The sequence below is a fragment of the Hippopotamus amphibius genome, chromosome 5, assembly GCF_030028045.1.
Source record: "Hippopotamus amphibius kiboko isolate mHipAmp2 chromosome 5, mHipAmp2.hap2, whole genome shotgun sequence".
In the NCBI taxonomy this organism is placed as follows: Eukaryota; Metazoa; Chordata; class Mammalia; order Artiodactyla; family Hippopotamidae; genus Hippopotamus; species Hippopotamus amphibius.
The window spans coordinates 10616785-11193500 of record NC_080190.1 but is presented as its reverse complement, the minus strand read 5'-3'; the positions used below and the strand labels follow the sequence as shown (position 1 = coordinate 11193500).

The 576716-nt window shown below is 43.6% G+C and overlaps 7 protein-coding genes across 23 annotated transcripts in view; 5 read left to right on the top strand and 2 right to left on the bottom strand.

The window, feature by feature from the left end:
* ATE1 (arginyltransferase 1) overlaps nucleotides 1–154292 on the bottom strand; it is a 157358-nt gene extending 3066 nt beyond the window's left edge. The window contains exons 1-13 of one of the 7 annotated variants that reach the window (XM_057734478.1): nucleotides 153698–153861; nucleotides 144562–144625; nucleotides 142214–142276; nucleotides 137906–138009; nucleotides 135737–135991; nucleotides 128278–128507; nucleotides 126502–126630; nucleotides 125466–125594; nucleotides 97589–97621; nucleotides 72374–72555; nucleotides 68114–68213; nucleotides 30395–30515; nucleotides 1–303 (exon numbers count right to left, since the gene is read on the bottom strand). The exon at nucleotides 1–303 is cut by the window's left edge and continues 3066 nt beyond it. In XM_057734478.1, coding sequence (XP_057590461.1) covers nucleotides 125–303; nucleotides 30395–30515; nucleotides 68114–68213; nucleotides 72374–72555; nucleotides 97589–97621; nucleotides 125466–125594; nucleotides 126502–126630; nucleotides 128278–128507; nucleotides 135737–135991; nucleotides 137906–138009; nucleotides 142214–142276; nucleotides 144562–144625; nucleotides 153698–153803 — 1695 coding nt within the window. In that variant the 5' untranslated portion in view covers nucleotides 153804–153861 and the 3' untranslated portion in view covers nucleotides 1–124. Of the gene's footprint in view, nucleotides 304–30394; nucleotides 30516–68113; nucleotides 68214–72373; nucleotides 72556–97588; nucleotides 97622–125465; nucleotides 125595–126501; nucleotides 126631–128277; nucleotides 128508–135736; nucleotides 135992–137905; nucleotides 138010–142213; nucleotides 142277–144561; nucleotides 144626–153697; nucleotides 153862–154192 lie in introns of those variants that run through there. The other 6 variants (XM_057734479.1, XM_057734485.1, XM_057734483.1 and 3 more) reach the window with 6 other exon arrangements.
* On the top strand, nucleotides 153983–169798 carry LOC130853161 (uncharacterized protein C10orf120-like). 4 transcript variants are annotated; one of them, XM_057734489.1, is made up of 5 exons: nucleotides 154037–154059; nucleotides 154890–154973; nucleotides 164784–164882; nucleotides 164981–165056; nucleotides 167318–169797. In XM_057734489.1, exons 3-5 carry the CDS (start codon nucleotides 164860–164862, stop codon nucleotides 167717–167719), a joined length of 501 nt encoding a protein of 166 aa, XP_057590472.1. In that variant the 5' UTR covers nucleotides 154037–154059; nucleotides 154890–154973; nucleotides 164784–164859; the 3' UTR covers nucleotides 167720–169797. The 4 variants fall into 4 exon arrangements, with proteins under 4 accessions (XP_057590470.1, XP_057590472.1, XP_057590471.1 ...); XM_057734487.1 differs by lacking the exon at nucleotides 154890–154973 and having other exon boundaries at nucleotides 153983–154059; nucleotides 167318–169796; XM_057734488.1 differs by lacking the exons at nucleotides 154037–154059; nucleotides 154890–154973 and adding an exon at nucleotides 162473–163803 and having other exon boundaries at nucleotides 167318–169796.
* Nucleotides 169799–170992: 1194 nt separating this feature from the next.
* NSMCE4A (NSE4 homolog A, SMC5-SMC6 complex component) lies at nucleotides 170993–185059 on the bottom strand. The gene is made up of 11 exons (XM_057737273.1): nucleotides 184679–185059; nucleotides 183849–183926; nucleotides 181251–181381; nucleotides 178696–178847; nucleotides 176651–176750; nucleotides 175823–175913; nucleotides 174881–174975; nucleotides 173426–173474; nucleotides 172266–172360; nucleotides 172088–172174; nucleotides 170993–171156 (listed from the first exon to the last, which is right to left on the bottom strand). Exons 1-10 carry the CDS (start codon nucleotides 184959–184961, stop codon nucleotides 172100–172102), a joined length of 1149 nt encoding a protein of 382 aa, XP_057593256.1. The 5' UTR covers nucleotides 184962–185059; the 3' UTR covers nucleotides 170993–171156; nucleotides 172088–172099.
* A 1373-nt stretch (nucleotides 185060–186432) lies between these two features.
* LOC130853654 (fibroblast growth factor 13-like) lies at nucleotides 186433–188635 on the top strand. Its single transcript, XM_057735875.1, has one exon. It carries the CDS (start codon nucleotides 186586–186588, stop codon nucleotides 187351–187353), a length of 768 nt encoding a protein of 255 aa, XP_057591858.1. The 5' UTR covers nucleotides 186433–186585; the 3' UTR covers nucleotides 187354–188635.
* A 15421-nt stretch (nucleotides 188636–204056) lies between these two features.
* Nucleotides 204057–414535, top strand: TACC2 (transforming acidic coiled-coil containing protein 2). Of its 3 annotated transcripts, none has more exons than XM_057735110.1 (24): nucleotides 204057–204138; nucleotides 229930–230008; nucleotides 234377–234436; nucleotides 244689–244801; nucleotides 269901–275150; nucleotides 275711–275824; nucleotides 311863–311988; nucleotides 323386–323520; nucleotides 367532–367668; nucleotides 376856–378167; nucleotides 382000–382060; nucleotides 383219–383420; nucleotides 389776–389837; nucleotides 390840–390955; nucleotides 392112–392283; nucleotides 393565–393705; nucleotides 394579–394668; nucleotides 401244–401387; nucleotides 401832–401908; nucleotides 404240–404283; nucleotides 409828–409988; nucleotides 410206–410312; nucleotides 410699–410819; nucleotides 413985–414535. In XM_057735110.1, the coding sequence occupies exons 2-24, from the start codon at nucleotides 229976–229978 to the stop codon at nucleotides 414048–414050; spliced, it is 8844 nt and encodes a 2947-aa protein (XP_057591093.1). In that variant the 5' UTR covers nucleotides 204057–204138; nucleotides 229930–229975; the 3' UTR covers nucleotides 414051–414535. The 3 variants fall into 3 exon arrangements, with proteins under 3 accessions (XP_057591093.1, XP_057591094.1, XP_057591092.1); XM_057735109.1 differs by lacking the exon at nucleotides 204057–204138 and adding an exon at nucleotides 225600–225731; XM_057735111.1 differs by lacking the exon at nucleotides 234377–234436.
* A 13218-nt stretch (nucleotides 414536–427753) lies between these two features.
* On the top strand, nucleotides 427754–471433 carry BTBD16 (BTB domain containing 16). Its single transcript, XM_057737365.1, has 15 exons — nucleotides 427754–427771; nucleotides 429455–429603; nucleotides 435673–435746; nucleotides 437721–437864; nucleotides 441158–441247; nucleotides 442310–442424; nucleotides 445901–445970; nucleotides 446741–446871; nucleotides 453815–453934; nucleotides 464676–464767; nucleotides 465646–465728; nucleotides 467387–467464; nucleotides 468585–468683; nucleotides 470061–470249; nucleotides 471350–471433. Exons 1-15 carry the CDS (start codon nucleotides 427754–427756, stop codon nucleotides 471416–471418), a joined length of 1521 nt encoding a protein of 506 aa, XP_057593348.1. The 3' UTR covers nucleotides 471419–471433.
* A 34643-nt stretch (nucleotides 471434–506076) lies between these two features.
* Nucleotides 506077–558679, top strand: PLEKHA1 (pleckstrin homology domain containing A1). Of its 6 annotated transcripts, none has more exons than XM_057734793.1 (13): nucleotides 506077–506352; nucleotides 520892–521052; nucleotides 526650–526706; nucleotides 528773–528818; nucleotides 537139–537236; nucleotides 542905–543030; nucleotides 547686–547829; nucleotides 549336–549404; nucleotides 552833–552897; nucleotides 553496–553559; nucleotides 555217–555306; nucleotides 556544–556584; nucleotides 557913–558679. In XM_057734793.1, exons 2-13 carry the CDS (start codon nucleotides 520912–520914, stop codon nucleotides 558121–558123), a joined length of 1152 nt encoding a protein of 383 aa, XP_057590776.1. In that variant the 5' UTR covers nucleotides 506077–506352; nucleotides 520892–520911; the 3' UTR covers nucleotides 558124–558679. The 6 variants fall into 6 exon arrangements, with proteins under 6 accessions (XP_057590776.1, XP_057590775.1, XP_057590777.1 ...); XM_057734792.1 differs by having other exon boundaries at nucleotides 556544–556614; XM_057734794.1 differs by lacking the exon at nucleotides 556544–556584 and having other exon boundaries at nucleotides 520955–521052.
* Nucleotides 558680–576716: the final 18037 nt, after the last annotated feature.

The window sequence follows — 576716 nt, the reverse complement described above, 5'->3', positions numbered from 1 at the left end:
ATCAAAATTAAAAAGTCGAATCTGTGGACGGTTGCAGAGTTTCCCCCGAGGAATGAACTTGCACCGTGGCACACGCTGGCCGCACGACGCAGAAGGGCCCGGGCGGCGAGGCGAACGAGCTGGTTCAGCTTCTGAAGAGCAGCATGCGCTCGGAGCACGCCTGCCCCACGAGGCTCGCGTACTGCAGCACGGCGGCCTCCTCGCTCGGGTCTCTCTGCTGTCTCTTGTAAACTCCGTAAGGCATTATGGTCTTCTTGTAAAACACCTGCAGGCGGTCAGGTTTCTTGCTGCGACCTTCATCCACTGCCACAGCAAAAAGTACTGATTAGGAACAGTCACCTACCAAACCACTTTTCCTTTCCTAATTTAAGGATATTTAATTTAAAAAAGAATATTTAATTGAAGTATAAAAATTATGTATTAAAATGTCCTCTCTGAGCAGTACGATCAAATCAGGGTGTGCAGTAATAAGACTGACTTGAGTATAAAAAACAAATGCTTTGCTGAAAGGCAGTAAATTGCCTCCACAAAGAGAGCTGACACATCAGGGAGAGACAAGGAATTGTACACAATTTAAAAAATGGCCTTCAACACCCTTATTATTTTCTCATACACGATCAAGTTTACAGCTCTCCAGCATCTTTCCTGAGTCTGATTTAAATTTATTTTGCCTCTCCCCGAGCCAACACATACTGTGTGAAGTTTCATCTCTGCAAAGATGCTTTCTGCTGACTCAGCAGTTTGGGCGGACTTGAAATGGCCAGGTTGGGGCAATGGGCACTCCTGTCGTGCGGGCAGGAGGGCAGATGCTTACAGCTTTCATGGAGAAGGCCACTATCGGTTCTCCTCTTCTTCCATATAGAAGAACTCCTGGGTTTTAGCAGGGCACAGTTTCCCAGGCTTCCATGTAGCTGGGTGTGGTCTTGTGACCAAGTTCTGGCCAACAGGACACAAGTAAAGGGTTCTGTAGAACAGCTAGCCCAAGGTCTTTGCCTCTTTCACTTTTTAGCCCTTCCTTCATTCTGTTGCTTGGAGCATGAATGTCACGGTAGGAGCTCTAACCTCTTTCTTGAGTTTGAGATTAAGAGCCTTCTCTCAGTTCAGCAAAAACAAAAGCTAGAAGGAACCTGGGTACCTGAGAATTTTATGGAACAAAACGGCCATTCCAACCCTGTACCACCTCTGCCTAGAATTTTACGTAAAACAGAAATAAGATACCTTAAGACAGATTATTTTAGGTTTCTATTATTGGCAGTTGCTCTTAATCCTAACTAATCAGAAAACAATGTTACAGTTTCTGCTAATATGTATATACATATTTTTCAATCACTGACTCAGCGAGATCAGTTCTCAGAATCATCCTACAGCTGACTAAATATTAGAATCACCTGAAGATTTTTAAAAAAATACCAAAGCCTGGATCCTGTCCCCAGAGATCCTGATTTAAAAACTGGTCTGAATGGAACCTGGGCGTCAGCATTTTCTTGGGCCTGAAAGGTGGACTGAGAACCACTGTCCTAGAAAAAACACATACACCAGTGTTTCTATATAAGGATATTTACAGCAATACTCTCTGTAATACTGAAAAACTGGAAACGACATAAACGTCCATCAGTGGAGAACTGGTTAAAGACGTTAAGGTATATCCATATGTAAAATGTTACACAACTATTAAAAAGACAAAGGAAGACAGACTGTTAAGTGAAAAAAAAGTAGGTTCAGTACAAAACAACTGTTCATTTTATTAAAAACCTAGAATATGCACAGAAAAAATCTGCTCAAACATACATCAACCTGCTAACGGTACTTATCTCTAACTGTTCCCTGTCCTTAGAACTACCCCAGCTTCCACTGGCTGCCCGCCCTGGGCGCTGGGCCTCTTCTCTCCAGCCTAGGGGTGGCAGTGGCTTCCTGCTGTTGCTACTCTCTGCGTCACGTCTCTGTGCCTTGTCTGGCTCTCAGCAACACACTGCCTGTTATCACCAATTCCCTGAATTAAATGTTCTCTGTTGTAAATACTTGAAGTGGCTTTTGGTGTACCTGGTCGGACATACCAACTTCAAGATATGTGTTGTTTCTTACAAATTACTTTACCCAACTGAAGCAGAAAATCCACATACTTTAAAACAACTAAATATTTAACATATAAAAGGTTACCACATCCCTTACCAGGGTAAATGACAAGCAAAGGAAAAGGCAGGGACCTGGTTCCTGCTATCAGTTTCAGACAGTCTGAAGTACATGGGCTGCAACACAGAAATCTCCATCACCTGGCTATAAATGCTACTAGTAGGAAAAGGTTAGATTCAAGTATGCTTAGAAAATAATACAAATAGAAAACTAGTAAAGATCAGTAAGAGCAGCAAAGAAGAGAAGCAAGAACATTGGCAAAACTGCACAAAACCTTCTAAATTTAAAACCTTGAACTTTTAAAATGGAATTTTAAAACATGTCTATATCTACCCATATAGAATGATGTTTAACAGTTTAAACCTTTATCCTAAAATATTTTAGGACAGACATCCTTTAAGATTCAAGTGAATGGAACACTGACACAAAAACTTAAGATCTGATATGCCATTATCTTATCTAGAATGAAACGCTACCCTCTAATTTTTATTCTTTTCTGGTAAGACACATAAAAATGAAAACAGAAGATTAGGAAAAACCCACCATTATGTATAATTTACATCAACTATTTCAGAGTGCACTCCTCTTAGAGAGTAGGAAATTTCATATTGTTTCATTTGTCAAAAAACATATTTCGTTTCTATTTATTAAGATTATAGGAAAAGCTTTAAAATTACATGCATATCAGATTTTGGAGAAACACTAGTTTCAACTAGTTTGTATTTTGGGGGAATACAAGTTTCAACCACTGAATTCCAAACTGACTTGTGATGCTGTTGAATCTATTGTTTAACTTATATATCTAATGAAGTTTCATAAAACTTCTAAATTAATTTACAGCACTTTTAGAGATCCTAAAGAAATCAATTAAGTTCAATAGTCCTTTTTATTCCAAATACTTTTGAGGTCTTTGTTCTGGATTAAAGTAGTCAAATGCTTAATATACTCAAAAAGTAGATATCAACCAGTAGTTCATTTTTTAAACATCAAATGTAATTAACACAAAAAGTGGCAGTAATGAATTTTAAAATCCTCTCCTCATTCCCTTCAATGTTAATATATCCAAGTCATCGGAGATGCAAATATATTTGGTCTCAGTGCTCAAATACTTTGGAAATTCATGGCGTTGTGGTTACTGTTATTGTTGCTGTTTAATATTGCAAATGCTGTGTTCCTGACATTCTATCACTAATTCACCAGAAATGAGACTTAATTGATACTTTTTATAGATTTACTGAAATACAAATTAGTTTTCTAAATTGCCCCAAATTCTTAAATTTTCCCATTATCATGCTTTGACTGTAAAAGAGGCACTGAAACATCATATAGATAAAATGTAGCACTAAAGCATATCTTTCTCTACTTAAAAAATCTTAAATTGCAACTCAAATTTGGAATGCGAACTTAGACTCCTGCTGACCTAAAGGCGCCAAAATATCAATCTAAAACTGCCAATACTTTTGAAAAAGGAAACACAGGTGAACAAGACACAGAGTAAGAGAAACAAAGTTATACTATCAATATTTTAGAAACTTGCTTTTCCAATAACTTGAACTAACAACATTTTCGAGGAATTAGTCAATGAAATTACTGAATACTCAATGAAACACACATTACTTTCTTATTTTATATCTTTTTACATCATCAAAGTAATGTTTTTTTTAAGAATTCAAATAATATAGAAATAGAGTGCTGTCAGCCCCCACACATAATCCTTTCTCCATCCCCTCTCCTCCTTGCCTCACGAACGTCCATCCAAGTTATCAGTGTTCAACAATTCCATAAGATGCATTTAAGTATTTAAATATAGATTTTTGAGGATTACATTCTAGCCATATCTTATATTAAAGCCAGAAAATCAAGTCAATTACCCTTTCAATGGGTATTATACTAACTTCAGAAACCACTGATTATCATTATACAAAATACAATTGTGTTTTCTGGGATTTAACAGTCTGCGGTTTTATAATCATTAGTTACACCTGCAATGAAGGCAGATTCTGATTCTTAGTACAATCTATATGATTAGTATTAAAATGTAAATTTAAAACCTAAAAGAAAACCAAGCGACAAAAAAAAAAAAACACCAAACACCTAAACAAGCAAAATTCTACTGGATACTTAAAACACTGAAAATTAGTTGATTTATTTACTAAAGTTAAAAAAAATGCATCCCAAATCCTCACAAAACCCTCTTGTTATCATATGTATTGCTTGCCTAACAAATGTCATCAGTGTTTGTAGACAAAAATCTACACAGCTAAACCCATACAGCACCTTCTTGAAGGGACCTTGAACACACTAGAAAAATAAAGCCATTTTGAGATTAAAGGCCATCTCATCTAAGGGAAACTGCCAGCTTACTTCGAGGTGTCTTAAAAATGTGTGCCAACAAGACCTTCTTCCATCTTTCCTTTCTCTAACGCAAAACAATTTAATTTTATAAAATAAAAACCAAAGGCAATCCTGCAAACTGTTTTCTGAGATGAGCACTGGATCACTAGCGATACAAACATGCTATCAATTCAGTGATGTTTTAATCTTCAAGGAAAACTCTGGTGGGCAACAACTGCTTGATTTCCCCCAACTTTTTATTCACAGGAGATGAACTGTACATCACAGGTGTTTTCAAAGGAAAAGAATCTAGAGATCAAAGCTTTACTTCTCCTTATGGGGATTTAACTCATTTGCTATTCTTAAAGAGACTTTGTAACTTCTAGGCTTTCCAGGAACGGATGAAACAGCCTATTTTTTTAACTTCATTATTTATTGTTACAGTATTCTGTGAACATGAAACATGAAAACATAAACATAAAAACAAGTTACATGCTTTACAGTTTCTCATAAAGATAGCTATATAAATGGCAGACTCGGTAACTCTAGTGAAGCTAAATATGGTTGGGCAAAACTGTGATATAAAGGAATCTGAAAATTCGAACAATACATGATAGAACTCAACTGTGAAACCAAACTCAACTCTGGAAAGTTCAGAGTCAGATATGATTTAGAACATTTTAAAGTGACAAGAGGTATTAACAAATGTTTTAATTGCTATGGGGGAGAGTATGGGGAAGGTGGAGAGAAATCTGAGAGCAAGCCTTTTATATGGCATAGCAAAGGGCAAGGCAAGAGAATGCACAGCAGTTAGGGCAGAAATTAGCTGAGCTCAGTCAGCGAAGTCTTCAAGCCCACTTGGCGGGAGGCTCAGAAATCGATTTGCGACTCCGTTGGAGAGAATTACACATTTTCATATTCTATAGGGAATATTGTTGCTAGTCATTTCACTCAGGATGTCTTTTTTTGGTAAAAATGAAAACTAAGATAACCAATCTAAACTTAGTTTATTTGTAAAAGACTATTTAATAACAGCTTTATGGAGACAATTCTCATACCATACAATTCACCCACTTAGAGTACACAAATCAATGGTTTTTAGTGTAGTCACAGAGGTGTGCAACCATCACAAAAATCAATTTTAGAGCATTCTCAGCATCCCATAAAGAAACCCCATACCTATTAGCAGTCACTCCTCATTTCCCCCAACTTCCTTAGCCCTAAGCAATACCAATCTACTTTCTGTCTCTATGGAATCAGACAATACATGATCTTTTGTGACATTTCTTTCACTTAGAACAACGTTTGCAAGGTTCATCCACATTACAGCACGTATCAGCACTTCATTCTTTTTTTTTTTAACAGACAATAAATTGCATATTTTTAGAGTGTACAATTTGGTACTTTTTTTCTTATTAGTAATGTATATATGGCAATCCCAATCTCCCAATTAATTCCCCCCCAATCCTCCCCGCTTTCCCCACTTGGTGTCAATATGTTTGTTCTCTTTATCTGTGTGTCTATTTCTGTCTTGCAAACCGGCTGATTTGCCCCATTTTTCTATATTCCGCATATATGTATTAATGTATGATATTTGTTTTTCTCTTTCTGACTCACTTCACTCTGTATGATAGTCTCTAGGTCCATCCATGTCTCTACAAATGTCCCAGTTTCATTCCTTTTTACAGAGCACTTCATTCCTTTTTACTGCCAAATACTCTTGTAGGGATACAGAGTAGTCTCCTGCTTATCCGCAGTTCTGCTTTCTTCAGTTTCAGTTACGTGTGGTGAACCACGGTCCCAAAATATTAAATGGAAAATTCTATAAATTAATAATTCCTAAGTTTTAAATTGTGTGCTCTTTTGAGCAGTGTGATGAAATCTCACACCACCCTGCCCCGTCCCTCGAATCATCCCTTTGTCCAGTGCATCTCACATGGTAGCCATCTCGGTTATCAGATGAACTGTCACAGTACTGCAGTGGGGCTTGTGCTCAAGTAACCCTTACTTTACTTAATAATGGCTACAAAGTGCAAGAGTCGTGATGTTGGCAATTCAGATATTCTCTTACTGTGCCTGATTTACAAATTAAACTTTATCATAGGTTATGTATGTATATATAGGTATACAGGGTTCAGTATATCCATGGTTTCAGGCATCCAGTGGAGGTCGTAGAACTTATTTTATCCCCTGTGGGTTAAGGGGGAACTACTATATTAATTTTTATTTATCCATTCAGCAGGCAATGGACTTAATGGTTATTTATTACACTTTTAAACTATTATAAATAATGCTGTTATGACATTTGTGTATAAGTTTTTGTGTGTTTTCATTTCTATTGGATATACATACCTAGAAGCGAAATTGCTGGGTCATATGGTAACTGTGTTGAACCTACTGAAGAACTGACAGATGTTTTCCAAAGTGGCTGAACCATTTTACATTCCTATCAGCAGTGTGTGAAAGTTCCAATTTCTTCACATTCTCATCAACACTTGTTTTTATCTGTTCCTTCTATCACAGCCATCCTAGTGGGTATGACATGGCATCTTGTTATGATTTTGATTTGCATCAGGTCAAAGCTAATGATGATACGTTTCTTTTCATGTTCTTATTGATCATTCATATATCCTCTTTCTATTCAAATCATCTGTCCATTTTTAAACCGGGCTTTTTTGAGCTATAAGAGTTTATATATTATGGGTATTAGATCCTTATCAGACATATGATTTGCAAATACGTCCTTCCCATTCTATGAACTGCCTTTTTAACTTTGTTGATGGTGTCTTTGGAAGTATAAAAGTTTTTAATTTTGATGAAGTCTAATTTACTACTTTTTTCTCTTGTGGCTTGTGCTTTTGGTGTCATATTTAAGAACCATCACTGAATCCATGGTCATGAAGATTTACCTCTATTTTTGTTCTCTAAGAGTTTCATGGTTTTAGCACTTACATTTAGACCCAATCCATTTTGAGTTAATTTTTGTATCTAGTGTGAAATAGGGAATGAATTTGATTCTTTTGCATGTGGCTATCCAGTTGATCCAGGACCATTTGTTGAAAAAATTATTCTTTCGTCCACTGAATTGTCTCAGTATCATTTAATTTTTGTATCTAGTGTGAAATAGGGAATGAATTTGATTCTTTTGCATGTGGCTATCCAGTTGATCCAGGACCATTTGTTGAAAAAATTATTCTTTCGTCCACTGAATTGTCTCAGTATCATTTCTGAAGATCAACTGACCATAAACATGAGTTTCTTTTGGACTCCCAATTCTAGTCCATCAGTATAGATGCCTGTCTACGTGCCAGACTTGCCTAATCTTCAACTTTATTCTTCTTTCTCAAGGTTGTCTTGGCTACTCCAGGTCCCTTTAACTTTCATGTGAAGTCTAGGATCAAGACTCAATTTCTAAAAAGAAGCCAGCCGTTGGACTTCCCTGGTCGCGCGGTGGTTAAGAATCTGCCTGCCAACGCAAGGGACATGGGTTCGAGCCCTGGTCCAGGAAGATCCCACATGCTGCGGAGCAACTAAGCCCGTGCACCACAACTACTGAGTTCTAGAGCCCACGAGCCACAACCATTGAGCCCACGTGCCACTTCTGAAGCCCACACATACCTAGAGCTCATGCTCCGCAACAAGAGAAGCCACTGCACTGAGAAGCCTGCGCACCGCAACAAAGAGTAGCCCCCACTCACCACAACTAGAGAAAGCCCGCGCATAGCAATGAAGACCCAACGTTGCCAATAAATTACAAAAAAAAAAAGCCAGCTGTTATTTTAACAGGGATTGCATTTAATCTGTAGATCAATTTGAAGGCTTAACAATATTAAGTCTTCTGATCCATGACCATGGATTTCTCCCCCATTTATTTAGGTCTCCTGTAATTTCTTTTAACAATATTTTGTTTTTCAGAATATAAATTTTTCACTGCTCTGTTAAATTTATTCCTAACAATTCCATTCTTTTTGATGTTACTATAAATAACATCGTTTCCTTAATTTCATTTTTAGATTGTTTATTGCAGGTATACAGAAATAAAACTGAGTTTTCTGTGTTGATCTTTTATCCAGTAACCTTGCTGAATTCATTTATTAATTCTGATAGTTTTTTAGTACATTCTTTAGGATTTTCTATATACAAGATCATGTCATCTGCAAATAAAGACGGTTTTATGTCTTCCTTTTCAATGTGGATGCCTTTATTTCATTGTCTTGCCTAACTGCCTAGTGGAAATACCATTTTTTAAGGGAAAAAACTATATAATGTCAAACTCTTGAAATGACGGTGATGAAAAAAACCTCTTGACTCCCAGAAATCATAATATAAAACTAATTCATCAAGATAATTCTTACCAGAAAGAACTCCAGATTAGTTCTGATATCATGGCATCAAAGCCCTGTAAAAGGTCACCAGAGCGAGACTCACAGTCAACAGCATACAAAGATCACACCAACTTTACTTCCTGCCTCAGCTCACTGTTGCGAGGACTTTACTTAGATACTGGTTGCTGGTTCTCTAAGTAAAAGGCTAATAAAAGACCCCTTCTGATGATGAATAAGGGTTGTATTCTTCCAAAGTTCTACTCTGTGTGTTTTGATCCTGAAATACACTCAAGTATTTCCTTTTTCATCATCAACGTTCACCCTAATAAGGCGACACTTAAAAGCTGAGAATAGTAAATGTAAACTGAAGCACGTAAAACACACCACTACAGAATTTCTCAAAGACTATGGAAGCTGGTTTGCGCAGCTGCTGGTGTGTGTTGGGGCTGGGGCCAAAGAGGCAGTCTGAGAGTTCAGGGCTGGCAGGCCTAAGCCATTTCTGGCTTGTGTGGTCAAGAGATTAGTTACATACAAAGGAATTGATCATATAAATAAATATACTGAGAAAAATGGGAGTTGGATTTCTGTCAGAGAAGGGCTAGGAAAGGAGAAAACTAAAATAAACTCTACTGTGTTGGATCAGAATTGGAGGCACAGGTGAAAACTCATGGTGTTTATATGCTGTATCAACGTGTGTGTACGCATATGTATTTCCTAGATCTGTCTGTTGAAAGGGCTTGGAAGCAATGAAACCCCAGCAGCAACGAGCATTCTTATTGCCCAGATCTTGTTTTCCAAATATTACTCTCCATGAAAAGGAACTAGAGCTCCATGGAGAAGTGCCTGAATGCAGAGCTGAGTCCGGGAAAGTACAAGATGAGCCTGGAATATTTTGTGCTAGAAAATAAATGCTCAAAAAATGTTGGAGAAACGTGAAAAGAATACAGGAGTCACTTTGAAAAGGCTCCTGCTGGCCAAGTCTGAGACAATCTGAGCATTCAAAATAAATAATGAGAATAACGGGTTATATAATACATTGACTAAAATGTTAGAACTCCTTGAGTCCACACTGACATAAGCAAGCAAAATGGGAGAAGGGACGGCTCTTTCTTACAGCAGAATACCAGCTAAGAGAAGCAGAAGTAAGGACTGAATGAGAAAAATCATCTGGCACCTATCTCAGTAATAAATGATTCAAATGAGAATCATCAACAAATGTAAAAATTAAGACATAAGTTTGATAAATGTATTTACATTGTCCCAAAGTATCTCCCTCCAAAATATTTACTTACTAACATATACAAAATACTTATTAACTTTACAGTGGTGATAACTGTATCACTTTATGAAGTGATACAAATTCAAGTCTCCAGCAGTGAGATGAACTGACAGCCTGCGCCTCTCCTCAGATGACACAATAAAACACAGCATCACTTCTAGGGTATTCGTGCCAAAACTACATAAACCTAAATCTGGTTATGAAGAAACCTAATGGCCATTAAAGAGCATTTATATATTTTAATGGCCATTTCCTCACCTCCCACTCACTCCACGGGCTATTTCAATGTGTATCTTGGTCCAATCACCTTCATTCTATTCACTAAGGTCAAAGGGCCTCCCTGAACTTGAACACAAAAAACACACTGCAGTCTTTACCACCCTCAGCAAAATGTAAACTTAGAAGACCACTGCCTCCTCCTTGAAATCCACTCTGCCTTCCGCTTTCTTGATCCCATTTATCCTGGTTATTCTCTTATCACAAGGGCAATTCTTTACTTGACTGTTAAATGTTGGGAGTTACTCAGTGTTCTGTTCTAGGTCGTCCTTTCTTCTTGCTCTACATTTTCTCCCTTGGAAATTTCATATGTGTCCATGGATTCAATTACCATTTTTAAGTCTGACTTCCAAATCCTCAGGTCCAGCCAAAACCTTTCCCTAGGAAACTTGATACTACATGTGGCTAAGGGCAAATTCACATTATCTCAGTCAGAGCAATCGTGCTTCTAGAAGTCCACACTACATAAATATCAGTACGTGTGCAAAAAGATGTATGAACTCTGCTGTAGCATTATTTGTAATTTAAATTAAAAATTTTAAAACTTAAATGTCCATCATTGGGGGGGGAGATATTATCAATAATACATATCCCAGTACTGCAACCATTAAAAAAGAATAGGAAGGGGCTTTCTAGGTGGCGCAGTGGTTGAGAATTCGCCTGCCAACGCAGGGAACACGGGTTCAATCCCTGCTCCAGGAAGATCCTACATGCCGCGGAGCAACTATGCCCGTGCGCCATCACTATTGAGCCTGCGCTTTAGAGCCTGTGAGCCACAACTACTGAGTTAGTGCTCTAGAGCCTGTGAGCCACAACTGTTGAGCCCATGTGCTGCAACTACTGAAGCCCACGCGCCTAGAGCCCGTGCTCCGCAACAAAAGAAGCCACAGCAATGAGGAGCCCGCGCACCACAAAAAAGAGTAACCCCCGCTCACTGCAACTAAAAAGAAAGTCCGCGCACAGAAAAAAAAAAAAAAGGGGTAAACATACTTATACCATATAATACAGCAATTGTGCTTCTTGGTATTTGTCCAAAGGAGCTGAAAATTTATGTCTATACAAAAATCTGCAAATAAATGTTTGTAGCAGCTTTATTCATTAACTGCAAAATGTGGAAGCAAATGTGTGCCAGGATTTCCTTCAACAGGTCAATGGAAAGACAAACTGTGGTGCATTCCTACAACAGATTATCATTCAGTGATGAAAGGAATGAATTATCAAGCTATGAAAAGACTTGGAGGAATCTTAAATGCATATTGCTAAGTGAAAGAAGCTAATCTAAAAAGGCTACATACTGTATATGATTGCATTAGCATGTGACATTCTGGAAAAGGCAAAACTATGGAGACAGTAAAGATATCAGTGGTTGCCGAGGGATTGGGAGGGTAGCGAGAGAGGAATGTGGGAGCACAGGGGACTTCTAGGGCAATGAAACTATTCTGTATAAAAACATAACGGTAGATACATGTCGTTGTATATTCGTCAAAATCCATAAAATGTACACCACAAAGACTGAACCCTAATGTAAACTATGCACTTTGGTTAATAATAATGGATCGATGTTGGCTTATCAATTATAACAGTGTATCTTACACTAATGCAAGATGTTAATAATGGGGAAACAGAGTGGGGGACTGGAGAGCATACAGGAAATCTGTACTTTACACTCAGTTTTTCTATAGACCTAAAACCGCTTTTTTAAAAAGCTTATTAATAAAGAAAATAAGAAAAAACATAGGATATTAACAACAGGGGAAATTGCAGACTCTCAAAGAAAACACATTACATACAGTAAGCTAAATTTTAGTGCAATGGTTCTCAACCTTGGCTGCACATTAGAATCACCTGGGAAGCTTGAAGAACTTCTGATGCTCAGGATACACTGTGGGATCATCCGTATCTGGAAGTGGGGCCTACAGATAATGCAGAATTACCCCTCATCATGTAGTCAGACATATATGACATGTCAAAAAACATCAGTGTATGAATATAAGGGTACGTTAACAATTTCTTGCCACTTGGCTTTAAAAATAGTGCTCAGGACAGAGGATTACTTTAAAAAACAAACAAAAAATCCACAAGGATGTAGCAGTAAAAATCCTCTCTGACCACATTTATATGGCCATTTTTCATTTATGCTCCCATTAAAGCTTCAGAATGGAAAGAGTGACACTCAGATGTGCCTTAATAACAGTGCAAATAAGCACGGAGAAAACAACCTCAGCTGTCATTTTATATCTAGTACAATCATGTCTTGATTCACTATTTTTGTATTAGAAGATAGCTGATTTCTATTTAATTTTATTTGTTATATGATAAAGTGAATCTGTGGAGACTAAAAAGCCTATATATTAATGATAGATGAGAGAAAGAGAGAAACTGATGGTCCCTTAAAAGTCCATTTAAGAACATTAAAACCTCAGGAGTAAGAGACTGTCGCAGTGCTATCTATCGTAACTGTGCTTTGCTGTCGTCACAGATCTACTCTTTTAAAACTTGATTTTCTCTTCTGAATGTTTAAACCTAAAACTGGTTGCTGTAATCTCTCTGAAAGTTAATATAAGAACAGTAGAGTGATAAAAAAAAAAGCACTTTATAAAACTAGGATCAGATTTTATCAGGTTCAATTTTTACCAGGCAATAAATTGACAGATTTTTCTCAATCATCCATCTACTGCATATTAACTACCTGTAACACGTTTAATATTTTTCAAGATATAGTCAGAAACGTATAGCTAAATTAAGAGTGATAGTTTAAACATTCCTAACTAGTAAAAAAATAGTTCTTTGGATTTTTTTTTAATTAAATAAAAGACAAGAGGGCTTCCACTTGCAGGAAGATGAAACGGACCTACTTTTCCCTGTTGTCCCACTAAGTATGACAGAAAACCCTTGGCATCTTTTTTTTTTTTTTTTTTTTTTTTAGGCGCACGGGCTTAGTTGCTCCGTGGCATGTGGAATCTTCCCAGGGCAGGGCTCGAACCCGTGTCCCCTGCATTGGCAGGCGGATTCTTTACCACTGCGCCACCTAGGAAGTCCCCCTTGGCATCTTATATACAACAAACGTAAGAAGACACTAAAAGGTGAGAGAAGACAACAGCCCAGTAGGGTCTCTGGGACCTGAGGAAGGACGTGGTGGTGAGCTCCCTGGGTTTTCTTTTTGCCCTTTTATTCCAGATGGCATACTGGAAAAGCTGGCAAACTTAAAACATCAACATACAGACCAAAAAAATAAAAGTACCAAGAAACACCTTCTCAATCTAACCAAAGGATCAGCAAAGGGACAGCCTAGTAAGAAAGGAAACTTTTAGACAATAACCTCAAAAAACACGAACTGTCACAACTTACCCAATATGGAATAGATAATGTAAATAACCCTATAATTAGTGAAGAAATTGAATTTGCAATTAATTTCTGAAAAAGAAATATCCAGACCCAGATGGTTTCACTGGGTAACTCTACCAAACAATTAAAGAAGAATTAACACCAATTTTATCAATCTCTTTCAGAAAGTAAAAGAGGAGTGAACCCAAACCAGACAAAAGACAGTACAAAAAAAAAAAAAACTAAAACCTAGTATCCCTTATGAATATGGATGCAAAAATCCTTTCCAAAATGTTAGCAAACAGAATTTAGCAGTTGGGTTTATTCCAGGGATGCCAGGCTGATTCAGTATTCGAAAACCAATCAATGTAATCTACTACAGAGAAGAAAAATCACATAATGACACTTAAAAGTCAACAACAAAAAACTCAAAAACCCTGTTTTTGATTTGAAAACAGGCAAAAGATGTGAAAGACATTTCTCCAAAGAAGAGAAATGGGAACATACAGGAAAGGATTGAAATCAGGGACTTAAACAGATACGTGCACACCCAAGTTCATAGCAGCATTACTCACAACAGCCAAAAGGTGGAAACAACCCAAATATCTATTGACAGATGAATGGATAAACAAAATATGGTATAATCACATGGTAGAACATTATTCAATCTTAAAAAGGAATGAAATTCTGACACATGCTACAACATGCAATAACTTTTGAAGGCATTATGCTAAGTGAAATAAGCCAGTCACAGAAGGACAAATACTGTATGACAGCACTCATACGAGGTGTTTACGAGTAGTCAAATTCATAGCGACCAAAATTAAGAGTCATGGCTGCCAGGAGCTGGGGGAGGGGAGAATGGGGAGTTATTGTTTAAAGGGTACAGTTTCTATATAGGATAATGAAAAAGTTCTGCAGATGAATGGGGTGATGGTTGTGCAACAGTGTGAATGTATTATATGCCATTAAACTATATGCTTAAAAATGGTTAAAATGGTAAATTTCATGTTATATTTTATATACAATTGAAATAATTAATTTTAAAAGATCAACTGTATTTCAATATACTAACAATAAACATGGAATCTGAAATTAAAAACACACCATTTATAACTGCTTAAAAAAATACTTAGGTGTAAGTTTAATTCTTTAATAGATATGTACAGGACTTGCAAGCTGGAAACTATAAAATGCTGGTGAAAGAAATCAAAGATGATCTAAATAAATGGACAGATAAACCGTTTTCATGGATTATAAGATTTTCAGGAAGATACCATTCTTCTCAAATTGATATATAGATTTAACAAAATTCCTATCAAAATCCCTGCAAGTATTTTTATAGGGATAGACAAGATTATTCTAAAATTTATATGGAAAGGCAAAGGAACCAGAAGCGCTAAAACAATTCTGAAAAAGACTAAGTTGGAGAAGAATCATTCTACCCAATTTCTAAGAACTGTTATATATAGCTACAGCCATCGAGAGTGTATACTGTTGGCAAAGGGTAGACATATAGATGTGTAGAACAGAAAAGAGAATCCAGAAATAGCCCCACACAAGTGTGGCCAACCAATTTTTGACCTAAAAAAGGCAGCAAAATGTTGGAAGAACCTTTTCAATAGTGTTGGAATAATTGCATACCTATAGGCAAAAAATTAAACCTTGACCTAATCTTCACATCTTATGCAAAAATTAATTCAAAATGGATCACATATTTAAATGTTACATGTAAAAATATAAAACTTTTAGAATCTATTTGAGACCTAGGGCTTAGTGAGGAGTTCTTAGACATAGTACTAAAAGCATGACACATAAAAGAACAAATGATAAATTGGACTGCATCAAAATTAAAACTTTTCTCTGTGAAAGACCTTGTTAAAGGGATAAAAAGACAAGTTGGTAAGGACTTGTACCTAGAGTATATAAAGAAGTCTTGTAACTCAACAATATAAAAGCAAACAATCCATTTAGAAAATGCACAAAAGACAGGAGGGTACATTTCACCAAAGGGAATGTCTGGATGGTAAATAAGCCATGAAAAGGTGTTCAACGTTACTAGCCATAAGGGAAACACAACGTAAGACCATAGTGAGATAACCACTACCCATCTACTAGAACAGCTAAATTCAAAAACAGTAACAAAACCAAATGCTGGGAAGAATGTGAAGAAACTGTATCTTTGAGACTTTATTAGTGGTAACATAAAATGGTACAGCCACTTTGGAAATGTTTGGCATTTAGTTTGGCAATAACTGAATGGAAAATGGTTTGGCAGCTTCTTAAAAACATACAACTTACCATACAACCCAGCAATTGTACTCCTAGGCATCTATCCCACAAAAACAAATGCCAAAGTCTAGACAAAAACCTGTATAACAGATGTTTATAACAGTTTGGTTTTCTTTTCTTTTTTTTTGGTAACAGTCCTACTAAATTGGAGACAACCCAGATGTCCTTCAACAGGTAAATGGTTAAACAAAGTGTGGTATACATCTAGTATCCACACCATGGAACACTACGTAGCAGTAAGAAGGGATGGATTGTTTGGTACATTAAGAAACACCCCCCCCACACACACACACACCCCCACCCAGAGAGAGTGAGCACGAGCACACGTGAGCGCTCACAATGGAAATGTAGTAAAATGTCCAGGATGTTCTTATTGTGCCATGTATATACAGTTGCCCTTGAACAAAGCTGGGGTTAGGGTATCCACCCTCTCTGCACAGTCAAAAATCCAAGTACAAGTTATAGTCATCCCTCCGTATACGTGGTTCCTCTGTATCTGTGGTTCCATATCCTTGGATGCAGCTAACCCTGGATAGTGCAGTACTGCAGTAAGTAGACACACCCAGTTCAAATCCAAGTTGTTCAAGGGTCAACTGTACTTAAGGTGTACAACGAGGCTTTGATATATGTATACACTGTGTAAGGATCACCACAATCAGGCCACTTAACACATCAAAAATGGTGCAGGAAAAATAACACCTTTATTTACAGGAACCATATTTTAGTTACTCCTGATCATTTTACTTGTGGATGGCCTTCTCGACCTGCCAGTAAACTCCTCAAGAATGGGAACTGAATCAGTGCCCAGACACCCCATGCCCTGGACTTTGGGGGTAAACAGACGTACGAGGAGCAGTGCCAGGCAGGCTTCATGTGAACATCTGTGGTTCAGGTGCTGACCTTAATCTCACACTCTTCGAAGACCAGCAACAGAGACCCATCTTCAGAGCAGCTACGCAGCTTTTATCAACTCTCCTGTTAATTAGTACCGCGTGTTTATTACTCAATGTCTGAATTCTCAAATTAAATCATTCTTGGATTATTTTCCTTCGTTTCTGAATGTAATAAATGTTAAAATTAATCAGGTCACAATACCTTTAAATTGTGCTCTGTACTGATCCATTTTTAGAACAAGAAGGGTTTCTGAAATCTTTCTGAAACTCCTGTTAATTAACCACAATGGAACTGCAAGGACGCCATGCTAATGCAGACAACCTGTGGAAATGCCCCTGGCTTATTTGGAACGAAAGGCTCTGTGCCATGCCTCCCATCCTGGACTAGTCTATGTCTGCTTCTTCAGAGAGGCCAAGAATTCCAGAAACAAAGACACTGTGTGAAGAACATCCATGCTCCACCTTTCAGTAACTGGCAAAGCTTAAGCGATGATTTGTATGAAGAGAGGAATCTGGGCCCAAACCCGACGGTGAATCACAGCCAAAGTCAACAGCTTGACCAGAATTTACAGATACTTTTGAGGCAGCCACGAACTACAAACTGCTTTGCTGCTGCTGAAAAGCCCTGTTGGTTACTGGTCCCCAATTCGATGACCACAATCACCTGAGTGTTTTAATTCTACTATCTCTGGATACTAGACTGGAACATGCAACCGACTCCCATAAACCAAACTCCCCTCTCCAAGGTGATAAACAAAAAGTACAAAACTGAATAAGCTTTGCCACGTCTTCCGATATATTATCCTCTTGTTCGAGGAAAAATGTTTTCTTTTAACCTCTTATAGCTACCCAGGTTTTGGTGTTTTTGCTTTAACCTTTATTAGACCCTCCCAGCCCTTTTTTGTGCTCTAAGCCAGTTCCATGCATTTGCAGTTTCTGCTGGGCTTTCATTAGTTCCCATTTTGCTTAGGATGGAATCCACTTGTTACCTGCTGACTCAAATCTCCCCAAATGACCTAACGTTCTAGTTTTTTTTGTTTTTTGTTTTTTTTCATTTCATTACACTGCACTGAAAATGTCTACTTTGAAGCAGAATGTTTTAACAATGAAAAGGTGGAAGGGGTCCTATAATAAAAACATTAAAACTCCTTTCTTGTCATTAAAAAAGCAAGCCAACCAGCAGCCAAAGTCAGTTACGGCAAAATTTTACCATCGATATATAAAACCTCTGGCCAGCAAGAGCATTAGAAGAAACTGTTTTGTTCCAGGCCATTCCTGGGTCTCTTTCCTGTGTCCCTCCCTCAGCTACGACAGATTCTGACACAGACACCAAGCCTTGTCTTCCTGTTGCTTAGCTACACCGTCACAAGTCCCTAAAAGCTGAGACTTTCTAAAGTAAATTCCAGTTTCTTAAAGTTTAAAATAAATCTTTGAGAACTCTTCCTATAACACAAGTACTTCTCCATAAGTCTTAAATCAGCTACAGATTTAAACAGTTATGAAAGAAATAGCTGCAGTTTGTACTTTAAAGCCAGGACTATCTCCCAAAGCAAATTCTACACCAGTGGCAAATTCAAAAAGTACAAATAAACTAAAAGCATTCTGCTTTTACTTGCCTTCTTGAATGCAGTTTAAGTGCTTTAAGAAAACATGTTCAAAAATCCTATTTTTTAAAATGACAATATAATCCACAAAATGGATTTAATAGGGTTTTTTTTTAAAGAGACATTAAAAATATAGTTCAATTTACAATCACTAGACTCCATGAGACTTTTCTGAAAAACATTATTCATTATTTTAAAAGACAAGGATATTGCAAATTCAGTAAACTAGCTCCAACATACTTACTTACATTTAGTCAGTACATCACAGTATCTAATCCTCTCCCTCCCCATACCCTTTAACTTTATTAATTTTTCTTTGGTTTTATTCAGAGATTGGAGGAATTACCTGGCATTACTTTAAAATGAAGATCAAAGCTCCCATAAGAACAATAATTTGCTTTGGACTGATAGGGCTGGTACAGATGGCACGTGAGGAAAACGCTGATGAGAAGGTTTAAATAGCACAGGTGTTATTACAGACTCTTTGGAGCACTTTCATCACATTCTTTCATAAGCACTGCCACATTTCACAACCTACTCTTCTGAAGAGAGAGAGAGATCTTCTTAAGAAGTGAACTTAACTTAGATCTAACTGTGAAATTAGAACTCAGAGTTCTTGACACCAAGGCTCAGACTACTGCATTAAATGACTCTGCTGTGGTCTGCAAAGAAATTATCTGTGCAACCTGACACTGAGTGAGCTAAAAAGGAACTAACACAAACTGTCTTTACTTAAATGTTCCCTAGCATTTCAAATAATGTTTAGAGTAAAATATGTTTTAAAAAGCATCTTTGCATAATAAAATCATCACACATAGTATTCAGTCCAAAGTTTGTCCAAGGAGACAAGCCTATAAGGTCACATCTTTCTCAAAAGGCAGACACATCTGGAGAACCCAGACATTTGGTAGACAAAGATAGTTACACATTGCAAATAAAAATGAAGAGTTGTTTTAAAAACAAGGCATATGACCGTGTAGTTTGCTAAAACACACATGATAAACAATATTATTGTGTGAGAACATATGAATCTTGTTTAGTTCTAGACAGTTTTCAGTTAAACAGCTAGTTACGTACATAATCTTTGTAATACTTGATCAATAAAATTACAAAATTAGACTCCAGTAAAACATAAAAATATTAACATCTTGACCAATATTGATAGGAGACTCCTTTACAAGAACATAAAAATCTGTGCTGCAGTCCTAAGTCTAAATCTACCGTAACAGCGGAGAATAGGAAAAAAACCAACCTGTCACCCATCAATAAACAAGCGACATTTCTTACCCAAAGCCCATGTATGTGTATATACCTAAGAATAAAACACAAAATGAAAACCATGAGAAAAACTGATATCTTCCTGATATCACCAGACTTAAGGAAAGCCCAGAGAGGTACAGCTACAATTAAATAAAAATGGCTTTAAACTTGTGCTATTTTTTTTCCTTGCCTATGACCAAAACTTTCCTCAGGCTTTTAATGAGTGAGCGCATTATTTCTAACACTTGAATTTCATCATACAGACTCCAAATATCTTATCTGGAAGCCCTCCACTGAAGCTGTCCAGGGTAGTAACTGGCCATTCAAATATGGCCTTGCAGGACAGCCACTTGGTTGTGTTGGCGCATTCCTCAGTCCAACCTCAGCTTTTAGGGCCCCGGGCTGGATGTACCCAGTACGTACAGACAATATCCACCACTCAGCAGAGGCCTCTCGCTAACTACAACTGTGAGATGTCTAGGTAGTCATTTATACAGGTCTTTCCAATGACAGGAATATTCAAATATGTGCTCCCCAATCCGACCCATTCCTATCTCTAACCAGCTGTTTGCCCCATAATTACGGATTTAGAGGAAAGAGCAAGAGAGGCATTGTGAGGATGAAGGAAGATGATACCTGGTAAGCATTTCACACAGTGCTCAGACCAGGACATACTGATCACACCAGTCACTTGCTGCCACTACCACCTCTACCAAAACACAAAGAGTGGCAGAGCTGGAGTAAGACTCCAGGCCCCCTCATCTCTCAGCTCTTCCAGACTAGTGTTCTCCAAATCATGGTGGTATTTATGGTTATGAAATCAATGTAATGGACGATGAACAGGATTCCTAAAAAATAAAAAAACTACAAATTCAAAAACACAAGAGTGCGTCACATGAGTAAGGGTAAATAGTGTTCAGCATATTTTTGTTTCAGCCGTGTATGTGTGTGTGTGTGTGTGTGAGAGAGAGAGAGCTAGAGAGAGCACATGCGAGCGAGCGAGTGAGCAGGTATTTGAGGAAACATGTATTATATCACAACGTAAAGTTGTGGCCTAGAGTGAAGAGTTCACTATCCGAAATTACTTGGCTTCACCTAAAACTACAACTGAACGTTTAACCTTCTGGTCCCAATAGTGAGGAAGATGGAGGGTGGCTCCTCCTGACACCCCTACTGGATGTCTCCAAACACCTTTAACTCAACAGATCCAAAGCACAACTCGCTATTCTTCTCCTTCTCCGAAAAATCTGCTCCTCTTCCACATTCCTCACTTCAGAAATGAAGTCAGCATTAATTCAGTTCCTGTCAGAACCATAAAACTCCTGCGACAACTCTCTCCCCTTCCCTGTCGCCATACACAATTAACCAGGCAGTCTTGTGGATGCCACCTCCCGAATAGCTTTACTATGCTTTCACTCCCTCTGTTCCCAATCGTTCCCACCCTGGTCCAGGCCGTCACCATCACTGCTTAGAGTACTGTATGCAAAGCCCTTCTAACTGGTCTTCCGGCCTCCAATCTTTATCAAGTCTCATTCATTCTCCACACGTGGAGTAGAAATGACAATCTGCTGATGTCACTCAACGCTTAAAACCCTTTCATGGCCTTCTAGTGCTCTCAGGAGAAAAAGCTGAACTCCATACAGTGATTTACAAAGTCCTGCACTGCCCAGCCGCATCTTCCCACTCTGAGCCCACACCCACACTTAACTCCCCAGATCTTCTGAATACACTCTTCCCTGCCTAGAGCCCTTGAATTCTGTCCCTTTTAAAATTCTAACTTAGATCACTTCATCCAAGAAGTCCAAAGCTAGGCTGAGGACCCTCCTTATGTGAACTAATTGCATCTTCTCTTACCCCCAACATGCTACTTATCACATTTTACTGTTGAGTGTCCTTTGCTAAATTCACAAATTGCTGAGTGTCCTTTGCTAAATTCCTTGAGGGCCAGGGTGAATAATTTACACCCCATCATAAAGCACAATGCCTGGCTTTAATACTCATTGAGTGAACGAATTTATGACTTCTTATTCAGGTTTCCAATTCTTGGGTTGGCTCCTCTGACCATTTAAAATTAAACTAGTTGTTTTTTTGTTTTTTGTTTTAAAAACAGAGTCCACTACTTTCTCACATTTGTGGTCGTTAGTCTATCTGCCCTAATGCAACTGACATGGTCAACTGACCTCAGGGACATGCACCTCATTCTGTACTTTTCCTACATTAGACATCTCTTTGGATTGCGTATAGTACTGTGAAGGACTGACGGGAAAGGTCTGTCTCTCTTGCTTCCTGCCTTTCAGAGGAAGCAGCCTGCTGTGCCTGTAGGAGCCTGCTCTGCATTTGTACAGATACAAGTTCAAAGTGTAGAGGCATTAACACCCAATGAGACAACCGCTGCCAGCAGAGAGGAAGCCAGTGGACACGTACTTCTTCCTTTGGCCCCTTGAGTGGCCAACTCTGAGACACCAGGAAGTCTCTCAAAAGGACTGAACTCCAGTCTTTAAAGTAGTAGCTCCCACAATAACACATCCTTCTATTCTTTTCCTCCTCCTCCCCTAGTTCACTCTCTCCAGTCCCTCACTCCTATTCCCCAAGACAATTTCTCAAATAAATCATCTGAGTGCAAACCCATGTTTCAGGATCTGCTTCTGGAAAGAAACCAGGCTAAGACAGTCTCTTTAGCATTAGAAGTGCTCTCAGATCTTTATTCTTCTTTTCTTATTTTGCTAGGGGTTAGTAAAGCAGGTAACTTAATTTCTTCCCTGCTGTGGACACTGTCCTTCCTATCTTGAGACAAATTTCATTTTATTGTTAGTGAACACTCCACAGAAGCATGAACAAGTCAAGTCTCCCCTAAATGATGTACATTTCAAATGAATGGCAGCTAGGAAAATACATTTCTTACAAGAATGGGAATTCCACTCCAGTTTCCATGTTTATATTAAAAACATTTTGCCAGCATCACATAAAAGAACACTCATAAACAAGACCTTCTCATACCTTCATGTTACAGCTTGCTTATTTTTCTTCAGAGAGAATGAATATTAAACAGAATCTAAACAGTTTAAAAATATCTTGCAGGCAAACGCAGAGACTTCATTCTTACACTGAAGTTGGGAGTGAATGATTTTGGAAGCCTTAAGGTTGTTGCATTTGTCTTTGGATCAGTTTTGCCAACGGCTAATAGACACTGTATTGAATATCAAATGATGCAGGATCCAAAGTATAGAATATTTACTGATAATTCACAAGGTAAGAAAATGTTCAGTCAACTGCAAGTTATTTTAGGACTGATGACAAGCTTGATGACATCCTGGGATAGCACCTTTTGCCCCTTCTTTACTTATTTAATCTTTAAGCATTCCATCAATTGTCGGAGATCACTAAATTTACTGGCTAAGCAGCTTTTAAATTCTCTACTTCTGCTGCCGTCCAACATCAGACAAAGTTTAAAATTTTTTTAAACCAGAAAGAATGGAGATGGACAACGTTTACAGAATTTTAGTGATTTGGGACAGTAAAAAGTTTTTACTTTTATTACAATAAAATATCCTTGTAAAGTAGTTACATGTCTTCAACTTTTCTGAAGTACTAAGATCAGAGTATTAAAAGAACTCTATTACTCTCATCAATGATAGTAATCTTATTTGCATATAAAAGCACCTGAAATCAGTGTCTTCCAACTCTGTTATGCAAGCATACACTCCATTTGTAACATATTTAGTACCCCAAATTAAGATGCCACAAAGCTCCCTAAACACATAAACATAAGCCTCCTCAACACTCCACAGCTTTGCCAGCTATTACAGTGCACAGATTGAACCCCACTTCCTCTATCTTAAGATTCACATTTTTACACATTTTGACATTTCTGAAACCCAAATGCATCTTACAACTTATGGAATCATGGTCTAATTGGCAACATTTTTTCTTAGTGGTACCTAAAATAAAGGACTTAAAATTGATGACGTCTCATATTCAACAGAATATCATAGTTCATCCAGCACTTAAACAGCAGGTATGGGCTCTATTTTTATTCTTTACCTGACATTTTGGACAACCGCTTCATGACATAAAAAATGTCAGTTTTCATTCAAACAAACAAACAAACAAAGTAGCACACTAAGATGTCACATATTAGAACCAGGCAGAACTAGCCTTTACAGACATGTTCTGAAGCATCATGATATTTTTGGGCCTGCTAGTATGATACTGAAATAATTTTTATTATTTATTATAGGATTAATTATATTGAAAACTGGCTAAGTGACTGTAAAAAGAATTAAAAAGAAAGAGATCAGAGAAATATTTCTCTAATAGCTAAATGGAAATCTTAAATTTGCTTTTCAAACCCTTTCAGAGATATCTGAGTCTGCCACTGGCCAAGGCTCTAACAATTTTTAGTCACTGGCTTACTGCTCACACATACATGCCTTATTGAACAGAGATTGGCTGGTAAAAATTTGTAAAACAGTATTTAAAAAATTTCTCTGTAAGACTGGCTTTTTAAAAACACTCTTTAAAAAGAACAGTCATTTACAACTGCTGAAGTTTACCTTAAAGAGTCTCAGCTTCACATTTTTGAGTAGAAAATGCAAATACTAAAACATTATAATATCTCACTCTTGTGCATAAATACTGTAGGAAAGATTTGTTGTTTTGCTCTTTAGTGTCCTCATTAAAAGACCATGCAAACAAGGGGGGGGAGTCAAGGAAGGGAGGGAATACGGGGATATGTGTATAAAAACAGATGATTGAACTTGGTGTACCCCAAAAAAAATTATTAAAAAAAAAAAAAAAAAGACCATGCAAACAAGGGATGTCTAGTTTCTAATTTTCAAACCAGGAGTCATATTAGCACTACCACTACACTAACATTTGGATTAAAAAAGTACATCTTTGAAAAGGAGGTAAGTGGGAAAATACAGCAATAATATAATAAAGTGACGTTTTTAAGTGGATGGGGGGTAAATTCAAAAAATTAGGAGACTGTAATTTCCTACATTTTCCATATCAAAACACATTCTTCAGATTCACCAAATATAAGAGCTAAATTTCCAAAGGTATTTTCTTGGTTTTATGCCTGGTTTTTTTTATGACATGTAGTAAGCTACAATGTAGTCTATTTCCAGCTGGCTATATCCAATAGCACTATCTTTACTGGCAACAAAGAATTTATACGTTTATTAAGTATCCAACAATCAATATTCATTTTGCAACTACAAGTGGGTAAGTCAACCTCAAATCTAGACCTGAAAAAATTCTTACCCTAAGGAGAACAACAACTTAATTCTACATCTAAAATAATTTAGAAAACCACTGTCCACTTAACTATAAGTTATCACTGCAGCACATTCTTAGGGGCCCTAGGAAGTTTCGGTAAATTTGCTTTCTCTTCAGGCATTGTTTCCCAGTGATTAAAATGACATTATGGCTGAAGGACATCCTCTTCTGAGGGACCATAAGCACAGTATTCAGAACGTGATACCAGCCTTGGAGAAGCCAAGCAAGCCAATATAGGCCAGAGCTCTTTCCGAACCTGGTTATTTCACACACAAAGACATAGTCAGAGTGGGACTTGCTTTTTCTGTGGGCATATATGACAGAAACTTCAGAAGAATAGAAAAAATGCCAGGGAACCATGCCAGCAAAAAAGAAGGATGGAGTAAAGAGACGAGAAAAGAGACAACATAAAAACACAGTTCGGAGGATCGGAGTTTCAGGAGATGGAGATCAAATCAGGAACAAAGCTGTACTAGTTTAGATTTTCAGCAGCTGCTGGGAGATTTTAGGTGTCCTAGAAATTCTCTAACCTGGGTAAGTGCATAAAGCACTAAGCCAAAATTAGATGCTGTTAGTTTTACAGTAAATTTAAATTCAATATCCTTACTAATAATTTGCTACATTACAGACAAAATAGGAAATTTCTTGCAAACATTTCAAAGTATATACCGAAGAGAGTGAAATCTAGACTAATCTGTGGTAAGATGTATATTCCTGTAATTACAGAACTAGAAATAAAGCTTATTTTAATTAGCCCCTCTCAGATACTAGAAGTATTCATAAAATTATTATAGAGCAATATTTGAATTAAAATTATTTTATATTCCTAATTAAAAGCCATTATTAGCTATTATTTTTGTAGTAAATAACATCTGAGGGGTCAGTGATGACGCATTCAGTTTTATTCTGAGGATAAACTGAGCTAACGGGAAACAGAATGGTGCTTGGGAGGAAGCATATGCTGAACAAAGTTTTAATTTTTTGTAAATCTGGAAGCAAAAGGATTTTACTACCAACAAAAATAGTACAGTTGACTAAAAAAAAAAAAAAAACAAACCCACAATCCCACAATCTGAGAGTTGTGAGTTAACTTTTATTTGGGGCAAAATGACTACAGTCCAGATACAGCATTTCAGAGAGCTCTGAGGAACTGCTCCAAAGAGGTAGCAGGGAAGGTCAGTGTTATATATGATTTTAGTGAAGGGGGTTACGTGCAGTTAAGCACATATTTTGGCAGAAGGTTGCTGCTGGTCACGAGGAGCAGATGTCTCCATCAATGATTTTCGTGCTTTTCTAGCTATGACGAGATGCAAGAAGCTGGGCTCATAAAATCATCTCCTGAAAATATCTATTTGAAGGCCTGTTCTGCCAGTTTTTTCCAGAGCACAGAGTGTCTCATTCCTGATCTCCAACCTGAACTCTTTTCAGGGTGTGTTGAAGGTCAGCAGCTACAGAAGTTTGTGACTTAATCCTTGTAGAGGCAGGTGGCAAATGTCAATTTTTAGCTGGCAGTACAATCTCGTGCAACAGTAAGAGTCAAATCAAACCATAGTTTATCACGGCTCTAAAAACAACTCCAAAACATTTGATTTCTCTTTCAATGATGCTTGTAAAATATCTGTATCAGACACTGTCTATCACATAAGTAGTGGCATTTGTTTGCTGAATGACCAACCATATTAGTGGTCAAGTAGTTTTTACTAAAAGTTCTTAAGAAGCAACACAAAGTATTAAGAACAATAACAAAAGTGTGAAGCAAGATTTCTATTTTGTTTTTTTAAAAAATACACACAGCTATATGCACAGAAAAAAAAAAGATCAGGATAGGATAAAAATATTAACGATGATTACTGCTGTACAAGACTATGGATCATTTTATTTTCCTTCTTAGTAGTGGTTTTATGCATTTGAACAAATTTTCTACTAGTGTTTCCAGTAAATATTTTAAAAAATAATTTAATCCAAAAAAGTAAGATGTAACTGTGATGCAGAATTTTTGAAATCTATACATATCCAATCATCAGTTTAACACTCAATCTACCACAAGTTTGCTTAAAAATCATTTAAGGAACTTTTGAAATCCTTTATTTAGAGTAGGCAGAGGTCCTGAACTGAAAAACAAAAGGCCTATTTATGAACAAAAGAATCTCTTAAAAAATTTCCAAGTTACTTTAGTTTGCCAGCCCCTCCCCACATGGTACCGCAAAGCAGTAAATACAATAGGTTTTTATTGTTAAGCAGACTTCTTAGCTGAGCAAATAACCACAGAATCCAAATCCCCAAAATGTATGGGGTTGGAGGAGGATGGGTTGAGGGCAGGGAAGAATAGGATTTCCAGACGTTCTCAGCAATTCAGGATAAGGGGGAAAATGTAATTTTTCTTGCAAGCGCCACTGATGCACCTTGTAACCAATGTGTGTTTTACAGACACCCATGGTGATCAGCTGTGCCTTTTGCAGAGAAATTTAACTACTGAACAGCTGAAAGGAGGAACAAGATTTAGTGAAAAAAAGCACCATGCCGGCTGACAATATTGCTCATATTAAGCTCTGTATTTTCTGAGTCAGAGTTTGGGTCACATAAAAGTAAAACTGGCCCCAGAGAAGAGAGCAGTTTCTCTCATTTAAATCTCAAATGACCATGTTTCACAGCATGCTCAATACATTCCAGCATGTTACTGCATTTTAATTTCCTAAAACCACAGGATATAAGTCTGATTTCAAATAGTGTCTGGACTGTGATATTCAATACTGATAAAACTGTATGGTGTTCTCTTGAAAGTTCCAAAGATTCAGCATATGGAAAAGGATCTTCATTTTCTTGGAAGCACTATTATCAAAGAAATTAACTCCTCTGACTTTTGCAAATGAGTCCTGGACAACAACTATTAAGAGCTAAAGCTACTGCCATAAAAATGGAACTTAGATTACAGGAAAGGAACATGCTGTATGTTCCTCACTCACCAGGGTGTAATACGTACTTGACAAAACCCACAGATATGAGACTTTAAATTTTCTTTGCCATGAAATGCTCATTAGTGCTTACTCTGGAAAATGAATTCAAAATATAATATTAACATGAATGAATCTTCACCTGAATGCCCATTCAGCACACGGGAATCATTCAGTCACCTTTTCAACTTTATAAAACAGGGAGAGCCTGTGACTGCTTTAATCTCCAAGTGTATATAAGAAGAGAAGCAGCCTTAAAATAGATAACGAGGGGAAAGGGAAGGTGAGTTTGTGTTATAAGCCTGGGAGTCAGAACCAATTTAAGACCATATTATTATTCAGGCAGAAGGAATTTATATAAAGACACATTTTTACATGTGAACACCGAACAATGCGCTAACACGTTCGGCACTTTTCACCACAGGGACTGGCTCTTACCTGACCTTGAGAAAAGATGAAGGGAAACAATTTTTTTGAGGGGATAGAATGGTTAAGTACAGCTGACTTTGAACAACACTGGTTTGAACTGAGCGAGTCCACTTATACTTGGATTTTTTTCAATACTGAAGAACCACACAATCCAGGGTTAGTTAAATCCAAGGATGCAGATACAAAGGGCCAACTCTAAGCTACACATGGATTTTCAACTGGGTGGAGGGCTGGCGCCTAACCCCCAGGTTGTTCAAGGGTCAGCTGTATATGCTTTTCTCTAAAATGCTATTGCCTTTTGAGCCTGACTCCAAAACTAATTGACAAATTCAATGTTTGTTTTTAAGCAACACATCTATTTAATCAATGCGGTAGAACTCAGAATGAAATTCTGATCAGTAATTTAAGTGGCAGAAATACACAGCTTTGGTTGCTCTACGAAACCTAAATATCCAGAAAACCTGGAGCTAACCTCAGGGTGCCTAGTATTCGGGTCCCTATGGCTACTTGTCATCAGATTCTAAGGTATCATCATGTGTAAGAAGTGCCCACTCCTGATTTCATAACAGCTTTTCCAGGAGATAACAAAATACAAAGGTACATGAACCAATGTTTTTATGAAAGAAAACCTCACGTGTGAAAAAGAAAACACAGAAGAAATGACTGCATTTCTTTCGCTGTCCTCTTTGTCTTCCTATTTGATTTGTCCATTCACTTTCTTCCTTTCCCCTGAAATGGGCATTAAGTTGCACTGCGTGTATTCCCTCAGGCTGAAGTTCCTGGACATTTCCTCTTTCCTCTTTTTTCCTAAACTTAGATTAAACTGCAGGTGGCTAATAGGAAAACATTTGTATTCTTAAGAAGTATGCACAGGGCATCTCCTCTGGTGGGTTGTGAAGAAAGAAAGGTCAAAAAACACCCACTGAAATGTCCAGGAACTTCAGCCTGAGGGAATACACGCAGTGCAACTTAATGCAACCCATCACAGAGCACGAGAGCCTCATGACGCGCGCCTGATGGGCACAGCCACCGTGAACGTGGTGGGGGGGGAGGGCTGTGCGGAGCAGGACTGCTACAAATGGTGAGTGGTGCTGATGACAGGGAGGTTAACAGATCTGCGTGCTTTTTCGGAGAGAGGGATCAGGGCAAATAAAGGCAAATGCAGGAGAAACCTGTGGCAGACATGAGATGCAGCATCTTAATCTGCCTAATGATCACCAACGGGACAATGAGAGGGGGCTGGTCTCAGTGTGTTTGTTTTAATCCTCATTACAGCTCAATATGAAAGGCCTTATTATCATCATCTCAATTTTGAAGGCCAAGAACCTGAGGGCAGAGAGATTATTAAACTGCCTAAGGACACCCAGTTTACCCATTGATGATGGAGTTAGGGTCTGAACACAGGAAGTCTGGTTCCAGGATGTACTTTTAGTGTCTGTACCTGCTACCAGTGCAAGTATCCAAAGGAGAATAACAAGAGATAAAATATGGCTGGGACTACTCTGGGCAGGAGATAGAAGAAAGGATGGAAAAGAAGCAGCACCAGAGATGCAAGAACTCAAGAAAGTATCATCACAAAACCCACCACAGCCGGTCGGCCCCCATGAAACCATTCCACAACTTTACTCAGTCCAATTGGTTAACATTTCTTTCTTCTTTACATTGGTTAAATAATCCAGTGAACAATCTTCATGCACTATGATAGTTGTAAAAGTAATGGATACTGGTGTTAGCCCTCAGAGCATGTGAAAACCAACCAAATGGAAGGAGCTGGGTCAGTAAGTAGCACTAGCACATGAGGCTTCTGCATTTATTTGCAGAACCATGAGTGTGAGTGTTCTGTGTGTATGCACATGTGGCGTCTCCTTCTATCTGACACACACAAGTCCGTGCACAGGCACTCACGCACACTCTACAATATATAAAAACCTACCGGACTCTGTTAGGGACCACAACCACACACACAGATTCTGAAACAAAGCGAATGATTTCTAGCCAAGCTCTGCTCCAAACATACCTGCTTCTGGGTCCTGGTTGAAACGGCAGTACTTGGAGTTCTCAAGTGAAGGCAGGCACTGCTCAATGGGTACCCAAACATATGTCTCAGGACAAAGCAAATCAGATGGTCTATACTGACCCTAAAGAGAAGTGAAGAAAAAAGGCACAGGCATTACTAACACAGTAACTTCCCACTTAAAAGGCTCCAGAATTCCAGGAAAGGTTTTGATCACAAGTTTAAATGAAGTCAACCAGTAACAGCTTTACTGTAAATACTAAACAACACTATTAGTAACTGCTTTCCCAACTCAAGAATGCACATTTGCTTAAAAGGCTCTCAAACAGGCCTTCCTAGGTGGTGCAGTGGTTAAGAATCCACCTGCCAATGCAGGGGACATGGGTTCAATGCCTGCTCCAGGAAGATCCCACATGCCACAGAGCAACTAAGCCTGTGTGCCACAACTATTGAGCCTGCGCTCTAGAGCCCATGAGCCACAGCTATTGAGCCCATGTGCTGCAACTACTGAAGCCGACGTGCCTAGAAACTGTGCTCCGCAACAAGAGAAGCCACGGCAACGAGGAGCCTGCGCACCACAACGAAGAGTAGCCCCCACTCACCGCAACTAAAAGAAAGCGCACGCACAGCAAAAAAACCCCAACACAGTCAATAAAATAAATACACAAATTTATTAAAAAAAGGCTCTCAAACAAATGTATCACCATTTGGGATGCCTGTGTTGATTTGGAAGATCTGAGTTTCTACTTTCTTTTGGAAAAAATATTTAATATACGATTCTTGCTGTGCTGATTACTAAGAATACCCAGTTTCAAATTCAAGTTGTCTCTTTAAGTGCTAGTTACTAACACAGTGAAATTTCATATTTGAGAGCATTATAATTTATATATGACATAAACTTATTTTCCAATATGGAATTTCACTATCCTTAGAATTTTTTAAATCTGTAAGCTCAGCTGATAATAGTCATTCCATTCTAATGTACTTAAAAGGTACTGTCTGGTCAACATGCTTCCATGAGCAGTCTAGACTGATAAATGTAAAGAAAGAAAAAAATTTTTTAATTACAGAAATTTCAGGGAAATATCTGTAATAATAATCCTCTAAAGTTTCTTCAAACGTTATATTTTAGAAAAAATGATTTATGTATTTATAACCAAATCATGTACCCCACATACAAAACAAAGACTATACAACAGATACTGAAGAAAAAAATCATTCACCTAAGGGTAATGTGGTAGCCAATTAACAGAGAATAGTACAAATTATGTGAAATCATTTAGTGAAAATTTTTAGAAATATCAAATGTAATTAAAATTCCACATATCTATTCTCTAAATTTTAAAGTTCAAAATGTATTATAGAGGTTAAATCTAAACATTGGTTTTCAATTTTTTTTTAATTTTATTTATTTATTTATTTTTGTCTGCACTGGGTCTTTGTTGCTGCGCAAGGGCTTTCTTTTTTGCTGCAGAGAGTGAGGGCTACTCTTTGTTGCAGTGCCCAGGCTGCTCATTGCAGTGGCTTCTCTTGTTGTGGAGTTTGGGCTCTAGGCTCACGGGCTCCAGTAGTTGTGGCTTGAGGGCTCTAGAGCGCAGGCTCAGCAGCTGTGGCACATGGGCTTAGTTGCTCCGCAGCATGTGGGATCTTCCCGGACCAGGGATCGAACCCATGTCCCCTACGCTGGCAGGCAGATTCTCAACCTCTACACCACCAGGGAAGTCCCTTCAATTTTTTTTACCTACAACCCATGGTAAGAAATACATTTTACATCACAACTTAGTAAACCTACATGCAAATATAAAACTAGAAACAAATTTTTTACTATAGAATGCTTACCCATGTTACGTAATCCTTTATTTTCTATTCTCTTTTTCATTTTTTAAAAGTGATGCTCTTGGACTATTTAACCACCAAAATTGCTCTCATAAATAGCAAATGGGTCACAAGCTTAGAGTCTGAAAAACACTATCTAGTACAAACCTCATGACAAAGAATACTGCTGCTTAAGGGCTTAGCACTGTTACACAGCTTTATATCAGAAAGGTGTTCTATAATCAGCCTACCATGTGTGAGCAACTAGTGAAGCAGCACTTAGATTTAAAATGAACACCACACCCTCACAGCATTCAAAACATTCAGAAGTCTGTAAGCTAACAGAGAGACTGTACATAAAATGTGCACAAACAGATTAATTCCTGCTTTTGAGAGGTTGGGAGAGAGTTCAGGGAGGATATGGAGTTTTAATGGGGACTTAATAGACTGACTGGCTAAGTCTGGGGCAGGCTGAAAAGGAATGAGAACACTCTAGATGAAGATTACAGCATAAACAAAGATGCAGGGCTGGGCCTAGTGCAAGATAACTCCGGGGAAGAGGAAATAGCAGAGCATTGCAGAAATGAAAAGGTAGGTTGTGGATCAGCTTCAGAAATCATGTTTTGGACTTTATTCCAGATGAAATGGGAATGCCTGCTGGTGTGATAGTATGAAGACCAGAACTCAGGTCTCTGACTCTGATCTTTCTGCATATTCACGGCATTGCTGATGCCTTACTGCCCTAGAGCAGTAAAGATCACCTAGAAGGGGCAGGTCCAAATGGGCCGCACGCTCATCTAATGCTAAAATTCAAAGCAAAGGATTATTTAGAAATGAGTTATTAATTTACTTAGGAGGTGTATTAAAGCCAGTTATTCCACTGATATCTACCTTATCAAAAGCAATGCATTCTCTCCATTAATTCAGACACTATTTTATTGGGAAAAGGGACAGTATGATGTGGTACTGTCTGCATAACAAATCTGAACACTAGACAGCAGTCTAAAGCAGTGGTTCTAAATTTTTTTTTCCCCCTTTTTGGTTATAGACCATTTTGAGAATCTAATGGGGGTGGGGGGAAGCTAAATATACAAGCTAAAGAAATAAAACTTCTAGGGAAAAATAAGGAGTAAATTTTCTTGGCCTTGGTGTATACCAAGATTTCTTAGAGCACAAGCATTAATCATAAAAGAAAAAACTGATGAACTGGACTCCATCAAAAGTTCACTATCTTCAAAATTTATTAAGAAAGTCAATAAGCAAGCCAAAGATTGGGGAAAATATTAAGAAAACTTGTATTAGACAACATATTTGTAGCCAAAACATATGAAGAATTTAACAGCTCAATAAAAAGTTTTTTTAAAGGCAAAAGACTTAAAAATTTTGCCAGACATATAAATGCCTAAGAAACCCAACATCAGCTACCAGAAAGGCAACTTAAAACTACAACAGGGTATCAATGAATACCCACTAGAATGGCTAAAATTTAGAAAACCGCCAAGTTCAGGCAAGGATTTGGAGCATCTAGAACTTGAACACTGTTGGTTTAAAATGGCATAACCATTTGGGATAAAAGAAATACTCCTGTATAGACATCATCTGTGCTTATGTCTAGGATAAATTCCTTGAGTTGGAATTGCTGGGTGTAAGGGTTTTAAGTTTTATAGCACACAACTATTTCCACAGAAGTTGTGCCGTTCTGTGTTCCCATCAGCAATGCTATGTATGCAAGTGCTAATTTCCCCACATCCTTATCAACAGTGTGCTACTGAAACTTTCCATCTCTGCCAATCTGAGAAATGGCATTTCATTGCGGTTTTAATTTGCATTACGTATCTTTACATATGTTTGAAGAAATTTGTATTTTTTTTCTATAAAGTCGGCTCATTTTATTGTTAGATTTATGGTCCCAGTAATTGAAAAATTCTTCACATATTAAGGAAATTAACTCTTAGTTTGTAAAATATGTTGTATTTTCCTAGTTTGTCTGTCTTTTGACTGTGTGTGCCATGCTCTTTTGCCATGTAGAAATCTGGTAAATGGTCCAATTTACCATTTTTTAAAACAGCATCTGGGCTTTGTAATATAACTAAAACGGTCACTATCACTCGAAGATTATGAAAACATTTTCATGTTTTTTTCCTAGTACTTTTATGGTTTCACAATTTTACATTTACATTTATGCTCCATCTGGAATTACTCTGGTGTAAGGTAGAAGGATCCAACCTCATCTCTTTCAGATGTTTACCAAGTGGCCTCAACATCATTTTTTAAACAATGATCATTTCCCCCAATGTTTTAAAATTTAAAATGTCTTTTTGATAACTTACTAAATTTCCAAATATAGTTAGATCTCTTTCTGGATTTTCTATTTATTCTGTTATACTTCTGTCTGTGTATTCATGTACCAGTGCCATATAGTTTTAAATATTAAAGCTTTATATTACATTTTAATATAATATCTGGTAGAGCTAACCCCCCCTTATCGCTCTTCATCTGCAGAATTCTGGTTCTTCTTGCTTAATTATTCTATGACTCTGTATTTAGTACAAAAAGATTACCAATATGAATAAGGAAACAGTAATAAAAATGGATGGTGTATCTTGTCTATTGTGATGGCATAATATGAAACAAGAGAATCCCAAGAATGTCTAGTAAAAGGAAAATATATCATCCTAAGTTAAAAAAAAAAAAAAAACAACAAGAAAAAACAAAATATAACCCAAAACATACAAATGATACCATTTTCTAATTTAAGGTGAACTAAATGCTGACTGGCTAAGATGCACAGATTAGATTTGGGGGGGAAGGGGAATCAGCCATCAACTATGAGTCTTTAAGATAAGAACAGACACACTCCATGCAGACGCGCCCATTCAGGAGCAGCCGCCTGATTCAGTGCCTGGATTTAACAACGATGCTGACAACAAAAAATGTTCAGTCGATGAACATTAAATGCCTCCTCACTATGTGACAGGCACAGGTGCTTGTGACAGACACAGGTGCTGGGAACAAAAGAACGAATGCACGTCTCTAGATAATTCAGTCTACTGGGAATGACTGAGCTGGAGAAAGATAAAGCACACATAAGAAGACATTAAGTGTGATCATGCACAATTGTCCGAAGTTCCTAAATTTTCGCAATGTTCTTTTAAGGCAATACTTATAACAGATATTTTCTTTTTAACTCTTTAAATACTCAGATTATCTCACTGAAAAACCACACGTGTACACATTTTAACTTCTGATCATCAGAAATCAAATTTCAGGTTAGGTTAAAACAGTATTTTTCTCCTAAGTACAGGCTTATTTCAGTGCTTCAAATATTGTCTCAAGCCATCTAAGACTGAAAAGAGTTTTATGAAATAAACCACTTTGACATGTTGTGCTTTCTAAACTTAGCTGGTAGAGTTAAGTGACCAAACTGCTTGCAGTTCAATTTAAAGTCGCCATCACACAAATGAAAACTGTAGAGGCTTCAAAGCTGCCCTGCCTTTCCAGCTAGTGTAAGAAAATGAGAAAGGTCTGTATTAAGAATGTAATTACTTAAGGATTTGGACACACTTTCCTGTCGTCAAAAGGAAAAATATTTAATCAACCTCTAAGTACATTCATTCATATTGGAACAATGAGGTAAAAGCAGATTAATTCTCTCCTAGGGTGCTGACTTTTCGTAAATAAGAAGAAATCTGAGTTACCACAGATTTCTAAAGTACTCAAAATTCTGAAAATGTAATTGGTCTGACAGGGCTTATCTTACAATTGTTTAGAACATTCTTTCAATCTGATCTACATGTTAGAAGATGAACTCTAAATTTCCCCCCACACCGTCCCCAAAAACCTACTCAACAAGGACAGCACCACAGGGAAATCTTATCAAACAAGGGCACCCATTTCAATAGGGGAGGCTACAGGAGAGGATAGTGTAGTTCAAGACAAGATGCCTGGAAAAGGTAAAGGCTGTCTTCGAAAAAGCCTAAACACAGAGGAGGAAATGCAAGTTTTTCATTATTAATTAAACACTTCTAATGAGGGGTAACTACTCGAGTCAAAGTCCTCAAAGAGAAGTAAGTTCAGCAAACTCTGTGATCTAACTTCACCACCTGTTATAACGTTTGGAGCTGTTTACAAACTGGCACTGTTTTAAAACTGGAAAGCAAACAAACCAAGTGTGTCTATATTCTGAGCTGCCATAAAAGAGTGAATATTCTACTCAGAGTGAAACTGTTGTATTCAATGATTTTATTTTCTTTGTAAAACACAAATTATACTACACCTCTCCCACAGGGGAAGAAAGAAAAAATTAAAATATAGTCATAATATTTTAATCAACTTCACTAGGCTGTCACAGATTAAAATTCAAGTAAATGCCAAAGTTAAATCTAAAACACTAGGGGGAAAAAACCTAGCTAGATACATTTCCTGATCCATTTCTATTAAAAATAACTGCTTTTTCTGGAAGAGGAGAGCATACAACTTTGGTTTTTGGTCAATGGAATGAACGGGCATCCTTTTCACTTCCATGCTCTAGACCATAATTTGAAGAACATTTTATCACGCTGATCTAATTTTCTACACTATTACAGAATCACAAAATAAATTATACATAGAATATCTTAGTTTAGCAAAATATAATAGTCAGAATTTTGGCCTAAAATTACATTCATTTGATAGCTAGAGGTTAAAAACATCTTACTATCATACCTTACTGAATAACAGTGAACACAAGTAAAGAACATATAAAAAGGGTATGTGGAAAAAAATTGATTTCACAATCATTAACAATTTCAGCAAAGATATTTTAAAATAGATTAACATCCTCTACCTCTAATGAAAACATAGCCAACAACATCAAGGAGACTTTCCCTCAGTTAAGGTATAACTAGTTAGAAATCTGAATTTTCAAAGGCAAAGGCTATATTAACAAGTTGGAAGAGGAGCCAAAAAATGGCTCCAGCAAGCCCTGACAATTTTTTGCAACATTTTTATCGATATGTAATTCACATACCATAAAATCTACCCTTTCAAAGTGTAGTTTTTAGGGTATCTGTAAGGTTGTGAATCATGACCACTATCTAATTCCATAACATTTTCATCATCCCAAAAAGAAACCCTGTGCCCACTGGCAGTGGCTCCCCATTCCTTCTCCCCAAAAGCCCGGGCAACCACTAATCTACTGACAGTCCATTTTAAAAAGGAGTATCTGTTTGCATTCCTATCCTCCCTATTTGAGGCAGAGTATAGGCCAAACCCAGGACACAGCCTAGGCAGCCCTAAGTGACGTGGCCCTTGTTACCTTTCTGGCCCATCTTCTAGCCCCTTCCCCCTCCTCCATCATTCTGCCCTGGCCACACAGTCTCCCCTGCTGGTCCTGGAACACTTCAGGCCCACTCCCACCTCAGGGCTTCTCACTGACTGTTCTCGCATCTGGTCTTACAGACATTCCCGTGGCTAATTCTGTCATCCACTTTAACATTTTGCTCAGTTGTCACCTTCCCAATTAAGCTCACCTAACCCCTCTAACTGTTCTTCTTCCACAGGACTTCTAACATTCTGGTTAACGTTCTTTACTGTATCTATAGGAAACTCCTAGCCAGAATGAAGTCTCAGGGAATTCAGTCTGATTTGTTCACTGATGTATCCCAACACCTGTTCCAAGTAACAGCTGGGGGTGAACAATGAATCCGGTGCAAGCCGCCTCCCCTTCCCTCCTTCTTTCTCCAAACACAGCAGATGTTACTTTAACACACTCTTGTTTCGCACATTAACATGGCACATGCGAACCAATCAGTATCTGCTGAATCTGTATTTATGATGCCCCTCTATTATATTTTCATTAAGACTAGTTCTCAACCTTTGGGAAACTATTAAAAATATAAGAACATTATCATGACAGGGTCTATAAAAGTTACTGAAATTAAAGAGGAGTTTGTATACTCAAGAAGGTTAGAAACGACTAGTTCAAATCAACTTGGCTTTTTTTCCCTTCAAAGCTGAAAATATTTCTTTCCTTCTTTCACTGGCATACACTTCCCTTTAAAGGAAAGTATAGCTTTTCATATTAAGCTTCATTTCAAGAAATGTGACTTGGAAAAAGGCCTCTTCACCTGTTCAGAGCTGAGCAGTGTCGCTTTGGTTGGTAGTGAGAGTAACAATAATACTGAGTTCTTCCTGTGTCTGTTAAGATCACAGCCCTCATAATGCCCGTGTAGATCACCTGAGTTAAATCCTATAATGACTTAAAAAGGTAATGAAGACAGACATTATTGCTATTGCACAGATAAAACATAAGAGCATTAAATGGTCGTGATGAACTCAGAGCTAGATTCCTGATTCCCATTCTCTTTCTATACCTAGATTTACAAATATTCACAATTCTTTACAAAGTATTTTCCAAATCACTTCAAAAAACCTTAACAATCACAACAATTCGTTATGCACAGGGACTCCACTCAGCATGGAGGATGACGAGATGAAAATGAGCCCGGTGAGGCACCCACTGTCGGCTGAGGGAAGGGAGGCAGTTGTGCTCCAGTGACCTTCACAGCCAGTGGTAAATGCAGGGTGAGGGCACACGGTGCTACGGAAGCACCAAGACGCCACAACAGAAGCTCAGCATGGGCCACAACTCTGAGAAGAGCACCAAGGACTACAAACAAGGTGCTGGTGGAACCCGAAGGTAAAACAACCAGCTTTCTCTGGAGATTCCTCGGAAGAAGTCTCCTCTGCAGTGTGTCTTAAAATCTGAGTAGCACCGTATTTAGAAAGAAAAATCAGGCACTTAGCAACAGCAAATGTAGGCAGACCCAAGACCTACATAGCCCACATCTCCTCACTGAGTTCCCAAATACATGTCTGTTGAAACTTCACCAACTGGGAAATGAAATGAGAAACAACTGTCTCAGCTCTACAGATAGTATGTGGTCCTGTGTCTATGGTTTGGGAAGCTTCAAAAATAAATGTATTTTTTGCTTTACATTCAAAATGTTAACATTAGGTTAGTCATAAAGGGTAAGTAACTCCATCTTCTCTCTGAATAAATGCCAACTTCCATAAATTCAAATTTATTACCGGTAGGTATCTTTCTTTTTAATACAGAATGATGTGTTCAAAGCAACTTTCAAGTTCACGAATGGATCCTACTGTAACCTGGTATTATCTGGAGAAATATTATGAAACACATGGTTTTAAAATTACATTCTGGTTTCTTTTATCTCGTCCTATCTGGATTCTTATAGAAGTACTTCTTACAACTGAATGCACAACTGATCTAAAATAAAAGAAAAACTTATTATTTACATTATAATGGAAAATTCCCTGTAACAATCCTGAAGAAAGCAACGAAATTACTAAACACCCCTTTTAAAACAAATTCACAGTGTTAACAGGTCTACTTTTTGATTACAGAAAATCCAGATATATATGATTTTAATTTCTAAAGGGATTTAATATCTTAAAAAAAAATTTTTTTGAGGGGGACTTCTAAGAGACATATATGAGCCCCAATGCATTCAGGACCACATATGACATAGAAAAATCTCTTTGAATATTACATTTGTCTTTGTATGAGTTTAAAAAACATGCAAATGAGAAGTTATTTCTTTCATTAAAGTGAGAGGATTTGAGACTTATTTTTCTTAGGAAAAAAATCAGAATAGTAAAGAAATGCTTTCATATGACATTCACCCAAGTTAGCATTCTTGGCTTTTAATTGGAAACATCTGGGGATGGGCTTGGCAGCTTGCAATAAAATTGAAGTTACCAATTCACACCCTGCCATTTTGAGGGTATTTTGTTTTTACAGTTTCCAAATTAAAACCAAACGGACTTTCCTTTGAACTCTGGTCCTGAAGCAAAGATCTTTATGAGATTTCACTCTTAAGAATACTTAAAAATATTCTGAAAAATAGGAAGGATTTCGTGAGTACTTGAGGATAAACCAAAAGAGTTTGTTTTAAAGGTTCAAGTTAAATTAAAATGTAAGAACACTGGAAAGACAATATTATTTAAACACACACACACAGTGAACATTAGTAGCACTGAACAAAAAAAGAAAGAATAGCTAGACATTCAAGTCTTTTATCAGGTAAAGTTGTTATCAGTATCCCATTTTTCCACAATAAACCTATTGATTTTACTAAAACCAATTGTTTAAAGAGAGGTTCTAACACTATATAAACAAAAATAGTTCAAAATAATCCATTAGAGTAGGTTGTACCTCCAAAGAAAGTGAGTAAGAACAGGGCTTATTAAATCCAGTCTTTTCCCTGAAAGACAACACCAATGGAATCCCATCCACAAAGTACTACAGCAGACCCCTTGCTCCCTGATTTCATTACATAAACAGAGATTGACTTTATCAGTCCCCAAGAGAGTGCTTGAGAAGTAACCTGAGCTGCTCTGTTTTCAGAAACTGTGTTTGGATTGTGCCACGCTCAGTTGGCGAGGTGAGCTGAGACCAGTGAAGACAAAGGGCCTAAACATCTGAATCCATTTGTGTTCCCCAAATTCTGAAAGCCAACAGATGTACTCCATGTGCTGCTAGGCTAGGCTTTGAAAATTTTAAAATACATATTTTTTCCACTGACAAACAGAAAGTGATGGTATTCTGTGTTTCTTTAATTAAAATCCAAGAGTTAGCAAAGGCTCCAGGACTTACTTTAAATCTTCCTTAAGACTGGGCTATTTATTTTACTATTAGCAAATAACAGAGAATAAAGATTCTAATTCGGTTTTAATCACAATCTTTGCTTTTATTTTGGAAACCCTGGGTTAATCTTTTTTCTTCTAGAAAATACAAAGAAAGCTTGTGAAGAAAAGATTCAAGGAGTCAACTTACAGCCCAAATTTAATTTCAAGCCGAAGGGTCATAAGTTGAAAAGGATGAAGGGGGAAAAAAAAGAAATAGATTGAAAGATGAAGACAAAGAAAATAATGTAAAAAAAAAATGAAAAAGTAAAATCCAAAGCTTCTTTAATATCTGTTAAAGATTAAATATTCATATGAATATTCATGTAGATGGATATTAAATTTGGCCTTCACCATATTGGTAAGAAGAATCAATTCAGGTGTTTGCTTTTTTAGGCTATTGCTTGGAGGACAGCACTTAGAATCACTGGTCCTGCAACTATCATAGATGAAGTCATTCTTACCTGCACAACAGTGAGAAGTGCTGATTTCAAGTTCTCCCTCTTGAAGCTATCCTCCTACTGACACGAGGGAGAAATGATTGTGCAAATTCTCTATTTTTAAAACCTTTTACTAGCTCACCAAATCTACAGTAAAGTAGGATGACCCTTTTTAAAGCAAAACAAATTTCACAGACCTTTATAAGGTAAGCTAATTTCAGTTTCACTTGAGAAATCACACATGATAAGAACCCACTACAAATTCATTAATGCTTCTGAATGCGTCTGGATGTTACTGATCACAGCAGAGCCCATATACATTTGTAGAATAATAGCACTGTGCTCACATGTTTATTAGTCTGTCCACATTGCAACATATGGCTTCACAGACTTCTGAAAACTCCCTGGTTTAGAGACATCAAGTATCCTGAGCATAAGGCACAATGCCTGCTGTCAGTCTACTCTCTTACCCCCACATACTCACCAAGGGCACTCACATCTAGGCACAGGCTGTTCTGCCTGGGGTGGCTTTGCGTTTGGTCTAAATGCCTACTGCATATTTGAAAATGAACCTAAACTCTGCCTACCCTTGCCTTACCAAGCTTTTCTTGGACTCTGCTTGACCTCACCACCAACTGAGCTCTCACTCCTGCAGTCAGCAGGTAATTATGAAATGGCAATCATGCCAGGCTGCATGCTAAAGTCCTGGGTATGCCACGGTGAACAGTAACATCACCAGTTTCAGTCTGCAGGGACCTTTTAGTCTAGAAGAGGAGGTGACTTTAAGGAAATAATCATAAGGAAACATCACTACAAAGTATGGCAAATACTATGAAGAAAAAGCAGATCAGATTATACAATAGGGAAATCTAATTTAGACTGGGTCAGGATTGGTATCTTGTGGGTTTCTAGAGAAATCTATCCTAGAACTTAGTACAGTCTATTGGAGTTGTCTGTTCACATGCTGTGCTTTCATACATCTGTACCACCACCGCTTTCCCCTCCATAATCCCAACTTGGAGTTTCCCAAGAGCTGGGCGTACATCATTTCTTTGCATTTCTTGTGCCTCGGTGGAATTCTTTCAATGGACTGAGTTCTCAAAAAATACTTATTGAATTAAATGAAATTGTGTCAAATTATATTCCTTAAAAATAATCATTTTAAAACTAGAAGGGCCTTCCTAGTCAGTATCCAATTTCATTATCATATTTAAAAGGTGGGAGTGTGGAGGGGGTCGTTTTAGCAACTTAAGGCCAATTACTGGTAAAGCCAAGATTAGAAACTCAAACTCTTTACTCTTTTTCTGTTAAAATTCCCAAGCTAAAACCAGACATAAGTATGAATAGCTAATGTGTGTCAGCAACATCCTCTGTACCCCTTTATGAAAATTTGCCTAATTAAAATTATTTAGGATCTGGACCTTTTAAATACATATTACTGGCTTTTTTCCCCCCAACATTCTTTTTTACATTGATATGCCCTGAGTCAAACAAATGCTAAAAACCAGTTTACGACAAATCCACAGCATTAATAAAGTCAGAAAGCTGTCTCTGATTGATCATGTCTCTAACTGGAGCTATTATTTTTTGCCGGTAAACATTTTTCAATGCCTAAAACCCTTAATCGTAAAAGTCTGTTTAATCACACCCCTGAGGGAAATAAGAAGTTAGCTATAACCTCATATTTATCCCAGGGGTGTGATCTTTGGTAATCATTCCTTTTTTTCTGCCTGATGGAAAATTCATCACAAATGACTTAAATGCTCAAGTTAAGGATAACCTTTTCTCCCTCAACTGTGTAGCAGTAGGAGTCCTGGTAGAATTTACATCATATTCCCTTGAATGTCATCAGTACTCTGTGTGTCTCTGAAAGAAAGCGCTTGGCAGAAAGGTAATGTAACAGCTTTGTGCAGTGTCTACGCTTCAGCAAGCCAAAGAGATATCTAATACATTATTTCCTTCCTTTCTCAATGATCAGTTATGTAATTATTAAGGACAATCAACCACTTTAAACGTAAACACAGTTATACATAGGATGAGCAAATCAAGTCCACTCACAGAATTTTAGATAAATTATTGAGAAGACTTCACTATGTCACAAACACCAAATAATCTTGGATGACAACTTGAGAAACCTTACTTCTTCATTCCTTCTAAGACATCCATCCCAAAATATCACACTGGTCCAAACTCAATTAATGCTGTTAGAAGAGAATTTAGAGTTACAAGATCCTTAGGATCAGAAACATCAATGTCTCTGCAAATGTTATTATTTTGTCCATTTTTCAAAAAGCCCATTATAAAAACCACATATGCACCAAACAAAAAATCTTTATGATGTAAGGATTTTTAACATCTTTATATATGGTTTTAAAGTGTTATTTAGGACCTAATTTTTAAACATATGTATTTTAAAAATTTAAATATATGAAAGGAAGTTTTCAATAGCGACAGCATTAAAATAAAGTCCTTCTATGTTATCATCTTTGACTTACACAAAAAATACACTATCTTAAAATTTTAAGGAGTCAATCATCACCTTTCCAGCCAATAACAGTTTGGAGAAATCAAAATATCATCATCATCTTGTCAGCTGACTACATCAGAACTCTCTGGAAACAGTATAAATAAATTGAAGCTGAAATCTATAACTTTCAGATGTGGGAAAGTATAATTTTGAGAAGTTACTATTATGCAGAGCCTGAAACTATGCTATCTCTATAGTTTTGAGCCCAGAAGAGTAGAGCACTGAGTGTATGTGGAAGCTGCTGATCTACAAGCTGTCTCTAGGCTTCTGGAGATGTAGCATACAAGTGATACAATGTGGTACCTAGCCCAAACTCTAGCAATGACTCTTCAGTATCATTATGAGCTCATAGGTCTAAAGATCTTTAATGTGTTTCAATCCACTTAAGTTATCTTTTCTGATGCTCAAATTGTTCACATTTTGGCCAGTGGGAGTCAATTTAAGTCGGCTCCAGAAAGCTTCCGACATAACCCTAACAGTTTATGACAGCTTCCATGCTTGCTAACTTCATTTTATCTTCACATAGACTGTTTATTAAAGGAATTTTAACTATCCTCAATCTTCACTGTGTGTTTCTGAGCAATGGAATTGAAAATCGATCACTAAATAAATGAAGCCTTCATCCAGTTACCTAACTTTAGTCTTGGGGAACAGTATAATCTATGAGAATCTGAGTCTCCTTCCTGTAACAACGGCATGAAGCACTTACCAGATGACTGCCAAGAATCATACATGACAGAATTAAATGTAAGCTTTCCAAAGCACTTTTAAGCAAACATCTAGCCTCAAATGAATGGCATATACAAAATATTTAAAATCCAGAATAAATCAAACGTGTTGTGAGAAAATAAAAAAGGTAATTTGTTATATTTTCAGATCAACTTTGAATAAAGAACTAAATAAACGTTTTTTTCTTTCTATAAGTTGAAGTCACCCATTTTTAGTAAAGATTATGTCTCTATATAATTAAATAAATAATTTCAGTATAATAAGGAGTGGTGATTATCCCCATTTTACAGATAAAGACACTGAGGCTTAGAAAGTCTGTACATATAATAAGGCATGAAACCAAGAACTGAACTCAGCTTTTTCATTTTGGGGAGCTTTATCTTGACTCTGCTTTCTCCTGATGAAATGGTAATTAATGTTCATATTCTATAAGGAAATATATTTACAGTCCAACTTTCAACAGCATTTCATTAAAGGAATGCATAAATATTTAAGTTTTAAATGTCAAACAACTGGAATTATGAAATATGTTTTAACGATCCTAACGTTCAGAAGAAATTGTGAAAAAGGAAAAGATTCTACCCCTGGGTAAAAAAATGGGAGAACAACTATTCACAGTCTCAAAGTATGACCACACAACAAAGGGAAAAAGCAGCTCTCCAGTGGAGAAATCTGGTAGACTCCACCTGAACCATCACCTATAAAGGGATAAACTGACTTCAAGGGACTCCAGATGTCATGTCTTGAGATTGCACAGCATCACCTGGTAGTATTCTGACCAAAAATGTTCTACCTGAATAAAATTATGAAGAAATAATCAGGGACTTCCCTGGTGGTGCAGTGGTAAAGAATCCAACCTGCAATGCAAGGGATGCAGGTTCGATCCCTGGTCAGGGAACTAAGATCCCACATGCTGTGGGGCAACTAAGCCCACATGCCACAACTACTGAGCCCATGTGCCTTAACTAGAGAGCCTACAGGCTGCAAACTAGAGAAGAGAAAACCTGCACACCACAACTAGAGAAGCCCACGTGCCACAGTAAAGAGCCCACGTGCCACAACTAAGACCCAACACAGCCAAAAAAAAAAAAAAAAAAAAAACAACAATCAGACAAATTCAAAACATGAGACATTAAACTCTTCAAAGATGTCAATGTCGTGAAAGCAAAAAAAGCAAAGTTATGGTTCTAGATTAAATGATACTTAAAAAGCCCATAAAACTAAATGGAACATACAATCTCTGATAAAATCTCAGGTTGAGGGAAAAAAAGAAAAGACACTATTAAGACAACTGGAAAAATGGAATACTGACTCTATATTTGATTGTATTATTGTAGGAGTATTAGATTTCTTGAGCACGTTAATGGTATTATAGTTAAGTATGAGAATATTCTTGTTCTTAGGAGATCCATGCTGAAATACTTAGGGTGAAATGTTGTAACCTTTGAGACTTGCTTGCAAATAGGCAGAAACACACACACACACATACATAAAATTATATATGCATACATAAAAAGAGTTAAAACAAATGTGGCAAGATACTGATAGTTGGTGATTCTAGGTGAAGGTATATGTGTGTTCACTGTACTATTCTTTCAACTTTTCTGTAGGTTTGAAATTTTCAAAATTTGGGGAAAAAAATCAGATTCAATAAAATACATACTTCTCTCTACCATACATCTGTGCTCCCACAGTATTCTGTCCCTTTTTCCTAGAAGTTAGCACATTCGATCTTGCAGGATAGTTTTGTAAATGTTTATCCGGTCCAAGGGATCCCTGCAGACAGGGCCTAGGTCTCATGCATCAGCACCAGCAGAGTAACTTACTGTAGGTTCTTGAAGAGCCTCATTTACTAGCAGGTCTAGTGAATGCTGGCTGAACTGAATATTTGCTTTTTCCAAGATATCACCACAGTGGTGACAATAAATGGTTTTAAATAATACTGTAAAGTACTCACAACAGAGTTATTTCATGACTGATAAACTATACTATATAATCATTTAAGCTTAGAACAATTTTTAAACTTAAGTATCTAGAAAGTTAAATAAAAAAGAAAAGGAAACGTAAACAAAGGTAATCAAACAATCACCATTATGTTTAGTCTGTAAACCATTATGAAGTAACTCATGGTTTATTACCTCATAAAGTTTAAATTTATGTAGCTAAAAATCCATTTTAAAATGTGTATCCCAAATTAGTAATGTGTATTCTAGAGACATGAGGGCAACTTAATCATTGAACTTCACACAGCAAACTGTTCTGATAGTTGGGTTTCCTGATTGTAGACGAATGGCTGTAATGTGCAGGATGGAGATGACAGTGATGCTAATTTAGACGTGCAGTGGCTAGACCAGCAGAGAGTACACCGAAGGTGAGTGGCACACTGTAGAGGAGGGGTCAGCAAACCACGGCAATGGGCCGAATTTGGTCTCAGGCTTGTTCACATGCGGCCCACAACCTAAGAATGGTTTTTACTTCTTTTAATGGTTCAAAATAAATCAGAAGAAGAGTAATAGCTCATGATGTGAAAATTATATGACATTCAAATTTCAATGTCCATAAATAAACTCTTTCTGGAGCCCAGCCATGTCCATTTGTTTACATACCTTCTACGGCTGCTTTCACTACAATGGCAGACTGTATAGCCTGTAAACCTCGAAGATTTACAATGTGGTCCTTTACAGAATGACTGCCAGGGAGAGAAATTTCAATTTCCAGTAGACAATGAGGATCCATAGCTGTGTTTACTGTGTGATTTTCATGGGGGCTCTACACCTTTGTGCATTTTTCAATATGTATAGTATGCCTCCATAAAAAGGTTTCTTAAAAAAAAAAAAAAAACTCCTATTATTGTGAATTTAAATGTAAGAAAGATATAATATTCTCATGTTTCCAAAATTAAACATGTAAAACACTGATTTTTTAAAAGCCACTGTCAGAGTGCTCGCTTCGGCAGCACAAATACTAAAATTGGAATGATACAGAGAAGAAAAGCCACTGTCAGAACCAGGGTTATATTTGTGATAAAGAGTCCAGAGTACGGCTGGCCAGAGATGGAAACTACAAAGATCGATCTGAACAGGTAATTTAAAGAAGGTTCCAGAAAACTAAAAATAGCCCAAGCAAGCAGACAATAAGAGTAGGACCCGACTTCAGACACACCAACATAGATCAGGATTTAAGAGCAAGACTCCAGGATCCAGGACGACTGGAAGAGTGAGGCAAATTAATATGGCTTTGATTTAACACTTAAGTGGCAACTATGGAAGTGTACGAGCACAAAACCACATTGAGTGACTCTCAAATCCTACTAATACGTCAAGATTGAAGGCTTGTACGTAACTATAGAGCAATATTTACTTGTTAGATCTACTTAATCACAATTTGAGTATCTTCAAGCAAAGATATATTTATATAGACAAAGCAAATATCTATAAGTACTATAGGATAATTTATAGCAAAAGGCATCTTATCCTAAGTGAACAGGACTAGCAGTGGTGGGTTAATTGAAAATGTCCATTACAATGTGGGGGGGGCGGAATTCATACAAACATACATAACTTTAACACTTTTTAAGTTAAAATATATAACTGCACATTCATCAGCTCTTCTTAGACTTAGGAGCAAGCCTTTTCTTTGAGGATGCATCACTGTGACTTTCGGTTACTGGTTCTTTAAAATGCAGTCAGAACTTATTCTTAGGAAAGTGTAGAATCTTTCCAGATTTTTATGGACATTTTTACCCTAAACATTTTTATTTATCTCATCCACAACAAATTCAGCAGCAACTTTTTTATGACTCATCTTTGAGTCTATCTAAAGCATTCAAATTAAGTTTAATGCAAATAACTAAAGCCTTTCATCAGTTTACTTAATATTTAAATAAACTGTATCATTACAATTGAAAATTGGCATAAACAGTAAAACTGACATAAAAAACAGATGGAAACAGACATGCATGTATACTAAATCACAGTCTGCCAGCCATAAGCATTCAGACTGCCATGGCACTGGGTGAGCTTTATGGTAGGAATGGGAAGGGCATCAACAGATAAACTGAACACACAAGGAACAGATTCAAGGCACTGGGCAGGGAGGAGCCAGGGCCCCGGCTCTTAAACCCGGACACATAGCTGATGCCCCACAGTGCAGCTACAGGGATCTTATATTCCGGGGCCTGAGGGTGAAAGCTAAAAAGATACATCTGCAGGAAGATTAGGTGACCCTACATTGGTGTTGAGAGTGAGAAGTGGAATAAAGTCAGGACAGAGCCACTGTTGTGCTGTAGATGGCCTAAGAAAATAAAGCTAAAGAAGGTGAGGGAAAAAAGGACAAAAATGGCAAAAGACAATTATCTCTTTTCACATTGTTTGAGGTATTCCTGATTGTTCCTGTTAAACTGCCCTGTTAAGAGCAATAAATCTAAAAAGAGAACTTTTATTTCCCTTATTACAAAGGGGGCTGACATCACTGGTTTATTCAATTTTCCTTGTAACCCTCTTGAGAACTTGCAAACTAAGACTGGGAAGTACTGAAAGAACAAAAGTAACCTTTTAGTATTTCAACTTAAAATTAAAATAGCCACAAGAGACCAGCACTACTGACTCTTGAAAGGTAGGATAAAATGTATCAGTAACTAAATAAATCCAAAAAACTGTAGGGACAGGGAAATAAACTTACATTTCATCAGTTTATGAGAACTAAAGGCAATCAAGTGACTTATTAGTGTACAATTTTAAGAGAAACAGAAAAATTAAAACAAAATCAACTGGTTTATTTTTCCTAAAACACAGGAAGTATGCTGTTATATTTCTGTGTAGGTTTACTAGTCTAATTTTAAGTCGCTTCTAGTATATGATGTCCCTCTGCTCTCCCTGGAAGAAAACGTCCCACATGAATAGACATACAACATGGGTGGATTTCTTACATTCAGCATGAATGTGCAAAAGAACGAATTCTGTGACAATGTCTCAAAAAGAAGTATACAAAAAGATGTTTGCCATGAATTACTGATAACAAAAAGATGTGGAAAGAATTTAAAGGTATAGTAATAGTACAGCTTGATAAATTATGGCACCTAATTAGAATATTTATAAGCCACTTAAAATCTGAGGGATATGAAAGATTTAAGGAAAATAGGAAAATAGTCACGAAACAAGTGGAAAAAGGTAGATAAGAATATTGCAGACGTCATCTAACAACTGTGAGAGAAAAAGAAATGCGTGTATATTTACAGAAGCCCAAGGAAACACAGCAAAATGTCAACAGTGATTAGTCTTGGGTGAGAGAATTGTAGGCAATCTTTATTTTTAATATTCCCCTTATTTACTACCTCTTCCACAAAAGGAATTATTTTTTAAATTAAAAGAATAGGGGAAGGGCAAACAGAAAGAAGAAGGAAAGGTAATTCTGCAACTGCACAAATTCCTCCACCCAATCAACTCTAATAATTCTCACACCCCCAAAAGTGATACAAATCCAAACAGTTAAGGAGATTTTTAGATGCTTTTCAGAAATATTTATATATTTTACTTGCGAAAATTTAGCATGTCTGATCTTCAAGCAAGTCCACAATATTAAATAAAATGCAATAGTTCCTCCAACCCTTGGAGCTGGTAATCTAGAATATCATTTTCCCTTTCAAGTGGGAAACAGAAGACACACACACACACACACACACACACACACACACACACACGGTGGCTACCTCTGACACTGTGAAGAAGCACACCATCAAAATTAACCACCAAGTTTGCACACACGTTTATGATGTCAACTACATCGCCATACATTGTAAGAGACACATCAAGGTTTTTTTAATGTGAAAAAGAGAAAAGAAAATGAATGTTTTAGAATAGATGAAATCTGAACCTATACAGCCTGTGAGAACTCAGAGTGCTTTTAAAACCTACATGAAAGTCTCCACACTGGTACTGTCCTACAAGGGAAGCAACACGGCACAGCTTCGGCCTCAGTCTACCTGAAGGCAAATCCTCCGACACTAACTAGTTAGTTACAGACTTCTCATTCACAAAATGGTGGGAAAATAACACCTCTGTCTAGGATTGTTGTATCACCTGAGCTAATAATTATGAGACACTTATTTATAAAATGTATCTGGCATATAGTAAGCAAAGTATTTTAGAGTAAAGAATCACACAGTATAAATAACTTACTTTCAAATAGTTAAAAAAAAAAGTGTGTGTAAATGTATAAACACAAACATTCACATATCTAATATATACTGGGGCAGGGGGAGACAAGGAGGTGAATCTGAGTGAAGGGTATATACGTTTTCTTTGTATCATTCTTACTCTCGCGACTTTCCTGAAAGCTTGAAAATATTTCCAAATAAATAGTTAAATAAAGTCCACCATTGGACCATAAATTATAATACAATAACAGAACTGAGCCCTTTGTTTTACTATCTCTCTTAGAATAGTAACAGAGGGCCTCAGGCCATGTCTGGAAATGGCAAGGTTTCCAAAGCAGAGCTGGATTAACAAAACTACCATTCCCCATGCTCAGAAACAAGTAAAACTGCTTGCCAGACTCTAAGACTCACTCATCAACCCTACTAGGCTGACTCCAGCAAAGAACTTAGCAAAGCCCCTGGGAATGAGTTTATTAGATTTAATCTGAATTAAAGCAATAAAAATACTTAGCATCTCCCTACCTTCTTCCTTCTAAGATTCTGTATCCAAAAATATGAAAATATTTTTACCATTCTCATGATGTTTTCCTTGTGAGCTAGGAGCAGTGCAACTACATGGTGCTGTGTTGGAATATGAGACCCTGAATACAGAGAGGACAGAAATTTCCCCTCTAGGAGCCCGACTCCAAATTCTTAACTGACATAGTAGCTACAGTCCATGCGACTCCATAGTAATACCAGAGGCATACAAGCACTCCCAGGGCACGCTGTAATTTTTCCTCAGTTCACCTAAAACTGATGGGAAGAGAATTATAACTTAAGAAAAATAATAACAAAGAGGGGAGAAATGGATCTTAAAAAAAAAAATCCTTATTTTCCTAAGTCTCCCTCTAAGTGTTTATGACTCCTGGCCCATCAAGGTGGCTGTGTAGTACTTAAAATTTTTTCCCACCTAGAAATTCAAAGAAATGTAGCTAGTTAGTTCAAATGAGTTATACATTTCTGATTTTCATTGTTTCAAGTTATTATTTTGTACCTTAATAAAATTATTAATGAAAAGAATTTAAAACTTTATTGGGGAATTAGGGAAAAAAGAAAATACACATTTTCTGTTTGATTTTCTATGACAATGCCGTTTCCCTTCTCTTCAATCCTTTATCACAATTTGGTTTGAAAAACAAGTTCAAAATTTTGCCTAGCCAAACATGCAATAAGATGTAGCAAACCTCTGGAAAAAAAAGTTTAAACTTTTTTTTAAATTTGAAGTTAAACTTGGGTAGTTCCACATTACAAAAGCAACTATTATACTTGCTAAGAAAAACCATTAACTCATCACCACCACCTTGGTCTCAGCTTTCACAGATTTAGGCCAGAAGAACTGAAACGATCCTCTCTCTGTCTCTAAGGTATGAAAGTCATGTATCTCTTTCATGACAACAAAGATGTCAGACGTCATCATTTTGCTTCTCAAAATTCTCAGGGAAGAAAGTTCTCGACCTCAGTAATCTGTTTCAGTATGTTAGAACTTCAGATAATATAATATTCTCTTCCATCTACTCACATTAGTTTTTAAGTCAATGTTTTTTGTGTAGCATTTATCTCACTAAATACCACATCAAGCCCAGACACAAACATGGTTAATCAACCACTCGTTTGGACCCTCCGTCATAATCCTAAGGACAACATCTTGGAAACAGAAGATGAAATGTCCCACTGATTGGAAAGAGTAAAAACTATTTATGATATGGAATTTTATCAAGTCCTGTTTACATAGAACACGAGCTCTTTCCCTCCTTATTCTCCATCTCAACCTTGGGTGGGCAAGTGGTTCATTTATGTGGACATGCTACGTAGGTACTGCCCATAATACTGGGACTAGGCACCCCGGGAACTGGCACAGCTGTTGCCTTCTCTAACACATCCATGCTGCTGACAGACTAGCTTACGAGTTTGGCTCCTTAGGTTAAAGAAACAAGGAAATTCACTCAGGTGATGGTGATCCACTAAGCGGCTAGTACTAATGGTGAAGGGGAACAGAACATTATAGGAAGGAACGTAAGAAAATGAGGGCAGAAATATTACCCACATAGGGTCAGGCTCCAGAGAATTCTAGGCTATCCAGGGAGAGGAGGAAACTCAGGCTAGATGAAGGCCTCATGGATAACATTATAATTCAAGAACTGGCAAGTTAGGTCTAACAAGAGGTTATCTATGTGCCCTCAGCAGCAGGAAACCCCAATCTGTGTTTTCATTTGCTATTTGCTATCTCCGCTTCTGCTCCCCCTACCATCTCACCACTCTCTCATCTTGCTATCTTTTGATTCACAGGCCCCTCTGAAAACCAGATGAAAGAAATCCATGAACTCTATTCTCAAGATAAATGTCCATGTGCACAAAAGTGTGCCTACAATTCAAACTTCATGGACCTGCGTTTATGAAGCCCTAATTTAACTCTGAGATTTTGTTACTGTTCTCTGGGTGACTCTCTCTGATGGCCCCCACTAACTACTGATCCTCCCTATAGTCTTCATCCAAACTTCCTTAAAAATGAGGATCTGAATGGTTTGGTCATCCACTATTCAGTGGGCAAAGCTTTAATGTCAGGCCTTACATAATACTAATCTACCCTAGAATGACCACCTTTGGGTCATGGACCCATGCCTAGTTCAACTAATAGCAATTAAGGTGGGGGGGTCACATGGAACTAAGCATGGTGACCTAAACTTGAAGGCTGCATTCCCTTTAGCAGAGACTATAGGAACAGCAATTTCCCTCAGAAAAGTAGGGCATGGCAGACATCTGAGTGCAATGAACTTCACTGCACAGGACAAACATAACAGAAAAAATGGGGGGGGGGGGGGCAAAGATTATGTCAAAAGGGAGACTGAGGAATCAGGAAGAAAAGGGAACCCCTGAAGACCAAGCAAAGAAATGTGGATCTAAGGGAATCATGTGAGAGACTACAGACTTCCTAGCAAAACAATTTTCAACGTAAATCATCCTTAAACAATTCCATGGCTAAGGCTGAATACAGGGTGGGAGAGAGGGAGGAGATGACTGGGAAAGTCCTCCAGCAGTGGACACTGGGCTTCCTCTGCTTCTCAGTGTTGTCACTGTCACCTTTCTGCTGTGGGCCCAAGATAATCATGCTCCTCAAGGCTGCTTTCCTTTAGCTAACGCCGCAGACTTAGACAACAGGCTTCTGAAAGTGTCAAGCATAAGAATATTACAGTTGCCTTATTTTTACAGAATGAAGATAATAAGAACCAAGAGAACATGTATAAATGTAGGAAGGAAAGAAGACCTGAGCTATGACCGGGAGCCCTGGAGGGGTGGGGGAAGGGTGAGAACTGGTTTCATTCTCATAACACCACCAAGGTAGAATACTAGGCAAGAAAAACAATAAACACATGCACATGTGCTTTTCTAAAACAGCTTAGTTCCAACCCTGCTAGGCTGCAGCACGTGAGCAAGGGATGTGCCAAACAGCTCTGTGCCAGTAAAGCTGAAAAGGACTATGAGTGCCCATCCTAAAATGTATACGCCAACACTGTGCTCTTTGTACTAAAAAAGATGAACTGAATTTAGCTGCTAGGGAAAGAGTAACTTAATTCACTTGGTTATTATGAAGCTGCCAAGTTTCTTTCTATTTCTACAAAGCAAGGAAAATAGAATAATTTATAAACACTAAAGACAGACCCTACCATGTACATCAGAACTGAAAAAACAAAGCATCACATTTTGGAAAATTTAACCTTATTTGTTATTTCTGCTGCTCCTTCTAAGAGACCTCAAATTTGCTAGATATACCTCATTGTATAGAAACATTAAATTGCCTTTAAGCTGACATGGAGGCCACACATAAGCCTCCAAAGAAAATTTAAGACAGTCCTGGGGTCATCAATAAGTTCACGGCTGCACAGGATCATGAATTAGACACGAGAAACTTCTCTCTGGTGCGTTATACAGGATAGTTTATTTCAAGATTGCCATGATGAACCCAAAATTAATCTTTCTTTTTGACAGCAGTAGTCAAATTACCTGCAGTAACTGAGCAACTGTAAAGCCCTATAGATTTCAGTGGCAAGTAGGTAACCCTTGAAACAGGGTTTCTCAAGCCCCAGCACTACTGACACTTTGAGCCAGCGAATTCCTTGTTGCTGAGGACTGTGTATTGCAGAATGTTTAACAGCATCCCTGGCCTCTACTGACTAAATGCCAGTAGCATACACATCCCTCCCCCAGTGCCTTAGTCAAGACGATCAAAAGGGTCTCCAGAAATGGGATGGGATAGTGATAGGGACAACACTGCCCCTGACAGAGAACCACTATTTTAGGATAAACAGGAACAGGAAACCCAGCATGAGAAGCCTCTTCATTGCCCCACCACAGCCAATGTTAGGTCATGAAACAAATTAATGTTAATTAAAATAGTACTTAGTATTATACATTTACATTATGCAATTATCAAAACCTATAATTATAGTCCCTAGAAAAAATTACCTATACTGTATTCTGTTATTTCAAGGATTTTACAGATAATTAACTTTATTCAACTAGATATATTTCTAAATTACCCTATTTAAAAATAAACCTTTAATTCAAATATAAATCACATGTTATATAGCAGTATCATTTCAGAATTACAAATGTTCTAAATTATCTGCAATGCTTTTTCAATCTGAAGAAAAAAGCAAATGCAAGAGTATCTTCACTTTTCATCTGATAATTCAAATATAACAATTTTCTCATTATTCTAAAAGTAAACATTCCAATAAACTTTTATCTGATTAATATTGCCAAAATTATAAAAAGATCTATCCTGTAGAAATGCCAAATGACCCCACTTTATTTGGCATAGATGTGCACTTTCCTTCTAACCAATAATCAAATTACTCATTATTCTCATATCTCCACCCAGCCATTCAAAGATTTACTGAACATTTACTATAAATCAGGGATTGTTGCTGCAATAAGTAATAAATGAGCTCAAATGCCATTTTTCAAGAAGCTTAGTGTTTTGTCTATACAGACAGACAGCAAAACAAGTAGTTATAACACAGTGCAGTAAATGTCAGATATCAACCTGTAAGCTGAAAACATATGAAACATATACTTGTAAGTAGGAGAGGCAGGCAGGGTTTCAGAGTGGAAGCAAACCTGAGATGAATCTTGTGAGGCAAAAAGGAGTAAAGGAGGATATAACTGTTTTAATACGTAGGGTAGGAGAAAGTCTTTTTTAGAGCATGATATAGAAGCCAGGAGCCATATAGGAAAAGGATTAATAATTTGAGCTACATAAAAATTTAAAACTTCGGTATGATTACATAAATATACACACCATAAATAATATTAAAGGCAAATGACAAAATGGAATGCGACTGGCAAATGCTAAATGTTTGATATTATGACTATTAATAAAGAGCTCTTTATTACGTTTTAATCATTCTCTTAAATGAATTTCCACAAAACATATCATCCTGTTTAAATTAAAGAGGTTCTCCACAGCTTTTATTTTTTGAAGTTATTTGGAAGAAACATACAAGAGCAAGTGATTCATCTGCACGTCATTCAGTACTTAAATCAAGCTTTCCCAGTAGAACAGACTGACCAATACAATTCTAAACTTACGTGGGGAATTTGTTCATTTAATGGAATCAATGCTAAGTCTGAAAAGGGGAAGCTGGGATATTTTGCCATAACACAAATATAATGGCACAGATATAATTTAATTGACATTTATTAAACTAATATATGCAAGAAAGTACCCTTAAGAAACAAAGTAATTATACAGCTGGGAAAAAAAAATTCAGTCTTGACCTCTAACTCAACCATACCCAAAAATCAATTTCAGACAGATTATTGAATTGTGAACAGAAACACTATAAAACTCTCAGAAGAAAATATAAGAAAACATTTCCCTGGCCATAGGGTAGGCAGATTTTCCTTAAACAAGACACAAAAGCAATAAAGATAAACTAGGCTGTGAAAATTAGAAATTTCTTCTCATCAAAGATACCATTAAGAGAAAGAAAAGGTAAGCAGTGAATGGAAGGAGATATCTGTAAAATATTTATGCAACACAGGATTTTACCCAGAATATATAAAGAACTTCTACAAATAACAGAGGCAGACAGCTCAGGAGATAAATGGGCAAAAGACAGGAAAAGACACTTTACACATGGCCAAGAGACAAATGACGAGGTGCTCAACGTCGTCAGTTAACAGCAAAATGCAACTTAAACCCACAATGCACCATCCTTGCTACACACCTATCGGAAGGTCTGCTGCTGGTGGCAGTGTAAATCAGTAAAATCACTTAAAAACACGTTGGGTGGTATGAACTAAACCTGAATATTCCCACAACCTATAATCTGGTAATGCCATACCTAAGTCTATACCAGTCAGAAATGCACACATACGTTCACCAAAAGACATGTAGGAAATGTTCACTGTTGCACTTATATCAGCCAAAACCTAGAAACAGTCCCTGCACAGCAGAATGGGCACACAGGCAGTGAGAACAAACCATCCACTGTACACACAAGCAAGTGGGTAAACCTCAAACACAGGTACTGTTGAGTGTAACAAGTCAGTCACAAAATAAAATACACTGATTCCATTTACGTGAAGTGTAAAAACGAACATGGTCAGTCTTCCGTGGTTACCTGTGGGGATGGGACAGCAATCAAGGGGGCATGAAAGAGGTTTATGGGGGGCTGGAATGTTCTCTTTCTCGATCTTGGTGCTGGCTGCACAGCTGTAGTCACCTTGTGAACATTTGTCAAGCTGTACGCTTAAGAACAGTACACTTTTCTGTATATACATCACACTTTAATAACAAGTTTACTCTAAAAAAGAAAAAAAAAAAACTACAGAGAGAAAATTCATGGAAAATATAAACTGTACTACTGAGACAGGACTCTTAAATTCTCCCTAAGCCCAGTGAGCACAGAAGGCCACCTTCCTGCACAGTTCTCACTTACTTTCCTACACTTCCTGGCTTTAACCATGCAGATGGATACCTGCCTTCCACATGTCATGCACATCAATAAACTCACTGAGCACCTTCTATGTGCCAATGAATTCGCTGGGCCCTGGGGACAGTGACAGGTAAGACGTGGTTTGCTTAATGAACTGACAAGCAGGCACCACATGTGATCACCTCCCTCCTGCCCTGGCACCCAGCATGATGTTTTGCACAGAGCAGGCCTTCCACAAACACCAACTGATCAGCACACCTACAGCAGCAGAGTGCAGGGGAGCCAAAGATGAAGCACTTAGAAAGGACCAGTGTTCATAGAACCGAGAGGCCAGCTCCAGCTTCTGCATGGGGGGCGTGGAGTGGGCAGGGGCCGAAGTGGGAGACTCTGAGAACAGTTCACTGACGTGTGCTGGGTCTGGACTTTCACACTCAGGGCTGAGTGAGTTCCCTTTCAGATGGGAGAGACCCAGGCTCGGGGCAGGGGGAGGGGGGAGGGGGAAGGGCAGTTCAAAGGTACCTAAAACAGTGCCTGGCAGTCAGAGAATGGGGCTGTATAAAGGAGGACAGCAAACTTTCTTCTTCAGTAGGTCAGGGCAGAGCTGGAGCCTGAATGTTTTTCAAAACCTCCAAAGATGACTGAGGTTTTTCAAAGGTTAGGAATCAAATTCTGTGCCAAACTTTCCATTTCACTGTGGAAACGGACATGAGGAGAAGGATGGGAAAAATAAGGCACTGATTAAATATGCTCTTATTCCCCAGTTAAGATTTACTTTTACTTCATATGCAAGCAGTTTAGGCTGCTCCAAAATAAAAAGTTATACATACCTCATCATAAATCTGATAAACAATGCCATTTATATGAATTTCAATTCTTCAAACTCTCCTTCATGTTGCTAAAATTAAAATGTGAGTTAATGCAAACTCTGGGCAAGAACCACACTGAGCTTTAACTTTCTCATCTGTAATGAGAAGCTTAGAACACATGATCCATGCTTTCAACTCTGACGTGGCAAAATTCCACATACAACAATTTTAAAAACAAGAATATGTGATGAGCATGTTATTCTTTTACCTCCTACTGCCTGTAGGAGGCATCCAAAACCCCTTACTACAATTATTCTGTGGTGATTCTTTCTACTGACCATGCCTAATTCACTGGTCACTTATTTTAACATCAAGAAAAACAGATGCTAAATCAAAAACTTGAGTGTTTTGTTCTGTGCTGTGGGCAGCTGATGAGATCATCTGTATTTCTTTCAAACCAGCAGTAGCAAAGTCACTACCACATGTACCCAAATGCAACACCCTGGGTTGCAAGATTGTAGTAAAATAACATTGGCTGATTTGTCTAGTCAGGAAGCTTTGGAAAGCTTGGGAGTTTGGGGATTTCAGTAGCACAGGATTTTGCAGATGCAGCTCTGTAAACTCAAATTTTTTTTGTAGTGTTTTATAACAGTAATGCCAACTACCTTCTTTTAGGCAAACTCCTGCAGAATTCCAGAGGTGCTGTTTGACCACAATCTAGCTGAAGCATTGAGTTTAAGAATGACTAATCACAGATGAATTAGCCTTTTGTTTCTTTTCTGACATTTCCAAACCCTTTCTGATGTTTCAATTATCTGATGTCTGGCCATGTCATGATACCAAAGCAGACCGCCTGGATCACTGTTTACTTTGGCCTGCATGCAAGTTTGGATAAAGAGCTCAGTCAAAACACCTCCTTCAGATCACAGAATGGCCTCACAGCAGCAGTCTGAGAGACAACACAGAGAAGAAATTTTAAAAATTACTGCTAACCCATTTCTATATATACTCCAGTTTTCACTTTGAAAGGAAACTGAATAGTTTTGAAATGTATGAGAAGGTGTCAAAATAGTGATGTAAGCTAAGCTTTACATGCAAATATTAAACATTTTGAAAGCACAGGAAAATTCACTTTTAAAAAACCTTTAGAAAACTAAATATATTTAAAGCCATAGCTGAATTTTTTATGTATATATAATAATGATACATATATATACAAACTACTGATACACAACGTATAAAACTATATATAAAATAAATATAAACCAACAGCTGAGTTTAAAAAATACTGGTTTTTAAGCAGAATTTAAAAAAAACAAACCTGTTCAGGTGTTCACCCTCTGCAGTGCCACATGTTCCAGGAAGTGCCTCCTCCCATCACCCCAATCACAGCTTCCCTAATTCCATTCCCCTCGCTAGCGACTGGCTCAGGCACAGAAAAGAGGCACAACTTTGACAAATGAAACAAATGAAGTAGGCTAAGAGGCTTCCTGGTCAGGTTTTTCTTGATCTCAAAAAAAGAGATCACCTCTCACACATCAGGATAGCTACTGTCAAAACAAATAAACAAACAAACAGAAAATAAGATTTGGAAAAAAGGGGAAGAAATTAGAACCCACGTGCACTGCTGATGGGAATGTAATGGTACAACTGTTTTTGAGGTGGTTCCTCAATAAATTCCACAAATATTACATACAATCCAGCAATTCTACTTCTGGGTATATACACAGAAGAACTGTAAGCAGTCTTGAATACATATTTGTACAGACATATTCAAAGAAGCATTAGTCACAACAGCCAAAAGGTGGAAGCAACTCAAGTGTTCATCAATGGATGAATGCAAAAACAATACGTGGCACATACATACAATGGAGTATTATTCAGCCTTGAAAAGGAAGGAAATTCTGACACCTGCTACTACATGGATGAACCTTGAAGCCATTATGTTAAGTGAAATATGCCAATCACAAAAAGATAGAAACTGCATGATTCCATTTATATGAGGTGCTTAGAGCAGTCAAATTCAGAAAGTACAACGGAGGTTGCCAGGGGCTCAGGGGGAGAGGGGAACAGGGAGCTATTGCTTAATGGGATCAGAGTTTCAGTTTAGCAAGATGAAAGGAGTTCTAGAGATAGATGGTGGTGATGGTTGCAGAGCAATGTGAATATACTTAATACTTCTGATCTGTGCACTTAAAAATGGTTAAGATAAATTCTGTTATGTACATTTTATCACAATTAAAAGTAATATTTTTTAAAAAAGAGATCCAGGAGACGATATTATTCTTCTCTGCTTCTAGCCACCGCTGATGGCTCGTGATGCCTGAAGGCCAGCAACCACCCGTAGCTGTGAGAGGAGCAGACCGAGAGGACGAGCATTCCCTGAGGACGGCAGCCAGAAAGCCACACCTTCCACTCCCACCTCAGCAGGACAGCTCCTCCAAGGAGAAACTCTCCGAAGTTGAAAACAGAATTTCCATTCACTTCACCGAGTTCCCAAGTCCCCAAATCAGTACTGTGTATGCCAAACAGTACCTAGTCCCATGAAAGCAGTCACAATATGGTAACAGTAAAGTGAGCAGTGACAACACAACAGATCAAGACAACTTCCTTTCATAATGATTCTGTAGTCTAGCTCTCATTAAATTCCTCTGTGACCACCCTGGGCATAAATCTAAGACTATGGCCACAGACAAAACCTACCTATGTACTATTTATATAAATCAAACTTTATTTAAAACACATAGAGAACAGTAAAACCAAAATAATTCAGTAAAAATGCATTTTAGGGAATTATGATGCACAAGAACATAACCGGTATCACCTAGCAAACTCTGAGTACTCTGAGAGGAAGCGCTACTGCAACACATGCCATCTCAGTAACTATGTAGATGGCTAAGTGGTGATTTTCATCTTGCAGTGCTCAACATTAGCAAGACAAGCAAAATCAAAATGCGTCATTGTGTTAACGCCTTGTCAGGCCCAAGTCTAGGTATTAAATGAAATGCTGCATAAGGATGAATTCTCAATAAGCCAAGTGGGCTCATCTTTAGGTATGACCACACGTGCAAATTAAGTAACTATGCCAAAACTCTCTCACACTGAGCTGTCGGCAATTTCATGGGTCAGCTCAGCTCAATTCAGGACATGAGTCTGCGCAGCTCAACACAGAATGATTTCCATCTACATGGAAATCTGCAACTGTATCTAGGGATTTCCATCCTACAGCATGTGTTTCAGTGATCTGTTGCTAAGTAATAAACCACCCCGAAACTCCAATGTTTAAAACAACAATAATTAATTATTACTTATGATTCTGTGAGTTGGCTACAGCTCAGCTAGGTGGTTCTTCTCCCCGTCTCTCTTAGGCTCAGTCATGCACCTGCATTTAGCTAGTTGCTTGGCTGGAGCTGAAACATCCAAGATGGCTTGAGGCCTCGCAAGTGGCCTCTCAAGCCAGCAGTGTAGTTGGACCTTTTACATGATGATTGGCTTCAAAGATAAAGTCTGTCCTCTTAAGGCTTGGGCCTGTCTGAAGTCTCAGAAAGTTACTTCTACGGTATCCTTTTAGTCAGTGCAAGTCACACGGCTAGTCCAATCCATGGTGAGGGAAACAGAATGTACCTCGGATGGACGCAGCAGCACACACAAACAGGGTACAGAGTGAGAGGAATTGATGATGGAAAGCTCTGGGAATCATCCACCAAATGATGGTCCTTCCTACACATAAAGACAGACTCTTCATTTCAACACGTCTTCATGATAGCTCATTACTCAATTAAAAAGAGCAGGCAAAACCAGCTCTTTTGTATATTTCAAACCTGTTAAATAGTTTAATTTGCTCTACATTACAAATGTATTATATGGTGAAGATTATAACTTACTATGTCTAAATCTACACCAAAATCGAAATGAAACACTGTCCTACTTTCAGGTACAGTCACTTGGTGTCACTTTATGCACTGGATTACAATTATGTGCCCCCTTAGATGTAACCCCCATTAGGGCAGAGCCCACATCTCTACCACTTCCTACTGTATTCCCAGTGTCTAGTGCATACCAGGTACCTAAGAGATTGCTGCTTCTTAGTTACTAAAAATATTCCTATTTTAAAATATATTCATTCTTTAATATCAGATAAAAAACACTTTTCGTAGATTTCTTCATTGTATAGTTTACAATATGGCAAAAATGTCACTACTAACACTTAAAATAGTTTGCTCTAAGAAAGAAGATAAAATTTCAGCTACTATTGTAGTTATATGCTAAATTTACCCTCATTCAATCTTGAAAATGAGAAAAATTTTAATAGTGTACAATTCACTTTCTGTGAGCTATCTTTTATTGGTCTCTAGTTTTAGACCTTCAATTTGAAATGAGAAATATTTATGCTTGGATCAATATCCACCTTACAATTTCAGCACATTTGCTGGTTGAAACTTCCCAAGTTTAAAAGCAATTGTGTTATTCTCCCAAAACTGAGGGTTCTCATTTGCTCAAAAAAAAAAAAAAAAAAAAAAAAAGTTCTTAATTGAAATGAAAATATCTTTACTCTTCAGTTACCTAAAATGACTTATCTTCAATCATGATACAAAGAAAACAATTTTCTTAAAATAACAACACAAAAATTAAAAACAACACGTTCTTGAGGACCCAAAACGTTCAAATCACCATGCCAGGAAAATGCTGGCTTTGCAAAATTAACTTAATATTCAAATATTCTATCGTTATTATCTCACAAATATTTATAAAGTCACTAAATATAGTACAAATTTTCAGAACTGTCTTTCCCAAGCACATACAATGTGTATGTGATATATTGGGAAAATGCTGAAGTTTTCTTTGAATAAAGTGAGTGTCTCCCTCCCACCCTCCACCTGCCTTTTCCACTCTGGGCTACAACCTAGTTTTAGAGGTTTTAATAATGTTTCCAAGTTTCCAACAGATCTTAATTTTGAGGATTTGGAAATGAGAAAGTGGGATTCCTGAAAACATAAATTATTCTTAAAATACTTCTAATATTCTTCATATTCTTTACTCAGTATGAGTAATTAAAAATTGTTTAACAAGAAAAATATCAAGTTTAGTAATACAGGCATACCCTATTTTATTGCCCTTTGCTTTATTGCTTTTTTGCAGATACTGCGTTTTTTACAATTGAATGTTTGTGGCAACCCTGAGTCAAAAGCAAGTCCAACAGCACTGTTGTTCCAAAAGCATTTGCTCACTTCGTGTCTCTATGTCACATTTTGCTATTACAAGCCTTCCACCAGCAAAAAGGTTATGACTTGATGAAGGTTCAGACGATGGTTAGCATTTTTTAGCAATAAAATATTTTTTAATTAAGGTACATACATTGTATTTTTAGACACAATGCTATTGCACCTTAACAGACTACAGTATAGTGTAAATATAACTTTCATGTGTACTGGGAAATAAAAAAATTCATGTGACTCGCTTTACTGCAATATTCACTTTATTGTGGTAGTCTGGAACTAAACCCACAATATCTCTGAGGTGTGCCTGTATTTACAAAGAACTTTATTTTTAGCCTATAGAGAATATTAAAACACTGGAAAGTGCCAGCAAACATTACTAGGCACTATTTCTAATAACCTAACATTTGGATCTCTTACCATGCTAACAGCACTACACAGGACCACAAATTAAAATTACCAATTTATGATCTTCTTTTGCTTCTAAGTAATTTCTTGAAATACCATTAATATACTTTATATATAAACTGATTGATATTTATTACATTTACAGTGTTATGTACATTGTTAACAGCACATAGGGCCACAAAATATATAACATGGGACACTGACAGGACGGTGACTGCCTTCCTCCTCCTCTTTTCTATAAATATGTGTGGCACTATCATCTATTAATCCTTACTTATACGTTCCTTACTCCATGAAATGTGCTCCTCCGTCATACCCACTCTTTTGGGGGGGCCTCTCTTCCCTTTTAGTCAAACCCTTTCCTCTTCCATACCTTATGCAGCAAATCTCACTGCCTCCCAGGCCACTTAGGAGACCACAGTACTGACCTGATTTTACATAAAACACCCCCAATCTTCACCTATATTACAAGTTTTAAGAAGAAGGTTCATGTTTAAATCTTTACACATCTTCAGAGTTTAAAACAGAGGTATTCGGTTACCATTATTATGGTGGGCAGGATGTAATCTGTTCCTTTATACTGCTCTATACTTTCCAGAGCTTTTAAAGTGGGCTACTAATACTTGGAAAACATCAAAGAGTTGAATTAAAGAGAGTCATAAAACTTAACATCAAAAAAACAAACAGCCCAATTAAAAAATGGGCAGAGGACCTGAACATTTTTCCAAAGAAGACATACAGATGGTTAACAGGCACATGAAAAGATGCTCAAAATCACTGACTATCAGGGAAATGCAAATTAAAATCATAATGAGATATCACCATATCTGTCAGAATGGCTATTATCAAAAAGACAACAAATAACAAGTGTTGACGAGGATGTGGAGAAAAGGGAACCTTCATGCACTATTGGTGGAAATGTAAATTCGTACAGCCACTACGGAAAACACTATGGAGGTTCCTCAAAAAATTAAAAATTGAACCACCATACAATCTAGCCATTCCACTTCTGAGTATTTTTCAAAAGGAAAACACTAATTCAGGGCCTTCCCAGGTGGCAGAATGGTTAAGAATCCGCCTGCCAATGCAGGGGACACGGGTTTGATCCCTGCTCCAGGAAGATCCCACATGCTGCGGAGCAACTAAGCCTGTGTGCCACAACTACTGAGCCTGTGCTTTAGAGCCCGTGAGCCACAACTACTGTAGCCCACGCGCCTAGAGCCTGTGCTCCACAACAAGAGAAGCCACGGCAATGAGAAGCCCGCGCACCACAATGAAGAGTAGCCTCCACTCACCGCAACTAAAGAAAGCCCGCGCACAGCAACAAAGACCCAACACAGCCAATAAAATAAATAAATAAATAAATAAATAAATAAATAAATAAATAAATAATTTATATAAAAAAAAGAAAAACATTAATTCAAAAAGATACATGCACCCCTATGTTTATTGCAGTATTATTTGTGATAGCCAAGATAGGGAAGCAACCTAAGTGCCCATCAATAGATGAATGGATAAAGAGAACAGGTATATATATATACAATGAAATATAACTCAACCATAAAAAAGAATTAAATCTTGCCATTTGTGACAACATGAATGGACCTGGAGGGTATTATGATAAGTAAGTCAGACACAGAAAAATACCATATGATTTCATTTATAAGTGGAATCTAAAAAGCAAAACAAAAGAACAAACATAAAAAAAAAAACCCACCAGAAACAGACTCACAGATGCAGAGAACAAACTGGTGGTTATCAGAGGGGAAGGGGACAGGGAATGAGTGAAATAGGTGAAGGGGAGGCACAAATTTCCACTTACAAAATGAATGAGTCATGGGGATGAAATGCACAGGACTGGGAATATAGTCAATAATACTGTGGGACTTCCCTGCAGGTCCAGTAGTTAAGACTCTGTGTTCCCACTGCAAGGGGCGTGGGCTGGATCCCTGGTCAGGAACGAATATCCCACATGCCATGTGGTGTGGCCAAAAAAATAAAAAATAAAAATAAATAAAAAATTTTGAAAAGAAAATAAAATTAGATCTGGAAATTAAAATAATAATAATATTGTAATAGCTTTATATAGTGACACATAGTAACTAGAATTCTTGTTGTGATCATTTTGTAATGTACAGAAATGTCAGATCACCCTACTGTACACCCAGAAACAACACAGTGTTACAGGTCAATTACACTTCAATAATAAAAAAATACAATGAAATAAAAATAGAGATAGTCATAATGGTAAGAACTTTTGTTAAAAGGGAAGTTCTGATATATACCTAAATCTGACAATAATACAATGAATTACAAAGTAAGAACAATCGAGATTGTGGTTCTCATTACAGAAACCTTTATTTCTGAGGCAGCAAAGAGATTTTCCTTAATTAACCAATTCAAATCCTTTCAAAACTCCAAATTCTGTGCTCTGAGACAAAAATTATATTAAAGATTCATTTTCCCATAATGAAAACCTTACAAACATTTGCAAATATTGTACTATGGAAAATATCTTACTGCTTACACTGAGCTCCAGGTTTTCTGGACTGTGACTGTGTCCAAAGGAAACAAAGCTACAACTGAATGGAGGGAGAAGGACAGGAGGGGGGAGGGTGAGGAAGCACCTTGATAAGGTAAACTTTTTCTTTTTTTTAAGCTCTTTATTGGAATATAATTGCTTTAAACTCTTGTAACAGCTTTTGAGGTACACCAAAGTGAATCAGCTGTATTTGTACATAGATCCCCATACCCCCTCCCTCCCGCGACTCCCTCCCACCCTCCCTGTCCTGGCCCTCTAAGGCATCACCCATCATCGCGTTGATCTCCCTGTGTTATACAGCAACTTCTCACTAGCTATCTATTTTACAGTTGGTAGTGTATATATGTCTATGCTACTCTCTCATTTTCTCCCAACTTCCCTTTCGACCCCCACCCCCCCAACCCCATGTCCTCCAGTCCATTCTCTGCATCTGCATCCTTATTCTTGTCCTGTCACTGGGTTCATCAGCACCATTCTTTTTTTAGATTCCGTATATATGAGTTAGCATACAGTATTTGTTTTTCTCTTTCTGGCTTACTTCACTCTGTATGACAGACTCTAGATCTATCCATCTCATTACATATAGCTCAATTTCATTCCTTTTTACGGCTGAGTAATATTCCATTGCATATATGTGCCACATCTTCTTTATCCATTCATCTGTTGATGGGCATTTAGGTTGCTTCCATGGCCTGGCTATTGTAAATAGTGCTGCAATGAACATTATGGTACATGTTTTTTTTTGGATTATGGTTTTCTCTGGGTATATGCCCAGGAGTGGGATTACTGGATCATATGGTAGTTCTAGTTTTAGTTTTTTAAGGAACATCCAAACTGTTTTCCATAGTGGCTGTACCAACTTACATTCCCACCAACAGTGCAGGAGAGTTCCCTTTTCTCACACCTTCTCCAAAATTTATTGTTTCTAGATTTTTTGATGATGGCCATTCTGACTGGTGTGAGGTGATACCTCATTGTGGCTTTGACTTGCATTTCTCTAATGATTGGTGATGTTGAGCATCTTTTCATGTGTTTGTTGGCCATCTGCATGTCTTCTTTGGAGAAATGTCTATTTAGGTCTTCCACCCACTTGGAGAAGGTAGACTTCTTAATGGGCACTGCTGTGCTACCCCAGGTAAGCAGGGCCCTACTGAAGTTCTAGAATACCTGGGATTGCTACATATTCAGTGAGTTTCTACAGATTAACCTATTTTAAACAAATATTAAGTGCCTATTAGGCACTGTTTTAGGCAATGAAGAAGCTAGATACTATAAAAAGTCTAAGACATTTAAAAAGAACTCACGATTTACACAAAAATGTACAAGCATGTTAAACTAATATGATGAGAAACTACAAAAGCACAAATTTTCATAACTTGAATCTACAGCAGACACGTGTGAAAATCAACTTTACCTTATATTTCATCTTGGGACATGAATGAATGTAAAAACCCATATAGTAATAGCTCAGTTGAGGTGTATTCTCATGAAGTTGCCTAGTAAAAGCAATTTCTCTGCCAAGAGAAGAATAAAGATGAAGGTACAGTTAAATTTAGTTCCAATATTCAAAGTACTATATAATTTGGCAACACATATTTGATAAAATATGACAGTAAGCTATCAAAAAAATCCAAGTGTTGAAAGAAAGACAATTTCATAAACACTTTAAGATCAGTTTTACTCAAGAGACACCAAAAAGCCTATTATTTTGAGCAAATGCACCAAAGTTCTAGTTTTACACTTTACTGAGCACAGCAGTGTATCTAAAATTCAAAAAGCATAAAAGTACAAAGATCTATTTAATACAATTCCTTATTATCCATTATCACCTGGAGTTTTCAAAGACTGGGTTTATCAGGTTAAAAACAGTACAATAAATTTTAGAGAACTTAAAAAGCAACAAATTTCAGGGAGAATATGATATGACCGTTTACATGCAAACACTTTCAACTATATATGAATATTACTCTTTCTTAAGTCCAGATGCTACTTTAATATTTATTTTCTCTATAACTAACAAGGGGGATAAAACCATGTTCTCTCACGGCCTTTTCTCTATATGTTGGCACAGGCAAGGATTAAATGAACAAAGAAGCTGTCAGCAATGCCTGAGCTCGACGTGGTTTTAATTTGTATCCGGATAAATCTGGGCACAGAATTTCACCCTACTTGTCCAACTGAATAACCACTTGTGTTTGAGAGGTTTAAGCGAAACTTCAGTACATTTCTGAAGTATGAGAAAAGTTGTTTTGTTTTTACGTTTGTTTCTTGAAGATTTTAATTTCTTCTTTGTTTTTAGCAGCAATGGATGCTTGAAATCCAAGGAGACATTTATTTTCTAAGGGAATAGTCTGTGCATTTTGCAAGTTCAAATTTGAATCAATGAAGGGTGGTTAGCCTAAAAATTCATTTTTACGACAGAAGTATTTCTAAATCCAAACAGACAGAACATTATTAGGCTAAAACAGAACAGATCCTATTACTCCTACAACTAATCCACTCTCAAGGTTCAAACTGAGGAAGAACACAAGGATATAGCAATGCAGGACCAGCCAGCTCTGATGAGGCCTGCCCAGCCCCACCCACCCTCCCTCCCTCGGCCTTGCTCATCTCAGGTAACTGCATCTCCATTCCAGCCCCAAGCTGTTCAGGCCCCAAGCCTATGAGCCATACTTAATTCTCCTCTTCCTCTCACCCCTGTGTCCAACCCCTCAACAAGTCCAGGTAGCTCTGTCTCCAAAATATACTGTGAATCTGACCACCTTTCACCACCTCCACCTCAGACATTTTGGTCCAAGCACACGTTACGCCTCCCTTGGACAATTCTAACAGCCTCCCAAATGGATTTCCAGTTTTCACTCTTGCCCCTCCATAACCCCCAAAAGCAGTCTAAGCAGTCATTTATAATATTAATCAGGCAAGGTAACCTCTCCAAGCCCTTCACCCTCACATTGGGTTGATATCACACTTAGATAAAATCCAACCTCCTTACCATTACCTATAAGCCCTTCTCCAACTGTCCCCTCATCAGCACCACCTGCCTCTCTGCCCTCCTTGCACAGCACTGTCTAGGTCCTACTCCATTTCCTAGCCCAGAAGGCCTTCCTTCTCTTCATTCCAACCACCTCAGGGCACTTGGACTTGCTACCTCTGACCTGGACTTCTATCCTCAGATTTTTACATAGCTGGCTCCTTTTCTTCTTTCTTGGCTTTTCAGAGAGGTCTTTCCTGACCACCTGATATAAAAAGGGCCTCATGCCTGCTACCATCATTTTTTTTTTGTCACAAACACAATGGAGTTTCTAAAACTGTGTTGCCGGTTTTCTAATTTACTGTTTGCTTTGACAAAGCCGGAAACTCTGTCTTATTCACATCTACGAACAGTTCCAGGACACAAAGATTGTGCTCAAATAAACATCTGTTAAGCAAACTAATTACACTTCTAAAATTCACCTTGCTTAAAACAAAAGGAAATAAATTCCATGCTTATGATCCCCAATTCAAACATTTTAAAAATTTGCAGACTAGATCACATAAAAATCTATATTTGATTACAGATTAAAATATAAAAACTATATTGATTGTATGATTGCTTAAGAAACTGAAGAAAGGGAAGAAATGGAGGAAAAATTTAACAGGTTTCACTGAAATACATTAAAATCAATAATGGAATTGGCAACTTGTAACCTACTCTCCCCAATACTGCTTCATAATGTCAATCTCCTGGCTGCCTTTCTTCTTCTATAAACACAGCAATTCAGATTCTCGAGAACACAGAAAGGAAGTGACAAGACTACAATCTGGTGGCAATCTCCAATGGCCCCAAATTCCATGCTCTCAGGCTTCTCTGCTACCTCCTCAAAGCTCTCCAGTTCCAGATTTTTCAAGAGATATACCAAGCAACAAATAGACTGCTGGGAATAAATTTTGCTGGGAATTATTTTAGGATTTCTATTTTAGGATTTCTCTAGCTCTTTGTTTATTGAGAAATGAAATATTTCATACAGAGGCTGGGATTTATTATATAAGAATAAATATCATTCTCAACATTTATTTGAGAAATCTAGACAAATCCATGCCTACACATTGTAAACTGAGAGACAGAAAAATAAAAGAAAGCAAATGGCAATAATTTCAAAGTACTGACTGATTCTGGTACAAAAAAAAGTATCTTTTCTGAAATATACACTTCTAAAGTCACAAAATGCCAATGCTTTAAATTATTCTAATTTCACAAAGAGTCTCAAAGATACTATAAAGAATCACGAATGTTTTTAAATTAGTTTATGCAAAATGTAATTAAATACATAAGAAAAATAAAAGATTATTATAGGGATCAGTCATAAACACTGTATAATTTTTACTCTATGTAACTTGGCATTAAGAAAGGTCATGTTGAAAATATCAACATGGTGAGCCACTGAAAAACACCAAAAACTCAATTACAGACCATATTTTTTTTAATCAACTAGTGATTTAAAAAAATCAACTCTCCTACTTTTATAATTCAGAGAAAAGCACATATACAATAAACAAAACAATGTCAAAGTATATTTTACCATGATGTGAAAAACATGACCATCAGAGATAAGGAATGGGAAAAACAAAGCGAAAAAAGTGATAAAGAGGGGGACTTCCTAGGTGGCGCAGAGGTTAAGAATCCACCTGCCAATGCAGGGGACATGGGTTCGATCCCTGGTCCAGGAAGATCCCACATGCTGCGGAGCAACTAAGCCCACGCGCCACAACTATTGAGCCCTCACTCTACAGCCCTCGAGCCACAACTACTGAAGCCTGTGCACCTAGAGCCTGTGCACCTAGAGCCTGTGCTCTGCAACAAGAGAAGCAGCCACAATGAGGAGTCTGCGCACCGCAATGATGAGTAGCCCCGGCTCACTGCAACTAGAGAAAGCCCATGTGCAGCAACAAAGACCCAAAGCAGCAAATTCCAAAAAAAAAAAAGTGATAAAGAGGGAGAAAAAAAAGAGAGACTGAAGCTCCCAGACAAACAACAGAAAAATAATTCTCAATCCTCCTTCCTCTTCTACCAGGAAGGAATAAAAATAAAAACAAATATTTTCATGAAACAAGACCCCACTCTTTTTATTATCAGGAGAATGCACCTAAAAATATATTTGCAGCCATTGACATAAAAAGGAAATCATCTTTTGATGAGGTCACAGAGTCAAGTGGACAGTCAGAGACTCCCTGGTCCTGTTCTATATACTTTATATAACTGTGTATTTCTTCTAACAGACTCACATTGCTTTAATTCATTTACACCAGATTTCTGTAATCTTTAGTTAATTATAAAAAATATATATACAATAGTGATGACAAGAAAAAAACATATAAATAATGTAACATTTAAAAAACATTAAGTGGCTCTGACAGGGGAGCTTAAATAAATGCATAAACTAAGCAACAAAAGCATCAAAATGACTTTTCATACACCAGACCAGATAGATACCTTAAAAAGCAAGGGAACTACCTACCATCAGACACTGTGGCCTCAGTTCTAAAAGTGGTATTTCTAAATACCAATATACAAGAGACTACTAGAACAACAAATTATTATGTACTATCCAATAGGATTTTTAGTGTTATAATAAAATATAATCAAATGAAGAATTATCTGAAGTTCTATATGACCAACTGTCAAAAGCAATCTTACCGGAGCGCAGAATAGACACCCAAAGACAGAAATGAATAATCAGGATCGTAGTACAAATATACAGACGATACACAGTAGGGGAGGATGTCAATCACCCCCACAGCAATGATCTTCCCATCAAGCCAATACTGCTGGTGAAAGGAGCCATAGCCACAATCTGGTCCATTAGGGGGATTCTCTGCCTGTGAAAAAGCAAACATACAAACATGAACACTTTGTAATTTTTCTCTTTATATTAAAAATCTTGATAATTAACCTTTTCTACTTGTATTTTACTCAGGTTAGTAAGTCCTAAAATTTCCTCTGTTGCCATTATCTTACAGCTCTCGGAAGAGTCATACCCTGCAAAATATTTTAGTTGTAGAAACACTGATGGAACAAAATAATAGAGGAAAATCAACTTAAGATTTTTTTCAACTTGTTTTAAAATTTCCAGTAGGAAATATAAAATCTACAGGATAAAGTAATACTATTAAACAACATTTTTCTCTTCCATACAGAAGTTGGGAAAGAAATGGTGAATGAGAGAAAGATGGAGAACATAAAGGCAAGGGCTGAGTGCCAACAGGAGAACTTGCCCCACACTGCCAGCCAGGCCTGACCTGTCGCTACCCCTGCACTCAGAAGGCATATGAGCTCCTAATTTTTCCTAGGTAAGAGTTCCTACATAAGTATTATAAAAAGCACTGTGACACTTCTCCCTATTAGCCAAACGAAAGTAAAAGTTATTTCCTTATCATTATTTTAGTATACCTATAATCCCACAGAAGAAAATCCCACAATTCTCTAAAGAAACCTAGAGATTTCAGAGTATAACCACTTTCTGTAAATAGTTAGTTGAATGACATTTCTCATTTTAAAATTCAACACGAATTTAAATGTAACTGTTATTAAATGATAACCATAAAATGAAAATTATGAAGCACCATAAAAAATGCTTTGCTAGAGACTGAATGGATGCTAGAGATGAACAATTTAAGTGAGCTCATATAACAAAACTTGTGTATCATGCGTACACACTTCAAGTCACAGAGAGTGAGTATGGAAGAAAGCTAGAAGGAAATGAAGGAAAGTGAAAAAAGTAGGTTTGCTAATACTAAAGCCAGAAAAAGACATTACAAGATAGGAAATCTACAGAACAATATCTTATGAACATAGATGCAAAAATCCTCACCAAAATACTACCAAATCAAATCCAACAATATATGAAAAGAATTATACTCCAGGACAAATCAGGATTAACTCCAAGTATGCAAGGCTGGTTCAAGATTAGAGAAGTAATTAAAAAAAGAAAAGCAATTAATGTAATCCAACTATGAAAACAGGCTAAAAGAAAAATCATATGATCACATCAATTGATAGAGAAAACACATTTGACAAAATCCAACACCCATTCATGACTAAAAGTTCTCAGCAAACTAGGAATAGAGGGAAACTTCATCAACTTTATAAAGAACATATACAAAAAGATCTACAACTGACATTATACTTAATGGTAAGAAACTGGATAATATCCCCCTAAAATTGGGAACAAGGCAATGATAACCTCTCTCATCACTGCTATTCAATATCATACCAGAAATCCTAGTTAGTGTAATAACATAAGAAAAGGAAATAATACATACCGATTGGGAAGGAAAAAAAACTGTCTTTGTTCACAAATAACATGACAAACTATGTAGAGAATTCCAAAGAAATCAACAACAAAAATTGAAACTAATGAGCAATTACAAGAAGGTTACAGGATACAAGGTTGATATACAAGTCATTTGCTCCCCTATATACTAGCAATAACAGGAATTTGAAATTAAAAACACAATACCATTTACAAAACCACCAAAAAAAATTATACACCAGTATAGATCTAACAAAATATTAATATATACAGAATCCATATGCAAAAAAACTATAAAACTATGAAAAAAGAAATCAAAGAAGATGTAAACAAATGGAAAATATTGTATGTTCATTTTGATTGAGAGGTCCATTCTTCCCAAGTTGGTCTCCAGATTTAATGCAATCTCAACCAAAAACTCAGCAACTTATTTTGTGAGTATTGACAAATCAATTCTAATGTTTATATGGAAAGGAAAAAGAGCCACAACGCCAACACAATACTTAAGAAGAAAAAAGTTGAAGGACTGACACCACTTGACATCAAGGATTACTATAAAGCTACAATAATCAAGATAGTGTGACACTGGTGAACAAACAAATAAAACAGCAGAACAGAATATAGAACCCAGAAATAGATCCATATAAATATAGTCAACTGGCCTTTGACAAAGAAGCAAAGATAATCCAAGAGAGAAAGGGCAATAATCTACACAACAAATAATGCTGTTAACAACTGGACATCCAAATGCAAAAAAAGCAACATCTAGTCACAGACCTTACATCTTTCAAACAAAATTAACTCAAAATGGATCACAGATTATGTAAAATGCAAAGCTATAAAACTTCTACATGATAAATAGGCAAAATCTAGGTGACCTTGAGTCTGGCAATGAATTTTAAGATATAGCACCAAAAAGCACAATCCATGAAAGAAATAACTGACAAGCTGGACATAATTAAAATTAAAAACCTCAAGTCTGTGAAATGCATTTTATAAGAATAAAAAGTGAAGCCACTGACTGCAGAAAATCTTGCAAAACATATTTCATAAAGAACTAGTATTCAAAAATATAAACACTTAAAATTTAACAATGAGAAAACAAACTCAATTAAACAGCAGGCAAAATATCTAAGGAGACACTTCACCAAAGAAGATGTACAGATGGCAAATAAGCATATAAAAAGATGCTTAAAAAATAAAAAGATGCACAACATCATTTGTTGTTAGGAAACTGAAATTTAAAAAAATGTGAGAGTACTATACAACTATTAGAATGACTGAAATCCAATAACCAACCTGTATATCAAATGTTGAGGAGGATGCAGAGCAACAGGAATTCTCATTCACTGATGATGGGAATGTAAAATGATACAGACACTTTGGTACAGGCATAAGCTATCAAGCCAAACACAAACACACAATGGAGAAACCTTAAATGCGTATTGCTAAGTGAATGAAATCAATGTGAAAATGCTACAGACTGTATGATTCCAATTAAATTATATAAAAGGCAAAACTACTGAGACAGTGAAAAGATCATTGGTTGCCAAGAATTGGGGGGTTTGGGGAAGGATGAATAGATGAAGCACAGGGGACTTACAGGATGAAACTACTCTGTATAATACTATAGTAGTGCATACACGACATCAGGCACTTGGTCAAAACTCACAGAATTTTACAACATAAAGAATGAGCTCTAATATATGCAAATTAAAAGAAAATCATTTAGGAGGTTAAGAGATCCCAAGAAGGAATGTAGATGGTGACAAGAGAATCTAACTGTATACATATGAAAAAAACCTTACTGAAAGAGACCAGGGAGGGGAAATGTGCTGACCTAAGTAACTTTAGGGGTCTATAAGAATGAAGGCAAAAGGAAACCTGCACATAAGCACTGCATTCTACCTGACAAAGTTGTTTACCATGACAACTACAGGTGAACAATTCTGATACTGATATACATGTACACTAGAATCGAACAACTAAGTAAAAGGATGACGGATGGTAGAAATCTAGATTCTCACTATTGGAACGGAAATTTACAGATAAGCAAGGGGAAGAGGCTAGAATGATCCACGGGGTAATGAGTTAGAGCTGGAGACAGGAGTACAAACTCATGTTTAGCTTAATATAGACACAGATGGTTACATAAAGAAATATTTATAGGTATGTCTATATCATAGATATGTTCATACAAGGGTTGGTATATGCACATTTATTTCTTTGCTTTCCCAGATGAGAAGACCTAAGAAAACAACACCCTGGTAGCAACAAGCATACCTAACACACAAATCTTGGTTTCTAATATCATTCTGCAATGAAAAGAACCAGGGCTCCTTGGAGAAATGGCTGATTCCAGGGCTGGGGCAGGAAATATACAAGATAAGCCTAGAGCACTTTGTAGTGCCAGAAAGTAAGGGAGTACACAAAAACAAAACAAAAACAAACCCACACTGATGGAGGTATATCAAAGAGGCACAGGAGTCAACCAAAGAGCTCCCAATGGCCAAAGCTGGGACAATTTGAGCAACAAAATAAAGCAGTGTTGGATTATAATACAAAATAAATGTCCACGAGTCCATACTGATATACATGATTGAATAAACTAATAAATGAGGAAGAAGAGACAAATTTCCCATGCAGAATTCCAAAAAAGTTTATGCTGATACTCTGCCTAAAGGTAGGGAAGCATAATTCCTACTACTTAAGTGTGGGCTGCACACAGTGACTTCTTTCCCAAAAGTACGGTATGGGAAGGGCGGGGGCAATAACTGTGCAGGTGATCAGGATAAACAACAACAAATAAGGGAAAATTTACTACGGTGCTAGCAACACCAGCGACTTCTAAAGCTTCCATTGCTGTAGTTAAAATGGTGCTTGGGCAGTAAATACATCTTTAACCTTTTAAGAGCTTCCACTAACTATTGCTATAATAATAAATTATGTCAAACCCTGGCTTTAGCATTCCCTGTCACATATAGCATTGCTCTTTAAAAAATCATTACTATTTCTCTAGAAACAGATACAGTTTGAAGAGTAGAACAGATAGGCAAACAGAAGCATTACCCAAAAGGAAAATAGAAAGGATATTAACCTGTTGTATCTACAACACCTAAATTAATGCCAACACTAAATTGCTAATAGACTTGAAGCCTAATCACTTGTCTCAGAAACTAGAACGCTCCAACTATGTAATAAAAAATCAACAAACTCCTACATATTAAAGAATTTTATGAAAACCACCTTTTAAATGTAAGCCCTGAGGCTCATAAGAATGAAGCTCCCTGTCTTTAAAAACAATCGTGCAGGAGAGCAACCACCTCAGTGACAGAGACAGAAAAACTGTCAGTTCATGATATGGAAGGTGGGGAGCCTGTCAAATGTCAGCAAACCTCCAAGTCAAAGCTAACTGGATGACTCTGAAATGAGTCTTCCACAATTTCAGTTTAGTGTGTCATTCTAGTAGGACTCATTAAATCAAATGAGTGTATTCATTCATTCATTTAAAAATGTATTTATTAAGGACATAATAAGTATGGACTCACTAAGCATATGCTCAATAAATAAATAACCAATATATTCTGTTAACCCTAAGTATAAATCAGTCCTGCTTGTTGTACCAGCTTGAAATATTTTTTTCAAACTGCAATTACCCTCTCAGTTGCCAATTTTCATCACTTCTCTCAATTCTCTGGACCTCTCAGTTAATAACCTGCTTCCATTTACTTCACTGATTCATTTTCCTTTGAGTCCAATCATGGCCAGTTTGTCCTACCACAGGCATTATTCCCACCTCTCAATTCACAGGAAAGCTGGGGGTCTTTCCCACCTGCAGAGCACTTCACATAGATATAGGCTGTTTTATAATCACTTAGGAGAGAATAAGCCATGTAACCATCTACTCTGACCGCCATCACATCACCTGAGGAAACTGGAAATCCAGAAATGATCAAAAACCATGCATTTATTAAATGACACACAAACTGGCCTCCAAACCCCTAAGTCAATGCTATATAAGAAAATCAGCTACTTTTAAACACTTTTAAATAAACTCGCTTTTCAAATATCCCTCATCTATTCAAGTCAGTAAATAAAGCAGCACGAAAAACAAAGTGTTTTAATACATGGTTAAAAATTTTTTTTCTTAAAACCTGCTTTGCTGTACTCCTTTTCTTTCCATCATGTTTTCTGACAATTAAAATATAAATGATTTCCTCTTCTCCCTTGTGGGGTCCTCACTGCCCAAATTTTAAAACACAGATTTCAAAAATGGAAGATGCTCCAAGCAAAGGCTGCTAAGAAGCTATTTTCCTAAAATTATATCTAAGACATCAGCACTACTGGTTAACAATGATCTGCTAGTCTCAACTTGGTAAGTTAATCAATACTTTCAAGCTTTTTACCAAGTACTTGGCAGCTGCGGAAAAGGGACTGGAAGTGAACCTGAAATATTGATTCCCTCAGCCCTCTTTGCAGCTGGAACAGCTAGAGCCTGCAGATCACTCCCTCCCAGCTGGGAAAGTCTGAAAAAACATCGGTGTTTGATACCACATGCTAAGCTGACCTAACTCAATGCTGGATGTGTGTCTCTGCACACATACATCTGCTGAATTGCTTCTATCCTTCCACCTGGCATAAAACTGCCACAATAGAATCTCTTCCCCTCAAACATAATCCCTTAATTCAAATTATGTAATACTTTAAAACATGGAAAGAACACAAGACTTTGAGGGACACAGTAAGGAGATAAAAGCAGAAAGAACAACAATCAGATCTGTGGCACCAGGAATCCACAGAATGCTTGGACTGGATCTCCAATCATTCAACAACATCCTTGAAACCCAGACTCACTGCACTTTATCATGCCATGTGCTTCAACATGCTATTATCTGGATACCTACTGATTACAATGTGTTCATGAGGAGCAACTAGAAATTATCTTTATTGTAAATTTAAACCATTAGCTAACACAGATTTGTCACCTTTACTCCACTAGGTTAGAAAGAGCCGTATCACTCTGTCCCTTCAATTAACTCTCCAAGGGGCTCAGTCCCCCAGCATTACAGAGGTCTCCCAAGTCACTGACTAGTATCTACTGATGGTTTTGAGAATCCTACTTCAATTCTTGGGATTGTTGCATTTCTTTAACCCCTTACTTAGTTAAGGTCTTTTAATGGTTAATACTCTTCAACTGATACTTAAAAACAAAGAAGGTGAGATAATCACAGACCAGGCAGTAAAATACACACACTATCTGGGAAAGTAACAGCAGTGCTGCCTCAATGATACAGGCATCACGTAAATCAGTGACTCTCAAACTTCTCAGTCTCAAAAGAACTTTCACTTATTGAACTGTATCTATAGATATTTACTGTATTAAATATTAAAACTGAGCCTTTCAAAAATATGTACTTGTTAATTCACTTAAAAATAACAATAAACGCAATACATGTTAATTAAACATATTTTGTTTAAAAATTACTACATTTTCCAAAACCAAACCAAAAAAAACTAGTTAAAAGAATGGCACTGTTTTACATTTTTGCAAATCTCTTTAATGTGTGGCTTACAGAGGACAGCTGTATTCTCATACAGCTTCTGCATTTGATTTGTAGCCTTTGGAAAAACATCCTTAAACACTCATAAGAGAATGAGAGTGAAAAAGGCTAATTATGAAATAATTTAGACCTTGAGAAGCCCCTGAAAAGGCCCCAGGGATCACCAGAGGCTGCAGGACCACACTTCTGAGAACCATTCATATAAATGTATTTTTTAAATGTAGGTAGAGAAGGAGTCCATAAACCATAAACTGCAAACAGAAAGGGAGCAGGTTATAGTGACTTGAGTCCAGGATTTAGAATCAAGATATCTGGATTTGAGCCCTAACTCCACTAACTGTACAGTTTCTGGCTATTTTATCTTAGCAAGACAATAACTTAACTTCTTTTAAAAGTATCAATTTCTGCATTTTTAAAACAGGAATCATACTCTATGCACCCTCAAAGGTAGCTGTGAGAAACAAATGACAACATACAAATACTTTGCAGACTGTGAGCAAATTTGAGTCCATTTTTGTTTTGGTTTTAAGGTGTCTGAACGACACATCCTAAAAGACTGTGTCTATGAAATTACAACAGTAGCTCATTTAATAGCAAAGTTATATAAACACAGAAGCTATCTTCAATTTCCTCACAAATAAGTCAGTAATGTGATTAGCAATATTTAATAGTTTATCTTTCTCATGCCCACAGTTTGTCACAGTTTTAGATAAGTGAAAGAATAAGCAAAGTTCTTTTTCAGCAGTTCCTCAATTTCAAGAATTTAGCTGATAGCAGGAAAAATATAACAATAAAGCTCACCGCTAGCTATACAAAAGAAAACACAGCCTAAATGTTGGGGAAGGATGGCATGGCTTCTGTGATTAATGAGCTACGCGGTACAATACCAAAGGTACTCTGTAGAAATGACATCAATATTAATGGGCCAATTCAGACTTCCGGCTAAATGGTTCCCAAAATGGGTGTATATTTACTCTGATAAAGTACACCTGTCTCCTGACGCACCTGCCTCCATATGCCTCAGTTATGTTTAAAACAGACACTGTTAAGACTCAAAGGAACAGGCAAAGGGGGAGTCATACTCCAGGCACCAGGGACAGCATTGGAGGGACTTACTTGTGGGTTCAAACACTAGAAGAGTGAAAGTCTTCAGGGGCTGTAAGACAGCAGGACCTGTGTTCTCCTCCCTGCCAAAGCATCCAAAAGTAACTCTCCAAATTCACATACCTGTTCACATAAAAATCTACGATTTGCCAACTGATGTCCTGAATTTTTTTTTAAAGAGTTTATGGAGGCCCCCAAAGTTAATCATTTTAAGAACTTGATTAAAAGTGCACCGCTTGAAAACAATTTATTCCCTGCAACTGTTTTGCCTTTTATTAACAGTTTCATAAAACACTACAAATAAACTTCAGATCCATTTTAAGACTAGAAACTCACGAAGACATTCAGCTGGTCAAAAAGCATATGAAAAGATGCTCAACATCACTAATGATTACATAAATGCAAATCCAAACTGCAATGAGGTATCATCTCACACTGGTCAGAATGGCCATCATCAAAAATCTACATATAATAAATGCTGGAAAGGGTGTGGAGAAAAGGGAACCCTACCACACTGCTGGTAGGAATGTAAACTGCTACAACCATTATGGAGAAAGGTATGGAGGTTCCCTAAAAAACTAAAAATACAGCTACCATATGATCCTACAATCTCACTCCTAGGCATATACTTGGAGAAAAACATAATTCAAAAAGATACATGCACTCCAATGTTCACTGCAGCACTATTTACAACAGCCAGGACATGGAAGCAACCTAAATGCCCATCAACAGATGAATGGATAAAGAAGATGTGGCACATATACACAATGGAATACTACTTAGCCATAAAAAAGAACAAAATAATTTCATTTGCAGCAACGTGGAGGGACCTAGAGATTGTCATACTGAGGGAAGTCAGAGAAAAATATCATATATCACTTATCTGCAGAATCTAAAAAAATGGTACAAATGAATTTATTTACAAAACAGAAATAGAGTCACAGATATAAAAATATTCATGGTTACCGGGGGAAAGCGGGGGAGAGAGAAATCAGGAGATTGGGATTGATACACTACATTACTACTGACATATATAAAATAGGTAACTAATAAGGACCTACAGTATAGCACAGGGAACTCTACTCAGTACTTTGTAATGATGTATAAGGGAAAAGAATCTTAAAAAGAGTGGATATATGTGTAACTGATTCACTTTACTGTAAAGTAGAAATTAACACAACATTTTAAATCAACTATACTCCAATAAAAATTAAAAAAAAAAAAAAAGAAACTCAAAGGTGTGCTAAACCAGTATGGCTTCAAAATTTACGTGATTTAAAAAAAATACTCATGGTTAATATACCACACAGCTTTGCACAAGTGATTTAAAAATGGAATGCAACCAATTCCTAACTTTCTGATAGACAGTTAGTACACTAAAGATGGCTACCAAAACTAACACACTTACTGGTTCACAGCTATACTGTAAGGTAGATATAATGACAGTCTACCTGGAAAGAGACTCCAACCTTGTTTCCAGTTAATGTCCAAAGTATGCGAAATTAAGGGCAAATTCTAAGAAAATATGTGGTGGCTGGACATGTAGTTCCCACCAAGGAATGTTCCATTAGAACAACAGATCTGCTGCCCAATGAGTTCTTGTTCCCCTGGCAAAATCCCCCCTCCTGATAAAGACAACTACAGCCTTGAACAAGTTGAGAACAATATCTAATGGGTTTAGCTACCAATACTCACTGCAATCTCCACCAGCAAGGAATATTTTGCATTTTGAGGTTACTTTTTTCTTCGCTGATTCTGACAGTTAACACAAATTGCAAGTACTCTGATTTGATATTACACTAGATATCAATGTTTTATAGCCCATTTTATATTATAGGCACCAGATTTATTGATCATAACATGCAATTATCTTAGTTAACATATATTTATAAATTAAATAATACTAACTCTATAACAAGACTGTATCCAAAAATTTTAGTCTATGCAGGCTTATTCTAATGTGATTATTTCCAATCATCACCTATATTTCAATCCAAAGACTTAGGTTTAAATGATTCTTAAAAAAGAAAAGAAAAAAAAGCACATGTGAAAGTAACAATATTTTGCTATTCTATTTTAAGCAACCTTTTCTCTGCTCACAAAGGAAATATATAAAAGTTAATTTTCCTAAGCAATATAAATGACAATTTTTACAGCCTGTAGATTAGGAAGAATTCATTCACTCTTCCTATTCACACAATTATCTCAGGCTGCAGTTCAGTGCTTTATGCTAGGTAAACATCTAAAGGCCTCAGTTTCATCAGAATCCCTGAGTTGGTGAAGATTATCCAGTCATTAGAGAGGAACATAATCTTATTAATCATCTATCCCAATTTCTGCTGGTAATCTCAATAAAAAGTACTCAGTAGCATCTAACCTGAAAACTTTCATCAGCGCATATTAAATAAGACCATGACATTCATAGCATAACAACTTCTATGCACTTCCAAACTGGAGAGAAAGAACCAAATTAGCACTGGCATATATACACCACCAGATGTAAAATAAGTGGCTAGTGGAAAGCAACTGTGTAACACAGGGAGATCAACTGGATGACTGGTGATGACCTAGAGGAGTGGGATAGGGAGGGTGTGAGGGAGGCGATATGGGGATATATGTATAAATACAGCCGATTCACATTGTCGTACAGTGGAAACTAGTACAGCACAAGCTAGTAAACAACTGGTTTACTACTGTACTAGTAATACACTCCAATAAAGGTCTGGGGGGAAAAAAATTGTAGGGACTTCCCTAGCGGTCCAGTGGTTAGAACTCCGCCTTCCAATGCAGGGGGTGTGGGTTCAATCCCTGGTCAGGAAGCAAAGATCCTGCGTGCCTCTCGGCCAAAAAACCAAAACATAAAACAGAAACAATACTGTAACAAATTCAATAAAGACTTTAAAAATGGTCCATATCAAAAAAATCTTTTAAAAAATTGTAAAATAAAATAATTATTGTAATTCATATAAAGAACTATTATGCAGTAATTAAAAATTATGTTTACCAAGATTTTTATTACCATTATAAACATTTCTCCAAATTAAGTAAAAATATAACAGTATAAAATGAGATGTATGATCCCAAGCATATGAAAAATTTCTATGTGTGTGTAACCACACACACACACACACACAAACTTGTAAAGATGGGGGAAAAAATCTAATATTGTCAGCAGAGTTTGTGAGTGATTTTTTCTTATTCTTCTATTGCGCATATTTTAAAAATAAACAGCCTGTTATTTTTAATAACATACATTAATGTATAATCAAAAAAGAGTTTTAAGATTGAACTTGGTATACCCCCCCAAAAAAAATTAAAAAAAAAAAAGAGTTTTAAAATCCAAGGTTGGAAAATTACTAGTAAGTGCTAAATAGATGGTTAAAAGGTGAAATCTGACAAAGGTCAAAGAAATTACTGGGTATTCTTTCAGTGTAGTTCTGATCTTGATTCTCTATTGACTGAGTTGTTTTTCAATTTGTTTGGGGTAGAGGTTAACTTATAGACTTCTGTCTAGTAGAACAAATAACCCAAAAGTTTACAGTTTAATGCCCTGTAAGACAATAACCAGTTGTATTTATCTGACTTAGCAATCTCATCTCAACCTTTTATTAAATTGCTTGCAGATATATATCAAATATATGTATATATCAGTATCTGTATTTTCACAAACACTCTTGGTACCAGTTCTAATGTCTCACTGGTTCTTGCATCAATTAATGAGTCAAATAAAACTTGACATGTGTTCATCCTCTATTTGCATGAAGGCCATGATTTTAATTTTGAGAAAATTATAGTTTAACAGTTTTGGAGGTCATCCACCAAGAAGTGGATGACTCACTTCATCAAGTAAACTAACTCACGTGATGGATCTAAGTAATTTATAAGTGCCTTCCCGTATGTTAAGCCTAGCATGTCTTTTCTCCTTTGTCTTCTCTTGACTCTCAAAAAGAGATTCCTATGTAGCAACAGAGTTCTAATTTTGCTCTGTTTCTCTAAGTCTTTTACGCTCTCTACTAAGTTTGTGCTTTTGTTTATGTCTTACGTCTGGTAAGTTATCCCCATTACTGGCAGCGACAGTTGATTCTGGTTCATAATCCCTGTTGGATGGATGATGGAATCTATTCTCGGTTGGATGAGAGAAGACAGATAATCTGGTTTGTTAGTTTTTGTCTGTTTCTTTATTTGTGAGTTCAAACAATTAAAGAGAACAGCTCTCTGAGTTCTGAACCAATGAGTCTCTTTTATTTTTGACCTGTGGCTGAAGTTGCAAAACTGAAGCTAAAAGCTCTCTATATGTTGTGACTCTATAATTCAGAGAAGTCTTTACTTCTTGCTGTACGTGAAATATTTTCCTATATCCAGAGAGTATTAATAAATCACACTATTTTATCTCTTAATTACAGGAGCTTTGTAAAACTGATTTATAGAAATAAGTAAGCATTTATATAAATCAAATATTCTCCAACTTCACAGAAAATAAACTCCCTACAGAGATTGCTAGTTCAGGAACATTTTTAAGATAAATCAAACTGGTTTAATAATTTTGGTTTAATAAAGAAAAAAGTTATTCCTCTTCTCAGATTTATTAGTATTAAGTACAGTAAGTCCCCTACATACAAATGAGTTCTGTTCTGAGAGTGTGTTCTTGAGTCTAACTTGTGCATAAGTCCAACAAAGTTAGCCTAGGTACCCAAATAAAACAACGGGCTGTGTAGTACTGTACTGTAATAAGTTTATCATACTTTTCAAACAAATAATACATAAAAAACAAACACGAAAAATAAACATTTTTAACCTTACAGTACTGTACCCTGAAAAGCACCGTAGTACAGTATAACAGCTGGCATACAGGGGCTGGCATCGAGTGAACAGGCAAGAAGAGTTACTGACTGGGGGAGGGAGAGGAGGTGGGAGATGGTAGAGCTGAAGGATCGTCAGCAATAGGAGATGGAGGGCCAGCTGCAATTTCACTCACACCTGACCGTGATGGCACAGGTTCTGGTTCCTTGCTGGATTCAATTCTATCTACCCTCTTGAAAAAACGCTCCGGTGATGTCTGGGTAGTAGTTCTGTTTCTTGTTATAGACGACATGGTAGCACTAGATTGCATTCTGAATGGCTGCAGCAACCTTCGTGTACCATTCTATGTTCGGGTCCTGTGCCTCAAAACTAATAGTGCCTCCTCAAATAAAGAAAATCCCCTTGCCATTTCCAGCTCCATGAATCTCTTCCGTTCTCCAGTTACTTCTTCTCCCTCTTGTCTCTCTTCGTCCTTTCTCTGGGCCTCCAATTCCTGGCACGTCTCAGCAGCACCAGCTACACCACCACCGCTTTTACGCTTGCTTCCAGACATCCTGGGCTTAAAATAAAGACACTACCACTGTACTGTATACAGTGCTGTACAGTAAGGTACACAAAAGCACAGCCACTTGTAGAGGATGCATGCACGTGACAATGTACACTGGACATGTGAACTAACTTACGTGACTGGACATGCGATTGCGTGTTCACATCTTTGAAAGTTTGCAACTTGAAGATCTGTATGTAGGGGACTTACTGTATAACACGAGAAGATTTTTAAAAGAATATATGAGGGGGATTTTTGTAATGAAGAGAATAGTTTTAATAAACTTTCAAAACTACGCATGGGTTTACTAATCAAAAAAGTTAAACACTATTCCTACACAATGCTTAAGACTTTGTGTTCAACTGAATTGAATGATAATTGTGACATTTTAACATATTTGCTAAATTGTGGTAAAATATACGAAACATAAAACTTACCATTTTCAACATCTTCCTGTGTACAATTCAGGGATGTTGAGTACATTTACACTACTGTGCAATTATTATCACCATCCATCCCCAGAACCTCTTCATCACCCCATACTGAATCTCTGTAGCCATTAAACAATAACTCCACTACTTCCTTCCCCCAGTCCCCAGCAACCACTACTCTACTTTCTGTCTCTATGAATTTGACTACTCTAGGTACTTGAGCTAAGTAGAATCACAGAATACTTGCCCCTTTGTGACTGGCTTATTTTATTTAGCATAATGTCCTCGAGGTTTGCCCGTGTTGTAGCATGTATCAATTTCCTTCCTTTTTAGGGCTAAATAATATTCTACTGTATGAATTTACCACATTGTGCTTATCCACTCATCTGTCTGTAAACATGTGGGGTGCTTCTACTTTTTGGCTATTATGAATAACACTTCTATGAACACTGCTGTACAACATCTGTTTGAGTCCCTACTTTCAACTCTTTTGTGTATATACCCAGGAGAGGAATTGCTGGGTTACACGGTAATTCTATTTTTAATTCTTTGAGGAACCGCCATACTGCTTTCCATCGAGGCTGCATGATTTTACATGCCTACCAGCAATGCACAAAGTTTCCAATTTCTCCACACCCATGACAACATTTGTTGTTTTCTGGTTTTTTGATAATAGCCATCTTAATGGGTGTGAAGGTGGTATGTCTTTGTGGCTTTGATTTGCATTTCCCTAATGATTATTAATGTTGAGCAACCAATATTATTTTTATGTTTTGTGCTGGCTTAATTTCTAAGACACATATAATTTTAAAATGTGGATTACTACAAATCAAAAAATTTAATGAATAACCTTTGGGTGCCTTGGTAGTTTCTAAGTAAGAATGAAAAATAAAACAATGAGCATAATTTTAAGTTTATATACTTTTACTGTGTATTTACATATGCTACAGAATGGCTATATCTTTAGGTCATGTTAATAAACATCTTCATCTTTGCCACTGTGAGAAGGTGTAAAAGGGATGTGTAGGAAAGTTGTAATGTTTGTATTTATGCACTTTCTCAGTCTGCTATAACGTTTATCTGTAACAGGTAGTTCTCAATTTCCTACCGCCCAAGTTCTCTCTATGAAACAGAAGTTATCACTTTATTAAAAACATAATTAATATGTATGGTTGAGACCACATTAAGGACAAAAATAAGAGAAATAACATTTGTGTATGCAAGTTAACAGGCTAAGACTTGTTTTTATAGAAAAAAGTGAGTAGAACTATTCTAAGTAAAATGTCAACTTGCTTCAGAACATAAAAAAGCCATAGTGGAAGTGAAAGACCAAACCTGAAGGTCTATAGTAAGCTGTATGTTGGGGGAAGTTTATTTTATTTGCCTGGGTTTAAAATACCCAAGTTTGAAAAGAAGCTACAAAACATGTTAAAATATTGGCTAAGTTCACTCAGTTTTGAGGGACATCTTCATCTGAGATACCCTTACTCGATTTACAAGTGAAAAAGTGAGGGTCAAGGTGATTAAGGGACTTGCCCAAGGTCACACAGTCAATTTAGGAGAATGCTGGGAAGGATGTGGAATTCCCAACTTTCAGTTCAGTTCATCACTTCTGTGGCACACCATGCTAAAACACGACCAAAATATATGAACATGTCCTCTCCAACATGATGAATGGAGGCACTTCAGCAATTTACTAAACCAAAGTACGAATCAAGAAATGTATTTCTTGATGACAGACTTCCTAGGAACTAAAATGCTTCAAAGAAAATAAGTTTATCCTAACACTTACAACTTAAAACTAGAAAAACTATAAGGACAAAAATCGGAACTTCAAGCACAGGTAATTGAGAAAAGATTTACAGTAAATGTTTTTAATAAATGTGACAGAAGTAGAAAAGGAATTTATTTCTGCATTTTTACTGCAGAACAAAGAGATAAAAATTAAGACATTAATCTATTAATTGCTTACTTTGACATTTCCTTACATTTTGTTTATATTTTCCTTTATATTTTCAATGCTAATCATCCAACAAAAAGACTTTTATGAGGCACTATTTAAATGCTCAAAAGCAAGAGCAACAGAATCCCAAACTTCTCAGTCCTACATATCAGTCAATATTTATTGAGCACTACAACAATCACCTTAGAAACAAGAGCGAACATCCTAACGTGAGCCCTTACTTACTGTCAGTTCAATTTGAGCCTCCTGCTTTTCCAACCTTTCTGACAGAAGAAAAAAACATCCCACGGTGACCACCCAAACTGATATTTTTATTTAGAACTCAATGACTGCCAACATCAAACGAGACTGACATCCCCATGGAAACTAATCCATGCCAGGATTTACCATTCAAACATTTTCTGAAGCATCCATGCACATCTAATGGGTAATGAAGTAGTCAAGGCAGAGGACCTTAACTGTGAACATAGCGGAAAGATCCTCGGAGTAATGATGAATACCACTGCTCACTAAAGTATGGGGGGCCTGGCAAAAAAAGATATCTTAAATGGACTTAGATGCCTACACTAATCCAAGTCCTGTGCAGAAAAATCTTCAACGTGAAAATTTATGGCATTTTTCTACTTAATGTTTGGTTTTCTATTCTAGTGTGCTTTCTTTTATTCTCTGAATCAATTTTGATTTTTTTTATCATATGAGATCAGTTTCCAGGAAAAGACTTTCAGTTGATATAATTTCACTACAAAATGTAAGGTTTCAGCTCATACTGGCTCAACTATCATGTGATATCCAGAAACTAATTAGGAATAAGTTCATTTATGAACTCAACCAGCATTTGCTGGGTGCCACTGTAAGGCCGGGGAATACTATTCTGACTACCACATAAAAGATGTCCAAGCATTACTAAAGTGAACTGAGGGCAAGGAGTGTCTTCAGTTCAATGGGTTCTTTGTCAGCAGCCCCACACCAACCAGAACTGCCCAACAGTCCTCAGGCTCAACTGAAAGGCAGAGCAATCAAATGACAACCCCAATGACTTGGGGCATCTGGCTCTGGAATCCTAACTGGTGCCTCGGCCAATACTTCCTTGCCTGTTCCACCTCTGATTCTATAGCATAGGGCTCAGCCTGAAAACTACATGACTGTTTCCCAAATCATATAACTAGAAAAGCAGCAGTCTTCACTGATATTCCCACTTTTGCCCAGTGGATCAAGCCACTGCCCAGTTTTCCATTTCTGATTAGTCAGTAACAAACAGCAGACTGACAACCACTCTCTGAGAAGATCTAGATCCTCTTTAGTTACCTCTGTCTGCCCTGACCCTGGCTCTTTCAACACAGCTGGTCCTCCCAAGCATTATACCAGAAAGCAGGTAAAAGCTTCCCACAACTCACCAGCTCAACCCTCTTCATAGCCCTCTCTCCACAGCTCTCCAATTCAGGCCAGCTCAGTGTCCTCTCTATTTGGTAAAACTGTTTGAACTCTCTTCTCAAGGTCAGCAACTTAAACATCCGCCCACCTTATCCTTCCCACTGCTTTCTCTGCAAGCTCCCTTCACTTCTACAGGACCCAATTTAGGTAAAAGCCATTCCCTCTTCCAAATTCTGGTCACTGGAGAAATCCTTATGTCTGCCAGAGCCATCCCAAGCAATGGTATTTCATAAGCTGACAAATTAAAGAGATGGTTAAGTTCTCATAGTTCTTTATTTTCCTGACAGCAAAATGAATGAATGTTACCACTGGCTATAAGGCCAGATCCCCACCCATGCTACCTGCAGTTTGCAACCAGTGCACAAACATATATACACACACAACCAAATATACACATATGATCCCAGTCTACCACAGAGTTTCAAGTAAGAAGCAAAGTAGTTCCCAACTCCAAAAAAAACCCCAAAACAAACAAGCAAAACTTGGAAAGTTGGCTGTGCAAGCTACCAAAAAATATTAATGGCTAACATGATTTAATATTGGCTATTAACTAGTTAATATTTAAATATTAACTAAAACATCTATTTGAATACACACTATCTTGGCAAGTGCTCAAACTGTGTAAACAGCTAGACCACAACTAGGGACACATGTCAAGCTGAGTAGATTTTTTTTACATTTTAAGAAATTAAAAGATGAACAAACAATACAAGCTTTTTTTTTTATAGTTTTATTGAGGTGTACTTGATATATGGTAAAATTCACCCATTTCAAGTGCAGAACTCTGTGGTTTTTAGCAAATTCATAGAATTGTGAAACCACATAATCCAATTTGGGAACATTTCTACCACCCACCAAAATTCTCGAAAGCCTATTTGCAGTCAGTCAGTCTTCCACTCATACTTCTTATCCCAGACAAGCACTGATCTGCTTTCTGACTCTGTAAATTCCCTTTTTTTGGATAATTCATACAGTTGGAATAACTAGTCTGTTGTCCCTGGCTTCTTTCACCTCCAATACTGTTTTTAAGGTTCATCCATGTGTTGCATGTATTGCAGTCTGTTCCTTCTTACTGCTGAATGGTGTTACACTGTATGGAAATACCACATTTTGCTTATCTGTTTACCAGTTGATGGAACCGAAATTGTGACCAGCTTTTGGCCATTATGAGTAATGCTCCCGTGAGCCTTCAAATACAAGTCTCTGTTTGAACATACATTTTCACTTCACTTAAATGTATATTCCTAAGGGTGAAACTGCTGGGTCACACAGTAACCCTATGTTTAATGTTTTGAGGAACTGCCAAACTGTGGCTCTACCATTTTACATTCCCATCAGCAATGTATAGGGGTTCCAACTTCTCCACATCTTGCCATCACTTGGCATTATCTTTTGATTACAGCCATTCTAGTGAGTTTATGTTGGTACCTCACTGTGGTGTTAATCTGCATTTCCCTAATGGATGGTGAGCATCTTTTCATGTGCTTATCAGCCACTTGTACGTCTGCATGCTGAAATATATAATCAGGTCTTTTATCTATTTTTTAACTAGGTTGTTTGTCCTATTATTGCTAAGCTGTAACAGTTCTTTTTGTTACTGATTCTAAGTTAATTCCACTTTGATCAGAGATTATTTTAGCCCTTTTAAATTTACTGAGATTTGTATAATGGTATAGCATATGATCTGTCATGGAGAATATTCTCTATGTACTTGAAAAAATATGTATTGGGCTGGCCAAAAAGTGCCTGCGGTTTTTAAATAAGTAAAAATAAGACATTTTTTTCATCTTCACCAAGAACTTTATTGAACAACGTATTCACCATTTTGTTCCACTACCTTCTGCCATTTTTCAGGCAATTTCATAATTCCATCTTTCCAAAACTTTTAATCTTTTTGAGCAAAGAACTGTCCCAGGTGCCTTTTACAGTCTTCTGGGGAATTGAAATTTCTTCCATTAAGACAATTTTGTAAAGACCGAAATAAATGGCAATCCAAAGGTGCAACTACAGCGGATGAATCAGAACTTTCTAGCCAAGCTATAACAGCTTTTGCCTGGTCATCAAAGAAGCATGCGGTCTTGCGTTATCCTGATGGAAGATTAAATTTTCTGTTGACTAATTCTGGATGCTTTTTGTCAAGTGCTGCTTTCAGTTGGTCTAATTGGGAGCAGTACTTGTTGGAATTCATCGTTTGGTTTTCCGGAAGGAGCTCATAATAGAGGACTTCCTTCCAATCCCATCACATGCACACACCACCTTCTTTGGACGAAGACCGGCCTTTGGTGTGGTTGGTGGTGGTTCATTTCACTTGCCCCACAATCTCTTCCATTCCACATTATTGTACAGTATCCACTTTTCATCACTCATCACAATTTGTTTTAAAAATGGAATGTTTTTGTTAAGTTTAAGTAGAGAATCACATGCGGAAATATGGTCAAGGAGGTTTTTTTCCGCTTACGTGGAACCCAAACATCAAAGTGATGAATACAACCAAGCTGATGCCGATGATTTTCAGCACTTGATTTGGGTATTTTGAGTATGTCGGTTGTCTCCCGCGTGCTATGACGTTGATTGTTCTCAATTAATGTCTCACTTTGACCACTACCAACTTCAACTGGTCGACCCAATCATGGAGCATCATCCAGTGAGAAATCTCCAGCACGAAACTTCGCAAACCACTTTTGACACGTTTCATCAGTCACAGCACCTTCTCCAAAGACTGCACAAATCTTTTTTTGTGTGTTTCAGTTGCGTTTTTACCTTTCTTGAAGTAATGAAGCATAGTATGCCAAAAATGTTGCTTTTTTTCTTCCATCTCCAATATTAAAATGACTACACGAAAATTCACCAATTTTAGTCTTTTTTTTAATGGACACTGATATGACAGCTGTCACATACTATCTAACAAAATTGTTTTGAATGACGTTAAAAAAACTAAGTGCTACTAGAGCCATCTTACAGAAATAGCCAAATGAACATTTTGGCCAACCCAATATTTTGTCATTGTTGGGTACACCATTCAATAGATGTCAACTAAGTAGAACTGTATGATAGTTTTGTCCAAATCTTCCATATCGTTTGCAATTTTCTGTCTAACTGTTCTATCAATCACTGAGAAAGTTGTTCTAAAGTCTCCAACTATAGCTGTGGATTTGACTGTTTCTCTCTTCAGTTCCATTAGTTTCTGCTTCATGTATTTTGAGGTTCTATTATTAAATGTATCACATTTTGGATTCCTGTCCTCATTTGATGAACTGACCATTTTATCATTATGAAATGTCCATCTTTCCTTCTGGTAGGAGCCTTTGCCCTGAAGTCTTTTTTGTTACATATGAATATAGCCACTCCACTTTTATTATTAGTATTTACATGGTATAGTTTACTCTGGCTTTTTATTTTCAACCTATTCCTGCTTTCATATTTAAGGTGGATTTTGCTTTTTTTTTCTTTTATCTAGTCTGACAATTTCTGACTTTCAATTGGAATGTTTAGACCTGTACTGTCTCAGAGGATAGCAACTGGCCATAGGTGGCTCCTATAAGTTAACTAAAGTTTTAAAAATTTTAAATTCAGTTCCTAAAGAGCTATGAAAAAAAAAGAAAAAAAAAAGAGCTCAGTGGCTATGCATGACCACTGGCTACATACATGTTTCCCACCGCACAGATATAAAACATTTCCATAGAGATTTTTGATTTAGGCCATTAATATTTAATGTAATAATTGATACAGTTGGGTTGAACTTGACCATTTCGCTGTTTTCTATTTGTCACACTTGTCCTTTGTTCCCCTGTCCTTTCTCCCACCTTTTGTGGGACTGAAAGCATGTTATCATTGCTACTATCATCACTACTGGATTATTAACTCTCTTTGTTCTTTTTTTGTTAAGGCTGCTCTAGGGCAGTAGCTTTTAACAGGGAGCTCTTTTACCCCCTTGGGATATTTGGCAAAGTCTGGAAACATTTTGTTTCAACTCAAGGGGAAGGGTGCGCACGATGCACAAGACAGCGCCCACAGAAGAGATTTATCCAACACAAAATGTCAACAGTGCCAAGGCTGGCACATCTCAAGTTTACCACTGTCTTCCTTCAAACAACAGTATCATCACTTCATGCGGTATAAGACTCTTAAGGCATGTTGCTGTCATTCACTAGTAGCTGTGATATTGTACTCGACCAAACTATCTCTCTAGATTCAACTTTCTTCATAAGAAAACTGGAAATAACTACTGCATAGACATTCTATGAAAATTAAAATAATGTAATTAAGCAGAGTTTAGAATACTACCCCCATATACTACAGGTGCTAACTTCTTGAAAAATTACTATGTTAATTGCTAATGAAGAAGAGTTTCATTGATCTGGAATGAAGGAATAGGACATCCTTGAAGAGAATCTTAAGTGACCCACATTCCCACACGGTTTAACTTTTCTTACAAATGCCTCTTCTGTAGTTCTCTACCTCCAAAATGGTGATGAGACTGCACCCTACTGGACTGGCTGGCAAAGTCTCACTTAGAAGAGAATTTCAAGAATCTTTTAGCCTCTGATACATAATCCCTTTTATTTACCTATGTTTAATTGAAGACATCTGTAGGTGGTGCCACACAAAATGTAACTCAGACTTAGAAATGTCAATAAAAACGTCTATAAGGGAGAGATCCTACATAAACCTAGCAGGGGAAGGCACATCAGCAGTAGAGCCACGCAGAATTAGGAATATAATGGAAATATGTTGCCTGACTTGACGAGGTGATAAAAGCTCTTTTCCCATAAAGCTTAATGAGCTCTATTAGTCTTCAGCTTACAGGAATGTAAAAGGGTCAGCCCCACAGAGAGAAGTAACTGACTCTCCACACATGGCTCAATTCAAATGACAGCAGATCACATTACTGGTGTAATTACTATAACCTGACAATTTCGTCAGATTCATGTGGCAGTTAACTGTTTAGGACTCACAACAAAGGGACGTGGCTCATTCACAGCAGTTTTTGTGGGCAGAATGAAATTTAGTCTCCTTCATTTTCAACTGCAAACCTCATGTATTTTGCTGCCACTACCTGAACTATTTTTTTTTTATTCAAAATTAGGTAAGGTATTTGGGTATTAACCATATTTGCAATTTTCCTTCTCCAGCTGAACCGTAAGCCTAATGGCAAAATTAAACATTTAGAGATTCTCAGCATTCTTCTGCCCTGGCTTTGCCTTGGTGCTCAGGTTCTGTGCAGCAGCAAAGGAACAGAATCCTTAGCTCAGGGCTGCTGGCGATTCGGGTGCTGCAGCCACTAACTATGTCATCAGGTTGCCCCTGTGAAATTCCAAGCTAGAAAAAATATCAGCAGAATGCCCTCAAAGTACTTCCCAAATATTTCAAGAAAAGAAACACACGGTGGTCATCCTTAATTTTGATTCTTTTGCCTCCTGTATGTCCATAAGCCCAGTAAGAAAAAAGATCAATTACGCCAGGTAAAATACAACTCCAGATCATTAAATGGAGAAAGCAGGTGAGATAGAAAATAACAGAAACTATCACTAAACTTTGATCATGATACCTTCCCTTCTGATTTTCATGGAAGATTGAGGCTTCTACAAAAAGATTCCAAATATTTAACATGAATAATAAGATGTAATTCTTAAAATATTTGTTTGGTACAATTCTAGGTATTTATACCTGAGAGCATCCAAAGATGAAAAAGACAAAGATCCTGATCTTAAGTAGCTACAATCTAACTGGGAAGAGACACTGTTAGCCATACTGAGACATAAATATTAGACCCTGTGTGCTCTTAGCTAGTCCTGCCAGTTTACGGGGAAAAGCTTGCTACTCTCAGCCTTAGCTGTGCCTAGTTTACTTATTCATTCACTCAGTTATTCAACAAATATTTATTCAGTGCCTCCTATATAGTACTTATATATGGAAACACAAGGAAGCAACAAAAACAGGGTCCTCTCTCATTAAGCTTTCATTTGAGAGAAGTCTATTTAAAAGTATCTTTGCCATTGTTTAGTAACATTTTCAAACTGCTACTCCGCCCCAGTGAAGTAGATATCAAGCTCCAGCCTCCTATTTACTCCCTGTGCAGGTAAACTAATCAAGCCTAACAGCCTCCAGCTCAAAACCCCTATTTCTGGCTACTCCTCTGCGCTCTCGCTTAAATGAGAGTCCAGCCTTAAGCATTATCAACATTGTCTCTTCAGCTAAGCTCCTGCCAGTCCCTTTTTTTCCCTAAGGTTAGACCCTGTTTCCACATCAATCAGAAATTTTCCTGATTTACATCTCAGTCAAACACTGAATATAAAAGCCATCAACAAAAACCTACCGAGGTACCTCTTTCTCCCCCTGTGACTCCTTCGTGGAAGAACAAGAAATAAAACAATTTAGCATTCTGTAGTTAATGTTAACATTTGGTGTATCTCCCTCCTAACTAATTTCTGTATGCTTAAATTGTTTTTAAATTGAGATCTGCATGTATAATTTTGCATCCTGCTTTTATCTGTTAATACAAGTAAAAGTATTTTACACTGTTATTGTTCACCAATATATACCCAGGAAAATGCATGCATGATCACCACTATAATGTGTACTGGGTATCTATCATACAGCTGCCTGCACCATGACGCATAAGACCTTTTCCTACTGCTGAACATTCAGACTGTCTATAAATCTTTGCCATTATAAATAATGCTGTAACAAATATATTTATGCAAGTTTTGTCCCAATCTTTATTTCTCCGGCAGTGACTCCTAGACGAGAATTACTCAACCACAAAGTATGTGTTTCTATAATATCTTTAATGTATAAGATGAAAATGATTTCTGTAAAGGATGAAGTTTAAAAATTCCTATCTCATCACATCTTCCCAAGCATTCACTTAAAAATAAGATATCCTGATAATTAGAAAACTGTACATAACTGCTATTTTAAATTGCATTCCTTTGATTTCTTACAAGATAAAACTTTTAAAAGCATATTTATTACCATCTGTATTTCAGCTGATCAACTATCTGATAAAATCCAATCAAATAATATGCAAAAGAAAACACATTTAAAAACTGATTCTAAAAGATTATAGTAAGTAAAACAATCTTTTTATTACGCTTTCCCTAACTGCCTTTTAACTGTCTATGTCTTCATGAACCAAATCACAGATTTTTTTACAAAATTAAATATAATTTTTCCATCCTTTCCTTTGTGATACTTCCAATTCTATGCTTAGAAAGTGCTTTATCAACTAAAGAGTAGACTATAGAGTCTATACTGTCTTCAGTTTCTTACAATATAGTTTTAATTTTTATTGTTTTTACACCAAAGTTTATTTAAAACCTAGAATCACGCCTGAGTTATGATGAAGCACACTACAAGGTAAGGCCTTTACTCTTCCCTAATCAATTCATGGATTTTAAAAAGTTCTCTCAAACTAAGACCTCCCTGACGACAGCCTATGTGCAGACTGCTCCAGCGCTCCTTTAGCACAGGGCAGGCTACAGAGGTAAGGCCAGTGTGAGATGGGCATGGGAGTCAGGAGACACAACAAGGCTCTTTAAAATGGACTGACTTCATTCTACCTATTAAAATGAAGGCAATGACCTGTTGTGAAGGTGATAGCTCTGTACCATAGGAATTCTTATAAAGAAAGTTTGCATTCATCTCATTACTGGTATTGAAGAATACATCATGACAAAGTGATCACTTAAATTATCAAATAAACGCCTCACAAAAGATACCAATAGCACCTCTAATATTAAGGTCAGTGAGTAAACACTTACCTCCAAAGGTGAGCTGCAAAGGAATCTTGTGAACTGCAGAGTCACATTTGAACAGAATCAGTTTCATCCAATAAATGAGCAGCAAAAGAAAACACACAAAAAAGGGAAAAATTAGTACAAAATTTTTCAAAAAGAGCACATAAAGTGAACCTAAATGTCTATATATGGTTAACGTTTCATACATTGTATCATTCATTCACAGAGTACAGAAAAGTTCAATCTAGCCTATAGTAGGTACCCAACTATGTGAATGAGTTTAAATAAACATTTTTCAAAATCTTTATAAAAACAAATATAGCACAACAAATTAGTCCTAAAATATTTTGATTTTTAAAGTTTTCTCTCACAACCCCTATATAATAAAACATTCTCCAAGGGAAGAATCAGCAATCTTCCTGATCATAAATGCCACAGGCGAAGTTAGGTAAACGCCAAGCGAAGAAAAAGATATAAATCAAAGGGGAAACCAAGAAAAGAGAGAAGTTAAAAAGTCAAGACCAAGAAAGGAGGTTGCCTGAGTGAGAGTGAACGAAAGGGAAAGTTATCTCTCTGGTACCCAGGCTGTGATGTTTATCCTGTTCTGCCCTTCCTCTTTTTTTCAGCCCCATATGCATACTTTTTCTCTCTGCTCTCTCTTTCCTTGACACAAATAGAAGCTTGTGTTTCATCTGAAACTAAGTGTTACATGCAGACTGTTTCTCAGCATTTAAATAAAGAAACAAATTTTGGAGCTGGGGAGGAGCCATGAAAAAATGACAAAGCAAATGGTAGGTTAGCTCTGAAATGAGGACTCACACAACTTCATACATATTCATGATGGTAATTCATAATGTTTTCTTAGATGTTATTTACAAAATCAACACTTCAAATCCTTTGAGATTTACTGTAATAATAAAAGGCCCACATAATATAAACTCTGGATCTACAGAATGCAAATTAACTACAATAAAGTGCAATGGCAGTCCTCCTGTTTCCAAGCACTCTTGAATTTCCTCTCCACAGCAAAGCTAGCTACTACTCACCGGGAATACAAATAATTTGATTCTCTTTTAGAGATACACATTGAAATATTTCTCAATGAAATGACATGATGTCTGGGATTTCCTTCAAAATCACTGGGGGGTCAGGAGGAAAGTCACGGTGGGGAATGCGCAGATAAAACAGGAAAAGCCATTATATTAAACTAGTGAGGACAGGAGATGAATATATGAGAATTGATTATACGATTCTCTCCACTTTGCGAATGTTTAAAGTTTTCATAATAAAGTTTAAAAAATATATCATACACTTACTTCCCCCAAAACTAAAGCAAATAGATTGCTAAAAGATTACTAGTGCATGCCAAAGCCACATAATTAACTAGTAAGTATCACCTAGGCCTTAGATGATAGGGTATACTAAAATATAGACACTGTAAGGTTTTTTCTTATTTGAAATGGCATTAATATGCAATTCAGTTATATTAACTGGTAAGAGAACTTTCTGAAAGTGCAAGATATGCCAAAATTTTAAAATTTCATAATGCTGATATGCAGCACATTATTCTACTGAAATTTAAAGTGCAAATTTTGTGCTCCTGGATTCCTTTCACATTAGCCCAACATAAAACAATCTCTACCCTTCCTTCCAAGAGTGGAAAGTAATAGCTGAAAGACTACCCAGTTTTAATAGAGGAGAAAAATGAGGCATGGTGCATTTTTATTTTAAAATGAGAAATTTTCGGGGCTTTCTAGGTGGCGCAGTGGTTAAGAATGCGCCTGCCAATGAAGGGGACACTGGTTTGATCCCTACTCCAGGCAGATCCCACATGCCGTGGAGCAACTAAGCTCATGCGCCACAACTATTGAGCCTGCGCTTTAGAGCCCGTGAGCCACAACTATTGAGCCCGTGTGCCGCAACTACTGTAGCCCATGCGCCTACAGCCTGTGCTCCGCAATAAAAAAAGCCACAGCAATGAGAAGCCGGCGCATCACAATGAAGATTAGCCTGTAGCCCCCACTGCAACTAGAGAAAGCCCATGTGCAGCAACGAAGACCCAACACAGCCAATAAATAAATAAATAAATAAATAAGTTCATTTATTTAAAAAAATAAAAAATAAACAAGTAAAATAAAATGAGAAATTTTTTGTTGTAGGGTTTACATGTTTTCAGTATGTGCATGTTGAGTGTATTATACATACTATATTAGAATAGAGAAGTACTTCTGGTTCAGTCATAATTAATGCATCAATTATGATGAAGTGTGAAATAAAATTCATATTTTATTGCAAGACAAGAAAAATTTAAACATAAAAAAACTTTTCTCTGCCCTTTGGCCTCCTGTCTCCCCTCTAAAGTGCACTGTGTATTTATCTACACTATGCACCCACCAGGCCACCTCAACCACAAAGAGCAACATCCTCCCAGCATCAAGACAACTCCTCAAAAGATAATATTCCTTCTTGACCTTGTAAGGAGGTCACACAACCCATCACTTTGTACCTGCAGATCTGGATTATATAAATCAATAATACATCATTTAATGTACAGGCCCCTGTGTCAAAAAACTTCTATAACTGTGCTTTGACCTCTAACGGGCAGAACAGTTCTTGGAGCTTTCTGAGAGGCTGTTCCCAGGCTATAATCCTCAATTTAGCTTGAATAAAATTTTCCATTTCTTTTTTAGATCGACCAGACAGATTAATTTTTCATTTGAAAGAAGCCACCTTAATAACGATAGAGCAGCATATACTCTCCAAGAAAACTACTGTCTCCTTGAAGCTCCAATAATTTATATACACCTTTGTCATGTACATATGTAACATTCCTATCCGTTTTTTGCAAAACAGACCTAAAAATTCTTTTCCTGTTTGAAGCTGCCAAAACATGAAATACATAAATAAAGTTCTCAATTAGCAAAGCAATATAAACAGAATAACAAATCACAGGGCTTCCCTGGTGGCACAGTGGTTAAGAATTCACCTGCCAATGTAGGGGACATGGGTTTGATCCCTGGTCCAGGAAGATCTCACATGCCTCAGAGCAACTAAGCCCGTATGCCACAACTGCTAAGCCCACGAGCCACAACTACTAAGCCCACGAGCCACAACTACTGAGCCCACATGCCACAACTACTGAAGCCTGCGTGCCTAGAGCCCATGCTCCACAACAAGAGAAGCAAGCGCAATGAGAAGTCCGCGCACTGCAACGAAGAGTAGCCCTCATTCATCGCAACTAGATAAAGCTCGCAGGCAGCGATGAAGACCCAAAGCAGCCAATAAATTAATTAATTAATTAAAAAAAAAAAAGAATAACAAATCACAAGGTACACGTTCACCATCCTATTCACAGGACATGGAAAAGGTTAAAAAATGCTTCGTCTAGTTTAGTGCACCAGAAAAATCCATTGCTATTTTCCCTTCAGTTAATTACTTAGTAAATTCTTTCATAATGAAATGACACCCGTTACATTCAGTAGAAAAGACAATACTTTGAAAAACAACAATCACAAAAAAGCAAATATAATTGCAAAATACATTTTGTATACACACTGAAATTGACAACAGAAATAGATGCCTTTTAACAAATACCACAATGATGTTAGATCAGAATCAAAAATGGCTCATTTTTGCTGTAAATCTAAAACTTTTCTAAAAAGTGAAGTCTATTATAATGTAGGGGAGCAGAATTTGCCATCCCAAAATGTATCTCTTTGGAATATTATTTTAAGCTGGTTCTTTTCTAAGGAACAGCAGAACTGGAGAAAACTCTGAAAACCAAGTAGGAGTTGTCCCTCTACAAAAGAACATTTACATTAATAATGGAAATCTCCATTTGTAACGGTGTCCTCCTTGCTGTAACTGGAAGAGGAAGAAAACGTAACCAACCTACCAAATACATAGAAATGAAAACGTGACAGCAGAGTATGTTTCAAACAAAGATAAAGCTACAACAAAGGAGGCAAGAATATACAATGGGGAAAAGACAGCCTTTTCAATAAATGCTGTTGAGAAAACCAGACAGCTACATGTTAAAGAATCAAACTGGACTACTCTCTCACATCATGCACAAAAATAAATTTTAACTAAAGACTTAAATTTATTTATTTTTAAATATTTTATTGAAGTATAACTGATGTACAATGTTGTGTTAATTTCTGCTCTAGGGCTACCTAGGTGGTGCAGTGGATAAGAATCTGCCTGCCAATGCAGGGGACACAGGTTTGATCCCTGCTCCAGGAAGATCCCACATGCTGGGGAGCAATTAAGCCCATGCACCACAACTACTGAGCCTGAGCTTTAGAGAGCCCACGAGCCACAACTACTGAATCTGTGTGTGCCGCAACTACTGAAGCCCACGCACCTAGAGCCTGTGCTTCGCAACAAGAGCAGCCACACGGCAATGAGGAGCCCGTGCACCACAACGAAGAGTAGCCCCCGCTCACTGCAACTAGAGAAAGCCTGTGCGCAGCAACAAAGACCCAACACAGTCGATAAATTAATTAAAAGAAAAATTTCTGCTCTATAGCAAAGTGATTCAGTTATACACATATACATTCTTCTTCATATTCTTTTTCATTATGGTTTATCACAGGATATTGAATACAGTCCCCTGTACTATACAGTAGGATCTTCTTGTTTATCAATCCTATATATACTAGTTTGCATTTGCTAATCCCAAACTCCCAATCCTTCCCCCCACACACACCCTCCCTCCCCCTTGGCAGCTGCAAGGTTGTTCTCTATGTAAAGACTTAAATTTAAATGTGGGATCCGAAACCACAAAACTTCTAGAAAAAAACACAGGCAGTACACTCTCTGATATCAGTCTTAGTAATATTTTTTTGGATATGTATCCTCAGGCAAGGGAAATAAAAACAAAAATAAACAAACAGGATTACATCTAGCTAAACAGCTTTTGCACAGAGAAGGAAACTATCAACAAAACAAAAAAGGCCACCTACTGAATGGGAGAAGATATTTGCAAATAATGTATCTGATACAGGATTACTACCCAAAATATACAACTCAACATCAAAAAACAAACACCCTGATTAAGAAATGGGCAGAGGACCTGAACAAACATTTTTCCAGATAAGACATACAGATGGCCAACAGGCACATGAAAAGATGCTCAACATCACTAACCATCAGGGAAACGCAAATCAAAACCACAATGAGATATCACCTCACACCTGTTAAAATGACTATTATCAAAAAGACAACAAATAACAAGTGCTGGAAAGGATGTGGAGAAAAGGGAACCCGGTGGCACTGTTGGTGGGAATGTAAACTGGTGCAGCCACTATAGAAAATAGTATGGAGATTCCTTAAGCAATTAAAAATAGAAGTACCATACAGTCTAGCAATTCCACTCCTGTGTATTTACCAGAAGAAAACAAAAACACTAGTTCAAAAAGATACATGCACCCATATGTTCACTGCAGCACTGTTTACAATAGCCAAGGTGTGGAAGCGACCTAAATGCCCATTAATAGATGAATGGATAGGGCAATGTGGTAGACACACACACACACACACACACATGAGACGGAATTTTTTTTTTTTTTAGCTGTGCTGTGCAGCACTGCGGGATCTTACTTCCCTAACCAGGGATTGAATCTGCGCCCCTGCAGTGGAAGCGCGGAGTCTTAACCACTGGACCACCAGGGAAGTCCCCACACAACGGAATATTACTCAGCCATAAAAAGTGAAATCTTTCAATCTTTCGAACTAAGATCCCACAAGCTATGCAGCCTAAATAACATAGCATAACATAACATAACATAACATGAAATCTTGCCATTTGCAACAAATGGATGGCCCTAGAGTGTATCATGCTAAGTGAAAGAAGTCAGAGAAAGACAAATACAGTATGATCTCACTTATATGTGGAACCTAAAAAACAAAACAAACAAACAAACATAAGCAGAAAAAGTTATAGATACAGAGGACAAACAGGTGGTTGCCAGAGGGGAGGAGGGTGGAAGGAGGAGAAAAATAGGTGAGGGAAATGAAGAGGTACAAACTTCCAGGTGCAAAATAAATGAGTCACAGGGATGAAATGTACAGTGTGCGGAACAGTCAATAACACTGGGACGCCTTTGCATGGTGACAGAGCGTAACCAGTTTTCACAGTGATCATTCTGAAATGCAAAGAAATTTCCAATCACATGTTGTGTAACAAGAACTAACATAGTGTTGTAGGTTAATTATCCTTCAAAAGCAAACAAACAGACTCATAGAAAAAGAAATCAGATTTGTGGGTACCAGAGGCAGGGGTGGGGGAAAAGGAAATTGGATGAAGGCAGTCAAAAAGCACAAACTTCCAGTTAGAAGATAAATTAAGTACTGCAGCTGTGAGGCCCAACATGATCAGCGTAACCAGCACTGCTGTATGCTATATGTGAGTTTTTAACAGAGTAACTCCTAAGAGTTCCCACTGCAAGGAAAAAAATTTTTTTCTATTTCTTTACTTTTGTATCTTTATGAGATGATGGGTGTTCACTAAACTTATTAAGATCATTTCATGATGTCAATCAGTCAGATCATCACGCGGTGCACCTTAAACTCACACAGTGCTGTGCGTCAATCATTTTTTGATAAAACTGAAAGAAAAAAATACGAAGAGAAAAGGGATACACACAGATCAACGTTACTGCCGCTCAGGCACTTACTGCACCTGCTTCTCTCGCAGCACTCTTCCTCTACACACTATATATTAGACTACATACTGTGCTATTATACACTACCCTAACAGCACAGCTATTCTACTCATCACCAGGAGACTGTCTCCTAACACCTTCTCACTCTGGTCAGAGAAGCACTTAACGCCCACCAAAATCTTCTAAATAGTTTTCCAAGCACACAGAATTTAGCTAAACCTCCTGTCAATCACAATCAATAAGTTCTTTTTCCAAGACTTGTTACGAACCATGCCAGTTACTGGGGGCAGGGTGGGGTGGGCGAATAAAAAGGAGAGAAGAATACACACTACTAATTTTGTCAAAATATCCCAGTAAAGCTATAATCAACGATTTATCTTTGTAATGTAAAATATTCAACGCATAAATAATTTAAGCTAATATCTTCCTCAAATGCCTTTTCTGTTTAATAAGGAACCATGTCAAATTCCCATATAAAGAAGGAACACTGAATAGCAATTTACAAAATAAGCCACAATTTTCTCCCTTAACCAAAGAACATGAGTGAGGTGTAACTATCTGTCTAAGTGGAATTCTCCATCTTAGAACTGCTCATACGGATCATCCACAATGTCCCTGCGTTAACAAAACATCTCGTACTTCTGCTGCTCCTGTTTCCTTAGCCTTTCAGCCTAGTAGTAGAAAGTACTTTCTTAGAAATTGTTAGAGGACAAGTCTGACTAAATTAGGCTATAATCTAATAAGATACTTACTTAAAATTTTATAATGATCAACCTAAATCTTACCTCCACATAAAATACTACGTTTTTCTATCAGGAATTTGGAGGCTTTAATTAAGAGTCTAAATTATATTAAGTTAAAACTCTCTCCCCACCCCATTTAAAAAGACATCAACAGAATCAAAATTAAATCTGTACTTAATAGGAAGTCAAAACTAAGGTTCGAGAACTAAGATCCTGTTTATCCTAATTTTAGTGGAGAGTAAAAAGAGCAGATTCAGGTAATTCTATAAATTCATTTCTACATCTATTCCCTATTCCATCTGTTAGCAACGCAGCTGAAAGAAATGACCGCTTGTACTACCGTTTCTGGTTAGACCGGGAACCTTGGACAGGACATTAAGCTTTAGTACATTTTACAAGGTGACAATGAAAACCTTATTTACATTTTAACATATTTAAATCTATATCTTCTGAGCCAGTAAACCTCTTTTTTTTTTGCTGACGGAAAGAACAGTGATCTAAGAATTAGTCTGGAATCTCACTAGCTCTAGCTACTTCAGTACTTAAATTATTTAGGTCTTAGTTTTCTACCTACATAATGATTTCAATCTAAACCACTTTCACCAGTGATGTCCTGTGGCATGCCACGTTCCCAAGACACTCTCTATAAAATGATTCCACGGCCAAACAAGTGTAGGAAATGCTGCATTCTATTACTGTCTCACCTCCCCGTCTTCATCTTAGAGAAGTACAAGGTATACTGACAAATTACAAGCCCTGAGAATTCCTGCAGCCAAACAAAAAAACCCTAGAAGATGAGGAAGTTCTGGGGATAGAAAGCACAGCATTAGGATCACAGAGTACTGCACTACATACGTGAAAGTTGTTAAGAGAGTAGATTTCGAATGTTCTCACCACAAAAGAGAAATGGTAATTATGTGACATGAGGGAAGTGTTGGCTAACCTTATGGTGATAATAATACTGCAATATACACATATCAAATCAATATGTTGTACACCTTAAAGGTACACAATGTTATACGTCAACTATATCCCGATAGTGTTGGAAAAACAAAAAAAAACCTTCAACTTCACTTAATCTAGTGTTTTCCAAAGTTACATAACCAAAGAGTTCTGTTTGTTGGTTGGTTGGTTTTTCATTTCATGTAACATTTATTAACATTCCAGAAAACAAATACTCCACAAAATTCATTCTAAGAAACACTGGTCCCTGCCAACTCTGAATCGTTTTCCCCAATCTATACTTAATAGAAATGCTCACTGAAAATACTCAGTATGGCTGTTTATACAGTGTTAGAAAAATCTAATATAAACTATCAATGAATCAATGGCTCTTTTTTCCCCTTTAAGAGTCACGGTCCCTACTCAATAATATCCCTCAAGGGGATCCATGCATGATTTAGCACTCTGGATGGCTGAAGGGACAAATGCTCAAGCCCATACCATGGAAGGAACTGTAACAAACGCCTCTTGAAAGATTACCATCTGCCCAGAATCACAGAAGTCCATAACACTAACACACTGAGCCAGTTATAAATGTTTTGCTTATAGCGGTGATTCCACAGTTTGCTAATGCACATTCTAACTAGTGAGTTACTTTAGTGCATATTCCTTTTCTACTTGCAACTCTCTCCCTAATTTCTAAGAGCAGTAGGGATTTGGGCTATAATTAACTCAGTCACCAACACCTACCTCATGTGTTCACTATAATAACTGTACATTTCATAAACAGTGGCTCTGTATCTATTAACACAAATAGTATACATGTGAACTTATTAAAAATTTATTATTTACTACCTCCAACTTTGGCGTTTCTGTTTCTAAAATTAAAAGGTTAAGTGTGAAACATGAATCTATAAATCCAGAAAAGAATGTCGTAATTCTATAGCTTGAAGAGCTACACTCAAAGAGAATGGAATCTAAAAGAATTCTGTTGCCTTTCAACATTACCAGCAGTGAACAAAACCATCATAAACAGAGCTCACATCAAAACCCAAAGAAAAGGAGTTCTTGGCAAAGTCACCAAAAGGAATACCCACTAAAGAAAGACTCAAGTGCTGATGACATTGTGTGCTGAGAACAGAACTGTTTGCTTCTCTAATGAGAGAATCATTCTACCACAGGACCCTATGACCTAAAGACCTGCTTGCTTACAACATTAAGTAAGTTAAGGACCAGCACAAAATATTAAAATATCTCACAAGAAGTCTGGAAATAATTTCAGAAGTGTGTTTAAAAGGAAAAGTAAAAGAAACCATAAACAAGACAAGAAGACAACCCTCAGAATGGGAGAAAATATTTGCCAACCAAGCAACTGGCAAAGAATTAATCTCCAAAATATAGAAGCAGCTCATGCAGCTTCATACCAAAAAAGCAAATAACCCAATCCACAAATGGGCACAAGACCTAAATAGACATTTCTCCAAAGAAGACATACAGATGGCCAACAAACACATGAAAAGATGCTCAACATCACCAATCATTAGAGAAATGCGAGTCAAAGCCACAATGAGGTATCTATGACCTCACATCGGTCAGAATGGCCATCATCAAAAAATATAGAAATAATAAATGCTGGAGAGGGTGTGGAGAAAAGGGAACCCTCCTGCACTGTTGGTGGGAATGTAAGTTGGTACAGCCACGATGGAAAACAGTTTGGAGGTTCCTTAAAAAACTAAAAATGGAACTACCATATGACCCAGCAATCCCACTCCTGGGCATATACCCAGAGAAAACCATAATCCAAAAAGAAACATGTACCACACTGTTCACTGCAGCACTATTTACAATAGCCAGGACATGGAAGCAACCTAAATGCCCATCAACAGACGAATGGATAAAGAAGATGTGGCATATATATACAATGGAATATTACTCAGCCATAAAAAGCAATGAAACTGAGTTATCTGTAGTGAGGTGGATGGACCTAGAGTCTGTCATACAGAGCAAAGTAAGCCAGAAAGAGAAAAACAAATATCGTATGCTAACTCATATATATATGGAATCTAAAAAAAATGGTACTGATGAAGCCAGTGACAGGGCAAGAATAAAGATGCGGATGTAGAGAACGGACTTGAGGACATGGGGGTGGGGGGAGGCAAAGGGGAAGCTGGGACAAAGTGAGAGAGTAGCACTGACATATATACACTACCAAATGTAAAATTAGATAGCTAGTGGGAGGTTGCTGCATAACATAGGGAGATCAACTTGATGATGGGTGATGACTTAGAGGGCTGGGATAGGGAGGGTGGGAGGGAGTCGCAGGAGGGAGGGGACATGGGGATATATGTATAAATACAGCTGATTCACTCTAGTGTACCTCAAAAACTGCACAACAGTGTAAAGCAATTACATTCCAATAAAGAGCTTAAAAAAAAAAAAAAAAGGAAAAAGTACCTTAGAATTTCTTTAAAGTTAATATTAGGACCAAAATTTTATATAATAAGAGAAATCTTTAAATCTGTTGCTTTCTTAATCTATAAACTAAGTGTTCAAAAATGCAACAAAATGGAGAAGCTTTAAAATTGCATTCTTCTAAAAATAATATTTTCCTAGGTATTAAGTACAGGCATTTCCAGATTGGGAAAGATATTTAGTATATACATATACAGGAGGCCCTCCATATTCTGTATCCACAGACTCAACCAACCACAGATGGAAAACATTTTTTTGTTAATTCCACAAAGTTCCCCCCAAAGCAATACATATGTAAAAATTCAACAAGCTGTACATCTAAGATTTGTGCACCTTAATTTTTAAAAAAGAAATAAAATGAAAAAAAATTACTGAATTTCTCCTGGGGATTTTTCCTAAAAGAAAAAATTGAATCCACAGAATTTTACAGTTAAGAGAAATCCTGGCAGTTATCCAGTCCAATACCTTCAGTTTACATCTAGATAAACTGAGGTCCAAAATGTTACTTTAGTTTACAGTTACAAACAAAACTAGGGTTAGAACCTAGAAGCTTTTTCCAATCCATGATTCCCTTCGTTATACCAGTGACTAAACACCACCATTAATCAGAATTCACCAAGGAGGCAATAAAGCCCAGAGGTACCAAGTCTCAGTGTTATAAAACAACACTTAAAATGTGGTGATATATAGGTGTTCAGGTAACAAGGAAACAAAGTAACGAGTCTACAACAAAACCTATATATTTTTATAATGAAAAGCAGCCAATGAATGGCAAAAAGGGGAGATTAAAAAACCAAAACTTTCATAAGCAACACAGATAAGAAAGGAGATGCCCCATGCCTTGTTTTCCAGCCTTGCCAATGTCCCTGCTGTTCTGTGAACACGTCATGCCTGAAACGTACCTCCCAAAGACAGCAGAGGGGCATGCTCTTCATCCAGGTGTTTGCCAAGGAGCCCCTCTCCTCAGAGCCTCTCCTGACATCCTCACATAAATATCATCACCACCACTCTCTGCCCCTCACCTCTTCTTCACTCTTCTCGTTAGTGCATATTATCCCGACACGGCACTGCATACGTCCCTGCTGATTCATCTTCCTTACCAGCAAGTAATCTCGCGGAGGGTACGAATGTCTCCGTCTTGTTCACTATGCTACATCCCCAGTCTAAAATGATGCCTGCCACACAGTAGGGACTCAACAAATATTTGCTGCTTAAATGCCTAGGTGCATTCATTCATTTGTGAACTGGAGTAATGAATTCATAAACAAATAAATGAATATTCATATTCTGCTTTTCCCTATGTGTCTTATGGCCCCTGGCTACTTTGCAAAATTTGGTCATTTGGTCAAGGTGAGATTCCACAAACAGAGAGAAGCAGTCACCAGTAACCAAGAGCTGGTATCAGTGAAGAAACAGCCTCTGCCCTTCTCATTAGACCTCCTCAGAACCACCTATGTCCTCAATACACTCCTTTAATTTCCTGCAGGGAAACTTCCAGTATTATTTTTGAGGAACAACTACTCAAATAATTATTGAGGACAACATTAGATATCACTTAAATGGCACTAAGTTGGTAAAAGAATACAAACTGAGCTTGAAAAACTGGGTGTCTTCCAAAAATCTGAATGACATGAATTAGGGATAAGCAGCAAGTACCACAAAACCTAGAAATAAAAATTAGCAGGAAAGCACAGTCAAAACAAAATTTATTTTAAAAGCTCTCTGGTCAAAGTACTAAGAAACTGAATACATTATCACCAATTTAATTATTATTAAAAGTACTTGATTATATTAACAAACATATTAATAATGGTTATACTGTTCGCATACTTAGACCAACTGACTCCAAGCAAGATCAAATAACTCCACATCGTGCCAGGCACACAGATTTCCATTACTATTTAATACTATTGGGATTTTAACATGTTAAACATGAATGCAAACTTATAAAAAGAAGTTTTTAAAAACACTGGTCAGCTGAAATGTGCAGAGGACCATGTCTAGAACTCATCTATGTGTCCCCAGTACCTGCCACAGTGGCTGGAACATGCTAGGAGTTACACAGTTATATGATTGGTTGACTAGAAGAATCACACTCCTCCACAGCCCAGGAGAAAGAAACACAGGAGCCATTCTAAGTGGAAAACTTTGAGCTGTTTCTAGAATGGCTGTCACAGAAAGGCCAATATGTATGTTATTTTACAGACCTACACAAATATATCCCCTATTTTTACACAGTTACATATTCTGGATTTTAAATATCACACATATAATGTATATATTTTACTTTTATAATTAACTACTGACTAGAAGAAAATCAACTGCTTTTTAATCATGCAAGCAGTTAGCTAAAGTTATTTGGCATATCAAGTGAATTTCCACAGCAAAAACACAAACTTTCCTTGTTTAGGCCAGTCCTCAATAAGTGGCATTGTTCAATTGTCAGGTCATTACCAGGAGGCCATAAAACTTGAGGCTCCCCAGGCTGAATGGAAAAAGCAGACCTAAAATACAAAAACTGAAGACAAACGACAACGGTGCTCACAACAAGATGATCCCTAGCGCATAAGCTTCCAACTCACTAAAATGTGCTTAACTCATAGGTCAAGTTCTCTACACTCTCGCTCAGCTTTTACTTCTTATAGAAGGACAACTGTCAAGGGCTCTGACATCATATGAATTTTCCTTTGGTTTCACGGCACAAGTTTCAAGAACACTACTTTCTTTCTTGTAGTTATTCATTTGGCAAAAGTGAGTTCTCTCTCCAGCTGTTTTTCAAAAACAGTCAACTCAGCTGCCCACTCATTCAAGAGCTGTTCACTGGGCATCTACCCCATTCCTGGCACTATGCATTGTATATTTCTTTAGACTCCGGCAGAGTATTTTTGTAAGTTGGCGTATGAGCACAAAGTATAGCAGAGACTATGGTAGCCTAACATAATACAGCTAATTTTTCAAAAAGAGAGATCTATTTGCAGAATAAGCAAGAAGCTCCATCACCAGAATAAAAGCACAGGAACATCCACAGTTCCTCTGCTTCCAGTTCTAAGTAAAGCAATTAAGAAATATACATACATGTCTTCACCAAATGATACCTTTTATAGGTTTTAAGTGGTATAATAAGATTTTAAAGACTAAGATTACATGTTGAGAAACCAAACTGAATGGTTTTGAGTACTATCACTTTTTTCCTTTGAAAGAACTAATTCTAATTTAATATTAAAATTTAAAACATGAGAGCTTTTAATGCAAACAAATATAAGAATTAAAATGGAAAAACAAAACAATGAAAATAATTCAACTTCCAAATGCTGGCCGGATGGACCAGAAATATCACTTGGTTGCCCTTGACCTTGGTATCTCTGCTGCTTCCTAATGATTTATCATCACTTGCATCCTAGCATCTCAAGTTTAGTCAAAGATTTTTTTTAATTAATTTTTTTTTTACTTATTTATTTTATTTTTGGTTGCAATGGGTCTTTGTTGCTGCGCCCGGGCTTTCTCCAGTTGCGATGAGTGGCGGGGTGGGGGGCGGGCTACGCTTCATTGCAGTGCACAGGCTCCTCAGTGTGGTGGCTTCTTTTGTTGCAGAGTACAGGCTCTAGGCTCGTGGGCTTCAGCAGTTGCAGCACACGGGCTCAGTAGTTGTGGAACACGGGCTTAGCTGCTCTGCAGCATACGGGATCTTCCCAAACCAGGGATCAAACCCATGTCCCCTGCATTGGCAGGCGGATTCTTAACCACTGTGCCACCAGGGAAGTCCCTCAAGTTTAGTCAAAGATTATTTAGCCAAGCACCTTTACCTTGAATTAATCCTCACAACAAACTCCATGTGACATTCCCCCCATGTTAACAAATGAGAAGCCTGAAGAGCAGGAAGCAGAGGAAGCAGGAACCTGCCCAAAGCTATACAGGTGGGAAAGATGAGACTTAAGGCAAGCGTGTCTGATCAGAGTCCACACTGTCACCCGTGATGCTACTCAGCCTCCCTGTCATCAATATTCTTACGCAAAATGTCTAGAATTATAAACACACAAGCGTTGTCTACTAGTACTGGTGTTGTCTTCACAGTGTTCAACCCAGATCATTTATCATGGGGCACATCTCTCCTCCTGCAGGTGGTAAGTCAAGAATCAATATCCGCTTCATGCCACACCTTCCATTTGACACCAAACATCCTGCTTCACTGTCTCATTCCTCAGCTTCCAGAAGACAATACAGACATGCACATTATTAACCATAATGGTAAATGTTATATTGTTATACCTGAACTAGAGGTCAGTTATCAAACTACTCTAGAATTTCAGACATTCAAACACCAGAAGAAAGCAATAAAGGATAAAATGCGGACTCAGAAAGGCATGTGCTAATGTGTACGTCCCTAACTTGCAGAAGAATCCCTCCAGCTCCCTTTCACACTTTCCCTTGACTATTACTTTACTAACAATAAACTTGGTGATCTAGTTTCCAAGCCAGTAACTAATATATCCACTCCTCCCTTACACCTGCTCTTCTTTTCCTTAACACTTATCCCCTGCTAACCTACTGTGTAATTTGCTCACTTAGTATCCTTACTCTTTAATGACTACTTCTGACCACACTCCCTCCCACCTCAGAATGTGAGCTCCACAAGAGCAAGGGATCTTCATCTGACTTATTCACTCATTTGCTACCTATAGCAAATGCCTCTCGGATACTACCAGGCACATTGTACGTGCTCAATAAATATTTTAACAAACACATTAAGAAACCACAAATTAGAAAGGGCAAGAAAGCCAAAGCTAGACAAACGAACACAGCAAAAACTGACAGCAAAAAGAGAAGGGAAAAAAGATGAAAACAGAGTGACTTTAGAGAAAAATGCAGTAGTCTGAGGACATGTGGCACACAGAAATACTGTGAAAGCGGAACACTCCTGAGGGAATATGAGAGCCGCTATCAAGACAAGTCCTGCTCAGTATTCTGTGTTAGAAGGCGGGGAAGAACACAATACTTTTGGAAAAGACTGTCATTTAAAATGATTAGAATACATAAAATCTTAACAATGAAAATGTTTCACTTATCTGGAAAATCTGCTTATGCTGAACATTTCATTCACTGATGTCCGTTATTCTATGTTAATTACTTAGGCCCACTTTTACATTTTCATATGGCAACACCGTGGTATAGTGTAAAAAGCACTTAAATTTGGAGACATTGCTCTGCCACAAACCACCCATGTCACCTTGGCAAATTAGTTCTCTTAAGTAAGAGAAGTGAATCTATACTACCTATACAATCATGAAGGTCCTTCCACCTCTAATGCTGTATGATGTTATGATTTCATGATCTGAGACAAGTGTTGGAAATTATTGACCAAAAGACACTTTAAGAAAAAAATGTTCCCAATGTTAGTTTAACTCTACCCCTTTGCATCTCCCTCACAATTAACATTATGATGGGGATAAAATTGCAGCCTCTGCTGTAATTTATTTAAGTAGATTTTAAAACTTTGGTAATTTAACTACTATTATTAACAAATGTTGTGCAACACACCTTAAGACAGACTACAATACAAAAGGGCCCTGACTTAGGGGCTGCTCATAAAAAGTGGCTTTTTTTTTTTTTTTAATGTGTTGAATTTTATTTATTTTTATTTGTTTGTTTTTTTGGCACACGGGTTTAGTTGCTCTGTGGCATGTGGGATCTTCCTGGAGCAGGGATCGAACCTGTGTCCCCTGCATTGGCAGGCGGATTCTTAACCACTGCGCCACCTAGGAAGCCCAAAAGTGGCTTTTTTTATTGAATTGTATGAATATTGCCCAAACCCTCTACTTTACTCAAGAAAATAGCCTTAAAAATATTTTTAAATCTCAAAATGCGCACATCTTGCCATCATTCAAATTCTGTTAATTATGACAGTTAGATATTTATAAAATACTATATGCCTATCCTACACGATTTTCTGGTTTCTTTGCATAACTGAAGGAAAATGTCAGTATGATACAGTGAATACTTTTCTAAATGTAAGCTGTTATTATTTTCATATACATAGTGTAAGGCTATTAAGAAGGAAAAACGAAATCTGAAAACTTCCCTAGGTGAAGTTCCAGAAAATACTTAAATCTTTAACAAGCAAAGAATCATTTGTAATTATCATATTCAATGCCTCAATGCAAAGTAATTCTTATAAATGGCAGAAGAAAAGCATTAGCCACACTTCGCAGGCTATAAACACACACCCCACCCTGGGATGGAGCTGAGCGTGGGTGAAAGTGCAAACCTGTTCTAGATCTAGAGCACCACCTGGTGGCTGGAGTGAGACAACAGTCAGCGTTCTACCACCACCTTTCATCCTCCATGGGGTCTGAACGGACCCACGGCAAACTTTTCTTTACCACACTTACTGTCTAATCATTTATGCCTGAATATAAGATAAATTTCCCCAAAATAAATATCCTTCAGAAGTAGAGGTCTCCTCACATGTGAGTCTCTCATAGAAAGTTATCTGAATTCAGAAAACAGTGCTTTCTGTGAAAGCACAGTAGCCTAAAATGACCTCAATCACTAATTTTTAAATTTATACAACATCGCCTGATGGAATAAGCAAAAAAAAAATAAAGTATTTTTAGATTAAAAGAGCATAATTTCAGGGACAACAAACAAAAAGTGGCAAGGGGAAATAAGGCCAAGAGCTGCCAGTTATTGAAGCGGAGCGATGGGAATACAGGGTTCTACCCTACGAATGTTTCAAATGTTCAATTTTCAAGTTTTTTACAAAGTAAAAAAACATAACTCAGATTTATTAATCCTAGTGATATGCCTTTTAATGTGTGAACTTCTTTCCAAAAAAAGCCTTTTAAAAACAAAGTTTGTTCATCTTTTTCTTTTAAAAAAACCTTTTAAAGATTTCTTAAAAAAAAAAAAAGGTAAGTAACACTGTCAAGGTCATGATTATCAACAAACAGAGAACAACTGTCTGGTGTTATTCAGTTGAGTACTTGTGGCCTAGGATAACATTTCCACCCTCTGCATCCACGGATTCAGAGTGCTGTGTTTTAAACAATCTAACAGAAACAAAGGCTTTGTAATCTATGCCAGAAAAGTGGCTCTAGTGCTGACAAAGACATCTAGCAGGTGATAAACCATTTTCACCTCCCATTATTATGTTTGCTTTCATTAACTTGTGAATGTGTGACACAGTAGAAGGGAAAATGAAAATGTGGAACGGGAGTGACCATGAGCCTGAGAACCTCCTCTGTTTAGATAGAGAACGGCATTCACAAGAGGAAATACTTTGTAGTGTAGACCTATAATAGGGACTTATTAAAAGCAGGCAGGTGTCCACGGCAGACAACAAACCCACAGAACAAACAGTTCAAGAAGAGTTCTTGTCAACACCGTGGAAGAAGAATAAAGTCAGAGGAGTCACAATCCAAGGGCAGCAGCTGCCTGACCCCTCACCCCAGCCACAGGGATGGTGGGCAATGAAGAGGGGGTACATAACAGTGATGCCACCAGAGGGCCCTCCCTGCATGACAGTAGATATGCCCAATACGCTGCCACACAGAGACTTTCAAGCAGAAATCCCTCAAGCCAGGTTTACTTTCTATACCCCCAGCTGCATTTCAGGTAAAAGACTCAACCTTCTACCTAAAACCTTTTACCTTTTTATTTTACCTAAAATAAAAAGGAGAGATAGGAATATATATTCCTCTTAAAATTTAAATCAAATTTCCTTTAATTCTATAATAATGTAACTATGATATATGTACACATATCACGTGTGCACAGTCACATCACCTGTTTATCCTACAATGAGGAGGAAAAGAGGCACAGTGTAAGTACAGACAGACTTCTTATAGTCCAGACAAAGTCTAATTTCTTGCTGCTTAAACATTTTACTAAGGCAATAACCTGGACTCAGTCACTACATTTAACAAGGCAGATTCATATTCTCATTGAGAAAAACACTGAGTCATTAAAGGTACTTTTAGATCATTTTTAAACCTCATAATTTACATTGTTAATAATATTCCTAGGACTTCCTAGGTGGCGCAGTGGTTAAGAATCCACCTGTCAATGCAGGTGACACAGGTGTGATCCCTGCTCCAGGAAGATTACACATACCGCGAAGCAACTAAGCCCGTGCGCCACAACTACTTAGCCTGCACTCTAGAACCCGTGAGCCATAACTACTGAAGCCCACGCACCTCGAGCCCATGCTCTGCAACAAGAGAAGCCACTGCAATGAGGAGCCTGCGCACCACAATGAAGAGTAGCCCCCACTTGCCGCAGCTACATAAAGCCCAGGTGCAGCGTCGAAGACCCAACGCAGCCAATAAATAAATAAATAAATAAATAAATAAATAAATAAATAAATAAATAAATAAATAAATAATATTCCTAGTTATTAGGGATAATAACCATACTGTCATCTTTAGGGATAATAACCATACTGTCATCTTCATCATTCCTTAGAATCCTTTTCCTTACTCCCTTCTACTTTTCTGTTACCATCAGCGACCGTCTCTCACCTGTTTCATTAAATGATATAAAGTATAAACACAAAACAAAATTCTTTATACACATTTCAGCCTATGATCATAGAAGTTAACCAAGATAAGACAGTTCTTCCTAACATTTCAATACTTTAAAAATTAATCAAGGATACCAAAAAAAAAAAAAAACCAACAAACCCACAAAAGTTTGATACCACATGCTTTCGGCAGTGCTGTGGAGAAAGGCACTCTCATACTCTGGAGTATGGAAGAGTACAACTGCAGAGGGAATTTGGCAATATCTAGCAAAATTTTATGAGCTTTTGTCTTTTGATGAACTATTATCAGATCAAGCAAAAAAGTACACCTTCACACAAATGCAAAATGACAAAATTATACTACCTATAACAGCAAAAGATTAGAAACAAGTCAAATGTCTATTAATAGATTGCTTGAAAAAACTACAGTATGTCCACTCGAGAAAAAATACGTAGTTGAAAAAACGAAGAATGAGGGGGATCTCTAGGATATGATATGACTCTCTAGGATATGTTTTTGGAGAAAAAAGGTGCCAAAGAGTGTACATAGCATGTTCTTCTTGGTGAAAGAAAGGAGGAAAAATAACCTTATTCATATGTATTTGTTTATTTTTGGAAAAACAAACAAAACTCTAGAAGGATAAATCAGACACTAATCAAAACGGTTATTACCAGAGGGCAAGGGACAGGGTAGAGAAGATATGGAAAGGGGACTTCTCTAAGTAAATCTCTTTTTATGTAGTTTTGTCTTTGGAACTATGTAAATGTATTACCTATTAGAAACTAAAATTAATTAAGATGCAAACTCCAAAACGGAAAACAAACTGAAATAAGTGAACGTAAGTCGCATAAGAAATTATTCCACATGGCTTCTGAACATAGTATTCTGATGGAACATCGGAGTGGGATACATTCTAGGGACGAAAAAGAATCACAAAAGGATCATAAACTTCACTCATCACTTGTCAGAAGTACTGCTATCAATTTTGTAATATTGAATCTATTTTATTTATATCATAATAGAAAGCAAGTTCATAAATACGCTAATGTGATCAAGAAACAAAAAGAGAAACAAATATAAAATCAGAAAAGTTAAGACAACTTCACAATGTTAAATTTGAATTGGAAATATCAACATAAACTCATACTAGCCAACTCTTCTTAGTCTCTAAATTCAACCTCCATTAAAAGGAACCAAGGCTTCCCGGAAAAAAAGGCTAGCTGGGAAATGCACAAGATGAGACTAGGGTATCTTTTCTGATCCAGAAAGCAAGACTCCCAAGACTAAAAGGTGCCTATCAAAACAACAGATGGGATATCTTGACGGATTTTGCACTGGCCAAATTTGGGGCAATTTGGGCATCAAAAAGAATGACTGTCATTATAATCAAAGTCATAAAAATAAAAACATCCATAAGTTTTGCAGTGATAGTTTAAAAAAAAAAAGAGAGAGAGGGATACTAATGTGCTACCAATTCGTTACTCTAAAACCTGTAATTAAGAAGAAATATTTCAGCATTTACCTCATCTTCTTAGGAGAAATAGTTCATCCTCAGTTAAATCTCCCCCTGCCTTTTTTTTTAAACAAAGAATAGCTATTGATAAACGTATTTTAAAAAAAAGAAAGAAAATCTGAACAAATCACTGTTCCACAACCACTAGTGAAATGACTGATCCAAAGATCATCAGTGGATACTAAAACCACTAGATGAAACGTTGTTGACGAAAGGGACATTCATTTGTGTAGAAGTAACTCTTCAACAGATTACCTGCTAATCAGACGGAAAATCTTATCCTTACAGTGAAGAGATCTGGAGGTTACCTCTTTAACAGTGTTCAAAATTAGCATCATTCTATATCTTCTGACATAATATGATGTACACAAAATCACCTATGAAGCATATTTGCCAAAACTGTTTAACTTGAATCAAGGTTTAGACAATTTTAGGTCTACAGGAAATCTGGGCAACAAAGGAGTAAGTTCAATTAGACCCGGAGGAAAGATTCAGACAAATACAGAATGTGGAACATTGTTTAAGATAACTGGCCTAGACATTTCAAAAGCCAAAGTCATGTACCACAGTAATAAAGAGCATAACTAGCATCCTGATTTAGGCACAAAAATACCATTCTCCACTAAAAGGAACTAGGACTCACTGGAGAAAGGCTGATTCCAAATCCAGAAAAAGAAAAACACATTAGCGTGGAACATCTTATTGCACCAGATAAAAAGGGAATAAATACTTAAAGATTCACTTGAGGGGAATCCTACTGGCCAAATCTGAGACAATTTAAGAATTAAAAAAAAAAAAAAAAGATGGCAATGGGTTATATAATACTTCAAAAAATTTTCAAATTCATGAGCCTATAGTGATACCAAAAGGAAAACTGATAGGCGGAAGGGAGAGGTAAATCAAGAGAGAGCTCTTTTTTACAGAAGATATACAATCTCAGATAATAAATGTAGAAGAAAATAATACAATTAGATAAATCACCATTTTGCAGCCCCTCCCACCTTCCCATACTGATTCAGGCAAGGAACACCAAAGGATGATAAAATGATTGGACAACAGGTGACTGGGACAAAGGTTTTTCAAAATCTCTCAAAAAATACCAATATCATTCCCAGCTCACTTTTCAAATTACAAAGGTAAAAATGTCACTTAACAATAAGAAGATCTGATGGCTGCCATCCACCCAAGTGAACAGACCTAGTATCGCAAATAAGGGACAACCTGACATTATATGCTGCCTGATACGATACAGCAGGACAAAAAAACTGGCATAACCCCTAGAGAAAACCAGCAATAGCTAAAAGCTAAACATCTGCATACCTAGTGACAGCAATTCTACCCTAGGTGTACCTCCAACAGCAATGTGCCCACATGTTTACCAAAGGACATGTAAGAGGATATACATATGCAGCACTATTCATAGTAGTCCCAAACCAGGGACTGCCCACTTTCCCGTTAACAGTAGAAATGGATCAACTAAGCAGAACACATTCCTAAGTAGAACAGGATACAGCTACGAGACCGAACAATCTACAACATACAACTGGCACTTAATAAATATTATTATGTAATGGTATTTTCTGTAATATAACATCAATAAAATTTCAGCTAAAAATCCCATGTTTTTATTATATGGAATTACTGATATTTTGAAAAACAAAGATTCTTAAATGATTGCTTTATATTGTATTATACAAAAGATAGGTCACAAATTACTCCTATTTTATTTTATCTAGATAGTATTATTTTCTGAAACTCTGGTATCTACCTGAATGATTGAAAACAGTAATGGAAACAAACATATAGAATAATTTATCAAGTCTCATACAATCTTACCAGCTGCAATTATGTGCTAATTTTCTAAAGATGTTACTAAAAAGAACTGACTCGCTATTCTGGATATCAAAGCAATCTATATTTATTTATATTCTCATCAAATCTCTCAAAGAATAACCTACTTTTTGGGTGTTTAAATGATTTTATTTTATGGTTACCAACAGAGTAAAAGTGGATTTTATGCATTGATATGGTTACTTAAAGTTCCCAAGTTAGTATGCTGAGTGTTATTTACTTCAAGTGTTTTACAATAACAAAAGCAAAAATGTATTTTCTTGAACATAATTAAAGTAGTTTGGCTCATTAAATTTGGCAAAACCACAGCACAGTGAGCTGCTGCATGAAGCCTGTAAAGCAGGTCAGGAGATCATCCGAACTTTTCAAAGGAGAACTGTCCTGGCTTCTCTTTCTGCCTCTGAGCACAGGAACACTGGCCGATTACTCACGTAGAAACTGTGGCCAGGTACAAGGAAAAACTACTATTTGTACTCCAGGACAAGAATTAGGTTCCTTTAGTATAAAACACCACACTTTGAGACTGAGAAGTAAAGCAGCATATCCAAATCAGTTTCTCTAGGCAGCCAGCCCCACAGACAGAGTGCTCACTCTCTATCTGTGAGCAAGGGTTTTTTTGCCAAGAGAAGAAAGAATTTCTAGAAAACACAGCTGGTGAAGGACTCATCTGCAGCGGTGACCATCTCCCTACACAGAACTAACACTAGGGCAACTCACAGGTCTTAAAATTCCCAGTTAATGAGTCTAAAACTGAATCATCTACCTAGAGAAGACCAGAACTAAAACCTAACTCCTGACCAGTGCCCTGCTCCTAAAGCAGAGGTGTCACTCAGAGAAATGAGCCACTCGGAGAAATGAGCGGTCCCTGCCCGCAGTTCCAGAACAGTGGCACAAGGGGGCGCAAGAGGGCAGGCCATAAGAGCAGAGAGCTCCTCAGCAACCTGCACTACATCTGGAACAGAGGGAAGTTCAAGCCTAAGGGAAACCTTGAAAACAGTAGAGATTTTGGTGGAAACATTTAAGAGAAGGCTAGTAGGCAGCAAGCTAAACCGTACGCCAGCTCATTTACCAGGGAGAAACAGGAAAAAAGTGAAGAAGGGCCCTCCTGGGGTCAGAACAAACCTCAAAGACTGGCCTCAAAAACTGGTGCTGCAAAGGGGACTAAATTTAATAAATCAAACTATGGAGCAATTTATGCCTCAGGCCACTGCTCAAAACAAAACAGTGACCAGTCAGCAATTAGTGGAGCCTAAGAGGTGGATGTGAAACCAACAGAGACAGAACACCTTAACAGAGAGATCAGGGAAAGAACAAAAAGAACACTACTGAGACCACTGTCATACAGGCGTGACTGTGCAATGACCAAGGCTGAGAACCCAGGGAGTGACATCAGAGGCTTCTCAAATACAAATGTGTATTCTCTTTTCTTCTCTTAACTGATTTTAAAAGCAACTGTATAAAACAATATGTATATAATTGTATTGTTGGTACTATAACATATAGAAAAGTAATGTATTTGACAATAGCATCATAAAGAAGGTGGATGGGAACAAAGCTGAACTACAGTAAGAAAATCATATAAGATGGTAACTCAAATCCACAGGAACAAATGAACAGAACCAGAAATGGAAAGTAAGGTTAATTTTAACAGATTATAATAAACATTTGTTCCTATTCCTCGTCTCAGCTTTACAAAAGACAAAATCATATAAGGTAATAATTATAACAACATATACTGAGTTTATAACATATATATGCTATGAACAGCACAAAAAGGGAGGAGGGACTAGAGCTCAACAGGAGTGATATTTTCATACTTTTTATACTGGAATCGAGTTAGTATACATCTGAAGCCACTCCTATTGAGTCAAGATGTATATAGTAAGCCCCAGACCAGCTACTAAGAGAACATCTCAAAAATATATAGTGAAAAAAATCACTAAAGGGATTGAAATGTTACACTAGAAAATACTCATTTAATGCAAAAGGAAGTAGTAAAGAAATAAAAAAACAAAGACATGAAACAGAAAAAAAGTGAAATGAAGACATAAATCCAACTCTATCAATAACAACATTAAATATGGATGGATTAAATACTTCAACTAAGTGGGAGAGACTGTTCATCCTCTGAATTTAAAAAAAAAAAAAAAAAAAGACCCAAATATATGGTTTCTAAAAGAGACACACTTAAAATTCAAAGAAACAAATAGATTAAAAATAAAAGAATGGTAGAGAAGTACCATGCAAACAGGAACCATAAGAAGACTGAATGGCTATACCAATATAGACAAAACAGACTAAAATAAAAAATCCTACTAGAGATATAGATATTCCACAGAATGAGAGAAAATATTTCTAATCACATGTGATAAGGGACTTGTATCTAGTCCCTTAAAAAATGGGCAAAAAGTTCTAAATGGGCAAAAAATGTGAATAGACATTTCTTCCAAGAAAATATACAAATTGCCAAAAAGCACATGAAAAGATGTTCAACATCATTAGCCATCAGGGAACTGCAAATCAAAACCTCAATGAGGGAATTCCTTAGTGGTCCAGTGGTTAGGACTCAGCACTTCCACTGCTGGAGCCCAGGTTCAATTCCCAGTAGGGGAACTAAGATCCTGCAAGCTGCACAGAGCAGACCAAAAAAAAAACCTCAATGAGATACCACTTGACACCCACTAGGATGGCTAAAAAGAAAAAAAGAAAAAAAAAAAGGAAAAAACAAGTGCTGCTGAGCATGTGGAGAAAGTGGAACCCTCATGTACTTCTGGTGGGAATTTAAAAAGGTGTACAACACTAAAAAACAGGCTGGCAGTTCCTCAAACACAGAGTGACCTTATAACCTAGCAATTCCACTCCTAGGTATATACCCACGGGAAATGAAAACATATGTCCACATAAAAACCTGTCCACAAATGTCCACAGCAAAACTTTCTATATAAGCTCAAATATGAAAATAACCCAAAAGTCCAACAATGGATGAATAGAGAAACAAAATTTGGTATAGCCACACAATGAAACATTATTCAGCCATAAAATGAAATGAAATGCAGACACGTTACAACACGGATGAACCTTGAAAACTTATGCTAAGTGAAAGAAGCCAGTCAACAAGAGACCAGTACTGCACAATTCCATTTACTTGAATTGTCCAGATTAAGGAAATCCAGAGACAGAAAGCAGAACATGGGTGCCTAGAGCTGGGATGTCTGGGGGATAAATGAGGAGTGACTGCTATGGTAATGGGGTTTCTTTTGGGGATGATTAAAACAGTCTGGCACTAGTGATGTTGGTTGCACGACTCTGAATACATTAAAAACCACTGAATCATATACTTTAAATGGGTGAATTGTATGGCATGTGAATTATACCTCAATAAAGCTGTTATAAAGAAAAAAGCACAGTACAGTCTTGACTTACAAAATGTCACCTCATGTTATTTCTAAGAAACTACATTCAGAGAGATGACAAACTGGCCCATATGAAAATCAGTATCATTTTAAATGTCTCTGAAAACTCCATATGAATTCAGTTAGATGTCAGGTAAATAAAATGCTATAAACGAAGTAAAAGAATTTATCAAAGCCAAATATACTCACTTGTATGAAATCAAAGTACTAAACACAGCACATTCATACTGGTGGGAAAGTTTGTGACAGTTTATGAATTTGCTGTAAGCGTGTGATCCTATAAAATGAGTCACTAAGGCAAAACTATTTGGCTACAATAAAGAAATCCATTATATATTTCTATTTAAACATAAGGTCAAATCACGTACCCAGAGTTCAGTACTACCAATGGTAGTGAATTGTAAGTTTAAGCCTTTTTTAAAAAGCCTCAGTCATATCTTGTGCCTCAGTACAGAACACTGACCTAGAGCCTGTCCAAACGTTGAGCGGCACTCACCTTCTCAGGCTTGGCTCAGGTGTCGCTTCCTTCAGAAAGACCTCCCTCACCTCCAGTCCCACACACACTAAGGTGGCCTTCCTTACTAATCCAACAGCTAACTCAAACAGCACTGGAACTGCGTACCCATCTGTCTCCCCAGTTAAGACAATGAATTTTAGCAACTGAACTAAGTCTGCAGGAATGGACTCCATAGAGGCCTGAAGTCCAAAAGCAGGGGAGAGGGTTCCCAAGAACACCTCAGACATGTCAGGGTGTTTTGGCCCAACTATCTATACCTGGTAACCAGGCAGGCACACAGCCAGAAACTCAAGGGTAGGAGGAGAAAGTAACGTTTGGAAAGGAATTAAGACCTCCTGAGAATATCGCAGGGAACTTCTTGCACCTGGCAGAATCCTTATCTGTAAATGCTACCACCTACAGCTATAGGTCTCAGCGGGGAACTTACAGAAGCGCTTCTCAAATCGGAATGTGCACATGATCACCTGGAGACCTAGTTCAACGCAGATTCTGATTCAGCAGGTCTGAGGGGAGACCTGAGATTCCGCATTCCCGATGATGCTGATGCTGTTGGTCTGCAGACTATACTTTAACTAGAAAGGCCCTGGGAGACCCAGAAGTCAGCCTTCTCTCAGAGAACATGCAGCATTAACTCCTGCCTTATTAATCATCTCTTTTAAGCTAACACACTGTGTCATTAAAAAAAGAAAAAAATCAAAACTTTAATCCTTCTGCTTCTGTTGGCAGCTCTCTTCCAAAAATCTCACTGTCCAACTGTGGAAAGTATGCAATCTCTCATTCACCTAAACATCTCCAGCTGGAAAACAGAGGCCCTCAATAAATGCCTGTTAAATGATGCTCTATATAACCTCAACATAGTCAGTTTTTTCCCACAGGCTTGTTGTTAAGATATACTTGTTTATTGGTCCATCTTTCCCATCTGATCATCAATTCCTTGAAGGCAGAGACTCCTCCCTGTGTGCTGTGGCACCGTCTGGCACACAAAGAGCACCCAGTGACGTCTGCCATCTTAGCCCCATGACTGACATATAGACATGCTACGCTCAGGTTCCTGGAGAGAACACTGAGTAAGAACATATCCTTTTTTCTGAGGGATTTAAAATGATCACACGTATGACTTGTTTCCACAAAAGTTCAGTGATACACACTGCAAGGATTATCAGCTCCACTTAACAGAAAAGAAAATGGTATAAGATGGTTATATATTATGCTTCTTCACAGACTACCTCGTCAAGACAGGAAAAAACGTTTAGCGAAAGGTACCTCGGTCTTGCCACATTCATCGGGCGGATCCTGGTGGATGGCCATTTGATACTTGACATATAAAGAAAATGACTGGCTGAAGGACGACTTGAACTCTGGGTCCTCAAAGGAGACAGGTACTAACCTCACCTTCAGAGCAAGGAAAATACAAGCAAATGCTATTGAAACATCTCTACCTGATGATACGCTTCTGAAGGTGAGGCTAGAGTAATATCTCCGCAAATTCACTTCCAAAGCTCAGCGCTGGAATTTTCAATAAAATGAATAAACTTTGGAACAGGCTGACTAGCACAGAGCCTGAGGCACGAACTTTATACCAACATTTATGAAAAATTTAAACTCACAAGGGCCAGGACAATTTTTCTCTAATTTTATTTTTTTTCTCTATCCACCTATGGTGGTTCTCCGCATACAGCAGAGTCAACACTGTTGCTCATGGTAATTGCCACTACATGTGTCCTCTACTTACATGAAGGCCTTTCAGCTTTCCCCCTTCCAGACTTTTCTTGGGTAATTAGACTGATAAAATTATAAGCATGAGGACTTCAGTTAAAACGTTCTACTATCTTACTTTTCTAGTCCCACTCAGTTGTGTATGGGTAGTACATCAACAAAGAGTAATAGAGCTGTTATGAACTTTCTACACATGACTTTTAAATGGAGATAAAGCATATTAACTGTGTGTGCAAAGTATGCCTACCATAAAAATAGGGTTTTTTTTTTACTTTTTTTCTCATAAATAGTTTAACTTAGAGATTTCACTAAGTCTTAAATGCACCTAAACGTAGGAATTTTAAATAGAGATACTTCATTTTACTTTCCATTTTGAAATTATACATGAAAGGCACTTAACATGGCATGAGGTAAACTCTGCACTTTCACAATGTCCATTATCCCACAATCCTATCTCTTTGCAGATATACTGCAAACTGAATATAAATAAAATGTACCACAAATAAACCAACAATTCACACAGGGATATCAAATAGAGGGGAAGGTTGCGTTTGTACAGAAACATTGCACTTGGCCTGCTGACCTGGCTCACAGTTGGTTTATCAGGTGGGTCCTTGTGAACAACCATCTGGTAACGTTTATAGACCTGGTAAGACTCCTGAAATGTGGCTCTGAACTGAGAACTTGGTGGAGATGATCTCACCACCCTCACCTTCAGAAGGAGTTAAAAAACAATGTTCATTAATTCATTTATTTATTCCATGGGATATGCATTAACAGTTATTCCCACCCAAAAAAAACCCCCAAGAGTTCCAATACAAATATTAAAAGCATAAGCATGTAACAGTAATATTTTAACATTAAAAATCAACCAGTTAGTAAATAAAGAAAAAAAGTTATTTCTCCAAGTTATAGACTCATTAAGAAGGCAAAGGATCCTGTCCGAATTCTAAGACTAAGCTCTTAGACTGACTGAGTTATGTAGGACTGCCTCTATGGTAACACAGTAGAGTACTTCTGGCACTCAAGACACAGACACAAATAATAGGTGTACACAACTTTATATTAGGTGTACACAACTTTATATTAGGTGTACACAATTCACCTTCAATAAAACAATCCAAAAGACTGAAAACATGAATATATTTTTTGGACACTTTCATGCATCATTAACTCTAAATCTACAATTTTTTATATGAGTGTAAAAGACAGCCCTCAAAAAGTGTCCCTATTTCATAGCCTAGTTTAAAATGAAGCCTCTAAAGTCAGATTTCCTTTACTCAAATCTTAAAGTCACCATTTTAGTCAAGTAAATAAATTAACCTCTCTGTGCCTTAGTTTCCTCATATGTAAAATAAGGCTGCATTAAATGCAGTAACTGTACATAGTAATAGCTAACACTTACTTTAACATTATTTACTAACCAGTTAAAATATGTTAGCAAAACAATATAAAACACAACATCAAATGCAATATAATAAAAGGCGTAATTGGAAACCTCTCGTCTGTGCCATGAGGAGGAGTTGTTCTCATGAGAGTGACACCCAGGGGATAACAACACTCTATCCATCCTGGGCAGCATTACATTAAAAAAGTAAAAGCTGCCTCTGCTGAAGAACTGTTACAGCAGGTGTGCTTGGTGCCTGAACACGTTACCATTTGATCAAAAGATAAAAGACTTTTGATAAAATATTTTACGTAGTACGCTCCATTCTCCTTACAATTTAGGAAGGACAAAGTCAATACCAAAACAGAGTAGCCAAGGAAGACTTCACCTGAATATAAATCAATTTGGGAAAAATAAGAGGAATACTCTAAAAGTAGTCGCACTATGCCTAATTTGGTTTGGGGGAATTAATGAGAGGATTATAGTAGTGCATTTGGGACTGTTTACTTAATTCCTAACTGCTGGCTTGCATACGTAATACCATTTGTTGCCTTGATCAAGATCAGAATATGAGAATAGATGAAACAGTGATTTACTTACTGTGATCTATTCTCCTTCACTATCTAAACCAAAGCTGCCAAAAATGAAATTTTAAATAGTATTTTTAATTTTTCACTCTAACCACTAAATTTCAATCAAGGGATACAAAAAGACCGAGTACCTTAAATAATAACATGCTAAAACTAGAATTTTCACAACTTTAGTAGCCAATTGCCTACTTTTTTAAATAAAAAATTAAAAAAAAAGGTTTTTCTCAAGTAGCAATTAACTTAGTAAATATAAATGCCACTCCATCCCAATTCACTTTAATTTTCCATTATATAAACAGCAAAATATCAACTGTATGATCTCAAGTGAAAAGAAACAAAATATCTAACAAAAAAACAAACAGAAAAACACCCTCCAAAGTACCTCTAACTTGTGTGATGCATTCTCCGGTAAAGATTCAAAAATTAAATCCTCAAGTGACTTGGGCTGGTTGGATTTAGCCTTTGGTGGCAACAAAGAGGATGGCTGACACTGAGCCTGGAAACTCTCCAGCTCTCCACCTGGGTTCTGCTGCATGAGTTTTAGCCTTTTCCTTTCTTTCCGGATTTCCTTTGCTTTTCGACATGGAGGCTTACTCAAATCTGCCCCTTTGCCTAAAAAAGAATTTCAAAATATTAGACCAATCACATTTGGTCCTAGAAATATTTTTTTAAAGTCTCAAAGGTTCTACAAAATCAGTCCAAAGAGTTCCAACTGTTGGGTGAGCTTTGGGTAGATGTTTCAGGGCCTCATGGTGTAGACCAGTTAAGTTGAACTTTAAATTCTACCTTAGAAGAAAAACTCCCAGAGAAAGTAAATAGTAACAGAAACTTTTCAGGCAGCTCTTACTGTTGAAAAAATTTTTTCTTTTCAATATTCATCCACTTCTCTGCCTTTGTAAAAAGAACATAATCAAATACCTTTTGCTTCACAACACTGCTGTCTCCAGCGCATTTCTGAGGGACATTTCCCTGAAACCTAAGCATTTATCACTGCTGACAGAGATAAATGCTTAGGAATCAGGTGTAAACGAAGACCGATCCCAGAACATACTCTGGTAGGTTTTTTTTTTTAATGAAAAAATATCCTTGCTTAGTTCAAGATATTTGTGTCCTTCTCCATCTAACTGAGGGTCTCATTAGTCTGGCTCCAATTAAGAGTTTTGTTTTAATTAAAAGAGCAAATATCAAACTGATAACCCTTTAAAATATAAGAACTTTTACTATTATAAACCACAAATTTTAGTGAGTACTCTTTAATGAAGGAAGTTGTTTTCAAGGAATCTACCCCAAGAAAATCACAAGAGAGGCAAATAATGAACACAAATGAAAACCTCAAACTAATCTAAATGCCCAATTATAGAGTAATCACACAATTGTAAAAATAAGCAACAGAATAGCAAACAGCCATTTTAAATGCTTCAGAAATTTCAGGGGATTTGTCATTATTGAATGTTAAAACATTATGTATAAATATATACAATTAAAATATTTAGGAAAAAACCTGTAAAGAAATATACCACCGTGTTAACAGTCATTTTACTTGGGTTTAGAAATAAAGGATTTTCTTTTTTTTTTTTTTTGTAGTGTTCTCTTTTCTCCAATTTTTCTAATACTAAACATAACTTTGTAATTTTTTTTTAAAAGCTATTAATGAAATAAAGAAAAAAATGCTTTTTTTTTTTTTTTTCTAAATTTAGGATCCTGAAACAGTACTCACAAATCACATAAAAGTCAACTTTACAGAGAAGAAAATTAAGACCTAGAGTGTTAAGGGGCTTGTCAGAGACCAAGACCTGGTCAGAAGAAACTAATTTGATGAAAAAATAGTGATAGTGAGACCAGATTATAATACAACTTCACTAACATGTTTTCCAACTAAAAACAAAATTTACCTATTAAAAAAAAGCTTTGAATAAGTCTAATAAACCAATAACAAAAAACAAATTCTATAATTAGCCATCATTCTGTTGCCTTAGCAAATTCATTTTCTTTGGCCAGGGAATGTGTCTTTTCTCAAATTTGTCCTGAGAGATACAACAGCACATTGGTCAAGAACACACACTCTGACATGGGCTACCTGAGGTCAGCTCTGTCACACCTGGCTAGACGACCTTGGGCATGTTTCCTTACATGTACAAGAAAGATAATAACCAGTCCTAACTGTGGAGTTCCTAAGGATTAAATGAGTGAACGCGTGTGCATAAAAGCATATCCATTGTTCAATTAAGGGTCATCTATTTTATTAACTATTATATGTAACACCAATACCTAAAACAATGTGTCACCTATATAGCCATCCGGTAACTGGTACTAAGGAAAAATACCTGCACTTTCTAATAGTTACTCAAAATTACATTCCCTATCAAAGTTTTAAAATTATGAACAAATTATGAAATTATCTAAAGTAAACTGAGAAACAACTTTTCAGTATTTTAATGAAAGACTACCTACGTCATCTTTACACTAATTAATTCACTGGACTAAGCAATCCTTACCATGGTTGTTTCACACTACATTTATGTCCTATCACACTGCAAACTGCAATGGACAGCAAATTAGGATTTCAGTTTATTTAGAGGATACAGTTTTCCCCAAATCAATACATTCCTTCAGCAGAATGAAAATAGATCATCAGTATAAAGTCAGTACACCACACCAACCCTATATCCACGGAGGTTCAAACTACTACAGAATCCTAGATTAGTCCCAAGTGTTTTTAACAGAATTCAGTAGATAGACCTAAATAATTTCTTATTAAGTTCAAGGAAATATGCTTTTAATACTGTTTAAATAAAATGAAAATAGTTTCCAGAGAAAATCCAAAGATTTCTATATTTTAAAAGAATAGCCTCACACTCTTAATGAGAAATGTCCTAAGAGGGAAAAAAACAAAAAAAAATTTAAATGTTTCAGTAACCACACTGCTGGAAGTAAGGTTAGTATTATAATTCTAAAACTATTGTGTAACGTGGGATGAAGCAATGCATACCTGTGATAGTACAATCTAATACCACCATCCCCCATGTCCTTGAGAACTACCTTTCTCAGTGCAGAAGAAACAAGAGACAAATGTGAAACAAAAAAGAGTAAATTACTATAGTCCTGAATTTGAACTGAAAATATCAACATGAACTCATGAACTCTTAAGCCTATTCACTGAACTAGAAAAACAATGACCAAGCCACTAGCAATAATGGCCTCCTCTAATCTAGTTTGTTATCTACAAGTACCATTTCCCATCAAAAGGGACCAGGACTCCTTGAAGAAATGGCTGTACAAGATGATCCAGGAGCATCATGTCGTATTAGGCAGCAAGGAAACTGTCAAGACTACTATGACTGTATCAAAGACTCAGAAGCAACTTAGAGAAGCTCCCATAGGAGCAAAGAATTATAACTCAGCAAACGTGTTTAGATCCATGAGTTCACAATGATACCAAAAATAAAAAATAAAAAAATTAATTGGTCACTGTTAGAATATATTATTTTGAAGAATGGAAAATAAAATGCAAGAATCAAGAATTTATCTAATGGGAAGCAAATGGACGAAGGGGATGTACTCTTTAAAGAAGTATTCCAGTCAGTAAATAAAGAATGAATGATACAATATCTAACAGATTGATGGATTTAAACATTGACCACCTATGGCTATTAGCACTAAGAAAAAAAAAAAAAAGGCACCCAGACATTATATGTCTCTGGAAACAACAGCCCACCACTCATGAAGTAATGCTCAAATCCTTACGAATCCTCAAGTGAATAATTTGAACTTGAATCTGATTTAAGACTTGCCTCCCTCCAAAAAACAAAAACAAGCAATAATTTAATCTTGAATCTGATCAAGGTGCTAGGTCAACTATCAATTTACAGGTGGGCAGAAGAACATGTTAAAATGCACTGCAGATGTAATGGGTTAAATACAGAGAGCAGAACCAACAACCCCGAACAAACAACCCAGTTTCTCCAACAAATAAACAACAAATTAAAAAGTGACAGGGATGGGGCTTCCTAGGTGGCGCAGTGGTTAAGAATCCGCCTGCCAATGCAGGGGACATGGGCTCAATCCCTGCTCCAGGAAGATCCCACGTGCCGCAGAGCAACTAAGCCCATGCGCCACAACTATTGAGCCTGTGCTTTAGAGCCCGTGAGCCACAACTATTGAGCCCATGTGCTCCAACTACTGAAGCCCACGTGCCTAGAGCCTGTGCTCCGCAACAAGAGAAGCCACAGAAATGAGGAGCCCGCGCACCACAATGAAGAGTAGCCCCCACTCACCGCAACTAAAAAAAATCCCGCACACAGCAAAAAAGACCCGACACGGCCAATAAAAAAAACAAATAAATAAAAAGTGACAGGGATGAAATAGGGACCCATAAATCTAAAGAGATTTTTTTAAATTTATCATCCTATTACAATATGTGGATATTATCTGGATCACAAGGCAAACAAATGCTTAAAAATTACAACTTTAAATAATAGATATTCAGCAACATCAAGGAATTCTACTTGGGTGCAATAATGGTATTGTGAATATGTTTTTTAAAGTACTTAGCTTTTAGAAATGCATTCTGAAATATAGGATGACATAATGTATGGAATTTCCTTCAATACCGTACCAGAAGGGGGAACTGGATATGAATACAGAAGAGTGGCAATCATGTCAAAAACAATAGACAAACAAGCTAATAGAAAAAGAGATCAGATTCGTGGTCAAGGGGGAGACTAGATGAAGGCAAGTCAAAAGGTATAAATTTCCAGTTATAAGATAAATAAGCATCGATACCTGGGATCTAATGTACAGCACGATAAATATAATTAACACTGCTGTATGTTATATATGAAAGCTGTTAAGAGAATAAATCCTGAGTTCTTTTCACATGAAAAAAAATTTTTTTCTATTTCTTTAACTTCCTACCCATCTGAGATGATGAGTACTAAATTTATTGCTATAATCACTTCATGATGTAAGTCAAATCATTATGCTGTACACCTTAGACTTATCCAGTGCTGTATTTCAATTATATCCCAACAAAACTAGAAGAAAAAAAGAGTGGCCATCATGAGTCAATAATTGTTTTAAATGAGGGTAGGGTACATGGAAATTCGTTACAATATTCAGTCTACATTTGTCTGAAATTCTTCAAAATGAAGGTTTTACAAAGTAATTTTTATAATAAAAATAAAGCTAGTATACAAACTGACCTTATTACTGACTATATTACCAAAAGCAATTTACAGATTCAATGCAATCTCCATCAAATTACCAATGGCATTTTTCACAGAACTAGAACAAGAAATTTTACCATTTGTATGGAAACGCAAAAGACCCCGAATCGCCAAAGCAATCTTGAGAAGGAAAGACAGAGTTGGGGGAACCAGGCTTCCCGACTTCAGGCTATACTACAAGGCCTCAGTGATCAAGACAGTATGGTACTGGCACAAAAACAGAAATATAGATCAATGGAACAGGATAGAAAGCCCAGAGATAAACTACGGTCAACTAATCTATGACAAAGGAGGCAAGGATATACAATGGAGAAAAGGCAGCCTCTTCAGTAAGTGGTGCTGGGAAAACTGGACAGCTACATGTAAAAGAACGGAATTAGAACACTTCCTAACACCATACACAAAAATAAACTCAAAATGGATTAAAGACCTAAATGTAAGGCCAGACACTACACAACTCCTAGAGGAAAACATAGGAAGAACACTCTTTGACGTAAATAACAGCAAGATCTTTTCTGATCCACCCCCTAGAATAATGGAAATAAAAACAAAAATAAATAAGTGGGACCTAATGAAACTTCAAAGCTTCTGCACAGCAAAGGAAACTATAAGCAAGATGAAAAGACAACCCTCAGAATGGGAAAAATTATTTGCAAACGAATCAACAAAGGACTAATCTCCAAAATATATAAACAGTTCATCCAGCTCAATATCAAAAAAACAAACAACCCAATCAAAAAATGGGCAGAAGACCTAAATAGGCATTTCTCCAAAGAAGACATACAGATGGCCAAGAGGCAAATGAAAAGCTGCTCAACATCACTAATTATTAGAGAAATGCAAATCAAAACTACAATGAGGTATCACCTCACACCGGTTAGAATGGGCATCATCAGAAAATCGACAAACAGTAAATGCTGGAGAGGGTGTGGCGAAAAAGGAACGCTCTTGCATTGCTGGTGGGAATGTAAATTGATACAGCCACTATGGAAAAAGAGTATGGAGGTTCCTTGCAAAACTAAAACTAGAACTACCATATGACGCAGCAATCCCACTACTGGGCATATATCCAGAGAACACCATAATTCAAAAAGACACATGCACTCCAATGTTCAATGCAGCACTATTTACAATAGCCAGGACATGGAAGCAACCTAAATGTCCATCAACAGATGAATGGATAAAGAAGATGTGGTACATACATACAATGGAATATTACTCAGCTGTAAAAAGCAATGAAACTGGGACATTTTTAGAGACATGGATGGACCTAGAGACTGTCATACAGAGTGAAGTGAGTCAGAAAGAGAAAAATATTGTATATTAACACATATATGTGGACTATAGAAAAATGGTACAAATCAACCGGTTTGCAAGGCAGAAATAGAGACACAGATGTAGAGAACAAACATATGGACACCAAGTGGGGAAAGCGGGGAGGGTTGGGGGGGGAATGAATTGGGAGATTGGGATACCAAATTGTATACTCTAAATATATGCAGTTTATGGTAAAGAAAAATTAAAAAAAATTTTAAAAATGATAATAAAAAATAAATAAAACTAGTATACAAACTGACCTTAATGCCCAAGAGAGTAAGAGTTGAAAGAAATTATCTAAACCATTCAAAATATTTTATTGGACTATTCTTATCAATTAGGATGAAATCTCAGACCAACAATTTACATGCCATGAAATCTTTACATTAAAAAAAAAACTATTCAATAAAAATGCAAAGTTTTCTGTGCTTTAACACATGTAACTTATAATATAAACAAAAAACTAAAATAATACTAAAAAAATCTCTCCCTTGGATTACTTTGTATAAATAAATGTAAGAACAAATCCAAGAACTGAAGCATAACTATGCAAATTGACATTTAATGAAATAGTTCTGCAAGTCATACATACATGTGCACATACATATAGTAAACCCATTTAATGTTGATAAGTCTTCTAAGACTAATTCTTTTATAAGTGATGATACAGAAAGAGGTCTCACCGTATTAAAGGTGAAATTAAATATAAAAATGTAGAAATTTTTTTCTTTTTTGGGCTGCATAGCTTGTGGGATCTCAGTTCCCCGACCAGGGACTGAATCCAGGCCATGTCAGTGAGAGTTCAGAATCCTAACCACTAGGCAACCAGGAACTCCCTGGAAATTTTTTTTTTAATCTGGAAATTTTCAAACTAAAATTAATTTTGATTACATAGAAAAATCTAATGATAAACGGAAGAATTTTTAAATGACTATATTTTGGACAACTGTATCTAAAATTTACTTTGTCTCACTTAACACTGAAAATAAAAATGTTTAGCACCATACCTTCTCACTGACAAAACTTTGATACTCAAGCCTCTTCAGGTAGTAAAAAGAAATGGAACTCTTTTAAAATGTCTGTGTTAGGGGATAGTAAGGTTATTATTTCAGGCTTTTTAAACGATTTGTTCATCTAAATCCAGGTAATAACAAGGTGTATAAAACAGGGATCTATTACAGATTTCATGAGTAATTCACTTTTTTAGCTCATGAGAGGGCCCAGGGATTACAATGTCTCAAGCACAAAGAAAATCATTTAATATGACTTTAATGTGGCCTGATAACAAACTTTCCCTACCTGGCTGAGGAACTGTATGTACTTTAACTGAATGTGACGGTTCACCAGAGCCCAACTTCTCTTCCATATCCTGTGACTGGGTTAATTCATTCCATTCTTCCTTCTTTGGGCTCTTTGCTTTCTTCTTCTCTTCACTCTCTAAGCTCTCTTTGAGGTCATCACTGAGCGTTTTAAGGTCACACTGTATATCCAATTTATTTATTAATGCAAAGTCTCCAGCCACAGCATCCTCCATGGTGGGCTCCATGGGCTCATCTATAAACCAAAAGAAATCAGTCCATCAGCCAAGCCATTTGACACAATTAAGATTCACATAGGGAAAAAATGCCCCTCTTTTATCCAATGTGGTAGAGCCTACTGAATGTCCACCAAATCCATTCTCCCATCTTCCAAAGTCAGGGCTATGGTTAAGACTTGCGCCTCGACAAGGGAACGCACCAGCCCCTCCACGAGTTATAGCCAAGCTCCCGCCAATGGAACAGAACCAAACGGACATGTTCAATTCTGACTAATGTGTTTTAAAGGAAATTTGTGATGCTGAACTTCCACCTCTTCCCCTCCCCACTGGCTGGATCAGTAAAAGCCAGAGCAACCTTGGAAATCACATGTTGAACAGAGTCCCAGAATGGCTTGGGGCGGGAGGGGGCGGGGTACAGGAGCAGGGCTGCAGGCCAACCTGGAACACCCACACTGGACTATCACATGAGGGATGAAACAGACTTCTATCATTTTTTAGTCATTGTATTTTGGTGTCTCTTTGTTACAGCTGTTTAGTCTCTTAGCCTAATGAGTACATCACTCCTATGAATTAAGTTCCAAACATAAGTAATTCAGAAGCCTACAAGTCAAGTAAGAAGCAAAACGTAAAAGCTGCATAAAAGAAACAGGCAACCCTCAATTTACAAATGGACAGCATCCTCAAAACTTACCTGAGTATTAATTTTAGAAACTCAGAACATGATTCCCGGCTGCTGAAAAAAATTTTATACTGACTTACCAAGAAAATCTGTTTAACCTTTAAGGTTATATACCGACAATACTAAACAGAGCTACACCAAAATTCTGATGTTTCCAATATGACCCAGAGCCTCTTTTGTTGCCCCCGGCTCTGTCCAGTCTGCTCCAAGTTGTCCTGAATTATGCTCTTTTAAGGACAGAGCATGAGGGCAAAGAACATACCTGTTTTGCTGGCCTCTGTATCTCCAGTGCTTAAAAGAGGGACTAGGACACTGTAGGCATTCAAAACATACTTGGGGAATGAATTAACAAGCTAAGACTGGGGTGGGAGGCTCCCAGGGTTAGGCATTTCCTATGGCAGAAGTGAGAAAGAGCTCTAAGAATGGTGGCATTCCCAAATCTGTGGTCATGTATTAGGTAGTGTCTGCAGGAAAATGTTCAAAAAAAAAAAAAAAAAGGCAGCAAAAACACTGAGAAAAACTGAAAAAGCAAAGTATCTATAACCCAAGTTAATCAGGGGCTTCCTAGGTGGCGCAGTGGTTAAGAATCCGCCTGCCAATGCAGAGGTCACGGGTTCGATCCCAGCTCCAGGAAGATCCCACATGCCACGGAGCAACTAAGCCCGTGTGCCCAAAAAAAAAAAAACAAAACAAAACCCAAGTTAATTAAATGTTGCTAATTATCTTTTAGGAAATTCACTCGCAATTCAAAATTCATCAGAAAATAAGACACAACTTCAGGCAACATAATTTACTGAAAACCTTACTCAAACATGAAAACTCTGAGCTTTACTCAGCATTGTAAATGATTATGCAGTCTTGTGTAAGTTGGATATAAGCACCTATTTCTCCAGAGACAGTATCACTTTCTATTTACTTCATAAGGATACTATCAGGATCAAATAAAATTAAGAGTTCTCAAAGAACTGTGAAAACTAAAATTTCAATAAACTCCAGGAAATCCCATCTTTAAAACGGTCCTTTCTTCTTCCCCAGCTAGACTTTCCCTGGCATATATTCCCCATATCCTTGATGTGGGGGCCAGCGGTAATAGCCACAGCAGTGCTAAGGGCAGTCATCATCACGACAGTAACAGCAGTACCTGACTGTAGTGGGACCTCCTTCCCCTATCTAAGAAATGACTCAAAGTGAGAACCTTGGAAAGAAACATCTATTTAAGGTAAATAGTTTTTAGATCCCCATCTCATCTTACCCTTACAATTTCCTTTTGAAATTTCCCCTTTAGCCAGAAATTTCAACATTTTTTTCAAAACCTTCTTGTGAGATTTTGATGGCTGAAACTGTAAAGGTCGGCACCTAGGAAAGCAAAATAAATATTTAAAAAGTGAACTCAAACTGTGAAGAAATAAAATCAGTTCTGGATAATAGTACAATGAGGCAAAGCTCATGCTTGGGATTTCTGGGTAAAGATGGGCTTAATATAGCCTCTAATTCCACCCTAAATTCACTAAAATACAGTTAAAGGATTAAAAAAAGAAAAAGATGTGAACCACTAGGAAAAAAAATAATGGGAGAAATGTTGAAAGCTAGAAAGCAGATGTACAAAAGTGCTAACTGACTTAGCAGACCAAAGAAAGTTGAATCCTAAGCCAACAGTGAGAAAAGCCAAAAAGATATCCAATTTTCTCTACATTACCCCTAGAAGTCTCAGGGATACCTTGGGAGATAAGAGTGAAAGTAGGTCTAAAAATAGGAAGATCCCTTCAAAGTCTGTTTTGTTATATATCTGATACTCTCCCCCACTCTGACATTCTTCCGCCACTCTGCACATATGACTCTCTATACAACCCAGCATAAAATTGCAAACTTTCCAGAAAGAGTAAAAATAAGGTCTCTTATGCGAGGGAAACAGGCACAGCTGAAAGGAATGGAAGTGCACTGCAAACAATAAGCTTAAACAGAAGTCTGCATGCTGAATGTTGAGACCTCCATGACCCACTTCTCCAACCTAGCCCTAGAACATCAGCAGAGGATACTTTCTTTGCAGAATGTGATCAGAACTAAAAATACTGACCTCAGATATTCTCCCAAAGAACAGGCTAGCCAGATTACCCTACTTAAAGCCCACAGTAAACAAGACCCACCAGGGTATATAAAATTTCCAGTGGGACACTGGAAGGTTGGAATCACTTAGACACTTGAGAGCCTCTAAAACAAAGATAGGTGCCAAAAACTTGGAGAAAGTAACTTGGAGGATATAGATACAGAGCATACAGGAAGAAGGGAATCTTAAAAAAAATTTAAGAGTCCAAGAAAAAAATCCCTCTTAGAAGTAAAAATATAATAGAAGAAATTAAAAGTTAAACAGAACACAGCAGACTCAGAAAATAAGTTGAGGAAATCTCACAAAAGGAACAGAAAAATGAGAAAAAAAAATTACAGTACCAGTCTAATAGGTCCAACATCTGACTGAATACAGACATTAGAGAAGAGAAAGAAGAAATGGAAAGGAGAGGATCAACAAAATAATACAAGAAAATTTCCCTGAACCAAAGGATATGATAGGAGGAGCCCTTAGATAAGGGCCCCTCAAGTCCATATGCAATGAGTGAAAATAGACTCACTGCCAAACATACTATGAAACATCAGAATATTGAAGACAAAAAAACTTCCAAAGAGAAAGAACACATTTTGGACAAAGGAACAAGAATCTGAATGCCACTGGATGCTCAACAGCAATAAGACAACAATGGAGCAAAGCTTTCAAAATTCTAAAGGAAAATTATTTTCAATCTACACTCCTACAGTGAGCCAAACTGTAAGTTAAGTGTGAGTAGTCAATGAAAACATTTCAGACACACAAAGTCTCAAAAAACTTACCTCTTATGCACTTTTTTCAAGAAGCTATTAGAAGATATGCTTCACTAAAATGAAGAAATAATACAAGAAAGAGAGTTGAAGAGACAAGATCCAAATTGAAACCCAAATAAAGTCCTCAAGATGACAGTAAAAAAGACATCCCAGGATGAGAGTGATGCATCAAGCATAGAGGCAACCTATCCAGATCACTGCACGTCAGAAGATTCCACAAGAGATTTGCATCAAGAAGATAAAAATGATAGAGTACCTGAAGCATCTAAACATACCAAGAGGAAATTTACATCTCTAAGGGAGCATTTCTAGATAAACCGGATATAGATACCTACAAGACTATGCAAACAAAAATGGCAATGATCAACACCAGGGAAAGTAAAAACTTGTGCCGGAAAGGAAAAGTAACCACGGACTACTATGTGGCTGAGCTGGGAAGCCTATTTACACAGTCATAACGAGGTGACTACATCTATCCAAAATGGTAACATTTCTAATTTGGGAAGCTGGGGATAAGGACAAATAGGAGATGGACTGTGACAGAGGAAGAGGGGTGAAATAAAGTTAAATCCTTATCTTTCAAAGAGAGAAGCCCAGAGATGATAGAGAAAACCAATTTGTTAAAACTCAAGTATTATAATTATATAAGTATGTTACCTAAAGATAGAAAGATGAAAAACCAAAAGAATCAGTTAAATGATTTGAAAGTGACTACACCAGGAAACAGAAAATGAGATTGGGAGGGGGGTGATGATTCAGAGGACTGATTATTTTGCAAAATAAGCTTTATAGAACTATTTGATTCTTTAAATCATTAGCATATACAATACTGATAAAAATTAAAATAAAAAAAAACCTCATAGACACAGAAGCTCATCCTCGTTTTTACTCACATACTGGGCAGGTCCTAGCATCTGCCTAACAAGAAGCTAAGTTGCAGGCTAGACCACCTTGCCTTTACATGAGGCCTCACTGCAACCACTATAGCAAACAAAGTACAATAACCAAAAGAATATGCAAAATGACTCCAAAAGATCAACATATAAAATGAAGCTGTATAGAGCAACAATTCAGGACTTCCCTGGCAGTCCAATGGTTAAGACTCTGCGCTCTCAATGCAGGGGTCCCAGGTTTGACCCCTGGTCAGTGAACTAGATCCCGCATTCATGCCGCAACTAAGAGTTCGCACACCACAACTAAAGATCCCGCATGCGGCAATGGAGATCCCGCACTGTAATGAAGATCCCATGTGCCGCAACTAAGACCTGGCGCAGCCAAATAAATAAATAAATAACCAAAAAAAAGGTTCCACTCATGTGTACAGTGTTTAAAAGAAAAGAGGAATAACAATTCAGGAAATGTTTGATTCCATGTAAAATTATAAAATGCAAAAAAAAAGTACATTTCATAATTACTTTGTCTTGCAATGTTAATTGAATTCCTTTTCATAAAGGCAACAAACCTGAAACAGTGCTTTGTATGAGGCAGGCACCCAATAAATTACAGATGCTTTCATCTTTTTCTTTGCCCACTGAAACTGGCCTTTTCAGATGAGATTCTCAGGGTTCAGACCAATCAACTTCAGATTTATTTGAACAGAATCCTAGCCACAATCCAATAATAAACTGTTATCTGAAGGAAAATGACTTCTGTCTTTGAAGATGTCACCACTTCATAACCACTAAAGCTGAAAGAGCTACTCTGTCATTTTATACTAAATGAGATGCTGTCAGCAAACCAGACATCCATCTTTTCTCGTTATTGTACCAGTCCCTTGACCAGTTAGATAAGAGCAAGGATTCTTAACCAGGAATCAGTGAATTTTCAAAGTCAGTGACCACCCTAAAATTAGTATGTTAAATGTTATGTTATTTTTGCCTATAAGCTCCCTGTCTCGTTTTGTTTTGTTTCGCTGCAGAGAGGATCTGCAACTGTCAAGTTCTCGAAACAGTCTACAACCCCAAGAGTGAAGAGTAACTAGGGGAGACAGCTGTGAGGACCAGCCAAGCGAGACGGATACAACTGTGTCTGCTTTTTTATCTAGAGTATACATACACATTGAAACTGAAGACATACCCCTCACAATGTTAACATACTTTCCCTATTTTCTACCAGAAGAAGGGTAAAAGGGAAGCAAAGAGGAGGAAGATGAGGGAGAAGAGAGGGGCGGACCTTCATAATCAGAGAAGAAGGGAAAAATCCTTCCACATTGCGGGGGGCAGTGGGGGGACACAAGGGAAACACAAAACGTTAAGAAAAATCAAGCAAACACTCTGTAGGAAAACAGACTTCTTAGTTTGAGTCTTCCAGTGAAGAAAACTAGACTCTGAATAGATGGAGATTTGTCAAGTAATACACTAGAGAACTGGAAAGCCCTAAGCTAAACTGATAAAAATTTTATATCTATGATTTCAGTATTTGCCAATATTCTCCCAATATTTCATGTATATTGACTAAATTGCTAAACAGTATTTTTTTCATATTATATTTATATCTGACCCAAGCAGTATTATTAAAAGCTACTGATCAGCATATGAATATAGCATCAGTATGTAGAAAAAAACATGTTTGCATTTCTTTATAAAGAATGTCTACCTAGAACAGAAACAGATACTTAAAAAGGCAAGATTCTACTAAAAAATTATACACAATCTTCATATTAATAGAATACATTAATCAAAATTCTTACCTTATTGTGTACTGAGGACAACATGTTTGATTCATGACAGGTTTGTACACATATTTCCCGCTTCTAAAATTATAAAAGTTTTGTTAATTTCGTACACATTTCTCTTATGTAGCAAAGTAGATTAGTACAGGAGTAGAAAATTAACTGGGGTAAAAATCTAATCAACAGTGTAAAAACACACTTAGGTTTAGTTACTTTTCATAAGCTAAATGATCTTGCAACGTGGGTATACCAAGGACCAGAGTCCAGGTTTTTCTTTCCTAAACCTTTATGTATGTACTTCACAGTTAATCAGCTCAACTACCCTCCCATCTGCATCTGCAATCCCTTCCACGCCTCGATCAATCCCTTCCACCCACACCCTCAATACCAAAAGGGCAATCAGAGAAAACTGCCCAGGATGCTGTGCGACTGATGCGTGCTGCTGCCTATGACATCCACACTTGGGGGTTCCATGGGCACCAGCACGATGTACCCCCAAACCAATCTGATCCTTTCCATGCCTTCCAGATTTCCGTTAACGCAGAGTCATGACATTACAAGCTGAATTCTGTCCAGATTTAAACGTGCTCTAGTCCAATCTGACTGGTATCCTTATCAGAAAAGGAAACGACATAAAAAGAAACACTAAACAAAACACTAGGGATGCACACAGGAAGAGAAAGGACCACGTGAGCACACAGCAAGAAGGCAGCCAGGTGCAAACCAAGGAGAGAGGCTTCAGGAAAAAACAAAGCTCTGGAGACCTGGATTTTGGACTTTCAGCCTCCAGAATCATGAGAAAATAAATTTCTCTTGCTCAGGCTGCCCAATCTGTGGTACTTTGTTATGGCAGCCCTAGCAAACACACGTGTTCAGTTCCCGAGCCGAAAACCTGGGAATCCTCCTAGACTCTTCCTTCTAATGCACCTCCATATCCTGCCAGCAAGTGATCTACTTCCAAAATGTCTCATAAATCTATCCCCTCCGATCCATCTCCTAAGCTACAGTCTCAGCTACTGACCATGACGTCGGTCCCCACCATCTCAGATCTGGACACTGCAATAATCTCTGGAACTAATCTTCCTGCCTTCAGAGTCACCCACTCAGATACCTCTCTGCTATCGGAATGATCATTTCCAAATCACAAACTCCATCACTTTTCTCTCTGACATAAAAGCCTTCAATAGCCCCCCTGTACTGTTAAAAAAAAGCAAAATCTCCTTATCATGGCACACAAAGTCCCTCAACACCTGACCTACATCTATCTACATTTTGGGCGTCACTATTACATTTAAGGAAAGCTGTGAAGTTTCATTTACTGTGCTCAATCCCATGACTTCTGGGGAGTACTGGCACAGGGCACTTAATACTGCTCACACTTATGTAAGGAATCTTACCTACATAAAATCACCCACATAAAAATAGCTGCTATAAAAACTTAGCTACCAAAGGCAATGTGTGGACCTTAAGGGAATCCTGATTCAAATAAACCAACCGTAAAAAAATTTTTTTGAGACAAGCAGAAAATCTAATCAAAACTAGGTAACAGGTGACATCAAATAATTATTATTAAATTTGGAAAGTACAGTAATGATATTGTGGCTACGTCAAGAAAGAAAAAAAATCCTTCTCTCTTTGAAATGCATACTTAATATAAGTATAATGACATGATACCTGAAATTTGCTTTAATTTTGTGGGAGGAGGGAAGGGGGAGGAGTATCTTATTCTGCTGGGGCTGCTGTGACAAAATGCCATCGATTGAGTGGCTTGTAAACAACAGAAATTTACTCCTCCATAGTTCTGGAGGTCGGGAAGTCCAAGATCAAGGTGCCAGCAGATGTGATGTCAGGTGAAGACAAGCTTCCTGGCTCACCTTTTCTATGTATCCTCACATGGCAGAAGGGACAAGGGAGCTCTCTGTGGTCTGTTTTATAAGGGCACTAGAATCCCATTCATCCAATCTTCATCCAATCCATCTTCATCCAATCACCTCCCAAAGGCCCTACCTCCAAATACCATAAACTGGGAGTTAGGATTTAACATATGAACTTTGCGGGGGACACCAACATTCAGTCCATTCAAAGGAGCAAGGAAAACGGATGAAACAAGATTGGCAAAATGTAAAAAACTGAAGCTTGGTGATAGGTACGTGAGGTTCACTGTAACATTCTCTCTACATTTGTGAAATTTTCCTAATAAACACCCTTAAAAGGAGAAAAAAAAATCTCTCCACACAAAATATGACAAAAATTTTATTAAACCTGTTGCCAATAAACAGGAAAACATTTTAAAGGCAAATAATATTTTTCAATTATAAGAAGAACCTGAGTAATATCAGAAGTATCTATATATTAAGGACCTTTACCTTCGCCATCCTCGGTCTATGAGATCCTGATAATCCTGTACAGTCATGGAATGTGCCCACATGCCTGCAAAATAAGTGCCACGTTAACTACAGCAGGTGGAACTTCTTACTTTTTTAAGTCCAAAGCATTATTTTTAAAATGTGAACACCGAAGCAAAAAAAAAAAAAAAATCCAGCTCACACTGGAGAAATGAAAGTCTGAACAGACTTCACACTTGTTAGTTCGACACAATACACAAGTGAAACACATGATGTATTTATCTTAATTTCAAATATCCAACACACAAAGTGATCACATGCAGTTCAGGATTAGTTGATAGTCTCCATGACATCATAAATTTAGGTCCTCACTGCAATCAGATTACATCATGCCTTTAAGCCATAATAATATTTCCAATAATTTATTAACCTGGTCTCTCCAAAAGAGAAAGCAGATTTTTTCTGTGCATATCAATTCTCCTGATTTTTATTTGTTTACACCATAGTTTTACACAATGAAAATAAGACAAAAAGTATACATACAGCAATATTTCTTTTAAGTATAAAAACTGAAAGAAAATGCCCAAGAACAGAAAAGTGATTACAGGGACTACGATATTATCAATATGATGAAAAAATTATGCAACCATGGGAAAAATGAATACCATGAGAAAACACTGAATTAATGGTAAAGAAAAATAAATGTTACTCTTGTAAACAATAAACTGCATCAGAAGTCTGTAAAGATAGAGACAGGCTTGATAGAGTAGGGCGTAGTGAGAGGAGCCTGGGCAGGAGCACACAGAAATGTCCAGAGGCCTGGTGGGTGCTCTTTCACACCAAGTTACTCTGTGAGGCTCGATTTCCTCATCTGTGAAACAGGAGTAATAAAACCTACCTACCCCATAGGTGGGGTGCCCTATAGTAAAGACAACTATTAAAATTAAAATCCAGATTATAGAAATTTACAGTTATCTCTTTAAGTGAAAAGGCTGAAAGTAGGTTTTTTCCACAGAACTTTTAACAAAGGATATCTATATTTATTGATTTTCTCTTACTAAAATCACTAGAAAAATAATTAAGGACATAATATTAACTTTAGACATGTTTAACAGAAATCATTGTTACACATATAACCGCAATACTAAAATTCTGAGAGAGAAGCAAAGAATTTCTAGCACCTTAAGGCAATCACTGTCACCGTTTGGGTTTTTTTCCCTTCCAGAGTTGTAATCATGTCACATACGTTATTTACATCCTGCTTATTTTCTCTGTTTAACCCAAGACTCTAAATGTTTTTTCACAATAACCGTCACCGACGACTGCATTATACGACACTCTATCCCCCTCACCTCCAAGAAGCACCTAATAAACATTTTCAATTAATGAATAAATGGACCAACAATTGCCCAAATAATTCCCCTAGTGTAGGGCATAAATTTTTTTTAATACAGAAACCACCTAAATACACCTCCGTGGATATCCCATTTTCCACAATGCTAGCTTATTCTTCAAAATAAGTGTCTACTTTTGCCAAAGCATGACATGGCAGGAAATAAACATGATGTTCTGTTTACAAACAAAAAATCTTCCGAGAGAAACCTGAATCATGGCGAGGGGTACTGGAGGCTGGCTTTGTCATCATCAGTAAGGTGGGTGGAGAAATGACAAGGCACAAAAGCACCTGGTAAAATTCTCAAACACATCAGTACAAAAGGGCCCCTTGCCAGCAGCGACTTCGGTCATCCGTTTCTTGTATATTCTTCCAGAGACATTTTATCCACAGATGCCCACACACGTGTGTTTTACACACACACCATTTTCTACACAAATAGCAGCACCCAACACTCACTGTCCTGCACCCTGCGTTTTGCAATGACCGTCGGGGACACCCCCACAGCAGCATCAGCACTTACAGGTCAGCCCCCGTAACTAACCACTTGGCCAGAGCTCCCTGGTAGGCATGCCATCAGGTACTTAACCATCTCCTACTGATGATGGACACCTGCTTCCACACTGGGTTGCTGCGAGACGATCATTACCTTCCACATCCGAGCGTCTGTGTGTCAGCTACAACTGACACTCTCCACTGGCATTTGCCATCTACCTCTACAAAGATGAAATCATGTGCTGCTGCAGCTGCTGACTGCCAAGGCCGCCCTGAAAGGTGTTCAGGGTGGAGAGCTGAAATGAGGCACTCTGTGCTCTGGGAAACACTGGCAGAACAGGTCTTTATAGTCAGATATTTTCAGAAGCCAACTTTATGGGCTCAATTCTTGTATCTCCTCATATCTAGGAAAACACTAAAATCCTTCATGGTGACAACTGCTCCTTGTGACTAGCAGTAACATTCTGTAAACAATACGTGCTTGACTGCACATAGAAACAGGACAAGACTCCTCCCGGCCAATATGGCTTTCTCAGGCAACCGGGAAATTTATAGGAGTGGTGGAGGCACAGTCCTCATACCGTGCAGTGGTCCCATAGCGAAACCCACCCATTAATTAAAACACTTGCTCGTCCAGGGGTCGCAATAAGAATTGGCCATTCAGTGATCCAAGCACCCTCGGTGGTCTTAGACCTCCAAGGGAGAAACTGAGACACGTAAGAGAGCTGAAATGACTCTGGGGTGATGCCTAGAGGAGTTCAGCTCACAAGCAGCACACTGGCCCACCACACAATTTCACTAGTGTTTTTATCCCAGACAAATTCAACTTGAAAATGGGAAATAGAGCCTCTCACAGAAACAAGGGGCATCAGAAGGCCAGCCTCTTTCTAACACTCAGCCAACTTTATGTACGTATAAAACTTACACTTGCAAGTACCTACTTAATTGGGAAACATACTAAAGGAGATCTCAACCTGAAATGACCAAATTGGGGTTATTTTCATATTCCAAAATTGCTATTTTGCACGCACAGGTAGAAAAAAGCCAGCCTTAAGATCAAACAGACTGAATGGAATGCTAACTTTGATTGGTATCTAGTAGCTTCTAAAAAGGCTGCTAGCATTCTGTCTCTGACTCTGTCTCTCCCTCTGCTCTTCCCACCTATCCTCTTTTATCTGAATTGTCTGGCCTACATGCTATCTCTTTTTCTCTCCCAACTCTTCCACCTCCTGCTGCTCCCCTCTCCCCAGCAAAGGAGGATAAAATATCAGAAGTGATTATAGCTCCCTTTAAGGAGAAACCTATTACAGGGGAGGTGAACCATCCTGGGGGCTTAGTACACACCCTGGACCCAAGGAGAACTTAAAGCCTTGCTAAGGAATTCCAGCTGGCCATCTGGACCTATGAGCCTGGGTTTTTCAGATCTATATCAATTAATACAGCTGTTAGTTTCTGAAAGCAAAGCAAGGAAATGGATAAAGAAAGCAAGATGAAAACATCCCTTAATAGATTTCGAACCACAGGCTCACACTGAATGCAAGGAATTAGCTCAGAAATTACTCGTATTTATCCCAGAGCTTTTTCCAAAAAACCATAGACTGGACAGAGATTCAAAAGTACAAGCAAAAATCGAATGAATAAATTCTGGATGACTAGGAAAGGTATGAGGAAAAAAAAAACTTTTAAGCAACATTCTGGCTTGACATATGAATCATTCTCTAACCACCAAAATGTTCCTCTGCTTAACTCCACCTTTTTAAAAGGCTTAGATGAGGATTTGGCTACTCTAGTCAAAAGACAATCTAGGTTGGTCCGTGTTACATACAAACACCCTTGTGATACTGGCTGAACAACTTTTCGAAACCATTTAAAAAAAAAAAGAATGAAAGAAAACAAAAGGGGGTACCTACGAAAATTATAAACCTTCCATTGTGTCAGTTAAGTACACATTGCCAGTTGAAGGTTTAATTGACTCCCATTTAATTCCCAACCAGTAGAGAAAGTTAGCTTAAAGGAAAAAAAAAATCTCTTCAGAATTCTGACCCTAAGGGAATAAGTCCTAATAGGGAGAACCTGCTTTTTCCTCCCTGCACCTTGAGACCAGAGCTCTCAGGAACAATTATCTAAACCATCTCTAATTCCTGAGATTGAAAAGAAAAGAAAAAAAAAACCAACTAGAAGAAGCCTTTTAAAATTGTTCTTATTTCAACTGTTATAAACTAGTATTATATTATGATATCTGATTTGTGAACAAGTTTAGAAAATGCAGCTACATCTCTTGTGTCTGTCTGGATATATGTATGTCTCAGTATGTGTCTTTGTCTTTGGGTAATATTTCTGGGTTAATTTGTAAATGAACTCTAACTGGCTTAAAGAAAAGTAAGCGGTTACAAACTGAAACAATTCTAAATAGAAGAGAAATTAAGCTAAATAAATTTCAGGTTCACGTGAACAGGGACATAGTATTAACTTAACATCTGCTATTAATGTTTAAGTTTGTTAACCTAATTAATAGACATGTTTTTAGAGTCACCCACATTAAATATAACACTTTTATTATGTCTAGGTGTAATATAAGCTAAATAAACCTTGTCATATCTGTTACAAATCTGTCAGCAAGGAAAGTAACTTTATGTGAAGAAACTTTTAACAAAAGAAAATGTAAATGAGATAAGAGCTTTTAGATAAACTCTATTACAAATAATTCTAGTTTAGGAATGTCTATCTAAAATAGTCTCTCCAGATTCTGGTAACTTGACATTCTAAAACTGTGCTAAATTAAGTGATGGAAGCTTATTAGATAGCTAGGTCATTCCCAAATAAAATAAGATACTAAAATGTTAATTACTGAACACTGGCTTCCTCTTACAAAGAAACTAAAGATAATTTGGACTATTAATAAAAATGGTGCCATGTTCTTTAAAGTAAGCAAATGTTTTAAAAATTATCACTGGTATTTATGTTCACCAATCTACAGAATGCTATCATAAAGGACAGTTCATGGTTGTTTAAGGAAAGCAGGATGTGTGTTTTCAAGAAGGCATGAGGAACAGAATTATATTTTAGGGAAAAGAAAGTAAGTCTGACTTACAGGTGGTTGTTTTTGGATGGGAGAATAAAGTAATAGATATAAAAAGTGATAAGAAGGTTTGTGGAAAGTGGACCCTAAGAGAAGAGTTTTGTGCATGATTAGGATTGACTAAGTTTAGAATAAATTTACTTGAGTAAATGAATTTTAAGAGTAAGCTGGCACAAAACCTGAATTTGGCTTTTCTGTCTGTTAAGAGGACAAGTTTAAAAAAAAAGAGGACAGGTGTTCTTAAAATGTTGAACTGCCTTCTGATAACAGATTTTAAGTTTCCTTACCTTCTAAGTGATCTGTTCCATATTTGCCTTTGAAAGCCTTTATTGTCACTTTGCCTAAGTGAATAACTACTGTTTCACAGAGGCCTGTGATCCTATCAGACTATTCCAAACCATTTTTGATATTTTTGACAAAACTTCCTATATCAAATTCTAATGAAGTCCTTTGACCTCTAGCTAACTTTGGGGTGCTTCAAAGGGCCCCTGAAACATCCCAAAGAGAGATATACAAACTAGGTTCATTTGGGTATGTTAAGTTACGTGGAAAGTATTGTCAAATGAGTAATAAATCTTCTTAGGTTTTAGTGTATGGTAATTGCTATTAATATAGATATTCTAGAAATTATATGGAGTTCCTAAAACTCTGATTTGTCCTGATAAAATGTTATCAGTTATAATTCTAGTTATTATCTTAAAGTGTTGTATATCACATCAGTAAGCAGTTTCCTTGTCGATTATATTAAAATCAGATTTTAAATGCACCTTCTTAAGCCTTATGTCATTATAGGCAGTTACGGTTTTTTTCTCATGCCTTTGCAAAATGCCTCCTCTTCAAGAAGACTTATAAAAAGGATTTCTGGATAAATACAAGTTTCTGACTTTCAGACCATAATGCTGAACTGGGTAAGAAGTTGAAGAATTCTAATGAGAAACCTGATGGCTTCATAAGCTGTTAACGAAAAGGATTAGTTACATAGGACTGAGCAAACTGATGAATATGGCCATAAATTTTATGGTTTCTATCTGAAAAATTACTAGTTTAAGTCTGTGTTTTCCAGGTGTAAGGAAAACCTTCCCCTCAAACTATGACTTACAGTAATTTGGCAAATTATATCTTTGTAAGCAGGACTGAAACTTTTTTCTATCTGTTCCCTCCAGACACTGGAAACTCTTAGGTTCCCAGCAGCTTTATCTGATAGGTTAGGAAGGCTACCTCACTAACAGGTAAAGAAAACTCAAGGTATTTTGGGGACCTTAAAAAGGGAGCAATTCACCTAGATCTGTTAGGCAAAATCTGTGATAAGCCCTTGGCATGACTTTCCTAGCCTTGAGAGGTCTTTTAAAAGTTCAGTCTGAGACTCCTTACAAAAGTTTCAGCAAAGCAAAAAACCTAAATGATCAATTATAGTTACATAAATTATCAAGCCAAGTTTTTCTTGAGACCAGACTAATTTTGCAAACAAATTAGTCTTAATTTGGTCATATTTGGTAAAAGTGAGGGTAATTTTAGAGAGAAAGAGATTGTGTTTCAATAAATATTAAGTGCCAGTTTTGCTAACGGAGGTCTATATTTACTAAGATTCACTCCCTGGATAGTTCCTTGCTGTTACGCTATATTAATGTAAAGTCTAACTGAATTTTTAAAAGGACACACTAAGTTTGTTTCTGAAGCTTATCTCACTAATTTATCTTTGGATGAAAATCAGATGCAGGTGATTATACATACTGGAAAGGACATACTTTAAAGGACAATTGAAATGCCCATCAACAAATCAATGGATACAGAAGATGTGGCATATATATACAATGGAATATTACTCAGCTATAAAAAGGGATGAGATGGAGCTATATGTAATGAGGTGGATAGAACTACAATCTGTCATACAGAGTGAAGTAAGTCAGAAAGAGAAGGACAAATATTGTATGCTAACTCACATATACGGAATCTAAAAATGGTACTGATGAACTCAGTGACAAGAATAAGGATGCAGATACAGAGAATGGACTGGAGAACTCGAGGTATGGGAGGGGGCGGGGGGTGAAGGGGAAACCGAGATGAAGCGAGAGAGTAGCACAGACATATATATACTACCAACTGTAAAATAGTCAGTGGGAAGTTGTTGTATAACAAAGGGAGTCCAACTCGAGGATGGAAGATGCCTTAGAGGACTGGGGCAGGGAGGGTGGGGGGGACTCGGGGGGGGAGTCAAGGAAGGGAGGGAATACGGGGATATGTGTATAAAAACAGATGATTGAACCTGGTGTACCCCCAAAAAAATAAAAAAAATTAAAAAAAAAAAAAAAAAAGGACAATTGCCAACCGAGATGGAAGGACAGTTATCAGAGGAGAAACTACACTCACACTAGGACAAGAAGAAGCCGACATCAGAAGTAGACAGCTAGCCCAAGATCCTGGACCTGACTCATATGAACATTTATAATGTTTTCTTGACTTCTTGGAGCTTTGTATATGAATCAAATGTTTTCCTATCATTGGCACAATCTTATGCTAATTTTAAAAGTCAATCCAATTGTTGGGTTTGCGGCCAAGTACCTATGACTAGTACTCTTGGGTTACCTTGGTGGATTTCTCTCCTCCAACGCTCTAATTGGATGGCGCCTAGGAAATTTATTATACAGGAAAAAAAGTATAGTCCTGTTCAGGGGATCCCTTCACCTAGTCAATTAATAATACCTCCTCTGACCCTGGCCATAAAAAAAAAAAAAGAATTTTCCTCTAAAGTTACTCAAGCTCAATCAGAGCAACAAGCAATATCTCAGACAAGGAATAAAACGTCCCACAATTATGAGATGGTTTTATGTGGTTAACAACAGGCTGTGGTCATTTAAGTTTTATCTTGGGAACAATTAAAAATACTAAGGATAACCTGCGTAGTAACGCTAGGAAATTGGGCTGGGGGCCTTATGGAGAGTGTCAAAATATAATTTCACTGAAAGATAAAGACTGGTACAAGACAGACTCAGAAGACCTGAAAATATACTGGGCTACACCTAATGGAAATTCTTGGCTTAAGTATTTATTTATAACAATGTTAATGTTATTAGCTATATTATTTGTACTCTGCCTGTTTTTGCAAGATTATTATTTCTTGTAATATCAAATGTGTGACTGAGCCACCAAAATAAATAATGACTAGGCTACTTGAAACAGTTGATCAAATATTTATGCAATTAAATGATTGTAATAGTGTAACTCTAGGTAAGGGAAAATACAAAAAGAGTGAATTTTTCTCCCTGGACCATAAGAGACTAGAAATATCGGTCGTCTAGAGACTTTTGACCTTTGTTAAAAAAGGAGCTCGCCCAGTAATAGCACACTGAGTGGCCTAGCAGCAAAATCTTCACCAGACCTAGGAATGAGCCCTTCTAGCACCGTGGGACGAAATGGTCATGAAATACCTCCCAAACCATGGTGGCATTTATGGCCATGCTGGGGCCCTGTCAACTACAACGGGCACTCGCCACTGGCATTTGCCATCTATCTCTACAAAGATGAAATCATGTGCTGCTGCAGCTGCTGACTGCCCAAACCCCCCTGAAAGGTGCTCAGGGCGAAGGGCTGAAAGGAGGCACTTTGTGCTCTGGAAAAAACTAACAGAACAGGTCTTTATAGTCAGATATTTTAAGGAGCCAGCTTTATGAGCCCAATGCTTGTCGCTCCTCATCTCTAGAAACACACTAAAATCCTTCACAGTGAGGACTGCTCTGTAGCAACCTTCTGTAAACAATACGTGCTTGACTGCATGTTTTCCGCTTTTACCAAAACCACATATATATGCGTCTTCCCCCGCCTCTTTGGAACAGTTTCTCAGAGCTATCTGGGATGCTGTCTCCCAGACAACAGTCCTCATTTTGCCCCAAATAAAACTAAACTTGCAACTCTCACACTGTGTATTTAAGTCCCCATGTGTGAAGAATAAGCATCTAGAAGCTTCCCTGCTCAATCAGAGGTGAAGTCCGTTTTTCACTCTGACAGTCACAGCACTCAGGGAGAGCCTCGTTCCGCACTCGCTGGAGACAAGGGCTGGGCGGGGGCTGCAGACCGCTCGTCCCTCCAACCAGCCGGCCGGCCCGAGGGGCGCCGCGACCCCAGAAGACGCAGGCCCACCACCGAGCACCCGCAGCTAAGGCACCCTTCCCCGCACTCCAGCCCCGCCCGCTCACCATTGGAGCGACTGCCCGACTCATTCTTGCAATAGCCGCAGCGGTAGAAGTCCTCGCCCTCGAAATACTCCACGATGCTGGGCGAAAGCGTAGCCCAGGAAGCCATAGCCCCGGCCCTCCAGCACGACGCGGCCCAGCCCGCCGCCGCCGCCACCGCCGCCGCCGCCACCCCACAATGCACCGCGCCACCCTGACGCCCGCAGGCGGGTCGCCGGAGCATCTCGGCGCTGACGCCGCCCGCGCCATCTTGAGCAAGGGCAGCCTTCCGCTATTTCCGCTCCTTCCCCGAGAGGGACCGCCATCTTCGGTGAGGATGAAGCCAAGAGACAGACCGTGAAGGGCGACGGTCTGGGAAGAAACGCGTGAGAAAGGGAAGCGGGAGTTGGGGAGCAGGGCCAGAGTGCTCCCCCGCGAGGGCCTGGCCCGGGCGCGGCGGGCGGTGCAGGGGGTCGGACGCGAGGCGGCCGCGTCATCCCCGTCGACCGGACTACTCACCGCAGGACGCCTTGCCCTCCTCGGAGTCGCAGTAGCCGCAGTGGTAGCCGGCCTTGAGTCCCTTGTATTCCACCACCGAGGCCATGGCCGCCGCCAAGTCCGCGCGGGCAGGCCACGCCTCTCGGCGCCCCGGGGTCGACCCCGGCGGAGCGCGGGGGCCTACGGCGGGGAGGAGTGGAGAGCGGGGCCCTGCGCGGGGCGTCCCAGCGCATGGGGGCTCGGTCGGTGTGGGGTCCGGGGGCCTCCCAGGATTAAAGTGGATCATAGTCGTGCCCTCGGCCCTGAGTTCGAGCCAGCCGTTTGCTTTACTCCACCACCAATCCTTCCCACAACTGCAGCCCCAATTTACAGATAAGGAGACTGAGGCACAGAGGTTGCGACCACTCCATTTCTAGATCCTGCAGATCTCAGTTTAAAAGTTAGCATCTCAGGCTGTCTTAGCCAATTCAAGCTTCTTCCAAACCAGCAGGCACTCACTTTTAAGTGTCCCACAGGTTCGAATACACACGCAGGCATTCTGTGGATGGCAGAGTAGGTGAATTGAACACTTTTAAAGGAAACAAGCGTCAGAGCCAGTTGCTGCCTTGTTCCCAGTGCCACCGTAGTTTATAACTTTTAAAGGGAAGCTAGAAATCAGAAATATTTTTGGTACAATTTTTAAATGATACTTTAAAAGAATTTTTTTTTAACTGTACAGGCCATACGCAACGTTTGTATAGGCTGATTTCAGCGCATGGGCCTCCAATTTGAAACCACTATTTTAAAGGGGATTGCTGAAAGAGTAAGTCCTGGAGCAAAGTATAAAAATGAGTACTTCCAACAAGCTAATATTCCTTAATCTTTAACTTTGTACGCACAGATAATTTAAGCCTGTCTGTTCCTATTTTTTTTCCCCATCAACCATAAAGCTGATTGTCTTTTTACAATGTTTAAAAAAGTGAAATCATGAAACTTGGAGAAACAGGTAAACTTTTGAAGTCGGTTTCAACATTCTTGACCCCAGGGTCCACTCTGCTGGCTCTGTGCCTATTTAAGAGGTTTCTTGGTGGCACAGTGACCTGTTACATTGCTAAGCATTACCTGTGCCTCACACAATGGGAAAGAACCTAAGGATAGCTTTGTAGCTTGCAGGAGGACCCTGGATTTATCTAGCTTCTCCAACTCCTTAGATGTAAAGGCTCCTTACTAGGTTTCAGTACCCCTGTTCTTAAGACAAACCTCATCCATTTTGTTCCTTATGGCAGATTTGACTATTTCTGGTCCTTTCCCAGACAACATAGGAAACAAAGGCCAGAGAGGCCAAATAACTTGCCCGAGATCACACAACTAGTAGGAGACAAATGGGGGGAAAGGTGATAACAATAAAACTAATTGAAGAAGAAGAAAAGAGATGAACAAATACTAGGTTTGGACATGTGTAGGGCAATGGTCCCTAGATGTCTTTATTTTGGTGAAAGTTAGATACAAAGTTTACACCTTCCAGGCCCAAATGAGAAAAATAGTGCAAGGTTTCATTTAGTTTCCATCTGGGGGGGGGAGGCACTATTGGAATGTCCTTTTATTTTTGAAATTGCCAGTAATAGATTGTTGTCTTTGTATTTAATTTTCATACTTGACTATAAAATGTTGGCAACACTGGCATGTTTGGTCTTATTAACATAGTTTATATAACTGAATGTGAAAGTGAGTTTGCAAAGCTTAAGAGAAGTTCCATCCTAGGCACTGATGATATGAAGGACTCTGCATGGTGATAGGCCCCTGATTCTTGAATTAAAGTGAAATGTGTTTCTCTTTCCTGCTGAAGAAAGTGTTGTGAGGATAGTAAGGGGCATGGGGTCCAGTTAAATACAGAGAAAAGGGACACACTAGGAAAGAGGGGGGGTCTCAGGTACTGGTGGTGGTAGAGTCCTAGAAGATGCTTTCCTCTGTGGGGCATTCACTGCTAAGAGACTTCAGATTAGACCCCTTCCCTCCACTGTCTAGACCTTTGCTCTCCAGGTTGGTGGCCACTAGCCACATGTGCCTACTGACCACCTAAAATGTGGATAGTGTGACAGGGAAACAACTTTTATTTAAATTTATTTGAATTTTTAAATTGAGGCAGGATAGACAGCAAGCAGGATAAATGCCAAAAAATCTGCATGTAGGCATATCATATTCAAACTGCAGAAGATCAAAGACAAATAGAAAAATCTTGAAAAAAGCCTGCGGGGGCGGGGAGGACCCTTATAGAGGAGCAAGGATAAGAATTGCATCAGTCTTCTCGTTAGAAACCATGCAAGGAAGAAGAAAAAGAAGTGAAATGTTCAAGTATTGAAAGAAAAAACAGAAACAAAAAAACACCAGCCTAGAATTCTGTATCCAGCAAAATTATCCTTCAAAAGTGAAAGAGAAGACCTTCTCAGACAAACAAAAATGGACGGAATTTGTCACCACTAGACCTGATTTGCAAGAAATGTTAAGAAAGAAAATAATATAGGTCAGAAAGTCAGACCTACTTTAAAGAAAGGAAGAGCATTAGAGAAGGAATACATAGAGGTAAAATCAAATTTTTAATTTTTCAAAATCTTAATTGATCTGACAGATAACAGATGGTTTAAAATAATACTAGCATCTTGTACAGGGTGCAAGTTTATGGATAAGTGAAATGAGTGACAGCAATGTTGTAAGGGATGGGAGGGAAGAGCTGGGAATACTCTGTATAAAGTACCTGCACTGCTTAATTAAAACCAGAGAAGGCAGAATAAGAGTGGAAGACAAAAAAAAAAAGAGCAACAAATAGAAAACAGTAACAAATATGGTAGATACTAATCCATTTATAGCAATGATCACTGTAAACATCAATGGTCTAAATGTACCAATTAAAAGACAGACAGACTGGATAAAAAATGAGACCCAACTATATGTTATCTACAGAAAAACCCACTTTAAAAACAAATTAAAAGGATGGAGAAAGATATATTGTGCTAACACTAATCAAAAGAAAGCTGGAGTAGCTACATTAATTTCAGATAAACTTTAGAGCAAGGAAAATTAGGGATGTAGGCAGGCATTACATAATAATAAAGGGGTCAATTTCCCAGGAAGACCTAACAATCCTTAATGTGTATGCACCTAACACAGTTACAAAATACGTGAGGCAAAAACTGATAGAACTGAGGGGAGAAATAGAAGAATCCACTATTACAGAGACTTGAGCACCCTTCTATCTATCAGTAATTGAGAGGTCCAACAGGCAGGATCATAATTGAACTCAAGACCATTAATCAACTGGATATAACTGACATCTATACAATACTTCCTCCATCTGCAGCAGAATACCTGCTCTTCTCAAGCTCACACAGAACATTCACCAAAATAGACCACATTCTGGGCCAAAACAAACAAACAAAAACTTTAACAAATTTAAAAGAATAGAAATGAGAGAAGGACCACCACTATTGATACTGTATACATTAAAGAATAATAAAGGAATATTCTGAACAATTCTATGCTCATACAAATGATAATCTAGAGGAAACGTATCAAGTCTTTGAAAGACAATCAACCAAAACACACAAGAAGAAACAGATCATCTGAATAGACCTGTATCTCAAGAAATAGCATCAATAGTTAATGACCTTTGAAAACAGAAAGTATCAGGCGCAGATGTGTTCACTGGTTTCTTCCTTAAATGTTACCAAACATTTAAGGAAGAAATTACACCAACTCTGTAGTTTCTCCCAGAAAATAAAAACCAAAGGGATTTTTCTGACTTATTCTGTGAGGCCAGCATTACCTTAACACCAAAACCAGACAAAGTGGGGGCGTCAAGAAAGGGAGGGAATATGGGGATATGTGTATAAAAACAGTTGATTGAACCTGGTGTACCCCCCAAAAAAATAAAATAAAATAATAATAAAAAAAAAAAAAAAAAAAGGACAAATATCTGCTGGATTGAGTAAAATATGATATGGTACAGTAATAGAATTTTTTGTGTCTAAAAAAGATTAAATATTTTGATACCAACACCGTCCTGATTCCTACAAATAAAAGTTTAAGAAATACAAAAAAAAAAAAAAAAAAAAAAAAAAAAACCAGACAAAGACATCACAAGAAAGGAAAACTGTAGATCAATATCTCTAATGAACGTAAATGTGAAAATCCTCAACAAAATATTAGTAAATGGAGTCCAACAATGTAAAAAGAATTATACACCACCACTAAGTAGGACTTATTCCAGGTATGCAAAGCTGGTTCAGCATTACACAAGCAATTAATGTAACCCATCATATCAATAGGCTAAAAAAGAAAAATCATGTGATGATATCAATAGATACAGAAAAAGCCTTTGATGAAATCCAACACCCAGTCATGATAATTAAAAAAAAAACACTCTCATCAAACTAGTGATATAGAAGAACTTCCTCAACTTGGTAAGGAACATGTACAAAAATCCTACAACTCACATCATTCTTAATGGTGAAAAATTAGATGTTTTTTTCAATAAGATCAGGAATAAGGCAAGGATGTCACCTCTCACCACTTCTATTAAACATCATACCAGATGTCCTAGCTAATGCAATAAACAAGGAATGAAAGGTATACATATTGGGAAGGAAGAAATAAAGCTGTCTTTGTTCACAAAGGACATGATTAGCTAAATGGAATCACCAGAGAATCAACGAAAGCAACAAAAATCTTATGGAACTAATAACCAATTATAATAGCAAAGTTGTAGAATACAAAGTTAATATGTAAGAGTGAATTGCTTTCCTAGGTACAAGAAATAAATGATTGGAATTTGAAAGTAAAAACAATACCATTTACATTAGCACCAGGGAAAAAAAATAGGTATAAATCTAACAAAATATGTATAAGATCTACATGAGGAAAGCTATAAACCTGAGATGAAAGAAATCAAAGATCTAAATAAGTGGAGAGATGATCCATCTTCATTGGCAGGAAGATGAATACTGATGTCATTTCTTCCCAGCTTGATCTTTAGATTCATTGTAATCCCAATCAAAATCCTAGCAAGTTATTTTGTGAATATTGAAAAACTGATTGGAAAATTTACATGGAGAGGCAAAAGACTTAATAACTGAACAGTATTAAAAGAGAACAAAGTCAGAGGAGTGACACCACAGACTTTAAGAATTACTACAAAGCTACAGTAATCAAGACGGTGGGGTATTGGTGAAAGAATGGACAAATAGATCAATGGAGCAGACTAGAAAGCCCAGAAGTAGACCCAGTTATATAGTCAACTGATCTTTGACGAGGAAGCAAAGGCAATTCTATGAAAGGGTAGTCTTTTCAACAAATGGTGCTGGAACAACCGGGCACCCACATACAATAAATAACTCAAAATGGATCCTGAGCCTAAACGTAAAACAAAACTAAAAATTCCTAGAAGATAACATAGAAAATCCAGATGACCTTGGGTTTAGCAATGACTTTTTAGAGCACTAAAAGCATGATCCATAAGAGAAAAAATGAAGTTGTACTTCATTAAAATTAAAAATGTTTGCTCTATAAAAGACACTCAGAAGAATGAAAAGATGAGCCACAGACTAAACACACCTGATAAAGGAATGGTATCTAAAACACACAAAGAACTCTTAAAATTTTCAGCAGTAAGAAAACAAGCAACCCAATTAAAAATGGGCAGATCTGCACAGATACCTCCCAAACAAGATAAACAGATGGCCAATAAGTATTCAAAAAGATGCTCAGCATCATGTGGCATTAGCAAATTGCAAATTAAAACAATAATAAAATACCATTACACACCTATTAGAACGGCTAAAATTCAGAACGCTGACAATACCAAATACGAATGAGGATGTGGAGCTACAGGAACTCTCATTCATTGCTGGTGGGGATGGAAAATGCCACTTTGGAAGGCCGTTTGGCAGTTTCTTACAAAACAACATACTCTTTGCCATAGGATCCAGTAATCGTGCTCCTTGGCATATACCCAAATGACTTTAAAACTTACGTCCACACAAAAATCTACACACGAATGTTTACAGTAGCTGTATTCATAATTGCCAAAATTTGGAAGAAACCAAGATGTCCTTCAGTGTGTGAATGGGTAAACTAATGGTGATGCATCCACACGATAGAATATTATTCAGTAATAAGAAGAGATGGGCTGTTAAGCCATGACAGGGCACAGAGGAACATTTGGAGGCATATTGCTAAGTGAAATAAGCCAATCTGAAAAAGCCTTTACAGTATGAAAAAGCCATACTATATGATTCCAACTATATGACATTCTGGAAATGGCAAAACTATGGAGACAGTAAAAAGATCAATGGTTGCCAGGGCTTTGCGGCAGTGATACAATTCTGTGTGATGGGATCATGGACACCCGTCATTATACATTTGTCAAAATCCATGGAATGTACAACACAAAGAGTGAACCTGAATGTAAACTATGGACTTTGGTTGATGATAGTGTATCAATACTGATTCACATAACAAACATACCAAACTAATACAAGATATAAGTAGCAGGGGGAACTTGGAGGAAAAGGGTACTTTTTGATCAATATTTCCGTAAAACTACAGCTCCTCTAAAAAAATTATTTTAAAAAACAGCAGTGCAAAACTTCCGAAATTGATTACATGTTGAAATGTAATATTTTGTATATATATCCTGGATATATTTTATCCTGACATCCTGATAAATATATACCACAAATTAATCTCATCTGTTTCTTTACTTTTTAAAATGTAGCTCCTAGAAAGATTTAAATTACATCTCTGACTGACATTCTATATTTTGTTGAATAGTGCTTCCTGACTAGACGAACTCAGTTCTCTACCTGTCTCTGCTTCTAGGCCCCTACGGTTTCAGGAATTTTTCTCTACTACCACTTGTTTTTAACCACTTTCCTATTAACAAAATTTCCTAGTTCTCTATTTGTTTGGGGAAATCATCAAAATTCCTCCACACCATATTCTAGCTAGTGTTCCTCCCCACATACTGTACTCTATATTCCAGCCTCCAGCATCCATCTAGTACTCTGCCTGTGCAAATTCCTCTAGTTAACAGCCACTCTGATTGAGTCACCCCTTGCTTGGCTGGTCTCGGGAGTGTCTTCCGTGTTTTTGCCATTCTGCTCAAAATGGGCTCCCCAAGAACTTCTTATTTAGTCCCACCTCACACGAATGACTCCTGCCCCCTTGTTTTCCCTCCATATTTAAGCATCCCATTTGTACCACTACATCACACGTGTGCTCTTGCATACGTTTCTTGCCTCCCTAATTGGATTGTCAAGTCTACAAAGGTAAGGACCGTGTATCCACTCCTCCGGTTTTCCAAGGTTAGGTGGTATGGTGTGTGCTTAGGAATACAGGCTTTGCGTTTAGACATCCAAGTTCAAGTTTCGGTCTCCCACTTGGCTGCTGTGTGGCTTTGAACACATTGCTTAACTCTCTTAGCCACCATTTCCTCTCCTGGAAAATAGGGAGAATAGTAACAATACCTCATGGGGTGGTTGGAATGTCCATGTTTTATGTTCAGCTACTATCAGAAGCACTTTTATTTACGTTTGTTGTCACACTCCTGCAAAATGGAGACAGCAGGCAAGGCGCTGCTGCCAGTGCCAGCAGTTAATCTGTGATTACACTGTGAAGATTATTTCAAGCTCAGTGACATGAGAAGTGGTTTCACAATAATTTCAGTTCAGAAACCATCATCATTTTCTTCCCCAGCTAGGACTTCTCATAACTATTTAACCACATTTCATGATTTTTGACAAAGGGTTAAAATTTAGGTAAAAAGAAAATACTTGTTAGCAAAGTGTCCTTTTTATATTTATCTTAGAGAAACACAACTCAAGCCATCTTTTGCTTATGCTTGGGCTAAGTGTAGTCTTGCTTATCTCCCTAGCTTATATCTTTATCCCCCCAATTTCTCTTATCAGGAAAGAAACTTTACAACATTGTACTTAAAAGTGCTTTCAGGTTCACATGATTGTCTTATATGTGCATATACATAAGTTTTAATTAGGCAGGATTCTTTACTTAAAGAGAATTTCACATTAAGAATTGCATATTTTTCTTTATCAAAAAAAAAGGCTTCTATCCTGTTTTCACAGGATGATAAATGAGATATTGATTTTTAGCCCTTCACATCATGCCCAGCTCATAGTGAATATTAGGGACTTGTGGTAGTATGATGCTGTCAGGTCACAGCTGTTATAAACATTTTGGCTGAATTAATATCACATGAGTTTCGTATCTGAGCGGCATGACTTTTGATCAGTTTTAAAACGGTATCTTGTTTGGTTTGGGAAGCACCTGAATATTAAAATGTAGATTGAAATTTAATTCAGTGCTTTGGTATGAAAATAGACATCACTGTCATGACTTGATATTTGAAATTCTTTGACTTTTTTAAGCATAAAGTACCCATGTTTACTTTTATAACTCATTTATTTCTGAATATGAGTTTGGGGCTACAGTTTCAAGCACATCTCTACAAGCAGCACATTTTGGAAGGGATGGATTTTATTCCTACTAAATAAGAGGCCACGTTGAAATTAATCACTGTATTTTCTTCTTTTCACATTTTTTTAAAGAACTAGAGACAGCATAATGGGCTACATGAGGACTTTTTTCAGATGGATGCAGCTCATGTATATGGTGAAGTGTGTCGTGATGTGAATATGCAGTCATTTTCATTAATGTTATTTTAACATTGGTGTATTTTCTTCTTCTTTAATGACCAGTTATGAACATAATTAAATAGTATATGACTAGAAGTATATTAAACAGTATCAAAGCTCAAAACTTCATAGCAGGAGCAGTTATTTAGGTGACTGACACACCAGCTAAGTAATGATGAGACCATGTGACTGGGTCACCTGCGCACTTGTCTGACCTCCTCCAGCTACTGTGAGTGTGCATGCAGGATCCACTCCAGGGTTCTCCACCGATTCCATGATTCCATTTCCGTGGAAGATACACAATATATATCCCAAAAAGAAAAAATAAGATGCTCCTGTTGTCTTGAAAGATGCTTTCTCTAACTCCACTAAGCTAGGAAACACAGGTCCTTCTACTTTCTGTCTGTGGCCTTTAGCCCAGGTTACACTGAAGCTCATTCCCTGCCAACCAGACGATGTCTTCACCTACCACCTCACAGTAGTCTCAATCGAGGATGGTGATGACACATAAAAAAAGCCTGTGACTGCTTCTGGTTGCCCTAGAAATCAAACCAAGGCACCCTGAAGGATCAACAGTAGGTAGCTGAAAGACTGAAAGAGGGCCAGAAACTTTAATGGCTGGAAAACAGGACTTTGCAGAACAGAGGATGAGAGTTTAGAGCTGGGAGAGCAGCTTGAGAGAGCAGCTTAGGAGAGCAGACGCTGAGAGGAAGAGTAAAGAGCAGAGATGTTGTTTGTAACGGTGGTGACTGCTAGGGCGATGGCTGAAACAGAAGACACCGAAGATGAAGAGCATGGGGCCCTAAGAGCAGCGGAAGCAGCCAAAGGTGCTCCGAGGAAAAGGTGCAGTGGGGGGCTGTGGAAGGACCAACAAGCAGTGCAGACCCTACCCTCACATCCTCCTTTGGTGACAGACTCAGAATGGTTGGATCTGAGGGCAGAAGAACAGTAGGTATTACTGTCCTTACACTTTGAGTAAAGGCAGGAGAATGTTCATTTATCTCGGAATGGGTGTTGCACAGGAAAGAAAATTATGTGCTCTGGAGTCACACAGGCACACATCCTGCCTCTGAAACCAACCCGTGGGACCTTTAATAAGTCACTGATCCTCTCCTGACCTCAGTCCACTTTGCCATGTAATGGGGGATAAGTACCTACGTCATATGGCTGTTTGGAAGATTAAGCAAAAGATTTCATTTGAGTTCTTAGTACAATACCTAGAGTATGGTAAACTCTATAAATATTGCTATGGAAATAATATAAGAATTGTTTAGGAAAGAAAAATATGAGAGCAGAAATACAAGTCTTTGAGAAATTCACTTTACCTAAACAGCAAGTATAGCTTTGTTTTTTTTCTAATTCCACGTTATAAAATCCTTCTCTTTTGCTGCTAAGGGAAGTCACAGATACAATATTTACAACCCAGACTGCTTAACAGAGAACTTATTTGCTAACTGAGCAGATTAAGAGATAAGGTCTTGAGGATGCCTAAATGTGACTGTGCTCCATCTTAAGTGATAAATCTGTGTTCTATTTTTCTGCATTAAAAAAACAAAAACACACACACACAAAAAAAAACCCACAACTCTTTCTTGCTGTCACATTGTTTTATCATCTATCTAAAATGTAAACCTTTTATAAGAATCATGAAACATATTATAGTTAGATAGCTATTATTGGAAATTAATGATAGTTTATAAATTTACTGTTAATCACTTTATGCATTTTAACTGAACTTAAAATGGACTTACCAACTTTGAAAACTCAATTTCTCATCAAAGCTAAGTTCTTTGTTCTACCAACAATATACACACACTGGGTATATTTGAAATAGCAACTCAGCCTCCCCTCTCCAGTGTTAAAACAAATGTACTACTGACAGCCTCAACTTCAAACACAGTTTGGCTCTTTGTTTTTGCTTTTATCAGAGCATTCCTTCCTTGATTCAAGAAAAGATAGAAGTTGTTAAACATATTGTAGAGTCCTGCCTATTGAAACACAGAAATGCCTTTTGCTACATATGAAAAGTAAGTCCCAAATCAACTCCCATGACCATCCACATCAGAGCACGTTTCCCAAAACCTTTCTCCAAATCCTTGTATAATTTCTTTTTTTGCTCTTCTAGATTGGCCTGGGCCAAAAATACTCAAGACCCTTGGATTGCAGTAGGTTCCCAGTCCCCATTAGAAAAGAAGATTAAGGTGAGAAAATACATTTACCATGAACTTTGCAGCTAGTAATAGAATCATAGAAATTTATCACCAAGGTAAAAAAGGGCCTGGGTAGTTCAAGGGAGTGTGCTTTGCTTGTACTATTTAGTTCAGTGTTTGGTTCATTGAGTGTGCTGGCTGGACAGCATTGAACAAAATAAACACCCGCACCCTCATAGGGCTTAGTCTAGTGAGGGATGTGGGTATTAAACAGTTCCCACAGATTGTGAGAAGTGTCATGAAAAGATGGGATTTTATTTGGGGTTTTTTTGTTTGTTTTTGCTATAAATTTATTTATTTTTTATTGGCCGTGTTGGGTCTTTGTTGTGTACAGGCTTTCTCTAGTTGCGGAGAGTGGGGGCTACTCTTCATTGGGGTGCACGGGCTTCTCATTGTGGTGGCTTCTCTTGCTGCGGAGCATGGGCTCTAGGCGCGTGGGCTTCAGTAGTTGTGGCACATGGGCTCAATAGTTGTGGCTCACGGGCTCTAAAACATAGGCTCAGTAGTTGTGGCACACGGGCTTAGTTGCTCTGAGGCATGTGGAATCTTCCTGGACCAGGGTTCAAACCCATGTTCCCTGCATTGGCAGGCAGATTCTTAACCACTGCGCCACCAGGGAAGCCCAAAATGGGATTTTATTTGAATGAGTACATAGAAGGTCTGAAGAAGTGACACTTAGGCTAAAACCTAAAAACTATATACATAAGTACCATAGTCAGAGTGTTATGTATTTGGAAGTATATAAAGGAAAAACACGTGAAAATACTCAGATGGGAAGAAGAATATAGTTTTTGAGGAATGGAAAAGTCAGTGTGGCTGCAGCAGAGAGGGAGCAAGCGGTCGGCCTGAGAAGCTGGTTTGGACACACAGTCAGGAACCAGATTACAGGATTTTCCCCCAAAGCAGTAGGACGCTATCCAGGTTTCTATGCAGGAAAGTGATGTGCTCAGGTTTATGTAATACAGAGACCACTCTGGCTGCTCTGTGACCGGTCTGGTGGGGCTGGGACAGAGGGAGAGAAGTGGATTCAGGGAAGCTAGTTATAGGCTGCTACCCTGGGGTGGGGGGGAGGGCAGTGCATTTGACATGAGGAGTGACAGGATGGAGAAGGGGGAAACCGCAGGAAGCACTCTGGAGGAAGAGTCGAGTGGGGACATCAAGCAGACAGTATCGGGGTGAAGCTGTGGCGAGCGCAGGACAGCCTGTGTGCCTCAACGGTCTCGTTCATCCCTCCTCCCACTCTAGACAGGCGCCCGACACACGGCACCTCACTTGCTGAATGACTGGGGCTGTCCTTGTCCAAGGAAGCCTGAGTGTGACTGTGCTTTACCTTAAGTGACAGTTTCTCTGCTACATTGTCCTATATTACATTTAAAAAGCAACCAGCAAAGCAGGTGGAGGGGGTGGCCATGAGGTCGGAAGAGAATGAGGGGCTAGTCAGTTACTTGGGGACACTCAGCTAATGGGTAGGGGGTTCAAGATAGCCTTAGTCACATGCCCTTGGCTATAGTCTGAAAGTCAGAAGAAAGTAAAGTATTTCAAGGAGGAGAGAGCAGTCACCTCCGTAGAAGGCTGCCGAGAGGTCAAGTATGACAGGGACAGAAACGAGATCCGTCTCGGACAAGTGGTGGGAGTGGAAGCCGAATCAAAGAGATTTGAGGGGAAAACGTGAGGCAAGAAAGTGGAGAGGTAACTGCTTCAAGTTACTCTGTGGAGGGGAGCAAAATAGCGGATGTGCAGTGAAGGAAGAGTTTTCCTTTCCTGTTTGAAGATGGTACACTGAAGCGTATTTTTATGCTGATGGAGTGATCCAGTAGATGGGGAGCTTTGAAGCAGGAAAGGGAGTTTGTTCATTGTACACTGAAGTTTTTGAAGCTCAACAGGCACAGGTGGAAGAACTGGCTTTTGATAGGCGAAGGGGCACTGTTTCCATCGTAAAGGCAGAAGGCAGAGTCCAGGGTGGATGCAAGGGGTTGTTCCTTGCCATGGGAAGAGGGTGGTATCCCCGAGGGACTGCTGCTGTTTTTTCTAGGATTCTAAGGCACAGTCTTCAACTAGGAGGGAATAAGGGGGGAGGGGAGGGGAAGGGAAGAGGCTTGAAGAGGAAGACATGAGACAGATACGAGACCCTAACTGGGACATGGTGTAAGTGTACCAGGCAGGGCTGGTAGCCACTTGAGCTCTGTGCCGTGAACTATATATGTAGTAAAGGACAGCCAGCTTAAAGAGTTCTAATGCTTTCCTTTGACAAGAGTTTAGGTGGTGTCCATTCTTCAGACGTGAGGAAATTGTTAGCCCAAAAGATTCAACAGGAGAATGAAACACTTCAGCAACTGAAGGCCATGTCTTTTGACTTCCTGTTTGCCCAAGCAGAGGCATACTACTATCAACACTACATAGAAATGATGCTGGAAGAAGCACACAAACACAAAATAGTTCCAGAATGGGAAATTAAGACAGAGGAAGAGAAAAAGAGACCACAAAATGAAAAAACAGGTGACACTAAGAAATGGTACTATTTAGTGCCTGAGAGAGAGCTGAACCAGATACAGAAACACGTATACCGAGCAGAACAGGCCCGAGGCCTCAGAGACCACACGTATCTACTGCTCCCTCAGAGAATCTCAGATGAAACCCCCCTCCCAAAGTATTAACGCTGGAGAAGAATAAAGACACCGAAAACACCCAGAAAACACACAAAACTAAGACCAAAGAGCACAGGGTGGCCTGGGCAAAGAAACAGATAAAGGGACATCAAAACAGAATGATTCGAGGGAGAGAACTCACAGAGCAAAGAAACGGTCGACGAGGTGCTCAGAAACTCTCCACACAAGCTCCCCCTTTCCTAAAATCTCAAGTGGAGAAAAAGGAAGTAAATGAATGCGAACAGGTCACAGCTTATCCAATCATCCAGCCTTACCAGGAAGCACTCATAGAAGTGACTATTCTGATGGAAAAGTCAGGAAAAGGGGATAAAACTAAAAAACCACTCCGAAGAGAGCTCTTGAGTATACCATTTTTGAGAAGTCAACTAGAAAAACATAAAGCTTAAATTATTTTCTAGATTATTGTATTTCTTTCTTAGGCTAGCATACCTTCATAGATGTTGGTGCAGTAAAATCCTGTATCCCCTAATATTGTTTCTAAGTGTATCACACTGCAAAAAAAAAAAAAAAAAAAAGTTAAACCCCAAGTACGGCATTCCCAAGTGTTCCAGCTATCTGTATAACTAACCCAAAACCTTGTAAATTAGAACCACCACCCTTTTATTGTATCTCACAATTCTGTGGCAGGGATTCAGGCTGAGCTCAGCTGGGCAATTTTTCTGCCCCATGCAGCACCACTGGAACTTCTTGGGGACATCCAGGTGATGGCTGGGCTAGTCTGTAGAGTCCCAGATGGCTTGGCAGGGATGGCTAGAAGGCTGAGCCTAGCTGGTTCCTCTCACTGTCTCCCCTCTCCAGGTAGTCTCAGGGCCATGTGGTAGTTGGACTTATCACATGGTGACTCAGAGCTCCAAGAGGCCTGTTAGAGGCTACAAGGCTTCTTATGACCTAGCCTCAGAAGTCCCAGAACGTCACTTCTGCCGTTTTCTACTGATCAAACAAGCCACCAAGTTCACCACACATTTAAGGGGAGAGAAACAAACTCTTACTCACAAAACAACTTGTGGCTGTGTTTTAGTCTACCGCTCCAAGTCTCTGAAAAGTCTATCACACACCTCTATCCTTGATTATACTTTTCATTGTTCTTTTATGTCAACACTGCTCATAAGAACAAATGTTTTTTTATACAAACAAAGAAACCTGCAATTCCACAGCTCCTGAGATGATCCTGACTAAAGAGCCCTGGCTCCTTCTCTATAAATATAGAGAGGTACAAAAGCCTGTTACAATTATTATGCAGATAACACATTGCCTTATACTCTCCAATGTACCTAAAATGTAATGGGATATCATGTACCTAGGCCTAAGCCCTAGCCCTGCCAGAGATCCAAGACTCTAGGATGTAGCCCCTTAGGGGGCTTACAATCTACTGGGGAAAGAGAACAATAGAAGAAATAAAACAAAGCTATGTCCAATTCTGTAGTATAAAAAGCTACACTGAGAATATGGAGTAAAGAGTAGGGTAGCAACATGGGGCCTGAGAATGCATTTTGGATGGTAAGTCCTTGGGCAGGCGGAGCAGTTGGGAGAAACTCAACATCGATGCCTGCCTCCTGCCAGCCACCATCAGCACAGCCTTATCTCCACTCCAGCAGGGGCTCCACTGGAAACAAACAGCGTGAGGACCACAGAAAAACGGAGGTGCGCACCAGGTGCTGTCAACACACAATGTTCTAGAGGAAAAGACGCTTTGGGGATGTTACATGACTTTGATTTTTTAAGAGAGAACATATTGGTTTTTTGTTATTTTCTATTCAGAGGTTTAAAGAAGTAAAAGTGGCCCATAATCTCCCTGCCCAAAAAACTTCTGTTGATAATTTTTTAAAATAATGAAAAAGTACATGATTAGAAAGCTCAATTACACAAAGGTACAAAATGCAAAGGAACAGCTTTGCCACCTTGGTTTCCAAAAGGTAACCACTTTTAAGTTTCTTAATGGTGAGAGTTTGAAACAAGTAGAAAGCAGATGAGTGAAAAATCAGCTCTAAACATACATGCTTGAAAAATTAAAATGTTAAGACCACATGTTGTGTGATTCCTTTTAGGTGAAATGTCCAGAACAGGCAAATTTATGAAGACAGAGATAGACAAATTTATAGACACAGTGCAGGTGGGTTAGGGCCTGAGGAGTTAGGAGGGTGGATAAGGGGGTGAGTGACTGCTGCTGTGTACAAGGTTGAAGGGACAAACTGTTCTAAAACCAGATGATGGTGATGGTTGCACAACTTCGTGAATAGACTAAAAAACAATGAATTAATTATACACTTTAACTGGGTGAATAGTAAGGTATGTAAAGTATATCTCAGTAAAGCAGTTTAACCAAAATGAAAGCAATGGCTAGAGTTCAGAGAGAAGGAAGTAAGCCTAGAAACGTAGGCAAAAGGCCTGATCCTCAAGGCTGTGAACATCACTGAAGAGCTCAGGGTTTCAAATCCTGAAGGCAGCAGAGATATCGCTGAGAAGTTGACAAGCGGTTTTGAAGACATGGAAGAGATTTGAAGGACAGGCAGGAAGTGGGGGACACAGATGGGAGTCTGTGGCAGCGAGCTGGGCAAGATGGAGAGAATCAGGAGACCAGATGGGAATTAGTGATGGATTAAGGTAGAGGCTGTGGGGGTAAAAGAGAAAAGAAACCCTAGGTTTCTCTCCAAGAAAATAAAGTAGTAAAAGTACCCATACAGGAGGGGCTGTTTAATACATATGTTTAAAACAGCCCATGTGCTGCCCAATAAGCGACTGTTTGACACGTGAGGAAAAGAGTGAGAAAGGATGGATGTAGGAGTGGGGGAATGGGAAAAGGAACCAACTAGGACTCGGAGAACATCAAGGGCAGACCTGACGGCCCAGCACCCATGTGAGCAGCCTCACCCCACCCTGTTTTACGGGTTTCCTCTGCGGCAGTCGGCAGCCCTCGCGTACAGAGAGAGGACTGCCGGTAAGATGGAGCCAGGGCTGGCACTGCTGGGAACAGTGGTCTGGCCCAGCTTGAAAAAGGACTGAATAGTTCCTTGTGTGTAAATCACAGGCTGAATCATATAAAACTGCTGATATTTAACCGTATTTTACTTAAAAAAAACAAACATAATTTCATATGGTGCAACCCACTGTTTGTTGACAGGACTAGCTAACTTTACAGCCAAAAAGATGCACAAAGAACCACAATGATCTTTAGGCCATTAACAACCTAATTAAAGCTTCCAATGGGACAGGACTAGAGAAAGGAGAAGCTCTCCCAAGAACAGAAAATAAAGAATACAATTATTTGTGAATTGTAAATTTCCTTTAATCAAAGACAACCGTGACAAATTCATTAACTATCAAAAGCTACCTTTTACTAAAAACAATCTGTCTTTAAAAATGTTTAATCATACAAAATATACAATACATGCTGCTTTCCTTTTTGGATTTCACTATCCACTTGAGTCCTGAAAAAAAGGGGGAAAATAGCTGGTTAACAGTTTATAAATGATAAATCAAAAGTTCATTTAAGATGCATAAATGAAATGTAACAACCAGCCCCTCCTCAGCGAGGAGGGCCCAAGTAAACCCATGTTATATATCTTACATCTATTCTCCTCTTTCCTTCAATTATCTTGGAAGAAAAGAAGCTCAATTAATTGAAGCATATATTAAGAGTTTACACTAATTACTAAAAACCTAATTTTAACTCTCAAAATTATAGAAAATTTGAGCTAGGAAAAAACGTCTTAGCAATTATCTAATCCAGAATCCCCCCATTTTATAGAGATAGATTTATAGAGAAGGAAAACAAAGCTGAGTGAGACCAACTTGCCCAATATTTTAAAAGGGCAGAGTCAACAGAATCCAGTCTCCTGATCCCCACCCACAGCTGTGTGCAGTATAGAACGCCAGATCATTACTAAGATTTCCTCCCAGCAATGTCTCCTTCACCAAGATTGAAGAATTATTTCATAAGCATAGCTCAAATTTCAGAAATGCCTGTTACCAACACCATTCCAAGGTAATTCTGTCTCAATCCTCCTTTTCTACTTGGTACCTATAAAGTAAGTGAACCTAATGGGACAGTGAACAAAACTGATGGGATGATTCAATATTCCACTTATCTATTTTATCAATTTGTTAGGGGGGAAAAATAGCCAAACCAAGAACCACCCCTGCTCTGTCTCTTTCAACTGCACATCTTAAGAACACCCAAGTAATCAATCCAAAGGAGGGAACTTGCAACCAAGTAGGGCCTGTTCTACCTTTTTCACCAGTTACACAGTTCTAAGAATGGGGCACTAGAGGGAGGCAAAATCCAAATTTCACCAGAATGTGAAAAAGTGAAAAATAAACTTTAATAAATCTGTGCAGCTGCCCCATAGGAAATGTTACCTTCAGCTGGCATCAAGCACTTAGCCTCTGCTGGCTTTGACTTGAAGTAATCACAGGCTCCGAGATCTCAAAGGTCTTCACAATCTCCTGGCAGAGAACACAGAACATTTGGGCACTGGGTTTACAGCAAAGGAATTCTTGGAGACGAACTGCCTGGGGCAACATGCAGGGTGTTTACCTCCCAGTCATGATAACTCAAAGCTATAATTCCTTGATTCCTAATTTGAGTGTTCTGCTCAATTCCTCCACTTTCTTCATTAATATTAACAGGCTCTGTTTGAAAGACAAAGTTTTCAAAAGTTATCAAGTCAGAAGAGGTAATCTGAACAGAAACCAATGAATAACAGGAATGAAACTGGTATTGAGAAATACTTAGAATATTACATACTTATTAGGGTTTCGTGCATTGCTGTGTTGTATTATTACAATAGCAAGTAATCCCGTTTCCTTCCATTTAAAAAAAAATGTGACTGAATAATACATTCTAATAATTTGAAAAACTCTCTCTATATATATATGAACCAACCACAGAGCTAAGGCCTAGTGGGTCCAGTATGAAATTAAGAATTTTTAAAGGAACAGATAAGTGCAATGAAAGTACTTCATTGTCTACAGGAGACCTTAGCAGGCAAAGACTAATGGAGAGTATGAACCCTTCTCTCAGGGAGAGAAGGAGGCGCTGGCCTTAGGCATAAAATAGAAAGAAGGAAAACTACAAAAATAACTGCAATTACAAACTTTCTAAATTAAGGTTTAAGGGAAATTATATCATTTCCTGTTAATCTTCACAGCAATAGATGTTCAATCAATGATATAGATGAATCCATCGGCTTTAAACTATGATCAAGGGACTTCCCTGGTGGCGCAGTGGTTAAGAATCCGCCTGCCAATGCAGGGGACACGGGTATGATCACTGGTCCGGGAATATTCCACATGCTGCAGAGCAACTAAGCCTGTATGCCACAAACTATTGAGTCTGCACTTTAGAGCCCGTGAGCCACAACTATTGAGCCCATGTGCCACAACTACTGAAGCCCATGCACCTAGAGCCCAGGCTCTGCAACAAGGGAAGCCACCGCAATGAGGAGCCCACGCACTCCAATGAAGAGTAGCCCCCGCTCGCTGCAACTAGAGAAAGCCCATGTACAGCAACAAAGACCCAACACAGCCAATAAAAAAATAAATAAGTTTATATAAAAAAAAAACTGTGATCAAATTTTCAGTATTTTCAGTTAGTTGAGGAAGACAGCGTTGCAAAAGCTTGTTACCTAAAATAAAAACTCATTTACATTTAATAAAATACATTTCACAAACTCTTTTGAACATAGAATCATTTACCTATTATTGGCAGTCGGTCCTGGTCAAGTCTTATTCTTGCAAAACCATCCTAAAAAACACAAATGTGATTTTATTTATTTATGTACTTTTTCCCCCAAGAACTTTTACTGAGATAAAATTGACATACAGTAAACTGCATATATTTAAAGCATACAATTTGATATTTTTTTCTTATTAGTAATGTATATATGGCAATCCCAATCTCCCAATTCATCCACACACCCCCCTGCCACTCTGTGGCATTCTCCACTTGGTGTTCATATGTTTGTTCTCTACATCTGTGTCTTCTATTTCTGCCTTGCAAACCGGTTGATCTGCACCCATAAATGTGATTTTAGGAGGAAACTAAAATTTAGATTCAAAACCTATAACCACTGGATAAAAAAATTAATTAGAAAATTCTAAATCTTAGACAATCAAAGTGTACATAACAATAATGAGGAGTTTATGTGGACAACCCTCCTCTAACATCTTCTCTACATGGTATATCCTCAGGTTCTAATCAGCTCTTTCACCCAAACAACCTCAGCCTGAGGATCTCAAATAAAACTGTAACCATCTTGACTCTTTGACTGATTCACACTTTTTGAATATTCCATATTTTATTTTTATTAATTTTTTGGCTGTGTCATGCAGCTTGTGGGATCTTAGTTCCCCCACCAGGGATTGAACCTGGGCCCTCAGCAGTGAGAGTGCAGAGTCCTAAACACTGGACAACCAGGGAATTCCTGAATACTCCACATTTTATTATGCATAATTCTATTATTTACCATTGACAAAATATGCCTTTGTTTTCATTTCTGGAAAAATATTTTGGTCAATGCAAAATTTTTACCTAAGATTAAAATCGAATTCATCTTACAAGTGCAGGAATGCAACCTGACAGAAGACTTTTAAAGACGCCCTAGAGCAAATTCTCAAAGTACATTTCTGAGGACTTTTTTTTCCCCCTAAACCATCTATTTTGAAATTACTTACAAGACTACTGTAGAGACCTCCCAGATATCCTTTACCCAGAATCACCAATTGTTTGAGTTTCGCCATATTTACATATTACTTTCTCTCTATATATATTATTAATTTTTATAAGAGCGATAAACAATGTCTCTTTTCCCTAATACTTCAGTGTATAGTTCTTGAAAACAAGGATATTCTCTTACATGACAACTACCAAATTTGGGAAGTTTAACGTATATGTCATACAATTACCTGATCTATAAGTTCCACGTTCAAATTTTGCCAATCCTTTCTCTAAAAAATTTCTAAAATGTGAAAGCAAGCACATACATTTTTAGCTAGTTTCTTCTGCCTATGACTTGTCGATGTTTGGCTACGATGGCTCTAAAACACCCATTGGCGGGTACAAGTTCCTTTGCCAGCGCCCATCTCTACCTGTTCTTATCTACCCTCTTAAAACCATACAAAAACAATGAGAGAAATCATCTTAAATCTTACCCTTATAATAAAAGAAACATGAAAGATGTTTTCCACTGTTCGGGGGAAAGAATGTGGATCCACCACAAAGTCAAAGAAGGATATCGGAGTGTCAGCTACAGACAAAAGAGGGAAAAATTCTTCAATACAGGAGAGGTTATTTCTGCTTATCAATTAAGACCAATACTCCCTAGCATTAGCCAGAGAAAGGACGTGGGCATTCATCCTGTTGTGGGATGGAAGTCAATACAACCCTCCTGGAGGGCAATCTGGTGTATCTATTAAAAATCTGTAAGCTGTCCTACAGAAATATTAGCACACGTGCACGAAGCTGCATACCAAAATTTTTCACTCCAGCAGTTTATATAAGAGTAAAATGTTATAAAAAACTTGCCCACTAATAGAGGATTTGTTAATGTATTTATGAGACAGCCACCCAGTGGGAAATCCTGAAAAGAATAAGCGGGATCTTATGCATCGATTTGAGAAAATGTCCACATGGAGATGTCATAGTGCAGAAGAATGTGTATATTATGATTAGCTTTGAAAAAAGCAAAAAACCAACCAGAAAAAACCCCTACCTAGTGGCATATTTATTATGACATAATCATAAGAAGATCTGAAAATATACACATCACATTTTATAAGTTGCAGCCTCTAGGGAGTGAGGACGGGTAGAATAGGTACTTGACTTTTTACTTTCCTCACTTCTGTGGCATGTATTATTTTGTAACAGAAAAATATACCAGCTTTTAAAAACAAAAAGGAGAATTTACTTCACCAGTGTTCTCAGGGGACTTCTAGAGAAGAGAAGCCTCATTAAAGACATATGCCAAGAAAGAATCAAAATGATTCAAATATTACACATATGCCTCTTAAATAAAAATAACTTCTCCCTGAAAGGGACACAGGCGTAACTGGTAAATATGAGTTGCTCGCTTTTCAGCCTGGTATCATACTTACGATCTTCTTGAAAATATGTTTGCAACAATCCCAAGATTCTTTCTACTTCTTTTTCTGTTGCTTCCTGATGAGATTCTTCCATTTCTTTTAACTGAAAACAGAAAGTCATCATCAAGCAGACTGACCTACTTGGCTGCCTGTTAACCTTTCCTGCTCTCTTACATGGCCAAACTCCTCTAAATCTCTTTTATTTGGGATTGCTAGCAGTTTTTATCCCCATCTTAAAATTTATAGCTAAAAAGATTTTTCTAGTTTTAGTAACATTTTCATATTAATTTTTTAATAGAGGAGTAACATTACCAAATCAACCATTTTCAGGCTGAACATGAAATAACAAAACACAAGAGGGGCAGTTTAGAACAGTGGTTCTCAACCAGGAGTGATTTTGTGCCCCCACCCCACCCATGGAACATTTGCTAACACTTGGTTTCACACTTGGGGGCTGCGAGGCAGGTGAAAGGATGCTGTTAACGTCCAGTGGGAAGAGGCCAAGGATGCTGCTAAACATCCTGTAATGCACAGGACAGCCTCTCACAACAAAGAATTATCCAGCCCCAAATGCTGATGATGCTGAGGTTAAGAAACCCTGGTTTGGGAGAACTAATCCAAACCACAGAAATGAGTTAAAACTAAGAAAAGTGGCCAATCCAATACAATGTTTAAAGGCTTAAACATATCAAAAAATGATTCAAACGTTAAATGATTACTTTTAATTGACAGAACCTGACTCCAGACCCCAAAGCTTAGAAAAGATGGGCAAATTACATGTATATTATATTAATGGCTATTTTGAATTTTTGTAAAAAGCAACATTTGAAGAAAACAAACCTCGTCAGGCATTGCCTGCTTCTCTTCTGTTAAACGAACTTTTCTTGGACGATCAACTCGTGGCTTTGGCACAGGGGACTCTCCTTGTATTGAACCCAACCTAATGAAAAATACGCTTTCATGTCTTTTTTTGTTTGTTTTTAAAAAAACTACTTCCACTAACTGAAAGCAGTTCCCAGGGCACAAATTCAGACCAGGCATCAGTGATGCATGAGTGACATCAGACCAAGACTCTCGTCAGGTTTGTGACACTCTTTCTGTTCAAAAGAATTCTTAGGAGCTCGCCTCAACCACAGATACCTCCTCAACACCTTTGTATTTTACTCTGAACAGTAAGCCAGTGAATATGCCTGTGGTCCTCCCAGCTAGTCTGCTGTGTGTTTCACAAAGCCAACTTCAGAGATCAGGGGAAGGATGAACATGTGGGGGAAGGGAACAAATAGCTCCACTGGGGTTAAAAGCCTTTTGGTCTGGGGGTGCCAGGGCAGAGGCCCACAGCCTGGGACTCCAGAACACACCTGTCTTAGGAGAGAACAGGTCAGGCAGAGGCCATGGGATTCCTTTCCCTTTTGGATTCCCTCCACCTTCCAAAAAAGCCCTACCTCTACAGGTACCACGCAGAAACCAAGGCCCAGAGAATTTAGACTCATGTGGTCCCTACACTTGAGGAAACCAAAGTATACAGTAGAAATGGACAGATAAATATTCATACACAAAGATCCATTTCCACATGATCTGGGAGATCATGGAATATTGGAGTAGTGGAGTATTAGTATTACTCAAGTGCCATGAGAGCATTTGGGCAGAGAGATCTACCCAGATGTGGGAGTATTCTGGTTGGGAAAACTGATCCCACAATGATACCTCTGTCTAGAGAAGTTACTGGAGGCTTCCAAGTTGGGGCCTTTGGCATAAGGAAATCTTACTAGATGGAAAAAATGGGGGAAAGGACACTGCAGGCCAAGGGAATAGCAAGTGCAAGGCTTCAAAGTTGTACATAATCACTGCGGCTGCAAATTGAACTAGACGATGCGATAAAGTTTGTCCTTAGAACCTAGGATTTATGACAACGGCAAAAAAAGATTCGGACTTTTCCTATAATAAGGAAGTTTGATCTTTTTGCTTTAATATACAGTGGTTCTGGGCACTTGAGTTAAGGGAAGTTTTGTTAAAAACAGATGCCTGGCCCCACACCACAGGCATGCTACATCAGCATCTCCAAAGCCTTCTAACCGAGACATTTAGGTATCTCAGGAGGTTTAGAAGGGTAATCAGAATAGACAAATGGCCCGGAGCTATCCACTTAAGGGAGAAAACACTTGAGCTTATCCCAGAAAAGTTATCTACTATGAATTTAAAGGCTGTATGAACCAGGAAGAGCTATTCTTAGCTTCTCCATAGGACTGAGCTGGGAAATTTAGACAGAAGCCAATTCCATTTGAGTATAAAGAAAAGCTTTTCAAAGTTAGAGTTGTATCCAAAAAATGAACTAGGCAGTTTATGTGACAGTGACTCAAGTAGACTTCAAATATAGGTCAGAGATCATCTAAGAGGGAATTACATATAATAAATGGCACTGTACATATATTGGTAGAATCTTAAGATACTGTTCATAGGAGGTATCAGCATCCTATAGGATAAGGATTTTAAAGATGATAAAACAAAGCCAGACATTATGCCACAGATGCAAAGTCTCCCACGCTAGAAAGCAAAGGAGCAACTAAGACCCGGCGCAGCCAAATAAATGAATGAATAAATAAATAAATATTTTTTAAAAAGATAAAAGAAAAAAAAAGAAAGCAAAGGATCATTAGAGTACCCTGGTAAGGAGGTGCCAGCCCACGGCCTTTCCTGCTTAAATCAAGCAGGATGAGGGTCCATCCACATCAAAATTTCATGGGCTTTTAAATCAAAGTTTAGAAAGTCTCCTGACAATGTTATCACGATCAGCACCTCTACGATACCAAATAATTTTTGTCCCTACAATAAAAAACAATTTCAGGTTTACAAATGGCTGGTCTGTTGGATTTTTAAAATAATCTTACAGAAAGTGGAATGTATGGGTTTTATTAAAGGTGTTTTCTGCTGTTTTGCCTGATAGTTTCCAGGAGTCATAGACTATGAATTCAAAATCAGAACTATCTTCATCACGGATGAGTTCTTCAGCTTCTAGCGGATTTACACCCATATGTGTCAGCTACAAAAATGAAGGGAAACAAAAACCCCAGTTAAGCCACAAGCAATCATTCACCGCATCCAATCATCTCTAACACTAAACAACAGGCCAGAGGCAAAGTCTGCTTTCAGTGTCCTAACATGTTGGCCAAATTTCTTATTATAAATTGCTATTTTCAATCAATGAACATTCTGGAGAGAACGTGAGATGATCCAGACCAATGGTTCTCAACCAGAGCGATTTTGCCCCCCCACCCCCGCTCCCGCACTCCCCAGGGGGGTCTGTTGGCCTTATATCTAGAGACGTTTTTGGTTGTCACAAGTGGGTGGGGGGGTGTGCGGAGAGGGCAGTGTTACAGGCATCTAGTGGGTAGAAGCCAGGATGCTGTGTAGCATCCTACAACAGGCTCCCCGCAACAAAGACTCAGCCAGCCCAAAATGTCCTTACTACCCAGGCTGAGAAACCCTGCTCAAGCCCCCTGCAGGCTGAGGGGTTGACGGACCAGAACTAGGCCCGCTGGGAATTTCTGATCACACGCATTTCATTTTTAAAGTATTAGCAAAGCTGAATTCGCATAAAAATATGAAATGATATCCCAAAGCAAAAGTTCTGAGACAGAACACAGAAGTTTAGCTGGCTTTCCATTTTCATTTTCAGCCAACCTCCTGGAGACCACTATTCAGCTTGTATCTCAGCATTTCCAGAGAGCAGTGGAGAGAATCGTTCATCTTAAAATTGCCTTCCTGGTAACAGTGGGCAGAAGTCTAATAATTCTCTTATCTCAAGCTATCTTACAGAAAGTGTATTATATTAAATTTGCTTTTATGAAAGTACACTTTTATTACATTATAAAATTATGAAATGCCTAGAGATTATCAAGTTAAAATGGTAGTATCCCATATAAACAATAATCAAAAAGCCCTCAGAGAGCTTCACCCTTTGGGCAGTTAAACTTTGAAGAAAAGAGAGGCTTCCAGAGCCCGATCAGAGAGGCATGGTCAGCCCCGCTCTGTTCTCCTGCCACCCTGTCCCACCACCGCACACTTGGAGGAACACATTTCAGTTTTTGTCTGGTCAAATCGACCCATCTTTTCTTTTTAGTCTTTTTATTTAGTGTCATATTTGAAAACATCTTCCCTTTCCAGAGACTAGACAGCTATTAATTTCAGGTTTTATATGGACCGCTTTAAGACTTCTGGAATTTATTTTGACATGTTATTTAAAGTACAAAGCTCACCCTGATAAATAAAAAGTAATTTTTAAAAAGATTACCCAATATGTAGTCAACTTTATTTACTGAGCTATACATTAGTGTGCATTTTCCAAAATGCATTATATGTCAAAATTTAAAGGTTTTTAGACAATTTTTAAGGTTTAAAATTTAAGTAAGTTAAATTTAAATTTTAAGAAATCTAAGGCTTTAAAAACAACGAAAACCTCGTCTGCCTCATACTTTTTCAAATTAGTTTATCTGGTCAGGTCTCATGGTACTAAATCATTTTAATAATCTTTTAACAAACATTCAGTCAGAAGGTCAATGTCCTAGCAGAAATGCTAGGACAGAGGTTGGCTCAAAGTAGAACCAAGGAAAAAAAACAGACAGCAGAGTAAGATAAAAGTTAGTCTCCTTGTGGTTTTTTTTTGGTAAATCCATCAAGGAAAAGTTTCCAAATTTTGGCTAACAACCATTCAAACGTATTAAGAGGCAAAGACAGGTGAACAAAACAACAAAAAACCAAAAGCAGAACCCCAATCATATTCGTATGGTTCTGAAATATTCTCAAAGACAAATCGAAACATGCCCCCTGCACCAGACCTAACTCATCTCCAGCTGAACTCTGCCCAGCCCAGGACAAAGGTCCTGGGTCACTGAGAATGAGCTGGAACACTTTTTTTGCTTCCTCCCACTTCAAAATGGTGAATTTTATTATAAATTATAACTCAGCAAAGCTGATTAAAACATTTAAAAAGGAATATAATAAATGGTACCATTGAGTATATGAATATGATTTTAGGTTGAATGAAAAACAATTAAGATTGTACAAGTGGTACTTTTTTGCCCACCGTAAAATTTCTGATAACACTGCCAATTGTAGAATCAAAAAGTGCTGTATCTTGAGAGCTGGAACACTTACGAACTGACAGCTGAGTGAAGAAAAACTGGCCATTTGACATAAACATAGCACCCAGAGTCTTAGAAGGCTAGAAGATTTTCAAACTGCTCTAAACTGCCAACCTAGATTCTACCACCTAGCTCGACTGTCATCTGTTTAATTTGGTAAGATCTCTTTGGAGGAATCTAAGGCCAGAAAAAGGAAAAATGAAGAGGAAATCATTTGCATATGGATATAAGCAAAGTAGATAATTATACAACATGTGACAGATGAAATAGTTTTTATTAAGATTCTGTAGCTTTGAACTTACTAGAGTTTCAACATATCTTAACATATCAAACGAGTTCAGATCAGAACGCAGCTGCTTTGCCTTCTCTTTGCCCAAATCTGAAGCCAAAACAAGAAAGTGGGCATCTAGGACTGCTTCTCTTGCTCGGGACACTATTGAAAAAAGAAGGAAAATACACACATTACAACATACACATTATCCACAGGCATTTTCTCAAAGCTTCCAACTACACTTGGCATTTCCCACAGGACCAAAAAAAAAAAAAAAAAATCTCAAACATAACCCATCTTTGTCTAAAAACTGGTTCCCCTGCCCAGCTCACCAAAATGTGAACGCAAAGCTGACCAGTCTTCCTAAAAGCCAACTCTCTCTGCCCTTCTCCTACTCCTGGGAACTGAACCACAATCTCTTAATAACCCCAGTTTAACAAAACCTCCATCATCTCTAACCCTGGCTTTTCCCTTTGACGCCAGCAACCCATCCCAGGCACTACTGACACCTGTGCTAATGATGAAAGTCAAGTTGAATGCTATGTGTAAAGCACTGTGCTTGGTGTGGTGGTTTGCCGACCAGCCGTAGGTAAGTTGTCAAGGAGCCTTAACTGAAATTACGTGCTGGGCCTGCAGCAGGAGGTACAGCCTCTTCCTGGCAGCACGGGCACCACCAAATGAGCAGTCTCCAGGCAGCAGGGCTGTGACCTCTGAGGATGGATGATCCAAAAAGGTTTGACGGAGAGCATGGGATTTAAGACAAGCCATAGGCAGAAAAAGATTTAAGTAAAAGGACACAAGAAGGGAATGGGGCAGAGAAACCAAGGGTGACGTCTGGGGAGGTGAGGGAAGGATCCACTGGAGGAAACAGCAGGGCTGAGGGGAATGGGTTTAATCAGACCCTGAAGGGAACAGACAGTGTGGAAAAGTGCTCCGCGAACACCAGCAAAGGCGAACTGAAAAGGGAGCCAACAATGGTCTAGAAGAGACAAATGCAGCAAAGTTCAAATACACAAATGCCTTTGCCTGGCTCACTCCCCAAGGCCATTACATTTGAATTACTGATTTCCCGAACATTCCTCAGGCTGGCAAACTGACTGACTCCAGGTTTTGTGTTTATACATCTTCTTCCCCTCAGTTTCATTTCGGGAGAATTACTGCAAAAGTGATAGCGAGTGAGAGAAGAAGGCAGAGGCAGAAGCTAGAGGGGCTGGTTCCTGGGCTGTTCTAGGGCCCCCGACACATCACTGTCACAGCACACACTGTGAGGAAAGTGCAAATCTCTCATGGATGAATCCAAGCCTCTAAAGAGTTAAAACTGGGACCACTGAATCCATGTATATGGAGAATATAGAATTCTACGTTGGCTGACCATCTCCTCGGTCAGTTGTAAATAACTTCGCTTTAAAGAGGTGACCCAGCCAGCACAGTGGAAGTGGCTGAGCGGAATTGATCTGCTGTTCAACAACTTCTAAGCTGGGTGAATAATAATAATAAGGGGGCGAAGGGGTCAAGAGTAACCTTGAGGAGACAGCCTGGGGATCCAGGCTCAGGAGAGAAGCAAAAGCTAGAGGGTGGAGGAGGGATTTCACCAGGTGAAAAGGAAAGGCTTGTTTCAGGAAGGTTTGAGGAGATTTAGTGAACTGGTAGACCCAGATGGGGGATGGTAAGGAGGCTGTGGTCAGAGCAAGAGAGGCACAAATTTGAAAGCATACAGATAGAAACTGTGAAAGGGGGACAACATCTAAACCACTAGCCATACCAGGGAATGACTAGAAATGAATGTTCTGGTCCTCAGAGAACATGAGGAATTGTGGCGCCTGGGCAGTGGCCAGCTCTGTGGACTTCTTTCCCTGCGTCTGTCTGCACCTTACCTTTCTGCTCCCACAGGCCTTAGAGAAAGGCCTGGAGGGAAAAGTGGTCTGGGGACGCGTCCTAGGGCTCTGTGACCCAGTGCCCCCCTCAGGGGCATCTCTGACGGTGCTCTGTCTTCCAACAGGGAGACTGCTCTTACCACTAACATTGCTGCTGCATTTAACTCAAAGCAAGATTACTTTTTAGAGCCCCTCCCCCGCAACAGTGGTCTAAATTCAGCGCTGGCATTTCTCTCTCTCTTTCTCACGCCTCTCCCCCTACTGGAGACCAACAGGGCCACTTGTAGACAGGGCCACCCCCACTGGTGGACCAAGAGCAAGGAGCTGAGGGAGGGGAGGTCGGGAGGAGGACAGGGAAAGAAACAGGATGTCAGAGGCCAGCTCAGTTCTTTCTTTAATTCATCCATTCAACCAGTGCATGCTGGGGATGCAGCAGTCAATACAGCAGAAAGATAATACAGTACACAGAAAGTTCTCGAACGTGAACAAGCAACAGAACCACTTGGGGGGCTTGTTAGAACAAGCTGCCCCTACCCTCAAATGTCACCTAAAGCCCTTTCTGTAGACTTAGGGGATGCTAAGTGCACAATAAAAGTAATAGTAGTGCTACGATGAAAAAGGTTCCAAAACTAGTAAAGCACTATTATAAATGTGAGCATTGTTTGATGTCAATAATTCGGTTCTGATGTAACACTAATTAAAATTATCCTAAAACAAGATAACAGAAAGCTTCCACACATAAAGTTATGAATTACCTCCATTAAACAGAGTGTTGGCCTCTTCAAGGACCTCTGTTAACTTGTCGCTGGCATTCAATATATCCTCCCGGTTTTCTATTCAAAAAAATACAAGCTTTGGGAAGCGAGCTCATCATTCGCTAACAAGTGGTTGACAAAGTGACGACAAAGTGACCAACTGCAGCAACAGAGCCAAGCCCCGCCCCCTACTCCCCGGGGAATTACAATTCTTCCAACAGCTTTCTCTCCTTAACCAAAACGGCCAGGAAACAGAAAGATGTCTGTATCCCTTTAGCAGAATGAACTTTAAAAGGGGACCCACCTGACTCCCCCTAAACTTCGCCCAAAGGCTCCACTCCTTCTGCAGCCTCCGAGGAGCGCTCCTAACCGTGGTTCTCAAGCTCTGCAAGCCACAGGATCCCCTGGGCCACCCAGAGTTTCAGGCTGGATAGGTCCGGGGTGGGGTCCCGGAATGTGCATTTCTGACAGTTCCCCGGTGACGCTGCCGCGCGCGGGCGACCGCTCGCCGGGCACCGCTGGACGCAAGAAAAGGAGCCCGTGCCCCGCGTGCCCCCGCTGCCCCTTCCCGACCGTCCGGGCTCGGGCGAGTGCCCGACCGCGCCTGGCCTCCGGGGGTGCCGTCCTGCCCCTCGGGGACCTGCGCGCCCCCGCCAAGGTCGTGCAGCGCCATCGGCACGACGGATGCGCGAGCGCCTCGCAAGCTAATCGAGGCGCGGCCGGGCGGCGCGGGGCCGGTCCCGGGCGCCGTTGACCAGCCGGGCCGCGCAGGGCCTGCGCCCGGCCCCCGCCCCGTTCCCGCGCCCGCGCCGCCCCGCGCCCCGCCTTACGTTGGACCGAATTGATAAGCGCCCGGTACTGATGGCGGATCTGGCGGCACAGGCCGTGGTCGGTCTCCGCCTCCAGGCTCGCCGGGTCCATCATCTCGTCCCCGGAATCGGACGGCTCCGTCTCCTCCAAGCTCGGGCGCTCCGGGGCCTCCCTGCGCTCGGGCGCGGAGCCGCGGCGGGACAGCGGGGACCGCGAGCGGGAGCGCGTGCGATCCCGGTGCGGGTCGCGGCCGCGGCCCCGGCCCCGGCCCTCGGACCGGCGGCCGCTGCTGTCCCCGGACATCGCGCCAAGCCGCCCTGCAACTTCGGGGCGGCGGAAGTTCGCGCCAGAAACTGAAAGCCCCTGCCCGGCGCGAGCGCCTGCTCCCCGCGGAACGCGGCTCCCGGGCCGGCGCGGGCGCACAGCGACGCCTGTGGCGGGAGGCCGGCGGCGGGGCCGAGGTCGGGGGCGCAGCGGATAGAGCGCCGCCGGCGCCCCCCGCGGGCAGCGCAGGCCCTGACCTTCCGCGCCCCTGACACTGCATGTGCTGAGCTCCTGCTTACCCCTCACTGTGCCCACCCCTCTAGACTTTCATCTTCCCGGGGTCTCTTTGGCTCCCCGGGACACAGGCTCAGCCTTGAAAACAGATGCTTAGCATTCTTCCAGGTGGAGATTCTTTCCAAGCGCCGGACAGAAATACCCGCTCATAATTGGTCCTCACACTAAAAGATTCTAAAATACCTCCAAATGGGTCTAAGAACGATGAAATTATATTCATATAGTTCTAAAGAAAAATGTGTGAATTTCATTCCATGTATTTTGAGTTGTATTGCAAATGTTTCTCAAGAGTTCTCTTTGGTACTGAGAACACAGTTTATTTTCTCAAAGGAACAATAAGTTGAGTTATGCAAGTCTACAAAAAAACCATTTTGTGAATTAGGTATACTCAGCTTGAGGCAAGGACTATTCATTGCCGTCCAACCACGTATATCTCACCTCACTCCTTTACTTGGATGTCAGGAAAGGTGTACTCTGGCACCTGCTTCATTGGATGAAGCGTGATTGGTCTAAATGAATCATGGTAATCTCATCCCCCTTCCCCAGTGACTGGGCTAGGCATAGGACATAATCCAGTTCTGGACAGTGACATGGGAGGGAGCTTCCCATTTGGATGACAGCCAAAGCCTCCAGAAAAGAAAGGCTTTATCTCCATCCTTGCTCTTGGGTGATGCCGGCATGAGGAAATGGAGCCTAGCACGATGGCAACCATCTACTACTGATGAGATGACAAGCACGAGAGAAGCCCAGAGTACTGGGGACGCTGGAGAGGAAGGACGGACATGACTGAATCGCTGAGTGACTTGGAGTCGCCCTACCTCCAGACTCCTTGTTAAGTAAGCCACAGATATCCTGTGTTTTAGGCCACGGTTAATTGTTTACTAAATGCTACTTGCAGCTCAGTGCATTGGAACTGAAACAAATACTTAGCAATTTTCTAGGTAGAAATTCATTGCACACTCCAGACAAAAATCCCTAGAACATTTCATTGAATTCGACAAGCTTTTGATGTGTACTAATAGGCCAGACGCTCAACCAACCAAGCAGGTCACGAAGACAGCTCAGAGACTTGCCTTTGCCTTCCAAGGTCTCACCAAGAGACAGATATGAAACTGATCCTAAAATTCATGTGGAAATGCAAGGGACCCAGAATAGCCAACATAACTTTGAAAAAGAAAGACAAAGTTGGGACTCTCTCGCAGGCGGCGGCGGCGGCGGCGGCAGCGCTGGGGAAAAGCGGCTTCCGCCCGGAGCCACACCGAGGGGAGCTCGCGCTCGCGACTTGCCGCCCTAAGCACTCTCCCAAGTCCGGCCCGCGCGGCGAGGACTTCCGTCTCTTGGCCGAACCTTGTCAAGCAAGCTGGGATCTATGAGTGGAAAGGTGACCAAGCCCAAAGAGGAGAAAGATGCTTCTAAGGTTCTGGATGACGCCCCCCCTGGCACACAGGAATACATTATGTTACGGCAAGATTCCATCCAATCTGCGGAATTAAAGAAAAAAGAGTCCCCCTTTCGTGCTAAGTGTCACGAAATCTTCTGCTGCCCGCTGAAGCAAGTCCATCACAAAGAACACACAGAGCCCGAAGAGCCTCAGCTTAAGGGTATAGTTACCAAACTATACAGCCGACAAGGTTACCACTTGCAGCTGCAGGCAGATGGAACCATTGATGGCACGAAAGATGAGGACAGCACTTACACTCTGTTTAACCTCATCCCTGTGGGTCTTCGAGTGGTGGCTATTCAAGGAGTTCAAACCAAGCTGTATTTGGCAATGAACAGCGAGGGATACCTGTACACCTCGGAACATTTCACACCTGAGTGCAAATTCAAAGAATCAGTGTTTGAAAATTATTATGTGACATATTCATCAATGATATACCGTCAGCAGCAGTCAGGCCGAGGGTGGTATCTGGGTCTGAACAAAGAAGGAGAGATCATGAAAGGAAACCATGTGAAGAAGAACAAGCCTGCAGCTCACTTTCTGCCCAAACCACTGAAAGTGGCCATGTATAAGGAGCCGTCTCTACATGACCTCACGGAGTTCTCCCGATTTGGAAGCGGGACCCCAACCAAGAGCAGAAGTGTCTCCGGCGTGCTGAACGGAGGCAAATCCATGAGCCACAACGAATCAACGTAGCCAGTGAGGGCAAAACAAGGGCTCTGTAACAGAACCTTACCTCCAGGTGCTGTTGAATTCTAGCAGTCCTTCACCCAAAAGTTCAGATTTGTCAATGACGTGTACCAAACAAACAAGGCAGACTTCACCATTCTAATCTGCCACCCAAACTTCTTTTCATCCTTACAAAAGCCCCATGATTTAGATCGAGCTTGTGCAAAAAAAGAGTGCCAAGCATGATCAGTGAACTAAATCTGGGAGAAGGACTGCCCAATTTTCTCATGATCTCACCTATGCTTTGGGGAAGACAAACCGAAAACATTTCACAGCACTAATGCTGATTTAAAAAATTGCTCTCCAATCAAGACAATTGAAAAGACCACCATTGTTCTTCAAAAACAAACAAACAAAATAACAAAACAGAACAAAATCAACTGCTTCAATGTTTTGTAGGGGCAAACAAAATTCTGTGAACCGTGTTGTTTTCTTGGCTTAATGTTTTCTATCTATGCTTGATTCACATGTATTCTTTACTTTGGTATAGCGCAACTTTATGATTTCTGGAATTCAATGGTTCTATTGACTCTGTGTCACTTAATCCAACTCAAACAAATTCAGGGTTGAAGCTGAATTGGCATCTCAGGCTCAAGGCAACAGTGTTCTTGTGATTTTACCAAATTTTGTTTTCCTTTAGATTCGTAGTATTCTGGTCAAGTTCTTGTGCTGTACTTTGTGCGTAGAAATTGTGTTGTGTTGTCAACCCCAGTCAGTAAAGATTACTTAAGAAAAAAAAAGATAATCCTCAAGTGTAGATTTCTCTTAATTCCATTTGTGTTATCATGTTAAACTATTATTGTGGCTTCTTGTATAAAGACAGGAAGTGTGGAACTGTGATGTTGTCTTTCGTGTTGTTAAAATAAGATATGTCTTATCTGTGTATGTGTGAGTTGTCCTGTCATTGTATTCAGCACGTGAATATTGTGTACAAGGAAATGTTAAGACTGGTTACCCCTAAACAACATATACTTATCCCTGCTTCTGGAAAAGTGTTTAAGACTTAGCTAGGTTTCCATTTAGATCTTCATATCTGTTGCATGGAAGAAAGTTGGAATCTTGGCATAGAGTTGCATGATATGTAAGATTTTGTGCATTAATAATTGTTAAAATCTGTGTTCCAAAAATGGACATAGATGTACAGGCAGTTTTCTGTCCTGTGCACAAAAAAGTAAAAAAAAAAAGTTGTTGAATATTTGTTGTTGTATACCCAGATACGCACCGAATAAACTGTTTATATTCATTCAAAAAAAAAAGAAAGACAAAGTTGGAAGGTTTTGATACTCTCATAAAGATGGACATAAAGATCAATGGAATAGAATTAAAAGTCCAGAAATAAACCCATCCATCTATGTCCAATTGATTTTCTAAAAAGATGCCAAGACAATTCAACCAGGAATGAGTAGTCTTTGTAACAAATGGTGGTAGGACAGTCAGATATCTACATGCAAAAGAATGAAATTGGATTCCCTCCTCACACTATATACACAACTTAACTCAAACTGCATCAGACCTAAATGTAAGAGCTGATACTATGAAACTCTTAGAGGGAAACATAGGTGTAAATCTTTGTGATCTTGGATTGGGTGATGATTTCCTAGATATGACACCAAAAGCTCACGCAACCAAGGAAAATATAGACCAACTGGAAACCAGGTTTGTGGTAATTTGTTATAGCAGCCACAGGAAACTAATACAGGTACCCAGGATGAGCAGCGCTGGGAAGGCATTACTACTGCTGGACCTGACAGGTCAGAGGAAGAAGCAATGTTACCAGAACCCCGTGAGGGGTGAGGCCATAAAGAAGGGTCCATCAGACGGAGCTCTGGTCCTAGAGGGATGCAGCCATGCCAGGAAAAGAGGAAGCGCTAAGAAAAGAGGAAGTGGGGGCTGAAACACCCTGGTTTCTCTCCCAACATCTCCCCCTGTGCTCACCTCCCAATGGCTGATGCCAACATGAAGCCAGAGGCCAAGAGAACCTGTGTGATGTGGTCCATAGATCAGTCTCTGGGCAGAGCAGGGCCAGGGAAGATCGGGATGGATTTGAGGTTGGGGCAAGGACAAATGGACAATAACTAGGTTGGTGAGTAAACGGTGTGTCAGGGTCTATTCAGCTAAAAATAATAGAAACCCCACTATAGTGCCTTAACCAAAATAGTTATAATTTTTCTTGTGAAACTAGAAGTCTTGAAGTAAGCACTGGCTTAATTACCTCAACCAGAAATGGTACATGTCACTGTTCCTCATAGTCTATTGGTCAGGTCTGGTCACATGGCCCAACCCAACTGCAAGGGAGACTGGGAAACATTTTTTCTGTTTCCGTTATTCTTTACTGTCAGAGCCCACTTTTCACCATAGAAACCAAAAAAAACCAAAAAAACAAAAGCCAGATAATCACCTTTCTTTCCTCCCAACTTCCCTAATACCGTGTGGCATGGAATGTGGCCCAATCTTGACCAATGGGACTAAGGAGAAACCTATGGAAGGTCTTCTCAACAATGTCTTCTCTATAGTAAAAATAAACACTGAGAGGAAATGTTCCTATTTAGCCAAAAGTTTCATGTCCACATGTGTTTCTCAAAGTGTGGCAGCCATCGTGTGATCATGTGAGGACAAATTAACAGATTAACATCACAAGGCAGCAAGAGCCCAAGTCCTCGTTGACATAACCAAGCTGCTGAACTAGTGCTGCAACTGCCCTTCCGCTGGAACAGTCTCGATCCAGGAAATCATAAATGTCCTCACAGCTTATAGCACTTTTCATCTGGTGTTCTGTTATGTGTAGACAAAACCGTCCAAGTGATGTGTTTCTTTCCTATGGAGGCCAATTTGGTTCAGATTCTAGGACCAAAAACTAGAGAATCCTAATGTGTGCAACCAGGTGGATTCAGAAAGCAGGAACTGTGCCTGAAACAGGAAAGACTGACTAGCATAGATATTTCAAGATGATGAAGTGGAGAACAGTGTAGTGGGAAGAGCTGAGTGAACTCCATCCTCTCTTCCTGGGAGATGACGCCTCTGGATTACCCTCCCAATGCCCATGGCATGACAGTGAGGAACTGCAAGATGAGGTGTAAACAAGAGGGGGGTTATCTGGTAACCAGGACTTGCTGAACACCAGGAGGACAGGAGCGACCAGGAGGACAGGAGTGAAGAGTCACAGGTGGGGCAGGAATGGAGAGAATGGGTCTCCTAGCGGCATGGACTCTCCTCCAGGCTGTAGCCGGTTACCAGCTCTCTTGCACATCAAATGGGAAAACATGTACATTCTCGGGTAGGAAACAAAGTTTGTAATAGTTCTGGCAACGTCGCCTCTCTCAGGAAGACGGCCAACTCGCCAAGAGGCGAGATCCTCTTGCTGAGATCTGATCTGGGGCCAAAAGCCTGGACTTGGTGGCCATGTACGTCCAGCCAGGGCTGAGTTGGAACATCAGCAATGTGTTTTTTGTGGCTGGCATCATAAACATGTTGCTTGCCGTTGTTCGATATTCAGGATGTCTCCCTGGGAGATCTCAGTGCCCCTACTCTGCCAGGCTTCCAGGAAAAGTGGGAAGTTAGTGAAAACTTTCAATGCCCTGGTTCTCTTTTAGCTCCTGCTGTGCTACGTGAATCTGAGATGAAAATCTGCCCCCTTTCCAGGTCCTTCATTTATTAATAAATGTTTACCAACTGTTCCCTATATGCTGAGCCACGTGCTAGATACTGGAGACAGAGTATCAAAGACAACAGACAAGGTCCTGCACGCATGGAGTTTACAGTTTTTGGAAAGAGTCAGACATCAAGAAAATAAAAACAGAGAGAACTATATAATTGCTGCTGTGTCAAGTGCTAGGAAGGAAAGGATGAGGACCTGGGCAAGAATTTTGACATACATGGCAGTCAAGGTCATTCAGCTGAGATGGAAAGAAGCACAGGATGGGAGTCAGGATAGGATGAAGGCAGGAAGGCAGCTGGGGCATCAGAGCCCAAAGCCTAATGGGAACTGCTTTGTGCAAATGTGAAAAATGATCACAGATGTATCCGATTAGACACTATGAAGCGTCTCCTGCTACAAAACAACTCGATCCTGCAAACACTATAATTTGTACGGCCCTGCTGGGCTCACAAAAAGTAAAGAAAATTTCTGTAGGAACATAAAAGGGAGCTAAAACTGGTGAAAAGGGGAAATGCCAGGAACTCGGGGTGGGGGTTGACATGCAGAAAACTATGCCCTGAGGCTGCAGGGAAGCTCAGAGGTGGCACAGACATAGGACTGGGCGTTGGCAGTTCGGGTTGAAACCATCACGTGCCTATCAAATGCCAGGCTTTGCAGTGTGAGCAAGATCCCTGTGGTCCAGGGCAGACACCAGCACGCAAGCTTCCCAGGGAGGGAGACGATAAACAAGGAATATATAGTTTCAGATGGTGTATTATGAGGAAATTAAAAAGTGTGTTGTGGCAAGGAGTGATCAGGCAGTGAGGGGTCTAGGGGATAATCTAGCTGGGGTCTGGGAAGGCCCCTCTGAAAAGCTGACATTTCAGTTAAGAACTAAATAATGAGAGGGAACCAGCCACGCAAGGCTCTGTCGGGCAGAACTTTTCAGATCTAGACACTTCTTTTTTTCCCCAAGTATCTCCCCCAAGTCTAGACCCTGATCCAAAAGCTCTTGAGAGGAAACTGAGCCCAGGATTGGGACATGCCTGCCTTTGTTGTGGAGGCCTCTGCCTGAAACACAAGATAGCACAAGAGGGAAGGGTATGCACAGCTCCTTAGCAATTCCCACGTGGGCACGGACAGCAAAGGAAGCACTTACTTTGATGCAATTTGGCTAGAGAGCAGAGGGGCTGCTTGTACTCAGATATGCAACATGCATGCACGAACTCAGAGAAAGGCGTAGACGGTCATCCCTCAGTATCCGAGGGGGGATTGGTTCCCGGACCCCCATGAATACGAATATCTAAGTTTGCTTGTCTCATATAAAATGTCACGGCACCTGCAGATAACCTGCACTCATCTTGTATACTTTGTCATCTCTAGATGACTAATGATAACTAATACAATGTAAATGCTATGTAAATAGCTTTAAATACACTGTAAATGCTACGCAAAGTGTTGCCAGCGCATGGCAAATTCAAGTTTTGCTTTTTGGAATTTTCCAGAAAAAAATATTTTTTCCGAATATTGTCTGTCCTTGGTTAATTCAGTCTGTGGGTACAGAAACCTCTGATCTTCAGAGGGCCGATCGTATGCTGTTAATACTGCTTACCTGGGGTGGAAATAGGGAGAAGAGAAATAGAGAGGTCATTAGACCTATACTGCTTCAGTGGTGTGTTAATTGTATCATTTTGGGAGAGAAATTTAATTTTAAAATAGTATTTTTCAGTCTGCACTGTGGAACAATAAGTACAAATTATTAATCAAAAAGTGCAAATAAACCTTTTCAAGTATCTAGGGCTTTAAGGGTCTCAAGGTCTAAAGAAGGTTGTTTGTTAACCTCCTCACCCAGAAGTGTTGTCCTATTTTTTGGGAAAAGAGCCAACAGCCATGCTAGTCCACAGCACTTAGAACAGCAGCTGGCCAGAGAAAGTTTTGCACTTGAAGTGATTTCCAGCTGGCAAAACAACCAAAACAACCCACAAATAGTATTAGCTTGGGAACCTTTTGTAACATGCTTAAGCACTGGGCTTCACACCGTTTTCCAAACCTTCCCCCCCATTTTCTTTTCTTTTTCTTCTTCTTTTTTTTTTTAACATTAAAGAGAATTTGTAGGAAATTCCCTGGTGGTCCAGTGGTTAGGACTTGGAGCTTTCACTGCCAAGGGCAAGAGTTCAATCCCTGGTCAGGGAACTAAGATCCCACAAGCCTCAAGGCGTTGCCAAAAATTAAATTAATTAATTAAATAAAAAGGATAGATTTTTTTTTTTAAGCAAGCTATTACATTAAAAAAAGATAATTTGTAAAGAAAGAAATAAAGGCCAACAAATTAAAAAAATTTTTTTCTAATCTCTCATGTCATGGAACTTGAGTGTATTAATATTATCCCACGTGCTACGTATTTGTCACTTATCACTAGGTTCTGGCTTCAGTAACGCTTTATTACATCAGTGCTTCCCTAACTTGAATGTGTATATGAATCATCTGGGAAGAGAGATTGATAAGGTACAGATTTTGATTCAGTAGGTCAGGGAGGGGGCCTCTCATTGTCCATTTCTCCCCCAGACAATGCCATGCTGTAGCCCATGGACCACCCCCTGAACTGCAAGATTTGGGAGACGCAGGATGATTTCAGTATATTTACTCCTCTCAAGCGCTAGAGTGAGACTTTTTTCCTCATTGTTGAGATATAATTCCCATACCATAAAATTCATACTTTTAAAGTATATCATTTCAATGGTTTTCATTATATTTACAGAGTTCTGCAAATATCACCATAGTCAATTTTTAGAACATTTTCATCACCTCAGGGAAAAAACCCCACACCAATCAGCGGTCTCTCCCCCATTCCCCCAACCCTCCCCCAGCCCCTGGAAACCACTAACCTATTTTCTGTTTCTCCAGATTTGCCTATTCTGGACACTTCGTGTAAGTGGAGTCATGCAATATGTTGTCTTTTAGTGTCTGGCTACTTTCATTTAGCATAATGCTTTCAAGGTGTATCTGTGTTTAGCATATGTCAGTACTTCATTCCTTTTCCTGGCTGGATAATACTCCACTGTGTGTATTGACCACATTTGATTTATCCATTTATCAGTTGATGGATATTTGGGTTGCGTCTACCTTTTCATTATTGTGAATGACATCTTGGCATTTTTCAAGAGTTCAAAGGGACCCCTATTGTGTCATAGTCACTTGTTCATCCAAGAGTTACTGCTATTTGTTTATTTTAGCCGTGCCACGTAGCATGTGGGATCTTAGTTCCCAGACCAGGGATTGAACCCACACCCCCTGCATTGGAAGCACGGAATCCCAACCCCTGGACAGCCAGGGAAGTCTGAGTTACTGCTATTTAACCTGCAACATTTGCTTTCCATGGAGTTGAGAGCCACAGTGGGGCAGGACCCGTCCTGAGTCTGGACTGGGGAGAGAAGGGTGTGGCATTTGAGGAGTGGCAGCATCTGCCCGGGGAAGCCGGCGGCCTTTAGAGGTACGTTTTCCCAACCCTGATTTCTGATAGCTCACCTCACTTAGTTTTTTATTTATTTATTTATTTTTTATTTATTTATTTTTTTGGGGGTACACCAGGTTCAATCAACTGTTTTTATACACATATCCCCGTATTCCCTCCCTTCCTTGACGCCCCCACCTCGAGTCCCCCCCCCCCCTGCCCCAGTGCTCTAAGGCATCTTCCATCCTCGAGTTGGACTCCCTTTGTTATACAACAACTTCCCACTGACTCTTTTACAGTTGGTAGTATATATATGTCTGTGCTACTCTCTCGCTTCATCTCAGTTTCCCCTTCACCCCCCGCCCCCTCCCATACCTCGAGTTCTCCAGTCCATTCTCTGTATCTGCTTCCTTGTTCTTGTCACTGAGTTCATCAGTACCATTTTTAGATTCCGTATATGTGAGTTAGCATACAATACTTGTCCTTCTCTTTCTGACTTAATTCACTATGTATGACAGATTGTAGTTCTATCCACCTCATTACATATAGCTCCATCTCATCCCTTTTTATAGCTGAGTAATATTCCATTGTATATATATGCCACATCTTCTGTATCCATTCATTTGTTGATGGGCATTTAGGTTGCTTCCATGTCCTGGCTATTGTAAAGAGTGCTGCAATAAACATTATGGTACAAGTTTCTTTTGGGATTATGGTTTTCTTTGGGTATATGCCCAGGAGTGGGATTACTGGATCATATGGTAGTTCTATTTGTAGTTTTTTAAGGAACCTCCAAATTGTTTTCCATAGTGGCTGTACCAACTTACAGTCCCACCAACAGTGCAGGAGAGTTCCCTTTTCTCCACACCCTCTCCAACATTTGTTGTTTCCAGACTTTGTGATGATGGCCATTCTGATTGGTGTGAGAGCTCACCTCACTTAGTTTTAATGTAATTAGGTCAGGTGGTGTGAGAGCACAAGTATCACCATTTACAAAAAGTAATTTATTTTAAAATAATTTGCTACCTATAGGAGTTGCAGGAAGAGTGCAGAGACCTGCTATATAGATAATTGGGGGTTTTGTGGGGTTTTCTTGTTTTTTTGTTTTGTTTCGTTTTTTCATTTTTGTCCATGAGGCTTGTGGGATCTTGGTTCGATGACAAGGGATCATACACGTGCCCCCTGCAGTAGAAGCACGGAGTCCTAACCACTGGACAGCCAGGGAAGTCCCAGCTGTATGGTCAATTGTTAATGTTTCACTTATGCCCTCCTCCTCCTCCTCTCGATATACTCATCGCTATTCTTTTTTCCTTTTTCAAAAATTGACTTTAGCTATGCTGTTTTGCCTCATAATACTTAATAATGCTTAAAATTGCTATTATTTTTACATTTATTAATAATTGATTTTCATGGCTAATATTGGCTAACATTTAAATATCCACAGTCTCAAAGCATAACTGAGATAGTTTTCAAAAACTTCCTTGGCTCAGAAAACTTATTTGGTTTATATACTAATACTGGTCTTCTCAACTGCATAAAATAATGCAAACGTTTACCTAAGTAATTTCCTCATAAAAAGAAACTCCCATTATAGTCATCTCACCCAAATCAGAAACATGGTATATATCAACTTCTTTTTAGCCTATTGTCTGATTATTTTTATACACAGAACCCTTTTAAAAACCAACATCTACACAACACATACCAAACATGACACTAAATGTATTTTAAGATATAAAGAATAATGCATTTTAGCAAATCTCTGAACATTGAAATTAGTGGTTGAAATTAATATTGAAAATATTGCAAAGGGGGTGAAATTTTCATTACATTCTAGTACTCATTTAGGTTGATATGAGTTGAACACTCATGTAGGCTGGATCTCCAATTTTAGACAGACCCCCGCCACACACACACACACACACACACACACACACACACACACACACACACACACACACACACACACACTTTAGCTGATTTGCTTCTGTGCCCTTGGAAGAATAGCACATTCTTTCCTTCTGGGCAAAGCTATCAAACATTGAAGGAGAGATATCCTTTCTTGGACAAGTGAAGCAGATGAGGCTATAGGCATAATGGTTAACCAGGCTTTATTGTAAAATAGACTTGAGCTCATTTCTTACTAATTTAGGCACATTACTTAACTGTGTTAAGACTTAGTGCCCTTACCTCTAAAATGGGGACAAGAATCTTGCATCAGAGGGTTGTTATAAAAATTAAATCAGTCAATATTATCCTATCTAAAGTTCTTAGCACAAACTAAGAAATACATGTATTTTAGCTGAAGTATTTTGTTGTTGTTGCTGGTTTTGTGTTAATTAGGGAGTGCCCTGGTAGGAAATATGCATGAAAAAAGGCAAGGAGGAAAAATAAACATGGGAGGAGATTAAGAGACTGTAATAGGAGTGGATAATTTACACTTAATACTGGTTGGAACCCAGCTTAGGAAAATTGGTCCAAAGCATATCATACAGGGCTTCAAATTAGAGCTGTTTCTGTTTTTCTTTCTTTATTGACCACCCCATATGCAAAGTGCAGAGTTTGCAACTTGATTTGACGTATAGAACTCTGCATGCAAGAGAACGCACACTTTTCAAATATCCATGGAAGCCTCACAAAAAAGGATCAAGGCAACAAAAAAAAGTTAAATTCTGCAAACAAGAAAAGAGGCAAAAAATGAATCAAGTTAGGAACACGTGTTATCCTTTTTTTAATCTAAATTTTTTAATTCTGACTTTTTCTATTTTATTCTTTGTAAATATTGTTTGTAATCAAATTTTTTTTATAAATTTATTTATTTATTTATTTAATTGGCTGTGTTGGGTCTTTTTTGCTGCATGGGCTTTCTTTTAGTTGCAGTGAGTGGGGGCTACTCTGCGTTGTGGTGCGTGGGCTCCTCATTGCAGTGGCTTCTCTTGTTGCGGGGCACGGGCTCTAGGCTTGTGGGCTTCAGTAGTTGCAGCACATGGGCTCAATAATTGTGGCTCACAGGCTCTAAAGCTCAGGCTCAATAGTTGTGGCGCACAGGCTTAGTTGCTCCGCGGCATGTGGGATCTTCCTGGAGCAGGGATCGAACCCGTGTCCCTTGCATTGGCAGGCGGATTCTTACCCACTGCGCCACCTAGGAAGCCCCTGTAATTAAATTTTAATTACCATTATTTATTTAAAAATTTGTTTATTTAAAAATTTGTTTAATTTCTATTTATTTTAAATTTAGATTAAAATAAATATTTTAAATTTATTATTAATTTAATTTAAAATTTAATTTCTGCTTTTATCTTCATTAACTCCTACTTTCTAATTTCTGAAGGTTAATTTAGCTCTTATCATATTTTGAGTATATTTATTTAGTGTATTTTTAGTCTTCCTCATTTTGTTTTTCTTCCTTGTTTTAAAATAAATTCATTCATAGTGTCAGTTTTCTTCTGGACACAAATTTGAGAGGTAGTACTTTTATTTCATTTTTTTTCAAAATAGACATCAATTTTAATTTATATTTTTCCTTCTCATTTTTGGCTAAGTGTCTTAGGGGGTGTTATAAAATTTTTTAAATTGGCTTTTGTTTGTTTGCTTTTGTCATCATTTGAAATTAGTATCTAGTTTCACTGAATTTGGGTCAGAAAATACAGGTTTTATTTTGAGATTTTTAAAAAAAATTTGTACAGATTTTTTCTTTTTAAAAAAATTTGATTTAATTAAACTAAAAGAGCAACACCTACTTCTCCCACTCCTCCACACCCTGCCTCTTGCAACCATGTATCTGTTCCCTGTATCTATGAGCTTAATATTGTATAAACACACACACACACACAGATACGTATACATATTAGATTCCACATATAAGAGAGATCATGTGGTATTTGTATTCCTCTCTCTGACTGGTTTCAGTTGATACCCTTGAGGTCTATCCATGTTGTCATAAGTGGCATGATTTCGTTCTTTTTTATAACTGAATAATATTCCATTGTAAATGTTCACTACAGTTTTTTAAATTCATTCATCCATTGATGGATACTTAGGTTGTTTCCATATCTAGGCTACTGTAAATAATGCTGCAGTGAACATCAGGGTGCATACATCTTTTCAACTTAGTGTTTTTGTTTTCTTTGAATAAATACCTAGAAGTGGAAGTGGAATTTGGGAGCTGGACCACCTGCCACCTGGCTGACGCTGCTGAAGACACCATCACTGGTGGCAGGTGGCACACAGATTGTCGCTGGTAGAGGGTGGCAGTGCGATGGTTACATGAACCATCTGTGCTTTGTCTATAGATTGATTTCCAAATCTGAAAGTCAATGAGCAATGTTTTATTGGATTTCAATAAAGAGCTAGTGATCAATACAGTTACTGGTTACATTTTTTTCTTATACTTTTGCTTTCTTTTGCAGTTTCTGACTGCTTTCATTGCACTATTTGAAGAAATATAGTGTCAACTTTTCCCAGATTCTTCATTCAATCAACTATTCTACTGACATTCCCCCTTTCATTCTGGAGATTTCCATCCCAGCACCCTCCACCTGCCCATTTCAATTTGGATGAGCTTGCAATTCCAGGCTTGCTGCAGGGCTGTCCCCATGGGGCTTCCCTTTCCTGCTCTCCTCTGTTAAATCCCTTGCTTTCTGGATTCCATGTTTAAAACCTTTCTTGGGAATTCCCTGGTAGTCCCGTGGTTAGGACTCTGCTTTCGCTGGCATGGACCAGGGTTCGATCCCTGGTAGGGGAACTAAGATCCCGCACACCACACAGTGTGGCCAAAAACAAAAACAAAAAACCTTTCTTAGTTTATGCGCTGATTTTGTGGAAGCATTTTCTTGGAAGAGTTGTAAAAGGGAAAATTTTATGAGTCTGAAAAATGTCTCTATTCCATCCTTCTGTTTGGTTGATGATTTGGTTGAACATAGAATTTTGAGTTGAAAATAGTTTTTTTCATCAGGAATTTAAAGGCATTGCTCTGTTGTCTGCTTGAGATGGATTCTGATTCAAATATCCACTCAACAAACACTCCAGGTACTGCTCTAGGCATTGGAGATACAGTGTTGAATAAGACAAAGCCGCTACCCTCACGGAGGAGACAGAAAATAAACAAAAACAAGAAAAAGGACTTGGTATTGGTAAGTGCTATGAAAATTTTAAATAAGGCTAAGGGTATAAATGCTGACTGGGAATGCTATTTTAGATATGATGGGTGGGGATGCCTTCTCGGAGGAGGTGACATTTGAGATGGGACTTGAATTGTGAGAAGTAGTGAGTCATGCAGAGATGTGGGGAAATTGTATTCCAGTCAGAGCCGATGGCAAAGAAAAATCTTTGAGGATAAAATGAGTGTGGCACATGTAGCTGGAGTGAGGTACATGAGGGAGAAAATGCTGGAAAATGAGTTTGGTTCTGATTGTCATTCCTTTGTAAGTGACCTGTTTTGTTTTATTTCTACAAGCTTTCAGGATTGATGGTGACTTGAGGATAGCCAGCAATTCTTTGACATTCCTCCCACTGAAATAGGAGATCTACGGTGTCTCCTCCTCTTTAATCTGGGCTCTGTGACGGTCTGACCAATAGAATACAGCAGAAGTGACACCGTGCCAGTTCCTGGATCCAGGCCTTAGCGATTGGCAGCTTCCACTTCCTGTCTGTTAGAACATTCACTCTTGGAGCACACCTGCCATGCTGTAAGGAAGCTGGAAACATGTGAAAAGGCCACATGTAGGCCACTGATGAGCTCCCAGCCAAAGCCTGTGTGACCTGCCGCCGTGGGAGTGAGCGTTTAGAACACGCAGCCCCACTGAGCCTTTGGATAACTCTAGTTCTAGCTGTTGTCTGACTGTGATCGCACGAGAGCCCTCCCCCAACATGAGGACGGGCTACTTGAGCCCAACCAACCCACAAGACCGTGAGACATAGTTTTAGTCATTGTACCAGGCGCCTACTGGGCCCTTTCAATCTGGAGGCTCACCTCCTTTCACTTTGGGAAATATTCTTGGACTATTTCTTTGATAGTTTCTTCCTTCCAGCTTTTTGTTGCATGTCCGGATCTCCTGTTAATCAGGGGTGAGACTTCATCAATTGATCCTCTAAGCCTCTAATATGTACTTTAAATTCTTCTTAAATTTTATTTTTTAAGATATTTTATTACGCTTACCTTCAACATTCTATTGTTGTTGTTGTTTCCAGAATACACGGGAAGTTTGGTTTTCAGTACTGATTTTGCTTTTTTCTAGTTAGTAGGCATCAGGAGAGGGGTGGGATGGGGTGGAGGAGTCAGCTTCACTTACACCTATTTTGTTTTTAAGTTTTGTTTTTCACTTATACCTACTTTTTATTTTCAGTCCCCAGTTCTGCTCCCTCCAACGTTCCTGGGTCTGCAGAGTCTTGTTGTGCCGAAGCCTCCATGAGCCCTCTCACCCCAGCTCCAGGCTGGGACTCCATGCCTGATTCCTCCGTGATCAGACATCCATCCACGTCCTATAACCACAAACATGGAGCCACGCCTTGCCGGCTTCATTATTGTCCAAACAAACTTGAAAACGAAAAACATTCCTTTGCAATCACTTTAATGACATCTCTTGAAGAAAAGGAGTTAAATTTGTGTGTTCTGTTTGCTTCCTTAATGGGAGTTTCTCTTTCACTACATAAGGAGATGATGAACCTTAAACATTATCTTTTTATTTTCATAAACCCACCTGTTTACTGTGATAATAAACGTTACTTTGAATTTATTTCCCTCTCAGAACTTTTAAATAATCAGTAGTTCTAAGCATTGCCTGGGAAATGTTTTGTTTTCTTTGTGTTCTCTGCCATATGCTAGTAGTTTTCAGCAAGTCTGCATTTACAAATTAGTAATATAAAATTAAAAATATTATAAAATCTTACTCTATAAGCAAATTTTGAAATATGTCAAATGTCCTCAAATTAAAAATTTTATCTTTCTTTTGTTAATTAAGTGATTAAGCTGACTGGACGAATGGTAAAAACTGCGCTGACACTATTGCCACATGGTGGCGCCACTGCCACTGGTAAGCAGACAAGTCTGCAGTTTTTCATCAGGATTGTGGGAAGCACACTGTTCACAGACATTGGAACTTTGGCCTGTGATTTTAGTGTAATCAAAAGCCATTTTTTATTTCAAGGCAATTTCGCCCAAGCATGATACCTTGGTACTAATGTGAAGGCTAAAAAATTGCTTCTGGATTAATAAACTGGGAACAGAACTTAGATATGATAGGAAACCATGCAAGAGGGAGGCCCAAACAGCCCATGATGACAGGTGGGGAAGTTCGTTTAGAAGAAGGCATCCTGCACAGTATGGGAGGTGATGCCGAGAAAATCTGAAATAGCACTAAGGTGAACATTAACCACAATGACTATAGATCCAGGCCCTCTGAAACTATGCCCTTTACTTTTATGCTTGTTCTTATGGGAAAATTTGACTTACATTATTTGAGTGCTGAATTACAGAAGAACGTCAGAAGAACATTGTAAACTGTGATCACCGTGCACCATTCTATTCCTGAATAAGGGTTTTCTGCTTTTAGAGGGTTTTTATATACCTCGTCTATATACCTGGGCCACGCTGGGCCTGTGGAGGAGGTGGGCGTGGGACCATTTTACACCTGATCAAATCGAGGCATGTAGCATTTGGACAATTGATCCAAGTGCTGGTTAGAAAGGAGATGAATTGGGCCTAAACATCCACCTTCAGACCCTCATTCAAAGCTCACTCAGGTCCTTCTCTGTGATAGGATTTTATTTATCGCAGAACTCTGTCTTCTAAAAAATGTCCTTCCCAATCCGATCAAAATATCCGATCAATTGAATTCAGTGCTCTGAAGAGTAGAATAATTTTGAAAATTAAGTATTGCTAAGGAAAATTAGATCACCTTTCAAATTTTCTTTGAAAAATTACTATTCACACAAAATTCCTAGACCAGAAAAGGAAATAGGTGAGGAGACAATCTTCCTTTTTCTCTCCCGCCCCCCAGTCTCCACCCCACCCTGGCCCACCCCTTCCCTGGAGGCAGCCACTGTCACTAGTTTCTCCTGTGAATTTTCAAAAAGAGTCATTAATTTATGTATCATAATGTACATAATATACATAATACAGTATAGTATGATTTTTTCAGGACATAGAATTTATATACTATACATAATGTGTACATATGCAAATTTATACCCTCCTTTTTTTTTTAACACAAATGGTAACATATTAGACACACTGCTCTGCATCTTAATTTTTATTTACTTATTTATTTATTGGTTGTGTTGGGTCTTTGTTGCTGCACATGGGCTTTCTCTAGTTGTGGTGAGCCGGGACTGCTCTCTGTTGTGGTGCGTGGGCTCCTCATTGCCCTGGCTTCTCTTGTTGTGGAGCACTGGCTCTAGGCACACAGGCTTCAGTAGTTGCAGCACATGGGCTCAATAGTTGTGGCTCACAGGCTCAATAGTTGTGGCACATGGGCTTAGTTGCTCCGCAGCATGTGGGATCTTCCTGGAGCAAGGATTGAACCCGTGTCCCCTGCACTGGCAAGCAGATTCTTAACCACTGCACCACCTAGGAAGTCCCCCGCATCTTAATTTTTTTCACTTGGAGAGTTTCCAGTGTTGGTACATAAAGAGCTTCCCATCCTTTTGGTTTTTTAATTAAAAAATTTTTTTTTTAATTTTAATTTTTTTGGCTATGTGTGGGCTTTCTCTAGTTGTGGCAAGCCAGGGCTATTCTTTTTTTTTTTTTTTTAATAAATTTATTTATTTTATTGGTTGTGTTCGGTCTTCGTTGCTGCACACGTGCTTTCTCTAGTTGCGTCAAGTGGGGACTACTCTTCATTGTGATGTGCGGGCTTCTCATTGCGGTGCCCTCTCGTTGTGGAGCACGGGCTCTAGGTGCGTGGGCTTCAGTAGCTGCAGCACATGGGCTCAGTGGCTGTGGCGCACAGGCTTAGTTGCTTCGTGACATGTGGTATCTTCCTGGGGCAGGGATCGAACCCGTGTCCCCTGCATTGGCAGGTAGATTCTTAATCACTGCACCACCCGGGAACTCCTCCCCATTCTTTCTAAGAGTTGCTTAGTTTTCCACTGTATTGTTGCACATTTAATTCATTTAGAATTAGCTTAACAGTCTTTGCTCATTTCCCCTTTCCCAAGGGAGCATACTGACATTTTCAAAAAAGACTTGATTTTATGGGGTTGGTAGAAATTGAATGACCTGTCCCCATGTATCAAAAGCACTTTTAATTTCATAGCTTTTTTTTTTCTTTTTGAGGCTGCTTTGTTTTGAAAAGTAGCCAAAACATAGAACTGCCCCAAGTAAATTAAATTGCAGCCGGAGGCAGTAGAGACTGGCTTCAGATCCCAGATAAACTTAGAAAAACACAGCACTGCGGGCTCCCGGTACCTGCAAGCTCTCTGCCCCTCGTTGTCCTCCCCCTGGGCTGCAGAGGCTTCTGGAAAGCTGCCGCCTGGCCTGGGTCAGATTGCTTACACACTGCTGCCTCCCAGGCCAGCATTCCCAACCTTAAGCCAATGCACATTTATAGAACACTTCCATGTGATCCTGGGAAGACAGACTGCGGGTGGAGGGCAGTGCTGAAGAGTCGAACCATCAGGAACAGAGGGCCTTTCCCCCTCTCTGCCCCTCATGCTAAGAGGATACTGGGTAAGTAAACCTCAGATTGATGGCTTTATTCCTTTAAGCAACGTGTGCTTTCAACTGGTTTGGCTACTGAGATTAGAGGGGTAAATGCCTTGCTTTCCTTTTTTTCCTTATAAAGGGAAACCGAAGGCCCATCTGTGCTTCTTATACCCCCTTCTCATTGTCTCCTGAGCCACAGGAACTGTCTTTTTTCTTTCCAGTAAGTTACTGGTTGCTTTTGGTGGGATACGTCCCCACTAACCTAGACCTTCGTCTCTTCCCTTGTAAACTAAGGTTTGGGCTAGGTGGTTACTGACATTTCTCCTAGGTGGTTACTGGCTTCTGTGATGATTCTGCCCATGGCAAACTGGATTTTCAAGTATTTATGTGTCTGTGGGACGATGATTTAAGAAAACCCTAAGGGCCTAAGACACCGAGACTTAATGGCAAAAAGTTATTTTAAAATTGGCGATGCTGTTGATTTTGACATGTTTACACAGTGTTTCTCTAGACACACAAGTACCTTTTCAGACCTGTTTCTGACGTCATGGCTGCCAACTTGCGCTGCCAAGTGATCTCGACAAAAACTGAGTGTTTCTGAGTTTGACTTGGTGTCAGTTATAACTGACTCATCAGATCACACTGAAGTAAGGCAGTGAACTAAGCCTCCTGAGAGAATCCAGCATCTCAGTTAAACACAGTGGAGTGTGAATGTAACTGAGTGAGTGAGTGAGTGTCCTATTTCATAGCATGTTCTGTGCAACAGAAATGCACAGACTGAAATTCTTTATCCCACTGACTCCACGTGTAGTCTAGTATGTAATAGCTGCGTGTGTGTGGATGGTGGGGACAAAGCTCTGCCCAGTTTTAGCTGCTGCTCCCATACGGCCCACCGTCCTTTCCAGTGAATTCCTGTTGGCTCCCTGGGGTTTTCCTGCCCTTAGGTCTGGCTGACAGTGCCCTGTTGATTCCCTCTGCCTCCTCCTGCACAGACGCTGAAATCAGGTGGGTCTTGTTGGTGGTTGAGGTTCAGGGGAAACCTTATTATTTAGTTTTGTTGTGAGTGTCCATAGGTTTTCAGTTTTTCTATCCAATTGCTCTGTCTGTTTACATGTATTTAATATATTATACATATTGCCACCATCGTCCCAGAATTCCACTTGGCAGGTATTTAACTGCAATCAGGGAGACCAGCTCGCTTCTGCAGGAGCTCTAATGGGTAATGATGAGGGTCTGGCCTGGAAGCCAAGGGAATGGGGAGGGAGGGGACAAGGAAAGAGATATCAGGAAGGAAGAACCCAGAGGGCTTGGTGAGTGTATATTAGAGAGACAAGCAGAGGAAATCTATTCCTTCAATTCATTCAGCACACACTGAAGTGATGCCCATGTACCAGCCCCTGGGAACAGCGGAGGGAAGGAGGGAATAGTTGTACACTCCAGTCACATAATCCAGGCCCGCGTGGAGCCCCTGGGCTTGTGGAGGGGCAGAGACGAAGCGAGCAATCACCGTGCGGTGCAGAATTACCGCAAGGGTCCCAAGGGATGTGGCTGAGAGAACACGATGCTCTCAGTGGAAATGGGAAAGTCGAGAGAGGGGCTGGCTTGAAAGAGAAAGATATCAAATGTGCATTTTAAGAGTATGGGTGACCGTGCGTCATCCAAGTAGAGCTATCCATCAGAGAGTTAAAAATGTGGTGGGAGTAGGAGGGAGAAATCAGGGCTGGCATCTAGATTTGGAGCTTTCAGCCTGGGCTCAATGGAGGAGGCTGTGGGAACCCATGGAATCTTCCTAGGAGAAGACCAGGCTGGGTGACCAAATCCTGAATCTCATGAAATGGCTTTGCAAAGAGGGGAAGGGAAGCACAGGAGAAGGAAAAAGAGAACGAGATTTTTGCAGCACCTTTTAGAAAAGTCCTAAGTGGAGAGCGTTTGTGGAGGAGGGTGGGGGTGACAGTGTCAGGTGCTGTGGAAACGCCGGAGGATGAGGACTGTGAAGAGGCCAGAGGGTAAAGGTCATGGACAACTTTTGAGTGTGGTTTCAATCAGGGAATGCTTGGTTGCAAGAAACAGAGACTCATTCCAAAAGAGAAGCGGGGATTAGTTGAGAAGACGTAGCTCTGGGTTGTAGCAACTCTTTTCACCCCTGCTTCTCAGCTACCACCTGCTTCCTTCTGATCTGAGAGTGGACCAGTCTTTGCTGGGCTCCTCGTCCTTTTCCTTCTTCAGGTCAGCATGCACAGGATCTGGGGGTCTCTGGCAGTGATCTAAGCCCCCATTCTTCATTGCCTCATGGCTTGTGGCCTCCCTCATTGACTTTGAAGGCCCCTATCAAATAGCAAGAGAGAAAATCTGATGGGCCCAGCTCAAGCCAGAATTGAGCCCTAGTCCAATTAGCAGTGTCTAGGAGGTGGGTTGGTGTGGTGCACCAAGACTGCTCAGCCAGTGAGGGCGTGAGGGGTTGGCAGGGAGGAGAGAATGATGGAAGAGTAGTTTTCACAGCAGAGGACAAAGGCAGGCCCTCCGAAGGTGCCTGCTCAAGTGTGTGATTTCATGGGAGTGGAGAAGTGGAAGCCGGGTGGCCGTGATGAGAGCTGCTAACTGCAGGGAAGGATGTGGATTGAATGGGCCAGGGGCATGCCGGGGGTAGGGGGCAGCCGGGGGTGGCTCCAGGACAAATGCAATTGACCAGATGGTGGAGCACTGGCCAGCAGAAAACCTAACTCACTGTGATGCTTGCCCTTCTCCAATGCTCTGATTCCCGAGGAGATCCCAAGCCCAGGAGAGATTTGTCCATCTCATTACAGGAGGTCCCATCCCAACACCAAAGGCAGGACATGGGGACAAAGACTCCATGTGATGAGATAATGAAGGAGAAGCCAGACACCGACCAGGAAACTAACACAGGAAGGCAACTCTCTGTGGGCTTGTCTGCACTCTTTGAGGGTCCCTGAACAACCCACAGCCCTTGTCCTAGGGCTCTTAATTCGGCTGTGTTCAGAAGAGCTGGATATCAATGTATTTTTACAATCCCAGCCTGGTAGGCAAGTTTGTGCGTGTGTTTCAATCTTGGGAAATGCCCGTGCACAGCAGGGGAGACTCAGGGTAGCTGCCACTTTGCCAACGTTTCATAAATGTTGATGAAGATGTTTCGAATCGACCCAGTGGAGAGAGTCGCTGGGATGAGTGGGTGCTCTGAGTCTGTGACCTAAAAAGGGGAAATTCTGCTCCACACTCAAGTCAGGGAACAGCCTGGGCTGAGCCCTGTGCCAGAAGTGGTGCCAAAGAGTTATAAAGAGATTAAACCCAGCAACGCAGGCTGATGTTGTTCTAGCAAAGAGAGCTAACCTTCTGTAGCCAAGCTGCTTACATCTGTATAAAGTTCCGGAATGACTAAAAGCGGCTCTGGCTCAGTGTTCTGGGGCTCCCAGGAAACGTCCAGGCTCTACCAAAGACCAGCCCTCCTCTGAGCAGTTGCCTTTGGCGCTGATCCAATCCTGAGTTTCAAGACTTAGACCATGAAAGATTATTTCATTCTGGTTGTACTCCTTTTGTGTGAAAGGACTGTAAAGGGTTTGGATGGGGTGAAGTTGGAGTGATCACTTCCAAGTGGGGCCACGTTTCTCATTTTGGGGAGACATAATTTTGTAGGTGACTCTGAATCTAAAAAACACGGCTCTCGGAATTCCCTGGCGGTCCAGTGGTTAGGACTCCGTGCTTTCACTGCCGAGGGCCTGGGTTTGATCCCCGGTCAGGGAACTAAGATGCTACAAGCTGCGTGGCGTGGCCAAAAACACAAAACTAAACTAAACGAAACTAAAAAAAGGGAAAGGGAAAAAGAAACCCACATGGCTCTGTATTCACTTTTGGTCACTCAAAAAAACATTCCCATGACTATGCTTCTGCTGAAACACATTCAGGTTCAAATTAGGATCTGACAACGTTATTTTGCATCTCGTATTTCATAGCAAACAGATGAGACAACAACTCTTGAGTCCCGTCAGTCACAAGATCACCCTCTTATGTGTTCCAGTTCTGTGAAGAACATTTGGCAGGGGTATTGTTTGCATCACCTGGTGGGAGTGTCTCTATTTGACGTTTGTTGAGTGGCCTTCCCTCTCCCCCAACACCAGTCTGCTTTACTGCCCCAGGGCTATCAAAAGGTTGCGATCCTTTTGCAAATGCTTCCTCCTCATTTAGCATAAACAAAGAGATTCAGGTGGACTTATGTTGGTCAACAGGTTTCAAGGAAATGACCCAACTATGGATGCCAACCTTGGGGAAACAACTAGGTAAAAAGGAACAATGCCCACGGGCAATTATTAGGACCAGAGCTTCTTGTCAGGGGCAGATCCTAGTAGTAGGAGATTCAGGAAGTGATCCTTTGGGAGATGTGTTTATACATGGCAAGGTCAGTCCTCAAGCCCAGGTTCTTAAGGCCAGGTAGTGATCAGATACACAGTACTAGGAACCAACCCAACATGGATGGGAGAGAAGAACTGAACTAGGACTTGGGAAAAAACACTTGGACTCAGAGGTCCATTAGAGACACTGTGTCCCACACCTGAATTTCAACAAGGAAATTTGGTTTGGAAAATGCAAATCAAAAGTAGCCTAAATTACTGGCAGGTCACCTTGAGGCATGATTAGAAAGGGATGACCTGATTCCAAAGCTCACCATGGACAGGGCAGAGATTGGCTCAGCCAGGTTTGGCTAGGGAACTGGAGGGACCCCAGTCACACATGAAGGAGGAATTCTTTTCCTCCCTCCCGCTCTCTCTCCTTCCCTTCCTTCACCTTTTATTATGAACTTTTCAAGCATGCACAGAGGTAGGGAGAATATTGTAAGAATCCTCATATACCCATCACTAGTTTCAATAATTACCTACATCTGGACAATCTGATTTCATTTTTTACTCTACTTTCCATTAATGTCTGCCCCTCCCCCAACTGTGATATTGTTTTCAAGCAAATCATTCCATCCTTTAATCAGTATATTTAAGTATGTCTCTCTAAAAGATGAGGACTGTTTTTAATATGTGTATAATGATAACATTATTATCATACCTAAAAAGTAAACAATAATTCCTTAATATTAAAAATCCTCTCAGTAGTCAATTATAATTGATTGTCTCATTGTTCAAGGTGGTTTATTTCAATCCAAACCAAAACCATAAATTTCTTTGGGTTCATATATCTCTTAAGGCACTTTTCTATTCCACGCACCCCTGCCCCAGGTTTCCATAGTCCTCCTATATCCTCCACTACATATGTCCTCTAGAAATTTCCAGTCTTCCTCCATTATATCTATCTTTTCTTTTTTTGTCTTGCCTGTAAGAGTTATTTTTAAGTCCTTGTCTGCTGCTTCCAACTTCTAGGACATCTGTGCATCTGCTTATATTAATCATTCTCCCTCTTGATTATAGTTCCTGTTTTCCTGCTTCCTCACATATCTAGTTGTCTGCTATTGTGTATTAGTTATTGTAGTGATATCAGTAGGTACTGGATTCTATTATCTTCCTCTAAATAGTATTGAATTTTCTTCTACAGGCAGTTAAATTACTGGGAGATTGTCTTGATCACGTGTAGGCTTAGTTTTAGACCTTGTTAAGGTAGGTCTATTCTGATTTAGCCCTTGTTCCTAGGGCGTAATCCTTAGTCCTGAAATATAATCCTTATTCTTAAGGTGTGGTTTGTCCAGGGTTTCAACGATAAACTTGAGGTATTTACCAAGCTCCTCTCATTCCGTGAGACTTGAACTCCGAACTACCTTCTCAGCTCTGGGCAGCTGCTGAAACCACTTCTCAGAGCTTTCAGCTTCCAGCCATTGCTTTTTCTTGAGCTCCTTGGAGCTCACTCTGAGGATGTGCATTTTAGGATTCAACCAGAGACTTGAGGGGAATCTGCGTGCAAATTTTTGGGCTCCCCCTCTGTGGCTCTTTCCTTTACGAAACTCCCCCCTCAGTTCCAGCCTCTCTGGTAGGCTCAAACTCTGTTTCTTCAACTTAGCAACAGTGCAGATTTCTGCTTGAGTTTTGGCCCCCATTTATCAAATAGATTGGGGAGTGCCCCCACAGAAGAAAACAGTTAAATATGCTCCTAAGTGTCTTTTAATCTCTAAACGTAGAGATTCCTCTCTCTTTCTCGTACTATCTCCCTTTCCCTTGCAGTTATCTGTTGAGGAAATTGGGTCATTTTCCTATAGAATTTCCCACTCTTTGGGTTTTGCTGATTGCACGCCTATGGTGATATTTCTCTGTTCCCTATGTTTCCTGTAAAGTGATACTTAGCTCCTTAGATGCAGAGGCTTGATCAGATGCTTTTTTATTTTGGCAAGAATACTGCATAGGTGATGCTCTGTATATCCTATGGCATCACACCAGGTGGCATTTAATGTCTAATGGTCTCTTTTTTTGCTATAAGATTGATCAGTGAGTTCAGATAGTCTTATCCTTTATAAAGTTTCCCATCAGCTTTTCACTTAATGCTGTTTGCATTGAAGAATACCGCCTTACATTTATTATTTCATTAAGGTTTGCAAAATGATGATCTTGTAATTCTGTTACTCCTTCTTCATTTATTAATTGTGACTTCTCTATAAAGAAGTTTCTATCATCAACTATTTGGATATCCTGAAATACAGTTTGTTCTGGAAAGTCAGGTTCTATGCTTGATTATTTACATTTCTTGATTACCTAGAATTCTTGAAAGGTAACCAATGCGCTTTGTTGCAGGAAGGAAGAGTATCATTATGAATTCATGGAAATTAACATATTTGATGTCCATCAATCCATTGCAGTCGTTCTTTTTGATCAGTTACTGGGAATTCCACTTGTCCATAGTTTGTTGTTTTTTGAATGTGGTGCTAGAGTTTGTTTGCTGGTATTATTTTTTAAATTTTTGCATCAATATTCATGAGTAATGTGCATCATTCCTACAGATTCATTTTTTTAATCAGATTTAGGAATCAGTTTATTATTCATAAAAAAAATTAAGGGGTTCTTCTGCCTTTACAATGCCCTGGAGTAATCTTTAGAGCATAGGGAGTATCTGATCTTTGGAGTTTTGGTAGAATTCCTCCATGAAATCAACAAAGCCTGGTGCTTTTTTGTGGTATAATTTTTTATAAATTTGTTGTTTTGTATGGAAACTGGTACGTTTAAGTTTTCTAACTCTAATGAGGTCAATCTGGTAATCTAAATTTCCCTAGGAAATTATTATCCATTTTATGCATTTAATGCAAAGCAGTCTCATAATTTTAAAAACTTTTTCTGTTACAATGGTTATTTCCCTCTTGTCACTTTTTGTTTTGTGTATTTGTGTTTTCTCCCTTTTTCTTCTTGATCAAGTTAGCTAGTAAATTTTCTATTTCATTAATTTTTTTTGAAAAACTATGATTTTCATTTGTTCATTAGACTGTTCATTTTTCTATTCTTTACCTCACTAATTTCTACTTTTGTCTGTATTATTTTCTTCTTTGTACTTTCCTTAGTTTATTTTGCTTTTCCTTTCCTGGTTTTTTGACTTGGAAATTTAATTCATTATTTCCCTCATTCTATTTTCACTAATAAATATGTTTAGTGCAATGCATTTTCCTCTGACCCCTGCTTTAAATACATCCCTGTTTTCTTATTTAAACGTTCACTATCTGGTATAGCAGGGATGCCCCCCTGCCCAACAGGCTTTAACACATACCTCCTACCTATAGTAATGAGCTTGTTCTAGTTTCCTCTTGCCCTCTCTGTCTTCTTCCATTTTTTAAAATGCATTATTTCTACTTTGTTAAATCAAATAATGTTTGTACATTAGTCTTCCATCCTTGCCCTTCCACCTTGTTTTAGTCTTAGATATGTATTTATTTATTTATTTAAAATTTTGGCTGTGCTGCTTGGCATGTGGGATCTTTATTCAAAGATCAAACCCATACCCCCAGCGGTGGAAGCGCAGCTTCCTAACCACTGGACCACAGGGAATTCCCTATTACATATTTTTATATACTTATCATCAGTTCTTTTGCTAAAGTTTTCCCAGTCATCACTGGGTTAGATGAAATGCACATCATCTAGTAGATTCCCTGGGATGGAATCTGATGGAAGCAGAACTCAGTAAGTTATTATATGGTGAAAATTATTTCTCTCTAGCCTCGATATATTTTAGTTCATTGGATTTTTTTAAATGCTACTCCATTGTTATTTTGCTTCGTGTATTGATTTTTAAAAATACGATACGAACCCAATTCTTTTGGCTTTGTAAGTCATTTGATATTTCTCTCTGGAAGTCATGAGAATTTTATCTTTTATCTTTGAAATCTAATAGTTTTACTAGGCTGTGTCTTGGAATTGATTGTTCTGGGTTAAATTTTCCCAAGTATTTAGTGAGTCCTTTCAATGTGTACATTTGGGTATTTTCCTATTTCTTGAAAGTTTTTCTTGGATCCAAGTTTTAAATATTAGCTCTGCTCCATTGTTTTGTTTTTATTTCAAGACTCCAATAATAGGGATATTAGTCCCTCTTTGTCTCCCATTTCCATATTTTCTCTCTGACCCTATTTGCTTCTTTCTTATGTCATTTCTCATTCTCTTCATTGTTTTCCTGATTTTCTTCAATGTCCTTTATTAAATTTTTATTTGAATCTATTCTTTCTTGGGTGCCTTGGGATTTATTCATTTCAGCGGTAATTTAGCTGTTTTTTCTTTCTTTCCTGAGTCCAATCAACAGTCTTTTCATTTCTCCCTGATTTTTTTTAATATTGATAACACATCTTTTTTTTTTAGATTTATTTATTTATTTATTTGGCTGTGTTGGATCTTCGTTGCTGTGGGCAGGCTTTCTCTAGTTGCGGCAAGTGGGAGATATTCTTGGTTGTGGTGCACAGCCTTCTCAGTGCGGTGCCTTCTCTTGTTGCGGAGCATGGGCTCTGGGTGCAAGGGCTTCAGTAGTTGTGGCACATGGACCTATTTGTTGTGGCTTGCGGGCTCTGGAGCACAGGCTCAGTAGTTGTGGCAGGCGGATTCTTAACCACTGCACCACCAGAGAAGTCCCTCTCCCTGATTTTTGTTCATTGCATTGTTGAATTTCTGATTCGAGGTGTTTTACATATGCTTGAAAGCATATTTAAGAATATTTAATTCTGTTTTCTGTATTGACATAATTTTGTTCTACTTCTTAGCTGTTTTGATAGTGTGGGAAAGATTTTCCCCAGGTGATATGTATAAAACGTCTCCTGGATTTTTTTTTTTTTTTTTGCCATGGCTCCGTATAGATTTCTTGACCTTCCTCTTGCCCATTTTCATAGCACTGGGATGCTCTGTAGGATTCCTGGGTTAATAGTGGCCTGTTCTGTCTGTAGAGCATTCATATTTAGTGGGATAGGGTGGGGGAGTTTTTGTGAGTCCTCTGTTTTTGTGGTTCTCTTTTTTTCTTGTTGGACTCTGAATTTTCTTTTTGCTTCTCTCTGCCATAGAGTGCGTCTCCTGTGGTTTTTGCTCTTTTTTTTTCCCTCCCCCGGAGCAGTGCATTTTGAAGGCTACCCCTTTACATCATGCCTGTCTCTTTAAATGCCCTGTGCTTTGATGCCCTGCCCCTGTAGTCCAGGCTCTGTCCTGCTCAGACACTTTTTTTTTTTGGTATTTTCTGACTTAGGGTGGACTTAATCATTCTGACAATAATTTGAGGTCAAATTCATCTTCCTTCTGTCTTCTCCACTGTTTTTCTAGAGCAACAACAAAAAGTTAATTAATAGTCAATCTGAGAAAGAAATGGAAAATTTTATTCCAGTCCCCTGAGGATTATAACCTGGGAGACAGCCTCTCAGAGAGCTCTGAGAACTGCTCTGAAGAGGTAAAGGAGGAGGCGAATATACATGTGACTTTGGAGAAGAGAGTGTGTGTAATCGAGGACACATTTCAGTAAAAGTTTGCTGCCGGCCACAGGAGCAGACATCCAGTGAGTGGTTTTAGTGCTTTTCTAAGTATGGGAAGATGCAAGAATCCAGGTTCATAAAAAATTTCTCCCCAAAATATCTAAGTACCTGAAGGCCTATTCTGTCAGTTTTCCCAGAGCACAGAGTGCATCCTCCTGATCCTTGCCTTGAATTCCTTTCTGGGTGTGTTGTACGTAGGTCATTGACTGCGGTGGCTGATGACTTGATTCTTGTAGAACTGGGTGGTGGGCAACGTCCTTTATTTTACAATCTCTTCCCTTTGGAAGCACCTTAATGCCTCCCAAGGTTTGGGAGGAATGCTCGTGCGTAGGTCAGGCAAGGATTTTGTTGATAAGCTGCTCAGTGGACTATGAGTGGACTAGGTCCTGTTGACAGTAGCCAAAAACCTCTGGGTCGCCCGTCTTAGGAAATGATTCCCTCTTGTTCCTCTTCCCACATCTGGAGTTACACTGTCACAGTCTCTGATCTTATAGAACTATTTGATCAGTTGTTTCAAGTCAGCCTAATCGTCATGCATTTCATCTGAGGCCCCAGCCGCACGTTTGGTAACGCAAGAAATGATAATCTCGTAAAACAGGCGGAATACAAGTAATACGGCTAGTAACATTCATAAGGTCCTAAGTAAGTGTTTAAGCTAAGAACTTCCATACTTCCATTATGTGCGGCCCAGTATCTCCCCAGGTCATCTGACCAGTCCGTTCTGCACCAATCACTATCTTTACGGGAAATGCTGTATCAACATTGTGTGTGAAGTTCACCAAAGATGTCTGCACGTACAGGGTGAGTGGTAGGTCATCGTAACCCTCTACAGGATTGACAAAGGAATGTTCTCGTCTAAGGAGTTACATGGTTGGCGCCAGAAGGAGAAAAATGGATGTGTATGGTTGAGCAGGTATTTCTGCCGTGAGGGGGTGGAGGTCTGGTTAAGGCATAATGCAGGTGCACGAGGCACACCAGCCAGGAGGGAGGAGGCCCCAACGGGCAGAGAAAGTTTTATGTTTCAATTGTTCTTATCTTCCTTAAAAGGTGACGTTTTATTTCATCACTCGGGTAATAGGTCTGTCTGTGCTTTCCACAAAGCTCTGTGGTGGGGTGAGGGTGGGAGCGTGAGGAATTGGGCTCCAGGAATCCTTTTCTCTATCTCTCTCTCTCTCTTTTTTTAATTTGGCTCTGTCGGGTCTTAGTTGCAGCACGGGGGATCTTCACTGCAGCACTGGGGCTTCTCTCTAGTTGTGGCGCCCGGGCTCCAGAGCATGCGGGCTCAGGAGTTGTGGCATGGGAGCTTAGTTGCCCCACGGCATGTGGGCTCTTAGTTCCCTGACCAGGGATCGAACCCACGTCCCCTGCATTGGAAGGTGGATTCTTAACCACTGGACCACCAGGGAAGTCCCCTGACTTTTCTCTTTTTACTCATAGTTATTTCGAAAAGTGCTTAAACTTCTCTGTCCCACTTCCTACCAAGGGCCTGGGTTTTGCGTACATTTTCTTTCTCCTTCTCATTCTTTCATATCGTTTGGGGAGGAAATATTGGGAGGCAGGTGGCTAGGATGCCTCTATTGTTTTCAGCTACCCCCAAAGCTAACTTAAAAACAGGAAAATATGATTAAGATGTTCTTTTTGTTCTTGCTGTAAAGAATGGTACTTAACAAAGTCTTATTTATAAGGACTTTTAAATTACATAATAACCATTTTTATCCTTAATTTTTTTAAGATAAATTTACAGTAAACTTATCTGAGGAACAGAGGTTTTAGAAAGCTATTTTCTACTTTACGTGATAAAATTGCCTGATGTTAGCCAAAACTCTCTCTAAAGCCTAATAATTACATTTGCAAAGTCTTACTGTGTCATATAGAAGGCAAATATCTTCAGTTTCTGAGTTCAGCTCTAACACATGACTCATCAGTATTAATATCTTTGGCTCTGATGTGATTGGCACCGATATCCCACCTACACTCAAGATCTCTGTCATGTTGTTTGTGTTGATACAGCCTTCCCACCCCTCCTTCCAGCCTCCTTCCACCCAGCCCTTCCCACGGTTCCCAATTAGGTTGATGCCATATATGATTTCCAAAAATGACAGCACAGTTCAGCTTTTGGATTCAAACTGATGTCTGAATTTTTGTGGGTTTCGACAGCTTGTTTTCATATAAGAAATAGGTTTTGCTAATATTCAGTCTGCAGAGAAGGACTATATGGAAATTGTGAGTAAGGGGAACCTTATATTTAAATGTATCAGCAAATATCTGTTTTAGCAGAAAAAAAAGAGACCCCCCCTTAATGCAAATCAACATGCGGCTTCATGTTTACATTTTGGGCTAAGGGTCTATGAACGGTTTGTAACATGGGATGCTCAGAGCATCATCCTCAGAGAGCTTTAGGGCCGTGACACTTAGTCTGGCAGAGGCCAAGATGACACTAGCGGCCACCAGTCAAGGGCCATTCTTGTAAGTTGTTATTTCACTGCTGGAGAGGGATTTGATCTGTCCATCAATCCTCCCTCACATGGCATTATTTGTGATGTCTTCAAGATCTTCAAGGTGGCCAGCCAGTATTGGGTGCAGCCTGGTATGAAGGAAAATTCAAAGGACGCTCCAGGGGAAATGTTATCATTTAGCTTCTGCCATGTGATAAACCACTCCAAAACTTGGTGGTTTATGACAATAACGGCTTATTTAGCTTCTGATTCTGTGGATTGGCAATTTTGGCTGGTCTCAGCTGTGGTCCCTCATGTGTCTGTGGTCAGCTGTGGGCTGGCTAGTGACGGCCACCACCCCATCAGTCACGAAGGTGAGAGAGATGCTGATTCAGTGTAGTCCCAGAACAAGGCAAACTTAGGGCGGCACTTGAGTGAAGGCCTGCAGCCCAGTCTAAGATGATGGTCCATGAAGTCAGCTAGATCATCCCTGTTGGTCCTCAGGCCTCACCACTGGCCATTGCCCAGCCCATGCCCACTTGTAGTCACCATTGTCCAGAGCCCTTAGCTCAGTTCTCATGGAATCTGGGTGGAATCTAGACTATGGAGCAATAGAAATACCTTTCCAGTGATCCAATGTAACTCTCTCCAGACAAGATATCTCAGTACGAAGTGAGTTCCCCATCACTGGAGGTATTCAAGCAGAGATTCCATGATTATCCCCAGGTTCTAGTATAGAGAGGTTCAAAACCTGGAAGGCATCACCACCACAGGTACCTGGCCTCTGTCCCCAAAGAAACAGATTCTAGCTCATGAACCAGACCTTTCAAGACCTGTCTCAAATATCATAGGATGTGATTGCCAATGGAGACCCCAGATCTCCCCATTAAAAAGCAGCACAGGGCTGCAGAACGATCTTGAAGCAGGGATCCTCCGCTATCCACCCTGGTACTGCTTTTACTGGCACAGTCCCTACCCCCATTTCTTTTTTTTTTATTTATTTATTTATTTATTTTTATTTTTTTGGGGTGTACACCAGGTTCAATCAACTGTTTTTATACACATATCCCCGTATTCCCTCCCTTCCTTGACGCCCCCCCCTCGAGTCCCCCCCACCCTCCCTGCCCCAGTCCTCTAAGGCATCTTCCATCCTCGAGTTGGACTCCCTTTGTTATACAACTTCCCACTGACTATTTTACAGTTGGTAGTATATATATGTCTGTGCTACTCTCTCGCTTCGTCTCAGTTTCCCCTTCACCCCCCGCCCCCTCCCATACCTCGAGTTCTCCAGTCCATTCTCTGTATCTGCTTCCTTGTTCTTGTCACTGAGTTCATCAGTACCATTTTTAGATTCCGTATATGTGAGTTAGCACCTACCCCCATTTCTGATCCTACCAACCTGATTGTGTCCCTAAGTCCATCCCCCATTCATAATTCTCTGGTTTCAGTACCTTCCTGCTTGCTCTAACTTAGGGCATGTCTATGCTGACCCCCACCCACCTTTCTTTACAACCTCCTCCACCATCCCAGGTAGAGACAAGTTATAAAAAATGAGATATGTATTTTTAAACAGCTAAAACTTGGAAACAACTTAGTATCCACTGCAGCTATGAAATATGATGTTGTAGCCATCGGGAAAAGTTTCTGACATGTTACTGTTAAATGGAAAAAAGGGAAGCAGTTTCAAAAAGAATACTAACAGTATGTATGATCCTCAATTTTATTTTTGTGGGTTTTATTTAAGTTTATAAATATATGCTTACCCAGATATCAACTGGCTTTTCCCTGCCCTTTGAGACTCAAGCTCAAGTCCATGCCTAGGGGATCTCCGAAGTCCACCCCTATATCTCTGTGAATTCCCAAAGGTTTATTATACACTCTGGTCTCCTCTACTTCAGGCTCCTACTTTACACTATCTCTGCTCTGTATTGTATTGACCCAAATATGAGTAAAGTGCAGCCCTCTCTTCAAGTTCCAAACCCCCAGTCCCAGCCAAAAACCAAACCAAGCAAAACACAGTACTCGCGAAGCATTTGCGAATGTAGCATCTGGGGGAGAGAGGAGGGCTTTGCAGTACAGTAAGAGAAAGCAACTTTAAAATGATGTCAGGTATTCTTGTTATTCCAATGTCCTCAGTTACCCCATTTCAGGGGACGTTTCACTGGCCCTTTAGCTTATCATTCTCTATCTCACACCAAAACCCAGGTTCATCTCCTCCGGTTCCCAATTCCTTTCTCTGACCCTGTGACCTCTTCTCTGACCTTCCACCTCAAGTACTCTCATTTCACACGGGGAGTCGTGTAACCAGCTCCTTTTACTGAGCTTCAGCTCCCGCCAATACTTGCCCCTGCACAGATTAAATCACATTCTTCTCCTAAACCAAGATTATTCCTTCCCAAGAGGAATTCTGTGCTAGGCTTGAGAAGAAGCCCAGGCTAGCCTGTTGGAGGATGAAGGAGAGCTGAGCCACTCCAGCCGACAGCTGAGGCTCCTTACATTTGGGCCAGTTACCTAAACTCTCTGGCCTCACGTTCCTCATCTGTAAAATGGAAGCCTTAGATTAGGTCACTGCTTCTCCACACTAGGGCAGTGGCCCACTGCTGGGCAGACATGGCACAAGATTTTGTAATATTTATTTATTTATTTGGGTGCTCTGGGTCTTTGTTGTGGCATGTGGGATCTTTTAGCTGAGGCATGCAGGATCTAGTTCCCTGACCAGGGATCGAACCTGGGCCCCCTGCACTGGGAGTGCAGAGTCTTAACCATTGGCCCACCAGGGAAGTCCCACAAGATTTTGATATCCTCAACTCTTCGTGTGGCCAGGTGGGGCCTGGGCAGTGCATGAGCCAACCAGCAGCCTTGTCCCCAATCAGGGGCTCTATAAAGGTGATGGAATTGTGTGTGCCGAGATGTGGAAAGGTAGCGAGTCATAAGCTAGAGCTGTAGCCCCTCCCAATTCTAATAGCTGGTGATAGAGATTGACATTCGGTTGACAGACGGTCCAGGCTGTGATTGGGTGAGTTTGTTGTTGGTGATGTGGAATCCTAAACAACTTCCTTTTTTTTTTAAAATAAATTTATTTAATTTATTGGCTGCATTGGGTCTTTGTTGCTGTGCATGAGCTTTCTCTAGTTGATGTGAGCGGGGGCTACTCTTCATTGTGGTGTGCAGGCTACTCATTGCGGTGGCTTCTCTTGTTGCAGAGCACAGACTCTAGGCACGTGGGCTTCAATAGCTGCGGCACATGGGCTCAATAGTTGTGGTGCATGGGCTTAGTTGCTCTGCAGCATGTGGAATCTTCCCAGAGCGGGGCTCGAACCTGTGTCCCCTGCATTGGCAGGCAGATTCTTAACCACTGCACCACCTAGGAAGTCCCTAAACAACTTCTCATTAAAGTTAAAACTGATGGTGATGTGAACTCGCTTTACTCATTCATTTAATCGAACACACATTTATTGGGTTCCAATGCACAGATACCTGAACCAAGAGAAAGAAGACCTGGGTTTGATCCCAGCTCTGCCAGCATATCAGTCAGAGTCAAGTCAGGAGACAGAAATGTCCAAGTTATTTTAACAGAGGGAACTTAGTATAAAGGATTGTTATCTAGGTAAATGCAAAGGCAAAAGGCAAACTCTGTGGGATGATGGCAGGTAGCCACTGCAGGAAGCAGTTATCACACTTAGGGCTTAGGCAGCAAAGAGAAGTAGGAATTATTATTTAGAAGCTTGGAGGAGGGGCCCCACAGATGGGGACCTCAGACCTCTGTGGAGGGATTTCTGTCAGCTGGGGCTGGTGTCCACGAGGCTAGTTCTGTGAGAGTTAGGAGAACAGCAAACTGAACTTCACTGTTGCCCCAGGAGGGAATTGCTGCTCCGAGGGGGAGCAGTGGGGCTGGGGTGATGCTTCCAGAAGCAGGAAGCAGACAGGAAGGAGTGTGCCCTGCTTCCTCCTCTTTCTTCCTCTGGCCTCTGCCTTCCCCTGGCAAAGCCTCACAGGGAGCAGTTGGCAAAGCAGAAATGGGGTTTTCAGAAACTCCCAGCATCTGAACACAGTGGGTTTGGAACTGAGAAACAAGAACTTAGTAATTGGCCCGGCCGCTCACCAGCAGAGTCTTGTGTCTGATCTCCATGGCATGACAGTAGGTGATTTCTAGGTTCTGTAAGACTGGACTTTTCACATCAAAGTTTCTTGGTGGCCTCAGAGATGGGAGAACGAAGAAGACAAGAGGCTAAGGGGAGAATATGAAAGGAGTTGTAGTTTTACTTAAACACCCCACAGCAGCCAGGTCCCTGGTTCTCAGGAAGGGCCCCTGCCAGAGCAGAAAGCAGGTGATGTCTCTTAATAAATCCCTTTCCCAGGCTACAGGTGTTTGTGTGTATTCAAACAGGAACATGATAACAGAGCTATAAGTAGCTCCGTGCTCAGCCGCGCAAGGTAGGGAGCTGGAACAACTGAATTCAGCCACTGGAGGGAGGAGCTGAGGCCTCCTGCCTGCCAGGGATGCGGGTTGGGGCCGCCTTTGGGAAGAGCAGCTGGCTTAGGGCACTGGGTTTGCCAAGCAGCCAAAGCAGCTGCTGGGTCAGGTGAACCTCAGCTCAGCCCCAGAGAGCAAGCAGAACCTCCCAGTCAGTGCCTCCCACATCCTCGCTGACGCAGGACCCGAATGGCTGGAGGCCACTGTGGCTGGAGGGCAATGCCATGCAGGAAACGTGGGTCTCATCTGATCTCGCTGGGCTGGGCTGGAGGCAACTGCGGAGGCTGCAGAGGCCCGGTCAGGGGAACCTGCCTGTTGGGAGCAAGGCTGTCTGAATGGAGTTCTGGTCCCAGCCCTTGCTTGCAGTGAGAGGATGGGTAATCATTTCCACGCTGTAGGCCCTCCACGTCTTCATCTGTGCTGGAGAAGATGATCTCCAAGATGCTTCCAACACTAATAAGGCGATGACTCACAGCGGAAGAATCAAAATGCATTGCCTTTAAAACAGATACATTTTTCTCATGTCCAAAAAAAGAGTTTTTAAAATAGAGAATTAAAAACCCTGAATAGAATACTCAATGAGATTGTCTGATGGAGCAACACATCCCAATAGATGGTTTGCGGGACAGTGGGAGTTGGGCTGCAAAACCTCTCGGAGCCCACGTGTTACCATTGCCGTCACGGGGCCTGTGTAATCTCGTCTGCACTTCCCCAGCTCCTTGTGCCTCCCGCCCTGCACACAGCAGGTAAAATCAGCCCAGACACAGCAGTCTGGGTTCTGAGCCGCGTCCTCCACCCATGTGCTGCTCTGCACAGTTTGGCTGCCAGGCTGGTTCTCCCGGCTCCAACCCCTCCTCTTTCAGACTTGGCTCCAGGTTCCACTTCCCCTAATGATGCCCTTGGCTCTTCTCAGCAATGCTTCTGGCTACTCAGCCTCGTTATGCTGCCCCAGCCTTGGTGGTTCGTCACCAGCCCAAACCTTACCTTCCACCTCCTTCTCAGATCAGCAAGGGAGGATCCCTAAGCTGGGGTCTTCCCAAGCAGCTTCACTTGCCAACAGCTAGAAACTCCATGCTCGGCTACAGAAGTAAATGAAAGAGTGATAAGGGCAGTCAATTACCTTTGAGCTCTTGACAAAAACGTTCCAAGGCAGTAGCATTGCGTTGTTCATTGGATGCTGGGGTTGGGGCCACCAGACTCCATCCTTCCTCTTACCCTCTCCTGGGCTTTGGCCATGCGACTCTGGGCTTCAATTGTTCATGCATAAAAAAAGAAAAAACCTACCTCGTAGCTTTGCTGTAAATGCAAGAGAACACAAATACCTCAGTGCTTGGCACATAGAAAGAGCTCAGTATTTATGCAATAGACAAGTGAGTAAATGAACGAGTCAAAGACTGTCCTGGTTTATATTTGTAGCTGTGATGATGTGACACCGATATAAATAAAATTTATTTATTTGCGAAAAATAAAAATTCTGGCAAACAGCTATCTTTTAAAACGAATTTTGTATTTGAATCGACAGGAGACCAGGTTGAGGTTTAGCTGGCTCTCTAGACTGTACACAGAACAAGTGGGTAGAAGAAACCTTTGTGAATGCAGTCTTGCTTGTGGCAAGATACCTGGAATAAATCAGAAACCTAAGCCAGGGATCATTTTGAACAAGTACAGTTTCAGCCACCCAGGGACATAGAGTAACTCTAGCTAAATTAAGATCAGACACCCAGCAATGGCCGTGTAGAGGGACAGGATGGGAATGATGTGTCACTTGCCCAGAAAATATATCAATGTAAATTGCTGGGTCAAAGTTCTTGAAACCATGAACTTCTCACTGAGCCTATGTTATAAACAGTCTTCATCAACATCTGTTTCTTTTAGTGCACAAGTCGATCTAGCTGATGTGCTAATTTCTAATTAGTAGCATCTGAATTCATGATTTTTCTGAAGGGATAAAAAAGAACATTAACATGAGCTTTGTTTCCCTGCGGGATTTGTCTGTTGGAGGCTCCAAAGAGACCCACTGTCAATAATAATATAGTAGCCAGCTACTTATCTAGTGCTTAATCTATTGCAAGAGATTTATGGAAATTATCTCACCATAGTCACACGAGGTACGTCTTGTACGATTCCCATCTTATTTTATTTATTTTTTAACTTTCTGGCCACACCGTGCGGCATGTGGGATCTTAGTTCCCCAACCAGGGATGGAACCCTGGCCGCTGCATGGGAAGTGCAGAGTCTTAACCACTGGGCCGCCAGGGAAGTCCCTGGTCCCCATTTTAGAGATGGCAAAATAGAGCACAGAGAAGTTAAATAATTTGCTAGCGTTGGTACATCAGGTGGGTGGTGGAGTTGGTGTTCACAGGGCAGTGGTCTGGCCCCAGAGGCTGGTTCACGATCACCACCCTATCCTGCCTCCGAGGGGAGGTTGATCCCAGAGACAGATGAAGGAACTCATACACATGCATTTAGCCACCTGTGGCAGGAAGTGGAAACCTGGTCAGCCGCCGGATGTCCAGCTTGGAAGAAAACAGCACGAAGAGAGGGACGCTGACCCGTCACGAATGTGTGCAGACAATGATAAGACTGCTGTTGGGCTCCCGTCAGAGTACTGCCTCGAGGAAAGCGGGTGGCGGCTAAGGAATGTGGGCACGCTGGATTCCGTGGTGCCCGGCCTCTGGGCCGGTCCCCCGGGCCTGGAAAATCTGTCGTTATCAGAGACAGAGCGCTAGCTCCTGGGATGGAAGCTGGAAAGTCCGTACATGCATTCCCTCTCTTCCCCAGTGGCAGTGGCAGCCTCTGGCGCCCGGTGGTGGCCAGGACGGCAGTGGTGAGGCAGGTGTCAGCCACGCCGCTCAGTGTCCAGCAGCGTGGTAGTGGTGGTCCAGGGGCTAGTGGTGGCGGTGACAGGTGAGGCTGCAGCGCTGACTGTGGGAGTGGCTCTGGAGGGAGTTTGCGTTGCTGAAAGGCACACAACTGAAAATTGAATGTTGCACCTTCCCCACCTTCAAGGTCCTTACGGGACTCTGGCTTTTTGGTTGGCCATCCCCTCCCCCTCTTCTCCCTTCTCCTTGGGAGGGAGCCCCCGATTCTCTCCTCTTTGTCAGGGTTTTTGCTACGTTTGCTCACCTGGTGAAGACTTGCTTGGGACATTTCTTCATTCCCAACTGGCTCACCCAAGATATTTTGCTTAAGAAGATTCCCTTCCCTAGAAAAATTCTCTTTTGATTTTGTGATGGGTGGCCGGGTGGGGGTAGGCAAAGGTTTTTGTTTCTTATCCCTGCAGTCCTCAAGGTTACGGAAACCTTGTGTTAATAAACACAAGAGCAGCAGTTGTCAGGCTTTTTTCCCCAGTGGTAAATTTATTCCTTCAAACAGCATCCTGCGCAGAATCTCAAGATGTGAAACACACTCACTTTTAAAAATTGAGGTGAAACTCACACAACACAAAAGTAACCATTTTAAAGTAAGCAATTAAGTGGTGTTTGATACACTCACAATTCGCGTATCTGTGTCTCAGGATTTACCCCCATTCTGGACATTTCATGTCAGTAAAATCACACAATATGTGATCTTTTGCGTCTGGCTTCTTTCACACAATATTTTCAAGCGTCCTCTAAGTTGTAGCATGTGTCAGAATCTCATTCCTTTTTATGGCTGAATAATATTCCATTGTAGGGCTAGATCACAGTTTGCTTATCCGTTATCTACTGAAACATCACACTTGTGCTCTGTTTGAACCAGAAGTGGGGCACGGAGATCCTCCTCCACATCCAGCTTTTCCCTCCAAGGAGCTCCTGACACTTGTCTGAGCTTGGTAGGATACCTGGTTTCCAGGAAACCTTTGATGAGATGCTAACTTGTTTCCCTGGAGGGGCCGCACCGTGTGGCAGGGGAAAGGGGCTTTTGCAGAATGAATGAAAGTCCCTGCCATTACAAAAATATATGTGTGTATATTGAAATTGGCTGCCTTCATGCAAAAGAGTGGCTGATTGTTAACTAGAATCCAGGGAGGAAGGAGGCTGCCGAGCAGGAGGGTCTTTGGGGGCTGCCTTTCTCCAGTCCCACCCGAGAGCCGCAGGGCCTCCTCCACCCTGGACGGGCAGGTCTGCCTACCAGCGATCTGGCCAAGCCTGCTGCTTTTTACAACTTCACTTGTTGAAACAAGCCACGCCTGGGTAAGTACATTCTGCACACCCCACACCATAAACAGGTGCCAGACTGCTGGCGTCATCATGTTTCCACAAGTTTTCTTTGTCTTTCCACATTATTTACGGCGGAATTTTCCCAGGTGCAAATAGGAAGCCCTTGGAGCATTTTCGTCCTTTCTAGAAAGAAAGGTTTGTCCCCTGCTCTGAAGCATAAGAGCAAGTGAGTGACTCACAGTGCCCCTGCTCCCGGGGCAGGACAGTCCTGTTCCCCTAGGTGCAGCCAATCAGATCACAGGGGCCAGTTGTAGTTTGGATAAGCCTTTTCTGAAAGGAGCCCTGCTCATGTACCAACGGGAAAATCCTCTGCATGAAAGGCCCTGGCCTCAGTGGGCTGGGAAATGCTGATTGCGCGTTTGTGTATTCACTGCGGCTCTGCACGGCTCTGCCCAGGTATGATGTGCAGCTGGTTTGTGTCAGCGTTGTGGGTGGAGACTGTTTGGGCTGTTTGCCCAACGGGTTGAGGTGGGTCTGGGCCTCTGCTTAGACCTCGCTCGATTCTGAATGGAGGAGGAGAAAGTCCAATTGCTGACACGCACATTTCCGTGGGCCTCAGCCTCCAAAGTCACAGACCATCCCCGACCGTAAGTAGATGGCAGAGTGGTAGAGAGTGGTACTTCCTCTCCGGTCTTGGGGAAGCCCAAGGGGGACAGTTCTAGAGGTCACGGGGAGAGAGTTCTGGACCCAACCAGGCCCTCCCTCGGGGGTTTTGAAATTTACACTGAGCCAGAAGTAGTTTTAAAAGCCAGTTTAAAGGTCTAATTCAGAGGGTCTGGTTCTTAAGAAAATTATTGAATTTTATTTGGTGAATGAGTTTCAAAACTTAATAGTACATCCAATCACGTGTCTCAGCTGCATGTGGTTCAGCCTGGCAGATACAAGGAAGTTATGATCACGGGTAAGGGCACAGTGATCATAAGAGTCAACATTATTTCCTAAGAAGGCATCATTTTGCAAATGAACAGAAAAAATTAACTGAAGTAATTGATTTTATTTTTTTTTAATTTTTTGGTATAAATGTATTTATTTATTGGCTGCTTTGGGTCTTTGTGGTTGTGTGCAGGCTTTCTTTAGTTGCAGTGAGCAGGGGCGACTCTTTGTTGTGGTGCGTGGGCTTCTCGGTGCGGTGGCTTCTCTTGTTGCAGAGCATAGGCTCTAGGTGCACGGGCTTCAGTAGTTGTGGTATGTGGGCTCAATAGTTTTGGCTCGCAAGCTCTAGAGTGCAGGCTCAGTAGTTGTGGCGCACGGGCTTAGTTGCTCTGAGGCATGTGGGATCTTCCCCGACCAGGGCTCGAACCCATGTCCCCTGCATTGGCAGGTGGATTCTTAACCGCTGCTCCACCAGAGAAGTCCTGAAGTAACGGATTTTAAATAAATGAAAATTTTTACTTTCTGTAAGTGAGTATATGATTCCTTTTGTTTTGTCCATCTCATAAACAGCAAATGGCAAAAAAGGATTGAACAATTGCAACTTTTTGATTAAAGGGTTAGGAGGGAGAGAATTGATCACTACAGTGATGTCACTCATAATTTTCTCAGTTTGGGGGATTTTAATCAGGCCTGTTCAAAATACTTATATTTTATTTTCCCGTAACTGTTGATTACACATAGTACATGGTAGCTACTCACTCAATGTTGGTTGAATGGCTAAGCAAATCAATGGACACATTTTATTTTGAGTAAGTCCATCACTGAAGTTTGCTGAGGAAATGCTATGATGACAGCCATGCTGCCAGGAAGAAATCTTGAATCAGAAGGCGGGAGACTGGGTTCTATTTCCAACTTCGGCGTCCCCAAACTGGGTCTTTGGCAAGCCCCTGGGTTTCTCTGAAGCCTCAGTTTCCCCACTGGATTAGACTGGTAATCTCTAAGGCTCCAGCTCAAAAAGTCTGTAATTGATTTTATTGATTGATTTACAATAGTTGCTTTACAATGTAGTGTTAATTACTGCTGTACAGCAATGTGGTTCAGTTATACATACATATATATACACATATATACTTTTTAAAGTATTCTTTTCCATTATAGTTTATCACAGGATATTGAATCTAGTTCTCTGTGCTATACGCTAGGACCTTGCTGTTTATCCCTTTTACATATAAAAGCCTGCATCTGCTAACCCCAACCTCCCACTGCATCCTCTCCCAACCCCCTCCCCCTTGGCAACCACCAACCTGTTCTCTATGTCTAGGATTCTGTTTCTGTTTCATAGATGGGTTCATTTGTATCATATTTTAGATTCTACATATAAGTGACATCATATGATATTTGTCTTTCTCTTTCTGACTAACTTCACTTAGTATGATAATCTCTAGTTGCATCCATATTGCTGCAGATGGCATTATTTTGTTCTTTTTTATAGCTGGGTAATATTCCATTGTATATATGTACCACATCTTCTTCGTACGTATATCTGTCCACTTATCTGTCGATGGACATTTAGGTTGCTTCCATGTCTTGGCTAGTGTGAATAGCGCTGCTATGAACATAGGGGTGCATGTATTGAAAAAGTCTGTAATTACATTTATTCATTTTTATTTTATTTTATTTTTTGGCCACATTGTGTGGCCTGTGGGATCTTAGTTCCCCAACCAGGGATGGAAACTGTGCCCCCTGAGTTGGAAGCACAGAGTCTCTTCTTTTTAAGAATTTTATTGAGATATAAATTGATATACAATAAATTGCATGTATTTAAAGTGTATGATTTGATCTTTTTTCTTATTACTAGTGTATATATATGGCAATCCCAATCTCCCAATTCATACCGCCCAACCTCCCACCCTCTGCTTTCCCCACTTGGTGTCCATATGATTGTTTTCTACATCTGTGTCTCTATTTCTGCCTTGCAAACAGGTTGATTTGTACCATTTTTCTATATCCCGCACATATGCGTTAATATACGCTATTTGTTTTTCTCTTTCTGATTACTTCACTCTGTGTGACAGTCTCTAGGTCCAACCATGTCTTTACAAATGTTCCAATTTTGTTCCTTTTTTATGACTGAGTAATATTCCATTGTATATATGTACCACATCTTCTTTATGGAAGCACAGACCATCAGGGAAGTCCCTGAAAAGTCTGTAATTTTAAAGATTTATTTTTTTATTATTTATCTATTTTGGCTGTGTTGGGTCTTTGTTGCTGCACAAGGGCTTCCCCTAGTTGCGGCGAGTGGGGGCCACTCTTTGTCACGGTGCGCAGGCTTCTTGTGGTACCTTCTCTTGTTGCGGAGCATGGGCTCCAGGCGAGCAGGCCTCAGCAGCTGTGGCAGTTGGGCTCAGTAGTTGCGGCTTGAAGGCTGCAGAGTGCAGGCTTAGTAGCTGGGACGCACGGGCTCAGCTGCTCCACAGCATGTGGGGTCCTCCCGGCCCAGGGCTCAAACTCGTGTCCCCCGCAGTGGCAGGCGGACTCCCAACCACTGTGCCACCAGGGAAGCCCCTGTAATTTTAAAAGCTTTCTGTAACTTAGTTTCTCCACCTAGAAAAAGTGAACAAGTAGTCCCAGTCCTGCTTATGCTATGGGATCTCCTGCAAGTATGTTGGGTGATGTCAGCAGACGTCCTGGGTTTCTCTGTGGGCTCTGTGGGAAGCACCCTTATTATGAAGATGATTAATCAACAGTGTCACTGGGCTTCCCTGGTGGCGCAGTGTGTTAAGAATCTGCCTGCCGGGCTTCCTAGGTGGCGCAGTGGTTAAGAATCCGCCTGACAATGCAGAGGTCACGGGTTCGATCCCAGCTACAGGAAGATCCCACATGCCACGGAGCAACTAAGCCCGTGTGCCAAAAAAAAAAAAAAAAAAAAAAGAATCTGCCTGCCAATGCAGGGGACACGAGTTCGAGCCCTGGTCTGGGAAGATTCCCACATGTTGTGGAGCAACTAAGCCCATGTGCCACAACTACTGAGCTTGTGCTCTAGAGCCCATGAGCCACAACTAATGAGTCTGTGTGCCTAGAGCCCATGCTCCACAACAAGAGAAGCCACAGCAGTGAGAAGCCTGTGCACCGCAATGTAGAGTAGCCCCTGCTCGCCGCAATTAGAGAAAGCCCGCGTGCAGCAGCAAAGACTCAATGCAGCTAATAAATAAAAATAAACAAATTTATAATAAAAAAAAAATGTCCCTAAGTGAGCCCGATGAAATGCCTGGGTGTCCCGGCAGTGAGCCACATTACATGATTATTTATTCCGTCTGGCTGCAACTACCCATTTTCCTCAGCAAGAAAACCATGCTGCCTTCATAGAAATATGTGCAGAAGTGAAACTGATTTGATGAAACAAGTGTTTAGAGTCAAAATATAAAAACCACATGTTTTTGCAGAGCAGTGGATTTCATGCCTCCTCATGTTGGACACCCAGCTCTGCTGTCCTCGGCACTGGGAAGCCAGCCACATGCTGGATTTCCAAACTGAACACAGTTAGAAACAGAAAACACTCTGACAGCGGTGCTCCTCAAGCTGTCCTTGGCAAACGGGCCCCTTTTATCACTCCGTTTGTGTATATACGTATATGTGTACATTGGCATTAAGTCAGAGACTCAGTAACAAACTCGTCTTTCAGAAGTGTCTGCCAACCTGGGATGGGAATAAAAACACCAGCCTGTACTGGGAAAGATGGCTGGGTGGCACGTCGCAAAGAAAAACCCTTCAAAAGCAATTTTCCATGATGGGACTGTAGAGATAAACACTTCCCATCACCTGGCTTTTGAGTTTGGGGAGATGAGCAGCGGGAAAAGGCTCAGACTGTCTTCAATTTTACAGATGTGTATAACCTTTCGTTTCTTCCAGGCTCCACTGATCAAATCCGAAGGGACACCTGGCATCCTGAATCACCATGGGCAACGAGAACAGCACCTCAGGCAACCAGGTGGGTGTTACGGGGCTTCCCCTTGACCTACATGGGTCTCTTGAGTGACATTGACTAGACTTTTTTTTTTTCTAGCATCTCCTCTCTGCCCCGGAAGGAGTGAGCTACAACTCCGATTGTGGCTAGATACATGGGGCATGTTCGTGTCCATGTAGGTGTTTTCATTCCATTTTCAGAATTCTCATAGTGTCTAGACCTAATTTTATAAACTGTATAAAAACTAGTTTTACTTCTTATTCTGTACTTTTAAAGTTGACATGTGAGAGTTGGGCACTTTTTCCAGGATCATGCCCCTCCCTGCCATCAACTTACCTACATGGATGCATCAGAGGAGGGTAAATAAAAGCTCCTCCCCCCTGCCAAAAATAGTTATGGCTCTGAAAAAGTGGTTTTAAAATCTACCACTGTTGAGCAGATCAAATGTGAACTATCATTTCCATGTTAGGGAAGGTTTTCACAACTGAGGGATAAGCTTTGCTTAACTGTGCGTATGGCTGGAATGTTAAAATAAATTCAGATTTTGTAGTGTTATCCATTTTTTTTTCAAGTTTGAGAGTTGTAATTCAATGCCCTGGTGAACAAAATCAGGGAAACACTTTCCCATTGATCTGACACACAGTGGATTAATGGCATTGGGTTCTTTGAATGAAAAAACTAGACCTAAAAGCCAGCTTAAGGCAATTTGTTTTCCCTCTGCCTTTTTGCTCACCACGATCTTCTTTTCTGAAACAGGAAAACAGGAATTATCAATAAAAAAGGTGGGGAGTTCCCTGGTGGCCTAGTGGTTAGGATTCTGGGTTTTCACTGCCATGGCCTGGGTTCAATCCCTGCTTGGGGGAACTGAGATCCTGCAAGCTGTGCATAGAGAGGGGGCAAAAAAGGGAAGAAAGAAGAAGGAAAGAAAGAGAAAGAAAGAAAGAAAGAAAGAAAGAAAGAAAGAAAGAAAGAAAGAAAGAAAGAAAGAAAGAAAGAAAGAGAGAGAGAGAGAGAGAGAGAGAAAGGAAGGAAGGAAGGAAGGAAGGAAGGAAGGAAGGAAGGAAGGAAGGAAGAAAAAGAAAAGAAAGAGAAGGAAGGAAGAAAGGAAGGGAAGGAAGGAGGGAGGGAAGGAAGGAAGGAAGAAAAAAGAAAAGAAAAGGTGGCAAACTCCAATCTTTAGGGACAGACAAGAAACAGTAATTGTGTTAAATGACTGGGTGGGAGACAATAGGGAGAAGTGGGGGCTGCGGCAAACAGAGCAGTCCTGTCCTATTGTCTAAAAGAGGCAACCACCATCAAATCCAGCTCATGGTCACCAAGTAGGAGTGTGGGTCCAGGGTTACAAGACCTTCCCATTTCTTCAAGAGAAATCAGGAACCCATATTTTTGTTTTCTAAAAATCTTAAAGTTTTAAAAATTACACTTCTTATTTTGAGGTAATGGTAGACTGACATGTTGTTGTAAGAAATAATATAGAGACATGCCATGTACCCTTTACCTAGTTTCCCCCAGGAGCAACATTTTGCAAACCTAGAGTACAAATCACAACCCAGATACTGACACTGACACAGTCACGTTACAGAACATTTCCAGAGACAAGATTCCTTTTCTTGCCCTTATAGCCACACCCACCACCCACTGGTGCCCCATTCCTAACCCCTGGCAATTTCTAATTTGTTCTCTCTCTCTATAGAGATGAGATAGGGCGTGTTATACCATGTTATATAAGTGGAATCGTATGGTAGGTGACCTTCTGGAACTGGCTTTTTTCACTCAGCATGATTTCGAGGTTCATCCAGATTGTTGTGTGTGTCAGTAGTTCATTCTTTTTTATTGCTGAGTAGTGCCCCCTGGCATAGATGTACTCCAGTTTGTTGAACCATTCACTTAGTGAAGGACATCTGGATTGTTTCCAGTTTGGAGCTATTACAAATAAAGCTATTATGGACATTTGCATACAGGTTTTTTCTGTGAACGTAAGTTTTCATTTTTCTGACATAAAGCCCAAGAGCAGCGTTGCTGGGTCATACGGTAGTTGCATGTGTACTTTTATAAGGAATTGCCCAACTGTTTGCTAGAATCCCTGACCTATTTTACATTCTCCCACCAGCAGTGTCTGGGTGATGTAGTTTCTCTGCATTCTGGCCAGTATTTGGTGTTGTCACTGTTTGGTGTTGCCATGCTGATGTGTGTGTTGTGATATCTCGTTAGGGTTTTAATTTGCATTTCCCTGATGACTGATGATGTTGAACATCTTTTACGTGCTTGTTGCCATCTGTGTATTCATTTTGGTGAAATATCTGTGCATGTCTTTTGCCCGTTTTCTAATTGGATTTTTCTTACTGTTGAGTTTTGAGAATTTTTACATAGTATACATACTAATCCTTTGTCCAATTGTAGTTTGCAAGTATTTTCTACCATTGGTAGCTTGTCTTTCATCCTCTTAACAGGGTCTTTTACAGAAAAGTGTTTACCAGGTACAATATATCAGTTTTTTTTTTATACATAGTGCTTTTTGTATCTTCCCTAAGCTGAGAACTTCCACCTGAATATAGACAAAGTTAAAGTAGCTTGTACTTTTTCTCCATATTTTACCTATATTAAACCACACTGTCCAGAATTGAAGGCTGGCTTATTTAGAATAGATGCATAGAAACGGAATTGGCACATCGAATGGAGGTAAGTATTTTTGAAAGCCTCTTGCTATATATGTACATCTATAGCTATATCTACATACAAAAGTCTTTCCAGAAAAGTGATGACAATGTATGTCTCTCATCAGGATATGAGAGCCCATCTCACTATACTCTTGCAAGCAATGAATATCTTAGTGTCTCAGATCTTTACTGATAGAAAGGTAAAAATGCTCAGAGCTTTAAAAACTCTCACCCTATTATACCTTTCCCCCATTTCTCATCTCCTGCCAGCTCCCAACCCCAGCCTCCCTCCCCAGTCCCCTGCTCCTGGAGCAGACAGGAGGTGTCTTCCTGGCACCACAGTTTTTCACATCTCCAACCTCAGCCAAACATGACTCAGTGGGGCATCATGGGGTTGCCTTTAGGATTCCAGGATCAGAACAAGGTTTATCTTCTTTGGAGAAACAAATGGAAATGAAGCACAAGTATGTTTGGCTGCAGGACTCAGGGTGAGGTTGAGGTTCCAAACCTGTCCTTCCACTGTCTCCTGGATATGTCTGCCTGGGGGGACCCACAGTCACCCTGAGCTCTTCAAACCTGAGCTCAGTTGGTCCTCCCCTTTCGCATTCCCCCTCTTGGGTACCATGACCTATCCTACCACTCAAGACAGAAACCTGGGGGTCACCTCTAACTCCACCCATTCCCATTCTCCATATTTAATAAATCACTCTATGATTGATTGATTGATTAATGGATTGGCCATTTAGATTTCTAAATTTCTGTTTAATCAGGACTGTTTTTGGTTGTGAGAGATGGAAGCCCATCTCCAATGGCCATAAGCACAGAAGGGGCTTGTCTGATTTATAGAACTGAGAGGTCCACAGAGAGGATCTAGCTGCAGTAAGTCACTGAGTCCACAGGTTCAAAAGATGACACTGGAGATCTCTCCTCCCCTGATCTTGTTCTGCTTTCCTCCGTGATGCCCTGGTCCTCAGGGAGGTGCTCCCAGCCCCATAGGCAGCTCCGTGCTTCTTCCAGCTAATGGTCCAGCCTCTGATCAGCTCCCTCTAAGGAATCTGATGGGCCCCGATCTATCATGTGCCCTCTCTTAATCAATCACTGTGTCCCCAAATGTGGGACAGCCTGAGTCATGTCCCCATACCTGAAGAGGAAATGTGGGCCCAGGGTAATGGTGGTCCCATCAGCGTGGCTTAGAGCACTTTCTCAAAAGACAAAAATGTAGCACAGATCCATGAAGTTTTTTCTAACAGCTTTTGTCCTCTCTGTCCCCACTGTCATAGCCCTGTGACCTCACACCTGGATCACTGCAAACACCTCCAAACTGGTTTCTCTGCCTCCACCTGCTCCCCCATCCCAGCCATGCTCCCAGTCCTCTCTCTCAGAAGCTTTTCTCTGTAAAGATGCATTTGGAGGTGCCTGCATCCTGCTTACAAGTGAACTCTTAGAAGGCAAGATGCAGGTCTGAATGAACCTCTGTTGACAGATTAAGGACCAGGCGTTGAGAACCAGCCACGTCACTGGTACAAAGGATGACAGGATGGCCTGCCTAGTCCTGGCCCTCGCCGCCTTCATATAGCCTTGGGCTGCAGGTTCCTCTCCCTCTGTTGTCTAATTTCCCCTGGGTAGCCGTGGGTGAGGTGGGAGCAACCCCAGCAGGTTAGGCTCTTGCTCTGGTACTTGGGGGGGGATACCATTCACTGTGGCCTGTCCTAACAGCAAGACACTTTGCTTTCAGCAAGAGGACTCCAGCTTGAATAACATCATCCTGTTGCCTCCAAACCCTGAACCTCTGCAGGTACTGGGAGATGTGCTCTGCGTGGCTTGCTCTCGGCCCTCTGCCTAACTTCTAGATGGTTGCAGACTTTTGGAGTGGTGTGTTCGTTTGCATTTTTAGTTTTCCTCCTCTTCCTCCTTCTCTCATTGCCTCCTCCCACCCACCTCAAATAAGTGATAAAACAGTAGAAATCTGCAATATATGTTTGGATTTTTAAAACTAACAGTTTGGTGTGTCTCTCCAAGATCTGCCTCGGTTGACATGCTGTGAGATGCTGAGTAAGGCTTATGTTCTCAAGGTAACGCAGCTGCTAATACTTACCTCGCCAAACAGTTCTACTTTGATTTCCTTTGTCCTGGAGGGAGGCTGAGTGTGGGATGGTGGCCCCCCCCCCTTCACCACCAGTGGGCAAAACTGATTTGTCCTAAGGAAGATTGGTTTCTCAAGAGCCATCAGTGTCCTGGTACATAATGCAGCTGGCTGAGTCCCCGCGTTTTATCTCTGCTCAAAGGGTTTGCCATTGACTGGGGAGGAGGGCAAATTGGGAGCTTTGCATCCCTTTCATGGAGATTTTTCCGGGAGACAGCGTCCAGCTTGCTGTGAATGCTGGTGGGTGTGGTCAGGCGGAGGCAATAAAATGTGACTTGCTGTGAAATCTCGGCACACCCAGGAAGAGGAGTGTTAGTCACCCACGTGATGTGCTCCGTGCCTTAAGGAAAGAGCAGCTCCACCCCAAGGGTGACTACCAGAGGGTCTGCTTAGTGCTGTTGATGAAATAATCAAAACAATCAATTAAAGAATAGAAAAGAGTTTTATTTGAGCCAAACTGAGGATTATAGCCCAGAAGCCAGCTTCTCAGATGACTCTGAGAAACTGCTCCAGAGAATTTTCAGCAGAGGAGTGACGTGAACAGGTTGAAGATTTTAAAAATAGGGCTGGTCTTTAGGGGGCAGACAGCAGAAGTAGAGGAGGGACATTAAAACACTATTTAGAAGTCAAAAGCATAGATGATTACGGCTTGGAGTAAGGTGGCAGGGAAGGGGGTTCCTGGATTGGGGATATATTTTGATGGCAGAGAGAAGAATCTTAATGATGGATTGAATTTGGGGGTAGTGATAAGAGCAGAATCAAGAATGAGCCCTGGGTGTTGGGCCTGAGCCATTGAGTAGATTGGAATGTCATTTCCTGAGATTGGGAGGATTGGAGGAGGGGAAAATTTAGGGGGAAGGAAGAGAATCAAAGGTTCTGGTTTGGTCATAAAATCTGAATGCCTATTGGGAGTTGCAATGAAGAGATCTAACAGGCATTTAGATACACAAGAGACAGGACTTGAGAGGCATATTTGAGTCATCAGCACAGGTATGCAAACCCATGTGACTGGATGAGACCACCTGGGAGAGAGTAAGAGAGTTGGGAAAGGGGACCCAGAACTAATTCCTGAGATGCTCCAACATTCAGACATAAGACCGGGGGAAGCAGGGGAACATCTCTGAAGGAGATGGAACTGGCTGAAGACAAAGGAAAATGAGGGACCTAAGAGATCATGAGAATATCAAGAAACAGTGTTTAGCGGCAGCATATTGCTTCTGGGAAGTAAGGAGCAGACACCTGTCCATTGATTTGGCAATATGGCAGCAGCTGGTGACCAGGAAAGCCTCATATTGCCCTGCAGATCCTTGACAAGCACTGTTTCAATGGAATGACAGGGATGCAGATTGCATGGGAGAGGACAGATGAGGGAAATGGAGATTAGGAAGTACAGAGAGATGTGTAGATCATCCAAGAAAGTTTTTCTATGAACTTTTCTTAGAAGTTTTTCCTAAGAATACTGGGACAGTAGCTAGTGGAGAGAGTTGCATGGAAGGTTTAATTAAAGACCAAAGATACTGGATGCCTGTGTGCTGATGGGCTTGAGGGAAAGAGGCAAAGATCAATGGAGGATTGATGAAAGAAGGGTCAACGGAAGGAAGGCTGACCTTGAATGTTTGAGAGGGAATGGGATTGGAGCAAACATGGGCTTCAAGGAGAGACATTTCCACCACTGCGGACTGAGGGAGAGAGGACAGAAGCAGATACTCCTCGGAATCGAGAGGGTGGAGGTGGGGGAGTTGAGGGAGCTCTTTTCTGATGGCTGATAAGGGTGCAGAGAAAGGAGTGCGTGTGTGCAGGGGTGGAGATGAGGTCAGATGAGGCAGGGGGTGTACTGAGCATGGAAGTTGGGGGCATAACAGGTACCTGGGTAGACTGGACCTTCATGCCTTCACCGAGGGAAGCTGGAGTATGCAGCATGGTAGGACCTCTCTTCATAGTCTCTTGGCAGTGGGCCAGCAAATTAGCTTGATGATTTTTGCTTTTGAAATTTTTTGGCAGCAACTGATATGTCGAATTAATTATTGACCAATTTTATCTTAAGGGGTCAAGTTTAATAACATCACAATAGTCCTATATATAGATCCCCCTGAAGAGTCACGGTTATTTCTTCTTTCATCAGCACAAACTCTATTTGAACTCTGAAATTTAGTAGTCTGGCCTTGGTTTCCTACCTGTATTTCCAAGGGAAGAGAAGTCATTGGTGAGGAAATTCACACACACAGGCTGGACCAACTCCATCCATTTATTGAAGGTTCCTTCGTGACTGAGGCCTTTTGACCTTAGATCCATCCCCTTGTAAATGCCTGTCACTGCATGCTGGGTCCTACTTGTTACTCCTGCTCCTTCCATCCACTGACTGATTCACTGAGGCCCTCTGGCAGGCAGACTGCTCTCAGGTGGGAGCACAGAGCAGCCTTGGTTACTAGCTCCCTATAAAATGCATGGCTGTGACTCACAGCCAAGCCCCAGACCTTTCCTTCTTGGTGACTCCTCTTCCTGCAGCCATCAGACATGTTGGCTGGAAATGAAAAGAAAGCTGTATGCATAACCAAGGCTGGCGGAGGGAGGGTGACTGGGTTGGGGGTGGGAGGTCAGCAGAGTGCCTGACACTGAGCCGAGGAGAGCTGTCTCCAGGAGCGTCAGGGTCTTAGCTTGTGTGTCCTCTTTGGAACAGAGGTGGATGTGACACTATAATGAGAGTATCCTCCATCCAACAACACTTCCTGGGTTTCTTTTTTTTTTTTTTTAAGATTTATTTTATTTTATTATTTATTTATTTACTTTATTTTTGGCTGCGTTGGGTCTTCATTGCTGCACACAGGCTTTCTCTAGTGTGGCGAACGGGGGCTACTCTTCATTGCAGTGTGTGGGCTTCTCACTGCAGTGGTTTCTCTTGTTGTGGAGCACAGGCTCTAGGCATGCGGGCTTCAGTAGTTGTAGCATGTGGGCTCAGTAGTTGTGGCTCAAAGGCTCTAGAGTGCAGTCTCAGTAGTTGTGGTGCATGGGCTTAGCTGCTCTGTGGCATGTGGGATGTTCTGGGCCCAGGGCTCGAACCTGTGTCTCCTGCGTTGGCAGGTAGATTCTTAACCACTGCGCCACCAGGAAAACCCCCTTCCTGGGGATTCATGCATCATGACTTTCACAGAAGGATTTATGGTGAAATAAGGGCCACATCAGCCCCAACTCCTGAAAGTGGGCATGACAGTTGTTCAGTGTTCTTTCCTGAGTGTTCAGTTCTGGGCACCTGAGCTCTGAGCACATGGATTCCAGAGCACAAGGCAACACCCATCCCACCCAGCTTTACCACCTCTGAACTTCCCTTTGGCTCTGGGGTTGTCATGATACCCTTTTATGGCTCTGACAGCGTCGGGAAGGAAAGACAGTCAATCCTATTACTATAATGGTCTGACTTAAAATACACGATCATTAAAAAACTCTTTTATTTATTTATTTATTTTATTGGCTGTGTTGGGTCTTCGTTGCTACACACGGGCTTTTTCTAGTTGTGGCAGAGCAGGGGCTACTCTTCATTGTGATATGTGGGCTCCTCATTGCGGTGGCCTCTCTTGTCACGGAGCACGGGCTCTAGGTGCGTGGGCTTCAGTGGTTGTGGCACCAGGGCTCAATAGTTGTGGCTCATGGGCTCTAGAGCACAGACTCAAGAGTTGTGGTGCTCAGGTTTAGTTGCTCTGTGGCATGTGGTACCTTCCTGGGGAAGGGATCGAACCCATGTCCCCTGCATTGGCAGGTGGATTCCCAACCACTGCGCCACCTAGGAAGTCCTAAAAAACTCTTTTAAAGCAGATCCATTGTCTGGATGTTTCTGTAGTTTGAGTCCCAGGGGGAAAAAAAAAGGATTTTCAGCTATAGAAACTGTGGTCAGTGCTGTAAAGCAAGAAGGCAAGTGCAAGGACACCTGACATGGCCCTGGGTGTCTGGGCAGGCTCTCCGGGGGAGCTGAAGGATGAGCAGGAAACAGGTGGGATCAGGATTGAGGGCAGGTCACTGGGCACGCCTCCCCCAGCCCAGACCTCATTAGGGCAGGTTTTTCTGGTTCCGGCTCAGTGTCCAAGAGGCAGCTGGGCTGGAGGTTTGTTCCTGAAGGCGACCTCAACACTGTGGCTTCAGACTGTGGAATTCTCTGACATGCAAGGAACGGAGGACCAGGAGGGCAGGAGACTCTGTGCTGTGTGAGCCACCCCTGGGCGTGTTGCACAGGCTAAGGTTGGCTGTGGTTTAGGAACTCTGTGATTATCATTTTGCTTCTAGATAAATGACCCCTAAGTATGTGAATATGTTGTTTAAATCTACAAATGCTTGGGGTCCCCAGTTCAACTTGGAGGGAGTTTCTCTATTTCCCGAGGAACCCAAGGAACTCAACATTACGACAGCCTTAGGCCAGCACTGGCAAGAACAGCATCTTCTAATATTCTACTGACAGTAGGTGGGCACCTGGGATGATTTAATGAGAAAGAAATTGAACAAAGACAATTAAACAGCGTGAACTCAGTGCTGATAACAGTGGAGAGACCTCCTTTATTATAACGTCTGATGGCCCAGCCCAGAGGGTTGGTGCTAATTTTCGCTGGAGTGATTATTAAAGTTTGTGAACTGCGTGGCTCCAGGTTTGGCCAGATGCCATCTTCTGAAGAATTTGATTAACTGTTTTAGCTCTTAGCTGAGCTAGACACTGGGGCTCTTAGTTAATGAGTTTTGAATCGGTTTCTTCTCTATAATCATAACTAGCATATTTGAGTGTCTGCTATGATCTAGCCTTGTGCTACATGCTTCACCTGTATTGTTTTATTTAACCTTCAGAACAACCCTGTAAATACGATCCCCATTTTCCACATATGACACTGGAGAGAGGCACAGAGCCTGAAGGCTTACGGCTCAGTAAACACTAAAGCTTGGCTTTGAACCACTACACCTGTCTTTCTGCACCCTTACTCTTGAATCAAGCCTCATGCTGCTTTAGCATGAAAATGAATAGATGTAGAAATTCTAGAGGAGCAAAGAATAAGGTTTATATCTGCATTTCAAATACAATCAAGTAAGAATTTACAGGATGTCACAGGCTATCCTGACACCCCCACTTTTTGAATAAAAAGATTCTCCTCCATTTGGACAGTTTTTTGCCATATTCACAAAGGGCTCTCATCATGCACTGAAGCAGGCAGGCCAGGGGTTGGGGTCCTAATTTTATAGACAGAAAAAATAGGCTCCAGGGAATTCCCTGGAGGTCCAGTGGTTACGACTCGGCACTCTCACTGCTGTGGCCTGGGTTTGATCCCTGGTCAGGGAACTGAGATCCCAGAAGCCACGAGGTGCGGCCAAAAGAAAAAAAAAAAAAGAAATAGGCTCCAAAAGGTGAAATGATTTGGGTTTTCTGAACTTACTCAGCCCTCTTTAAACCATACTGCTTCTAAAATATTAAACACATACAGGACATTAATACTAAGCACTGGTTTTGAAGTCCCAAAGATTTTCCTTTCCCCACAGGCTCCAGATGTCAGAACATGGCAACTCTGACATCCTTGAGGTTCCTGGGTCCTTTGAGGGTAATTCCTACCACTTTTGATGCCAATGCTTTTGAGGAAGGGAAGATGGATATCGTTTATTGAATGTGATCTCTCATTCATTCAGTAAACTGTAAGTTCTATGAGGGTAGGAACCATGACTCTTTTATTCTAATTAAATTTTTTATTTGGAAATATTTTCAGATTTACAGAAAAGTTGTAAAGATGCGAAGGTGAGTCAGAAATTATCCGTGCTGTGCAAATGGTACAAATCAACTGGTTTGCAAGGCAGAAATAGAGACAGATGTAGAGAACAAACACGTGGCTACCAAGTGGGGAAAGCGGCAGGGGGTGGGGGTGGGGGGTTGGGGTGGGATGAACTGGGAGATTGGGATTGCCATATATACATTACTAATAAGAAAAAAAATACCAAATTTTACACTTTAAATATATGCAGTTTATTGTGTGTCAATTGTATCTCAATAAAATTTCTTAAAGAAAAAAAATTATCCACACTCTGGCTGTAGAATTTATAGAAGTTTTAGTATAACTGGAGTACAGATAATTTATTTTATTTTATTTTTTATTTTTTTAAGAACTTTTATTGAGATACAATTGACATACAGTAAACTGCATATATTTAAAGTGCACATTTATATTCCAAAAAGGGCTTAAAAAAATAAAGTGTACAATTTGATATTTTGTTTCTTATTAGTAATGTATATATGGCAATCCCAGTCTCCCAATTCATTCCCCCCAACCCCCTCCCCCACTTTCCCCACTTGGTGTCCATATGTTTGTTCTCTACAAGTACAGATAATTTTTGACTCACCCCCGTAGTAGAGAGAATTCTCTTACTCTTCCAGCAGCTTCCCCTAAAGTTAGTATCTTACATCGTATCTTTTAAAATCTTCTGTGTCAACCTAAAGCCTAGACTCAGCCCTTCCCTAGCATGAGGCAGAATCACCAATCCCAATGCAAATTCAATTCTCTTATTTTCTCCACCTTCTTAGAGAAGATGGGGGTTTAAACCCAGCTCTCTCTGACTGCAAAGCTTGTTCATTTTTCCTACCATATCACACCACATTACATGAGAAAATTCTGTTTGGGGAAGCCTAAATTCCGACCTTGAGGCCTCCCCCTTCTTGGCCTGACAAAGTGCCTGCAAGGAGAGCTAGGGAGGTGAAGAAATGTTTGGGTTGGGGCTTCCCTGGTGGTGCAGTGGTTAAGAATCCACCTGCCAATGCAGGGGACATGGGTTCGAGCCCTGGTCCGGGAAGATCCCACATGCTGCGAAGCAACTAAGCCTATGTGCCACAACGACTGATCCTGTGCTCTAGAGCCCGTGAGCCACAACTATTGAGCCCATGTGCCACAACTACTGAAGCCCATGCGCCTAGAGCCCGTGCTCCGCAACAAGGGAAGCCACCGCAATGAGAAGCCCACGCAGCAAAATGAAGAGCAGCCCGCCACAATTTGAGAAAACCCACACGCAGCAATGAAGACACAACAAATTAATTAATTAACAAATTAATTAATTAAAAAAAAAGAAAGAAGTGTTTGGGATGATCTACCAGAACTGATTCTGAGCATCTGCCTTCCCTGATCAGCCCTAGCATGGAACATGTGTCCCTCCTCCATATTTGGCCTCCTGGCAGTTGTTTCTGAAATCTGATTCCTAATGCCATGGGGATGACCTTTGGTCTACTTCCCAGCATTCACCTGCAGTCACACTGCTCCTCCAAAGAAGCTAATTCCAAGAGTGGGTGACTTGGCAAGACACCCTAGTCATGATCTAACCGTGTTAATTAAATCTCTTTATTGGCATGACCCATAAGCAGTGGTCCAGAAAGATGGGGCACATTTAAGAGGTAAGATCAGGGGAGTTTTTCTTTTTTAATGGGGAAACACTTTAGCTCTTGATAAAGTGTATTTATCAGGACTAGAAAGTTGCTGTGACTGTTCAAAGATTGCTTTAAAATAAACTCAGAGCTCTGGAGTATTCCTGAGCCAGAGAAAGGCTGTTTGTTTACTCAAGCAATGGCAGCAAAGGAAAGATTTGAAGAAGCAGCTTGACAAGTCAGTTCGTCACGTGGAGGACTGCCAATTTTTTTTTTCCAGGCTGCTATTTGGAAGAGTAAAGGGGTAACTTTAGAAACGTGTGCTGCTTGTAGTGACGCCTGTTGACACAACAGACCCCTTGGAATCCTGTAAGCAGCAGGGCTTAGTACTGTTGCTAGGATGCAGAAATTGGGCAGGGCTGGGGGGTGGGGAGGAGTGGAGGGGTGGGGCGGACTCAAAGACACTGTAGGAAATGTGGCAGAAGCAAGAGCTCCAAGGACGGAGTGTGCTTCCCTCGATTTGCAGAAGTGGCTACCAGACTAAATGGGAATAATCTATTTTTCATGCATTCAACAAGTATTTCTGGAATGCCTCTCTGTGCCAAGGGCTATTCTGGGCATTGACTCTAGGCCTCTGGACCACATTGTTCAGAAATGTCCAGTTGTTTCAGTTCCTCGGAGCACGGCAGGAAGATGGCAGGAATCACAGGCAACTATTTCCACTGCCTGGTGTGGCAGCATAAAGCAGGGTTCAAGGGCACAGATTCTGGAGCCAAACCATTTGGGTCCAAGTCCTGGCTTCACCACTTCCAAGCTGTGTGACTTTGGGCAAGTGGCTTAACCTCTCTGTGCTGAGTGATCTTAGTGAAATAGGGTCTTTGTAAGAGTTGAATGAACTTAAATAAGTTAAACACTTAAAAGAATAGTATAGGTTTCCCCAGCTATCTGCTTTCTGAAAGTAGAGCATTCTCAGGAAACCTTTCGTAAGCTGAAATGACATAAAGTGAAGAAGCAATTACCTTAGGACATCTCTTGCTAATGGATGCACAAAATAAATTGGATAAAGCACAGATGCTCACAGACACAGTGCAAAGCTATGGCAACTTGATACTGAGATGCTGAGTGTGGTTCCCGGGGAGGGAGCTTGGAGGGGCCACTCTTGATACTGCTAGGGGTTCTCGCTTCCTCTATATCAGCTTTGCTGCAAAACAAATACTGAATGCTATTTTTGCTTTTTGTCTTTTTTTTTTTTATAGAAGCAAAAATCCTCTTGAGATTTCTTTTGGTTAGTGAAAACACGTATAGGTCTTTTGTAATAGAGAAATTACATAAAGCAAACATGAAAATCAGGGGATACCTGTACGGGGCACATAGAAAGTGTTTATAGCAATAAGTTTGCTACTATTGTTATATCAGAAAATGTGCTATGTAGGTGTTGGGTGTTATTACTGTGGAAAGAGTATTGGAGATCAAGGCTAGAGACCTGGCCAAGCCACTTAACCTTCTGTTTCTCATCTGAAAAATGGCAAACATTATTTTACCTGCTTGCACTGCAGTCTTTTGTAAGAATCAGAGGATGTGAAAGAGTGTTGCAAAGTGCAGTGTGCTGAGAAACAGTGTTGCTAAGTGCAGTGTGCTGTTCTGGTGGGTAGCACTATGGCCTTTATTTTGACTCCATCCAGGTATGTTTTTGCTGGAGAGAATTGCTATTCTTCTTGCAGATTACCTCTTTATTAGGAGGAGAGGTGGGGCTGAAAAGTAAGAAAGGTCTACCCTATTTCCTTCTTCAAAGACAAATCTAAGCTTTTGTTATACTTCCTTTGCTGGAGGAAATTCAGCACGTGGTCCCCTCTCCACCTTTAGTTAGAGCAAAGATTTGCCTCCGATTCCATCTTTTGTTTGCATCTGTCTGAGCCGTTAGGTATGTCATTGTCTTTCCAGAATTACTTTAAAGAAACCTTGATCATGGAATAAAGAGCAAGAGATTTATCTGTGAAATTATTTGCAGATAACGTGGTGATTGAAAGGGAAGCCTAGCTGCAGAAGGTGTTGGGAGCTGAGGCCTGCATGACAGTTAGACAAGTAGGAACTGGGTTACAATTTTAAAAATTCAGGACCCTGATATGAAAATGTCACTCACTCTGTATTGTGATTCTGGAGTTATCATAGTAAAAATTGTAAACTATGCACCCAAAGGTAGTAATATCATATAGATAAAGAACCTTCCTCAGAAGAGTCAGGAACTCTTGGAGTTTGAATTTACCGTGATTTGAAGTTTGTACCATCTTGATACTGCACTATAGGATGCTTGCTGTCCTGGACTCACAGATCAGGAGACTGAGGCCCACAGGACAGGGCAGGGCGCTCGTTACAGGGAAGGGCTTAGCCAGCGTGGAGATCAAGCCAGCCTGGGGTCCTCAGGCAAAGCACACCAAAAACCTGGCCCTTAAATGTTGTGGTCAGTAGCCCGTTGATAAAGTCTCTGTGTTTTCAGAGACTCCTGTTTGATTTCCTTTCCAATTTCTCTTTCTTGTGGCTCAGAGGACTTCTTCAGCTCGGAGTGCAGGATCTGTGCAACCACCTGGGAACAGTGAGAGTGCAGAAAGAAGGCTGGAGGAGAAGCCCAGAGGCAGTGACTGCAGAGACCTGCCCAGGTAGGACCCGGTCCGGAGGACTGACACAGCCCAAGGTGTGGCCAACTCGCTGCCTGCTCAGTGTTTGTTTTGGTCCATTTGCTTAGGAAATTTTACCCTAAAATCCATGCCATGGTCCACGGTGGTGAGATGTTTCAAGCTTTGGTTCCTAGACCTCTTTGTGATTGTCTAGACCTGCATGATTGGAAAATTAATGTTTTCCTGCCTGGAGATGAAATGGGTAATGATAGGCTTCCACTCCACAGCACTCCAGGTCTTTATCCTCATTGTTAGAACTTACAATAAAAAGATCAAGGCTGACAAGGGGTTTAACGGGGGTGGCTGATCTGTGGCCAAGTTGGGGTCTGTATTCTAGCACGGAAGCCAAGGTGGGCACCGGAGGATGAGACAGAGGATTCAAAGAACAATCACTCAGTCCCAGGGAGGCTGGTGCATGAATTCCAGAAATCAGCAAGGTCACACTGCCACAGCACAGTGTGGCCCGTGCAGATGGGGCCCATCAGTTAGTGGTCGCTCGTTTTGACCCACAGTCAGGTCCTGATTTCCCCGCCTGGGCTATTGGGAAGGAATCCAATCGACTCTCCCCACGTAGGGTTCAGCACCACAGTTTTGGGGTCATTCACAAGCAGAGGGCCAGCAGATGTGACCATTCTGTCCCCAGGATGGACACGGGTCAGGAACACTGGAGGCAATTAATAATTGCCTGGGGGTTCAGCACATGCTCTGGTTAGAAGATCCCTCTTGTACAAATTGAAGCCCAGCTTCTGGGAGGCAGTGGTTACAGGCCTTAAAGGAACAAAGACACAAAATCTTCAAGGACCAAAAATGCAAAATTGAGTGATACACACCCCGCCTCCCAAGTCCCCCATCATTGACTTTAGGTCTCAAATGCTTTGTAATCACTTTTCACTTTAAGAGTTTGAGCAACATTTTTCGCTTTGGCTTTAAACTGTGGAAGGTCATGGGTGTGTAAGAGCGGCCCCCTGGTGGCAGGAATTTCCACACTTGCTGGTGTTATTTGCTGCATGGCTTCAGTTATGTGGTTTCCAGAGGAGGCACTTTGAACCTCTTGGCATGAAATTGGATTTCTTTAGGGAAATGGTGATCATGCAGGGCAGAGGATTCTTTTTTGCGCAGAGAGGCACATACTATGCCTTGAATGGTACCTTTGATCTCAATTTTTTGCAAAATGAGGGCATCCTTTGCCTCCCAGAGCTCCCTCCATGGCTGTTCCACCTGCATGAATTTTTTTTACCAGGGTAACAGGACAAAGGATTTGATATTTGTCTCTAACTAGACCAGATGACAGTCTAAATTGGCTCTCAGTGATCGTGAATGTAATGATCTGGAATCCTACACAAGGGAAGTCACTGCTGGCTGAGACCCAAGGTCCAGCTCTATGGTACCCATCTTTGTGAGGTTCTGGGATTCCTGGAGAGGTTTGGGAATTACTTGGGGGCCTGTGTCCTGGCTGGACTGGGGAGTAACTGCAGCTCAAAGGTCTTTCATTTCTTGTTCCTCAGCTTTAGTCAATTATCTTTCCCTTGAAGAAGAATTGTCTCTTATTGGCATGCAAATTGAACATAAGAGGTGCCTTCTGAGAGCAAGCTCAAAAAAGCAACTTCCTGTTCACAATTAAAAACACGATTCTCCTCCGAAAATGTGCCCATGTCTATTGGGCAAGGGCCCTGCACTAACTAACTCAGAAACTAGTAAGGGGTGGCCGGGGAGTCAGGATATTTACAGGAAGGGAGAATGAGCATGGGCTCCCCTGTGTGCTGTATTTCACTGGGGCACGCCACCCTTGGCATCCACAATACTGATAGCACTAGCATTTGACGTTCATTTTGCAGACGGGCACCAGAAACTATGCCAAATGCTCTATGCATGCAAAATAAAATTTTATTTTCTACAAATCAATTCATTTCTGATTCTGAGCCCTTACTTGGCCAGGCTGGCGGGAATGCCCAAGGCAGCCATCCTTGGGACCCCTCTCCTGACCTGGTGTACCGAGGCCATCATCTGTCCCCTCTTCACCCCATCACCATGAGATGTCCACTGGTCAAGGCTGCACGGTCCCTCGGGGACGGTGACTGTACTGCTTTCACAATACACTTGGCACATGGGGGTCTTTGGTGAAGCTGGGAGCCCGTGGTCATTCCCTTCAGCACTCTGGGCTCATCTCCCATGTGAGCCTGAGGACACAGTCAGGAAGCAGGGAGGAAGTCCCGGACGTTCCTTACTTCCTATGACCTTTTCCTGCTCTCTCCTCATCCTCCTCAAGTGCATTTGCCTTCTCCTTTTGCCTCGATGGATCGCCAGCATTTTCTCTTCAAAGTACATACTACAGACTCATACAAAAGATAGAAAGAGCCATTGACTTCAAACTGTTTCTGTTTTCTACTTGGAAAAACTCCACAGAGAAAACACAGAAAGGCCTGCAGTGGCCCTGCTGGACCTGGAGGCAAGGCAAAAATACAGGGAGAAAGCCATATGTTAATATTGCCAAAGATCGTCCCACTGCACAGGTGTGATTTCTACTCTCCAGAGGAGGAAACCCAGGCTTGGAGCACTATGCCATCTGAGCTCTACTGGTGGAAAGTCCATTGTTGCCCCCTGGAAGTCCTTCCTCCCTCTGAATACACAAGAATGGGATTTATACATCCCTGAAGAGGTTAGTTCTTCAACCAATAGGGAGTCCCCTTAGTTTAGCCACTTTGCTTTCCAATTGCCACACGGTGTCGCTGTTGTAACTTGGCCCCGCCTTGGCCAAACCGGCGCAGGCCGGGCGGCGCCTCCCAGGTGCCCCGCCTCCCAGGTGCCCCGCCCCACGGAAGTCCCTGCTCCTGAGGGAGGATGACCTGGCCCTCCTCCAACCAGCTTCCCCTGGGTTTGCACCTCTTACTGCTCAGCAGTGTCCACCCTGGAGCACAGCTGCCCTGGAAACTTGTGACTGGACTGGTTCTGGCTCCACTGCCCAGTCTCCTGGAGCCTTTCCCTCCTTGGATACCAACAGCCCCTGCCTTTTAAACCCTCAAAACATAATGGATTTTATCATACAACCCTTCCCCAGGTAATGAAGCCATTAGGTTGCACCAGAGCAAAGTACTGGGTTTTTGTTTGTTTTAAAGATTTATTTACTATTTTATTTATTTTTTGTTTTTGGCTGCGTTGGGTCTTAGCTGCGGCACGCAGGATCTTTATTGAGGCATGCGGGATCTTTCCTTGCCCTGCGTGGGCTTCTCTCCAGTTGCGGCGCAGGGGTTCCAGAGCACGTGGGGTCTGTAGTTTGCAGCACCCAGGCTCTCTCCTTGAAGCACGTGAACTCAGTAGCTGTGGCGTGTGGGCTTAGTTGCCCTGTGGCATGTGGGATCCCAGTTCCCTGACCAGGGATTGAACCCACATCCCCTGCATTGTAAGGTGGATTCTCTACCACTGGACTACAAGGGAAGTCCCCCAGATTACTGTTTTTGTAGGTTAAAGAAAATGTTGGGTAGTGGCCATTTCCTGTGCTTCAATATCATACTTGCTCATTCTCCCAAGGAGGGCGCCAGGCAATATTTCAGAAATGGCAGACCTTTCTCGGGGAGTGACCTTAAGTGATTCATGGGTGAGTTTCTGGCACCCTTGTCACTGAAGGAGGAGTGGAAACTCAACAGTCAAGAGTCTTAACTGCTGTCCACTGGCTCTCAAAGGTAAGCAGTCATGAGGATCACCTGCAAGGGTGGTTACTGCATAGGTCGCTGGACCCGTCCTCTAGAGATTCTGATTTGGTAGGTCTGGGGCCAGGCCTGAGAATGAGCATTTCTGATGAGTTCCCAGGTGACGCTGATGCTGCTGGGTCCAGGGACCATGCTTGAGAAACACTGCGTTATGCCAAAGAGCTGTGTGTTGTTGGGGTCCAGAGGAAGACACCTTCTCTGAGGACTGGATTGGACAGAAGAGTCTGCTGGTGGTGGGGGTGGGGTGGGGCGGGGGGTAGGGGGGAGGACTTGAACTGAAGGAGATGGCTATAGAGGCCATTCCAGGTAGGGGCAGAATTCCTGAATTGAACCTCTCTGGGGCAGAGCAGGAAGTGAGCCCAGACCTGGGGGTGGATGTTCACTAAAAACAAGGGTGGAGAAGTGAGGCCAGATTGAGAACTTGGAGGTCAGGGGAGGTGTTGAGATTTTATCTTGCAGGTCACAGGATGCTGGAGAAGCGCTTTGTGGTTGGTTGGTTTGTATTTAAACAAGGGTTTATGCACACAAGGAAAGAGTTCTGAGGAATTTAGGGCCTGGATTAATGTACTGGAGCAGGGAGGCTGGAAGGGCAGTAAGGGATGCTCTTGTAGTAGAAAGGTGGGCTGGGAAACCATCCCAAGGTAGAACTCAGGTCCACTGGCCCACATGCAGCAAAGCCAATCTATTGACACTGGGTTGTGGTGAAGGAAAGTACAGTGTTAGTTTCAGGGCACCAAGCAAGGAGAATAGGCAGCTCATGCTCATAAGCTGTAAACTCCCTGATGGCTTTCAGAGAAGGGTTTTTAGAGATAATATTAGGGGTGAGGGTTGCAGGGTGTCTGATCAGTTCATGAACATTTTTTTTTTAATTGGTTGGTAGTGAGGTAATAGGGTGATGTTTGTGGAATCTCAGTCATCAACCTTCTGGTTTCAACCAGTCTGGGATCTGTGTCCTTGTAGTCAGCATGTAGTCCCCCTCCTGCACCAGGATACAGTTATTTATACCCCTTCAGGAGGAACCAGGAGTCCTGTGACTCTATTGTTCAAATCATTAACTGCTTGAGTCTGCTCTTTGGAACTCAGGGAAGCAGGGGACAAGGGAGGGGCTTGTAGCTTGTAAGGCCCCACAGGGTCCTCCTTGGTTTCAAACCCACAGAACCTGGAGATAGCCTGGGTGCAGGCAGGGGAGGTGGAGTCTAAGAAGATGCTAAGGTTCTGGACCAAGAACCCAAAAGAAAGATCCAACATTTAGAAACTGGGACGTCCAAAGTGAGAGCTGCTGTAGGGAAACTGTGATCAATTTTAGACACATTGAAGGAAAGACCATTTAGCTTAATGGGAACCCTGCTGGTAGGGTCTTTATGTAACCTGGCCCCTGGCATGGGGAGGAGTGACAGTTTAATGGGGTGATGATGGAGCATTATGACCCCAGATACTATGACATCCTCATGGTGGCTTCAGTTATTTATACAAGGTATTCTCAGGTAGATTGGCTCATTCCAGTGCTGCTGAGAGAGAGGGAGAGAGAGGGAGAGAGAGAGAGAGAGTGTGTGTGTGTGACTCTAAAACTGTATTTAAGAGCGTGGGAACAGATCAGGGATAGGGTCAAGGACAGTAAATGAAATCACATGGGACAGTGTTTTTGGACTTCCCAGATCATCAGATTTACCCAGGTGTCCATTAAATGTATAAATTCGTAGGCCCCTTCCTAGTCCTTCTGAATCAGTATCACTAGATGTGGGGCCAAAGAGTCTGTGTTTTTAATAAATGCCCTGGGTGATTCTTTCCAGCAGGGACATTTGTGAATAGTGACTGACTGCCAGGTTCACCTTATCGCGGGTTAAAATACCTCGTTTCCTGACCTCTCCCTTGAAGAGTCTGATCCAGTAGATTTGGGGTGAGACCCCCAAATCTGTTTTTAATAAGAAGACCATGTGACTCTCATAATAAAGTCTGGGAAACACTGACCCAGGGCTTACCCTCAGGCCAATAACTATAGCTAAGTTTTGTTGCTCTTGTGTGACGATTATAGTGGAGGCTCAGAAATCAGGGATAATTAGCATATGTTAAACTCCTGCCCTTTCCCTTTCTCTCCCCTACGTTTTTCTTTCAATAAATACATATTGGGAATCCATCTGGGGCCTGCTGCTGTGCAAGGCACTGGGGCCACAGCCAATAACCCTACAAGCCCTGCTTACCTGCTCCAGTGGATAAGTAGGTTGTCGTGAGGAAGCCAGACATGGAACAGAAGGAAGACAGACACTTTCAGGCAATGTCATGGCTCTGAAAGACACCAAGTGGGTGTTGTGATACACAGGAACAGGGAAGGGAGTGGCTAGTTCGGATTATATAGTGGTTCTCAAAGTGGGGTTCCCAGGTCAGCAGGCTCAGCACCAGATGGGAACTTGATAGAAATGCTAAGTCTTGGGCCCTTCCCCAGACTCTGGGGCGAGCCCTCCACGTGTTCTGATGCACCCTAAGGTTTGAGAGCCATTGGATTGTATGGTCAAGGAAGGGAGTGATATTTGAACTAAGTCTGGAATGACAAAAAGGAGGCAGGCATGGGAAGATCCAGGGAAAGGGACAGGCAGTGCAAAGGGCCTGAGGTAGGAATGAATTTGGTGTGTTAGAGAAACGGAAGGAGACTGATAAGCGAGTGAGAGGTGGGCAGGGACCAGATCAGCCCGGCTTGGGCCTTGAGGGCCGGCCATGGTAAGACATCCAGATTTAGGTGACGTGTTTCAACAGGAACTCTCTGGTTGCTGTATGAAGAATGCAAGGGAGTAAGACTGGAGGCCAGGAGGTCAGAGGAGAGGCCATTGCAGGTCCCTGGAAGATGTAGCAGTGCCTGGAACTGAGGCAGGGATGTCCAACCTTATTTCCATTATCTTCCTTTCCCTGCTTTCCCATGGGGACCTTTGTAGATATTTCATTCTCAATTGCCTTCCCCTCCCCAAGAAATTTCAATATCATAGATAGTGTATATGTTTATGTATTGTGGTCTTTGGAGGGCCACACACCACTGTAATATCTGTGATTTTCTTTTTCTGCCTCCTGAGAGCCAGTTTCCACCCCTCTGGGGATGATACTGGCCTGCTGATGATGCAAGGACTAAGGTGATAAAACATATGCAGCTTTGAATATTATGGATATTTTGGAACTAGAGATGCCAGAACTTGTGGATGGATGGGACTTAGAAGGAGGGAGAGAAGACTCAAGGAAGATTCCTGAAGTTTGGGCTTGAGCAGTTGGGTACATGGGCCATTTGCTGAGATATGAAAAACTGGCCTGATCAGGTCTATCCACTGAGTTCCATAGTCACAGACCCAGTGTCCAGGAGGAAATCCTGCTGTTACCAGGTACCAATCTGGCAAGACAGCATGCTGACCATCACAAACCCTGTCTCAAACTGGGGGAAAGGTAGGATGGCCTGCCATCTTTGAGAGAAAAACAGGTTCTCCTTTGTGCTTCAGGGCGATAGCTCATTTCCTGCTATATACCTGTGATATTCTGCTTTATAATAAGAAACATATATTTGGTCTTCATCCCAGTCCTGGCACTGAGCTCCTAAAGCCCTTGGAATTTCCTAAGTGATGGGAGCAATAAAGGTGTCTTTCGTTATGCTACGAAGTGACTTTTGGCAAGCACTTAAAAATGGGGGCTGGTTGCCAGGGGAACCAGCCCTGTGGCTGGAGGGTTGGAACTTTCAGTCCCACTTCCCTGACCTCTGGGAGGGTAGGGGAGAGGGGCTGCAGGTTGAATGGATCACCAATGGCCAATGATTTTAATCAGTCATGCCTGTGCAATGAAGCCTCCATAAAAACCTGAAACGGCAGGGTTCAGAGGGCTGCTGGGTTGGTAGACACGAGGATTCAAAGAGAGTGGTAAGCTCAGAGGGCACGGAAGCTCCTCGCCCTCTCTGCATGCCTTGCCCTGAAGCATCTGCTCCCTCTGGCTGTTCCTGAGTTATATCGTTTTATAATAAACTGGTGATCTAGGAAGTAAAATGTTTCTTGGAGTTCTGTGAGCCACTTTAGCAAATTAATTAAACCCAAGGCGGGGATCGTGGGAACCTCTGATTTATAGCCAGTTGGTTAGAAGCTCACGTAACAATCTGGAGTTGGCATCTAAAGTGGGCGGCAGTCTTGTGGTACTGAGCCCTTAACGTGAGGGATCTGATGCTACTTACAGGTAGATGTTGCCAGAATTGAGTTGAATTGTAGGATGCCCAGCTGGTGTTGGAGAATTGCTTGTTGGTATGGGGAAAAAATCATCCACACATCGGAATTGTTGGTGCAGAATCTTAACACCCAATACCATAAATGCCTGAACATACTTCACCTTTTTTTTTTTTTTTGGAGGGGAGACAGGTTTCTTAGTCCATTTAACAAACATAGACCCACAGTTCACCACAGGGCAAGCTCTGAGCTTGAGGCCAGAGGTACAAAGATGAACATGACATGTTAGTCCAGTTGCAGAGAAAGACATGTAAATGAATGATTCTAGAAGAAGCTAAATGCTCTAGGCAGACTCTATGGGAGCACAGGGGCCGCAGAGAGGCCAGCCTCGTTGAGGAAAGAAGGAGCATCTTCCAGAGGAGATGGCCCTGCAACTGGGGCTTCAAAACTGAGTAGAAGTAGGGGGTTGTGGGGAAGGAAGGTGGGTCCAGGCAGAAGGCACAGGTGTAATTATTATAAATCTGTAGGAAACAGAATTCAGGAAGGACTAGACTTGCCTCTTGAATTTCAAAACTTCTTTAAATGGGGAAAATAAGAGATGTAGCCTGTTCATTAAGCTCAACCTCTTAGATCTTTCACAACTACAAACTTATTTAGAACATAAAATCCTTGATGTTTGGGTAGCAGCAGCTTAGGGAAGGGTAGAAAAATGGTTTGGAAAAAATGAAATACTGGGCTCCGAATGAGAGGTGAGGGATGTTTCTTATACCTGGCCTCCCACAGTCATTTTCTATTCTTTTCTTTTTTTAAAAAAATTATAAAGGTACTGACTTTTTATTTTTTGTTCTTATTTTTTTTTAATTTAAAAAATTTTTATTTTAAAAATTTTTATTTAAAAAAATTTTTTATTTATTTATTTATTTAGCTGCATTGGGTCTTCATTGCTGTGCTTGGGCTTTCTCTAGTTGTGGCGAGTGGGGGCTACTCTTTGTTGTGGTGTGCAGGCTTCTCATCATGGTGGCTTGTCTTGTTGCAGAGCACGGGCTCTAGGTGCGCAGGCTTCAGCAGTTGTGGCTCTCAGGCTCCAGAGCACAGGCTCAGTAGTTGTGGCGCATGGGCTTAGTTGCTCCGTGGCATGTGGGATCTTCCCTGACCAGGGATTGCACCTGTGTCCCCTGCATTGGCAGGCAGATTCTTAACCATTGCGCCTCCAGGGAAGTCCGGTACTGACTTTTCAAAAAAAAAATTATTTTTATTTCTTAATTGAAGTGTAGTTGCTTTACAATGTTGTATGAGTTTCAGGTGTACAGCAAAGTGATTCAGATATATTCATATATATTCACATATATTGTTTTCCAGATTCTTTTCCCTTATTAGTTATTTTCGAACTAAGTCCACTGCGTGCTGGGCATTGGACTCAGGGCGTAAACACACACCTCATCCAGCAGCTCTGTGTGGATGGATGCGGAAGACCTGAGGGGCTATATGAGGAAACTGAGGTTCCCAGAGGTGAAGGAATCAGCCCCAGATCACACAGACAAAACGTGGCAGGGAGGGGGCTAGAATCCAACTTGGTTTCATGCCACCCAAAGCCCAGGCCATGCTGAGTTCTTACAGGTACCTGAAAAGATGTGTGTTGTGGTCTCCATAATTAGAAAGCAAACCCCAGTCTATTTTTAAAGTTTAATTTCCCTATAAAGAAGGTCAGTTCTCAGACCCAGAAAAAAGCAAAAGCAAAAAGATCTGATTGATTTTATGAGCAGTGGCCAGGGCCAGCATTTCATGAGCTGGCCCCATGTTTCCTAAGCAGTAGATTCTGTTCCTTCCAAACAAAGCTTTGTGAAGTCCGGGATCTACTCACAGGCTCCTGCCAAGGCAGGGTGTGTCAGGCAGGGCTGGGTCCAGCCTCCGCCCGCCTGTCCTGCTTCTGACTCATTATTTATCTCTGGCAGGAAGTAAACTCTGGGGAGGAGAGTGGGAGGGAGGGAGGAAAGGAGTGAGCTCCCTCACTTTTGACACTGGCTGGGAAAGAAGGTCATGTGCTGAATTAGGTGTGTGTCTTGCTTTCTGCTTATCTGGTTTCAACAGAACCTTTAAGAAGTGGAGAAGAGGAGTGTTGTTCCATTCTGAGATAGTACTCGGAAAAAAGAGAAAAGTAGAAAGTAAAAGGAGAAAAAAATCACCTATACTTCCACCATCTACAGACAACTGTTCTTGAAATGTTCGTGTGTTTCCCTCAGACTGTTCTCTTTTCTCTAGTTCTTTATTGACTGTGATAGCTCTGTGCATGTATAGATATATTGGGTTGGCCAAAAAGTTTGTTTGGGTTTTTCCATAACATCTGATGGAAAAACCCAAACAAACTTTTTGGCCAGCTTAAAATATTTATATATATTTAAATACAAAAAACACATTTAAACAACTTATTAGTATAAATATAATATAAATATGTAATGTATTTAAATGATTAATAAACTATTTTTAGAGCAGTTTTACAGAAAACCTGAGCAGTACAGAGAGCTCCCACAATCCCTCCCTCCTCTGTTTAGTTTCTCCTATTATTAAGATTTTGCATTAGTGTGGTACGTTTGTTACAATTAATGAACCAATCTTGATACGTTATTAACTCAAATCTATACATTAAGGTTCACTCTTTGTATTATACACTCTATGGGTTTGACAAATACAGACTATCATGTACCCACCATTACAATATCATACAGAATAGTTTCATTGGCTTAAAAATCTCCTGTGTTCCACCTATTCGTCCCTCCCTCCCTCTCTCCCTCCCTTCTTCCCTCTCTCCCTCCCTCTCAACCATTAGTCTTTTAACTGTCTTCATAGTTTCTTTTTTTTACTACCTTTTTTAAAAAAATTGGTATAAAATACATGCTGTAAGCTTATAAATCTGAGCTTGATGGATGTTTACACTCCTGTACACCTGTGTAATCACACCCAGGTCTATTTGCATTACCCCAGAACATTCTCTCATGTCACTTCCCAGGCAATACCTCTGCCCAAGAATAACAACTATTCTGACTTCTACCACCACTGGTTAGTTTTGCTGGTTCTTGAACTTCATATAAGTGGTATTGAACGGTATGTATACTTTCGTATTTGGTTTCTTTTAGTCAATACTGTTACTTGTTTTTTTACTTTTTATTTATTTATTTTTTTCAGCAAGAGCATTAGATACTAGATTTATTGAACACCACAAGTAAAATAGCTATGTAAAATATGAAGAAAGCTTGAAAATTTGAGCAGGAAGCAGGTAGACAAGCTACTTGGTTTTTTAAAATTATTTTTTATTGTGGTTTAGAAAGGCAAAGCATACAGTTTACCATCTTAACCAATTTTAAGTACAGTTCAGCATTGTTAAGTATAATACATTGTGCAACCAGTGTTTCTATAGCTGTTTTTTTTAATAAATTTATTTATTTATTTAATTGGCTGTGTTGGGTCTTTTTTGCTGTGCGTGGGCTTTCTTTTAGTTGCGGTGAGTGGGGGCTACTCTTCGTTGTGGTGTGCAGGCTCCTCATTGCCGAGGCTTCTCTTGTTGCGGAGCACAGGCTCTAGGCACGTGGGCTTCAGTAGTTGCAGCACATAGGCTCAATAGTTGTGGTTCACGGGCTCTAAAGCACAGGCTCAATAATTGTGGTGCACAGGTTTAGTTGCTCTGCAGCATGTGGGATCTTCCTGGAGCAGGGATTGAACCCGTGTCCCCTGCATTGGCAGGTGGATTCTCAACCACTGCGCCACCTAGGAAGCCCCCACTATAGTTTCTTAAGGTAGAAGTTGAGGTCATTTATTTGAGTCCTTCTTTTTTAATATAGATGTTTTAATGCATTAAAAGTCTAAATGTTGTGTACCTGCATCTGACACATTTTGATATTTGTGTTTTCATTTTCATTTTGTTCAAATACATTCTAATTATCCATTTAATTTCTTCTTTGACTCGTAGGTGATTTAGAAGTGTATTATTTAATTTCCAAATGGTTGAGGATTTTCCAGATATCCTTCTGTTATTGATTTCTAATTTAATTCCTTTGTACAGATAATGCACTCTGAATAACTTAATCTTTTAAAATTTATTGTTTTTTTTTAATGGGTAGAATATGGTCTGTCTTATAAATGATTCATTTGCAATAGAAAAGAATATAATTCTGCCACTATTGAATAGTGTTTAATAAATGTCAATTAGGTCAAGTTGGTTGATAGTGTAGTTCCAGTCTTCTATATCTGTACTGATTGTCTCTCTACTTGTTGAGTACATTATTGAGAAAAGGGTGTGGAACTATTAGGTTATAACTGTAGATAGGTCCACTTCAGCTTTTATCAGTTTTTGCATGACGTATTTTGAAGCTCTGTTATTAGATAGATAACTTTTCAGAATGGTTATGCGCTCTTGATGAATTGAACACTTTATCATTATGATGATCTTTATGCCTGGTAATATTTTTTGCTCTAAAATTGACTTTGTTGATGTAATATAGACGCAACAGCTTTCTTTTGAATAATGTTTTCATGGTATATCTTTCTCCCCCTCCTTTTCTTACTTTTAACGTATTTGTGCTTGTTAAGCAAAGTTTGAAGTGCCTTTTCTGTAGGCAGCGTATAGTTGGATCTTGCTTTTTTTTTTTTGGCTGTTTTGGGTCTTCGTTGCTGCACACGGGCTTTCTCAAGTTGTGGCGAGTGGGGGCTACTCTTTGTTGAGGTGCACAGGCTTCTCTCTGAAGTGGCTTCTCTTGTTGCAGAGCACAGGCTCTAGGCACCTGATATTCAGTAGTTGCGGCATGTGGGCTCAGTCGTTGTGGCTCATGGGCTCTAGAGCACAGGCTCAGTAGTTGTAGTGCACGGGCTTAGTTGCTCCTCAGTGTGTGGGATCTTTCTGGACCAGGGCTTGAACCCGTGTCCCCTGCATTGGCAGACGGATTCTTAACCACTGTGTCAAAATGTTGGTCCTGGATCTTGCTTTTTTAACCCATTCTGAATATCTCAGAATATAACATTTACATTTAACGTGATTATTAATATGGTTGGTTTAAATCTATAGTCCTATTTTTTTCTCTGTCCATTTTTTTTGTTCCTTTTTCCCTCCTTTTTCACCTTTAAAAAAATTTCATTATTTTTATGATTCTACTTTACCTCCCTTTTGACTTATTAGCTACAATTCTTTGTGTTATTTTAAGTGATTGCTTTAAGATCTATAGTATACATCTTTAATGTATCACAATCTACTGTCAAGTGTTGTGATACGTTAAAGATGTGTACTATAATAGCATTGACATATATATACTACCAAATGTAAAATAGATAGCTAGTGGGAAGTTGCTGCATAACACAGGGAGATAAACTTGATGATGGGTGATGACTTAGAGGGCCAGGATACGGAGGGTGGGAGGGAGTCGCGGGAGGGAGGAGATACGAGGATATGTGTATAAATACAGCTGATTGACTTTGGTGTACCTCAAAAACTGGCACAAGAGTGTAAAGCAATTATATTCCAATAAAGAGCTTTAAAAAAAATGTGTGCTATAGATCCTAAAGCAACCACTTAAAATATATATTAGAAGAATCTTGCAACAGTATACTTCCATTTCTCCACTTTCTGCCTTTGTACTGTTGTTGACATACATTTTACTACTACATGTTACAAGTCCCACAATATATGTTATTTTTGCTTTACATAGCCAGTTATCTTTTAAAAGACATTTAAATAATAAGGAAAGGTAACTTTATATTTACCTGCATAGTTACCATTTCTGGTACTCTTTATTCTTTTAAAAGATCCTGATGGCATCCGGTATTATTTTCTGTCAGTTTAAGGGACTGTCTTCAATATTTCTTGAAATACTGGTCTGCTGGTGATGAATTCTGTTAGCTGTAGTATGTCTGAAAATAACCTCTTTATTTCCTCTGTGTTTTAGAAAGATATTTTCACTGGGCCAAGAGATCTAAGCAGACAGTTTTCTTTTTCTTTTCTTTTATTGCTTTAAAGATATTATCCCACTGTATTCTAGCTTTCATTGTTTCCAACCAAAAATCTGATGTCATCCTTAAGTTTTTTTCTGTCCTTTTTTCCCCCTCTAGCTGATTTTAATGTTTTTTACTTTTTCACTGGTTTTAAGCAATTTGGTTACGATATGCCTTGGAGTAAGTTTCTTTTTGTTTGCTGGGCTTAGATTCTTGGATCTGTGGGTTTACAGTTTGCATCATAGTTTGCAACCATTATTTCTTCAAACAGTTTTTTAACTCTCTCTGCCTCCTTTGGGGACTCCAACTATTCAGCTGCTTGAAGTTGTCCAATAGCTCACTAATGATCTGTTTTTGTTTTTGTTTTTTTAAGCCTTTTTCTCTTTGTGTCTCATTTTGGAGAGTTTCTATTGCTATGTCTTCAAGTTCACTAACCCTTTTCTCTGTAATGACTACTCTGTTTTTAATCCCTCCCAGTGTGTTTTTCATTTCAAGCATTGTAGTTTTCATTTCTAGAAGTTTGATTTGGTCTTTTTTAAATCTTCCATGTCTGTACTTAACATGCTCAGTCTTTCCTCTAGCCTTCTGAACATATGGAATACAGTTATAGTACTTTTTAAAAAGTCCTTGTGTACTAATACTGTTATCTGCACAAGTTCTGGGTTGGCTTTGATGAATTGAGTTTTCTGTTTAGTCTGGGTCTATTTTCCTGCTTCTTTGAATGCCAGAGATTGTGCTTTTGGATTCTGGATATTTTTGTATTCCTATAAATATTCTTGAACTTTGCTCTGGGATGCAGTTATTTGGATCAGCTTAGTCCTTTTGGGTTTTGCTTTTAAGGTGGGACCAAAGCAAAGTTTACTTTAGGGTTAATTTTCTCCACTATGGATGCAAGACCCTTCTTAGTACTCTAACAGATGTCCCATGAATTATGAAGTTTTCCACTCTGGCTGGTAGGAATGGGAACTATTCCCAGCCCTGTACTGGCTTTGAGGGTTCTTCCCTATAAACCTTTCAGGTGGTCTGTACTTAGTCTCATGTGGTTTCCATACATATAAGCGCTGATCAGTATTTTGTACATCTCTGAGTTCTCTCTTGTCCAGCTTTCACTTCTTGGTACTCTGCCTGGGAACTCTACCTGCCTTGGTCACCCCCACACTCAGCTCCATCTCCTTAAGTCAGGGAGATTATCTGACTCCAGCTGGGGTCACCCACCCTGGGCCACTTTCTCCAGACCTTAAGCCAGGGTAAGAGCAGGGCTTACCCAGTTACTTTCCACCTCCAGGGATCCCTGCCCTTCATTTCCCATGTCTCCTGTAGAAGCCAATCCCCCATCAACCCAACCCCCTGTTAGTTAATAATTCTTTATATGACACTTTCCAACCCTGGCTCCCTGAAAACTTTGAAAAGCTACCATACCAAATTTCTTTCTTTAAATGGAAATGCAGCAAAAAAACACCTGACATTTATTTTGGGAGAGATGGGGAGGCCCTTCTAGAAAAAAAAAAATAATAGAGAATATGCCAGAGGCAAGAGTTGTTTCTCTTTTCCCTTCAAGAGCAGCTTGTATCACAGCCGCTTGCTATCTCTTGTGTCTTTTTACAGCTTCAAATGCCAACTTTGACAGCAGTTAATCTTCCCAAATGTGTCACTGCAGCTGTGTTAGAGCTGGGAAGGAGCCTAGGATGGTCTTTATGTCTTTGACATTGAACCAGCTTGCCCCCACTGATGTTGACTCATCTCTGCCCGCCACCCCCCACCATGTAGACCAATGGGATCACAGAGAGGCAGATCTCAGCAAATGGCTTGTGACTGAGACTTACTCTAACAAGAAACCCTTAGTCACATTCTTGAGCTCAGTCTCACATAGGTGACATTGGTAACATCTTCTTTTTCAGAGGGTGGCCCAAATTCCCCAAAAGATTTTTCAGTCATCAAGGGAAAATTCCGTTGTGTTCCCTGTTTCGTACTTTGTTGACTAAAGGAGAAGAATTAGTCTAATATATGTTAGAAGTCTTATCAAGAAGGACTATAACAAAAACATGTTTACCACTATTTCTTGTTCAAAATACACTTGTGGTGTCAAAATGAAACATGAAAAACACCCCCATAATCCAAGCACAGGGACAAAACTGTCATTTGCATTTTTACATTGATGACTAGTGGGATTTAATTTTCAATTCAGGAAATCTTCATATTCTCAAACATTCTACCCAATTCCTTTTTTTTTTAATTTATTTTTATTTATCTATTTAGTCTACACTGGGTCTTAGCTGTGGCACGCAGGATCTTTTAGTTGCTGCATGTGGACTTCTTAGTTGTGGCATGCATGCGGGATCTAGTTCCCTGACCAGGGATCAAATGGGCCCCCTGCATGGGGAGTTTGGAGTCTTTCTTACCCATCAGACCACCAGGGAAGTCCTTCTACCCAAATCCTTGATTTGTGCTTATTAGAATTTTAAAAATCTTTCTTTATTGTGAATAAAAACAGATGTCTCTAGAAATCAAACTTATGGTTACCAAAGAGGATACTGGGGGGCGGGGCGTAGTGTTAGATAAATTAAGAATTTGGGGTTAGCACATACACACTAATATATGTAAAACAGGTAAACAACAAGGACCTACTGTATAGCCCAGGGAACTCTACTCAATATCTTGTAATAACCAATAATGGAAAAGAATCTGGAAAACAGTACACATATGTAAAAAACAAACGAACAAACTACCTGTATACAACATTAAAGACATTTGATTACTTATTGTGAATGACATTTATGGAAATCTCACTTTGTGATCACATCTTACTTATTCAATAAATATCTTATTAGGGCTTCCCTGGTAGCACAGTGGTTAAGAATCTGCCTGCCAATGCAGGGGACAGGGTTTCGACCCCGGGTCTGGGAGGATCCCACATGCCTCGTAGCAACTAAGCCTGTGTACCACAACTACTGACCCTGCGCTCTAGAGCTCACAAGTCACAACTAATGATAAGAACACACTCTGCAGCTACTGAAGCCTGCGTGCCTAGAGCCTGAGCTCCGCAGCAAGAGAAGCCACTGCAATGAGAAGCTTGTGCACTGCAACAAAGAGTAGCTCCTGCTCTCTGCAACTACAGAAAGCCCGTGAGCAGCAAAGAAGACCCAACATAGCCAATAAATAAAAATAAATAAATAAATTTTAAAGATATCTTATTAGATCAAAAACAGATAAACAAAAAACCCAGATGCCTCCTCTAATGGGATTGTAGTTTTATTTTGATATTTGATCATTAAGAAACGTCCAAATGATCAGAAGTAATTATGCCAGAAATGCATTTAAATGAATTTCTGTTTTCTTGTGATAATATCTACATACATTTGAAGTACAGTGACAGACAGACAGAAGGAAGGAGGAGACAAGAGTTCATCCCGGCTACAGGGAAGGTTTGTTGGTCACACTCTAAGCCCAGCAGTGAGGCTGGGAACCACACAGTTGGGTCAACCCCCATGTGAGGGCTGCTGAAAAGGATTGGTTAGAGGACAGTTTTTGAATTTTCTTTGCAATTCAGTTGCCTGTGGCCTCTCTCTACAATGCTGGATAATGGAGGCTCATGAATGGACCAACACCTTGACCTTGAAGTCACATTAAAGTTCATGTGGCAAAGTTAGGCTGAATACTCAGGATGGTTTGGCGTTTTATCCCCCACCCCACCACACACACACCCTTCTCCCCAGTAACTCTTTAGAACCTACCAATAATTTTCTTTCATTTAGTGCATGGATTGCTCAAGCACGGTGGTCTTTCTTTTTTCTAATGCAGAATGAGCACAGAGAAGAGTTAACACTGGATGTAAAATACAAAGCTGGGTCTGACAGGGCTGCCAAGTTCAGCAGGCTCCCTGGCACCCGTGTAGGGAGCATTGTTTGGACACGTTAGGACTGTGAGTGTGGATTGGACCTAATCTGCGAGGATCACAAAGAAGTTTCTGAGGAGGTGCCTTTCTCCGTGAAATACCATGTTATAGTTGTTAAAGCGTGGCAGCCGTCCTATCCTTACTAACTTGAGAGTCCTTTGCTCTGCACAGATCACTCAGTATGTAAATTCCTTCCCTGAAGGCTCTGGAATGGTGGTCCACCCCACAGTGCAGGAGTCAGCCTACCTGAGCAGTTGGTGTCCATTAAAACAAATTTCTTCACTCATTTATTCATCCCATTGTTGGAAAAAAAAAAAAAAGGCACAACGTGACAGTTGTGAGTTAAGTTTTATTTGGGGCAACATGAAGATTATAGCCCAGGAGACGGCATTTTGGATAGCTCTGAGGAGCTGCTCCAAAGAGGTAGGTGGCAAGGTCAATGTTATGTATGATTTTGGTGAAGAGGCGATGCACAGTCAAGCACACATCTTGGTGGAGGCTGGCTGCTCGTCACGGTGGGCAAGGGTCTGTGTTAATGATTTTAGTGCTTTTCTAGATATGAGGAGATGCAAGAAATTGAGCTCATAAAACCTTCTCCTGAAAATATCTAACCATCTGAAGGCCTGTTCTGCCTGTTTCTCCCAGAGCACAGAGTGCCTCATTCCTGATCTCCGCCCTGAACTCCTTTCAGGGTGTGTAGAAGGTTAGTGGTTGCAGCCGATCCTGAACCAGTTGTGAAGTAGGTGCCAGAGTCAGAGAGGGAGAAGGAAGCCAGCTCGATCACTGGTGAGGCTGGACTGGAGGAAAAGCCATCCAGGGGGTCCCCATACTGCCACCAGAGTCAACCCCCACCAGGGCAAGGCTGCGAGCAAGTGCAGGCTGCAGTGAAGGGCGGGGAGGGCTGGCCCTAGCGAGCTTGTGCCACATGCAGGCAGCGGGGAGAGGGGCTGCACCGTGGGTGAGCTCATCTCAGTGACCTTGAACACCTTAACTCCCACCCGTGGGGAGACTGGGCCTACAGGGGCTGCCTTCCCCACTCACATATCAGAGAAGGCTCACTTCCTGGGAGGACGACCCAAAGGGAGTGGAGAATAGGGCAGAAGCGTCCAACTTCTCTGAGAGCTCAGAAGTGTCAGAAAAGCTCCTCATTTGTGGGCCAAGGCACACATGCAGAAGCTGAGGAGGACCCACGGCACCCATTGCCCCTCACTCTCTCACCCCCACCCCAGCTATTAACTGTGTTTGAGGACAGGTAGTCCCCAGGGCCTGCAGTCTGACTCCCTAGATCTCCCTCTGCCCCATGCTTTCCTTTTCCAGAAATTGCAGCAGAATGCAATGAGTTACAGCTGATTGACTTTGGTGTACCTCAAAAACTGGTACAAGAGTGTAAAGCAATCATATTCCAATAAAGAGCTAAAAAAAAAAAGAATGCAATGAGTAACAGTGATGATGGTCTGTGGGGACACCTTCTCATCTTTTGAGTTAGACTAATTTATGAAAATTATAAATCATTCGCAGACTTCTGAACTTTATAATTAATAACAAATCACTTGCAGTGCACCCCCCCCAGCTCATCAGACTACCAGTGTGCAAAGGGACACGTGGTTGAATAGAGCTGCCTTAACCTCATTTCTCTGGTAGAAGAATTTAAACAAAGTACTTTGCTTTTTCTGGGCCTCAGTTTCCTCATTCCTGTAAAATGAGAAGTTCGGACTAATAGATCACTAGGATGATGTGACTGCATGGAAGAAAAGAACTTTTCTAATCTTCAAGTCAAACAACTGTGATTTGGGAGCATTTCTGCATATTTAGAATCTTTGATTTGGGTTCAGTTGTATTTGTCTGTCTATCCAACTGCCCATCCATCCATCTATCCATCCATCCATCCATCCATCCATCCATCCATCCATCCATCCATCCATGCATCCCTTCATCCATCCATCCCTTCATCCATCCATCCATCCATCCATCCATCCATCCATCCATCCATCCATGGATCCATCCATCCATGCATCCATCCATCCATGCATCCATGCATCCATCCATCTATCCATCCATGCATCTATGCATCCATCCATCTATCCATCCATGCATCTATGCATCCATCTGCCCATACATTCATATATTCAATATTTGCTATATGCCAAGCACTGGAGATACGAAACTGAAAAGAGGCAAAACCCAGTCTCCATTATACTCCAGTGGGAGAAATGGTTATTGGTCCCTTTTGAGGGCAGCTGTGACTAGCACCCCAACTAGGTGGGCCTGTGGAAGGAGATCTGATCCCAGAGGCCAGGTCAGAGAGGCTTCATTTGAGACAGGAAGATTGGGGCTGAGATTTGCAGGGAGGAGCTGGAGAGCTCCAGGCTCCAGGAAAATGCAGGGATGGGGAGCTCTGTGTAGGATGAAGCAGGAAAGGTAGGCTGGGACCACAGCTGATTGCAAACTGAAGCCACTACCGGAGAGTCTTCCCACGAGGGCGATAGGATCAGGCTTTCATTTCTGAGCCATTGCTCCGCTCTGGCTGCAGCCTGGAGAACAGAATGCAGGGGCCAGAGTGGGTGGGAGAAGAGGCTGCTGCACTGGTCCAGGAGAGGCGAGGCCAGCAAATACAGGGAAGCGAGAGGACGCAGGGCCTTGGAGCCGGGCAGAGCTAGACTATGCTGTGCACCAGGAGCTCTGAGATCCGGGTCAGATCTTGAATCTCTCTATGAATATTTCTTCATTTGTGCTGTGGGAGGCAGCCACTCTGCCTGGCCAGTGTGTGGATTAAATGTAATCATAACTGAAAAGTGCTTAGCACGGGCTTGGCCTCAGTAAGTGGTCAGTTTGCGGCAACTCTCCATCTTGACGATTTCACTTTATGGTTTTGCTGGTTCCCTTAAAGCCTGGCCGTGCAGGGCCATGCTTGTTTTACCCTCAGCCAGCCTCCTTCCTCTTTTTAAGCATTCTTAGTTTGCTTGAGGGTGTGTCTTTGGAACTATACATTTAGGAACCCGTATGGATGTGATTGTCTCCAGCTAGGATGGTGGGGAGGGCCTTTTCTGTATCTCTATCATCTGCTTAGACCTTCGCTGCAGCAAATCACCCCTCCTCCCAGATCTCTGCACCCCATGTCTCTCCATTTGTTGGCTGGGGACGTCTAGTCTGCACCAGGGAGGCTGCACCCTCCCCTCCTCAACTCAAAGGCAAAGTCCACTTTGGGCTGAAAGCCTTCCATTGAGAACACACTGCCCAGCCCACAAGAGTTTGGCTTTGGATTCTGAGCTGAACCTCCATCCTACACATTTTGATTCAATCTTGAAGCACAAAAGGACATTATGGAAGCTTCAATGAATGCAGAGCCGTCACAGATCAGTTCTTAAAATTTTTCCTGCCCTTGGGCAAAACTGCTCCTGGTGAGTGGCTTTAATCTGGTTTTAAAAATTGGCTTCTGATGGGCAATTACAGAGATTGCTGGAGAAATAAACCAAGGCTGGGTTCTTATTTTGAAGGAGGCATGTGCTCACTCTCTGGGAGATGTGTTCCTGGTTGCTCTCTGCTGAGACCTGCAGGTTTTCAAGGTACCCAAATTGAGTGAATTTATCATCTCTTCTGCAGATGGTCATGACTTCAGGAAGCCTGAAGGGAAGCCACACACTCTCCTGAGCTGGCTGCTGTCAGAGGCAGGAAAACAAAGCCTCTTTGTTTTGTTGCCAGCATAGAGGGGCCTGTGTTCTGCATTTCTTGAACAAGCAGACATAAATAGGAGTGCATCATTTCTGAATTACACACCATTGATCAATCTCATTAGCTGCTAAACGGTTTGACCCCCTAGTTAATGAATGGGACACAATTCAGTGTCAAGTGCTTTTTATTTTTATTTTTTACTTTATTTATTTATTTTTATAAATTTATTTATTTATTTATTGACTGCGTTGGGTCTTTTTTGCTGCACATGGGCTTTCTCTAGCTGGGGCGAGCAGAAGCTACTCTTTGTTGCACTGCGTGGGCTTCTCATTGCGGTGGCTTCTCTTGTTGCGAAGCATGGGCTCTAGGCGCGCGGGCTTCAGTAGTTGCAGCATGCAGTAGTTGTGGCTCTCAGACTCTAGAGTTCAGGCTCAGTAGTTGTGGTGCACTGATTTAGTTGCTCCATGGCATGTGGGACCTTCCCGGACCAGGGTTCAAACCTGTGTCCCCTGCATTGGCAGGTGGATCCTTAATCACTGTGCCACCAGGGAAGTCCCTAAAGTGCTTTTTAAATGGGCAGATTCAGGAGTGCAGAATTTCTGGTTCCAGAACAATCCATTGATTTCCAGAAATCTTGCTTTGTAGAGGCCAGGCCAAGGCACATTACCTGCACACCTGGTGGTTTCACATGTGTCAGTCGGCTTGGGGCCAGGGCTCTCCGTGGACACGTCTGTCCTTGTGACCATTTGAGGATTGGAGGGATTCATATAACTTACCCTCTGAGTTTTCTCGTCTTTGTTCTTGTCAGCCCTGCTTTTGGTCTGAAAATGCTAATCTGGTTAAAATAGTAGCCAACGCTCTCAGGTCCATCTAAAATATTTTCAGTGTCATATGGAACAAGCATTAAATCAGGATGACTGCTGTAGTGATGTGTACACACCTCCTTCAAGGATGTCATGTGATGTCATGTACATTTCATAGGTGAGGGGCTTGGCGAGAGGCTGGAATGGAGTCAGGTAGAGAGCCTCTCACCCTCTGTCTCATGCCAGTCAGGCTGCTATAAAAATACCATTGACTGGATGGCTTAATGACAGACATTTATTTCTTGTGTTTCTGGAGGCTGGAAACCTAACATCAAGGTGCCAGCAGATTCCACATCTGGTGAGGGTCCATTTCCTAATTCATAGATGGAAGTCTCCTCTCTGGGTCCTTACAAGGCAAAAGGGACAAGGGAGCTCTCTGGGATCACTTTTATAAGGGCACTAATCCCTTCATGGGGGCTCCACCCTCATGACCTAATCACCTCCCAAAGACCCCATCTCCTAATACCATCACCTTGAGGATGAGTTTTCAACATTTGAATTTGGGGGATGCAAACACTGTCTCCCTCCATGGAAGTTTTCACTTTGGGCGGCAGCATAGAGTAAATAAGAAGATTGTGGCTCATCACGTTCAAGCTTAACCTCTCTGTTCTCAGGGTTCTTATCTGTGAAATGGCAGTGATGATGTCTATCTTGCATGGCTGTTGGTAGGGTTAAATGAGATGATCCGTGTAAAGCACTGATGTCCAATACATTTCTTCCATTATTATTTTACCAACTTTTCATTTTGGAAAATTTGAAATCTTTAAAATGTTGAAAGGATAGTACAGTAAATACCCAACGTACCTATTGTTTTAGTCTGTTCACACTGCCATGACAGAAGACCACACACTGGGTGGTTTCAACAACAGAAATTTATTTTTTCACAGTTAGGGAATTTCAAGATTAGGGTGCTGGCAGGGTTGGTTTCTGCTGAGACCTTTCTTCTTGGCTTGTAGATGGTGCTTTCTCGCTGTGTCTGCTCATGGCCTTTTTGTCGTATGAGTGACTCCTGGTGTCTCTTCCTCTTCTTCTTCTTTTTTAATTAAAAAAAGAAGAAGAGGTTGCATTGAGTCATCATTGCTGTGCACAGGCTTTCTCTAGTTGCAGCGAGCTGGTGGCTACTCTTCGTTGTGGTGCGTGGGATTCTCATTGCAGTGGCTTCTCTTGTGGAGTATGGGCTTTAGGCGCATGGGCTTCAGTAGTTGTGGCAGATGGGCTCAGTAGTTGTGGCTCATGGGCTTAGTTGCTCTGAGGCGTGTGGGACCTTCCTGGACCATGGATCAAACCCGTGTCCCCTGCACTGGCAGGCAGATTCATAACCACTGCGCCACCAGGGGGGCCTCTCTTCCTCGTCTCATAAGGACCTCAGTCCTACTGGATTAGGACCCCACTCTCATGACCTCGTTTAACCTTAATTAACCTTCTTAAAGGCCCTGTGTCCAGATACAGTCACATTATACATTAGGACTTCAACATATGGATTTTTACATGAACACAACTCAGTCCATAACACATATTTCTAAATTTTAACAGAAATGTACTTCATCTTCCCACTATATGCATCTCATAAATGAATGTATATGCATTGCCCTGCATGGGAAGCTAGGATTTTGGTAGTGAACGTGTAGAGTAGAATCTTTCCTCTGGTCATAACCAAAACACTGTGAGTCTATGAATATGTGAATATGTGTGTATGTAACAGCTACAAGAAGATTCCATAAATTTCCCTCCCTGTAGTAGTTTTAAAGAACATGGTAAAAGCCTTAGAAAAACCGTACTTCTGTTAACTTTGCCTTGAGCAATTTCTTTTGATACTGAAAGATATATGATCATAACATGCATATAGAATCACAGCTACATAAAAATAACAAAAATTACACCCCCTAGAGAGTTGTATAGGAAAAAAATAAAGGAAATTCATTGGAACACTTCAAGTGGCAAGCACTTTTTCTACATTTTCAAAATTTTGTATTGGCCTCATATTATTTTTAAAGTTTAAAAATGCACTTAGTTAAAACTATGTGGAATTGGGAAACACAGTCCAATATGGCATGTGATAAGCTATTTTACAATAACTGGATAGTTGATGATCTAGAGCAAGTCCATGATTCTGAGCCGTGTTCCCCCAAGTTTCCTGCATGTTCACAGTTTTTCTGTACACATTGTACAGCAAAGCAAGTTCAAGTTGAGACATATACGGGTATGAAGGTAATTCAGCTCCCAGGAATTTCATGTATAGATCATATGAAGAAATTCCGCAGCTAAATAGAATTGATTTCTGGATTACGCCTCACAGTACCACCAATTGAATGAAAATAATCCAGTCAACTTTTTGTCAAGAATAGCTCTTTATTTCGAAGCATGACTTGGCTCATGTTTGCCTTTTTCCTGGGTGTCTAAGGAGCCCCAGGAATGTTCAGGACCTCTTTGTAGAAGAGACAGAACTCATCCAAATCCTTTATTATGGTTTACACTTATTAAAAATGTTCTGAGTTTCCTGCATTTTTGACAGTTATGCATTAGTTACCATATTTCCCTATTCACCACTGATCAGTGTGGAAAGCCTCAGACTGGATGTCTGAGATTTTCTGCACTGATTTTTGGAGAGAGTGAGGGCACGTGTAGTGGTTATGGGACGGGTGGGATGGGGGGTGTCTTTTCATGGAGAGGATGAGCTGCACCAGGATGGTGTGTGTTGTGGCCTTTAGTGGGGAGCAGGGTGGGTAATTCTGCCTGTGCTGTGGCTCTGTCCTTGGCATCCTTGAGAATTGATAAAACATTAATTGTTTTCATTGTTGGCAGCGTGGGGCACGGAGGTTCCCGTTCCGCTTCTGAGAGTGCTGCCAGCTCCGATCTCTGCACCGTGTCCCCAGAAGTGACTGAGCCAAGGAAGCACCCACGGGAAGCCAGGGGCCCAGAAGATTCTCCACTGCCCAGCCCACTGGAGCCCTGGGAGCTGCAGAGTCTCTGGGCCTCCGTGCCCTTTGCTGAGGGTCCCCCGGAAGGTTGCTTGGCAAGCCCAGAAGCAGAACCTGAAGATCGGTCCCTGGTTCAACACCCCCAGGGGGAACTTTCCCCAGATGCCCCAGGACATTCCCCAGCAGCCTTTGTCCCTGAGGGGGACAGCTCTACTCAGAGCAGGGTGGTTGCAGTCACCCCCAGCTCCGGAAGAGAGAGAGGCCCAAAGGACAAAGAGGAGCAGAAACTGTCTTCCTCCAGTGCCATTGACCAGTTGCTGGGAATTTCACCAGCTGCTCCTGAAGAGCCGATGAGGGTGCAGCTGTGTGGAGAGGATGGCCAACCTGGTGGTTTTGGCTCCCAAGGGAAAGAGGCTGCAGGTGGCTTTCCCCTGCCAGACTCTGGGCAGGAAGCCCCCAAGGCCCCTGCTGCAGCCCAACCAGGCCAAGAGAGCTCAGCTAACCTGGGGGAGTCTTCCCCAAAATCTGAGACCCCAACCCCTCAAGATCCAGCCCCCAAATGCCAAGTGGAGGGCCTGCCTCAGGATTTCACGGAAGACTCGGGATTCCCTGGGGCCTGCCCTCCCACCGGGAGCAGTTCAGGGGCTGCCCAAGAAGCCGAAGCGAAGACGGCTTCCCAGCAGCAAATAGGAGCGCATCTGCTGCCTGCAGAGCTGCCCTGGGATTCACCGGGTCCTGCATTGGCCATGGGGGCCAACGGCTCTTGGGAGGAGACTCTGGGTGCCCCTGATGCTCGGGGTCACTCGCAGACAGGGGGTCGAGGAGACCAACCCGAGGGGGGCCCGCTTGTGAGCCCTGAGCCTGCCCCACGCGCAGCGACTGGGGAAACAAGTCCAGCTTCAAGCCTCACTTCACAGCCCGTTGCTCAGGCCTCTGTTGCTGCAGAACAACCCAGGGAGATGGTTTCCGGGGCTGAGATGCCTGTTCTTACAGATCTGGGTGAAAAGCGGGCAGAAGCAGAGTTGGCAGGACAGGAGAAGCACGCATCAGCCCTTGGAGGAGAGGAAGAGGGTCCAGAAGGAGACCCCAGAGAGCTTCCTGCCCCTTTGCCCCCGGAGGAGAGGGGAGAGCTCTGGAATAGGGAGCAAAGCCACGAAGTCCAACACGGGGTTCTGCCTCTTCCCGCTCCCAGTGCATCAGATGAAAGTGCCAGAAGGTCACCAGAGCCAAAGGATGAAGCCAAGGTCCCTGAAGGCCTAGCTGTAGCTAAGGAGGAAAGCAGACTACCTGGGGCTGACCCTGGAGGGCAGGAAGCAGCCTCAGAGTCACCTGAGGGTGTAGATCCTGGGAACCTTCGGGGAGGGCAACCCGAGGCCTGCGGCTGTAAGGCTGACCCAGAGGTGGAAAAGGACAAGGTTTCACAGCTAACTAGTGATGCGGAGAGCAAAGGCCTTCCCAGCATGGCCTCAGCACAGCCACTCAGAAGGGAAGTCCCTGGGCATGTGGACAGGCCCGGTTCTCCATCAAATGCAGCTTGGAGTTCGTTGGCCTGCGGGATGATGGGAGAAGCCCAGGTGGTCCACGCATCCGGCTCCTTGCACCAGCTCCACGAGCAGGATCTCCGCCCGCCCTCTGGGCCGGATGGAGCCGGTGAACAAGTTTCTCCCGAGGGAGCTGTCTGGGAGGGGCCGGGACTGCAGACCAAATATCCTGACACCCTTCAGGACGTGGGGGGATTGGGAAGAATGGACTCTCTTCCTGCTTTAGAAGCTGAGAAATCAGATTTCCTGTCAACTCCTGTTATAGAGGTCGTCCCCAAAGCCCAGGAGGCGGAGAGCACATCTGAAATAAAGATGACGAGCCACCCATCTGTGCAGACGCCCAGCAGCCGTGATGGGGAGGGCTTGCTGACACCCCCAGACCCCCGTGGGCTGGGCCGTGACACAGCTGGACAGGAAGTCCACGCCGATGGGCCACCTCCCCCTGAGGAGGAGAACTTGGCAGTGGACTCTGGGCTCCCAACACTCAGCCTGGAGCAAGATCAGCAGGGAAACCCGTCCTGCCCAGGGGACAATGGGTTACAAGTAGCTGCATCCGAGAGGCCCTCACTCTGTCCTGAGAACCATCTCCAGCTGTCCCAAACGGACCCAGAAGCATCCATCTTCGATACGCTCAGGGAGAAGTCCCAACAGTGTGAAGGCGAGAAAGAGACTTACCCAGATGATGCAGATTTTAAGAACCTGGGTGCAGATTCTCCCCAAATCCACACACCTGTGGCATCCTGGGAAGGTATGAGCTTGCCAACTCATGGAGGAAAGGAGCAGACTTCTGAATCAGAACTTCAAAGTGAGCTCTCCAAAGGCAGTCTGTTTGATGCTCCAGGTTCAGCTCCCGGGGACACAGTTCTGGAGAATCCTACGACAGAGCAGTCAGAGTTGTCAGCACTCATGAGACCGAAGTTGCCTGTACTAGGGGAGGATGGACGAGAGGGAGGATGCAGTGGCAGTGAGCCGTCCAGGAGCACACCTGCTGCAGCAGACACCTTACAAGACTCTACTCTTGCAGATAGCTTGAGCAGAAAGGAAAGTTGCTGTGCTGGGCAGGGACCAAACAAGTCCCAACAGGAGCTGGTTGACGGGCTGAAAGCTGGCAGCCAGCATGGAGAAGCACGTCTCGGGGATGCAGGCATTTCTGAAGCAGCTGACGCTCGGCCCCCGCTCCGGGACTTGGGTAAGACAGAGAAAGCAAGTGGAAACACAGTGGGGGCCCCGCCTTGTCGGCCTGACTCCGTACCTCTCCTGGAGGCTGCTCACTGCCCGCCGCCTCCAGCACCTGCCAGCCCCAGAGTCACACCCGCCCAGGAGGCTCCAGAGAGAGACACAGGTGATGAAACCCAGGATGACAGGCAGCAATCAGAGCTGGCCCCACAGGAGGAAATGGAGTGCCCCACTGCCTCGGATGCAGAGGCCCCAAAGCTTCCTGGAAGTTTCCCATCAGCCGAGGATCAAGGTGCAGATGCTGGGACTGCTGAGACGGGTGGGAACGCTGACAGAGGAGACCTGGGGACACAGCGGGCTCCGGGGGAGCCAGGAGAAGCTGCTCCGAGTGGTGGCTTCCTCTGGACAGAGCAGTGCCTCTCCACTGAGGAGGAAGCTTCTACCTCTGCCCTAGGTGAGCCTTGCCAAGCCGAGCAGCCCTCTGCCAGCTGCCAGGATGCCTGGCTGCCGGCGCAAGCGCTGGGTGGGATTCCTGAGGGCGTAGTGGATATTTCTGCAGCCCAGCCTGTCCCCGACCCAAAGAGGCTCCTGCCATCTGGGCCACCAGAAGCGGCTGCTCCTGACACTCCTTACCTGCATATCAAGGGTGCTGCCAGGAAAGGGGCGGAAGACAGTGGCGTGAAAGCTGTTTCATCTCAAGGCCCCAGAACTCCTGGTGAAAGCCCTTGTCCTATAAGGGAGCCCCTGCTTGTCTTGGAAAATGCCTCCTCCGCTAAGGTGTCTGCTGGCTCCCCTGCCTCCCTCTTGCAAGCAGGAACTGCAGGTGGGGAAATCTCTGCAGCGCAAGCCAGCAGCTCAAGCCCCAAAGCTGGGACCTTTGAGGCACCCATGGACTCCATGCCCTACCTGGACAGGATGCCATTTCTGGCCAAGGGTTCCCAGACCACAGGGGAGGAGAAAGTGTCAAAAGCCAAGCCCAGTGAACTTCCAGCATGCCCTGCAAGTGAGGAGAGCACGACAGGTGATGCAACAAGGGAGAGAGAGCGCAGCGGGGAGAGGATGGTAGACCTTCCCAAGGATCCCAGGAGGGGAGCATCAGCTGGTGTAGACACAGGCTCCAAGCAGACCGGTATGATCACGGACTTCCCTGACTTCAGGGAGCACATCACCAAGATCTTTGAGAAGTCAGTGCTTGGAGCCCTGACCGCTGACCGGCCCCAGAGCACACTGGGAGAAAAGGCAGGAGCTGGGAAGCGTGTGATGGGCAAGGACCTCGCCGTGCCAAGCCCCGAGAAGCTTCCAGATGGGACTCAAGGAGTGGCCATCACCCCTCTCCCCACCCCTCCTGCAGAACTCTGGGTGCCCTCAAAGGAGAAGAAGCAAGAGTTGGCTGTAGAGGCTGAGATTTCTCATCTGAGTCCCCAGGAGTCAGCTCCAGAGAAGCTGCTGGGGCTAGCACGGCCAGCTGCAGAGCAGAACCCGCCAGGTGCCAGTGCGGGGAAGGAGACGAGCGGGGCCCCACAGATGCTGACAGAAAGCAAGAAGCTGGAGGGCGCCGGGGAAGGCTGGCCGGGGCTTGGAGGCCAGGCCCACGCGCCGCAGGAAAGCAGCCGGCAGGAACCTGCTTCCAGTCTGTCTTCACAGGCGACCTCTCCAGAGATTCCCGTTGCTGACTTGCAGGTGGCTTCCCAGAGCCGGGGAGAAGGGGACTTAGTTCACGACGATGGAATTCCTTCTGAAAGACAGCAGCAGGGACCATCCGGCCATGACAGTCAACCCAGAGAAGATGGTGCCCAGGGCTTTTCTCACCCAGGGGCTCTGGGGGACATGCCAGTGTCCACCTCTGCCCAGGGGGCATCTTCTCCCCATGGGGACATTCTGACTGTGGCCAAGGCCATCAGCGAGCCCTGTACCCCAGACGCACTTAGGGGTGAGAAGAAGCATGGAGGTGCCGCTGGGATCTCGGAAACACAGAGTGCCCTGGGCACCCAGAGCGCCCTGGAGCCACGAGCTGGGGAAGTGGCAGACACTCCCCTGGAGCCCGGCTCGGGAGCAGGAGCTGCTAGGGAAGCGGCGTGTGACATCCCTTTGAGCACAGCTGAGACTGAGGCACGTGTGTCTGACGACCTGCCTGAAACAGGTACTACGAGAATGTTCTCCAGTGTGGCTTGTGTCTTGGTGCCCCCAGGAAGCCATGGGGACCCAGGCTGCTCCGAAGGGGCTCTGAGGATGGAGGCTGCAGCTGCCCTGAGCGGAGACAGCCCGGCCAGGCACCCGCAGGCTGAGGAGAAGCCTGGGCCTGAGCTCTCCGCTCCTGCTGGGGATGGGAAGGTACGTGTCTCCTCACCTCCAGAACCTGACGAAACTCAGGACCTGAAGCTGCAAGACCTGGATCCAGAAGCACTCAACACTGAGAGGTACTTAAAAGAATGAATTTCCATGGGAATCTGGGGTCAGCCTCAAAAGTGATTCCCACCTGATTTTAAAAAGTCAGTCATAAAGATGGGTGGTTTTTAAGAAGCTAAATTTTGCATGTCTAATTGTTTAAACTTATCTGCTTACAATCTCTGGATGTGCTGAGATTCTGAAAAATGTGAGAAATGGTTTGGAGGCGTGGGAGCTGTCTGTTTAACACATCCTATTCCTTTCCTTGTGTTCTTTAATTCTTCTAACTGAAACCGTTTGCAAAGCATGAAATGTTTACGGGCTGGCAGTGCACTATGGGGTCATAAGTTATGGTCAATCAGATGTTTTTCTGGAGTCCAGACACATCTGCTTTTGAATCTGGATTTACGTATGCAGAGAGACCTAAATGATCCCAAAGCATCGCAAAGCCTTTCACTGCCTGAAGCTCATTTTTTTCTAGAGATTTTCGTGAAGTAGCCACTTGAAGCTTTAGTTGGGAAATGCGCTTTTCAATAGGACCTGGAGAGAAATGCCCTTTTAAATATTTATTGCTTTCTTTACATTATCCCAGAGAGAGCCCTGGACCTGGCCTACCTACCTTACCGTTGGTTTCTGAGGAGAATGCTCCAGACATCACGGACAAGGCCATCTCAGATGAGGCCAGACGTGCAGGAGGAGCAGAAAGGTCAGTGGAAATGTATCAGCCTTTGGAGAACCATGATGCCTTCCTTTGGCAGAGACACACTGGATGTTTTGCAAAGGAGAGTACTGCTAATACACAAGTCTTTAAGAAAGAAGCACCTAGCCATTCCCATTCTTTTTTTTTTTTTTAATAAATTTATTTATTTATTTTCTTATTTATTTCTTATTTATTTATTATTTTGTTCGTGCTGCGAGGCGTGTGGGATCTTAGTTCCCCAATCGGGGGTCAAACCTGTGCCCCTGCATTGGGAGCATGGAGTCCTAACCACTGGACCTCCAGGGAAGTCCTCATTCCCACTCTTTATACAGGTAAAGCAGTGCCTGAGATAACTGCGAGCTCCATTGCTGTCAAAGGAATTGAGTGAGTTGCCTTCACATCTGAGCTTATCCTTTGTTTTTTTAACAGCTGTATTGAGATGTAATTCACATAGCATATAATTCACTTCTTTAAGGTGTGCAATTCAGTGGCTTTGAATATATTCACAGAGTTGTGCAATTATCGCTACAGTCAATTTTAGAACAGGGTCATCCCCCAGGAGAAACCCCACACCCCTTAGACAGCACGCCCCATGTTTCCCACCCCCCTGAGCCCGACTCCTCCTAATCAAGTTCGTTATCTTTTGAGGCAAATGGGTTCAGTTTTGATTTAATCTCAGGCAGGAATGTCTCATCACCAACAACAGTCAGTCACACCCCTCTGAAGATTAGAGGAGGACAAATGACAGAGGCAACTGCGAATCCCAGACCTTTACGCTTTGCAGTGTACCTGCCTGTTCTTTCCTAAGTGAAATGCCACCCATGGTTGTGCAACAGCTGCTGCTGCTGGGAAATTTCATCCTTTGAGGGAGAGAGGTACTGTGGCATAGATACATTCGGACCAAGCTTTGCAGCATCCTTACATCTTTGGCGATTCCAGAGCTCTCCATGTGTATGTGTGTGTGTGTGTATGTGTGTGTGTGCGTGCTAGCGCATGCAAGCACATGTGCATGTGGGCAGGGCGGGGTCGGACTTTAAATTAGTACCTGCGGCTGGCCAGTGTAGCCTCCCAAACAGCTGCAGGCATTGTGTAAATAATTCGATGCATATTTTGCACATGCTGAAAGAATGCACGATCACCTGTTTTTCGAGTCTGAGCACTTCCACCCACCCCCAGCTGCCTTTCCTGCCCTTCGAGGGCAACTCTCGTAACTCCGGCGCTGCTGCCGCCGAAACAAATGCAGGTTTAGTCTGCATTGGACACTTGTCTCTGCTGCTGACTTAGCACACAAGTCCCCGCAGCCCTTGCTCGTATGTATTTTTGACATTCCCAGTTAAAGGGTAGGGAAAAATGTCTAACTCGGAAAATCCTCCGCTCCCCTCCTCACAAATGTTACCTTAGCTCCTTCTTCAGTCCTGGATGTTTTATCACCTCCTTGGAGAACAAGAAGTTCTCTCTGAACCATATAGTAGTTCAATAAATATTTCATGGCTTGTTGTTTTAACCACTTAAAAGTTTAAAATTATAATTTCTAAATTAATATTAGAATATTCATAAGATATAGAAAAGTATAAAGAAAAAGAGAAAAATCCACAACCACACCACCTAACGGTTACTGGTATTTATTATGTTCGTGTAATTTCATCCGCTGTTTTTTTCTGTTTAAATTCTCAGAGTCCTTTTTTTGTGCTGCCATCAGAACTCTTTGCAATCATAAATCTTAGTGGCTGAAGTTGTGTGACTTAACCACAGTTTACAGAGCAGTAGACATTTACATGATAATGGGTGTTCTGTGCACTTTGCTCTGGTTGAGGATTTGTCATGTGAGAGGCTTTTAGATTCTCGAGTTGTGCCATCCAGTTTGGCAGCCAGTGGTCACATGTGAATGGAAATGTGCTGTAAGGATAAAACACACCCAGATGTTAAAGATTTAGTGTGAAGGAAAGAATACAGGGAAGTCCCTGGCTGTCCAGTGGTTAGGACTCTGCGCTTTGAACTAGGATCCCACAAGCCACGCGGTGTGGCTAAAAAGAAAAAAAAAGGAAAGAATACAAAATACATGATTAATAATTTTTATATTGTTATATGTTAAAATAATATTTTGGATGTCCTGGGTTAGAATGTTATTGAAATTAATTTCACATTTTTTTTGATGCAGCTACCAATCTTAAAATTACCTATGTGGCTTTTGCATTAGTGGCTTGCATTTGTGGCCTGTGGTCTACTTCTGTTTAGATCGCTGGGCTTCAGAATCTGCTTTGTCCTTGTCCTTGAAGGAAATGAGGATGGAAAAGGGCTGACCTTTCCTGTGCTTTGGGTTCTTAGGGAAAAGGCCTGCCACTCTCCCATTGGCTGGGGATTTCCAGAAAGAATTCGGAGTGGACCCTGCCCTCCAGCTTGCCAGGTGGGGTGACCTCTGGCTCCCCTCCCTCAAGGGGAAGCCGCAGCAACACCCGAGCAACTGGACCACAACAGATTCTGCTCTATACTTAGTAGACAGTCAAAGGTCTTTGGAAGGTATAGACCAGCTCTGTCCTATAGAAATAGAGCCTAAGCCACAAGTGTAATCTTAAATTTTCTAGTAGCCACATTCAAAACTAAACAGAAATGGGTAAAATTAATTTCAATAATATGTTTTATGTAACCCAATATATCACAAATATTATCATTTCAACATGTTATCAATATATGAATTATTAATTTGATACTCTACATTCTCGTTTTCATATGAAGTCTTTGCAAGCTGGGGTGTGTTTTGTACCCACAGCAGATCTCACTTTGAACCAGCTACACTCCAAGCCCGCAACAGTTCCGTATGGTGAGTGGCTGCTGTCAGGGACACCCCAGCTCCTCACAGAGCTCTCACAGCTATCGAATGATCCAGAAGGCCAAGCCTTCCCATGGGACCCCAAAGGCCCTCATCTCTCAGCCCAGCAACTTCACTCCTGCTTTAACACAAACGTTGAGAATGCTTCTTTGCCTTCAGGGGAGGCTCAGTAGCTCTGGTGGATGTTTCTCAGAGATAGTCTGGCCAAGGTCAGGGGCGTGCGTCCTGGGAACAGCAGATGTTGCATGTGAAGGTGAAATTCAGCAGCGGTCTGGGGAAAGTTGGGTGGCCACACTGCAGCAGACACTGCCAGGAGCTGGGGTGATGATGAAGTTTGGATTCACACCCAGCTGTGCCCCTCACTGGTTAATACATAACCTCAGTTTACCCATCTGTAGATGGGGAGGGCACAACTATATTTGCCTCGCTGAGTTGCAGTGAGGGTTGACATAACTGATCAAGTGCAATACCCATGCCTCTGGCAGGGGTCAGATTTCCTATTTCAGGTCTGTGGGACAAGCTTTTCTCCTGCAGTGAGCTGAGTGGCCACTGTTTGTCTTCCTGGGGTTGAGGTTCCAGCCTGGCCATCTTTCTTTTCCAGGACTGACTTTTTTTTTTCCTACTTCATTCTTTTTAATGGTTGTATAATATTCCATTTTATGAATGGACCTAATTTCTTACATCATGTTTTATTTTTTATTTATTTTTTTATTGAAATATAATTGCTTTGCACTCTTGTACCAGTTTTTGAGGTACACCAAAGTCAATCAGCTGTATTTATACACATATCCCCATATTCCCTCCCTCCGTCGACTCCCCCCCACCCTCCCTGTCCTGGCCCTCTAAGGCATCATCCTTCATCGAGTTGATCTCCCTTTGTTATACAGCAACTTCCCACTGGCTGTCTATTTTACAGTTGGTAGTATATATATGTCTATGCTACTCTCAGTTCGTCTCAGCTTCCCCTTCACCCCCCGCCCCCCCCCCAACCTCGTGTCCTCCAGTCCATTCTCTGCATCTGCATCCTTATTCTTGTCTTGTCACTGGGTTCATCAGTACCATTTTTTTTTAGAAACGTGTACTGTAATGTTTATTGCAGCACTATTTACAATAGCCAGGACATGGAAGCAACCTAAATACCCATCAACAGGTGAATGGATAAAGAAGATGTGGCATATATATACAATGGAATATTACTCAGCTATAAAAAGCAATGAGATGGAGCTATATGTAATGAGGTGGATAGACCTAGAGTCTGTCATACAGAGTGAAGTAAGCCAGAAAGAGAAAAACAAATATTGTATGCTAACTCATATATACAGGACTGACTTCTGTGTCTGCTAAAATGTCTGCATGGCAGGGGAGAGCGAATTCTTTCTTACCCCCTACTGTGTAGCCCACAGGAATCTGCTCCAAGTTAAAACATTTTGAGATGTGTTTTTTCGTACAACCTTATGTATATTTTTTATCGTGTACTGTATCGTATTGTATTTCAACATAAAAATAATGCTTTGAGTTGCCACGAGAAGAGCAAAGCATCTCAAAACCAAATTTTCTACTTTCTTGGTTGTTGGGTGATGTGCTTCTATTGAATCTATTGAGTTTTGAGATTCTGCTAACTTGAATGGAGCTGATACCACAGATCGGATTCAATAGCTAAGAAATGCCTCTTTTCTGTCTTGATGGCAGTATAGTTTGATAACTCAGTCTCACACCCAGGTAGATGCAGGAAACACAAATATTTTGGTGCTTTAGTTCTCAACTTTTGAAGCCAAATTGGCCCTGCTGGTGCATGTGCTGTGGGTATCTTGTGGCTCTGCTTCCTTCCACCTAAGGGGTATGTGTACCCCAACTCTGAGAAACAGGTGTTGACAGACAGCTTGGCTGTGGCTTTCTATATACATTGTGTGGTCTTCCCTGTGGGTGAGTCTGGGACCCACAGACTTTATTTTTAGAATATTCTACTGATCATGCTTGAATTGATTTCGACTTTGTATACATACGACTGTCTTCAGTGGATGGAAAGTCTAGAATTTGGCATTTTGCTTTCACACTGCCTATGGTCAGATGTGTAGTTCTGAATCCATTGTGGACATCACCAAGCTTGTTTTTGCTGAATATTTATTTAAAGGAGTCCCTTTTTTTTTTTTTCCATTTGGGGACATGGTTGGAAAGGTATCATTTTTCAATCACTACTTCATTTGAGAGAATTAAATTATTCCCAGGTGCTTTGGGTCTTTGCATATACCTAGGCTCAACCACGAAGGGCAGTTGGGTTGAGGAGTTGAGGGGTTGAGGGACGGAGCAGTGAGGGGCCACCACATCTCGCCCAGGTAGCCCTGGCTGGATCTGAAGGCAGGGCTGGGGTGGCTTCCCACCCTTCTTCCCACTCAGTCTGTTTCTTCCTTCTCTCTCCCCTTCTAAAATTACCAGCTGTGACACCATGTTCTCGAGTTTAAGAATAAGGTTTTGAGGAGGGCTACAGATGTATAAATTAAGGAAAAGAAAAGAAGCCACCAAGCCTACGTCTCTAAGCAGATAAAGCCAGGACGACAGAGCCTCATCCCCACCCCCATCCTCTGGGTTTGATTTTATATTACATTGCTTGGATTATCTTAAACTTCCTTTTGAGAAGTATTGGGCTATTACAGGGCTATTACAGAGCTACAACTCTGACACCTCTTTCCCTCCGAGCAATTATCTTCCCAAAAGGGAGACAGTAGAATAGTACAGAGGGTTCACATGCTGGCGGCCTCTTACTGGCTGTGTGATACCTTGGAGGAGCTGCTTAACTTCTCAGTCCTCAATTTCCATATCTCTAAAATGGGAAAAATAATATTTCCCTGTTAGGGCTGGAACTAAGATTAATGTGGAATGTTTCCAAAGCATCTAGTATAATGCCTGATATATGGTAAGTGTAAAATACAAATGGTAACCACCATTATCATTTTAAGTGTATTTATTCAGAAACATCCGGGGAATTAAGCAAACAAGAAAATGCCCAAAGTCTCCAAATGATACGGTAACAGACCCTGCAGAAAACGGGGAGACGTGAGGCTGGATGAGAGTCTGTTTCCAGACGTTTGACCTCTCTGTGCCTCTGCTTCTGTCATATGGGAGCTCCACTAACCCTGCTCAGCTCACAGGAGGGTTCAAAGGTACCTGAGAACTAACGACTCTACAAATGACATGGATTTATATTATGATCAACAGCTTCAATCACTGTGAACCATCATATTATAAAAGTCAAAGGACCTTTCAAAATGTAGCCTTTATGTTCTGAAGCTTTTGTGTTCCATAATTACAGCGATGTTTTTAGAGGGGAATCTGAACGCCAAGTCACTTGGGAAAGCTGGGTTATGAGGGCCCCACACCAAAGGTGGCAGCCTCCTGGGACACAGGGGCTGGTTCCCTGCCTCCAGGGGCCTGTGATGGGAATGCTGCGGGCTTGGCTTCTGGCCCTTCTGGGTTTCTGAGCCCCTCCGCCCAGACGAGGCCTCCGTCATGCTGCGTCTGGATGTGATGAGGGAAGAGCCACCTAAGAGTTCCAGGCCAGTTGCAGGTCAAGGGGGTGATTTTCCAAATGAATGTGTCCAAGCTGACCCGCTTCTCTTCCTGGAACCTCTCATCACCGCCACTGTGTTAGACCAGGGTTCAGGTTTGTTTCAGCAGGTGTGACTGAGAAATGGATATTTTAGACTCCAGCTGGATATCTGGAAGGAAATGTGGGTGCATTCTCGTCGAGACGTGGGACAGGGACGGGACAAGGGAGCTACCTGACAGCACAGCTAGAATCAGATTCTGGTCCCTGATGGCATGCTTCCCCTCGGTGCCTGAGCTGAACAGAGGACCTGTTTCAGGGGAGGGGGCCATTCTTCCTAGCAACACCTCCCCCCCAAACCTGCTTCTAGGCTGTGGAGAGAAGACCATAGAATTGAGTTCTATTGTGTGAGACAAGCATAGGCCTCGAGGTCTACAGATAAGTTCCAGCTCAAGTTCTAGTTCTGTGACCTTGGGAGCATCCCTTTTTTTTAAAATTTTATTTATTTATTTATTATCTATTTATTTAATGGCTGCATTGAGTCTTCGTTGCTGTGCACGGGCTTTGGTTGTGGCGAGCGGGGGCTACTGTTGTGGAGCACAGGCTCTAGGCACACAGACTTCAGTAGTTGTGGCACGTGGGCTCAACCGTTGTGGCTCATGGGCTCTAGCGTGCAGGCTGAGTAGTTGTGGCGCATGGGCTTAGTTGCTCTGTGGCATATGGGATCTTCCCAGCCCAGGGCTCGAACCCGTGTCCCATGCATTGGCAGGTGGATTCTTGGCCACTGCGCCACCAGGGAAGCCCAGGCATCACCTTTGATGAGCCTGTTTATCAGCCTGTAAAGGGGGGGCGTACAGTACCTAGGATTAAATTAGCCATTTTATTTAGAGTGCCTGACACAATAGAAGTACTCAGTGTAAGTCCCCTTTCACTTATTCCTCCCTCTGGACCAAAGTGCTTCCACATCCAGCATCTTATTTCCTCATCACCTCAACCCTTGGTAGGTACCGTTTGTGTGCCCCTTATGCAGAGGAGGAAGTGGAGGCTGGGACGGGTGACGTGGCTTGTTCAAGGAGGGCTAATGAGAGTTAGAGCTGGGACTGGAGCCTTTCTTCTGGAGAGTTCTTCAGACATCAGATCCATGTTTGGATCCTTGATCCGTAACTTATTAGCCAGGAGGAATCTTGGGGAGGTTACTCTCTAAGACTTGCTGTCCTCTGGGACTTGCTACGATGATGGAAATGTTCTATATCTCTGCTATTCAGTACGGCAGCCACTAGCCACATGTGGCTACGATACACCTGAAATGAGGCCGCTTGAAAATCCGGGGCCAGTTTCAGGGTGACATGGTTTCAGGGTCATGGAGGAACTGAGTTGTGAATTTTATTTAACTCCGATTAATTAAAACTGAAATTGAAATAGCCACGTGGGGTAGTCACCTCTACATGGGACGGCCCAACGTGAAGAAATAACACCTTCACAAGCACATATAAGAGATGAACCGTCCCCTTCAGCAGCATGGGTTCTGAGAGGATCCACGTGAAGCCCTTGCAGGGCTCAGATGCCTGGTGGTGCTGAGCGCCAGGTGCCTCCTCGCCTCCCCTTGGCTCTGCCAGTGGGAGAGCCAGTGCGATGTGTCTCCAGAGTGGAGACTGGGATGCATTCACGGCACAGGTGCCTGGCCACGCAGATCAGCAGGAGGTGTCTCTCTGGCACCCGAACTGAGGAGGTTCACCCGTGGGCCAACCGGAGGCCTGGGCTTAGCCAGTGCAACCCACACCCAGGCCTGGTAAGGAGGCCCGGGGAACCCAGTCAGCTGGCTGCAAACACTTAATCTGGACCCCTCTGTGTCCACCCATCCCCACGGGCCACACCTGCCGGGGTGCTCCTCCGGGCTGGGAGGGCACTGACGGGGGTCCACAGTGGGGAATGGGTTGCCAATTGCCGTCTCTGTACCGATCTTGTCCCGAGAAACTGGCAGGGTGGGAAGGAAGCTTGCCGTGGGGTGTGCAGGGTCAGAGGCTCCAGCTAACTGCATCTCAGCCTCCCCTTTCTTAGGGCCTGTTAAGTCATCTGGCGTTAAATAATTTAGCAGCCTGCTGATTCAGAGATGGACTGTGCAAGTGTCTCTGTTTCCACAGGAGGCACTGGAGGAGGTCTGATTACTAAGACTTTTAAAGCCTTTTCCTTTTGTAAGGCGGTTAGAGGGTATTCGGTAAGAAAAACCTCAGGGGAGGCTTTTTGCATTTGTGCCCTGGGAGTGGGCGGGGTGTGCAGAGAGAGGACTGCAGTGTGCAGTGGACGCGGTCAGCACTGAGTCCTCAGGCCAGGAGCACCCGTAGGTGGAGGGAAGCAGGGCCTAGAGACATGAGCGTGGAGGAGGGGAGGAGGAGGGACCGGAAGTGAGGCTGAGGGTGAAATCAGGCTGGAGGGAGGGGAGCGTTAGGTCCTGGAGTTCAAATCTTGATCCCCCTTCTTGGGCCGTGTTGGGTGATGAGGTCACTGCTCCAGGCCTCGGCTTCTTCACGGGTAAATGGGCCAGTGATGTCTCCTGGGGCTTAAAGGAAGGTTAAATGGGATTAGGGGAGGCAAGACACCAAGGACCCTGCACAAGCCAGCTCTCCACAGCCAGGAGCTGTGGCCACAGAGCCACAGACAAGGTCCCTGGGCTGCGGGGGCCCGTGCAGGCAGCTCCATCCCCATAGCTGGCTCAGTCCCCCAGCAAGTGTGCACCCAGGCCGGGAGCTTAGAACAGAAGCCAAGGTCCACCCCACCCTATTAGGGAGGAGCTGGGGCTCTGGGCCCTCCTCCTCCCCTGGATAGAGGGTTGGGGTGAATTGGTAGGTGGGCAGTCGGTGGGCAGACACACTGCGGGGGAGTGATGCATGCGGTGCGTTGACTCCCAGCCCGGTGCTCAGCACCCTCCCTCCCAAGGGATCAGGTGGTTCACCAGCTCCTGTCCCCTCACTGTGTGCCTTCGTGCCTTCAAGGGACCATACTTCCTCCCCTCCCTGGGCCTCAGTGTCTTGTGATGCTAGATCAGGAGGTGGGTGTCATGAGCCTGCATTCTCTGTCTAGAATGTTTGCTTAGACACATGGTGGTAGTCGTGTCTATAGAGAGTGGGTCTCACCTTCTGGCCAAGAGAAGAGGTGACGATATTGCTTCTTTGGGAAGGTTAGACTTGCAGATGCAGCTCTTGGTTCCCCAGCACCTGATACTCTGTGTGACGCACAGTGGGTGCTCTGTAAGCCCTTGCTGAGTAATTCATCCCAACTTGCTGTATCAGTTGGAGGCTTCCTGTCCAGGAAAACCAGCTCAGGTGGGACTCTGGGCAGACGGCCAGGTCTAACATCCAGCTCTGCCATTAGACTCTCCAACCTCGAGCAAATTCCTTAGCTACCCTAAGCCTCAGTTTCCTCACCTGTAAAATGTGTATAATGCTAGGGTCCACCGCGGAGAGATACTGGGGAGATTACCTGAAGATAATGTGTGTTAAAAGCTTAGCAGAGTGCCTGCCTGGCACGCGGTGAGCACGTGAACATCAGGGGTAATTTTTATTATTATTCTCCTTATTACTGCTCTCACCATTTGAATGATAATAATGGTATTTTTCAGGCAGGTTAGTGGTAAACATTTGTGCTTCGACACAAGGACTCGCTGAAATTTGCTGAAGTTCATCTGCGTCTGTCTTGGGTTCTTTGGAAGGTGTCATTGCCCACTAAAGCCGCCTCCCATCCGGTGGCCAACAGCCTCCTCACCCGGGGTGGCCCTCAGTGTTGCAACACTGTATTTGACGCAAGGTCAAGCCATCAGGCACACATGCGGAATGCATTCTCTTCCTTGGGGAAACTAGGGCTTTGTGGTTAACCTCTTGCCAAGAATGGCTGAAAAGAGGCTGAAACCTAACATTTGCGGCAGGGAGGGAGCGCCTGTGTGGGTGAGCCCAGCTGGGGCTGCACCAGTGGAACGCAAGCTCTGAGTGCGTCTTATGAGACAAATTGCCTGACTATTTGGCACGACGTTTTGAGCTGCCAGCCCATCCCAAACCTCCTAGAGGAAGGGGCAGGGCTGAAAGTTGTCTGGCCCTGTCTGACTCCCAGATGCTGTAGCACAATAGCTGGTGAAGGAGACCCCCTCCTGGCAGGTGACCAAGGGGCTGGTATTTAAATGGGCGTGGCCAGAGTTGTTAGAAAGTGAGGATTTGGACGAGTGGAGAGTGCCAAGCTTGGGTTTGAGGTCTCAGTTTTGGCCAGACTGCCTTTTGGGGCCACGGCCTATGAGGGATGTCTGGGGCAGAGAGTCCCTGGCTCCCAAGGCCTGGTAGCAGAGATGCTCATCCTTTGAGACGGGTACCACCCATGCCTGCCTCTGGCTTTCATAGTCAGGAAATATCTGAACCAAAAGGATCTTCAGGTTCCTCATGTTACAGGTGAGAAACTTGAGACCTCCGAGAGGGTGTGTGAACCTCCGAGAGGGTGTGTGAATTCCTTAAAGCCACACAGCTTGTCAGGGGGCCAGTGGTGTGACTCATATTGAATACAGTTCTTCTAGCCTCAAGACCAGTGCTCTTTCCACCAAAACCACTGGAGTTCTAGTGAGCAGGCATCACCTTTCCTGGTCACAGCAAGCACCCCCAGGTGGGCCTGGTATGAACTGATGTTATAGATTGTTTTCTGGAGGTGGTGGTAGTGGTCTAAAGTAATCTTGTCCTTGAGTTGTCGCTGAGAAAGCTGCATATGCAGGCTTCCCCCAGCTATTTTGCAAAATGAGTTAAACTGCAGCCTCTGTGCTCTGCTGACCCTGGCTTTCCTTTGCTTGTGGCCAGTAGCATTTGCAGTAGGATTGCAGGAAAATGACTGTTAGAAGCTGGTTGGACAAGGGCTCGAAGATTCTCTAATTCACCAGGATCTGGGGAGTGTGCAGACACTGGTGTGGAGGGAAGTCAGGAGATACCGGTGGGGAGGGAAGTCAGGAGATACTGGTGGGGAGGGACGTCAGGAGAAGGTTCTGCTGTAACTTGAGTTCATCTCCTTCTAGCTCAGTGTGTCTGTGTGAGCAGTTTGTTGAGGAAACTCTCAGACGATACCGCAGTCCGTTTCAAGTTTCTTTACAAACAGTTGGGCCATGAATCCTTGGGAGATAAAACACCCTTGATGATTACTGCAGGGTCTAGTTTTGTTTTTGCATGAAGATGGGAAGTTTATGTTAGAAACCACCAGACTCCCTGTGGAGTTGCTGTTTATACCTCTTCTTTGGTTCATATTTGATCTTCGGTGGAGAGAAATTCTGTAGAAATGGCTCCACACCGGGGGACATTTTTGCTTTTCAGAAAGCCCCCTTTGCATTTTGTGTTTGGGAACTACAACTGACCCAGATAGGACAGGGTTACACTTTCCTACTTCTTCCCGGCAGTCCTGAAAAGCCACTGGCTTACAAGCCTAGTGAGGGGCATTTTGTGTCTTCTCTTCTCAATTCCTTTTCCTTTGGTATAAGAACTGGAGAGATGTGTAAACGCAGAGGCAGGCCCAGACTTTAAAGGGATTAGAGGCAGGTACTCCAGCATGGCTGAGAGATGCTGGCCAGACTCAGATGCCCTGTCCCTGCGTGACCCCTCTGCCTGCCTTGCCCCTCCCACTACTTCTCTGCCCTCTAAGGAACCGCATTCTTGCTCATGAGACCATAGAGGCTCAGGCACGTGTAGTGCCTGTGAAGCCTTCTCAACCCTCCAGCTCCTCAGGAGTACCCCTGCCTCAGGCCCTGCCCAAGAACTGAGAGTTCTTTCTGTTACCTGACCACAGTTTTAAGACAGAAGCAAATGTATCATAGTTTATATAGGATTTCATTCTTTGCAGAAAAGGTTGGGTGTTTGGAGTTGGACAGATTTGGGTTCAAATTTGTCACTTGTTCACTCTAGGACTTTGGTCAAGTTACTTACTCGCTTGAGGCCTCAGTTTCCTCATCTGTAAAATGGGTATGAAGTCAGTACCTATCTCTGGAGAATTGTGTGATAGTATATGGGAAGTGCCAGCTCAGGGCTGGCACAGGCAAGCACCCAATGCATGTCTGTCTCCGTTTGAGGGTGAGGCCTCTGAGGGCAGGGTCTGCGCTGGTCCTAGTCTTTAGCATGATGGGCTACACACAGTAGACCCTCAACAAATGTTTATAGATTGATTGTGTCTTGTTCAGTGGATAGAGGGTGTGTCTGTTTGGTGCTTCTCTCAAAAGGGAAATACAAATCTACAGGCCAGGTTAGTTCAGCAACACAATAGCAAAATCATCGTAGCTGTAAATCATATATTCGTTCATTTACTCACTCACTCAAACTGAGGGCCTCCTACATAAAGCTCCAGGCTAGGTGGTCTAGGCAGGGTTTCTTTTTTTAAAAATAAATTTATTTATTTATTTATTGGCTGTACTGGGTCTTCGTTGCTGCACGTGGGCTTTCTCTGGTTGCACCGAGTGGGGGCTACTCTTTGTCACGGTGTGTGGGTTTCTCATTGCGGTGGCTTCTCTTGTTGTGGCGCACGGGCTCTAGGTGTGAGGGCTTCAGTAGTTGTGGCTCACGGGCTTAGTTGCTCCTCGGCATGGGGGATCTTCCCGGAACAAGGATTGAACCCGTGTCCCCTGAATTGGCAGGCGGATTCTTAACCACTGTGCCACCAGGGAAGTCCCTAGGCAGGGTTTCTGATCCTCAGCACTACTGACACTTTGAGGGGGGTAACTGTGGGGGAGGGCCGTCCTGCACATGTAGGATGCTTGCCAGCACTGGATGCTGGCAGCATCCCCCAAGTCGTGACAATCAAAAATGCCCCCCTAAATAAAAAAGATAAAATAAAACAAACAAAACAAAACAAAACAAAAAAAATGCCCCCAGATACTGCCAACTGCCCCCTGGTGGGCAAAACTGCCCCTGGAGAGCCACTGCTCTAGGGCGGTGCTACTCAAGGTGTGGTTCCTTAGACCAGCAGCCTAGGCATCATCTGGAGCCCATTAGACTGTGGTTGTTTCATTAAATATTTTATTTTCAACCATTGCCCTGATGTGACGCAGACATCTGACACTGACTCCTAGAGAACCTTGTTTTTCTGTCCAGGAAGATGGTTCAGCAGGTGGAGCTTGCTTTGCACTTAGTCAGACTTACTTAAAATTAGGACTAGGTCAAGTTCAAACACAGGTTCAGCTGACTACATGTTCAAGTGAAGCAGGCCCTTGTGTGAAGCAGGCTTTATGTGCTCTCAAGGAAAATTCCAAGGCCATGTCTAGAAATCCTGGATGAGGCTCAGATGTCATGTGGAGCTGCACCCCCACATTTTCTGTGTATATTTTGGGTTCAGGCTGACATTTCATCTTAGCGTGGGTGGAGGCAATGACTGAATTTTTTGAAGACCTGCATCCCACCTACCAATATTTCTCTTTGCCTTTACAACTACATTTTGCTGGGTTGCAATGCAGGAATGTACCTCCCTGCTTGGACAGCCGTTCATGGAATGCAAGGATTAGCTGAGAAGCCCAAAGCAGTGATTGCTTCTAAAAAAAAAATTCCCCAGAAATCACTAGTGAAGTGGATCTTATTAGCATGAGGGCTGAACTCACATGCTAGAGCCGGGCACTGGTCCTTGGTTCCTCACGCACATTCCTCTGCTGACGTGTTTAGAGTATATAAAAATAACCTGACATTAGCCCTTTGTCACTGTGGACTGGTTAGGAGTTTGGGTTCAAAGACACACAGCCTGTGTGTGAACCTGGCTTTGCTTGCTGTGACCTTGGGTAAGAGACTTCATCACTCCATGTCTGTTTTCTCCTTTGTCTGCTAAGGACAATAGCGGTGGCCACCACATAGGCTCATGTGAGGATTAAGTCAGAGGAGAGATGGAAGCCACTTAGCAGAGTGCCGGCTGGGGAACAAATGCTCACAAATGTTAGCTAATATTAGAGCAGTCATTTAAAAAAGGTTTTTAATTGCCTATTTGGTTTTCACGGTCTGATAATTAAGTGGGAACAGGAGAGCACACGCGGTCTTTTGGATGGTATTCTCTCACCCTTCAAAGCTGGCAGATGACGGGATAATCTTCTAGACAAAAATGCCCTTTGGGTTTGGGTTTCTGGTGGTTGGGTGAAGCCCTGAGATGCTGCCATGCTGGAGAAGAGGGGCCTCAGGGAACAGGGAGGTAGGGAGGGCTGGAGGAGGCTGGCCCTGGAGGAGGGGACTCCTGCCAGGAGAGCAATGAGCACTGGGCTGAGAGCACAGGGGCCCTGCAGGCAAGGGGAAGACTTGCTGATCTGTCCTTGAGCTGACAGCCTGGTTCAAGAGACAGCCCATGAGCATTAAAGGATTAAAACAGCTCACAGCCCTAATTGTCTTCACCTTTCAGTTGGTAATTAACGTAGGTGGCCATTAGTACTTACCCAGAAGATATTCTCCAGGAGGGCAGATGCTTCCTCCCTTCTGTTCACTCCTAGCTCCCTGCACCTGGAAGTAGCTGACACATTGTAGGTGCCCAAGAAATACTTGTTGAATGACTTAGTCATGTGCTTCCTTCTCACAGCCGGTTACTGGTTATACTCAAGAAGAGGTTTCATTCCCACTACCGAGAACATTCTGTTTCTCTTCTCCAAGTCCATTTCCCTTCTTTTTCTGGCTCAGGGTTTCATCAGTGTCAATCACCCCTGTACCACTTTCAAAACTTTTACCATATCTGTATACCACTGTGTTATTATCTTACTATTTTTCTTTATATGGCTTCATTTTTTTTCAATATATCACTTTAGTTTTGTTCTAGGTAATGTCTGTGAGGTTACAGGTTTGGTGCGCTAATTATAACTTTTTCCTAATATACTTTAAATATATAACGATTTAAAATACCCTCATATGAGAAACTTTACTGTAGTAACACCTCCTTACCCTATAAAACTCAGCTGCAGTATTCCCTTTTCTGGAAAATCTCCCCATGCCTCATCCAAGACTGATTTAAATATTGCTTTTATGTTTCTGTCATGTGGTAGCCACTCCATTAACCATCTATAGAAGTGGGCAAGGGACCATGAGGCATCTGACTTTGCACAGGGCCAGGAATGCAGTACGTACTCAATACGCGATTTTGAAAGACTCTCCTTGAGTCCAGGAGAGTTGGTGATGTATGGGTGCCCTGAGCAGACGCCCTAGGATTCTCTGAAGACAACATGCTGTAGCCACCCTTCCATTTGGGTGCCCATCAACAAGTCAGACATATGAACTTCCATTTAGACTCACGCCCCCAGCAGGGAGCTACTGTGTTCTTTGTCTAGGGAGAGTCTGACCTCTGACCTTCAGCATCACATACTCACCATCAGTTAACCAGCCAGCCTTGCATGTTTTCAGTCTCTGGCCTTGTTTCCCAGGTTTCTTCATGTTTGCAATCGTGGCATTGGCAGTTCAGGGAGACACCCATGGTCCAGTGGGGCAGAAGCAAGTCAAATAGTTAGGATGGATAGAATTGGATAGGATGGAGGCTCCCTTCAGCCTCCTGAATAACTTCTCCTAATACAAATGCTGCACCCTCGGTTCTTCCTGCTCTGAACGTCGACTGCATCTGGTGTCTGCTAGTGTTCTGGTCTCATACTCCTGCTTCTTGCCCCTCCAGCATGAGACTGTCTGCCTAGGCAGGATCCTGTCTTATACACTTTTATACCCGCATGGGCACTTGGAATAGTGCTCAGTGAATATTTGATTAGTTCATGGTTATTTACGTTATCAGGCAAATTTGGGCACAGGTTACTAGCTGGCTTCCCATTTTCATGTGGCTTGTCACTTCTCAGCCAAAGCAAAATATCGTTGCCACACCTCGGTACTAAAGGAAGCTGCAAACATAGAGCAGAGCGTTGCTTGGTGGACAGGGCTGGGGGTGTTACCTAGGCACTGATTTGCCTTTTTTTTTTCCAGAAGACTCTGTTGGCAAAGGATCTTTGATTTGCTTTGTGGGTTTACCTTCTTTTCTGTAGCCTGAGATCTAGTATGGACCAAATGAGTGCTTCTCAATGTCACAGTTGACATTTTTCAGGATGCTTTTGGCTGCAAGGAACAGACAACCCAACATAAGAAAACAACAATACTAGGTCCATTATCTCTCCTGACAGGAAGTCCAGAGGCAGGGCACTTCCAAGGCTGAGTAATTCATTAGCCATTTTATCTTTCTCTCTACCCAAATTTAGTGTTGGTTAAGGTCCCCCTTCATTGTTTCAAACTGGCTGCAGCAGCTCTAAGCATCAGGCCGCACATGACAATGTCGAGAGGTTGGAAGACATTTGAAGGACGCAAGATCTTCAGTCTTGTATCTCCTCTAAAGAGCGAGGAAAATGTCTGCAGAAGCACAGCTGGCTTTCCTTTCTGTTTCATTGGTCAAGGTTGTGTCATGTGACCATACCTAAACTAATTATTTGAACATTAGTAAGTAAGTGAACAGGAGAGGGGCATCAGTTTTGACGGCAACAGATGACTCCTGCCACAGAAGTTCAGATTCAGTTTCTTCCAGTGTGGTTTGGAAGGCATCTCTGCCAGAATTATCCAGAATATGTTTGCTAAAAGGCACATTCCTGAGCCCCTTCCTGACTTCCTGAATCAGAATCTCTGGGAACATTTTAACAATAACCCAGGGAGTCTTATGTGCACTAAGTTTTAGACCTGGGGTCTGGTGTTTGCGGTTGTCAGCTATTAATATTTACAGGTTGTAGATGATCCTTCAGCAGTGCTGATGCTCTTAAGGGGAGCCTGAGGAAGCCAGGGGTATACAGAGTCAGCCTTCAAAACTCCCTTCCCAGTCCTCGCCTTTTGGAGATTCAAAAGGAATATTAACGGATACAATGATGATATCTGGGATTTGGTTTAAAATACTCTGGGTAGCAGGGAGGAAGTAAGTATGTGAATACAACAGAATTGGCCGTGATTTGATAATATTGAAACGGGTTAATATATTAAGGTTCACTATACTGTTCTTTTTTTTCTTCTTCTTTTTTTCCACATCTTTATTGGAATGTAATAGCTTTACAATGTTGTGTTAGTTTCTGCTGTGTAACAGAGTGAATCAGCCATATGTATACATATATCCCCATATCCCCTCCCTCCTGAGCCTCCCTCCCACCCTCCCTATCCCACTCCTCTAGGTCATCACAAAGCATGGAGTTGATCTCCCTTTGCTATGCAGCAGCTTCCCACTAGCCAACCATTTTACATTTGGTAGTGTATATATGTCAATGCTACTCTCTCACTATACTGTTCTATTTACCTAAGTTTTAAAAAATTTCACTTCCTGATACCTGCTTTGTCCCTCTGCAGCCTTTGACCTTGGGTGTGTTACTCTCCTTCTTTGAGTCTCAGGTTGGATTCCAGGATTCCAACAGAACAAGCCCTTTTCTATAAAGCAGTGTATTCATGTTGTTTTTTTTTTGCTTTCCCTTTAAATGAACCTTTTCCACACACTAAATGTTTTGTGGAACCCAAGGATATGACAGATTTAAGTCAAACACCTCTGGTTACAGGTGTCTCCCAGGTAGCCTTTAAGATAACTGCAAAAACCTAGGACTCTGGAGAAGATCGTTTAACAGCTATTGCACTGGGGCACTGATGAAAACACTGACCACATTTCTGCAGAGGCCTTGAACTTATACTGAGAACCAAGAAATCCTTAGGATGTAAAGATTCAGTCATGGATGCAATTACTAAGGTACATCCTTGCTGCCCATGATTCAGTCTTTTTCTATACATTCCAGGTATCCCAAGACAAAGGATACAAGCACATGTCTGTCCTCCTCTGTACCAGTGCAGTTATTCCTCCGTATCCCTGGGGACTGATTCTAGGACTCCTGTGGATATTAAAATCCAGGGATGCTCAAGTCCTTTATATAAAATGGCGTAATATTTGCATATAATCTACACACATTCTCCCATATAGTTTAAATCATCTTTAGATTACTTTAATACCTAATACAACATAAATGTTATGTAAATAGTTGCCTGTGCATAGCAAAATTAATTTTGCTTTTTGGGACTTTCTGGAATTTTTTTCCTGAATGTTTTCTCTCCGCAGTTGGTTGAATTCGCAGATGCAGAAACCTCGCATGTGGAGAGCTTTCTGTATTGTGTTGTTATCCTGACCTGGAGCAGGAGGAGACAGGCAATGCACATTTATTTTTGCTTCAAGTTTATTATCAGGGCAACTTTTCTGGCTGTGGCTAGGACCAGGGCTGTGTGGGTTGGCTGAGACTTTCTGGTGTGGATGTATCTTTGTCATATGCTGGGATTTAAATATCAATCCCCTGTGATGTTGAGAGCCCTTTATTTCATCTTCCAATGAGTACGTCCTACACTGGACCATGGCTCCGTCTGAATGCTAGCTGCTAAACAGCATCGTACGGTTCTGAGCTTGGTGATACCTCAGAGAGGTGCTGGGGTCAAGCCTTTCTCTGCCAGAGTGTTTCTCCTACAATGAATGGTCTCAGACTCTGGATATTTTCATAAGATTCTTCAAAGAGGAGATAAAATCACAGTAATAGCCAGATGCCTACTGTATTAGTTTCTTATTGCTGCTATAATAAATGGCCACAAAATCCATAGCTTAAGGCAATACATATTTATTGCTTCTGTAGGTAAAACATCCCACATGGGTCTCAGTGGGCTAAAATCCATAGGGCTGTTGCTCCTTTCTGGAAGCCCTAGGGAAAAATCTGTCTCCTTGCTTTTCCAGTTTCTAGAGGCTGCCCACATTTATGGTGCCCTTCCACCATCTTCAAAGCCAGCAACATAGTATCTTTAAATCTCTCTGACTCTGCTTCCATTATCAGTTCTTTTTTTCTCTGACTCTCTTCTTCCTCCCTCTTCCACTTATAAGGATGCTTGTGATTATAGTGGACCCACCCGGATAATCCAGGATAATCTCCCTATTTCATGGTCAGATGATTAGCAACTTTAATTCCCCTTTGCCCTATAAATTAAGATATTCACAGATAACTTTGTGGACATCTTTGCGGAGGGCGTCATTCTGCTGGCCACACCAGTAGGTTCAAAGCATAGTGGTACCTTCCTGTGTCACAAAGGCTATGCGTCTGACAACGGGGGAGGGGCTATTTCACTTGGAAGGGATGGTATCTCAAATTCATTTTAGCTCTTTGCCTAATTGGAATGCTCAAGCTTATGAGGTGGTGAGTGCAGCATGTTTTTTGTTTTGTTTTTTTTTTATTATAAGTGGGTATAACCTGGGATCAGGGCACAAGGGCACAGAAGACTGGGCGTTCCAATTCTCACGTCACCAATAGCTGATGGTATACATTTCAACAAATTAGCCTATTCGTGTGTCATTTATCACATTAGTGAAATAGGTGCTTTAATACTAACCCATTGAGCCCATGATAAGCTTGTGAAGAAGCAATCTATTTAAATTTCCATCAGAGATGTGATTCTTAAAAAAAGCATGCTGTTTTTTAAAAAACAATATTTTAGCGGAAGGCAATGAAAGTCTACTACTTTATTCTACAGGGAGTTCTGGTTTGAGGCCATCAAGCCTCAGGCATCTGTTTCTTTAAGAGGAGGAAATGAAGCCTTGAGTCATTTGTGAGTCTCTTACCCTTTGGTCCCAGAGGATATAAAACATAGCAATGCTTTCTTGACACTAAACTTAAAATAGGAAGCCTGGCGTCCACATATAGCCACAGGCTCTTCTCCATTGGGGCCTGGATGCAGAAATTTCCGGAGAAAAGGTGATACATTTCAATGGTGCGGGCAGGTAAGCGCCACGCTGGGTGTGAGGTCTCTGTTAGCGAAGGAGTTGATTTGGGGCCGGATGAGGGGAAAACAATTTAAAAAAAAAAGCCCCCAAATCCACAACTCACAAATAGAAACACACATGCTTCCTGGAAATATGGCCGCGGGAAGGGGTTTGGACTTAGTCTCTGCCCATTTTAGAGGGTACATCAGCCCGGGAGAAAGCATGGCAACAGGTTTTGCAAGCTGCAGAGCGCACCGCGTTAGGGCTAGGCAGGTGAGGAAAGAAGGGCCAGAGTCTGGCTCCTGGAAGAAGCGATGCATCACGTCATCCCCAGCTTCTTTCTGAGGCTCCGAGGGCAGCGGGCCGGCCTTCCCCTCCTCACCTGCGCCCCCACACCCCACCCCGCCCCGGATGAAGCGCGCATGGACTGTAGATTTGGGGCACCGGCCTGTACTTGGCCTTCTCAGTGTGTTCACACGCCAGTGCCTTCCCCGCGTTGCCATGAGTTGTGGAAAGCGCCGTGGAAAAACTAAGAGCTGTAACAAGTTGTCATGACTCAGAGACTCCCGGGGGAAGTCTGCAGTGCATTCGGGAGCAGCGGCCGGGCCGCGCGTCCGTCTGTCCCGCTGTCTCTCTTGTCCCCTGCGCGCGCTGCGGCCGCGGGGCGAGTGGGCGCGCCGCCGCGTGGGCCCCCCGGTGGCCTGGGCGCGCCGCGGCCGGCCCAGCGCATTCCTGGCCCTGGCGGAGAGCGCGGCGGGCGCCCTGCGCGAGCAGCTGGCTGAGCGCTGGCCGGCCCGGAGCGCCGAGAGCTGGGGGAGGAGCCTGGCCCGGCCGCCGCCGCTCTCCCACTCATTGGCCTTTTGTGCTGCAACTTTGCCCGAGCCCTTCGGGGAGCCGCGCCGCCCCGCGCCCGCCCCGCGCCGTTGCCCCGGGAAAGTTTGCGTCCCCGGGCCTGGCCGGGCCGTGGAGACTCCGCGCGCCGCGCCGCCGCCGGGCTCGGAAACCTCAGCCTCTCGGGGGCTCTTGGGCAGCTGCTTCCCCGAAGGAAGGCGGCTCCGTGCGGGCCATCAGCGATCGCCCCCGACTGGTAAGTGCCAAGGGCGGGCGGGAGGGCGAGCGCCCGGGGTCGGGGAGGAGACCCGCGTCCCCAGGACCCTGGCCGCCGGACAAAGGCGTGCTAGAAGGAGCCGAAGCTCATTTCATCCTTCCCCAACGGGGACTGGTTAAGGGAGGAAAGTGGCTGAGCACACATGTGTGTCCCCTGCTGGCGGGGGAGTGTGTCTGCGGGGGCTGCCCGGGAAGCTCGTTCCATCGGGTGAGGCGGGTCGGGATCCGCGCGCGAGGTCGGGGTGCACGCCCGCAGCTGGGATCCCGCCCACGGGGGAGGTCACCTCCTGCGGTTGGGGTTTGTGCCCGTGACCGGGGTCCCCAGCCGTGGTTGGGGGGGTCCCCGCCCGCCTCCCGGCTCCGCGCCATCCCCGCTGGGCTCCTTGCGAGCTGGTGTGGTCCCACCCAGTAGCGCGGGGGCTCCCCCGGCGGGCCACAGCGGCGCGTGCATTAGCCATAAAACTCTGCACTGGATTTCCTCCGAGTTTGGGGCTTTTAAATTCTCGAATAGTTACGTCAGCGGGGCGAGCGCACTTCAGGGCTGGGGCGCCCCACGTGACCCGCCCTTGCTTCCCCCTCGGCGTCCTGGGCTCCCGCGGCCTCGGAGCCGGGTCTTCCCCCGGCCTTCGGACGGCCTGGAGATGCGACTTCAGAAGTGCTGGTTCACGGCACGGGCTCAGAGCGCTTTCTGCAGCAAGCATGGTGTTCCTGCCACGTTTGTTGTCCTCCTCGGTGCTTGTCTTTCCTTAAAATGGCATCGTCATCAGCGTGATATTATTATTGTAGTTGTTAGCTTTTGCCTCCGTCACATGCTAGGACGGGAAAATGTGGCCGTGGGGTTGAGATGCAAGCGAAATTGACATTGTGAGAAAAATGTGCCTCCAAGGTGGACTCGAGATGGAAGTAGAAGCCGAGCCTAGGGAAGGGGAGCCAGGGGCTTGGTTGGTGCCGGAGCGCGTATGCGCGTGCCTGCGCACGTCTTGATACGTGCGCACAGAACTTTTCTATCCCAATGCATGGAAAAGCAAGGATCCTAGGGCAGCTTCCTATCTGTTTTATACCAGAGGAAGGTGCAACTTTATTATTAGGTGGAGAACTTCTTATTTCTTTAGGATTCCCTCTTGAGGCCACATTTCAAAAGCTATTTTCATTGTATTTGGAAAATGAGTTTGTCTGGGGCCTTGCCCTGAGGCTGGGTTTCATCTGTGGTTTTCATCCATCCAGATTCACTAATATATTTCAAAGTTAGTCTTCCCTGGTGTTTTTAGGGGGCCCATTTGGACAACTGATGGAACTCAGAGGAGGGATTTGGTTGGGAATTGTGGAGTGAGTTACCTCTTAGAATGTCCAGTTTTCCTGTTCTGAGGTTGAGCTGGGAGCTCCTCCAGAGAATGGGGCCACTTGTGCTGGACAGGTGAGTGGAAGGGAGTGGATTCCCACGGGGCTTCTCACAGGCTGTGCCTGGGGCTTGGGCATTCTCCTCCGAGGAGAGTCAGAGCAGGAAATAGGTCAGGGACTGCCCTCCTTGTGCGGACACCACAGCCAACTCTCAGCTGCCCAGAGCCTCTTCTTTGGTTCTTGTAGTGTCACTGGTCCCTCATCAAAAGTTAACTTCCCGAGGCTCAGGTAGGCCAGGCACCATGGAGTGTGACCCATACACAGGCATTCCTGTTTATGGGAATCCACAGAGCCAAGGTGCCCCTCCTGGCCCCATCTGGGAGAGCCAGACAGACCTGGCCCCTGGTCCCTCTGTTCGCCTGCATCCCTTTTGTCTCTCTGAGCTTGGGCACTCAGATTATTTTCTCTGGAAGGAAACTTAAAGATCTTTTCATTTTACAAATGTGAAAAGGGAGACTCAGAGAAGGCCAAGGTCTTGGCCAGGGTCACACTTGAAGGTGGGACTCAAACCCAGGACCCCAGACACCTGGCCTGGCAGCTGAGTCCTGAAGCCTTTTTGGTTTCATCCTGCTTTGTACTGTGGTTATTTACATTTGTCGTTTCTATGGAGACAGACAGTGCTCACAGGAGGACTAGTCTAGCTTGTGTACCACTCTACAAGAGCGACAAGGGGCCTGGGGGGTAAATGGTTTGAAGTAAATAAGATCACCCCTGCTTTCAGGGAGGGGGTGTGTGTGAGACAGATAGAGATACCTGAACGTACACCCATTGGGCAAACATTACGGTGAGGATAGTGTCGCAGGAGAGGATGTGCACTCGAATGTTTTGGTTGTCCCGGAGACTGGAGCAGGCACTATCTGGTGAGGGCCAGGGATGCTGTGCATGGATCAGTCCTGTCCAACCAAGAACCGCCTCACCCCAGAAGCTAATAGCATCCCCTGTAGAGGACACTGCAAGGGTTTGAGGAGTTGGGAAATTCTGATTGGGAAGATGAGAAATGGGGGTCTATGGATTTCCTAGACCCCAGGCTTCAGGTTTGGATGAGGCTAGGAGAGACTGAGGGTGGGGTCAAGAGCGTGTGTGTGTGTGTGTGTGTGTGTGTGTGTGTGTGTGTGTGTGGTCTCCTGGGACTCAGTTCCACAGCCAAAAGCAGGTAGTTCTTGAGTTAACTGTGGTTTGAGTCCAGCAAGCCCTGGCACCTTTTGCAGAATCAGGAGGTTCAGGAAGCTGGTGGTGGTGTCACTGACTAGTCCTGGTGGGAGAAGCAAATCTAGGGATCTAGGGAGAAGGGCTGGGTACCCTGGTCTCTCCCACTGTGACCTGTGGCCAAGGCATGTGAAGTCTGTCCTGGTGGCTGGGTTTTGTCTCCCCTGCCCCCACTGAGGTCACAGTCCTTTGTTTATAACCTCAATGATCATTGCCACAGCACCTCACCGTGATGACAAAACAGCCCAAGGATTATGAAATCATTTGAGAGAAACGAAGGCATGAAAAAAAAGAAGAGCTGGGGAAACCAGTTTGTAGGGAAGTGCCTCCAAAACTAGAGTAGAGGGCAGGCGAAATTCTCAAGGGACAACAGAGCAATGATCTGTGATGGGGGTTTCATTTCAGACATGTTGGGTATCAGCTGCGTCCCTCTTCCCTTCCTGTCTGGTCCACTGTGGTTTATGATTTCAGTCTGTCATTTAACAAATGTATCCAATGCTGCCAATTAAAAGAAAGCAAAGTTCCCAAGACTGTTTTTCCCTGGGTTGGGGAAAGGCAGTATAGAGAAAGTTCCAAATTTAGAGACAGAGATTCTGTATTAGAATTCCTGCCCCACTTTTTTTTTTTTTTGTCTGCGTTGAGTCTTCGTTGCTGCGCAAGGGCTTTCTCTAGGGGGCTACTCTTTGTTGGGGTGCTTGGGCTTCTCACTGTGGTGGCTTCTCGTTGTGGAAAACAGGTTCTAGGTGCACAGACTTCAGTGGTTGTGGTGTGTGGGCTCAGTAGTTGCTGCTCGTGGCTCTAGAGCGCAGGCTCAGTAGTTGTGGCGCAACGGGCTTAGTTGCTCCTCGGCATGTGGGATCTTCCCAGAGCAGGGATCGAACCCATGTCCCTTGCATTGGCAGGCAGATTCTTAACCACTACACCACCTGGGAAATCCTCCCTGCCCCACTCTTATCAGCTGTGTGACTTTGAACAAGTCACTAACGATCTCTCTGAATCATGATTTCCATCTCATTAAAGGTGGGGATACTCACCCTGCCTGCCTGGCTCACAAAGTGTGGGGGCAAATGAAATCATGTCATGAAAATACTTGGCAAACCGTGAAGTGCTGTGCGAATGGAAATTCATGCTAATATTTTTCACTTTGTTATGATTAAAAGGGATTTAATTAGAGGAGGTAGATTTCCTAACACCTCCTATAGCTTATTTTTGTTGTTATTATTTTTAACTGGAAACAAGGAGGTGTGCTAGTCGATGCAGAGCTCTTTTATTTGGAAGCTATCCAGGTTTCCTTTCTGTGCATCTTCCCTTGTTTTGTCACCCTCCCTTTTAATTGCTTATTTATACTTTCTCCAGAAAACAAGTAAAAATAAAAGAATAGGAAATGCATGTCAGTTCTGCTTACAGAGAGCAAACCTGGGGAAAAACTGGAAAGAGAAAGCAGTTGCTTCACTGGCTCTATGCAGGATTGGCGATTTACAGTCCTAACTCCTCTCACACCCTGGTTGTGTCCAGTGGGTCCTCTGAGGTCCAGAGCTCTCCCGGTGGCTGTCTGTGTCATCGAGAGGGTATGGCTCCTGGAGGGCATCCTCGGGTTTAAGCTCCTGAGGACATGGTTGGTTTCACATCTTGACATTTCCCCTATGGGGGCCCATTCCAAACTGAGAAGAGGCAGTAAGAAGCTGGGTCCAGTTGGTGTCAGGAGCATCTTTTCCCTCCTTTTATTATCAGGACGCCCCTCCCTCCAATCCTCGGGCTTCCAGGCTGCCTGCTCTCCAGCTGCCTGCTTCACAGGAGACAGGAGAAGGTCTGATGTTCCCATGCAAACCTTGACGGAGACTCGCTCACCTTGTGAGTTACCTGGCCCAGGAGCCTGCATTCTACTGCTCCCTGCTTCCAGCTCCCAGGTTGTCTTGTGCTCAGCCACGTGCTAGGGTCTCTCTCCTCCAGGGCTCTCTCCTCCTGCCTCATTTTCCCTGGCATCCTTGTGCCTAGTGCTGTGCCGGGCAGGACCCATTTGCAGCGATTCCTTCTTGGGTCAGTGACTGTCTGTCTTGGTTTCTCTCTGGAAGGGCAGGTACAAGCCTTTGCTCCTTGCAAAGTCTAGACCTTTTGTTGCATTCCGTGGGTAGGGAGAGCTTACAGAGGTAATTTTGCTACTTGTGTGGTTTTGGAATCAGGGAAAATCTGTGACCATTATAAGATATTGAGAACGCCAAGAGATTTAAAAAACAAAAAACACTAAAATTTTGCCTTGTCTACACTCAAGGTATTTGGTCAGGCCTCAGGTTGGTTATGAGCTGAGTTGCCTGCTCTCAGTACAAAACAGTGAGAAAGGAAGCCGGCTCTGACCTGAAGTAAGTGGCAGCTGGACAGCTCTGGTGGCAGCAGCAGTTAACATCTTTCTGTCCTTGCTACCTTTAACGCATCCATACCTTCAGCTAATCCTTATCGGACACCTTCTTTTGAGGGCCCATCGTGAGATAACACTATGCTATACATGCCCTTTTTGCTCTTATTTCTTTTAATAATCTTTCCGAGTTATTCAACTTGTCCCCATTTTATAGATTCAGTAACTGAGGCTCAAAGAGGTTAATGAACTTGCCAGGACTACGAAAGGCTAGTAAATGGCAGAGCCGGATGCAGGCTCACGTCTGCCTGTCTCCAGAGCTGTGCTCCCTGTGCTACACTCACTGCTCTGCTCACCCACCCAGTTTGCTTTCTGTGTGCCCAGTGTTCCGGTGAAGTTGAGGTACCCGTGGGTTCCGCGCACTGGCTCTCGGGAGTAGTAGGCAGCCATGGCTGGGGTCTTGACCCTCAGGTGCTGGCCTGTTCAGCACACATACCCCTCAGCCTTGTGCTCTCTGATTGGGGGGCAACTATGTCATCACTTACCTGACTGTGCAGCTTCTCCCAGCACCTGGATGGATTTATTTCTTTGTCTTTTGAAAAGAACAGTGACTACTGTCTCCCTGCCTTGTCTTCCTAGAATAACTTCCTCCCCTCTGAGCTTAGCATAAACCCCAGTCCCTGAGCTCATTAACCCTGAGAGGTGTGGAAACAACAGTCCCATTTTAAGAAGTGCTTCAGTTGTGTTTGAGAAGGTTTCTCCTCTGCGCCTCCTCCCCGCCACCAGCTCTCCCGGGGAGCTGGTCACCCCCACCTCCCATCCGTAAGTCCTCAGCAGGAACCTGGCCTCTGGCCAAGGCACCAGGCCAGCTGGGGCTGGGCCACGGTGGGCACTGCCCAGAACCTCCTCCACGCTGTCCTTTTCCAGCCAGCCTGGGAGGCTGAGCCTCTACAGTCTTGGGATTTTCAGATCAGAGAATCAGTGGCCTGGAAAGGACCCTAGAGACTCAACAGTCCAAACCCTCGTTTTACGGGAGAGGCACCTGCAGTCCGAGTGGGGAGGGGGTCTTGCCCAGCTCTCCTGGGGTTAGAGTCGTGCCAGTGCCCCTCTGGGCCGCTCACATGCTTTCCTTGGGATGGCAGACACCACTGGGCTGCTTTGCATGTTACTCTCTTCATTCTGCGTCCTTGAGAGAGACGCTGCTTGAGACCAGGGATCCTGTTGGCATGAGGTCTGCTTTTGGAGCAGCCGGACAGAGCTCAGCTCAGCGAGTCCTCCGGTAGCGGGACCTCTACCCGCCCAGGGGCTCCACTTGCTTTTGGTGAAGCTGCTCAGTGTCACATTGCTCGCAGTGACAAAGGGCCTGCACGGTGCCCGGCACACAGCAGGGGCTCAAAAACCTTAGTTCCCTTTGCTTGTTGCCACCTGTACTCATCCCTGTTCTCTGACCCCGGCCCATGTGCGCATGGGGCCTGGGGTGAGTGAAGGAGCGGTGCGCACACCTGAGGGCGCACACCTGGGCAGGAGCAGTGGGAGGAGGGGCATGTGTACTTTGAAGAGGCACATGCAGTGTGTTCTGTTGGGGAAAACAGCACACCCTGTTGCGTTTGTATCACTGATGCCATCATTCGCAGAGCACTTCCTGTGTGCCGGGCCCTTTGCCAGCTTACATGACTGGTCTCAATGAACCCTCCCTACGCCCTTCCCAGGCAGGATGGCCCTTGCCCTCTCTGACAGATGGGGAAGCCAGGCTCTGAGGAAACCTTCCACCAGGCTGCACAGCTCTTTATTGCGGGAGTGGTGTTCACTCTGGCCTCCTGTCACCTGCTCCGTCCTGCCTCTCCAGGGAGAGTGTGGTGGGGATGGAGGTTCTGTCTCCGAGTGCTGAGGGGGACACCTGGAAAGGATGTGTGTATGCGCTTTACGTTTCCTTGCTGTGGCTTCTAACCTTTGCCAGCTGGGCCAGCTCCCAACCAGCCAACAGCTCCCATGATGGAGATCTCAGAAGATGCCCTTTTGCTCACTTGTGACAGGCTTTGCTTTTCTTTGAAGAAAAGGAGTGAGCCAGTGTGAGCAGTGCTGGGCTCTCTTTCAGCTGCACTGGTGGGAGCTTCACCAGTGTTTTCCAGAGTATGGTGCACGGCTCCTGGGGGTCTGGCTTGAGCTTGGGGTTTCCCTGATCGTGGTGACTTATATGTTACTCACTCTGTGTTAGAAAAAAGTAAAAGCACATCAAAACCACAGACTCACGGGTGCTATTCCTTAGAATGGTGTACCTTTATTTAGTTTGAACAACGGACTTTACTGAAAGTTAAGTATAAAGTAAGTAATAGTATGGGGGGGTCTAAGGTATTCTGTGTGAAGCATGCAGTTAATGACGTGACTTTTCAACCAATCAAATGCTCAAAACCCAAGTCATCTTTGATTGTCCCCTGTGTCCCTTCCCTCCCACACCTGGTGTTGGGTGGACATGGTGAATTTGAAGCTCGATGCACAGCTGACCCCACCTCCTCTGCAGCTGCCGGGATTCCGTCCCTGTTACCTGGCCCCACTCTGGCTTCCTCACCTGCATTTCCTCTCCCCTCCTGTTATTCTCTACTCCACATAAGGGCTCACTCCCAGATATTCTGCTGCTCTCCTGCTCTTAAATCTCTGATGCCCCCCAACCCTCGCAAAGCAACCCGTTCTCGGCCTGACATTGGAGGCCTTCTGCGAGCCGGCCTGGGCCCCGGCTGTCCTGGTGAATGGTCCACAGGCCCCCATTCAATGCTGCTCCCATCAGGACCTCACTCTGTCCTCCAGAACCCAGGCTGAGCTCTGCAGGTGCTGGGGAGAGGCTGCCTGCATGTCTTTACTCAAGAATGTTCTTGCTCGTTTCTTTCTTTTATTTATTTATTATTTATTTATGTATTTATTTATTGGCTGCATTGGGTCTTCGTTGCTGCACATGGGCTTTCTCTAGTTGTGGCAAGTGGGGGCTACTCTTCGTTGTGGTGTGCGGGCTCCTCATTGTGGTGGCTTCTCTTGTTTTGGAGCATGGGCTCTAGGCGTGCGGGCTTCAGTAGTTGCAGCACGTGGGCTCAATAGTTGGGCTCATGGGCTGTAAGAGCGCAGGCTCAATAGTTGTGGTGCACGGGCTTAGTTGCTCCATGGCATGTGGGATCTTCCAGGAGCAGGGCTTGAACCCATGTCCCCTGCATTGGCAGGCGGGTTCTTAACCACTGCGTCACCTAGGACGTCCCTGTTCGTTTCTTTCTGAAATAATTTTCAACTTACAGAAAAGTTGCAAGTCATATGAAGAGCTTCCCTGTTTCCTTTGCCCAAATTCCTGAATTGTTGCCATTTGACCTCATGTGCTGTCATCCCCTCTTATATGTGTACATGTGGTTGGATTTACATATGTACATATCCATCATCATCACTGTTTTTCTGAATCATTTGAGAGCAGGTTGCAGACACCAAGGTGTTCCTGTCCAAACAAAATTAAACACTCCAGTGATCATTTCCCCCAAACAAGGACGCTCTCCAGTACAACGCTTTACAGCCATCCAGTTGCAAAATCAGTATGATACGCGATGGCATCCCCCAGTCTTCAGAACCCATTCAGGTTCATCCAAAGGGTCCCTTTTCCCATCTGATCTGGGCTCCAGCCCAAAGGCACGTGTCACCCTCTAAGTGTGCCTTCACTTAGTTCTTCCAAACTCTCCTTCGGTCTGGAAGAACTCCTCCATCTCTTGCTGTCTTTCATGACCTTTCAGAGTAGAGCTCTTTCATTCTGGGAAAATCCCTTGTTGTCCTCTAAAGTTTCCTCTTGACCAGACTCTGGCTGTCGTTTGGGGCAGGGATCCCAGAGAAGTGACACAGGGTGAGGACCAGCCTTCACCGGGGATGTGATCCACTTCAGCACCTGGCCAGGTCGGTGCCTACCAGGTTTCTCCACCTTTAAGCCATCATTTCCCCTTTGTAATCTATTAGCACGTGGTGGGAAGGTACTCCAGGACCATCCCACTGGCCTTCACATCTTTAAACCTCCATGCACCTGCCTGGTGTCCTTCGATGGCTCCTGCCTGGATTCACCACCACTCTGACCGGTTCTTAAAGGCAGATTTTCAGTTTTCATCACTTCTCCTACATTTACCAGTCGACACTGTACTGTAAAGAGGAACTTTCCCTCCCCCTGCCCCACTCCATTTATGTATTTGTTCGTGGCTTTTTTTTAAAAATTTTTTAAAAAACTTATTTTTATTTATTGGCTGCGTTGGGTCTTCGTTGCTGCACACGGGCTTTCTCTAGTTGCTGCGAGCGGGGGCTACTCTTCATTGTGGTGCGCAGGCTCCTCATTGTAGTGGCTTTTCTTGCTGTGGAGCACAGGCCCTAGGTGCATGGGCTTCAATAGTTGCAGCACATGGGCTCAGTAGTTGTGGCTCACGGGCTCTAGAGCACAGGCTCAATAGTTGTGGTGCACGGGCTTAGTTGCTCCATGGCATGTGGAATCTTCCCAGGGCAGGGCCTGAACCCGTGTCCCCTGCATTGGCAGGCGGATTCTTTACCACTGTGCCATCTAGGGAGTCCATGTTCGTGTCTTTATATCTACATGGACTTATGGATTATTACTTTACTCAAAGGGTTTCAATCTATCACTATCTGTATTTTTTTTTTTTTTTGATGCCCAAATAGTCCTAGATCTGGCCAGTGGCAGCCTCTTTGAGGTGGTTCTGTTGTCCTTTTGACGTGACTCCTTTTAGCAGACAGAGCTGGGAAATAGATGTGTGTATATGTACACACACACACACACACACACACACACCCCTCTCTATCTATAGCTAGTGTTTATTTGATACCTCTGGTTGCAGCCAAGCCCTGAAAGTTCTTTCAACCCTAATCACCTTTGTATACCCAAGTCTTCCCCTGACTGTGAGAACCTGCTCCCCTTATCCTTGATGTGGTTATTTTTCTGCTAATCTCCCTGTGGGTAACAGTTTCCTTAAGATGCTGGTCTCCTCCTCTGTGCCATTGCAGCCCCTGTCCTTTCTCCCGTACCCCTTCCTTGCCCTGTCCAAGGGAAGAGAATCGAAGCCTAGTGGCTTTCCACCCAAACCATCAGGGAGAGAGGGAGGGAGAAGCATTTTTAATCTGGGAAGCCCTTTGCACACGTCTGTCTGTTGAAACACTTGGCTTGCTTCTGTTCCCTCACAGGCCCTTCCCAGATCCGCCCCGGCCTGAAAGGAGCCCATTTTTCTACAGCAGCTTGTTTTTCTATTACCCCCTTCATAGTTTTCTTTGCATTAGACTTTCCACATGCCTTGCTCTCCATCAGCCTGTCAACCCTCAAGTCTGTGATCTCCATCTTTTTTCTTTTTCTTTTTTTTTTTTCTTTTGGGGGGGGTTGTCTTTTGTGGTTCCATATGAATTTTATGATGATTTGTTCTAGTTCTGTGAAAAACGTCCTGGGTATTTTGATAGTGATTGTGTTAAATCTGTAGATTGTTTTGGATAATATGACCATTTTAACAATATCAATTCTTCCAATCCAAGAGCATGGACTATCTTTCCATTTCCTTTTTTTTTTAAATACATCTTTATTGGAGTATAACTGCTTTACAATGTTGTGTTAGTTTCTGCTGTACAACAAAGTGAGTCAGCTATATGTATACACATATCCCCATATGTCCTCTCTCTTGAATCTCCCTCCCACCCTCCCTGTCCCACCCCTCTAGGTCGTCACAAAGCACCTTTGAAAAACTACAGGACTTTATTGAGGTGTGACTGATGTAAAAAGCTGCACATATTTAATATATACAGTTTGATGAGTTTGGGGATACGTATACACCTGTGAAACCACCACCACCATCAAGGCCGTACACACAGCTGTCAGCTCCCAAAGTCTGCTTCCACCCCCGTTACTGTCACTGTTATTGTTATTAATTTGAATCTCATTTAATTTCTCTTGGTGCTGGCCACAGAGCGCTTCCGGTGCACAGGTCTTATGTGTAGAGCTGAAGGTGTTGGCTTTTTAGACTAGAATCTGAACGTCTTCCTCTTTGAAGCAGATCTCTCTGCCTCAGCCTCTGAGGGAAGGTGACTCATGGCCCTTTGGAGAAGCACTTGTTGATACAAGCCTCCCTCCCTGACATTCCAGTGGAAAATCAACCCTTTGCTGGCCTGACTACATTTGTGATGGGTTGGCCCCAGCAGCTGGTGGCAGCAGCTGGTGGTTAAAATCTCTGACAGATTTTTTTTTTTCCCCTCAGAAAAATATTTCAGTCACTCTAGTCCCAGCACCACCACTAGGAGAATTTGGAAGCCATTTATAGCCTCTTACAGTTGGTCTGAGAAGAATTCCCCTAGGTCCCCAGAAGTCAGTGTTCCCCTGTCCTTAGCCATCTGGAGCACGACCAGATCCCTGCGAAGTAAGAAAGATCCCAGGACAGATGGTACAGTGTGAATTTGACAAGTTTTTTCTTTTAGCAGTTTCCCATGGTTCAATTTAATATATATGTATATACACATATGTATATTTAAAAATTATTAACATTATGTCATATGGGAGGTTTATAAACCTTTAGCTGAGCCTATTAACTCTTTGATTTACACACTATTCTAACGCTCTTAGTCTGTAGTACATTAGAAGCAGAGAACTGGAAGGCGTAAAGTAAAAAAGAGTCAGGTGAGTTGGAAGCCGACGTGCTGGCTCACAGCCTGCGAGGGAGGGACCAGGCTGAATTTGCAGAGTCCTCGGGGATCGTGCCGTCCAGGGCCTTCCCTTTTACAGATGGAAAAGTTAAGCTCAGAGGAGTCACCTGGCTGAGATCCCAAGGTGGGGCTGATCTAGCATCCAGCCCTCTTGGCTTCGTGTACAATTGTGTTTTTCAGTGCCATAGCATACCTCCTCACTTACGTCACAGTCACTCAAGACGCTGATCACGTGTCATTGACAAAGGGTTCAATTATGTTCAGGATTCTCTGTTCAAAAAAAACCAAAGAAGTGTCCAACACGCTTTGAAAATTAATTCCATCCCAAAGAGTTAAAATTAAAATGCCATCCCATAGAATATGCAAGCAGATACCTGTTATCCCCCAAATTCTCCACCGGGACCATATTTTCCCCCGTGGTGCCTCTTGAGTGAGGCGTGGCTGGGTTTCTGTCCTGGGGTGAGGCTGGCAAGCCTGGGTCCTCCTCGGGGGAACGTGTGAGTGTGGGAGTGGGGGAGAGATGGCGTTGCTCTGCTTGTCCCATCTCTTGAAGCTTTCACTGAGCTGTGAATTGAAGTTACTCCCCGGCACTCAAAATTTTCCTTAAATAAGCATTCTTATTTCTTTTGCTTACAAAAGCAGTATGTGTTCAGAATAGAACTAGAAAATAGAAGTAAATTCAACGAAGAAGAAAAAAAACACTCATAACTTTACTACTGAAAGAGAATTACTGTTAATTCCTTGGTGTTCATTTACTCTGTCGCTCGCTTCCTGTGTGGGTGTTTATATACACACACACACATGTCCACATAAACACGCACATACGTATGTATCACTACACACGTGCACATAAAATCTGGATCATGCTGCCAATAGTTTTTTAACCTATTTACAATTAATAAGGATGCTTTACCTCTGGGTGCATGGAGAGCTACCTTTTATTTTTAAATTTATTTTAAATTTTTAATTGTTTTGCCTACTTTTTTTAAATGGCTGCAAATGAGTCCATTCTGTGGCCATGCTTGAACGTGATTAACTGTCCCCTAGTGTTGGACATTTTGGTCGTTTCTATTTTTTTTGCTGTCGTGGTCACAGCTGTGATCAGCATCTTCGCTGACACCCTTAATCATCTCCTTAGAATAAATTCTTGGAAGTAGAATGGCTGTGTCAAAGGAAACAAAGTCTTTTATGGCTTTTGGTGTGTGTTGCCAGGACTCCTGGGCCGCGTTTTTCCACTCAGGTTTTATGACTTTGGAAAGTCGATATTGCCTGTGGTTTAGGATTCTCCGAATCGTGATCCAACAGAGACATCCAGAGTCCCCGCCAGCCTCCTCCGCCAGGCTCACCCCTTCCTTCTCTTCTCTCTGGCTCCTCAGGTGTGGTGGTCACAGGGCTCCAGGGTCACGTGCTGGGGGTTTGGGATGGTGGGTGGGAACGGTGGAGGAAGAAGGAAGCATCACAAGATCCATGGGAATAAATAGAAAGGTGTGGGCGCAAGTGTGTGCTACTCCGGCCATAGTTAGAACATAATTTTGGGACGTTCACCCTGGGCCTCTGGTGCCTCTCTTTCGTCTCAGTGCCAAGGGCAGCACTTCGTGGCTGAGCATCTGATAGAGACCTTGGGCTGATTCTCCAGCTTAGAATCAAGTCCCAATCCCTCACCCTGGCCTTGTGATCTGGCTCCTGTCCACCTGTCCCCTTCCCGGTCGTCTTGACCTCCACTCCAGCTACAGGGGCCTTCCTGCATTCCTCCAGGATGCCAAGCCCCTTCCTCACCTGGTGCTTTCAGATGTGTGGCTCCCTGTGCTGGGGGTGCTCTTCCTTCTCTTACTCTTCAGCCTTTGGGACATAGCCTGGTAGGATGGTTAAGGACATGGCTCCTGGGGTCTGGCTTGGGTTTGTTTCCTGGTTCTGCCTCTTACTGGCTTTGCAACCTTGGACAAATTACTCAACGTCTCTGTGCCTTAGTTTCCTCATCTGTACAATGGGAATAATGATAGTACCCACCTCGCAGGGCTGTTGTGAGGATCACCATATGATGGTAGCGGTGAGCACTTAGATTAGATAATAGTTCCTGGCACATAGCAAACGTCAGTAAACATTCGCTATCGCTTAGCTGGTGGCTGGCCTTGGCTTACAACGCTGCAAAGACTTTTTTCCTGACCCCCACTTCCGGCTGGGACCTCCTAATTTATGCTTTCTTAGCCATTTGTACTTTCCTTCTTAGAGGTTACAATAGTTGTTACTGGATAAATAAGCATTTTTTAAAATGTCTGACTGTTGCCTGAGACTGTAAGCTCCCTGAGGGCGGGGACCACCTCTTTCTTGCTCACAGAGTTGCTATTCAATCAGCATTTGCTCCAGGAATGAAGATAACTGTCCGTTACTGACTGCTCCAGAGCCGCGTTCATCAGAAAGAACTCATGACCCTCCCTGATAAACGAAGACATCACTGATGATGAAAGGGGTTTCTTAGCAGAGTGGGCTGATGTGTGTCACTGGTGACCGTGTCCAGTGACCTGTGTCCCTCCGAACTTTCAAAGCCAGCCCGCTTTTGGGGATTATCGAATGCCGACCTTCTCAGTGGATGAAGGACCAGTGTAGTTTTTAGTGTCTATCTCCCTGTAGATCAAAACATTTGAAAATATAATTAAATGGGTTACTAGAGAATGAAACGAAATGCGAGGCCAGGGTCTCTTGACTGCTGGCGCTGTTTGGGGCAGATGACTCTTTGCTGTGGGGCTGTCCTGTGTGTGGTCGGATGTTTAGCAGCATCACTGGGTACCAGTTGCACCTGGCCCCTCTGGTTGTGACAACCAGAAATGTCTCCGGATATTGCCAGATGACCCCTGGGGGGACAAAAAAATCACCCCTGGTTGAGAACCACCCATCAAGCCCTGCAAAACACAAGCCCTGACTTTCATTATTACAGTCAACAGACAAAACGACTCCATTGTGAGGCTCTGAAGGTTTCTAGACCCTTACCAGGTGTCTGTGCTGTCTCATTGGGAGTGGTAACCAGCCCCTCCGGGACCAGCATCCTCTGTGGGCTACACTGGAGCAGCACCAGCCCTTCCTCTGTGAAAAGGAAACTGAGGCCCTGCTTGGGGTCCGGATAAAATGAGCTGTTGAAACATATTTAAGACATTTGGGAACACTTCTGAGCGTTGGTTTTTCCCTTTCTCCAGTTCACCCGTATCGGATGATGTCATCCAGCCAGCTGCCCTTGAAGACCCGGGAAACCCTCTCTTAGCTGCTTCTTCCCCGTACGGTGATGTCAGCGGCCGGGTCTCCACGGATCTGACAGCCCAGAGGTACGGTGGCCGTGGGGCCCAGGCCCTGAGGCTGCCTCCCTGTCCTCCCCTCCCCCCGTCTTCTGTCTCACAGTTCCACCCCCGTGCCCACACACGCGGGTGTGCACACTGTCCTGCACAGGGACACCAGAAGGACCCCGCTTCTCTGACGAAGGCCATTCTAGAGATTTGCTCCCTTGTGCTCTTATTTAATGGAGAAGTCCTCCAGGAGCGATATCGTGCTATTTATACTTTTCCAGGGAGTGACTTACTGCGGCTGGCTTCCCAGGACACGAGCTGGGTTAGTCGCCTGTTTTCTCTGTCTTTGGGGAAGAGAGGAGCCAGCAGGACACGGGGAAGGGGACCAGGTCCTACGCCTTTGCTCAGCAGACGGGCCTCCCTTTCCACCCATCCACCCTCACCTGCCCTGCGCACCAGGCATCCCCCACCCCCCACCCATCACCGCTCTCCGTGTACAGTGTGTACATCGTGCTTCGCCCCGGACTCAGAGGTGTGGATTTGACACTTAGTTTGTTTAAACCAGGCTTGCTCACAGCCAGCCTCGGGACTCAGCTCGAATGCCTCTACACACACACACACACATACACACACACACACGTGCATGCAATCTGTCTACGCACAGACCCGTCTATAATGTCTCTCTCTATATATATAACATACACACACACACACACACACACATGCACACAGTCTATATCTCTTCACACACACATTTATATGTGTCTCTCGCTATGTATATGACATATATATACACACACGTGCACAGAATCTGTTTCTTTCTCTACTCACAGACAAGTCTATATATGTCTCTCTATAACACACACACACACACACACACTTTAATTATATTTATATTAAAAGAACAGGTGCTTTTTGCCAGATAGTTCACGGCACTGGGGAACCACCGTGAACAGCACAGACACAGGGTCCCTTCTTCCCAGGCTGAGATAGGAGCCTCCCTCTGAACTCCTGCAGCCACCCCTGCCCCGTGTCACTGCCCTTCACAGATACCTATGAGTTATCTGTCTCGAATGCCCTCTCTTTGATGGGAGGAACTGGATCAGTTGCGACCTCAGGAACCACAGTGCCCAGCTTGGCCCGGGCCAGCCCTTGGGGGACGTCCGTGGACTTGGACTGGGTTAGAAGGACAAGGGGGAGGGCCTCCTTCTCCGCCTGCTTGGGGGCCAGTGTGTGCTGACCATCCCCCAGCCGGCTCTCTCAGGCGGCAGCTGGTTCATTCCTGCCTAGTTCCCACTGTCCTGCTGGGACAGCATCGAGAGGCCTCTTCATAAACTGGGAGGAGGTTTGCCTGGTGGAGGAGAAATGTGAGGGCAGGACTGACACATCAGGAAGCTCCAGGCCGGAAACAGATGCTCTAAGGCAGCTCAGCTGCATGTTGACATCAAATTGTGAGTGTTTCTGTTACAGGTGGGAGTCAAACGTAGTTCCTACTTTGCATGAGTTTAACTTCTTAAAAGAGGAATCCTAGCTGGGCAACAAGGCCTCAGCACCCAAGGAGTGTGCAGAAGCTTCCAGGGTGAAGTCGGGCATTCCTTTCCGTCCTTGTGCCGGGCCTCCTGCCCGCCCCCTTGGCACTCCCCTGACCCCCACCGTTTTAGTAAGGCCAAGGGACCTCCAGCTGCAGCTGGAGGGGCTCGCCCTCCCTTAGAGAAGCCTGGAGGGGGGCTGAGATCGTCCTCATTCTATGCTGGAGGGACAGCCAGGGGCCGTGGGAGCAGAGGATACAGGAGCACATGGCTGGGTGGCTCTCAGGAGAACTAAAGTCCACTGGGGGTGTCATTGGTGCTCTAAAGTCCCCTCCCTGCCCTGAGACTGTGTATTTTCAGTGACTTGTCCCAGGCCCCACAGTAGTCCCGTGATGTCTGCTCCTTAAGCTCCACCGAGGGTACTTCCTGTGCTCCAGGCACCATGTGGAGTGTATCTCTGTAAGTCCTCCCAACAGCCCCAGGAGGTAGGGGGTTCTGTTATGACTGCTGTGTCACAGATGAGCAGACTGAGGCTCAGAGACACTAACGTGTTCAAGGACACGTACCTAGTGAGTGGCAGAGCTGGGGTCTGAAGCAGGTCCAGCCTGGCTGCCAAACCTGGTTCTGAGCTTTTCCACAGGCTACAGGGAGCCGGGTTTCCCTTCCCCCATGCAATGGGGTTCCGCTTACATCACTGGCCTCTCAAGTCTGAGAAAGACATGAGTAAAGAAGTTGTGTCACCTGTGACCATGACCAAGAGTGATCACAGAAGGCAGGAAGGAACTGGTAACTAAGTACTGATTTCATCAGTGCTGAGAGCTCGGCCAGCTCTCTGGCTTTACTTCCCAGTGGAAAGACTCAGTAGATCTCTGTGCCGACTGAGCAATTGTGGTGCCCTGCCAGTGTGATTGGACATTTCTCCAGAGTTGTGTTATCCTATTCTTACTGGAAATTGGTGGAAAAGAGGTAGTCCTTTTACAGTATATTTAGTGCCATGATTTTTGTGATTTTATGCATTTTGTTGATGATTTTGCTGTTTAAAATAGCCCCCAAGGATATTGGGGCTGATGCCCTGTCCAGTGTTTCAGAGTGCAAGAAAGCTGTGATGTGCCTGATGTAGAAAATACTTGTGTTAGATAAGCTTCGTTTGGGTGTGAGTTTACAGGTGCTGACTGTAAATTCAATGTCAAGGAATCAACTATACATTAAGTAAGATGCTTTTAAATAGAAACTCACGTAACACAAGATTATGTTTTGATCAGCTGACAAAAATATTGTGACCAGTGGCTTGCAGGAACCTAACCCTATATTTCCTCTAGGAGCAATGGTTCAGTGTTCGCTGAATCAGTGTCCACGGTGACTTTATAGAACATGATTACTGTGAATAAAGAGAATCAACTGGACTTAACCTTGCTGCTCTGTGGGAGTAAGAAGGGCATTCTGGGTGTGTGGTAGTGGCTTTTTAAAACTCAGAAATGACCCCACCTCCTCACCCTGTCTGTCTTAGTCTGTTCCTGCTGCTGTAACAAAATACCACAAGCTGGGTGGCTTATAAGCAGCAGAACTTATTGCTCACAGTTCTGGAGGCTGGAAGTCCCTGATCAGGGTGCCAGCATGGTTGAGTGAGGAGCTTCTTCCTGGTTGCAGACTTATTGTTGTGCTCTAATGTGATGGAAAGGTCTGGGGAGCTCTTCAGGGTCTCTTTTTTAAGTCACTAATCCCATTCATGAGGGCTCCACCCTCATGACCTAATCAGCTGCCAAAGACCCCACCTCCTAATTCCATCACCTTGGGCATTGGGATTTCCCCATAGGAATTTGGGGAGACACGAACATTCAGACCATAGCATCACCTGAGGGTTCCCCTTGCCCATCCATTTTTGTTTCAGAGCAGGAACAGGAGAGGCAGAGGGAGAGGTGAGGAGAGATGGGGAAGGCACAAAACTGGGCAGAGGGCAGCTTGCAATATCTTCTCTAGAGGTTTGCTGCCCTGCAGAAGCAGGGTTGGTACCTTAAATTAGGAAATTAATTTAAATTAAAATAAAAATATGTTAAGAATTACTGAAACCAGAGAAGCGGGGCTGGAGCATTTTCTTTAAGTCACCGGAGAGAAAGCAGAGCAGGACTCTCTCCCTCGTTTCTGCCGCTGCTAATTCTTTGGTGCTGATCCTTCCCTTTCAGCAACTGTTCTTTCTGAACAAGAACATGAGAGAAGGCACCCTGGTCCCTGCAGCAGTTCTCAGATAAAAAGAAAGGGATTTGGACGCTCCCCTTCTCTCCAGTTAAAGCCACCGGAGGACATCAAACTTGCTCCCTCCTCAGGGAACAGCCCCTGAACCCGCTGTAAATGCTTGAGCTTCCCTTTGGCTTTCAGTATCCCTGGATGGCACAGGAAGCCAAGCCCAGACCCTCTAGAACATTCCACAAATGACTAGATTGCCTGTGGCCACTTGTACTCCCATCTGTTCAATATCTTCTATTTTTTTATAAAGCAGCAGAATTGTTTTCCAATTGAAACCTTCCAGCTGTACTACCATTTGTTAAACAGAGTAAAATGGGGCACCCTGGTTATATCCGGGAACCTCCAGGGCTTTCCCCATCACCAGGAATCCAAGCAGAGGGGTCTGTCTAGACCTTGAGGGCTCCCGTGGACACAGCTGGAAAACCACTCACCTGACTCACGTTCGTGGGGTCCAGACGTTAGCATGCCTCAGAATAACCCGGTTCCAGCCCAGGTTGCTTCCCCATCCCCATCCCTGATTCAGGAGGTCTGGAGAGGCCCCCAAGACTTGGCATTTTTAACAAGCTCTGGGGTGCGGCTGCTACTGCTGGTCTGGGGTCCACACTTGGAGAACCACGGGGTGAGGCAGTCATGTCCAGATGCTCTTCTCCTCACCTGTCTGGCAGTTAACAGCTCCTCAGGGTAGGAAACCCCTGACCCGGCAGCTGGTGGCTGAAATTTCTGATCTCTGCCTTTCGGACAAAAGAGCCAGGAGCGGAGATAGACCCTGCTCAGCGCGATAGTCTCGCTGGAGTTTCCAAATTCAGAAACGGAGCTTCAGAATTTTCCAAAGTTGAAAGCACAGGGAATTCGTATGGACTTACAGCTTCTATTTTTCCTCTTGCTCCAAATCATGTGCTTTATTTTGGTTTCCTCTGTTTGCACAGTAAGATTTTTTTTGTCGTTCTGCTATGGATGTGTGTGAGTGGGCTCGACTGCTTCAGAAAGGTTAGTTGAACCTCTGTTTAGGTGAGTACCTTGCTAAAAACTGAATGATAAAGTGGGGGTATTTTTTTTTAATTTAGAAAAGGGATCACCTAAAAGTCTTCTCTGAATAACAGAATTCCTTTGTACCATTTACAAGGTACGCGTTGAAGGTACATGCTCATGAAACAGATTTATGTAACCAGTGCCTAGCAGGCTGAGTTACTTGGGATGCGCCTGTATATTTGTTCAGAACCTTTGGGTTTCCAGTATCCAGCTGGCCACTGTTAGGTTGAAGCACATGAATTGCCACACTGGCAATTGTCAAAGTATTGACAACTTCGTATGGTTCAAAGTAGCACAGGATTTTGCTCTTGCTTGGGTTTTTCATGCTTCTGGAGCTGCTTTATGTAGTTGGTAGGTTTTGACTTTCCGAATAAATAGTTAAATCTTGGATATCTGAGATCAGTTGCCTTTTGCCCTCTGTATCTGCAGCACTGCAGTCTCTGTAACCAGGGCCCGTCAAGGCACGCAAGGAATCTTGCACCTGGGAAGAGGATGCAAGGAACTGGGCAAGACAATGGCGGGAATTAAAGCGCTGAATGGTCCAACCCAGATCAAAGCCGCTTGTAGTTTGGGGATGGTATTTACGACTTTTCCTTTAGTTAATATTTTCCTTCCTGATTAAGTTTTGCTTCGGCCAAGCTTAAAAGTAATTTCTCTCCTCTGAGCACGGACTCGCTGTGTGAAAAGGGTATGAATGTGCTGGGAAGGAAGCAACAAGCCTGTTCAGGGTTAACGGTGCGTAGCCAGCCTACGGCCGGACATCTGAAGATCAGTGGCGTTTACACTCTCACGTGGGCTGCCGTTCACAGGCTGGAATATCTTGCTGGCGACTAGAGATGGCTCGATGTGCCTGCCTTGGAGTTTCCAGCCAACTTGTAAGCCTTTCTGGGCACCTTCTGATTTTGGCTTTGTTGCTCGTCAGTGGCTGCGTCTCGGAGGAGGGCGGTGCTGGCTTTCCCATCTCGGGGACTCCTCTTATCAAACCCCAGGTCTCTGTTGGACTGATTGTCCGGTGCTCCCATCGACTGAGCATAGCTCTCCAATCCAGCGGTTTCAAAGCGCTTTTCTTTCTCTGGCTTACATCTCACTTTCAGCCTGAGCTGAGTCTTTGGCCTTAGCTCTTGCCCTATTACGTGATCGTGTGCACTTGGGGATTCGAGAAAGAAAAAAATCAAGGGGCCTGTGAGGAAGGGCTATTGTGTTAATACCTTCCAGATGGCGATGTGAAATGGGAGGTAAGATGCTGTCGCCCATCTGGCCTGACAGGACGTGATATGCTCGGCTTGTATCTTGGGGGCTGTTCTCACACTCCCATGACAGCCAGGGTCACTCTGGTGTTTGTCCTTGGACAGGGGCTTAATTTGGCAACTCTGGCCAATCTCTGAAATGGAATCTGCTGTCAGTTCAGTGGGGGATCTCAAAAGCCCCGCACAGAGAATCAAGAGACAGCAGTCGGTGACAGCATCTCACTACAGCTGGGCTTGGAGGCTTGTCGGGCTGAGTGCAAGCCCCGAAGCAACATTCTCTGTGTTTCTCGGGTCCTGTGTGGGTGGAGACTGCATCCAAATGGTTAACAGGACCAGTAGTTGTTAGTGACGACCTTGGGGAGGCACTGAATCAGGGATGGCAAACCCTGACCCATTAGTAGTGGTTCCCTAGGGATCTATGTTGAGAAGGATTCAGAGGTCTTGTCCAGCTGGGCCTCGCAGGAGAGAATGCCTTGATCAATATGCCATTTCTGTCTGCTGAAAGTACGGTGAGTTTATTCGCCCTTTTTTTTTGATCAACTCTTCTCTTAAAAAAAAAAATAAGGCTTAAATTAAATCAACATTTCCTTCACCTTCCAAAAATATAAATACTTTACGTGAACTTGAATTCAGCGTCTTTGTTGTTCCATAGGAAACACTGATTAACTCCTTAAATGGGAAAAGGGATTAGTGGACTTTTACAACTAGAAGGGCCTTCGCAGCCCTATTCCTGGCCCATCTCCTGGAGGAGATCAAGGGCAAGTGAATAGAAGTGCCTTGCAGAAGCCAACTGAGGGGACTTCCCTGGCAGTCCAGTGGTTAAGACACCACACTTCCAATGCAGGGGCCACGGGTTCCATCCCTGGTCAGGGAACTAAGATCCCACGTGCCGTGTGGCGTGGCCAAAAAGAAAAGAAAAAAAAAAGGAGCCAGCTGAGAAGGCAGATGTAGACCCAGTCTCAGGGCTCAGCCCTGCTCTGTGCTGAGTTTGGCATCTGTCCTGAGGGCTGGGAGGGCCATCGGAAAGGGCCCGACTCCCTGAGCATAATGTCTCTTAAGACGAGTCACTGCTGCTCGTGGGACACTTGAGTGGCAAGGGGAGGCTGACCTGGTTACCATCTCCTCATCTCTGCTCCAGCAGCATGGCCCTCTGACAGCTCAGGGGGCTTTGGGTAGGACTGAGGGAAGCTTCCCCTCGGGATCTGGAACCAGGGCCGGCTTCATGGGCATGTGACCTGGGCAGTTGCCAGGGGTCCTGTGCTCAGAAGTGCCCCGTGCTTGGTTCAACACTCTGCCATCACCTTCCTGAAATTCTTATACTTTTGGCACATGGGGCCCTGCGTTTTCACTTTGCTTTCATTCGCATTCCTATAGCTTATGGTGCTGGTCCTGCCACAGGATGGTTGGACTCTAGGATTCCAAGAAGATAGGACAGTTATCCCGCTATCAGTGGCCTGCATGTTTGGGAGGCCAGGGGCGGGAGGGAAGGAGCTGTCTTGTGTTGTGCACTTGTTCTGGGCCAGGCCCTGTGCTGGGGGCGGGAGAGACCACAGTGGCTGAGACTCTAGCAGGAGAAGAGGATGCATTAGCAGAAAACAGCAGGATACACAGAAGCCAGGCCCAGCCCAGGGTGGGCACCGTTACCCCTGCCGGAGGTAGGGGGAGCCTCCGTGTTTGGTGACACTGCAGGGTGATTATGGGGTGGGTTAGGAGGGTGTCTGAGAGAGGTAGGCGGGGATTCAGGGGCAGGGTCTGCTTGAGCAAAGACTCAGAAGCAAGAAACTGCTAGGCGCCCCTGGAGACTGGCTTGGTGGGGTCAGGGAAGCAGGAGGACAAACCCAGGAGGGGACAGAGACAGGCTTCAGGAGGCCCACGAGTTTCACCTGCTTTCCATCAGGTGTAAGACGTGGAAAGGGGGCGGGGGCTTCAGGCAAGGAAAGGACCTGATCAGAACTGGAATTGGGACGTTCTGCTATCTGGCAAGGATGGATGTGCAGGGGCCCTGCTCAGAGAGGCTGCAGGCCTGGAGCAGCAGGACAAAGAGGACAGATTCTGGAAGGAAAAGGGAGGTGACTCAGTATGAAGGGGCAGTGGTGGGGCACGGGGTGAGAGAACAGGAGAGTCAGGGACAGTCTCAACTTCTGGTCCAGGGCTTGGACGGCTGGTAGGGCCACTAGCCAAGCTGGGGAGAAATGTGGGGGAGGAGGAGGGTTAGGAGGGAAGAGGAGGAGTTCTGTGGGGGCCGAGAGGCGCCTGTAGGTACCCGTGTGTCAGAGCTTCGGTTGTGAGTCACTGACCTTTCCCTGTTGGGGCCTGACCTCCCTGCCTCTGGGGTTGGGCCAAGGGCAGGCTGCAGACTGGGAGGGAGGGAGGGGCACTATCATCTTAAAAGAGCTGTTGAGTCATTTGTTTGGTGCCTTTAGCTGATGGGAACAGGCTAGCACAGGAAGGGTGTGGCCCTGGTGGTCTGGGTGCCAACAGAGTGAAGGGTGGAGGGGGCAGGCACCTGGTCTCCAGGCCAGAGAGCTCAGGGGTCCCCAGAGCATTCTCAGGGCGGGGGGACGCGGTCAGCCTTGAGCATCCGCATCACAGTGTGACTGTCACTGTGCTTCCCCTGTGGGGTTGGCCTTGTTCTGAGGCCACAGCTGCTCCCCTCTGCCAGGGTTTTCAAAGACAGAAACCTTGCACGTTGACGGAGTTGTAAAGTACAGAACCACATACTGTGTCACCTTTCCTCAGTTTGCATTAAATTAAATAAAATCTTCAGGGGCTGTGCAGAGGAAGGAGCACGGCCAGTGTAATTCCTTTAGAAAGCAAATTTTAGATGAAAGGTTTGAGTTTGTAAGTGGCCTGTTCACTGCTTATGTATAGGAATAAATGTAAGTTTCCAGAGTGTGAAAATGGCTTTTTTAAGGAGTGTAAAAGCCCCCAGTAGTTAGCATTATTCTCTTGAGTCATTCTTTTATGAAATAACTTATTTCAGCCACTGTCCAAGCTGTTACGAACAACAGTTTGAACAACCGAGGTGCCGTGCCATCTGTAAAGCCGCTTTGTACTTTTGCCGGTTCTGTCCGTGACCTCACCTCACCACTCGTAATTTTTGTTCACGTGTGGATTGCCTTGCTTTGAGCTTACCCAGCGTCATTACTCTCTGGTCTGTTGTGCTTCTCGTTCCCATGGGGCCCAGGGGAGACAGTCATGTGGTTCCAGCTCGGCCTCGCTCCCCAGACCTGGTTTGGTCATAGCCACTCAGGACCTCTCGGCTCTCCCTCTGCCGGCCTGAGTGCCCACTGTGGGTGGCCTGGCTGGATGTTGGGCTCCTGGGCTGAATTTGACAGATACGGCCCCTGTGCTTAGGGAGTTTGATCTCCCTGGTGGTCTTCAAGTCCCTGGTGATGCGTGTCACCAAGGAGGAGTTAGGGGCTTCCAGGTGTGTGCTAGGGAGTCTGTTAGAAAGTGGACGTGGAGGTGGTTAAGGTTTCAGAGCCTGGGTTCACCTCCACGTACTTGCTCTGTGACCTTGGGCAAGTGACCTCACCTCGCCAAGCCTTAGTTTTGATCTCTGTAAAATGAGGATGATGACATCTGACTCAAAGGTTGTTGTGGGAGATCCTGGGGTCACATATGTAAAGCACTTAACACAGGACCAGGCGCACAGGGTCAGGCACCTAGGACAGAGACACCCAGGACTTAGGCACACAGGACCAGGCACCAGCAGGCGTGAGCTACTGCTGTTTTTGTAGCTGTGGGTTAGTGGAGACCAAGCCAGGACTCGGAGGCTGAGAAATTGCTGGCCTGATGAGGGGAGGGGGATGCCATCCCAGGAGGCAGCAGGGGCAGCGAGTGCTGTGGGAGCCGAGGGAGGGAGGCCCGGCTGGTCAGGGCAGAGCAGGTGCGGGTGAGGGCGGTGGGAGTGAGGGGTGAGGCAGAGGCCCGGCCCTGCAAGACCTGCTGAGAGCTGCAACAGAGATTTGGGGCCAGACTGAGAATTCTTTCATTTTACTGGATGCGGGGTGCCCCTTGCAGCCGTCCTTCAGGCCAGGAAGCCAACCTCGTAGGTGGACTTGGAGGAGGTGGAGATTAGCAGAACATCATTGACACGGAGACCCAAGCGTCCTGCCTTCCTGCAGTGGGGGAGCTTCCGCAGGAGCTTACGCCCACAGGGAAGAAGTGAGTCCCCACCACAAGGCTGTGAAACTCGTAACCCCAGCTTCGACCTCTGGCTGGGTTTCAGGCTCTTGGTGCTGAGTCACTTCTAATGTCAGTCCCACCCTGGACTGTAGTGTGGACAGCTGGAGAGCCGGGGAGGGCTAACTCTCCCTGGAAGTCTGTGGACGACATCGCTAGTCTTGCTTTTGCCAGAGGGGAAAATCAAGACCTCTTTTGAGCTCCAAGCCTGGTGCCTTTTGGCTCCAGGGGTTTGTTTGCAGGTGGCTGTCCTTCCTGCCTTCCCACCCTGCACTCCCGGCATTTCCCTGGATGTCCAGCAGGGGGCACTAACCCATTGACCCAGAGACAAGCTCTGCTATGAGGCTCCTTCACCAGGGAAAACAGGTCCCAGCCCATCTCTGGTGCAGATTCTTTGATTACCCATCAGCCTCTTCAACTTGACTTTTCTCAGCCTCAGATTTTTGGGGCAAATCCCGAGAGTCTGCAAGATTGTATTTTAGTTTTCAACTCCCAGAGTTCCCCTGCCTATTTTTTCGAACGAATTTTTATTTATTTATTTATTGGCTGTGTTGGGTCTTCGTTGCTGTGCAGGGACTTTCTCTAGTTGCAGCAAGCGGGGGCTGCTCTTCGTTTCGGTGCATGGGCTTCTCATTGCAGTGGCTTCTCTTGTTGCAGAGCATGGGCTCTAGGCATGTGGGCTTCAGTAGCTACAGCACACAGGCTCAGTAGTTGTGGCTTGCAGGCTTAGTTGCTCTGTGGCATGTGGGATTTTCCCGGACCAGGGATCGAACCCGTCACCCCCACATTGCCGGGTGGATTCTTAACCACTGCACCACCAGGGGAGTCCTCTACTGCCTATTAAAAAGTGATTAGAAATGATCATGTGAAAGTCCCTTCCCCCCAAACAAAACTCAAAGAAGACAACTCAGAGTGTTCTGACACCTGAGCTGCCTTGTTCAAAGAAACCCCGGGTTCCACTGCAGCCTAAAGAGGGGGGGAATCGTGGCCGGGCCTGGGGGCTGCTGCACTGGGGGGTGTGCCCCCCACTGTGTCTGAGCAGAGGCCTGAGGAATCTGGTGGGGAGCCCCGGGGCAGCAGTGTGCTGGGTCTTTAAATACCCCACGCCGTGTGTGTGGGTGGGTTACGAGGGGTGAGGGGCACTGATGAATGTGCCGTTCACGAGCCGAGTTCCACTGGGAATAATTCTCCCTTTGTGTCCCCAGCACCCCCCCAGCTGCTGCCCGAGCTGATCTCACTCCCCCGGACTCAGAACACACATGTTTGCCTTCCGGCCCAGCTGGTGATGGAGTCGAAGCTTCCATTCCCTGCTGCCAACGTCTGGCCAAGGACTTAAGCAGGTACCGGACAAAGCTCTCCCTCCAAGCCCCTGCCCCCAGAGAGGAGGGGCCCGGTGGCCTCTGCCCCTTAGGCCCCGGGGGAGCTGCATTTAGTATGGTGCCAAGAAGGCGCTGACAATTTGGACCCATGATGCCACGTGTGATCATTTGGGCTGTAGTTGATCTGATGTTTACCCTTGCTAGCAAGCCCTCCTTGTAACAATGGGGACGCCCTATGTGAGTATTAGTATATTAGTTGGCGTCTCCAGAGAAACAGAACCAGTAGGATATATATACACATATACAGGCATGACTTGTTTTATTGCACTTTGCAGATACTGCGTTTTTTTACAAATTGAAGGTTTGTGGCAGCCCTGAATTGAGCAAGTCTGTGGGTGCCATTTTGCAACAGCATTTGCTCACTTTGTGTCTCTGTGTCACATTGTGAGAATTCCTGCCATATTTCAAATGTTTTCATTATTAATATATTTGTCACGGTGATCTGTGATCGGTGAGCTTTGATGTTACTATTGCAAAAAGATTAGGACTCACTGAAGGCTTAGATGATTAGCATTTTTTAGCAATAAAGTATTTTTTAATTAAGGTATGTACACTATTTTTTTTAGACATAATACTATGTCTAAAATATTGCACACTTAATAGTCTAAAGTATATCTTAAACATAACTTTTATATGACCTGGGAAACCAAAAAATTCATGTGACTCACTTTATTGTGATATTCACACTACTGTGGTAGTTTGGAACCAAACCTGTAATACCTCTGAGGTCTGCCTGTTTAGAGAGAAATATATTTTAAGGAATTGGCTCATGCAAGTGTGGAGACGGGCAAATCCAAAATTTGCAAGGCACGCCGGCAGGCTGGAGACCTGGGGAAGAGTTGATGTTGTACCTGGAGTCCAAAGGCAGTCTGCTGGCAGAACTCCCTCTTCCTTGGGGGACCTCAGTCTTTCTCTCTTAAGGCCTTGAACTGATTGGACGAGGCCCACCCACATAATGAAGGGTAATCTGCTTTACTCAGAGTCTACTGATTTAAATGTTTTTCTCATTTAAAAAAAAAACACTTTCACAGCAATGTATACACCGGTGTTTCACTAAATATCTGACTATAATGGCCGAGCCAAGTCGACACTTAAAATTAACCATCACAGCAAGTATTGAAAACTCCTGTTTCTACGCAAACAGTTGGTTCTGATTAGAAACTACTCTGCTTAGGTATGAAGTCCTTTAAAGAGCATTCTTGGACAGTCTTTTCTTATGGAGGACTAAACAGCTGAATGTGCTGAGAAGGGGAAGCCGTGGCCTCAGAGAGCCCTGCTACTGAGGAGGCACAGAGGTGCCCAAAGCTAAACTGAAGGAGAGAGTGAGACTATGAGGGTGCCCAGAGCATCAATGGTCACCTGCCAAACCAGTGTCCAGAAATAACAGAGGAATCGGGGAAGAGGAAGCTCATTGTGTGCTGATGTGGTTCTAGAACACGCAGCAATGAGGAGGTGGGGATGGAGCTGGACCTCAGTCCCTCTTATCTGGATGGTGCTCCCCGGAGCAGACGCCCTTCCCCCCCGTTATCTCCTGAGGTCTCCCTGCCTCTCTCTTGGCCCCAAGTCCCAGAGTGGTGGGTGGGTGAGTAATCTGTCTGCAGTCTCTCAGCTCCTTAGTGGCAGAGCAGGGACCTCATTCCATCCCTCCTGGTTCCAGGGCACTGCCTTATCTACTACTGCTGGCCTTGGGCTGAGGGAGAAAGGTATGGGAGGCCTGGTTTCTGGTGGCAAGGCTGCAAGAGCAGTTGGGGAACAGGCGCATTCATGGGTGTTTGGGGAAACACCCTTGGTTTGCCTTGGACATAGTAGGTGCTTAATAAAAATGTGTTGAAGAAAGAAGTCAAATTACTCTTCTTAAATATTCTGCCCTTTAGTTTCTTCTAAAGGTAAATGTACATCTACCATATGACCTAGAAAAGCCACTTTCAAGTATTTATCCACAAAAAATGAAAATATGTATCTACCTAAAAACTTGTAGTTTACAGAAGCTTTATTCACTATCACCCCAAAATTGAAACAACCCAAATGCCTATCAGCTGGTGAATGAATAAACAAATTGTGGTGTATCCATCCTGTAGACTTCTGCTTAGCAAGAAAAAGGAACAAACTCCTGATTCATGCGGCAAAATAGATGAATCTTAAATGCATTATGCTGAGTGAGAAAGGTCAGACTCGGAAGGCTATATGCTATGTGATTCCATTTATCTAATATTCTGGAAAAGACAGAGCTGTAAGGAATGGACACTATGTCAGCGGTTGCCAGGGCTGGGAGTTGGAGTTGGGAATTGACTGCCGAAGGCCATGGGGGATCTTTTGGGGGGGATAGAAATGTTGCTTGTCCTGATGGTTGTGGTGGTTACATGACTGCATGTGTCAAAGTTCTTGGAATGCTACACTTAAAAAAGGTTGAATTGCAGTGTCTTTGAGTTATATCTCAGTTTAAAAAAAAAAAGGAAAAAGAACCAAGCTTATCCAAGGGCTGGAATAGATTTTTGATGAAATCACAAAACAAAATAAAAAAACAACAAAAAACCCCCCTGCTGTCTAGACATTTCTCCGATGCAGACATCTCTGGCTCAGAGGGCTTCTCTGGTGCACCCTGGCACCAGCAGATAGAAGTGGTACCCATCTGCTCAGGGCCCCCTTCCCTGAGGTCACCAGGATACCACATTTTAAACCTCTCACTTGGGTGTGGAGAAAAAGGAACCCTCATATGCTGTTGGTGGGAATGTAATTTGTACAGCTACTATGGAGAAAAGTATAGAGATTCCTTAAAAAACTAAAAATAGAACTACCATATGACCCAATAATCCCACTACTGGGCTTATACCCAGAAAAAACCATAATTCAAAAAAACAGATGCACCCCAATATTCATAGCAGCACTGTTTACAATAGCCAGGATATGGAAGCAACCTAAAAGTCCATCAACAGAGAAATGGATAAAGAAGATGTGGTACATATGTACAATGGACTATTACTCAGCCATAAAAAGGAATGAAATTGGATCATTTGTAGAGATGTGGATGGACCTAGAGAGTGTCATACAGAGTGAAGTAAGTCAGAAAGAGAAAAGCAAATATCATATAATAATGCATATATGTGGAATCTAGAAAAGTGGTATAGATGATCTTATTTGCAAAGCAGAAATAGAAACACAGACATAGAGAACACATGTATGGATACCAAGGGGGAAAGGGGTGGGGTGGGAGGAATTGGGAGACTAGGATTGACACATATACATTATTGATACTATGTATAAAATAGACAACTGATGGGAACATACTGTATAGCACAGGGAACTCTACCTAATGCACTGTGGTGACCTAATGAGAGCGAAGTCCTCCAAAAGGAAGGGGAAATCTGTGTGTGTATGGCTGATTCATTTTGTTGTGCAGTGGAAGCTGACACAACATTGTAAAGCAACCAGACCCCAATAAAAATTAATAAAAAAGGAAAACAAACAAAAAAAAACCCCCCAAACCCCTCTCACTCTGGGTGCATCTGGGTCACCTCACCCTTGGGGTTTGTTCCCTGCAGCCAGCTCTGCTTGGATTGCTTCTGAATCTCATTCATTTATGCATCTGATCATTCAGTAGTATGAACTTGGGGTTTTCTGGGCCAAACACTGTGCCACAGATGGGTACTGCACCTGTGGCCCCTACAGCCCCCTGGAGAAGAGAGACTGGAGCAAGTGTTTGTGAGCGGGATGAAAGAGGGGTCCATTGCCGGGTGGGTGGAACTCGGAGCCTCCCTTGATCTGGGTGACTGGGGAGGGCTTCCCAGGGAGGTGACTTCCCAGTGGAGAGCTGAAGGCTGAGTGGGCTTAACCACACACGAGCAGGGGAAGGAACAGCAAAACTGAAGAGGTCCCGCTGAGGCTGGCGCCTGCGGAGGAGGATGGGGGCGGCACACCATGGCTCATGTTACGGATTGGGGGTTTTATATTTTCCCTTGGTAGAGTTTTTCTCAATGAATAGATGTCTTTTAAGAATAGTCTTAGACTTACCAAAAAATTGAGACGATAGTATAGGGAGTTTCCACTTACGCAAGCATGCGGTTTCCCATATTATTAACATCTCAACAGTAGCATAGTTCACTTGATACAATTCATGAACCAATACTGACACATTATTATTAACTACAGTCCGTAGTTTATCCCAATTTCCTTACTTTTCCCCAATGTCCTTTTTCTGTCCCAGGACCCCATCCAAGATACGACATGGCATTTAGTCTTTATGTCTCCTTAGGCTCCTCTTGGCTGTGACAGCCTCTCAGACTTTCTTGTTCTTGATGACCTTGACAGTTTTGAGGCGGACTGGTCAGGTGTTTTGTAGAATGTCCCTTAGCTGGGATTTGTCTGATGTTTTCCTCCTGATTTGAGTAGAGTTATGGGTTTGGGGAGGAAGATCGCAGAGATAAAGTGCCATTTTCATCACATCGTATCAAGGGTACTTATTATCAACGTGGTTTATGACTGTTCACGTTGACCTTGATCGCTTGGCTGGGTTCATGTTTGTCAGATTTCTCCACTGTCAGCTTCCTCTTTTTTTCTCCTTTTCCATAGTGTCCTCTTAGGAAGGAAGTCACTGTGGGCACACCTCAGGACTGGGGAGTTGTGACCCCTCTTTTAGGGGGGGTATTTACATAAATTGTTTGGAATTCTTTTGCATGGGAGATTTGTCTCTTCTCCCCCATTTATGGATTTATTCAATCATTTATGTATATCGGTATGGACTCACGGATAGCTGCTTTATCCTCTGAATTATTAGACAACACTACTTTGGTTGCTCAAATTGTTCCACCTTGGCATTGGGCCATTGGCTCCTAGGGCTCTATTTTAAGAAGGTCCAGTAGCCCCGAGGCAGGCAGAGATCTGAGCAGATTTACATTTTTTTAAAAATTTTATTTATTTATTTATTATTTTTTGGGGGGTACACCAAGTTCAATCATCTGTCCTTATACACATATCCCCGTATTCCCTCCCTTCCTTGACTCCCCCCCCCCACGAGTCCCCCCCACCCTCCCCGCCCCAGTCCTCCAAGGCATCTTCCATCCTCGAGTTGGACTCCCTTTGCTATACAACAACTTCCCACTGACTATCTATTTTACAGTTGGTAGTATATACATGTCTGTGCTACTCTCTCGCTTCGTCTCAGCGAAGATCTCTCCAGCTGCTTGGCAGGGCAGAAGTGGTTTCAGGACCGATCAGGGCCCCCAGGCCCTGAGGCACCCCGTCCTGGCCCAGCGGGCTGGATGGGACCAGGGACAGCTGTGGTCCCGTGGCTCTAAGTACACCCTTAGCTGCGCCTTCAGGGTGTTGCCGACTCTACCCTCTCTCTCCATGGCTGCTTTTTACAACAGGGCTGTGGCCTGGATCCAGGGATCCAAATAAATCCTGTCTTTTCCCCTTTGGTGGGTGCCTGGAAGTTTTCAAAGCAAGTTTCAAAAATGCACAGATGAAAATTTCATTTCACTGAAGCGGAAGTTGTTATTTGCCAGGTCTGGGCCAGAGTCCGAGGTCCCTGTTGGTCTCATGATTTGGAGATATGTCCATTTCTAGCCAGGCCTTTCTTGCTGGAGCTGTGTGTTTTCATCACGCCCAGGTGACCGCAGTGCCCCTGACATCTGTGGCTTTGTCTTCCCCTCTCTGGGCTTGGAGGGGAGCACGGCAGTGAGACCTGGTGTCTTAGCAAAGAAAGCCCAGGGCGCATCTTATTACAGAATCGACAGATGTTCTGTTCTTGCAAGCATGCTGGGTGACTTCCTGCAGCCTCCTCCTGCTTCCGATGGCAGCTGTGGAAATGATGACAAAATCTCACATTTCCAGTGCAAATGGACTTTTCTCCCGGAGTTGTCCGAACCTCCCCCCTCCCCCATGCCCATTGGTAATCATTAGGCCACAAGCCTTGGGGAGAACAGATGTGACTTTGAGAGAGTCCATGGGGAGGAGAGAGAGCTTCATTTCTCTGCTTCCCAACCCTGCTCGAAGCAAAAGGCTTGTCCTGGGAGGACACTGTCCACCAAGGTGGCAGCGCTCCGACATGCTTCCCTTGCTCCTTTAGCACAGCCTGTCTGTGGCCTTTGTGCTCAGCAGACGCCCTGACCTACTAAAGCTGTTTGCAGAGCATTGTGCAGTGATTAATTGAGCTTCAAGAGGCTGAAGCCAGGCAGGGAATTTGAAGATAGAGAATTTCCAGGAATGCAAGTCAAAAGTCCTCACTCTTGCCAAGGCAGCCACAGCTGACCACAGGTTTTTGGACCTCGGTGGGGGAGCTTGTGGCAAAGAGCCTGCTGGGTTGGCACCTGAGCCAGGCAGACGTGAACCTGAGCAAGCATCAGAGCTGACCTCCCACTCTGCCTGCTGGGGACAGCTGTCCCTAAGGAATCGGTAACCTGGAAACCTGGCCACGGCTGCCTGGACGACCTGGGAGGAATGAGACGGGGGAAGCAACTGAGCTTCTTGGAAGGAGGAAGCTGGTTCCATGTTGGTGCAGGAAGGCCGGGGGACAACACCCCTGAGAAACGCCACCCTGAACGCAGCCTAGGGTCCGGGGAGAGGCAGGTGGCCTGGGCTCACCCGGGTTTCTGTTGAGATGTCCCCAGTCCCTGCCCACTGTGGGCAGCCCCCAGATTCCCCCATCTCTCAGGAGAGGGAGTGGAGAGACCTTCTCCCGGGCCCCACCTAGGGTGGTACGCTCCTCCTGCCAGGTCAGGGCAGTGAATTCCTTGAGAAATACTGCACGTCCTCTAACGCAGAGCCAGTTCATTTGCCCACGCGCAGCTCAGTGCTTAATTCTGTAGGTGGGGTTGGGGCCATGCTCGGGGCCATGCTCGGGGCCATCCTTGGGGCTGCTGATACTGACGACGAGAGGCCAAGCAGACTGGGGTCTGACCCGGCCTCGTTCCTTATTTACGTGAACCACGTTTCATTTCAGTCACTCTCCTGCCGGTCAGACCCACTGCTTGCAGGGCAGCCTGGGCGTGGACGTGTCACCGAGCATCCCCGTCCTGATGGGACAAGCAGAGGCCGTCTCACCTGGGCCTCTGGCTCTCGGTCAGTCTCACGAATGGGCACCAGTGTCTGGGGGCTGCTCAGCTCCCCAGTGTTTGCTGCGGGCGAGTCAGGAAGCCCCGCCTGGCTGGCTTCAGCCCCAGGAGCACAGCAAGGGAGGCTGTTACTCCACTCTCCAAACGTAGTTCAGTAGAAGGTGGCCTCCTTAGTCTGGGGGGAGCAGGCGGGACCCGTGCTCTCAGCCCTCAAATTCTTTTTCCCACTTCTTGGGGGAGACAGAAGGAGAGTGGGCCACCAGGCAGGGCTCCTCTGGCCCTGCTTATTGGGGCGCCGCTGGGAGACCCCATCCAGGCTGGAGTCCCAGAGCCCCCCTCCACAGTCTGGAAGGTTTTTTGACCTGATGTGGGGTTCAGTGAGGAGCAGGGGGTGTCATGGAGCTTTGAGGGGCCAGTGAGGGCCTGGCTGGAATTGCCCAGCCCAGGTCCGGGTGGGTGGGAGGTGTCAGGGCAGCATGAGGCCTGGGAGTCCGACCCCCATTCCCAGTGGTGCTCTGGGCCCCATGTTAGGTTGGCTGCCACTTTATAATTTTAGATTTTTGCATTTCAGGAGGCCATTTTTCTTCCAAACCAAGCATATGCCTTTGAGCCCTCAGACCCAGCAGGACGTGCAAAGAGTGCTGGGGGGGCAGGGGGTAGGTGTTTGCCAGGAGCAGGTAGAGAAATAGACCCCAAACTGAGGAAGAAGCTGGGATAGAGAGAGGGCCCCAGGGCGGTAGGGTGGGAGAGGGCCCCTTCCCAGAACATACTTGGCTCAGGGCCCCTGTCTTGAGCTGTTGTGCCCTTTGTCGGTGAGTTCGGCGCAAGAGATGAAGTCACAGGCCTGATGTTGTCAGCAGCAGGAGGTGATGAGTGCTCTGAGTCTAAGTGACCATGTACTGTGTCTTCTGCCTTGTTTCCGTACATCCATCTGTCGGTCCATCCATCCATCTACCCACCTATCCATCCATCCATCCATCCATCCATCCATCTGCTCAGCACACACATCGTGGGTTGATTCTGTGCCATATCCCACGTGTGATGCTGTGCAGGGGAAGGTGCGTAAAGTCAGAGAGATGTGCCCCTGGCCCATTTACAAGCTGTGTGACCTTGGACAAGTTACTTGACTACTCTGAGCCTTTGTTTACCCATCTTTAGAATGAGGCTGGTAGTACCCACCTCTTGGAGGTAACTGTGAGGAGTACATGAGGTCAGTGAACAATGTAGGCTAGTGCTTGACAGGTAGGAGGCATTTAGTCAACGTCGGCTCCCCTAATGCCCAGGGGTGCTGGGGGGAAGAAGGGAGACAGAGATGGCTGTCCTATAAACAGACACAGCATAACCAGCATGTAAGCAGAGTTGAGAACAGAGGACCCAGCAGAGCAGGCTGGAAGGTACCTCGGGGAGGGGGAACCACATATGCCGGGCTAAGTGGGAGGCTCAGCAGATTCGAGCAGCAGGTGGGGAGAAGCCTGGAGGGACCTGAGGGAGGATGCACAGTGGTCGTCAGAGTTGCAGCCAGACTGGGGAGTTCCATGAAGTGAAAGGAGGGTTGTCTTCCCTTCTTAAGCAGGGGAGTCAGGACCAGGTTTAGTTTGAGGGACTATCTCTGGAGTCCAAGAGGAGGGTGGATGGTGAGGAGAGGCTGGGGGTCTCTGGACCACTGGGGGTTGTGACTGGTCTGAGGGGAGGCGATGGCAGCCTGAACTAGGGCAGTGGCCCTGGAGTTGGGGAGGATCTGAGTGTGTCTTTCCGTCTTGCATTCGTTCATTCTGTTCTGGGCAGGCCTGAAGCCGGGCCCTGGGGATACAGTGGTGACCCCTGCAAACACGGGCACATTCTTCTGGGGGGACCCTGCAGGGATGGCCATTCCCGGCTGGGCTGTGATTCTGGGCAGGAGCTCCCAGGACGAGCCTCCCAGGACCTTGGGTTCAGCTCCAGCATTTTCTCCCCCGCTGCCCAGGCTGGGTTCAGGGTGGAAGGGGTGCAGTGTCCATGGGTGCAGTTCCCCCCAGCGTGGAGCCCCTGTTGTTTTCTCCTGGCTCCTTGGGGTGACTAGCCCCCCTTCTGCCCCACCTTGGTGGCCCTGTGCCTGTCTAAAATCATCTCACTGAGCATCATCACCTGGTGGCTTTGCAAAACCACAGGGTCCTGCACCCTTTCTCAGGTTTCCATAACGAGGCTCCCCATTTTTATTGTCCCCATTTTATAGATGGGAAAACTGAGGCCCGGTGAGTTCAGGACCTTGCCTAAAGTCACAAGGTCCTAGAGCAAAGCTGCGGTGGGAGGTGTTTGGGTTGGGTCGTCTCCAGGATTCCTGCAGGAAGCCTGCCAGCTTCTAACTCCTCCTGAACGAGGCACTCTGGGTTTGGTATCCTGGGGGTGCTGGAAGAGTCAGTGAAACAGGAACACTGAGTCCTCCCCTGAACAAAGTGATTCTTGCTTTTTCACAAAACAGCCATAGCAGCAGCTGCAGTTGATATGTATTGAGCGCTTGCTGTATGCCTGGCGCAGCTGTAATGAGAACTTCTCACATATCTCATTTAAACTTTGTGATGTCCATGTTGGTAGGAAGGTACGATTATTATTTCCATCGTACAGGTTAGAAAACAGACGGATTAAGTAACTTCGTAAGGTCAGTTTAAGAATTCAGTTAAGTGAAAAAATTCCCCATCCATCTTTTCGATTTAGGTGTCTGAGGAAAAGAGTTTAATTCAAACCTCATTCCTGGACATCCAACCTAGCTGTCTCTCCCCAAATCACACACACACAAATCAAGACCTGCCACGGGGGAGGACGATGAGGTTGGGGGGCTGGCACTTTGTATGGGATGCCAGTGGGAAGACCTAGGGATCTAGGGATCACTTCACTGATTCCCCTTCAGCCCTGGCCTCAGTTGGAAATAATTTTAGTTTCTGCCTCTCTCTTCTGTGTCTCAGATTTGTCCACGCATCTGTCCGTCCATAGCTGTTGAGGTTCTCTGTGTGCCCGGCACTGGGATAGGCATTGGGCATTCCATGGAGCACGTGGGAGGCATGGCCTCAGCCCTCCGGGAGCAGACCTGGCCCAAACCTCTGCTTTGTAAGCAGAAACTGGATGCTGGGGGTACTAAGGGGGGACTACCCTAGTTTGAAAGGGTCAGAGCAGACCCCTCTGGAGAGCAATGTTGACCTCCCAGAAACCAGGGAGACGCACCCCTTGCTGTCCCCAATGCCAGGGGACCAGAGGCATGTTCCCGGGCTGAACAATCACTGCCCCACTGAAATGTTCACGTAAAGTAGGACCCCTTCATCTTTTGCTGGATTAATGGCTCAAAGACATGCAAAAAAAAAAAAGTGAATATACCATGCACTTATTCTGCACTGAACTTTCATGAGTCACCAGCCTGTGAAAGCTGTCAGGAGACTTGGTAATGTCTCTTGCACATTTTTTTTTAAGAACCTTTATTGAGATACAGTTGACATACAATAAACTCTTGCACATTTTCTTAAGGTCAGTGGGATTAGGCAGGAATTGGGTCAGTCTGCTGTCATGGAAAGATTGTCTCCCCGTGGACAGATCAATTCCTCAAAATCTAAGTATTTGGGAGGAATAACCCCTTTTCCTTAGACACAGTTATAAGGTAATTGCATCCAGTGACGGTCAGGCAGGTGCCTAGGGGATTACATAGACAGGGCCTATGGGATGGTTATGAAAAGAAGGAAGTATTTTTAGGGTTTGGTAGTGCACATTTGCACACACATCTGTGTGCACACACGTCTGTGTGCGTACACACACGTGCGCACACACACACACCCTCATTCAGTCACTGCCCTCAGATGTTATGCTAATTACCTATCGGTAGATGTGCATGGCAGCTATTTCTGGCCCAGCCGTTCTGGGCTTCTGTTCTATTACAGAGCCTTGAGTCAGCAGTTCTGGGTCTCAGTGCCTGGTTTTCACTGCTCTGCTCACAAGTAGGGCAGCCCCGTGCCAGGTTCTGTGTCACTGCTAGTCAGGCATGGGAAGTCATCTACTCCAGACCTGACAACAACCAGCTGCCTTCCTGAATGGGCCGCTGCTCTGGGGCAGGGGACTTCGCAAGGACCCAGTGAAGGAAGGGGCCACAGGTTTAGAGCTTCTGCACCTGCTTGTTTGCATTTTCATCTTGGAAGCATTTCCACGCTGAACGGTCACTTTGGGGCCACCAAGGAGAACCCTCTCTCAGTCCAGATGGGCAGAACCTGCAGCTCTCAACCTGTTTCCCCAGTCTGGCTTCAGTCTGCTTTGCTGTCCATTTTGGCAACTGGGAGACTCCATCTCTGTTTACACTTGAATGTTCTCTTTAAAAGCCCTCTTATTCCTGGTACAAAGTAGCCTCTAAAACCAGAAGGCTTCAGCTCTAGAGGAACTCAGTGGATTACCATCAACAGGCAAATCAAATACAATATTTTAGCTCTTATAACAAGGACTGAAGTGTGTTTATAGTGCTTTTGCAATTTTCTCTTCTTCTTGGAAGTAGCTCTCCAAGAAGAAAGATGGATTTCACTGGTTATATTTTTGACTCCAAACAGTCAATTGGTTCTCTCTTCCTAAGTTTGAATGAAATTTGACTATTTCTGAGTAGCAGCTTGAACTCTGGAGGTCGGAGTTTTATTTGGCCAAACATCTACCTGTTTGGTTTTGCCCATGATCTTAAACCTAGTTGATACAAGTAGTTACAGTAAGGGGTGCAGATTATCTAAAGAAACTTGTTCTCTGAGAAAGGCCACTTAAAATGAATCCACTTATTGAATCAAACTTTTACAGTAATAGTGGGAAAAATGTTTAATTGGGGCTTGATCTTGAAAAAAGAAATGAAAAAATTATGCAGATGATTAACATTTAACAAAACGTAGACTTGAACGATAACCATGTGTCAATGCTTAGTAGGAACAAAGAATTTTGGCCATATTTTTCTGGCAGATTTTCAGACTTTGCGTATTCTTCACTTCACACTTGACTCCTGCAGCTCAAGTACCGTCGCTTTAACATAAATGCTTCAACAGTTTTCTGAAGGGCTCTGTCGGTTCTTTGATGTCCTCTCTTGGAAGCTACCTTCTTCCTCATCTTTGTGAGTTTCTCCTCTTCAGTTGTTTACAGATCGCCATTTTTCAACGGCTTTGGGGGGCTTTTGAGCAATTCCTCAAAGATCAAATTGATTCACTTCATGGTATCCTGCAGCTTCTGCTAGGTTTGCTGTTTCCTTTGCAGTTGGTGGTGGTGTATACTTCCCCACAATCAACAAGAGACAACTGGCAAGGACTTGTGAAGCCAGGAGGAATATCTGAGGGACAACTGAGTCCAGAAGTGGTTGCTTTGTTGATGAACATCTTCCAAGGCTGACCTTTGCTTCCCCTTATGTAACCTTGTTACTGTGGAAACATGGATGGGGGGACCCTCTCTGCAGGATGGGGCAACTAGAAATACATCCTCCGGGAACTTCTAATTTTATTGATTGCTGGAGGAGCTGAGTAGCTGCTGATTCGTTTGCTGAAGTTGCCGTATGAAATTGAATGTTGTGTTGGTGGAAGGATATTGTTGAAGGCATTGTCCACCATATACACTGTCTCCTGTTGGAGAACCCACAGGAAAGAACATGTTGAGCATGTCAGTCATGCAAAAAGCGCTTATCCATGGAATGGCCTTTAAAAAAAAATCTGCTAAAAAAAACCTGGCTGGGTTTTATGAATTGTGTAACTGAAAATGATTGTTTCCCTTTTTGCTTTGGCTGCTGGGAAACTTAGAGCCAGACTTGCAGCTTACTCCAGGCAGGGCTTAGGTAAGAACTTGCGGGATAACCTCAGTCCCTCAGGCTTTTATCCATCTTTTCTTTCAAAATTCTTTTGCTGTCTTGAATTGCAAGCTTGAGCCCTTTTTGAAATTAGGTAGGATATATTTTCTAAAACGTTATCTCAAGAGTGTCTTCTACCATTTCCATCTCAAAAGAGCTGAATTTATTTGGTAAAGAAAGAAGGATTTTAAGGATCTTATTTAGTCTTTTGGGATGTGGTGTTTGTGTTACTGATTTCTTTTTCATGTGTGATGAGACTTCTCAGCTCAATGCTCTCCTAACTTTTGCACAGCCCTGGGTTTTAGGGTGAGCCTCTTTTGCTTCCTTTTTGTAGGACTCAGAGATTTAAAATGTATCCTGAATTCTTAATTTTAAAATAAAAGTGAGTCTTATCTCTCTCTTTTTCAATATTTATTTTATTTATTTATTTTTTGGCTGCATTGGGTCTTAGTTGCGGTGCACAGGCTTCTCTCTAGTTGTGGCTCTCGGGCTCCAGAGCATGTGGACTCTGTAGTTGTGGCACGTGGGCTTAGTTGCCTCACAGCATGTGAGATCTTAGTTCCCTGACCAGGGATCAAACCCGGCATCCGTCCCCTGCATTGTAAGATGGATTCTTAACCGCTGGGCCACCAGGGAAGTCCCCCTTATCTCTCTTTATTGATTTCTTTTCTAGCACATTTTGGGTTGCCTTCCTGGGTCTAACAGTAAAATCCTCAACCTTCACCTTCTATCCCAACAGGATTGAAAGGAATTTTTTCCCCATGAAGAGTAGCCTTTGGGGTGGTCCTTGCTTGCAAGAAACTTTGAAAGATCTCAGGTGTACCTATGGTGAAGGTGGTGAGAACAGCATAGAAGATCAGCCTTTTTCAAAGAGAGAGCAAGAGAACCTTGGAGAAGATGGGGTTTTACCTGAGGCTGCTCTTCAGCCCAAGTAAACCACTCAGACTCCCCAGGGTGAGCACGTGAGATTTAATATTGGCGTATAGAAGGTGATCAGAAGCCCTGTGGCCCTGGAAATGAAGGCACCTGACAATCTTCTACCTTTTTTCTATTCACCATAAAACTAAAGACTTTTGCCAGGACCTGTTCCCACATCCTCTGAGGTTTCACATCATGTGTGTTTTATGAAGCTCTGGCTGAGCGTGGGGCACACGGTAGGCCAGAGAGCAGGGATGCCAGACACGGACACCCAGATAAAGTGAGACTACGACTAGGCGAGAAAGTACCAAGGCTTCAATCTGCCAGCGGTAGAGAATGGGGAGAAGTCTGTGGGCTGGAGGAGACTCACCCCTCCTACAAGCTGCCGGGAGCTGGGCCCTGATGCACAGAGGGAATTGGGGAATCTGGAGAGGTTGGGGAGGGGCGCCTCCTCGGCTTGAGGTCACAGCGGGGACTCTGGCCCTGCTTGAATGCAGGATGGAGCCAGTGTCAGGATCAGAGCCAGGATATAAAATTGGGACTTTTTCCTGAAGGCAGTGGATAACTTATGGAGCAAGGCTGCGTGACACAAAAGCTGTGTTTACAAAAGCCCAGGAAAATGGACCCCCAATCTGTAAACCTGGGTGGAGAAAGTACCAGCACGAGCCATTCTTGACCTGCAGCCTGGTGCTGTTCGCTGCTCTCAGACTCCTATTTAATATGAACTTGGGCCTGAACTTGAATAGCCCCCAGCTCTTAGAATGTTAGGAAATGCAGTGAGCCACAGGCTGGGCATGTGGGGCTGGAGTTTCTGGACCTCAGATGAAGGAACAAGTTGCAAACGGGCGGTGATGGCATGTCAGAACCGGGACCCTGTCTACTGGTTGGCTTCCTAAAGAGAAGATCCACATGCTTTTGTGCAGCCTCCCATGGTCCCCACTGTGATGGTGAAGGCCAGAGACTTGAAGAAACAGGGTCTTGCCCAGGCCCGTTCTCCATCTGTATTTACATTCTTAGTGCTCTCCAGATGGATTTTTCTGTGATCTGACCTACTTTCCTTTAGCAAGCGTGCTTGGGCTAATTAGCAGCGCAGGGGTCCACTGGTCCTGTTTGGAGAGTGTTGCTGCTATGGCAACTGGAGACTTCCCTGAGGCTGGAGGCAAAGATAAAGCCGCTCAAGTATGTTTTTCTTGGGGTGTCAGAGGTGCTTCAAATTACTCGCCCTTTCTGACTGTGGCTCTGTCCCTTGGACCCTCGTGGGATTTTAGAGTTTGTACCATGTATCTTCTCTCTCAGTTACAGGGATGTGGCAGGTTTGCTGATCTTTGTGGTGTGTGTCAGTAAGTAACCTGAGAATAGACTCATTTTATTCGACATTTGTAGGTCACGCACATGCTAAGTGTACTAGTATATGTGGAATTGCCAATTGTTCTAGAAACGATGGGTGCATTCCTTGACTTATCCACATTTCTAGGATGTCTCAGGGACATCAGAGGCGGGTTGGCAGTGGAGCCTATCTAAGTGGGCTTAGCCGAACTTTAGCATTCTAGAATATGCATACTGTGGTCCAGAGGCCGGCAGAAGGGGGAGTTCAGGGTCTTATTAGGGTCATTGTTAGATACATTGGGCGTCACTGGTTTGGTGGAGAGAGGAAGGGCTCTGCTGTAGTAGCCTCTGCACCTCACCGGGTGGCCAGGGGCAGCCAGGGCAGAGACTGGAGTGTGGGCTGGGTGTGAAGAGGCAGTAAGGAAGGGAGGAGCAGCCGGGCCAGGTGAAGGCTGCACCTCCAGGAAGGGAGGCCGGGACTAAGCAGAGCGGACTGATGGGATGTGTCTGCAGCCTCAGCTCCAGCCAGAGGCTTGGCCCAAGTGGGTGCTCAGTGCAGATTTTGAATGCACTAGGGAATGTGTGATTGCAATGCTAACGGCTTGCATTTTAATAATTTTTGGATGGATTCTGTGCTTTCTTATTGTACAAACTCATGATTTTACCTCCTTGGCATGATTTGGGGTGGGGGGGGGGTGGGTGAGGGAGGGAGAGAGAGGGAGAGGCAGTAAACAGGCAGGAGAGGGGCGTAGCGTAGCGGGCGGTATCTGTGTTATCGGCATTTCCCAGTGGGTAACCAGAACCCAGGGTCTGCGGAGCGTTTAAGCTGGGTTAAAGGGCCCTGGACAGCTGTTGTTTCAAATTTCCTTGGTGTGACTTGAGTAGGTTTTGTTTTTCATCTTTTCCCTTTTTGTAGCTCCTGTTGGTCCAGCAGTGTATCTCAGGCAGCCTGTCTTGGTTGGTCAGCTTGGGCTGCTATAAAAAAAATAACTTGGCCCGGTGGCTTAAACAAAGACATTGATTTCTTACAGTTTTGGAGGCTGGAAGTCTGAGATCAGGGTGCGAGCGTGGTTGGGTTCTTAGGGAGAGCCCCATTCCTGGTGCAGAGGACTGCCTTCTTGCTGTGTGTCCTCAAATAGAGAGATTATATGTCTCTTTCTCTTTTTATAAGGGCACTAATCCCATCATGAGAGGACCTTCTTGACCTAATCTAACCCTAATTACATCCCAAAGGCCCCACCTCCAGATACCATCAAATTGGGTATTAGGGCTTCAACTTAGGAAATGTTCTTCTCTAATCACTCTCCCTCCCCATTTTTTTAAAGTTTTCCTTTTTTCTGTAGGCTGAATTACTGGATAACCAAGCTTGTTTTATTTTTTACATTTATTTTTATTCTTGGCCATGGTGCGTGGCATGTGGGCCGACCAGGGATCAAACCCATGCCCCCTGCTTGTTTTGAATTGTGTGTAAGTAAACATCAAATGTCTTAAATGAGGGTCTGAGAAGTTCTTCCAGAAGTTCATTTTACAAACTAGTAACACATGGATTTCAGTTGCATCGACGTCAAGGGCATCCAGATTATATGTTTTTCTCCTGGTTCTTGGTCATGTTTTTAACACCAGTGAGATGGTGTCAGCCTACTAAGTGAAGTGTCAGTAGGTCATAACTTCATGATTGTTGGGATTCTAATTAAAAGCGCTTCACCGTAATGCCTCTTCATTTCCTGTGTGGTGCTGTACTTAGGGGAAACCGTTTCTTATAAAGAAGGAAAGAAAATTAACACTGCTCAAGCACCAATTACAGTCCTGGTCCCAGGCTTTCATTCATGTCATTTAATATTCCCAATACCCTGCAAAATAGATGTTTCCTCAGCTTCCCAGCTGAGGAAGCAGTGGTTCAGTATGGTCAAGCTATTGGCTCAAGGCCACACAGCAAACAAGGGAGAAGTCAGGATTTGAACTCCCATCTCATTTCAAAGCCCTCTCTTATTATTGCAGCAAACCCCTGCCTGTTAAGGATCAGGACACTTGGAAGGTTCTGTGCTTTTGTGTGTCATGAAAAAAAGTTAGCAGATGAGTCGTCATTGTGGTTTCTCATTTTTTTCCCCATTTATTTTCCTAGGGTGAGTTCAGTTGAAGGCTATACATACCCTCAGTGCCCAGGGAAGGGGTCACTTTCCTCAAAAGATTAAGTCTAGGTTAGTGCTTGTGAAATTTTCAGCTCCACGTGGTAAGGTTCTTTGGACTCCCAGCTGCGTATGGGGCCCAAGAGGTCTGTTTTCTGACAAAGAAACAAACTCTCGGGGTGCTGAGAATGACAGGATGAACAACTCGCAAAATCCCTGCCACCAGATGACACCTGGCACTGACTGTGAGTGACAGCTTCCTGGGAGGTGCTTTCTAGAACAAGCCTCAGCAGGCCATCCCCTGACAGTCACCTTCCCTGTGAGACTGACACAATCATTAGCTGTTTTCATGCAAATTCGAGAAAATAAACCTTCCCAGTGTTTCCAGAGATTGCATGTTGTTGCATCCTGGTGAAACAATTTTGACTTTCTGGCTCTTTGTTTGACACCAATCTTAAATATCAGCAGAGGAAAGTCAGCCCACCATGAAGCTCTAGAACTGTCCTGACATCAGGAGCCACAACCTCAAAAGTACCCGTCCAAACATCCCTGGCCACAGTTTTAGAAAACACTCAGTGTGTTGGAGGACATTTCAAAATGTCTTGAGCAGTTTTGTTTCCATTTTACTTATCTTTTGGCCACAATTTAGATGCACTGTAGGCTGACTGCGCTGTGGGGTAAAGAAATGCTGGCAAAATGGAGATGAGTTTTCAACTTACCCATCAGAGGCTCCTCCTTAATTCAGTCGTGAGTTTTGTTTGGAGTGCAGAGTGGGATGAATGAACAGTTCCCAAGTGGGCCCCCAAACCTCCTGAACCAAAAGGAGATGAAATGCTTCTCTGGTAGCTGTCAGAGGAGGTGGGGGAAACTGGCTAGCTGGCCATGGTCGCCCCAGCCGGGGGATGGGGGTGGGTGCTGGGGGCTCTGGATGGGGTTTCAGAGACATTCCTGCAGGCCCAGCCTGTATTTAGAATCACAGAGATGGTCTGATTGTATGTCATGGAGAGCTGCCTTTTCCCTGTACACCCTTGTAGCCTTAGGGGCCTGACATGGGCCTCTCAGCCTGCCTGGCCTCTGATGGTTTAGGATGAGCCCTTGCACGGGGCATCTCTGTGGAGCCCTCATCTGGTGGCCAGAGATGGGGCTGCAGACTGTGTGGCCGTCTGTGCCTCTTTCTCGCCAGCTTGCCCCAATTCTCCCACCCCCAAAAGGTGTCCTTGGAGGCCGGCCTAGGCTCACGTGAGGTGCGGGGGGAGGGGGTGGCCGAAGCCAGGCCCTCGCATCTCCCTGGTACAGGCCTCAGCCGGATCCACGGCCTGAAGGAGGCGGAAGCCGCGGAGATACTGCACACATCGTGCACGTTTCCCACCGCAGCCTGTTTACCTGCCCAGCCATCGGGAGAGACCATTTGCTTCCTCCTGGAGGGATGAGCCAGCCGGAATGAGAATCCCCCCCATTCTTTCTGTGGTCAGCCTGGCCGAGACCACCACGCCCCTTCCTCCTGGGGCCCCCGGGCTCCCCAGCCCCCGCAGTGTATTTGCATTTCAAAGCCACACAATGCAGGCGGTCGGGGCGAGGCTGCGGGAGGCTGGGGGAGGCGGCTTGGGTGTAGAGGGAGGGTCTTCGCCCTCCCTCCCGCGGCCCCCTTTCCGGAGCCAGCAGTGCAGCTTTGTGAAGATGCAGGCGTCGGGGGCTGCTCGGTGATGATGACATCACCGTGTCGTACGCAGGAGCCGGGCTGCCGAGGGGTTTGAGAGCCGATCCATTCGGACCCCATCGGCGCTCACGCTCACACTCGCGCGCCCCGGGCAGAGCCGCGCGCGCCGTCCACACTCGCGCACACACTTAGGCGCGCGCCGGCCCCCCTCGCGCGCACACTTCCCCGGCGCTCGCTCCCCGGGCTCCGGCTCGGGACCCGAGCCGCAGCTCCCCGCCGCCGCCGCCACGGATGCCAGCAGCTGCTCCCATCTGCAGTGCAGCAGCCCCGGCCGCCGGCCGGCCCACCCCGGGCTTCCGCTGGAGGAATCGTGCCAGGACGCTGGCCCTGCTCGAGGCTAGCCTGCTCGCCAGGGCGCAGCGAGGATGGGAGGGTCGCAGTCTCTGCAGCCAGTCCCAGCCAGCGACCTGAACCTGGAGGTTTCCGAGGCAATGTAAGTTCTCCGTCGGGCCGCCCGGAGGGGCCGCCCTCCCCCGAGGAGAGGCTGCCGGGGCTTTGTTAGTGTCCCCTCTCCTGATGCTGGACTCCCCCCCCTCCCCCCACCGCTGTTCTCGGCAGCCTTGCATGGTTTTACCTGGTGGCTCCCCTTTCTAGCATTTCGTTCCCCCTCTGGAGTGAGCATCTGGCAGCCCCAGGATACTGCCGGGGGCAGAAAGGACCTCTTGGAATTATATGGCTCTTCAGCAGCCCAGTGCGTGAGTGGGGGCTTCTGGTGCATCTTAACTCTGCACCCCCGGCACAGTGGTATTTCCTGCAAGGGAACAGCCGGGCATCAACAAGGGCCTCATGGGAAGAATCCTTGAGCGTGGCAGTGCCGTGCTCATAGACACAGACCGCTCACATGGCTAGGCAGATGGAATGGAGCATCCCTGGTAGACGTTCAGTCCAGTTAACCGAAGCGTCCATGTATTCACTCGCCGAACCCTGTTGACAAGGCCGCTTGCTATTATTAGTAAAGCCAGCCAAACAGTCTTGCCATTGGTCCATCGGTCGAGGCAGCATTTGACGGTGTATCGATCCAGGAGTCGGATCCTTTCACTAAACCACAGAGCTAATGTGCTCAAAAGTGGCCTTCATCCTGGATGCGTGTTTACTAGGATTGCCATTTCTATACGGTCGTCTCCATTACCTGCCTGGGCTTGTCTGCAGGATGGCTTGTTGAATGGGTCTGGCTGCGGGGCCATATTTCAGCAGGTCAGGCTGTGGGCCTCCACATCCCAGCCTTGCCTGCTCTCCTTTCCCAAAGAGAAGCATGTATTTCAGAGAGGAGTATTCTGTGGGGATTTTGGGGATGGGGGCCGGAAAGTGGTCATGGGAGCCATTGATGTGTAGATTAAAGGTTTCCAGGGATTGGTCTGTGTGTTGTAGTAGGGACGGGGTGCCATGTGGGGCTTCCTCACTCATCCCCGTGCTTGGGTTTCAATGAGGAGCTGGCTCAGTGGGGTGATGTAATGCTAGGCTGAGCCTCGTGGTTTTCCCAGCTCTGGCTTTTTAGCAGCGAACCATGCTAAGGAGCAGGTGTGCACCGATCATTTGTCTTCCTCCCTGTAGCTCGAGAAAGCATCATCTTACAATGGAGGTACATCGTGTTGGAGGATTTTAAGTGCCATGAGCCCTGCGCTTTGCCTGCCCTGTTTTTCATTCATGTGTAGTATTGTTAGAGGCCTGGAAATACGTGCTACCATGCAGGACTCAAGTCTAAGCCGAAAAGAACAGTTTCAACCTATTTAAAAAGTCTCTCAACTGGAAATCAGTTGAAGAGTGATGGGCTCTAACTGGCTAGTGAGCTGTCAGGGTTCAGACCTGTCTAAAAGCTTCAGAGAGATCTGGAAAAGATAATGTGACCGTATGTTTGGGAAAATAAGCTCCACAGCCATTGGGAATTCAGCTCACACGTCCCTAGCATCCCCGCCCTCTTTCCCAGCTGAGTTAATAAATGACCAGGATTCTGCTGGCTGAGGGCTGAGTTGGGAGAGATTCTGTTAGGTAGACGCTGCCTTTTTGGATAAGGTCCCCTAAGTCTACCCTATGGGGAGAGTGGTGTTTAAAGAAATCTCCAGGTCAACCGGCCACATTGTGATGGAAGCTGCTTCTCAAATATTGCATGGGTGAGCTGGTCTACAAGTGCCAGCCTGCGTCTTCTCTCCCTGGAACTGCTACTCCTGAAATGTCTCTAAATCGAGATCTCTAAGATAGTATATTTACTCCTGCACAGAATCCCACCCTCCAGCCCTGAACATTTTGTTTTTAAAAAATGGAGAGAGTAGAAATGTTTGGGGCTGATGGCATACCTGGCAACTCTTCTCTAAAATCGCATCTCTGCTGCCTGAATAACTGGGGCTTTTTTTTTTTTTTTTAACTACAGATTTGCTTATTTCTAGTCTAGAGATTAAAAAAAAAAGTGTATTAAGAGAGTACCCCCTTTTTCTGCACAGGCTCAAGTCTTTCATGATAGTATGTGTTTCCATGCCCCTAAAATCACATGCACATGAATAATACGCAAGACAGCGTAGCGCGTGGTCCATGTCAGGAAGGAAGCTTCCACTGTAAGATAATGCTGTCAGGGCTGCAGAGATGGAGATGAATTCAGGGTGCACACCTGCCACAAGGTACAGTCCATGAGAACTGGTATCTAGACTGAACATTTCTTTCTTTTTTTTTTTCTGGTGGTTCCCTGTGAAAGATCAAATTAGGGAGGGCCCGTGTGTAAGAGTGAAACCAAAGGCAGTGGAAGACGGGATGATGTGAAAGTCCCTGCAGGATTTTTTTTTTTTTCAGTTTGAGGATTTCTTTCCTGGTTTCAGGTTTGGGGTGCCTTCGGGCCGCTTTTGTAGGCCCAGATCTCAGGTTCATTCTGTACAGGAGTGCAGTGGGATAAGGAAGCAGGAAGGTGGGGAATCTTGTGTCCCCCTCTGGGGTGTAGCAGCAGACTGCAGGATGGCACATGGGATTGGGAGGTGAGGCAGGGGGATGGAGGTTAAAGAGTTGAAGTCCCTTGCTACTCCCGGGATGGTCCACAAACGACAGCATCTGCTTCCCCTGGCTTGTTAGAAAGGCAGAATTTTAGGCCCTACCCCAGATTAGCTAAATCAGAATCTCCATTTTAACCAGTGATTTGTAAAGATGCCCTGATGATTTCTAGGCAGAAAAGTTGAGGAAGCCCTGAGCTAGGTGCGTCTCTCCATCCTCATCCTTGAAAAACTGCTGGCCACTTCTCTAGCTGCTGCTTTCTTGTCTGGGAAAGAAGTTCTGGTAGTGGCAGTAGCCATTGTTTCCAAATAGAAGAGGGGTAGCGGGGAGAGGAGAATTCCGCGGCAGAAAGCACTTACTTCTCAGCACTGGAGGTTGGGAGACACACACAGGGAAGGGATGGGAAGTACTTGAGTGAACGTGGTCCGAGTCTATTGATTGGACCTCCTTCCGCTGCAGCCCCTCGTGGCTTGGCTTCTGCTAAGAGAAGCAGCATTAAGTACTTTGTCCTTTGTGTAGCTAGAGACCCTCATTCCAGGGGCTCCCTCAGCTTCCTGCAAATTCCCACACCCTGGCCACCGAGGGGCAGCCAGGGGCCATTAGCATCTGAGAGTGAAAGTGGTTGTTCTATGGGCAAGTTCAGCCTGCTTCAGCTGTAGCACCACTCACGACCGGGGCTTTAAAAAACAAATCACAGATAGGGAAACCCAGGCCTGTGCAGACCTGTGAGGATCCAAATAGAAGGGCCAGGATGGATGGAGAGAAGTGATGAAGGATGAAGCAACAGGCCCTGGCGATTGATGAGATGGGGGAGGGAAGATTAAAGTCAGCAGTGAATACAAGTGGAGGGTTTACACTCAGATGACCAAAAAAGGATGTGGTGTTTGCCAAGACGAGGACACGGGATTGCGAGTGCATTTGGGGGAAGGTTGATGAGTTAGGGCTGGGATTTGAGATGCAGGTGGAATCAGAATTAGAGCTGAGAGGGAATTGCTTGGTGGTCCAGTGGTTAGGACTCTGCGCTTCCACTGCAGGGGGCATGGGTTCGATCCCTGCTCAGGGAACTAAGATCCCACAAGCTGTGTGGCACAGCCAAAAATAATAATAATGAATAACAATTTTTGAAAGGGGAAAAAAATATATCTGAGAGAGCGGCCAGGAACAGAGAGGCCTTGGGCATCACTTGCACCAGGTTGAGTGGTTCTGGGACAGAGTTGGAGCTCTTCGTGCAGCTGTGGTCGCAGGTGGGAAAGTGGAGTTTTGGTCTCTTCCATCTTTGTGTGGCACTAATGGCATTATAAGGCCCCGCTCTTATAAGGCCCCACTCTCATGATCTGATCACCTCCCAAAGACCCTACCTTCTGATACCATCACATTGGGGTTTAGAGTTTCAACATACAAATTTTGGGCAGACAAGCATCGAGTCCATAGCAGGTGGTTTTCCTTGGTTATCACAGCTGAATATCCCCTGCGTGGGCCCTGTGGCCAGTACCTGTGTCCAGAAGGATGGCCCTTCAACACCTTTTCTGTGGGGCTTATCTGCTGGCTTTTTTCAAGGTGGGCTGAAGACAAGAACGTTAGGAGGCCTTCCAGGTAGCTATCAGTTGTCCAAGAGGTCATGCCATCCTTTTCTGCTGGCCACTGGGACAAGGCACTTGATGATGATAGGGTGAGCAGCTAGGACTGGGAGACTGATTAAGTGACTGTGGGTGAGCGTTACATCGAGGTCAGTGGATTCTGGGTCACTCTGTGCATCGACCCTCTGTCCCCATCTTCGTGTTTCTTTCTGCTGTCTACAGCCTGTTTCAGTGGCTATAGTTTTGGTTGCCTAGGAACCACTGTAGCCTGAAATGTGATTGGCTGTTCTTGCCAGATGGATTGCCTGAGCTGGGGCAGCGTTCCGGGGTAAGCAAAGGATGTTGAACCATTCCGTCCTCCTCCCTTAAGATTATTGATGAGGACTTAGGCATTGTATACAATTGTTCCATGAAAAACAATCGTTCATGGACTCATGCTTTTGTTTCAGGTTGGATGGGAGTCTGGGGGAGACTGGTTGGCCACAAAGAACTGACTTAGAACTGCCGCTCTGTGTTGGTGGCTTGGATGACACTGGTTCTGTTTATGTTTACAAATTCACTTTAGCCATTGTTTCTGGAGAGTGGGCGGGTGCTGTTTGCTTTTGCCAACCATGGAAACAGCTAGATGCTGCAGTGTCAGAGCCTAGAGTGAAAAGCTCTTCGTCTTAGCCTTGTGGAGTAGTCTCAGGTGTTTCCTATTATAGAAACATTATAACCATTACTCCTGTGATGAGGCAGGCACTTCCACCCGTATTTTATAGATAAGGAGACTGAGGCCACTGCATGGCTTGAATCAGGGGGTTGGCAAACATTTTCTGTAAAGGGCCAGACAATAAACATGTTAGGCTTTGCAGGCGATATGCTCTCTGTTGCAACGACTGAATTCTGCTGTAAGAAGAGTGTGAAAGTGTCCCGGACAGTTACTTAGTAAGTCAACATCCCAGGTAAACTTCAGTTACAGAAACAGGCAGCGGGTTGTACTTTGCGGGCATCTGATCGTACAGAGCTGGGACCCACATCCGCTCCGTGCATGACCTCATGGCCATTTGTCAACACAGGGGTCCTCAAGTCTTCAGCTTGGGCCACCGTCTCTGTTCTCTACGACGTCTCATCCACGGTCACGGATTTAATACTGTGATGTACCGAGAATGCCCCCATTTGTACCCTTCCGTCTGGTCTGAGCACCATACTTAGCCAGTGCTTAGCTGTATCTCTTGGGTTTCTTGCGGGGCGCTCAGGCCCTCCTTATCTCAAAAACAACAAAAAAGTACATATAATGTAACCCAGTCCTCACCCCAGTTCCTCATCTCAGCACGTGGCACCTCACCCCTCAGCCGCTCCGAACAGAAAACAGGTAGTTGAGTCCCATCTTGTCCTTTTCCCTCCCCTCCTTTCTTCCTAAAACAGTTCAGATTATGGTTCTTCCCTGTCTCTGCTTCTCACTGCTTTCAGTCTAACATCCAGCCACCCCCCCGCCCCCCCCCCCCCCCCGCCACCGACAGGGCCCACAGGCACCCTGGTCACCTGTAAATTCTTTGAACGTGCAACGCCCACCTGCCCCAGTGCCTTTGCACATGCTGTAAGTTGTCCAGAAGGCATTCTGCCCCATGCTGGCATGGCCGCCTCCTTCTTCAGCTTTGACTCTCGGCAGGTCTTCCTGCCTTTTCTCTCCAGTGCTGTCCAGTAGAACCTATGATGATGAAAGCTTCTATAATCTGCGTCGTCCCATACAGTCGCCACTAGCCACACGTGGCTGCTGAGCGCCCGAGATGTGAGTAGTAGGTCCAAGAAACTGAATCTTTAATTTTATTTAATTAAAATTAAAAAAGCTACGTTTGGCAAGCGGCTGTTGTATTGGACATCGCAGCTCAGTATATCATTCTTTTGTTCAAGTTCGTAAAACGCAGCACAATGTGGAGTGATTTAATTTGTCTCTTTAACTGTTCTCATCAGAATGGGAGCAGCATGAGGGCATTCTCTTGTTTTGTGTTTTTTTGTTTGTTTTGTTTTTGCTGCTATTTATTTAAATTTTATTGAAGTAGAGTTGATTTACAGTGTTTTGTTTAATTTCTGCTCTACCACAAATTGATCATTATACATATATATATATTCTTTCTCATATTCTTTTCCGTTATGGTTTATCTCAATTCCACTTGTTTTATGCTTCTCTCCCCCCAAATCTAGCACAGTGCCTGGCACATAATAGGTGCTTAGTAAATCATTTGTTGAAAGAATGAATGCATGAACAGAGGAATGAGTGTCTTACTAGCAGAAAGAACCCTAGGCGCATCTGTTCCACACTGAGCAGTGCTCAGGGCCCCACAGTCGGGGACTTGGAAGGGCCAGGGGAGGCTCGGCTGGACCCTAGGCATCAAGTTTCTGTGAGACTTGACCCACAGCCAGGAAGACAGGCGGTTCAACCCTCAGCCTGCCTGGTGGCATCACAGGATCCTGCCTGAGCCCAGGGTTAAAGGAAGCACATCCCTGCCTAAATGCTCCTGCAGAATATCCCAGGGTGCCTTGCAGACTGCATGTTACTCAGGTAGTAGTTAGACATGCACTGCAGCCTCCTCGCCTCCCCTCCTGGATGGCTTGCTCCTCTTAGACGTCTGTTTTCTCCCCAGTCTCTGTGCACCTGAGGATGTCTCTGTCCCTCTCTCAGCTGATCTCTCGTCCCCACCCTCATCTTCTTGTCCTTGAGGAAGCCTCTTGCTGGGTAGATGAAGCGGCAGCCGCAGGCAGTGCAGAGGCTTCTGAGGAGGCCGGGGCAGGACTCTGAGCAGCGAATTGCCTTTGTTCTCTCCTTCTTTGCCCTAGCAAAGGAAAGCAGCTCCTGGGGTCGAGAAGGTGGGCCTTCTGCACAGTGCATCCATCCCATGGCTGTGCGGTGAATTACCTCTTGGAGAGGTGGACTTCCCGCAGGTTTTGTACTTGTCAGCCCTCCTTATTTAGAAGGGTTCTTTCCCCTGCATTTGCTGCTTTCACTGTTTCCTCTGCTTTCTCCTTAAATGGAAGCAGCAGCAGCTCCTGGCTTTGGGCCGGGGATGGTGGGGTGGAGGCAGGGGTGGGGGTGACCTTTCTGCCCAGGGTTTGCTCCAGCCCTGCTCAGAGGCAGATCCTTGCAGCTCTGTGTCCTCATGGGACCGACAGCTCAGGCCAACTGATGGGCCCACTTCGGGGTCAGCATCCCAGCTTCATTTCCTTCAAGGTGTTTGCGGAGTTCCAGGGTCTGAGAATTTTAGAGCTGCAAACGTCAGGATCTTAGATGTCACAGGGAGCTTTCTCTTAACAGAACGTTAGTTTTAAATCCCATGAGCACGTCATTTGTGAAATATCACTCAAGCCTTTCCTGCTAGTCATTATTCAAACTGAGTTGGGTAGTCATTTTAATCTTTTCCCTTTAACTCTCAATTTGCTAAAAGATATATATATATATGTATTTAGATATATTATATCACTTGGTAAGCTTAAACCAGAGGTGTCCTTCTAGGGCAGTGAAATAGCTTAGACTGCAGATTCTCTCCCCGCTGAGGAAATGTAGTGGATAGTTTATCTGGGGATAAAAGTGACTGAGGGGGCCCTTGGTCCAGGCCTTCCCCTGAGTCTTAGTTTGCGTCTTTGCCCTAAAGTGTCTTTCTCTTTTCTGATTCCTTCCATCATCTCAGGGATGTTCTTGAGGTCAGTTTCTAGGGAAGTGGGTGTTTACTCTGTTTTTCCAAGTGGGAGGTGGCTGAAGTTTGTCTAGGTTGAACTTGACGCTTATTAAACACCCAGCCGCTCTTTATCAATCCTGCGGGAGAAAATTACTGAGATTTGCCAACCCACCAGTGGCTGCATGCCCAGGAGGAGCCGTGCTTTCTGCAGCTTCCCCCGTGCAAGCTCCATCTTCAAGGGGGATCAGATCTGGGTCTCTGGGACTTCAGAAGCAGTCCAGATCAAAGGGGGCTTCAGTTTCTGAGAGTTACTCTTCTTTGTCGGTCCGGTGGAACTGCTAATTGTTCACTGTTCTGCTTTAAAGGGGCATGCCTAAAGCGGTCTGGAAGTATTTTCCCTCCAGGAAGAAGGCAGGGGAGGCTGGCTTTACTTTAGGGAAAACATCTGCACACATGTAGGTCGTGCGTGGAATTTCCCGGCCTGACTTTGTTGAGAGAGGATCCTGTGACTGTGTTCATTTCCTTTAATGCTCGGGGAAGAAAGACAGACCCTGAAGATACTTTCCTGGAGGGCAGGGCTGCTGGGGGAGCGAGGTCATCCCTCACAGCATCAGTCTCCAAGGATCTCTGCTCCTGGGGGAGAAGGAAAAGCCAGAAGTGCCCAGAGGGTGTGTGAGAGGCAGCTGTGGGGGTGGGTGGGTGGTGCACGGATCAGGCTGGACTCTTTGGTATTCCAGCCTGAGTGTGTCTCCCTCAGAAGGGCTTTGCCTGTGGCCTCAGCTAGGTACCTTTGCTAGCACATGGAACACCAAAACTTCAAACTGACTTAAAGAAAAGAAGGAGGGGGGAGGGGGAGAGAGATAAATTAGGAGTTTGGGATTAATAGATACACACTACTGTATATAAAATAAACAACAAGCACCTATTCTGTAGCACAGGGAACTATATTTGATATCTTGTAATAATCTATAATGGAAAAGAATCTGAAAAATAATTATATATATATATAAACGAATCACTTTGTTGCACACTTGAACTAACACAACATTGTAAATTAACTATACTTCAATTTTAAAAAATGGTTAAAAAAAAGGCCCAGAATGACATTTGTAGAGGCATGGATGGACCTAGAGACTGTCATACAGAGTGAAGTGAGTCAGAAAGAGAAAAACAAATATCGTATACTAACGTATATGCGGAATATAGAAAAATGGTACAAATCAACTGGTTTGCAAGGCAGAAGTAGAGACACAGATGCAGAGAACAAACATATGGACACCAAGTGGGGAAAGCGGGGAGGGTTGGGGGGGGAATAAATTGGGAGATTGGGATACCAAATTGTACACTCTAAATATATGCAGTTTATTGTATGTTAACTGTATCTCAATAAAAGTTCTAAAAAAAAAAAGAAAAGAAAAAGAAAAAAAGGCCCAGGGCAAAGAAGGAAAAAAAGAAAGAAAAGAGGGAAGATGTTTCCTATAACTAACAGGTGATAATTGTCAGGATAGCTTAGAAAAAACCCCTTCCCCCCAAGAAAGCTGGAAAAAACCCTGAAAAATCTAAAGCATTAGAGTTTGTGGGTTTTAGACTCACCTACTTTGACCTGCAGCAGGTGAGTTCGTCCTGCGGCTGCCCCTCTAACCTCCCGATGATGCTCATGGGCTTTCAGCAGCTGGGGTTTTGTGCAGCCACGAGTGCTGCCTCCAGGGACCAGGCAGGGAGGTGAGGAGACCGGGGGGAGGGGTGATCCTCTGGGCGCTGGTCCTTCTTTGGCCGATGAACTGACCTTCGCTGGTTCAGCTTGTGTCTCGGGCCCTAGCGGGGGTGTCGTGGGAGGCTAGCCTGCTCCTGGGACAACTCCTAGGTGTTTTCGCACCTGTAGTGAGTATGTTTAGGTCCAGGGTCAGGCCTGGGAGAATGACCCGAGGCACAGGGAGAAGTAAGGAGCAGGACGCCTGTGGTCAGGCTGGAAGCTTCCATCAGTGTTTGCCCAGGAGCCTTGCTGCTGATGGTTCTGGGCGCTACACAGAGGTGGGGTCAGTGGGAAGGAGCGCCAGGTAAGAAGGTTGAGGTGGACTCTGGTGGGAGGTGGTGCTCAAGGTGCTGCCTGTGAAGATGGGGAAGCAGGACTTCAGAAGTGGAGAGGTGTTCGTGCTCACGTCCCTCACGTCCAGCTGTTCTAGTAACAGACGGGGGAGAGGGTGTCTGAGTCCGCTCTGTGAACTGCACACCATGAATGCTGGCCCCACTCCAGGGCATGGCTCTTACCACCCGCCCGATTGCACAGAGCTGGGGCTGCCCCCAGCCTCCAAGGCCACTGCGGGATTGAGTCACGGCCCCAAGGTCACCAGCCACCTGCTCCCAGACACAGGCAGTGGGTGGAGGCTGCGGCGGGAGAGCTCTTCACCTCTTGTCTTCCCCTCGTCCCCCTTTCTGTCTCTCCTGTCTGCCCCCTCTGTGTGAGTCTGGCCCTGTTGTCCGGCCCTGCCCCTGGGCTCCTGACTGCAAGTCCTCCGTTTCATCTTTGTCTTTCTGGCTAGTGAAATGGGCCCATGTCTGTGACCTACATATTCTACATGCACTGGAGAGGCGGGTGACACTGAGACTTGTGGGGAGGGTGGGGTGCCTGATGAACTGACCCAGCCGCTCCCGAGATAAAAAAGGGCGAGTGCACCCAGATCAGCCCATCTCCAATGTCAAGAACAGTGCAGAGTTAACAAATACCACCTTGAAAAGCAATTAGCGGTCCACCACACACAGTGCAGACCTGTCTTAGGTTCCTGGACTTGAGGCATTGCCGATTCAGTCTGTGCCTTCAGGACCATCAGCTTTCAGGGCCTCAGTTATGACATCCATGAAATGGGGTTAACACCCCATCCCTCTCCCTGTTGCAGAAGAATTCTGCACCTAAGTAAGAGAATATATGTGAACAAATGATATATGATACGTTTGTGGGGTTTTGTTTGTTTGAATATAGTGTAATTCCTATGAAGTCTACTGAAACGAAGCCTGAAATGCCAATACATTATGTAGTAGGCTACGTTAATATCACTCGTCGTCTGAACTGTTTTAACAGCAAGAAAACCCGAGTGCTTGTGCAGGTGGAAAAGAAGATGCTAAACCTTAGAACCAGCCTGCTGGGAAGGGTGCGCTTTAATACTGCTGTTCAGTTCTCCATGCTCACTCCCTTAGGTTACATATTATATTTCCCAATCTGTGCTCAAGAGACATACTGTGACATGACATGACGTGACATGATGTCATGTTTGTAGTTTCCTGGATACTGATTTTCTCCCACCTCTCCAAATGTGACTACCCCTTCTAAAAGTCAGGGCTTAAATGCTTACGGTGGTGGGTGGAAGGGACCAGAGGTGTGGGCGTGATTGGGTTCAGGCTTGCCTGGAGATGGTGTGGATTGGCCAAATCTCAGGGACCCTGGGAAATATCTTCCCCATAACCAGATGTAATCTTTTTTTGGTAAGGAATAAAATTGGCGATGGAAATTGATGAAATTGGAGCAGTCCAGTTGTAAGATGGAGGGACCAAAGTGACAGAATGATAGCTGCACATGAAGAATTGGGGACCAAGGTGGTGCAGTGGCCACACCCGGCCTGCAGGGAGCCCACCTCTACTAGGGGGGCCGATGCCACACACCCCAGCCTTACACATGGGCGTCCTAGGCACTGAGCTGGAGACCTCAGCGTTCATTCAGCTGGGGGGGGGGGGGTGGTGAGGAGATGACGGAGCAGCATTCCATGTCTTTGCGAGGTCCCCAGGCTCTGTGTTGATAGTGTGTCCATGTGTCAGGAAGTGAGTCTGCATCTTCCTTTGTCTGGGACCTGGAAAGATCTAAGGCGGAGAGCACTGGGTACCCGATGATAATATGGGTGAGCTCGCCTCGGAGCATCCCTCAGATAAGCATCTAAGGCCTCAGAGTCAAATGTTTGTGCCCACGGAGTCCCTTGTTCTGAGTGACACATTCCCTCCCCTTCCTGCTCTCCTTCCGGCTCATTCTGAGGCACTGTTTCCAAGGCCTGGGGTGAAAATAGTGTCTAAGGGGAAAATTGAGGGTTTCTCAGTTGAGTGTCTAAGGGAGAAATTGGGGCCTCCGTCTTGAAATGGTACTTAGGAAGTGTCATTATTTTTCCATATCTGAGTACTTTTGCATTCTTTGGCGGAAACGCTCTTTTTCCATCCCTGATGTCTTTGTCGTAAGATTTCTATTTACTTGAGTTTAGAGGCTGTGGGAGGAGGATTTGGTTGATGAGTTTTCATCCAGGAGTCTGCTCTCGAGCTGGTCACGCTGTTCATCATTATCCGAGTCAAGCAAATGAGACCCCTCCAGTGTTGGCTTTCCAAGGAAGTGGGGCTTGGAAGTATCAAGACTCAGAGCTTTTCCATCTTAATTTTGGGCAAAATGTATCAGATTCTCCATACATCCTTCCCCCAGTTTTGTGAGCCTAAACTTAGGTGAAATTCCTGATTTTTTGCCTTTTCTTATCGCTAATGCTTAATCCATCCACATGTCCTGTGACAAATAAAGAAAAGAGATAAGCCCCTGATTATTTAATTCATCTTACAGTAAGATTTTCAGCTGAAACCAGAAGCATGACTTCTAAATAGCAGGAACTTGAGATAACGGAGAACTTTGAGCCTTTGATGCAGGAGATTTGAGAAACAAAGCACAAAGCTGGCCTTTTAACATCTTGCCCTAAAGAGAGGGAGGAGGCTGGGGCATGCTTATAAGTCACTGAGCTCGCAGGGAAGATGAATAGACATGGCCAGGTGACTGTGGTCAGATTTGTACTATGCTGTTCCTTTTATCAGAAAATGGAGCTGTTTGTTGACAAGAAGGTCAGCTCTGAGAGTCTGTTTTAACCCAATTGGCTTATTGTCACAAATCCCTTAAACTTGAGACAGTCTGCCTGTTCAGTTGTTCAGTGTGGGAAGTGGTATCTGTTTGTTGGAGGTTTGTCATCTGTAATTGAAATCTGAGGTTACTTACCAGCCTTGTCATATTTAAACCAGTGACTCCGATATTTTTGTTATTCTTAAATCGACTGGTGTAAAAGATGATTCAGAGTCTCTTGGAATCAAGAAAAACTATGTTTTTCCTTATATCAGTTATAGTGCATGTAAAAATAAATGCTTATGTTTTGCCAAAACTTTTTGAAAGCCCTCTTGGAATCTCATTTCAAACCCTGACAGCCAGCTCCTTAACTTCCCAGTGTACCTCAGATCTGGCCGCTTCTCGCGCCTTGGTCCATGCCTTCTGCTAGTCTGAGCCTCATCTTCTTCCTTCTGGATTCTCCTTTCTCCTTGCTGATCTGATCATCTCCCCGTCCTCCGCCACCGCGCTCCTGCCCCTGCTGTGGTTCTCCAAGCAGCCAGAATGACCTTTTAAAAACGTAGCTCAGAAAAAACAAAACAAAAATGTAGCTCAGGGCGAGCTCTTGTCCCAAGTAGAACCCTCCACTGGTGTCCAGCTCCTCAAGGCAGCTTTCTCCTCCTGCCCCCTGTGCTCTCAACATCTGGTGGCCTTCCACCCATTCCTTGCACTTGGCAAGCTCCTTCTCACCTCTTGTGGTCCTCTCTGCCTGGAACCTTCTTTCCCCAGCTCCGTGATGACTGCCTCCTTCCTCCTCCTTCACGTCTGTCTCTGAGAAGCCTTCCTTCTAGGGAACGCAAGAGAGAGAAACTCCAAGTGCAGCCCAGAGCCTAGAACAAACTGTGTCAGCACTTCTTCTGTTTTGTTGATTACAGTTTCTTTCCAAGTGGCTGTGAATTAACTCAGTAAATAGTTGAGTGAAGTTTCTTGCTTAATTTTACAATTCCTTGCCCATAGTCATTTTAGCAGGACGTGTCTGGAGGCGGGGGTTGGCGTTACGTGTGTGGGAAGAACGAGAAAATCACACTCTTTTCCTGTCGCTCTGTAAACTCAGGAAGCATCGGTACAGCCGTCCCTTGACTACAGGGGGCTTTAAAGAAAAGATGGCTGTGCTTAGTGTTTCTGTGGTTGTGTTTAGGTGATGGCTACAATAATCTTGGTTGTAGAATTTTAACACTAAGGACTGGCGAGAGTAAATGCCTTCACACTGCCTGGTCTTCTGTGCGGCGCTTTCCAGGTATAAACTCACTTCTCAGAGTAACCCCCTATGGCTGGTGGTACCACCACCTATTACTCCCTTTGCACATGTATTACGCCCACTGCATAGATGAGGAAACTGCGGCCTGGGGATGTTACAGAAACTTTCCCAAGTGGCTCACCTCACAGGTGGCAGAGCAGGAATTTTGGAACCAGATCTGTTGATCTCATTTTTTTATACTTGGTGGATGGTGTGCTGTGTTCCTCAACAACGCGATCAACATCATAAATTCATGTATTAGACACAAAGTGCTTCCATTTAGGTTTTATCAGTTCAGAATTTTTAGTAAGTGGGTCAGAGACTGGGTTGATGTCACTGCATTATGTATGAGAGAGGGCGTGATAATACACTGAGGCTGGCAGTGCCTTAAGGGAAAAGCGCATTTTCAAGGCATTGAACAATACTTGTTCTCTGCGGCTGGCATGCTGTTTACAAGCTGTTCTTTTCCTTTTTATCATGTAAAGAGATGGGAAAGAAAGGGACAAAAGATTGAAGTCCTGCTCTTTCTTTATTGTACAGAAGCTCTGTTTGCAGACGGTGATAGAAAATGAGCGTTTAAAACTTTCTAAATGTCAGACTTTTTTTTTACAAAAGTATTCTGGCTGCCCCTTCCCGGGTCCAGGCTTGTGCATCTTATTTCTATGTGCAGCATTGTGATGGAGGCTCGCGGAGACCCACAGTGGACCGTAAGTTGTTATTCACTTAGCAGAGCTGGGAAAGAGGTTTTCTGGAGAACTTGTCTTTCTGATGCACAGAGAGTGGCTGTGGGACATATTGGTTCAGATAAGTGAAATACAGTAAAGACTAAACCCACTCTGGAAGCATGTTCTCACTTGTCAAAGCCTCTGGGTCTCCAGATGCCTCACTCAAGGTCACTGTTCTTTTCTCCTGGAGGGTGCTGTTTCTGAACTGAACTTGAGTCTGCTCGCCTGCTTCACAGCAAAGCCAATCTGCTGACACTGGATGGTGGTGAAGGAAAGTACAGTGTTTATTTGCAGCACTTCAGGCAATGAGAATGGGCAGCTCGTGCTCAAAAGACCTGAACTTCTCAATGGCTTTCAGGGAAGGGTTTTTAAAGGCAACATTTGGGGTGAGGGCTGCAGGGTGGATAACTCTTCTGATTGATTGTTGGTGAGGTAACAAACAGGGTGACCGTTCAGGAATCTCAGTCCTCTGTTTCCAGCCAGTCTGGGGTCTGTGTGCTTGTGGTCAGCGTGTAGTCCCCATCCTCCACCTGGGAGGTCCTAGTTCCTGCAGAACAACTCCAAGATGTGTCCTGTATTGTTCTGTAGATACCTTGAGGAGGAACCCAGACTCTGTTTTATCCCTGAACTATTGTTTCTTGACTGCTTTTCCTTAGTTTCTGTGTTCCCTCACTTCCTAATTAGTAACTGCTTGAGTCTGCTCTTTGGAACTCAGGGAAGGCCAAGGAGATGAAAGCCTTTTTCTACAAACAAGAACCTGCAGGTTCCTGCTCAATGAATAATCCCAGCTGCTTGGATCACACGAGGAATTCACCATGCTTTCTGGGATGCTCAGGTTTTAGCAGGCTGGCTGAAATCTGCATGTAAGGGGTATATGTGTTTGTTAAGGACAATGACTCCTCAGCGTGACTTAGTAATGTATTTACACTGAGTGAAACATTGCAAGAGATGAGTACAGGGATGTTCATGCCTGATGCAGTAAGAGCCCTCAAGTCCTTTCTCCAATTGCTGTTAATAATAATAATTTGCAAAGCCTTAAAGGACCACTTTAAAGGTAAAATTATAAATAAAGAATTATAAAGTCAAAACACATGAGCTTTAATTATTGACAGAAAGTGCAGGAATCAAGTTAGCAGGGCAGCCTCCATTGCACTTTTTTTTCCTTTTAACTAGAGAGAGGGGCAGCTGGGGAGATAGAAAGAGAAAAGGGAGTGCCCCCCCCCCACACACATGGGAGGGGAGGGAGGCAAGTAGAGACGGAGACACAGAGAGATAGACACAGAGCGAGACAGAAGGACATTGACGTGAGGACACTTTGGATCTAGAGAACTTGGGAGCCAGGATTCTAAGGCTGGAGCCACCCCTTGCCCTCTGCTGATCGGAAACCCTACGGCCTCCTGAAGGAGCCTGTCCTGGAATGTCAGCACTTCAGTCTCCCTTGACCTTGTGATGATATTGGTCTTTGCCTAGGATGTGAATCAATGAGGGTAACAGACTTCAGGGGTTGACCTGACCCCCAGCAAAGGCCACTTTCTCGATCCCAAAGGTCTGGGTGGCCCACTACCTGCCCTCATCACTTCCTGTAGGTTCCAAGAACCTCAAGCACTGTAGTTGGGAATGCCATGGCCAGGGCTCTTAGACGCCTACTGGTTGCATGAGGGAGGGGGCTAAGGCATGGCCAAAAGGAGGGGGAGAGGGAGTGAGGAGGACAGGAGACCCAGGCCTGGCTGGCTGCCCCTCATCGGGTGGCCATGGATGCAGGTGTAGAAACTCCATTTGCTCTGCTGCCTTGGAGGTGAGGATGCTCTGGGAAACTGATGATGCCTAAATGTGCCAGACTGATTTGCAAGTGAGGAGTCCAGCCTGTCAATGTCCAAGAGCCTCTACACGTGGAGGACGGTATTGGGTTAGGATGAGAGTCAGAAGACACGTGCTCTGGTCTTGGCTCCGAGCCCTTGGCAAGTTGCTGAGCCACTTGGCTCTGGGTTCTCATCCTGGGACCCTGGAGGACGCAGGCTTCTCGGGAGTGAGGAGCTGATCTGGCTCAGCTGCCCAGGTGCCCGGCACCTGACAGGTCCTGCTGAGACTGTCATGGAGTGACATCCACGTGCCTCCCTGTAGTGAGGATCAGTGAGAGGCCGAATGAGGAAGCTCCAAGGTACTAATCATAAATGTTGGCCCCTGGTTGGGGCACCCCCATCCTGGTACCCACCTTGTAATCAGAAGGATGCTCGTTGAGTGTGGAAGGTGAGCTTTGGATGCAGGATGGATGCTACTTGCAGGCTGTGAGAGCACCTGGAGGTGGCCCTGCTGCACCTCTGGGGGTAGAGCCTGGAGGGGCTGGCCCCTCATGGGCCTGTCTGCCCTGAACTGTGCAGAGGGGGAAGGCTGCATTCTAGCTGCCACTCTGCTTTCTCCCTCTGCTTGTTGGCTCCTTCTCTTCTACTGTGTCACTCTGGACATAATCCAGCTAATCAGGTCCCAGCTGTGTTTGATTCCTGTGTTCTGGACCGTCTCTACATCGGTATATATGTGTATGTAAATACACATATGTGTTTATGTGTGTTTGTTTACATTTATATCTAATTATTGTACCCCAAATAAGCTCATACTATATTCCTTAATTTGCTGTTTTTCTGCTTAACCACTCAACTTGGAACTCTCCTGACTGTACCTGCAAACCCACCCACCCTCCCTCCTTAACAGCATGCGGTTCTGAGGGAGGGTCTGTTACTTGCCAGGTGCTAGAAAAAAACCCTAGTGGTTGACCAACTATTACTGCTCTTCTTGAGGTTTTTATCTTCTTTTATTGTTTTTCTGTCTCTTTTATTACTTAGTCTTTATAGATGCTATTTATCTGCCTATCTTTTTTTTTTCCAATAGCATCCATAAATATCTTATTTCCAATTAGATTTTTAAGAATCTGAGTTGAAAGATTCCAATTTAAGTTACTCAGGCAAGGAGTTAGGCTACAAAGATGAGATTTCAGGGGTATCAGTGCATGAAGGCAAGGACATAAAAAGGGCCATCTGGGTCCCTTCTCTCTTTGTTTCCCTGAGACTTGATTCAGTCTGGCCTTTCTCCAGGAAGGCATGACACTATCCAGTTACAAATCTGTGGAATCATGAACCCGGAGCCCATTTAGGGTTGATTCTTCACTTCCTGCAATGAGGCCCGTGGCCACTAGAGTCACTTCTCTTTTGCTAAGTTTCTAGTGTCATTGCAGTTAAGTCAGTTTCAAAACTAACTGTGTATGTGTGTGTGGTGGGGGGGGGATTGGGCACACGCGTACACACGCACACGTGTACAGTGCCACACCGAGCCCTCAACCCGTCCACGGCGAACTTGAGCTTTATGCACCTCAAGGGAAGGATGAAGGCCAGCTCAATGTGACTCTGAGAGTGTCCACCTTTCTCCCGGATTCCCTTGTGTCCACGGACCACCTGGCAGGACAGCCATCCCACGCTGTGTGTGGCCTCCAGATTTTCTTTCATGCCCAACTCAGTAGCTTTGACCAAATAAAATAAGAGACTTAGCTTGCTAGCAACTCACATTTCCCCAAATTTCTAATGCTTGGAAGCCAAGGGCAGAATCGGAGCCGCGGTAATAAGGGGGGAGCAGTCTGCTCACAGTTGTTATCCCCACATACTGGACAAACAGTCCAAGGGCCTGAGAGGTCGAGTGACTTGCCTAAGGTCACAGAGTTACAGCGAGTGACATATAGTGTAGCGAGAGCTTGTGGACTGTGCGCCATCCATTCCAACTTCTGATTCCTTTGGGGGACAGCCTGTCTCCCCATTCCTTTGGGTCTGGATGGGCTGCTTACTTATGAGGGTTCCCTGCCTTCTTCTAGCTAAACGATGGGCATACGACCCAAGGTGGCCCAATTGGATGCTCCTCCCTGTCTCTTCAGATCTGACTTCTCAGCCACCATAGCCTTTCTGTATAAATTCCATTTTTTAGTTATTGAGTCGGTTCCTGTTTCTTGCAACTGTAGGCAATTTACAACGGGCTGTCACCAGGTCTGCAGGACTCCCCTGTGTATACTCATTCCCTCCGTGATGGCATGTCTCTTGCTGCGGCTGCAGCCTAACCCAGAGGTGGCTGGTATGTTGATGCCCCTTTAAACCCTGATGACATCTCAACGTCGCCACCAAGTGAAAGCTACTTGAATCTGAAAGTGGACCCACTTATAACCCGACAGACGCTAGGTGCTGGGAATCTTGGGATACGTGTGTCAGCATCTATGTTGATTTTCCCTAGAGTGTCAGGCTGAAAATCCTAGCTGCGTGGCTTGCCAGAGCTGCCTTTGTGTTCCTGGGGGACAGCACCTGACCTGGGCTCCTCAGTCACCTGAGACGTTGGTTTTGTTGAAATCATGTCCTCCTTTTCCCTGTTTATTGAGGAGCAGTGTTGCTGAGCAAATCCCTTTTCTGTCTCCAGGATGGGCAAATTAAAGTGAAAGGCCTTTTTCAATCAGCCCGAAAAATGACCAGTCTGGCCAAGTTGTTTTAGGCAGGAGGGAAGTTGTGTGTGTGTGCGTGCGCGTGTCTGCACGTGCATTGGGGCAGAGACAGCTTATCTTGACAAGGCTGTCGCAGCAGAATATTCTGATGAATCGAATTTAGTGCACAGCAGTTTCAAAGATATCTGCTCACTCACAAATCCATCAAACTCTTACGTGAGATGCAGAGATGAATGAGATGGTCTGATATGCTGAGAGCTCAGGTTCCTTTCTGGAAGGTCTCCCTCTGTCTTCAGGAGGGCAGGTGGTCTTCTGGCCTGGAGGATGCGAGCCGTCCTCCCTGACTCGGAGCTTTGGGCCAGCGCTCTGCCTTTCCTTGGGTTTGTCTTCAAGGGGTGGAGGGGCGGAGGAGGAGAAGGGGCACTCACCCTTCTCGCTCAGGTGGTCCCTCCACGAGGAGCTCAGAGTCTGGGGCTCGTGTCCTGGGAAGCCCCCCCACCTCTCAAGTGCCTGCACTGTGTCCTTTCACTCTTGGTGGGTGGTGGCAAGAATCTGCGTCCCCCAGTCATTTCATGGTGGGAACTGCAAACTGGAATCCTGAGGAATTGCTCTAGAAATAGATATGCATGCGGAAACATCCTCTCCCCTGTAGCAATGCTTAAGCGCGAACTGTGTCTTGATTATCAGTATCTTGATATCCCGTAAGTATAGGTAACTTTAGGTTTCCGGCGGGGCGGGGCGGGGGGGGCATTATATTTAGGAAAAAAGCTCTTATTTGGAGGCAGTGTTTCACGCAGGCTCAGTTCTGTGGAATGTCTGCCACGAACGAGCCTATGACCTTGGGAGTCACTTCAGCTCTCCGGGTCTCAGTTTCCTCACCTGTTTAAAAAGATGTGGTAAGTGTGTTAGAGTAGGAATTAGTCTCTAAATTTTCTTCCAGCTTTGGAGTTGGAAGATTCTATGTTCCCTGAAATTTATTCTCCTAAGTCCTTGAATTATCTCTAGTAAAACTTAAGCAAAATGTAACCATTTAATGATATGCTAGAAAACTGCATTTATATTTCTTCTTTATTAAAAGATTCCAATGTTGTATTTATAGATACACACATTCACACAGATATTTGTGTATATATGTATGTATGTGTATATATTATATGTAAATTATACTATTTATATATTATGCTAACTTTATTGTATTATGTTATATTATTATATTAGGTGGGTGCCGATCTTATACTACTTCGTTGTTGTAGTTTATAGAAATAAAACACAAACACATAGGCTAATAGGCCTCAGGGTTCTGCATTTTGCCTGCTGTCTTGCTTTGGGGACAGTTGCCGTAAGAAACTGTTTGAACACAATGTGGCATCTATGGGGGGACTGGATCCGTTGTTGTGTGGGGGAGCGGTTTCCAAGCTGTTCTCAGTGGGACTTCAGTGCTTTATAGAGATTCTCCAAAATCTGAGAAAAATATTTGAAAGAACATTTTTAAACTTTACAAGCACACCGGGGAGCTTGGCCGACTCCGGTTTCAGCAGGCAGCACGGTCTGTCCGCACTTGGTTACTTTTTTCCATCTTTCCTTCTCTGTACACACACTGTGTGGCGTCGGGTGCCACCAGCATACGGCTTGTGCTGATAGGTTAATTTGGTTTTGTCCGGCCAGTTAGCTCTCCTGTCCTGTCTGCCTTATTAAAGAATGTCCCATGATCACAGGACAGGCTGTTAAAAACAGATGCTGTTTGTGATTACTCATCAGTATGTATTGGGACTTTTTTCTTTCCTTTTTTTTTTTTTGGCTGCACTGTGCGGCTTGTGGGATCCTAGCTTCCTGACCGAGGACTGAACCCAGGCCCACTGCAGTGGAAGCACGGAGTGCTAACCACTGGACCACCAGGGAAGTCCCCGGAACTTTTCTTAATAATATGCAACCAGGAGAGAAATCAACAGATCTGATGCTGTAGTTGGCATCCCCAACCCCCAGTGTCAGATTTTCAAGTTCATCAAAATAGTTTGATTGTTCTCAGTGATAGACTCTATAACAAGAATATATTATATATTAAGCTTACAAAATAAGTGAAATACTACTTTTCTCTATGCATAGGAATGTGATGTGAGATTCACTTGGAAAAATAGTTCTGTTGCTAAAAATGTTTGGAAGCTACTGATGTAGTAAGACCGCACGGATTTTAGAGGCAGACAGTTCTAGATTTGAGCCCTGCCTTCCCTAGCTCACTAACTGGATGGCCTCCGGCAAAGTAATGTGCCTCTCTAAGCCATAGCTGTGTCATCTGTAAAATGGGCCTGCTCTCCAGCAACAGGATATTTTTGTAGATTATAGAGAAAAGTACAAATGGCTTAGTCCAGTGTCTCATGCATAAAAATTTCAGCATATGGTAGCTTTTAGAATGTTCCTCATGCTGGGAATTAAAGTCGTTATATTTCATGCCCTGCGAAGAGGTATAGCTTTACACTATGGAAGTGCATAGACCTCACTGTATTTGCATATATTTACATATTTCCTTATATGGAGAACCTAGCATATGCATATCCTGGTAAATGTATTTCCCTATAACTTAGAGTCGTTTTAGCAGACTGTAATGGCACATTTCTTTCTGATATAGCTTCTTGGCAAATTAAATTAGTTACCTTTTCATTTTAAAAGTGTGGAGCCTCTGCAGAATAATTTCCCATACTTTAGGTTCTTCTGGGAGGAAAAAAATCCTCGAACAGCCAATGGGAACTGCTTTTATTATGCACTGGGGCTCTGAAATGCTGCTTTATTTTTATGTCCAGGCTCTGTGGGTGGATTGCAGAAATCCCTGCTCTTGGGAATGTCTTTGAGCCCCCTGAGAAACTGAATAGGGAGAAAAGAGCTAATTAAAAAAGCTGCTATCCGCCTCCTCTAATTAACTTGTTCTCCGCTCCTGGGGAGGGTGTAAAAATATGAAAACAACGCAGGCATTACTGGAAGCCAGTGCCAGTCTAGGGGTCCGTGGTAGCCTCTGATGTTTTGGTGCAGAAAAGGTTCATAGTGAACAAGGCAAGGAACCCCACAGGGGCTTGGTGTGCCCTTGCCCTTCCCATACACCGCCCCCCCCACAGGGCCGTGGGGAGTGGTGGTCCCTTCTGAGCAGGTGTGCCGGCTGGGCAGCTGCAAGCAGCGGAGACCTTATTGGAATTCAGCAGCTTGAATCTGCAAGCGTCCGGCCCTCCCTGTCGCTTGCTTGTGCTGTGGGGAAAGATCAGGGGCCCTTTGTGCTCTAAAGACACACATCGCCACGGCCCGGGGATGCAGAAGCCATGGGAAGAGCACAAAGTCCCTCCCTTCGTGTCTCTGCTGGATGCTGGGGAAGCTCTCACAGCATCTGTGGCTGGCAGTGCAGCTAACTTTTTCGTGACATCTTAAAGAGATTCAGGTCCCAGAGCTACCAGCAAAGGAATTAGGGGTGGGAATTTGGGCGACAGAAGCTGTTATTCAGTGGAGATGGCTTTTGCCTCCTGGTGGACGTGGCCTCCGGTGGAATGGGCCCGGTGGATGTGGACCACAGTGACTGGCAGTGGGGACTCCAGTCTGCACGTCCTTCAAGGAGACTCAGGAAAGAGGCAAGTTGTCTCCATGCGTCTCTTCAACATTGCCCCTGACGCATGCAAAGCTGGGGGCCAGGGCGACACCCAGGGCCCACCAGGCAAATCCAAACTCCCGTTCCTCTTTGATGCTCGGTTGTATACCTTCCTTGTGTTTTTTTACCGGTAAACAGATTCTGCAAAACTTCAGGCACCTAGATCTGTTGTTGTCCCAGCATGGATCTTAAATTCGCACCCTAAACAAAAGCTAAGTCTTTTAATATTAATGCGTGTTTGTAAAAGTCAGTATGGCCCCGGTCATGTTTGCATAAATTAAGTCTTTACTTGTGAAATTTGATAGCATGCAGACTTTTTGGCTCATTGGATTCCATCAAAAGCAGCTCTGATGTTTCTGTTCATCTCTTTGTCCCTTGAGGGCTGTGTGGCTCGTTGGAGGAGCCAGGGTCCTTGAAAGGGTGGGGGTGGGGGATCTTTGGCTCTGATAAAGTGAGTCTCTGACAAACAAGTTGTAAAAACATCACTGTAGGTTTGCTGAAAGAGAACGCACCAAATGGCCCTTTTTCCTGTCCTGCGTGCCTGTGAAGGAGTTGGTTGGTTGTGGTGTTCTCTGCTGGCTGGCAGATGGTCTTTAGAAGGTGCTGACTTCTGCGGAGGACACTGGTCCTTTGATAGGTGTGGTGCTAAGCGCTGTGAGCGTTTCACGTTCCATACACACCTGATGCGTCACCCTCTGATCATACATCTTCCGCCAGATTGCTCGCTGGGTCGCCTGTGCCAGTACCAATCCTCAGCATCCACCCGCTTGATAATTACCTTCCTTGTTGCAAATAAATAAATAGCATTTTGGTCTATTTAAAATATCCTGAGACAGGATCAGCCCAGGTGCTGCTGCTGCTTCTTGCACACTGGCATCCTCAGAGTGAGGTGGGGCCAGGACCATGGACCCCTGCGCATCCTGAGCTCATAAGGAACTGCCCTCCAGCCTGAGGACACATGCCTGGCTCAGTGAATTGGGGATGCCTCATCCTCTCTGGCTTGAAATTGAGTCCTCCGTGGAAGCAGGGTGATGGAGAAGGGCTGTCTGCTCTGGATTTTCTTGAGCCCAGGATAAGGCTTTAGTTTGGTGAGCAGTGTCCCCTTGTGACTAAGTGGGGGCATCCTCTGGGTGGAGTTTTGTTCATCTCTCTGGGTGAAGAATCTTCCTTGCGAGCAGACTTCACTGCAGACCAGCAAGGGCCATTTTCACACTGTTGGGATCAGTGAGCTGTGCTTTGTGTTTTAGTCAGACACATTCTCCACCTGACCGGCGTGCTCTGCATTCATTCATTCATTCACTTAACAGATGTTTATTCACTGCCTCTTGGTTTGGGCTTGGGGATGCACTGATCAACAAAAAACACAAAACACAGCAAAAAGGGCTGCCCTCTTGGCCTTTCAGCTCAATAGAGGGGAAAGATACTTAACAGGCGTGCTGAGAAGGAAGGACAGTGGGAGAGAATGATGGGGTGAGAGGCCAAGTGAGATTTCATTTCGTGGAGTGAGGGTCCTAGGGGTGTGCTGGAACCACAGCATCGCAGTGTCCCTGGGAATGCTTCCATATCAGTTTGACTGAATTGATGCCAAAATAATGCAAGCCAGAGTTGATCAAAAGATTCCACTGTTTGTATTTGCCACTAAGGCCAGAAATATGTATTTCCAGTAGAGCTGAGTTCAAAGCCTGTCATTTGGGCACAAAGCTGGTGATAATGAGATTCACTCCTGGGAATCACGCTAAGAAATGACTTTGCTCGGAGCGTTTAATTGGGCAGGGAGCCTGGTTGCACCGGTCCCAGGAGCGGCCATTAGGACCTGCACTGCTCCCCTGCAGTGGCTCCTCGGAGCAAACTGGCTAACCTGTGCTTCTCCCCCTCTCTCTCCATCAGGAGTTCTGACTCGGAAGAAGCATTTGAGACCCCAGAATCGACGACCCCCGTCAAAGCTCCACCAGCCCCACCCCCGCCACCCCCTGAAGTCATTCCAGAGCCTGAGGTCAGCACGCAGCCTCCCCCGGAAGAAGCAGGTAACCAAGGGTCAGGCGTCCCTGAGGGAGGCCCGGGAGCTGCCCTGTGGCTGAGCCCCAAGGACACCCACAGTGGCTCCTCTGGGGACCCGGCTGGAGGAGGGCACACACCCCAGGGAGCTGTCCCCGGAGCTCCTTAGGCTGTCACCAGGCTCTGGGGCCTCTCAGCTCTGGGCTTTGTTTGAAGTGGTGAAAACTAAGGGTGCGGGGATACAGTGGATTGTTTTGTGCTTGCTTTGCAGACGTTTAGGGAAGGCCTCTGGGGAAAGCATGCATTTACCTCTGGGTGCCTTTCAGCTGACATCCAGAACTGGGTTTGTGCAGGGCAGTGGGTGGGTCTTGGGATTTTCTTGGATTCTAATATTTGGCCCCTCACTCCCATAAGGGCACTAGTTCTGGATCGCCCGTGTGAACCTGCATTTTTATTAAAGAACATACCCCCTGTGGCTTGGGGATGATAATTAGTAAATGGGAGAGAAGGGAAGATGATGGGCGCCTGAATCTGTGCAGGGAAAATGCCTTCATTCCTCATTAACTTCAAATTATCCAGATTCCTTATCACTTTCCCACATCCTTTCTCCCCGAGTGTGACTTAAAGACCCTATGTGCCTTTCAGATGTGGCGATTACTGGGTGTGGGAGGATGGGGGAGGATAGGCAGCTCCAGCCTGCCCACCGGGCTGGTGTCCTCTGTGCGCACCCTCCAGTTACACCAGCGGGGATGGGGCCACCAGGAGCATTAAAGCTTAACATGAGGCCTGGAAGGAGGTGGGGATTGCCAGGGATGGCCCCACAAGCTGGTCAGGGGCCAGGTGGTCCCAGGAATGGCTGCACGGGCCAATCAGGGGGCCAGGTGGTACTGTCTTCAGAGCCAGACAGCCTCATCTGGGCCCCGAACTTCAGAGGGCCCCATTCTGGCCTTCCTGGGGCCACAGCCCTCGCAGTGAGATGAGTCTGCAGAAGCAAACTTTTCCCAGACCGCGCTCTGGATAGCTGGGGAACAGCCACTTCCTGGGCACCCCCAGGCCCCTTCCCCTGGCCCATCTTCCCAGGGCTGACTGTGCCCGTGTCTGCACCCCTTAGTGAAGGAGAAACCGAGGATGGGGCTGGGACTTACCGGTGGCTTGTCCACACACCTTTGCTCAAGGCTGCCCCAGGTGAGGGATGGAGGTTGCCGGGGGAGGGAGAAGGAACAGGCTAGGGGCCCAGCCTCCATTTGTACTCTTGCCCTGGCCAGGAGCCAGGTGAACTGCAAAATAAAAAACCATTTTGACTTTCATATTGGTTTTAGGAAGAAATGGGTGGGATTCTTTCTACCCACTCTGGCTTCACGCTGGCCGTAGTTTTAGGGCAGACACTCCTGGGGCTTTGCTCCTAAGCACATGTGCTCCCTGGTGCTGAGGGGAGAGGGAGACACCTTTGCTGGTGTCCGATAAAGGCAGTTTTCATAGCCTTCCTTTTTGACAGCTTATAAGTTAGTAGTTCCTGATTCTGCACAGTTAGTCTAGGCGCTGAGCTCTGAGAGGGTAATTATTGGAATTTATTTGATTTTAAGGTGGGGAAGAAGCAGGAAGGACCGCTTACATTTCTCAGGGAGTCTTTTGTACCCCCACTTCCTTTCGTTCAATAAAGCATATAATAATTCCGTTTCCTATAATACTGTAAAAAATTCGCCCTGAGGTTTTAATGGAAAGTAGCTGAATGACGAACACATTTTAATCCTTAAGTCAAACATGCAATTAAGAATAAATTATCCTTTTTTAATGGGTATAATAAATTCATGCCTATACATGTGTGGGATACCTTAGAAAAGATGTTAGAAGAAGAATGAAAGCCTAGGACAGTGTGTGGTCCACCCCCAAGCACCACGCGGGGTCCGGAGGACGGTCACTGCTGTGGGCATGTGTGCATCCTGTGGGACTTCCGGTCGCATATCCTGATCACTTCTGGGGATGGTTTGCCACCTCTGCTCTTTTCTTCAGCCTGTCTTTGTTCCTTCTGCCTGACTTCTTTGTCAACAAAGCAAAGAACAGTCTCCATTCTTAAACACACACACACATGCACGCACGCACACACAACACCTGCCTCTGGCTTATTGGATGGCAATTTCTGAAAGAGTGAACATTATGCAGGATTGAGAGAGAAGCTCCACCGGAAGGGGTTGGAGCGTGAATTGCCATGAATCACAACCCCGTGGAACGTTTGATTACATCGGTTGGAGTCTGCCTTCATGTTTCTCCTCCTTGGAAAACTGCCGTGAGGCTAAATGTGTGCAGATTACACAATGAGGACGCTTACGGTCGGGATTGTGTCTGCCTAAAGCCCCCCTGGCTTGCGCTGTACAAAGATGCATTTGATTTGCCGCACTCAGAAAAGTCTGCTTGTGCCTTCTGTGGACAGCATGGGACATTACCCAGATTGAGGAGGCGGCTGTGCTTGCTCGTGGAGGTGGCCGGAGGAGAAGAAAGCTTCCTTCTGGGAACCGCAGGAGAGAAAGGGCAGGCGAGGGAAATCTGTTGTTTGGTTTGCCTCTGCAAAGTGCCTGGGGTATTGCTAAAGGTGCCAAAAGAACCACATGAAATAATAGACAAGACCTTTGCCTGTGAATAAAGATATGATTTTTCCTCTTGGAAACTTACATTTTGCAAAATAATCCATCACCTTACCTTGGGTCCTGTCGACATGATTGTGCTCCGCCGAGAGACAGGATAATGGGTGAGATGCTGGTGGCCGCCTTGCGTGTGCCACTTGTCCGGGCTGTGTGGGGATGTGGCTTATCTGAGCCCAGTTTTCTTATCTGTAAAAAGAAGAAGGTGACCCGTGGGTCCTCTGAGCTCCTTCTCACTCCAACTTTTCATGCTCCTGTGATCAGTATGCATGATTGCTGTACAGTGGCTGCATTGTCAGAACTCAAAACTGGCCACCGAAGGACATAATTAAATGTCACACAATTAAATAATAGACCCATTTAGCGTCCACCATGTGCCTGGCCTGTGCTAGGTTGTGAGTGTGTTTCATCCCAAATCGGGTGAGGAAAGGATCCCCAGTGTTCACAGCATCCCCGTACGGGACATCTCATCGCCTGCTTCCCAGTGAGATGTGTGGCTTCTGGACCTTGCCCTTGGTCCTGAAGCAAGTAAGGGGCTGTGGGATCAGAAACCCTGCCTCTCGCCTCCCTTCCATTTGGAAACCAGGTTGCTTTCTGTGCAGGTGAGATGAGCTAGTGCATCCGAGGCAGGGGGTGGACCATGCACTTGTCAGGTGGGAGGCAGGTAGACGGTCAGTGAGGGAAGCCCATCCACGAGACCAGGGGTGGGTTTCCTCCGTCAGTTTCCCTGCCACTGCGATGTGGGTCCCCATGGTGGGGGTGGGGGCGGGAGCTTGTTTGCTCATTCTCACTGGGAGGACACCCAGCACGGGGAAGGCCGGTGTGGGGGCCTTGAAGGTGACCAGAGCTGCCCGTGCTCTCTCGCCCTTGACCTTCCCTCTCCGCCCCACGGGAAGGGTGGCCTTGCCGAGGCTCCAGTTGTGCTCCAGATGGCCATGTGTGGACCACTGTCTGCAGATTGACTCAGAAGGGAGTTCAGTATACCCAGGGGCTTGTTTTCACCTGGCCCACGCAGGACCCTGCCTTGGTGTACACTCTCACTCACTTTCGTCTTCTCTGAGGTTGCAGTGCAGGGGTGCCCTCTGCAGACAGACAGGAAGCCTCCTGGTGAGGCACCCAAGAGCCCGCCCAGGCGAGGGCCCTTCCCAGCCTGGGGCAGGGGCACAGGGAGGGGGTGTCAGTGTGGCATATGTGAGAGTCTGGGACCCCGGCTGCTGTTTCCTGGCACTGTGGTACCCGGGACTAGGTGCTTACATGCTCCTCCCGTTTCATCCTCAGGAGAAAGCCCGGTTTACAGCTGAGGCTCAGAGGAGTTGAATAACCTCTGGGGGTGGCTCTGGGCCCCTTGGGTGGGCACACCGAGAACCCAGCAGGGCCCTGAGCCTCTGGGTGCACATTTACTTCCCTTAATGACTTCGCTGGAGGACCTTGATTTTGCATTCAACGTCCAGCTCAGGTGGCTCCAACCTGATTTTCACAGAGAATTTCTCCATCTCTAAACCAGTCACCCTCATCAATAGTTGTCATGACCCACAGAGCCTCGAGCAGGGCTGCTCCTCCTGAGCCTGTGGGACCTGAATGCATATTTGAGAGCATAGACGTGGGAGGTCAGAGCAGATGTCCAGGAAGCAGCAGGCACAGACCTGCCAGGTGGGGGTCCTTGGGACCCAGCAGGGTCTATGTGAAAGTCTGAGAGCCCGCTGGGTCTGGGAGAGAAGCCGGCTTGGCATGGGCTGCCTTCCTCTCTAGCTGGTCTGTTCTGAGTGTAGTGACCACATTAGAGGGTGGGCACACAGGGACTGTATCTGCCTGTCACTTCCACCTGCCCCGAGGCCTCACACCGCTGAGTCCCCAAAAGCAATCAGAGGTCACCTCAAAGGCCAGTCCAAACCATCCAAGCTTATCCTCCAGGCAACATCTATGTCCAAATATGAAAACATTGCCCTTGGAGATTTTAAAAATGGGCTATGACCTGATAGGAAGCAGGTGAAGTGAGCCAGCCTGGTCCTGACTTTCCCTGTGTGGCACCTGTGAAAATTGGGTTTCCAAGCCCTGATCCGAGCCCTGTTGAGCTGCTTCCCTAGGGAGGAGCCAGAAGTCTGGGGTTCAGTGAGCGTCTCAGGTGTGTCCCGCAGTAGGCAGGTTTGGGAGATGTTGCGTTCATCACGGACTTGCTCTGAGCTGCCCACAGCTGCCGGCAAAGTGCTACGTGAGGACCGAGTGAGTGAGGCTCCATTTCTCTCTCATTAGCTTGCTTAAAATGGAGGCCTTTTCCAGAATAAACATTATTAAAATTGCAATCGATTATTATTCATATACTTGGAGGATGTAGAGCTAGGCTCCCTGTGTACAAGACCGTTTACCCTTGATGTAGTAGATGAAGCTAAATATCTGAGTGCAGGGGTGCCTTGTGTGGGCACCTTTAGGCCTGTAGGCCCATGGATTCCTGCCCAAGGTGAGCTTGCTGGGGGTGGGGGGAGGGGGAGAGGGAAGCACAACACAGCTGGCAGAAGTGCTCTGATCAGAAAGTCAGCAAAGCTAAGGGATGTGGCCTTTGAAGATGGTAGGGTGAGAATTGGGTGACATCACTTGCCCCTTATTGGCTTTCTCCCTTTCCTTGGAATTCCCTCCTGCTTCCAAACAGGTTTCTTTCTCCCTTAGCTTGGGGATTGTATTGCCTGGCCCTGGTGTTAGGGGTTGCATCGTGTGCCTTCAAGTTCACGTGTTGAAGCCGTAACCCCCCAATGTGCCTGTATTTGAAGGTAGGACCTTTCAGGAGGTGATGCAGGTTAGAGGAGGTCGTAAGGCACTCATCTATTAGAGCTGGCGTCCCTGTAAGAAGAGGAGAAGACGTCGGGAATGAGCTCACACAGAGCAAAGGCCACGCGAGGACACAGGGAGAAGACGGCCATTAGCAAGTCAAGGAGAATCCAAACCCGTGGACACTTTGACCTTGGACTTCCAGCCTCCAGAACTGTGTTGTTTAAGCCCTTCGGTCTGTGGACTTTGTTGCGGTGGCCGGAGGTGACCGATACAGATGGGAACCACCTAGTGAGCCTTTGGGTATCATGAACCAGGGTTGCTGATTTTATCAGACTGAGCCAGAACCTGGAGCCAGGGCAAGGCGTCGGTCTTCAGGGCAGGCATTGCCCAGGTCTGCACTGGTGGGATGCATGAGGCCGAGGACATCTTCCTGTGGGTAGATCCATCTGGGGTCTTGTCCTTCCTTACCTCCGTGTCCACAGCACGCCCCACGGTGCCTGACGTATAGGAGGCACCTAGATTATTTGACGTGTAGGAATGAATGAATAAATTGTCTTCATGCAGATATGGTGTGTGGGCATTTAGAAATCCATAGCAGGGGACTGGGAATCCAATTGGACCAACCTTGCTTTGGAAAATCAAGGCCTGCACGTGGCAGTCACCCATTTCTCTGGCCTAAGGGTTCCTCTGAAGAGCATCGAAGGGCCCTCCCAGCCCCACGCTGGTCGCCAGACAGTAAAACAGTGGTTCTCAACCAGGGATTATTGTGCCCCCTTGGGACATTTGGCAATTTCTAGACACATTTTTGGGTGTCACAGCTTGGGGTGGGGAACGCTAATGGCATCTAGTGGGCAGAAGCCAAGGATTCTGCTAAACATCCTATAATGAACAGGATGGCCCCCCATGATAAAGTACTAACCATCCTGAGATAGCCACAAGTGCCGAGGCTAAGAAACCCTGCAGCAGGATTGGATTTCCTGGTCCGTGATGATTTAATTAGGGTATGTCAGTTCTGAAGAGGAAAGCCACATTAATCGGTCAGAGAACTTTTCTCCTGGGGAAAATAGTGAGCAGATGGTTAAGCTGAATATCTGCCGACAGTTGCACAGTTTGGGGAGAACATCTGACATCTGAAGGGCCTCGAAAGTCTTCCTTCTTCAGGCTGCTGGGGTACACATAGTAGCCTGAGAGAAAGCAGGTTGACAGTTGTGGGCTTTGCTTTGGAAATGATGGGATGGGCTGAGGCTCTTTCTCTCTCCTGCAGGGCCCACTTGAAATCCCTGATCCTCTCAGTCCCCTGGTCCTTTGGTGCCCTCTGCACTGTGTGTCCAGGGCAGGAAGAAGAGGCAACTGCTGATGGGAGGATGGGGTGCCTGGGAGTCCAGGCTCTGGAGGAAATAGGGAGGGAGTTGATTTTAGAAAGAAGGGAGGGGACATCTCTTTTGAGATGAGACTGAGGCAGGAGTGTTTTCGAGACATGGAGAAATCTTTTGGTGGAAAGGGTTGAGAGACTTCCAGCAAGTGCTCCATCTTCTAGGACATCTGTTCCAAGTAGGGCCTGGGGTGGCTTTGGATGCAGAAGAGAAGGGAAGATTTGAAACCATGACTGGCGAATAGACCTGCTTCCAGAAGGTGCTCTCAATGCCAGAGGCATTTATTGAGCCGGCAAGAGAAAGTGTGAGGAGTCCAGGGAAAACAGAGATAAATCAGACCAGTTCCTGAACTCAGGAGGCTGCAAGTTTCCTTGTGTTGTCATCGCCTGGGCAGCACTTCATCTACTGGGGTTCTCTGCCACGTGCTCACCACCTTGGGGTGTGTAGCAGTAGTATGAATTGCTCTGAGAAAATCTACAGTGGGCTTCCCTAGTGGCGAAGTGGTTAAGAATCCACCTGCCAATGCAGGGGACACAGGTTCGAGCCCTGGTCCGGGAAGATCCCACATGCCGAGGAGCAACTAACCCCATGTGCCACAGCTACTGAGCCTACAGGCCGCAACTGCTGAAGCCTGCGCACCTAGAACTGGTGCTCTGCAACAAGAGAAGCCACCGCAATGAGAAGCCTTTGCACTGCACTGAAGAGTGGCCCCCGTTCTCCACAACTACAGAAAGCCTATGCATAGCAACAGCCAATAAATTTTAAAAATAAATAAATATTTTTTTAAAAGTTATTCTTTTAAAAAAGAAAAGAAAAGAAAAAAAGAAAATCTCCAGTAAGAAGCCAGTTTGGGTGTAAGTGAGCATTTCCCAAACCTTGTTTGTTTGTTGAAAGGAGGGATTAGGGCTGCCAGATTTAGCAAACAAAAATACAAAGCATCCAGTTAAATTAGAATCTCAAGTTAACCGTGAGTGATTGGGACATAGGACATATTTATACTAAAAAATGTATTCATTTATCCTAAATACAAATTTAACTGAACATCCTCTATTTTATCTGGCAGCTGGCAGGGGGTGAGGTGGGTACTGTAGGGCATAACTCTTGTCAGTGAAACACGCTTTGGGAGGGCTGTCCCAAGTCATATATGTGCCAGCAATTTTTTTTTAGTCGCCCCCCCATACAGCATGTAGATCTTAGCTCCCCGACCAGGGATCAAACCCACGCAACATTTTCTCCCCTTTGTCTGGTGACATGTTTTTAGTTTTCTGGCCAATTGTTTTCTGGCTTCTTGACTGCCCAGGACAGCTCTGAAGCCAGAAGTGCATGCAAGGCGCCACCTGGTGCAGCAGAGCCCAGAGTAGCCAAGCCAAGGCCAGGCTGGCCACATCCCCATGGAGCAGTGGGGTCATGAGATGATGGAGTATCTCTTGGCCAGCATCTGGAACATGCGCAGTATGTTTTAAAATAAGGAGCAGCCTCCTTGGCTGGCAGTGGCTGAGAGGGAGGAGAAGCTGCAAAAATGGGGAGAGGATGGATGAGAGGGAAGGCCAAGAAGAAGGCAGGGTTGCTCGTGGCAGGCAGGGTTGGAGGAAGAGATCACAAGGGATGCCCGGAGTCAGGACACGTGGCAGACGTGGGCAAGCTCAGTTCTGCTGCAGTTGCCTGGGGGCTCTGACTAGTCAGGAGCAGGCTGAATGATGAGAATAGCTAATATTTACCGAAGGCTCACTGTGCTTTACTTGCATTATTTCTCTATCGTCCTTTCCTGCTCCTCTCCGGTACTTTAGCCACACTGGCCTCTGATATTTCTGCAACAAGCCAGATGTGCATTGACCTCAGGGCCTTTGCACTTGCTGTTCCCCCCACCCCCTTGCCTAGGATGCTTCCCTGCAGATTTCCCTCTGGTTCACACCTTGACCTCGATTCTGATCTTGGCTTAAATGTTTCCTTCTTGGAGGGGTTTGCTCAACTATCTTATTTTAAAGGTGCAACACCCCTATTCTGGCTTTCTTTTTCTCCATAGCACTTGCCACCATCCAGAAGTCTGTACGTTTTACTCGTTTATTGTTTCTTGACTCTCTTCTCCGTAAAGAACGTAACTTCCAGGAGGGCAAAGATTTTGTTCATTGTTGAATCCGGTGCCCGAATGGTGCCCTCTGTCGACTGGGCACTTGGTAAACGTGTTTAGAACGACAGTGATTTGAGCTCTTCCTTAAACAGCCCTTATTGCTCCCATTTTACAGATGAGAGAGCTGAGAGGCAGCTTGTCCAGGGTCTGGAGCCGATGGGTGAGAGCAGGATTTGTTCCCATGCAGCGTGCCTGTCCAGTGGTGGGCGGGTTGGCCTGGGGCTCTGGTGTTAGAGCATGATGGCCTAGCACGAGATGAGAAACTCTCCAAAGTGTCCTGTGTCCTTCTGTGATGGCTTTGTCTCCGTTTCCTCAGGATGCGGCTCTGAGCCTGTCACCGTCCCCGATGGCCATCGCAGCAGCTCGTTGGAAGGAAGTCCTTTCCGTCCTCCGACACAATCCTTCTCCGCCGTCTTCGATGAAGACAAGCCGATAGCCAGCAGCGGGACGTACAACTTGGACTTTGACAACATCGAGCTGGTGGATGATTTTCAGACCTTGGAGCCTCGCTGCTCCGATCCTAAGAATCAGGACTGCAAAGTGAACTCGCGGAGGAAGTCCACGGACTCTGTCCTCATCTCTAAGTCGACGTTGTCCCGCTCGCTCAGCCTGCAAGCCAGTGACTTTGATGGTGCTTCTTGCTCAGCCAACCCTGAGGCCACGGCCCCGGCCCCAGATGCATATAGCACAGGTTCCAGCAGTGCTTCTAGTACCCTTAAGCGAACTAAGAAACCGAGGCCACCTTCCTTAAAAAAGAAACAGACCACTAAGAAACCCCCTGAAACCCCCCCAGTGAAAGAGACACAGCAAGAGCCAACTGAGGAGAGTCCTGACCTCAGCGAGGAGAATCGAATATCCGAGACAAAAACGGAGTCAGCCAAGACGGAAGGTTCTGGACCAGCCTCCTTGGAGGAGTCACCCCTAGAACCTGCTGCTGTGCCCAAGGCTGCCTGCCCTCTGGGCTCCGAGGGTGCAGAAGGGGCCATCCCCCCAGCTTCTGGGGGTGGCAGAGTGCAGAACTCACCCCCTGTTGGAAGGAAAACATTGCCTCCTGCCACGGCCTCGGAGTCGGTAGAGGTGACCCCATCAGATACTGGGGGGCAGGAGGACTCCCCGGCCAAAGGCCTCTCAGTGAGGCTGGAGTTTGACTATTCAGAGGACAAGGGTAGTTGGGACACCCAGCAGGAAAACCCCCCTCCCACCAAAAAGATAGGCAAAAAGCCGGTTGCCAAAATGCCCCTGAGGAGGCCAAAGATGAAAAAAACACCCGAAAAACTCGACAACACTCCTGCCTCGCCTACCAGATCCCCTGCTGAACCCAATGACATCCCTATCGCTAAAGGTACCTACACCTTTGATATTGACAAGTGGGATGACCCCAATTTTAACCCTTTTTCTTCCACCTCAAAAATGCAGGAGTCTCCCAAACTGCCCCAGCAATCATACAACTTTGACCCGGACGCCTGTGATGAGTCCATTGACCCCTTTAAGACATGCTCTAAGACCCCCAGCTCACCTTCTAAATCCCCAGCCTCCTTTGAGATCCCAGCCAGTGCCATCGAAGCCGATGGAGTGGACGGGGATGGGCTGAACAAGCCCGCCAAGAAGAAGAAGACGCCCCTCAAGACGTAAGTGCAGGGGTGCAGGTGGTCAGACCAGAGGCGGGGCTGGGCACTGGCTGTGATCGTTGCTCGGGTGCCTGGATGAACCCGGGCTGCCCTGACCTCTCCCCCGTTTGCCGTAGCGCCACCACGTTTGCGGCAGGATCCCTCTTTGCGCCCGCAGTGGTGGCTTTTGCCATCCTCACATCCATTTGAGTCTAGAGTCCTTGATCTTTTGCCTCAGTTAGTCAATTACTTGTAGCTGAAGACCTGACCTTCAACTTCAGGAAAGTGTGGGTAATCCCTGGAAAGAGAGCAGCCCGGTGGAGGCCTGGTCAGCCTCCCTGTTGGTGACTTCGCGTTTTCTCTTTAACACGTGACTTGCTCTTTGGAGTGGCCTGGAAACTAAGAGATATGCCCCTTAAAATAGTATTAAATTTGTAGTGTTTGTTTCTGCCCATTAATGAGACATTAGCCCAGGAGGCAAACACAGTAGGATCAGGAAGCCCATGAGAGAGAGGTCTGGTCTGGGCCCCTCCCTGTACCCCAGCTAACGTGTAAGAAACACCCCGTTTGTCTTCACCCCTCTGTCTAGTCATTGTCATAGATGAGAGTCCGCAGGCCCTATAGGTCCAGAAAAGATCAACGGAAAGGGAGACGCAGTTTCCACAGTCCCCAGGAGGCCATAAATAAGCGGGTCTGCTATCCAAATACTGGCCAGGTAGATTGCGCTTAATACTGCATGTCCATGCCTCTGGAATTCATCCCAAGACCCAGCTCCAGCTTGGTTGGCTACAGGTCCATCCTCAGGACTTTGGTCCAAGTGTAGTGTGGTTTGGTGCTTGGAGCTTTTCTCCTCGCTCTCATGGGAAGCGTTGTCAATAATTGAACAAGGCCAAGGAGACCGGCCTTCGGGAAGCAACTCGGCAGAACAGACCATTGGCTGCCGGCCCCTCGGAGTCGGCCTGGCACAAATCAAAATGGGGTGGCCTGTCTACCTCTCCCTCGGGACTCCCCCAGGCATTTCACACTTAAGAAGAACCCGAGGCTTCCTGAGAAGGGGGTCCCTAAGCAGGCTTTGGCCTTGGATCACCTTACCTCTGTCTGGTGTTGGATAGGCGACCGTCCTGGCCAAAAATGTGGACTTTTCTTAGATCAGCTGCCCAACCAGGCCCTCCTTAAAGAGTCCATAGAATCTGTGTTGAAAGCTTTATTTTGAGCCTCAGACGGGAGATCTGAACTGCCCAACCCACAAAGCTAATCTCTGATTTTGGGAGGAGAGCCAATTTGTAGCCACGGCTTCCTCCTGCCCCAGAGATAGCTTGGTTCTGTTCTGTTCTGTTCTACTCTGTCGTTAGAGATAGCTGACCGAGGCTGGGGAAGGTAACACGTTTCCAGGTCTTACCTCTAGGGTAGACGGCTTGGAATCCTACGCTGGGGTGACAAAGCTCTTTGAGCCGCCAACACTTTATGGGATGATTGGAACCAAGAGAGGAAGGTGTTCTTCGACAGCCCCTCTCCTAAAAGCTGGGATGTCGCCCACACTTCCAAGCAGAGCAGTGGATGCCTGTTGTATCCTAACCCGTTAATAACCAGCTGTCTGCAGATTTATCTTTTTTGTCAGTTCCTTCTGTCTGTCTCTCTTTTTCTTTGTCTTCTTGTCTTAGGATGGTTGAAGATGTGATGTCTGTATGTTCTCTGTTGTAAGTAAATTTAATGGAATCTGCTTCTTACGCCAAATGTGCTTTTTTCTGCCTTTGTTTGTGCTTCCAAGCTCATTTTATTTCCTTTCCGTGGCTGCTGCTTACATATTTCTGTGGCGGGCCTGGGAACGATGGGGCATGGGGCTTCCCAGTAGCAGAGGTTATTTGTCTGTTTCATAGTGATTAGCGTAAGTGAAACTGCTTGGCTGTGAAAATGTGGTTATTCAACATCTGCCTGTTTGTCAGGAATGGAACTTTTTATTTTCCTCTTGCATATTGGATGTCTTCTTCTGAAACGCATACATTTTTTTTTTAACTCTCATCCCATTCTTTCATTTTACATTGGACGAAGGGGCGATTGCTTTCAAAGTATCGTGGCTTCACGTTAAAATAACCATCCAGTCCAACCACAGGCAGCAACTGCTGTTGCTTGTTCTGGCTGCATGTGACGCAGAAACGTTTGGGCTGTTTCAAGTTGAGGCCGGTGGGAGCCCCCTGGAATGCAGGGTCAGCTCGGAGTGGAGCGCACGGCTCTGAAAGCCATTGCCAGGCCTCTCTGGGTCAGCAGGACCCGGCTGGGTATCAGCATGCCATCTGGGGGTCGCTTTGTCCAGGGAAACAGAGCAACAGAGTGGACCACCTCTGTGCCTGTACTGCTTTGCCTCCCTGGCCAGGAGAGATCTTGCGGGCGACTCCCGTGGGCCCAAGGACAGGCACCTTCTGTGCCTCTCCATCCTTCCAGGAGGAGCTGGCCTGGTCTCAGGCGTCCAGCAGCCTTGGGATAGAGTGGAGTCTCTCAGGCTCTCTTCTGCCCAAGGGATTTCTTTGGTATTTCAGAGCCATTTAGCAGCTAAAATACACAGTTGTATATTTATATGCATGGATAAATATGTGTTTCAAGCTGTGATTGCACTGTTCACATGGCAAATGCCATAAATGCTGTAAATAACCATTTATAGTATTTCTTTCATGACTGAATGCCATTGTTGGAGCGTTTTATCTGAGAGAACACAAATTGCTCTGTCCATCCGGTTAACGCTTAGAGTGAGGGAGCAGAGGGGGTGGTCTAAGGTGAGGGGGACTCCCCCCCCCCACAAGTCCTTTCTTTGCTGGGAACAGGACCAGACCACAAAGCATCCTGAGACCAGGGGGCAGGGGCCGGTCTGCAGGTGGAGAAGCCTCCATTCTGACTGTGGAAATGACCCCCTGACCACCCAGTAGACTCAGTGGAACCATCTGTGCTAAAAGTGCCCTCCTTGTGAGTCCTTCAGGAGTCTGAGCTGATGTTTCCTTTGCCTAGGTCCACCCCTCCCCTCCCCTCCCCCTACCCCTCATCCCCCTCAGTTATTGATATGAGGGAGAACAAAGAGAGACCAGAGTCCGTAGTCATGGTTAGGAAAGACATTTTTGAAGAAATCGTCTCATCTCTGAAAAAGAGTTCTGGAGGTTGGTTGCACAACCACGTGAATGTACTTTACTGAACTGTACACTTCAAAGTGTTTAAGTTGGTAAATTTTATGTTATGTGTATTGTCGTATAATTTAAAAGAAAAAAAAGATCTTACCCCTCGCCCAGCCTTTCGTCAGAATCCCACCCAGGAGTTCAGAGGTGTGGGAATTCATTAAGCTCAGAGTTCCTGCATGTAGGAGGGAATCTGCTAGTTCTCCCTGAAGACCCAGAACTTTCCTTCCTATTTCTGCACGGCTCCTTCAGTTGTTTGAGCGCCATGTCGGCTTGGTCTTCCGTAAATTGGATCTTGTTAATTGGGGTCACAAACTCAGACCCCCTCCCCCACCTTAGTTGGTTCAGACATTCCTGGGTGAATCCAGATATATTAACCTGCACACCAGCATCTGCTTTTTGAAATAAGAACATCTGGATAAATTTTGGTTCACTTTCTGGGTCAGCTCTCCAAAATGGCATCTCTTCAAAGATTTCCAGCCTGATGAATCTTTCCCTCGGGGGCAACAATAGTGTCTATGAAAAAGTCAGAGTGCATTGTCCAGTGTGGTCGTCTTTTAATTGGTATTGGAGTGGTGTGGACTGGAGGGTGGTCTGGGCCAGGTACTCAGCAGTTGGATGCCCTGGGCCTCATTCGGCTCTGGAATGTTCTGTGCCTCTATCTGTTGTGTTTACATTTTCCATTTTGTTTCCAGTGACACATTTAGGGTGAAAAAGTCGCCAAAACGGTCTCCCCTCTCTGATCCACCTTCTCAGGTATAATGTTCCTTTGATATTTATGACTTTATCGCTCACCCGGGGAGTTAAGGCTGATGTGTTTTTATTCGCCACTGGTCCACAGAGCTGTCTTTCCTGCTTATCACGGCCATGTTTCCAACACCCTCTCCTTGACTCCTACATGGAGGGCCCCTCGGTGTTTGCAAGACATTGCTCTGATCCCTTTCCTTGGGGAAACATCAGAGTATGTCCCGAGAATAGGCAGATGCTCAGGAAAAATGTTAGTTGGATTCTCTGGGAGCCGTGCTGGTCCACTCTGGCCAGTGAATCTGCTGAGGACTGATTTCCATATCAAGTTGCAGAAGTCTGTTGAGATAGATGAACATATAGTGAGAAAGAACTGAGTATGTGTTGGAACACTGTATTACAGAACCAGGATCAGGATTGGAGAGATAAAGGGAGCTTGGGATCTTTCTTCATACGAGTCCCTGTCTCCTTCTTACTAGTTCCTCTACCAGATATATGCCATTTTTCCTACCCTGTTTACAGACCAAGAAGGGTATCCTCCAGGGTGTGCCAGGCCATTCAAGGTCATAAAGTAAGCACACCTCCTAACCTGCTCATCCGGGCCAGCAAAGCCCCAGCCAGCCAGCCCTGGCCAGGGCAGGACTGCAGAGAGGCGCCCAACCCCCCACGCGAGGGATCTTGGGTCCCGTGCCACCTCTGCTGTAACATTTCTGGGCTCCTACCCTGCCCTGCTCAGCTGCACACCCTCTGTGGAAATGGAGATGAGACCCCCTTTCTCTACCTCCCATTATCAGGCCTGAGGATCATTGGGCGATATTGAAGGTACTGATGTACAGGCCTGAAGCACTGTGTGGGCGGAACACGACAGTTGCCCTAATAAAAGGGCCAGGAGTCAAAGTTTCCTTATTTTTCTCAAAGTGAGTGAGCAGGAATATCTCAAATAACCAAGAAACAAAATCCAAGACCACAAAATCTTTTAAAACCTGTGGCCGTCACCCCCTGAAACAAGTCACCAGAAAAAAGAAACTCACAGAGGAAAGAATGTTTGTCCTTGGGACTGTTTTGAGCAGAGGAGTTTGACAGGGGCCTGTCCTGGTTAGTGGGGCCCAGACCCCCGTGGGTGGGCACAGAGGCTGGACGAGAGAAGAGACAGCTCCCCTTCTCCGGTAGGACCCCACCCCCGCGGCCACGCCGGAATCGCCGCCGGTGATCTCCGCGGTGGTCCACGCAACCGACGAGGAGAAGCTGGCGGTCACCAGCCAGAAGTGGACGTGCATGACGGTGGATCTGGAGGCTGACAAACAGGACTACCCAGAGCCCTCGGACCTGTCCACCTTCGTAAACGAGACCAAGTTCAGTTCACCCACGGAGGGTAAGCAACTCGGTGGCCAGCTGGACCCCCATCCTGCCTTGGAGACCCCTGCCCCTAGGGAGCAAAGGGCCAGGAAAGAAACTTCTAAGTCAGGTAACCGTGCTGTCGGCTGCTGTCTCCCAGTGCTCCCCAAGCTCAGGCTGCCTTTTGAAACAGCCTGAGGCTTGAAACCAGCTGGACCGTGACCCCAGGGCACCTGCTGAGAGCCTGCAGCGCGCCCTCTAACTCCTGGTCCCGAGCTCACCTGAGCTTTGCACCTTCTTGGCTGTGTGGCTTATGTCCGTTGAGGATTTTGAGTCAAATGCTCAGGGTAGGTCAACCTCCCTAGGCGGGGGCGGGGGGGGGTCTCTTGATGCCCCCACTGTTCATCCGCCCCACGGAACATTCCGCAATGTGACCAACACCTGCTCAAGCCGCAAGCCAGAGGTTCCCCCAGACTTGCCAGTGAGAGGGCCGAGTCCTTCCAAATAGGCCCCAAGCAAGTCACTTATCACATTAATATCTTCCTTCCCCTTACGTGTATCCACCTTCAACTTTCTGCCTTATGCTTTGGCTCAAAAAATTCATGTATCTTAAGTCAGCAGCTAGAACCGTCCTGGGAGGGATTAGTCCATTTCCGGGTGGGATGGTACCTTGCGTTCCTCGTCCTCCTGGGGCCTTTCCTCCACCCACCACCGTGTGGGGCTTGTGAGCCTAGTATTGGGCCTTCATTCCAGCACTCTGGGCTGCTGGGATGGTTCTAAGTTTCCCTTTCCAAGATCTTGATTTCTAGCAGTTTTTAAAAAATGAGTAGAATTCAGTGTGAGGACAATGGTACAGGGAAACCTTATCTCCACTTCTTTGCTGCTAGTAAGGAACCAGGATCTCCATCAGGCCGTCTCCTGCCCCCACCTGGGTGGGGCAGGGGTGTAACCGAGGTAGTTTCTAACTGTGACGTGGAACGCTTCTTCCGGAGGCTCTTCTGTGATCAGGCTTCTTGGTGGCCTGCTTTGTGTCCATGAGGTCTCTGAATGGTACCAGGGAGATCCCGTTCAAGTTTCGGGGGGATTCTCTCAAGTTTCGGGACCGTCATGCACGTCCACTTCTTATTACACTACCTTTCTATAGTTTCGTGAAGGAAAGACAGTCCCAATTATGTGTACTTGGTCTTTGGGGACGTTTTATTTTCTGTATAATGGAGACTTTGGTTGGCTGTCTGGTTGGCCCTCTGACTGGGAGTTTGGGAGGCTTAACAGTTTCACTCCAGCCTTATCCCGGGGTCCCAGGACCTGGCCTCAGCTTTTCTTCAATCCTCTTTTTCCTCTGTGCACATAACCCTGGGGCATGAACCCCACCAGACTGGAACCACTTTCCCCAGGGACGCCCACACTCAGCTCCCCTGTGGTGGCTGCTGCAGGCTGGAATGCCCCCCACTTCCCTGTCTCCCGGGCTTGTCCTGCCCCCTTCCGGCCTTTCCCTGGACATGGCCCCTGTGCTGTCTGCCCTCAGTGCTTGGTTTGAACCCGCTCTGAAGCTGCATAACGCGGTAATGGTGATGCAGGTGCATCTCTTGCTTCTTGAAGACAAGAGCCCCATCTGAGCCAGCTTCGTTTTCCCCACAGCATCATGAACACAGTAGGGGCTAAAGACAGCTTCGTGAGGAAAAGAATTTAGAAGGTTAGGCAGGTAACCAGCGTAGTGTCCACACAGTTTGATCTTTGCATCCGTCACCACCTGTGTGAGGGAGATGGGGGTGGGGGGGAAGGGGGAAGGGTATGTTGACAGCCCAGAAGCAGCAGGGGGTGGTTGAGGACTAGTAGGGACCTGACCATTTTGCTGGCACCTGTGGTTTCCTGCCGGTTCAAATCTCTTGAGGCTTAATAAGAAACTTTTAAATGTCATAGAAACATATAGAAACCAGTCTGAGCTTGCCATTGTAGATAGGAATCAAAAGGTGTGTGTTTTGGGGTATATGTATATGGTTGTATCATCAGGAACCAAATAAATACATGCCTTTTTTTTTTGGCCGCAGCACATGGCTTGTGGGATCTTAGTTCCCTGACCAGGGATGGAACCCGGGCCCATGGTATTGAAAGTGTGGATTCCTAACCACTGGACCGAATTACCTGCATGCATTATTTTCATAATACCTTTTAAGCTAATAAGTGCCTCATTCAATGGTGACATCTATTTCTTCATCTTTAACTTAGAACTAAGGCCACTCACTAGCTTAGTGCCATATTTGAGAATTGTTTGTTTTCTACAAAAATTCCATAAATAGGCAATCTGTAAGTTTGGAACAAAACTGTAGTAAACCTGGCTCCTTAGAAAATGGCTGTGAAGATTTGGGAAGTCCTGACCATGGTCACAGCTGGTGGGCGATGGGAAATCCATTGGTCCAGAACAGCTGCAATTTCAGGAGGTATGGCCTGCATTCACCTCTCTAACGTACCTGGTTCCCTCCAGCAACTGGATGTAGAAACTGGGTGCAGAGCCCTGTTCTTAGATTGTCCTTCCTGTTAATGAGGTCACGTCCGACCACACCAGACACGAACCCGAGGGGGGTGCAGATGCTTTTCCCAGAAAGAACCTTGCCGGGGCTGCAGCTGTGATTGAGATTTTTTTACACTGAAGTCACAAATCACAGGATAATGACATGTTAGGTTAGAAATAATATTTGCCATTGGAACACGTGTTCACTGCAATATAAATTCTCCGAGTAACAGTAATAAGGAGGCGCTGTCCTTGGTGGAGCGGCCCCGCTGTGCCTTTACATACATGATTTCATTTCATCCTCCGGACTCTAGATGGTGGATTTCTGCGCTTCCTCGTTCGGCGGGGTGGGGCGGTTAGGCAGAGGCTTTGAGCTGTTAAGATTCGCTGAGTGTCGAGGAGCTAATCCACGTAGGACCAGGTCTACCTGACTTGAAGGGCCTCTTCTTTCCCACCACGCTCTTTACATGAGCATCATATGTACTTCCTTTCGTTAAGTGAAGAATAAGGATGTTGTTAAGGATGTAGTGCTTCCCTACGTGGGTTCACAAGAGACTCAAGTTGTCTTAAAATTTCAAGAAAACCCATGGAGCTGGGTTAGAAAGATGCCCAGCTAATTAAAATTGAATGTTTGGGGGCTGTGATAATATCAGCTCGCTCTGGTGACACTGATAATCGCTCATTGATTAAAACCTCAGATTGGTTATTACAAACATTTTTCTTCCAATGCTTGCTTAGCAAATGCCCTTCTCTGGAGCAGTCTTTTGAAACATGGTGCCGTGAGAGAAAACCTAGTCCATGTGGTCCCTAGGGATGAAAAGTTTAGGGACCACTCGGCTACTGTCTCCGAAACCGCTTAGCTCTGGTCTGAGACCTTGAGGGAGTAGTTGCTTTAGATTCGCAGGTCTGGATGGCCCTTTGCTGGTCCCCCAGTCTCCCCCTTTCCCTTTACACACAGCTGCATCAGCCGCTCCCTCCTGCATCCAATTGAGAAGGGGTGTCCTTCTCAGGAGCCTAACCTGGTCTTCAGTGGTGGGCACCATTGCTGTCACACTATCGACATGTAGAAGGGCCACCCAAGGAAGTCAGAGCAGTGTCCTTGTCCCCTTCCAAAAGGCTCTTTAAGTCTTTTCCTCTCATCAATTATGTTAGAAGTTTCAGAAATATTAGCAATGAGCAATAATAGATCTGGTTGCAGTCCTTTACCTTTGCATGAGCAGCCGTGGGGCTTTTCATCTTACATCAATTCATTTTATCCTGCAAGGTGTATGCACTTTGAACTCCATTTTATGGATAAGTCGCTGGGCCTGGAGACGTCAGGGAGTTGGCTTCCCTGGTCCTGGGAGTGACGACCTGGACTCAGTTGCATCCTTCCAGCCTCTGCCCAGGCTCCTTCCGGTCCCCCAGCAAAGCTCCAGCTGTGAGAGTCAGACGGAAACAGGAGTCCAGCCCTCTCACGGTGCATTGCTTTCAGAATGACAGGACCCATTAAAAATAACTTCAGGGGAATTCCCTGGCGGTCCAGTGGTTAGGACTTGGCGCTTTCACTGCTGAGGGCCTGGGTTTGATCCCTGGTTGGGGAACGAAGATCCCGCAGACCACACGGTGCAGCCAAAAAACAAAACAAAAAGAAACCTCTGGCCTCTTCAGCTCGAAACAGCACATGCTTTAGCGAGCGGCCTCTTCTCTCAGAGGTAAAGATGTTGAGCCACTTGGTGTAATTAGCGTTACCCCTGCTGGCCTGCTGGCTGCATGTGGTGTGGTGTAAAAATGAGGCTAAAACAGGACGTGGCTTCCCCTCCAAGCCTACCCTCTGAGACTTAGAGTTTAAGGCAGATGAGTGAGATTTTGAAAACCAAGTTCAGTGTGATGTTTTCTCAAAATATCTGAGACTCTCTTGGCAGGTAGGAAAGAGGGTAGAGAAGTGAGCTCAGTGACCTGAAACTCACCCAGTCTGCTGCTGGGAAACGAGCTCAGATTCCAGGTGGGACACTGAGGCGAGCTGGTAACCAGAGCTGGCGCTGATCCGGGGCTCCAGGGCCCGGAAAAATCTCCATGGTGGCTTCAGCTTATCTGGTGATCCCAGGTGCTCTGTGGCATTGCGGGGGGTGTAGGGGGGTGGTTTCTATTAAATAATTTAGGGTTAAATCATGCCTTGGCAATAGCAGCGATGCCTTGGAGGAGGAAGCAGCTGATTCACTATTATCTTTTCCACTTAGACGGTATTTATTAGTAGCACAGTAAAACGATTCCTCTGGGGCCCTACAACTGGAAAGTGACAGATCTGGAAGAGCCCCTAGAAATCACTTTTCCTTCACTGTCTTCTGCCTTTGAACGTTAGTAAGCCTTAATCAACGAATGCTTCTATGTCTTCAGTTGAGGCAGACCCCAGGGACAGGTTCACACAATGGTTACAGACACTCTGAGCTCCTGCCCGGCATGTGGTTCGGCTTAGTCTCTGTTCTTCCCAAGTGACACACAAGTCAGGGCCTTAAGGACAAATGAGGTCTTTCTGGCCATTAATCCACAAAACCATCTCCATTCCCTTGAGCAGGTCACGCCTGCCAGATAGAGGCATTTGCTTCACCCCAGAGATTCAGAGATTCCTGAAAAGTCACCCATGGGTTTAAGTACTGGAGTTTCTTCAGCCAAAACCACACACACTTGCAGGTTTTGAGAATGTCTTCAAGGAAATATCTCATTTTCTTATTTTTTTTGGCTGCGCTGCATGGCATGCGGGGTCTTTGTTCCCTGACCAGGGATCGAACCTGTGTCCCCTGCATTGGGAGCTCAGAGTCCTAACCACTGGACCACCAGGGAAGTCTCAGAAATATCTCATTTTAAAACACATCTTAAAGGATCATTTAAAAATGATTCCTTCTGTTGAATATGATTATGAATATGTAGGGGCTTTAAACCAGAACTGCTATTTCTATTTTTTTAATCTAAAAAAATTAAGGCATGAGGCTTTAGGGAATGGCATTAACACTTTTGCACAGCTGCATTCTGAGCGGGTCACATCACCTCTTGGTTTTCTTTTTTAACTGGAAAAGAGCCATCTGGTAGGTGCAGATTTGGGCTTCTGCAAGGGTGGAGCCCTCTTCTGTCTTGTTCACCACCATTTCCGCTGTGCCCAGCACAGTCTGAGGCACATAGTAGGTGCTCAGAATCCAGTCACCAGACAGGGAGTTCGGCGAAGTAGCAGAGCTGGAATTGCCCTGGGAACTGAGGCAGGCAGTGGCGTTTCTAGTCTCCAGTGGGAGTAACTGGAGTTTTCTTTGCAGCCCAAAGTCTCCTGTCAACTTGAAATAGGTCATTACTCCACCAAATTGGACTTTAATAGTCTTTGTGTCTGAAAATTTGACTTAGACCTGCCGTGTTGGCTCTGGCAGAGATTGGGGAAAACATTCTAGACAACTTGCAAAGCTCCTCTTACAGCAACGCTGTTTTTCCCTTGCTTCTGACAACTGGATGGGCAACTGTGGGTCCAGTTCCAAAATGTCATCAGGACTTGGGAAGATTCCATGTATTGCATGAGACTTACAGAGAAGAGTAACACCCAAAGTGTACACACACTCTGATCTGAAAACTTGGTGCAAAATGCTCAGATCTTTCCCCAGTCAGATCCGTACTTGGTCATGACATTTAATTCCCTTGGAACTCTCTCAGACTCTCGAATAGCAGAAGCCCCTTTGCAGTAAGAGGTTTACCAGTTGTCTGAAAATAGTTGAGTCACGCCTCCCCTTTTAACTGTATCAGAAATCTCAGTCAGTCTACATTCGCAGAAAGCTTAAAGTCTTGTTCCAGGCCCCACCTTGCCCAGCCCCAATCTTTCCATTTTTTCCCCCTCTGGCACTCACCTCTCCTTTTGTTTCCTTTGCAGAGTTGGATTACAGAAACTCCTATGAAATCGAATATATGGAGAAAATTGGTTCTTCCTTATCTGTAAGTTCTTCTGCCTCCAGCCAGCAGGGGACTTGCTTTCCCACCCTGTTTTTTGGTCAGTTTGGTGAACTGGGGCTGGAGGGTGCGTGTGATTTGTCTCAGTCCACTTCAGATGGCATTTTCAGGGAGAACATGATAGGATGCAGAATGATGTCCCTAGACTCAGAAAGAGCTAGTCAGAGGTTTCTTTTAAAAAGGTGGAGGGAGTGGTTTGGTGGTTTTTAAGGTGTACTATTATCTGTTTTCTTCAGATTAATTGCTTTCTAGAACTGAAGATTGTCCCTTTGGGCAATAAGTCATCCCCCCCATCCCGTTTTCATTTTGAGTCGTTAGGATGGGCAGCTGCCTTCTCTGGCTTAATCTACGCTGCCGTTGAGGCCTTTGGTCTTGAACATGACCTCTTCTGCTGTGCTGTTGTCCAGCGATGCCCACAGAGGTGTGTAGAGGCCCAGGAGGGCTTGTGCGACACTCACCATCCCGGCCACGTTGCTGTTATCTGTCTTTCTTTGAAATGTTCATAGATGTGGGGTTGCTGCTTCTAAGCCACACTTGCTGGAAGGCAGCAGTGGTGGCGCGCATCACACCGGCCCATCATGCCTGTCTCCCCCATTCAGCTGTGGGCCACACCCAGACGGGGCAGGGGGTCTTGCCTACCCCTCTGCTTATCCTCCGTGGCCAGCATGGTCGTCCAGAGAGGATGGCCGGTAAATGCCGATGGGCTGAGCAGTGTGTAGCACACCGACACCATCGCATTCCTTCTTCCTGGAAACGTTCCCAACTGCACGGAGTTGCACTTTCTCCCTCCGCCTTCCTCTTCCCTGCCGTCCTCCCCTCCTCTCTCCTAGAGAGCACCACTTCCTCCTCTCTTCTCCGTGGCCGGAGAGAAATGAAGCCTTCTCCCTGATGAGTCATCTGTCCCCACTGAGGAGCGCTCTGGGTTTCGTCTCTGTAGCGTGTTCAGGCCACTGTAGCCGAGCTGACGTGTGACTTTGGTCCCTGCAGCAGGACGACGATGCCCCGAAGAAGCAGGCCTTGTACCTTATGTTTGACACTTCTCAGGAGAGCCCGGTCAAGTCTCCCCCCGTCCGGATGTCAGAGTCCCCGACGCCGTGTTCAGGGTACGACTTCCATGATGAGAGATTGACGCCCTGGGGTGGAGGTCCCCAAGCCTCTGAGCACCTGCCCTGCTCTCCTGACCCCGATTCATCTGCACACACTCGGGCAGCCCACATTTCCGGCTCTCAGTGTCCACATGGACACAGATGCAGCGGGTTTGTCACTGGCTGCCCTTTGGACTAAGGTGGAATCCTTTACCCGCTGAGTGCGTGAGCCCCTCCCATCATCTCCCAGGGCACACACCGCTTTATTTTGTAATCTGTCCCTTGGGGAGGTAACACGCCTCAGCATTCAGAGCCCGAATCCCACTCCCAGCCCTTACTGGTTGTATGACCTGATGCACGTTACTTGACCCTCCTGTGTAAAGTGCCCTTTCCTCATGTGTAAAGCGAGAGTAATAATAAAATTGATCCTGTAGGGATTTTATGAAGATGAATTGAGGCACTCAGTCTTACAGGCATCCCGCCAGTTGGGATGGGGATGGGGTACCTGTCCAAAAAGCCATTGGGAGGAGTAAACTGATGTGCTATAAGGAAAGCACGTGTCACAGGGCCCGGCACAAATGAAGTGCCTGATAAAGTTTATTATTCATACGGATGTGGATATGAGCATTTGTCAGGGTCCTGTTCTGAGCTGTGTGGTGCTGAATTGGGTGAGGGTGGGGTATCCCCCTATGAGACTGGGACCTTCCTGTCCTCTCCTGCCTGCCCCTCTCCCTGAGCAGGAGTGAAAGCTCTTGCTTTGGCTTCCCTTCCAGAATCTGCCCAGGGTGGGGAGAATGAGATGCTAACGTTATTACAGCAGCAACTGTGGCGTCTTGTGACCGGCCCTGTGTCGAGTGCACTTGATCTTCACAGAGTTACAGTACCTAACCCCTCCCCTTAGGGTGCGCAGTCTGCAGTCTGCTCAACTCCGGAGCTCGTACCCTTAGCCAGTGGCACCTGTGCTTCTGGCTGTCCGTCGTCAGCAGGCTCTTGGGTGGGGCTGGACCACCCTCCACCCAACCAACAGGCCCCTTGGCCACCTAAGACCTGCACATTTTCCTCGGGGAATGTAACCCTGGAAGTCCAGGATCTCTTGCTATGTTAGTTGGGGCATCCTGGCTAATTTCAGTGGGATTTCCAGCGTAGACTCTAAACATGCCCTTTGCTTCCTCAGCTCAAGTTTTGAGGAGACTGAAGCCCTTGTGAATGCCGGGGCAAAGATCCAGCATCCTGTTGCACGAGGGCTGGCCCCCAACCAGGAGCCACACTTGCAGGTGCCAGAGAAATCCTCCCAGAAAGAGCTGGATGCCATGGCCTTGGGCACTGCGTCAGAAGTGATTGAAATTGTAAGTGGGGTCGGAGGGGCCCGAGGTCACTGTGGGTGAGCCCTGGGTCAGTGGGGTTCCATCGCCACTTGGGCCAAGCCTTCAGAGCAACCCCTGCCTGGCACGGGGGCCCGGCATGGGGCCCCACCCTATCCCCGCCAGAGAAGCCCGCCTCAGAGACCCCACCCCATAATGATGAGCTTTGCAGTTCTCACCGAAGTGCTTTATTTGCCTTCAGGGTTATTCATTTTCCACTTCTGGCCCCTTCGGGCTGGACTGTTGCTTTGGAGCGGTCATCAGTCTGTACCTTGCTTCTCCATCCTCTAGGGCAGAGGGCAGAGTATGGTAGAGCAGGAAACACTCTCCCTTTGAGGAACAGTTGGTTCTCCTGGGCTTTGGTGATGGGAAATCCCTCCTGCTATAGACTAGGACTTACACCTCTTCCCTCCCAACTCCTGTGAGGCCTTGCAGAGCAAATAGACCTGAGCTGAAGGCCTCACTCCCAACCCCCACACATCTAAAACTGATCACCCTTCTTGGTGAATTTTATTGTTTTTCTTTGACCACCCCCCAGCAGTCCCCAAGAGGGTTTGAGACCATAGACTTCGCGTGTTACTTTGTTGTTCCAGATTAGTAGACATTCTGTTATCTCATGCATCAAGTGTTTATTTAGCAGCTACTGTATGTCTGGCAGTTGGATACTGAGAAAATAATAGTGAGCAGAAAGAGAGTCCAGACAGGACTCAGACCACCGTCTCTCATATAGAAACTATGAAGGACTCATGATTCAACTTCTGCAAAGCTGGCTTCTGATCTTGAAGTCTGTCCGATCTACCAGGGAACACTTTCTGTTTTGAAATCATCTTTCCATTATGTAGAAAATGACCTTTACCAAAACCTTACTTTTGATATTTACACTGGAAAGTATTTTCTTGATGAGTGATGGTATGTTTGGAGACCCCATCACCTACCTTGTCTCCTACCCGCTGAGGTTTTCAAGTAAATAAGTAAAGGGTAACTTTCTTCCCAGCAACCGGTTATGGAGTGAGGGTGGTGTGGGGGTGGGGAGGGCACCTAAGGCTGTGCTTTTGGGGAGGGGGGTGGGCCTGCCAATCTCACGATGCCCACGGTCAGCATGTGGGAATTAGTTCAGGTGAGAGGGAAAGTATTAGTACCTAACCCATACTCTCTTTAGCCTTAAGGCAGAAATGTCCAGCGAATAGGTGGGTGATCCTTGCTTGGAACCGATATCACTCTGCTCTCCTCTATTTTTCCTCTGTGTCCTCCTCTGCCGGCCTTCAGACAGCTGCTGAGGGCTCCTTTGCCTCTGCTGACGCCCTCCTCAGCAGGCTGGCTCATCCAGCCTCTCTCTGTGGTGCGCTTGACTATCTGGAGCCCGACTTAGCAGAAAAGAACCCCCCAGTATTTGCTCAGAAACTTCAGGTTTGTAGCCCATGTGTGACCTTTGGGGAGTTTGTCAAAACCTCAGTAGAGAATGAACCCCTGAACTCCAAACGCAATGAGGCAGGATTTAACAGAGCACTGCTGAGAGTGTCCCAGACGCAAGAGCTTCCCCTCAAAGACTGATGTATGTGGTGTTCTTTACCCAGGATGCCAGAGTGATATAAATCATGTCATTACACGTGGAGCAGACCGTTTGTGTTTCAATTTGGAAATTGGACCCAAGCGGTCATTTTTCAGAAGTTTTGATAGCCCAAAAGCGGTTTCTATGATTTATTCATGGAACCAAGGGTGTTCGCTCACCATCGAGCCAGGCTGTTTATATATACGAGGTTATCTCAGACCCCCATTGAGATAACATCTGGACTCAGGTCTCGCATCTGGCACTAAACAATTATCTATACTCTGTGCTTGAAATTTAATGACTTAATTTGAGATCCTCTAGACTGGGACCGTCAGAGCAAAAACCAAGAGACATTGTTAATAGTCGTTTGAGAGATGCAAATCCACTCGTGGAAATTGTTGGCCAGCTTTACACAAAATGAACGAAAGGAGAGAAATCAAAGGAAACGGCACTAAAAATTCTGATCCCCTTTTAGAAATCATTTCATATTTGACTGCATAATATCTCCCAACAGACATTCCAAAGGGTGATTTAAAAAAAAAAAGGAAATTAAACACTTATTTCATGATCTGCTGAGGTGTTAATTGTGAAAGAAAGCCAGCGTGTGTGTTTCCCCGAGTACCTGTCATGACACATTCACGTGGCACATTCGTTTCTTGGATGTGGAACACATTTCCGTCCTGTCTCAATGCATTTCCCCTGCGGTTTGCTCATTTCCCACCCTCCGGCAGGAGGAGTTAGAGTTTGCCATCATGCGGATAGAAGCCCTGAAGCTGGCCAGGCAGATCACCCTGGCTTCCCGTAGCCGCCAGGAAACCAAGGTACCGGTTTGCTGCTCCCGTGTGGTGCCTCTTGAGAATGTTGTGTGGTCCAGAAGCTTCTTTGCTAACCATGGCCAGGCGGGTGTGTTCGACAAAGTATGATTTTCCAAAAAGCTAAAACTGTTAACTCATGCATAGATACACACGGAACATGTGTCTAAGATCTGTTCCCCTCAATGAAGGAACTGCCGGCACGGATAGTAAAGCTGGTTGAATGGAGGAAAACACGAGAAACTCATGTATAGTCAGTGGGGTAAGGAAGCTGGAATAAGATTGCAAAGTTAGATATCAAACTGGTTAATACTAAACAGGACGGATAAATCATAACCTTGAGGTTCTTTTGCCTTCCTACAGAAATCATTTGCTTCGCTATTAATAAAAAATAATTCACAAATTTTCTGTTTTCTATAAGTTAACATCTAATTATACTGAGACTGAACCCTAGTCAATAGTCTGTAGGTGAAAACAAGACCTTCCGGAGATGTCCGATCCTGACCTTTAGGCCAGGGTCAAACGGATGACAGAAAAGCAGTCCTTTTCTGCAAAGGGAGAGCTTAAACATTTTAGGCTTTGTGGGCACCTGTTTGATATCTGTAACAGCTACTCAGATCTGGCACTGCAGCTTCTGTCAAAGCAGCAACGGACAACACGTGGATGAATGGGTGTGGCGGGTTCCACTAAAGCCCTTTTTACAGAAAAGGGCAACAGGCCACTTGGCCCACACACTCCTCTAGGCTAGAGTGTGATATTGACAGGACCTGCAGAAATTGTTTAGCTGGCTTCCAAGTTTGGAGTAATTTTTCTTAACAGTTGTGATGTGTTGCTGATCACATGCACAGTGGCGTGTGGTCCAGGGAGGTTCAGCACCCGCCCACCTCCCAGGGCTGACGGGTGCGTCTGGCCTCTGAGGAACACCCTCATTCCCTCCCCCCACGCCCCGTCCCCAGTTGGCAGCCCGGTGAACTGGGCTATCAGACCAGGACTGGGCCCCAGTGCGCTCTGTGGCCTTGAACCAGTTGGCGAGCCTCTCTGAGCCTGAGTTTTTCCATCTGTGACAAGAGGCTAACAGCAGCGAGTTTGCAGGTTGCTGTGAGGTCAGTAGGTGATGTGCAAAGAGCCTGGCAAATGGTAGGTGTGCGATCCATGAAAGCTGCTGGGAGCTGACCTTCACTTGTGCCTCAGCTATCTGACGAGACTCTCCTAGCTTCTCTCGTCAGTCGGCAGGTCCAGGTCCCATGTTACAGATGGGGAAAACGGAGCCTGGCAACCAGTCCAAGGTCTGCCTGTGATTCACTGGCCTTCCGGGAATCAGCACTCCATCTCCAGAAGGGAGCCCGTTGCCCATCCGTCTCAAATAACAGCTCACTTGGCAGCGGGACCGGTGCTCTCTCCCATCTCTTGTCCTTGGCACAGGATCAGGAGTTCATCTGCGGCTCCTGCCCTGAGGGCCCCCCACACATGGTTTCCCTGGAGCCTAATGGGAACCCTCCCCTTCTAGGGACATCTCAGTGAGAGAAGGTGGTCCTCCCATGGATGTCCAGACTGGGAACATTGGGACCCAGCCAGGGACAAGAATGTAAATACCGATGGCTGATGTCCTTGGTCCTTGTGGCCAACCCATAAACTTGGGTTTAATTTCCATGAAAACGAGATTTTTAGAATGCATTAAGCCGTAAGGATTTTTCCCCCATTAGATTTATTTCTTGATATCCTTGGGTAGTGGCTTAAACACAGAATGAATTGCTGGACGTTTGGTCACTATAAATACAGTTCATTCCTGTCCAGAAGTTTGAGGCAGAACTGAGCATGTTCTGAGTGGTCCCGATGGAGTATAAAGCGTTCGGGACTGCGTGGTACAGCTGCGTGCTTCCTCAGAGATGGCCAGCAGTTGACTTCCAGTGAGTCACAGCCTGTTCTCAGACCATGTGTCCCAATTTTGATTTAGCAAATACTGTCACATGAATCTACTGAGTGTGGTTCTGAGAGACAGCCCCGCTCCCTCCTTATGTATTCCAGAAGGGCGTGTTAAAAGAATTATTCCATAGCGGTAGAAGCATCTAGGAGTATGAGGAACATTTTTCTCTACCATAGGAACTTGTACTGCTTTTGTAAGAAGTATATTAATCTAGTGACCTTGGCCTGTGGAGAATAGATGCTCTTTCCCGTAGCTGACCAGCCCTCGGGTGATGCATTTACCTGAACCCAATTAGGTTTCTGTGGGTTTCTTGTTGGTGAGATGCTTGATTGCCCCTTAGTGGATTGGAAACTGCTGATATATAGAAAGAGCAGACAGCAGCTGTGTATCCAATTTGCTCTTTTTTCTGCCCATATATTTCAGCTGCAGGTGACAGAGCCCAGTCTTTTTGGCTGCGTGGTCTTAAACTGTTGCTAGCACAAAATGAAATCACTCGGAATGAAAATAACTCATATTAAGGGGATGAAAATCATCATGAAATATGATGGGGGTGATTTCTGGTCGCTCCTGCGAGCAGCTTCGCTTACGGTTCCCTTTGGTCTGAGGGCCGGCAAAGCCAGCTTTCCAGGGACTGCCGTGCCGTTTCCTCTGTCTCATTAGTCAGAAAACGTTAGAAATGAGGGAAACTCCACAGGGGCTGAGGTGTCAGACTCCTTACTGTTTTCCTTCCACATGCTTCTGGCAGAACTGAATTCAGTTGTGTCCTCTTGGGGGTAGATCTGACCCGGTCACTGGCTGTGAGGTGCAGCGGCCCTGAATTCACCACTAAACCAGGATGGATAGAACCTATGTGTCCCATCTGTATGGCTTTCCAGAGGCTGCAGGGATGGATTTAATTTGTGTGTATAACAGATACTGGTTATGGTCCAGTATCTGGCCTTTTGGGATGAGGGGGACCCTTTGTAAAGAATGACAGATGTGTCTGGATAACAGGAATAAGGATCATACAAATGTCAAGCTTCGGGAACAGAGGAAGTCCTAGAAACAGGCTCCCCGGTGGGGGAAAGGTTATTCATCCTTGGTGTGTGATTCCTCCAGGAGTCCTGGCCGATAAAGGCAGATGCCTGGGTTGTCCCAGCATCAGTGGGAGGAGGAGTCAGGTCTGGGGCAACTGTATGGTTGGTGAGCAGCCTGACATCATAGGTTTCTTTTCTCAAGCCTTGTCCAGGAACACACCGGACATTTAACCACGTGATGCCTGAAATCCACAAGAACAGTCTGAAGAGCAGTGGCAAGGGGCTGGCACGTGGGTTTCAGCTTACTTGCCAGTTTGGAGAATTTGTGGCCATCACCTGCAGCCTGTTGAGGGATGAGGCTGTGTCTTCACTCAGTGGGAAGGAGTGGCCAGTTGGTGATGGTGGCACCTCCTGTGGGACTGGAGTAAAGGCACCTATCAAGTGCCTTCCTCTTGTTTGCCGTCCTGAGCTTGAGACCCACGCCTTGTCAGATTTGGCTGGGTCAGCACCGGGGGGAGGCTGCTCTCTGCCTGACCTGGTGTCATGTGGCCCTGACAGCCCCCAAGTGCCCAGCCTGTGTCCACACTCCATGACGTTGACCCAGCTCCATGACCTTGACCCATAATGTGATCTCAGCTTTTCGGCCTCACCCCCACGCCCTCTCACTGCGCTGCCACCTGGGTCCCGGGCACAGCGATCCTGCCCTGGTCCCCGCCATGGCAGCTTCCTCTGAGCCTGGCACAGGGGATTGGGCACAAGGAGGACTGTGAACCTGGGTGAGCTCCTGGCTGCACGGCCAGAAGGACCCCAGGCGTGAGGTCTGCAGGTCTGACCTGGGTGATGGTGCCCCAGGGGTCCTCGCAGGGACCAAGATTTGAGGGAGCGGATTGAGGGGATGGACGTTGGTTCCAAAGTCCCATGCTGTCGGAGTCGTGGCCATCTCACATTTTAATTTGTGATTCTAGTGGCTTTTTGGCTCCTCTAAAGTAGCAAGGGGGAGATTATGGGAGAGAAAAACAAAGATTAATCTAAGTCTGATCTTAAAATATCAGCAGGAGACAAACCTATTAATTTCAGTTAAAAACAATTCTTGGTTGTAAGAGAAAACCAGGGTGTGTACCTTGAGTTTCATTCAAATGGATTCTGAAGTCATCACGTTTCTTTATTGAAAACACCAGGTGGCCAGGATGACCGCTGATAGTGAATCACTGTATCTGGTGGTAACCCTTTGCATTTACTTAGAAAGCTCTTTATTTTTCACCCGCTTCCTTATTTCACGAAGGACATTTGGCAGCTTAAAGATCATTAATTCCTGCGTTGGTCATATTTCATTTCCGCCCAGTAGGATAAAGTTAGTTTTAATTCATTTTCTCTTGCACTTCAGAGAGCTGGTTTATTTTAGGTCAGAATTGAATCTCATTCTGGGAAACAATTTGGCCAAATTTCATTTAGATCCTCAGGTTTTTCATCATCAGAGGGACCAGGATGAAGTTAGATGGTGTCTGTGTTATTTCCATTTTGAAATTTTATTCTAATTTTTTTTCAAAGACCACAGTATTTTACTTAAGTGACAGGAACAGGTTTAGTTGTTTGTTTCTTTGTTTTAAATCCTCTTCAGGGGACTTCCCTGGCTGTCCAGTGGTTGAGACTCCCAGCTTGCAACTGCAGGGGGTGCGGGTTCGATCCCTGGTCCGGAAACTGGGATCTCACATGTCGTGCAGTGCAGCCAAAAAAGAAAAAAAAATTAAGAACCTCCATTTTGTACAGCTTCTAGAAGGCTTTCTGCTTGCCAGGTGGGATGCTGCCTGATTTATAAATTGTTGAATAAAGCTAATTAGATCTTCAAATTAAAAAAGAAGCTTCAGAATTTTGTGTTTTCAAACTTTCTTGATAAACAGAGTCTTGGTGTCTCTGGGTATCATTTTCCATTTACTTTCTGAGATGTTTCCCTTTTTAAAAGCAGAACCTTGAAAACATTTCAGACATCAGAGGTTAACCCCTACATGAGAGAGGCTCTGCCTGCTGTTCTGGTGGCCCTCTTTCTTCTTGGGAGGTCAGCCTACCTGCTTCTGAGGGCTTTTAACCTGTGTCCTGCTCAAATGTCCTGTCACGGAGGCACCTTTAGGACCTGAGGCTGAAGGACCCTGGCATCCCATTTGACAGGTGGGCGTGTCCCTGGAGTCTGGTGCTCCCCTCTGACCAGTGGTACTCATTCTGACCCCACGTGAGAGTTAGCCCAGATACTCAAGGCCAGGCAGGGGCAGTGACACCCACACAACAGACGCTCACTTCCAGGACAACCTAAACCACTTAGTTCATCGTGCATGTGTACAACTAACTGGTCCTAACTCAGTGACCTCCAGTCCTATCCATTAAGCTTCCACCTGCGTTTTCTAAGCTGTCGCAAGTTCATTGTCTCTGAGACCACAGCAGGGTAAGCACGCCTGTGCCCATGATTGAGGAGAAAGGTTCTGCTCAAGCACCTTTGGGTCACCCCCTTCCCAGTTACCGTTGGTTCTCTCATCTCTCTGCTTCCGTCTATAAGATAAGCTTTCACCGTTCCTTTCCCATGTCTCTCTTTCTCTTTCTTCTACACTGCGGTGTTCTGTTCCCGGCTCCATTTCTTCTCACAAATTTCCCAAGGAAGAAGCAGTTGCCCTCTGCCCGTCAGACCAGCATCGCTTCACATGGAATTGGACTCTGGTAACCTGGGTGGAGGTTTGCCTTGGCAACCACAACGGGCCAGGAGGCTAATGAATAGGACTGAGAGTGTGATTGGTTTGGTGTTTCTTTCGCAGTAGAACTAGATTGACAACCCTGCTGCACTGGTGGACGATGCTTCTAACACTGCATTTCGAGTGTGCTGGAAATGGCTGAGCATTTGTGCAAAGGGAGGAAGAGTCAGCACAGACCTCTCCTCCCTCCCCAGGAGGCTGGTGACTGTCCAGTGTCTGTTGTGGGGGGCGGGGAATCACACCACTTGTCGAGGGTCTTATCAGCACACGTGGGTAATATTGTCAGTGATCCAGTTTTCAGTTTTCCCATTCACACCATAACTCCCATGTAATGCTTACCTTTTGGCATCCAGAAACTAGCTTGTTGAAGGTGGTGTTGGTTGACAGCTACAATAGGCCTTAAACTTTGTGTGAATGATATCCTTTCACATAGAGCTAGCCAGTGCCCCCTAAATTGAAATGTGGACGAGTCTGACAAAAATGATCAGATCCTTGGTTATTCAAAACTAGGCAAACGTAGAGTAGAATTCAACACTGTTCACCTTCAGGCTTTTATTTTGGAAGTGGAACCTGCTGTAAGATGACCTTGGTTCTTATGCGATATGCCTAAATGCCTCTGCATCTGATAAATGGCAGTGATAAACGGGCACCAGACATGCTTGACTCCGGGGCCTGGGGCCCCGGGAGGCCTCCGTCATCAGTCGCTTTGTCAGCTGGTGCGGGTGCAAAATGATAGATTCCCATAGATTGTATCCGGCATTTCCCCATTCATTAGTCTTAGCATTTTCTCATACTTTTGATGTTCTTTGTTTCAAATCCATACAACTGGCCCATTCATCAGAGGGTGAAAGCAATTCTCTTTGTCGTAAGACTGATGTTAACTTTTTAAAATTAAAAACCATTCCACAGAGAGAAGCTGCTCATCCAACAGACGTCTCCATCTCCAAAACAGCCTTGTATTCCCGCATCGGGACGGTGGAGGCGGAGAAGCCCGCAGGCCTTCTGTTCCAGCAGCCCGACCGGGACTCCGCGCTCCAGATCGCCAGGGCAGAGGTATACTGTGGCGTGTGTGTGGCTCGGAGAAGGCAGGGCCAGCTCTGGATGCCCTGGGAAAAGCTCTGGGTTCTGCCACGCATACCCATGGCCCACAAAGCCCGCATCTCTGGACATAGACTTTCTCTTCTGACTGCTGCAGGCAGAGATGGGTGGCAAAGTGTGGGTTTTGATCTTGGACACTACTGTTTAACGAGCCTCTTTGGCCTTGTTTGATTTATAACAAGAAAGCACATGCCTTTTAGCTGCTCTCCGTGGGCATTGTGAAAGTCTGATGTGTGACATTTCTGCCTCATGCTGGGGAAATTCTCTAAAAACAATTGTTGTTTGGTGTAGAACGTTTTAATTCCATATTTATTCAGTGTCTCCTTGTCTTGTTCTGTGAGTTGCTCAGATCTGAATTGATTCATCTGGGACTAACCTTCCTCTTCTCCCTGATCCTAGATCATAACCAAGGAGAGAGAAGTCTCAGAGTGGAAGGGTAAATATGAAGAAAGCAGGCGGGAAGTGATGGAAATGAGGTCAGTTGTGATGCTCGGGCTTCCTGGTATCTGGGGGACGCATACCTGTGGTTTGATAACACGTGAACAGTGTCCTCTTAGAAGTTATCCTTTATTCCACAAAGTTCATATTTGCACAAAAGTTTTCTTAGTATATTACTATTGTTAAAATACCATGAGGGGACTTCCCTGGTGGTGCAGTGGTTAAGAATCAGCCTGCCAATGCAGGGGACACAGGTTTGAACCCCGGGCCGGGAAGATCCCACATGCCGCGGAGCAACTAAGCCCGTGCGCCACAACTGCTCAGCCTGCGCTCTAGAGCCCGTGAGCTGTGACATAACTACTGAGCCCATGTGCCACAACTACTGAAGCCCTTGCACCTAGAGCCCATGCTCCTCAACAAGAGAAGCCACTGCAGTGAGAGGTCTGTGCACCGCAATGAAAAGTAGTCCCCACTTGCCTCAACTAGAGAAAACCCACGCACAGCAACAAAGACCCAACGCAGCCAATAAATTTTTTTAAAAATATTAAAAAAAAATATCATGACCATGAGTCAGATAATGCAATCAAATCAATACACATACAGTGAAAAACAAATCTCCTTCCCACTCAGCCTCTGACTCCACCCTTAGGGTAACTGCTCTATACTGTTTCTGATGTATCCTTCCCAGAATTTTCCATTTCTGATCTCAAATGTGTTAAGGTATCTACATAGCCTCGTTTTCTCTTCACAAGCGGAGTGTAGAAATATACATTACCCTACACTTTTTAAGTTAGCATAACTTGGACAGATTTTTATACATCTCGACCTTCTTGTTCAACAGATGCTTGTAAGGGTCTAACGTAATTAACTTCACCTGTCTCAATCGATAAACATTTAGGGTGTCTCCCAGATTTCATCTGAGTGATTTATTTTCATTTGCTGCCTATTGTCACAGAAGTATGACAGGTACTGCATGGTATGTGCCTGCTGTGTGCCAAGCACTGTACTTTTGGCTAGAGACACACAGTCTGTTTCTCCCCACGACCCTGGAGGGGATGGTCAGCCCCCTTTGAAGACTCAGAGACGTTAGGTGACTTGACTGAGGCCCTGGAGCTTCTAGTTACAAGAACGTGGATTTGAGTCCACCTTTCTGACTCTGAAACCCAAGCTCTTTCCACTGCACCCAGTGGCCTGCCTCTTGCTCTCATGTCTGATGTGCATTTTCCCCTTTATTTCCTTTCTCAATTCATCTTCTTAGACACTAAGAAACCATCTGTGGGACTAGAGCTTACCCTTGGGATATAACTTTTAAAACTACAGTGCAAGAGGCATTTTTAAAGCAACTTTGGCCCAAACCTCTGCTCTAACCATCTTGGGTTAGTACATCTTGTCCAGGCTCTGGCTGCTGTTGGGTCTGAGAACTGCTCATGGGGGGCCTTGCGGAGCTTCCACTCATGTACTATGATGCCAGATGTATGAGGTGTTTTGGAGGAGGATTCAGATAAAATGTTATGGAGTTCCACGGAGAAATCGGGGAAGGCTTCCTGGAGGAGATAGCATTTGAATTGGACCTTGAGAAACAGCCTATGACAGGTGAAAATAGAGAGGGGACGTGAACAACATGGATAAGGTCATAGAGGTGAGAAAGCTCAGAGCAGACAAATCATTTGTTCTCATTGAACTGCTGTGTTCACAAGATGGCATGGAAAGAGGTAAGACTGATGAGGAAGATCAGGCCCAGGTGGCAGAAGGCTTCGAGTGGCAGGCTGAAGATTTGACCTTATTTTTTTTCTCAGTGGGCAGTGGGGAGACACAGCAGGATTTGTTCAGAGTTGTGCACTAGGAAAATGAACCTGTTTGGGTGTGCAAGTAGAGGGCTGAGGTTGGAGGGGTCCCTAGAAGTCTGAGTCACCTGTGACCCATAAGACTTGTCCTTTTAGACAGTGGTCAGGCTGTTGCTATCCAGCACATGGGCTCCCACGTGAAATTAAAAACCATTCTGTGGGACTTCCTAGGTGACACAGTGGTTAAGAATCCGCCTGCCAGTGCAGGGGACATGGGTTCAATCCCTGCCCCAGGAAGATACCACATGCCATGGAGCTACTAAGCCTGTGTGCCACAACTGTTGAGCCCATGTGCCGCAACAACTGAAGCCCATGCGCCTAGAGTCTGGGCTCCGCAACAAGAGAAGCCACCACAATGAGGAGCCCGTGTACCACAGTGAAGAGTAGCCCCCGCTAGCCGCAACTAGAGAAAGCCTGTGTGCAGCAATGAAGACCCAACACAGCCAATAAAAAATAAACTAATTTAAACAAACAAACAAACCATTCTGTGGTCACGGTTCCAACCTGTTTTCACTTCTCTTACAGGAAAATAGTAGCTGAGTATGAGAAGACCATCGCCCAGATGATAGGTGGGTGTCCTCACTGGTGGGGGCTCAGGCCCACCCTGAGATTTTGGAACCATGGGGAGGGCTTTGAAGGTGGAGACTCAGAGAGTGTTCCTCTCAGGCTTCTTTTATAGCATGAAAACCCTTTAGGGAGGGACCAGGCATCCCAGAACCTGGCTCTGCCCCAGAGCAGTGAGTCTGGGGACCTCCTGGAAACACCTGCCAGCAGGTATGTCCCTTAGTATGAATTATTCATGCCTGTGGGAAGTTGTGGCTATCACCTCGATGGCCACCATTTGACCCAGGCAAGGTGGCCCACCTCATGGGGAAAGAGATCTGGGTTGGTTCCTAGGATGTTTGGGGGCTTTTTTGCTCATGGGAAAGACTCAGATCTCTAAAATCAAATCTCTAAACCCTAATTTAATTTAGACGCAAGTGAAAAAAATACCCCACTCGGCCTTTGCACGGGGTCTAGTTCAAGGACAGTAGAACCTGTGGCAGTCCAGCTGCCTGTCCCTGTGAACTGGTCACAACACTCTCTTTCTCACTGAGGTTGGACACTGCCTCAGAATCCACCTTAACACAGCATCCCTGGCAGCCAGTACTGACAGATTACTTTGGCCTGCAATAAAAAGGCCTCAAGTTACCAAGTTATACGCACATGGCTCTTTTTTTTTTTAAAGAAAAAGTGAGAAAAGGCCTTGCGGAAGTTCCAAGTCCAAGCCTTTTCACTAATGATCATTCAAAAATACTGTTATAACTCTGGGGGCGAGGTGTGGAATTTTTATTTATGTATTTGTTTAGGTCCATGGTAGCATTTTTTTAAAAAAATCTTTTACTCCTAAGCACATATCCTCACTGCAAACCACAGCTTGATGCTGTTTTAGCAGATGACCCCTTGTCATCATAGGAGTCACACCACACCTCTAGCTTTTGTCCCAAGATAAATACAACAGCAGCCTTGGGAACAGTGAAGAAGCTGCCAATTGAGTGTTTTCCATTCAAAAAAGTTTTAATTTTGGTTTATTATAATAAAGGCCATTTCTCCCAGAGCTCATTCAGGTCTTTTGAAGAATCAGCCTCATGGTATATGCTTTCTATCAAATGAAACCTCTTTGTTAAATTGGTATAAGAATTTATGGATATGTATAGATGAGAGTAAAAAAAAACTCTTGGAACTGAAACTTCTGGTCAGAGGAAGGATTTATATCTTCCAATGTACACTATTCGGCGAGCTGAGTGCTACCTTTCCGCCTCCTGGAGTCCTGGGATGTGAAAACGTCACTCAAACCTCCGTGGCTCATCTGGAAACATCCTTCTGCATCTCGGAGTCATACATTTTTATTTTGTGCTTTGTTGATGACGTTCGGGTCGATGTTGAAGAGAACGTGAGCCTTTGCCCTGACAGCAGGCTGCCCAGAGCAGCCAAATGTCCTTGCTCAGCTGGCAGTTTGATAGAAACAGACATTCCCTGTTGAGAACTGACAGAGTGAGAATCTCCGGTTGACGTAGTGGCCTGTCCTTGTGGTGACAGAAAGATTCTTTGACTCCGATGCTTTCCTCACTGCATATTTGCAGGTGACAGTACTTAGAAGAGTGTTTTCAATTCTAGAGAATCTGAGGGGCGTGTGGAACCCTGACTCTAGGGATGAAGGCCACACACGCCCCCCCCCCCATCCCCACCTCCTCCAGGAGACCTGGTGTGTTTGGCCTGAGAGTCTGTCTCTTCAAGAGCTGTGAAATCGCCCCCGTTGAGTGATTTCCTTTTTGGGGGGTGTGAGCACCCTCCAGGTGGCTCTGAGAGACAACCCAGCATCCCTGGCTGGAAGCAGCGCTGTCACTCGGGGTGGCCCCTCCTTGCATGTCTGTTCCTCACTGCCCCCTCCCCATCCTCACTCGCTGTCCTGTTTATCATCCACGTTCCCAGAGGTGTCCTCATCCGAGAGGTGGCACATCTGTGGGTGTCATCCGCCAGTCACATTTGCAGGTCCCCGATTAGGGCCACTGTCGAGTTCAGAGTCCTCGTGTCCTTGCTGAGGACGGTGTGGGGCTGTGGCACAGCTGGGACTCACTGTAGCTGTGGGCAGGACCTGCCTTCTTTTGAGGCAGGAAACACACCCATATGTCTCATCTGGATCCTGTATTTTTCTTCTCATTTCCACTCACCCACCCTGCATTCCTCATGGAAGGGGAAACTCAGGCCCAGAGAGCTTGCAGTTCAGGACCCAGAGTGAATGTAATAGCATTTTGAAGTTAAAACCGGTTTCTGCCCCACTTCCACTAGCCTTCGCTCCAGCCTGGCTCCCTGACCTCTGTTTAACCTTCACAGATGCTCTGTGTCACTGTGACATCTGTTCTGCCATCGGTGTCCATTCTCACCATATGTTACTAAAGAGAATATGTTTCATTAAGTTCAAATATTGACTATTCAGAATTCAGAACAAAAAGGAATTTCTGTGCTTTCTGCATTCCAGGTTGTTGCGATTGATTTTTTTTTTTTTCTGCTTTCCTAACAACTGCCCTGATTATCTGTTTTGCTTCCATTTTCTGTTGCTTCTTGCCCTTTGCTTGCAAAAACAAACAGGCAAGCCTGGTAAGTAAACGCTTTTTCACCTAATTTGACACCTGCTTATTGCAACCCTTATTTGTTTGTTTGTTTTTCTATTTTCGTTACTTTTGCTTTTGTGTTTTGGCTGCATTCCCCACATGGTTTAATAGTGTCTTGCCTGAAAAAGCCAGAAAATCTCCAGGGCCATTGTTTTGCTGTTGCGTCTGGAGCATCTTGGGTTTTGAGCTGATTTCCTGCTTTGAGGAACCTAGCAGCATTTGCAGTTTACAAAAAAGATGTGTGAAGCATTCTCTCCTCCTTGGTCTCCTGGGAACAGGGAAATTCTATTTTTACAGGGGTTATGGGGGGAGGAAAGGAAGCCTGAGGCAGTCTAATCTCAGATCCAGGAAATCAGATGGACCCCTTTTGATAAATGGCTCCTTTACCAAGCCAAGTGAAATGTATACACGGCCTAAAACCAGCCCAGAATGTGCTTTGTACAGCTTGCTGAGAACTAAGGAAGCAGCTAAAATTCAAAGAATAAAAACAAGCATCTGGTTACTGGTGGAACTTTGAAACGCCCTTGCTTTTAGGAATCTAGGCGGAGCAAGCAGATTGCTGGCAGTTCTGTTCTCGCTGTATGTTAAAAAGCTCCCCCTTCGTGGGTCCCTGCGACTTGACATCATACCAGTTCGGGGAGGCAATGATGCTGTTGATAACGGGTCACTGATACTGGGTTCTTACTATGTGTCAAGGGCTTTATATTTAATCTCCCCTCAGATGCCATAAGTACTGTGATCCCCTGTTTCAGGTGTGGAGGGCAGAGCTGAAAGACTCTACCCGAGGTCACACAGCTGGAAAGTATCAGAGCCAGGACTGGGATGTGGCCTCTGAGACTTTGGCTCCTGGGTCCTCACCTCTGCCCTGGTAGCGGGAGCTCTGACAGGCAGGGTTGGGGGACCACAGGCATCTTCCAGGCCTTTGGTTCTCCAAACGTGGTTCCTGGACCAGCTGCCTCAGCATCGCTGGGGACCTTGTCACAGATGCAGGTCCTCGGCCCCACCCCAGACTGCCTGAATCAGACCCCACTGGCTGGGCACGGCCATCTGTGTGAACAAGCCCGCAGCGGATCAGGATACACGCTTACGTGTGAGGAGCCCCTCATTTTGGAAATGAGGCCCTGGGACATTGAGTGGACTTCCAAGCAAGTGTATGGTCAGGGCTGGGCCCAAAACCAGGATGTGGCCACCTGTTCTGTGCTCTTCCCTGCTCTCCACACACGAGACTATGCCTGACGTCAGGATACAGAAAGATGCCCGTCTATCGGGAATCTAAGGGAGGAGAACCTAAAGCAGCATCTCCCTACTTTTAAGGCAGCTACATACTTCCAGGTCCATGACTAAGAGGCTCACGTGGAGATGCACGTGTGAGCATAGTTTTGGGTTTGTGTCTGTCTCTGCTGCGTCCACAGTGAACAGGGGACTTGGCTTCTCCTGTGGGAGGGAGATTAGAAATCTGCGACAGGACTGTGCTCATTCATTCATTGCCCTGCTGCACGGTGTGTGGTGAGGTGTCCTGTGACGGACACTGTCCTAGGCCTGGGAATGAGCAATGGACAGAACAGACTCAGGACCCTGGCCCCGTGGAGTGTGCGTTCTCTGCACACGTGTGCATGCACACACGTGCACATCCACATGTCTGATATAAAGATAAGGAGTGGCCATTGCTGGGTGTGGAGAGGAGGCGTTTCCCATATGGGCTCAGGAATGGAGCCTCTGAGCGAGGCAGGAGGTGCAGACAGCTCCGGGCCCGTGTTCCCCCCAGAGGTGCAGCAGTGCTGAGCCCTGGGATGCAGAGGCCAGAGAGCAGAGCATGTGGGGCAGGGGTTTGGATTTTATTCCAGTGTAGAGGGAGGCCCCGGGGCGGGGCGGGGGGGGGTGTGTGTGTGTGACCAGTTTGGACTTCCAGAAGCTCAGCCTGGCTGCCGGTGCTGGCTTAGGAACACTGAATCAAGAAGACAATCAGTCTGGCACCTGACACGTGCCAGAGCCCGGTACCCACCGGCCACTGCTCTTACCATGGCTGTGTCATCATTTACAGCTGTCGTCCATCCTCTGGCCCAGGCAGCCCCTCCCAGGTGACCCGGGACCGAGGAAGGACAGGAGCTCTGAGCAGGGGTCCCCCCCTGCCCCCCACTCTCTGTTAGCGAAGTTCCAGACAGAGCAGGTGGTTCCTTGCCCATCCAGACCAATGATGGGTTAGCACACAAAGTGTAGAGGGCGCTGGAGGGTGAGGGGCTTTGCTGTAAAGCGGTCAGAGAAAGCCTTTCCCATCAGTAGGAGGGCGTTTTCAAGGGATTCGAGGCACATTAGCTTGCAGTGGCCCACAGAGCAGTCCCTCTCACCAGGATCAGCCTCTCTGAACTGGGCCAGAATTTAGTTCTTTTGTGCACAGCTGAGAAATGCGGTTGGACAGAAATAGCTGCATTTTCCTGGGAGTTAAGACACCTGCTGGATCAAAGGAAATGTCCGTGTTTGTGTGGAGCAGAATTTCAGGGTGACGGTTACATGTGCTTTGGGTTCATGGGTTGTTTTAAGGATAAATAAACCTTTTTCTTTTCCAGTGACCATCTCTTTAACTTAATCACACTCAAGAAGGGAGATTCTCTCCCTCACAGCTCAATCTACTGCACCTTTTAATCTGGCCCAACCAGATAGAATCACCAGGGTCTTCAAGGTAGATGTTCAAGAGGCTGCATGGATCAGGTTAAGGAGTACTGGTTCATTTCCATCCCATCTAATGTTGCACAGGCGCAGGTCTGCGATGCTGGGGCCGTGAATTTTGTTCCTTTAGAGGCACAGTCTGGCTGGGCTTGGGGGAGTGGGTCTGTCTCAACCAAAAGCCAAGGTCTGAGATTGCCCATTCGTCAGGCTGAGTTGCATCTGAGGCCTCAGCTGGGCCCTGAGACCAGGTCTGGATCCCACGGGCCCCATCATTTCGTTCCTTGTGTCTCCTACCAGAGGATGAACAGAGGGAGAAGTCGGTCTCCCATCAGACGGTCCAGCAGCTGGTCCTGGAGAAGGAGCAAGCCCTGGCTGACCTGAACTCGGTGGAGAAATCTCTGGCCGATCTCTTCAGGAGATATGAGAAGATGAAAGAGGTCCTGGAGGGCTTCCGCAAGGTGTGCTGGTGTTCGCTGGTAGAGTGGGAGGGATGCGTGTGATGGGGGAGGTGGAGCAGGTTGGGAGGATGGTGGGATGCTCTGGAAGGCTATCCTTGCAGGCTGGGGGGTCAGACCTGGCTGTCCGGGATTACACCCGCATCCAAGAGCCCCTGGGGTTCCCAGCCCTCCTTGGCATTTCTTCTGTGGGCTTGACCCCTGTCCTCTGTCATGTCAGAATGAAGAGGTGCTGAAGAAATGTGCACAGGAATACCTGTCCCGAGTAAAGAAGGAGGAGCAGAGGTACCAGGCGCTGAAGGTCCACGCGGAAGAGAAGCTGGACAGGTAATGCCGCCCAGGGTCTGCTCCCAGGGGCCCCTCAGCAGCCGCAGCTGAGACAGGCTGGGAGCTCCCTGGCACCCCTGCCATTGGCTTGGGCACAGTGGATGGTGCAGTTGCAGTTTTCAATACAGTTCAAGAAAAGAGCGCACTCTCCATTAGCATCCACTTTAAGTGAGGGATGCATGTTGCAGTTTCCATGGTACCCACTGGAAGCACCTCAGCATCACAGGAATGGGGGTTCTCATGGGCTCCTGTGCTCGGGCCCCCATTGGAAGGAGCTGGAGCCAGATGGTTGGTTCCCCCTGCCCAGATTTGGGAGGAGGAAGGCGGGAGGCATCTACGAGGAAGGGTGATCATTTCTGAAGCCCATCCCTGCCCTGTTCCTGCAGGGCCAACGCTGAGATCGCCCAGGTGCGGGGAAAGGCCCAGCAGGAGCAGGCCGCCTACCAGGCCAGCCTGCGGAAGGAGCAGCTGCGGGTGGACGCTCTGGAAAGAACGCTGGAGCAGAAGGTAACAAGCCAGGGCGGCTGCCTCTGGGCGGGTGGGTCTGGCCAGATGCTCAGACACGCAGAGACTGGGTTTCCCTGCGCCTGTGGCAGCTCCGGGACAGCCCGCACGACAGGCACTCCGGGGACAAGTTCATGCTTCATGAGCGTGGCCTTGCTCTCCCTCTGCAAGATCCAGGTTAACGCAGCCCTGAGACTGGCCTCCTTTCTGCCTTCCTGGAACTGCCGTCTGCTTGGGTGTTTATTGCTGTTTTTCATTCCTTTTCAACATTCATTCATCACATATATGCTCAGCACCTACAGTGTGCCAGGCATAGTACTTTCACCCCTGCATCCAGCCACTTTACTGGTGAGTGGACAGTACCCACCAGGCAGCGCCCTCGGCAGAGACAAGCGGCTGCTGCAGAACGGGGCAGTGTCAGGGCCGGAAGAGGCCCCAGGTGTCCGCTTATTTCCATGGGTGGTGGGATCCTCCTGAGGTCTCTCAGCTTGTCCCCAAATGTCCCGATTTCCAATCAAGTGCTTGGACCACCGTACACATTGTCTCCCCGGGTGTCCTAAAGAGAAGTCCCTTCCACCCAGGAGTGCCGTGAGTCTGGTTCTGAGTGAGTGTGCGCCAACCAGACTTCCTCCCTGCGTGTGTTTGCAGACATGCACCCCCATTCTGGTTGATTTACTGAGCCTTAGGATTTCCAGAATGGTCATCAGAGAGCCCAGCGGCCGGGGGTAGCAGCAAGTCACATGCGTTGGGGTCCTGATGGGCATTGGAGGGGGTACTTTATAGGCAGTATAAAGCTGCCTTTATACTACTTTATATGTAGTATTGATAGTATATATACTACTACTAGGAGCCTCAGGAGCCCAGTGTCTCCCAAATGGCCTCTGCTCCCCTAGAAGCATCCAGCCAGGTTCTAGCATGGCTGACTGGGGTCCCCAGGGGTTCTGGGCCAAGCAGTGCTGACCTCTGCAGTGGGCAGGTACCACCTCTCATGTCACCTACATGGTGTCAGGGAAAGAGCCCGGGACTCGGGAGACTCAGGTCCCTGCTCCTCCCTGCTATCCATCCTGGCCCCCGTCAGGCCTGGCATTTCACCCTGGTTTCTAGGTTTGTAGTGTTGGAGGACTAAACTGGAAGATCTTGAAGGTTTGAGGTTGTTCCCTCCTGTTTCCATCAGCATATGATGGTGTTTAAATTGCATCATGACGTTAGCTAAATCAATAGAGCTAAAACCAGTGAGGAGAGATGCTTTTCAAGGCACCTGGCCTGATCAGATGATTACAGTTGCAAAGTGAAGGTGACTGATGCTAGCTTTTCTGGCAAACTAAAAGACAAGGAAGAAAGCAAGTTGGATTTGCACCGTTTTGGGAAATAGAAAAAATACAAATGTATCTGCAAACATAATTTTGTCTTAAACTAAGACGCAGGAGGAGTGGATTAACCACACGAGTTCTTTCCTAAAGGGCTCCGAGTGATATGGAGGGGATGGTCTCTGTTTTCAAGACATTCAGAAGCATGATTCCCCCAAGGGCAGCCCTTAGGTGAAGGCATTGGGCGTTTCGCCTAGTCGGGACTTGAAAAAGTGAGCTGGGACTGTTGCCCAGGGAGCTGAGCTCCGTGATGGGGCAGTTTCCTGGGTGGTGGGCTGATGGTGCCAGGATAGAGCTTGGAGAGCCTCCAAGAATCGATCACGTGTGGGTTTGCTAGTGCCTCTCAGCCATCAGTCACGGCACGTTATGTCTCATACGTGAAACAGCCAAGTTGTACAGGATCCAGGCCGACCTGAATCTGCCTTCCAGGTTTGCCACATCTGACCAACTGTGTGGACTTACGCAAAACGTTTAACCTCTCTGAGCCTCAGTTTCCTCACTGAAAAGTGAGGGGATAATGGCTTCCTTTAAGGGACTATGGTGAGAATGGAGTGCGACCACAGGGCCTGGGTGGGGTTTGCGTGGTGACCGGCACGTGGTAAGCGCTCCCATAAGGTGAAAAATCACCGTTAGCAGTGGCAGTGGTGACAATGATAGAAATTCCAGAATTAGTGGCGGGTCCTGCATCCTCCACAGAGTCCCATCTTCCACCAGGCATTTCAGTGCCTCTGAGAACCGAAAACTCCACACAGGAGGTAGGCTGAGGGGATGTTCCAGGCAGGGCTCTCCCAGCGGGGGCTGATGGCAGGGCTACAGCCGGGACCGAACCTCTCTTTCCACTAAGGAGGCCTGATTCCTCCCAGGCACGGGCTCAGTGATGAGTGGCACCTGGAGCCCAGCCCGGAAACACAGGGCACGTGGCTCAAGGTTCTGAGGTTTCGTGGGAAGGGTCTCAGGACAGCCTCAGGGCACAGGCTTGTGATTGACTCGCCTTCCGTGGGGACCTCAAGGAAAAGCTGGCTGCACAGCATTCTGGGGGTACCGGAAAGATCTCGCCCCCTTGGAGGCTGCTGAACCAGAGCAGCACCAGGCTCGACATTTAGTCCATCTGAGGGCAAAGGCACCGCTGTTGAGATGGAGGCCTCGCCCCGTTGCATCCCTGTTCCTGGAGAATGAACAGTGTTGTCGGGTCACTGGTGGGGCTTCAGAGGACGGGCGGGGTGTGGCCTGAGGAGCCCCTGAAGATATTTTGCATCTGCCCTTGCCTCTCTCCGAGGGCCCTGTATCCACAGCACTGCCTCACTTGGCATCCTCTGAATAATGCTAGGGACCCCATCCAAGGAGAACTGCTTAATCCCTCTGGTGGCATTTCTCAAAAAAGCCACCAAAGAGCTCACTCCAGACGATCCTTTTGTACCCACATCTTTGGAGGCAAATAAATGGAAGACAATCAGTAGTATTGATAGTTAAGCCTTTACTGTGTGCTGGTCACTATGCTAGCGAACTTTACATTTCTTACCTCATTTAATTCTCAGAGAGACAGAGGTTATCATCCACACTTTTGCGATAAAGAAAATCAAGGCTCAGACAGGTTGTGTAATTTGCCAAGGTCACACAGGTAGAGCTGGGATATACAGATTGTTTGGCTTCAGGTCAGTTCTTTTGCTGCTTTAGATAACGTCAGGGGGACCAAGTGGCCGGGAGGACCTCTTTCCCCTGAAAAGCCCAATGACCATTCTGATTGACTTGATTTTAAACAACCAGGAGATTTCAACAACCTCTTTTTTGTCTTCATTTGCAGAATAAAGAGATAGAAGAACTCACCAAGATTTGTGATGAACTGATTGCCAAAATGGGGAAAAGCTAACTTTGAACCAAATGTTTGGACTTGACCCTTGCGTGCAATATGACCGTCGGCACACTGCTGTCCCTCTGGTTCTGTGGACAGGTTCTGTTTTCACTTTTTCGTATGCACTACTGTATTTCCTTTCTAAATAAAGTTGATTTGGTTGTATGCAGTACTAAGGAGACTATCAGAATTTCTTGCTATTGGTTTGCATTTTCCTAGTATAATTCATAGCAAGTTGACCTCAGAGTTCCTGTATCAGGGAGAGTGTCTGATTCTCTAATAAAAGACAAATCGCTGACCTTGGCCTTGCCCTTTGTACATGAGTTTCCAGGGTGAGCGGCTTTTGGATTTAATATGATCATGTACAGCTTGCAAAGGGACTCTTGCCTTAAGGAGTGTAAACTTGATCTGCATTTGCTGATTTGTTTTAAAAAAAAAAGAAAATGCATGTTTCAAATAAAATTCTCTATTGTAAATAAATTTTTTTCTTTGGATCTTGGCAATAAGTGTGGCTATAATTTATTTTCTGGGAAGGGTTGGGTCTTTTCTTGTCTTTGTTAAATCATATCAGATTTGGCCTTTCACTGTTCTCTATCTGGGCTCACTTTTTTGTCCACAGATTTAAATCACGTTATCATGGCTGTGTTTGTAAGCTGAAGCAATTAAGAAATAGTGACTTGCTACTTAAAGAATTGAGTGCATTGAATTAGCTTAGATTTTGTTTTTACAAATTCGCTTTGACTTTAGGGGGGGCAAAATCTATTTCCCTTTATTGGCTCAAAGAAGTAGCAGGCTGTCACTCTTCCTGTTCATTCCTTTAGTCTGTGCAGATCAACCCTGAAATGTTGTCCATTCCTCTCCAAAGGAATAGGAAACGGTGGCACTTCACAGTGGGTGACAGATAATTAGGCCACTTTGGAGATTAAACTAGGGATATGTCTGCCGTTAGATCCCCTAATTGCTCCTAACTTTCCCAGGGACCCCAGGTTGAAGGGTGGGTGTATGAGGGCAGTGAAGGGGTGGGGGAAGTGTCCTAGTTTCCCAGGGTGCTTGTAACAAATCACCACAAACTTCGCAGCTTAAACCACAGACATTTATCCTCTCGAAATTCTGGAGGCCGGAAGTCCAAAATCAAAGTGTAGGTGGGGTTTGTTCCCTCTGGAGGCTCTGAGGGTCTGTTCCAGGCCTCCCCCGGCACCTGGCCATGGCCCGCAGTCCTTGATGTTCCTAGGCTTGTAGCTGCATCACGCCAATCTCTGCCTCTCCATGTGGCCTTTTCTTCTTCTGTCTGAAATTTGCCTTTCCGTTCTCTTATAAGAGAACTCATTGGTTTTAGGACTCAGTCTAAATCCAGGATGAGCTTATTTCAAGATTCTCAATTACATCTGCAAATACCCTATTTCTAAATCAGGTCACGTTCACAGGTAGTGGGATGTGGACGTATCTTTTGGGAAGGACACTTGTGGTGTGGGGTCTTCGCTTGAAAAGCAGGCCCAAGCCCTTGATGGCCCTTGGCTCTAATGCCCCTCTTCCTGCCCAGGCACAGTAGCTAAGGGATGATCCCCTCCCACAGGGCCACCCCCACGCCTAGCAGGGCAGGTCCTGGGCAGCCTCAGCTGGGGGGGAAGGAGGGAGGATGGGAATGTCTCTTCTGTAACTTACAAGGTGGATGAAGCTCAGTTGTTGCAGGCAGCCCAAGGAGAGAAAGACACAGCCTGCCTTTCTGGGAAAGAATCCCAGCCTGTAGTCCCACTGTCAACCTCATGGGACACCAGACAGGGACCCTAACCAGGGCAGGGCTCTACCTCCTCCCACTGCCCAGCAACCTCTGCTTGGTCCAGCCTCTGTTTACACCTCCCAAGGCTCAGCCGCAGCCCCCTCCCCGACATGCTCGCTCATCCAGACCAAACCTCCTCCTCCACCCCCACCCCAGATTCGAACCTCAGTTACCGTCTCACTCAAAAGCTTTAGTTTTTTTATTATTTAAGTAAAACATTTCCATCGCTAAAAACCTAGAAATGCAGGTGAGGAAAAACCCTCATAATCCCCAAACCAAGACATGCTAATCATTAATGTTTTATGTTTAGTTTTCTATACTTTTTCCCCTCAGTGTATGAAATGCTTAAAGCGGATTATTTGGGCCCCTGCATGATGTTTTGTAAGACATTTTTTTCATCTAGTACTCTGATGTGGCTATCACGTTATGGTAACTCATATCAATAAACATAGCTGTTTCTCATCATTTTGAATGGCTCCATGTTTTCCCTGGAACCGAAATGTATTTAACCAACTGCTCACTGATGGACTTTTATATTGTGTCGCAGGTTTTGCTATCATCACGTGTGCAGCTGCAGTGAGTTTCTTTATGCACATATGTTTATGAACGTGAGTCTTTCCTTAGGTTAAATTCCTAAAATGGATAACCTGGGTGAATGTTGTCGCTGTACTCCAGCCAAAGGCACCGTGAACACAGCGGTAGTTGAAAAAGTCAGGTTTATCGCTAGTTGCAGTGAAGGAGGATGCCCACCAGGGGGAGCTGCGGGGCATCTCAGTAAGTGGGTCTTGGGAGGCTTGCAGGTACCTAGCAGAGGATTTGGACTTGGGTCAGGTGAATCTGGGGAGGCTTAAGGAAGCATGGCTTTGCTCTCTATTGGATGCTGTCAGGGCAGAGACAGTTCTCAGGTTGGGTATGTCAATAAATCTCACCTAGAAGGAGGGAAGACTGAGATAAAGCTGTAATTGGGAAAGATGCAATAATTGTTCATATATATCAGCCAGGATAGACGGACATTTGGTCCACTTTGTGGTATGGATGATGCTTGTGTTCTGTCCGTGTCTGGACATGACTATGGAGTGGTGTTGGTTTTTTCTTGATCTATCACAGTGTGACCGGTCTGACACTGATGTTCTATGAAATTGTCTGTGTTCAACAGAAGAACAGCAAGGCCCACTGGGAGTGCCAGGCAGCCCTGGGCCTCATGGCTGCCTTTCTCCTTCTCAAAGTTTATACACAGGTTTAAAATTTGGGAAGCCATTGCTACATAGCCTTCCACTAAGGTTATACTAAAATATACCCTTCCTCCCCCACATACACACCCAACACACCCTCAGTATATACCCCTCCTCTCCCACATACACACCCAACACACACTCAGTATATACCCCTCCTCCCCCACATACACACTCAACACACCCTCAGTATATACCCCTCCTCCCCCATATATACCCACTCAACACACACTCAGTATATACCCCTCCTCCCCCACATACACACTCAACACACACTCAGTATATACCCCTCCTCCCCCATATATACACACTCAACACACACTCAGTATATACCCCTCCTCCCCCATATATACACACCCAACACACCCTCAGTATATACCCCTCCTCTCCCACATACACACCCAACACACACTCAGTATATACCCCTCCTCCTCCACATACACACCCAACACACCCTCAGTATATACCCCTCCTCCCCCATATATACACACTCAACACACACTCAGTATATACCCCTCCTCCCCCACATACACACTCAACACACACTCAGTATATACCCCTCCTCCCCCATATATACACACTCAACACACACTCAGTACATACCCCTCCTCCCCCATATATACACACCCAACACACCCTCAGTATATACCCCTCCTCTCCCACATACACACCCAACACACACTCAGTATATACCCCTCCTCCCCCATATATACACACTCAACACACACTCAGTATATACCCCTCCTCCCCCATATATACACACTCAACACACACTCAGTATATACCCCTCCTCCCCCACATACACACTCAACACACACTCAGTATATACCCCTCCTCCCCCATATATACACACTCAACACACACTCAGTACATACCCCTCCTCCCCCATATATACACACCCAACACACCCTCAGTATATACCCCTCCTCTCCCACATACACACCCAACACACACTCAGTATATACCCCTCCTCCCCCACATACACACCCAACACACACTCAGTATATACCTCTCCTCCCCCATATACACACCCAACACACCCTCAGTATATACCCCTCCTCTCCCACATACACACCCAACACACACTCAGTATATACCCCTCCTCTCCCATATATACACACCCAACACACAGTATATACCCCTCCTCTCCCACATACACACCCAACACACACTCAGTATATACCCCTCCTCCCCCACATACACACCCAACACACCCTCAGTATATACCCTTCCTCCCCCATATACACACCCAACACACACTCAGTATATACCTCTCCTCCCCCATATACACACCCAACACACAGTATATACCCCTCCTCTGGAAGGCTATCCTTGCAGGCCGGGGGGTCAGACCTGGCTGTCCGGGATTACACCCACATCCAAGAGCCCCTGGGGTTCCCAGCCCTCCTTGGCATTTCTTCTGTGGGCTTGACCCCTGTCCTCTGTCATGTCAGAACGAAGAGGTGCTGAAGAAATGTGCACAGGAATACCCAACACACACTCAGTATATACCCCTCCTCCCCCATATATACACACCCAACACACACTCAGTATATACCCCTCCTCCCCCATATATACACACCCAACACACTCAGTATATACCCCTCCTCCCCAACACACACTCAGTATATACCCCTCCTCCCCCATATATACACACCCAACACACACTCAGTATATACCCCTCCTCCCCCATATACACACCCAACACGCAGTACATACCCCTCCTCCCCCATATATACACACCCAACACACACTCAGTATATACCCCTCCTCCCCCATATATACACACCCAACACACACTCGGTATATACCCCTCCTCCCCCACATACACACCAAACACACTCAGTATATACCCCTCCTCTCCCATATATACACACCCAACACACACTCAGTATATACCCTTTGGGGCAGAGGATCTGGCCCCTGGGCTATTCTCACTGTTGCCTATCAGCCTAGCTTGGGAATCACCGGCCCCAAGCTTGGCCTCAAGTCCACCTACCCGCTTAGCCACCACACTCTACCTGTCCACAGGGCCACTGTATGGAGCGCCTGGGCTCAGGGACCCCTGTGAGTTGGGCTCAGCCACTTTTCTCCTACACTCAGGGTATAAAATGCCACATACAGTTGTAAATGTTCACCCAGGTGGTGGCTGCTGAGGACTATTTGAGTTACCTGGCTTTGCTGAGTGAATGGAAGAACATCAGAAGCTGACACCTGACCTCCTGGTGTTGTAACCTTCCAGATCTCAGCATCTTTTGGAACTTCAATTTGTCACGTCAGTTGACAGCTGAGCTTCTAGCATTATTTTTCTTTTCTGCACAGCATTTTCTTGGGGCGCTCAAGTAATAGGTGGCTTTAGTGAGATACTAAGATTACCTTGTGGCAAAGGGGCATAGGGGGAGAAACAGAAAAGGGGGGGTCACTGGTGATGGAGGGGGGATGTCTCCGGGTGCTCAGCCCCTTAGGTGTGAGATCTGAGGGGCCCAAGGCCATGCCAGGGAGCATCCCCCCTTGACGCCTCTCCATTCCAGGCTCCTGATTCTGGGAGAGAGAAGCGGATGGGTAAACCTGCAGAAGGGCTCAGGGAAGCACAGCTTTGCTCCATATTGGAGGTGACAGGCCCAGTGTGAGGATGCCCAGCTCCTTGACCAGCTCCCTTCACGTAATCCTTGGCCCTGGTGGATGCTGAGGTCTCTTAGCAAAACCTCTGTGCTCTCCAGGACATTCCACGTGAAACATTGAGCGGGACAGGTGGTGTTCCCGTGGGGGTGGGGTGAGGTGTGGGCGTGCGTAGGGCATGTGGGCAGGAGGAAGGGTGTTTACACGTGAGCACCCGCAGGGGCTCCATTGGGGTCAGTGCTCTCTAGCTAATTTTATCCTTGAAATATTCTGGTGAATGGGAACTATTTTTATTTCCATTTTACAAGAAGGAAACAGAGGGTCAGAGAGGTTAAAAACCCCAGGGACTTGGTTGAATCACTCAGCCAGGAGACTGGAGCCTGGTTTCTTCGGAGACTGCAAGGTCCTTTGCTTTTCCCAGGCAAACAGATTCCTTCCCAAGGAGGTCGGAGCAGAAAGTGGTGGGGAGAGGAGACACAGGGGAGGGAATGCGCTCTGGCGCCTGCCGTGGTCCTCACAGTCCTTTCTTTGATTCATCTGATTGGTGGCTCTGCCTTGAGTCTGGGCTGGCTCCACTATTGTTTTTACGGACTATGAAAACCCTGCTCCTTGTTCACTGGACAGGAAGGGCAGTGGGGCTGCCCCGGGTGTGCACTGTTAGTCTGACGTCAGTGGCTTTGCTCTTCCTGGCCTTTGCGTGTTTCCCTTTGCAGTCGATGAATCTTCCCCAGGCGGGTGCCACCCGCCAGGCTCTGGGTTCCCTGGGCTGGAATAGCAATGGCAGAATCTGGAGAATTCACACGTCTGTCTTTTGGGTTTATTGGGAGCTGGGAAAAGCAATCTGGATATCAAAAGCTACCGCTTTTGGACTAGACAAAACCCAGACTTCCTTGGCCCCTCCAAGCCCCAGGCGATCTGGTCCCTGCTCCCCTTCTGGCCTCCCGTCCCCGATTTCTCCCCTATGGTACATTCAGACTGCTTGGGCATCCTCCACTCCAGCCTAGCATATGCTGTTCCCTCCACCTGGGACACTCACCCCTGCTCCGCCGTCATATCTCTCAGCTAATCCCTACTCCCTTGGGCTTCTTGATGTTGCTTCCTCCAAGGAACCCTCCCTGAAGCCCCAAGACTAGGTCAGTGTTTTTAAATGTACGTCTTATCATTATTTAGGCAGGATGAGGCCAACAGACCAGGAGACAACTGCCACTGAAAACATGGTTTGTTACTCACAGTTCCCAAGGGCCACGTGGGGAAAGTACTAGGGTCCATCCAGAGGCAGAGGCAGAAGGGGGAAAACGTGGACAAGAACCCTTATCGTGGTTCCCGAGGGAAGGAACAGGTGAGGCAGGGTAAGCAGGCTTAGGATTGGCTAGTTTGAAGCATTTCAGCCAACTCTGGGGCATAGGGGCTTTCTGTAGCTGTCTGGTACCTGGGGTGGTTAGGGCAGGGGAACAGTGGCTCTGAATGTCAGAGGTGGTTGGGATATGGGCTCTGGATTGGCTGGTTTCCATTTGAAGGGCTCACTTGAGTCCTTTACTATCCCTAGAAATTGTCCAGCCCTGGGAGAGACAGTCCCCCCCAGGGTCAGTAAGGCCCCAAGATGTCAAAGCATCAGAATAAGAGACATGCTTCACACAGTCAGTTGCCCTGTCTATGAGTTCCTGCAGCTCACTGACCCTTCACCCTGTATGCTGTGAGCCTCACAAGGGCAGAGTTTAAACCGCCAAAATCGAAGTTCTTGGGTAAAAAGATGATTTTTAAGGGCAGCTCATAAATGACTTTTAAAAAATAGTTATGTAGTTAATTTTAATGTGCATTGGCAATAAACCAGTATACAAAATGTTATTTCATTGATAAAATTAATTTACTTTAAAAACATTGTGACAACTACTGAGCCTGAGCTCTAGGGCTGGCAAGCCACAACTACAGAGCCCAAGTGCCACAACTACTGAAACCTGTGCACCTAGAACCCATACTCTGCAACAAGAGAAGCCACTGCAATAAGAAGCCTGCATACTGCAACGAAGAGTAGCCCCTGCTCGCCGCAGTTAGAGAAAGCCCAAAGCCCATGCACAGCAAGAAACACTGAACACAGCCAATAAATAAATAAGTAAATAAATAAAGAAATACTTTGTTAACAAAGGCAAGAGCTTAGCTATGGTGAGAGTGTGTGGGTGTGTGAATTACTTGTGATTTTTTTCTCTTTTATGCTTTCAAATTTCTTGTAATTTTATGCCATTAATCTACATCTCTTTGTCATTGAAAATATTATTTGAGATAAAAAATATTTTGATGACAATAAAAAAAAAAAAACATTGTGACAAAAAGCTGTAAGTAAAAAGGTAAGCCCATTTGTAAAGAAAAATTTTTAGTAAAACAATGTTCCAGGTGATGTGAGGTCATGGAATTGCAGAGGTGGTCTCGCTGCTCCCCTTGCACTCGCTGCACCCCAACCCCCAGCACACACTGGACCATCAGACTTTGTTGAAAGGAGCGAATGAAGCAAGCCCTGGGCCAGCACAGCGGTATCACCCCCTCCCGGTCCTGGCTGCACCAGCCAGCGCTCTTGGAAGAAGAGGATCAGTGGTGGATGGAGCTGAGGCGTCGTTCTGTCTGAACCTCATTTTGTAGCTGAGAACACTGAAGTCCTGAGCCAGAGCAAGACCCTCTCAAGGTCACACAGCAAGTCAGTGGCCAGGGTCTTACCCAATCCAGCTCTCCTTTCTTATCTCTAAGACCACCCCCTTGCCATATAGGACTCAGCTCAAGGGCACGCCCCACCCCTTGCTTCTCCTTGGTGCAGCCCCTGCCTGTCTTGCAGCTTGTGCACTGACCCCCCCACCAAGAGCTTGGTCTAGAGGCAGCGCCCCCACCCCCAGCCGTGGCCTGGACCCGGGTGCACAGACAGCTCCCCATACCTTGGGAGCCAGCTGATCCTGATATCCACGGGGCCTCCCATTGCACACACACAGTGTCGGGCCCTGATTCTTTTAGAACCAGAGACTTTAGAGCCAACACTCAGGCTCTGAGACCCAGAGACTCCAAACTGCCAGGTCCCAGGGGCTCTGAGTCTACACTTTCCACCAAGGGAGAATAAGTTCATGTCCGGGGGCACAGCTAATCAGTGCTAGAACCAGAGTCAAAATCAAGTTTTCTTTTCCATGTATTCCACTGCCTGTCCATATGAGTGACTAGATGGAGTGGGCCATCTGGGAAGGTAGTGAGCTTCTCATCCTCGGAGTGTTCAAGAAGAAGGACACCGTACTGGAATCCTCCTGTAATTGTGTCACAGAAGGCTTTGGTACAAGATGGTTCTAGTTGAGAGCTGTGCTCAGTGAGGTTTAGTGTCTAAGCCACTGAAGGCTCTGGGGATTTCTGACTTGTCTGGGCCAACGGGGCTGGGTCACTGCACATGCCAGCACACTGAACACCACCAGGAAAGGGCTTTAGGGAAGCATGCTGGAGACCATTTCCATTTATTTGTATTAATTGTCTGTGACTTTGGCTAACAGCTCAGATCCCAAGCTTTGTGAGGCAATGTGTGTATAAAGGGCTTTGGGGTAGGCTGGAGGCCCGGGATCCCTGAGCTCAGACCCTGTAGGAAGTGATGGACTCAGCCAAGGCCAGGGATCCTGCTTGTGGACAGAGGGGAGTGTGCCGCCCTGGGATGCTTCCCTAGAATGGACACTAGAGGGCGTCCAAGGGCCCACTTTCTGTGCCCCGGAAAGTGGTACCTGAAGGCAGCCCGGGCTGTGGCCCATAATGGAGCAGGTGGGATCGCCAGATGGTCCAGGACAATGTGTCTCAAACTTTTGAACTGAAATCTTACATGGGGCCCTGCATTCCCGGGACAGGCGACTGGGAAGGTTGCAGTGGATGGAAGGGAGCCACAAAGAGGGAGTGAATCTGCCCCTTTGCGTACAGACTTCTGCTGAGATGGGACCATGACCCACATAGAACCAGACACACACACACACAGAACCAGACACACACACACACACAGTGCTCATCCACGTGCAAAGACAGAGTGGTGGGTAGGGACTGATACATACAATTATCCGAGTTGAGACATTTGTTGAGCGCGTCCCAGGGGCTGTGTTTGGTGCTGGGCTCTGGGGGGACACAGGGACGGGTGAGCTGCCATCAGACACTCCACAGTAACCAGCCACTTTGCAAAGCAGAATGTGGGTGTCAAGAGGATAGAATCACACATCTGAGGGTGAGGAGGGAGGTATATTCTGAGGTGCCTCTCATTTATGGAATGTTTTATAGTTTCTATGACACAATTACCAGTAGGCAGAGTAGCTACTTTCCTGTTTTGCTTTATAATTTATGTGATTCAGTAAGGACGCACTTGAAGCCCCCCAGATCTCAACAAGCTGCGCTGACTCCAGGCCCCTATTATGGTAGCTGGCATTTCTGTAAGCCCTGGGGTGGAGGTCCAGGACTTCAGTGGGTTTCCATGGGTGTGATAGATGCGGGTCCCACCTCCCTACCTCACAGGTTTCACAGACCAAGGCACTGAGGTCACTGCAAGATTCCACCTCGGCCCCCGGGATGAAGGGTGTCGGCCTTTTTCCTGACTTTTAGACACTTCTCAGTTCCTAGAGGGAGCAGATTAAACATCGTCTACCAACAAAATAAGTCATCAGGCATAGCTTTCGATAATATAAAACGCTCAATTTTTATTTAAATATTTTTGTCTAAGCATTTCCGGATACTAGAGCTGGAAAAGGAGCTCCCCAGAATGCCAGAGCTGGGAGGGATCTGAGAACCTCCTAGTCCAATCTTATTTTACAGATGAGGCCTGAGGATTTGGGGGTTGGTTCTTAATGAGGCCCTTTTAGAGAATCAAGCTACCCCAGGCCCTGTAAGGAAGCATGGTGCTACGTGGAAACAGGAATGAGACTGCTCCCCTGAGGAGGAAGGCCGAGAGGAGGTGCATGGCACCCCATTTGGTCTCTGTAAGACTCCATCCCTTCTGCAGCCTCCAGCCTGTGCTGAGACTGAGCCTGGAACAGGAAGTGCTTGGAACCTTCCCTGATGTTGCCATGGTGCCCACAAAGACCCGAGGCAACCAAAGGCGAGCTGCCCTGCCAAAGCACCTTGGCCATAGGAAGAGAAAGGTGAGCCCCACGTGTCATGAGCACTCCAAGGATTCAGGCTCAGAAGGCAAAGAGCCCCGAGCTCTCCTGTCATTCAGAGACTAATGAAATGAGAGTGCCTCCGTTCCACTAGCGTCCCCTGTAAGCACATCTGCGGTGGACCAGGGGGCTTCAGAACAGTAAGTATGGGTGGTATTTTCATCCACATTAGAGACAGAGTGCATCTCTAGTGATGGGCACTGGTTGGACTTGGTTCCATATGGTCAACTGGCAATGAGGGGCTTCGGGGGTTCTGGGCTAGGAGGCAGGAGGGGTCTGGGAGCTGAGGCGCCCTCGCAAGTAGCTCCTGCCAATCACAGTGACTCAGGAACCAACTCTTAAAACCCTTTCAGGGCATTTTGCCTGGTGTGATGAAAAAAAGAAAAAACAACATGTCCAGGCCATTGAGATAGCCCTGGATTTCACGATCAGCTAAAAAGGCTCTTGGGTATCAAGCAGGAGCTTGGGTACCTCAGTGCAAACCCCAGCCTCCCCCTCTTAAGCTGGTGTAGAGTCCTGCTTAGGCACGAGGAGACTCCTGTCCGGCTGTGATTTATTCTGTGCTGACCAGGCCCGCTTTAGAATGTAACCCAAGCTCAGTGTGGCCCCGTTGAGGATTCAGGAGTTTATAGTAAAGACAGTGGAAGATAGTGAAAGGTTTGACGTCAGAGGGTTGAAGGTCTTTCTGACTCCTGTATGGAAAATGGATCAGAGAAACATATGTGTGTTACCTGGGGGTAGGAAAAACCTCCTTATACAAGATGGAAACCCAGCCGTAAAGGAAATATATCAATTTGATATCCAGTTTTAAAATTAGGGATAGTCAAAGGATAGATATATACATATACACATAGAGAGAGATACGTATACGCATACTTATGTATTTGACATATTTTCCATACTTACTTAAATGTTTTGTATAATATACACAAAGTGAACAGACAAATGATACACTGGAGAAAACTCTTGCAGTATGCATGGTAGACAAAAGATGAGTGTCCGTAGTATGCAGAGAGCTTTGAGAAATGCTAAGGAAACTATAGCAATCCAGTGGCAAAATGAGGAAAGTCTATGATCAGGCACCTCTCAGAAAAAGAAAATTATAAGGCTAATACATATATTAAAGAACCTTAATGGCGGTCAGGGAAGTTCAAATTAAAATAACAATCCGAAACTACCTGTCACCCACCAGACTGGCAAAAATAAATATTGATCATACCTACTACTGGAGATGGTGTGGGGGAAAAAAGCACTTACCGATTGGATGGGGATGCAAATTGCTACAACTTTTGGGAAAGTGAGTTGGCATCATCAGTTAAGGATACATGTCCTCTTTAATGTAATCCCACTTTGAAGAATCTATTTCTTAGAAATAAAAGTAGTAACATACGAAGCTATATAATAGATATGGATAGATAGATAAATAGATAGATAGAGGTATAGTTAGCCGTCATAGATATAAATACATAGTGTTTATAAACATATATATACACATACACACATACATATATGTATATATGTTTATTGCAGTACTGTTTACGGGAGTAAAAATACAGGAAACAAACTGAATGATCATCAACAGGGGAGAGTCTAATAAATTATGATGTATCCACAGTGTGATATATTATGCAACTATTCTTAAATTTTTCTTTGTCTTTGTATTAGCTCACGTGTTGCAATGAACCTTCATTACTTTGGCAATGTAAGAAATATAATTAAGGTAATTGAAAGGAAAAGAAAAGCCTGTCTGCCCAAGTGGAATGGAAATTCCACGAGGCAGGGATCCTGTCAGCTTTGCTCACTGCCGTATCCCGGAAACAATTAACATTTTCCTTGCATATGGCAGCTGCACAGAACATACTTGTTAAATGGACAAATGAGCCCCTTCTCAGTACCACGGCTACAGTGCAGGTGAAGCGCTATCTGGGAAGTGATGCACAGAGTCAGGTGGGATGCTTGGTCACCAGATGATGAAGATTCTGCTGGCTTTGCCTGCTCGACCACTCCCCTTCTTCTACCCAAGCTTGCTCTGGGGAACCACCCAGTCCCTATCGCAGTCTTGCTGGGAGAGTTAATCAAGGTGTCTGCCTGCCTGAGACCCAAGCCAAGCTGAGAATTTCAATGGAGCAGAACCACCCTGAGACTGACTGGGGAGGGGGGGAGTGGTGGGATGGGGAACTGCTGCAGCCTAGAGGCAGCATCTGACAGAGGTGGCCACTGGTGCTTGTACCATATCCCTGGAGCAGCTTCCTGGCCATCCCCAAAAAAGGTTCTCCAGTTTTCCCTTTGATTCTGAGTTCCCTCCTTCCCTCAGCATCCTTTGAATAAATCCCAACCTCCTTTAATTAACCCCCATAATTTTTTTTTTTTGGCATATCATTCAGAGTTACCTTCTGATGCTTGCAGCCAAACTGCCCTGAAAGTGACCAGAGACAGTTGGGAAGTCCTGCCACTCCTCCCCTTTCATGGCCTCAAAGCTAAGGTGACATGAGTCCACTGTGCTCCAGGACAGGACAGCCCTGGTCAACACCTGCTGTCCGGGCCTAATTGTTCCCATCACCCTTTTAGTCTCCTGATCTGAATGACAGATTACATGATTAGCCTTCTCATAGGCCTCCCTTTGTTCCCATCACCTTCGTAAAGGGTGGAGAATCGGAGAATCGGGGATTATCTCTTGTTTTGCTTTATCTGAGCCGCTTTCCCAGCACGATAGCAGGGAATCGTCTCTCTGATAACAGGCTTTCAAAAATTAGATTTTCACTCGATTTGATAAGTAGCCCACACTTGAGGCTAACTCATTATTACTTCTATGGCAGAATATAGACTCTTTGGGCCAATCTCCTTCATAATATTTTGAAAAGACCCTTTGCAATTTTTTTGAAAATTTAAAATTTATGTCTTTTGCCTTCCAGGTGCTTCTTCCCTTTCATGTAATTTCCACGATCCTTCATGAAAATGCTGAATCCGGTAAGTAGATCAGTTTCACAAGGGGGCAGGCAATGGTGAGGAACAGAAGCACCTGGTGACAGTTGTATTGCTGGGCTTCCACAAGGGGATGGATCCCACACCCCTGATGATCTCAGACTTTATTGGCTGACTCTGCTGGGAGGAGTGTTGTTGGAGCCCTGCTGTCAGAGCCCATCATTCTTGTGTCACATTTCAGCAAGGCTGTATCTAGATACAGATTCCACAATTTTTAACCACCCACCATATTCCAGGCACTATACTAAAGCATAGTTCCCAAACTTTATCATTTTAACAGCATCTTCATCCTCATCTGCTTCATCATCATCTTCATCCTCTTCCTCATCCTCATCTTCATCCTCATCCTCATCTTCCTCCTCATCTTCATCTTCATCCTCATCTTCATCACCATCCTCATCCTCATCTTCATTGTTCTCATTTTACATATGAGGCCCAAGGGGCTCAAAAAAGTAAATGCTTTGCCCAAGGTCACACAACTAGTTAGTGACAAAAACAAGATTTGAACTCAGATCCTCCATTACATGGCCCACCACCCTGCTGGTGCCTGATGTGGCTTGGGGTCAGTTTATCCCATTCCTATGGGTCTCTCATAGTGCACTTGTCCTGGGTAGGTTTCCTTGAGCCACCACATTTGAGGTTTACATCCTTGCTCCCTTAAGGAAATTGCTGAAGCCCAAGACCTCAAGTAAATGTCTAAGGAAAAGACCCTGCCCAGCGACCCAACTGTTCTAGTCCTGGGTTTATACCAAAAGAACTGAAAACAAGTGTTCAAACAGAAACTCATACATGAGTATTTATAGCAGCACTATTCACAGTAGCCAAAAGGTTGTAACAACCCAAATATCTATCAACTGATTAATAGATAAACAAAATGCAGTCTCTCCACACAATGGAATGTCATTCAGCCGTAAAAAACAATGAAATTCTGACCCATGATACAACGTGGATGAACCTTGAAAATATGCAAAGTGAGAGAAGCCAGACATAAAAGGCCACTATTGTGGGATTCCACTGATATAAAATTTCCATAATGGGCAAATCCATAGAGACAGAACGCAGATGAGCGGTTTCCAGGAAGTGGGGGAGGGGGAGATTGGGAGTGATGGCTTAATGAGTAGTTTACCTTTTGGAGTAATGAAAATGTTCTGAACTAGACAGTTACAATGGTTGTACAACATTGTAAATATACTAAATGCTACTAATTGTACACTATAAAATGGATTAAATGGTGAATTTTATGTTTTGTGTATTTTATTGCAATTAAAAAAAAAAAGTCCCGGCCCCAAATCTCCTCAGTTTGATATCTCTCTGAATCACAGGTCAGGATGAGCATCTTTAAGTTTCTTGAAGCTTAATCCTATCCGTGCATGGGGATTCTTTAGAGCTACCTGCGGAGAAACGATCTTTCTCCCTGACCTTTCACCTCTGGCACCTCCTATCCCAGATGCTAAGTTCCAAATTACTTTGTGGCTTGAAGTCCTCAGTCTCCTGAATACAATGTATTTGCCTTGAGAAGATAGTTCTGGAGAAACATTGGCTGTCTTTGAAAATTAACCAGCCTTTTAAAATTTGTCTTAACTTCCTTTCTGCTGTGTGATTTGGAAAACCTGGTATTTATGAGAGGTTAAAAAAAAGATGTTCTCTCTTTCTTTGCTTCCCAAGCAGCACAAACCAGGCCTGGAACGCCGGATCGTTGGCTCAACCAACCGCTGGCGTCTCCCCAGAGAGCCTTTTTTGGGGGACCTGCTGGCGCTTTCCCAGATGTGCAAGGCTGTCAACGTAGACTTCGATGAAGTTCTGAAGAACCCAGACAGGTAGCCCACGGCAGGGTGAGCCACCCTTCCGGGCAGTGCCCCCTGGTTGAGCCGCTCTCATGGGGCAGATGGGCTGTCCCGGGCCTTTGCAAGGAAGGCTGCCTTTGGGACCATCCCGTAGGGATGGACAGGATCAGGGTGACAGCTTCCTCTGAGAATATCTGTGGGCGGTGATAGAAGTCCAGAGAGACGGAGAATTTTTTTTCTAGATTTTCCTTTGTACCGGGGACTTTCGAGCCTAACAGGATTCTAAGTTTATCTACTGATTTGCTGACAAACAGTGAGATGTTCCAGCTCAGAGTTTGAACCCCTCCCACGAACGCTCATGTCCACCCAGCAAGGGGAGAAGCGGGCTCCCGCTCACCCCCAAAGTGTTCCCAGTGGCTGGCTTAGAGCATCCCTTCTTCAGGTTACAAGTTCTTTCTTGCATCTTCTGGGGATGCAGAACAGAAGGAACATTTCACTTCCCCGGTCCTTTGGACCTACCTGGATGCCACTGCCTCCCTGGACTGGCAGCATCTACCTTGGGAGCACTCAGTTTGAGCTACCTGAGCATCTACCTGAGTGTGGGCTGTGCCCTGGGCAGCACCGAGCACAGAAGAGCTCCTGGCTCCATGTTTGCTGAGCAAGGAGCCACATCTTCCCTTTCTAGACCCACCGGCCAGCCTTGTTCTCGTCCCCCGATGCCACAGACGACTATACACACGTGAATAAACCAAAACCCATCTGGATTTGGTCTCTAAATTCCCTGATGACCCCAGCTTAGAAAACACTGAGCACTGTGAGTTGTTATTTTTGGCACTGGCTACTCATAGCCTTAAACAATTTTGAACTTATTTTATATTTTGTTTGGTTAGAGCCCCGAAGAAGTCTTAGAGTTTTTGCCAAAATTGTATTCCTTAGCGCCAGGGCCAGGCTGGGCCAGCAGGCACTAGAGCTGGGCTTGGGAATATAGGCAAACTACTCCAGAAACCTGAGGAGGGAGGCTGGGCCGCAGGGGCAGAGGTCTTCAGGACTCGGTTTGCAGGATCACTGAGCTGAGCTGGGGGTGGGGGTAGGGGGGTAGTAGTGGCCTGAAGGGTGATGGCGTTGGTGCTGGGCTTTAGGACTATTAAAAGCAGTCTAGCTGACAGCGTTGGAATTCCTTCTCTTCCTTTTACTAGCTCTGTGACCTTCAGCCAGTGGCTTAACCTCTTTCAGCCTCAGTTTCCTCACCTGTGAAATGGTGATAATAGCATCTTCCTTGAAGAGTGACCTCGAGGATTAAATCAGACAACACATTGAAAATGTTTAATGTTGTTCCTGGCAAATAGTAGACACTCAATAAGTGGAGCTATTATCTTCATAGCCTGAGCAGCAGTTTTAGTTATTGATCCTGGTGGTTTCATTTGTGGGAGTGTCAGCCCTGCACTCTGCCACCAAAGATTCTGTATCTCACTATGCCTGTTAGCACTTTCTCCAAATCAGAGCACCTTGCCTCCAACACAACAGAAGCAGGGACTGATCTGGGCACTCTTTTACCAGGAGAAGCTTTACAGATCTGCCTCTCTCCTTGGTGATGCTGGGAAGCCGAGTCGGGAGGCAGGCTGAGGGCAGGGAGGTTACCCTGGGCAGGCTGATCATTCGTGTGCCAGTGGTCAGCTGACCCAGGCTGAGCTCAGCTGGGCAGGTTGTCTGCTCCACAAGCCTCTCGTCCTCCTCCTGAGACAGTGGGCTAGCCTGGGCACGTCTTTGTTGTGGTGACGGCAGAGGGCAGGAGGGCAAGCCCAGTTGCACGTGTGCTTTTCAACCCTTCAGCTACATCACATCCACTGACATTCCATCAGCCAAGGCAAGTCACGTGGCCAAACTCAAAGTCAAGGGGCAGGAAATACACACTGACTCTTTGTTGGGAGAAACTTTGGAGTCCTGCAGGAAAAGGTGTGTGTAATTGGGGCCATGAGTGTAGTCTGCTGCAGTGTGGGAGGAACTGATTTGCTTTAATAAATGCAAAATTTTATTGCCTTTATTTTCACGATAGGGATTTATTTCTTGTGACTGTGAGAAACAAACTTGGAAAGCTTGATAAAGGTTTTATTTCATTTAGGTAATAAAATAAAGGACTTATTTTGGTAACCCTTCTGCACTTTTGGACTTGTCAGCTAACAAGTTCGATGCCGGGAGGTGGGGTGTCTGGAGCCGTACCTGCAACACACACATACATGTGCGTCTTCCCATAGCTCTCTGGTCGCCCCAACCAGCAAGTCTCTTCTTGCTGTTGATGCTGTTATTGTTGCCTCTCCAACTTGGGGGCGCTGTTGACTTTGATAGGAGCTGGACCAACCTATCTCTCATTAGTTCTGTAAAGTGTCACTGGCAGTGGAAAGCTGAGTTAACTAGCTCCGAGCTTCCCATTTATTTCAGATACATAATTGTGCCTCTTATAGGTCAAGACCCTGGGTTCTGCCCAGCTGGCCAGTACTTCTGGTTGTGTCTGTGGGTTTCCATGACACAGTGAGCTCTGGCTCCATAACTCAGAGATGCTATACAGGAACCTCAGGCTCCTGGTTTTCGCCATGCTTCCTTCCACTGGGACTGGGGTATGGAGTGCAGAGAGAAGGGGCCTGAGAGATGAGGAAATTCTGGCTTCCTTGCAAACAACCTAACCTTTTCATGCTTTAGTTTCTTTACCTTCAAAATGGGGATGCTGTCTTGCAAGGTTGCCATGAGAATTATATGAAATCATTTACTGAGAGCTTAGAAGGCTGTCTGGCGTATAAACACCCAATTAACATGTATCATGCAGTGTTCCTGGGGTTCTCTGGTATGTGTGGACACAGCTAACATCTGAACCCAAAGATCCAGGAGTGAGGAGTATGGCTGAGGAAGGACCATGCCCACGGAGGCTCTAGGGGGCTTGGGTGCTAGGAAAAGAGACCCTGCCTCATGTTTTCTCCCTTTCTGACCACAATGTCAAGTCCACTCTGAGGGTGGAAGGAAGTCATGCTAAAAGGCCAGGATGTAAAGAAGGGACCTGCTCGAGGGTGTATTCAAAGAGCAGTCCTGGGAGAGCTGGGACGAGAGACCCCTGATCCATGGTGCAGAGCTGACAGGAGAAAAGTGCCTGCTCAGTGCCAGGCATCCCGAGTGTTAGCTCTTTTACTCCCCCAGTGACTGCCACATGCTCCTCATTTCCATCCTACGAAGGAAAGCACCAAGACCTAGAGGTAGGCCCAAAGTCTGCATGACTCTTCCTGGTGGTAAATTCAGTTGGAATTTTGCATGTTGAAGGTATGAAATCAAAAGCCTTTTAGGGTGGCGCAATGGTTAAGAATATGCCTGCCAATCAGGGAACACCGGTTTGATTCCTGGTCCGGGAAGATCCCACATGCGGCAGATCAACTAAGCCCGTGCACCACAACTACTGAGCCTGCGCTCTAGAGCCCATGAGCCACAACTATTGAGCCTGTGTGCCACAACTACTGAAGCCCGTGTGCCTAGAGCCCGGGCTCTGCAACAAGAGAAGCCACCCCACTGAGGAGCCCACGCACTGCAATAGAATAGCCTCCACTCACCGCAACTAGAGAAAGCCCGTGTGCAGCAAAAGAGACCCAGAGCAGCCAATGATAAATAAATTAACTAATTAATTAATTAATTAAAAATAAAACCCTTTGGATGGTCTGCTGCTGGAAGTCCATACATCCCTGAGAAACTTACAGACTTTCCCCTTTTCCCCTCTGTTTCCCCATCAAGGTAGTGAGCCCCAGACTAATAGCACGTTCGAAACATCACAACTTCATCCCAGGCCACTTAGTCCCGAGGAGTGAAGAGGACAACTCACAGATGCCATGTTTTCCATTAGCTTTTCCTATGGTCCTGAAATGGGCCTCAGCCTTGGGAGCTGCAGAGTCTTCGGGATAAATGTTATATCTTGGCAAGCAGCCTACATGTCAGGAGAAGGCAATGTGGTTACTTCTGCTGCCTGGCATCTCCTGGCTCAGCTGATGGCAGTGGTGTTTGTGAGGGTAGTTGAGGTCATGGCCATTGCCCCATAGTTTCCAAAGTCTGTTGTTCCATTTTGAGATCAGAGTCTGAACTCCTGACCTCAGCCAGCTCTTCCCAGATGTGTGACCCAAGCCACCAGGGGGTTTGAGTCTGGCTTGGGTCAGGCCCACTGTGGGGTAAACAACTCAAGCTCCCACCGCCTTCCTCAGCCTGAGTCACTTGTAACCACCATCTCTGCTTGGAAAGGGCAGCCTGTGGTCAATATTATTCTGGACACAGGCTCCCCCACCCAAGCCCTCCTGCATACACCCTGGCCCATGACGATTTCTTGCATCACTGGAAAACAGCATGACAAAGGTAACACTGGCTGCATGTGGTCAAGTGTCCCCGGGCTGGTTGGCTTTCTTGGGACAACTGTCTTCAACCTGTGAATGTTTGACTTCAAATTTGTTTCTTTTCTTTGCTCAGCAGGATAAATATAGTATTTACGGAAAAGCATCTTATCTTTGTCCTTATCCAATCATCAATATTTTTTTAAAAATATTTATTTATTTATTTATTTATTTATTTATTTATTTATTTATTTAGGTTGTGCCAGCTCTTAGTTGTGGCACCAGGATCTTCACTGCGGCACGTGGGATCCTTAGTTGTGGCATGCGGGCTTCTTAGCTGTGGCATGCATGCAGGATCTAGTTCCCTGACCAGGGATCGAATCCAGGCCCCCATGCATTGGGAGCGCAGAGTCTTACCCACCGGACCACCAGGGAAGCCCCAATCATCAATATTTACTGCCCACTTGCATGATGGCTGTGCTAGGGCTGCCACGGTAAATAAACGCTGACTCTGTGGGATGCAGAGCGTAGTGCAGAGGGCATGTGAGGAAACAGGTGACCAGAAGACCCTGTAGAAGGAGTTTTAACAGGGTAATCCCTGGGCAGGCAGTGGGGAGGGCTGCCAGCCCAGCCTCCCCAGAGGAAACAACAACTAAGCTTATCTGGAAGGATGAGTAGGAGCTCATCCAGTAAAAAGGTGAGGGAGCTGTGTGTCCAAGAGACTGGAAGCAAGAGGCGGTGGGTTCAGGCTGCTGAGAAGGGCTGGAGCAGGCAGTGTAGAGGGATGAGATTTTAGAGACAGGCAGGAGCTTGTTAGCCATGAGAAGGAGGTTGGCTTTCCTGCCAGTAGCGCTGGGGAGACACGGAAGGATTCTCAGCAGGAGAGAGGCAAGAACAGATCTGCATTTCAGATAGTTCCTCAGGCTGCCGTGTAGGGTGTGCATCAGAGGGGACCACATGGAGGCCCGGAGACTGGCAGTGACTGGGCGCAGATCATGGTGGCTTGGATGAAGGTCACAGCAATAAGTGCAAGGTTTCATCCAAGGAGAGATGGATGAACTCAAAAGACATTTCATTAGGTCTGGGCAAATGATCAGGTGCGACGACATTCACGATGCTGGCCTGGCAGTTGGAGGCTGGGGGTGCCGTTTCCTGGCAGAGGACCAGGGTTCGGTTCAGGGTAGATTCTTTTTTTTAAATTTTTTTGCCACACCACACGGCTGATGGGATCTCAGTTCCCTGACCAGGGGGGCAGTGAAAGCCCGGAATCCTAACCACTAGGACACCAGGGAACTCCCTCAAGGTAGATTCTGAGTTTAGATTGTGGGCACAGTGTGACAGGGGCATGCGTGACCCTCACCAGAAGTATTGCTGAGTTAACTTCCCAGACATGCCCAGAACTCTCTCTTTCTCCAGCAGTTATTTATTGAGTACCTACTGTATGCTAGACATTGTTTTAGACACTCACCCAAAGAAGTTTCATTCAGGCAGACAGATACAGCCTCAAATACCTCCTTGGTAAGATCTACCCACAAACTGAAAACAGGAATTCACATTTTGAGCCGGTCATCAGACAGAGCTTACAGTTTGTCAAATTGGCAGACACAGGGTGACCTGAGGAAACTGTCCCAAAGGGAAAGATATGATAAGACAGGTTCATGAATGCTCTAGGGGCTTACACTGGAATGGTACATGTTGCAGTTGGAAAGAAATGTCAGTATTAACTCCTGGATTTTTTGTGTTTTTTCTTGAGGTTATGCGTTTCACAAATTCAGAAAAGTTTCCCTGAGAAATTGAAGAAAAAGGCCATCCAAAGTGGGGAGACAGGTGAGTTCTTGTCACCAGTGGATTTGTCAGAACATTGCTGATATCAAGGGTGTCTTACGGTCTCTATGGAAGGAAACCAGGCCAATGGCTGGTCTCTAGTCTGTAAGTTTCTGTTCCTGCCCTCTGCACAGTGTCCCACATGTAACAGGTGTCTGTAAATGCTTCCCAAATGCACAATGGATGAAACTGCTTGGCAAACACATTTTCATATGCTAATGGCCATGGTAACTACAGACCTGCTGATGTGAATTAAGAGGCTTTGGATTGGAAGACTAAGCAGAAGCCCATCAAGCCCAGGGCAGCTGTTCAGTTTCCCTCTGGGCTTTAATCAGTCCTGACTTGGAGTCCACATCTGCACTCATCCAAGAGGACTTATCTGAGGTGGGATGAGGCATCAGACTAGGTCTGTCCAGCTAGGAAAGTCTCATTGAGCCCCATGAGGAGCCTGGACAGGTCAGCTACTTGATAGCACTTTTTTGGATAAACCCCATCCCACGTTGTGGCCATCTGAGGTCAGAACCAGCCTCCTTCCCCAGGAGAGGCTAATCGATTTCTTCTCGCCAGTTGCCTCTGGTTGATGGTGGGGGCGGGGGCTGAGGAGTAGTGTGAGGCGTCTCCAGGCTCCGGAGAAAGAGTTCAGATGGGTTGTGATGTATGCCCTGCACTGCCATCCTGAAAGCCGAAGGGGGCATGGGGGATACACTTTATCCGCAGTTCTGCCCTTGCCTAAAATCACCTTTATGGGGCAAGATTCCTTCTAACCTGGCATAGCCAGACTGTCACCTGAGGTGACCCAAGATTTAAGAGGAAAACCCAGGTTCTCAACTCCCAGCACCAAACAATATCATAAAGTTGGTGAATAACAATAATAATAACAGGAGAGGAAATAGGTACCCAAGGTCACGCAGTCAAAACAGCAGCAAAGCCAAGAAATATGTAGATGGGGCTGGTGAACCTCAACGTCCTGTCCGGCACTGGCATTTAGGGCGTGGGGGGATCTTGCGGAACACGGCTCTCCTCCCACCCCCGGCCCGCCCCCAGCTCTGTGCTAATGCAGGAGTCCAGCCTGCAGAGCCCCCCTTGCCCACAGCCTCTCGTGTCTCACCTGGCTGGGCATCCTTGGACCCTCCATCTACCTTCCTATCCAAGTCTCTTCTTTTTTTTATTTTCTATGTCACCCAGGGTAAGATCCCCTGGCATAAAGCCCTTTACGGTTTGCAAAGAACCCTCTTCGCTCTGTAATCCCCTTTCATGCCTGTGAGCTGGGCTTTCTGATGATCTCCAGTCCCTCGAGGAGAGCAATGCTGACGAAAACTCTGCTCCCTGGTGAGGGGCTTTTTGCTATGATGCGATTGCCCTTCATGTGGGTAAGAATTAGACACTAACAGCCCGGTACTTTTCAACAGGGGACCAGTAGCGATTTTGTTCCCCAGAGGACAACCGGCAGTGTCTGGCGACATTTTGGGTTGTCACAACTCCAGAGAGGGGCAGGTGATACTGGCATCCAGTGGCTAGAGGCCAGGGTGCCACTAAACACCCTACAATGCACAAGACAGCCCCCTCCACAGAGAATTATCTGGCCCCAAATATGAACAGTGCCGAGGCCAAGAAATGCGGCAACGGGGGAGGCGAGGTGAGGCCCCCTCCAAGAGCACTGCCAGTGTCCCTGCCCCAGAAAGCCTTTTCCAGTCCCCAAGCTGGAGGGCACCTTGTGTGCCTCTGTGGGTCAGCAGCTCTGCTGGACATCTATCGCTTCCTAAGTTAGCTTGTGAGTCTCCCCTTCGTATCCACCTGGGAGCCAGGAAGCTCCCTGAGGCCGCACTTTGTTCCCGAAAGGCCTAGCGAAGCCCTCTGCCCACCCACTCCGTCCGCTCGATAATGGGATGGGCAGAGAGGACGTGGGAGAAAGAGGGAAAGCATTTTCAGGTCGGGACGTTGTCAAACCGTCTGCTCAGCATCCTTTCCTCTCCTCAGATGTGATTCTCGAATGTCTTGGCTTCAAATGGGAACTCCATCAGCCCCAGCTTTTTCAGTCTGAGACCCTGACCAAGCTTTACCTGATGGCCTTGGCGCGGGGCAACACAAACTCTGAGAAGGAGCCTGATAAGCTTCTGCAAGGTATGTTCTCACCCAGAATGGGACCCAGCTTGACATTTGGTCATCTGTTTGGGGACCATGGTCACTCTGGTAGTTAAGAGCAAGGCTCGTGGTGTGACCTTATTATGGGATTTAACCTCAATTTCCTTGGCTATAAAATGGGATAACAGTTCTTATTGTGTTTCATTGTAGAGGAGGTAATAGGTGTGAGGTTCTAGAACAATGCCTGGTACACAGTGAGAACTCAGTAAATGTCAGGTCTATTCTGATAATAACCCATTCTTGTCCACCAGCTATGACGGAAGCTCTCCCTATCTCTTTGAGAAGAGAAAGTGGGTTGTGTTGAGTCTTCTGATGGGCTTTCTAGAAAGAAGGCATAGTTCTGACATCTGTGGCTTGTTTGGTTCTAAGTGTGCTGGTTGGAGGTTTACAAGTGTACATCAGTTTCAGTTTTTCTTTTTCTTTCCTTTCTCTTTTCTTAACTCCACCTCATACCCAAAAGTATTTAGGTCACTTCTTTCTTTCTTTTTCTCTTTTTTTAATCCTAATAATCCCCAGTCGTCCCTTACCTGTCCTATAAGCTCCTCTCCTGCAGCCTTGCCCACTTCTCAGCTAATACAGGTTGGCGTTGCCTCCAGACAGTGCATAAAGCAGGTGCCATGGAAAATTCAAGGCCTCCAAAGCAGCCGGCATGCCAGGCAGGATGGGATTGCATTTCCAGGACGTGGCAGTAAAGCTCTGATATTCCGGAGCCAGACAGGCTGCCAGAGCCCCCAGTCGGGAGAGAGAGCCTGGCTGCCTGCCGGAATCTTCCCGGCCACAGAGCCTCTGACTCAGCCCTTCCCGGCCGAGCTGGGAGCTGAGAGCAAGCCGCGGCATCCCCGCAGAACCCTAACAAGCTTCACACTTACTCATGATCTTCTTTGCCCTTCCTGAGTGTTTGTCCCAGTGTTTTCAAGAGTGGGACCAAGCTCTTTCTCCCATGTCCCCTGTGCCCAGGTCACAGCTCTTCCTGGGCAACCAGTGAAAGACCACGGAGGTCCAGACAGTGAGTAGATTGGAAATCAAGAGAATCTGGAAGGGAAAAATGGAATTATCATTAATGTCTTTAGTAAGTCTAGAATGGTCCCACTGAAAAGGTTTGGCCCTACTAAAACAGCTGCTCTAATCCAAGCCCCCTGCTAGAGGCTGGGCCCGGCTGGAGGACATCAGGGCAGACGCAGGGATGAAACCTCAGTGCCTGGACTGTCACAACTTCCTAGGGTCTCCCCTGCAAGCACCACCAACTGCGTCAGACCCTGGGGCACGTCTCCAAGGCTTTCAGTGGGTACAATCCTAGTCCTTCATGTGCCTTCAGTGATGGTTTCTCTATACATCTCACAATTATTGCTTTTCTGTTCTTGAGAATGTTAGTGTTGCTGCCCTGGAGTTAGCAGCAGAGGTTTTTGATCAAGCCCTGGAGTGGTGGGCGCTGAGGAGACGCAGTCCCCCTCTAGTGACCCTGTGCTGGACACACAGGGCTGTCCCAGCCACTCACGTTCATGTTCATTCCACCCAGAGTCCAGGATCTGCTATACCTTAGCAGCACGTGTTTATTCTCTAAGAGGATCCAAGAAGCAAACGATCCTCTCTTACTAAAAACAAACCACTTTTGTTTAGGGGCAGCTCAGAAGCATATTATGATCAAATTATCACTTTCCTAACAGATCGTGAAATTTTACTTACAAAAACCGTCTTCCACTTACTCGGACCTAGCTGGTAATGTTTCTTCCTTCCTTCAGGAGATGTTCAGTACTTAACTTGTGCCAGGCATTGTGCTAGGAACTTAATGTCGGGGGGCTTGGGGGACAGATGAGCCCACCTAAAATGATGGTAAAGCATGAGAAACCACATGATACGTAATGACCCTAACTACGCCTCCCAAATGCCTGCTCTCTGTCGGTGCTCATGGGCATCCTCTTCTTGACTGCCCCCGGTGGGGGTCAGTGACAGAATGGAGAAAGCAGATGGGAGACTGTGCAGAGATCCAGCAGAGGAAAATGAGCCAGAGCCAGGAACAGGGCCTGGCACTTAGTAGGTGCTCAATAAACATTGGCTGAATGAGGGCCTGCACAGAGCCGGGTGCCAGGAACGTGGTGAGGGAAGGTTCGACGGCCTTGTTTGCCTGAGGAAAGTGGACCTTTGCTCTCTTTTTTCTGCATCCTTTGTAGCTACAAGTTGTGGCATATTTTTGGGCCCCTGACTCATGTCACTTGCATGATCTGGCACCCTGAGCAGAGTAGGCTTGGGATGCTGGCCATGGAATCCATTCATTGCAGTGATTCAGCAGATACGTACCGAGCACCGGTGTGTGCAAGACTGGGCCAGGGCCTGGGGATGGGGTGGCAAGTTCACCATCCGGTGTGCCTGACCAGCCAATCGTAAACCAACAGATGCATGGTGTATCAGCAGGTGGTTGGTCCAGGAGGAAAAATAAAGCCAGTTGGGGGGAAGGTGGGGGTGGAGGGTCAGGCAGGCCCCTGATGGAGAAGGGAGGGAACCCCACAAATCTCCTGGGGAACAAAACAAAGAGGCAGGTTTGGGGCCTGGTGAACTGGAGACTGGTGGGAGGATCTTGGGGCCACTGGAGGGGCTCTGGCTTTGTGCCAAGGGTGTGGGACGCCACTGGAGACCTGAGGGCACTGTGTGTTGTAACTCACATTTTGGAGTAACTGAGTGGACTGTGGAGGCCAGCGGTGATACAGGTTGCCCCTTCCCTTCCTCCTGGAAGCCCCCGGTGGTGGGGGGTCCTCTGTTTGGAGCTCTGTGGGGCAAAGTCTCAGGAGCCACTGGGACGACGCCTCAGTCATCCTTCAGCTGATGGTCACTGCGCTCCTGCCTGGTGCCAGGCCTGAGCCAGGTGCTCAGGGAGCAGAGATGATCGAGGCCCGTCCCTGGCCCTACGCTCCTCACAGTCTAGTGAAAAGAAGGGGGAAGGGAGGGGAGAGAGGGGGAGGGGGCCAGTATCAGTGTGACCATCAGGGTCCCAGTTTTGACAGTCACAGTGGCTGTGTCGGATCATCGGGGGATGGTGGCCCAGGGGGACACGGGAATTCTCTGTACTGTTTTTGCAACTTCTTGTGAGTCTTCAACTATGTCAAAATAAATAATCATTTCAAAAACTCAACCACGAAACAAACAAACAAAAAATAAAATACAGCGCGATCCGTGCCAAGATCAAGGTTGTACGGGTGGCCGTGGAGCCCCACGCTGTATCTTGCACAGGTCACGGTGGCTGTCACACCAGTGCATCCTCAGTCCGTTTCCTTCGCTAGCTCAGTTGCCTGGGAAGATCAAAGAACAACGCCCCGTAAGGAAGATGATCATTTCCTTGAAGATCAACGACCCTCTGGTCACCAAACCTGGTAACGTGCACCTGTCCTTGTAATCTGACAGTGTTGTTGAACAAATGGCCCTCTCAGATTTGAAAAACAAACAAGCAAAACACCACGAACTGGAGACACGCAGTGTTCAGTGCCTCCTTCTTCAAAATAGCTGAGCAACGCAGGGAGGAGGGGAAGGAGGCTGGGACCACTTGGGGAAATGAAAGAAGGGGGAATTCTGCTAAAGGGAGATGCTCGTCCTCATACAGTGGCATGAGGGATGCGGGAGGGAGAAAGAGGCAGGCTTCTGACACAGACCCAGGGAAAAGGTCACTGCTCTTCTGGGTGCAGGCGCCTGGGGAAGCTCTCAGGCCCACCCTCCTGCGTGGGCAGCGCTGACCCTCCCTCTTCCCACCAGGGCCCCTCCCTGGCTGGCTACCTGCATCAGAGGCCTCCCCATCCCATCCTGGCCACCTAGAAACACCTATTAACAGGTGTTACTGCAATGTGCTGTCACGTGCCGTCACGAAATCATCCACATAAGCCCCAGTGGGGCCGCTTGTCCTCGGAGCACATGGGACAGCACTACAGCACTATTTGGGATCACGTAGAAAATGGAAATGGGCTGAGTCCATCTGTCCCTAGCTGTGGACTAGCAAATTACCCTGGCTCTTCCCAGGAGTCCTTAACCTTTTTGGAGACCCCAGACTCTGAGGACAACCTGCTGTAAGCATGTCATCTCCAGAGAAAACGAAGCACATCTCCATGCACACAGCGTTGTGCACATGGTGGGGCGGCCACCTCCCCGCCCAGGCCACGGACCCCGGGTTAGGACAGAATCCCTGAGGCACAGATGCAGGATGGACTCAGAAGATTCTCTCATAGGAGCTCCTTTTTCTTTAGCTTCATCCACAACTCCTTTCTGGCTCTGGGAGCTCGGGCAGCGTCTGTGCCCGGGTCAGAGCCAGTGCACTTTGTCTAATGCATCCCTGCCCCCCAGCTCAGAGGGGGACACTCATCCAGCAGGGAGGGCACATGCGCGGGAGGGACATGGGGCTGCAGAGCCCCAAGCTGACAGCCGGCCCTCGGATGCCGCCCCCCCAGCCTTCGCCACGGCCCTGAAGAACCTCTATATGTGCGAGGTGAAGATGAGCGTGGACGAGGTGCTGGGCGTGCTGGCTGCTGCCCGCATTCTCCAGTTTGGCAGCCTGTTTCAAAGGTAAGGAGCCGTGGCGAGGCGTGGCCAGGGCCAGCCCTGGGCAGGATCCGAAGGGGCCCTTCGGGCCTATAGCTCACGGAACATCCCTCTTCTGTGGGCTCGGATGTCTGGGCTTTCTTTGCAAAGAACACAGCTTTGAGGCTGCCATTAGTGCTTATGGAAGGTAAATGAACCACATGGAAAAGCACTGATGGGATTAATTTTTCTAGAATAGTTTGCCCCTTCTCTTGGGCTTTTTCAGGGATGTATGCTTACTGTACTCATGTCATGAACACAGAGGTTGTATCTTACAGCTCTTCGAGTTCCTAATTCCTGATGCAATTCAATAGAGAGGAGATTTAGGGCAGGGATGCTCTGCCTGGCTTGCTTTACCACCTTAAGCCTCAGTTTCATTTGAGGGATTTGAGGGAAGGAATGAATGAAAGAATGAAAGAATATCCCATCCTAGTCCAGAGAGGACATCGGCTGCATAGAAGGCAGGGGCAGGATTCCTTCTAGGGACCTTGCAGGTCAGATTCAATCCTACAGATGTTTTTGAGTCAGTGCCTCATTCCTGAGGGCACCTGAAATGCCTCGGGTCAAATCCTCAACCTGGAGCATCTTGAAGCCTCGTTGGGGATGCAGATGCCCTGTGAACTGAGGGATACAGGCTGTCAGAGGCCTGGACATGGCCGCAGAAGACAAGCTGAGGGGACCAGTCTTGAAAAGGCACTCCAGCACGTTGGCCTGGCCAGACCGTGAATGGGTAGCTGTGGGAGATGGGAGGCCCACCGTCATAGGCAGGGGCAGGTCGTGTAGAGTCTTGGGGAGAACCAAGGAGACTGGCCTTGACCCTGAAGGTGATGGCGGGAGGTCTGGGTTTTCCTGAGAATCCCCACTCCCCTTCCATTGTGTGTGTCACATGACTTCAGCTCCACACAGCCTTGTGAAATAATCACTGCTCAATCACAGCTTCTGTACGTATGCATTTCTGAGTGGCTATTTCCTGGTGCTGTGCAGGAAGGTATCTCTGACCTCAAACCTGGAAGGCCAGCTTCCCTCTTGGAGCAGGGCCTCCGGCCACCTTCTGTCTGTGTGGGCCTCGGCTGCCCTACAGGAGGCCCCATCTTCCTTCCGGAACCGTAGCCCTGGCTTATCTGGCGTGGAGACAAGAATGGCAGAGGCTTCATTTCCTTCCTCCTCCACATGACTCGTCCTGAATGCCGGAGCAGGGAGGGCTCTGGACACCGAGCCAAGCCTATCATTCCACTGATGAACAAACCTAGGCTGCCTCGGGCTGATGGGCCCTGCCCGAGATTCTACAGATAATTGTGGTGGGGCTGGAATCCGAGGGCAGAGCCGGGCGGGCCTGGCACACAGCTGGGCTGGGTCTCGCCTGCCTTTGAGATGGTGCAGTTGGCAGGGGTGTGGCAGTGCAAGCCTCAGTGTGCCTCAGTGTGCGTGCGTGGATGTGTGTGTGAACAGAAACGCCCCAGGTCACTGTGATAGCATCACAAATCCAGGTGCTGGATGAGATCCCAAAGGTCACCTCGGCTGAGCTCCCATCCAGTGCAAAATCACCCAGATGGCTGCTGGAGTCTGAATCACGCACACCTGAGGCCACCCATCTTTAGAGGCTGAAGTGTATGCATGCAGGTTACACAGGGTGCTGTTTGTTAGACTCATGCATCAGTCTGCTTTGGCACAGCTGGGATCGTGGTTATTGGTTGTTGCCTGCACATGTGTGCACACGCACGCACGCACACACACACACACACACAGTGTCCCTAAGGTCACTTGGGTCCCTCCAGGCTCACAGGGCTGGAAGGGCACTTTCTTGCCTCCATGCAGGACTGAACTCCATCTGTGGGCAACTGCCTGGTGCCCTTAGAATTTCTGGAAGTGGAAATTGCCACCCTCCAGGGGCTCAGAGGCAAGTGGCCTGGGTGACCCCAGGGCATGCTTTTTGTCCTCTGGTCCAGGATGTCTGACCATTCCAGGCCCGCCCAGCCAGTGAGTCTGACAGGGAGAAAGGGGAACACAGGGGAAATTGTCAGCCTCCTGGAGCACTGACTTCTGCATCCCAACTTCGAACCCAGCTAATTCTGCCCAAGCATCTCTACTGATAAAAATCAGCACCTAAAGAACACTGTGCCTGGTGAGGGCTGGGATCTGAACCTCGCACACAGCCCCTTTTACACCTGGTTTCCCCCTTGCTGATCGGTGAGCTCAGCTCACAGCGAGACCAAGAGCTCCAGGAGGAGAACAGCTTTGTCTGTGCATGGCAGGTATTTCCAGAACCAGCCACAGAGGCCAGCACAGAGCAGGCACTCAGGATGGATCTATACTGGGAGGGCTGCTTCCTGGCAGTCTCTAGTTTCATGGGGGGAATGTTTAGGATAACCACTGAGTACTAATGAGCTCAAGATTGTGCTTTGTACAAGCCCCTAGTAGCTATTCTCTGGAGCCCTGTTTGATGATGTGAACATGCCTTAAGAAAAGTATGCTAGAGACTAATCTTAGTTGTGACAGGTGAGTCACTGAAAGTCCATGACCCCACTATCCACCCAGCACAGCCACCCCATCACACACCCCGCCCATCCCAGCTCCTCTCCTTAGTCCTGCTCCTCATCACTGCACTGCAGCTGGGCTCGCCTTGATGTTCCTTCAAAGTCTGGCCCCTGGTCCCACCTCAGGGCCTTTGCACATGCTGTTTCCTCTTCTTGCGATGCTGGTCCCCCCGTTCCTGGCCTGGCCGGTTCTTTGTTCTCATCCTTCAGGTTTTAAATGTCACTTTTCTGATCCTCCCCTCACTAGGTTAGATTCCCCCTTTTCCACATTCCTATAGCACTTTGTTCTTTAACTTTTTAACCCTTAACACAACTGTAATAATATGGTGCATTATTTACTTAATGTGCATTGACCCCACTGGCTCATCAGCTTTGTTCTTGGTACCCCAAGGACCTCGCAGGATATCTGGCACATAGTACACAGATGAATAAGCACACCAAGGAAATGAGGCCTCGTCATGGAAAAGACCAGGATTTTCACCAGAAAGTTCCTCTTTGAATCCAGTCTTGCACTGAGAGGAAGAGGGCTGGAGGCTTTTCCATCAGCTCCTCCATGGTCTACACAGGAAGAAAATGCCTTTGGCAGGGGAACGACCAGATGGTCCTGCTGGCTAAAATTAAAACCCAGTAAGGCGCCTTTAGGTCCTTAATCTCTGAATAGTAAACCTTCTCTCTGGTGTCCTACTTTGTTTCCTTCAGGAGGGTTTGATCTCAGGCCTCACCTCTCTCAGCCCAGAGCTCTTTGCAACAGGCCTTGCTGCTCTCGTCCTCTAGCCGAATGCCCACAGCCCTAAAATAAGGCTCTTTTCCTGCCTTTCTGTGAAAGGCCTCTGCTGCTGGTGCAGAGTTGAAGGAAAAGCTCTGGGGCTGCTCACTGCCCTGAAAGCAGCCTGGGTGTCTCTGGGGACAGCAGTTCTCTCTCTGCAGGTGTGTGACCATGATGATGAACGGACTCACACCGAGCACCATCAAGAACTTCTACCTGGCCGGCTGCAAGGTGAGAGCACCTGGACAGGGCCCGTACCACCTGGGGGACCCTCCAGAGCACCAGGCCCCGCTCCAAAAAATCTGATGGCACCAACATAACGGTGCTCACATTTTATTTTGGCGAGTGAGCCATTTTTAAAAAAACATTTAAAATGATTTTTAAAAGAATATTTGAACACCCCCAAAAGCAGAAAAGCTTTCATCTGGGGGGTGGGGGCGGGGCAAGAAAAAGCATAGCGTTTTTCGTCAAAACAGCAGACAACATTCCAGGACATTCTTGGTGGAGTTGAGGGAAATGTGTCCCACCTGGACTCAGTCGGTGCGTGTGTCAGGGTTGGCAGTAAATGCTATAATCTAGCACAGGAGAAAACTGAGACCCAAGCAGGGTGGGGGAGAGGGCTTCTGTGATCCATCACAGACCTCAGTTCAGAGATTTTAGCTTGCAAGCCCTGCAGTCAAACCACTTAACTAGTTGTGTGACCTCAGGCAAGAGCAGGAATCTTGGAGCCTCAGTTTTTCCCTCTGTAAAATGGAAATAATGATGAACTGACCTCATAGGGTAGCAGTGAGAATTGATTTGAATCAACTTAGTGCAGTGCCTTGAGCATAGCAAACACTCAGAAAATGTTATCTGCTGCAGTTTATGTGTTTTGAAGAAGAGGTTTGAGCAGGGCTGCAGCGTGGCCCTCCCGAGAGCACGCTTGTAGCACCGCTGCCTTCCAGCAGAGGGCGCTGAGAGTTCACGGACTCCTTTCTCAATGGCCTTTCATGTCTGCTCAGTACAAGGAAGAACCGCTCACCACTGCCTGCGAGAAGTGGATGGAGATGAACTTGGTCCCTCTGGTGGGAACACAGATCCACCTCCGGAAAATCCCGCAGGAGCTGCTCCACAAAGTGCTGAGGTCCCCCAGGTCAGAGTGGCTCCCAGGGAGCTGCCCCTGGGGTGGGGGGTGGGGGGAGCAGGGCTGGTGGGGGCAGGGAGGTGTTCTGCTGGGGGGTGGGGGGCCTGCACCCACCCCCCTGCTGGACATGCCCAGTGTGCAGTGCCGCCTCCGTCCCAAACGTCCCCCCCTCCTGGACAGCCTGGCCTCGGGAGGGGCCGAAATGTGGGTGCTGTTCATCAGAGTAGTGACCCTCGGGGTACCCGCTGTCTCATTACCCACCTGGTAATTAATTAATTGCCTAAATAATTTTTAAAAATTCTGTCACTATTAAGACACATTCATTGTGGAAAATTTGAAAACCAGGAAAAAGTGGAAAAAGGAAAAAGCTCTCACCCCTACATCAGTTTCTGTGTCCAGCCCTGACTCCTCCCTTGAACAGCTCTAGAACCAGACATTCCACTGCCTGTATGACCTCTCTGACAATTGAGGCTAAAACCCAACCCTTGGTGCCCCACCGCTTTACTGCACCTCCTGCCCAGGGTTCCTTGACCAGCCGTTCAAGCCCCTGGGAGACCACTTCATCCTCCACACGCCCCCTTCCCCAGTGCAACCTGTCTCTGAGCCTCTGCGTGGGCTCCAGCCAGAGGCCAAACCTCCACGCCTCTCACCCGGCCCAACAATAGGGACCCCTAACTCAGGGTCTCGGTCTGCTCCTGAGCCCCTTCCAATCGCATCTCTTACCAAGTGACCTTTGGCTCTGTCAAGCCAGCTGCTCTGTCTTACCCACGTGGCAGCCATAGGGCTTTCCTTAGACTCCAGCCAATGCCTGGCCTATTAGGTTATTTCCAATGTTTCACTGCTATAAATAGCACCTTCGTGGCATCCTTCAATGTACATTTATTTTCATCTCAGATTATTTTCCCACAGTGAATTCCTAGAAGTGAAATTACTAAGCCAAAAGGACTCTTTTTATTAATATTTTAAAAAATATTTTATTTAAAAATAATTTCAAATTAGATAACAAGAAAAGTACAAAGACTATCTCAATACCTTTTACCCTACCTTGTTCAATCTCTGCCCTGTTTGCTTTATCATTTGCATCTGTGCGTGTATCTATTAACACACTTCTTAACTCTCTTAAGGCAAGTTGCATACATTGTGTTCCCTTACCTCTGACTGCTTCAATGTATATTTCCTAATAAAGAGAAGTTTTCTAGTAATCACAATGCAGTTAACAACTTCAGGAGATTTGACATTGATGTGATACCTTATCGTCATTGGCTCAACACTGTCCTTTAGAGCATCTTTTTTCCTCCAGTGCAGGATCAGGTCAGGACCACGTATTACATTTAATTGTCGTGCCTTTGGGGGACTTTTTAAAAGGTTCTTGATATCCACTGCCAAGTTACCAAGATGGTATTTCCTTTGGGTGAATTACAAATATGAAGACAAAATTCTACTAAAAATTGTAATGGTATATTAAGAAATAAAAGTTTCCTCATGCATGTGTAGTGGAAAGCATTCTGATTTCAGGAATTAGACCTGGAAAGATTTGTTCTCCTGTTGGTTTGAATTGACTCAGTAGCTTGCACTGCCCTCAGGCTTACAGGGAGATGAGGTTGGTAGAACAACATTCTGGGTTCTGGTGTTGAGGGAGACCTCTGACATCTTTATTATCTAAGAATACCTCAGGGAAAGCCCCAAGAGCAAAGCCCAGCCCTGGGCGGCGGTGGGGGGCGGGGGGGGGTAGGCCAAGGTCATTTTGCCCTGCTGCCCATGGCTTTTCCACGCATGTGTGCTCCCCACCCTCTACGGAGCAAAGGTTGTGCAACCCTTGAAGAAAAGATAAACATGGCAGCCCTTAGACTTTTCATGACACTGTCCCTCCCTTGGAAAGACTGAGCTGTCTCACCCTGGTAACATTTAACCAAGAAAGGGGGAGAAAATGTCTGACCACAACCAGAATGTTAGCAATGGGATAGGCCCTAGAAAATGCTGGCTGGGCAGGTCAAGAACATTACGTGTCAAGCGTCTAGACTCACAAGTCTGGGGAGACATGACTGATGTGGAAACTGGGTCCTGCTCCTCCAGCCCCTCCCCAGGAGCTGTCTGTCTGCAAAGACAATGCAGGGCTATCCGGGTGGAGGGAGGGAAGAGGCTGCATGGCCTCGGACATGTCATCAGCTCGTGTGCCCTGGAGGGACCAGGCCCTCAGCTCCTGGACCTTGTGCTCCTGTCTCGTCTTCTGAGGTGAACTCTCCTTGCCTGGTTGATGTCCGGGTGCCATGAAGCTGGTGGGAGATGGGGAACAGAGGGCACAGAAAGAGGGTCCTTGGGCCATACCCAGTGCCCCAGGAGATGGTTAGATATTTACCAGGTTCAGGCTCTTCATCTTAGTGGATAGTGGGCCTGGTACCACAGACCACACCTGCTTAAGAAGGGACCTTTGGGCGAGTTAACTTTTACTGAGCACTTCCAGGCATGTGCTGTGCTGTGTGCACTGTCCCTTTTAATCCCCACAACACTGTGCAGTAGGTACAATTATTGTCCCTAAGATAAGAGGGATAATAAAAGACAGGGCTCGCTCGAGCTCAGGGCTCCAGGCTCCAAGGTCCAGGCTCCCACCCTCACTGCTGCACCATCTCCTCGTTCATAGCAGAGGCCAGATTTCCCAGCAACCAGAACTCAGCAAGCACTGGGTTGTCCTGGCAAGTCACGTGGCCCCAGAGTAGCTGTGTGGAAAGGCCTACCTGGGGTCAGGGATGGAGAGCCCCTTGGCCCCACTTAGCACAGATTGTGACCCATCCCTGGGTTGTGCTCGTGGTGTTTGGGTCTCTAAGCCTTGTTGGAACAACATCCATCTCAGCAGGTGCTTAATTTTGAGGACATTCACCTTCCCCACCCAAAGTCCCCTTAACCTCATCTTCCTTTGGGTTTTCTTTCCATCTTGTAAATGACCTGCGGTAAAACACACAGTTTCCCTGACTTCCTGGGCCTCTGGTTTTCAGTTAATTTTCTTCTTAAAGCTCACCACTCATTGACCCTGTTTCACTCACACTAATATTATGAAAGCTTCATTCCGAGTTCTGTGATTCTGGAAGCCAAGCTCCTTGTAGACTTAGGAGAGTGGAGAACTCAGAGGGCTATCTAGTCCTACCTGCATGAAAAGCTGCCCTGTAACCAGGGGACATGTCCCCCCAACCCCTGACTTCCTGTCTATGATGCAATGAGTCTTGAGGGCTCAGGAATTCCCTGAGAAAAGCCACCATATCCTCCACGGCATTTAGAGCAGCACTGGGCATCCCTCTCAAACGTAGTGTTTCCTGAAGCTACTGCTTCTCTGGCCAATAACAACAGCACCTACCAATTAGGAAGCACTTGGCATATACAGAACACTCCAAGTGGGTTTTCAGGTCTAATTCTTACAGTAACCCAGGGAAGTAGGTGTTCTTGTGTTTTCACCTGCGGAATGGAGATTACGTGACATGAAAGGATTGCTCCCCCATCCAGCATGAAAGCTGGGATTTGAACCCAGGTCTGAGTTCATTGCCTGTTGTCATGACCAGCCCACCAGAGTGCTCTGCTCCAAGCCTTCTTACTCCTTATTGATGGTCAAGATCAATAAGGGCATGGATGGTCATTTTTTTTTATTATAAAAAGGATTACAGAGGTAGGAAGATAATACAAAACACCTCCCCACCTCCCCAATGAACAGATGGTAACATTTTGTTGTGAGTTAAGAAATCGTGGACTTCCCTGGTGGCTCAGTGGTTAAGAATCCACCTGCCAATGCAGAGGACATGGGTTCGATCCCTGGTCCTGGAAGATCCCACATGCCACACAGCAACTAAGCCCATGTGCCACAACTACTGAAGCCTGTGCATCTAGAGCCTGTGCTCCTCGACAAGAGAAGCCACAGAAATGAGAAGCCCGTGCACCACAACAAAGAGTAGCCCCACTCTCCACGACTAGAGAACGCCTACATGCAGCAATAAAGACTCAACAGAGCCAATTAATTAGTTAATTAAAAATAAATAAAAGTGAAATCTATGCCCCTCCTTTAAAAAAAAAAAAGAAAGAAAAAAGAAAGAAATCAAACATCCAAAAAAGCAGCAGTCACCTGTTTGTCTGCCCCACCCTGCCAGCCCTATTCCCTTCCTTCCTCTTGGCCTCCCTCTCTCCCTCAAGTCAGCCAAACCACTGTTGTGGATTTGTGTGAATCCAATCCATGAGATTATATTCTTGCTACAGATATGTACATGCGAAAATAATGCACAGTTTTGCAAAGGTTTGAATTTCAAGTCAGTTTTCTTGCCGTGATTGCGACATCTTGCACCTAACATGATTCGCTAGCATCATTTGACATGTTCTCACCACATTGCTATTTTTGTACCTAATTAGCATTTTAAATTTTAGTTGTACACAGCTCCAGTGAATGACTAGACAGCAGTGTTTTCATTCCCTTCCTAATGGCCTTTTGTTTTGTCTTGCTTCATTTTTCCTGGTGACAATCAGAGCTGCAATGGGCATCCTTGTTCATATTTTCTTGTTCAGTTGGGCATGGCTTTCTCTATAGTCTGTATTCAAAAGGAGACCTTTATTGTTTATACACAGTTTTCTCAAAAAAAGAAAAAAAAAAGGGCAATATCTTGTTAAAGGCATTTTTACACCAGTTGCATCCTTGTGAGCCCTAGTAAACACATGTAGAAGAGCTCAGATGTTCACCTGTGTTGGGGGGAAGTTTGGGATCTCTGTGAGTTCCATCTTGATTCAGATCATTAGAACTCTTAGGTAAATGAAAATATGTTTGAATGTCCTCAGTGTCATTATTTCCTGCAGGAACTAATACCTTAGTGTACTGATACTTGGCCTAAAGACAGAGGGCTTTATTTCCATAGTTACCCTTTATCATAAGAGTAAAACCAGGGTCCTGATTCACGGAGCTCCCAATTACTGCCCCTGTGTTGGTAAGCCCCTCTTTGGTAAGATCTCAAAGAACCATCTGGGCTTGGGGACCCCAGGCATGGGTTCTGCACCAGGAGATACATAGCTCCCCAGCCCAGCAGTGGTTGCAGTTCCGGCAGAGTTCCTTGTGGGGACATCATACCAAGTGGTTCTGTGATGTCTCCCCTCCTACCTCACCATTATTGCCCAGACAGTGACAAATTTGGTCCTGTCTGGCCAGAGTCAAAGCCCATGCATCTGTAGGTGCCTAAAAACAAATAAGAGGAAAGAGACCATTCTACTGTGTCCAGAAATAGTAGGAAAGGTGGGAGGGTGACATTCCCATTGCTCTTTAGAGTCACAGTTTAGTGTGGTTTCCACCCACCACGACCACTGAAGTAGTGGGTGAAGAGACTGTGATATATTTTAAAGCCAGGGTGTATCTCCATGGTCAGAGACAGAAAATATCAATGGGTTTAAGAAATGTAGAAATGACTCCTTAGACAGCCAAATTGTCAGAGGCTATTACAGGAGCTGTTGGGGAAACATCCTTTGCAGAGCTGACTCTATGGAGAGCAGCACCCACTCCTCCTCATCCCTCGTTTCTGGATGAGATGCCTCATGCTGCTGCAGGCACCATGTGGGCTCTGGAGCCAGGACCCAACCCTGCCACATAGGAGTCGGAACTGCTGCCCCCTGAGCCCTTTACTATGTCCAGGTACTGTGCTGGGCAAGCTGTATGTGTGGTCAGCTCAATAATGGTCCCTCAAAGATGTTGACATCCCAACCCCTGGAACCTGTGAATATATTAGGTTGCATGGCAAAGGGGAATTGAGTTGCAGATGGAACTAAGGTTGCTAATTGGATGACCTTGACATTGGGGAGGTTATGCTGCGTTATCCAAGTTGGCCCAATGTAATCATAGGATTCTTCAGTGTGGGAGAGGGAGGAGGAAGAGTCAGAACCAGAGAGAGATTTGAAGATACTGTGCTGCTGGCTCGAAGATGAAGGAAAAGGCCACAAGCCAAGGGATACCAGTGGCCTCTAGCAGCTGGAAAAGGCAAAGGAACGATTCTCCCCTAGAGACTGAGGAAGGAGCATGGCCCTGCCTACACCTTGATCTTAGCCCAGGGAGATCCATTTTGTACTTCAGACTTCTGGAACAATAAGATAATAAATCTGTGTTGTTTTAAGCTACTCTGTTTGTGGCAATTTGTTATAGCAGCAGTAGGAAACTCATACAGTGTGTCACCTCATGTAGCCTTTACAGTATCTTCTTAGCAACTGCTGTAATCACTATGTTACAGGTGAGGGGTTTGCAGGTGCAGGGCCGGTAAGCAGCCTGCAGGAGTTTCCACAGCCAGCTGGGGGTAGAACTGACCCCTCGCCCAGGTCTGACCTCGGAATCCTGTGACTTTGGATAAGTTATTCACGTTTCAACCCTCAGTCAGGGCTGGGACTGGAATATGACTAGTAAGGCACTTACCTCAGGTGCAAAATTTAAGCGGCACCAAAAACCTCAGTCATCAAGATAAAGTATATTTTAGTGTAATATTTTACAATGAAAATTAATGCAAAAAACCATGATAAACAAAACATTAAATTTTTAAATAAACAGGGTCAGTCTCAATTTTCACATCTATAAAAGTAAGGAATGTATTCCAACTTTGCAGGGTTGTTGTGTGGAATGAACTAAAAGAACCTATGGAACCATTTTGGGAGTACTGGGGCACTGTCTCCTAGTAGGAGCTCATTCAGTGATGGCCATTGTTTTACAACAGCACAGCGGGTGGCTGAAAGCACAGGCTCCAGTGGCAGCAGGCTGCTGAGGTTCAAGTCTCAGTCATGCCCGTCATCAGCTGAGTGACCTTGAGCAAGTTACTTGATATCTCTCTGTGTGAGTCCACCTGCAGACTCAGGGTGGCATTGCCTGCTTCCTAAACTCACTTCTAACTTTTCCTTTTCTTACACACAGTGTGGTTTTTGCTATTCCTAAAATTACTTCTCAACTTTTTGTTTTGGCCAGGTTGTTTACTTTTAGTGAGTTTCACCTCCTGAAAACACTCCTTTTGTGGGTCTACTTGCAACTAAACAACAAAACTCAGACAATTCCAATCTATGAAACTGTGCTGACATTTTTTAGCAGGTAAGGTAACTTAGTGTTGATTGATGAATCATACATACACGGTTTATTTGCTCATAGTATTATGGGGGAAAACATCAGTGATATTATTTTTCACAGCATCATTCAGAGTGCAGAGAATGCAGTTCTCTTATGGGATCTAAGATTACGGGATAACTTTGAACCACTAGATTACTTGAAAAAGTGAATATTGGGTAGGTGTCATAATATGAGATAGTCATGTGCTTCTGAACACATGTTCTGTGTCCAGTAAAAGACATGATGAAAAAGGTACTCTTTTTATTCAGGAAAATTACCATACTGTACTGACCTTAAAAATTTCATACTTAAAATGTACCTAAATCAGACCAGATCATTCTCATTTATATTTCACTAGGTAGCATATAACATTCTGAATTTTCTGGACAAATGAAAAAGCATTTATCAAAGATGTCACGGCATTAATCCAATCTCTTAGACTCTCTAAACTTACAAATTCTAAAGGTTATATATCTCAACATTTAAGTGAAGAATAACAGTTACAGAAAGAGGGGATATATGTACACATACAGCTGATTCACTTTGCTGCACGGCAGAAACTAACACAACATTGTAAAGCAACTATATGCCAATAAAAATTAATTAAAAATAAATAAATAACAATTACAATACAAGAATGGGCACCACTTAATTATGCTTACTAAATGCAGCAATTCTCATAAGCACCTTCTATTTGTAATCTCATTTAATCTACATAGTACTCAGGGGCTGGTTTTATTATTCCCATTTTACGGATGAGGAAACTGAGGTAGAGCTGACTATCTTGTCAGAGATCATACAGGTGATAAGGGATGGAGCCTGACTTGAACCCAGACCTGCTGAATCCCAAGGCGCTTTGCTGCCCATTCCTAGGACGGCAGAGAGGGTTTCTCTCTTGTGCCCGCTGCAGCTGGTTCAGTGGTGAATCCCTGCGCACAGTGTCTAGAAAGATCCTGAGACTGCCTCTAGGTTCAGTGTTGTTGTTTGTTAGCTAATTACTTCTAAAACTGCCTGCCAGTGCATCTTCTTCCCTTCCCTGTGTCCCCCTCCGCCTGTTCAACCCCATTGGCAACATCAGCTGTGGCAGCATGGGGCCAGGGAACAGGGCGGGGGTGAGGGTGAAAGCAGAAATCCATTTCGTGTCTCTTTAACCTCTGTGAAAACTTTATAAATATACTCGTATCATCCAGGCTGGCTGCGGAGTGTGATGGCCATGTGGCCAGAGACAGGGCCTGCAGGATCCGCCCTAGATGAGCGGGATTACCTTCATGGTCAGGTTTATGCTCTGTTCCCCACATCAGCAGGGACAGGGGCTCCCAAGCAAGATAAGGCGTGTTCAGGGAAGTCGAGAGAGTCCTTTGTGAGGGTAGCGGATAAACACATCTTCCATGTGTTCATCAGCACATCGACCTGTTGAAGCCAAGTTTCGTTTGCATTGTTCTGAAGCAGTTAATCCTTTTCTGGACCATCTGTGCACCATGTCAACTAAAGAGCCCGTTTTTCCTGCCTCGTTATTTGGGGAAAGCAGTATTCATTGCCGGAAGGATGTGTCCTTGCTTAGTTTCTATATAATTTGCTTCGAACCCAAATGTCTTAGATCCACCCTCCCCCACTCTTTTAATAGCCCAAGAGACACTTCTTCCGATGAGTCATGCACACCAAGAAAAGTCGCTGTTTGGCGCCAGGTTAGCTCTCCTACTGGAAACATCTAGAACTGGGAGATAGGAAATGAGCTAGAATGTGGGTGATTCATTGGAACTGTGTTTTTACTGCAAGAGAAACAAGTGGGAGTGAGAGGGTGAAGGCCCATGGTCCTGAAAGCAGGGTTTCCCGGGCCTTCCTGAGCTGCGGTCTCGAAGGCTCCTCCCACCTCCGGCTGTTTCTCACCATCATAGCTTCTCCTGAATCGACATTGATTCCATTTTGACCCCAAACCTCAGCCCTCTGTGTGCATTTCCCCGAGCCCCCTGAGCCTGCAGAGTTTTCCTTATTGGAAATCATTCACATGTCTCCAAATGGTCTCACTGCCCAACCTGAGCAGCTGGGATGGTATCCTCTACTTGGAGGATGCCGTGTTCTCTGACTGCAGAGTGGGAGTGGGTCCTGCCAGCCCACCCGCCTGCCCTGCATCTCTCCTTGCCACCTCCCTCTCCCCACCTCCAGCAAGCTTGGTGTCCTCTTGGGAGAAAAGATGAGACAGTCTGGACCTCAGATACTCTTCCCCCTGGGGGTCACCCAGGCTCACCCCCAACTTTGAGGACCGTGGCCCATTTTTAGGATTGTGGGTGGTTTTTCAACCATCCCAGCTCACTCTTCTGCCCCAGAACCATGGCATTCATAAGGTGCTCCCTGGTCAATGGCCTCCACTTCCCAAATGCTTGTCCCCAGAGTCCCCAGACTCCTTAGCCAAGGGATCAGTTCTCGCTGCCCCGGCTCCCCTGATCCCAGCTCACTGCGGCCCCTCTTCTCAGTCCATCCACGGCCGGGCCTCCCCGGGAGCCTCCCCACCAGTCCCTATGAACACCTTGGTGGGTGCATACGTTCTGCCTCTCCAGGTATGTCATGAGCTTAAAGGAAGGTTTTCGATCCTTTACTGTGTCTTCAGCTTACCTGGCACCGTGCTGAGTGTATAGCAGCTTATGGAATGGTACGATTCCATCAGATATTTCCATGCATCAGAGAAGTGGGTCTTCCTATGCGGATGCCAAATTCAGAGAACACCTTGTCTGTGGCAACTCGAAATAGCAGGGATAGCAGACAAGCTTCCTTATGTATTTATTTATATAGGCCACACCTCGTGGCACGTGGGATCTTAGTTCCTCTACCGGGGATCGAATCCGTGCCCCCTGCAGTGGAAATGCGGAGTCTTGACAACTGGACGGCCAGGTTGGGCAGGGCCTGTTTTTATTGATGGGTAGGGCTTGTTTGGTGGACTAGACGGAAGAATTCTAAGGCTTTCTTGAGGCTCAGTGAGAAATAATGTCTCCATAGACTGGTGATGTCTACTCTGGACATAGGAGCTGGCAGTGGTAGTGCCCAGGCTCTGTGTTGCCCTGAAGGTCCCCAGGGCTGAGCCTTGGAGCTGCTGGCCTGAGGGCTGAGGCTGCAAGAAGGCCTCCTCTGCTCCAGTGGAGGAGGAAGGAGCCTGCGGGAAGTCACCAGGGGACCTGAGCTCCACAGATCAGTGAAGACAGAGGGAACAGCTGGTGAAGGACATTTCCACGGCCACTGACAGGGACATGCCAGGAGCACTGAAAGGTGGGGCAGATGAGCAGACGCTGGGAGACAGTACACAGGCTTGGGAATGAGAGCCAAGGAAATTGGCTATTTGGCCCAATTTTTTAAAGTTGCATCAATTGATGAAATACTTGAAATGACAGAGTGGTTTATAAGGTATCTCCCAGGTAGGGGAACAGAGGTCAGAGGGGACCATCACAGTATGGGGACCTCCAAAATGGAACTGTACTTTCATAACGTGCTAGCAGTGGGACAAGGTACCCGAATGTTAGCCTGACCAGCAATGAGGCTGAGCTGCAGCTCTGGGTGTGGCCTTGGCTGGCCCAGCATTCAAAAAGTAGGTTTAGAGCAGCCATTTAGTAAAATAGATCAGATACTCCTTTTCTCACCTGTTGTAGCAACATCCTGAACTAGGAGGGAAGGTATTTGAATAGTTAACTCCTTCAGCACCACTGTACCTGCAAATAAAGACACGTGTCCAAGCCTTTTCTACACATCCAGGTTCTTTTTTTTCATTGACTTTTTTCATTCATTCAACAAAGAGTTATTGAACATGTGCTCTGTGACAGAAGAACTGATGGAAAATGAAAGGGGCAGGTTTTCTGCCTAGCCCCAAGTTTAAGAACATCTTCAAGCGTATTTTCATTGTTGCCTAAATACATCAATGTAGAAAGTGAACATGCATGTGTGTACACGTGCACACGCACGTGGGCGTGCACGCGCGTGCACACACACACCCTCCTCATCACCCGCAGCCTGTTTTCCTGGCAATTAGTTTAGAAAAACAAATAGGCTGTCCAGAATTAAATTTAACATTTCCTTGTAAGAAAAATAAAAAATGTAAGCAAAACCGTTGTTTTCATTTGTCCATGGAGGAAAAGTCATCATTTCATTCCACTGAGCAGTCTGAGAAGTCCAGGAGGCTGTAAAAACTCATCAATTGGAGAAGAGCCAGAGGCAGGGAAATCTTCCACTTTTTTTAAAGTACGTTTTTCATCAAAATATAAAATGCATACAGCAAAGTGCACAAACCTTATGTGAGCTCAATGAATTTCCACAACGTGCACACACCTGTGTAACCAGCGCCCAGACTGAGAAACAGAACCTGGCCAGTCCCCCGATGTACCTTATCTCGGTCACTGCCTCTCCCACACCAAGGTGAACAGTATCCTGGCTTCTTTTACTGTGGAGATGTCTTGGCTATTTTTGTTTGTTTTTTTGTTTATTGGCTGTGTTGGTCTTTGTTGCTGTGCTCGGGCTTTCTCTAGTTGAGGTGAGTGGGGGCTACTCTTTGTTGCAGTGAGTGGGCTTCTCATTGCGGTGGCTTCTCTTGTTGTGGAGCACGCACAGGCTCTAGGCATGCAGACTTCAGTAGTTGTGGCACGCAAGCTCAGTAGTTGTGGTGCACAGGCTTAGTTGCTCCATGGCATGTGGGATCTTCCCAGACCAGGGATTGAACCCGTGTCCCCTGCATTGGCAGGTGGATTCTTAACCACTGTGCCACCAGGGAAGTCCTGTCTTGGCTGTTTTTGAATTTTATGTAAATATAATCTTATAGCACTGACTTTTTAATATCAGCAGTGTGTTTGTAAAATCCAGGGATGGATGGCCTGGGAAGGTAAGGGGCTTTCTCAGCTCCTTTTGCAAATTGGTGGTGGAGCTGGGTAGACCTGGGGCCCCTAGATCTTCAGACTCCTCCTTTTACTTTAAGGTCTTAGAGTTAAGGGCAAGTCATGAACGGACCTGTAATTCTAGTCCTTAGCTGATTTATTAATCCCTAAATGGGTCCCTTTCAGACACTGCAAGGGTGGATTCTAGCAACCTCACCAGAAGGAGGTCATTGAAAGCAGTCAGTGAAGCCAATTTCCACACAGTCCCAACTATTAGATTTCCTTGTCCTCTGCAGCAGAGTCTTCTCCCTCCTATGCCCCATTCAAATCTGACCCAGCTTTTACAGAGCTGGCCAAGGACTCCTCCAGGAAGCCTTCCTGGATCTCCCCTGCTCACTGGACAGGTTCCTTCTCTGAGCTTCTTAGAGAAAGAACAAGAGAGTGTGCTGGCCTGACAAACCCAGCACCACCTTCCCATGTATAAAGCGAGGGGAGCCTCCAAGGAGAGTGGCCCAGCTAGGCCCTGCACCTCAAGCATCCCAGCCCGCAGGCATCTGAAGGAAATGCACTGTGATGCTGTGTGCCAGGGCAGGCAGAGGCCAGGCGTCTCTTGTGATTAATAGATGGCATTTACAGATATAACCACGGAGTCATCATGAAACTGGGCACCCCTGCTGTGACGACTCTGATCTCTTTACCAGAACCTTCATTTTGAAGCATTCCGTGAGTCATGGACGTGAGGGTGGTTAAACTGTTCTCTCTCAGAATCTCTCCACCAAGCCCTGGGCAGGGAGGTTGATATATTTCAAGTCAGGATTTCTTATGACCTGACTTTTGTATTTCTTGCTGCTTTCGTTTCTTCTCTGGCTCTGACAGCCCTGCTGCCGTCCCCCTTAGCTTGGCTCCCTGGAAGCTGAATCTCCCTTCTTTTCAAGGTCCCTGAATAGTATTGATTCCTATTCCTTACTACCTTTGCACTTCCCTTGTGTGGCTTCTTGGCTTTCCACCCAACGTGGGTGGCCCCAAAAAGTCTTTCTCAACCGTAAGAGTGGAGACTTCGGAGGAGCACAAGAAATATAGGTGTCTGGATGCAGGAGGCCCTTGCAAAGGGCAGGTAGAGTCATCATTAGACAGAATTTCTAGACCCAGTTCTGCCTTTGGGCAAAGGGTCAGGACCATCTTCATCTTCATAGTCAAGATGACATTGACCGGATCTCAACAAATGACCAATAGGACTTGGCCTGACAAATAAGCGTGGTAACAACAGACAGGACCCTGTGAGCACAGGAAAAGTGGCATAGCATAGCCTGGCCTGTGTGTGCACATGCGTGGTGTGTGTGTACATGTGCACACACATGCACTGGGCTGGAACCACATTCCTAGAAGGTAAATTATGGATGAGTGGAGGGATGGGATGGGAGGATTGAGGCTGGAGGGTTGGCAGGATCCAGCTCCTTCATCCAATTAATTCACTTAATATTATTCCAGGCTGGCTGAGAGCCAGGCACCACAAAGGGTGCTGTGGATACAAGGGTAGACAGAACAGACAAAAATTCCCACCTTCCCAGCGTTTACAATCTAGGAAGCAGAGACAAACAATACATTCCATACATGAGGTGTGTGTTACAAGGTGGCAGCCCCGAGTCTGAGTCCCACTACTGCTGTTTACTGGCTGAGGAGGTTAACAATACCCCCTCAGCAGGTCTGATATAGGTTCATTCTGACTCAAAAAAAAGGCAGCGCAGTGCTTGGTAGGACGTCCTAAATGGTGGTGACATTTGCTAGGTGATGGTGGTGGTGGTGGTGGTGACATTCAGAACTGTTGTTTTCTTACCACACTTTAGTGGCAGGAGCCAAGAAGACCATTTCCTGCTTCTTGGGTTTCAGAAGGCGTCCAGGTCTTCTACACCCAGTTACCTTTTGAAAAAAGCCGTGTTCCCGTCCCCCAAGTGTGTAATATTTTTTAAACTTCACTTTAAAATATAAACTATTATTTCAAATATTTTTCATAGAAACTAAGTGATTTTTAACCCTTATTTTTTATTGTGATAAAATATACATAACATAAAAGTTACCATATTAACCATTTTTGTGTGTACAGCCCAGGGGTATTAAATACTTTCACATGTTGTGCAACCATCACCACCATCCATCTCTAGAACTTGTTCATCTTCCTAAACTGAAACTCCGTACAAATTAAACAATAAATCCCCTTTCGCCTCTCCCCCGCCGCCCCTGGCAACCACCATTCTACCTCCATCTCTGTGAGTGTGACTGTTCTAAGAACCTCGTATAAGTGGAATCATACAGTATTTGTCCTTTTGTGTCTGGCTTATTTCACTCAGCATAATGTCTTCAAGGTTCACCTGTGCTGTAGCACATGTTGAATTCTAGAGTGATCATTTAAAAGGCTAACATTTGGGGACCTCCCTGGTGGTCCAGTGGCTAAGACTAAGTGCTTCCAATGCAGGGGGCATGGATTCGATCCCTGGTTGGGGGACTAAGATCCCACATTCCATGTGGTGTGGCCAACAATTAAGGAAAAAAAAAAAAGCGCTAACATTTGAAGTGCTGGGCTAGTGGGGCTCTGAGTTTGAAAGGGTAAATGACTCTTAACAGATGACAGGCTGGAGAAGGTCGTGGCTAACAGCAGCTCTAAAAGGACAACCTAAGCTAGTCTGCTGGAGAACTTGTCCCCGCACTGCCTTTCAGGAGGTCAGAAGGGAGGATTTGTTCCCAGGGCCTTGCGAGCAGAACGCAGAGTCGACCTGGGTGTATCTTTCAGTATCAAGGAGCTATGAACTGTCCTCCCTAAGGGGGTCATGCCCCAAGGGATTCTGATGAACTTTAGGAGGCAGGCACCATGGCCTGAAGCTTGTCCCAGAAAAGTCAGTGCTGAACCCAACGTCTTTGCACAGACAGAGCTCAGCGCCAGGGGAAGCCATGCCAGACTCTGAGTCCACCAAACAGCCATGCAAAGAGGTCCCGACTCAACAACCAGCTTCTCCCACTTTAGGTGACACCAGGTGAGCGTGCTCATCCTTGGCCCAGAGGATCACAGATGCCGTGGCCCAGAGCAGAGATGAGCTGAGTTAGATGGAAATGTGTAGGCTGTTCTCGGGAGGCCTGGGCAGAGTCCCGGCTCTGCAGCCATCCGCCCGCCCTCTAGGGGCAGGGTTACGCCCATTGGTTCACGGGGCTGAACCACACTGCTCAGATGCTTTGGGCTTTCAGAAAATCAGCAGCTGAGGCCACCGTTCACTTCCTTTGAGGTGGCCCATGGCTCTGGCGAGTTAGAGGGTGGCAGTGATAATAAACGCCACCAAGAACCCAGCTGTGCATTTGACCAGCAGGAGTCCAGGCCACTTTCCCTGGGAAGGGAAGACAGCAGTGCAGATCATGAGGCACAGGCTACCACAGGGACCAGCAGCTGTGCCCAGTGCCTCACAAGCGCTGTCACCTTTACTTCTGCCTACTCCCCAGGAAAGCACATGTGGCTGTTGTCCCCCCAGACAGAGAAGGAGATGGAAGCTCAGGAAGGCTGGGTTACGTGGCTGATGGCCAGCTGGCTCTGGACTGGAACCTGTTCTGTCTGACTCCAGGGTCCAAGCTCAGGGACCCCAAGCATGGTTGGGCAATGGATGAGCTGACTTGTTTAAGAGGAAAATTAGAAACTTGCACTCAGCTAAAAACAACTTCATGTTCATTCTGCTTTTGTAAGATAGCCTGAGAAAGAAACAAGATGACCTAGCAATCAAATGTAACCATAAGATGTTTTGATAAATATGGAATGTTCTGCACCTGCTTTTGCAAGTTTCTGTTTGGAAACTCCCATGCTCTGTAACTGCCGGCAGCCCATAGCAACCAAGTAACCAATCTACCCATGCTAACTGTAACCATGTGCACTGACACCTATAAAAGTAAAGCTCACCCTGAGCTTGGGGCCCAGAACTTTGGAGCATTAGCTCATCTGGGGCCGCCAGCTTAATAAACCTGAGTTCTCCAACCCTCCAAGTGTGGTGCTTGGTTTCTTGATGGACCGATTTCTGCAACATTGTGACCTGATCAAGTGAGCCACCATCAGTGCCGCTTCCTGTGACCCAAAGGGGTCATAAAGTCAAGTCACCTGTCTCAAGAAAGCTCTTCTAGAATCTTCTTGGGGAGGAGGTCTGTCCGGAGAGGTCCTGGTTGATGGTCATCAGGCTGAGTGCCTCTCACAGGGAGACTCAGGGGCTTTGGGTCCCTCCTACTCTCTCAACATCCTTCCTACAAAGCTGTGGAGTTGGCACCTGGGGGCTTCTGAGCTGGAGGGGAGATCTGTCCTCTAGACAATCCTTTCCCTTCTGGGTTGAAACCATATTAACCTGACACTCCAGCAAGTTCTCTCTCCCCAGGGGCTGCTCCGGGCTGTGGGAGCCCTTGCCGAGGGTCTGGGCTCGTTCCCCAGCGCACGCAGCTGGGCGGGGGCGGTGGGGACTGCCCCAGCCCAGCCCCTCCTTCCCTTCCTGACAGCTGTGCCTGCCATGATGCCACCTACAGATTCTTTCATTAAATGGTGAGAGAGAGCTAGGGAAGGAGGTGGCATTCAGATCAGGGAAAGGACGCAAGTGAGTGTTATTTGTGTAGCTAAGAGATCTGTGCTTCTCAGGGCACTGGCACGGCCCCCACTAGCCCAGTTCCGCCTGCCCTGGGTAACGGAGGGCTGGTTCCAGCATCAATAGCCCTGCACTCCTGGAAGTTATCAGCCTTTGTTTATTTATGCCTGGTCTGTCCACCCCCAGGCACAGGTCCCCAGTGGATTCTAAAAAGTAATCATTGAAGTTGAATTCACTCATTCATCTTTGGGCCCCTTTCCCCTCTCACAAGGCCTCAGCATCCCTAAACTTCTCTCTTGGGACCACTGCCATGAGGAGGATTTGGAGAGCCCCAGGAGTTCCCAGATCTGGTGAAAACAAGTGGTCCCCAGGCAGGTTGGCAGGCACCCCCAGCAGAGGCGGGATATGGGGCTAAAGGAGTGTTTAGTCTGGCTGGGACAGAGTGTGATTTGGACATCACTCTTGATTCACAGAAAAATATCCTAAAAGTGCCCTTGGCTGGTCTCATACAGGATCTGACTTGAGGGAATGACTTTGTGTTTCCAAAGGGACTTGGAAAAATTATCCCCCGTTGTCCCCATTTGTCAAAAGTGACCATTTTAGGAAGCAAGTTGTTTCAAAACAAGAGTGGCTGTGAGTCTGTGTGTACATGCCTTCTCAAGGGGAGTCTGATCTCAACCCAGCCCTGACCTCAGCCATGTGTGGAAAGTAACTGAGTTTAATATTAACACTGTCACAGAACTGATCCTGGAACCAGCTGCTAAAACAAGTTATCCACTCATCTGACCTTTCTTGCTTTTTAATTATACCAGAAAGTGCCTTTGAAGTGCCTAAACTGGCCACTTACTCAAAGGGCAGCATGTGTATAGAGGGGGAATCAGGATCCCAGGGTTCAAGTCCTGGCTGAGCTGCTGTTTTTTCGTCTGTAAAATGGAGCCTATGATACTTGTCCTATCTGCCCCTTGAGAAGTTTGTGAGACTCAAGTGAGAAAATGTATCTTGAAACTCTCTGTGCAGTCACATGTGTTCTCATCATCATTTACTGAACACTTGTCAGGCACCGACCATGTGGTAGATGCGAGGCGAATATAACCCTTTGTCTCATTACAACCTTGGGGGGCAGCGCCCTCTGCTTCCACACTCCCCACCTGTCCAGAGAGAACCAGACACCATCTACCCCTGGCTGGTGAAACCACTAGTCTCTGACATGGCTTTCACGAGCCCAGCCAATTCCAGAAAGGAGTGTTCTGAAGGCCTTTTATTCCTCTTTGCACCTCTGCTAAGCTTCCCCAAGAAGTGTTCCTTTCTGGACCAGGACGTGGGGCAGACCTTCATGCCGCTCTTCCTTTGCCTGCGTCTGCATGGCATCACCAAAGGTAAGCCCTCGCCAGTGGGAGTGCATCCAGGGGAGGCTGTTGGGGACCTGCTGCACCCCTTAGCCACTCCCGAGGAAGCGCCACCAGACATTTCCAAAGGAATCAGCTGAGATCTGGCTTTGTCACTTCCAAGGTGTGTGACTTTGGGAAAGTCACTTAGCCACCCAGTCTCAGTTTCCTTGTCTGTAAAATGGGGATAATCAGAGCTTCGGTGGAACATGTTGATGGATGGAAGGGGCTTACCGATTGTGAAAGTGTACTCAGCGCCCAGGGCTGCGTTGTTGCCATCTAACCGCGTGCCCTGCCTCTTAGAGCGGCATCCCCTCTAGGTCGCTCGCCTGCTCAGTGGTTTGGAAGAAAACTGTGGGTCTGTGCTCCAGGCTTGAGTTTCCTCATCCTCATGCTCTGGGCCCAGAACAAGGCAGCTCTAACTTGGAAAAAGAAGAACTCTTGGGGAGTGTGTTTGGGGTGGCCCGGGTGGCTACCAGTGAGATCTTTGCACCTGAAAGGACATTTGAGAACTTTTTCAAAGCCATTTCTGGTTATTCAGATAGAATGAGTGGCTCCAAAACCCACAAATGGTTGATGGAGCCCAGGTAGTTTTGTCCAAACTGCTTCTAGACACTCCAAAGGCACTGTTTATCAGATCTCAACCCTCACTCCTTGGGCAGGATTGTGGCCAGTGGGCTGTGGACCCTTTGGGGGATAGAGCCACGGGACATCCCACTTAGGTTCCACATGCCTAATGATTCCCCAGGCCTAAGAATGACTGCCAACCTTCAACTCCCGAGTTCCTCCTTGTTCACTCCGCAAATGAGACTTTTGCGGTTCTGTTATGAATAAATCCATAAGAATATTCCCTTTGTGTTTCTCCCCAGGCAAGGATCTGGAGGAGCTAAGGCACATAAACTTCTTCCCTGAATCCTGGCTGGTTCGGGTTACAGCCAACCATTACCACGCGGTGAGTCGCCAGCTCGGCAAGGAAACAGTTATCGAAATGTATTGCCTTTGCTTTTTCTGGAGATGTATTTTGCATTCGAAACCTCTGGACCTCTGAGGTCGGAAAGTATCTGGATCCTTCCCCAGGGGAAGTGGGGAGAGCCAAGCCTGGAGGGGAGAAAGGAAGAGGCCCCCCCCTTGGAGCCCAGGTGTTTAGAGCATCTGCCCTGTTGACTCGGAGAATTGGGGGACCATTGGCCACAAGGCCCTCCAAACCGATTCCCCTCATAGACACAAATGTCATGTACTTATTATTGAAAATTTTCAAAATGCAGAGAAATTGAAAGAAAGAAAACATACCCTCAGACCCATCACCCCAAAACAACCATTGCTAACATCTCATTGCATTTTATTGTCTTCCAGTCTTTTTTTTAAAAAATACACTTAATGAAATGTGTTTCTTATCACCATTTTTAGCGGCTGCAAACTCTTCTACCAAGAGGATATGCTACAGACAATGCTATTTGGTTTTTCCTTTATTGTAGAAAAATCATGGTATTTCTGATTGTTAATTATTATAAATAGTATGGTGAATGCATTTGCACACAGTGGTTTATTTTCATATACTTAGAATTATTTTCTTATAGGAGAATCTGAAGAGTGAAAAATACTGGCCCCAAAAGGAATGAGCACTTTTATTCTTGATACATTTTAGCAAAATTGCGACCAAATTACTCCTCCCCAGTAGCAAATGAGGTGCCTTACTTTGTAGGAGCTCAGCGACATACAGCATTTTCCTTTCAGATCACTTGTGTCAATTGTGCAGCAAACAATGGCATCTCATTTTTAATATGCATTCCCTTTATTACTAGGAAATATGACTATTTTGCCATGTGACATTTCCGCCTTCGTGAATTGTCTGCGCAAACTGCTGTGCTTCTTATGTGTTTCCCATCATGCATTTCCAGAGATGAAGTGGGGCAGTGTTTGAGTTCTGAAGATTTATGAGTCACTAATTAAAATTCAGTTCAGCTCACAAATACCTATTGTAATGTGCAAACCACAGGGCTCAGTGCCCACTGCACAGTAGATAACCACTCCGTGGAACCGTGCTTTGCTGGGATGTAACTCAGAATTGTGCTCTAACAGAGTAGAGGGTGGAAGTGGTGACGGAGAGAGAGGGAACAGTCTCGGGGCTGGGGCTGGACACCTCAGGAAGTCCCCCACCTCCCTCTTCATGTCCTTCTGGCCCTGCCTACCTCCTTCCTTTTGCCCCCTGCCACTCACGTCATCCTCCTGAAATTCACTCCCTCCTGGCCCCAGCCCTCACGTGGAGCCTGTCACGTGGGGCCTGCCACGTGGGGCCATACTTGCTCTTGACTTTATAGCCATAAATATTCTCTGCCTTGTCATTGGACTGCTGATGTACACATTCTATTTCTCAAGTAAGGAAAACATGCCCGGGCATTTTTCTTGTTCTCATCTTTGCATCCTCTGAAAGCATCGAGCATGGTACCTGGCTAGTAGGTTTTCAGTAAATACTTTGCACTGAATTCATGGGTGAATGTAGGCTCCAGAGACAGAACTCTTTCGAGCACAATGCGGGTTGCAGGGATCAGTGTAGTGAAGATGATGTTGGGGGATCAGCCTGCTGGTAAGTGGTGTGTGTTTTCCCTACAGCTGGAGAATGGGGGCGACATGGCCCACGTGAAAGATCTTACCACCCAGGGGATGAGATTCGGGCTGCTCTTTAACCAGGTACTGAGCTCCGGACCTGAACAAGGGGAAGAACCATCCCGTCCCGTGCTTGGTTAGAGACCTTTGTACAATGGCCATGGTCACGTCTTCCCTCTGGTAGGAAGGCCAGGGCAGAATAGGAAATCGTAAGTGTCTCTCCTGTACACTTGCCACCCCCTCGGAAGTAAAATTCACAAGACGGGGCTCTGGGACAGGCCATTCAGTCACTTGATATGCACATCTATGATTCCCACGAGGGTGACCAACTGTCCTAGTTTTCCAGGATTGGAGATGTTTCCCTGGGTTTGCAGGACTTTCTGATCTAAAATCAGGAGAGGCCTGGGCAAACTGGGATGAGCTGGTCGTCCTCTTCCCCACAAACATGGTGAGCGGACAGCTGCTCAAGAAGAGATTCCACTCCGAGCCCATGTTTAAGGTTGCGACTATTTTAATGGAGCCCAGAATCAAAGCAATGGTGGGTTGGGGAGCTTGGCTGCAGGGCATCTGGGCGCTCAGTCACCAGGGGAATGTGAGGGGCTGGCAGCTGAGCTCTGCCTTGGGTTCCCTCGATAGGTACAATTCTCCAAGAAATTGCTGCAATCCTCCGACTTCACTAAAACCTCCCCAGTAGTGATCGCAAAAGAATTCATGTTTTAAGGGCTTGGGGCCCTGAATCTGTCATCAGAGACTCCCCTCTGGATCAGGCCTGGATGGGTTGGGTCCAGCTCCTTGCTTGCAGAGATCTGCCCAAGTGGACAGACTGCAGACCGCAGTGGCCAGGACACGCTGCAATACTGTGGTCATGGAGGGTCTGTTAGGCCCATCGAATTGGAGCAAAAGGCTTTGTTTCAAAGGTCTGCAGACCACGGGTCATCTGAGAACACGCCTAACTCATTCTACTCCCCGCTAAGGGGCATGCAGAGCAAAGAGTATTGCCACTGAGCCCCAACCTGTAAGGATTTGTAAAGTCGCTACAGTTTGTCTTTTCTTTTGCGTACTAGGCTAAAACTGCTGTTGTGTTTTAAATCACAGATTAATCACTTTAGTATTTGCAGCTAGAATTGGTTTTGCTACGTCCTCTTGCCTTTGAATAGTGAAGATTTTTACCCTGTCACTTTGCTTTTTATCTTTCCCCGTTTAGGAGTATACGACACATTCAGAAGTGATTGCCGTATATGGATTCTTCTTTGAGATAAAGGGAATCAAACATGATACTACCTCGTACAGTTTTCACATGCAGGTAAGAAGGACAGAGCACAGGAAAGGTGTGTCTCTGAGACCGCCTTTTAGATTCAGAGTAATTCATATTGAATTAATAATAATGGATTGAACATGAATTACTAATTCGTTGGGAATGTGTTGTAAGCCTGGTGCTAATCACACTCATGGTCGTGATGTCATTTGATTTTTGCACCAATGTCGTGCGGTTGCTGTTGTTAGCCCGTTCAATAGATGAGGACCTCAAAATTGAGTGTCTTCGTGTTCATATGGCCTCTGCTGGTACGGTCAGGGTTAAATGCTAGTCCTCTGAAACCACATCTGGGGCTGAGTTCATCTTCAGCTTGTACATGCTGGGGGATGCTGTACAGATGGCCATTCTTCCATGGTGGTAACACGTAGTGCCCATAAAGGCAGAGGGAGTGATCTTGTTTAGGGTGGCAGAGCAGAGCTGTGGACAGGACCCTGGAGGAGTAGGGAGGGTGGATGCCTTCACCTCCACGCTCCTGCTGGGCTTCAGGAGAGGCAGGAGAGCTGGGTTTCAGAGAGGAGTCTGAATTCAAATGGCCTGGCGAGTTGTGTGACCTTGGCGAGCCCAGGAACGGCCCTGTGTCCACTTTCCTGACCCTTAAGATGGAGAAGGTGATAGGAGCTACTTCCCTGGGTTGTTGTGAGTATTGAATGTATTAAGTTGTGCAAAGGGCTTGGAACTGGGCCCTGATGATGATGGTGGTGGTGGTGGTGGACCCCTACCTTCCACTTAGGATTTGATTATAAGTCTCATAAACTTTGAGCTCCTTGAGAAACCGTATCTTCAATATTACTGTATCTTTTTATTACCACTGCCCATCACAGCACCAGGAACGTGGGGGTTGTATGTTTGTATCATGAATGGATAAATGAATGAATGCTTGAACGAGAAACCTGGGTTTTTGTCCCAGCTTGGCCACTTGCTCTTTATGTGTCCTTGAGCAAGTCACATCTCTTCCTTGGGCCAGTCCTTGGTCTTCAGTGACTCAGGCATTTCCCTACATAATGGATTTTACTGGATGGAAGAGATGGATTATGTAACAACAGTGGTCGAAGTGCTCATATAAATGCTATGTTGGTTTTTCAATTCTGGCAAAGCAACGCGAAGACCTTCCAGTTCAATACAGCCTGACTTCATGGCGTTTTCCTGAGTTGGCCAAACCCCAGTCTGTCGGCCAGTGGTTTGCTCCTGGTGAGGGTTCAAATGCCAACTGACTCAGCAGCAGCCGTGCTCAGGAGATGGGGCCATGGGGGAATGCTAGCTCCCTGCACACGTCAGAAGGAGGGCCAGCGTGCTGCGAACCAGGTTTCGCTAACTCCGGGTCACCCTGGTTTCAGTTCCACCTAAGGTGGGTCCCCCTCCTTGCAGAGAATAAGGCACACAGACTTGGAATTCGCCTCCTCGGTCTACGAGCACAGCCCCGTCAGCCTGAGAGCAGAGCGCTTGGTGACTTACGAGATCAGAGCCCAGACCCTGGTGGGCGGCAAGTGGCAAGAATTCAGGACAAACCAGATCACGCAAAAGTTTGGGTTGGTCAAGCCATCCTGCAAAAGCCACGTGAGTGCTTGCCTTTTCTTTTCCTTTCGATTTCTTTTGTCTCTTTCTCTCCTCTGTACCTTTTTGGGGGTCCCTGGCTTTACATCTCCAGTGATCTACAGGGGAAGTTTGCTCAGTTTCTTATGGATTATCACAGCTCCAAATAACGCTAAAGAGAAATCTCCTAGAATGAAATCTGGGCATCCTGGAAACCAGAAGCCAAACTGGACTGCCTGATTTGGGTCACACCAGATCCATTTTGTAAATATCAAAGGGAACTTTTAGGGGGAGGAGGGATGTTTGGTGGAGCGTATTTGCTGCCAACACTTCCATTCTTGCCAAGAAATCACCTGTCACTTCCACCAAAATTTATGGCCCAGCCCACCTGCCCCTGGCTTGTCCTAGGAGAACTGAGGTCATCTGCCTCAATGGGCCGCCCCAGCATCCAGGTGGATTCGGTACCTGGCTTGGCTCCTGATGGCTGCAACCCAGAAATTGCCAGACAGCCTGTCTGCGGTGCTGGGAGGAGCTCTTTGGGCTATGAATTTGAGCCCTCGCTGCCCTTCAGGGAATGGGACTTGACCTTAAACCAGTGAGTAATTCTTGGTCCTGGCTGTACATCAGAATCACCTGGACCTTTGCAAAGTCCCCAGGCCTGAGAGCCACCCAGATAAGACCAGATATTCCATGGTGGGGCCCAGGTATGAGTAGTTTTCAAAACTTCTCAAGTTATTGTCTATGATGTTAGAAATCAGAATAGCAATTTCCTTGTGGAGGTGGGAGCAGGGGAGGCTGGGGTATTGACCAGGAGGAAATAGGAAGGAGATTTCAGAGGTACCTGAAATGTTCCTTATCTTGACCAGGGTGGTGGTCGCACAGGAGTGCTTACTTATGGAAAGCCATTCAGCTGTATCCTTAAGATTGGGGCCCTTTATTGTATTTAAGTTATACTTAACTTTGTAAGGTTTATTTTAAAAAAATTCCCTACGTGATTCTTGATGTGTATCCAGAGTTGAGAACCAACATCTTACGCCATTGCTAGGCCTTCCTCTTTCCCCTTCTAGAGGGCGATCACGTTTTTCCCGAAAGTCCCATTTGCTTTGTTTTGTTTCATTTTTCAGGCCTTGAAAATCCAAACTGTGGGCATCCCAATCTATGCAAGTTTTTCATTCGTCTTCTCATTATCTTAACAGTTTTCAGAAGAATCTGTGGGAGTTTTTTTCTTCCACTGATCCATGTGAAAGGAAATAAAATGACATGAAAGGGACTGCTCAAGTATTCAGCTGACTTGCCGAATTAGCAGTGGTCTTATTGGAACTTTTGCCCACTGTCTTAGTCTGTTGGGCTGTGTAACAAAACACCACAGACTGGGGGGCTTATAAGTAACAGAAATTTATTACTCACAGTTCTGGAGGCTGGAAATCCAAGATCAAGATGCCAGCAGATTCCATGTGGTGGCTGGTGAGAACCTGCTTTCTGGTTCATAGACGGCTGTCTTCTTGTTGTGTCCTCACATGGTGGAGGGGGCAGGGAGCTCTCTGGGGCCTCTTTTAATAAGGGCACTAATCCCATTTGTGAAGGCCCTGCCCACATGGTCTAATCACCTCCCAGAGGCCCCACTCCTAGTGGTATTACCTTTGGGGGTTAGAATTGAACATATGAATTCTGGGGAGACACATTCAGACCTCAGCACTCCCAATTGTAGCATTTGAGGATGGAAAGTACCAGAGCCAAGAGTCCACTGTCATCATTGACCTCAAAGCACGCTGAGTCCAGCCCTAACTTGCTATACTCTTGGGAGCACTCCTGTGGGAGCACCAGCAGCAAAAACATACTCCAGCCGGAAGCAGCAAGGCTCCCCTTTTTGTGATGCATCTCTGCTTGCTGCACAGAACAACACACCTGGCTGCTGTCTTTGGCCTTTTTGGCTTATCCCAAACAAGAGGTAGGAAGGGAAGCAAATAGTTATAAGGTATGGATTGACTTATTTACTGTCCCACCTTTTTAAATGGAACTCTATGCTTTGGAAAAAGCAAGGTAAGAGAGTCTTTCTTCCCATTGTGCGATTAGTTTTCTCTCACAGTGTAACGAAGTACCACGGGTTTGGTGGCTTAAAACAACATGCGTTTATTATTTCACAGTTGTCCTGGATCAGGAGTCCAGGTAGCTTTGCTGTGTCCCCTTCTTAGGGTCAAGTCTACAGTCTAGTGGCAGCTGGGCTGTGTTCTCATCTGAAGACACAAGTGGGGAGAACCCACGTCCAAGCTGGTGAGGTTGCTGGCAGATGCATTTCGTTACAGCCATGTGACTGAGGGCCTGACTGCTTACTGATTATGGAGAGAAGGCCACCCAGGTTCTAGAGGCCCCCTGCAGTTCCCTGCCCTATGACACTGTCTATAGACATTTCAGAGCACGGACTGTTTGCCCTTCAAGGCTAGCAGGAGAGTCTCTCTCACTGTAGTCTAAGACAGAGCCTTGTATAATGTAAGGTAATCTTGGGAGCGACATCCCATCACCTTGGCCATGTTCTCTGGGCTAGAAGTAAGTCACGTGTTCTAACCACACTCAAAGGGAGAGGATTGTACAAGCAGTCACTTTAGGGTGTGTCCACCAAAGTGTTATCTGGTGTCTTTGGGAAAGTGATGGAGCATTGCTGATGCTTAGAGACAACAAGGTGAATAAATGTAGTCTAGTGATCATCTTAGAATCAGACACGGGCTAAGGGAGCCTCCTTCCCAGCAGAGGACCGATGCCCTTTGCAGTGTGACCTGGCAGAGAGAAAGGCGGGTGGAAAGGTGAGAAGGGGACCTGGTGGAAGAACTGGACAAAGGAACTGGGAGTTGGGTCTGTCCTCGCCCCTGTCCTGCAAGCTCTGTTCCCCAGCTTGCCTCTGGCCAGGCCCAGCCAACAGGAAACGGTGATGGGAGCTTGCAGAGTAAGAGACCGAGAGAAGCCAGGAGACTTCTCACCCTCTTGGCTGCAGAGGGCATTTTCCAACAGCAGCTGTGTCTCCCCAGTGACTCCAGCTCCACTCCGCCATCCCAGCTTGTAACTGGCAGCCTCCTGCCGTGGTTCCAGGCCCATCAAATGTCCCTGCTCTGGTTCTGATGACACCACCTCGTCTGTGTATCCCTTTAGCCCCAGGGCAGTGAAGACTTCCTTCTGCTGCCAGTCTCTGGGTTGCCTCGTTCTCCTCTGTTTGGCTTCTCAGGTCTTCCTCCATCTGTATGATTCTTTCTCTGTATTATATTTCTGTTTGAAATCCCTGGAGTAGTTTGTGCTTTCCAGACTACTCCCTGATATAAAGGGTTTTGATGAGCTGGTAGGTGGGACTCAGTAGAGTAGATTGTTGGAAAACATGGCCTCAATTATTCCTCCCACGCCTGCAGGGCCGAGACAGGGTGAGGCAAGTGAGGCACTCTCCTTGTGCCAAGCTACACCGTCATTCACATAAACAGTGTTTTAGTGGACTATCTTAAAAAACAAAGATCGATGCTAAAAGTCTATGACGTAGGGACTTCCCTGTTGGCGCAGTGGTTAAGAATCCGCCTGCCAATGCAGGGGACACGGGTTTAATCCCTGGTCCGGGAAGATCCCACATGCCGCGGAGCAACTCAGCTGGTGCACCACAACTGCTGAGCCTGCACTCTAGAGCCTGTGAGCCACAACTACTGAGCCCACGAGCTGCAACTACTGAAGCCTACGGGCCTAGAGCCCACGGTCCGCAATAAGAGAAGCCACCATGATGAGAAGCCTGCTCACTGCAATGAAGAGTAGCCCCCACTCGCCGCGACTAGAGAAAGCCTGTGTGCAGCAACGAGGGCTCAATGTAGCCAACTAAATAAATAAGTAAAAATTAAAAAAATACAAATGTCTGTGAGGCGTAAGCTGATGAACTTCCACAGGTGAACACACCCACATTCCAGCACTCAGATCAAAACCAGAAAGTGCGTGACCAGCACCCCAGGTGCCTCCCGCCACACTGCACCCCCTCCCAGTTACTGCTCCTCGAAGGTAAACACCATCCCGACTATCACATTCGCTGGGTTGGCCATTTAGCTGGAGTATTGAATGAACAGAATCGTGCAGTGTGCTCTCTTCCGTGCCTGCATCCTTTTATTCAACGTCATGTTTAAGAGATTCATCCACATCTTCACAAAGAAGCAAGATTGTTTCCCTTTTGTAACACGAAATGTGACTTCTATATAATAACACAAACTTGTTGAAGAAAAATTAGAAAATGCGAAGAAGAGAATAAAATCCAGTGGGAATCCCATCATTCAGAAGTTTGGCCGGTGACCTTCCCGAATTATTTTTTAGATGCACTTAAAGTTTCCTTCCCATTCAAAATGGGATTGTGGGGCTTCCTAGGTGGCGCAGTGGTTAAGAATCCGCCTGCCAATGCAGAGGTCATGGGTTCGATCCCAGCTCCAGGAAGATCCCACATGCCGCGGAGCAACTAAGCCTGTGTGCCAAAAAAGAAAAAAAAAAAAAAAAAGAATGCAAAATGGGATTGTGCAGTGCGTTTTTCCGTAGAACCTGATTTTTTTTCCTCTCTCAGAAGTTAAATAGGATGGTTTCTTTAACGGAGGAGCACAGCCTTGGGAGAAGAAGGCGATCGTGAATTTGCCTTGCCTCCAAACTAATGGTGCTAAGTAGCAAAAGTCACTTGTTGCTCCCCCTCTGTGCACGGTGCTTTCTTGTCTATAAGAAGGAGATATGGCAGCCTCTCTGCTCCCTCAGGGCTGTGAGCCCTGCAGCCACAGCTCCTGTAACAGCCCCTTGGTGCAGCCCCTGGGCAGACGTGGGGGTGGGGCTCTGGAGAAAGAGCAGCCTCGTGGCACTTTACCACAGTCCTAAGGCGTAGAAGGGAAGATAAGAACTAAACACTTCTAAAAAGCAAGTCTGCCGATGTCCAAGAGAGAAGAGGCTGTTTGGAAGCCCTGCTGAAACACGAATACTTGCCCACTTTCTACAGGAAACCACTGTCCTGGCTCAGCTATTTGGAGTATGCAATATCAGTCTCCCGGACTCTGCAGGATTGGGAAAAACCTGCAGAACAGCAATCACAAAAATGCCTCGCTAAGGTGATCAGTCGAGCTGTGAGGGTCCAAAAGCCAGAGATGTAGGAGAAAGGCAGCCCCAGAAAGGATGGGGTAAGGACCTGAAGGGCTGGGTTGTGTCCCCTGCCTCTAGGGCCAGTGACTGGAGGCACCCGAGGCAGAAGGACTTGGGGTGTCAGGGACAGGGGGTGAGGTCATTTCTACCTCCTCACTGTATAGGAGAGGAATCAGGCCTAGGGAACTGGAGGGACAGTTCTGATTCAAAGATGCTATACTTGATGCCCACCCTCTCACTGTATCCTCCCAACCCCCCATGAGGTAGGTGTATTTTCCACATCAGCGAGAGTGGTAGCTGAACCTCAGAGAGTAAGGCATTTGTGCATCCCAGGCTCCTCAGAGCAGCAAAACTGGGGGGCCACCTCAGGCCTGGCCACAGGGCCCACCTGTTTCCGTTTCCCTCCACAGCCCACGGAGAAGAGGTGAAAATTTTAAGGTGCTTAATTCGAATATTTATTGAACACCTACTACATGCCCAATAGGACTGTGTGCGGAGCATCTGGGGCCCGCTGGGCTATGCTGGGCAGGGTGCTGGCACAGGGGAAATCACATTTGATTCCAGTGGGGGCGTTGGGATGGGGTGAGGCTGGTCTCACTGAGGAGGTAGCACATAAATGGGCCTTGGAGGTTGGGCAGCGTCCTTGCAGGTGGAGGGTTGCTGGAAAACGGTACACAAGTGAAGCCAAAACAGCTGAGAGCAGGTTCGTCTCCAGGTTCAGGATTCTAGGACTGAATCTTCACCAAAATCACCTAGTTGCTGATGCAGATGGACCCCTGGTCCCCCCAGCTGTGAAGGCTGATTTTGCAGCCTAGGACACACCCAGGAATCTACACTTTAACTTCCAGGCTTCCGAGAGATCCTGATGCAGGAGATCTGGGGTCACACCCAGAAACGACTCCGATCTGAAAATGATTCCGCAGCAAGTTTCTCCACCGTACTCCACATACCCGCCTGTCTTCCTTCGCCAGTGAAAAAAATCCAACGACAGCAACAAAGCTGTGAATCTATGTCACCACACAGGCCGATTTTATTTTCACAACCAAGTTTTCTGTGATATGAAATAGAGAACTTTAAGGAGGCACTCTCCTATGGGAGGACCATTTACTGTAATGCAGAGTCCACCCCTTTCCACTAGGGGGCGAGGTCTGCCTCAAAAGTGGGAGCCGGCATCTCAGAGGCAGAACTTTGCCACCTAAAGGCTCATCTTGCAGAGTCTTCCTTGCTTAGTGGTTCAGAGTGAACTTTTTTACATCCCAGGTGAGGCTCTCGTCATTTGCACATCCAGAGTGTTCACGTCACAAAAGCTCTGATGAGATTTTGATGGAAATGTCCTATCTGCACCCTGTCCGACACGGTAGCCACTAGCCTTGTGTAGCCAGCCACTGAGCACTGAAATCTGGCTAGTGTGAGAAACTGAGTTTTTAATTTCATCTTAATGTGTTTAAAAGTAAATAGCCAGGGCTTCCTAGGTGTTGCAGTGGTTAAGAATCCGCCTGCCAATGCAGAGGTCACGGGTTTGATCCCAGCTCCAGGAAGATCCCACATGCCGCAGAGCAACTAAGCCCGTGTGCCAAAAAATAAAAAAAATAAATTAAAAAAAAAAAAGTAAATAGCCATACAAGAATAAAGATGCAGATGTAGAAAACGGACTTGAGGACACGGGGTGAGGGGGGGCGAGGGGGAAGCTGGGACAAAGTGAGAGAGTGACATATATACACCACCAAATGTAAAATAAATAGCTAGTGGGAAGCTGCTGCATAACATAGGGAGATCCACTTGATGATGGGTGGTGACTTAGAGGGCTGGGATAGGGAGGGTGGGAAGGAGGCAAGGGAGGGAGGGGATATGGGGATATATGTATAAATACAGCTGATACACTTTGGTGTACCTCAAAAACTGGCACAACAGTAAAGCAATTATATTCAATAAAGAGTTTAAAAAAATTAGTCATAAATGCAAGTAAAAGGAACAGGGTAGTAAAGGTACCAACCATGGAAGAGGACAAGGTCCTTCCAGTTTCTAGAGACCCTCCAGATTACTGAGCATTTTGATCTCTCCCCAATGCCCAGAGGAGTAAGCAGCAGTGACCAGCTATGCCTGAGGCTCAGCCTGCAGCCAACCCAAACGTTTGCCTGGGCTGCTGGCAAATGCCACCTTCTCAGGGAGAAGCGTGTTGGGGGAAAGGACAGTTCTAATGCCTGAGAAGCAGAACTTAGCTGTGTATCAGGGGTACCAAGGTTACCCCACTCCTATCTGCACTGATAGTTATTTAAATTTCAAGAAATTAAAGTGAAATAAAATCAACAACTTAATTTCTCAGTGACATTTGCCACATTTCAAGTGTTCAGTGGCCACATTTGGCTGGCGGCTACCATAATGGACAGAGCAGCAAAGGACAAAAGGCTTCCATGCTCCACTTGGTGACTCAACGAGTCATGTGCTTTTTGTGCCTTCAGCCCCTGACTCATCCATTCATTCTATAGATTGCTCGTGGGTGGCTGCTGTGGGCTGGGCGTGGGTTAGGGCTTCAAAGGTGAACAACGCAGACAGTCTCTGCCCTCATGGAGCCCACAGCATGGGGAGAGATGGGTGTTGATGGAATCACTGCACTAACTGATGCCTGAGTGCCCTGGAGAGAGGAAGTCCAGTTCTTTCAAAGCTTAAAGTGGAGAAGCTGACCCAGACCCCAGGAGGAGGTGCGAGGCCCAGCGAGGGCCCTCTGCATGGAAGTAACACTTGGGCTGAAACCTGAAGTATGAGTGCAATTAAAATGGGTTTGGGTAGAGAAATCGAAACGCTCATATGCTGCTGATGAGAATGTGAAATGGTGCAGCCACTTTGGGAAACAGTCTGGCAGTTCCTCAAATGATTAAACAGAGAGTTGCCATATGATCTGGCAGTTCCACCAAGTGTGTAGCCAAGAGATGTGAAAACACATGTCCACCCGGAAACTTGTGCACAACTGTTCATTATTCATTTCATTTCATTTATCCCTGCTGTTTGATCATATCTTCTCTTTTATAAATGTATTTTCTTCGTGGAAAACACAGGAAAATATTTAAAAATTAAAAATCATCCATATTCCTACCTTTAAAAAAAATATTCATTATTTATAGTAGCCAAAAGGTGAAAAGAACCCAAATGTCTATCGGCTGATGAATGGAGAAAAAAATGTAGTAGATCCATATGATGGAATACTACTGAACTGTAAAAGGGAATGAAGTACCACTACATGCTATAAGGTGGATGAACCTTGAAAACATGATGCTAAGTGGAAGAAGCCAGTCACAAAAAAACCACATATTACATGATTCTTTTCATATGAAATGTTCACAGCAGGAAAGTATGCAGGGACAGAAAGTAGATTAGTGGGTGCTTAGAGCTGGAGGGAGGAAGAGGCTGGGGTGGGGGGTGGCAGTGACAGCTAAAGTGTACAGGGTTTCTATTTGAGACAATGAAAATGTTCTAATATTGACTGATGGTGATGGTTGCAAAACTGTAAATATACTAAAAAAAAAAACCATTGAACTGGACACTTAAATGGGTGAATTGTATGATACATGAATTATATTTCAGCAAAGCTGTTTTTTAAAAAAGGACACATTGGGGGTTCAGGAGAAGTTTCAGCCCAGACAAGGACGTGAGCAGGGGAGCTGACTTCGTAAGAAGACAAGGAAGAAGGCCAAGTGGCCAGAGCCAGGGGAGCAGGCAGAAGTGGCTGGAGCCATGGTGGGTCAGACATTGGAGGGACTTGCAAGTGAACTTTGTGTTTTGAAAAATCATTCTGAATGATACATGGCAAGAGGTGGGGTTGGGGGTGGGGGAGGCAGAGTGGGAAGAAGGCTTAACACTTAAGAGGCTTTTGTGGTGATCTGGGGAGAGGTGAGGGGGCTTGGGCAGGAGTGACAGCCGTGGAGATGGTGGCCAAACAGACAGATGGGGAGGGACAGAGCTCAGCCCCTGCTCTGCCCCAAGGGAATGATCATCCCTTAACCACCCTACATGAATGTTGGCTGTGCTGCCAGGTCCCCGGGTGACCACCCAGGGGTGTGACTGTGGCCACTCTGGAGACAGAAAGCTCCTCTGCTATCACAGATCGTGTGCATTCTTCCAGAAGTGGTTGCCCCAGTTTGTTTAAAAATAAATATTCCCAAAGGACGCTGGCTGGTGGCAGTATAAATTAGTACTGCCTTTCTGAGGACAATTTGGAACATTTTAGAAAAGAGCTTAAGATGTAAACTACTGTGGTAGATCATTATAATAACAACGCCCCCAGTGAATCCCACCTCCCTGTGTCTGTGCCCTTTGGCCTTTCTGTTCCACTCATCAAAGAGATGGAGTCTATTTCTCCACCCTCTTGAATCTGGGCTGGCCCTGGGCCCTTGCTTTGGCCAATAGAAGGTAGCAGAAGTAACATCATATGAGTTCAGGAGTCTGGACCATAAGGGGCTTGCAGCCTCCACCCTCGTCCTCTGGGAGCCCCAGGACCACACTGTGCTGCAGCCCAGGCTAGCCTGCTGGAGGCTGAGAGGCCAACGTGGAGAACTGAGGCTTCAGCCAACTGCCAGCACCAATTGCCACACCTGTGAATGAGGCCACCTGGAACCTTCCAGCCCAGCGCACCCTCCAGGAGAGTATAGCCCTGTGAATGATCCCAGAAGGGGATTCCACTGAGAAAGACTTCTCCAGACAACCCTCAGAATCATGAGAAATAATTAATTGGTTTTTTTAAATCAATTTTTAAAAATTGAAGTATAGTTGATTTACAACGTGTTAATTTCTGCTATACAGCAAAGTGATTCAGTTGTACATATATATACATTCTTTTTTAAAAAAATAATCTTTTATCAATAGAATATTCAATATCAATATCAAATACTCAGTATCAATAGGATATTGAATATAGTTCTCTGTGCTATACAATAGGACCTTGTTTATCCATTCTCTGTATAAAAGCTTACATCTGCTAACCTCAACCTCCCTCTCCATCTCTCGAGAAATAGTTGTTATTTTAAGCCACAAAGTTTTGGGGCAGGTTATTACCCAGGAATAATACTGATAAACACATCCCTTTGATTAAACACATTTGCTTTGGGCATTTATACTGGTGAAAAGAAAATCCAGAAAAGAGCCAATGATTTAGTTACAAAGGTGTTCCTTGCAACACTGTTTATAGTGCAAAACATCAGCGTGATCTTAGTGTGCAACAGTGAGATTTAGAATACCGTACACTATGCAATCACTGAGAAGTTATTGTTGAGGCATCCTAGTGGCAAGATTTCCAGAGTATACTAGTAATTGGAAAAACAAAACAGATTCTAAAAGCATATGTGATCCCATTAAAATATGCATATTTTAAATATATTTTAATACGAAATCGCTGGGTCCAAAGGCATGTGCAGCTTCAGTTCAATCACGTAAAATCACTCTGTAAGTGGATGCTACAGTTTTTTTCCCCGCCAGCAGTGATAAGCTTTCCTGCTTTTCTATGCCTCAGTCACTTCCCGCCAGCCACGTCTGAGAGGCAGGTCAACCCATTCTCGGAGCTGATGTGACTTAAAGCAAAGATAGCTTCAACCTTTATTTCACTGAACAGGATTTCCTGATTTGTTGGCCACCCGAAGACATCTTCCCTTGACCTGCTTCTCACGCAAGCAAAACGGCCTGCTTGGCTCCTGGACTCCCTTAAGGAGAGGGACCATTTGGGCCTGGCATCTTACAAACTGGCGGGAAGCCAGGCTCCATGGGTGTGGGATGGGACGGCAGCTGGCGGTCCGGGAGCTGTCATGTGTCCACCCAGAGCACCAGAAAAGGCTCAGTGAGTCTCGAACACAGTGATTAACTTCTCTTTATCTCCGCATCACTGAACAGCACGGCCAACTGCTTGGCTTCCCCAGCAAGCTCTGCATGAGTCACCCGATGTCTTACTGTGGCCTGAGCACGTTTCCTGCCAGGCAGGTGCAGCCGTTCCTTTCTGTGCCTTTAAGATACCCAGGAGTGAATAATACTTGCTGTCCACCCTCTAACACCAACTAAATACTGAATGTATAATGTCTTACTTAAAACTATATTGCCCCAATATGCAGAATCTAGAAGAACGGTACAGATCAACCAGTTTGCAAGGCAGAAATAGAGATACAGATATAGAGAACAAACATATGGACAGCAAGAGGGGAAAGTGGGTGGCGGTGGGGGGTTAGAGTGGGATAAATTGGGAGATTGGGATTGCCATATATACAGTATTAATAAGAAAAAATCAAATTTTACACTTTAAATATATGCAATTTATTGTATGTCAATTATATCTCAATAAAAGTCCTAAAAAATAAAAATAAAAAGTAAAACAATAGAATAAGATAAAAAATAATATTGCCCCAGAGTCTTTTTTTTTTTCTATTTCAGTGCCCGAGAGATGAGTCCCCCTTATTCCCGCCTTCTCCTGGCTGTCGAATCAAGGCTGAAGGTCCCTGGGGTCTGGGGCATCTCCTTAAGTAACAGGAAGCTTATCAACTCATGGGTTAATTGAGAAAATCATTTACCAAACCACATGTGAGAGTGCATGTGAGCAACCCTTGAACTGCCATAAAGACTGGAGAGCCAGCTGTGGCTTTCTTCAAATGTGGGTCACTCCCAGAACTAGGACAGGCTGCAGGTGTTCCCTTTGTGCTCAGACAGACACTTAACTCTTAACCCCTGAAGAAAGAAGGAGGGACAAAAGCCTGCCCAGGCACGTTAAGGAGCAGAAATCTCAGAGGGAAAAGCTGAAGACCTCTTTCTTGTTGAGGTGCCTGGTTCTCCTCTTACATGACTATATAATCTGTTAGATTCAATTAGCATCACACGGACCTGGATTCCATCTCCCCTTTCCTATGACTTTCTAGCTGCGTGACTTTCAGCAAATCATCTAACATTTCTGAGCCTCAGGTTCTCATCCCCCCAGAGTCACTGCGAAGACGAGATGATGTGATGAATGGGGGCGTGTGGTAGGCAGGGTAATGGCTCAACGATACCCATGTCCTCACCCCCAGAACCTGGGAATGTTAGCTTATATGGCAAAAGCAACTTTTCAGGTGTGATTAAATTAAGGATTTTGAGCTGGGGCGGTTATCCCAGATTATCCAGATAGGCCTGAAGTAGGCATCAGGGTCTTTATAAGAGGCAGGCAGCAGATCGGAGAGGAGGAAGGTGAGGAGACTGGAAACAGAGATTGGAGTGATGTGGCCACAAGCCAGGAAATGCCAGCAGACTCTAGACGCTAGAGGAGGTGAGGAACAGACTCTTCCCTGGAGCCCTCAGGAAGAACCAGCACTGCTGACACCTTGACTTTACCCCAGTGACACTGGCTGCTAGAACTGTAAGAGGATAAATGTGTATTGTTTTAGGTCACTAAGATTGTGGTAATTCATTACAGCAGCCACAGGAAATGACTACAGGATGATATGTAAAGTCCTCCGCAGATGGAAGGATTTGCTGTAATGGTGCCAGAGCAGGTAAGGCCAAAAGGCAGTGGGTGCGGCTAAGCCTGCAAGGTGGCAGCCGGCAGGTGTCTATTGCATGAGCTTATTTGCGGGAGGGCAGGTGCCTCTGAGGAGGGCTTTGAGTGGCTGTGTGGATGGAGTGCGTCTGCTGCCGGACCCTGCCTGGTCACCAGATTTGACCCCAGTCCAGTAGGGGGAGGCTCTAGAGAGAGCCTCACAGGGACAAGCTGTGCTGCTCTGGGGCCCAGCAACAAGGGAGGACACAGAGCGAGCAGGGAGCGTTTGCCCCGTTTCTAGACACACCACAGCCTGGCTGTAGCTCAGGACACACTGCCAGGCAGGTCCTGGCACCCTGAAGCCTGCATCTCAAGACTACTGGCTGACCTCAACCTCGGCCTAGGTCACTGTCCAGGTGGCAGTGGAGAAACGTCCCCCTTGGGGCCTTGCAGGCAGCTGGCATCACTAAGAAGTTTGAGCCAAAGACACAAAGTTCCTCTGAAACTTCCTCAAAGAAATAATGCAGAGAGCCCTGCGGGGGGCGGGGGATGAACACAGCTACTGGCATTTGGACAATGTGTGATGGTGCCGCTGAGAAGGCCTCGGCCACTGTCTGGTCTTCCTGTCACCCATCAAAGTTTCTGTCTGGGACACCGTTTCCCCGAAGATCCACTGGCCTGGTGCACGGCCATCCCTCCACTCCTTGCACAGGTGTGACCACGCTGCATGTTTCCTAATGTGGCTTATTCCCTGGAAGTCATGGATGAATCTCTGGGAATCCCTTCTCTTCTTGGCCACATTCATTCTACCTGGAGAGCCACCAACCACGGTGGCCAAGTGGGATGCTGGAAGTCACAGGCTTTTCACGCTCCAGGTGTCGTGGAGAGTTTTGTTGACTCTGCAGCACTGCAGCTGATGGCAAGAGCTGCCCGCCACCTGGGGGCTGGACCAAAGGTTGGGGTTCCCTCTGCTCAATTATTCAGTCAACAAACCCAGAATAGGCGGCCTCAGGCCTTGTCGCTGTGAGTGTACACTCCCCTCACCCGCGCTCCTCGGCTGCTAGCCTGGTCAAGCAGCCTCTTCTCCCTTCTGACCAGCAACCCCCATGTCTCCTCCTGCCCCATCACAGCCCACACGGCGGGCCCAACAACCCAACTAGGCTATAATTTGGATCAGAGTGTCATTCCATTGCTTTAAAACCCTCTACTGCCTTTCAAATAGGACTTGGAAATACGTTTCACAAATAAAAATACAGGATGCCAGTTAAATCTGAATTCCAGATAACATATGAATAATTTTTTTAGTATAAAACTTATCTGAAATTCAGATTTAACTGGGTGTCCTCTATGCGATCTGGCAACCCTAATTGAATACGGTGAATGCGATCTCAACTCCTCGCTTGGCCGCCGCGATCCCGTGGGACCCGCTTTGCCATCCTGGTGGATTCACATCATGCCCTAACCTACTCCCCCCCCACCCCCGCCACCACACAGCACTTCTTCCTGCTGCTTGAACGTTGAGTCCTTCCCTGCTCTGAGCCCTTGTACTTTGTCCTCTGCCTGGAATTTTCCTCCCCGGGTCCTCACATAGATGGCCTCTACTTCTCAGGTCTCAGCTCCTGGTCACTTCCCAGGGTGGCTTCCCTGAGCCCCTCCAGGCTCTCTCTGCCCCATCACTCTCTCACATATTCTTCCTGCTGCACATCTAAATCCACTGCTCACTGGGCTGGAAAATCTCAGAAATTAGCCAAGTGGAAAAGGCAAGGAAGCCCGTGAAGTGATTTTCCATCGGGATGGCCTGAGCTGGGGTCAGTGGAAAACTCTGGAAGAGTAGACCTGATTTTCCTGCCACATTACAGTTTACTCTTCCCTGAGGGGCTGGAGAGACTGGGGTGGGAGAGGGAAGTGTGTCTCCTTCGGGGTCTTTCGCTCCCCACCTCCTCCGCAACTTTGTTTTGTACCATCATCACGGATTGCACCTCTCTGTCCTTGCCACTGCCCTGCCTCTTCTCTTTTCTCAAGCTTGACTCCTCTAGTTAAACATTAAGGAGACCCTGGAAAGTTTCTCCTGGTCACTCGGTGTTGAGGAAGACCTCACAGAAGGGTCTTGGCATCGCTATGAGTTTTCCTCTGAGCGCCATTCTCAGAACAGGGCATCCTGAGTGATTCTAGAATTTCAGATTTTGTGGTGCCACGCGAGGGTGAGGGAGGGGAAGGAGACTGGGAACCCCTTTGTTTATACAAGGTCATCTCCTTCTGGAAGCCAGAAGCCAGTCCTCAAAATCTCAAACTTTTTTTTCTGTTATTTTCTTTTCAGATCTTTATTGGAGTAAAATTGCTTTACAATGCTGTGTTAGTTTCTGCTGTACAACAAAGTGAATCAGCTATGTGTATACATATATCTTCATATCCCCTCCCTCTTGAGCCTCCCTCCCACCCTCCTTATCCCACCCCTCTAGGTCATCACAAATTATCGAGGTGATCTCCCTGTGTTATGCAGCAGCTTGCCACTGGCTATTTTACATTTCATAGTGTATATACGTCAATGCTACTCTCCCACTTTGTCCCAGCTTCTCCTCCCCCCCCACCCTGTGTGCTCAAGTCCGTTCTCTACATCTGCATCTTTATTCTTGCCCTGTCACTATGTTCATCAGTACCATTTTTTTAGATTCCATATATATGTGTTAGCATATGGTATTTGTTTTTCCCTCTCTGGCTTACTTTGCTCTGTATGACAGACTCTAGGTCCATCCAACTCACTACAAATAGCTCAATTTCATTCCTTTTTAGGCTGAGTAATATTCCATTCCAAACGTTCTTGATCTGAGGCCTTTCAGAGAACTTTAGAGGCAATGCTTGCTTGCAGTGCCAGTTTTGTGTTTTCCCCCAATCCATCTTGGACTGACACTTCTAGAAAATACAGTGAAAAATCGGTGCCTAGAAAAACAAAGATTCATAAAATACGACGATCTCAGTGCTATTCATTTGCGTATCCAACAACATTAAAATGCCATACACGTTTCTAAATGCTGACTCCGTTTCTGCACATACCCCACTGAGGGCAGATAATACATGTCTGCACACTTGCAACGCAGGGTACAGATTACTGGACAGCTCGTTTATTTAAGGTAAGAATCCTGACAGTGCTCTTTATACTTTAGTCTATGAATCTACAGCCAAAGACTTTCTCAGTAGACCAAGGGAAAAGAAAGGCAGTGCAGATGGTTTACTATTCACTCTGGCCTTGCTCTAGGGCCAAGGGAACTTTCTCCAACAAAAGGAGGGTCACCCGAGCTGCCATCTCCTTGGCAGGAGACAGAGGTGGCTTCGTTGGGTTTGATTGTCTAGGACTGCCAAGAAAGGGAAAGCTACCATTCACGCTTAGAGGGGAAACTGGAGGTGGGTTTGGTTCGGAGACTGTGAGTGTAGGCCTGTCCTGGTCCTGGCAGGGAAGCTGGCTCACCTAAGGAGAGTTTTCCCAACCATGTTTGCTCTGAGGCTCAGGATGAATACCGGCCTCGAAGTCGTGACTGCTCTTATAAGAAAACCCAGTGGGCTTAAAGCCTTGTTTCCAAAATGGCTATTGATAGGTTGGCTGGAGCGTTTACCATGCAGAAGGCACAGTGCTGAGAGCACACAGGGCTTATCCCCATTACCCTAGAAGGTTGTTTCCATGGTCATCATGTCACTTTACAGATCAGGGGTCCAGCCTCAAGGTGCCAGAGTGCCCTGCCCAGGAGGAGCTGGGATTTGATCACAGACCGCCTGGCTTCAAAGCCCCCTTACCCCCTGCATCATGCCACTTCCCAGATGCATTAAAGGGGCTATTTATTACTTTGGGGGAAAAGATTCCCTGGCTTAGGGCTCCTCAGAGTCAAAGGTAACCTCTGTGCCTTGAAACCGAGATGTTAGAGCAAGAATCGGGTCACAGAAATAACCTTGTTTTGAGCAGCGGTTCTCTAACTTGGGGGTGCACGCAGCAGGGTCACCCGGGGGGCTGATAGTGCAGACTGTGAGGCCCCCACCCAGGGACACCCAGAGCGTCTGGGGTGAATTTGCATTTCTGACGGGTAGCAGGTGATGCTGAAGCTGCTGGTCCCCGGACCACACTTTGAGAACCATGGGACTAGAGGCAGGCGGGGCCATGTGCTGAGTTGTTCTCTGAACAGGGGAGTTGCTCCCTGGGTAAGTCGGACTGGGAAGGTGGGAGCCCTGATGATCACTCTTCTGTCGACTCCAGGGGACTCCCCGCCACCCCTTTCTTCTTGACGACTTGCTGTTTGTTCTAAAGCGCCTGATGTTCTAACTCAGCACAGTCACACACAGTGAGCTTTGGGGCACAGTGGCTGCAGAACAGACAGTCTCATACCACCTTGGACTAGGATGCCCAGCCCAGCGCCAGGCACACAGTAGGTGTTGCTAAATGACCAGGTAGATTCTCTCCAATGAACAAACCCTGTGAATTTCAGTATACTGCCCAAGTGGGAGGAAGAGCCAATAATACTTTCCCTCCTCCCCCATCCCCTCAATGAAGTTTCAGAATTGGAGAGGTACTGACCTAGCCCAGAAATGACAAGGAAGGAAGGCAGGAAATGAGTTTCAATGTGGAAGTGAAATTTTTATGCAAGAAAATAAGGGAATCATCTCGGCACTGCTTCAGTTCAATTCTGTCACTCAATGCACTAGATCCCAGTTCTGCACGTAGAGGGTGCACGCTGCCTGGGGCTAGGCAGCTGACTCCAGCTAGCCTGAAACATGACCTGCTTTTGTGGGATGATGCCAACATTAGATGCAGGACTATTTTAAGATCATCTTGGACATAATCTTACTTTCAGAGTTTCTGCTCCCTATCACATCAACTATATTAAAACTTAGCCCATTACACGTCAAAATGAATCTATTTTGCTACAAATTTTGAAAAGGCTTTTACAATTTTGCTTTTGAAATTATCTAGCTGTTAGAAATATTTAGTGCATAGTTGTCTATGATTTCTTAGCAGTCATACATGTTTGGGAACGTCTCGTGAAGTGAAAGAAATCTAATCTATGTTATCTTGAAATGTCAAAACTTTTTGTCAACTATAAATTGCCACTTGCCATGGGCACTTGCCATGGGCACTTGCCATCTACCTCTACAATGATTAAATCACACGTGCTGCTGCAGCTGCTGACCTTCAATAGCCCCTGAGGGGAATTCAGGGTGGAGAGCAGGAGGGAGGCACTCTGTGCTTTGGAAAATGGGCAGAACAGGTCTTCAGATAGATGTTTTCAGGAGCTGATTTTATGAGCCCAACCCTTGCATCTCCTCATATCTAGAAAAGCACTAAATCCCTACATGGTGACGTCTGCTCGTGTGACTAGCAGGAACCCCTTACAAAAACATGTATTTGATTGCATGTACTCCTCCTTTACCATGTATACACACATACTAATCTCCTACCCTGCCTCTTTGGAATAGTTTCTCAGAGATATCTGGGATGCTGTCTCCCAGGCTGCAGTCCTCATTTTGTCCCAAATAAACTCAACTCGCAAGTCTCACGTTGTGCATTTTTTTTAAGTTGACAGTTCCAACACTCGATTAAGGAACTCAACCATTGAGGAGGTTGACAAAATGTTACATTACGGATGGATGCATCATTAAATGTTTATTAATTCCAACATTGTCATTTTTTATTTTGAAGCTAACAGATTCTTTTTTTCTGGTTTTAATCATTTTCCAAGGCTCACAGGTCCATGTGCTGTCTTTTTAATGCCTAAAGGTTAAATTATTCCCTCACACAGCCCAGCCTGGGCACCTCTCCTGCGCACATTTGTGTGCTCATTCCTTCACCTCCTTCAAGTGTCACCTTCTCCTTGAGGCCAACCCTGACCGCACCCACCCCTCCTTGGCATCCCTAATCTCCTTTACTTGGCTTGACTTTTTCGCTTCAACATACCACATACTCTACTCATTCATTTTGTCTATTGTCTATTTGCTTGTTATCTGTCCTTCCCAGCCCACGCCCACCTACGTCACTCAGATGGAACTAGAGAACCAGAGAACTAGAATGGGGATCTTTGTGGTTTTTCACTGATATATATTCTGAGTACCTAGAATAGTGGCTGGTACTTAATACATATTTGTGGCATAAAAGTACACATCGAAATGGAGCTGGAGGTCAAAGGTAAGTGGGGGCTTTTTGTTATATGACCTGAGGCCAGAAAGAAGGCGTGACCTCTTTTTACTAGGAGTTCTGTTTGCCGAAGCTTCACCTCCAGGGTGGGAAAGGTCTGAAGGTGAAGTATCCTACCCTGAGTGTGGGTCTTTGGGAGGGCCCCTCCGTCTCAGGCCCTGAACCCTGGAATCCAACAGAGCGGAGAGTTACCATCACCCCGCACTGGAGTCAGGACCTGCGAAGGAAGTGCTGCTGAGAAAAACCTGGCCTCTGTTCACTGATGCCTAATAGACATACGGAGACAGAGCTTTGGAGGAGTAGAAAGGAATAGCTTTACTACTTTGCCAGGCAAAGGGGGAACACGGTGGCTAGGACCTCAAGAACGGCGCCCCCCTCTCTGGGGAATAGGGAGAGGTCTTACAGCTGGGGCTCGTGGTCAGGGGTGGGCGATGAGGATCAAGGCAGGGACAGTCCTGCATTCTTCCGGCGGGTGGGTGGTGAGGGAAGCAGGGGTCAGCATCACCAGCCTTCAGGTCCCCCGGGTCTGGGGTCTGCACGCTTGTGGGCCGCACACCATCCTTAATCATTAACTTCTCCCCCCGGAGGGGGTCTCGCCTTCTGCAAAACAGCTCAAAGATAGTGTCGTGTGTATTGTTGCTGGGGAAGCAGGACCTGCCCCAAGGCTGCTCTGGCCTGTTTCTCCCAGGTCTCGTGCATCCCCTCCCTTCATGAATTAACAACTGCTGGAATCTGCCCACTGGGGCTCAGGGAAGGTCATGGAGGCTGAATGGAGGCTGTTTTCCTATCATCAAAGAAACGGGGGCCACAGAAAGGCTTTGTGCCAAGGAGCCCACAGGGCCCTGCTTGGTATCAGAAGGAGCCAAAGAGAAACAGCACGAGAGGAGGAGAGGAGGGCACAGAAGAGAGAGAGACGCCTCTGCCAGCCGGGGAGCAGCAACCTGGGCCCAGGCCAAGGCCCCGTGCTGAGGACAGCGGTCAAGGGGAGTCACATATACTGGAGAATCCGTTGGATGCTAGGCATCTTTGCGTCCTGTGGAACATGTCATGGGCCCTGAGGTCAAGGGCAGACTGGACACTTTCTGGGGCTCCTTCTATGGGTTTGTTTGCTACAGTGACATTTAGACCCCATGGCTAAGGACTGACCCACACACAGTGGGAAGCCCAGGAAGGTTGACACCAGACTGTGGCAGTTCTGGGTCTGCCCCCAGGCACTGGATACCTAAAGCCAGGGGTTGACTGGGGAGGCTAGTTAGTCCTCCAGGGAGTGAGGGATGGACAAACCTCCTCTGTAGGAGAGGACAGGGGACAGGGAGGGGGCTAAGTGGCCACTCTCCTTAGCCTCGTCCTCCTCTTTTCTGTGAGTGCTCCTCACTTGACTATTTACAGACCAAGATTCTTTTTTTTTCTTTTTAAGACCTTTATTGGAATATAATTGCTTTACATTCTTGTACCAGCTTTTGAGGTACACCAAAGTCAATCAGCTGTATTTATACATATATCCCCATATCCCCTCCCTCCTGTGACTCCCTCCTGCCCTCCCTGTCCTGGCCCTCTAAGGCGTCACCCATCATCGAGTTGATCTCTCTTTGTTATACAGCAACTTCCCATTAGCTATCTATTTTACAGTTGGTAGTGTAAATATGTCTATGCTACTCTCTCACTTCGTCCCAGCTTCCCCTTTGCCCTGCCCCTCCAACCCCATGTTCTCCAGTCCATTCTCTGCATCTGCATCCTTATTCTTGCCCTGTCACTGGGTTCATCAGTACCATTTTTTTTTAGATTCCATATATATGAGTTAGCATACAGTATTTGTTTTTCTCTTTCTGGCTTACTTCACTCTGTATGACAGTCTCTAGGTCCATCCACCTCATTACATATAGCTCTATTTCATTCCTTTTTATGCCTACTAATATTCCATTGTATATATGTGCCACATCTTCTTTATCCGTTCATCTGTTGATGGGCATTTAGGTTGCTTCCATGTCCTGGCTATTGTAAATAGTGCTGCAATGAACATTACGGTACATGTTTCTTGTTGGATTATGGTTTTCTCTGCGTATATGCCCAGTAGTGGGATTACTGGGTCATATGGTAGTTCTATTTTTAGTTTTTTAAGGAACCTCCAAACTGTTTTCCATAGTGGCTTTACCAAGCTACATTCCCACCAACAGTGCAGGAGAGTTCCCTTTTCTCCACACCCTCTCCAACATTTATTGTTTCTAGATTTTTTGAAGATGGCCGTTCTGACCAGTGTGAGGTGATACCTCATTGTGGCTTTGACTTGTATTTCTCTGATGATTAGTGACGTTGAGCATCTTTTCATGTTTTTGTTGGCCATCTGTATGTCTTCTTTGGAGAAATGTCTATTTAGGTCTTGTGCCCATTTGTGGATTGGGTTATTTGCTTTTTTGGTATGAAGCTGCATGAGCTGCTTCTATATTTTGGAGATTAATCCTTTGCCAGTTGCTTGGTTGGCAAATATTTTCTCCCATTCTGAGGGTTGTCTTCTTGTCTTGTTTATGGTTTCTTTCGCTGTGCAAAAGCTTTTAAGTTTCATGAGGCCCCATTTGTTTATTCTTGATTTTATTTCCACTATTCTAGGAGGTGGGTCAAAAAGGATCTTGCTTCAATGTATGTCACAGAGTGTTCTGCCTATGTTTTCCTCTAGGAGTTTTATAGTCAGACCAAGATTTTTAAGTGGGCAAGAATATATATAGCATTTTGTTGGACCCCACATTCATTCCCAGGAGGTTGCTATAGCCATGCCCACATCACTTGTGAGGAAACCAGGGATGAGGAGTGAATTGTCCCTTCAACTGGGTTTCTTGTTTTTTCCAGAATCAGTACTGCATCCATGACCCCACTGTTGCTCAGCTGGGAAAGCAGAGGTCCTGATGCTGTGGGAGTGCTCTGTGGGACGTTCACGCTCTCTTATCTCCAGAACCATCCTTCCCACCAAGGCTCACGTGCTTCATCAAGGTTTGCTCCATAAGCAGGAAGGCTTTAGCTGCCTGGGAGGAGGTCCAACCCATGAAAAGCCATCTGGTGCCTCCTTGACCTGGAATTGGCCTGATGGCACGGAGGAGAGCCACGCTTCTGGAACTCCCCACCTCCCCTGCCTCCTCACCCCACCCCACTGCACCCCACCCCTACCCCCAACCCCGGCAGAGTCTTCATGGACAGGCCTTTCCTGGACCTTACCCCGACATACAACAGAGGCCAGTGCCCTGTGTGCATCCAGGGCTGTTGAAATCCTCCAGGTTATATCTTCAAAAGTCATCATCATTCTACCCTCCAGGCCATAATCTACGCACCTTTTTTTAAAAAATTAATTTATCTTATTTTATTTATTTATTGGCTGTGTTGGGTCTTCATTGCTGCACACGGGCTTTCTCTAGTTGCTGCGAGTGGGGGCTACTCTTCATTGTGGTGCGCAGGCTCCTCATTGTAGTGGTTTCTCTTGTGGAGCACGGGCTCTAGGTGCATGGGCTTCAATAGTTGCGGCACATGGGCTCAGTAGTTGTGGCTCATGGGCACTAGAGCACAGGCTCAATAGTTGTGGCGCATGGGTTTAGCTGCTCCATGACATGTGGAATCTTCCCAGGGCAGGGCTTGAACCCGTGTCCCCTGCATTGGCAGGTGGATTCTTTACCACTGCACCATCTAGGAAGTCCTGCACCTTTGTTTTAATATTAACAATTATATTTGTCCCCCCAGCTTTCAAGAGTCATCAGTGGGACTTCCCTGGTGGCTCAGTGGTTAAGCATCCACCTGCCAATGCAAGGGATATGGGTTCGAGCCCTGGGCCGGGAAGATTCCACATGCCGCAGAGCAACTAAGCCCATGCTCTAGAGCCCACGAGCCACACCTATTGAGACTGTGTGCCACAACTATTGAAGCCCTCGAGCCTGGAGCTCTGCAACAAGAGAAGCCACCGCAATGAGAAGCCTGTGCACCACAATGAAGAGTAGTCCCCGCTCACCGCAACTAGAAAAAGCCCGCACGCAGCAGTGAAGAACCAATGCAACCAATAAATAAATAAATAAATTTATTGAAAAAAAGAAAAAGAGTCATCAGTGTTCTGGGAAAGCAGCCACATTGATTGTGTTTTATTCGTGTATCCCAACATAACACCTCGGATCCTTGGTGGGAAGTGATGTACTTGGCGGTGGGAGAAGCTTGGGACTGGAGGAGTCTTCTGCAGAATCTCCGAGCTGGGTGTCCCTGGCCTCACTGGGTGCCTGTGGGATTGAGCTCCAAGCACACGCACCAGGACACACTGGACATCCGTTTAGCCCACAGGCAGGGCCCACAGCTAATCTTCCAGCTGCACCTTCTACCCCGTGCAACAGGGGAAATTGCCTGGTTCTCCCTCCCTCAGTACAACCCAACCACCACTGGAAGATGTGGGGAGGGAGTAGCCGAGCCATAACGGATAAAGGCTTGATAAAGGGATAAAGGATGGAGTAATATACCATGAGACGTAGTGACAATAAAATAAAAATAATGCCACATTTGTATTAGAATAATAACAATAACTAACATTCATTAAGTTTACTGTGTGAAAGACCCCTTGATAAGTGCCTCACATGCATCATTTCCTTTCATCTTTAAATAACCTTGCAAAGTTCCAGATAATGTCTTCACTTGACAAATAAGCAAAGAGGGGGGGCACAGAGAGGTTAAGGAGCAGCCTCTAAGTCACACAGCCAAGCACCAGAAGAGGTGGAATTTGAGCCTGGGACTGTTAGATTCCAGAGCTCTCAGCCACTGCCCTGCTGGAGGAAAAACCCACCTCTTGTTATCCAGCTGAAAACGGTGTTTGAGACTGGCTTTGAATAAGTCAAGAGATGTTCTAAGAACAGTCTGGCACTGTGGAAGGTCACTGGCTTATACATGATTGATGAAATTAATAAAAACTACAGCCCATGAACAGTGATTAAATTCATCTTGGCTAAAATGTACTCCTTCATTATGAGGGGAAAGAACCATTATCTTCCCTATAGTTCTGAGTTGGCTGATGCATTTAAAAAGTTTTTTGGTAAATTAAAGGATATTTTTGTCCTCTCTTCCTGAATGAAAAGCCAATAGAGCACAGAAAAGAGTACATTTGTCTTAAGAAAAATGAAAAGTGATGCACTTGAGGGAGAATCATGCCTAGATGGATTCAGTAATGACCATGTGATGAAACCTCCAAAAAGAGCCCGTGGCCTAATTATCTGTCCCCAGGCCCGTCCCACTGCCTAGAATCCCACCTTTACAAATCTGCACTTTGGGGTTAAGACATGGTTGTTTCTAGAAGTCTTCTGTTTTCAGCTCCAGACAGAAGGGACTGTGTCTTGTTGGGCTGCATATCTTTGGGCCAACCAGCTCTTTCCCTAACTTGCTGTGGGACCTTCAGTGGCCCCTGGGGGTCGTGTTAGGCGTGCAAGGCCACTGGCGTGCTCACACCCAGCAGCACAGAGAAGACAGAACTTAAATAACTGCAACTCAGGGAGGAGGAAAGAGGGACTTGAACAAAGTGACCTGAGGCTTCAGAAACAGATTCCTCTCAGCTAGTCAGGGAAGTGACCCAGGTGGCGGGTTCAGTACAATTTTAGAGGAAAAGCGACAAAAAGCAACCTCTTTGGGGCAGCCAGGGGGTGTCATTCTCCCCCTTTGTAACTGAATCCCTGTAGCCTGTAGAGCAGGGTGGAGGTATTGAGAGGTTGGGGATTTTTTCATTCTCTGCTGTTTACTCTTGCACCCCAGGGCAAGCGTCTTCTCCTGTCTGGGCCTCTTCATCTATAAATGGGTTGACAGAGAGGCAAGCACTGCCCATGCCTCCCAGCACGGTTATAAGAAAGAGGCCACGCTGTGAACGGTCCCTCAGTCAGGCTGCCTCGCAGATGGGTCTCTGTTTCTTGCCCTGAGGGGGATGCCGTGACTGACAGAGCCATCTCCTGACGCACAGACTCACCATCAGCAGGATGGGGCCACGCCCAGCTCTCTGCAGACTCCCCCTTCCTGGGTGTCTAACCCACCTCCCTAACTTGCTCATGCTGGTTACATCTTCTCTAGTGGGACAAGTGGCCCGCCCCCTTCCCCAGCAGGAGGTTGGTGACTGCCAAGGACACAGCCCCAACTCAAGCTGAGAGAGCACCTGGCCTGCGCTCCTCCACTGGCCTCTCTGAGAGGGCACTGGAGACTCCAGTCCGTGCAGCTCCAGAACGTTTGTCCTTGTTGCCAAGATAGGCCTTGATGGGATTTTCAAGGGCCCAAATGCTGCTTCTCTTCAGGCACCAGTTACCCTGGTTACCTGGCACGGGCATCTGTCTGCTGTTAAGAGAGAGCCTTCAAGGTAACTGGTGCTTTCCTCACCACAAAGGCCAGGGGAGAGGGTGGGCGTCTGGGCTGAAGGAGAACAGTTGTTTACTGCCATGTCCCTCCTGTTACTTCTTTAGTGATGCATTCACTCCATTCATTAGTCATCCATTCAGGCATTCTTTGGCGCCTTGATTTTTTTCAGCTATCTGTTTGGTTGTCCACTCATTGATTTATTTGTTGATTCAGTTAGCTATCTGTCCACTGGTCCACTCATCCCTCCATCTACCCACCCATCTATCCACCTACCCATCCATCCCTTTATTTGGTTGGTCAGTAATTAAGTCAGCCAGGCAATCAGCAGACACATACGTACTCCCATGTCCAAAGCACTGTTGTCTGGGAGTGAGGAGGGCAGGGCGCTAACATCCATTTTCAGGCTACTACGTGCCCGGCAATGTGCCGACCTCTGAACATAGCTGATCTTTACATTAATCCCAGAGGCAAGTACTAAGCTCCCCACTTACAGAGAAAAGTCAGCCCAGAGACCATGGATGACCTGCCTGCAGACAGTCAACCAGTAGGAGACAGAGCCAAGGTCACATCCCAGGTCTCCCTGGCTCTGCAGCCCATGCCTTTTCTCGTTTTTGTTGAACGTCACTGTTTACACAACAACATAATCACTACAGTGAACATTTTAATTGCCCCCCAAACTTTGTAATCCCTCCTCTGCCCCTCTTTACCTCTCCATCCTCTGATTTCTTTGTAACTATAAATTAGTTTGCATTTTCTACAGTATACATTATAGAATGGGAACCATGGAGTATGTTTTTTGGAGGGAGAGTAGTGTTTTTTTGTTGTTGTTGTTTTTTGTTTTTTGTTTTTGGCTGTACTGCATGGCTTGTAGGATCTTAGTTCCCTGACCAGGTGTTGAACCTGGGCCCTCAGCAGTGAAAGCACAGAGTCCTAACCACAGGACCTGCAGGGAAGTTTCATCAGCGAGCAGCGCTTTTTCCTGTTTATGTTTTTCCTATTTGTGGGTCTGGCTTCTCTCACTTGCTAATATATAGTAATAAAATTGTTTTTGTGTATTGCTCTTGTATTCTGTCACCTTAAACTCATTCTACCAGCTTTTTTTTTTTTTGTAGATTTGTTTGGATTTTGTGGATTGACAATCATGTTATCTAGGAATAAAGATCATCTTATTTCTTTTTAAAAAAGAAATCACTGTTTCCAGAGTGCTTTTACATTCTTTTAATACTTACCCCAGTCCTGGGAGATGCATTACATTGTCCTATTGAGCAAATGAGCAAAGTGTGGCTCAGGGAGGTTGAGTGAGAGGCTGAAGATCACAAGCTGCTAAGGACAGAATCTGAATTTGAACTTGGATTTTCTGACTGCAAAGTTTTGTTCTTTCCACAGCATTATGTGCTCCAAGAATTAACCACATAGAGTAGCAAGTTCTGAGTGGTTCTGGCCACTGAGGATGTGGGAAAGAACCCTGGGTTCTGGAAAGGGAGCAATGAACATTTGCTGGGGGGCAGGAAAGGATTTCTGGAGGAGGAAGAACTAAGCCAGGCCATGAAGTACAGGGAAAATGTCGCCATGTGTGGAGCACTCTGGTGGGGCAGATGTGCGGAGAATCTGTGCAGGGGCCTGGCTAGAGCAGAAAACCTGTGCTAGGCAAAGGAAGGAGAAGATGCTGGAATATAGGTGGGGACTTCCCTTCCAGAAAGACTCATCAAAGAGTTCAGAGGACTTTTCTAAGCCACAAATCTGATCACGTCCCTTTCTTATTAGAAATCTTTCAATGCCCCTTCTCTGTATCCCCCCAAGATAAAGCCTACACCATGTGCTTGGCTTGCAGACCCTTTGTCCCCGTTACCCTGCCTTGCACCCACCCCAGCCCCCAGCAGTCCTGCCCACAGGGTATCCTATCACTGACATGCCTGTGTAGGTGCTTGGATGTGTTGGCTTCTACCAGCAATGACTCAGGGAGCAACTTTTGTTTCAAGGAACCGCATGGGCAGGCCCGCCACTCCCTGGCTGGCCTCCTTCATCCAAAACAAACAGTCTGGCGGGCGGCATGTGGGCAGCAGAATGAAACGGGGGAGGGCATTTCAGGATAACCAGGAGAGCTTCCAGAGCAGAGCTTGTTTGTTGTTAGGAAATACAGATGACGAACCCTGAGGAGGGGAGTTGTATGAACCTTTTTCAATGGCCAGGTGGACACCATGATGGTAGCTGTTATTGAGTACCCAACAGGCACAATGACACCCATCCTCACAACCGGTATGCAGCAGAGGGGTGGTTTGGCAAAGAGGAAACCAAAGCTCAGAACATGCAACTGAGTGGCTCAGTTACACAGCCAACAAGCGGTGCATTGGAACTCAGGTCTGTCTGGCACCAACAGCATCCCTTTGCAACTGCATTGTGGGTCAAAAAGCTTAGAGCACGGAGATGTGATCATTTAGGTCTTTGTGAAAGCAGGTTTTCTAAACAATGCTAATCATCACTCTATAACAAAGAGCATGAACTGTTGAAGAGCTGTTAATTTAGAGACTGAGATTTCTAAGTAGTGCTGTTGGCTTGTCATGTTGGGTTGAGGAACTATCTTGGTGGCCTTATTTAAATGACTTAAGTGAAGGACAAGAGAGAAAAGGGAATCCTGCAGCAGGAAATCCAATGAATCCCACTAACCCAGCTCCTCTAACGCAGCTTCCTGGATAACTCCATGTCCCACTGGAAGCAGAGTGGCAGCCACGAGGGATCAGGGCTACGTGGGCAGTTCTTAAGACAGAGTTCCGGGCCATGGCAGGACTTAGGAGCCCCCAGTCCCCTGGAGCTGGCTGGGCCCATTGATACCCAGCCTAAGGGCTCCATTCTCCCAGGTGCCCATCTCCACAGGTGCTGTGTGGGGCCCAGCCTCCAGAGCTCAGCAGGTGTGTGTGTGTGTGTGTGTGTGTGTGGAAAGAAGTCACCTGGGGCTGCTACCTGGAGGGAGTCCTGGGCAGCTGCGTGCGTGCTCACACCCAGTCGGTCCCATTGGACTTCCTGTCAGGCGTCCTTCCTGGAACCTGCTTAGCTTCAGCCGGCCTCCCTTCCCAAAGCCAGATCTGCCCCCAGTTGTCCCCACCATCCCTGGCAGGGGGCCTGCCTCCCAGAAACTAACCACTATTTCTTGATCCTTCCTATCTCCAGGGCCCTGTGCTAAGGGCCGAGACTCTAGAGATAATTAAGACATGGTCCCTGCTCTTGAGGAAATCATGGTCCCTTGACAGAGATGCCTGTATAATTTCAAACTGGGGAGCGCTGGGGTCACAGAAGAGAGAGGGTCATTTCTCTATGAAAGGTCAGAAAGATTCTCAGAGACAATGAGTTTTGACTGGGGTCTCTGTGCTTGCCTGCCTTCGTGTAGGCAGGTTTTATTTCTGAGAGATGAGGGGGCCAAATGGAGCTGGAGGGAAAAGCCATTTTGGGCAGGGGAAGCAACATGGAAAAAGAAACAGGAGGGGAAACAACCAAAATATCCATCTATAGGCGAACAGATAAATTGTGCCTTCTTCATAAAATGAAATATTACACAGCAAGAAAAGAACAAATTGTTACAACACATGACACAGATAAATCTCACAAACACAATGTTAAGCAAAAGAAGTTAGACCCCAAAGAATATACAACATAGTGTGCAATTACCATTACGTGAAATTCAAGAATAGGCAAAACTAATCTATGGTGATAGAAATGGAGCAGTGCTTCCCTCTGGCTGGCATAGGAAGCCTTTTGGGGTGTTAGAAATGTATCTTGATCTGGATGGTGGTTACATAGTTTATTGGCCTTTCTATTGAAGAGCTGTAGACTTTACTACTGTGTCTTAGTCAGCTCCGGCTGCTGCAACAAAATACCACAGACTGGGTGGCTTAAACGGAAATTGATTTCTCTCAGTTCTGGAGGCTGGAAGTCCAAGATCAAGGTGCTGGCTGATTCTGTTCCTGGTGAGGGCTCTCTACCTGCCTTGCAGATGGTCATCTTCGTGCTGAGTCTTTACATTTTGAGGAAGTGAGCTCTCCAGTGTCTCTTCTTGTATGGATACTAATGCCATCAGATCAGGGCCCCACCCTTATGACCTCATTTCACCTTAATTATCTCCACAAAAGCCCAATCTCCAAATACAGTCACATTTGGGAGGGGGGGCTTCAACATACAATTTTGGGGGGACACATTTGGCCCATAACACTGTATTTAAGCTATACTTCAGAACAAAAGAAAAGGAAGAAGAAATGAACAATACTAAGTGCAATTCCTCATTGCCAGAGATTGTGATTCAATGGGTCTGGGGTGGGGTCTTATCCTAAGAGTTTTTTTAAAAGCCTCCCCAATGATCCTAACTTGCAACAAGGCTTGAGACCCACTGGAGAAGTCCCTCTTAAAGACCTTCTCTCTCTGAAGTTCTAGGACTTGAAACTGGCAGGAGAAGCCAGCTGCTGGGCTCATCCTGGAATGCACGGGCTGCAGTGCTGGATAAGAAAATCAGTGCAAAGCTCTCTTTTATCTGAAGGAAGTCTTGCATGAATTGCTGGTGCTGAGATGACTGCTGAAGCCTCCAGCCCCGGGGACAGTCTGGCCCTGTCACCGTGCGACCGTGCAGACGTCTCAGGGCCAGCCCCACCGTGTGCACACCTGCACAGGCTGTGCTTGGCAGGGGTCCAGGCTTGGCATCCCTTTTCAGCGTCTCGAAAGCCCTGCTGAGGAGGCAGGAAGGCCGTTGATTCGAATAAACCGCAGTGGGACTTGGACCAGGAGAATAATTGTGAATGGAATTCATGCTTGAGACTTCTGGTTCTCACAGCTGCGGATGGGGAATCACCATGGGAATTCTGAGTATTGTTCAGCGCTGACTGCAGCTTCCATTGTTGGGCTCTGATTACAGCTTTTGTTTCACCATAAAGTACAGTTATTAAATGCCAGCTGGGAACAAAGATGTATTTACATGCCAGGGGGTCGGGGAAGGCAAGCTATTTTTAGAGCTGCCCTGCTGTTAAGTCTGTGGATGGGGGAGAGGCTGGTGGGGGTAGGTTCCAGCTTTTAGGTGAAAGTGAAATGTTTCTGAAGGAGCCAAGATGATTGAAAACGATGAAGAAGTCATCATGATCCTGCTCTATTTATATTTATTTATTTCTGTGGCCAGGAGAAGTGGGGTGGGGGAGCACTGGGGAAAGCTAACTGAAGTCCCCCTGTATTAGTCAGGGATCTCCAGAGAAACAGAGGAATAGGAGATAGGTAGATAGACAGATACATAGAGATACGGGAGGATATTTACTATAGGAAATGTCTTGCATGGTTATAGAGAAGTTCCATTATCTGCTGTCTACAAGCTGGAGAGCAGGAAAGCCAGCGGTGTCATTCAGCCTGAGTCCAAAGACCTGAGAATCAGGGGGCCAACATGTGAGGGCAGGGGAAGATGGATGTCTCGGCTCAAGTAGAGAGTGACTTCACCCTACCCTTGCCTTTTTGTTCTATTTAGGCCTTAAATGGATTGGATGGTACCCACCCATATTGGGAAGGGTGATCTTCTTTACTCAGTCTACTGATTCAAATGTTCATCTCTTCCAGGGACATCTTCATTGACACACTCAGAAATAATGTTTTACCAGCTCTCTGGTCATCCCTTAACCCAGGCAAGATGAAACATAAAATCAGCCATCACATGCCCCAAGACTGGCATCCTGGGTCCTTCCAAATGAGGCCTTTCTTATCTCCCCCGCACCACAGCCACATGGCCCTGCTCCGCAGCCGTATCACATTTCCCAAGGTCCTAGACTGCAATGAACACTTCTATCCCAGTCATCCAGATATGCGTGCAGTCCACAGCAGTTGAAATAATGCTGGAACCTGCCCACTGCCCAGGTGAGAGACTCTGAATGTGTCACCCACCTTGCTCAGGTGGGCTCAGGAAGTGGGCGAAACAAGATACTATTGATGGAGCCAGTAATGTGTGCCAGGCACTTGGCTAAGAGCTTTACGTGCATTATTTCATGTAAGACTCATGAAGAGGCTGTGAAGTAGGAATCGTTATCAAGTCCACTTTACAGATGAGGAAATGTTGAGGCTCAGAGAAATAAGGTAACAGTCCCAAGGTCGTGGCCAGTCAGCTCAGATGGACTCCAAAGAATAGGCTTTTTGCTCGTCTTTCCTGGTCTCCACAGGGTCAGCTCTTGGAAGCTGTGACCTCTGCTTCTCTTTCCCTGGGGTCACAGCACAGCACACATAGGCCTTCCCAAACACTTGAGACACTGGTTCTTGTCGAACGTAAACAAACACTTCTGACAGACGGCAAGGTGGATGAGAGAAATGGCTGGCCTCTGACTTGAGGAGGAGCTTGGCTAGCATTAGGCAGGTGAGTTGCAGGGGTCTGAGGAGGAATTACCAGAGTCCAACATGGACTCATTCCCAGATCCTCCCTTTTGTCTGGAAAGAGCCCTTCACCTTCTAGAATGTTCCCCACTTCAGCGTGGCAATTAGCTACCCAGCTGTGGCCCTGGACAAGCACCCTGGCTTCAGAAAATCTTCTTTTTCAAGTTTTCACGCCACACTGGAGCCAGAGTCCACATGTTTGGAAGATGCAGGCATTGTGTGCTCCACAATTTTAGGGCTTCCCAGAATCCCAGACCTGCCACATGTAGTCAGGATAATTAATGTATGACCTAACTGGGGTGTCTGATGGGGCCAGGACCTCACTAGACCCCAGAGATCACAGGGGTTTCTGGGGACCTCTGGGGGTCCTATGGCATCAGGCGATATTCAGTGCCAGGTTCCCTTCTTTGTTGCCTGATCGTCCGAAGGCAGGAAAGTGCACCCAGGGCAGGTGGTCCTGCTCTCTAAAAGTCTTGGAGACAATCACTTCCCCCAACCCTCAATTTTTTTCCTTTGTGAACCTGGAATTCGGGTTGGTTGCTGACCTTTTCGGAAATCCTGTTTTTGCACCTCAATAAGCATGACATGAGATGGTCCCTCAAGCTCCTCCCCACAGGAGAACTGTGTTCCAGCCTTGGGACACAAGAATTAGCTCCAGAAGGAGGATCAGTCACCTGATCTGTATTCCCACCCCATCCTGCGTGATGACTGAGAATCATCCTTCCTACGGCTTGGCTGAGGCCAGGTCTGTGGGAGAGCTGGTCTTCTGACTCTTCGACCTCAAAGGCAACCCCACCAACATCCTTCCCAGAATGTGGGGTTCATTTTTACACTGAAAAATAGGAAAGAGCTCTCTTTAACTCTCTTCTACTCAGTTTCTGGAAGGGATAAGAAAGGAAGGCAGCTGGGTTCAGAGAGTGTTTGATTCATGTTTGATTCTTGTTCTCTTTTGGTTCCAATTTCTAGTAAAAACAGGAGTTTGCTTCCAGAGTTGCTCCTTCTGTTGACTTCTGATTCTGACTCTGTCCATAAAGGGGGTTGGCGGCTTCCATCATTCAACAAATATTTCTGTTCTAGGCACTGAGGATACAAAATGGATAAAATCCCTGCGGATACCCATGTTACATTCTAGTGCAACATGCAGAGAATAGACAAGATAAATAAGTAAAAGTTATAACATGGGGATGTGATCATTGCTAAGGAGGAAAAAATAAAGCAGAAAAAAATAGAGCAGGAAAGTGTCTGTGAGAGGAAGGAAAGTCATGTGTTCGGTCCCTTTCTTGTGTGACTTTGGATCATTCTCCTGACTTCTCTTCACTCTTCTAATTTGTGTTGTCAAAGGAGCTGATGCCCATCTGCAGGATCCAGGGTCCAGCATGGAAGCATATAGAAGGGGCTCAATAAATATTTTTGCTGGAAACATCCAAGAGCTTTACACATGCAAGGCAGGATGAGGATGATGACAAGGATGTTTTAAAGGTAAACTGCAGATTCTTGAATTCAGACTCCTCCTCTCCTTTTTCTTCAGATGACAAGTATCCATGGAATATTCCAGCATTCCTCAGCGCTGTCTGTGGGTCCTGAATGTTCTTGGTTTGCTCCCAGACTGTAATTTCAACGAGGGAATATTCCACATACTTTTTTTTTTTCTAATAACACTGAAAGCACTGTTATGTAATAAACCTCTCCACCCAAAAAAAGACCGGAGGAAAAGCAGAGAGTGTTTTTTTGTTTTGTTTTGGTTTTTTTTCCTGGTTTTTTTTTTTTTTTGTCATTGTGTTTACTGGCTGAGCCAGAGCCTTACATGCAGAGGGATGCTAACAGGTTCTGGTTATACTGCAACCTCAAAGCGGCCCTGGGCTTAACTTCCTGTGTGTCTTTGGGCAACTTGAGTCACTTCTCTGGCTTTTCTCATTGTCTGTAAATGTGACTGTCAATGTCAAACAACCTTTGGAGCTTGTTAGGCGAAAAGAGCAAAGGAATGATTTAAAACCACTCAGTTGGGACTTCCCTGGTGGCGCAGTGGTTAAGAATTCGCCTGCCAATGCAAGGGACATGGCTTTGAGCCCTGGTCCAGGAGGATCCCACATGCCTCGGAGAACTAAGGCCCGTGAGCCACAACTATTGAGCCCATGTGCCACAACTACCAAAGCCCACACGCCTAGAGCCCGTGCTCTGCAACAAGAGAAGCCTGTGCACCCCAACAAAGAGTAGCACCTGCTCACAACTAGAGAAAACCCGTGTGCAACAACAACCCAATGCAGCCAGTAAATAAATAAATTAATTAATTAAAAAAATGAAATAAAACTACTCAATCAATAATGTCAAATGATAATAACAGTCAGGAGAAAGATGCCCTCTGGGTCCCATCTGGAGGGAGTGAGATCTCTCCACTTCAGTGGTCTGATCTCTGAGCTAGGGTTTTCAGATCAAATACAAAACATTAAGTTTGAATTTGAAGTTCAGATAAACAGGAATCTTTTTCTTTTTTTTTTAAGTTTAAATGTGTCCCAAATAGCCATCTAGAATCTTCCAGGATTCTGGAGCTGGAGACCCTTCTAGCCCCTCTAGCCAGGGATGACAAGCTCGAATGTCCAGAGAGATCATGCAGGTGACATCTGGGTTTTTATGCAAAATCTCCCTATTTTTAAATGTTAGTCACACATTCAGTTAAAAATAAAACCCACTCTGTGGACAAAAGGAAACAGCTCTGGCCAGTTTATAAACTATGATGAGGCCAAATCCTTTCAAGCATTGTAAAGATGAGGAAATGAGGCCTTGGGAAGACAGGTGTTGGCAAGGCTACACAGCTAAGGTTTGTCAAAAGATAACAGAGCAATCATCTTAGAAATGCTGAAGACAAGCAGTCTGAAAGCCAGGGCGGGAGCATTCCATGCAGTCTGGAGAGCGTTTTCTCCTCTATCAGCTTATCAGACTCTGAGAACTTTCTGTAAGGTGAGCTGCAGAGGTCACTGAGCATCAGAAAGGCAAAGTGTCACCCTCTGCCTAAGGTTACAAAGGTAAGTGTCCACAGGTAGGTCTAGGGCTCTTTTTCACTCCACCTCTGATTTCGATGAGATAATATCTAAGCTGCCTTCAGGATCCTAATGGAGGCAAACTCAAAATCCAGTTCTCTGTCTCATAAACAGAAGCGAGTCAGGAGGCCAGCCTGAGTTGCTGAGACTTTCGACCCAGTTCACAAACAAAGAAGGGGTTAAGTAGTCAAGGTTCCAGCCATGTCACCAGGCTTGCTGGCATTTACCTTGTGTTTTCTTAGCAGCTGTACATGTACAGCCTGTCCTACTGCTGGGCATTGATGTGTCTCCTGTACATCTTCGCATAGGAAGGATGTTCTGAAAGGTGTTGCTAAAGATTTTGATGGGGGAAGGATGTGATCTAAGGCCGTGTGGAGGAAGGAAAGGAAGAAGCACACAGACGGAACAAATATTTATTGAGAGCCTAGTGTGTGCCATGCACTGTGAAAGCCGTGGCATATAATCCTCTCCCAGCTCTTTGTGTGCCTGAATGACCCTTTTTTTTTTTTTTCAGGTTTCAGCTCAAAAATCATTTCCTCAGGGAGCCTTCCCTGACCACCCTCTCTAAAGAGCCCCTCCTCCCCCACTATGTCTTTAACTTGCTTAGTTTCTCCACTGCATTAAAATCTGTATTTATCTTGCTTGTCTAAGGACTAGCTACCCCTACAAACTACAGTCTCCATGAGGGCAGGACGGCGTCTGTCTTGTTCTCAAGTGTGTGCCTAGTGCCTCTTTGGGGATTTGGCATGGTAGGTGCTCAACAAACATGTGACATATTTACGAATAAATATTTATGATAATACACATTTATGTTCCAGCCTTTAGACTAATTGAATATCGACTAATCGAACTTCAGCTAATCATTCTTTAAGTTTCTCTAAGCCTCAAGTCCTGTTAGGTAGGAGATGGACCTACAGTTCTAGGGAGGGAGAAATTGTTAGAATTGGCGCGAAGAGCTGTAAAACGTTTTTCCCCAGGTCACACAGCAGACTGTGAATTTATACTTCCTGGACTGATTTTGGGATAGCTTGCAAACAAATTATCTGCAAAAGAATGAAGCCTATTTTTAAAGATCCCTGTGCCTAGAAGTTCTAGGTGGTGACACAGGAGAAACCTGAGTTCCACCCGCGAGCCCAGCCCCGGGGTCTCGAAAACTACGAATCCCAGCATGCACCGCAGCGCAAGGGCCCAGAGCTCCGCGCGCGGCCCTCCCCGATGTGCCCGAGGTCACCGCCCCTGAACCAGGAAGACGCCCCGAACTGGGCCGGCCACGCCTCCAAAACCAGCGCGGGGCCTGCCGGGACTTGTAGTCTCCCCGGGTTGGGAGTGCCCGCTCCGGAATCTCGGCCGCCGTCTGGGGGCTGAGGCGGCGCGTGCACGCGTGCGCAGTGCGCGGGCGGGCCGTCGTGGGCGCCGCTCCCGGCAGCTCGGTGCCTGTGGGACCCGGGGCCGCGGCGGCGCGGGTGCTCCGGGGCGAGGGCCGCCTGGAAGTTCGGCGTGAGGAGCGCGGCCGCGCCGGTGCGGGGGGAGAGCGAGGCCGGGCTCCGGGAGCGCGGCGCCGGCTGAAGCGAGCTGGGAGGCTCGAGGGGCCGGCGGGCGCTGGTAAGTGCGGGGCGGGGGGCGGCGGGCGGCGCGCGGCGCGGGGTCCCGGGCTGCGCCCCCGAGGCCCCTCTCCTGGCGGGTCGCGCCGCGCGGCCGCACCTGGGCGGGGCCGCGGGGCCGGCTCACCTGCGCGCGCGAGCTCGGGGCGGCGGGAGCGGGCGGCGGCGGCGTCTTCCCGCGGCTCCTTCCCTCATTGTGTTCCTGACCTCGGCCCTCGCGGCGTCCGGCCGAGGAGGGTGGGGATCCCGGCGACGGTCGCCGTCGCCGACGGGCGCTGCTGAAAAGTACCGTCCCGGACGCCGGGCCGGCCAGCTGTCCGGGGATTCCCGGCGGGCGACGCCTGTCGAGTGGCTCGACTTCAGGGCTCTGCCCTCGGGGGCTCAGCTGCCTTTGGGCATCGTTTTCTATTATTTTAATGCGCTTTCACTTGAGGACTTGCCGAGTCAGGAGGCGACTCCGCCCTGTGCCCTAGCATCCTGCAGCGTTAGTGCTTTACCCTCGTACCTTAGTGGTTGCAGTGACCAGTGCGAAAGTTGGAAGTGACTTGTCCAGGGTCACTCAGGTAGGACCAGAACCCAGGTCTTTAAGCTTAGAGGCCAGCTGCCAGTCGCACCGCTTTGGGACCGTTTTGAGTGGTTTGTGGTTTATTTCAGATGCTTTCTATTGACCCTCCTGGATAGCCCATCGCTAGGGAAAGTGTTGTCATAATGAAAGTAGTGTTTACTACCTTTGGTAGAATTCTAGTTATTCTGTGCCCCAGAGCAGAGCATCTGCCCCCGGCTCGGCACCTAAATAATGAAACTCGGTGGCTCTGTTGGGGGCAGGTCCAAGAGGAGGTTATAGAAGACACAGGCAATTTGTGCCATTCCCCCCCCCCCCCCCCCCCAGTTTCACCTTCCAATCCTATAATGCTTCTTTTCTTATTTTACGATTGATCTATGTCAGTTTTGATAAGATTTTCTTTGCTTTGACGAAGTCACTGCCGTTTGTGAATTAGTTTTTTAACTAGAAAAATCTTATTTCCTGTGTGCTTAATGACCGGAACCAAAAGCGCACTATGCGGTTTTTACTGTTGTCTTTTATCCTAGAACTACTGATCAGTCTACTTTACTTCCCCCATGCACTCAGGTTACATACTTTCTATGTTCGTTTAATGCCATTGAATCGCTTTACAGCAAAATTTGGGTAAGCCTTATATGATTCAGAGAAAAACTTGAAAAGATCATTTTGTAAAACTGCTTTTCTTCACAAAAGAACTTGAAGAATTATTTAAAAATAGATTCATTCTGCCTAAAAAGTCTTTTACTTTTCATACTGAAATTTTCATAGTAACACATTTGTGGCAAAAAAATATTTCCCCAAGTAGAGTTTGTTTAAATATTCCTTCACTTGCCATATCTTCCCAGGGGAAATTACATTCTAGAATATTTATATATTTAAACAAGAATACTTAAGCTTAACAGGATTTGAGTTAATAGTGAATTTATTTTATAGTGCTATGAACCCTACACTGTAGGGCCTACAGTGTATCCACTGACAGGATTCTCTTGGAAGAGTATACCTAATCAGGGGATAACTTTTGTGACATTAAGGAGATGTGATTTATATGTATTGAAACTGCTTTGCACCTCAGTTTTATCTTGTTAATTAGTATTTGTAATGTTGCTTTGGTGAAAGTAGCATGTTTGTATCCCCCCCCCCCCTTAGGCCGCAAAGTAGGAAAGAGATGGTGTGTAAATATGAGTTTGTCATAGACTATGAGAGACAGTAAAACAGGATAAGTATACAATTGTTAGGAAACTTCCATGAGTTCATAAGCCGGAAGGACTGTTTTAGAAATGTTTAAGGACATTAAGAATAGCATAGAGTTATTGTCTTTAAAAAGTCATTGTGGGCAATACTCACATGTTGGTTGTTAATATATAGAATGTGGTATTGAAGACTCCAAGGAAAATACTTGGGAAAGATTGAAACATCTTTTTATAGGGCTTTTCCTTAAAAATTATTTAGTGCAGCTTAAAATAAAGACTTTTAGTTAAGTCTGAAAGTTCTTACAGTCCTACTGCAAAACCCACAGTTACTTCTCCTGATGATAATTTTTAACCCAGAATGAAATCCACGAAGTAGTTTATTGTCATAATTGAAGTCAGGCTTTGACATTGAAGTACTGCTTGATATTAAATAATTATTCTTCTTGTTTAAATAACTGTCATTTAAGAATGAGGAAGGTAAATAATTTTCTGAATAGAACGTGGTAATTATTCAGATGTGACTAGTTACTAACACTCTGCCTTTATTAGACAGAACGTTTCAAGTTCTATCGCAGTAACTGCCTCAGCTGTGAGCTGAGGTAATTAATATATTAATATTACTTTTTCATATGCTTGAGAATTTTACTTTTGAAAACATTGAAATTTGACTTTAAATTTCAAGACGATTTTCATCTCATTTAGATCTGCAATGATATAATAAAATGGCTTTAATAGGAGATAAATATTAAAATTTAGTTTTAATTCTTTGACCATTTGTAAATACATAGCATTTGGAAATTTGTTGGCTGGTATCAGAAAAGAGTTCTTAGGATAGAAACTTTCTGTAGCTATAGATGCTTGTCTGTAATGCTTAATTATTTTTAGAAACATACAAGTATGGGATTTTTAAAATTTAAAAATAAAAATTGTTGGTATTTGTTACAGCAATAGGATTTTGTTATGCTTAATGGGTGACATTAAACCATTTGAACTCTGAGTAATACCTTTTCCTAGTAACTGCTGTATGATAAGGAACATGTGAGTTTGTAATTCCTAGAAGATATTTAAGCAGACACGTGTTTGCTGTTTATTTTGGTAAGCCTTTTATTAGTTGAATTGCTTTGATTCAGGAAGATGGTATTTTGCGGATTTTATATCATAAACATCCTTTGAGCTGGAATTTCTGTTGAATGTAAAAGAAAATCAGGATATTTTTTAACACTTAAGTCTTTAGAGTCTTAAAAATATTGAAGTCTTATGTATCTTTTCCTACATGAAACCCTTATTGGACTTATCAATCTTATAGTTTTATTCTACAGAAGTTGTGGTTTTACTCCTTTGGGCAGCCTAGCCTTTAACATTTTAACCATTGAAGTCTGGATTCTGGATTCACTTTAACCTCTTCTTGAAGAAAGGGCAAGCACAAACACTTAGAAGTGGAAGCAATCTCAGAGGACTTCGAATGTAGCATCTTACTGGGTACAGTAAATCCCCCATGGCAATTTCCAGGCCAGGTGTTCCTGTCATTACTAAGGGCAGGAATGCTGTTGCGCATGTCATCAGGCTATTGAGCAGTCTGAGTTTGGTGAGAACAAACTTAAGACAGTTATATTTTTCAACATTGACTGCTTTCAGCTATGCTTTGTCCCATCTTCTCTCTCCCTGCTACCTCATGACTTCATGGGCAAATGGTAGCTTTTTTATCATTTACAGCTATTAAAAACTACAATCTAATCTATTTCAGTTGAAACCTTCAATCTCCTATTGAAGCTTCTCTCCTCCTTTACCCCAATCTCTGGCCACTTATTCCCTGAAGCACTTGGAGTGGGGAGGGATTGTGGTATGCTCCCTGGATTCATCTTTCTTTTCTCTTTGTGCATCTATTTGGACAGGGACTAGTCAGAAGAAAAATAGAAAAAGGCAACTATTTTTACCTGGTGTTATTTTTTCTTTTAATAAATTTATTATTTTTTTGGCTGAGTTGGGTCTTCGTTGCTGTGCATGGGCTTTCTCTAGTTGCAGCGAGCGGGGGCTACTCTTTGTTGCGGTGCACAGGCTTCTCAGTTCAGTGGCTTCTCTTGTTGTGGAGCATGGGCTTTAGGCGCTTGGGCTTCAGTAGTTGTGGCATGTGGGCTCAGTAGTTGTGGCTTGCGGGTTCTAAAGCGCAGGATCAGTAGTTGTGGCTCACGGGCTTAGTTGCTCCGAGTCGTATTGGGCTCTTCCTGGACCAGAAATTGACCCCATGTGCCCTGCATTGGCAGGCAGATTCTTAACCGCTGCACCACCAGGGTAGTCCCTGCCTGGTGCTATTAAAGCCCTCTCTTGATTAACAACGGCAAGCCGTTTATGTCTACTGATAGGCTTCCAAACTGGAATTTTTGGTGAGATCTTGCAGGAGATTCCCCACTGTGCAGTCCCTGGCTATGAAATTTGCTCTGGATAAACCTTTACCAGCCTACACTGCCTCCTCCTTGTTCCTGTCCTTTCAGTCTACCTGCTGGTTCCTATGAGTGTTTGGGGGATGAGGTGGGTTTCTCTCTGCAGCCAGATTTTTTGATAACAGCAAGACAGCTCAAGTTCAGCTACCTTCTGTAATTTTCACTTAACCCACTAGAAACTTGCATCCTTTTGATGTCAAATGGTGGCATGCAGGCTGCTTGACTCTGCTCTCTTTCTGTGCCCTGCCATTTCTCATCAGTTCTCTTTGTCCCCCTGCTCAAATAGCACAGGGTCAGTCACTCAGTCCACTTCATAAGCAGACACTGAAGTGGAGAATGAGGTGACGATCTCTCCTTCTGGTAGGCACTTCTGATCTTGGTGAATGAGTCTCTCGGGGCCCCCTACCACTGTTTTTGGGTGAATATCCCCTTCCTTTCCGAGTTCTCTCTGAACACTTGGAATACGTTTCATTTCTTCCCCCTCTTCTGTCAAATGCTTGTGTAGAGTGGAATGACGGTAGACTGTTGGTTAGGGTGCCACAGCCCCGAGGTGTGTGTGGGGGCGATGTTGGTGCCACACTCCACAGATGTTCGATCCTTGGTTACTGTATAGCTTCAGCCTTGTGTTTGTTAACGATTTTGGGACAAAACTAGTCCCACTCAACATCTACTCGATAAACACTAGTGAAGTCCTGTGGGCCTAATGAAGTCTCACTGTGCAGAATTTAGTTTTTCTTTTCTTTCTCTCTTGCTGATTTTTGTTCTGTTTTGTTTTTATTTTTTGGCTGACTTCATGGTTCCTGACTGATGAAGTGTTAACTGTGTGTGTTAATTTATGAATGTTTTTCTGACCTAACTACCCCTTAGAGTGCAAGTAAAGCTGAAGGATAAATTTTGTGGAGGTTTTAATAATACAGTTTTATCTGTTCTTACCTCATACTAGCCTTACTGAAAGTATAAATCCAGACAAATACAGTATCGAACCTTTTTCCTTCCATCATCTAAGCAAACCAGTCAGTTAAATCTGCTAAACGATTTCTCATTAGATGAGGAAAAAGCAACTTTCTGTCTGAAAACTTAAATGTTAATTGATGCCATAATTATGGGTTCCTTAATACTTCATTCAGCAAATTGCTATTGAGTTCCTTCCATGTTCCAGCCACTGTTTTAGGCGTTGGAGAAACAATAGTAAATTGAAAAAAAATCCCTGCTCTCATGGAGCCTACATTCCAATGTGGGGAAACCGACAAGAAATAGGTAAGTAAATAACTGATATTGTTTGTTAGCAATAAATACTCAGGAGAAGGATGAAGCAGGGAAGGGAGATGGGAAGTGGCATCGCATCTTGGATACGTTTGCAGTTTTAGATAGGGTGTCACGAAGGCTTCACTGAGAAAGTGACATTTGAGTTAAAAGGCCCTGAGTGGGGAGCTTGTCTGTCGTAGTAGGCCTCCAGTAGCCAGATGAGTAATCAAGGGGGGATTGGGACGGGTTGGGGGAGGTAGGTGAAGCCTGTATATCTTTGTAAGGGCTTTGGTTTTTACTTTGAATGAGATGGGATCACATTAAAACAATGATTTTTCACCTTGGCCGAACATGGGAATTATTGGGGGAGCTTTAAAAATGTACTCATGCCTAGGTCCCATCTCCATAGTCTCTGATTTAAGGGTCTGAATGCTCTAGTCTAGGCATCAGGATTTTCAAAACCTCCCAGTTAATTGTAATGAGCAGCCAAAGTTGAAGAGTTTTGAGCAGAGTGACATTATATAGTGTTGAAGAGCATGGGCGTTCGAGTCAGATTCCCTTGGTTTGAATCCTGGCTCTGCCACTTCCTAATCATGTGACCTTGGGCAAGTTATTTTTAAAATCTTCTGTGCTTTGATTTTCTCATCTGTAAAATTGTAGTTATAAGGATTAAATTAATTTAAAATATTTGCTTGGCAGATATTGAATAAGCACTTGAATATATGTTTTAATAAGGTCACTCTGACAGCTGTATTGAGAAAGGATTGAAGGGGGCAGGGAAGCCCTTGCAATAATCCAGCTGAGAGGTGATGGTGGCTTGGATTGGAGTGTCAGTGATGCAGATGGTGGGATTCTGGATGTATTTAGAAGATGGAGCCAATAGTATTTGCTTATGGATTGGACATGAATTGAGAGAAAGAAGGCTTGATCAAGTGTGACTTCAGATTTTTCCTGAACAGCCGGAAGAAGGGAATGACTGTTTACTGGGATGGGAAGGACAGACGGGAACAGACTGGTAAGGGATTGGTTTGTTAAATGTGAGATGCCTGTTAGATAAATAAGTAGATCTGAGGGTAGGCAGTTTGTACGTGAGCCTGGAGTCCAGCAGAGAGTCCAGGGCTGGAGATAGCAGTTTGGAAGCCATCAGTATTTAGACCTATGTGAAGGAGTCACCAAGAGACTGAGTATATATAGAGAAGAGGTCCTTGGACCATCCTTGGGACACTACAACATTCAGAGGTCTGGGAGAGGAAATGTTTTTTAAGGTTTCTGATGTGCTCTGGAGTGAAAGGCAAAAGACCATTGTAATTTTTTTTTTTTTTTTTTGTTAAAAGCTTTACTGAGGAATAATTCCCATTTAAAGTGTGCAGTTCAATGGTTTTTAATATATTTGCAGAATTGTGGGACTTATCACAGTTTTAGAGTATTTTTATCATCTTAGAAATCCTGTACCTTCCCATCTCTAGGCAACTCTTCATTCCCTCCCATCCCCCATACTCCTAGGCAACTACTAATCTACTTTCTGTCTTTATAGATTTGCTCATTCTGGATATTTCATATCAGTAGAATCGTATGTGTCGTCTGTTTAGAGAGAAGTGATATCCATTAGTACCTGGCTTCTAGATTTATTAGATGCTCAATCATTTGGTAAAAGTGGGGGCTATAAGATTTCTCCATTGTGAAGATACGTACACTGGGCTTCCTAGGTGGTGCAGTGGTTGAGAATCCACCTGCGGGGGACACGGGTTCGATCCCTACTCCAGGAAGATCCCACATGCTGCAGAGCAACGAAGCCCGTGCACCACAACTACTGAGCCTGCGCTTTAGAGCCCGTGAGCCACAACTGTTGAGCCCATGTGCTACAACTGCTGAAGCCCACGCACCTAGAGCCCGTGCTCCACAACAAGAGAAGCCACAGCAATGAGGAGCCTGCACACCACAACGAAGAGTAGCCCCTGTGGGGCTATCACCACAACTCAAAAGAAAGCCCATACACAGCAAAAAAGACCCAACACAGCCAATAAAATAAATAAATAAATTTATTTAAAAAAAAAGACTACCTCTAAAAAAATAAAAAAAGAGTAGCCCCCGCTTACAGCAACTAGAGAAAGCCCGAGTGCAGCAACGAAGACCCAGTGCAGCCAATAAATAAATAAAATAAGTAAATAAATAAATTAAAAAAAAAGATACGTACACTATCTTTGTATGTAATTTTTGTAGTTGGGAAGAACATTGAGGTGAAATTTTGAGGCCGTATGAATATTCTGTTCCCTAACAACCTGTTTTCTAGTGGTAGTAGTGTTCACTGAAGACTTGTTTAAATCAGTGATTATATTGGAATTACAGAGTGATGATTTTCTGTTACTACCATATTTTCAAAGATCATGAGTTCATACTAACTCTAATTCAGATGCATTGTATAGAATTTTTCCTTTTGTATTTGTTCATTTTTTCTCTTACTGCGAAAATCCAGGTTCCTAGTAACAAATAAAAATTGTTTTATTTTATTTTAAATATAATCATAGCATCAGTATGTTTACATTATCCTATGATGCACATGAAGTACTATCATTTACATAAAATAGCTTCAGAATTACAATAGCAAGTAGGATTGCTGGTCATAGGGTAAATGCACATGGTAAATAGTGCCAGATTACCTCAGTAGGGTTGTACCATTCTGCATTCCCACCAGCAATGTAAGAGTTCATATTTTCTTACAGCCTTACTAGTACAGTATATTGTCAAACTTTTGAATTTTTGCCAGTCTCATAGATGAGAAATAGTAGTATAGATTCTTTTTGAACTTTTCTTATGAGAAAAGTTCTTGTTAACTTTTTGTAATGAAGAATTGTGACCATCCACAGAAGTAGACAGAATGGTATAAGTACAGTACCCACCATTTAGTCCCAACAACTGTCAACCCAGGCCATCCCTCCTTCATCCATCCCTCCTTCCAAAGTATTCGATAACATTTTGTTTCTGTATGAATAAATGTCTCTAAATGATAAGGATTCATTTTCTTTTTCTTTTCTATAAATTATTTATTTTATTGGCTGTGTTGTGTCTTTTTTGCTGTGCGCGGGCTTTCTTTAGTTGGGGTGAGTGGGGGCTACTCTTCGTTGTGGTGCGTGGGCTCCTCATTGCCGTGGCTTCTCTTGTTGTGGAGCACAGGCTCTAGGTGCGTGGGCTTCAGTAGTTACAGCACATGGGCTCAACAGTTGCGGCTCACGGGCTCTAAAGCGCAGGCTCAGTAGTTGTGGTGAACGGGCTTCATTGCTCTGCAGCATGTGGGATCTTCCTGGAGCAGGGATGGAACACGTGTCCCCTGCACTGGCAGGTGGATTCTTAACTACTGCGCGACCTAGGAAGCTCCAGGATTCATTTTCTTAGTAACATAACCACAATACCATCATCACACTGAAAAAATATATATTTCCTTAATAGCATGAGGCAGTAGTCAAATTTCTAATTTCCTTAGATAAATCAGTTTTGTTCTTGTAACAGATTTAAATAAGGTCCACATGTTGTGATTATGTCTTTTCAGGTCTTGTAATTTATAGGTTCTTCCTCCATTTCCTTTCCCCCTACTCCCTTGAAATTTAGAAACCATTTTGTTTGTCCTGGGAAACTTCTTACAGTTTGAATTTTGCTATTTAAATCTCTGTGATATAGTTTAACATGTTTCTTCTCTGTCTTTTCTATTTCCTATAAATTGGTAGTTAGATCTAGATTCAGGTATTTTTACACTTTTTTTTCATAAATGTTTTATAGATTGTATAAGTTCCAGAAGGAGGCACATGAAGTCCAGTTGCCTTTTTTTGTGATGTCAGTAGCAATGCCTACTGTATCTCTGCATGTCATTTTGGGATTTTCTTATTATTAGTGAAGTTGAGCATCTCTTTATATGTTTAAGGGTCATTTTTATGTCTTTTTTCTTAGAATATCTGTTCATGTCTTTTGCCCACTTTTCTATTGTAGTTTTGATATATTTCCCTTGACATTTCTTGCAGACTTCTTTAAATGTTAGGGAGATTAGCCCTTTGCAATATAAGCTGCAAATATTTTCTATTTGTTTTGACTTGCTGATCGGGAATTGCCATGCAAAATATTTTTTATAAAGTTATTTTGTAGTCAGATTTATCAATGAATTTTTTATTCCTGGATATTTTAAACTTTTTGGGGTTTAAATTACATACAGTAAAGTAGCCATTTAAAGTTTACAGTTTGATAAGTTTATTGCATATTGTTGTATACAATAGGAGTTCCTTTATATTGCAGAGTGCTGTTCCATAGTATAAGCATACTACATTTCATCTGTTCACCTTTTGATGGACATTTTTGTTGGTTCTAGTTTGGAGCTATTGTGAATAAAGCTGTTCTGAATATTCGTGAATTAGTCTTTGCATGAATACATGTTTTCATTTCTCTTGAGTAAATACTTAGAAATAGAATGGCTGGGTCATAGGGTAGATATATGTTTGGTTTTATTGCCAGAACTTTTCCCATTGTGATTGTACCATTTTGCCTTCCCATCAGCAATACATAAATTCTGGATGCACCTCACCTTTGATAAAATTTGGTGTTGTCAATCTGTTTTAATTTTAGCCGCTCTGGTGAGTGTGTATGGCATCATTTAAAAAAAAATTAGGCATTATTGAGGTATAATTTTACATACAGTAAATTTTACCCCTTCTAAAGTACAGATCTGTAAGTTTCGATGGATGCATGTAATTATGTAAGCTCTACCACAGTGAAGATATGCAGTAGCTATGTTGCCAAAAAAAAATTCTCTTGTATTCTTTTGTAGCCAGGCCTATCACAAGCCCTAGCAACTGTGATCTGTTTTCTATCACTGTAGTTTTTTTGTTTTTTTTTTAATTTGTGTGCAGTACAGCTTACTCTATGTGGTGTGTTAGCCTATTTTGGATAAATGCATAGTTGTGTATCCTATGATAGTCAAGATACAGAACAGTTCCATCACTCCATAAATTACCCTTTGAAGTCAGCCCCTCTCGGTAATATGTTCTCTGTCCCTATAGCCTTTTGGTTTGGCTGCTTTCACTTAGCAAAATACCCACATTGTGTGCATCAATACTTTGTTCCTTTATCTTGCTAAGTAGTATTCCATTGTATTGGATGTACCACTGTTTCTTACATTTACCAGTTAAAGGACATTTAATTTGTTTCTGCTTCTTGCCAATTATGAATAATGTTGTTTTAAACATTTGCATATAGGTTTTGTATAAACATAAGTTTTCAATTTACTTGCCTAAATACCTAGGAATGGGATTGCTGGGTCATATTGTTAAGGGTATGTTTAACTTTCTAAGAAACTGCCAAACTGTCTCCCCAAGTTACTGTGCCATTTTGCATTCCCACTGGCAATATGAGAGAGTGTTCATTTGTTTCACATCCTTGTCAGCATTTGGTATTGTCTGGGTTGTATTTGTTTTTGTTTTAGCCATTCTAGTAGGTATGTAGTGGTATGTCACAGTTTTTGTTTGTAACATCTTCCTGACTAATGATGAGCATTTTTATGTGCTTATTTATTATTTGTATGTCTTTTTTCTTTCTTTTTTATTATTTTTTAAAAATGATATCTTCTTTGTTGACTTGTCTATTCAGATTTTTTTGCCTATTTTCCTATTTGGTTGTTTGTCTTATTGAATTGTAATAATTCCTTGCCTATTTTTGGATATCAGTTAATTGATAGATATATGTGTACTGAATATTTTCTCTTGTTCTGAGGCTCATCTTTTGATTTCTTATTGGTGTCTTTCAAAGAGCAGTTTTTAATTTTAAGTCCATTATATTAACCATTATAGGGTTTAGCCTCTTTGTGTCTTATCTAAGAAATCTTTGTCTACCCCCAAGGTCATGAAGATTTTCGTTCATTTATTCATATATATGTATGATTTATATGTATATATATATATGATATATATTATTTTTTTAGAAGCTTAATTGTACATTAGGTTTCTGATCCATTTCAAGTTAATTTTTTCCCACATGGATAGTTAATTATTCCAGCACCATTTGTTGAAAGACTACGTTTGGAATTGCTTTGACATATTTGTTGAAAATCAATTGACAGTATATGTATGGGTGTGTTTCTGGATGCTATTCTGTTCCATTGATTTATTATTATTATATCTTTTCACCAGTCCTACACTGTCTTTATTGCTATAGCTCTTTTGTAAGCCTTGAAGTCAGTAATGTGAGTCTGTTCTTTGGAAAATAGATTTAGCTTTTCTAGGTTATTTGCATTTCGATATATATAATAGAATCACCTTGTCAGTTTCTATAAAATATCTTGGAATTTTGATTGGATGTATTGTATCACTAGTTCATTCTTTTCTTTATCTGGATAACATTCCATTGTATGTATATATTGCACGTTTACCTGTTGATGGACGGACATATGGGTTGTTTACAGTTTTTGGCTATTGTGAGTAGTGCTGCTATGAACGTTTATGTTTAAGTTTTTGAGTACCTGTTTTCTGTTCTTTTGGGTATATAGCTAAGGAGTGGAAATGCTGAGTCATATGGTAATTCTATGTTTAACTTTTGAAGAACTACCAAACTGTTTTACACAGCTGTTGTACCATTTTACATTCCCACCAGCAATGTAGGTGGGTTCTAGTTTCTACACATCCTTGCCAATGCTTATTATTTTCCTCTCTTAATTATATCCATCCTAGTGGGTGTGAAGTGGTATCTCATTGTGTTTTTGGTTTACATTTCCCTAATGACAAATAATATTGAGCATCTTTTTGTGTTCTGGCTGGCCATTTGTTTTATCTTCTTTGAGAAAAATGTGTTTTCAAGTCCTTTGTCCATATTTTTATTGGGTTTGTTTTTTTGTTGTAGAGTTGTAAGAGTTATTTGTATGTCCTAGATATTAGACCCTTATTTCTAAATATTTCCTCTCATTCTGTAGGTCGTTGTTTCATTTTCTTGATGTCCTTTGATACAAAAAAGTTTTTTAATTTTTATGAAGTCCAGTTTGTCTTATTTTTTGATTTTGTTGTTTTTGCTTTGTGTCATATCTAAGAATTCATTGCCAAATCCAAGATCATGAAAAATTTCTTCTATGTTTTCTTAGTTTTATAGTTTTAGCTCTTATGTTTAGATTACTTCATTTTGAGTTATTTTTTGTATATGGTGTAAGATAGGGGTCCAGTTTAATTCTTCAGCATGGGCTGTCCAGTTGTCCCAGCACTGTTAAAGAGGCTGTTCCTTCCCTTTGCATGATGTTAGCACCCTTATAGAAAATCAGTTAGCCATAGATGTATAGGTTTGTCTCTGGGCTCTCAATTCTATTTCTTTGGCCTATGTCTTTCCTCATGGCATACCACACAAGTTGATAGTTTTTACCTGTAGTGTCTGTTAGTATAGTGTATTAATTTTTCAAGTTTTGATTACATTTTAGAAATTTTATAAACTTTGGGTAAGTTCATTAAAAAAATTATCTCCAAGTGCCAGATCTATAGTAACACACACATACAAACTTAATTGATAGTTTTGTTTAAAACTTTTGGTGTATTTCACCATTTCTCTGACTGCATACTGATTAGTGATTTAGATACGCAGTATGTCAGGGTGTATTCTAGTTGAATTTTCACTATCAGTTAAACCTGCCAAAAATTCAACCTGCCAAAAGATGTTGGTGCTGGCTGTAGAAGTACCTTTGGAGTAGGAATAGTCTGCAGATTTGCATCATATCAGGAGGGAATCACATGTCTATAGTTTTTAGAGAAAAATGGATGGAAACACTGCTTTTTATCCAAGTTATGGGTTTTAACTTTAATGAATGTATCAAAAATTTGTCCTTCAGAATCAGAATATGATATGCCTCTGAAGCCTCTTTTAATCTGTGTTTCTCTCTTCCCCCCACCCCACGCTTTTTTCCCCTGTAGTGGTTTATTTGCTGAAGAAGCTGGGCTTTGGTCCTGATGTTTCCCACTGTCCAGTTTTGCTGATTGAATACCTGTGGTGCAGTTTATTTTTTTATTTTTTTATTTTTTTTTTCATTCCACAATTATTTATTAAACACCTTCTATTTATCAGAAACTGTGTTAAGATGTGGTGCAGTTTAATATGTTCCTCTGTGTTCTTTATTTCCTGTGAACTGGAAGTTGGACTTAGGGAAATCTAGAAACTTGATCAGATTGAGATAAAAACTTTTTTTTTTTTTTTTGGTTATATGCACTTTGTTGGTGATGTTTGTGTCTTCTATTAGAGGGCACATAATACCTGCTTATCTCTTATTTCATGATGTCAGCTTACTTTATTTTGATTCATTTTGGTTTTAATAATTCCAAGGGTTTTTATAGTGACAGGATGATGTAAGGGTTAAGATATAAGCTCTGGAGTCCAAGAATCTGGGTTCATGTTTGTTTGTTTGTTTATTTATTTTGGCTGAATTGGGTCTTTCTTGCTGTGTGTGGGCTTTCTCTAGTTGTGGTGAGCAAGGGTTACTCTTCCGTTCTGATGAGTGGGTTTCTCAATGTGGTGGCTTCTCTTGTTGCGAAGCACGGGCTCTAGGCCCTCGGGCTTCAGTAGTTGTGGCATGTGGGCTCAGTAGTTGTGACTCTTGGGCTCTAGAGCACAGGCTCAGTAGTTGTGGCACACCGGCTTAGTTGCTCCACGGTATGTGGGATCTTCCTGGCCCAGGGATCGAACCTGTGTCCCCTGCATTGGCAGGTGGATTCTTAATCACTGCACCACCAGAGAAGTCCCTGGGTTCATGTTTTGATTCATTAGTTCACTAATCTTGGAAAGTCACTTCCCCTTTTCAGTGTTAAATTTCTTATCTGTGAAATGAGGATGATGATGCCTACTCATAGGGAAAAAAGTAAGTAAATTATTCAACTGAGATGAATAGCTCTCCATTGTCCCCATAATGCGTACAGTCACATTTAGTAAACACTCACAATAAGCTTAATTTCAAGTGAATTTTTGCCCATGCTTTTATGTATTCACATTAACCAGTCCCTGCCTAATGTTGGAAAGTAGGCTTTTTGTTGAATAAACTGTACCATAGCACATTTTATGCTTGAAGTCCACTGAGAAGTACTTACTGTTAATGTTTTTGTTTTACAGTGTAATGTTCAAGCTCAGAAATGCCTTATGTGGATCGTCAGAATCGAATTTGTGGTTTTCTAGACATTGAAGAAAATGAAAACAGTGGGAAATTTCTTCGGAGGTACTTCATACTGGATACCAGAGAGGATAGTTTTGTATGGTACATGGATAATCCACAGGTTTGTAAAATCCAAGGGTTACCTCTTCAGAAGCATACCAGGGTTTAATTAGTAAAGTATTTGATATACTGTGCAAGTGTTAGGATTTGTCTTCCTAGACAACATATGTTTAGATTTATTTCTTCTGACTATATTCTCCTTACCCTGTACCCTGAACTCCTGTGTTAAATAAATTTCAGAAGATGAAACGCAGTTTATTTGATAAAAGTGTATGCATGTATTTATATTTTTCCTTCCTTGGGAGAAACAACTCCAACTCTGGTAGGAAATTTGTGAATCGTTTAGATTTAAGACACTGTCTCTAAGATAGAGACTACTATCTTTTGGTAAATAAACTACTTAAATGAGTTGACAGCCTTGCACACGTGTAGTCCTTTCATCTTGTAGTGTCAGACTTGAGTGCTGGCCATTCATGAATTTGGTTTTATTATTGCCTTGCAAATTATTGACGGTAAGTGTCGTGTATTAAAAATTAGAATCTCAGTTTTAAGACCCGTGAGAGGCCTTGGATTACATCTGTTGAGTAGTTTTAAATTTTCTCTACCTGTGAAACTCTTTATTCAAATTGAGACGTGTGTTGCAAGGAAGTATGTGCCAAGCAAGAGATGAGTCCCTAGCAAACTTCTGAGCTGATCTGGTCTAGTGGACAACTTGTACAGGTGAGGAATGAAAAGTTGAGGAAGAGCAGGGACTGGTAGCAGGTTCCATTCTGTTTCACAGACCAGGAACCAGATCCCATAAGAGCTGGTCTGGTATTCTTTTCTCCCCGATACTGATTTTAGATTAGACAAAATAAATATGTGCTAATGCGTTTATGTTTGTTCATATAGAATTTGAGTTGTAGGGAACTGTATTCAGTATCCTGAGATAAACCATCATGGAAAAGAATATAAAACGGGAAGTGTGTGTGTGTGTGTGTGTGTGTGTGTGTGTGTATAAGCAGCAGGAACTAACAACATTGTAAATCAACTATACTTCAATAAAAAAAAGAAAAAAGAACTAAGATAAATACTAGACAGTTGAAAAATAATCATTTGGCAAAACCCTTGAAGGCCACAGGGTACTGAGTAACTCCCAGAAGCACTTTGTGAAAAGCAGGTCCAGTCAGGAAGCAAACATCCCCTCATCCTCTCCTCTAATGGGGACAGATGAAGGAGAGATGATAAATTGGAGCTTGACTTGTGGCAGATTTTTTTCATTCCATTATACAAAAGATAGTAAGGTGGTAATCAAGGCTGCCTCCAGCCATCGGGTTTAAAATATACCCAGGCTCACACAATACAGCAAGAAGTTGGTTATCAACCAGTATTCTAGAAATTACAGTGTTGTATATCTTGAATTTGGGGTTTATACATTTATTATTTCCTATGCATATGCTGACAACTCTCACTTCTACAAATAGTTAAAAGAAATTATAAACATCAAAAAAAAAAAGGAATTTAAGTTGTAAGGGACCTTAGTCCTTAGTATTAATCCAACCTCCTCCTTAATGCAAGAAACCCATCCAGGGATTTCCCTGGTGGCTCAGTGGTTGAGAATCTGCCTGCCAATGTGGGGGGGACGCAGGTTCGAGCCCTGGTCTGGGAGGATCCCACATGCCACAGAGCAACTAAGCCCATGTGCCACAATTACTGCAGCCTGCTCGCCTAGAGCCCATGCTCTGTAACAAGAGAAGCCACCACAGTGAGAAGCCCACGCACCACAATGAAGAGTAGCCCCTGCTCTCTGCAACTAGAGAAAGCCCACACAGCAGTGAAGACCCAATGCAGCCAATAAGTAAATTAAAAAAAAGAAAAGAAATCCTGATCATCTATCCCTGATCTTCACTTTAACTGTTGTTTCAACTACACATTACTAAAAAATATTTATTATATTTGAGACAGCTTTAATTATTATTTGTTCTGTGTGCCAAAATCTAGTTCCCTGTATCTTCTATTTATTGATCTCCTTTTGCCCTCTGATTCTTTATAAATTTAGTCCTTTAGCCACACGCAGCCTTTCAAATTTTGGAGGAGAATTTGTATTTTGATTCAGTATATAGTATTTGAGTGCTGACTTTATATGAGACTTTTCTTGCTAGTAACTGTCTCTTCTCTATCCTTATGCTTATTGAGCTTATTGACACCCTGTTTTACTCCCTTATCTCTGGGTGTGACCAGCTTTCTTGGGTGATAGTAACCTGTCTATGTAACTACGTGATTAATACCTTTATTTACTTGACCAGAGTCATTGGGAGAACAAACAAGTCAGCAGAAATCAAAAGTTCATGTTTACCTTCTTTTTCCTTTTTTTAAAACATAAATCCAGTTCCTCCCTTTTATTACCCGTCTCTTTATCTGTAGCATAGCCCCCTCCCAGACTCCTTTTCCCAAGGTGGAAAGTAACTTACCTCCCCTCCACTCCCCCTGATTACAGTTTACTAGATTCCAGTTTCTGGTTTTCCTCCCTCGTGCTAGCCATTGCTCAGTTCTGCCTACAAGCTCTCCCTGATTTGTCTCCTTTGTAAGATCTGGTTGATTTGTGTATAGTTTCTCCTGAATTTTCTTTACAACTGCTTGATTGTTTTTCTGTTTTCATATGTAATAGATTCTTCTCCTTAGAATGTCTCCTTTTGTCAGTACTTCCCACTTAAACAGAGCTAAAAGAATATAAGTACAAAATAGAATATGTTTATTACACTGAAGGAACCATAAACTTGAATTTCAGAGGAGAGGTGTGGTTATTAAGCTAGCAGAGGGAGTGAAAGTCTTCACGGAGGTGGTAACATTTGAAATTGACCTAGAAGCATGGGTATGATTTTGGCCAAGAGGTGGAGAAGTGGGTATTCCGGTGCTCAAAGAATGGCATGGTCAAGAAATTAAAGTAAGAAACCCTGTGGCATATTTGGAAACCAGTTCACTTTGGCTGTAGCAGGGAGGGTGTATGTTAAAGTTTGTACTAAGCCAGATCTTTTTCAGTGGTGTAATTAGTCCATTAGTGTTTTTGAATGTAGTGTTGAATTTTAAATCTGTCTTTTTATTCAGTTCTTAATAATTTTCTCTCTTCATTTCAACTGATAAGAGTCTTTTACAATCTGCATCCTACAGTGTAATGTATTAGCCATCAATACCAGCTTTGTGTCACTTTAAGATGTATTGAGACGTGTCATGAAAACTTCAGTAAAATGTCTTGATAAGATTATTGTGGTTGAACCATATGAAATTGCCAATATACCATCATTTTGATCTACTAAAAAATGGTGCTTTCATATGATTCAATCTGGTTGCTTTTGTTATGTGCTGTAACATTGTTTTACTGATTATAATAACTCTGATAATGAAAGAAAGTTAGTTTGGCTCACCTGTCCTTAGGGAGTCTCATCTTCCTCTCATCACTTCTTTCTTTACCACTAACCATAGGTTTAAAAATCCATTCTAGTGTATTACTAGGGATCAATTTCAGGCTTTCTGTGTTTTGTTGAGGGAATGAGAAATGGGAGAGTTAAATAATTAAGTAGCTTTATTAGGAAGTGAACTTGAGAAAACTTGAAAGAGTATTTTGGCAAAATGAGTACAGGAATTTATGAGAACAAGTGGTTTATTTCCCTTTTTATCTTAAATGTCATATTAATTATTTCTTGTTCATTGTCAAGTAACAGATTTTGAAACCCGCTTTTTTTCTGGTTGAACTTGGCAGTAATCATACCAGTTCGTAGAAACTAGGTATTTTGAATCTCCTCTGTCTCCCAGCTGCTTCCATTTCCTTGTACTGTGCCACTGTTTCATCTGTGATCCTCTGTGTCATGCAGTGATGACACAGTCGCTCATTTCGCTTCCTCACAGGAGGGATTAGAGTTGTATTCAGCTAGTTCAAACAATAGACTTATGGAGGACTTAAAAGAAAAATGATGATTTTGAATGGAAGGATTGCAATATTTGAAAAAACAATCACTTTGGTAGTTGTTAGGAGATCTTGAAGACACTGTAACATTTTATTTCCTTATCCAAAGTTAAAAAAAAAAACCTTTAAACATAAAACTTTTTATATAAAAACAACTATTTAAAGGTATACATTAAAAATTATAATTTTATTTTATATACATATTTATTAATGACTTAAATTTGGAAGCTTGTACATAGCCTATAGTTTAAAGCAGAACATAATGCAGTCGTAGTTTACATAGAAGTGACAGTTTTGGAAAGACCTGTCTCTGTAAACAATAATCAGTTCATGTTTGGGAATCTTAAGTCTTTTAAATGTCTAGGCTTCCATATAATTAACTGTTTCCACTAAATTTACAGAGGTTTGAGAAAGGTACTTGCTAATCATTCATGGGAACAAGCCCATAGATTTTTTTTTTTTGTAAAGGTTGTTTTTTTTTTTTTTTAGTGTACATTATTATAAAGTAAGTTAAAAGGTTGATTCTTAATCTACAGTGGAGGAAACTTTCAAAATCAAGATTGTTTTGCTTTTACTTTTGAAATCTTCTATCTTTTTATGTTTATATTTATTACTTTTTTCCAGATTCTTTTATCTGATTTTCCCATTTCCATCTTCCCCCTTTATATAATCCATCCAATTTATAATATCATAAGATATATTAATTAAAACAGTTTTGATTACAAAACTGCTTACAAGCCTTCTTTAGTGGTTTCAAATTCCTAACAGTATAGATTCCTTGCTACTTTGTTTTTTTATTTAGGTCCTCTGTAATTAGGTTCGTAGTTCAGGTTCCTAAACCACTGTTTCCTTCTTCAACCCTGTATGACCCTGTATTATGGCCCAACATAGCCTTTTTCCCATTTCAGTACAGAGCTTCTGGGCATCATTTGCTTGCTGTAGTTCATCTGTTTTCTCTGCCTGGAATATTCTCTCTCCTGCTCTGTGTTTCAGAATTTTTCTTTAAAGTCCAGCTTAAATGCCTTTCATTCTTCCACTGAGTCTTTCCTGATAGCCTCAGCCAGAAATGATTCTCCTTCTTCTTAATTCTTTACCCTTAGCTCTTTTAAGACACAAACACATCCCAAATTTAAGGGAAGAATAAAAGTATTTTTTATGAAAGTGCCAATATGTACATGTACATTCTCTGCATATGATTTTAAAAGTATCGGTAATTTTTTGGGGAAATGGTATAAATGTAGACTAGTTATGGAATAATAAATACTAATGTAATTTAAATGAGGGAAAATTAATCTTTTTAAAGAGATATTTGATTTAAAAATTTTAATAAAACAAAGTAATGTGTGTACTCTCTTGAAATTTCTTACATTTGTTTGTTTTATGTCTAATTATTTTCCCCCATTGCTTTCTGGAACAAAATCTGATCTTATTTATGGTTTGCTAAAGCTCATGAAAAAGAAAAGTTTAGATACAATGCTAACAGAATAGCCTTTTAGTTACAGGATACATTGTGGTGGGACATAGTAGAGTTTAGTTTTGTTATCCGTGTTATCCACTTGATTTCAGACTTAGTAAATACTTGAATTGAAAAGTTAATTTGTAAACTGTGACATTAAAAAAATATGATTGCTTAACTTTTTTTTGTGTGTGTAGAACATTTTATATGAATTACATTTGTAATGTTGAATATTAATTATGTATTAATAATTTGTTTATAGAACCTACCTTCTGGATCATCACGTGTTGGAGCCATTAAACTTACCTACATTTCAAAGGTAGTCTCTCTATATTGTCTTACATTCATGCATGAATTTAAAATCCCTTAGAATGAGAGTGTGAATAAAAGGAGCCATTTCCTCTCTTTGTCATTTAAGATGATGTTCTGGTTCATATCACACTGAAAATAGTACTTGATTACTATGCTTAGGAAGTTCTTTGATAAAATTAGGAAGAATGTGGAGTTAACTTTTCAATTTTCCAATCCTGTAATTTAACATTAACTTTTATGATCAGGTATGTAAATGTCAGAAGGGGAGGTTGATCTGTTGACAGGTAGGTTCTGTCTTTGGGAAATCTGGAGAAGATTTTTCTAAGTCTGTATTTATTTAAACTAATTTTTAATCTCATTACCTTTGACTTTATTTCTTTATGTTTTACTTTGAGGAAAATATGAACTGTCTTCATGGTAAAAGATGGTTTTTTCCTCATTTGACTTTGTCTCTACTAACTTGTTTTCGTTTGTTGATTTTTCTGGAATTTTTACAATGCTATTTTTCTTTTCAAAAATTTAGATTTGGTATTAGGTAGTTTTTTTCCTCTTATTGTCTTTTATTAGTGTTTTGGGAACTGAGATAGAAGCTGAGGAACTAGTTTTGTTTTACACAAATAAGCTTGATGACTTGAGATGTGAAAAGTAGCAACACAGTATGATTAAGTAATATGCATATACATACTATTATGCGTATATTGGGATTTGTTAGCAAAGGTCCTCAACAGAAGACCGATTTACAAGTGTGCCTTTATTTAAAAGAAAGATATTTTGATAAATAAAAAGCTTTGTTATCAGTATCATAACAGAGTTACTCATTCTCATTGACCAAAAAAAGGAAAAAAAAAATAGTCCTTGGACAATACAAATTACATATTTAAAGGGAACCATTTTATGTGAAAACCATATTATGTAAATTTGCAAAAGATAAATGTTGTTTGTCTCAAGTGTTCCTGTAAATTTAAGACATTTAGTAATACCTCAGGGTAGCTTTCAGCTTAAATTTTATAGAGACTGTTATTAGGAAGCGTAGAATTCCATTATCGAATAAATTGTACCTCCCCCCCTTAAAAATGGGAGGCCTTTTAAAAAATTTAAGTAACTCAGTAAAGCAGGCAGGCTGACTGGCCAGCTGCTTTCCCCTCCTCCACCGCTTCCTTTTTTAAATATAACCTTCTCTGTGTAGTTCTGTTAAGTTTCATCTCTGCCCCACAGCTTACTGAAGTTTGAATTGTATGGCTTGTACTCTACTTGAGACGTGCCACTTTTCCTCCAGAATTTATTCTTGGAACAAATTTTATTGTGACTCAGTGCTCTAAATTTGTAGTTGGGATCAGTCAGGAACCCCACGCTTAGAATTCCTTCTGAAGGTACAGAGCAGATGCTACAATTGTAAGTTCTAACACTGGGGGACAGCATGGCAACAGTCATAAATGGGCTTCCACGGGAGCTACTTTGTTTAAAGGGCTAGCAGCAACCAGGTGCAACTAGTTGCTTCACCTTCTAAATGGAACCATGTACTGCGTTTAGTAAAGCAGGGCCCCATTATCCTAGGGTGTTTTAATGTGCAAGTGGGGATCCAGTGCTGTTTTGATTTCCTCATTGCAGATTAATGCCTTCCAGATTTTTATTAAATATACAATCTCCCCCTTACCCATCACCATTTCCTCATGCAGTTCACAGCTAATTTAGAAATATGCAATTTGGGAAGAATTCATAGTTTCTGTGGGGTATTCATTGAAGGTATTTTGAAAATTACATTAAACCAAAAATGTTTATATGTGTGACATTAAACTTAATGGTTTATTTTAAATTTCTTCGCACTTCCTTTGAAGAAAAAACAATTTAGTTCAAAGAGGACATGGAAGTATCATTTGTTTTAAACATCTTACAGTTGGGACCCATATTCTAAATTTAATTTACAGTTCTTTCTCAGTTGCCTTAAAGTTTACCTTTAGATCTATATGCTGTGTATGATTACTGGGAAATCATACATGTGGAGTTTACATAGTGTTTAAGGTTGGTTGTAGCAGCATCTGAAGAAGTGAGTGATTCATCTCTCTTTCTCGTTAGGTTAGCGATGCAACTAAGCTAAGGCCAAAGGCTGAGTTCTGTTTTGGTGAGTAGCCACATTTTATATGTTAGTTATTTTAAGTTAGACTAATATAATTGCATCATATTGTAAGAGAAAACAGTCACGGAAAAGCATATAACAATCCTGTGGGTGAATGAATTATTCTAAGGCAAATTCCCTTGAAACTACCATCTGGTGAAGAAATAAAATTGCTCTCCCACCCCTGAAGCCTCTTTCCTGTGTCCAATCCCAGTTACAGCCTCCTCCCACTCTGCCCATGTGTAATCATTTTCTAGGCATTTATAGTGATCACATTGAGTGAAATTAATTTTAAACTTTCTGCCTGATATTATTTGATATTCAGTACTTAAATAATGGAAAGGATTTAGTTTGCAGCTTATGGGTAATGAGAAGTTTACAGTTTGGGAGCGGGGTAGCTGAGAGTATTTGATTAAGTGCTCAGTGGACATTTAATGAATGTCTAGTATATGTGCACTGTGCTTGGCATGGGGCTGTGAGAGTAATAAGCAATTGATGCCCTTAAGAATCTCACAGGCTGGCTGTCTCACAGACAGATACAAGACCAGGGAATTATCATTGCGTTTATCACAGGCGGTAGATAAGGGGGTGTATAATCTATTCAGGAATCACGAAGGAAGATCCTTTTTGGGGAATCTTGGGAGTCAAGGGAGTCACACTGAATGAGGCTAACCTGATTATCCTCTGTCACTGGGGGGAAAAGATGGGAGGACCACTGGACAGAGGCGTGCAGGGGAGAAGAACATGGTGTGTGTGGGGAACTGAACGCTCCGTGAAGCTGGAGAGAATGGTGAGAGACTGAAAAGTGAAAGGGCAGGAGTCAGGGTGTAATATGTTGACAAGTGATTTTGTTTTGTTTTTTGGAAAACGAGGGGAGAGAAGTTAAAGAGCATCTAGAAAGTAGACACAAGGTGAAGGAAGTTTTTTTTGTATGGATAGGAGAATTTGATGCAAGTAAATTGGTTAAGTGGCTTTTGAGCTACTGTTCCTAACATGAGAGCCTGAATTAGGGGGAATGAAGAGGGATGAAGAACATTAGAAGGAAAAGCATAAGAACTGGGAGACTGGACCTGTGGGGGTTGAAAGAAAGAGAGAGCTGTCACGTACGTTTGCTCTAACGAGAGAAACGAGGGATCCAGGAGAGCTGATTAGATGGGGTGAAATACTTGGTGAGGAGTTTCATTGTTGGGGAAACATCCAAGTGGAAATATTCTGGTGACAGTAGCTGAGGACTGGATGGAGCTTGAGGATCAAGAATGCAGAACTGCAGAATCTGTTAAAATAGTGGGTGTAGTTGAAGCTGGGAGAATAATAGGCTCTCAGAGAGGGTGTTAGTGCACATTAGTGATGAAAGGGACAAAAATTAGGAGTTTCCAGCTGACATCAAAAGGGTCTATTGTATGTTAAAGTAAAAAAGATACTTCTTGGGGTAGAACTGATGTTAAATTTCTTTGTTTTCTTTTGCTTGAAAAGGGCAGGTTTCTTCTGTAGGCGGTAATGTTAGGGATAGCATCTGATGGCAATCATATTTATCCAGTTAAGAAAGTGGTATGAGCAGCATGTAGTGTGGCTGTTCAGAGTCCTCTATAATGCTCTTTTTTTTTTTTTTAAGAACTTTTATTGAGATACAGTTAACAGACAATAAACAGCATATATTTAGAGTGTACAATTTGGTATCCCAGTCTCCCAATTCATTCCCCCCCAACCCTCCCCACTTTCCCCACTTGGTGTCCATATGTTTGTTCTGTACATCTGTGTCTCTATTTCTGCCTTGCATTTCCTCTTTCGTAGTTGTTAGCATTTGCCTTATGTATTGAGGTGCTCCTATATTGGGTGCATATATATTTATAATTGTTATCTCCTCTTCTTGGATGGATCCCTTGATCTTTATGTAATGTCCTTTCTTGTCTCTTGTAACATTTTTTATTTTAAAGTCTATTGTATCTGATATGAGTATTGCTACTCCAGCTTTCTTTTGATTTTCATTTGCATGGAATATCTTTTTCCATCCCCTCACTTTCAGTCTGTATGCGTCGCTAGGTCTGAAGTGGGTCTCTTCAAGACAGCATATATATGGGTCTTGTTTTTGTATCCATTCAGCCAGTCTGTGTCTTCTGGTTGGTGCATTTAGTCCATTTACATTCAAGGTCATTATCGATATGTATGTTCCTATTACCATTTTCTTAATTGTTTTGTTGTTGTTTTTGTAGGTCCTTTTCTTCTCTTATATTTCCCACTTAGAAAAGTTCCTTTAGCATTTGTTGTAGGGCTGGTTTGGTGGTGCTGAATTCTCTTAGCTGTTGCTTGTCTGTAAAGCTTTTGATTTCTCCCTCGAATCTGAATAAGATCCTTGCTGGGTAGAGTATTCTTGGTTGTAGGTTCTTCCCTTTCATCACTTTAAATATATCATGGCACTCCCTTCTGGCTTGCAGAGCTTCTGCTGAGAAATCAGCTGTTAACCTTATGGTAGTTCCCTTGTATGTTATTTGTCATTTTTCCCTTGTTGCTTTTAATAACTTTTCTCTGTCTTGAATTTTTGTCAGTTTGACTGCTATATGTCTTGGTGTGTTTCTCCTTGGGTTTATCCTGCCTGGGACTCTCTGTGCTTCCTGGACTTGGGTAGCAATTTCCTTTCCCATGTTAGGGAAGTTTTCAATTAGAATCTCTTCCGATACTTTCTTGGGTCCTTTCTCTCTCTCTTCTCCTTCTGGGACCCCTATAATGTGAATGTTGGTGTGTTTAACATTGTCCCAGAGGTCTCTTAGGCTGTCTTCAGTTCTTTTCATTCTTTTTTCTTTATTCTTTTCCGCATCAGTGATTATCACCATTCTGTCTTCCAGGTCACTTATTCGCCCTTCTGCCTCCGTTAATCTGCTATTGGTTCCTTGTAGTGTATTTTTCATTTCCGTTATTGTGTTGCATATCTCTGTTTGTTTGCTCTTTAATTCTTCTAGGTCTTTGGTAAACTTTTCAGTCTTTGCCTCCAGTCTTTTTTCAAAGTCCTGGATCATCTTCACCATCATTATTCTGAATTCTTTTTCTGGAAGGGTGCCTATCTCCTCTTCATTTAGTTGTTTTTCTGGGGTTTTATCCTGTCCCTTCATCTGGCACAAGGTCTTTTGCCTTTTCATTTTCTCTGTCTTTCTGTGGCTGTGGTTTTCAGTTCCACAAGATGAAATGCTGCTGATACTGCTTGATACTGCTTGATACTGCTGTCTGCCCTCTTGTGTAGGAAGCTATCCAGGAGGCTCCTGCGTCCTTTGTGATGAGGGGGACTGACGGTGGTTAGGGCTGGGTGGGTGGAGCTCAGTAAGACTTTAATCTGATTTGATGGGTGGAGCTCAGTAAAATAATTTGCTTGTCTGCCAATGGGTGGGGCTGTGTTCCCACAGTTGTTGGCTGTTTGTCCTGAGGCCACCTAGCACTGGAGCTTACAGGCTCTTTAGTGGGGCTAATGGTGGACCCTGGGAGGGCTTATGCCAGTGAGCACTTCCCAGAACCCCTGCTGCCAGTGCCCCTGTCTCCTTGGTGAGCCACAGCTGCCCCCACCTCTACAGGCAACCCTCCAACACCAGCAGGTAGGTCTGGTTCAGTCTCCTATGGGGTCACTGCTCCTTCCCCCTGGGTCCTGGTGAGCACACTTTTTTGTGTGCCCTGCAAGAGTAGAGTCTCCGTTTCCCCCCATCCTGTGGAGGTCCTGCAATCAAATCCCGTTGGCTTTCAAATTCTGATTCTCTGGGAATTCCTCCTCCTGTGCTGGACTCCCAGGTTAGGAAGCCTGACGTGGGGCTCAGAACCCTCACTTTAGTGAGTGGACTAATGCGGTATAACTTTTCTCCAGTTTGTGAGTCACCCACCCAGCATTTACGGGATTTGATTTTAACACAGTTGCGCCCCTCCTACCGTCTCATTGCGGCTTCTCCGTTGTCTCTGGATGTGGGGTGTCTTTTTTGGTGAGTTCCAGTGTCTTTCTGTTGATGATTGTTCAGCAGTTGTAATTCCGCTGCTCTTGCAAGAGGAAGTGAGCGCACGTCCTCCTACTCCGCCATCTTGATCCTATCTCTCCTCTAGAATGCTCTTATCACCACTAAGAAACTAATAAAAAGTCGTGTATTTATCACAAGTGTATGAGTTTTGGTTGCTGAGTAGGAAAATACCTCAGAACCTTGTAGAATGAAAGGCTTCTGCGGACAAGTCAGGCGAGAGAGCTTTGTGCTTAGACCTCATCGTGTGCACACTCCTGACAGGTCTTTAATGCAGAATCTCAAACATACAGTTTGAAGGGCTAGCGATATACAGTAAAAGACTTGACATTCAGTTCTTGGGGTATTGAGAATGAGTGATTTTAGTTGAAATCAAAGATTAAGATTAGTTATTTATTAGTCTGCCCACAGTTTATTAGTCCTCTACTATTAGAGGGAGGAAAGATTCGTAAAATGTTTGCCTTCAGAGAGAGGCACCTGCTTCTAAAATGGAACTAAACTTCCATTCAGTGTCAACATTAAGACTTTCCTCCCGTATTTCCTCTCACATTGCCCCCAAATAGTGAGAACAGGAAATATTCAAACCATCTTTGCTGAAACTAGCAGATTTCTGTAATCCATAGTGTATAAGGATGGAAAGTGGATGGAGGCAGGAGTAAATGACTTAGCAGAGTAGAAGAGGCAAGTGAAAAGCTAGCCATTTCCACGTCCTGCCCCCACGCCAACTCTGGATAGACTAGGTACTAGGTCCTATCTGGGGAAGCAACAAGGAGGAGGGACCCAACACAGGGACTTTGTTTGTATGTCTGTGTAGAAACAACTTCTAGTCCCTACCTCCATCTAGCTCAGGCAGGCTGCCAGCTTTCCCCCATCCCAGCAAGGAATGGCATGTGTAGTATCTCCAGAAATAGAATCAGTGAGGCTGTGTGCCTAGGGACAGCAGTCCCAGAGAAGGGGGGAGATGAGGCATGAAATGGAAAATAGGAGGATTAAATGAAAGTCTGCACACTGAGTGCAACTGTTTCTGGTGTCCAGGCCCATAGCATCGGGCAGCCAGGTGGAGGTGGGGCAAGAATCTGAACACCCCAGAGAAGAGAGCCATAGGTACCGACAGCTGGGCATTTCTAACACAGGAGCTTGCTGTTCAGTGAAGCCCACCAGTCAGAAACCCCACATATATTCAAGAGAACTTCCAATCAGTTTTTTTCCTACGTTCCTTTTAGATATGAATGGCCAGCCCAGGATTGCATGACATTTGAGAAGGAACTGTCAAATAGGAAAAAGAATATGAGACAATGCAAAACTCAGAAGAAAACGTCAAAGAAAGCAAAAAATAAAACAAAGATAGATAGTAGAAGGGAAATAAGAAAATTAAATTAGAGATTTCATTAAGAAAGTCAAGGTCTGACTAATAGAGAAGGAAAGGATAGAGAAAGGATAGAGGGAGTGGAGAAAATTGGCAAAGAAATATAAGATGTCTCAAAATCATTTGTACCATAACCAGCTGATCCTGGTTATGAACTGATTTTTGTTTGGAGTCAAGCTAATGTTTATGCTTCAGATTTTATCCATTTGGTAAATTTCACCCTGATGGTAAAGATTTGAAATGAAATAAGGGAGTTCTTAAGTGAAAAGGTAGCACACAAGCCTCTGCTATGCATTCATTATACACAATAAAACCCTGGCTTTCAAAGCATGGAAACTTACAGGGTTCATACTGTTTATTATTATTCTTGAAAGCTTTTTTCCTTCCTTTCCCTGTCCACCGTTCCCCCAAACATTGCTAATATCCGTTTTTAGTAATTTGCTTTACATTTTCCACAAGGCTTCCTTACTTGGAAATCTCCAGATGATTGTGATGAAGGTGGTGAATAAGAATATCTTTTCTGCCCCAAGCACAGTGCTAGTTTCTGTGCACACATCACCTCCATCCCTCAAGGAAGGGGTGGCTGGCATTCCATTTTGTAGACGAGGAAAACAGGATCAGAGATTAAATAAAATTTTACAAGATGGTATCACTAGTAAGTGCATGGACTAGTCAGGTCTGGCTAACTCTAGGCTCTCATTTTTCCCTGTCATATAGCTATGCCTTTTCCTGCCATGAAATAATGCTTAAAGGACATGATTTTTTGTTCAGACTGCAAAGTGCGCTAAGAGTCTTTTTAGAGGTATATTTGCCTGTCTTCTTTCTCTTAAAAGTGATACTTATATAATGTTGTTTATTCAAAAATGTATGTATTAAGCACTTACTTTATAGCAGGTGCAGTGTATTACCAAGTGCTTAGATTTTTAAACTCTTCAGATGTTCTAGGCAGATGCCCAAAACAGCATTGAGGGCGAAGAAGCCATTATGAGGAGAGCTGAGCTTCAGCCTAAGCTGGAAAAAGATTATGAAAGGATGCTTTACTGATTGTTAGGAAATAGAAACAAAAGCTATATATTGACATACATGATAGCCTAGTGAATTACTAATTTAGCTTAATTTATATTTATGGCACTTATAATTTCTCCAGTCTCTAGTAAAGTATAAAAGAGCAGATTTATAGTATGTTAATTGTATGTTAAATTTTTTTAGGTCCAGACGAATTGTTTTATAGCACTTCACAAGATAAGACTCTCGTATCAACTCAAGGAAGCTCTGGTTTTGTGTCTTGGTCTGTCTTAATTTCATAATCTTGTGTATTTGAGAAATAGGCTTTTTTAACTTGAAGATTTTTATTTCCTCCTTTCCATAGTCACATTCAACTGAATGTTCCATAGTACTTAAAATTTTGATGGAGACTTTTGAAAGTTCTTTGTATATTACAAAAAAATTGCAGCACTGTAGCTATTCAGATGCCTTAGCTCCTAGAATAATGTTTTTAAAAATAAATCGTGTGATATATAATTAATAAGCTTTAATTTGAAAGTCGACTGTAGTAGTTTGTTGACAACAATATGCAGGTGTGCTTTGCTTTATAGACGTAGGTAGTCACTAAAGGGGTGTATGTAAATTAAATTGCATGAAAAGTTCCAGATGTATTAAGATTATAAACATAAAATGTATAAGTGATGGAAAAATAAAGGTGTTTATTTTTATAATCTTGAGTTGGGGAGACTTTCTAAATATGATGTGAAAGCTAGAGTCATTAAAGGAAAAGACTGATAGACTACTTCTCATTGATCAAAGATACCATCAGCTAAGTGAAAAGACAAATGATAGACTGGGAAAAGTATTTGAAATAACACAGAAAAGATTAATATAAAAGCTCTTATAAATCAATAAAAAGTAAATGAACAATTCGGGAGAAATATGGGTAAAGAAAATAAACAGAGCTCACAAAACAAATGCAGATGGCCAGTAAACATATAAAACTAATTTGTCTCAATAATCAAAGAAATTCAGATTTAAGCAAGGTATAATTTTTCAGCAATTAGGTTGACAGTCAGGAGAACACACCACACTTGGCATTTCAAACCGAGGGGATTTGTTACAGGGAATTGGTTAACCAGCTGTTGAAAGGCTGAAGGAGCACAAAGGGAACGCTGAAGTAACCCAGAAATTAGAAACCATGTGAAGCAGCTACCAGCCCCAGGGCTGGAGTGAGGAATAAGAAGAGGTGGTATTTACTGGAACCTAGGACTATCTGAGGGGACTGCAAGGCGGGAGCTGCAGAAGAGCCTGGAGCAGTGGCTGGCTGTGTGCTGCTACTGCTGGAGGGACTCTGTACGAGAGTCCCCTCCCCCACCTCTCTCCCACCTTCCGATCTACCACCAGTACCTCCCATTGGAAGAACAAGGCCCAAGCTGGCAAGGAAGTCTAGGAAATAATGTCACAGAGCCTTGGGGCTGAAAACAGGAGGTACTGGTGAGGAATATTAGACAAAATAGACCTTTGGATACACTATTGGTAGGAATGTAAATGGATTCAACCTTTGGGGAAAACAGTTTACTAATATCTATAAAAATGTTAACTGTGAATTTTCTTTGACCCAGTAAGCGTATGTTAAGAAATTTATCCTATAGAAATGCTAGCCCAAGTGTGGAGAAGTATATGTACGTGACGTTTCATTGAGATATTTTATATAGTTTCAAAAATCAAAAAAGCCTGAATGTCAGTTATTAGAGGATTGGCTAAATATATTGTGGTGTTTTCACATTTAATGAAAAACGTGGCCATTAAAAATAAGTTTTGTCTATGTTATTGAGTGATACAAGCAGTATCATATGTAGTCTAACATTTTGTCAAATTCAGGAGAGTCACAATACTGAAGCCAGCAAGGTTTTTCAGCTGCTGCAGACATAAATTTAAAGGTAACTAGTGCAAAATTTCACGTGTTGTAGTTTGTTTTTTCTCTCAACAGTTATGAATGCAGGGATGAGGAAGTATTTCCTACAAGCCAATGATCAGCAGGACCTGGTAGAATGGGTAAATGTGTTGAACAAAGCTATAAAAATTACAGTAAGTATTTGTAATTTTTGTGTGAAAAAATTTTAACGTATGGACGTGATCTTTACAATTTGTAAATATACCTACGGAGTGTCTTCAGCTTACCAACAGTTTGTCCCAGAGTTACTCAAAGATTTTTTTTTATAAATTTATTTATTTATTTATTGGCTGCATTGGATCTTTTTTTTTTTTTTTTTAGCTCTTTATTGGAATATAATTGCTTTACACTGTTGTGCCGGTTTTTGCTGTATAACAAAGTGAATCAGCTGTATTTATACATATATCCCCATATCCCCTCCCTCCCAAGACTCCTTCTCACCCTCCCTATCCCAGCCCTCTAAGTCATTACCCATCATGGAGTTGATCTCCCTGTGTTATACAGCAGTTTCCTACTAGCCATATTACAGTTGGTAGTGTATATATGTCAATGCTACTCTCTCACTTCGTCCGAGCTTCCCCTTCACCCCCCACCCCATGTCCTCAAGTCCATTCTCTACATCTGCATCTTTATTCTTGCCCTGTCACTGGGTTCATCAGTACCATTTTTTAAGTTGAGTTATTTGTAGTGAGGTAGATGGACCTAGAGTGTCATACAGAGTGAAGTAAGCCAGAAAGAGAAAAACAAATACTGTATGCGGACTCATATGTATGCATTGGATCTTTGTTGCTGTGTGCGGGCTGCCTCTAGTTGCAGCGAGCTGGGCCTACTCTTCATTGCCATGCACAGGCATCTCATTGCGGTGACTTCTCTTTTTGCAGAGCATGGGCTCTAGGCGCGAGGGCTTCAGTAGTTGTGGCACGCCAGCTCTAGAGCACAGGCGCAGTTGCTGTGGTGTGTGGGCTTAGTTTCTCCATGGCCTGTGGGATCTTCCTGGACCAGGGATCGAACCCGTGTCCCCTGCATTGGCAGGCAGATTCCTAACCACTGTGCCACCAGGGAAACTCCCAAAGTTTGTGAATGCATTTTCTTGTACATGGTAACTATTGGCCCTTAAAATCAGCTCAGAGATGCCTTTTTAACCCATTGTGTATCTAGTAAGTCTATATTACTGTAGATTTTAACCACTGTTTAAAGTAGTGTTTCTAGGGGAAAATGCGTGTAGAGTTCTACCTTGAGGATATGTTTTTTCTCCCATGGTAGATTAAGAGACTTCCTACCACCTACCCAGGGAATAGGAGTGACATTCCGTCTGTCCTCTAAGCTGTGACTGGGACTGGGGTTGGATAGGTAGGAGCTGAAGATAGGAGCAGGACCAGGCAGGTGAAGGGCTTAGAAATGACATATGGGGATAGGGACTGATCTGAAGAGCTGTAGCCGCCAGAGGGTCCTGCCTGTGTGATCCTTGGAGGGTTTGTCTCAGGCTGGAAACTTCTTGTTGCACTGCTTTTTTGCTTCCAGTTCCTGGATGCTCCTTTTCTGTGCTACAGCCTCCTGCTTCCAAACCTGGGCTTCTCGGTTTTCTGATGAACATTGAATATGTATTGATTATTTGTAGCGTGCCAGGCCTTGCACTGAAGGTTTTACCTAAAGTATCTGGAAAAGTGAGACGTAGAAAGATTGAGTAACTTTTTAGTTTTGATAGCTGGTAAGTTGTGGAGCCGTGAGCCACACCGTCTGCTTGACTTTGGAGCCTAACTCTGAAGCACAGCACCTCACTGCTTCTTGAAAAAAAGAACCTCCTTCCTTTCTCTTTGACCCTAAAGCAGAAAACAGACTTCTAGGAGAGTTTACTACTGCTGCTGATGAGCAAGTAGACAGGAACTGTTCCCTGATGAAGCAGCTCCTTGCCTTTCTCCCCCTTACGTGCTGGTGAAGAAACACACACAGCAGGCCCCCATGGGAAGGGTTGGGAAGGAGGTCCTGTGTGAGGTTTGTGTAAATTGAAGTGTATTTTTACTAAAATGAGGTTATTTACTGACCCTAAATGACTTATTCTTTAAAAACATATGCCCTGACAGTCAGCATATGTTCATTTCTACTTCAATGAATGATTCCATATTTATATCACAACACAATAAAGAGTTAATATAACTAAAGCTGTTCTCAGACTTAAGTCGATTTTTTTTTTTGTCTTGCACTAGAACAGCTTGTTACCACATGACAGAAAACACCCACGCACTGCATCTGATCTCTACATGAAGCAGAAGTTATTTTAGGTTTGTGCAGTTTCAGGAAGGCAATTTTTTAACTGATTCAGAAGTACATTTTCTTAAAAGGTTTTAACTGATTGTTTTTGACTCTTAGTAAATACTCCCTATTTGAAAAATTTCTTTAGAAAGACAATATGTAGTAACTTTACTGAATTAGTTCATTTTTTTTTCTATAGTTTGCAATAATAAGTAGCACTGGTCTCTTAGTGCTTTAAGAGAGAAAGTAGTGAATGGTCTCAGACTTTTTACCATTTGGTAGGTTCTTGAATGGCTTATTTAATTTATCAGTGGTATGAAACCATCTTAAGCAAGTGACACTTTAGGCTTATTCAAATGCAAGAGAAACTGACTAGGAATTGGGTGATGTTTCAAAGTATGTGGACTTTTAAATAGCTTTTGTGGTCTTGCAGCTATTACTTGTTGAAATTTTTATAGTTTTTAACATAAATCTGTTGGTATTTGTGTATAATTCACATTTAGAAAATATAAATTTAAGATAGAGAAATCCGTGGCTTGTCAAGAGAATGGTTATAGTGGTCTCTGTATTAAAGTGAGTATAGAATCGATGGCGCTTACAAAGAATCAGTTCCATAGAGATACACATTAACTCATAGGTTAGCAATGAAAGAATTTCTCATGCTTTAATAAGATACATTTTATTTAACTTTATTCTTTAAAAAATCTTACCAGTTCTAATTTCATTTGCATTTTATACATTTCAGTGTGATCTTTAATTTGTCATACTTTCTTATGGAAATTGCTGGTGATTTATATGTAGGTTTCTTTGAAATTTTCAAGTTTACATTTTAATATATATATATGCAGTTTACCTTTCTATGGAAGCACTCCAAATGACCTTTTGGTGAACTGTGTAATTTAGTAGTCTGCTGACTACAATGTAATATGTAAACTTTAAAGTTTTGGAAATCCGAAATTAGGTTTTGGAGATATGTGGTTTCAGAATAGAGGTGATTAGAAGGTAGTTGGTAAGGGAATGGTGATTATTTATCTGCTTATTGATTCTAGTACCTTGCCATCTTAATGGACCATCATCCAACACCATAATCCATGGCTTTCCTTACTTTCATGAAGTCTGTGTGAAAGTGTGTTGGTGGCTGCCATTAAGAAGTTTCCTCTTATTTAAAAAAAAGAGAGAGAGAGCAATAGTAGAGAAATCAACTCTGAAGGAAGAATTGATGACTAGAGTTTGGAAAATCAAATTTTAAAGTATGTTTTCAACTAGCTATTCACTTATATTAATAACTATAAATATGGTGGGGTCTGAGCCCCTATTGATTATTAGGGACTATCCAAGATGTATATAGCATATTCCTAAACAGAAACTTACTATTTTTTAAAATAGTGTCTTTTCCCACTATAGATTTTAATTTAAATATCAATATTAGATTTTAATCTAAAAATTAGTGTTTTGAAATTAAGGCCAAAGTTCAACACTTTTTTTTTTTAACTGGCAACTGGGAGTAGGTAGAAGAAGCTAAATATAGGATTTTCGTCCTAACAAAATGGTATATGTGCCCCAAAGTGTAAGGTCTTGCACTTGTGTTTTTCAGCCTGCAGGTCACGAGTAGAGCCCTCAGAAAGATCTTAACACCCATGAGTTTGTTCTTGAATGTTTTAGGTTTTGGTCTTCAAGCCCTGTCATTATCCTCCACTTTGTTTCTCTCTTCTGTGTCATTCTTACCTTCTCTTTTTCTACTATTAGAATTTCCTGCTGTTAGGGTCATGTGCAGATGCTTGCCAAAAATACATTCGGATCTCTCACACAGAAAGCAGTTACAGCAGTAAAGGTGAGGGAGGCAAGGCAGAAGGAAGGCCACAGGCAGTGAAACCAAGCATATTCAGTGTCTTTGACACTTGCCACCTGTCTAGGGAGGTCACTTTTCTGTTTCTCACTAACCAGTTGCCTGACTGGTTTTTTTGGTCCTGAAAGTATGTTTCTTTTCGTGACTGTATTGAGACTAACTTTTCAGAATTTTTAAGGGAATTACTATATTCATGGATATTTTGCTTGTATTGTTCTTAGGGAATAAGATAACTATAATTTAGATGATTTTGTTGTAAAATGCAATTCTCAGTTAATTGTTGAATTCTGTAACTGGAATTACAGTATGCTTAGCATTTTATTGTATTAAAAGGACAAATGAGAAACAGGTTTAACACATAGGCAAGAATTTTTAATATACTGTCATCTCTAGAAGAAAAATGGAAAAATCAGTGTAAATTTTAGTATATTTTTAGAGTGATATTAAAGGTATTTTTTTAGGAAATTCTCATATACGACTAAACTCTCAACTTTTCGAAAGAGGTAGTAGCCACTTTTAATATGGGTCACCCTTTAGCAGCAATTTCAGCTAATACATAAGTTGAATAGATAATTCTCTGGTTGCAAATTCTTTTAATGCTCTTTTCTGTTCTTAAGGATAACTTGGCCACATTTTCTCTGTCAAAATAATTGAAATATGTAATGCTGTTCATTAGAAAACACTGGGACTTCCTTAGCAAAATTGTTTCTGGGTGCAGTGAACTTTGTAGCTCTTTCACTCATGTATTTATGCGAATCTTTTTTATTTTTATTTTTATTTATTTATTTTTTTGGCCGTGTTTGGATCTTAGTTGCTGTGTGTGAGCTTTTCTCTCGTTGTGGCTAGCAGGGACTGCTCTTCATTGCAGTGCGTGGGCTTCTCAGTGCAGTGGCTTCTCTTGTTGCAGAGCACTGGCTCTAAGTGCACGGGCTTCAGTAGTTGCAGCACATGGGCTCAGTAGTTGTGGCTCACGGGCATAGTTGCTCTGCGGCATGTGGGATCTTCCTGGAGCAGGGATCGAACCCATGTCCCCTGCATTGGTAGGTAGATTCTTAACCCCTGCACCACCAGGGAAGTCCCTCTCTCTGTCTTTCTTGTTTTCTTCTTTCATTTCTATAGTTTAAATATGGATGAGAGGGTGGAAGGTTGGCCTAAGGCCTTGGGAGAAAGCCGTTAGGGGAAGCATCTAAAGGGACAGGATCCCCTGTCCTCCGGATGTTGCAGAATCTTGGGCAGGAATGGAGGAAAGGGAATAGTAACAGTACAGAGCTGTAATACGTCAAGTGCTCTAATAAACTAGGGGTATAGTGTAGTGATTAAGTGTGGAAGAGAGTTGCAGAAACTTAGCTAGATGTGGAACAGCCAGGATCTAGACCTATATTCCCTAATGCCTCTGAACCTGTTTTCTTACTGCTGCAGTGGCAATGCTGTTCCTATGCATAGGGTTGATAGGAGGATTAAATGGGAAAGTATACGAAATAGTACCTGCCCAAGTAAGCATTCAGTAAATCATGGCTGTGTCATAAAGTAATACTGTAAAAGAAAAATTAGTATGAGAACTTAAAGGGGTATATATGTATATACTAAAAATAATTTTTATGTACACCAGCAATATATAAATTGATGATCAGCTGGAAATTCTGTGATAAAAGAGGGTCTCATATATAATGCTTGTTGCAAAATGATTCATTGACTTATTATTTTAGGTACCAAAGCAGTCAGACTCACAGCCTCATTCTGATAACACAAGTCGCCAAGGTGAATGTGGGAAGAAGCAAGTGTCTTACAGAACTGACATTGTTGGTGGTGTGCCCATCATTACCCCAACTCAGGTAATAAATTAACCCTTCTCTCCTGTGATGGTTTAACTATTGCATATTGATTTTTGTATTGTTATCAAAAGTCAAACAGTACATCTTTACTGAATTAATGCAATAATTAATACAAAAGCTTTTATAATTATTTCTTATTTCAAAAGTATGTTTTTTTGGTGAAAAAATCTGGAAAGCATAGATAAACAATAAACACTTTTCATGTTTTCTCCTGAGCCTTTCTTTTGTGTACTTTTGCCCCTAGAAATAGGGATACTTTGTAAGTAGCTTTTTTCACTTACATCTCATACATTTTTTAAGTCACCAAAAATTATTTCACATCATTTTTCATGACTGTGTAGTACTTTTGCCATGAATTTATATAAATTACAAACCCTTTTGTTGGTCAGAGTTCTTTTTCCTTTCTCTTTCCTTTTTTCTTTTACAAACAATGTAAGAGTTGTAGGAAGGGGGACCCCTTCCAGGGCCCAAGAGTGGGCTCTTGTCTAACACCTGGAAATGAATTGTCCAAGGAGACACATGTGCTGACAAAGCAAGAGACTTTATTGGGAAGGGGGGCGCCCGGGCAAAGAGCAGCGGGTTGAGGGAACTCAGGAGGACTGCTCTGCCACGTGGCTTGGAGTCTCGGGTTTTACGGTGATGGGGTTAGTTTCTGGGTTGTCTCTGGCCAATCATTTTGCTTAGCCTGTATTTGGTCTGACTCCAGGTCCTTCCTGGTGGCCCATCTCTCAGCCAAGATGGATTCTAGCGAGAAGGATTCTGGGAGGTTTGTAGGACATGTGGACTGGCATCTTGTCTCTCCTTTTGACCTTTTCCAAATTCTTCTGGTTGGTGGTAGCTTGTTAGTTCCTTGTTCTTCCTTAACTCATGTTGTAATATAACTCATGTAAGTGGTTACTATTGTGCCTGGCCAGGGCAGGTGGTTTTGGTCAGTGGTTCTCCTAACATAAGTAGGAAAAACCCACTCTTCCTCCTGTGTTTCTCTTTTACTTTTACAGTTACACTCACAACATTTCTAACATGAGATGAATGGGTTTTTTCGCCTACACAAATGGTGCTTCCACACCAGCTGGTTGTCCGACAATTTCGCTCCGTTCTGACACTATCTGGATTCCACAGGTGAAGGGCTCAGTCCCACAAGACTGCCCTCCATCCCCTTCACATGTCAGCTGCAAGTCCAGCTTGTTACCTGTGCTTCTGACTGATGGGTTATAAATTTGAGGTTCTTGTGGCCCCCTTATTGGGTTCAATTAATTTGCTTAAAGCAGCTCCTAGAACTTAGGAAAACAGTTGAATTCCTGTATACCTGTTTATTGTGAAAGGATACAGAAGACACGGGTAGGGCAAGGTGTGTGGGAAGGGGTGTGGAGCTTCCTTGCCTTCTCTGGGTATACCATTCTCCCAGTACCTCCATGAACTCACCAACCCAGAAGCTCTCTGAATTCCATATTTTGGGGATTTTTATGGAGGCTTGATCACATAGGCATGGTTGATTGTTAACTGTTTCCAGCCCGTCTCCCCTCTCTGGAGAGTAGGGAACGGGGGTGAAAATTCCAAGCCTTTAATCATGGCTTAGTCTTTCTGCTGACTGGTCCTCATCCAGGAGCCCACCAAGAGTCACCTCATTAGAACAAAAAACACTGCTATCAAACAAGGAAATTCTAAGGGATTTAGGAACTCAGTGTCAGAGACTGAAGTCCAAGACCAAATATTAGAACAAAAAATGCTGCTAGTGCTCTTATCACTTAGGAAATTACAAGGATTTTAGGAGCTCTGTGCCAGGAGGGATGGGGGTGGGGCAATGAGATATTTTCCATTCTCTCATAAATGCTTTGATGAACATTCTTGTAGCATAAATTTTAGAGCCATAGATAATATTTTTTAAAGGATAAACTCCTGGAGAGAACATTGCCAAGTGAGAGTGTTTGTGAATATGTGCAGTTTTTTAAACCTGTTTTTCTACAACCTGGCCTAGATGAGTTAAACAGAGGACTGGAATTTTGAGTCTGTTCTATCCCCAAAGTACTGATGTGCTAAATTAATTCTTATTTGGGTATTTTGGAAAATATAAATTTATTTTAAAGTTTTGATGAAATTAAAACTTTTGTATGAGCTTAAATTTCTTGTGTTGCTATTAAGTGAAAGAGTTTATAATGCAAATCAAATTACTAGCAGTTGAGAAACTAAGAATTTTAAGGTAATTAACTGATATTGCCAGTGTTAGGCATTTTCATTGCCTGTGTGCCTTTTTGTACTTAAAAGACTTATTAGTTAATTAATTATTGAGTGTTTTCTTTATGCTAGACAGAGGGTGTATGTATTAATGAGCAAAAATTCCCTGCCTAATGGGAGGTTACATTTTTCACCAAAGTTAGATAAAAAATAAACCAGGATTATGTGTGTATGTTATGTACTTTTTAAAAAAAGTAATGATTTTAACCTGTAAGACTTTTGGTGAAAATAGAGCTAGAGTAAGCTGCTTTCACCTGTATTATGTCTTGTGTTGATAGAAGAGGTAAGACAATTTGTCTGTAGTTGTATTAAGATACTGTAGTGGTTTGTATCTGTGGCTGTCTTAATTTTGTGTAGAATTAAGATTTGTGTTTTAATTTTGGTATCAATTGTTCACTAGATTCTAAGAGTTTATGACAGGTACAATATTAAAAAGATCCCAAAGAATTGTATTGCTTTATCATTTTGCAATATAGTTTATTTAAATGTATTTACTCATTATAAAAGCGTTTAGATAATATCAACAAGATGACATCTCATTTGCATGATTAATTTATTCAGTAACTATTGGTTTAGTAGGTTAAGTGCTAGGATTACAAAGTTAAGTACATAATTAATATTGACCTGTCTAAATGTAGAACAGATTGAAAATTCCCTAAGATATGACTTGAGTACTTAGTTTTTCTCTTGAAATTAGGAGTTCTTGAAAATACACCTTTAGTTGATTTTTAGAATAGATTATTGAATGTGTTGTATGTTATAAATAAACAGGAAGTTAATGTTTTGGGGAACATGAAAACCTAAATATAGTTAATTGTTTAAAAACACTGGACTTAACTGTTAAAAAAAATTAAAACTACAAATAGCAAAGGAGAAAATCTTGAGGATCTAGGACTAGGTGAAGAATTTTTAGACTTGACATCAAAAAAGCAATCTGTAAAAGGAAAAAATTGATAAGTTGAACCTTATCAAAATTAAAAATGGTCTGTGAAAGACCCTGCTGAGAGGATGAAAAGAAAAGCTACATGCTGGGGAAAATATTTGCAAACCGCATATACAACAAAGCACTTGTATCTGGAATGTATGAAGAACTACCAAAACTCAACGGTAAAAATACCGGACAGTCCAATTAGAAAGTGGGCAAAATTCATGAACAGAGATGTCATCAAAAGATAAAAGATACGCAGATGGCAAATAAGTGCTAGGAAGGGTGTTCACCATCATTAGCCAATAGGGAAATGCAAATTTAAGGCCACAATGAGATATCACCACATACCTATCAGAATGACTCAACTAAAAATTAATGATAGCACAAATGCTGACAAAGATGAGGAGAAACTGAGTCACTCATGCGTTACTTGTGAGAATGTAAAATAGTACAGCCACTCGGAAAAGAGTTTGGCAGTTTTTTGTAAAAGTAAACTTGCTGTCAGTGTATAACCTAGCATTTACACTCCTAGGCATTTATCCTAGAGAAATGAAGACTTACATTACTTACACGGAAACCTGTACGTGACTGTTCACAGCAGCTTTATTCCAAATAGCCCAAACGTGGTAACAACTCAAGTGCCCTTTAGTGGGTGAACTAGTCAGTGTACACCCAAACCATGAATACTGCTCTCAATGAGAACGGTCAAACGGTGGGAACAAGGACTAGCCTGGGTAAATCTCCAGAGGATAATGCAGAGTGAAAAAAGCCAGTCTCAGAAGCTCACCTACTGTATGATTCCATTTATATTAAATTCTCTAAATGTCAAAAATAGTAAAGATGGAGAACAAATTAGTGGCTGCCAAGGAGTTCGGGATAGAGGCTCTGAAGGGTTAGCCCAAGGGAGCCTTATGGTGGTGAACACTTCTGTACCCTGGTGGTGGTGATGGTGGTTACACAGATCTGGTAATAAAATTGCACAGAATGATATATACACAGAGACGAATGCATGTAAAACTCGTGAATAAGGTTTGTGAAATGTGAATAAGGTTTGTGAAATGTTTCAGTGTGGGTTTTGATAATGTGCTATAGTTATACAGTTTCCTGTTGGGGGAACTGGTTGAAGGGTACATAGGACCTCCTGAGCATTGTTTTTTACAACTTCCTGTGAAGCTTTATAATTATTTTGAAATAAAAAGTTATATCCTCTCCCCATCCAGCACTCCCCACAAAAAAAAAAAAAAAAAAAAAAATGCACTGGTGGCAGGATTTTTGCAGAAAAAGAGAAATAGAAATCTGTGGTTTAATCAATGGTAGTGAAAGTTATGATTAAGTATCTCAAATTAATTAGAAAACTCTTTACTTAAAAATCAATGTTTCTAACTGAGCTAAGGTAGATTTTAAGACTTTTCTACTAGGATGGCAACATGAACTACAAGTGTGCTTTGCAGCTAAACAAGCAAGAAAAGCATTTCTTTATTTTGCTTCATTTTAGAAAGAAGAAGTAAATGAATGTGGTGAAAGTATTGACAGAAATAATTTGAAGCGGTCACAAAGCCATCTTCCTTACTTTACTCCTAAACCACCGTCAGATAGTGCAGTTATCAAAGCTGGATATTGTGTAAAACAAGGAGCAGTGGTGAGTAGTTTAACAAAATATGTGAAATAGTGAAAAATGAGTGTGTATTAGCAAACTCCAAACATGCAAATTGTTTGCTTTGTTTTGTAAAAGAGCCAGTGTGAAAGACCAGCTTACTGACCAGGAGTTGGGAAATAGAGTAAGGGTTATTCTGTGTTCAGAACTCATCGCTATTATTTTCTTGGTCTGTGGGTGGCTGGGTAAGTTCATGCTTATTACCACCAACCTTCAGTTTTAAATGAGCTTCCTAACAGTTTAAATTTATTCCAGAAAGTTTTTCTGTTGATTTTTTACCCCCTTGGGAATGGGTCAGGAAAAGGGAGCTCTATTAGGAAGTGTGGAGTGTGGAAGGGTCACTTACTTGACACAGGGTTGGGCTGACCCCAGCTGAAAACACTGAGACCTCGGGCTACTTACTTAACCTGTCAGGGTCTCAGTTTCTTTTTACTGAAAATCGTATTGTAAAACCTATCATCCAGAGGTTTTTTTTGAAAGACATAAATAAGAGAGCACTTAGCACAGCACGTGGTCCTTAGTAAGAGCCATTACAGGTGGCCCAGATATTCTCACACAACCAGACCCATGGTGGGGAATTGTGGGAAGAGCAAATAAATTTACCAGTATTTCTCTGGATCCAAAGTACCTTTCTAAAATGTGAACTAAATCTATAGACTTTCATGAGAAAATAAACTTCAAAGCTTAAAAATAAAATTTTAAAAATTTCTATGAGTAAAGCAATACTTAAACATCTATTGGCAGTTCTACTTACACTTCTGGCAACTCTGATTAGCTCAGGTCAGCCAAAGGAAAGTTCTTTCAGCCCTAATTGTTTGACCTTATTTAGACTAAGGGAAATGAAGGTGAGGGCTGAAAGTTTTTCATTCTAGCATGTCTACGGGTAAAATCAGAACTTTCATCAGGCTGTGTGTTAATTAGGGCTTTTAAAGAGACATTCCTTTCTTTTTGTTTTACTCTTAAATCCAAAATACTAACCCTTAGAGATATTGAAATACTTTCACAAAAACTAGATTTCATTGACAAAAAATGTTTGTACAAAGTACTTTATTAAATATGTGTTGCTTTACTACTTAGTGTTATAAAATACCTGTAGAAGGATTCATATATTTTACGGATGAAGAAGCCTGATGTTGTTTAATAACATTTTCTGTGCTTGCTCTTGAACTCTTGATAGCATTTACTTTGAGGGGGAGGATGGGGAAGTGCCTTTTTTTTTTTTTTAAACTTTCAGAGTATCAAAAATATAAGACCATATTATAAAATCATATATTATGAGCTGAAAGCCAGACACCAGAGTTGAGTTAGGAGTTCCAGGCCTAAGTAACAAAAGAGATGACGATTCTTGTATCTCCTCACTAAGGGAGGGTAGTGGGGTTTTCCAGTGCTTGACATTTCTGATTGTGGATTCATATCAGAAGAATTAAGTGGTTATTAACATCTGACATTCTTAGAAACAGAAGTCTTATGTCTTTGTTCATCTCTGGACAGATGAAAAACTGGAAGAGAAGATATTTTCAATTGGATGAAAACACAATAGGCTACTTCAAATCTGAACTGGTACGTTGCTGTGTCATATATGTTGCTTTAAAAATGTTTTGGAAGTGTTACACTGTGGTGATATATAATTTCTTGTCCTGTTTTCTATTTTTAAAATAAATTCTGGTTTTGAGAAGTATATACAGTTCAGTTTATTTTGTTGTGATGCTTTTGGTTAATGGTAGTTTTGTTAAATACTTCTTAAATAAAAAGAGCGTGTCTTCAAAGGCTTGAAAGAATTAAAAACAGCAGAACCCCTCAGTCTACAGATTTCCTCCAAAGGGGCATTGGAGGAGGTGGTAGAAAGAATTAAGTCTCTGAAAGTCCACATTTGACCCTCTGTATTTCTGCCTTCTCTTCCCTGCCCTCTCTTGACATTTTCTTTTCCTACTTCGATTGACTTTTACATTTCTTCATATAAGTTGTTTTTATCCTATCTGAAGATAGAATCAGAGGTTGAAGGTCCCTTTTTCACTTGTTTGAGTAACACCCTTATTTAAAATATTCTTGTCACATGACCTGAATTTTACAATAGATTTTTGGGTAAATTGAATGCAATTCTATCTCTTCTTTGTTTTATGGGACATTCGAGGGGGGTACCATATACTTTATTTGAATGAAGGCACTGAGACAGCACAGTCCAGCTGAACTCTGCAACGATGAACATGTTGCATCATCTGCATTGGCCAGATCTGCCGGTGACATTTGGCTGTTGAGTGCTGGAAATATGGCTAGTGTGACTGAGAAACCTGACTGTGTTTAATTTTAAAATAAAAACCGGTTGTATTTAATATTCGTTCATTTAAATTCAAATAGTTATACATAGCTAGTGGCTACTCTGTTGAAGAACGGAGTACTGGAGACTAGGAAGGGAACGTTTTAAGATTCATCTCAGGTGTCTGCTCTTCTGGAATGCTTTTGGACTCTGGATTTAGTGGCTTCTCTTTACACACGTGGTACCCAGTGCCCGTAATAGTCCCCACTGTGTTTCGTAATTTTGTGCGTACTTGTCTAACCAGTTAATGAGCCTCTTGAGAGCAGAGATTCTCTTTTGTACCCTTTTATGAACACAGCACCTGGTACTTACAAAATAATTTTTTTTGAATAGTATAATAAGAACAGCCATTTTAGCATGGGACCCTTTCTTATTAGACTTCAAAATCTAAGCGCCTCAGCTGGAAGCAGTAGTTTCTTGGATCAAAAAGTACCAGGCTTGATGTCTCAGAGACCACACTTGTACTTGGTTGGCAGGTCGATTCATTGCTTTCAGCTAATGCCAGTCTTCTTGGGAGGAATCATTCCTGCATTAGACATTCATTGAGCCCTCCATGGCCATGGTGCACTGGGAACTGGGAATAAAGAGGCCAGTCAGCAATGTTCTGGCCTCAGGAGTTCGGTTTTACCAGAGAAACGGACATGTACCCATGTCATTCACAGTAGTTACAGTGAGACAAGAACTACTATAGAAATACTTAATATAATTTGAAAACCTGTGTGTGGATATTATGCTATAAATTTGAGGTGGAAGAATACTTGAACTATCATAGGAGGTAGGGAAATTATATTAATGTATATTTAGGAATATATTAAGTATTTAGCAAATACAGATAAAGCTGAACACTTTAGATATATTTATGTGTTGACCTTTATCAATTCCTAAGGTGCACATCACCCCCACCCCCCCACCCCATTTTAACATTTCTGACATCTTAGCGGCTCTTAGAGTCGCTGAAGGTGAGGGAGCCAGGCAGCAGGCATGCAGTAGCTGTCGTTGCCTGTGTGTACAGAACACCTTTGGGTGTGATCACAAGACACCAGCATCAAAACCTGCAGAAAAGGGTGCTCCCGGCTTGGAAGAAAATCTCAGGGACATGGTGGGACATTCTTAAGAAATGCTGCATCACCAGTGCTCTTTTTGGCCCAGAGAATAGTACAGAGTGAAAAACACTGACGTTGATGGCTCCTAGTCAGAAAGTGAGCTGGGATCTGAATGTGAAATTTTAGGAAACTTAACACATTTATTTTGCCTATGTATTTTTATGTATGCTCAAGGATAATATATGATAAAAGTTGATGTTTAAAGTATAAAAGGGCTTTTTTACAAAACCTTTTGATCATGGAAAAGTTTGAACATAAAGTAAGTAGATGGAATAGTATTCTGAACCTCTAAGTAGTCATCACCCAGATCTCATAATTATCAGCACATGGCTAGTTTTGTTTCTTTTGTACCACCACCTACTTCCCCCTTCCTATCTTGAAGCAAATCTTAGGTATATCATTTCATCTGTAAATATTTTTGTATGTTTTTCTAAAAGATAAGAATTTGAATTTTTTTTTTCAGTAGGTATAAAAGATTTCAGCACACAAGAAAAACTGGAGAAAATATTTATAACATATATCACAGATAAAACATTAATGTCTGTAATATGTAAACAACCTTAAAAATTGAGGGGATCCTTCGTCATCCTCTTTTCCTCCATCATTCCAAACAATCCAGGTGTAAAATTTTTAGGTGAAGCAAGTCAATGTAGGTGTCCATGGTAGTGGGGCAGGATCAGGAGGAACTAGGGTAGCCTGGTGTGGGCAGTCAGAGCCTAAGCAGAACGAAGAGGCCATCCTAGAGGTTATCTTAAAATGAGCTATGCTCTAAAACTTTAAAAAAAAGATTTTGATTTTAAAAAAGTGTTCAGCCATGGTTTAATTATTTTCTTAGTGCTACATAAAATAATGGTATGTCTTAAACTCATGGGGTCATTTTCAGTGAAATATAGTGCATAGTATTTCATAAAATATTTACTGTAAATACTGTGCTAACTAGGAACTAGTTACGTCTTATATTTGAATCTTATATCTAGTTTTGTAACCTTAGGTGAGGTACTTAGTATGTCTAACTCTGTTTCCTCAGGTGAACAATAGTGCATGTATTCCAGGGTTGTGGAAAGTGAGAACACATTTAAAACCTAGCAGATGTCCTGGCACTTAGTAAATGTTTAATAAATTGTGCTTGTTAAAATAATGTGTTTATATAAAAGTGATATCTCTAAAGTGACAAATTTAACTCAAAGAAGCTGGGTATTCATTACTCTGGTACCTTCTATATGAAAATCACATTCCAAAATAGGAAGTACTCCACTTACTGGGTACATAGGGGTTCATTTAGGAAAAGTCTGGTGGTTAATGGTTCTTAATAAGCTACAGTGTCATTTAGGACATAAATAATGTGAACATGGGTTATATGGCAGTTTCCTTGTTTCAAATCACAGCGTGTATCAGGTTGTATAGTATTTGAGCTATTCTGATGCTGGATGGTTCAAGAAGGTAGACTTATGTCTTAGATGTGCTTCAGGAAAGAAGCATGATTTTTGCATAGATTCCCAAATAAGATAAGTAATGCTTAAAAGGATTTAAGAATATATGTCATGTATCTGTTTATTTGCCTTTTTTGACAGGAAAAGGAACCTCTCCGTGTAATACCACTTAAAGAGGTTCATAAAGTCCAGGAGTGTAAGCAAAGGTAAGCCCCACCTCTGACTTAGTGCTTGGCACAACTTATTATTACACAATAGATGGTTTCTTAGTTTAACTGATGTATTTACAGATGATATTTCTGTATTATCACTAATGGATTATGCTAAAACTTTCAAGACCCTCAGATTAAATAGAGCATTGGGATTTTTTTGTTTGAAAGCTACAAGTTAGGAAACAATTCTTAAGCTTATTAATGGAAAGGACAAAATTTAATGTGAACAACTTCTATCATATTTGACAACTTGATGTATTATTAATTTTAGTATTTCAGGGCTCCTGCAGAATAGAACTTTATAAGAAAAAGTGCCATTGTTTCTTTGAGCAAACTGTTTTCTTCACAGTTGAAAACTTTGAATTTTAAAATTGTTTCATGAAGCTTTCTAAAAATACATAAAAGTATATACAATATGTAAAATTTAATGCAAAAATAAATTGGAAAATGATCATTTGGTATTTCTCAATTAAATCAGTATTTTACCTCTAATACTTATTTTCTTATTCACACATTTGGTACTGGGTAAACAGATGAAAACTACTGAACAACTGTTATTTAAGTACAATTGGAAAATTTTTTTTGTTAACAGTGACATAATGATGAGAGACAACCTCTTTGAAATTGTAACATCATCTCGAACTTTCTTTGTGCAGGTAAGCTACTTCTTTGGAGGTCATAGATCCTCTTAACAAGAAATTTATAACTTTGGAGGGGAAATAAATAAATGTTTTACTCATAAAATAAACAAAAAATATGACAAGTGTAATTGCCAACCTAAAAAATGTTATATATAAGATTATTGAAAGGTTATATGTTCAACAAATAGGGGTATTCTTTGCTGTGAGTTGAATGGAATTGTTTTATTTGGAGGAAGGGAAATGCTATTTAACTTAGATGCTAAGTGTTTACTTTCAGTTTGGATTATTTTTGCATATATTTTGGGATTTCAGTTATATCACTCGGTAATTTTATAAGAAGGGGGCTCAAATATTCATAATAAAAGTACATAATAGATCTTATTTCACTAATTGTAGATAGGTATTCCATATAAGTTTAAAATACACTTTTTACTTAAAACATTGATTTATTTAGAAGTTTTTTTTAAAAGAACATTTGTTTTATAAAAGTTATTACATGTGCTTATTATAGAAAATTTAGAAAATACGGAAAAACATGAAGAAAAAGTATTTTATAAAACACAGAATTCCAAATTCAGGCAACCATTCTTTTTTTGGGGGGGGTCCTTTATTAGGGCATATCTTTTTATAGCTAGTGAGATCATATGAAATATAGTATTATATTCTATTTGTTTACTATATTATGGTCATTTTTTCCCACGTCATTAAAAATTCTCTGAAAACCTTTTAGAACTATGCTCTCTCATATGAATGTTTCACAGTTAAACTACTTCTCTACTGTACTGTTACTGATCGTTCATTTGCATAGTTTTGGTACACGTACTGTGATATAATGTGGTAGTGAACATTTTGTGCATAAATTTGCCTGAATTTCTTCTTTACGGAAGTTTCTAGATCAAGAATAAATATCAAAGCATGAAGCTTTTTAAACCTCTTTATTTTGCCAAGTTGATTTCTAGACTGGTGCTCCTATTTGTATTGAATAAAAGTGTACTCTGCCTTTGCCTACTTTGAATTTTTCCTTTTAAAAACTCTTTGTTAATATCATTGGTTCAAAAATATTACTTGTATCTTTCAAATTTTTAAACTGCTAGATTCTAGGATCTAGAAGTAAAGGGCAGTGCCTCTCCACCCTTCTGAGGGCCTTGTTTAATTGGATTAAAGTCATAGTAAAGTTCTTAATTCACATTGGAAGCCACAGTCCTATCAAGGAAGATGGTACTTTGGAATATGACTACCAATACTTCTTTTAGGATTTAGGGTACTGTTAGAAATTATTTTTAGAAAAATAATATGTAAAATGATGTCACAGTGGTTTTTTAACTGCACAATTACATAAATATTCATCTTGAAAATTCAGACAGTATAGCAGTAGAAATGAGAAGATCTTTCTTTGGCTTCTTCCTCTTCTTGTTTTCTCTCCAGAATTATTCATATTGATACTTTTTGATGTGTCTCATTTTAAAACGTTAAGCGCCCAACTTAAATCTCTGTGTTAAGAACTTACCCAGCAAAACCTGGTTTCAAAAAGTGATTTCTAAAATTTTTGGAAACTGTTGCCTTAGAACGATTTTGTTGTTGACACTGTGAATTACCAAAATGAATACATTGGATTTATAGACATAGGAGCTGATTTTGAGGAAAATTTGAATGAATCCTTCCTTCCCCTTAGGCCGATAGTCCTGAAGAGATGCACAGTTGGATTAAAGCAGTCTCGGGCGCCATTGTAGCGCAGCGGGGACCCGGCAGATCTGCAGCTTCTGTATGTTTCCTGTTCTCTGGGGTGATACTCTCTTGGGTCCCCTGATCCTGTCAAGTTATTTTTCTTCCTCTCCCCCTAATCCTTTTGATTTCTTTCTGTTTTGAGATTTATCTGCATGTTGACTTTCATACCAGTTGGACTTGCCAAGAAAATAATGCATTTCTAATTTAATGCTTCCTGTAGTGTTATGTATATATAACTTTCTGTGCATTGTATTGTCTTAAATGCACAAGCAGGGCCACTAAAGAATGAACGTTTCCTTGTTTTGTTTTAGGAGTTCTTACTTGTCAGTAGGCCCAGATTTGGTAAAATTTTACTGATTCTTAGTATGGTATTTGGGCTAATCATGTAAGGCAACTTTAGTTGTAGCATTGCATAGTTTTGTGAAGGCCTAAATTTCCTTTTTACTTCCTGTGATTTCAGTTTAGGTTTTTTGCCTTAATAGTGCCTTAAGACGTTTGAGCAGCTTGAACCTTAAATATGATCTAGTGTTCTCAGTCAGTATTTTCCATTTCATTCACATTTTTTACTAGGTTAATTTCGAAGGCTGCTTTTCACTATCTTAACTATCTTTGTGGTAGTATAACAATAAAAACAGCTAAAGATTCTCAGGTAGTAAGGAAAATGTCTTTACTTTTTAATTTATCACGTACAAGTACATCATAGGGATAAGATTTAGCTTTAGGATACTTTGGTCACTGATCTCTGATCTGAAAATACACATTCTACTAAGGAATGAAAAACTTTTAAGCATCTTGAAATGTAGCACATTGGTCTGCAGAAGGTAGTCTAATGTGTAGCATGATAACCTTTATTATCTGGACTCATTGTCAATGCTAGATAGTCTGCACTTTCAGTATTTTCCTGCATTTCTAGTATTGCAGTAATCATTTCTTGTTAGAAATGACTCTAGATCGGTAAACACAAATCCATTTTTCTCACTTTCAAAGTTATTCTTCTTATATCCTGTTTGGAATGTCTCAGAAATTATTTTCATAGGTGTTCATTTTGTTAACTGCCTGTGTTTTATGTGATCTTTTCAGCAGTCAAGTATGAGACTCTCTGCAAAAACAATGTCTGTTGGGAAGAGGAGAAGTTGGACAAGGGCGTTTGTGTTTTGTGCTTTGTGGTGGGGGCAAACTGGACTCTCTAGCTTTAACTATCAGCAGAACTTTCTCTTTTCCTCCCCCTCCCCAGTATAGGTTAACTCTAATCTTAGCTTTGCACTGTGTTCCAGATGCGGCAGGCCAGAAGGCTGTCGAATCCTTGTATACAGAGGTATACGTCACGAACTGGGGAATGCAGCACGTATGTGGGCTCTCACGCACACGGGCCTTCTTACTAGAGGGCCCGGACTTACTCACTACTTACAGCTGATTCTAGAAAGTTGAGTTAACCAGACTGCCTTCTGCAGTTATCATAACTGACTTTGTCAACACTAACGCAAACTGTTTCACTACAGTCATCAGGTTGGATATGTATATTGAAAAATAAATAGTGAAAAAAAAACAACTTTACTAATTTAAAAAGTCATATCTATCTTCTAAAGCTTAATTTACTGAATTGCCACCAGAGTTTCAATTTCTGTATTTTGAAATTTTTTATACTATACCACTTGAAATGCACCTTTGTGGTAATAATATGAGCAAACTCACGGATGCACGTGCATTGGGTAAATGCTACATTACTGTAGTTTGCATGGCATATTAAATCTCAGGTGAAATGTAGCCATCTAATGGGAATCTGTAGTGTTTTGGTGGTTAGTAGCACTTTGTTTTCAAAGCCACTAATGTCACAAATGAGCACAATATACTCGGAACTATATGGCAATGCATTTGGATGGTCATATTTAAGGTTTTCTTCAGATTTCATTTAGTTAGAGGCATCTTGAAATTAATATTCACAACTGAAATTATTTTACCACAGTTTCAATAAATGCTTAAATATGTACCCTTTTCTACCTTTAAAATCTTAAGCCATGTGAATGTATGACATGTACAAAAATAAATGCAATTAAATAAGAAGTGAAAAGCCTATGATATTATTGGTTGCAGTGAAACTCAGGGAAGCAGAAACGAAGTTTGTGAGGCTGCCAGACAAAAGTAATAGGCTTGAAAAATGTTGAGTTCTGCTTATTAAAGAAGTGATAGCCTTTTATTTTTATATTCTGCATTTTTGTTTTTTAATCTTTCTGAAATATGTGGAATAATTCCTAGTGTTTATTGAGAATAAACTCTTAAAATGGTAAAGCTGGTAGGCCCCCTGTTAAACACAGTTCAGTTGCATTTGAAACACTGCATTCCAGTTTAGGCTGACTGAGTCTTCAAAGGGTCAAAGCTACCAGTTTTTTGATAATAAAACTGGTTTTTTAGTGGAAATAGTTGTTGGCTGTCATTGCTCTAAACTCACTCCTAAAAATGCATTGCTTTGGGAAAGAACTTGCACATGTATGCTGCATGGCTCACGCTTCTTCTGTGTGTGTGTGTGTGTGTGTGTGTGCGCGCGCGTGCGCTTTCTGTTTGTTTTTCAGAGAATAAAGTCTCACACTGAGCTACTAACCTTGTCATTAATGATTGCCTGTGTCTGACCACCACTCCTCTTTGCAGGAGCATTCCAGCTGTCCTTCCGAATCCAAACACGCTCTCCACTCTGCCAGTGCCGCAGCAGCCACCCCACATTCCACAGCCTCTCGCAGCAACTCTTTGGTCTCAAGCTTTACCATGGAGAAGCGAGGATTTTACGAATCTCTTGCCAAGGTCAAGCCAGGGAACTTCAAGGTCCAGACTGTCTCTCCAAGAGAACCAGCTTCCAAAGTGACTGAACAAGCTCTGCTAAAACCTCAACATAAAAATGGCCCTCAGGAACAAGATTGTGACCCCGTGGACTTGGATGATGCAAGCCTTCCAGTCAGTGATGTGTGAGATTGAAGCTCGCGGAACCTGACCCGCCTCATCAGCCCTCAGTGTCCTTTCATGAGGCTTCTCGCCAAAGATGATAATGGGGAAATGGTGTTAATGCGTATAGTATACTGCCTTGTCGATGTTCTCTTTATAAGCTGATAAGCCAAGAAGCTCGGGAGTGGCCAAACTAAATGCAATTTCTGTAGAAAAAAGAAAGACAAAAGCCCTAAGTATCTCAGTATCAGCTCTCTGAAGCTTTGTTCCCACTGGGATGATGAAAGTGTGTGTGTGATGTTTTTTCCTAGTGAATTTGACAATTTAAAATTTTCAAAATTTAAAACATGAAAAATGCTTATTAATTATTTTGGTTGTTTTGAAAATGCTACTGTGACTTCCTATTAGATGTTCAACCTCTACACATTCTTACTGGTTAATATTATTGAATGAAATATTGCCAGACAAAGATATCTAAACTGGTGATGTCTGTAGTACCGTAAAATTTATTCTAGTGTGGACAGTTTTGAAATGATAACCATTTTCAATTCTCTGGATCTGAAGGTGATTGGTGAGGATATTATTGGACTGTTAGTGAGGGTTGTGGGTTGTACTGGGGTGAAGAAAAGGGGAGAATTAGAATTCAAACAACTGTATCTCAGACATTTATTTGTAAAAGCTTAATCAAGACGTGCAGCAGTCATTGCTTTATTCACTGAAAATTATTTGGTATGACATTTCTTGGAGATCTGATTTTCTTGTCAAAGTTTTGTAAATAGTTATTTCTATATTTGGATCAGTGAAAGACCTCAAGTTTATATGTAAAGACAATACTGCCCTTAGTCATGCGATTGCAGCCTCTGCATTTTGTCACTAATAACCTATATTCAAGTGCCTGTGTTTTTTCATCTTGTTTAGGAATGTTTTGAGGTTAATGTGCTCAAAAGTCATGATTGGTTTTAAACAATTGGGATAAAATTAATTTTTAGTAGCATAGGTTAATGTGCTAAATAACATACCATTTTGTGTTAGAGATACCAGAATGTTGTTATTCTACTATCTGTGCAATATATGTTTTAAAACACAAATTCAAGTATACATTTAATCATGGGGATATCATAAATATAAGCACCTCTCTAAAAAATCATTAGTTTCAGGAGTTGAATAATAGACCAGTTTGACCAAGTACTGTTTTTAACGGTTCAGTCTTAAACATTTGCTTTAAGAAAATAGTCTTGAATTTCATGTGCTGCTATTTTTGTGATATTTTGCCATATTACAGTACTGTTTTGTTTTGAATTCATACATGTCACTGTTTCTCCTTTTCATTTTCTAAGATGACTTCTTGTTTGAGAAAGATGGGTGGATTTCTTACTACAGTGGTGGGGTCCAGAGGTTACTATCTATTATACTAGAATTATCATAGTAGCAGTTTAAAAATCCAAATGCATAAAGCATGCACCACTCAGCATTTTTATTCATAAGCTAATATTTTCAGAAGTTAGATTTACATTCTTTTTTCCTTTTTGCAGCTACATTTGAAAATGATAGGATGAAAAGGTTTTAAGCAGTTATCACTTTCTCTGTGGATGTATCCATTACAGCAGCTCTTTTAGAAAGCTCTTTTTTCATGAACACACCTAAGAAGTCTTGTGCAGACAGTTGGTGATATTCAGGAGCCTAATGCTGTTTTCTTTGGTACAGCTTCTACGTTGCATGTTCATTTTAGTATTTTGGTATTGGTAATTTGATATATTTCATAGTGGCAAAACATTAGCTCTATTTTGGGACTTTTATAGAACTACCCTTGTATTCAGTAGCATAGGAAAATGTTCTTGTGATTGTCAGAGTCTCCTAATATTTATCTCAATACTTTTATAATTCTATGAAAATTATTTAATTATTTTAAAACTTGTACTTTTCCTGTAAATATGTCATATCTGAGTTGTCAGAGAATTCCTTTGAATACCTTAATATTTGCTGCGTTTTTTCCTGTATATATAACATGTCTTATTTCAAAATGGAAATATATGTGTGCTTCCCAGTGTTTACTTTTATGTCTGATATCTTTATACGTCAAACTGGTTGAACACTGTAATGTCTTGAGAATAAACTGCTGAAAAGTAATTCTAACTTGCTTATTATTTGGACTGGTTCAGTTCATGTATGAACAAGTAAATAGAACAAGTACAAAATGTGTTTGGTTTATTGACTTGAATTTACGTATTTAAGGATAGACTAATTATTTGGTAGTCTTGGAAGGGTATAGCTTGAGATGAAATTATGCAAGGAAAGATGAGGCTTTTTGGGAAAAAGAACTTATTTTGCTTAATTGGAAAACATGTTCTGAAAAGCAAAATTAATTATGTTGGCTTCAAAGCATCATTTGAATCATCCAGGCAGCTTTTGCAGTGCTTGGTTATTGGTTCGATTGGTATGGCCTGAATAAGGATGAGTGCCGAGGACATGCTGAGCCCCAGGTGGGCTGTAGACATGCACTCATGAAAATGCCCCATCAAGTGTTAGAGGCTGCTTCTTGCAAACCCGCAATTAGTAACAAATAGTCCTCATCTGCTGTGTACCCAGCATCTAATAATAATGGAATTGGATAAAGGATATCTGTCTTGGTAATTTTTATTAACTGATGCAACTTAATTTTCTTTCCCTGAAAAGTATTTTAAATGTGTTTATTAAAAAAAAAAGTGAAAGTTCTAAACTTCGTTGCTTTCACAAATAAAAAAAGATCCCTTTCTCAGCCATCTTTTTACTTGTAGTTAAAGTGGTGCTGTGTCTTTTATCAAAAGTTCTAAAAGTTGGTGAGGCGGGAAATGTTTGTATAAAATGGAATGACATGCCAGCTTAGTACCAGATTTGGTAAGAATCTTCCATGTCGTGGGGGGTTTGACAGTCCACATATGACTTGGTGAAAAATACACTTAGATGAGTCTGTATTTTCCATTTGCAAACGTCCATGTTAAGCAGATCCAGAATTGTGTATATTGTTTATTTTTTAATGACATGAAAATCGTATTTTTGTCAAACCTCACATAAGACGTATTGAAAATATTGCTGAATTGGAGTTAGCATTTACAATTTTGGTGGATAAAATCCTAGTGTTTCATTTTTATGACAATGTTAATAGTACTGTACTGTGATATATTCATGAGGTAATAGCGCCACCTTCTGGTTACATCATTGTTAAATTTGAAGTGATTTGAAATCTCACTTTATTTCATAGAAAATTAGAGAAGATACATAATTACCTAGGATAGTTTGGAAATTAATATAAAATTTAAGTCAATATTTATGAATAACTTTTTTAAACCTTTTATTTGGAGATAATTGTAGATTCCCATGTAATTGTAAGAAATGATACAGGGCTCTTGTATACCCTTTACTCAATTTTCCCCAGTGATAACATTGAAAAACTATAGTAAGATGATATAAGCAGGATATTGATACTGATGCACTCAGGAAACAGAACAGTTCCACCTTCACAAGGATCTCTCATTGTTGCCCTTTTATAATCACATTTACCTCCCGTTTTACAGGTTTGGAAATAAAAGTCACTTGCTTAAAATCACATTAGGTTTAAAATCCAATCTTTTTTATTCCAAGGTCTGGACTCTTAACCATTATGGTATTGCTGCCTTAGTAGAAGCCTTGAAAATTATTCTTTGTTTATATTGTACTATCTCCAAATTATTAAGTGAGTTGAATTTTCATTCAATCTATTTTCAGTATTTTTCAGAACCATAATATTTTAAATGATGGATTTCTTTATACATGCATTTAAATTTAACATTTGAGAATCAATAGGTAAATATCCTGATCATAATCTCCCTGAGACATTTTAAGCCCTGACATTTGATATTGTATAGATTAATAAGGTTACCAGAATAAGGATTTTAAAATAGCTTTAGGGTGCCAAATTCTTGAATTGGAAGGAATTGTAGAAACTGGTTATAGTCACTGGGTGTAGGCTAAGAGTGAGGTGTTTTTCCATATGAAGAAACTTGACCTTCTGATGAAGTCTTGGGTCAAATTGGTGTCTTCAGTGTACAATATGCAGTGCACAGGAAACCTAAGAAAAAGATGGCACCCACAAGGAATCTGCCAAAAGAAATATAAAGTGTAATATGTGATAAAATCAATCACGGAAAACTACACATGCAGAGACTGAGATGGTAATGGTGGAGTGGTAATAAGACAAGCATTGTGATGGAGGGGATTTGGAAAGGTCCCAGAAGGGAAAAGGGTCCTTATAAGTAAAAACCCTGTGACGTGACAGTACATTTAGAAATGTTGACTTGGAATATGAAGTATCCAAGTTCATGCATAAAATTTAAATTGTTCTCTTGAAGGTCCATTGCCTCTTTCTCCCTTCCAAACGACAGTACTTTTACCTGCTGCGCTGGTTTTTTCAGCATCGGTCGAGGTTGGGGTAGGGGAGCCGGGAGAGAATGAATGAGTGGGAAATGCGGGGAACTTTCCATGCTTTAGGAACTTAAAACTCATTTTTACCTGGCTTTGTTACCTTCCTGATGTGAACTTTAATCTGTTCCCTGTGGAAACATTTCCAAATAGAGGCCATTGGTCCCAGTGACCTCTTTTGTCACTTTCGTATACATCATGCTCCTTGTCATGGTTCATGTTACCACTCACGTTATCCTTTCTTCTCACTGTCCTTTTTTTGCCTGTCTGTATTTCAAAAGTGGAAGATTTCTAGTGGATTAGAAATGACGAGAGAAAGGAAGTGATGTGTTAAGGATAAAGGCGAGTCTTTGGGGCTGGACAACTGGGAGAACAGAGAGCCCATGAACTAGGTGGCAAAGGCTGCAGGTAGGGCAGGTTTGGGGGCACAGGTTGTAACTGCAGTGTTGAGCATGATGGTTTGAGGTGACAGACACCAAGAGAAATGCCAGGAAGGCAGTTGGATATATAAATTTGAAATTGAGAGAATCTTTATTGGAGATAAAGATTAGGGGATCTTCAACATACTAGGTGCTATTTAAAGCTATGAGGCTGGATTTAGAGAGATGAAGAAAGAAGAAAGGAGGGCCAAGGAATGGACGGGATGTTCCAATGTTAAGAGCTCAGAAGAGGAGCCGGCAGTGGAAAATGAGAAAGTGTGACTACAAGTCAATTGGAAGCAAAGGGAAGAAAATGAGTCGAGGGGATTAGATATGTCAGATGATGCTCACAGTTCTCGTAAGAGGCTGACTGAGAAATGACTGTTGGGTTTGGCAATGTGGAGGCCATTGGGAATCTTAATGGGAGCAGTTTTGGTGGAGTGGACCAGACAGAACTGTTGTGGTTTTGTTGTAACAGAAGAAGAGAAATGGGTTGGTTGCTGGTGGTGAAAGCAGAGTCAAGATTTTTTGGGTTTTTTTTTTTTTTTGACGCTTTTATTTTTATTTTGAATTTATTTATTTACTTATTTTATTGGCTGTGTTGGGTCTTTGTTGATGCATGCGGGCTTTCTTTAGTTGTGGTTAGCAGGGCTGCTCTTTGTTGTGGTGTGTGGGCTCCTCGTTGCCGTGGCTTCTCTTGTTGTGGAGCACAGGCTCTAGGCGCGTGGGCTTCAGTAGTTGCAGCACATGGGCTCAATAGTTGTGGCTCACAGGCTCTAAAGCGCAGGCTCAGTAGTTGTGGCGCATGGGCTTAGTTGCTCTGCGGCATGTGGGATCTTCCTGGAGCAGTGCTCGAACCCGTGTCCCCTGCATTGGCAGGCGGATTCTTAACCACTGCGCCACCTAGGAAGCCCCCTGTTGTTTTTTTTAAGATAAAAGAAATAGTGGCATTTCGCTTATGGGATGACCCAACAGCAAAAGGAGGATTGATGGTATAGGAGACGAGGAGAATGTTGGAACCAAGTCCTGGAGGAGATGAGATGGAATCTAGCGCCCAGGTAGGGGGCTTGGCTTTATTCAAAGCATCGGTGTTCGTCTGTCCCAGGAGGGCAGAGTAAGCCGGTGTGTGTGGAGGAAGGACGTCTCTGAAAGTCGGCTTTCCTCAGTCTCAGCAAATTAGGAAACAATCCTCAGCGGTAAGTGAGATGGGGCAGGTGGTATTAGAGGTTTGCAGAGACAGCAGAAGGTGTGAACTGTGGAGAAAGAATGCACTAGGGAAACAGGACATCAGGGCGGCAATGAGAGCCCGCTTGAGCCCTGTGGTCATGAATTACGGTGTAAAATGACAGGCAATTGCAGTCATTTTTGTTGTGCTCCTGACTTTAGGGGAAACGCCTCTAGTGGTTCCCACTGAAGAGCTTGGTGCTGGCTTTTGGGCCGAGGTGGGAATATGTTATTGGGTTAAAGAAGTATTCAGCTATTCATATTTTATTGAGGTTTTTTTCTTTTAAATGAAGAAGAGTAGTGGAATTTTTTCAGATATCTTCAATATCTATGTAAATAATCTTGTTTCCCTCCTTAGATCAATTAATTTGGAGAATAATATTAATCCATTTCCTAATATCTATCATTACATATCAGGAATAAATACCATTTGGTCAGGATATATTATTTTAAAATGTACTGCTTGGGACTTCCCTGGTGTCGTAGTGGTTAAGAATCCACCTGCAAAAGCAGGGGACATGGATTCAATCCCTGGTCCGGGAAGATCCCACGTGCTGCAGAGCAGCTAAGCCTGTGTGCCACAACTATTGAAGCCCATGCGCCTAGAGCCTGTGCTCCACAAGAGAAGCCACCTCTATGAGAAGCCCACACACCACAATGAAGAGTAGGCCCCGCTCACTGCAACTAGAGAAAGCCCGTGCCCAGCAATGAAGACCCAATGCAGCCAATAAATCAATCCAATCAATCAATCAATCATTCAATCAATCCAATGTATGGGTCTTCTAAAAATTAAAATTCAAGTGTGACATATATAATTTCTCATAAAGAACCAGTGATCCCAGGAGAACAAGTCTGGGTTTCCCATTTGAAAAACACTCTCCTTACGGAAAGTGTTTAAACTTATTCGCTTCGGGCCCTCACACCTCTACCTTCTCACACAGTGCTTCTTGTGTATCCTACACGTGAGTTCCACTGAACCATTCTTTGTCTCCTGATTTTTCCACCTCCCTGTCATTATTCTTGCCACTGCTTCTGCCTTAATTCCGCTTTCCTGATCCTTCATGCTGTTTAATTCCACTCCTCCTTTAATTTCCACTAAGATCCCACTTTCTCCTTGAGATGTTGGACTTGCTTTCTCATCTTCCCCACAACACAAGCCACGATGACTCCAAAATACCTGATTCCCTCTGCTTTCCTGTGCCAACATTCAATTCAGTTAATTGGAACTAGAATTCAATTTAAGGTTTTGTTCTTAAACTCTGGGCTAAGTAGTTTTTTTCTCTCACCATCGCAGTCTTTTAAAAAAGCCAGTGACCCCGAAGTTTGGAAGAGATTAGAAAAGGGAAACAGCCCCAGTCTAGCTGTTTGTTGATTGGATTGGCTCAAAAGAGAAGTACATAAGAAAGGAAACAAAATTTTTTTTTTTTTTTTTTTTTTTTGAAGGCTGAAAACTTTTTATACACTTGAGTTACATTCATACTTTGAGCATTTCACATGATTCTGGGCACACTGAACATGCTTAAAAATATATTTGACAAATGGATGGATGGATGGATGGATGGGTGGGTGGGTGGATGGATGGATGGATGGATGGATGGATGGGTGGGTGGGTGGATGGATGGATGGATGGATGGATGGATGGGTGGGTGGAAGGAAACAAAATTTAAACAGATCCTTGTTGTGATGGCCACTCTGTAAAAGTACTATGAGAATGCGTGGCTTCAGCAGTCACTCACAGCTTTTGGGGGTCCAGGACCCCTTTCCCACTCATCACATTTAATTTTACATTGAATTTCAGGGCGCCCATAATGACCCCATGGCTCTTCTGAGCCTGCAGCGAGAGAAAGTAAACTCTAATTCCCCAAAGCAGTGGCTCTCAAAGTATGGTCCGGAGACCCATAGCATTACCATCACGTGAGAACCTGGAAGACATGTGAGTTATCGGCCCCTCCCCAGTGCTACTGAAACAGAGCCTCTGAGATGGGCCAGCAATCTGTTTTAACACCTCCAAGTTATTCCGGTGCCCATAAAGTTTGAGACCCAGTGCCCTAAAGCATCCATTGTTGTAATGAATTCTCTCCTAGGCATCTCCTTAGGAGAGCTGAGAAAATAGTCATCCACCTCACCATCTGTGTTCTGGGGTTCGGCTGAGGAGCCCCAGTGAGAAAGGCTGCGTGTACCCATCTGCTTCGACAGATTACACTCAGATAGGAACAAAAAGTTTTCTTTATTTGGTATCTTCTATAAAGACAGAATTTTATCAGGAATCTAGGAAAGGTGCTTATACCGTTGAACTCTGAGCCTCCTGGCAACAGAAGAAGCAGATATTGAGTTCTATAAGTCTTTGTTGTTTAATGGAAAGAAGCATGTCACCTTTTCTGAGCCGGAGAACCTTATGGGTAGTCAATATTCAGAAGCTTCTGTACTATGGATGTGTTACAAGGGACACTGAGTAAGATGGGACCATTGTCCTTAACACCAATACAGGAGTTCGTCCAGTTTTCCCTATGCTGTTACTATTAAAAATCTATTTCTTCCCACTGATTTGAAATAAGACTTTTCTCAATGTCTTAGTTTGGTGCTACAACAGAATATCTTAGACTGGGTGGCTTATAAACAAGAGAAATTTATGTCTCAGCATCCTGGAGGCTGAGAAACCCAAGATCAAGCTGTTTCGGTGTCTAGTGAGAACGCTCTTCCTGGTTCGTAGACAGCTGTCTTCTCACTCTGTCTTCACGTGGTGAAGGGGGCAAGGGAGCTCTCAGGGGTCTCTTATAGGGGTGTGAGTGGAGCCCTCATGACCTTATCACCTTGCAAAGACCCCACCTCCTAGTACCGTCACCTTGGGGGTTAGGTTTCAAGAGATGAATTTTGGGGCAACACAGACATTCAGATTATAGCACTCCAGCAGTAATCACTCAGAGTGGAGTCCATTTCTCAACTTCCTATAACATGAATGTGGATATTTCTCTGCCAGAATCATACAATATGAGTAATTTTAGTTAATAACACATTTTAATATCATAGAAATGTTTTTCTATTCAAGTTTAGAACCTCTGAATCTTTATTTTGGAGTTCCAAAATATCCCACTTTTTAAAAATTGGAATTACATCACGTTTATAGTATGGTGAGGGCTCCTGTTACACCTGCAACGAGACCCTAGCTGTGTTCAGTGACTCTACGGGCAGGAGAGTCTCCCCACTGGGGATCTTCCTGGTAGCTATTTGCATTCGGGGGAGGGAGGTTTGCGGAGAGGAGGCCATGTGCAGGGAAGGGGAGGAAGGCTGGGTGGAGGCTCTGAACACACAGAAGGCTGTAACAGCTGCCTTCGGCGCTAGGATAATAAGTGCCCCTGCTTCAGGACCAGGCGGCAGAGTGGGCACAGAGAAGGGCACCCCCCAGTTCTGTGGACCCCAGTGTGGACACGGGCCACAAAACTGCCCTCTGCCAGGCCATTGGTCCCTGCAGCTGGTGAGGTGCTGGGGGCTGGCTCAGGAGAGCCGACTGTTGAATTTTGGGGAAGTGTGCAAGCTGGTGGTCAAACACAGCCATTACTGAAAATTAGACTATGTAAACTTACATAAATTAAATTAGGAGCAAAGGTTATAAGACACTCAAAACTCATCACTTCCTAGCTGTTTTACCGCACCTCACTATTTATTACCCACGCTCTAGGGGTTATTTATATCTTCTGATCTGGGTGGTTGATGGACTGTGTGGTTCTGTGCGTTTTGCCTCTCCTCTCAATTCCACGTTCAGTGGTGTCACGTTGGCAGCTTGATGTGGCCCCAGTGGTCGTATTTATACTAGGGAAATTGGCAAAAGCTACAGATTAAGTCTTGATTCATTCTTTGATTGACTGTCTAAGGGAGGGGTTGGCAACTTTTTCTATAAAGGGCCAGACAGTAAACATGTTAGGCTCTGCAGGCCCATGTGGTCCCTGGACCTTTATTTTTACTTTTCAGATTTAGGTCTATGATCCACTTTGAATTAATTACATTTGATAGCTGTATGGGACCTAGCTTCATTTCCCCCCATATGAATAGCCCATTAATGCAGCACCACTGACTGAAAAGACCCTATTTAATTGCAATTATGCCTTTATGAAATCAGGTGACTATTTTTCTGCGAGTCTGATTGGGGTTCCTTCCTGTTGCGTTGATCTATATTTTCATCCATACATCAATACCCAGCTGTCCTGAGTATTGTCAAATTATGTTGTGATATCTAAATACCATCTTCAATGGTATCCTGGGAGTTGCCACCCCTGTTGAGTGTGCAAGGCCATTTCCTTGCGCCAGGACACAGAGCACTCTCCCCTAGGGATGGGGACAGTGAGACAGGGAAAAGAGAAAGGGAGTGGGTAAACCATGTCCGAATACCAAAAGAGTTCGTCTAAAGACTTCAAGGTCTTTTGTTTTTAAAAGATATACAGATATCCTTGTGGATTAAAAAACATAGAAAAGCATCCTCTATTTATTTACTTATTCATTTTAAAATTTTTAAAATAAATTTATTTATTTTATTTATTGGCTGTATTGGGTCTTTGTTGCGGTGCACAGGCTTCTCATTGCGGTGGCTTCTCTTGTTGTGGAGCACGGGCTCTAGGTGCATGGGCTTCATTAGTTGTGGCACATGGGCTTAGTTGTTCTGTGGCATCTGGGATCTTCTGGGATCAGGGCTCGAACCCATGTCCCCTGCATTGGCAGACAGATTCTTAACCACTGAGTCACCAGGGAAGCCCCAAGGATCCTTATTTTAAAATGTCAGAAAATATAGATTTGGAACAATCTGTAAGCTTTTTGTATTCATTTAGTGCTAAGCACTTGGTCCACACTCTGCTCTGTGCCCAATGAGTAGAAGGCAGTCATGGATGGAGCAGACGCTGAGCTCAGAGGAGGGACTAGGTGGGTTTGAAGAGCCTAAGGGACTAGGAGTGACCCCAGGAAGGAGCATAGCCTAGGACTGGGGGGCCCTAGGCGAAGGGACCTTGGCTTTAAGGAGAGCATGACTGGGGAGGTTGTCCCCCGACAGGGCTTTGGCTTTCTTGACCTTTCCTTCCTTCATTTTAATACTCTCTCCCCTAGTATTAATGGTTAGTACAAAAAACAAAGGGAAGCAGGGACTATCATCCATCACCCATCACCCCTCCAACCAGAATGAACCACTGTTAACACTCAGGCTTTGTTCCTTCCAGGTTCAAGTCTGATGATCATTTTCTTAAACAAGCAGGAGCAAACAGCATGCGCAGTTTTATATCCTGCATTTCTTGTTCACTGTATAAATAACCCCCTGGGTCTTTCTTCTGTTTCCTATTGAATCTCAAGCCAGGGAAATTGGGCTGTTAGTGAAGGATTTCCTGAAATCCCTTCGAATGATCACGGGGGTTGGGCTCGAGCTTCCTGAAACTGAGGGTTCTGTTTTCTCTCCCTCCCCTCCTGTCAAGCTGCAGGTCTTCGTGTCAAGAAGTCTAGTATAAATGCAAGAGACTCAGCTTTTGGGTCTAATTTCTGAAAGTGGTGGTTATTCTTTTTTAAAGGAATAGAGAATCAATTTAATACCTGGGTGCCAGGCACTGGGCTAGGCTTGAGGGCCCAGAAGTTGTCCCTAAGAAGCGGAGTCCAGCGAGAGAGAGAGACGCAAGTCTCCACGATCTGAGGTGACTCTATGGAAGGATGGAGAAAGGGCTGTGGCTGCGGGCCCAGTGGAAAAGTACCTCGGCCATGACTCATCACGGATAACGCGCTGCTGGTGCCCCGCCATTGCCATCCAGGAGTGCCGACAGTGACAGCTGGAGGTCACATCAAAATCGGAACCAAGCTGAAGGGAAGAAAGTAACTGAAAATCAAGATGAAAATGTATTACTTCAGTGCAATACCTGGCTTCGGCTGCGAGCCAGCGTCTCTAACTCAGCCAATGTGAGCCCTGTGTCTGCTGTGTGGCTGACACTGTCTGGATCAATGGGCAGGTCCAGGCAGCTCCCAGCCTGCTGAAGTGGGGGGGTGGTGGTGGTGGCATGAGGTGACCCATCCAAACACAGTTTGGTTGATTAAATAAGGGCTGTGGGTTAGGCAAATGGAATTCCCAGTGCCACTGATTTTTGGAAGGACATTACCCTGGTTATAGAATAACTGGATGGTTTAAACACGTGTTCACATAGTGTCACATAGGAACAGCCTGTGGTTCTGAGTCCGGCTGCTCCCTGGAGTCCCTGGAGGGCCCTGAAAACTAGACACCAGGGATGCTCAACCACACCCCCTAGAGGGGCTTTTTAAAACCGTTTTATTGAGTAATAATTCAAATCGCATTCAATTCACCATAGAGAAGTGTACAGTTCAGTGGGTTTTAGTATATTCACAGATATATGCAACCATCACCACAGTCAATTTTGAAATATCTTCAAAATGAAGCCCCGGACACTTTAGCAATTACCTCTCGATCCCCTCAGCCTCCCCACAGCCCTAAGCAACAGCAAATCTATTTTCTGTCTGTAGATTTCTCTGTTCCAGACCGGGGAAGCATATGAATGGAAGCATATAATATGTAGTCTTTTGTGATTGGCTTCCTTCCCTTAGGGCAACCCATCATCAGGTAATCCCAGGAAAGACCTTGCGAATCTTTCACAAGGATAACCCACGTTGTAGCGTGTAGCAGCGCTTCATGTTTTTAATGGCCGAATGATATTCTATCAGATGGACACGGCACGTCTATTGGACATTTGGGTTATTTCCACCTTTTGGTTAGTATGACTCATGCCGCCTTGAACAGTCATGTACAAGTTTCTGTGTTGATATACGCTTTTGTTTCTCTTGGGTTTACACCTAGGAGTGGAGTTGCTGGTAACTCTGTTTAATTATTTGAGCGACAGCCAGACTCTTTTTTAAGCGGCGGCACCAGCTTCCATTCCCACCAGCCGTGTACGAGGGTCCCCATTCCTCCACATCCTTGTCATCTCTCTTTTTTTTTAATTAATTAATTTATTTTATTTATTATTTATTGGCTGCATTGGGTCTTTGTTGATGCACACGGGCTTTCTCTAGTTGCTGAGAGTGGTGGCTACTCTTCATTGTGGTGCACAGGCTCCTCATTGTAGTGGCTTCTCTTGTTGTGGAGCACGGGCCCTAAGCGCATGAGCTTCCATAGTTGCAGCACATGCACTCAGTAGTTGTGGCTCATGGGATCTAGAGCACAGGCTCAATAGTTGTGGTGCACGGGCTTAGTTGCTCCGTGGCATGTGGAATCTTCCCAGGGCAGGGCTCGAACCCGTGTCCCCTGCATTGGCAGGTGGAGTCTTTACCACTGCGCCACCTAGGAAGTCCCTTGTTATCTCTTGTTACCACCTGGCTTTTGGATTCTAGCCACCCTGGTGAATGTGAAGTGGCATCTCATTGTGGTGGTGTTTTTTTAAAAAAAACTTGTTTATTCAATTTGTTTACTGGCTGCGTTGGGTCTTCGTTGCTGCACGTGGGTTTTCTCTAGTTGCACTGAGCGGGGGCTACTCTTCCTGTGGTGCACAGGCTCCTCAATGAAGTGGCTTCTCTTGTTGCAGAGCACGGGCTCTAGTTGTGTGGGCTTCAGTTGCTGTGGCACACAGGCTCAATAGTTACAGCTCATGGGCTTCATTGCTCCGCGGCATGTGGGGTCTTCCCAGAGCAGGGCTCGAATCTGGGTCCCCTGCATTGGCAGGCAGATTCTTAACCACTGTGCCACCAGGGAAGTCCTGGTGTTGATTTGTTAATGACTAACAATGTTGAGAACCTTTTCTTGTGCTTACTGGTGCAGATTTTTTTCTTATTTTTTTTTTTTTAAATTTTGAAATAATTTTAGGTTTAGAGAAAAATTGCAAAAATAGTACAAAACTCTAATTTACGCTTAGCCCAGATTCCCCAAATGCTAACCACAGGTTCTTCATCATTCTCCATCTCTGAAACATTTGAGACAAAATTGCAGACATGAAGGCCCTTTACCTCTAAATACTTCAGTGTGTATTTTCTTAAAACAAAACAAAAATCAAAACGAACTTTCTCTTATGCGACCACAGTAAAATGATCAAAATCAGAAAATCAACATTGACTCAATACTATCGGTTACTGAATTTATCCAAGTTTGCCAAGTTCCTGGGCACCAGCGTTTTAAAAAAGCTCCATAGATGATTCTATTGGACACCAGGGATCTCTGTTACCTCCTCTCACCAAGGACGACCATTAAAGCCAGGGAGGAGAATGCCCTCCCTGAGGTCACTAGCGATTTAGGGCAGTTTTCAGGGCTCCCCAACCCCCAGGGCACCTTTGTGTGACTTGGGAAAAGACACTTCTCCCGGAGCTGAACCAGGTGGGCAGCTGGCTTGTGAGGGGACAGTACCTTTGTGGTTGCATCACACCCCCTGCACCTGGTGCATTCTCCATCTATAGCCGAGAAGGAGGAGGGGCGGGGGGGGGGGGGGGGTGGGCGGTGAGAGGCAGGGCTCCAGAGGGCTTGGGACAGCGAGTCTGTTCTGCTTTGTTGGATGTGTGCCCTTCATTTCCGCTCTTGGACAGTCTGTGCTTGACATTTGGGTGGGGAGGAAAGGGAGCTGGTTGCAGGCAGTGGGGCAAACTGTTTCTTTGTTACACAACGTGATCTCAGCTGCAAAATCCTAGCTGACCTCTACTATGTCCTCTTCTCTCCTTCCAGCACCCTCTCCTTCTACTCCCCTGTCCCTCAGACCAGCTTCCACCCTGGTCCTGGTGGTCTTTCTGACATAGATCTGACCACATCCCATTCCTGATTAAAATCCCATCCCTAGATGAAGCCCAGGTTCCTCCATCGTCAATAAATGGGAGCAGCGGCCGTCTCCGCCCTGCTCTTCCCTCCCTCTGTTTAAGACCTAGCCAATCAGAAGCCCCGGGGGTGGGGGTGGGGGAGGGGGTGGTAGAGCTCAGCCACCTGAGTTTTAACCAGCTGTCCAAATGCTTCTGACGCATGCTCAGGTTTGAGACCCCCTGGCCTAGTAGCTATGGCCACAGGGAGGTCCAGGCAGGACCAGACCTTCTCTGGTTCAAGGTATTTCAAGTACACATTCTCTACAGCTAGTGAATCAAGAATATCGATAAATATTTCCAGTGCACCTACTCTGTGCCAGACAAAGGAAACTGAAAGATGGACTGGGTGGCAGAATGTGACTGGGTGAGGGGAATCCCAAAGCGGCCCCCCGAAGTGATGGCAGGGCTTGGGGTTATATTGATGGGAGCAGAGACCTCAGCTGTCAGTGACTGCTGGTCCAGTATTTTGGCGTAGACATGGGGAAAGTCACATAATGCTTTTATAGTCTCACAGCTTGATACATCGCATGGTTCCCATTAGTTTAAGGATTAAAAACAAACAAACAAACAACACTTGGTGATATATGTAAGAAAACAATTCAAGTTTGTAGGAAAGAATCTTGGCCTTCTAGGTCAAGTTGGTTTAAACTCTGATTTCCAAACACCTTAGAGATCCTATGAATAAATAAACTTAGTGAATTTGTTTTTACCTTTTATTTTATATTAGGGTATAGCCGATTAGCAACATCGTGATAGTTTCAGGTGCACAGCAAAGCGACTCAGCCATACATACACATGTATCTATTCTCCCCCAAACTCCCTTAATGCTTACAGAACTTAGGTTTAGTGCCTATAAAACTAGATGGTGAGATAACTCAAAGGTTGAAGCACCCTCCCTTTTAAAAAGTCTTTTTACAAGTTCCTTTAAAATTCTAGCTCATAATTTCCTTGAGTGAAAGTTGAACAATCTTGCCTAAAAGACAGCATGTTCTATATGTGACTTTGTTCCCACAGAGGTAAAGGGAGGTCACATATGGTTCACATATGGGAGAAAGGGGTCAAAATGTACAAACTTCCTACTATAAGATAAATAAGTCCTGGGGATATAATGTACAGCCTGGTGTCTACAGTTAATACTATTGTATTACTTATTTGAAAGTTGCTAAGAGAATGAATCTTAAAAGTTCTTATCACAGGAAAAAATTTTTGTAACTATCCTTGATGATGGGCAGATGTTAACTGGACTTACTGTGGCCATCACTTCATAACATATACAAATACCAAATCATTATGTTGTACACCTGAAACTAATATAATGTTATATGTCAAGAACACCTCAGTGAAAATGCATGCATCCACACAATTCCCATTTGTGCTAATACGTGTAAATAAGCAGATACACAGTGCACCATCAGAATGATTGACAGGGGGATGGAGGTGGAGTGATGGCTATGCAAATAAAAAAGAATAAAAAAACCACATAAAATAAGAAAGGGGCCTTGAATGGAAAACTATAAAAAGTATGATTTACTCAATCCTCTGCACCTGAGGTCCAAAATAAATATATCAAGAAAACTATGAAATATCTTAAAAATACTATACATTCTAAAAAACTCTTAAATATTAAAAAACATTTTCTTAGAAAAAACCCCCAAAACCCTTTTCTGAAGGTGGGTTTTTTTTTTTTTTTCCAATAAGTGCTTTTTCCAACTGATTTCTGAATGATATTTTCCAGGGTTCATTTTGTGACTAACCCAAGGGGGCAGCAGGATGCTCCCTTCTCTACCTAAAGATGACATAATCAACCCACTACCAACGGGGTTTGCATTTTGGTTTGTTTTCTGTGATGTGGTGCTGGTTTGTGTTGACTCATCCAAACTCCTTAGCGAGGCATGAACTTTCACAGCCTTGCCCCAACCTCCCTTCCCATTCTTATTTCCTACCTGTCTAGACAAAACGGGCTCCTCATTGCTCTTTAAACAGCCTTGTCATACTTCTGTACCTTTAGACATACTTCTTGTGCTTCCTTTCAAATGTCACTTTCTCCATGAAGCTTTTTCCAATGTGGCCAGGAAGAGTTAATCACACACAACTGGGAGGAGACAGAATGACCTGGGTACCAAATCCCACCGCTAACACTCATGACCTCGATAATTTACTGGATATTTCCAAGTCTCAGTTTCCTTACTTAAAAAAACAAGGTTATGATAATAATACCTACCTTATAGGGTTGTTGCTAGGCTTGTGTATTTAAACTGCTGGGAATCTGCTGATGCTCAGTAAATGCTTGTTCCTGTCCTCCCCGCCTCAAAAAAAAAAAAAAAAAAGGCAAACAATCTTGCCTAGAAGGCAGCATGTTCTACATGTGACTTTGTTCAGCTTTACGTGCTGCTTCTGAACAACAGAAAATCGACAAGCTGTCATTCATTACACTTTGGTGGCTGCCTGTGGGTCTGTTTGAACTTGTGTCTGTCCGATATTTGGTCACCGAGAGTGGAAAAATTGGTCACGCGCCATGCATTTTTAATTTTCTAAAGCAAATATGTTGGAAAGAGCCAATTAATGCAAACATGGCCTGTTGGTCTTCTGCAACTGATCTGGGTGACAGGTTAGTGTAAATTAACGAAAGTTCTGAATTATAGATCTTGAAGGCTTGAAAGGAAACAGAGCAGCAGTCAGGTCTGGGATTGTTTTTTAGGGGGTCCTTCTTTAATTAATAGCCATGAATGTTTTGTGATTTGATATTAGCAATTCTAATACTTCTAAAGTGCTTCAGAAGTTCTCCAGAATATTTTAAGCATCCACACCGTTTGCACTATTTCTAAAGGAGGGGTTTGCATTGAAGAGGTCATTGCCAAAATGAATTCTCTATTACAAAGCTAATGGAATTTCTTTGCTTCTTATTCTGTTGGGCTATGCTGACTGCATCTTCAATATATTTCAAAGTGCACCTTCGCCTAAAATCGAATAATGTATCTATATTTTAAAATGTCTGCTACTGAATCCAGTTTTTTTTTTTTTTTCAATCTACCATCCATACCGCAGTAGCGTGATTCTGCCAAAACACATCTCCTTAAAAGCCTAGTGGAACTTCTCACCAGATCAGGGTAAGCCCAAATGCCTTAGGAGGACAGCCAGAGCCCTTCTCAAGCTGGACCCCTACTCCAGCTGCCTCCCCTGCCCACGGGGACCCCTTTCGTGTCTGCAGCCACACTAGAATTTTCCAAACTGGGCGCACTTACAATATCTCCCCCACCCTCACCACGTGCTTCCCTCTCCTCCCCACCCCTCAAGATGGACTTCTGTTGTCACCTTTCTAACTCCCCGATTTTCCCCTCACAGCATTCCTTCAACCCCCCTGCATTTGTTTTCTCATCCCTGTCTCCCCCGCGTATCAGGCACTAGTTTCCTGCACCTCATGGGGAGCATTCATGTGGTTGTTTACACTTAAATGAATTAAAATGAAAGACAAATAAAATCCAGTTCCTCACTGGCCTTCGCCACATTTCAAATGCTCAGCAGCCACACACAGTTGGTGACAACCGTCTGGGACTGCACAAGTGGAGAACCTTTCCATCACGGCAGGAAATCCTAGACCCTGAGCTCCTGAGGGCCTGGGTCTCAGTCATGCAATGCT

What these genes read in the sequence shown, in the direction of transcription:
- LOC130853654 (XM_057735875.1), top strand. Translation starts at nt 186,586, where the DNA reads ATGAGTGGAAAGGTGACCAAGCCCAAAGAGGAGAAAGATGCTTCTAAG.
- PLEKHA1 (XM_057734791.1), top strand. Translation starts at nt 520,912, where the DNA reads ATGCCTTATGTGGATCGTCAGAATCGAATTTGTGGTTTTCTAGACATT. An exon ending in GGTACATGGATAATCCACAG is followed by an intron (nt 521,053 to 526,649) that starts GTTTGTAAAATC and finishes ATTTGTTTATAG; the next exon opens with AACCTACCTTCTGGATCATC. An exon ending in AAAGGCTGAGTTCTGTTTTG is followed by an intron (nt 528,819 to 537,138) that starts GTGAGTAGCCAC and finishes TTCTCTCAACAG; the next exon opens with TTATGAATGCAGGGATGAGG.
- TACC2 (XM_057735110.1), top strand. Translation starts at nt 229,976, where the DNA reads ATGGGCAACGAGAACAGCACCTCAGGCAACCAG. An exon ending in GTAGCCGCCAGGAAACCAAG is followed by an intron (nt 394,669 to 401,243) that starts GTACCGGTTTGC and finishes ACCATTCCACAG; the next exon opens with AGAGAAGCTGCTCATCCAAC. An exon ending in GCGGAAGAGAAGCTGGACAG is followed by an intron (nt 410,313 to 410,698) that starts GTAATGCCGCCC and finishes CTGTTCCTGCAG; the next exon opens with GGCCAACGCTGAGATCGCCC.
- LOC130853161 (XM_057734486.1), top strand. Translation starts at nt 164,904, where the DNA reads ATGACCATCCACATCAGAGCACGTTTCCCAAAACCTTTCTCCAAATCC. An exon ending in CATTAGAAAAGAAGATTAAG is followed by an intron (nt 165,057 to 167,317) that starts GTGAGAAAATAC and finishes TCCTTTGACAAG; the next exon opens with AGTTTAGGTGGTGTCCATTC.
- BTBD16 (XM_057737365.1), top strand. An exon ending in GTGCTGACATTTTTTAGCAG is followed by an intron (nt 453,935 to 464,675) that starts GTAAGGTAACTT and finishes ACCTCTGCTAAG; the next exon opens with CTTCCCCAAGAAGTGTTCCT. An exon ending in TCGGGCTGCTCTTTAACCAG is followed by an intron (nt 467,465 to 468,584) that starts GTACTGAGCTCC and finishes TTCCCCGTTTAG; the next exon opens with GAGTATACGACACATTCAGA.
- NSMCE4A (XM_057737273.1), bottom strand. Translation starts at nt 184,961, where the DNA reads ATGTCCGGGGACAGCAGCGGCCGCCGGTCCGAGGGCCGGGGCCGGGGC. An exon ending in TAAGATATGTTGAAACTCTA is followed by an intron (nt 178,848 to 181,250) that starts GTAAGTTCAAAG and finishes TCATTTTTGTAG; the next exon opens with CTGACACATATGGGTGTAAA. An exon ending in GGACCGACTGCCAATAATAG is followed by an intron (nt 172,361 to 173,425) that starts GTAAATGATTCT and finishes TCTTTCAAACAG; the next exon opens with AGCCTGTTAATATTAATGAA.